Raw genomic sequence first — 448,173 nt, 5'->3', positions numbered from 1 at the left:
TGTAGGTATAGTATATATATTTTTATTCCCAGTCATATGTCTTTTAAACTCAAATTATTGACGCATATAGTAATTTTATCTTACCATCAAGAAAAAAAACAGAATCGTGCTTTTATTATTACTTTTTAAAGAATTTATTTATTTGACAGAGATCACAAGCAGGCAGAGAAAGGGGAGCAAGCAGGCTTCCCGCTGAGCAGAGCCCATTGCGGGGTTGATCCTAGGACCCTAGGATCATGACCTGACCCGAAGGCAGAGGTTTTAACCCACTGAGCCACCCAGGTGCCCCCAGATTCTTGCTTTTAGAGCACCTTATGGTGATCACACAAAGAAAAGGTGTTGGAACAGGTGCTTCCTAAAATTATCTATGCTAAAAAGCAATTCCAGTGTGCTGACTCAATCCCTGATAATGTTATATGTTTAGAAATAAGTTCATAGATCAGTCACTGGTTGAAACAATTTAAGGGTGGAATGAAAGATGGGTATTGAGCAATGATGCAAACAAATCTGAAATCCACAGCTAACATGAATGGGATGCTTGCTATGTGCCAGGCGTATGCTGTATACTTTACATTTAATTCGTACTGTAACCTAGTGATGCAGGTAAAGTTCTCATCCCTATTTTACAGATGAAGACACTGCCCAGAGTGCCTCTAAGGCATTTAGCTCATAGGATATGATCAGGGGTTGATTCCAGGGTTTTCTGAATCACGAGAGGTTTAGCTTAATCTCAAGATGGACAGAAAAAAATATAGGTGTTACTGACATTTTATTTATTTATGTATTTGAGAGAGAGAGCAAGAGAGCATGAGAGGGGAGGTCAGAGGGAGAAGCAGACTCCCCATGGAGCCCGGAGCCCGGTGTGGGACTCGATCCCAGGACCCCGGGATCATGACCTGAGCTGAAGGCAGACACTTAACCAACTGAGGCACCCAGGTGCCCCTGTTACTGACATTTTAATAGAAAGTTTGTAGATGGTACAGCTCCAGAAATTTATGTAACCTTAAAAGTTGACATAATTTTCGGGGTATATTCTTTGGGGATTTTGTTTGTCATAGATGGATTTGAGCCTATCTTAGTATGGCACAAAATATAAAGCTGAGCAAACATCAAGTCCTTAATAAATGTTTACAAATAAACATATAATGAATTAATATGGTCTACAAAATAGAAATCTGTTGAAAAGCTGAGATTCAAGACAAAGTTTGGAAGAAGAACATTGCTCCTATATATTTGGCATTTATAAGAAGCATTCAAGGTGACCTGTTAACAACACAAGCCAAATTACTTTTGCTCTTTGTAAGAAGGAAAAAAGGAAAATACAAAATGCTTTAAAATGATTAACAAAGACTTCTTTGCAAAAGGAAGACAATTAAAATATTTTGTTTTAAAATACTTGATTCCAAGAACCATTAATGTGTAAAAAAAAATTATTGGGATTTAAAAAGCAAAATTATTTTTTAACAGAATGAAGTGCTATTTCTAACATAGTGGTCCTCCATGAATGCTGGGCGAATGTATCAATCAGTTGTTTGAAACTCGGAAAAATAGATCACGAAATTTCCTGACTCTGTAATGTTCTCCTTTCCACCAGTAGTGATTTACTAGTTACATGAAAATGTGCTAAGAACCCTATTTGTCAAAGGCTGGCTTTGTGGAAGATACTTAAATTCGTTACAAGAGAGCCAGTAGAATGGCAGGTTGATGGTGTGTTCACAATATCTCCACAAAATGCAGATAATTGGAACATAAGCACTAGGGGAAGTGAGCAAGAAAACTGATTTATGTCATTAATTACTCAGATTTCCTTTTACTTTTCTAAAGGCCAAGGTGAAAACTTGAGCCACAAGTCAAACAATCTATCATGTACGCTGAAAGTGACTTTGAAGACAATGTTTAAAAGTGAAGATATGTAATACAATCCCTATCTGGTCAACATGGCACTGAAATTCCTTGGGCTCCCAGAGAGTTTAAGATAAATCTTTAAATGACTTTTTATCATTATTAGTGTTGTCCTAACATTAGAATATTTCAGAAAGGAAATAATAAACTCGAGCTCATTCTACATCACAAAATGAATGCTTTTCCTTCCCATTTGAAAAATTGCTTCATCTACAAACTTCTGTTTTTCTTTTTTTCTTTCTCTTTTTTAAAGATTTTATTTATTTATTTGACAGAGAGAGATCACAGGTAGGAAGAGAGGCAGGCAGAGAGAGAGAGGAGGAAGCAGGCTCCCTGCTGAGCAGAGAGCCCGATGCAGGACTCGATCCCAGGACCCTGAGATCATGACCTGAGCCGAAGGCAGTGGCTTAACCCACTGAGCCACCGAGGCGCCCAAACTTCTGTTTTTCTGGATATCAAGTTGTTTCCTACAGAGCACCCACAGGATGTTGATAACCTGAAACAATTTCTTTTTAAAAATATTTTATTTATTAGAGGGAGAGAGAGAAGCAGACTCCCTGCTGAACAGAGAACCTGATGCAGGGCTTAATCCCAGAACCCCGGGATCATGACCTGAGCTAAAGGCAGACACTTAACAGACTGAGCCACCCAGGTGCCCTGAAAACCTGAAACAATTTCTAGGAAGAGAATGGTTATTGAATGATGGGATCTGAAATTAGCAAAGTTATACAGTAATGTACATTTTCCAGAATGTAACAGGATGAGAAGAAAACTTTTCCACAGAAAAAAATTACATATTCAACTTAATGATTGTTTTTTGAGGGGTTCCAAGGTTCAAAATGTCCTAAGAAAACCACAAGAATTAGGAATTGTGTTCGGCTGTCATTAACAGAGACCCAGAATAGCAGTGGGGTAAATGAGGTAAAGGTTTTATTTTTTCTCACGTTAAGGAAATTGGAAAATAGTCCAGAGCTGATATGGCTTCAATAGTCCAGAGCTGATATGGCTTCCGATAACTAATCAGGGTGTTGCTCTGCCCCCTTCTCTTTCACTATTCTAAGCAAAGCAGTATTGCTTTGCTTTAAGTTAAAATCCAGGCAAGAATGTAGAGAAGTAGAAACCTTCATACATTGCTGATGGGAATGTAAAATGATGCAGCAGCTTTGAAAAACAGTCTAGCAGTTCCTCAAATGATTAAGCATAGAGTTACCAGATGGCTCAGCAATTCCATCCCAAGGTGTATATCCAACAGAAGTGAAGACCTACGTCCACATAAAAACTTGCACACAAATAGCTATGGAAGTATTATTCAAAATAGTCAAAAGGTGGAAACAATACAACTGTTCATCAGTGATGGATGAGTAAATAAAATGTATTATATCTGTATAATGGAATATTGTTGGGCTGTGAAAAAGAATGAAATACTGGTATATACCATTACTTGGATGAACCTTGAAAATGTGCAAATCGAAAAGAGCCAGCCACTGTAAATCCATATGTTATATGATTCCATTCTTGTAAAAGTCTAGGATAGGAAAATATACAGAGATAGAAAGCAAATTAATGATCATTTAGGGCATATATACACACACACACACACACACACACACATATATCAATAAATTGTATTAATGTACGAACATACTTATACAGACTTACTCGACATAGGATACAATAATATAATACGTAATATATACATACACAATGTAATAATACTATATTTAGTGGACTGTTGATATATATATCAACATATATCATATATAAGAAATATATATATTTATCTTTTAATTTCTTTTCAGTGTTCCAGAATTCATTGTTTATGCACCACACCCAGTGCTCCATGAAATACGTGCCCTCCGCAATACCCACCAACCACCAGGCTCACCCAGCCTCCCACCCCTCTCCCCTTGATATATATTTTTAATATGTATTTTTAGTGTTCTGAGTGCTCCTTATGCTCTTAGCCAACATGCGCAAGTGAGGCAGAATACCTTTTGGTGAATGGGAACCATAATCCAAATGAGTGCTTTACCATTCATCCAGACCAATAATTATGGTTTCCTCCTGCTCTGAAATCCTTTTATTTTCTGATTCATCTTGGACAGCATCATATATACTTATGATATATGTTCTAGAGTAAGATGCTAAGATAGAGCTGAAGTTATTATCAATGTATTTATAAGAATATACATATAAATCTCTTCAAAGCTCAGCTCATTAATACGACAAAAATCACCTTTCCTGGAGTTGCTGGGAAATTGAGATTAGATAATCTGTATGAATAAACTTTGAAAAAAATGATGTTTTAAAATTATTATTAAACTTGTCTTATTTTTATTGGTGATAGAAATTTAAAGAAAGCTTAAACTAAATTTTATTGGCAAAATGAAGTCAGGTATTCCCTGTACAGTGTAATACTTAAAGAGGAATGAGATGTACCCCACTAAATATCTTGACCCATTTTGGTTTAATTCCTGTCATCAGTCTTGCTCTCTCAGAACAAAATAAAGTTTCTATTATACTCTCAGCAGTGATAGTTACGTCTTTAAACAAGTTTGTGTGTGCATGTGAAAATAGAACAAATGTTTAATTAATAGCATTAACTTTTGTTAATTAAAATTCACTTCCTTTCCCTTCAAAATTAAGGCTTCAATGAAGAGAGTATACAATGAAGCTGGTATACTGGTTTTACTCTTTATGCTGAAGAGTAAAACCAGTATACCAGCTTAGATTTCTGGGTACATAATACCCCACCTCTTTACCCCCAGTATCATCCATTGGAACTTCTACAAGAAAAGTGTTAGCATCAAAATGGGACATCTTATTCACTGTAGGTAGAGAACTTTGTCTGTCATGTGCCATTTGGTATGATCCTGCTTTTGACTAGGAACTGTGCTGGCATTTGGGCAAACCTCAGCCCAGAGTTCAGAGCTGTGCCTCTGGTCTCATATTTGAGACTATGTCCCCTACAGCAGATAGAGCTAATGATCCCTGAAAGGGTCACTGTATGGTAAGTAACAGGACTTAACTGAAAGTTTAGGATGGAACTTTTTAGGTCTTTGGTCTTCCTCTCCCCTACTCCAGAGGGACAGTTTAAAAAAATGACTACAAACCCTGGTGCAGATAGTTAAAGTAATTCAAGTGAAACATCAGCTCAATGTTTGGTTTAATCATGGGGTAAGAGGCTGAATTAGGACTACAAACCATATTTCCTAACTACCAATCAGATGCACTTTTCTCTTCTGGTTTTAATTCTGTCACTAGCTAGCTTTGGCAGAGACCATTTATCATTTCCCAATATTTATTCTCCCTCTTTCCCCACAGTAATATACATTTCAGCTGGGTGTACATTGTTACCCAGCTGAAGACTAACTATATTTTCTAGCTTCCAAGGCTTCAGGGTATGGTCAGGTGACCAGGCTCTAGCCAATAGGATATGACTGAAGGACACATTTGTAACTTTTGGGTCAAGCTTTTGAAAGAAACACACCCTCACCTTTGTCTTGCCCCTTTCCCACTGGTTGGATTACCTTTTGGCCATGAAGGGGAGGACAGTATATTGGGGATGGCAAGAAACTTGCCACCTGATCTGCCATACTCCTCTGGTCCTCCTGCTTGGCTTGTTTTATGAGAAGGAAATTAAGTTTAGTATTGTTTAAGCCAGGATGTTTTTGGATATTATTACAACCCTGCCTTTATCCTAATTAATTAATCTACTCCATGATGTTGGATTAGATCTTCATTTTCATGGTTCATATTCTAAAACAATGATTCTTAATCTATGGGTCACAAGGCCTCAATCGGAGAGCATTTGGTGTTAATTTAAAGGCTCTTGGGATAAATCTCTAACAAGTAATGTCTGTAGACAAAACCCCTCCTTGAGAAATAAAGATAGCAATTTTTGAAATACACATGATGTGATTACAAAACAAAATTGTTAATGAATTTCTTGGAATGCAGGTGTGTTGGTAAAGAATCATTTAGCCGCATTGGGCTCTCTGCTCAGTGGGGAGCCTGCTTCCCCCTCGCTCTCTCCCTGCCTCTCTGCCTACTTGTGATCTGTCAAATAAATAAATAAAATCTTTAAAAAAAAAATAAAATACATGTATTGTGACAATCTTTTTTTTCCATATTGTGACAATCTTAATTGACTTATATTGATCTAAATACACAATCCCAGAGGGAAATAAATTTTTAAATTCCAGACAAGAAACAGCCAGAGTCGGAAAAGCAATGGAGATAAGAGTGAGAAAAATAGAACAGCTGAGAGACACTAGAAAAGTTATATAGTTTCTTATAGTGAATCATAAACTTGTAATGAATGTGGATTTAACAATTACTTGAGTATATGAGGTAAGTTAGTAGAAAGGAATTCAAAATAACTTTGAGGTTTTTAAGCATGTCAAGATAAGTAAGAAAAAGAGCTCTGGGAGGAAAATATCTTGAATGTAAATTCAACTCATGGTCCTCTCTTCCCACTCAAATCTGAACAACCTCTGATCCTCCAAAGAGGTACAGAGATCTCTAGAACCACTTCTAGCTTTTCCAATACCAACTGCCATTATGCATGTTTTTTATAACCAGCTCGAGCTTGTCACCCAGGAATAAAGTCACTTGAGAGATCAGGGAAAAAAGAGGAGCTTGCACCAGTGTATGGGTCCCCCCCAGTTAGGGAGCATCCCAGCTTTACCTAAGCAATTCACATTTGTCCTGATGACAACAGCAAGGGAAAGGAAACCATGAACTTCTAGCATCTGCAGGAATCTTAAAGGTTAATCTAGACATTAGAAGAACTGATTATAAAATCATTAAGGAATTTTAGAATACAAACCAGTATTAGATAAACCAGTATTTTCAAACATTTTCAAGTGTGAGAACTTGTTATTTTCTCCTAGTTTCAAAATTTAAATCATCCTCATTTTTGCAAATTATAAAATACTCTATGTACACTGCAAAAATCCAAACATTTACTAAAGAATATAAATGAAAACCCCCACTTACAACCACAGCCAAAAAGAGATCACTCCCTGGAGACAGCCTCTGTTAACATATTAGTGAATATAAAAATATTATAAGCATAAAAGGTTTGCTTAAATAGAATCACATAGTGTTGTGCAAGCAGCTATTTTCATTTAAAAAATATCTTGACCTCATTCTCTTTAACAGTTGTCAGCATTCCAATATGTAAATATACTAAATATATAATTTAACTAATCCTTCCTTTAGATGGACAATTCACTGTTTTCAAAGTTTAATGTTATAAAAAGTGTTCTGATGCTCATCTTCATATGTTTATTTTCGTACACTCAACTAATTATTTCTTCAAGAAAAATATCTTAGGGGCGCCTGGGTGGCTCAGTGGGTTAAGCCGCTGCCTTCGGCTCAGGTCATGATTTCAGGTCCCTGGGATCAAGTCCCGCATAGGGCTCTCTGCTCAGTAGGGAGCCTGCTTTCCTCTCTCTCTCTCTCTGCCTGCCTCTCCATCTACTTGTGATCTCTCTCTGTCAAATAAATAAATAAAATCTTAAAAAAAGAAAAAGAAAAATATCCTAAAAGCAGAAATGCAGGGTCACAGGTATGCACAATTAATATTTTGTATGTATTGCCAAATTTCCCTCCATAAAAGTATGTAAAATTTTTGCTTCTATCCTCCATTTATGAGAGTATATCAGTGAGTTTTCCATATTCTTATCAAGCCCAAGCATTGTTTTTCATGTCTTCCAATATGATAGATGAAAATGTTTTAAGTTGAAAAATGAGTATTGAAAAATATTTTTCATTTTTTACTATTTCAATTTCCTCTTCTATGAATTGTTTGTCCCTGGCCTTTCAGTGGGATTGTTCATAAGGACCCTTATTCAATATTAAAAAATTCCTAGACTCTCCCCAATGAAAAAGGCAGTAATACATACTGATCAAGAAAATACATGATGCAAGGTTATTATTAATTCATTAATAGAGGGACTTCTGATCAAGATGGAATAATAGAGACCAGATTTATACTCCCCCCCCCCCGCAAAATGCTAAGTCAGAAAAAATGCCATTCAAAATATTAGATATTAGGAAAAAATATTTTTCTCCTTCCTTCCACCTAAGCCCCTGGCAACTGATTTAACTGTCCCTACAGTTTTGCTTTTTCCAGAATGTCATATAGTTGGAGTCATACTTGGCAATATGCTTTTAAAGTTCTTCCATGTCTTCTCATGCTTGATAGCAAATTTCTCTTTAACACTGATTAATATTCTACTGTGTGGATGTACCACAGTTTGCTTATCCACTCACCTATTGAAGGACATCTTGGTTGCTCTCAATTTTGGGCAATTGCGAATAAAGCTGCTATAAACATTCATATGCAGGTTTTTGTGTGGACACGTTTTCAATTCATTTGGGTAAATACCAAGAAGAGCAATTGCAGGACGTATGGTAAGAACATGTTTAGTTTGTAAGGAACTGCCAGACTGTCTTCCAAACTGGATGTACCATTTTGCATTTCCACTAACAATAAATGGGAATTCTGTTTGCTCCACATCCTCTCCAGTACTTGATGTTTTCAGAGTTTGGGAATTTTAGCTATTCTTATAGGTGTGCAGTGGTATCTCATTGTTTTAACTCGCAATTTTTAAAATGACATATGATATTCAACCTCTTCTTTAAATGCTTATTTGCCATCTCTATATCATCTTTGGTGAAGGGCCTGTACAGAATTTTTGCCCATTTATTGAGTTATTCATATTCTTCTTGTTGAGTTTTAAGATATCTTTATATATTTTGGATAATGATCTTTTATCAGATGCCTCTGAAAATATTTTCTTCCAGTCTGTGACTTGTCTTCTCGTTTGCCTTATAGTATATTTTGTAGAGCACAGTATTTAATTTTAATGAGGTCCAATTTACCCATATTTTCATTCATGGAGTATGCTTTTGGTGTTGTATCTAAGAATTCATTGTCATACCTAAGGTTATCTAAAATTTCTATGTTATCCTCTAGAAATTTCATTGTTTTGTGTTTTACATTTAGGTCTATGGTCCACTTTGAGTTAATGGTTATGAAAGATATGAGGTCTGTGTCTAGATGCATTTCTTTTTGGCATGTCAATGTCCTGTTGTTCTAGTACCATTTGTTAAAAAGACTCTTTCTCCATTGAATTGCTTTTATTTCTTTATCAAAGTTTAGATGACTGTATCTGCAGGTGTCTACTTTTGGGTTCTCTCTTCTCTTCCACTGATCTATTTATTTATTCTTTTTTTTTTAAGATTTTATTTATTTATTCAATAGACAGAGACCACAAGTAGGCAGACAGGAAGGCAGAGATAGAGGAGGAAGCAGGCTCCCTGCGGAGCAGATTGACTGACTCGGGGCTCAATCCCAGGACCCTGAGATCACAACCCGAGCTGAAAGCAGAGGCTTTAACCCACTGAGCCACCAATGCCCCAATCTAAGTATTTTAAGTACTTATTTTTGTATCTACTTTAAGCTGAGAATTGGGCAGGTGTGGGTGTGTGATTGTGTAGGCATGGTGGGTTATGGCGGGTTGGAATGGGGAGTGATGTGTAAAGGAATAGAAGGCAGAACCCATGCCTTAGAATTACTTTTTTTTTTTAAAGATTATTTATTTATTTGACAGAGATAAAGATCATGAGTAGGCAGAGAGGCAGGCGGGGAGAGATAGAGGGAAGCAGGCTTCCCACTGTGAGGCTCCATCCCAGGACCTTTGGATCATGACCTGAGCCAAAGGCAGAGGTCCTAACCCACTGAGCCACCCAAACGCCCAGAATTACTCTTGAAGCATGAAGTTAATTAAATTCTATTATGATAGTCTGGATTCAGTCCCAACTATAAAATCTTCCAAAGGTTACATCAAAATCAAGTGCCCGATGAAGAAATTCAACACTTTTCTCAGTCCTAATTTGCCTTGCTCAACTGCCAACACTGATTTTCACTTTCCCCTCTTGTTCACTACTCCCCACATTCACTAACACTCTCCCCGCCACATTCATTCATACAAGAATGATCACTGTCTCCAGGTGCCAAGACCAGACTTTCCTTGAAAGTGTTCCTCAGCAGCAAGTTCAGAGGGCCCAGTAATTCCTGGCTCTCCTGTTCTTACTACCACCACTGCTACCACAACACTTTCTATATTTCCTCAATCCTTAGAGTTCTTATTAAATGTTCTCCAAAGCAATCTGAAACGAAAACTTTCTCAAGTAGGAAACTAAAGACTATTGGACTTAAAACCCAGAGCCAGCTCAAGCAGTTTGCATCTTTTCATAGGAGATGCACACAGGCAATTATGTCTTTGATGGCAAGGACTCTGCCTTCTTCATTTGTGTATCCTTTAGCACATCTACCAGCATGCTCTAGATGTACTCTTAGATATTCATCATTGAATAAATCAGTGAAAATTTGTTGAATTAATGAATGAATAGTTGGTATACAACTAGACCCTTTGAGGGTGGGGCAACCAGTTATTTCTCTTGCCTTTGTTTTATTAAAGTCTCTCCATTAATTCTTAGTCATTTTTGAAACCTAACTTTGACATTCAATACTAGTATTTTATAATATTGATATGGTATGGTATTCTTTATTATAGTTTTTTCCCCACTCTTATTTTGTTCTAAAAATCATGCAAGCCCTTGTGCTATGAACAGTAAATGTTTGTGTCCCCCCCAAATTCGTATGTTGAAGCCTAATCCTTAACGTGATGATATTTAAAGGTGAAGGCTTTGACTGATAATTCAGATCCCTTATAAAAAAGATTCCAGAGAGCTCCCCATCCACGTGAAGACACAGAAGACATCTGTCTACGAACCAGAAAGTGAGCTCTGACCAGACACTGAATCTGCCTTGATCTTGGACTTCGCATGCTCCAAAACTGTGAGAAATAGATCTCTGTTGTTTATAAGCCACCCTGTCTATGGTATTCTGTGATAGCAGCCCAAACAGACTAAGACAACTTGGGAAACATACACATTGGCCAGGACCTTTCCAAATCTACAGCATCAGAAAATTCTGTGGAAGGTCCTAAGAATCTGTATTTTTAAGTCCAACTTAATAATTCTTGGGGCCAGAGAATTTGGAAACCCTGCTTTACTGACAAACTCAATAAGTCTTAGTTGAGGTTAATTATTGTCTTTGATCTTTATGCCAAATATAATTCCATGAGCATTAACTTAACATCAAAATCCCTGAACGCCAATCTCATTAACTACCATCTCCAAGTGTTTTGGGGTTAGTCCAGTGTTTCCCAAATTTGTCGGCAAATTAGATTCATGACAGGGGCAGAGGGGATGCAGAGGGCTCTTTAAAAAATGCCAGAACTCGGGTCACACCCAAGACAAATTAAATCTCATTCTCTATGAGACTCTGTGAGTCTCTATGAGACTCTATAAGACTCTATGAGACTCTATGTGACTAATGTCACAGGCATTAGTATTTTTTGACTCATATATACTAATAAATTAACATTTATTTCCCAACATGTACCCATGTTTAGGAACCACTAGACTAATCATTAGCCCTCTCTAAGCCTGTGTCTTTATGAAAAAAATATAGACAATAACTCTCATTCTAAAATGTTCTTAGGAATTAATCTAATTAATGCATATGAGTATACCTTATAAGTGATAAAACCCTGTGTAAACCTAAGGCATCCTCTTTTACGTTTCAAAGGATTTGGAGTAAAGGTTGAAAAATTTGCAAATAAGAATTTTTATATATTCTATGTATTTACTTTTTTTAAATGCTTATAATTGTGATGGTCCATTCAACAGTTTAACATGGTAGATTCAGCTTGCAAAAGAAACCAGAGTTCTGAAGGCTGTCCTTACAATTTAGGTGCATTTCCATCAGGTGGCAATAGTGTATATGTGTGGTCCTGGTTTAAAGCAGTGGTTCTCAGCTCTCAGGCAAATAAAATTCTTCTTTGGCTTGGGTTTAACCACAAAGATTTTGACTCAGAAGGTCTGGAGTGGGACCCTAGCATCTGTAAGTTTATCAAGATCTGCATGTTGTTCTGATGCCCTGTTGCTAACCATGGTGAGTTTGTTATTTCTGTTTCGACCTTCTGTTCTATCTACCAGATTTAGTCATAAATGTTCTACTTTTTTAATGTCAGAAATATCTCTTCATCATGTAAAGCAGAAGATCATTTTAGAATAGTTTTAAAAATATTTGAATCCATATGGATACCTCTCCTTATTATTACTACCATTCAGTCTTTTTTATACAATCTTAAAATTTTTATTTCAAAATGTGTCTTGGCCTTTTTGATAGGTAAGCAAACCTTCCCAATGTCTGTGATTACTATTCGCCTTTTTAAAAAGCCAGAGAAGAGCATCTTGGTGGCTCAGTCGGTTAAGCTGCTAACTCTTGACTTCAGCTCACGTCATGATCTTAGGTTCCTAGGATCGAGCCGCTTGTCAGGCTTGCCCTCTGCCCAGAGTCTGCTTCAGGATTCTCTCTCTCCTCTGCCCCTCCCCAAGCTCTCTCTCTCTCTCAAATAAATAAATAAATAAATAAATAAATAAATAAATAAATCTTAAAAAGAAAAAGTCAGAGAATGCGTATTTCCCCTGCTGATCTGGAGTCTGTCTCTCCAGGGAAGCAGTTCTTAAACTTGAGTGGGCATGTGGAATACCTGCGGGTTTCATGAACAGTGCACACTCCATCCAGACCCAGTGAATTAACCTTTGGGTTGAGTTCCAGAATTCTGAATTTTAAGCTATCTCCCTCAGTTATTGTGATGCACACTAAATTTTGAGGACCATTGACTCTATGGAATCAGAGGTTGAGGTAGCTTTGGTAAGAGAACACTAAGGGAGCCCTCACAGGAACCAGTTCCGTGAGGAATTCTGTTTCCTTTTCCCCCTTCCTAGGTCTCATCGTAGTACAAGTAGTGGTACACGACTACGTTGTTATTCAGCGACCTTAAGGAGAGACACCAAGCATTGGTTGGTGATTGTACACAACCTCTGGTGTTCCCCCAGGTGAAATTTGAATCTGGCCTTTATAGACAGAGGGCAAAGACAGACTGAGGAAAGTGACAGGCTACTCCAGATTGGTAGGTGACAGTTTTAATAAGCAAGGGAACTTAAACAAGGCTTGTCTTGGATGACCATATGCTAGAATCTTAAGAGTTTATATAGAGGATTTTCACTGGATTCAGTCACATGTACCACCCCGATAGACTCAACAACACATTGCTCTCTCAAAGCTATGACCTTGAAATGGCTCCCACAGTAGGAAAAACTTACATTTCAGGGATGGAAGGGGGTAAAGAGTTTCAGATTGCCTGGGTGCAGCTCCTGGGTCAATAGGTGGTCATGTCCTCTTAATGACTTCCTCCAATAATTGGTAAATTTGCAGCACTAAGTCCTATTGATTTTTGTTGCCAATCCAAGCATGGAGCCTGCATCAGGGAAGTTACAGCAAATAATGGTTTTGTGTTGAGGAAATACTCCCTTTCTTTATCCCTGTGGGGTTTTTTTTTCTTTGTTTTTATTTTTGTTTTTTGAAGGAGGCGACATAGCCCTTATTGGAAAGGTGATGTGGTAGAAAGGAGGGGTAATGCAGTGGAAAGTCCCATTTTCTCCTTGGAGATACTGTAAGATACCTCAGATGTTCTCTTTCTCTATTTTCTTCTCCCTCCTCAACCTGACTTTTTCCCACCTATTGTCTTCTCCCCTTGATTTGTTGGTTGTGGTCCTCTCTTAAAGAAACACCCATCTAGAACAGATTTAAGCACCAAAAAAACAAAAACAAAAAGAAAACCTATATCTGAAATCACCCAATTAATCTCTAAATTGCACTAATAGCATATTTGATCATTTACTTGGGCTAATTATTTTTATTTTTATGTATAATTGTATTTGACATGTCTTTAGTTTCATGACTATGCTTTTATTTCCAACTGTTCACTTTCATTTACTAGCATTTTATACATCCTAAGACTTCATCTGCCTTTGATTTCAGATAAAATGTGTGTTTTCTGCAGAATAAGCAGTAAATGATTTTCTACTAAAATATGTTGGATTGGTAGGAACACATGATGAGGGTAGGTCACTGAATTTTCATATTTGTTATTTTATGTCTTAAAGAAACTTATGAATTTTTAATCAATTTTTATGTTAAATCATTATTGAATAAGCACTAATCTCAGGAGAACTTGAAGCCAATGAAATCTTAAGATGACTTTTAAAAAAAAGTTAGATTATAACAAAAGCATGCAAATTGATTAATCTTTTTCCAAAACCTTTGCAGCCCTCTGTCCACTTCCCATCCACTCCCTGCTCCCATAGACAAATTATATTCTTTATTATGATTTGAAAAGGACTGAACACAATGACTAGATCAGTGCTGTTTAAATAAGAGCTATATCTTATCTGCATCATGTCTACCTCTGCGTACGTAGTAGTCCTTCTTGCAGATGTTATGGAAATTGCCATGTCTCCTGGAACTACCCACCTAATTCATTCTCTAGCCTGAGCCCAAGGTCATCTTTCTAGAGTACAAATTTAATTATTTCTCTCTTTAGCTTAAATTTTCTGATGGTCCCTTGTACAATGGTTACCTCTTATTCTGCCCATCCAGAACTAATTCTTTATTCGTGAACATTAAGTGGGCTTCTTAAATTTAGTATTAGAGGGAGAAAGTGCTAGTTCTTCCTGGGGAGTGGAAGCTAAAAGAGAACGTCGAGAGCTGTCTTTTTTTTCACCAGGTGCAGGTAACCAGTCAACAGCGAGAAAGAATGAAGCCTGCCTATGGGGAGAAGCAGAGAGGAGAGATAGGGAGCAACCTGCTGGGGGTATTTGAAGCCCTAATCAAGTTGTTCCTAATCCTTGACTGGACCCCTGTCCTTCCAGAAGCTGGTTGTTCCACCTTTCCCTACATCACACAAAATACCCCAGGACATTCCTATGAAGCCCCCACTTTAACCCAAGCCAGTTAGAAATAGGTTTTTATTACCTGCAAACAAGGGGTCTGAGAACAGCCCTTCCTGATATGGCCTGAGGCTTCTCAAGTCCATCCTCACATGACCTTTAGGAAGAGTAACAGGTAACAGAATACAGACAAACAGATTTAAATAATAGAGGCATTTCATTCTCTCATATACCAAGAAATACGGACAAAGAGATGGATCCAGTGATGGTTTATCAGTTCCACTACATGATGATGCCTTAGTCAGCTCTACAGTTCTTTGGGTCTTTTCCTTGGTCAAGGAGGGAAGCAGCTCCAGAGAGTCTTTAAGACCTAATGTGAGCCTTCCAGACAGGGCAGAAGAGCGCAAGAGCCTTCTCCTCAGGAGGATCTGTCTTTAGCCCGGAAGGGAAGCTTTAGCTGATTTCTCCTTAGATCCGACTGGCCAGAACTGGATCACATGCCCAACCCTTGACTCATTCCCTAGCTGTCCTGAATTCAGTGGATGTGTGCCGGTCATCTGAGATTCAGATAGCAGAGAAACTGGAGCTGGAGTGGAGCCAAGGAACTGTGTCTCCCACACATATGTTTCCATCACCCTCCCTGTCCTTCCACTACCACCATTACTATCACCTCCCAATTCCAAGAGCTGGTCTTACCAAACGGCCTTCAAGGACCCAAACATGTTGTGCTTTCTGTGGGTTCTTGGGTCTCTGGGGGCCTTCACACCTAACTTTTGCTCTGCTCAGAACACACTCTTCTTCCTTCAATTAGTAGCATCTTGGTCTTTTGTGGCTTCTTTTCCAAACCTCTAGGCCTTGGCTAGATTTCCCTTCCTGTGGAAAGTCTTCCCTGAAACCCAATTTCACAGCACCCTCTTATTATTCCTGTCTTAGGACCTTTTAGACTATCTGATAATTTTCTACTTATTTATATCTTCTACTAGACTGTAAACTCCTTTCTCTCTTTCTCTCTCTCTCTTCCTTCCTTCTTTTCTTTCTTTCTTTCTTTCTCTCTCTTTCTTTCTTTCTTTCTAGAGAGAGAGAGAGAGAGAGAGCACTCATGAGCCAGGGAAAGAGAGGGAGAGAGAGAATCCGAAGCAAGCAAACTTGATCTCCCGTGTCTGAGACCAGGACCCGAGCCAAAATCAAGATTCAGGTGCTTAACAGACTGAGCCATCCAGGCGCCCCTACACCATAATAACTCTCTGATAGCTTATTGACTAGGCCTTATTTCTCTGTGGCCTCACAAAGAGCCTGCACATAGTAGATGATCGATAAATACCTGTAGAAGTAAAAGAAGTGGAGAATTTTTTGAGCGTACTCAAAACCAGTTTGTGTTAAAATTGTTTTAAAAAGGCTCCTAAGAAACTCGGTGTTAATTTACTTACAATTTTGATGAAAGGGAATAGACAAAAGAGTGATTTGTTTAAAAAAAAAAATTCCTAATAGACATTTACATTTACAAGTCTTGGCTGTGATGGCTTCCAAAGAGCATGGCAAAGGATGATTTCCCACTTAGGCAGAGCAATATTCATTCTGTTTTTCTCACTTAAGAGCTAAAGATTCTAAGACCTTTTTAACGGTCCTTACATAGTTTTTCAAATGGGCAGATTTCTGCATACGGATTCACAACATAGAAACTAAATGTAGTTAAGTGATGAACTTACTTCCTTAGTTAAATTTCGTAGTGCTACTTTACTCCGCAACTTCTTGCTACCATTATATTATGAAAAAGCAATGTGACATGACTTTCCAATCCTTTTTGTAAGTAGATGAAGTTTAAGGAAGGGAGGAATTAAAAATAGTCACGTTTGATTAATATAACCAAGCAGCACTTTGAAATTTTAGCTCTTTGAAGTTAAACATTGAGTTTGTAATTCATGTGAAGTAACGAAATATTCATTTACAAATTCTGAAGAGAATTTGCTAGGCATCGTGACTTGGGTCCTCTTTGGATTTTAGACATAATGTGGCCACTTTTGGGTGTCACACACTGGCCTTTTCCTTTTGGGTAAGCTGCCAGTTTGGAGTGGGGCCCAGGATGCTAGGGGCCTTCCAGTTAGCCCAGGCTCAAGCATATGTATTAATTGATTCAGTGCTGCTGGAAAGGTCTGTGGCCCAGCCAGAAGCTATATGGAGTTTGTGACAAGCACCAACAAGACCATCAGAAAGGAGACCCTTTGTGTTGGGGAAAATGCAAAGGCTTCTTCAGCAGATGACTCCTGACTTGTGGCTATGCTCATGTAGAGACTGAATCCTTCCACCATTTGGCATGGTACCTTGATGTCTGACACGAAATAGTGTTGTCTCAGACACTTAGCCATAAAGTGAGCCATTCGCAGCAGTACTCCACCACAGGTGGATTGAGAAAGAAGAGAGCCCTGTGAAGCCAAGCCTGTGAGATGCCTGAAGACACAGGCAGGCAGTTGTAGTCCTATGTTATTTTCTTCCATAAGTCTCATGGGGAGCTTCCTTGGCCTGGTGGGTCAGGGCCAGAGTAACTTGAACCTGCTGTACAGATGGTTTTGCATGATATGCTAGCACTAGACAGATGAGAGGAAGTGCTTCTGTTCTTCTGGGTGGCCCTGCCCTACAAATGAGAGGGAAAAATGCTTATAATCCTTAAATTTTGAGCAAAAAATGTTATCGTTCACTTTGCTTTGAAGGAAACATTTTATTGTCTACTTTATCTGAGGTCAGGATTATACTAATTCTTAAGCTAATTATTTGGCCAAAGGTAACTTCAAAATCTGTAACAAGTAAGGCAGCTGGGATCTAGCCCTGAAACTGGGGCTAAAGACCCCTGTTGTGCCAGACATTTACCCTTTCATTGCTAGATTGTGGAGGGGTCAGAGAGGTCTCTGAAGGAAGACCAGAGTGACTTGGGCAATGATGGATATTCAGGGCAGGAGGCTTTGGACAGAACTGGTATTTTAGGCTGAGTGAGCACATGCTGGGTCAATTTTAGTCCTGGTCTGACTAAATGGTTAAGCACTTGGAAGGATCAAGACCAGAGAACAGATATAGCAATAAGATTTTAGGGAAGGGTGAATGGACTATTCAGAACTGACCGAGAGTAAGAATATGTGTCCGCATGAATGCTCACTGAGAGGCATCATTGTAGAAGAGGTTCTTAATATTAGGAGTACAAAATGATTCCTTCTGTGGGAGTCAGTCATCCTCCTCCTCAAACCAGTCTGTTAGTTCATGGCATAACAGCATAACAGCTGCGATGGCCAGATTGGAGGTGATGTTTGGACTCAGTAACATAAATTTCCTTCCACCAAGACTGATCATATACTGTTAGCAATGGTGACTTGCCTTACACTTCTAGGGGACCTGGAAAGATAAATTCTTTTGAATTGGAAATGCCCCTTCATCATGGAGGTGCAACAACTTATCTTCACTGGAATAATCTTTCTGATTTGGATTTGCCTTCCCTGCTTACATGCCTTAAAAGCACCATAGAGGGACGCCTGGGTGGCTCAGTTGGTTAGGCGGCTGCCTTCGGCTCAGGTCATGATCCCAGCGTCCTGGGATCGAGTCCCACATCAGGCTCCTTGCTCAGCAGGGAGCCTGCTTCTCCCTCTGCCTCTGCCTGCCATTCTGTCTGCCTGTGCTCGCTCTCTCTCCCTCTCTCTCTCTGACAAATAAATAAAATCTTTAAAAAAAAAAAAGCATCATAGAATTCCATATATTGTTTTTAATTGGTGAACTCACGGCCCTGCCTGCCTAGCCTTGTAAATACTATATAAGTACCCTGTCATCCTGATAAAGCTATGCTTCATTGGATGGATCTATTGGAAACGTAACCCTGACAATACCTAAGAAGTAACACCTTGTGATATTGGTATGCTAAGTTGTAGGATATAGAACAGGAATGGAACCAGTGTCCAATACATTTGATATTGTTTTCACAGCTGGAATGAAATCTAGGACTCTGGGGTGAAGACATTTCTAATAAGTACACTTACTCTTTCACTTTCAGAAGTTTTGCTTTAACTCTTCAAAATTATTTCTTTAAATCTTTTAGCCTAAGTATTTCAGTACTCATTGGGAGAATGTTTCATTCAAGGGTTAAAAAAAAATGTAGGTTTTGTTGAATTGGGAGCTGAGACTACCACCTGGGCATGTTGGATTCTTTGTGCAATCAGGGCAAAGATCCTTGGCAAGCTCTAGTGTTGGCCGAAAGCCAGGAGAACTTGGAACAAACAGAGGAGGAATCTATCTCATATGTCAGCAGCAGTCTTGTGAATGCCTGCAGAACGGAAGACTGTAGCTTGCACCAGTATTTTCCTTGCTAAGTATTTATTCTCATGTTTCCTTTTAAAATGAGAATTATAATTATTTTTTTCTTTTCTTGTCTCTTTCTTTTTTCCAGGGATATATAATATTATCCAGGTAATGGTTCAATTTATCATGTAGTTCATAGGCTATAGAATACTGAAATGGTATTCTGACATAATTGAAGAGGTATGGACACAAGCCAGAGGTCTTGGGCTTGAAGGCCAACATCTCCCTTCTGTGTGCAGTGGCTGGAAAATAACTGCAGTTGTTCCCCATTGCGGTTGTGTGAGATTTGGTTGGATCATGTGTTTTGAGTTGTTGGTTTTTTTTTTTTTTTTTGGATATAGGGGAAACAATTGTGTGTGTGTATGTGTGTGTGTGTGTGTGTGTGTGTGAGCACGCACACATGTGCAGTGACTATTAGGCAGCCAGAAGGTGGATTGGAGCACATGGCTTTAGGGTAGTTGTATGGTCGACAGTGACTTTCTCCTCTTCCAGAGAGATTATTCCTTTCCACACAGACATAGGCTCCAGATGACATTAGTGTTACGTGAGTCTGACTACCTGGCCATGAATACTTGCCTGGGAGCTACCCCCTGACCATGTTCTGTAACCCAGTTATTAAAATTTGAGATGGAGAGACAGAGAGATGGGAAGACATTTGATTCAAGTCACAGTAGTGGCAAATACTAGGGAGAGCTCTGTAAACTCTTTGAGGCCCTAGAACCTCCCCACTTCTTGTCCTTTTGAGGTTTTGTTCTTCACTCCTTCCTTAAATTTCATGAAATACTCTAGAATGCTTCACATAAACTTCCTTTTTTGGCTAAGTTAGCCAAAGTTGTTTTATGTTCCTTGCAATCAGAAAACATTAGTTAACTAATATAAATATCAAGGGCAACCTCTGAATAGAGTGATCCTACATGGAGGTGTTAATTTTTTTTTAAATTAAAAAAATTTTTTTATAAACATATAATGTATTATTAGCCCCAGGAGTGCAGGTCTGTGAATCGCCAGGTTTACACACTTCACAGCACTCACCATATCATATACCCTCCCCAACGTCCATAACCCCACCACCCTCTCCCTATCCCCCTTCCCCCGGCAACCCTCTATTTTGTGACATTAAGAGTCTCTTATGGTTTGTCTCCCTCCTGATCCCACCTTGTTTCATTTATTCTTTTCCTACCCCCCGAACCCCCAATGTTGCATTTCCACTTAGACGTGTTTAATTTTAATGGAAAAATCATCCAACTATTTGTGAAGAAGAAAGCTACAATAAGAAAAGACAACTTCCAAGCTAATCTCCTCCTTCATGGGGTTATACTGCTCTCTCTCTTTTCTTATGTTTCTGGAGGGGGAGGGTGGGAGAATCCTCAGCCTTAATTACTGGAAAACTATATTTATTTTTCTAAAGCCCAAATTTGCATCTACAGAAGACATGGAATGCAGAACGATGAAAAACAACCACCTGGATTAACCAGTTCTCTATAGGGAGCTGAGTATAGTTAGTCTAGAGGGAGAATGAGGTTGGATGGGCAGGAAATAAATATACAGTAGATTCCCCTTATCTGTGTTTTCCCTTTCCATGCTTTCAGTTCCCAAGGTCAACCGTGTGGCCTTGGAAGCAGATGATCCTCCTCCTGACATATGGTCAGAAGGTCATTAGTGCCCCAGCACTGCTGTGTCATGATGTCCACATCATTCACCTCATTTCTTCTTTTCATGCAGGCATTTTATCCTCTCATGTCATTACAGGAAGGGTGAGTACAGTACAATAAGATACACTGAGAGAAAAAGACCACATTCTAATAACTTTTATTACGGTATATTGTTACAGTGGTTCTATTTTATTATTAGTTATTGTTATTAATCTCTTGCTGTGCCTAATAACATAAATTATACTTTATCATAGCTAAGTACGTATAGGGAAAAACACGGTAGAGCTAGGGTTTGGTACTGTCCACAGTGTCAGGCATCCATTGGGGGTCTTGGAATGTATTCCCTGTGGATAAGGGGGCTACTGTACAGAGACCTGGAGTGATGGCAAAACTAATGGGAATATAGAAGCTGACGGAGCCCTGCAGTGCTGGCTTCCTCTTGTTTGTGCCGTTTTACTGATCTTCCTGCCACTGGGACAAAGATAGATGTGGTAGTGGATGCAGGCCATAAAGAAACTTGCTAAATAAACACAATTATATATTGGTGGCTTTAAGTATATTATTCAATCATGTCACCTCTTACTGCTTATTTTCATTTACTGACCTCACTGAAATCTTTTTCCTCATTGAAATCTAATAATCTGTATTATATATTAATGCAGGAGTTCTCATACTTTAGTAACCCTAACAGTTACCTAAGAGGTGTTTGTTAAAATGCAGATCCTGGGCCTGCCCCTCGGAGATTCAAAGTTATTAGGTTTAAGGTAGGACCCAGGAAGCTCTACTTTTAATAAGAACCCGAATTTTCAAATGCATTTGGTCTTTGGTTGAGTGACCATAAAAATTATTTTCTAAACCAGGACACTCTAGTGAAGTGAGTTGCCACCAATAATTCTTCTGGAATGACAGGTGCAAATGAGCACAATCTCAGGCAATCCATGCATGACCAGTTGTCGATCTCATTTGAGAAACACTGCTGACTGAAATTCAACTTCCGTTCTAACAACCCAAACATCACATTAAAACTGATTGTGGTATAAATGTCTTTGTTATATATAACAAATTTTAAGCCTTGAGAAAAAAATAGATGAAAGTCCATTTATTATTCAGATAGGGGACTACCTGCCTGCTGTAACCTCAGAAAATTCATATAACTTTTGGTAGGCTTGTTTTGCCCAGTAATTTTTGAGATAGTTCAAGTAGTTTTAAATCACAAAAATTCTTTTTGTTTTCTCTTCTTCCTTCCCCTTTTATCTGTCCCTCCTTTCCCTCTCTACCTTCCTTCCTTCCTTCTCCCATTTATTAAATATTCATTGAGTACTCCAGAAGACTGAGAAAGTCAGAGGCTAGGAGAACACAGCCATGGCCCTTCCTTCTCTTACTCTCTATAAAAATGCAGATACAGCCCTGGTCCTGGAACTGGTCTGATTTGCTATTGTTCTAGATAGGTGTTGAGTCCAACATCACTGAAAATAAAACAGAACCAATAAGAAACAATGTATTTTATTTTAATGCTAGTTTAGCAATTCAACCAGAAACACTTTAACCTTGAATGTTTAAAGGACTGGTTACTTCAAAGTCTTTTAAGTGTTGTTACACTGTAAATATGAAATTATGTCTCTCTTATCTGGCATGATTGTCACCATGTTTAGAGTCGCTCTTGTAGGTGAAGATAAGGTTTCACTTTGTTCTTTTCCACTTATTTTTGGGTTTGCATTTTAGGGAACACATCAAGTGTGTTAGAAAAGAAGCTACATACTGGAATGGAAGAGGGCATTAACTATTTCATGTGAGTATTAGGAAATGGTATTTGCTTCAGAAGTAAACTAGCAAATTATACTCTTGGTGACATGGACAAATTAAAATACCTTTTAAGATCCCGACCTTTTGAATTATTTGCCTCATAGAAAATGAAGTCTTGCCCCAATTTTTAAAGCTAGGCGTTCTAGGGAGAGTGGAAGAGGTTTGTAATATTTACTTTTTCTCTCTTTTATCAGAAAGAAAAGGGATTTACATAGACAGATAATATTATCATTCTTTGATCTTTGTTGATGGTATATCATCTTATAAATGGTTTTAAAGACTTGGAACAACATGAAGCACTTTGATGGAGAGACATGTATTTTTTAAATAAGTCATTTTTTTCTTTGACCTTTCATTTTTCATATACTAATTATTGTAAACACAATTTAAAAATTGTAAGTTGAAATTCTTCATTTAGATTTAGTTCTCCATAAGGAATTCAACAAGAAGCAAATGTCAACTTTAAATAAATCGTTCTGATGCATTGGCTGTACTGTGGTGTGTATGCTTTCTATAAAATAAATGCTAATTTCAGCTTCTGTTAACCCACATTATGCCAGGAAATTTCCTAATGGTTCTTGTAGACATTTTCTCTCTCTGTAAACCTATTACTATGAAACTAGTTCCTTCCTGACTTCCCGTTATGTTCCTCTGTTATTGCATTATTGACATTTATTGTGTTAGAATAATTTCTCTTTATATATTAATTTTCTTTTTCTTCTTAAATTTTTCCATGTTCTTGATTTTTTCAACATATATAAGCATTTTTATTATTAATACCTTTTCTTTCAAGAAGCATTCATATTTAAGTGAATTTATTCTGTTTACAAAATTTAATTAAAATTTCCTCCTTTCTCAAATCTGTAATTGTTCTTGGATTTTAATATTTCTATTCAAGTCAATAATGGAGAATGTAAATATTCACACATTGGTCTAAATGATTTTCTTGTACTTTTCTATCTTTCCAGTAGCTACTTGAACATTATTATCTTACCATCTTCCAGATCCCTGAGTGTAAAACACGTTCTTCTATCTCCTGTATGTAAAGAAAGTTATTCTATAGTTCTTTGTATATGTACTTATATATCCCACTTTTGTGTTGTCTTCTCCATTTCCATTCATTCAGCCACACATTTACTGAGCATCTATCATGGGTCAGACATTGTGTTAGGTTGTGTTTATTTGTATTGTTTCTTTCCAGTTGCAATTTTTTGATTTTATAGTTCTAATGTTGCATATGAAAAGTATGCTTAAAACAAATTCTCTTACTCTACTTTAAACCTTATTCTCTTATATAGTTGATTGCTGTGTATTTATAGATCTAAGGACAGAACTACTGAATAAATGCACTAGTAATTCTGATAATTTTAAAACTTCCCAGTGAAATCATCTATCTGTATAGTCTTATGCATGTATAGAATTTTATTGAGAGCTGCAAAAAATTTACAGAAAATTTGATGAATTTTATTGGCAATAATTTTATTTAAGATGTCAAATTAAATATAGGTGAATATAAGCTGTAACTTAATATCATTTACCTTTAGCTAGCATAAGAAAGCTAGATACATGAAAAATTTCTGGCAGTCATGTTAAAATTATTCCATTAACTCAAGGTTCACCTTTTGCAAATAAAGTTTTATTTCTGGATCTTTATAGATTCGTCTATGAAAAAAGAATCAGGAGAAATAGGAAATAAATTTAAAATGGGCATTTTTCTTGGATTATTTAATTAACTGGAAGCTACTGCTATTAGCCAGCTTTGTTCAGCTAGGATCAGTTAAGTAGAAGATCCTGGACAGAGCTACTAAAAACACTAGCATCCTAGAAAAACTATGAGAGGAATCCTTGACTTTGGCCCCTGCTGCCTTCAGTGTCCCCATTTGTCTGACTGGACCCAGGCCTGACTAGCATTTTATGAATTGTGATATTGTGATTTCTAATAAGAAATATGTATTTGGTCTTTGTCCCCATTTCTGGCACAGAGCTCCTAAAACCATTGTGGTTTCCTAAATGGTAAAAATAGAGGTTTCTTTTGTTATATGAATGAGGTGACTTTTCAAAGTACTTGAGGATGGGGCAGGTTGCCTAGAAACCAACTCTGTGATTCGAGGGTTGGAACTTTCAGTCCCATCCCCAACCTCCAGGGAGGGGAGAGGGATTGGGGTTGGATCAATCATCAATGGTTAATGATTACATAAATAATTTCTGTGCAAGGAAGCCTCTCTCTCTCTCTCTCTCTCTCTCTCTCTATATATATATATATATATATATATGAAACCAATTGGACCATTTCCTTATACCACACACGAAAATAGACTCAAAATGGATGAAGGACCTCAATGTGAGAAAGGAATCCATCAAAATCCTTGAGGAGAACACAGGCAGCAACCTCTTTGACCTCAGCTGTAGCAACTTCTTCTTAGGAACATTGCCAAAGGCAAGGGAAGCAAGGGCAAAAATGAACTATTGGGACTTCATCAAGATCAAAAGCTTTTGCACAGCAAAGGAAACAGTTAACAAAACCAAAAGACAACTGACAGAATGGGAGAAAATATTTGCAAATGACATAGCAGATAAAGGGCTAGTATCCAAAATCTATAAAGAGCTTAGCAAACTTCACACCCAAAGAACAAATAATCCAATCAAGAAATGGGCAGAGGATATGAACAGACATTTCTGTAAAGAAGACATCCAGATGGCCAACAGACACATGAAAAAGTGCTCCATATCACTTGGCATTAGGGAAATACAAATCAAAACCACAATGAGATACCATCTCACACCAGTCAGAATGGCTAAAATTAACAAGTCAGGAAATGACAGAGGCTGGTGAGGATGTGGAGAAAGGGGAACCCTCCTACATTGTTGGTAGGAATGCAAGCTGGTACAACCACTCTGGAAAACAGCATGGAGGTTCCTCAAAAAGTTGAATATAGAGCTACCCTATGCCCCAGCTATTGCACTACTGGGTATTTAGGCTAAAGATATAAACGTAGTGATCTGAAGGGGCACATACACCCAAATGTTTGTAGCAGCAATGTCCACAATAGCCAAACTATGGAAAGAACCTAGATGCCCATCAACAGATGAATGGATAAAGAAGATGTGATATATATATATATATATATATATATATATATATATATATATATATATATATATACAATGGAATACTATGCAGCCATCAAAAGAAATGAAATCTTGCCATTTGCGACGATGTGGATAGAACTAGAGGCTATTATGCTTAGCAAAATAAGTCAAGCGGAGAAAGACAACTATCATATGATCTCCCTGATATGAGGAAATGGAGATGCAACATGAGGGGCTTGGGGGGTAGGAAAAAAATAAATGGAACAAGATGGGATCGGGAGGGAGACAAACCAGAGAGACTTAATGTCACAAAACAAACTGAGGGTGGCCAGGGGGAGGGAGGTAGGGAGAGGGTGGTTGGGTTATGGATGTTGGGGAGGGTATGTGCTATGGTGAGTGCTGTGAAGTGTGTAAACCTGGCGATTCACAGACCTGTACCCCTGGGGCAAATAATACATTATATGTTTATAAAAAATAAAAAAATTAAACACACACACACACACACACACACACACACAATAGGGTTGGGAGAACCTCTGGGCTGGTGAACACATGAAGATTTAGGGCAGGCACTGCCTCGGAAGAGAGCTTGGAAGCTCCATGCCCTTTACCTTGTGCTATGCTCTTCTCCCATCTGGCCATTCTTGAGTTATATCCTTTTATAATAAGCCAGTAATCTGGTAGGTAAAATGTTTCTCTGAGTTCTGTGAGCTGTTCCAGCAAATGAATTGAAACCAAGGACAGGGCTGTGGGGACCTTTGGTTTATAGGCAGTGTGGTCAGAAATATAGGTCAGAGCCTAGACTTGGTGAATGGCATCGGAGCTTGAGGGGCAGGGCAACCTTGTGGAACTGAGCCCTTAACCTGTGGGATCTGATGCTATCTACAGGGAGTATCAGAGTTGCGTTAAATTGTAGGACATCCAGCTGGTGTGCTGAGCATTGCTTGGTGGTCAGAATTGGTCTTGGAACCAGGTAAGACTCCTATATATTTAAGAACCTCATTTATAGGTATTCCTGAGAAGTTAGTATATGCAGGGGCAAAATAACTCCTCCAGTGACCTACAGATGAACTGGTTTGATGAGAGATGAACTAAATGTCACAGAGAAAAGTTGTCAGTTAATGGTAGATGCTGGACCTAATAGATCAAATGGAGCTGAGAACTGAAGTCTCTATGGAGACTTCTGTAGGTCTGTGTTAGAGGAGTGTCTTCTTGACTCTGCGGAGGAAGCCCAACGAGGTGGGAAGGGGAGACTGGGGGTGGGTTGAGAGTTAAAGAATAGAGGTGGTTAGCAAGACAATAGGAAAGGGGTGCGTGTTGGGGGGTGTAAGAGACAAACACGAGACAGAGGGAAAGAGGGAATGTTGATAGCTTATGGAAGCTAACTTGGTATTTGCCTTTCCTGGGGGCTTGTTATTTAGCTTTCCTCCTCATAACCTCCCCTTCCCCCATTTTAATTTTAGCAACTTTCATGAATTCAGGAGGCCCTAAACTTGATCATTACTTCGACACTACATAAAGGGAAATTTAATCTGTCCTCCTACACACCAGCCTCAACCAACAGAGAAGAGGATTCTAGCACGTTTTCTTCATGAGAGGAGAAACTGGGGGGAGAGATTTTCTGGCTTCTAAACACGTGCTCAGTTTTCTATCCTTGAGGGTCAAATGGCTACTCTGGTTAGGCTTTCTTACTGATTAAGTCCTGTTTTTCCTACTGCACAGTGTCTCTATGTGGAAGGCCTCAGTCATATTTGGTGTGTATTTTGCTTTCTGGTCTGCTTTCTCAGTCCATGTTCTGGCACAGTAAGAGAGCTGGAGCCTTTTTCCCAATGTGAGAAATAGCCCAGCCATGTTCCCGCTGCATTCTCGGTATTCAGAATGGCAGTCTGACAGGGGGCTGGCCCATAAGCTAGCACGGAACAAGACAGCTTAACGTAGGGCAAGGGGAGGCTGTGTGCTTCTTTGTTAGACCTGGGACTTCCTTAACCCGGGTCCTGCAGAAGGGTTTGTACTGCTCTCTCCTCTCCTCACACTGTAATAACCCTCCTCTGATATCAGAAGTCAAACAGATGGCAGTTTCATGTGGAAGAAAATTACTTAGGGCTTCTGGCCTAAGCTGTGTCCTCCAATCTAGTTTTCTTAAGAGTTGTAGTGCAGAGTACCGGCCGTTTGCCAGGATTTACCAAGCTGCACTTGTCTGTTTACTGTCTGGATAGAAAATACCAAAGTAGGAGGCAGAAGAGTGGTTCCTGGGCCTCACAGCGAGCTTTCATTTCATTATTTCAAGTCAAATTTAAATTTAAATGATAGGGGCGCCTGGGTGGCTCAGTGGGTTAAGCCACTGCCTTCGGCTCAGGTCATGATCTCAGGGTCCTGGGATCGAGTCCCACATCGGGCTCTCTGCTCAGCAGGGAGCCTGCTTCTCTCTCTCTCTGCCAGTCTCTCTACCTACCTGTGATCTCTCTCTGTCAAATAAATAAATAAAATCTTAAAAAAATTTTTAAATGATATAATTATTTTAGTCTTTTGAATGTTGGATCTTTTGTTTTAATAATGTAAAAAACGATCTTTAACTTTTACCAAGCCCTTTTTATAAAGTCTGTTAGTTTAATTTCTGTTAGAGGGGAAACACAACAACACACACACACACACACACATTACAATTAATTCCAAAATCTTGGAATATAGAAGTGTCTAAACAAATTCTAGGTCAGTTTAGTCTCCTTCGTTAAGCAAATATTTACAGAATCTCTGCTCTGAGCCCTGCAGGATGCTGGGGAGGAAGGATGACTCACTTGAATCATGAGCAAGCATGTGGCCTTATTTAAGCTAGACTGAAGGTTTGCAGTGCTTTATAGAATCACTTGAAGTCCCTATTGCCAGTTAAATGGGATGAAGTACACTTCTGAGCATTATTTAAGCATTTGATAGTCTGTTTCAGCATGCTTATTTCCTAAAACCCAGAGAGGAGACACAGTTCAAAAGCAGCCCCAGACTCTGCTGCTGCATCCCACCTGAGGGACTCCTCACTTTTCTGCTTGGTCAGAGCTCTTGCCAATCACTGTTTCGATAGAAAGACCCATCTTCTCTCTAGTCTACAACTCTTGTCTAAACTAGGTTTATTCATCTCTGTGGTCACCAGTGTTCCCAGGAATTTTATCTTTCAAAGGGTACCTCCTTTCAGAGAGTCCTTTTTGCACGTGCATTTCCTACCTTTATTGTTAAAAGCATCTGTAAAATTTACAGGCTATATCTTTTTTTTAAAGTTAGATAGCTTTTACCTCCTTATAGACACAGGTTATAAAGTCACTTGTAGCTGAGGCTCAATCTTTGTTATTTCTAATCCAATGACTAAAATCATGTTCTAGCACCCTCTGACTATTGGTACTAGCTTTCTTTGTTCCCTCCATGCGGCTTCGGTTTGGTAAGAATTTGATGTACATGTGAATAGAAAAGTACCTAATATGAGCAACTCATCCTCGAACAGGATTAAACAGAATGGCCCTTTGTGGTTACCAGTGTTGTTTAATGGTCTTGCACAGGAAGAATCATGACATCCATAGCTCAACATTTTAGAGATTCAAAGGCAATTAGGAAAGGCCACTTCTCCCCAGCTGGAGCTTAAAAACATTGACGGGCATCCTATTCTGAATTGGTCTGATATTGGAGCTTTTTTTTTTTTTCCAGGACGTGAGAAAATACTGAACATAAATATGACCGCATGTGTGTATGTCGTTTTCTACTCAAATATGTTTTGTTATGAAGAGAGTTGGATATGAGAATTTTTAGATATTTAGCCTACTAAATACTCAATGTTGATCTATTTCCACTGACACTGTGAAAGGATGAACTTCTATGCAGATTGACCTTGATGCAGAGTGACACAAACAGCAAGGATTTTGACTCGTTAGCATTGATTATAGAATTGTTTCTTTTACTTTTTTTTAAAGATTTTTTAATTTATTTGACACAGAGAGAGAATACAAGCAGGGGAAGTCACAGGGAGAGGGAGAAGCCGGCTCTCCATTGAGCAGGGAGCCCGATGTGGGGCCTGATCCCAGGACCCCAGGATCATGACCTGAGCTGAAGGCAGAGGCTTAACCAAATGAGCCACCCAGGCACCCTTATAAAATTGTTTCTTAATAAGGCTTCTTTCTAGTTGAACTTCTTGGGATTATATCTGATGCTTGCTAAATGCTCACTGAATAGATTATTTGATGAGTGTATGAATGAATGTACAAATGAAAGTAGAACAATAAAACTAATTCCATGCTTTGCCTCTGTGAATAATTTATGGAACTTGACAATTTAGCCTCAGAGGTTGAATCTAGTAAGGACAGGGATAAGGTTTAAGCAAAGCTAGGAGAATACATCCAGGGTGGGGGTGAGGTCATGAAAAATGTACACTGAGTAACCGGGGACTTACTCTGTACCCACATCATGCCACAAACTTCCACAGTAGTTCCCTGTTGAATTCACACAATAACCCTATAGATGAGGGATTACTAGTCTTATTTTATACTTGAAGAGATAGGGGCTCCATCAGTTAGGTAACTACCCAAGATTACACAGCCTACAAGTGGTGGAACCCAGATTTAAACTTCTACAACCATGACTAGTGATCATATGAGGATGGCTTTGTATGAATTTCAAGGCTGTTCTTCTGAAACACAATGTAATGTCCTTAGCTATAAGGTGAATTCAAACATGAGAAAGAATAAAAAAGAAATATTGCATAGATTTCATTCATCAGGGAACTATATTGATTTATAAATACAAAGTAGCCTAAAACATATGCATTCCAGACCAACTCATTTCATTTTTTCATTTATGATATGTTTATTCATTCAATAAATATTGATTTTGTATGCTCCAAGTACCAAGAGCCCATCCTTCCCACACCTGGCCTTTGTCATGGGTGCCTTTCTTGTATCATGTTGCATTTTCCTTGGCTCTCCAAAGTGAAACTTGGTTTTCTGGTTTTATCCTTGAATCCATACACTGGCACTCAGATGATAATCTGCCTCTAGATTTTCAGCCAGGGGTATCACAGTTAGTGAGAGAGGCTGATATAAAGGGGTATGAGGAGCCAAGGAGGTAATGTGTCTCCATTTCTGCTAATAAGGCCCCCAAGCAAGTTTTCCTAAGGCTGTGGTAATCTGGAAAGGGCTGCCTCTCACTTATCTACAGAATGGGGAAGGTCTGTGGACATAATGCTAGGATAAGCTAATGAGAGCTTATTACTCAATAACAGATGCTAATCGGTCTAATCTTTGATATTGGAAGGCCTCCTACCAGGTGTTAGAACTCAGTTTTTCTCCTAACTTGCGCAATCACTTGCATGTGCACTAAGTGCACCAGGTAACAGGTGAATTACCTAAGTCAGAATAAAAGTTAACCAGTTAGCAGTGAGAATAACAGAAATAATATGAGCTTTGAAAGTGCCAAAGTGTTAGAACATATTTGTTGTTATTTTGAGTCCTTTATGATAGCTTCAATGGAATGGTTATGTCACAATTAGTAGATGTTCAAATATCACAAAGACTTTCTTATGGATGGCTGAGTGGAATAAGGCAATGCTTTTATAAGTTTAATAGGCATATGAATCCCCTGGGGACCTTGTTGAAATGCAGGTTCTGATTCAGCAGGTCTGGGCTGAAGCCTAAGATTCTGCATTTCTAAAAACTCCCAGTGTTGCTGCTGCTGGTTCCTGGACCACACTTTGAGCAGCATGGATGTAAAATTGAGAGCATTATCATCCTTGAATTTGTGGGAATTTACGAACCATTGTTTATTTGTTTATTTAAACATTTAAAAAAGATTTTATTTATTTATTTGGGAAAGAGAGAGCACGAGAAGAGGGAGGGTCAGAGGGAGAAGCAGACTCCCTGCCGAGCAGGGAGCCTGATGCAGGACCCGATTCTGGGACTCCAGGTTCATGACTTGAGCCAAAGGCAGTTGCTTAACCAACTGAGCCGCCCAGGTACCCTAAAAATTTTTTATTTTTGAGCAATCTCCTCTTCCAGTGTGGAGCCCAAACTCACAACCTCACAAACTCACAAGAGCTGTATGCTCCGTCAACTGAGTCAACCAGGTGCCCCTGAAGCATTGCTATTTAAAACATTCTATTCAAAAACACATAGATATTATGTCTGTGTTGAGGATTCATGGCATATCATCAAATCATCTTTATTTTTTTCTTTTCTGCCCCTTTAAAATTCATTCAGTAATCATTGGGTCCCTTGGATGGAAATTTCTCCAGACCCTATGACTTTTCTACTCATGCTTAGGTAATAGATTACCCTACTGTCAGTTAAGATCACAAACTAGGCTCAATTCAGTAATTAGATTTTGGGGCCCAGGGTATTAACCAAGCTCTGTCCTCGATTTAACAGGCAGACGTCCTTTGGCCAAGTCTGGTCCTGTTTTCCTTGCAAGTCTGCCCTGGAAAGAGGCCCTCCATTAGTCTTTTCCTATTCAGCCACGTCGGGCCTTTGGTTTAAAGCAGATTCCTTCCTTATGGGGTACTTTGTGAAGTCTTTCTAGGTGCTGGGGATCTCTCTCCTGCAATTCCCCTATTGCTGGCTGGCAGAGCCATTTGGAATTCTGGTGGCCACTTGGTCCTCCTCCTTTTTGTATCCTGGGAATTTGGCTTCACCTCTAGGTTCTTTCTGCTGCCCCCCAAGGACCCTCACTGGGCCAGACCCTCACAGCTGCCTCTGGTCCACAGGAAACACCTTAGTGTCCTGTGCTCTGAAGAACTCTGGGAATGCAGATGGATCTGCCTCTGGTCCTCTAGATCCTCTGAGCAGAAACCAGACGGCAGGCCTGGGGTCCCCAAAGTGCAGGGATGCACCACTCTAGATGGCCAACTGGACCCATCTGAATCCTCAAGAGTGGGGTGGTGGACACTGTTAACAAGGCAGCAGATGTTTTTAAAGCATTCTCTTCACAAATATTCCTTTTCCTTTTTGTTTTCAATTCTTTCATATTCTCAAAGTAGGTCAGAGAGTTCAGAAGTCATAGGATGGATTCTCAGAAATTTCCTTTGAAATTCTTTGAAATTCTTTATATGGTAATTTGACCCTTTTTATTTTATTTATTTTTTTAAGTAGACTCTGCACCCAGTATGGAGCCCATTGCAGGGCTTGAACTCACAACCCTGAGATTAAGACCTGAGCTGAGATCAAGAATCCAATGCCTAACTCACTGAGCCACCCAGGCACCCCTGCCTCCTTACTTTTAAATGTCACTCTTGTTATTGTAACAGAATGTCAATGACCTAAGTTTCTCAAGCACTACACTCCCTGAAGTAAGGAAGATAACATTTCCTTGTTTTACAGGTGAAAATAACTGAACCACAGAGAGATCATACTTAAATTTTACTCCTGAGTTTGTAGTCTTAATACCTAGTAAGGGATGCTGGCAGTCTGGTAGAAACACTTCCAAATATTTGAAGGCAATATAATTATATATCTGAAGGAGAATGTTAAAAACCAAGTGGTATGTCAAACCTGCAGAGTGAAATCTTTGGATAATGTTTTTGGTTCTAGGACTTAATTATTATTGTGTTAGAAGACATTCCTGGATTGCATTTCCTAAAATGTATTGCCTGAACCATGAGGTCCATGATTCCTTCAATCAATCAACACACTGCATGCTACACAGGACAGGAAATTCTTCCCTGTAAGTATGTAATAGACTTACAGTCTATTACCATTATCAATTCTAGGAACTCCCGTAGGAAATAAAAGTGTATTTAACTCCACATTATTTGATGTTAGATTTTTTGGATTTGACTTTTTCAGTAACACCAAAAACATTCTTTGGAAGTTCCAAAGAATGGGCTTTGGGGAATTTTGTAATGGATCCATTGATTAAGAGATGCACGAAGGTGCATCTATTCATACCATGTTCTTCTTTCTTTGGTTGTAAAGAATGTTTAGTTTATAGTCACCTTTTGCAGTAATTTGAAAGATTACCTTGAGCACATTTTAAATCTAACTTGAAACTAAACCTCTTTATTAAATAACAGTAAACGGGTTAACATCCAGTTGCACAAAATGTGAAAATTGGTACAGTGATTGTCAACCTTGTTTGCATATTAGAATCACCTGGGAAGATTTTATATATCTGATTGGGCCATACCTCAGTCCAGTTACAGCAAGCATCTCTGGGAAAAGGATCCAAATAAACATCTAGGCTCTGATTAGACCCCCACAGTACATATGATAAATAACCTAGATCCTTAGGAGAATTCAAACTCGTTCTCTGAAAAGGAGGTTAAATAGTCTACTACCAACAGATGTAGTCTGGCTGAAATAAAATGGTTAAAACGTGTAAGATTTTCTCTTAAAAAATGAAATGCATACTACTTAACACTTCCACATGGCAATTATCTAGGATATTCCTTATTGAGGTTTTATAATTTATGATCTTTGGTGTAAGACCCGTCTCCTCATTTGCTCTCATTTGTCAATTTTATATTTCCAAACTGCACTCTACTGAAAATAACAAAATTTGATCAATATAGCTATGTTAATGTAATATGCAGTTCATTTGAAAGGGAATGGCAACACATATTTTCATAAGTTCTACATTACTCAACTCATTGACCAGAAATGTGTTAATGATATAATGCTGGTATTCTGAATGTCTGAGAGTCCTGCTGATGGCACCTTAGAGATAAAAAGCTACTTAACGTGCATGAAACTGGAATGAATGACTGCACTGAATATATTTAAATGATCTTTAATGTCCTGTTTTTAGCAGCACATTTTATTCAAACTCATTGACTATTATTCCTGGAACTTAAATAAATCAACTGTGCATTTTGTTCATCTTGGCTCACACAATTTCATGTCATTTTGTTTGAATAGTGATTCTAATTCTGTTTGCCAAATACAAGAAAAAACAAAACCACGGAGCTATAAAACACAATACCAGAATCACGTGATTTATTAAGAACAAGCCAGGTGTGAATTCCTACTTGGGATTTATTTTCTTCCAATCTCTGGCGCACACCTCTCCTTGCTTTCCCCTTTGGCCTTTGCTCTTATCATATATTGTTTCTTGGTTTGAGATTTACATTTGTAGTGGGAAAACCAGTACTGATGGTTTCTATGTAGTGAGGAACTTCCAAGATATCCTTACAGTATCTTTAGGAAATAGAAATCTATCAGATGTTTTCTCCCTGAGAAGGCAGTGCAACTTGTGAGAATGGAAGGAGGGAGGAATTTAAAAGAATTGCTTGTTGGAATGTTTGAATGAGGGTGAGGATGTGGAAGGAGTCTTGCTGCCATGGATTTGTGTAAATGGAAGACTATCTGCAATCTGTAGAGAAGCCAGAGGATTAGCAACAAAAGATATGAACATGTAATCTTTATATTAATTAAAAAGAATAGAGAAACTGAAGAATAAAGTAATCTTAGGTACACCCATACATTGAAAAACCCATTGTAAATTTCAGAAATATGAACTGCCTTCTCAGGGACTACTGTTTAAATATCATCTGCCTAAAAAGAATACGTTTTAATTGGACTTTGTCAAGTTATTCGCTAGGTTTTTTCCCTTTGTGAAGATCGGTTTCAACTGACAATCCTCAAGAGTTTAGAATTTTAAAAAAGGAAAAGGTGAGCAGACCCTCTAACCCATAACTGAGCCCAGTACACAGACGACTGTTTGGGTACCGTTCTTCCTAGTTATAGTTTACTCGACTAAAGGGCATCATCGATCTGGTTTCATTTTTTTTTCTTTTTAATAAAAATACATGGAACAGAGAAAACACTCGAAAGGGAATCTGAAGATTTTAGACTGAGTTCTAATTTCTCCATAAATAGCTAGGAACTAACTGGCTCCCCTTGGTTTCAACTGCCCAGCGGAGAAGCCATGGAATGTCTCAGAGATCCAAAGCGATGAATTAGCCTGGAGCTAGAGCGAGCGCATTTGCTTAAACCAATGGTGACACCTGGTGGCCGGATATGCCAATGACGGCTTCCGACACCGTCGAGCTTTCCCACGGCCGCGGGAGGCTGGTTTTTTAAAAAACGGCCTCCTGTTTCACGAGATAACGTTCCGACGGCCTTTCTGTTCAGATTTGTTCTCTCCGTTTTTTATATTACGAGTTTCTGAAAAAAAATATGATTAAGTAGGTGAATAAACAACATGATTTTTTAGCGAATAATTTGATAATCTTTTTCTTTTTAAATGCAATACTATAAACAAAGCACTCATTCCTTCAGGCTCCAGAGCTACCTCTCTGAAGCAGGTGATGCTGCTGCCATCACAGCTGTCTGTATTAGTGAGGGTTGTTAAAAAACAAACTGAAGCGTCGTTTTAACAGTTTATTTGTACAAAAATCAATTTTGATTGATTGCCCAGGTTTTAGCCAAGACACTTAGTTAACTCCCAGGGATGCAAAGGTGTGTCCCTAAAGGTACAAAAGATAATATCTCAAGATCCAGAGCCACTACCAAAGATAACAAAGGCAAAAAAACAAAACCAACCAAGAAAAATACCCAGAACTCCATTCCCCTGAGAGCTTGTAACAGTCTGTAGGACCCCAGAAGCACATGGAGCTCGACCCACATTCCTGTCAGCTGTGTGTTGTTGCAAACTGGGTGCACCCATTCTGTCTGGCCCTATTTTTGGAGATTCCGATTTGATGGCTTGAACAGGCCAAGCTCTTAGCACACAAAGTGAGGCAAACATGGTTGTAGACAGGACCAACAACCAATGCACCTGAGAGCAAATTCACAAGCCACAATTCAAAGTTCTAATTCTGATTTATTTATTTATTTATTTATCGCCTGCCAATCTAAATTTGTTAAAGAAGAACTGAAATTTTACCTTCCTCTCCTGCTTGGGCGCCACAGAGAAGAGATGTGCGAGGGCGGAGTGCTCAGAGTTCTGACTCTGCGGCTTCTGCCCCTTCCCCAAGGATCCTGCCTGAAGGCTGGGGAGCCAGTGAGGTGTCCCAGCGGTCTCAGCCTGGTCCCCGGAAACTAGAGGAAAAATAATTTTCCTTTACCTGTTACCGTGAGTGCTTGGTTGAGACCCTTTCAGCTCTACAGCACCTCAAAATGGGAAAGTGTGTCTAGGTTTAAAGTTCTCCATGTGGCCGCGGAGTTTCAAGATTATCTTTGGTAAGTTTATCCTGCTTGTTCAGCCTTAAAATTTTATTCACCTGAGGCCCCAGACTTGACCCGGCCGGGTTTCCAAGTGGGACCTGGTCTGTCCCCGGATCCGGTCCGGTTTCCAAGTTTAGATAAATCCTGGGGTATGTCCGGGTTCCAGGTTTGGTGCAGACCGATACCGGGTCGGTTTCGGAACCAGTCTGGGAAAAGAAAGGCTGAAGTCTGAGAGCTCCGGACACTGAAGCCACGGGGGAAGGTCCTAGAGGGACTGAGCTGTGACCTCCAGAGGCTACAAGAAGGCCCCGCATTCCAGGAGCTCAACAGGTACTTCTGTCTGGTTGCTCCAGAGGCCGCTCGGGGTCTCCTTCATCTTCCTCTTAGGACCCTAGAACTGTTGAAAAGATAAACAAGTGTATTACAAATTTTAAGAGTTTATTTGAGCAAAAATTGATTCAAATCAGGCGGACTCCAATGTAGCAGATAGAAAGGAGCTCCAAGGAGCTGTACAAAATGCAAGGCTCTTACAGGCAGAGGGAATGGAAACAAGGATTCTGCGAGGCACACAAGCTGTTGGCTCTGGCAAGGTCACTTTTCCTTTGGGGAATGGCAGAGGCCCATTAGAAGATTTGATGGGTGCTGATCAGGTAATTCCTGATTGGTCTGAAAATGCGTTTCTGGGAGATCCTAAACTAAGTAAATTCAATCTTGGTTTGATGATGTGGAGTTTAGCATAAACAACTCCATTTTGGTCCTATTGTCTTGTTTTTCGGGAGGCTTGAATTTAAAATTAACTTGTTTATCCCCTTATTCCTGTGTCAACCTCTGTGCGGGAGCAGTGGGGATACAGAAAGAAAACCACACCCTTCAACTACTTAAGTTTCTGGCATAGAGCCTGAAAACACACTGGCCTGGGTTTGGGCTCCTTTTTGTAAGTATGGACAGTGGCAGGGCAAGTTTGATTTTCGTTTTGTTACTATTTCCTGGTTTGCCTCCTGGGGGTGAGGGCCTCTCTTCTGCCTTCTGAATCCTAGCTCTCTTTCTCTGAGAGAACTCCTAGTTTCTACACAGGAATGAATGAATGAGCAAGTGCACTTCTATGGGATGCTTACTCTCCCCCACTCCTACCCACTTCATAGCCACAACTTATGGTGTGTAGAGTCTTGATATTCCCTCAGTCGGCCTAAGTCCTTCTTCAGACATCTGGCTTACATGTCTCTACAACATGCTCAACCTGTCTTAACTCTGGAAAGGTGAGACCCTCCCCATCCAATTCCTTTTCTTCAGACCCTTCTTCTTTAACTACTGTCTGTATAGTTTCTGGGTTGTTTGTGGACAAGAAAGTGGATCCAAAAAGAGAATATGTGGAGAGAACCTCTCTCTCCTCTATATCCTTATCCACTGTGGCTTATGATAGAGAAAGTAGAGTTAGAAGCAGGTGTGTATTCAGTTTAGTTTCCCCAGGAACACTGCCAGGTGGTTCAAACAGAAATCTGAATTGTTTATGAGACTGTAGGAAAATACCAACTTTAGGAACTCTTACCATTTTAGGCCGGAAGCATTTATAGTCTATGCTTTAGAGTCGCAGTTGACCTTAGTATCATTTATTCAACTGTAAAAGTCAGTGAGCCATAATTCACCAGATATTATGGGAATGAACCAGGTTAGGTTCGTTCATTTGTTCTTTTTTTTAATTTTTTTTTAATTTATTTATTATTTGAGAGAGAGAGAGGGAGCATGGGAAAGAAGGGGCAGAATCTCAAGAGGACTCCCCTCTGAGTGCAGAGCCCAACTCGGAGCTTCATCCTATGACCCGGAGATCATCACCTGAGCAGAAACCAGGAGTCAGACGTTCAACCGACTGAGGCACCCAAGTGCCCCCAGGATTAGGTTATTTTCTTAAGCATTTAGAAGTTAGAGTAAATTTGATAGACTCAACAGTGGTACTTTTAAAATATTGCTCCCTCATTTATGTTCCTCTATGTCGTCTAGGGAGAGGACGAATTTAGAGCACAAACAGTGCCATGGGGGATGGCCTGTTACTGTTTCCCACTTTCTAGGGCTTGCATGTGCCAACACCTAGTACTGCCTGTCACATCGTAGATGTTCACTATGTAACCGTTAACTGACTCCTTGGGTGAATATGATGATGCCATCTTTCTGCTTAAAGTCTTCGAAGGGCCTCCTGTTGTACAAACAGTAGAGTCCCCTCTTTGACCTTCAAGTACTGCTTACCTTTCTAACCTCATTCACGCAGCCCCATCTGCACTGGTGTTTTTAAAGTCTCGCCTATCTGAGAACTTTTGCACATACTTTCCCTCTGCCCAGAGTACTCTTTCCCCTGTCCTTCCTCCGGTCCCAGTTCAACTGTCCCATTCTCAGAAAGTCCCTATTTAAGTAGACGCCCTGCTAGTCTCCATTTTAGCACCTTATTTGTTGCTGGTAGAGCATTTATCTCAATTTTCAATAATTTAATATTCGATGTTTTAAAAATCCTATTTGCTTTGATTTCCCCAGACAGCTAGCTCAGGGCCTGCCTATGGTAGATACCACAGAGATAGCAATACAAGGATAGGGCAACGTACAAGTCACCATGAAGTGAGATTACTATGTGCCTTTCTCAAATGGCTAGAAAGAATATTGGGTAAAACAAAATTTTTTTTTTTTTTTAACCTCCAGTGTAAACCTCAGATTTTCTCTAATCTTTTGGGGTTAAGTGTTCTCTAATCTTCCAATGGGTTAACAACATTTTCTTGGTCTGTGGGTCACATAATTCTGATTTCCTATTTTGTAGATAATCTCTCTGCTGTTACAGGCTTCACTTTATAGAAGCCAACATACTGTTACTTTGTTGTGGCAAATCTGGATGGACTAAGACAGCATGTACTCAGGTGCTGCACTGTCATCTCTAAATCTAAGCTCCCATTACCTCTGGCCTGGACTGTTCTTGCCCTCCTAAATTTGCTGCTCCACATTGCAAGCCAGAGGGAACTTGAAAAATAAACCAGTTCTGTAGTCTGTCCTAGTTACAGTTCTGGCTCTATTCTATATAGGCATGTGTGATGATATGTTGTGAAATTTCTTTGGGTCTCAGTTTCCTTCTCCAAAACATAGAGATAGTAAAGCATTTATCTTATAGGCTTGTATAAATGATTAAATGAGTTCATTAGAGTAGTCTAAGTACATAGCGCCATTATTTGAACTTCTAAAATATAGTAACTAAAACTCCCATTGTTTCTCATTACACTTAAGGAAAATCCAGACTCTTTACCATGAGTTTCCAAGGCTCCCTGTTATCTTGTTTCCTGTCTCTGTCTTCCCACTGGTTACTTACCACTCCTCCTTGCTCACTATTCAGCCACATGAACCTTTCTTTTGCCTTCCAGTTTTAAAGCCTGCTTTTATGAAAGCCTGGTACATTGTTCCTCCAGATCTGTGTTCTGTCCTTTCCAACTGAGGTCTCTGTTAAAACATTGCCTCTTCTGGGGCACTTGGGTGACTCAATGGGTTAAGCCTCTGCCTTTGGCTCAGCTCATGATCTCAGGGTCCTGGGATCGAACCCCACAATGGGCTCTCTTCTCAACAGGTAGCCTGCCTGCTTCCCCCTCTCTCTCTGCCTGCTTCTCTGCCTAGTTGTGATCTCTCTCTCTGTCAAATAAATAAGTAAAATCTTAAAAAACAAACACACATTGCCCCTTCTGAGAAACATTTCCTGACCACTTTACCTGTCACACACACCTAATTGTACTCTATTACTCTATCTCTATTGTTCTTTCCTTAATAGTTGCCAAAATCTGTAATTATCTTATAAATTGGTTTATTTACCTGTTTACTTTCTATCCCCCGCACTCCCAAGATATCTCAATGATATCAAGCACTTTGTCTGCTTAGTTTACCTTTGTTTCCCCTGGGTATAGAGCAGTGCCTGGCATCTGGTAGGCTCTCCACCAATATCTGTTGAATAAATTGCCAGTCTTATAAGTGCACTTCTCCGTTTGGTAGAATTGTTGCCATTTCCTTCTTCTTGACTAATGCATGAAATCTATGGCATAAATTTACCTTAAATTAACTATAAGCATTTAGTGGGGATTAAGCAAATTCTAAACTTACATGATTGAAGTCCAAGGAATTGTTTTGACCTCTCATAGTTGCATATTTAAGGACTGTAATTTGGTATTTTTAGTGCCCTGAGTTAATTAAATAGGTCTGTAGTGTAATTCTTTTTTCTGGTCAATACCATTTTTATTAAATCATTATGTAAAAATGCTATCTCTGGTCTTCCATGATAGATGCAATTTAAACTCCTTGGAATAGTTGAAGAAAATAAAGAAGGAAGAAAATAAGGCTGGGATGTTCTCTCAAGACTTAGAGCCTAACATGCTTTGAGGAATTTATATTGTGATTCATGTTACATTTTATCGGTTTGGTAAGAATGGAGTATAGTGATAGCCCACTTAGGTGTTACATACAAAATTACAGAGGAATATGGAGGAGAGAGTCATTCATCCTGACTAGACAGGGCTTTGGACATAATGGTGGTGAGATTAGTTAGAATGAATGAAATAATTATAAGTCTTCCACATCAAAATCTATAGGGTGGTATGAGACAGCAATATTAGCATCATGAATGTTCTAGAAGGGCTATCTGCTGTGAACTCTATATTTCTGGAAAAAAGTTCAATGCCTATAAGTTCAATGCCTATTTGGTTCTAGCACTTTAGTTCTATAGCTACACTTTGTTGGTCGCTTTGGCCAGGCATCTGTCAGAAGTATTCCTAAAGCAAAGTGACTCAAAAGCTACCCAGAGCATTCTGAAGGGCTTCGTAGATCAGGACATTAAGGAGATCATATAAACATAACCTCCTCCCTTCAGCTCTAGCCCATGCTAAGAGTATTTCCTGGTTTCATGTAATTGACCTTGATTCTTCCAGTGGTTTGCATATGCTTTCCATCAGTTTTTGAAACAGTGACAAATTGGGTTTAGAACATTTCCTCTGCTAAGTCCATTGAACTGGTCATTGTTAGTTATTTAATTTACCTAGAACAAGTGCAATGTAAAATAGAATATAAAACAGTTTGTCAGGCTTGTCAGAATGCAGAATTTCTGTCTTCTATCTCTGGCTTCTAGCCCATTGCTAGAAACTTTGTGTTCCTATTTTATTTATTGTTATAATGGTTGGATTTTTAATGAAAACAGATGGAGTTCATACTCAACAAAACATGGAATTAATTCAAACAAACCTTAAGTGATGTGGTAGACAGATGATGTGGTGGTAACTCACAAAGGTTCTTTACTTCCTGGTATCTATGCCTTGTGTAATACCCTCCCTTTGAGTGTGTTGGGACTTGTCATTTGCTTCTAACCAACAGAATAAGCCAGAGATGTTGGGATGCCACTTCCATGATTAAGTTACATTATATGGCAACAAGCCTGGGCCAGACTTAATCAGATGAAAGCCCCTGAAACAGGGCTTGGGCCTTCTCTAGGGTGAGAGACTCTTCTGCTCGACTAGAGGAAGCAAGTTCCTACCATGAGAGCTGGTTTTGAAGAGAGTTCCCTTGTAGGGAACATACAATCCTACAACTGCAAGGAACTAAATTCTGCCAACAACCAAGTGAGTTTGGTAGAGGACCCTGAGCTTCAGAAAGAAACATACCCAGCTAACAACTTGATTGCAACTTTATGGAGGGAACCCAGCTAAACTGTGCTCAGGCTCCTCATTCAAGTATCAGTTCTGATCACATGCACATATAAAACAACATTATAACCTAGTTTTGTGGTGTCAAATAGGCACAGCTGTCTTGGTAATTACTACCTTTTCATTAAAGAATTGCTTGCCGGTTGCCTGTGGCTGCTATACGCAGGTGGAGAAATGGTGAGTGCCCTTTCTCTTTGCCCTTGGTGGATGTCACCTCTCTTCACACAGTTCTAGATGTAATTGAGAGCTCTAAGAAAACCATTAGAAATCTAACTGAGGATTTCCTGTGTGACTGAAACTGAGCATAAGGAATAGCTCTATCCCGAAACCCTCCCTCTTCCCTCACCCCTGGGGTCTGGTGGAAACCTAAGCAAATGAGGCTGGCCTAACAAGAAGAAAGCATTGCAAAGAGGCAAAGGAAACCAGACTGTTTTCACACATGCAAAACAACAAACTGCCATTATTTTTTTTTTAAGATTTTATTTATTTATTTGACACACAGAGATCACGAGTAGGCAGGGAGACAGGCAGAAGCAGGCTCCCTGCTGAGCAGAGAGCCCAATGTGGGGCTCCATCCCAGGACCCTGAGATAATGACCTGAGCCGAAGGCAGAGGCTTAACCCACTGAGCCACCCAGGTGCCCCGAAACTGCCATTATTAAACAACTAAAGAAATTTAAATATAACCAAAGGATTATTCAGTGCACAGACCATTTGAGATAGAGTTGAATTTTCAGAGAATGACGGAAATCCATTTAGAATTACGCAGTCCCCTTCTAAGATATGCACATTTGACAAGCATATGCATCCTTGAAGATGGAGCCTAACCTCAGCCCATCTCTCCATTCATTCTTGGCCCCACCTTGTCTTCTGCCTCAGTCTCTAGAATCTCAGAGACGGAATGAAGCTTATCGCTTGGAAAATTCAAGGTGGAAATCTGAAGGTTTGTTTTTAGGGAGTGTCACAACGTTCCTGCTTCCAATGCATCCCCTCATATTGGTGTCATCATATATTTTGGCATCAGAATGGCTGCATCAGAGCAGCTTTATCAATAGATCATACACTCAAAATAAAGAGCAGGCACATTACCTCCATACAAGACTAGTTGTTATACCCTCTGCCCTTGTGAATGTGCCTCCCTGACATTCACGCTAATTAAATCGAATCGATTATGACCCAATGGTGACTTAATTCCAAGTCTAGCACATCAGCAGCTGTTGGTTTATATCAGTTACCGGAGTGGGGCTACTAAGCTCTACCAGTAGGTGGTACTTTTTAAACAACATAGATCAATTTAAAGTGGATTTGCTATGGTAAATGACTCATCGTGGAATAACAACATCAAGCCTATAGTTAATAATGTCCACAAAAGGAAGGGAACATGACAGGAGTAAAATATCTTGATGATTTATTAAAAATTTTTGGGTGAACCAATTCAGTTAATTATTTATTTGAATGTCTACTGTGTATTAGGCTTGGGGGGGGGTATAGCAGTGAACAAAATGGACAAAAAATTCCCCACCTTTATGGAGTTCTCACTTCTGTGAGAAGGTCAGTTGAAACGCTGGAGGTTAAATATACAGTGTGTCAGAAAGCAATAAGTGCTATGAAGAAAGATAATGTAGGAAATGAGAACATTCTACTTCTAATCTGTCATCAAATTCTGATGGTTTTGCTTTTAAAACATATTCAGAATCCAACCACTTTTGCCGCATCCACCACTCAGGCCAACCCACCAATAATATATCAAGGGGAGAATAAGGCAGTAGCCTCCAGACTGGCCACTGTATTTTAATGTGGCCCTTTTCAGTTTATTGTTGATAGAGCTTCCAGTCATCCTTCTAAAAAGAAAGTCAGATAATTTATCTCCTCTAGACTCTCCAATGGTCACCCAGAGTAAATTGTCAAGTCTTTATAATGGCCATCAAAGCCCTGAATTATCTGGTCTTTTTTTTCTTTTTATGTTCATCTCTTACTAACATTCCCTCTCTCCAGCCCTACTGGCCTGCTTCCTATTCCTTGAATGCTGCATCTCCTGCCTCAGAGCCTTTGTTCTTGCTGTCTTGCTGTCTAGAAATCACCACCCCCCCCCCGCCACCCCCACTTTGGATATCACAGTTCCCTGGTCCTGACAGGAAATAGCCCATACAAAGTAGGTAATTTAAAGAGAGTTTTGCAGATATATGAGCAGGGTGTAGGGAAAGCACTGGATCTGGTTCCCTAGAGAACCAGGAGTGAAGTGAGGCGACTGAGTAACCAGGATTTGGACATGGTAAGGCTGTGTGAAAAGGGCTGTTGAGGAAGGATGCAGCCAGCCTGTGGGGACCCCACAGGGAAGGGGGTAGAGGAATAACCACTCTGACCTCACTCTCTCTGATCTGCTGATGCTCCCTATTGGAACCCACTCTGAGCCGGTGGACAAGGCAGCCTAGTTAGCTTTCTGGGTCTGGGAACAGAGTAAACAACAATCTCCTTCTTTATCTTTCAGACAAGGAAGGATGAAAAGATCAACAATATGCAGTTTATCAAACAAAACAAAGCAGAACTTCTGACAAGAAGATTAAAATGGGGCACCTGGATGGCTCAGTGGGTTAAGCCTCTGCCTTCAGCTTGGGTCATGGTCTCAGGGTCCCAGGATGGAGTCCCCCATCTGGCTCTCTGCTCAGCAGGGAGCCTGCTTCCCCCCATCCCTGCCAGTTGCTCTGCCTACTTGTGATCTCTCTCTTTCTGTGTCAAATAAATCAATAAAATCTTTAAAAGAAAAAGAAGATTAAAATGGCTTCCCTCTGTGTGTGTGTGTATATTTGTACCCCCTTTCCCTCTACCTGTTTTAATTTTCTCTGGAGGAGCCGCATGTTCATTTAAGATGCATTTAGCATTCAGTAGTTCTTGCAACAGGTGGTTTAATTCAGACATTTTCGTTCCTGTATCATCATCCCCATTCGACAAGCCTGCCAGGTGCCAAGATAGGTTAAGGGGCAAACTTAATCCTTATCTTGGAAGAACTTACAATGTAGTTAGGAACATAGGACCAATCTGTAATAGTGAGCAAATCAAGATGATGTATGATTATACATGTGGTAGGATTTCCAACGACAGATGTCGTTGAGGACTTGGTGCAGACGGAGGTTTTCTCGGAGGGGAGAGTAGAGGGGAGCTGTACTTTGAAGGTGGGTAGGGTAGAAAGGAAAGCATTCTAGGTGACCAGAATAAGCAAAAAATGGCATTTGGAGTCCAGATATGTGGGGCCAGAAAATTGTTTACCCAGTAAGCAAGATAGCGCTAGACAGATACGATCTCGCATCTAGTTTAGGGGAAAAAATGTCATAGGACAAGTCACTGGGGGAATGAGATAGGTTTACTTTTTCATTTGTTGCCCTAAAAAAATCTGGAAGGAACATCATGGAAGAAATAAGAACAGTTCCTAATGTTGACTTTCTGGGTTAACCTAGAATCTTTAAACATGACCTAGTGAATCTAGTAATTTTTGTTAGTTTTTCTAACTGCTGAAATGCAAGAAGGTGCTGACACAGAATCTTGAAAAAATGAAGATCTTGGATTTACATAAATTAGTACGATTGCAGGAATTTGATTCAGACATCTTCTTGAGACCAAATAGTTATACTGACAGGTAAAATAAAATAAAAATAGGAATGCATAATATCTCTACAGTCAGAGATATGAAAACAGTTGTGATGTATTTCAAAGGTATGACTTAAATGAATCTTTATAAACAATTGTAAGCATCAACATCATGTTATTTTTTTTAAAGATTATTTATTTATTTATTTGACAGAGAGAGAGATCACAAGTAGGCAGAGAGGCAGGCAGAGAGAGAGAGAGAGAGGAGGAAGCAGGCTCCCTGCTGAGCAGAGAGACTGATGCGGGACTTGATCCCGGGACCCCGAGATCATGACCTGAGCCGAAGGCAGCGGCTCAACCCACTGAGCCACCCAGGTGCCCCAACATCATGTTATTTATGTAAAGTAAGTTCTCTACTTTTTTGGGTGATTTTGTGTTCTTAGGGTTTTACATTGAAATTTCAGTACTGTTACTTGGCACTTCCTTGAACTTTTTTTTGGCTGAATTCAAAATGCTTCTTTCTTTCATCTGTACCATTAGCTCATTTACCAAATCTATCAGCCTGTGTCTTGAAGAAGGAATAAAGATTACCAGCTGGTGGTTGACCCCACCACAATCTTCAATAAATGCAGAGGGTGGAAAGAAAAGAACATTTTTTTAGAACCTTTTATCCACCAAGTCCTGTTATATGTGTGATCTTATTGCTACTCACAGCAACCTAGGTGGAAGATTAATATCATCTCCATTTTAAACTTTGAGGAAACTGGAGCTCAGAGAGAGTAAATTGGCTAATGTCAGACAGCTATGAAGAGATGGAACTGGGGTTTGAACCAGGGACCATCCAGCTCTTTATCCCAAATCTCACTGCCTTTATTTTAACATAATCTAACTTTGTTGAATTAATTCTTTGAAGCTCACAACACTTCTTATTAAAATCTCACAAATATTTCATAGAGAATGATGCCTCTTATCTCAGGGAATATCAACGCCATAAAAAATACAGAACTACAGGGGTGCCTGGGTGGCTCAGTTGGTTGAGCACCCAACTCTTGATTTTGGTTCAGGTCGTGATTGCAGGACTGTGAATCAAGCTCTGTGTTAGGCTCTGCTCTCAGCCTGGAGTCTGCTTAATCTCCACGCACCCCCCGCCCCGTCCCCACCATTGCTCTCATGAGCTCCCTCCCCCCTCTCTCAAATGAATAAATACATCTTAAAAAAAAAAAACAAACCCACAACTACACATATTTCCTACTCTCTCAGACCCAGAAAGGAAAGGGTTAATGTCTAGTTTTTTTTCGAATCGCCCACAAAGTAAAAGGAAATGATGGAATACAATAAGGAGAAATTCACCTTCTTCCATTTTTTTTTTCCCTCAATTTCTTTCTCCTTCGGGAGCCTGAATTTGTTTTTTGGTTATGATTAATAAATTTATCAGTTTCTGTGTGTGTGTGTGTTACAAATTTTTGTTATAGGAAAGATCAGGCAGGCAAGAGATTCATCCAGTCAGCCAGTGAATCAAGTCTTTCCAGATCCTTTCGTGTTTGAGTACTGAGTGCCTGGTCTGGGCTGACCATAGCGCAGAGGCTCTGGAAGATAATAGGGAATATCAAGATATGGCCCCTGCCCTCAAATGGAAGCTGTTCATGCTAAGATTATGCACATGAACATCCTTAGGTTGTTTTGTGTGTGTTTGGTAACATGGTATTATAACAAATAAATAATAAAAAGCAATATCAAGTGTTACTAGAGAAGAAAGGAAAATAAATGGGATGGTATAGGATGCTACGGTCTTTTTCTCTGTTTTTCTTTTTTGCTCTTTTTAACTTGTTTTTTAAATTGTGAAATACAGCAAGTAAATAAAAGAGACTAAATCTTAAGCATATAGGTTAATGAATTGCTGTAAAACAGTAGTCATGCAAAACCCACCCAGGTTAAGAAATACACGCAACATACCTCTTTCTTATCAAAACACTTTTGCTGCTCCAGAGGCAATCCTTACCCTGATTTTTGTAGTTAGCAGCTCCTCACTTGATTTTGTTTTATAGTGTTATCTATGAAGACTGCATTACAGAATACTGTGGTGGCTTATTTACTTATTTTAACCCAGTTTTGAGCTTTATATAATGAAGGGACACAGTAGGTACTCTTACGTGTCTGTTTTCTCTCAGCAATATGTTTGAGATTCGCCTATGTTGATGTGCACTATGGTTCATTGCTCCATAATATTCTGCTATTGATAGGTATTTTAAAAATTTGGACTTACTATGAATCTTGATGTTATGAAATAGTCTTGTGTGTGTATTTGAACCCAGAGCACACACTTTTATTGTGTGTGTTCTAGAGGGTTTATCCCTAGGTCATATGACTAGGTCATAACACTAACTAGCAATGTTAAGTTATTTCCCAGTTGTACTAATTGCCACTGTCATCAGCAGTATTTGACAGTTTTCACAGGTTGGCATCCTTCTAAACACTTGATATTAAATTCAAAAAATTTTAGCCATCCCAGTGGCAGGTTAGTTATATCATGTTATAGATTTCTTACATTTCCAAGGTTACACAGTGGGTTAGTATGCAACTGAACGAATTATCACAAAACATACCCTGTTTACCATGACTTGGGTCAGGAAACAGAACATTACCCATACTACAGAATACATCCACATGCCCTTCCTAGCTAGATCTCTCTTCCCCAAAGGTATCTGCTATTCTGATTTCTGAGTCTGTGGGTTAGTTTTGCATGTTTTTGAATTTTATATAAACCAAGATATGCAGTATGCATTCTTTTTTATTTGGCTTTGCCTCAACAATATATTTGTGATATTCATCCATGTTCTTGCCTTTGGCAATCATTTGTTTTCTTTATATGTATTTCAGATTTACCCTACCTAATAACTGTTTGGTTAACAATGTTTCATTATAATAGACTTATGAAAATTTATTCCACTGTTTTTGAGTAGCTCCTTTTTATTCAGTATAATGACTACATACTAAATGAATATGCTGTAGGGAGTGATGTTTTAACAGTATAATTTCAGATGCAGTCATCCAAATTCTCAAACAGTTGTTTCTACTGAAAGAATATCATATGGAACAAATTCTATTTGTGTACTACATTTGCATGACCCCACAATATGTTGCTTTGCTTGATTCACTGAGAGGCAGAAGTGGTATCTTCCATGTCTACTCATACCGTTGTGTGAATTTTGTATTTTTACTTACTTTCAGGAGAGCTCATGTTTAGTCTTTATTTTCTTCTCTGTTTGTTTTACTGTGCTATTACTTTGTTTATAGGTGCAGTTTGAGTGCAAAATACATAACCACTACCCCCAAATTTGAAAAGTTGTTATAAAAAATGGCCCAGAAAGAAGAAAAAGAATTAATACAATAATAAGCCTTATATCACACTACATTTTACATGCAATTTGCTTTTGAACTCTTGGTTATTATTTATATAAACTTGTTTTCATTTAATATATTTATTATTATATGTTATATATTATTATATTTTCATTTAATGTCTATTAAATATATAAATAACATATAAAATATATATTATTAAATATCTATATTAAATATAGATATTTAATATATTTTCTATCTGTAAATATTATTTGAACCTTTATGATTGGAATAAAATATATCAGTTTTTCTAATTAACACTAATAAGAATATTTTTCTTTGAGTGCTTTTGATTTAGTAGCTGTAATAGTATGATGTATAATAAGAAATATATATTTGGTCTCCTTCCACCATTCCTGCCACCTAGCTCCTAAAGCCCTTGAAATTTCCTAAATAATGGGAGCCAGAAAGGTGTCTTTTGTTATGTCAATGAGGTGACTTTTGGACCTATTCTAAGGATGGGTGCTGGTTACTAGGAGAATCAACCAGGTGATAAGAGGGTTGGAACTTTCACTCTTGTCCCTCCAACCTCTGGGGAGTGGAGAGGGGTTGGAGATTGACTTGAAGGTCAAAGGCCAATTATTTAATCCATCATGTCTATGTAATGTAGCCTCCATAAAAATCCTAAAGGATGAGGTTTGGAGAGTTTTCAGATTGGTGAATATATGGAGATTGGGAGAGAAAAGCATGCCTGGAGAGTGCCTGGAAACTCCATACTCTTTCCCCATACCTTGTTCTATGCTTCTCTTCTATCTGGAATTCAGAATAGAATTCCATCCTGAATTTTGTACTTTTATAATAATCTGGTAATCTGGTAAGTAAAATGTTTCTCTGAGTTCTGTGAGCCACTCTAACCCAGGAAAGAGGTTGTTGGAACCTCCAATCTATACCCAGTGGGTCAGAAACATCAGTGATAGAACCTGGACATGCAGCCAGTGTCTGAAGTTGATGGTAGGCGTGGGTGGGTGGGTGTAGTCTTGTAGGATTGAGCCTTTAACCTGTGGAATCTGATGTGATCTCCAGATAGGTAGTATAAGAATTGAGTTGAACTGTAGAACTGGTGTCTGAGAATTGCTTGGCGGTGTGGGGAAACTCCCCTCCACACACTGGAATTGGTGATCAGAGTCAATAGTGGCAGTGTTCTCAGGAATGAATATGAGTCACTGAGTGAAGGATAGCCATCACCATAGTTAATTATATGACTACACCACAAATTATTTACCTATTGTGTTGTTGCTGGATACTTTGGCTGCTTTCCTATTTCTGGTAATTAAGAATAATCTTTCTATAAATATGCTGTAAAAATTGTTTGGTGTATATATACTCATATTTCTTTTGGGTGTAAACTTAAGAAGTGGTTTTTCTGGGTCACATGCATATGTGATACTTTAATAGAGAGAGCCAAAGAGTTTCCAAAACTGCTTGTGCGAAATGGCATTACTACAACCAGTATATGAGAATTATGGTTGCTCTAATCTTCCCAAATACTAGTTACTATCAGTTTTTTAAATTTTATCCATTCTGTAGAGTAGTGATACTCCAGTGTGGTTTTAACTTGCATTTCTCTGATTATTAAAAAGTTGAGCAACTTTTCATATGTGCACTGGCAATTTGGGTATTCTGTTTTGTGAAGTCTCTGAATCTTTGGTCCATTTGTCTAGCAAGTATATTGACTTGGGGGCATTTCTTATGCCTTCAGGAAATTGACCCTTTGTTGTTGATGTTGCAAATATGTTCTCTCATCATATGACTTGCCTCTTTACTGTTAGTGAGTCTTTTGATAAACAGAAATGGTTAATTTTATTGAATTCTTGTGTATCAGTCTTCACTTTATGGTTAGTGTTTTTTGTGTCGTTAAATAAATTTTTACCTACTTCAAGGTTACAGAATTGTTTTCTACGTTATCTTTAGAATTCTTGATTGTTTCACCTTTCACATTTAGATCTACAGTCTACCTGGAATTGATTTTTTCTGTATGATGTGAAGTAAGGGTCAAGTTTCATTGTTTTTCATATGGATGTCCAATTGACTCAGCACCATTTTTTGAAAATATGATCTTTTCCCTCTGCTCTACAGTGGCAGATTTGTCATAAATCAAGTGACCATATATGCATGATTTTTTCTAGGCTCTTTGTATCTCCATAGATCTATTTAGCTCTTATTTTATCAGTAGCACACCTGCTTAATTTCGATATCTTTATAGTAAACCTTGATAATTGGTACAGTAAACCCTCCAACCTTGTTTTCTTTATGCTTTTTGTCTTGGCTGTTCTTGGTCTGTTGCATTTTATAAGAACTTGAGTGTTTGCTCTCTCTTTGTCTTTCGCTCTCTCTCTCACACACACCCCCCCCAAGACATACTTTTGGAATTTTCATTGGGATTACACTGAAAATATAGTTTAATTTGATTATATAGTTTATATTATATTTTATATAATTATCTTATATAATCATATAAAATATATATTTTATAAATATTTTTATATTATATAATCGATTATATAGTTAATTTGAATATAGTTTGATTAATATAGTACAGCCTTTCATTTATTTGCATGTTTAATTTCTTTCAATAGTATATTATCACTTTTAAAAGTTTAAAAGTTTCAAGTTTTAAAAGTGTAAAAGTTTTAAAAGTGTAAAAGTTTTCTTTTATTTGTTTTTAGATTTTATTTATTTATTTGACAGATAGAGATCACAAGTAGGCAGAGAGGCAGGCAGAGAGAGAGGGGGAAGCAGGCTCCCTGCTGAGCAGAGAGCCCAATGCAGGGCTCAATCCCAGGACCCTGGAATCATGACCTGAGCTGAAGGCAGAGGCTTTAACCAAGTGAGCCACCCAGGCTCCCCTGTAAAAGTTTTCTATGTCTTTTACTAGATTTATTTCTAACTATTTGACGTGTAGATGCTATTGTCGATAACATTGTTTCAATAACTTCATTTTCTAGTTGTTTGATGTTGCATAGGGAAATAGAACTAATTCTGGCTTGATACCCAGGGACCTTGCAAAGTTCACTTATTAATTCTAATAAATTATTTGTAGATTCTTTTGAATTCTCTACATTCTCAATTATGTTGTCTGTGAGTACTGACAGCTTTATTTTTTTGAAATTCCCCTTATTCAAAGGGTGGAGGTTTTTGAGGTCCCAGCCTAAACAGGAGATGTTTTAACAAGTCCCCTGACCTTGATGGGCCTTGAACTCTACTTTTGTCTCCTTAGCCACACCAGTTCTGGGAGCTCCTATTCACCGTGCAGCTCCGCAGCTCAGCTACCACTCACTAGACAAATGTTAACAAGCAGAAGCATCCCACTGTCTCTGGGTTCTCTCTCCTTTGGCCTGGTTATTTCTCACTCTCATTAGTTTTTTGATGCTTTTAAGACTCTGTTCTATAGGGGCACCTGGGTGGCTCAGTGGGTTAAAGTTTCTGCCTTCAGCTCGGGTCATGATCCCAGGGTCCTGGGATAGAGCCCCGCATCTGGCTCTCTGCTCCGCAGGGAGCCTGCTTCCTCCTCTCTCTCTCTGCCTATCTGCAATCTCTCTCTGTCAAATAAATAAATAAAAAATCTTAAAAAAAGAGAAAAGAATCTGTTCTATAAATATTTCCTCCAGCATTTCCCAATTTGTCTTCAGTGGAAAGATTGTTATTGATTACTATGTCTGCTACTATTAAAAGCAGTGTTTATTAGATGTTTTTCTAAGGCAGCCTTGGGAGAGAAAGGGTGCCGAGCCTGAAAACTAAATTATGATATTCATTTGGGTGGAGAAGGATGAATCATGGGTGCAGGGTGCTGACTGAGCCAGGTCGGAATGACCTGCTGGCTTTGGCTGTGTTCTGGGATTGCAATGATCATGGACAAAGACAAAATTGTAGAACTCTGTGTCCTGGGGACAGGTGTAAGGAATATTCCTGGATGCACATGGAAACTTGTTTCTTATCTGTGGTAACCATGGTAATTGGTGTTTACCCAAAGCTGCTTCCCCCCCAAGCATCCATTTTTATTTTCAACTCCTAGGACTATAGTGGCACATGGGAATTAGTTCAAGGAAGTAAATTGAGTTCTAAATTGGATAGTTCAGACAAGTAGGTATGGTCATGATAGGGAAAGACTTTTACATGTTCAGGAGATGGGGATGCCATTTTTTGAGTAGGTTTATTTGTTATAAAGCATTGGCTAAGTCAGATCCACAAATCTTGGCATATAGAAATATCTGTACTCTGTAGAGGCCTTACTTGAAATGGTTTTTATTATACTGAATTTTAACTATACTAATTCTGGACTGACTTTTCCTTGAATAATATGCATTTCACTGATATTCTGTCTGAAAATTGATATAAATCCTTGAGCTAAGGAGCTTGCCCTAGCGGAGGACTGAACCTGGATGTACACTGTTACTGAGCTTTCTTGAAATGTTGTTCCTCCTCTGCCTTACACTTTTTGCCTGTTGGAACAATGTACTATTTCATTAGGACACATTACCGCTTAAAAAAAACATTGTCTTAAAAAAAAAAAAAAGATAAAATCTATCCTTCACTGGTTATAGAGCTGAAGGATCAGCAATCAATTTAAATTTTCACATGAAAATGGCTGAAGGCCTCTGGGAGTCTCTAGTTCCGATATTCATTCAGCTTTATTCGATTCAGGGACACTGGAGACTAGAGAGTCAGCTTTTTCTATTTTTTTGTTCTTTAAGAGTCTGGGACTTTGTATATTCTTCATCAGCTGTTATGGAAGCATAGTTTTTTTGTTTGGTTGGTTTTTTTTGTTTTGTTTTGTTTTGTTCTGTTTTGTTTTTTAACTATGTAGGCATTTCCCATATAATAGTGTTTTACAGTGTTATTTGGAGGCAGCATTTTAAGAAAAACTGAATATTTTCAATAAAATTTACCTGCCATAAGGTTAGAAACAGTCTGGCTTGGGTTATACTAACCCCACATGATAAACATATCTGGATGAACTGCCAAAAATAACTAATATTTTAAAGTGAGTTCCAAGCTGAAGACTGTACATCCTTTTAGGACTCTTGCCTGGAACCTACCCTTTGCATCCAACTATTAGACATAAATCATTAATCACTAGTTATCAATAGAATGTAAAGTAGTACCTCCAGAATGCGGAAAAATCCTTTTGGGCTATAAGAGCAATATTCATTCAATTAAACTATCAAGTGTATAAGGGGTATCAAGTGTATCAAGTATATAATAGCAACAACAATTGCAATAGCAACAACTAAAAGAGCCACTAACAAATCACCCATGCACATAACTTGTAAAAATATTGTCTTCCCTTCCCCCACAAAAATTAATGAATTGGACAAAACCTTGAATGAAGTTGATCTTGTACATAGCACTGTTGCCTTAGAAAACCCCCTCTGTTTTATGTGGTGGTGAATACACATAAATAATACTGGAGGCCAGAGGAAAACAGAATGCACTTATATTTTTAATTGGTTTAAAAGTGTTAAAAATGTTGGGGTCTTGAAAAGCAGCAACAATTCTACAGTCACATTGGCTTGATATTTCAGTATACATTGAAAAACCCTGGATGCACTCTTTGTTTGCTATTACTACTTGCAGAGTATTCCCAAATACAGGTTTTCAGCAAAGAAGACTTGATTGATGTCATCAGAAGGATGATTGTCAGATTAAAGTGACTTATATGGCAACCAAAACAATAAAAAAGCATTGGCATAGCACCTTGAGAATCAAACTTTAAAGAAAACTGAATAAGGCACAAAGTGGTGGTGAAAAATCCTAAACTACAGTTTCTTTGGAAGAACGCTATGTGCAATGACAAAATACAACAGGCATTACTGTTGTGCTACATTGAGATACCTTGAGGCAGTACTTTAAGATAGCATTCATTTTAATTGAAACCAAATTTTTAAGGTTTATATCCCCTGTAATGTATAGAGACATACTTCTTCATCACATGGTTAAAGAAGGAAAGAAAAAGGAGGAAGACAAGGATTGGACATTCAGGCACTAAGTAAGGAAATAGGGAAACAACAGCTTCAAGATTCATGTAAGTACCAATAGTTTTTAGGATTATAAACCATCAATTCAGACACGCAAACAACTAACTGGTATTCCCATTACTTCGCACTGTCTTCCAACTGTGATACTAGGAATGCATGGTGAGAGGGCTGGAGAGAATGCAGACTGACGATCAAAGGCTCAGGATTTGGATATTTCCCTGTTGGGCCAGGAGGCACCTGGAAGGGTTCTGAATAGAAATATAAAATGATTCCATGTGCTCTTTAGAAAGACCACTTTCTCTGTCCCATTGACAGCTGATTGGAGGAATTAAGACTAGGGGAAGGAATGTTGATTTGGGAGCCATTGTCAGAAACCAGTTTTTAAAACCAGGACTGAGTTGTGGCACAGAAAGGTGTGAAGATAACTCCCAGATTGTAGACTAGAGTTTTGGCAATTTGCTTCATGAGGACAGGGGATGTAGGTTTGGGAAGGAAGGTAATTGAGTTTTGAGCTTACTGTATTTATGGTAAAGGATAATATAGAGGACTAGTAGGGAATGGCAGGGGTTGACATTGACCACAGAGGCAGAGGGATATTCATCCAGCTGGGCTGGTACAGTACTTTTCTGGGAGGCATTCATCTCGTGTATCCAAACCCTTTCCACTCTGTGGCCCATGCCAGCCTCCTCCCCAGCACTATACTAAATGTGGATTTTTTTTTTTAAAGATTTTATTTATTTATTTGACAGAGAGAGATCACAAGTAGGCAGAGAGGCAGGCTGAGAGAGAGAGGAGGAAGCAGGCCCCCAGCTGAGCAGAGAGCCCGATGCGGGACTCGATCCCAGGACCCTGAGACCATGACCTGAGCCGAAGGCAGCGACTTAACCCACTAAGCCACCCAGGTGCCCCTGGATGTGGATTTTAAAAGAAAAATTTCCCCTTGGAAGTTTAATGGGCTGCAAGTCACTCTCAGTCTCATGGTATATAATTGGTAATTAACTAAGCTGATCTTAGATTTGGAGAAAATGGGAGGAACTAGTTTGGGAATATGGGGGAAACTGCAGTTAATGGATGGTGGCCCCTGGGTAGCTGGGTGTATATGATGCCGCCTGAATTAGGAGCGTAGGGTGATGAAATGCAACCTTCCAGGAGGAACATGTCTGTAGAAGGGAAGGTGTGAGAGCCCAGCTATAACACTTTGGAGTTTTTCCTGCTCATGCTACTGCTAACAATCTCCAGCAATTGGAGCACAATTGAAGGAACATAACATGTATGTCCCAAGTGCTTTTAATTTTTTAGAAAGGGTTTGTTTATTTATTTGAGAGAAAGAGTTTGTGCATTTGGCAGTGGGGAAGGGCAGAGGGAGAGGGAAAGAGTCTTAAGCAGACTTCATGCTGAGCCTGATGCATGGCTCAATCTCTGGACCCTAATATCACCATCTGAACTAAAACCAGGAGTCAGGTGCTCAACTGACTGCACCATTTAGGTGGACCATAAAGTAAATGTCATCATATCTGTGAGTCCATTTTACAGATGAAAAACCTGAGGCTTGGGGAGTTGAATAACTTGGAGAGTTGAAATATCTTTGAGATAACTTGATGAATGGCAGAGCCAGATCTGTCTGCCTAAAAAGTCCATAATACTCTTTCTACTCTTTCTTATTGGATCCTGAGAGGAGAACAGAAGGAAAATTAATAGGATGAGCATGGTGTTAAAGGGAAAGAATGAGTAATATTATTCAAATGTGTTAGATGAAAGTAGGTCCTCAGAAAAGGTGTTCCCATGACTTCTTGTTGCAGTCCCTACATTCAAGCCTTTCACCAGGTCTTCAGGTCTCTAAGTAGGGCCCTGAAGATTGCATTTGAAATAAGCCAAATCTGAAAATCATTATTTTACTTTCTCGAGGCACCAATTAATCACAGGTTTTAAGTTTTCCATCCTGTGGCTTTGCTTCCTAAATTATCTAACATGGTGGGAACATACTGACAGCACTGTGTTTGGAGAATATGTAGATTAGAGGTTTATAATTTTAAACATACTTCAATTTCATGATTTCATTTGATTCTCAAATCAATCCTACAAGATAACTTCATTTTCCCAATGTCAGAGTTGAGGAAATGAAAGATCAGAGAGGTTAAGCGACTTACTCAGATCTGTACAGATAGGAAGAGTTGGTGCCAGTGCCAGAAAATCCAAGTCTTTTGGCTTTTTAACTATATTCTTTCCACAGTATCACACAGATGTGTGTGTGTAAATTTATACAGAGAGAGAGAAGGTGGGGGAAGGAGAATATGTATACTAGAGCAAAAGAATATAGAATAAGATTCAATAAAAAATCTAAGAAATAGGGAATTGACAATTTCTTTGCTTTTAAATACATCATTATGTCTTTCAGACATCCATCCTTCTGTTCTTTTTTCAAAGATCCTTGGGCTCTTGAGAGATTTCACTGAATTGCCCCTTGATATAGCCATATAAGCTGTCACTAAGGGGTCCTGAGGTTGGAGAGTTAATGCCCAGAAGCCCACAGCAGTGTAGTCAAGCACTGTGCCAGTTATAAGGTTGTTGTTTGTTTTGTTTGTTTGTTTGCTTGTTTGTTTTTTGCTGGTAATGAGTTGAGCCTGCTTGCTCCATTGTCTAAAACAGACCCAGGAATGGTGCTATTTGATGCAAATGATAGCAACCATGAAAGACACACCTCTGAGGGGACTCTGGGCTGGCAGTCCACTTTGGGACTAGTGTCACTGATTAGATTCCGAGTTTTACTTTTGAAAGCCATCATTTTGGGGCATAGAAAGCAGGCAAGACTTTAGTACCCCCTTGGATCACAGTTCCTTCCACCTACCGGCTTTTTTCAGTAGAAGTGTCTCAATTTTCAAAATGCAAGGCTGAATGTTTACCAAGTAATGAAGCCATCAGACTTGTCCAGGGCTCTCCTAGGGCACTTCTGTACTTCTCAGGAAATATTTATGTTGCTACTTAACCACTATTGACCAAAGATTAAGTAGTTGTTGTGCTGTCTTTGGAGAGGAGCAAAGATGGCACCCAGGCATGCCTAGAAATTTCATTTACACATTTTTCTTGCCTACCACTGTTGTTAATTAGTTCCTTCCAGAAATATCCATATAAATCTGTACTAACATCTTCATAATACAGCTTTCAAAGTAGAGAGAATGTTGATCTTAATGTCTCTTTCCGTTCGAATGTCATGATTTTAAAAAAAAGCTGTTTCAGTCAAATATACAAAGCAAATTTTTTTACAAAGTCTGTCAAAGTATTAAATGTATAAGTAATGGCAAAATAGTTAAAACTCTGCACTTGCCACAGATTCAGCATCATTACTTTTGATGAATATTTTCCCTTTTAAAGAGATACTGCTAATATAAGTAAGTAGACCAAAGAGGATATTTAAAATATATTCATATATTGCCTTTTGTTAAGATCTTTAACCCTGGAAAATCATGTCCATAATCATAGCTCATTATCTTAATTAGATCTGTCCTACATTATCTTATAATTTATTCTCATTACTTCATAGGTGATCAGCCTTTTGAAAAGAATGTGAGCAGAATTTTCTGATTTTTATTGTTGATAGTGTCTGTCTTATATTTCAAACTCTATTTAGATCTTTGGGGTGTTATAATGGTGATGCTATATTTAATTAAAAATTACATTAGGAAGATATTAATATTCATTCTGATGAATGAACATGGGATTAACTCAAGAATTAAAATCTCTATAATGGCTAATGAGGTGAACTATGCTGGGTTGCCCATAAAAACAGAAATGAATCATATAAATGACTGAAAATCTGTTTTTTTTCTCCTATTGTTATGCTCTGTGTACATGAAGCAGATCTTTTCAGTAATAAGGTACTTCGACATTGTCCTTGAGAGTGATCCCACCAGATATTCTTGAACTACTACCCTACCCTTAAACTCCCCAACACCTTAAAGGGGATCAAGATTACATTGCCAAAAAGCCATACCTTTCTCTTCTTCTTTCCCTCACATTCAATTTGGAAACAAACAAAAAAATAGCTGTGTTTCTAGCAGCGGGTCAGTTAAATGGGTATAATCTTTTGAGGTGGGAAATAAGTTATTGAATTTCATTTTTTTGGTTTGTAGTGTAGACCCTGGAGAAAAACTACAGTTAAGGAAGGCAGAATTATAGCTGTTTATGCAAAATAGGAAGGGAAAATTGCACAATTAAGGTTATTAGCAGCTGTTTATGAGGGCAGTTCTCTTAAGACCATAAACTGTTGAGGTAAATACAGATATTGTTGGGCAAATGCTAGGACTTTCTGGGGCGGGTTGGTTCCATAGGAAGGGACAGTTGTATGACAGCACAGATAGTGAGAATTACGGAAGTTCACTGTGAGAGAGGTCTTAGGCACTATACTTCTGGGCAGAAGGTATGTCACAGCAGAGCAGGACAAGTTTGGTAAGGTACCACAGCCGAAAGACCAACAGCCTTCCTTGGCTACTGCTGATATTTTTCTAGATAATCTTGATGGCAAATGTGGTGGGTGAAAACAATGAAGATCAAAACCAAAACTTTTTCTATCTTAATAGTGTCTTTGGAAGAGGAGATAGTACAGTTGAAAGAACTCTGAGCTGAATCAAAAGTAATTTCTAGTCCTCCTTTGTCTACAAGAAACTAATCCAATGCATAACCTCTCTGGACCTCAGATTTCTTTTCTCTGAAATTCAGAGGTTGGAGTAGACAGTGGTCACTAAGATCCTTCCAGCTTTAGCGTTCTGGGAAACTTATGGAGAGTGCACAACCAAGTTTCTCTCACACAAACTGTATCATGGTAAAAGCAGTGACACAGATGCAGTGGACTGATTGCCAAAATGATCCCAGTCATCTCCCTCTCTGAATTTGCTATCCTTGCAATTTATTTTGCAGATTTTCCCGTAAGAGGTGGAATCTGTATCTCTACCCTTAAATATGACCTGGCCTTTTCATTTGCTTTGACATGTAGAAGAGGTGGTGTGAATGGTGTTTCAGGTCCAATTGTTGGCTTCAGGAAGTTCTGTGCTCTTTTGTGCTGGACTCTCTCTCTGTCTCTCTCTGTCTCTTGGACCCCTGCCTCCACCATGAGGACAAGTCTGGGTTAATTCACTGGAGGGATGTGAGAAACATGGAGGAAACCTGAGGCATTCTAGCCAAGGCCAACTAGTTTAGCATGTCCCCAGATGACCTGTTAGCTGACCACAGACACATGAGAGCTCAGATGAGATAAACCAAGCCCAGTCCAGGTTATCGGAGCTGCCCAATCCACCTAGACTTGTGAGAAATAATAAATGGTTTTTACATTAGGTCAATAAGTTTTGGGGTGTTTTTATATCTTAAAGTCTAACTTATATATGAGACTTCCCTGCTCTACTCTCACTCATTCACCCAAGGATTCAGTTCCTGGTAAAGTCCTTTCCTCCGGCCCTATTTCTTGGGATCCTTAGGCAATGTTTTTTGGTTTTGTTTTTTAAATATTTTTTTAATTTATTTGACAAAGAGAGAAAGCGAGAGAGGGAACACAAGAAGAGGGAGTGGGAGAGGGAGAAACAGGCGTCCAGCTGAGCAGGGAGTCTGATGCAGGGCTCAATCCCAGGACCTTGGCATTAAGACCCAAGCCAAAGACAGACACTTAACAACGGAGCCACATAGGCACCCTAGGCAATGTTTTATAAGTGCTCACAAAAAGTCTGGTGATCAGCCAAATAGCATCCACAAGATCCCAACCCTATTTCTGCTGGATACTGCTGTTCAAACTGGACAGGTTGAAACCGCAGTGGTGGCAGCCTTTCTAGCTTCTACTGCCTGGTACTCTGACTTCAACAAGAAGTGTTTAAGGTGCCAGAGCTTTGTTGAGGGGAGAGTGGTGAAGTTGTTGAAATGCCTTGCTCCTCATTTTGTGATTCTCTGTTACATAGTTATCAAAGATATCTGAATACACATAATATCTTGAAGAGGTTTAAATTAAATAAATTTTAGGTTTTATTTACAGCCCTCTATCTACTAGGGACAGAGAAAGAAATGAGTGAAATGCCCTGTTATGCCCAGAACACTTCTCCCCATTAATGATGAAGGCTTTGCTGTTGGGGGAACTTTGTCATGCCTAACTCTTCCTTACCTAAGGATGAGTTCCTCTCTGGGAAGCTCTATGTACTCCCCATAAACTGTAATTTTGCCACAATATTATATGAGACAGTCTCAGATAGGTTCAGATCCTATACCATTATGAAGCTGGGATATCCCACTGCAATTGTTTTGAAATTTGCCTCCTGTATCCATAAAGAGGAGCCTGGGAGCCAAGAGGTAGTTAAGTATAACCTATGTACTGGCTGTTTCTCATTGTAGTGCATCTGTGTTTGCACATAATGTCTTAATATTTTCAGTTCACTTTAACCCAGAAATCTATTCAAATCCATCTTTCTTATTCATTGACACCAAAAATTTATCAGCAGAATCAGCATAGACCTTGCTAAAAATGTTGTGGGAGAATGAGAATGCGGTTTCTGTTCCATAATGTTAGTTAATCTAATCTAGGCTATGTTATGATAATAACCCCTGAATCCTAATGATTCTACACAAATAATACGCATTTCTCCCTCATGCAGAATCTGATGCCCTCTTTCATCATTTTTTTTCCAGATTTTTGGGATATAATTGACATATAACATTGTGTAAGTTTAAGGTATACAATGTGTTAATTTGATGTACTTACATATTGGAAAATGATTACCATCATAGCTAACATTTTCACCATGTCATGTAATTACCATTTATTTTTTTATAGTGAAGACCTTTAATATTTACTCTTTTAGCAACTTTCAAGTGTGTATAAAGTATTATTAATGATAATCACTATACCACTCCTCGGTCATATAACTATAGCATTTGGAACATATGGCCTCTTCAAGGTCACTAGAGCAGGGAGAGGGGGAGAACTAGAGACAGTTTCATTGAGAAGTTACATATTCTTTTTGCTTGTCTTCCACTGGCATAATATGGTTGCATGATTCCACTTAGATAGGTGTATAGAGGCTTGGAAATACAGAGAAATACATGAATATTAGGTGGGTACTCACAGTTTCTCCACCATCTGTTCTTCTAGTCATCAAATTTCCAATTGCTACCTTTCTTACATACATAGGACAGACTCAGGGGAGACATCTAGAATTCCAGTCCAGTTACTACATCAAGCTCTGTGAAATACGTGGGCTTCTCTACCTTGTCTACCTGAAGCTCTTTTTGATCAGATGACCTATGAAATGAAAAGAAAATCATGTGAACTTCCCTTCTCCACTAGATAGACATTGGTACAAAGGGGCAGGGTAACTATGGTACATATTCTCACTTGGAAAGGGGAAGATAGGGTCCACACAGCAATGATGAAATCCCAATGGGAAGACATGGTGAAGGCTCCTCTATCCTGAGGGTGATGAGTGTTCCTGAATTAGGCCTTAGTTCTGAGTCTTGGAGTTTTTTATTCAATGTACTCCATGGCTGCAAGCTGTATCCAATGAGATGTTCTTTCTTTTTTGTCATTCTCTTCAGTCACCTCTGAAGTGGGTATTAGGAAACATGGCCTCCTTGAAAGGCACACAGTTTTCTCAGTTACCTTCTTTCTTACGGAACATGGAGACCCAAGAGTTGCAAATCTCAAAATGTTGATGGTTTTTCAGTGCAGTCTTGTGGGTTCTTTGGCAATGCAGTTCCCTCACAAACATGGTAGGCCTCTAATGTATTTGTTTCAAGTGTGTTCCATGTGCTAGTAATCACACCTGAAGTTCTTTTCTAGACAGAATTCTAAACTCTGCTTTGTTTCATTACTTCTCACTTCTATGAATTTCTCTGTCAGTTTTATGGTGGCTACCTTGTAGATGTCTGAACAGGTGGGAAATTCATATACTTAATCATATCTTTGTCCTGAATCATTTCATCCAGGAAGGGAGTTTCATGATGATTTTGTTGTTTGGTCTTCTGAGATCCTAAGTTTTATTGTTTGGGTTCTAGAAGTAGTCACTTTTTCAGTTTGCAAGTTCAGAATTCCTCAACTGTTGCCATCCCTTTCATTTGTTTGCAAACCAGTCAGGGTTTTCCTGATCTTATTTTATCCTTGTCATCTTTTGTCAAACATAGCCAAGATTTACTTTTAACATTCTTCCCCTGAATCAGTGGGCTTAGAAGCACATGGTATACCGCCCAAATTATCACAGGAAATAATTTTACCAAATGCTTTCCCACTGCGTAAAATGGATTATCATTTTCCTGGCCTCCAAAATTGGTTTTCTTACTGTCATCATTCTAACTGCTAAACCATTGCTGCACATTTTAGGTTTCTTTGCTATGGCCTAGATATACCACTGGTACAATTCCTGAATTTGTTAGATTAGAATATGCTAGAATATGTTAGGCTAGAATATGCTGTGGAAACAAATACCCCCACGCCAACCTAGCTGTTGGACACAGTGAAGTTTTATTTCTCCTTCATGCCAAGTCTTCAGGATCTTGTCTTGCTTTGCTATAGACCATGGTTATCAGCTACCATCACATCAGATGGGTATACCTTGTGAGGAAAATGGAAAGGAAAGGGAGTTCAGGGTGATGTTTTACTTAGCAAACTTGGATTCCATGTCAGTGTTATTGTTTAGGTACATTTATTTGTGTGGTCATTCAGTGTGATTAAGAAAGTTTATTGTGCTTGAATCATTGATTTCCCTACATTTTTTTCAAATTTTCCAGAGTGAAGATTAGCAGAAATCTTTGTCTATTGGACATATAAAATGAAACCTCCTTTAAGTTATATAATCATATTCAGATTTTTTGCAAGGGTAGCTGAATGGCTGTTTCATTTTCTTCTGTTGGCTTCCTAATGGAAAACAAACACAGATGTTTTTATTTGTTTTATAGGGTTTTTTGTTTTACAGTTTATTTGTTTTATAGTTTTAAGCAACCTTTAGAGGTACGCATGGCTGGTATAACTATTATCTTCACTTAAGTATATGGGAACAGAGGCAGCTGCCACAGGCCCTGGCACATTGAGGGTCTTATTCAATGACATTCTAGACTGGTTAGTAAGTGACGTGATCTATCCAAGTTTTCTGGTGTTCTGTTAATGCTATCTCAAAGCAGCATCAGAATGCAAGCTTATATTTCTGCTATAAATATTTTCTTTAGAGTTTTGCTGATGAATTGAAGTTTCATAACAAAAAGAAAGCAGATGGCTTTTGGGAGGAGCTTATACTTGCTCTTTGAACTGTGTTTCTGTTTTGCTTGTTTATGCAGCGTGTGCACGAAGGTTGCCAGAGTCTTAATTTCAAACTGCATCATTTAATAAAATACAATAAGGAGAATTAAGAAGAAAGGCTGCAGGGGAACATCCTGCTTATTATCTCTATAATGAGAGGACTATTTTTTCTCCCATCAGTTGCCAATGATGGGGTTTTTTGTTTCCATTCGTCGGGGCACAATTGTGATAGTCAATGAGAGGAGTGCGAAGCGCCTCTTTAAAGCCAAACATTCAATTCCTCCTAATTCACAGGGGAGAGAAAGATCAAGTTGTGCAGCTGGGAGGTGATGTTTCTTCTCAGCAGCTGTCATTGAAGAGACACGTGCAAACCATAGAAGTCATTTGTCATAAGAACCCATCCAGAATTTGCTATGCGTGTCTCTCTTGCTAACGTGACATGAAATAGTGAAGCTTTCAAAATCAAGTACTGTGACTTCGTTGTGTTGACACGGGCAAAATGAAATGGGGAGCTGAGGCAATTATGCGGATAAATCAGGCCAAAAATATCCAACCATTGAGAGAAAAGTTCCTTTAGTTCAAATTATTCAGAGTGACTGTCCATGTTCATCAATTTATCAGGATAATGAATTTTATCCTATACTTTACTTTGTCACTACAGATATATCTTTTGTCTATGAATTTGAATGACTTTGTGATATTTTATTTCACTGGAAATTATACTAGGAGTTGAATAAGTAAGTGCTGTGTTCAAAGATTGTTGCTGCAGCTATGATAATAGCCCAAGAGAGCTTAAGCTTTCTTATTCAATAGCTAGCAGATATGGCTTTTGGAATGGGGCTAGGAAGGGAGGTATGCAGTCTGTTGAGAATTAAATACTTGTAACTAATCCGTCCCTTCCATTTAGCATCCCGTTATCCTAAAATATTTTGGTCGGTAGCTGATGGCTGCTTTTCTGGTCATTTGAAAATCGGTCAAATGAGCCTGAAAATTTCATCAGGATTGGTATAAATAATAATATATTATTATATTATACACACAAATGTATTTATTCTTTTGTGTATTTTTATTATCCCTTTTTTATATAAAAAAAAAATGTTTCCAATACATGAAAGATAAGCAAGATCAGTTTTTATGCCTGCCCATGTATTGGTATTTAGCTTCCTACCTGGAATCTTCCGGCATACTCCACTTTTAACTATCCTTCCTGGTTTTTATGCCCCCAGAGCCACCAGAATTATGGTGAGGAGGGCCAGTGCCTACTAGGGGGCAGAGGGAGAACTTCTAAGTGACCTAGATCTTGTGTCAGGTGGTCTAGCCCTGCCAGAGTCTCTTACGTATCAGGGACAACTCTCTGTTGAAACAGTAGCATACTGTACAAGCAATAAATACCTATTATTGATGAACTCTTTATTTTTATCATAAAATAATAAGATGAGGAAGGACCTAGAAGAATAATTCTGTTGCTTCCAGTCACAGTAGTACTGTAAAATTTTGTTTCTCAAAATGAAAACTGTGTGTGGTTTCTGATTAAAAAAGAAAAATTTTGTATCAAATGATCAGGAAAACATAAAAGAGAAAAAAATTACCTAGAATTCTGTTATCCAGAAATATGCACCTGCTATCAATTGTCTGTGGCCCTTCTGTGAAAATTCAAATGTTAAAGCCCTAAATGTTAAAACTCCTAACTCCAGTGTAAGGGTATTTGGAGATGGGGCCTTTGGGAGGGAATAAAGGTAATACAAATGTAATCCAGTAGGTCCAGAGCCTTTGTAAGAGGACAAGAAACACCAGAGGTCTCTCTGTCTCTGCCAGGTGAGTACATAGCAAGACGGGAAGAACACTCTCACCAGAAACCATCCTGTCACCTTCATCCAGCCTCCAGAACTGTGAGAACTTAAATTTCTCTCATTTAAGCCTTCTGTTCTGTGGTATTATTATGGCAGCTGAAATAGCCTGATGTAGACTAATATTTTATATCCTTTTATGCTTTAATATTCTCTTAGACTAAAATTATATATATATACTTACATACATATACAATACATACAGATATGGCACTATACCCAGTGGTTTAGATCAGCATTGTCAATAGAAATATATGGCAAATTATATACATAATTTAAAAATTTTGCCATTTGCAATAATGTGGATAGAACTAGAGGGTATTATGCTAAACAAAATAAATCAGTCAGAAAGACAAATACCATATGATTTCACTCATATGTGGAATTTAAGGAACAAAACAGATGAACATATGGGAAGAGAAGAAAAAATAAAATAAGATGAAAACAGAGAGGAAAGCAAACCATAAGAGACTCTTAACTATAGAAAACAAACTGAGGGTTACTAGACTGAAGGTAGGTGGGGGTTGGGGTAATTGGGTGATGGGCATTAAGGAAGGCATTTGATGTGAGGAGCACTGGCTGTTATATGCAACTGATGAATCACTAAATTTTACCCCTGAAACTAATAATACACTATATATTAACTAAATTGAATTTAAATTAAAAATTTTAAAAGATTTTAGTGGCTACATTGAAAATTTAAGAAAATGATAATTATTTTAATATTTTTATTTAATCTAATATAGTCAGAATATTATCATTTCAGTATAAAAAAGGTATCTTACCTTTTTTATATTCTAAGCCCTTGAAATCTGGGGTATATTTCACACAAACAGCACATTTCAATTTCTACTGGCTACTTCAAGTGGTGGGGCCGCCTTATTGGATAGAGCAGATTTAGATCAAGGGCTTTTAGTCCTGAGTTGGGTTGGAAACTTTTTTTGTCAAATGTCCTTGGGCAATTTAATTAGCCCTTTTGGCCCTGAATTCCTTCTATTTACAGTGGAAGTAATCAAAATATCTGTATCAAAGGATTGCCATGATGCTTATTTGACATGATATATAAAATATATACACTGCGTGGTAGATAGCACTTGATAAATTTTGGCAAAAATTATTTTTTTAGTCTTAGAAATGAGTCCTTATTTTGTAATATATGCTGATTTGTATATTTGAAACCATTTAATCGTAATATTTGTCCATAAAGTATAAATTTATAGACACATGCCAGAAAGTGAAATGTGTTACCATCAAGGATCATGTCATCTCATTGCAATACAGTCTGTGTGTGTATGTATGTGTGTATATTTCTGCCCATGCTTTGGAAAAAGTACACAGGTGAGAACATGTCACAAAAATCTCTCAGGGCTGAGATGTACCTTTATTGAACTGAATTCCAAGATATAACGGGTTGCCTTATGTTGAAAGCGCAAGCAAATATTTGTATCTTTTAATTTCTCTATTGGTAGACATCGTATTACTTCAACCACTGCCGAATTAAATAACCATTTCATTTATTGACAGTCTCAGCAAAATGGCTGAGGAAAATCAATTCTGAACATGAATTACAGCATTTCTTTGAATAGCAACCATTTCTGGTGTTTCTAAAATCTGCAGCATAGTAGGTTATTAATGAATTCTAGTTACACCTTTTCCTGTGCTTGTTATAATTTTTGTCGGGAGGATAATAGCAGTTTCTAGCACAATAACCTTTCCCACACTCTGTAACTTGATTTGCTGACAATTCTTATCCTCGGTTCTTATAACTATAGGAGAGGTGAAGTGGAAGAGTCAATCAAGGGACAGAAATTATCAAAAAAAAGTTTAAATAACTAAATCATTAAAATGCTGATCTCTTCCCACATGACAAAGATTAACAAGAAGAGGAAACAGTATAATACAAAAGCATTTTTCATGAAATGAATATAATGGAACTGGAGAAGAAGAAATTATACTAACCTACTTGTGTTCATTATAGCCTGAATATTGGCCTTTCATACATCTTCATCAGTCCTAGATCCTGCTGTCATTTTCTGTCAAGAATAGCAAATCAATATGGTGTTTTGGTACAGACCTGAACTAGCCTAACTATGTCACTTTAAAATAAAAAGTATTACACCAGTCATTTTAAAATGTATACAGTGGAAGCAAATACCAAAGTGATTTGATATACACCAGCTTCCATTTGAAATTACTAGAACAGACTCTTCTTTTGAGTCATTTTACATTGTTCTCTTTTCTCACTTCGCCCACAGTTTTATCCTACTGAAATACACACACACACACACATGCACACACACACACAGACATATATAATTTAAATTCAATTAGCCAACATATAATGCATCATTAGTTTCAGATGTACTGTTCAATAATTCATCAGTTGTGTGAAATATATATATTTTTTGACAGTTTTTTAATTGATCATCCTATCATATTTCTCTGCTAACAAAATATGTTTATAAATTAGAATTACTTTATTCTTAATTCTGTAAAGCTCTGTGGGTTAAAATGTTTCTATTATAACATTTTTATTAGCTAATAATTTATAAAACCAAAGTAAACATACTTAAATTTTTGGTACATTAGTATTACAAAACATAAAAGAAAAGCTCATTTCTTTATGAGAAGAACTGTGATTCCATGTGTATCTCATGGGAAGGGGAACTTAGGGTGTCTCAATGGGGAGCGATATTTCAAATTCTCCCCTGAGACAATATGCCATAAGGAGGTAAGGAATCCCATAAGTGGGATTCCCATTTGTAAAATGGGAAAAGAGCAACTGTGGAAGGAGATTGGGATGAGGAAAGGAGAACCCAGCTGATAGAACTGCAGATGTCTTCTTCATCAGATCCATTTTAGGAAAGACTGTACTGTATGTTGAAGCTGAGGATCAGATTGGTAAATTCAGTTTCTTAATATTTCTGTGCCCATTATCTCCTTTGGAATAATCTTGAGCCCACAGGGGTCAGCAATGCCTCTTGGAAGACCTGGATGATAACTTTCCCATAATTCTTAGTGGAACAATGATGAATAGAAAGGGTTTTAAAAAGAAAACAGCCTTCAAGCTCTGTGTCATATTCCAAGTGGAAGGTCTGTTTGACAAGGAGCAAACAAGCTTAGTGTGATAATAGTGCAAAGACTCTGGGTTTTGGAGGTTGTCTTTGATTTGGGGTTTTGTTACTCATTAACAAACTGCTAGATTGGTCATTAACCAGCAGTTGTGTCATTAATCCATGAATCTGGGTTAATCTTTAGATAGATGTTATAGAATTTCTGTAAAGATTCAGTGAAATACGTAGGTAAAGCACCTGAGTCATAAAACATATAGTAGGTGTTCAGTAAACATCTAAAAAATGTATAATCATGCTCAGTGTTTAATTTCAGCAGAATTCTTTAGAGAAAGGATGAGCTCAAAAATACCCCCAATCTGGTCTCAGATACACTCAAGAGGCAACCAGGTATTTAGCTGCTGACTCAGGGATAATCTCAGTTGTCATTTTTTTGGGAAAAGAGGAAGAAGAGACAATCTACTACTCTCCCAAACAATGCTTGGGAAATTGTTGGAATTTTCTTAGCCATCTTGGAGCACAGGATGGTATATGTATGCAAAAGCCACTCATGGAGAAGGACTCTTACTCTAGGCACTTAACAGCTGAATACAATGCCCAACAAACAGCTAGAAGGTCTCATTTCACCAGAGAAGAGCTCCTGCTTTGAAATGTTTTCAAAGTTTCCATGACAAAATATTCTTCCACAGTCTCTGCATCAGTGAGCTGCTTTGTATTTCTAGCACAGCTAAGCAATTAAAAGAAGATGAATAGATGTATTCCGGCATGTGTGATAACAAATGGCATACTTAAGGTGACAAGGTTTTCTGTGTTAACTGGCTTCGCAGTCACTTGCAAGTTTTTGAAATATTTTCCTTTTTATCAAGAGTTTTTCCCTGCTTAATCTCAGTTTAAAGGCTATTTTTTTCTCAAAGCAAATTGGAAGAGGACTTTTCAAGTCATTTGATGGGACAAAATATATGTACATATTCCCTCTTGCAAAGGAGCTGCCTTTTTTTTTTTTTTTATGACAGCTCAAAATTGACTAAAGTTTTAAGCATCAAGCTGTTCTCCATTACAAAAGATGCTCATCTTGGCTGGAATGATGAGCAGTCCACAGGAAACAGAGTTGGTCGGTTTAAATTGCTTTTCTGTGGCTTGTGTTTTTAGTTAAGGTTAGTGCAAATGAGGGAGGCTCTCTGAGGATCTTGGACTCCGGATATTTTTGGATCTAGACCATTTCCAGGAGCAGAATAAGAGAATTTAGATACCATTTGGTTGCAAATTGATAGAAAGAGAAGCAGATGGCATTAAAGCCCTTTTAATTTAATCTTCAGTTCTCATCAAGTCTCTTTTATTTTTGTTTGCTCTTTTGGAAAATTCACCTATCCTGGACTTCAGTTAAGGTCTCTCCAGTTATTTGAATTTATGTTTATTAAATCTGATAATTACAATCACAGGGAATGCTAATCTCATTGTTTATGAACTGTTTTGTGGTTTCAGAAAATGGATAATGTGATATAAATTAATAAATGCTGACTTGGAGGAAAACAAACCAGATCTGGTTCTGACTCTCACACTTTTGGCTCTGTGACCTTAAGCAAGTTACTTGACCTTGTTTAGCAGCCAGTTGCAAATGTAAAATGAGGGGCGCCTGCGTGGATCAGTTGGTTGAGCATCATACTTTCAGATTCTGCTCAGGATCATGGGATTGAGCCCCTGTGTTGGGCTGTGTTCCCAGTGCAGAGTCTGCCTGTCTCTCTTTCTCTCTCACTCTGTCTCTCTGTGTGCTCTCTGTCTCTCTATCTAAAATAAATACATGAAATATTTAAAAAAAAAATCTAAAATGAGGCCCTGGGATCTATCACATTCCCTATGGTTGGTAATATGGACTAGCAATTAAGAACCTGACTTTGCCATCAGATGGACCTAGATTTGTCAGACCTCTTCACAGTTACTTCATAACTGTGAAACTTGAGAATTTTATTTAATCTTTCTAGGCTTCCTTATTTCCTTACTTAAAAAATAATTAAAATGTTAATAATAATACCTTTGTAGGTTTGTCGTGGGTATCGAAAGTGAGAATGTATGTGTTTGGTAAAGAATAGTTCATATGATCTAAGAATGCTCTTCCTCTAAAAAAAATTATGGAAAAAAAGGTTTTGTACCATTGTAAGGTCATTAACAAGGACCCAAATCAAAACATTTGACTGGGACTCAGATGATCTAATCTAAATTTCTTGTTTTACAGATGGGGGGAAAAAAAACAAATGAAAACCAAGTGGAGATTAAGTGACCTACTCCAAATCCCACAGCAGTACCGCACACCTGACTCCATCTCTGTAACACTAAGTGCATGTGGCACATTCAACAAATATGTTGTTCACTTCAGTCATTTCCAAATATGGTATTTCATCCCTCAGTCTATGAACTCACCAAAAGTTCTTCCACATGGGGGAAATAGAGATCTTTTTGATCACCGTATTCTTTTTTCTACTTAAAATAGCAAATGACTAAACAAAGAAATGGACATGACTAAACAAAGAAATGGACAAATAAGATGGAGTGTTCAGCTTTCAGTAGGAGAGTTAAGACATTTATCAAGACCGAGTCCTTTGTCTAGTGTCAATGTGTGTGTGTCTTTCAGTAAATGAAGGAAAATCTGCAGACCATAAGAGTTGTGATGAAAGTTTTACACTGAATGTTTAAGTTTTGTATTTTTTTTTAAAGATTTATTTGAGAAAGAGAGAGAGCATGTGTGTGGGGCACATGAGCAGGAGGGGCAGAGGGAGAGGGAGAGAAAGTCTCCAGCTGATTACGAACTAAGCCCGGAGCCTAACATGGGGCTCCATCTCATAACCTTGAGAACATGACCTGAGCCGAAACCAAAAGTCAGATGCAGAACCAACTGCGCCACCCAGGAGCCGCCCTCTCCTTGGAAGATGTTTCCAGCCTTCTCCAACCACAGTTCCTTCAAAAATTATTTTTATTGTACTTTCGCAGAAACATTTTGTACCTTCATTCCATTTTAGACATCTCATTTCTTTCAGCTGAAACTAACTCAGGTTCCAAATGGAATAAAGGGGAAATGTGAATATTCAGCCATAAAACAAATTATATTTTATGACCTGCACTTTGTGAAGTTACCTTGCTGTGTGTTCTGGCTAACTGGTGCCTTTAGACATAATGAATTTTACTGTCTTATAGACTGCTCAAAGAAGAGCGTTTCCCAGCTATTTAAAACTCTAAATTGGGAACATTAAATGACAGAATGACTTCCAGTGCCGTTATGGTCTGCATGGCAAACACATGTTACCATTTCACAGTTCTGTGCATGTGTCTTTTAAAGATATCCCTTTCACTGTTCCCCTCATGCCCCACTCTTTTCTTCTACAGTGGAAAAGAACCATATGCAAAGGCATAGAGAACAAATACTGTACAGGATTTATCTACAAAACATGTTGTGGCTGGAGCTGTAATGTTTACCCATATTCTCCAATCTCCATCTGAATAAATAAAGTGGTATCATGGGATAGGCTGCTCTACAGATAACGAGTTTTAAACTCATTCATCCTGAGAAATTTCAACTGATATAGTTTGCCTATCAAATGGATTTAAAATTGTATTGTCACTACACTGCTTTCCATGGTGATTGCTTCTGCCCTGTGGTTCCATGCCTCAATAGACGGTTTGATTGTATGTATCTGCTGCTTTGTTCATACCATTCTGTTTGTAATGGTCTGTAATGTACAACCCTGCTATCAGTAATAAAGCTGAACATAGCCCCTTCCCTGATTTTAACTAAGGAATTTATCTGTTTCTAGTGCTATTTTCTGACAATGAATGAGGATATCCTTTCTGCTGATAACTCTTTTTTTTCTTTTTCTTTTGTTCTTTATTTTCCTCCCTCTTCTCTCTCTTCCTCTCTCTCTCTCTCTTTCTGTCTCCCTCTCTCTTTCATCCATGTATCTTTCACAATTTAGGTTAGATGAATATTTCTGCTGATTTTTTGTGAAGAGAAGTTTATCAATGCATTTTTTTCCTTGTTAATGGCTTCAGTAGCCTATCATTTGTTATCTGAGTGCTGGATGCCTTGAATAGACAGTAGAGTAGATGAGGCAGGCTTTCACTTGATGATCTGCCCCCAACTGTCAGAGAATAGTCTTGGATCTTTGATCGAAATCAAGGACTGTCATTTGCCTCATACTTCACTGGTTCCAGGAAGGAAGCCAGAATTATTTTCCCCTGGAAAGAGAATCAGCTATATTTCCTTCAAAATGCCTAGATTTTGCTCTCAGGTTCAATTATCTATAAAAAGAGCTTTTATAGCACGGAAACTTCACTATAGAGAAATGATGTTAAGTCAAATGGAATATAAAGAAAACCATATTCCAAACTCTCTCTGATAAGTAATTTAATATTAACTGAAATCTGCAGTTGCAGAATATAAAAAAAGAAATAAAAAATAACTCTGCTGCTTTCTCAAGGGAAAGATTACTAAGCTGCCTGGGTGAAGTTGGCCCCTGTGTCCTTTCTACAAAATCACCCTCTTAACCACTCTCTCAGACTAAAATCCTTAAAACATCAATATAGGCATTACAATTTTATTAAATTTGATGCTGTCTCAAAATGACTAGGTGTAGGACATCATTGAATTTCAAACTGACCTTGGCATGTGGAAGAAATGGGCAGCTATAAACAGGTTCAACTGGTTTAGTCTAGATAGAAGTGAGGGAAAAAAGACTCAGGTACAAAAGAGCAGGAAACAGGTCAGGATATACAGGAACCACTTCATTCCAGATTCTTTTTAAATATTATCCTGTCAGCAAAAACTTCTCTGAACACCCAATTAAATATGGAACAGTTCATCACACTCTGTCCCTAATTCTACTTTATTTTTCATTATTTATATGTATTAAGTGTATAGTACATGCTGTATATTCTAAATATATTAAATGTATATTGTAAATACATATTTTAAAATGTGATTATTATCTGAATTTCCCAGTAGTATACAAGCTCTCCCTCTCAGTGAAGGCAATAACTTTGCTTGGTTCACTGCTATAGATTCAGCACCTAGAATAGTACTAAATAATTTGTGTTGAAACAAAAAACAAAAAATAGAAAATGTAAGTTGATTATTATGTTACATTATGGTGGGAAGTTTTAATTGGGAGTACTGATTGCTAGTAGTTATCCCAGTCACTCAGCAGTTCTTAGGCTTTTTATAAAAATCATGCTCTATTTGGTACATGATGATACCATATTAGAAATCTAGGTGACTCAGCCAGTTAGCATCCAAATCTTGATTTTGGCTCAGGTCATGATCTCAGGGTCCCGAGATTGAGCTCTATGTAGGGCTCCACCTTGGTGCAGAATCTCCTTGAGATTTTTTCCCTCCCCCTCTCCCCCTCTCCCCGCTAACTTGCTTGCTCTCTCTCTCTCTAAAATAAATAAATAAATGAAATCTTAAAAAAAAGAAGAAATGTGTCACAGATCTTGAAAAGATAGATGAAAAATGCATATAGTTCAGCCTTAGGAAGAATCTCCCGTGAGGTCTACTATGTTTGAAGAAGTCAAGGTGGATTCTTTCTCTTAGGGAGGAAAATACAGCAGGAATATGAAATTTATTCGGACTTAATGTGTGTAGGACTATCTAATATTTAGTGAACAAAGGTAGCTAACATTTCTGTAGTGCCAGGCAGCGTTTTAAGTACTTTACATTTATTTTAATCCTTATAACAATCCTCTGAGGTAGATTTTTTTAGGTCCTGTTGTATAATGAAGACTTTGGCTTCCCTTTTTCCTGGTATTTCGGAGAGAGCCTCTCAATCCTTGGAATTTCCGCAGTTTTGTTATTCATGGTCGGCCCTGATAGTTTTTGCTAATGAGACAACTCATGACAAGTTCCTATATAGTACTGGGATTGGAGGGGTGACTGCCAGAAAGACCAATATGTGATTGATCAGTTGAGTCTTTGAGCCATGCAACATTAGCTCAACCTCCTGGGAGGGAAGGTGGGGTTTAGGATTGAATTCAGTCACATGGCCAATGATTCAGCCAATCATGTCTCCATAGTGACACTCTAAGGAAAATTCTACCCATTAAAGCTTGGGTGAGCCAGTTGATATGTGCTGAATCCACAGGGAGAAGACATGGAAGTTTGGCATTTGGCATTCTTACAGATTGTACCCTGTGTGTCTCTTTTTTTCACTGATTCTGAGTTGTATTCTTTTGCTATAACAAAATTGAAATGGTATAGGGCTTCCCTGAGTTCTACAAGTTGTGTTACCGGATTTTTAGACAGCTGGTCAGAAGTGGAGGTGGCTTGGGAATCCCTGAGCTTGTTGACAGCGTTTGATGTGAGAACAGTCTTGTGAAAGCCTGAGCCCTTAACCTATAAAGCTTTGCCTATCTCTAGGTAGCTAGTGTCAGAATTGTATTGTAGCCCCACTTTACAGATAAAGAAATGGAGGCATGCAGAGGTCAGATAGTTTGTCCAGAGTCTCCCAGCTAGTAAGAGGCAGCATCAGGAATTAAATCCAGGCTATCTATCTGAAAAGAAACAAACAAACAAACAAACAAACCTGTGTATACTCTTAATCATTATTCTATTGTTTCTCTTAATCAAAGAGATCTTTTCAGCTTTCAATAGATGTAGGATTAGAATGAATCAGTTAGAATTTATTACTCTGTCCATCTTTGATTTTGAATTTCAGGCATCCAGAACTTGAGAAATAAATTTCTGTTGCATTAAGCCACCCTATCTGTGGCAATTTTTAATAAGAGCCCTAGGAAACTAATACAGTATGACCAAAACAGATCTCATGATCTGTCCCCCACCCCAAACCTGCTTCCCCTTTATCTTGCTTTCTTGGCAAATGACAAGCTTATCCATCTAGTTGCTATAACCAAAATTGGAGGAGTCATCCTTGATTCTTCTTTTCCTCACCTCCCACTTCTAACCCTGTAATGGACTGACCTGATGGCTGTATCTTTAAAACAGGCTGACCTTTTCCCACTTTTCTTCAGCTCTGTTGCTACTCCTACCCTTGTCAGACCTACTGTCATCTCTGGCCTGGACTACGGTGATACCTTCTTCACCACTTTCCCTCCTTACCTTCTTCCCCCATCATACTTAGAATAAGTCCAGACTTCTTACCTTGGCTGACCCTACACGACCTGGCTACCCACCTGAATTCATCTCCACTCACTTTCACTCCCTGTGCTTTAGCCATGCAAACATTTAAGTTTCTCAAATAGACCAACTCCTTCTTACCCAAGAAGGCCTTTGTATTAGTTGTTTCCACTGCCCAAAATGCTTTCCCCTCTCCCCGCTGTTGTTCCAACAAGTTTCTCCTTATCAATTATAGCCCAATTTTAGTATCACTTACTCTAAGAGACATTTTTCTGGTCACCTGGTGTAACTGGCCTTTCTGGTACTTACTCTCTGTCACATTAGTCTGTGAAAATTCTTTGCATTGCATCTGTCATTATCTAACATTTTTCTTCTTTATTTGTCTATGTTTCCTCACTAGAATATAAGTCTGTGAGAATAGGTAGCTTGGTTGATTGGTTGACCACTGCTTTGTTACTGCCAGGGCAGCCCTTGGCATATAAGAGGAACACAGTATATAATTATTAAATGAATAACTCCAATTCTCCTCACCCCTTGTGATACCATGTAAAAAAAATGACATATATTTTTAATCATAGAGTCTTGAAGTCTTGAGCAAATCAGTAAGAGAGTGGTGAACAATCCTCTAACATGCTCCCTCTTCCTTTATAAGAGTTTTTTTTTTTTTTTTTTTTTTTTTTAAATACACTTTCATTCTCTTGCTGGCTTTCTGGATTTGTTCCTGCTATTGACATATACCAAACACCTAGTTGGGATATTCACATGTCAAGGGGGAAATATCCACATATTTTTTTGGGGGAAAAAAAAAAACAAACCTCACACAAAAAACCAAAAAAAACACAAGAGCTCTAAAGTTCGTATTGGGGGATCATTGTATAAAGTGAATGAGTAAATATGCTGTTAAGTGGTATCTATAAGACATTAAGACCCATTGAGGCAGGTCTAATTTACTTATTTATTTTTAAAAGATCTTATTTATTTATTGGACACACAGAGAGAGAGTGTAAGCATGGGGAGTGGCAGGCAAAGAAAGGGAGAAGCAGACTTCCTGCTGAGCAGGGAGTCCAATGTGGGCCTCCATCCCAGCACCCTGGAATCATGACCCATGCCAAAGGCAGATGCTTAATGGCTGAGCCACCCAGGCACCCCACAGTGAAAATAATTCTTAGAGTTCACTGATAGTTTTAGAGATTTTTATTGTCATTAAAAAATAGTGAAAAACAAATCAGTAAATTTCTGAAAAAGAATTGCCTTTTAAGATGACACTTATGGACTGCCCTCACTCTTTTTAAAATAGGAATTTCAATTCAATATCTATTTAACTCATGATTTCAGAAGTTGAATTTTAGGTTGATATAAAAATGCATGATAAAGTCATGTAATATCTTAGCACAATATCCTAACACATTATATCCTGTCACAAAAATGCCCCTTTTTGTGTGTTTTTAGCTCAGAGTAACATCTTTAATTGTTTGAATAAAAAATTAAAGAATATTTGAGACATGTGAAAATTATATGAAATTCACATATCAGTGTCCATAAAATACAGCTGTGCTCATACATTTAAGTGCTGTCCGTGGTGCTTTCCTATTATAGTGACAGCACTGAATAGTTGTGACAGAGACTACATAAGCCTCAAAACCTAGCTATTTATTTTCTGGCTTTTTATAGAAAAAGTTACTGAGCCCTGTCCTAACATATGAAAAATTTTGAATAATATATATATATATATATATATATATATATATATATATATTTTATTTTTTTTTTTTTAAAGATTTTATTTATAGGCAGAGAGGCAGGCAGAGAGAGAGGGGGAAGCAGGCTCCCTGTCAAGCATAGAGCCCCATGCGGGACTCAATCCCAGGACCCTGGGATCATGACCTGAACCTAAGGCAGAGGCTTTAACCCACTGAACCACCCAGGTGCCCCTTTGAATAATATTTTTATCACTGAGTTCATCTTAGCCATCTAATTATAAGCAACGTATGTGCTAAACTCAAGTTAGTCTTTTGTAGCTAAGAACTATTGTCATTCAGTGTAAGAATAGCAACGCAAACAGATATAAGACCTACCAACATCAACTGTAATATTATATATCTATGGAACCTATTAGTCAAAATGTTCTTCCCTAGACTATACGGAAGTAGGGCACTGTCTTTGTTAAAGCATCTGTATTCAGGCATACCATTCAATCAAATGTGTATTTTAAATCCTGGTGCTGAGACACAAATATGAATAGGGAAACCCCTGCTCTCTAGGAGCTCCTGATGAAGCAGGAAGTCTCTATTTTCATTTCTTATGCAACTCAATGAAATACTTAGACTTGCTATTTTATTTATTTATTTATTTTTTAAATTTATTTTTATTTATTTGTCAGAGAAAGAGAGAGTGCACAGACAGACAGAGTGGCAGGCAGAGGCAGAGGGAGAAGCAGGCTCCCCGCTGAGCATGGAGCCCGATGTGGGACTCGATTCCGGGACACTGGGATCATGACCTGAGCCGAAGGCAGCTGCTTAACCAACTGAGCCACCCAAGCGTCCCCAGACTTGCTATTTTAGAGGTAAGGCAACAGAAATGCAGAGAGATTACGTCTAACACCGTGAAACACTGGGAATTCTTGTGTTTCTTCTGGATTCAGGTTAGGATAATAATGAAAGATAAAGATAGACTTTTACATATATGCTGCTGAGAAAGTGCATAGGAAAAAGGAATTACTTAAAGACGGTCCAGACCTACCAGGGTAAATCTGTCAGAAAAATCCATGCCAGAATGAATTCCCAGCCCATGTTGTTTCTTTCAACATCTAACAGATTCCTGTATATGTTTCAGTTTTAACATGACTGAGGGTCAAACATAAGGGACAATGGGAGTGGGAGGGCATCATACTGGATGGAGTCTGTGCTTTAGCAAATGTATTTCAATGGATCAAAGACACCATACCAACTTCCCCATTAAAAAAAATCTCAAAATAGACTTGGTGGAGCCCTGTAAAGTGTAATAATACAAGGAAGAACAGCTTGGGTGCTGAGAGAAGCTCTGAAGTTTGACCTTTCTCAAATGCGGTTGTGATGACCCACTTCCATTCCAGGTGGAGAATAAATTCAGATCAAGTTACCTACCGCCGTCTGTGGAGGCCACATGTATCCTTACAAATGAGTGTGCTGCCAGACCTCGGAGCAGCCAGGTTTATGCATGCGCTGATAGTCACTTCTCTGGGTCCAACTGGAAAGGCAAATCTAAAGAATAAAGGATTAGACAATAGACTTTGCCAGTGTTAGAAAGAAATGGCTCTTTCCTCTGGTCTCAGCTGCATATATGAAATTACAGACACAGACACACACACATACACACACTTTCTTTTACTTTCCCTGAACAATTTGAGGGTTAGGTGCAGGGTTGCAGGATTCATGATACTTCGCCCTTTAGCTTGTGTCTTCTAAGAAATGGACATTCTTTGATATAAACAACTATTTTCATACTCGAAACATCTAACATTAATATCATAATCTAATATACTGTCCATATTCAGAATTTTATAATTGTCCGAATAGTGTTTTCATAGGTTAATTTTTTTTTTTTTCAAAATTTAAAGTCAGGATTTAGTCAAAGATCATTCATTGCATTTATTTGTTGTGCTTCTTTAGGGTCTTCCTAGAATAGTTCCCTGGTGATTTCTTGTCAGTTTTGAAAAGTCAAGATCAGTTACTTTATAGATAATCCTTTAATTGGGATTTGATGGTTTTATTATGATTCAGGTAAAAAAACACTTTTTTTTCCAGGAATACTACAGACTTGATGTTGTACCCTTCTCAGTACCTCCAATTAGGAGACACATTAAGTCATTTTGTCCTTCATTGGTGATGTAAAGTTTGATCATTTGGTTAAGGTGAAATCCATTGGGTTTTCCCACTACCAAACATACCTTTTCCTCTTTGAAATTGATATGTAGTCAGTGAGGTGAGACTTCACACTGTGTGAATATCCTCTTCTTTAGCAATCTTTCACCTTTGTTTTGACATGTATTGCTGATTCTTACTTGAATCAGTTATTAATATGGTGGTTTTCCAATGATTTTCCAATTCCATTGACTATTCTCAATCATTTATTAGTTATAATTCCTTTTTAAAAAAGATTTTATTTATTTATTTATTTGACAGACAGAGATCACAAGTAGGCAGAGATGCAGGCAGAGAGAGGGGTAAGCAGGCTCCCTGCTGAGCAGAGAGCCCCATGTGGGCCTCGATCCCAGGACCCTGAGATCATGACCTGAGCCGAAGGCAGAGGCTTAACCTACTGAGCCACCCAGGTGCTCCAGTTATAATTCTTCTATAAAGAAGAGCTTTTTCTTCTCTACCCCACTTAAAAATAAAACATACATACATGTAAAATGTATTTTATATATTTATGGACTGATGGATTAAAAAATTCATTATGTTATAATTGGTTTCTGCCATTCTTCATTATGATACTCAAGTTAGAATCATTTTAATTATATCCATACTAACTTAGTCTTGATATTAAGAATCTGAGAGTTGTGTGATTTTGAATCTAACATGGACCAGAGCTCTCTTGAGAAATGTAAGACTATAACTCTTAAGAGTTAGAAGAGATCTTAAGCATTGCCTTTTCATGGACAATAAGAATCACCTATACAATGTCTTCTGTCCATCTGTGGAAAGCATCCATACTATTTGTTTTCTCTGTAATGCCCATCTTCTTCCCAATCTAGAGCCCCTGTTGCATCTGATTCATCACACATCTTCTGCCATCTGGTGGTAGGTTATGGAGCCTACAAGAGGAGACCAGGCAGATACAGCCCTTTGGTATTTGGAGACCAAAGCAGAACCTGTGCTCTCCAGTAGTGTTCACACGTCAGTGGACGATGCCTAATTAGCCAGTCATTTCTTTGTTGGTAAGAGTTTTTAAATGCTTGTGAGTTTTTTTTTTTTTTAAAGATTTTATTTATTCATTTGACACAGAGAGATCACAAGTAGGCAGAGAGGCAGGCAGAGAGAGAGAGGAGGAAGCAGGCTCCCCGCGGAGCAGAGAACCCGATGCGGGACTCGATCCCAGGACCCTGAGATCATGACCTGAGCCGAAGGCAGCGGCTTAACCCACTGAGCCACCCAGGCGCCCAGCTTGTGAGTTTTTGAAGGAGGAAAGAAGATGGGAAATATTTACTGGTCTCTGTGTTGGGACCTGTCTCAAATGCTATCTAAGTTAAACCTCAAGAGCTCTTCAGGGTAGATACTATTATCCTCATTTTACATATCACAAAACAGAAAGGTAAATATTCTGTCAGGATTATGCAGCTTGTAAGTGGTAGAGCCAAAGTAGGAAACAAATTTAGCTGACTTTGAAGGCTGTGTTCTTTCCATTCACTATACTGATTCTAAAGTATGTTTATCTGTGTGTGTGTGTGTGTGTGTGTGTGTGTGTGTGAGAGAGAGAGAGAGAGAGAGAGAGAAAGAATAAGAGCTTTATGTGTAAATCACTGGAGGCCTCCCAAAATTTCAGACTGAAACTAACTGGGTTATAAACAGTATGTTAGAACACAATATTATACACACTTCTTTAAGTGAATACTGTTCTGATATCAAATTTCCTCATTTCCACAATAAATTTAAGGAAGACAAAGGGTCAACTGGTTAAGAGAATCTGAATTTCATAATCTTAGATTGATCTTGTTTATGTTTGTTTCCATCTCCTGAATATGTGATTCTGGACAAGTCAGTAAATGGCCCTAAGATTTAGTTTTCTCATATATAAAATGATAATGTATATATAATATTTGGTCTATGGAGTTATAAACATTAAATTAAATAATATATGCAAAGTCCTTGGTTCAGGGTCTGATGATATTTTTGCTCAATTGTTGTTGATTGCCATTACTTCTTATGAGAGGAGTGAGTGGGGATCCCTTAAGGCCGGTAAATATTCCCCATATCTGAAGACATCTCTGATACATCTTCTTAGGGATGAAGCAGTAAGTTACTCTTATTTTTTTAGTCCTTGACCATACTTAACATTGGAATTAAAGTGGTTCTTAGCCAAACAGTTCAGGACCTTAGTACCTGTTAATCAGGTAGCCATCTGTGACATGGAAGAGAACAGAGAACAGCTCTTCCATTTGTTCTAAGACTGCTCCAGACTTTTTAATAGACATGGAGACTATTAATGTTTTCCTTTCTTTTGGTGGACTTGCTGCAGATCAGAGCCCTCAAAGACCACCTGACTTGGGAAGAACAATTGTTTGAGGTCATCAAGACTTAACCTGTGACAGTTTTAAAACCTTGGAGGTTAAACTTTTTTGGTGACATTTGTGAGGTAGATTTTGATATTCATATCAATATTATTGAGGCAAATATATGGATTAACATCCTCAAATATCCTTAATGTGACTTTTTTGGCATAAAGAGGTGCAGTTCTCTCTTGACTTACTGCAAATAGAAATACATGACATTTTAATTAATTTGATACATTTATGGTCTTTTAATTTTTCATTATTTTGTAGAATATTTTGCTATGAATTCACTTAAAAATATTTGTTATTCATTAGATACCAGGCACTAAATCACTTTACAAGGTGTAAGGTATAATAAAAATGTTAGTAAATATAAAAATATGTGTATCAAACATTATGCCTGGTACAGGCAATATAAAAATTAGCAAGATACTGTCCTTTTCCCCATTGAACTTAAAGTTTAGATTGTCATCACAATATAACAAAATTAGTATTATTAAACATATTCAGTGAGAGATGAGGAAGTAGAAGTTAAGAGAAGTTGAATAGGGGCACCTGGGTGGCTCATGTAATGTTAAATGTCCGACTCTTGACTTCAGTTCAGGTCATGATCTCAGGGTTGTGAGATCAAGCCCCACATTGGACTCCATTGTGGGCATGGAGTATAAGAATCCCTCTCTCCCTCTCCTTCTGCTTCTACACCCCTGCTTATTCATGCTGTCTCTGGAAAAAAAAAAAAAGGAGAAGTTGAAATAACTCACATAAGGTCATACAGAGAGTAAGAAGTACAATTGAGATTGGCTTAATCAAATATTTTCATATTGTTTTATTTCCTATTTTGGCTTTGGAATTATATCTCATTTTTTTAAAGGCATTGATCTGAATAAAAATATGCATTCTTAACTTATTATAGTCTACTTAAAATCAGTATTAGACAACTTCTCATATAATGTAATAATTATAACTCTGTTTCCTCCTTTAGACTATTTCTGTCAGATATTTTATTTGTACATGTTATAAACCCTATAATATATTGCTATTAATTTTGTTTAAATAGTAAATTTTCTTTTAAATTGATCTACAAATAAGAATAAAAGCATATATTTATCCATGTAGCCACCTTTTCTAGTAATCTCCATTCCTTTGTATAGATCCATATTTGCATTTCATATCTTTTTTGTTTGGTCTGAAGGACTTCCTCTGACACTTCTTGTAGTGCATCTTCTGGTGATAAATTATTTCAGTTTTTGCATGTCTCAAAGACTTTATTTTGCCTTCACTTTTGGTAAAACATTTTTGCTAGGTATAGAATTCTAGGTTGGCAGATTGTTTTTCAGTGTTTTAAAGGTGTTGCTCTGTTGTCTTCTTGCTTGCTTTGTTTGGGATGAGCAGAGAAATCTGCTCTCTTATTTAATTAATAAAATAATTAATTAATTAAATGTAACATGCTCTCCTCCTCACCCTGACCCTCTGTTACTAGGCTGCTCTTAAGGTTTTCTCTTTATCACTGGTTTTGACCAATTTGATTAATGTATCTTGGTAGTTTAATTCCTATTTCTTGTTCCTAGGATTTGTTGAGCTTCTTAGATCTGTCATTTTATGGTTTTTATCAGTTTAGAAAAAAATATGGCCATCATTTTTTTCAAATATATTTTTTGGTCCCTCCGTTTTTCCTTCAGAGATGTTTATTACATAAATATTAGGCCACTTGAACCTGGCCCACAGCTCACTGACTGAGGCTTTGTTCATTTTTGTAAATTCTTTTTTTCTTTCTGAGTTTCATTTTGGATAATTTCTGTTGTTACTTCTTCAAGTTTATTATTTTCTTCTTCTGAAATATGTAATCTCTTGTTATTCCTATCCAATGCATTTTTAATCCTAGGCTGTTTTCATATCCAGTTTAACTGCTCCAGACTTTTGGCTTTGGAGAATCTCCCTTTCAAAAAAATATGTCTTGTCTTTACTTAAAATTTTGGACATGTGGAATACAGTTTTAATAATTATTTTAGTGCCCCTGTCTGTTAATTCTAACATTGGTCTCAGTCTGGGTTAGTTTCAATTGATTGATTTACCTCCCCTTTATGAGTTATATATTCTGGCTTCTTTGTATGCTCTTTAGATTTAGATTGGATGCCAGGAACTGTGAATTTTATTTTATTGGGGACTGAATATTTTTATATTATTTTAAATATTCCTGTGCTTTGTTCTAGGATGCAGTTAAATTACTTGGAAACAGCTTGAACATTTTGGGTCTTGCTTTTATAAATTCATTATGTATAACCAGAACATCACTTAGTTTAGGGATAATTAGTTATTCCTCATGTCTAATGTAATACTTTTCCAAGTACTTTATCCAGTGTTCCCTGAATAATGTGTCTTTTTAGTCTGGCTGATGATAATGGGCACTGGTCCTTGTCCTTTGAGGCCACTGGGTACTATTCCTTTAATTCCCTGGCCCCAGGTAGTTTCCTCAAATGACTGTGCTCAGTACCTGAGGGAGACTCTCTGGAGACTTCCAAGGTTCTCTTTGTGCCTGTCTTTCTTCAAATACCATTTGCATTGTTTTCCCTGGGCTCTAAGCTCCATCTCCTTAACTCAGATAGTCTGATGGGATCTCCCTCCCTGTTAGTGGCCTGGAAACTCTTAAGCCAGGAAAATGGGGCAATCTTGAACCTCACCTTATTTATTTCCTGTCTTTCTGGGATCACTGTGCTCTGTTGACTGATATCCATTTTTTTTTTTTTAAACCATTGTTTCGTGTATTTCATTTCCCTCCTTTTCTTATTTTAGGTTGTTTTGAAATTCTATTTTTGTTGGAAGCTAAAGTCCCCTTTTTAGCATTTAAAGATGCTGTTTCATTGTCTTATGGCCACCATTGTTTCTAATAAGAAGTCAGAGTTGTCCCTAGTATTGTTCTCCTATTTACAATAATTTTTCCCTTTTGGCTGCTCTTAAATATTTCTTTATTTTTGGTGTTCACCTGTTTTACTATCATGTGCCCAGGTATGGTCTTCTTTGTACTTATACTGTTTTGGGTTTGTGCAATTTTTCAGATCTGTGCATTGATATTTTTCATCAAATTGGGGCAATTTCAATTATTATTTTCTTCAAATATTTTTATGCTCAATCTCTTTCTCTCCTATACTCTAATTATATGACTATTAAACATCTTTCTACTGACACAGAACACTAAGGTGCTATTCCTTTTTAAAAATTAATATTTATCTTTATTCTTCAGTTAGGACTGTTTCTATTCACCCATCTTCAAGCTTACTGATCCCTTTGTTTCCATTGTCCATTTTTCACCTAAGCTCACCCAGTGAGTTTTTTATTTCACATATTTTATTTTTCAGTTCTCAAATTTCTATTTGGCTCCTTTTTTAATAGTTTTAATGTCTCTATTGTTATTTTCTATTCATTCTTTCTATTCCTCATTTCCTTCAAATCTTTGAACATGTTTATAATAGTGCTTTAAGAGTACTTCTCTGATGATATCAGCACCAACATCATTCTGGGGGACTAATTTTACTGACTTTTATTTGTTTTCACTTTAGGTTATACTTTTTTTTCCTTATTTGCATTTGTAGTGGTTTTTAAAAATGTATAACGGATATTGTGGGTGAGACATAATTTATGGACTATGATGTTTTCTTTCAGAATTTTGAGTTTTTCTGGCTGACAGTGAATTCATAGTGATCACTTAGATCTTATAGAGTGGTGATTCTCAACTAGGAGTAGTTTCCTCCAATTTCCTCCATTTGGCAATGTATATATAGAGAGATTTTTGGTTGTCACAACTTGGGAGTGATGATGGCATATAGTGGGTAGAGATTAAGAATGCTGCTAAACATCTTATAATTTACAAGTAAAGCATGCCACAACAAAGAACAATCTTATCCAATATTTCAGTAGTGCTGAGAATGAGAAACCCATTGTAGATGTTTTAGATATTGTTAGAAAGGATCTATTACAGTTCCACCCCCCCACCCCACTCCAGAGCATATTCCTTATTCTAGGACATAGGACATTCTTCTAATGTGTGGCCTTTGTGAAAACTTAACCAAGTGTCCAAAGTACTAAGTGAAATCTCTTTATTACATCCTGACTAGCTAGAAATCCAAAGTCTCCCAGCACTTTATAACTTCTGGTATCTTCATTCAGGAATCACTTCCTAGCGACTGTTCTCTGATGGACTCAGTGAGTTTCACCCTGCTCAAGTACAGTCCAGTGCTTGGTCAAGGTTGTGAGGGGCACCTTTATCTGGAGTTCTTGGGGCCCCACTTTTTGCACCTTTCCCATCTCAAGTACCTTTCTCTTTAAACTGTAGTCTCTTGGGACGGCTGGGTGGCTCAGTTGGTTAAGCAGCTGCCTTCGGCTCAGGTCATGATCCCAGCGTCCTGGGATCGAGTCCCACATCGGGCTCCTTGCCCTGCAGGGAGCCTGTTTCTCCCTCTGACTCTGCTTTCCACTGTGTCTGCCTGTGCTCGCTCTCGCTCGCTCTCTCTCTGACAAATAAATAAATAAAATCTTTAAAAAAAAAAAATAAACTGTAGTCTCTTAAGCAACCCTGAATTTCAAACTTTGTCTCCTCTGACTGAGACAAGCACTTTATGTACTTCAGAAAGTGCCCTAGATAGAAATATGGGGTCAACATGAAGCTCACTCTACATGTTTCCCTTCTGTCAAGGATCACAGCCCTGTATAGTTTGTTGTCTAGTGCTTGACAGCAATTGGCTCATATATTTTATACAGTTTCACAGTTTGGAATGAGAATATTTCCCATACCAGTCATTCAATCATGTCCAGAGTTAGAGAATTCATACTAGAATTTTAATCTCAACTCTAAATCTCAAGTTTCTTTATTGTTCCTTGAGATTAACAAGATACTCTTTTAATCAGAAGTAATTCTTTGTAACATGAAGATAAAATTGTAGTTGCCTTCTCTAGAAAATACTAGAGAGGAACATTTCTAATAGGTCTACCTTCTTATCCTATTCCCCAAGGCCTTTTAAATGCTGGCTAATAAGAGTATATAAATGATGTCTCCTCTCTACCAATTATAGTAATAGCTATCTTATAATGTATACTTTCTCTTGCCAGGGACAGTACCAATAGATATAGATAGGCTTTATTTTACTTTATGCTCACAGCAGTTCTACTTTCCTTGTTTTATTTATAAGGGAACTGAAGCTCTAAGAGGTTAAGGAACTTGGTCAAGTTTTCAGAGTTAGTGAAGTGACAGAGCTGAAACAAAGGCTTAAGTTTTTCTGACTCTGAAACCTTAAATGTATATCAGTCAGAGCAGACTAATTGATATTCCTCACAGCCCCAAGATCTCAGTTTATGAAAGTATTCTCATTCCCAACATTCCAGGGTAGGTTGTCGGAAATGTCTGCCTCACACAATCTTTCCCTCATGTGGCCCCACCATTCCCATGAAGACTTGGAGTTGTCTGTTTTCTACTTCATCAGAAGACAAAAAAAGAGAATATAGAGGCTCAAGCTGAAAGCTTTTCAGACTGGTAAAGTGGAGATCATCATTTGTGATCACTTTCAGTTAGGCAGAAGTCAGTTGTAGAATCCATCATGAGGCCAGGAAATATAGTATGGCTAGGTCCTCAGGGAAAAAGGAGAATGGGTTTTGGTGAATGACTAGCTAGTCCTATCATACCACATTAAGCCAGATTCTCCTCTAAGTTGCTTATTGGAAAGCATTTATACACTTTGCTCTAAATGCAGTTTTTCTAATATGTGAGCTGTAAGAAGCAGAACAAATGAACATAGGGGAGAAAAAGAGAAAGGCAAACCAAGAAACAGACTCTTAACTATAGAGAACAAACTGTTAGTTACTGGAGACGAAGTGGGTAGGGGTGGGGACAGGGTTGAGGGTGGAGTATGGGTTAAACAGATGACAGGTGATAAGTTGGGTGTTGGATGTAAGTGATGAATCACTAAACTCTATGCGTGAAACTAATATCATACCATATGTTAACTAGCTGGAATTTAAGTAGGAACTTGAGAAAAAAATAAAATACAATACTTCTATCTCCAAAAAAATAAATAATAAACAAACAAACAAATAAATAAAGGCAGTTTTTCTAGGGTGGGACTTGGTTTAGTATCACACATTATCCTTGAGATTAGTGAAAGTTAACATAATCATGTCCTGAGAAGATTACGATCTTCTATTCTTGTACCATATTGTCCCTCAGAGGGGCAATAATAATCATCCATATCCCCAGTTTTAAGCAATACACTTTTATTCTACTTTTTTGATGTTTTAATCTATGGATGGTATCTACATTATTTTAATTAGGGCACTAACTTGCTCTCCCGTCATTCCCTCCTGTCATGCCACTTAGACCTGGGCTACTGAGGAGTCAATGCCTTGTTTTCTTGGCCTTTCTCCTGTCCATGTATCAGGCTTTCAGCATAGTGTCTTCCCTTGAAAGCTCAGAGAGTATAAACACAGAATGGGTGTCAGGAACTTTCTGACTGTCCTGAAAGCAGTATCAGTGATCATTAATAGACAAAAAATAATCACCATTGCCTTTTGGGCTTTTGGCTAAGATCAAGTATAGTATTTGTCCTTATCAGTTTAATACCTGACACGTCCTCTATCATAGGACAATATACTGAATGGATTTTTGGAGCAGGGAGTTGGAATAGGAGCTTGCTCTGTACACTCCATGCATCAACCTAGTGTCATTATACTTCTAGGAAAGGTGCAAACTCTAAGGGTTCAAAATCACAGGTTTGAGGAAGATACTTCCAGAAAGGGCTGTACTGGTTCCTTTGGGAAATGGGGGCAATACCTGGCAATACATGGGATACCCAAGAGTTAACAACAACAACAAAAAGAGGCAAATCAGCAAAGTACTTTGGTCAGGTTGCTTTGTTCAGCCCACCTTTCTTTTGATTTGAATGTATCTATACCATCTGTTTCATTGCAGTGTTTGAGAAAATTCCCTGAATGTCATTCCTACTGCCCTTGCCTGAAGCCTGGACTTCTTTTGCCCTCCTAATGACAACACATTTAAAATTTCCCTGTCGTTAATATCTTTCTTCCTCTTCATCCTACAGAGGATGGATGGCCATTGTCTTTTGAAAGTGCAGTTCACATTAGGTCTTGCTCCTCCTCAGACACCTTTGTTACCAGTGGCACCTCTCCATCTCTGAATCATGGCCCTGCTTTACATATCTGTTTCTCTGGGTTCTTGCTCATATACCTTCAGATCCAGTCCAGGTGGTGCCACTGGTGTTCCCAGAATTTGTTCCATGCTGTCCCACATTCATGTTCTTATGAATGGAGTTCCCAGGATCCAATACCTTCTCATTCTCATTTCTCCTTCTCAAAATCATACCCAGTTTTCAGGGACCAAGTAAAAACTGATCTGTTATGAAGTCTGCATCCATGTTTCAGGTTAAATAAGTCTGTCTCCTGCTTGTGCTTGTGCAGCACTTCGTACTAGTCCCAGTCTGCTTTGTGTTTCATCTTCTTAGCTTGGCCACAGCTCTTAGGGACTAGTTGTTTTTGTGAGCCTTCCTGTCCACCTCATGCAGTGTCCAGCATCATACTTTGTTTAGCAAAGATGCTCAGAAATGCCTATTGGGCAAAATTAAAAGTACGATGTGACATCAACTGCACAAAGATCTTTTCCTTAAATTAATCTGGAAAATAAAAATAGACTATTCTCAAAATGATTAGATAACATACTTGAGATAAACTATTTAGTACAACCTTAAAGTCCATTTAAATGTTCTTCTTCTTCTTCTTTTATTTTTTTTTAGAAGAAACAATTCCTTCAAATAGCTGATTTTGAAATAGATCTATAGGACATTTTAATGGTCTGCATTTAAAAAAAATAATCTTAAATGCCCTTACTTAGGTAGGCAGGAAGTTTGGAATTATCCCTATAAGATGTATTCTGATTTCCAGTTTCCAAAAGGGCATCTGAAATAATAGGTATTGCGCGTGCCTGGGATGGTGCTCTCTAGGTGGCTTCTTGAGCAATATCCTAGATACAGTTTTGCATCCAGAGTGACTTTGCCCAGGAGAACCATAGCTTTTGTTGAAAAGCACAACTGCTGGTGCGGCAGGGCAATTGGAATGGGTGGTATATGAGAGAGATCCTTCAGAGAAAATGTGTATCTTCATCAAAATTCTAACTGCGTTGAAACTGTCATTTAAAGAGTTAACATCTGTGAAGAATAAAAAATGCTATGGAGAGCTTTCAGGCAAAGCATGGGGAGACTGATAAAATTATCAGTGAATTAAATTCAGACAGATGGCTTTGAAAAGGAATGAAGTACACAAACCTTATGGAGAGTATAATGACTCTCACTCTGACAGGAGCTTTGTCAACAGGGTAAGCGGGTTTTTGTTTTGTTTTTCGCTTTTTTGGCTTTTTAAATATGGATTTTAAAGCATTTGGAAGTCAGGTTCTTCTCCTTTTCTGAAGGTGTTATTTAGTACTCAAACAACAAAAAGAGCAATTGCTTGTAAACCCACCTGGACAGCATCCGACTCTGAACCTCTGGGTGTAGGTACACAGCACGGTAGGAGGCATATGGTAGGCATCACGCGTGCTGCTGCTTCTCCCTGTCCTCACATTCACTGCCCACTTTTCAATAGGTCCTTGGCAGTTAAAATATTTCTACAGAACAGAGGCCAGTCCCTAGCTCTGCTTACAGCAGCAGGATAGCAAGGGAAGCTTTCAGTCATTAAACACACATGTATAGAATAAAGACACAAATAGACTGAGTTTTGCTTTTTAAAATTTCAATTCTTGCCATTCTTTTTGGTCATATTTTTAAAAATAGCTCTTAGAAAGAGTATCTCATTTGAGACGATCATCTTCCATTTAGACAGAACTGGTGAGAATATAATACATTATTCCTCTCTCAGGATTCCTTTTTCCTTGTGGTTTTATTTTATTTTCACTTATTTGGCTCCAGGGGCCCCCTCTTTTAGGTGACAGGCCCCAGCATATTCACGCTTGGATGCGGATGGCCAGGCTGCTTCTTAGCAATGGACTTTGTCTTTGTTCCAGACCAGATGTTCTGTTTCTCCCTGGTAACAGTTTGCATTGTGGTACCTTATTATACGGCGCTCTCTGAAACTGGTGCCAGGGTAGCCTCCGAATCAGCCAAGAGCAGCGTTGAATCAATGAGACAGCTGGCGGCCTCCCTAGGGAGGGAACGTTTTTACCTTTTTGATTCATGCAGTCTCCGCTAGTTCAGATCCAGGATGCCATGAATGATTTTTCTTAGCGACAGGTGAGAACAAAAAAGCTTTGTAAACCTAATTCAATAGAAGCTGGAGACTCGGTGTGCTATTGATTAAAAGGAGAAGACGATGAAGAGGAAGTGTACACACAGTCCAGTTGCATTTTCCCCATAATCGACTTCTGTGCTTCTGCCTGTGTTGGAGTTGTCAGGTTTGTGGGGAGGAGAAGCTTGAAAATCAGGAGTATTGTGGCTATTGACCTAGGGTTAGGATTTTAATCATGTCTGTAAGATTGCATGTTATCTACAAAATGAGAAGTTTACTCCTTTTCCATTTTTTAGCTATAAAATTCACTGATCTATTGTTAACTTCACTAAAATCTTGAGGTTACTTTAATGGGCTTGTTCACACCATCCAGGCTTTAATGTTTGGGATGTGCTGATTTATTAAGGCTATGGATTTGGGTAAAAATCATCCACATTTACACTCAAGCAAAAGATTACAACTCGGTTTGAGTTCTCGCCCTAGGTCCTACGTGTCAGCACACTTCTTGAGTGAGCAAGAACCGTAGTCCTGCACTGCCTTGTGTCCCCCTGATCTTTAAAGCAGGCCAGTTCTTGAGCCATTGTACTCAGAGGACCATTAGATGAGGTGGCCTAGTACATGAGAGCTCTAATCCTGGTGTGACTGAGAGGAAAAAATGTGACGGTAACAAAAGCCAGGGACCCTGCAGTGTATCATCCCCATCAATCATGGCAGACATATCGGCAACATGATGGAGGACATCCAACCACTGACCTTGGTGGGTCAGCCTTTGTCACATAAGTAACAGAACAAGTCAAAGCAGTGGGTCTACCTACCATCAAATAGGAGTGATAAGCCGTGACTGCAGCAGAGGGAAAACGAACATTAGTGTGACATGTTGTCTGTATTTCTGAGCCAGCGGGAGCAGGTACTTTATTGTTTAACCATTGAATAGGATTGGCTATTTCACGAAGGGGGAAAATCAATGTTCTCAAGATGTGCTTGTAGCATTTAAGTTTTTCTCTTAACTAAGATATTACTTAGAGAGTAGTGAGTCTGTAGGGTAGATATTTTTATAGGCTAAAAATATGATAAAATATAAAAAATGTAAAAAATTATAAAAAATATTATAATATTATAACATAGATTTCTTTACTTTAAACCTGAGTATTGGCTCATATACATGCAGTTTAGCATTAAGTTTGTGACAGATGGTTTGGCTTGGGGATAGACATAAATTAGTCCAGGATTTCTGGTGATTTTCCCTTGATGGTCTTAGAATTTATCTCTCAGTCTCCTAAAGCGTCACAGTTATAAATGACCTATCCCAGATCCCTTCTCTGAGTTTAAATATTACTTGATTGGTCATAGAAAGTAAGGATAAATTCTTAATAATGAGCAACAGGACCTGTGGAGGGCGTGGTGTCTACTGAAGATAAAAGAAACAGAGAAAAGATGATGATCCACTTGCTTTTCCGAGGAAAGTGAGGTTGGAATAGATTGAAGCAAGAGCTACCCATTTATTTTCCAGGTGGCTTTATGCCCTGTTGTAAGGAATTTGGTCAACTTTATTGTTGAGAACCACATCCCTAAGCCAGTGGAATCACTGAAAATCCTGTCTCATCTCTTTTGGAATCAATATTTAAAAAGCCAAGAGACCCAGAAGTCATGAGCTTGTCTCCTATTCAAAGCCAAAAACTCAGGTTGGCATCCTCAGGAGACCAGTCAAGGGGAACCAGTAAGGTTGTTTATTTGTATTTAGGGGCCAGACCTTACATATCTCCAGTCCAGCCCATTCAAGTTGGCATGCATTTTCTCCCAGACATCTTCTGTGTGTGTGCCACTGTGCCAGTCATTAGTAAAGATGGTAAGGCAAACAAATGAGACGTTATTTATCATAACAGGCTTTATAAACTTTTGGAACTTCAAGGGGTGAGTACAAACTGAAAATGCATATGACATCAGGAAGGACTTAGGAAGAAAAGGAGAAATATTATATCATACTAGCTTTATTAAAGAAAGGAAATCTAGGGGTAAGTTTCAGGGTCAACCTTCCTTCTTTTGAGATTGGTATCAGGGAAGATGAACATATCTTCTCACAGATGACCTGATGGCATAAGCTATTTGTCTGATCCACAAAGACATTTCTCATGTTCTCCAGCTCTTGCAATTGGAATAGACCCTGAGCAGCCAAAACATCTGGATCAATTGTGTTTGGCTGTGTGGACTGGCATCTAGAGAGAGAAGATGGGGCCCAAGTTCTGATGGTATTCTGGATGTGTTTCTTTCCCTTCTGGATGAAAGCCAAAGCTGCTGCTAGACTGAAAACTAAGTTCTCGTGGTAATCTTTCCCATTCTTCTTGAATGCAGGATTTTAAAGACATTGCTCTTTGGGTCTAGTGCCATTTTGGGATCACATCATGATAATTCTGTGTGTTTACGCTGGGAGGGCAAAGTTGTAGAGCAATTACTCAGCTGTGCTGAGGAAGGAAGCAATTACTAGAACACGTTTTAGCCGTGCTCGTCAGAGTAAGTTTCATTCGGGCACGAGGAAAGCATTAACTTGGGCAGTGTCCCTTTTCAGAGGCTTAATTTAGTTTTTTCTTCCCTTTAATTGTGTGATTTCAGTATTTTAGCCACAATCCCTAGGCTGTAGGAACCTTTAAACAGCTCTTTATTATGAAGCAGGGCATGGGTTTTTGAAAAAGAATGAACAGGGACCTGTGTAATTTATAAGAAAACTGCACGATAGACTTTTTCTTTACAAAGAACATCGGGGTTACATTGGCACAAGCCAAATACCTTTTTAATGAATAGTCAGTAATCAACAGCAGCTACAGTAAATGCTTGGATTTTTTTCTTTCATGTGCTATGAGTCCATAAATTAAGCATCTGATTCTGATTGCTATCATGAATGTACATGCCTGCATGTACATCCCCTGCATCATCTCGTGCTCAGTTTAGAGCAGGGTGAAAAATGGAGGGCAAATCTCTTTTAATATGTTCAATTTCCATCCACTTTAAATGCTATAATGGAAAAAGAATGTTGACAATACACTCCACTTTCTTTTTTGGATCTAGATCACAGTTTAGGTTTTAAGACAGCAGTATTATGTTCTAGAATGTAAGAGCCATTAAAATAAATTAAATTGCCAAGGTGTCTTTTTTTTCCTTAAGCAAAGCTTTATCTAAATCTAAATTGTAGGCTTTCAATTTGCTCATTCCTGTAAGATTTAGCACATGTTATTTTCATCACTTGGAATGTATCGTCCCTTTTTCTATTCTCTGCTTCTCAATATTTCTAATTTTAACAAAACCCCAGACAAATGCTTCAGGAAATTATTCTTTTCTAACGTCATCTACAGCCAATCCTGTTCACTTACCTCTTATTGGTTCCTTAGCTGCTCTGAAGTTAATGTAAACAGATGGTTATTAGTATATAACCAGATCCTTTCTTAAAGTTTAAGAATATTTTTTAAAAACCTAAACATATTTTCCAATTTCAACAATATTTGGTAGTTATGGTTCCAGGCCAAGCAACAAGTACAAATATTTTAAAAGCAGCATCAGAAAATATTATTGTAATATGGACAATAAGATAAAACACTTGAGCTTCATATGTGCCTGGTACTGTTTTAAGTCCCTCACAAGTACTAATTCGTGTACTTTTCACAATATTTCTGTAAGGTAAATACTATGATTTTGCCGATTTTACAGAGGTGGAAACTGAGGCACAAGGAGGTACAAGTAACTTGGCAAATTTGTGGAGCTAAGTAGTAGAGCCTAGGAGCTTAACACAAAACCCTGTGATTTTAAGGGTAGTGTTAATGGTTCTAAAATTTTTCTCATTTTAGTAATTAAAGTATAGAAGAAAAAAAGCCTATAGGTTAACCTTAGTAAATATATTCAGAAGATAACTGTGGGACCCTGTTAAGTGCTTTTTAGATAAAAAGAAGGAAGGAAAAACTTCACGAATGTGGGATATGTTAGTTTTCTCAAAGGCCCACTAGGTGGCAGTGTTGTATACTACAGCTTTGTGGCTTAATCTGCTAGGGGGCCTGGGGTTTGTACCGGGAAGTGAAAATGAGAAATATGTGTGAAGTATTTATTATTCAATTGTCATAACTTGGAGAATGCCTTACTAGCGGCTGTCACTGGCTGAACTTTTTTGAGCTTATGTTTCCCCTTTAACCCAGTACATTACAGTATTTTAGGACAGAGAATATTTTGTCTTTTCACAGCTCCTGAGGTTGAGTTTCTCATATTCAGAACATGGAAGAAGTCATTCCTACAGAATGCAGAAGCTAACCCTTGCCATGGGAGAAACACCTTCCTGATCAAGGTATTTCCTCAGCCAAGTAAGTTTCTTACTCCATCTCACATAATAGTCTGATCCACTCAGTATTGTTGAATACATGTCATACAGCATTTGGAATCCTGATTTTTACATAAGCACAGTGATTTTGTGTGTAAGTGTGAGAAGTATCCATTGTGTCATTCCATCAGCTGAAGAGAGTGACTTTTGCTGCTCTCTTTTGTATTTCACTGTTATTGCCTGAGGAGGAAGCAACACTGAATGGAGGAAACCCAAGAGAAGATTTGGGTAGATTGTAAACACTGTGGAGAAGTGAAGTGTTTAGCCTTGCATTAGGTAAGCAAAATTTCAGCAAGTCAGGATCAGCAAATTTTTGCGACTTTCTGGTAAGCCACTTCCTTTCTGCAGCCCACTCACTTTTTTTCGGAAGCCTGACAGAATGGCTAAAAGGATGATCAGTTTCAAGTGTCACTCGTGGCGTGTTTTTAGCCTTATGGAAAAGGAGTTCCTGACAAGTAACCCTGTTAGTGCCCTCAAAATGTCTCCTATTATTAAATATCGGGAATAAGCTAAAATAATGAAACTAGCTTTTTTTGGTCACCAGAGTGGATGGTTTAGGAGAGGATGAAATTAGTGTCTATTACTGACTATTAGGTGGGCTTACTTAAGCACTCAAACCAGCAAAACCTGGAGAAAAATGGACACATTTCAGGAGAACTACTTTTCTTTAATGGATTTGTTTGGAACAAATGGGATATCTCTATTCATTTTCCAAGTGATTGCATAACATTGCTACCTAGTAGATAAAATCCTCTCTCTCTTCCTCCTTCTCTTTATCCATTTTTATTCTCATATGTTGCCTTAATCCAGGGTAGGTAACTGGTGTGGCTGGGCTGTTAGCTGTTAGGAATTGTAGGTAGCACTGGTGGTGTCTCCCTACCAGAAGGACAGTGTCTTTCTCTCCTTGTGTTTTCTTCTCTCTTTCTCCTCACTCAGGTATTTTTTCCCTTCTTTCCTGGATGTCACACTTTTCTCCTTTTCTTTTCCATAACACCCTCTATCCTTAAATCTTTAGGCCAAATCATAGGCAATATTGGCCATTTTGATACCTGCTGGCACTAAAGCATTTGCTGATGTTGGTCTTAATTCCCCTTATATCCTAAAATTTGGAGGACTGATTTTATTTCCATTGTGTTTGATAAAAAAAGAAAAAACAAAAACGGGGGGGGGGCGTTATTACAGAACCCAGGTACAGGATCTCTACTGCAAAAGATTGGAAAATTCTAAGATATAGCTATAAGGTCAGACAAACATTGTATGGCCCTGTATGTGGATAGGTAGTGGCAGACGTGAGTACCTCCCCACAGGGGCCAGGTGCTTAAAGCAAGTAAGTAGCATAAACCTCACAAGTGTGGAGAAGAATGAAAGAGCATGTAGGCCATTCAAAGCAGGGCAGCTGCTGTTCAAATCCATGGCTTCTGCCATTAACAATGTGCATGCAATCTACATGACTTTAACTTGGGGTGATGCATATATACACACACACACACACACTATATATCTATATCTATATATAGATATAGATATATCTATATATAAAATATTGTCCTGGTATGTATGTATATATATGTATATGTGTGTGTATGCATATATATATATATACGTGTGTGTGTATATAATATATTATTTATATATATATATATGTATATATATATATATATATTATATTATATTGTCCTGGGGAAGAAAGAAAGAAGGATAGGAAGAAGGAAAGAAAAGAAAGAAATGAAGAAAGAAAAAGAAAAGGAAAAAGTGTTTGTAGGTCCAGAGTACCATAGCAGCTTATTCGTAACTCCTGCCATAATTACTCTGAGTTCTGGAGATAGAATATTATAATTTGTTACAAATTGGGAAGATTTGTTACAATTGGTACAAATTGTTACAATTTGTTACAATTGGTAAGACTGGGAATCTTACCGTTACCACAGTGTTCTGGCAGAAGTTTGAACACAGTTTTCTAGATGAATGTTCATCTACTCAATTAAAACTCTGTAACTCATCAGAATGTGAAATTCTGAACTAAGACTGGAAACAATAAACTGACTAAGTAAACAACATCACCTCCTGTTAAAATACAAGGAGTTATTAATTTATAAAACTAATTGGATTGGAATCCAGCTAAACTGAAACCAGAGTTATATTCTAATTGCTCTTTTACTTTAGAAAATATCAAAGACCATGAGATGGTATTTTTATGGTGACAGTTTTTAACAATCCATGCCGGTCTTCAGTAGAAGCCTTTATTAGAGTACTGGTATTTGAAAGAATTAAGTGTAACAGGCCAACTTTATGGAGTTGACTCAGAGTGCATTAGAGAAGGAATTTATAAAGGACTTTTAAAAATGCATTCTTTATTCCATATATACTAATATCTAATAGTCTCCTAATATATATATATATATTTAAATTTTGCTTTCTACAATGTTGTCTGAAATACAGATTTGACAAACTGAGTTGTTTTCAATACTTCGAAGCAGTTAAGACTTGTTTCCTTTGTCTTAATAGAACTGTCAGGCTGTTTATAATCATGTTGGCTTTGATGTCTATTAAGAATTGACACAGAAAGAGAAGGTTGGGAGGCCTGTTTGACATGACACTCCCCCACAGATGCAAAGTGACTGACTAACCCGAGTGGAAGAACATGTAGGGACAGTGCGACATGAAATAGAAGATGCGTGGCCCGAATGCCCGTGGATGTTTAGACATTGCACTGTGAACACTCCCTCTCAGATGTTTGTCTTCAGGGAGGGCCTCGGGTTGCAGGGGCTCTTCCTGTCATAACCTATGTTAAAATAACCTCAAACAGACCTGTGAGTCACTTCAGTTTTCCTCTTTGGTGAGTTTCCTCTAGCTGTTACCCAACCTCCTGATACTGAGCGGCCCACTGAGTTTCTTGGGAGTCCTGAACACACCCAGGACGCCTGTTCTAGCATTATGTCATGAAGTGTCAACTGCAGCTTAATCCACAATACCAGAGATGGTCAGAACGCTAATCCTCACCCACCGTGGGCTCCCAGTAAAACTAAATAACTCCCAAGAGCAGTGCCGAGCCCTTACACGGGAGTCTGGAGGTTGCATGTGTTAAGGGGAGTCTCCTGTGGCAGCCGGCTGGGGTTCCTGAGAGCACCTGCCTTTTGGCCACAGTGGTGAGGGGCCAGGCTGTACGAGACATCCCCACTTTGTAGCTCACCACTGCTATTAGCCTTAAGCAGATGCCTCTTAAGGCGGGTGACTTTTATCTCCTTGGGCTCTGTCAGTCATGCATTCCACCTAGTGACCTTTCCTTCATGTCTCTTTACTTGGTGCCCATTTATGGGTACAAACAGTGTCTCATTATCAGTTCCCTTGCTTTGTGTTTTGCCAGCCTTGTGTCAGGCTGCAGTCTGTCAGCAACCTGTCACCCGCCGTTGAAAACCAACACTCCTGCTCATTTTGCCCGCACACGCCTCTCTGTCGGCCAGTGGATGGAGCCTCAGTGCCACGCTCAAGGTGCCATTGTGTGGCACAAAGGAAGACAAGGTTAGGAGAGGCTCTGAAGTCAATCTCCTGTCAAAGATTATGTCTTTATGAGGCGTTGCATCCAGCTTTGCTATTTGACTTGTAGTTTTTCCCCTACATGCCTTTCACCCTTCTTGTCACGTATCCACATGCCCACCAGAGAGAACCACGGTGACTGTGAAGTGGGATTTTAACTTGAACAACTGTAGGACTTGAAAGGTGAAGGTTGGGGGCGATACCAACGCAGTGAGTGAGAAGAATGAGCAATTGCAATTCACTTGCCCCCATACACTTCTGTGGGGGAAGATCAGAAACAAGTCGCTTGAGAGAAATAGTCATAAGGCTCGTTGAAGGGTTTACACAAGAGAAGAAATGATCTGCTTTGTTTTAGGTAAGGCACATTGCTTCTGAAGCTGCTTGGCCTTGTCATATGATTATACTTTCTTCTCTTCAGATGTTTCATCTCTCTCTCTCTCTCTTTTTTCTTACTAGATGTAGAATCCTACTTCCTGCCTTAATGGCACTGAATTGAGGAAAGCTGCATTTCTCTGACAGTAAAAAAAGTATGCAGCATAGCATGTTGCAAGCCAATATGTGTGTGATGTGCATATATTTCATTCCTGAACTTCTCTTTCTGTGAGCAGTGAGTGAACACATGCACCTACACACACACACACACACACACACACACACACACACAGAGTACTCTATAACAATCGCTTTTTCATATCTGCCTAGATGGGTAATGTCTTATGTAAATAAAGCTTCTAATTAATTTTTATGACCTACACAGGCTTCTGCAATTCTTTTCCTCAGCACCATTGTGTACAGAGTTAGCATAATATTAAAGTTCTTTTAATAATTTTTATTCTTTAATCTGCTATCCTGTTTCCAATCTGTAGCACTTTAAAAACCTATTTTTCGCTTTTGAAACCTTTTTTCCCCTTAAACTGGAAAACCTTATAATTAGATGGTGGGATAAAATCAGTGAAATAAAAAAGAATCTCTCAATATTTAACTTCCTACGTGCTATCTTTGGATAGTGATTTGCAAGGTGCCTGAGAATGCATGGCCTAAGAAGTTGTTTGGACTGCAGTTTTTTTCAGTAATTGAAGTAATAGTTCATGTGTGGACGCAGATTATAAAGTTCTGTAATAGTTCCCATTTGTTCATATTTTTATCCTTGCTGCCAGCATCTGCTTTATTTTCTGATTGCATTTGTAAGTATACCCTCGAAGCTGTATGAGAATTTAACCTTCTCTCTTCCAGAGGACAAGGAAATTCTAACAGATGAGGCTCTAACAGGGCCTTTTCGCATCTTCCTATTTTCCCACCAAACTGGCTTTTCTCCTGTTTCAGTGTTGTGATTCACATGGAGTAAGGGCACAGTTTCATTCATATTACCTTAGCCAGGTACGTGTACCAATAGTCATCTGCTTTTTACACCGAGAGGAATTCTCACTGCTCATTCCAGAGAACTTCTTTTTAAAATTTCTGGGTAGTAAGATTTTTATTATATTTCCGTCTGGAAACATAAGCATTCCTGTGGGTTCTTTTTGTGTGTGTGGAGTCAAAGCAAGTCTCTAGAAGTCAGAAGCTGAGTCTTCCCTTTGCTTTGTTATGGGTAAATTGTAGAGGTTTCTCGTTACAGATTATGCACTTGGCATCATCTTTGCAGGCGCATCAGACCTTTCCACTTAGTTACAGATGCGTTTCTGAAGAGAAATTAAATCTTTTCCAGTGAGAGCAGAAAGATCTTATTTTCTCCCAGCCAGAAAAGATCTATTTAGCTTACGTTAATAACAGAATCCCCCATGTTATGGCATGACTTTCTCACTGCACATCTTCTGAAATACTGTTCACATGACTGGGTGTAATCAGGAAGTGGGTGGTATGAATAAATAGCCCTAATTTATGTTGGGGGCAGCTTGGAGCTAGAAGCTTCAGGAAAATATGTGTAAGAACCTCTCATATTTCTGTCATTTCAATTGAACATCTTAATATGCACATTTCCCCAGAATTTGATACCATACTCTATCTCCTAAATATCCACTAAATATTCTATGTTGTAAATACATTGACTTCTTGTAATTGACCAGAAATTCTAGAAAAATTCTCTGTTAGGAGAATAGTTTAGTTAAAGCATCCAGAGGGCGAGGTTGAAGTAAGGTCAGATTAGAGGCAAAGACCTCGTGTGATCATCCCCACACATGTCTTAGGTTCATGCCCCAGCAGTAGACCCCCAGATGAGGATTAGCGTATGAGTGATTTGCTAAAGAAATGCCCCCAGGACAAACACAAAGCAAAGATGGAACCAAGGGTGATTCTGTGCTAAGATCCAGAGGAGACTGATTTGGTCTACCCCACAGGGAAATACTTGACGCAAGAAAACTGGGCTTTTCTAATCCTGAACTCCATGAGTCCTTAGCTAAATACTCTGAGGGTGAAGCAAGCTGACCCAGTAGCTTGAAGGCTATATTCCATAGAAGAATAATAGGTGCTATCCATTGGAGGTTAAGGCCCACTGCAGCCAGCAGAAGCCACAGAAACAGCCAGGGGCAAGTGGGCAGAGCATGGCACAACCGCATGCTCTAACTCTTGTGAGAGCTGGTTTGGGCTTCACAGTATCAACTTGGGTGTTTCTTCAGGGGTGAATTCTTTTCCCTTTAGTTAAACCTACTAAGATACTAGTCCATTAGCAAGAAGCTTGAATGCTAAATAGGAGAGATATTTTGGAGCCCACTTTAATTTATTTGGAAGAGCTGATTGTGCACATCTCTTCCTAGCTGCTTGTTCAGGGATGCACTGGTAACTTGTCATCAGTTACGGGAGAGATTATGGGAGTGTGAGTGTTCTCATATGGAAAGTTGAAATTGCTGCAGATTGGGGCTTAATGGGGGGTGGTGGGTACGGAGGGAAGCTGGTAGTTACAGTGATTACCATGATACCACCTTGATGCCAAGCAAAAATGTTAATAGAGAAAAGATATTATTAAAAGTGAACATTTTTTCTATTAGCACTAAATAATGTACACATTAAATAACATTAATGTATGTGAAAACATTCTTCTTTTAAAAGATTTTATTTATTTATGCATTTATTTGTCAGAGAGCACAAGTAGGCAGAGAGGCAGGCAGAGAGAAAGGGGGAAGCAGGCTCTCTGCTGAGCAGAGAGCCCAATGTGGGGCTCGATCCCAGAACCCTGGGATCATGACCTGAACCAAAGGCAGAGGCTTAACCCACTGAGCCACCCAGACACTCCTGTGAAAACATTCTTAAGCATGAAGTGCTATATAAATATAATTCTTGAAATCATCCATTATAAAATATGAGACATATTACTTTTCTCCCCAGTACAACTAAACTGGCAAAATATTATAAAAATAATTGTGAAAAGGTGATTCTTCAGTTTTTCTGATATAACTGTTGCTGCTATTAGGCTAGCAATCCCAGAAGAGAATTTAGTTATGCAGGCAGAGAGAGAGAGGAGAAAGCAGGCTCCCTGCCTAAGCAAAGAGCCCGATGTGGGACTCAATCCCAGGACCCCCGGGATCATGACCTGAGCTGAAAGCAGAGGCTTTAACCCACTGAGCCACCCAGGCGCCCAACATTTTTTTTTTTTTTTGAAGTGCTATGTCATGACACCTTGTTTGAAGGATGGGGGGGGGGGGGTCACTTTAGTTCATTTAGCAGCCCCTAACATGCCATGACCAGTACCCAGGCCTGGGGAATTTAGTGAAGAAAACTGCCCTGAAAATATTGATTCATATCCACTCTCACATTCCAGAAAGTCAGTGAGTCCCATTTGATAGCTGAGATTTTTGAAAGCTCAGGAATGGTAGAGAGAATCATGCCCTCCCTTCCTCCCAAAAGATGTTCACATCCTAATTCCCGAAACCTGTGAAGATGTTACACACCTAAAGGGGCCTTGCAGATAAGATTAAGCCAAGGATTTTGAGATGGGAGATTATCCTGGATCATCTGGATTGGCCTAATGTAATTACAAAGGGCCTTATAAGAGAGAGCCAGGAGGGTCGGTCAGAGAATGTGTGATGATGGAAGCAGAGGTCTGAGTGATTTGAAGGGATGATGAACCAAGGAATGAGGTAGCCTGGAGAAGCTGGAAAAAACAAGGAAGGAGATTCTCCCCCAGGGCTTCCAGAGTGAGCACAGCCTGGCCATCATCTGTTTTAGGCTACTGACTTTCATTTAGAACTGCAAGGTGATAAATTTGTGTTGTTTTCACCACTAAGTTCATGATACCTTGTTACAGCAGCTATGGGAAACAAACACACAAATGTTCTAGGCTCTAATCTCTCCTCTGAAGGTACCCTTTAGAGCTTTTTCATAGTGCCGTTTAGTGATTCCCACGAGCTAAGCAGCGACAGTATATAAATGCAGCTCCAGAGAGGGATGCTGCATGTGATTTTTAATGAGCTTAAAAAACTTTTCTGCATTGATTCATTTATCCCAACAGATTTTTTTTTATTATGAAGGATTTTATTCTAACAGCACAAAAATCATTAATAGTTTTTAATATAGGAAGTCTTTTCAAATTTTATTATATCTTCCTGCTAACCTGATTTTTACTAGATAAGCATTTTCTATTATAAATGAATTAGGTATTCATTATAGAAAACTGGAAATAGAAGGAGAAAGAAAAAGCATACATTTCCCCATTATCAGAGAAAACCATTCAACATTTTTTCTTCCAATGTTTTATGCACAGTATTTGTATTTATTATACTTATTTATGTAATAATGTTTTGTGTCCTGCCATTTTCACTTAAGACTAGATAAATATTCACTGTATGCTTGTGAACTTATTGTAAGTATAATTTTTTCTGTTCTCCAATTTGGATTCTTGAATAAATCCAAACCCAGTGAGGGTTCTTGGATGCAAATGTAAAAAAAAAAAAAAATCAACTCTGGCTAATGGAAACAGGAAAGCATTGTATTGGGGAGAAAAAAAGGTATTTGGGTATTTGGGTGAAAGGGTATTTGGGTGACTTGCGGAACTTATGGATAGACTGGAGAATCAAGGGAGATGGGAACATAGCCGAGATCATGCTGCTCAGGACACTTAGGATCATGGTCATGGGGCTCTGAGCACTTCTGACCATCTTGTTCACCATCTTTCAATGTTGCCTTCAATACACAAAGAGGCCTAAGAAGCATTGTGTCAGTCTTTGTGGTAGGAGGCTCCCTGCATAGCATAGTAACCTTGGAGAGAATTTTCTGATATTGTCCTCCCTAAAATTCCTTAAACAGTCAAGTTTCTGTATTTTTAAGGGGTTTGTATGTCACTTACATATCAAGGGATCTTCCTGGGATAGAAAGCTTTCTAGGATAACTTCTACCTTGATTTCCAAATCATATCAAGGTATCATTCATACCAGGGACAAATATGATGTCTTGTGGAGGGATGTGGTGTTCAAAAACTTGTTGTGTACCAAATTGTGGCATGGAGCTAGAGATTTCCTAAGAATCTGAGGTGAAATAGATAGTAAAAATAACTTTGTTCCTTGCCAGATTATAGCAAACTGTTCTGGATTTTTCTGCTTTTAGTGATATATATAGAGAAAAAACTTTTTTAAAAAATTAAAAGCTTCATACTAGATACCCAAATCTGTGTTTATTTGCTTCAGGAAGGACAGCACATTTGGAACAGCACCTTCACATAGAGCAACCAACTGAGGTGAACTTGTCACTACCTTAAATTCTCTAAGACCCTCATGTCTTCTGCACAAAATAAACTGAAAGTTAAAGGGAATTTTCCATGTATTTGTTCCAAAAATATGTACTATGTACCTACTGAGCGTCAGGTCTATTCTACATCTCTGAGATACATAAGTAAACAAAATGGCCAAATTTCCTGCCATCGTGTAGCTTATATTCTCACATTTTTCTGGTTTGAAGGAAGACACTCACCCCAGAGATTTACTATTTGGGCAGAGGGAGGGTGCCAGGAGCTTCCAGGTAGCCCTTCTTGCTCTACTGGCGCTGTCTACACTTGTCAACCTTTGTACCACCTTGAGGGACATTTTGAAAATTTGTGAGTACATTTTTGATTGCCACAATGATTGGTCAGTGCCACCAGATTTAGTGGATCAGGGCCAGGAATGTTAGTCACCCTGCGGTGTGCAAGACAGACCTCCACAAGAGAGGATTGTCCTTCTCCTGCACAAACTGCAAATGATACTCCAGATATTCTATAGCCTAAAATAATTACCCTCCACTAAAACACTAATTATGTTTGGACAATTTTGATACTCTTTGAATCTCTCAGGAGTGTAAGTTGGGAGTTGATTTTACTTTCTTTCTTTGAAACTTTTTAAGCCTTGCACACAATTTCTCAAAATGCCATCAGTGATGGCAATGCTGCTTCTGTCCCTTGAGTCATCAACATGATCCATGTGTGTCCGTCTTCATTGGCAGCTGTAACATTCACAGGGATTCTATATATGGGACATTTGTGATGACTTCATGATGACTTCATTATGAAATTGCATAATTATAATTATGCAATTCATGATGACTTCATTATACAATTGCATAATTATAAATTAATTTCCTTTTATTTCTTCTTCATCTTATAGGTAGGCCATTCTGTCTTCTGCTTAAAAGTATGTGTGTAGATTGGTTATACTTATGAATTTTATTCTAGGGAAGTAAAGCAGGCTTTTAAAAATATTTCTCAAGTTTTATTGACTTGAGATTCACCACATCTTTGGTTCCACAAATCAAGAAGCCAGGAAGGGGAATTCTGTCAGCTGATGAGTTGGCAATGGTATACCCAAGATATAAGGAAATAACCCATGTTATTGCATTATTTTATTTTTTTTTAAAGATTTTATTTATTTATCAGAGAGAGAGAGGGGGAGAGAGCGAGCACAGGCAGACAGAATGGCAGGCAGAGGCAGAGGGAGAAGCAGGCTCCCCGCTGAGCAAGGAGCCCGATGTGGGACTCCATCCCAGGACGCTGGGATCATGACCTGAGCCGAGGGCAGCCGCTTAACCAACTGAGCCACCCAGGTGTCCCATGTTATTGCATTATTAATTGGGTTATTATACCCATGATATTTGAGGGGTTCCAACAGGACTACTGTGATGTGCTCTTTATTCAGAGTTTATTTGTATATATTGGGAGATCTACATAAGCCCCTCTCTAACCGGTGAACTCCAGTGTGGTGCTCTGGGTAGCTAAGATTTGAAGTTAGCTTTAGCATGTGACCAAAAGTCCCCAGTGCCACGGGTCCCCTTTGAAGGCCAGAGGGAAAGTTCATAGTGAATGCTTTTGTTGAGTCCTCCTCAAGGACACCCTGCTTCTCCTTCAGTTAAGAAGCTCTTCACCCATGGGGTATTGGGATTGTTGACAGTTGTGGTTCAGGGTAGGCCTCTCTTCACTAGCCTGGAGACTTAGCATTTATATGAACTAAGAAGTACTTTGGTGATCCGCTCATATATTTTGGTGGTGTAGACTTCATGGTCAATTATTTTCTGTCAAAGAGAAAAAGCTGCAAGTCAGCCACTCCAGTTTTCATCCTGAGCCTCCTTTTGGTTTGTGGTAGCCTCTCTTATCTTGCAGTCAGGTAGTTCACCAGTGCCCCTGAGTCTCTGTCTTCTCGGGATCCTCCCATCCTCCATGATTTCAGTGGTCCATTTTGCTGCAGTTATCTCCCTCAGTATGCTGGCCTTAGGCAAGAACCATTTAAGCACTTTTCAGAGACACTAGCAGTGTCTTCACCACATATTTCTCAAGGCCTTGAAGGACCCAGAGGATGGGTGGTAGATGAGTTGCAGGTAATTAATCCATTTCATTATTGTAACCATTGAGCTCTTTGCTATCTATTTCTGTTTATAAGCCAAGGTTTTTTGTGTTTTTAATTTTTTTTAAACTTGCCATCTCAGCTTCATTTAGTGTTGCCCACTGTCATGTCTAAGTTTCAGGAAAAGCCTCCAAACACCAATTAAAACAGATTGTAACTGCTGGACTTAATTTCTCAAATCTAGAATCTTTGACGAATATACTTGTGTTGAGTTTACTTGTTTGAGCACCTTCAGAATTCTTTCCACAGATATTCCCCAGCTTTTTCCGACTTAAAATTGAAGAGTCCAGAAATCCTTTTGGTGTAGAATCCTTTTCTGCAAGCGTTTGACTTTGTGATTGTATTCCCAAAACACGCTGGGATCTGACACTAGTTATAAAACTAGTGGTAACAGGAAGAGAGAGAGATGGAGAACTGACTTTTTCTTGCAAAACGGCTTCTTTATATGAGGTTACTAAAGGGCCTTCACATGCAGTAAGGACAGCTTCATCACACAAGGGTAGCAGTTGAAGGTTCAAAATGCTTCGAGTTCTCCAAATCTTCCCTTATGTGCTAGTCTGCTTAGATTGCTGTAACACAATACCGTAGACTAAGTGGCTTAAACAATAGAAATTTATTTCTTACAGTTCTGGGAGCTGGAAATCTAAGATCAAAAGCTAGCTGATTTGGTTCCCAAATGAGGGCTTTCTTCCTGGCTTGCAGACAGCTGCCTTCTTACTGTGCTGTTACATGGCAGAGAGACAGTGAGCCCTCTGGTGTCTCTTTCTGTAAGGGCACTAATGCCATTGTGAAGACCCCACTCTCATGAATCATCTTAATTTATCTCCCTAAGGCCCCTTCTCCAAATACCATCATACTGGGGGTTAGAATATCAATATATGAGTGTTGGAGGGAAATGATTCAGTCCATAGAGCCACATATCCTCAGTATAATTTTCAAATTCCAATCACTTTCCAATTGATGTCCTAATTTTCACATATGATACATGGTGAGCATATGACTTTAAATGGTGTAATTCAGCAATTTCTAGAATAAACATTCTCTCTTTTTTTTTTTAAAGATTTTATTTATTTATTTATTTGACAGAGAGAAATCACAAGTAGGCAGAGAGGCAAGCAGAGAGAGAGAGGAGGAAGCAGGCTCCCTGCTGAGCATAGAGCCCAATATGGGACTCGATCCCAGGACCCTGAGATCATGACCTGAGCCGAAGGCAGTGGCTTAACCCACTGAGCCACCCAGGCGCCCTAGAATAAACATTCTCAATTATTGTTGATTTCCAACTGTTACCTGGCTTTTTGGGTCAAACTTTAAATGTGCAAAATTCCAGGTGCGAGTGTCTGATTGATTGGGCCTGTGTCGTAGGCACAAGGCTCTCAAGTCACGAGGTCTTGAATCCTTAACCTCTTGGGATTTTCCCTGAATGGGAAGGATGTTCAGGTGCTGAAAACCCAATTGTTTTCTACAAAGATGTTCAGATATTTTTCTTCAATGTTCTTGCTATTTTTAAATGACACTGATAAATAGCAAGGTTTTCAGTCATTTCCTAAATAGATTCTCTGAAGTAAACTTTTGGGGCGTTTCAGAGGTTTTATTAAAAAAAATTAGGATGTGTAGTATATATTGTCAGATTTGTTTCTAAAATTTTGTAGCAATTTATTCTTACTCTAGCAATGTTTGAGTTGTTCTGTTTCACTCTGTACTCTTTCCCACTGACCTAAGACATTTTCTTTTCTGTCAACGGTCCATTTTTTTTTTCCCTTGAAAACATTGACTTTTTGTCTTTTAAAGAAATTTAGTGGGGCGCCTGGGTGGCTCAGTCAGTTAGGCACATGACTCTGGATTTCAGCTCAGGTCATGATCTCAGGATTGTGAGATTGAACCTGGAGTTAGGCTCTGCTGGGCATGGAGCCTGCTTAAGATTTTCTCTCTTCTCCCCTTGCCCATTCTCCTCCCCTCCCCCTGCACGATCTCTCTTTCTCTCTCTCTAAACAAAGAAAAAAATAAAGAAACTTAGCATTTCTCATGCCAAAAGAGAGAGAGAGAGAGAGAGAAGAAAAAAACAAAATAAAAACCCTTCTCAAGCCAAATAACATTCATGTAAATTTACTCTTGGAAAAGCTACTCATAGCATCAGACCAATTTAGATATTTCTAGATTTTCCAGATTTAGCCAAGGTACACCCTTGCCATCCCTTTATGTGTGATTGGTGCCATTATTTTTCTTATGATTAAAAATTCTGAAGGTGCTTTGTTTTGGATTACATTGTTTTTTGTCTCTGAGGAGGTATCTCTCTTAGCCAATACTGGGAGTACCTGCTAATGACTGCTGTATGTACAATGTCATGAAAGACACAGCAATGGATGGACATGCTGATCGGGCTCAATAACAGGAAGGCTTTTCGTTTCCAGATGTTTTTTATAACCCTATTTTCATCAAGATTTTTGTTCCTCCCTGTGTGGTGGACTTGGTCATTTCCCTAAAACCTGTGTCTAGGCCTAAACTGTCAAAGCCCTTTATAAAATCCATCAGTGAAACTCTCCAACCCAATAGTACACTTTCCCCCCTAGAGTCATTCTCTGTTACGCTTCTGCTGGTTCATTATGTCCTTCTCTTCTCCAACACATCTCCACCTGTCAGCTTCACCCTTTTTAGGACAGTTCCTCAGTGTTTCCAAGAAAAGGATTAAAAGTTCCTTATGAAGCATATTTGGTTATATTTTTTGTTGTTGGCTATTAACCCTTTCTTTGAAGAAATTAAACATACTTTCTACTGGAGGGACTTTCATACACTATGTGTCTGACCTACCAGAACAGTTTGCTTTGTGTACAGCGTAATGAGTCAATCTTTGTATATATTGTGAAATCACCACAATAAATCTAGCTAACTTGGTTACAGAGTTTTTCTCTTGTGATGAAAAATTTGAAGACTTACTCTCTTAGCAACTTTCAAAGATGCAATACAGAATTATTGTCTATAGTTTCCATTGCTGTATATTACATCCTTAAGACTTTTATAACCGGAGGTTTGTACCTTTGATTTTGCTTCATCCATTTTGCCCACACCCTGCCTCCCACATCTGGCAACCACCAAGAAATTAGTGTTGGTGAGTATATGGAGAAAAGGGAACCCTTGTACACTGTTGGTGGGAATATACACTGGTGCAGCCACTTTAGAAGACAGTGTGGGGGTTCTTCCCAAAAATTAAAAAAAGAATTACTTTGATTACTCTGATCCAGTAATCCACTTCTGGGTATTTAGCTGAAGAAAACAGAATGAAATGAAAATGAAAACACTAACTTGAAAAGATATAAACATCCCCATGTTCACTGAAACATTATTTGTAATAGCCAAGACATGGAAGCAACCTAGGTGTTCACCAGTGGATGAATGGATAAAGAAAATGTTGACTATACAAATATGCCAGACTGAGAAAGACAAATACTGTTTGATCTCATTTTTCTCTTATTCTGTATTAAAAGTTTTTCTCAATATATAATTGAAAGCTGAAAATACTATTTTCTCAGAAATTGAGAAAATGTTTGTTGGCAAGCATTTCCTGGGCAAGTTCTTTCTTTCTAAACCTGGAACTGCTATTGAAGAGAGAGAAAGTTTGAATCAGAATCTCTTGATATGAAAACAAAGAATCTGTGTTTTAATAAGAATTCCATATTTTTATTATGTTTTGTTTTGTCTTTAGCTATAAGTACTTCACTCTGTATTTTACTTTTCTGGACTTATTTTCACAGCTCCACTTCATGGAAAAAAAAATTGGTTTATCATTTTAACAAACATTTCTTCACTGAGAATTGACTTTGAATTATACACTGATACAAAGAAGAGCCAAGGTCCCTGCTTGCAAGGAGTGAACCCTCAGAAGGGGGAGATAGACAAGTAAACAATTGCATGTAGCTTGAGAAAGACTATTTTAGAGGAGGGTGCCCACGAGAGGTGTCAGTTCAGCCTGGGAATTAGGTGGGCGTTCCTGCAAGTAGGAACACCTGCACAGACAAAGACTGAGGGTACCGGTGTCTGTGGTTTCTACTTTGTATGCACATGCATGCCTTTCTCTCTTCCTGTTAATATGACTTCAGCCATTTTCTCTCTACTATTTTTAGTTCTACTAGTTAAATCTCATTTGTTTCTTACATCCCTCACCTTCTCCTCTTACGCTCCCTCTTTGTTGTTTTTTTTAACTCGCTTATACTTATTTTAATTAAAAAAAATTTTTAGATATGGACCAGAAGTGTTTATTGCAGGAATTTGGCTAAGATTAGTTGGGTGGCCCCAGTGGTGTTGGGCTTAGCCCCCCTTCATTTTTTTAACTCAGGTGCCAAACCACTTGTCTCCATTGGCCTTGACCTGCCAGATTTCTCATCGTGACCACCTATTCCTTCTGCCCCTACTTCCTCTTCTGCTCCCTTGTGCCTATAGACCTTGGACGTGTTTTTTCAGGATCCCTCCATTCCCACACCATGTGCTGTGGGCACATGAGTGCTAAAAGGCAATTTTTGACATTGAATGAGGAGGTATGATTGGTCCAAAACATGCACAATGATTTCTTTCCAATCCATACTGAAACTCAGGAGCAGGTAGTTTGCCATAGTTCTGTGTGACAACAAGTTCTCCCTAACTATAGGCTGCTTCATTTGGATGAGTGAAAGCTGGATACTGCCAGCCCTCTGGAAAGACTTTAAAGATTTGTTCATAAAGTATCTCTGGATCGAGTCTCTTGGAACACTTAAGGTGACAGTAATTTGGGTTCATTTTTGGGTCAGTTGCTATCTTCTCAGAGCGTTCTTAACCCAAGAACAAATAACTGCTGATTGGCCTCTCCATCCCTTCTTTCTCTTTCAGGAATCATATACATCTCAGTTTTCTTCTCATTTTCTTCTTTAAGGTGGGCTTCAAGGTAGGGCAAATGTAAGATATTGAAACACTGAATATCTGGAAGAATTTGAGCTATGGGAAGATTCACGTATGGTCAGTATGGGGCCTTCGATAGTTTGCGGGCAGCCCATATAGGATACCTCTCCCAAACCACTTTGCATCTTCTTAGCCACATTTCAGTGACTGCTTCTGTGCATCACTCAGGTAGCTTCTCACAGAGGTTGTCTTTTAGCACCTCACCTCAGGTGCTAACGAACATCTATCTTTCTTCCTGCTCTTGAGCTTTTCTAGTGCCAAAACCTTGACCTCCATGCATGTGCATCCTGAAAGTGTCTCTGTGGAGTCATCCTTGACCACTGGAAACAGAAGCCAATGGATAAAGTACATTGGCCTCTCTTTTGTCTCTTTGGTGAACAGTTCTGACATTCCCTAAGGCTGCTCAGAAGGTTACAGCAGGATCAAGCACAAGTCACATACAGTGATGGCAAACTGTAATGCATCTCTGTATTCTTCTTTCCTCGTTCTCTGTTTCACTCTCATTGATCCCTCACTGCTGCTCCATGAATCATATTCTGTCACGAAACTGCCTGTGCTTAAGACTTTACATCACTCTTTGCTTTCCGGGGAAACTCAAATTATGACATCAAGATTGGGGGGGGGGGGCAGAAATCCAGCCCACACTGTTCACCAAAACTTATGACCTGTTGCAGGGCTTCATCTGTCCAAGGAAGGGACAACGTTATCCTTCTACAAAAGTGTTATCTGCTTGCCAATCCCTGCATGTGGGTCTGCATCTTCCTAGAGGGAGCCTTTTCTAATTTGCCTGCTGAGGTGGGGGGAGCCTTTAAAAATTTATAGGCTAGAATAGGCTCTCATTTCAAATCAGATTATCAGATTAAGTGATTGGCCAAGATTCAGTTCACACTAAAAATCCAAAAGTATTTTTCAGATGTTGGGCAAGGGTCGGGGGGTTGGGCAGAGGTGAGAAGGCAGACTGAGGTGGATAATGATTGAAAGAGATAGTGGCAAGGGTGCCAGGGTCCTGGGATCGAGCCCTCCATTGGGCTTCCGGCTCAGCAGGGAGTCTGCTTCTCCCTCTCCCACTCCCCTCGCTTGTGTTTCCTCTCTTGTTGTGTGTCTCTCTGCCAAATAAATAAATAAAATCTTTAAAAAGAAAAGAGAGATGGTGGTGATAGAGGAGGAGGGTAGGGTGGCTCATGTACTAATGACGGACCTACTTGACAGTAAGTGAGGAGCATGGCTTCATTCCCAGGCATTTTTATGATTCCACATGGCCTGAGCTTTTTAATGGTTGTAAAAAATGCTCTGGAATGCTCAAATACATTGATTGACATTTTTATTATTCCTTCTCTACCAAGGCTTCCTAAATGGGTACTTAAATTGTACCCCAAATTTAGGGAGTATGGAATTATGTGCATTATTTTTTTGAGGGAAGTCTATAACGTTAATAAAATTCTCAAAAGGATCCAAGACTCAAGGCAGATTAAACACCAGAGTAGATGAGGAACCTGGCCTCCTCCGTCTGAGTCTCTGCAGTCCAGACACATGTTGTATCTTATTCCACATCTGCCTGTATTCCAGCGTGCTCTGTGGCTCCTGGAACTCTGACTGATGCACTCCCACGGACCAAACATCCTTCTAGCTCTCAAGAACACCACTTCACATGAGTAAAGAGGGTAAGGTGATTCTTCCCTTTCTACTGAGTTAGTCTTCAAAAGTTTTTACTTGTATCCTTCCAAAAAGAATTTTGAAAAATTATTTACAACCTCACATCTAAAAAATGGATATATAAAATTATTATTAATTTTTAAAAGTTGCAGGAGATGTATATTCCAGCATATTGTATAAACTTGAAATATATTTGAATAAAAACTTTAGAGTTGCAAATTTAGCTCATTCAGTAGATTCAAATGTCTGACACGTAATTAAATTAGCAAAGTCGGTCCTTAAGGTTGAACTTATCAGCCAGATCAAAGTTATTATCGACAAGAAAAAATGTTAGACTGTAATTCTTGAAAAATTCAAATCAATACATTACCACATTCCTGTGATAACCTTTTTAGTTCTGAATTGGAATTCTTAGGTTCGTAAGTTTATAGGAATAATTAAGGAAGCAGGTGGGAGAGAGAGGCAGAGATTTGCTACAGGTTAAAAAAGATTTAGCTCTGGTCATTCCTTCCTGTGCTCTCTTTGCTCTCCCTCAGAGGCATTTCAGATTTGTCTCCTGGTGTGCTTTGTAGGTAGTGTCGTGTGCTAGGGCAATGGACCACAGCAAAATGAAGTATAGGGAAGAAGTGTTTTCTTTTGTCAAGTGGGAGAAGGGTTGTTGTGGAGAGAAGGTATAGGGAAAATAGTCAGAAGGAAAAGCATTCTCAAGCATGTCAATTAAAACATTTTTTATTTTGAAGTAATTTTAGATTTATAGCCGAGTGGCAGGAGTAGTCCAGAGAGGTTCCATGTGCCTTTCATGCTGCCTAAGGATGCCGAGCTCTCTTCCTAGCAGCCGTGCCTGGAGCTCCAGAGTCCTGTCTCGCTATGGCCTTCAGATCTGCTTTGAAGGGGAGAAGGCTAGAGGATTCATAAGCCCTGCCAGGAAACTAGGGCATCCTTGTTCCCAAAAGAGAATGGGTGGCTTGTGGCCTGCCACTGTAGTTGTGTCAAGTCAGATAAGCAGATCTCCTCCTCACAGAAGCACATATGGAAGTGAACAGCCTGGATGTATTCTAAGCCGATATTTGGCCGCTAGGCACCGACTGTTATCCACTACTGCTACCTTGAGAGCAGATCACTACTCTGTAAACCAGCCACTGCCAAAAAGGGAGCAAAGGAAGTGAAGATTTGCTTTACCCGTTAGGTATATTGGGTAATACTGAATCTTCCCCTAAGCCACTTAATCTCAGAGCAAGCGTACCATTAAGGTTAATCCTTGTATAATTTCTCATTTTACTGTCACCTTCGCTCTAATTCCTGGCTTCTTATCTCTTAGAGTACATAGTTTCTACAACTTTATAAGCATTATTACAATTTCTTAAAAAAGATTTCTGTCTATTTATTTATTTGAGAGAAAGATAGAGCAAGAATGAAGGGAGGGACAGAAGGAGAGGGGGAATCTTAGGCAGACTCTGCTGAGTGAGCATGGAGCCGAAACCAAGAGCTGGTCTTGAGGTACCGAGGTACCTCAGCATTATTATTTCTGATGAAAATAAAGGTGTTTCTTTCTCCAAAACAACAACAAACAAATCCTGCTTCTTCTAATGTTACATCTCGCACAACCATGTTGTATGTGTCAAAACTGAAAAATCAACATTGGTATTAACATTATAAATTGTTACACATTTCACCAGTTTTTCCCTGTGTCGTCTTAAACTCCAGTCTGTGATGCTGTTTTGGTGTTTTCTTATCTTTCATGATCTTGACACTTTCAAAGCACATTTGTCAGGTGTTTTGTAGAATGTCTATAAGTTTGGATCTGTCTGATGCTTTCTCATAGTCACACTGGGATTATGCATTTTTAGGAAGAACATCCCAGAAGTGAAATGCTTTCATTGCATTGTATCAGGGGTGCATGATGTCAACATGACTTAGCACAGGTGATGTTAACCTTGATCACTTGGATAAGTGGTGTATGCCAGTTTTTCCCCAGAAAAGTTACTGTTTTTCCCTTTTCATTTTTTATTTGACAGAATCACTAAGTATGGCTCGCACTCAAGGGGAGAGAAATTAAGCTCCACTTCCTGGAGGGAGGAGCATCAGAGAATGTGGATATATGTTAAAACCACCACAGTAATTACTACATATTTTGGGAGAGATTTTTTGAGGCTATTCAACCATCCTGTTTCTCATTAAAGTTGGCCCACTAATTTTAGCATGAATCAGTGGATCTTATCCACAGCAATTATTGCTGTGGCATTCTGATGGTGATTTTCTCTTTCATTCATTTCTTCTTGGCTTCACTCAAATCCAAGCAACTATATAAGGAAAATTTGTCCTCCATTTATTTATTTATTTATTCAGTCATTTGTTTATGTCACAACAGAATCATGTATATTTAATTTTATTCTTTGGATGATAAACCGATACTATTGTTTTGTATTTTGTTGCTTAATTTCTTCCAGCTAGCGAAGCAAATAAGTTTTAAGAAAGAATGTAAGTGGAAGTTGAGGACCTAAAAATGGATTTCCTTAAAGCTATCTATATCCACATATGCTATGGAAGTTCTTACGTATTGAACATTATTATAGGGCTTAAAGAAATATGTGTCCTGGGCACCTGGGTGGCTCAGTTGGTTGGACGACTGCCTTCAGCTCGGGTCATGATCCTGGAGTCCCGGGATCGAGTCCCACATCGGGCTCCCAGCTCCACGGGGAGTCTGCTTCTCCCTCTGACCTCCTCGCTCATGTTCTCTCTCACTGTCTCTCTCTCAAATAAATAAATAAAATCTTTAAAAAAAAAAGAAAAAGAAATAATGTGTCCAGTGTCCAGTCTAAATACTTGAGAAATCAGTTTTATGAGATGCTAGAGCAGAGACTATATGTTCACAAGCTATGTTATATGCGATAGCTACTGTGGTTTAGTAGAAATAAGAGCAATGGCAGATGATAGCTGGCAAAGAAAAATGAAGCCTGCTAACTAAATACTATGGATTAACCCCATTTGTTTGTTCATAAGATTCCTTAAAGCTAATCGAGCTCAACTCTGTAATTAATTAAGTGGCATTTCACTCCATGAATACATACTCGGAACCTTTTAGCCTCTGTTGCAGGGGCTTAGGTAGGTATTAAAATCTCTGCATCTTTGCCTGATATCTTCATGGTTCCTCTCTTCCAAATATGTTGCATTAGCAATTTCCTGCTTCACTGCTCTTCCCTATAAAACAAGCTGTAAGGTCTTGTGGTCTTACAGCAGAGCTGAGTAATGGTACTTCCATTTCTCTTTATAAAAATCAGCCTTCTTTTTCCTGCCTGGTGCCTGCCGTAGCGCAGTCATTCAGGCTCTGAGGATATTTAAATGGGAGCAAAGGAATCCAAGAAAATCACCCCATCAGCTGATGATGGCTCATCTTCCCTGTAATATCTCTTGCCCCTGCACTGTCTACACATGCCCCTGATCTACACTGTGGGAAATGTCTGAGATCAGTGGCTGAGACTGAGTAGACACATAAAGTAACTGCGGGAGCATTTTGGCTGTGCTTAGCTTTCACCCTGAATACATGGGGACTTGAGGAAAATTTCAGCCTTGAAGGTGGGTATCGTTGCCACTTTTTTCTTTTTTAAATTGTTGCAGCATTCCTCACTGAAAGAAGACATTGCCTAAACTTCTCAGAAAGGGATAATTAAATTTTTACCTAGTGTAGAGCATAGGCTGAACAGGGATCATTTGAATGAGATTCAGATTAATGTGTTCATTAAGTGCATGCCTTGCCTAACACCATCAAATTGACATGTGTATACCTATTTAAGTAATTTTCAACATTTTTGAATATGAAGAAATGTTTTTAACATCCCCTAATCTCTAAAATCTTCATAATAGTGTTGTATTTTTAGGATCTTTTGAGAAAACACCTGAAGACAAAACTATTATGAATTTAGCAATGTTCTGAAATAAATTTGTATTTTTCACCATAATATATACATTCATTTGTAAAATAGTCATCTGTGTTTATATGACACATAATATTTATTCAATCTTTAAATAACTCTTGGTTCACATATTGATTCTGGGATGCTTCACCATAAGCTTGGGTCAGGATCAGAACATGAGGGTCCAGCAACTACAGTTATAAACGAAAGTTGATTTATTTAACCAATATTACCAAGAGTTCTTACTTAAGTAAGGATAGTAAGCAAAACAAGATTAAGCCTTAAGGACAGAAGCATATTCTCTCAGAAGATTTACTGATAAAAACAATGCTTTAAAATATCAAGTCACACACACACACACACACACACACACACACACACACACACTCTTTTTCAGTGTTTAATCAGAGTCCTGTCAGAGAGTTTAACTCTTTTTGGAGTCACTTGATACTGGAAGTAGGGGTTTGAGTAAATTAAATTGTATTTGGTCATGATAAGAATAAGACTCATATGGCCATTTGTAGAGTAGAAATTGCTTTGAAACAATAATATTAAAATGTGGCAATGAAACAACCACTCTAAAAATATTAGAGAGAAATAACTGAGTACAATTTCCTTTGGTAACAATTTGGCAAAATGCGTTGAAAACTTAAACACTTTGGTACAGTAATTCTATCTCTTGAAGATATGAAATGAATTTCAACATTTTTTATGTTGGTAAGGAATATAAAACTTGTCTACATTTCCAACAATAGAGACATAGTTAAGCTGATAATGATCTATTGACTGGATGGAACATTAAGTTGTCATTAAAATTGTATTTACAAAGTATTCATTTAGTATAGAAATGCAAAAATGTTATTTAAGAAGAAAACAGTGTACCAAACTATACATATAATAGGACTACATAAATAAAATTTCCCAGGTTCTTATAATAAGCCTGAATGTCTTTCATAATGAAAACTCAGTATGTTTGCTTATTTTCAAACTATATGTTACAAACTAGTTTTCCCCTTTTTTATAATATTGGAAACAATAGGTAAAGTAGCAAGGTCATTTACTTTCTAAACAGAGTTTGGTTTGCATTCCAGTTCCAGGCTTGGTAGATATGTGACCTTGGGCAAGTAATTTAAAAACTCTAATTTTAGTTTCCTTATTTACATATTGGATTGTCATGAAAATAAGATACAAATACATGTATATAAAGTGTGACGTAATATAAAAAAGGTAGCTATTTGGGCTAAAGATTCAGAAACTTCTATGCCTACATGCGCAGGAGTTGAACCAATGAAGAAGAAATGGATGGTGGATGATGGGCGGCAGGTTTCTTACTGTTGAAGAGGGAAGTTATGGGTAAACAGGGAGGGGAGGGGGGAGGGGGAAGCTAGAATGACTGGATCAGAGACAGAGTCATCAGTGTGAAACCTTGTTTAACTTAAGGTGGATAAACATGGATAGATACAGAATTAACTATAGATATGTATAATCCATATGTATGGATTAGCACACATACATTTCTCTTTCTGGTGTTGTCTGCTGAGAGGGCGTAGAAGCAGTAACACCCCAGGAACAGCACACATACTCAGAACATAGATTTTGTTTCTTACACTATTTTCTAATAAAAAGGAGTCAGGGCTCTGTGGAGGGATGGCTGATTCTAGAGTCAGGACAGAGAAAAGAGAAAATAAGCCTGGGCACACTGACTTCCATCTCTTCAAAGAAGGACTTGAACCCAGGTGGGAGGATGATGCAAATAAAAATGAATAAAAATGGTGGCAAGTGGATTATTCGGCTATGGAAGTGCTTGGCATCCCGTTGCTGAGAGAATGTTATCCTGGCCATGTTGGGGAAACAGTTCAGGGTTGGGGAGGAGATCTGTAGGGCTGTGGTCTCTGTCTGGTTTCAGGAGGACATTATTTCCACATGGAATAAGACTGCCAGTGACCAAGCAACCATAGCTTGAATCCAGGATACCCTTCAGCGAGGGCTTAACCTACTTCGCAACACCATTATGGACTACAAAACCCACCCTGACAGCATCTAAATGCCAGGCCCCAAAGCGTCCTTTTTCAAAACTTCTGGAAACTGCAGGTGGCTGTGCCATGACCCTCTCCCTCTCTGGATGGCAACATCATTGAAGCTGGCATCATCAGAGTCTCTTGTTTTGTTGGCATGCTACTGGAATATCCTTCTGTACTGGACAAGAGAATTGGAAGAGCATTTTGTGTTTTAAGAACAGGCTGACATGCAGTGGCTACAACAACAGCTGAGATCACTTAATAAATGGTGCTAAAGTAAAAAAAGAAAAAAAGAAGAAAAATAATGAGCCTGGAGCATTTTGTAGTGTCAGAAAGTCAGAAATGCTCAAAAGACAGAAAGATAAGACCATGTTTAAGTAACACAGGAGCCAACCTGAAAGTGTTCCCCCATGGCCAGAGCTGGAAGGGTTTGAGCAATAAAATGGGTAATAGTAATACTGGATTTTAATCTGATGAGTAAAATAAATATGAGTCCATACTGATGTAAATGACTGAATGAATAAACATATAGGAAGAAGAGACACATCTTTACAAAAGAACTTGAAATAATTTATGTAGATATTACCTCCTCCAGGAGATGGAGCTCAGTTACTCCCACTCGTGAATGTGGGCTGTGCGTTAACTTGTTTTCAAAGAGTTGTGTATGGGAAGGGGAGGAAAGTGTAACTTTACAGCGGAGAAATCTTGACAAACACTGCCCCAGTCGGGTGACCAGTGTTAATATCAGTAGTCATAAATCATGTTGATAACATGTGCCCTTGACATAATGTATTAAAAATGACGCTTTACCTCTGTGGGTCTTTCTCTCCCAAACCATAACCACAGTCTATTTATGAGGAAAACAGACAAATTCAAAAAGAAGGACATTTCTAATATACCTCAAAAAATATCCTCAAAATTACCAACGTCACCAAAAACAATTGAAGTCTGAGAAACCGTTATAGTCAAGAGGTGCCTAAGGACACATGACAACTAAACATTACCTGGTATCCTGAATGGGATCCCGGAAGAGATAAGGGACACTAGTGGAGAAGCTAGGGAAATCTGAACCAAGCGTGTTCTGTTCATAGGAATGCACCGATGTCCTTTAGTTAGCAAAGTGTACTGTAGCAATCTATCTTGGCTGCACCCTAGCAAGAGGTCACAAAGTTCCTTCTTGAACCTTCCAGAGCACAGATGGAGGAAGCCTGTTCTAGCTTTGGTCAGCTCTGAAGATTAGATTATTCACTCTTTATTCTGATTCATCCATTCAGTGAAGGCTCCCTACTAGGGCATTAAGAGGTACCTTGGTAAAGAAAATGAATGTGGCCTCTCCTCTCCAGGGTTGACTGGAAAGTGCATCCCAGCAGTGAGCAGACCTCTATTTTGATGGAATATTTATCTAGTGATCCTAGTCTACCAGTTTTGGTGCCACAATATATATAGAAAACCTCTCTTGCTCAAAATAATTTTCAAATTTAGGAAAGCAATGACCATGCCTCTTCTGGACTTCCTCCAGGCAAAAATACCCTCTTTACCTTAAATACTTCCTCAAAGGCATATTTTTAGTTTCTCTTTAAATTCTGTTTGTCTTTCAGTCTTTCCATATTCTTGGGGGTTGAGTTCAGAATAATTTTAACCACTATTATTTACCTATTCTGCTCTCCGTGTGGCATACGTTCATGGACTGATTTTTATAAACTCCGCAGTTGATATTATTACCTTGCGTTACCAATGAGAAACTGATATGGTGGTCACAGACGTCGATTCATTCTGCAAATATTTAAGGAACTACTTTGTATCAGGCCTTCCTCAAAGGGATGGACATAACCTGGTGAATAAGTCAGATTATGTCCTCGCCTAATGGCGTTTATTATTCTAGAGCAGGCGTTAACAAACTATCACCCATGGGCCAAACTCAGCACCTGCCCCCTGTTTTTGTAAATAAAGTTCTACTGGAATACAGCCACACCAATTTGTTTACATATGGCTTCTTTCCCCTGTGATAGCAGAGTTGAGAAGTTGTGACTGTCACCCATACGGCCCACAAAGCCAAAAACATTTACTGACTAGCCCCTCCAAGAAAGTTTTCTCACCCATATTCTAGGAGTTTGAGGATGTGCAGAATGGTGGTTAGGCATTGAAGGAGAGAGAGGGGAGCGAACTACAGAGTCCTGTATGCCAGATGGCGATGGATGCCGCGCAGAACAACGAAGCAGTAACGGGAGACAGGGAGCGCAGCCGTGGGATATGCGGGTGCATGTGGTGTCCTTTAGGATGGAGAGGGGGACTCTCTGAAATGGCGACCTGCGAGGAGAGACCTGAAGTCACCCAGGAAACAGGATGGGAACTACAAAGACCCTGAGACTCTGGAGAGTGTCCCTGACTGAGTTTGAGAAAAGAATCTGAGGGAGGAGGTGAGGTCTGAGAAGACAGGGTCTGAGAGGAAGTGGGGGCAGGGTCTGCATGCCTTGGGGCCGGTTCACTTTCCTGGCTTTCCTGCTGGCTTGTGTGAGAAGCCAAGAGAAGACTGGGGAGGGAGATGATAGGACCTCCAGTGTTGCTCTGGTGGCTTCATTGAGGACAGACTGAGGAAAGGCAAAGGCAGAAGCACTCACAAGGCTTCTGCAGGGATGCAGGGAGCAAGTAGAGATGGCTCAAACCAGTCACATAAGGATGAATGACAAAGCGGAAACAGCAACCTCAGATTTGCCTCACTGCCGAGACCATGCCTGTCAAACATGGATTTTTTTTTTTTTTAAAGATTTTATTTATTTATTTGACAGACTGAGATCCAAGTAGGCAGAGAGGCAGGCAGAGAGAGAGGAGGAAGCAGGCTCCCCACTGAGCAGAGAACCCGATGCGGGGCCCAATCCCAGGACCCCGAGATCATGACCCGAGCTGAAGGCAGAGGCATTAACCCACTGAGCCACCCAGGCGCCCCCAAACATGGATTTTAATCACAGAACCTGATACTTTAAGACTGAGTCATGCAAGGCGGCACTTACCTGCGAAAGATCTAACTTCCTCGTGGATTTTCTATACCCTGTCAAGAGAGTTGGATAACTCTAATAGATAATTCTGAAATAATAAGATAATTGGAGGGGCTGGTTTAATCCTGTAGACAGTGCTCATTAGCTCTTTGAGTTAGAGCATGGACACTCTTGAACAACAAATTAAAGCTGTGGAACACACTTTCCAGAAACAAAAAGGGGGGGTCATTTGTATAAATACACAATATTCGTCATAAATTTCTAGAGTGTTTACAACCTCTGCCTCTAGGGTTTAAAACTGAGAACTGATTCTTTTGGCGTTGTCTAAATCAGAGTCCTGACTTTAAAGTTGAGAATGGGAGCTTCAGCAAGAAGGGAATATGGCACCTCACTGAGCAAGTGGGGAGATATTTAGGCGCATGTGAACTTTAGGACATTCTTCAAGTCACACAGAGCAAGTCACCTATAAAAGGAGTATTTGAACCTAGATGTAACTCCTAATGTATTGAAATGAAATGATGTATTTACTAACTATTTTCCAAACAGATTTATTAATGTTAGAAAATACTGTAAAATTTCTTTTGTCCAAAATCAAAACAAATGTCGCTATTGAAATATTTTGGAAAAATTGAGTACAAGGTGATGTCACAGCTCCTCTCGAGCATTAAATGCCTTTGTTACATTTCTGCTCCCATTCATATTTTGTAAACAAAGAAACTGAAATTGTTAAATAGGAAATCTAGATTCCTCTCTACTCACTGACTTGGCTGAAAATGGCTAGTCAAGCCTGAATGATAAACTTTCTCCTTCCTCTTTTATTAACTGACTGGAGTTGCACAGCAATGTTTGGCTGTTCCATGAGCAGACCAAGCTAGTTTATTACCCTGGTGTATATCTGGATTAGAAAGATCCAGATTGTAATTGTTTCCTTAGACAATGCTTTTTATCTGGCCCAATCCTAGCACTTCTTATCTAGAAGCAAAGACATTTTTCTGGTTGTTGGATTACTTTGATAAAGAGATTTGAGAGAGAAAAAAACAGAATAATAGGATATTTCCTGGAGGCACATATAGAGACTGTCTCATTTCCTTGTGTGTTAAGAACAAGGGGATTTTTTGCTGCTGGGGGTGGTGCTATTCTGGGACATACCTAACCTATTTGACACTTAGAGTGGATCGTATTTTTTTTACCACCACCTTTTCTCTGTATGACAAAATTATTTTCAGTAATTACCATGAAGTAAAATTAGATATCTATAGCTGTCTTCCATAAGAATGGTGCATAAAGCTTTACCTTTAAGTGTCCTTGTGTCCAGCCATTGGTTTAGAATGATATCTGGTTGCCTGACGCTGATAATAATATAACAAAATTCTGCCTCAAGGATGTTGCCACATTTGCCTTTAGTGAATCTATTATTCAAGGCAGTTTGGTTAGCACTGGGAAGAAGGAACCAAGATTTTGTTAAACTTATAGACTAGACTGTATGAACAGTTTTGTATGTGCTCGTTATTGAATATTTATTTAATATATGTCTGTAGGTGTGGCATAATTTGATCTGAGATATGTTTTCAATTTTCATTTGATAATGAGGTTGTGAGGAAGTAGATGTCACCCACCTTAACCTTTTGTGACCACTATTTCTAATAACAAGAACCGAGAGATTTCTCAACCAAGTCAGTTCGTGAATATTGGGTGTTGAGTCATCGTCCTTTGTTTCTGTATTTCCTTGGCTGCGTCTGTAAACCCAGTTCATAATATGTGTAGGCTTCCACTCTAAAATATCTAAAATACTCATTGAATCAATCATAAAGTGACTTACCTTTTGTGAGAAAAAAGATCAACCTTATAATTGCATCAGTTTGCCAGAAAGCAATAGTTAATGCAAACTTTATCAATGGGGATGAACTTCAAAGATATAAAAGACTTTCACTTCAACAAAAAAAACAAGAGACCTTCAGAAATTTAGAAGTATTAAAAGGAGATTAAAAATATTGACTGTAAGATTTGAAAATCAGGCTGTGAAGTCTTGCTGTTCCTTTCATTTAGGGTGTATGAACACCTCTGTAAGAAATTGTTTGTTTGGTTGAATAGGTGAACTGGGCAACAGATATATGTGGCAAACGCTAGGTGGCGCGAGAGGACTGTAATAATTGACCACAATTAAGAGCGCTTTACAAATCACAGCATTGTCAGAATCAAGGAGAATGTGAAATTTTACATTACAGGTGATGCAAATGATCGGATTTCTTTCTCTTCGGACTACGGCGTCACTCACTAAAAATCTAAGTGCAGTTTTGTCATGAGTGAAATAGAGTTTTTACAGTGCTCACTTGGCAATAACTTTTCAAAACAAATTACATTGGAAAAACAACATCCCTTTGTTTTGAATGCTCCCATTTTCAAATTTGTTGATCTTAGTTTTGATAACAGTCATAAACTCTTTATAACCCATGTTAAAATTACTTGATAGTCACCGCTCTAGTGACAGTTTCCTTATTTTGTGCAGGGTTTTTTTTTTTTTTTTCTTTTTTTTTTCTTCCTTTTTTTAATTTAAAGGGTCACTGTAAATCTCGGAGCATAGCACAGCACACGATGAAAGGTGAAGGCTGTTTCTTCACCCTCCATTTGCTCACGTTGTGAAAAAGAATGAAAAATCTCTTCTACGTAAAAGAATCATCCTACGTAAAAAGAATGAAAAATCTCTTCTACGTAAGCTGATCTTTTTCATGTTTCATCTTCACTCTTCAACAGGAAAAATCTTCATAATCATTCCATTGAGGGTTATTTTTGTCCATTTTCATTGAAAGGTATGCACTTTCTGGTAGTCCGTTAAGATTTGGCAAAAGAGAAAATAGTATGTAAGGTTAATTATCATTACATTTCTATTCTCTTTTTGAAAATGGCAAATGAAAGCATATACCTGGTTTTCCAATCAGCTATTTGTCTAATTCTCCACAATACTTGGAAGGATTCTATCATTAACTGATTCTAAAACCTTAAGACACAATTTAGAAGTAGGAAACTTCAGATTTAAAATATGAAAATATGTAGTCTAAAGATAAATAGTATCTTAGTCAATTGGAAGGTAATTTTTTACAAAATTAACATGTGTCTAATATATTTCATCTCATTTTGAATTATAGAAACTAAAATCCCAAATCTCTACATTGCAGGTTCACAATTTGCCATGAAAACAACCAAAAACCATTTAATATAAAATGAGAAAATAACTAATATACAGTTAAATTCAAGTTAACTTACCTCTATTTCTTATTTGTCAAAGGTAATTTAATTTAATTTTATTAAAGATTTTATTTATTTATTTTCGAGAAAGAGACCATGAGCAGGGAAAGGGCAGAGGGGGAGAGAGAATTGGAAGCAGACTCCACGTGGATCACTGACACAGGGCTTTATCTTACGACCCTGAGATTGCGACCTGAACTGAAATCAAGAGTTGGACGCTTAACCAACTGAGCCATCGGGTGTCCCATGTGAAAGATAATTTTAAAAATTAAAGCACTTTGGTTTTATATACAACTCCTCTGAATATCGCTACATAACCTCAAGTTTGGGGACAGATGATTTTAGCTTATAAGATACAGACTGAGGGTACCGTCAGTGGGCACTTGGGATGCTGAGTGAACTCCTTGGCTGTCTTAACTAGTTGGTTCATCTTAGAGAGTATACCTCTTTTATAGCATCATGTGTTTCATATAACTTTCCTTTCTTAGTTTTTTACTTACAGCCCATGACCAAAAAGTAAAGCAAATAGGATTGCCAGATTTTTGTTGTTAACCTTGAAAGATTTCATCATGTTAGGGTACCTATTACTAAATTATTCACTCAGATCTCTCATGGTGCCCCAGTGACCTAAGAAGGTTAAGAAAGCTTTCAAAGTTCCTGAGAATTTCCATACTAAGGAAGTAAACAGAACAGCTTTTTAAGTGTATCTGAGATGTAGGGTTTATATAGGCTCAGAAAGTACTTGCATAATAAACTATTCTTTGTTCTTTTAAAATCAGAAATCTGAGAAGAGGGTCTTTTTTTTTTTTAAGATTTTATTCATTTATTTGTCAGAGAGTGAGAGAGAGAGCACGCTCACAAGCTGAAGGAGCAGCAGAGGGAGGGGGAGAAGTGGACACCCTGCTGAGCAGGGACTCTGACGTGGAGGCTGGCATCAGGACCCGAGCCAAAGTCAGACACTTAACGACGAAGACACTGGGGCATCGGAGAAATCGGAGAGGAGGGTCTTATGGTGGAAGGAAGTACACTCCAAAGAGGAAATGTACTCCCAGACAATATTTTTATCTTGATTTTCAGAAACTCAAACTTGTAAACCATTACTGTTGGAGTCCAGGAGAATGCTTTGAGATGTAAATGAACCAAAACTCAGCCAGAGTTGTTTAAGAATGGTGCACTTTGTTTTGCTAATACTTTGTTAAGTTAAATGGCCAAACCAAAGCCTGAGACTAGTAGATCATATGTTACTAAAGAAGAAAAGAATAAAGAACTACAGTTTCATTGAAAAATTCAGTAAAACCTCCTTATTCTGTCTAAGTGAAGAGGTTGGAAAACAGCTTTGAATTAGTTTTGAGTAGTTTTATATTTTTATCCAGCAAGCAAATATGAAGGAAATAGGAAAGGGCTGATTCTAGAGTCAGAGATTTAGGTTCCAACATCCTGGCATAACTTGGGCAGGTAAACCTCTTTTAAGACTATTTTACCCTAGGGGCACCTGGGTGGGTCAGTCCCTTAAGTGTCTGCTTTCAGTGCTCCCCACTCATGCTCTCTCTTGTTCTCTTTCACTCAAATAAATAAATAAATAAATAAGGTCTTTTTTTTTTTTTTTTTTTAAAGACGATTCATCATAGTCTTATAAAAAGTATACTAACCACATGCTATGGCTGTGGAGAGTATTTTATTTTTTAATATTTTATTTATTTATTTGACAGACAGAAATCACAAGTAGGCAGAAAGGCAGGCAGAGAGAGAGAGGAGGAAGGAAGAGCTCCCTGCTGAGCAGAGAGCCCGATGTGGGGCTTGATCGAAGGCAGAGGCTTTAACCCACTGAGCCACCCAGGTGCCCCTAGGCTCTGGAGAGTATTGAGAAGATACTGTATAATGAATGAAATATCTGTAGTGTAAAGTCCTTTTCATCTATCCATCCATCCCTTCATCATTTATCCATTCTCTCATATTAATCTTTCATTAAGTGTCCTCATGTGTGGTGATATTTTGTTTCTCATCTGATTTTCCATTGGTCCTAAAAGTGTTATGTGATGGATAGAATAAACAAAAAAACTAAAAATGTTAAGTCTGGTCTAAGATTTTTTTTTTTTTTAATTTACACCTTAACCCACCACTTCTATGATAAGGTTTCTCAAAAAGTAGAATTTTTGAATCCAGTAGATAATATCATGATGTTGATGATCATGATGTTAATATCATGATGTATCAAGATCATGATATTGAGGTATAGATGATTAGCTTAAAATCTGGAGTATCTGTGTTTTTAAAAAAAGAGCAATAAAAGTTGACATGAGGATTCTTTCTTTGTTAATTTCTGAGAGGAGAAAAGCCCTTGCGTTGGAGAAGGAATTTCCAGATAAGGATAATATTATAGTTAAAAATGAAATGTAAAAATAAATGTCATCTTTTCAGGACATGGTCAATAAACTGTCTGAACTAAAGCAGAAGGCCATATAAGAAAATACTAAAATCTACATTTTGGGTAGGACCATTTCATGAAGGTTCTTCAAGATCAAAGTGAAAAGTAGAAATTTGCCTATAATCAAAATTATAATCAGACAGGGATACCTGAGTAGGTCAGTCGGTTAAGTGTCTGCCTTCAGCTCAGGTCATAATCCCAGGACTAAGTCCCACACTGGGCTTCTTGCTCAGCAGGAAGCCTGCTTCTCCCTCTGCCTGCCTCTCCCCCTGCTTGTGCTTGCTTGCTCTCTCTCCGACAAATAAATAAGTAAAATCTTTAAGAAAAACAAAATTCTAATCAGACAGAAGAACTAGAGAAAGGGGTAGAGAATGTCATTAGATAAATATTTATTAGTTCATCATGTGTTTTCAAATACAATTGGTGCAGAATTATAGAACTCATTGAGGGAGTTTTGCAGATGTAAAAGGAGATACTGATTTTCTCCATTAAGATCTTTCGAGGGGCACCTGGGTGGCTCAGCGGGTTAAAGCCTCTGCCTTCAGCTCAGGTCATGATCCTAGGACCCTGGGATCAAGCCCTGCATGGGGATCTCTGCTCCACAGAGAGCCTGCTTCCTCCTCTCTCTCTCTGCCTGCCTCTCTGCCTACTTGTATCTCTGTCTGTCAAATAAATAAATAAAATCTTAAAAAAAAAAATCTTTCGAGGATGTAAACATAGTAAGTGTCATTGTGGGCAAAATATGCTAAGATGCCAGTATGAGTACAGTGGTTCTAGATGGTACAGAGACTCAGGTAGAAGGAAATTAAAAGCAGTGAAAGAACATCTGGAAAGACGGGCATATACTCACTTTGTACACACTCATGCTTTTCATATTTCTTGAATTTGCTCCATTAAGCTTCCCCATATTCACTCACTAAAACTCCTCTTGTTAAGGTCACCAAAGACTTCCTTGTTGGAAATATAGTTGTTAGTTCCAGTCTGACCTGACTTATCAAGGCGTTTGACTGAGTTCCAGGCTTCCTCCAACATCAGTGAGCGCTCCTTCTCAGTCTGTTGGTTTTTGGTTTTTGTTTTTTAAAATTTTATTTATCTGCCAGAGAGAAAGCACATGAGAGCGCACAAGCAGGGAGAGCAGCAGGCAAATGGAAAGGGAGTCTCCCCTCTGACCAAGGAGCCCAATTCAGGACTTGAGGTGGGACGCAATCGCAGGGTCCTGGGATCACGATCATGACCTGAGCTGAACTGGCTGAGTCACCCAGGCACCCCAGCCAGAATAGCTCTTGCTCCAAGTACCCTCATGGCTTATTCTGTTACCTCCTTCAGTCTTTACTCAGTTGTCATCTTCTCATGAGGCTTTGACTTTAACTGCTAGCGCAGGAGGTTCAGATGTCAGCCTGTGAGATACGGCTTTTACACCACAACCCACCACTTTCTATGGTAAGGTTTCTCAAAGTGCATTCTTCTGACAGTGTTTATCGGGATCACCTGGATGCTTGTTAAAAATGCATCCTTTTCAGGATCAAGACTTAGACTAATGAATCATAAACCTTCTAGGTGAAACCTAAGCAAACTAAGGTTTGGAAACTACTGTCTTAGGGTACCCTAGACAGTTACTAACTCTAGAATTGCTTGGGGATGGGACAGAGGAAAGAAAGTGGAATAGAGAAGGCTATAGGTGTCGAACTAGCAGTCTACCCCACATTTAACCAGAGACACTTTACATTTCTGTTTTGCTTGTCACGTTTCTGAGTGAGAGCTCTCTTGAAGAAATAGCTGATTGGAAAAAATACACAAAAATAGTGCTGCTATGGACATGGGATGATAAAAGAAAGTATGTGTGTGTACAGTGGAATAATACAGCAAATATGTTATTTAAGAAATAATCTGGAGGTAGCATAAAGAATTGAGCCATGCATGAGGCAAATATTTATTGCGAATCTACTATGTGCTGGAAGTACACAGGTGAATAAGACATAGTTCCTATCATTATGGTGCTCATAGTAATGAGATTAATTGGGGAATTAAATTACAGCCAGGGGAATCAGTTAGAAGATAGCTGTCCAGATAGGAGATGAGAAGATTGTGGTCTACAGTGGCATGGAAATGGACACAAGGGATATTCTAAAGGACAATTTGACAAGACAGTATGCCAGACTGGTCCAGGAGATACATACAAAAACAGTGAGAGCTAATTCTTAATTTTAAAGGCTGTGCACAGAGAAAATTTGGGTACCACTAATGAAATTAGGTTAGCCGTGAGTAGGAACATGTGTCTGTGTTGTGGGGATGGTTATTGGGGGGTATTGGTGAGTTCATTTTTGTTTTGAAGATTTTATTTTAGAAAGAAAGAGCAGGGGGGAGGGGCAGAGGTAGAGAGAGTTCCAAGAAGTTTCCACATGAGTCCAGTGTGGGACTCCATCTCAGGACCCTGAGATCATGACTTAAGGTGAAATCAAGTGTCGGACACTTAAACAACTGCACTACCCAGGTGCCCCGTGGTGAGTTCATTCTTGAACATTCTGTGTTAGACAGCAGTAGAACATTTGGATGGAGATGCCCACTGCAGCTGAAGATAGTAGAGTGCAGTTTAGGCCAAAGGGAAGGGCTTGAAAGACTGAACACTGAAAACCTCAGGGAAAATTGGTAAGAATACCCAGCACCAGAAATAAGAAGAAACTGCCAAAGACATAGGAAAGAAACCCGGAAGGATGATTTTGTGGAGAATTGATATGATTGAGAAAGTTTACCAAATCCAGTAAAATAGAGACTATAGGTTACCTTAGAGTCCTGTCAATGGAGGGAGGAAGACATGATTCAGGGTGTTTAGTGAGACCTCAGAGATCAAGGAGCAAGAGCCATCATCATGTCAGCTGTTTAACTGACAGGAAAAAAAGTGCTACTGTTTTTCCTTGACCAAAGGTCTCATTGTTCTACTTTCTACCAAAAAGATTCATTCAGGATCCCAGAGTCCTAAGGCCTAGTATCCTGTTTTTTCATGGTCTTAACCCATTTTCCAGGTCCGGAGTTGGTAGGGCTAGGATGGTGGTGTTCCTGCTCCTCTCTTGGACTCTCCTCTCTGCATCCTCTGCTGTCTTCCATCTGGTCCTCAGAGCAAAGGGGATAAAGCAGGATCTGATTATAACACATCTACGGATAAAAACTGATTAAGAGGTGAAACAACTGAAGTGAGAGATAGGATCTGGGGTATACCTATGCAAGATGAAACTAAAATTTAGGGACATCTGGGGACTTTTTGGTACCAAGGTATTCTCGGTTCTGGTAGTGAGGGGGCTAATCAGTCAAACACACATTCAGACCAGATTATTCATTCAGCCCCTGATTCTGAGAAGACTTCAAGTGTGTTTGGGGTGGGGGAGCTTATGCCTTCTGGCCAAAGCCTCCCACATTGGTCCTGTTCCTTTTACTAATTTTGCTGGGCTAGTAATTGCCTCAAAACCTTCTCTAATTATGTACTATTTATGTTCTCCATAGAGGAAGACTTGCTATTCCAGAGTCTCTGATATGCTTTCTTTTAAGAGGTGCACTAGGCTATTCTCTAGGCATTGTGCGTGCCAAGTGTGGCTCAACATTCAACTTCATCTAGTCCAAAGTAAGGCAAGGGGTACAAAAGTGAAGGACAAAGTCCAGGAGAGAAGACAAACGTATACACAGCATGATGCAGTAGAATTAATAATGTGTTTTAGTGTGCAAATCTCTGAGACAAGTGGAGGAGATGGGAGGTGATCTCTGAGCACAGAGTTGTAGGAGATTCAGGGTTTATCTAGAGGTTTGGGTAAGAGGATTCAAAACAAAGGGAAGAAGGTGCAGAGGCCCCAAGTTGAGACATACGGTTGTGTGTTGGAGACTCTAAGGATCTTGTAACTGATGAATGTGAAGTGTGCAGGCAAGTGGGGGCCAGGAGGCAGGAGATGAGGTTGAAGGAGTGGACAGAGTCAGCTCAAAAGAATCTTCTGTGAGGGGCTAAGGAATTTGACTTGATTCTGTAAACTGTGGGAGGCTGTGAAGAGATTTAAACAAGGGTATGATGATTTAGCTGTGTCATCCAGGTGTCACTGAGGAGGGCATCTGTACAGAGGTAGAAGCTGAAAGCCAGGGCCGGGGGTAGGGGTAGGGCCACGGTACATAGTGGCAGAGGTTAGTTAGAAGACCATTGCCATAGACCAGGTGACGATATGAGCCTCAGTCAGTAACAGGAACAGAGCAGAGGAGAGATAATCATGTGAAAAGTTGAGAGGTGTTAGTAATTTTTATTTTTGACATGTAGGAAAAAAGCATAAGGGATTCTGATACTTTATTTTCCAGTATGGTAGTGGTGTCACTAATGAGTCAACGTTGGCTGCAAAACGAATAACCCCAACATTTTGATAGTTATACAATAAACATTTAATGCTCTCTTTTGGATCTGTGAGACTGCAAGTCAGCTTTGATGGCTGTGCTCCAGGTCACAGGTCAGGTTCCAGTCTGCCCCAAGTGGTTTTTCATTTCAGGACCCACAGTAAAGGATGCAGTTTCTACCTGGTGTGTGCTATTCTCCTGGTGGCCAGAGGAACAATTTGGAAACATGCTATACCTCTTGAAGACTCTGATTAGGATTGAAAGGAATGCTAGAGAAGGATTGCTAAAGAAGGATTTCCTAGGAAGTAAGGAGATGAAGGAAAGAAGGAGGAAGGAAGGAACAAAAGGAAGGAAGGAGGAAAAAAGGAAGAGAGAAAGAAATTTTGCATACTTGAGGAGGAAAACTCTCTCATTCTACCGTGAGGTCACTTGGCAAAGGGCATGAACTTAATCCTGTTACAAGTAGAGAACTCTATAATGTGTCACACCAACTAACAGACTATGTAATGTGTAATGCAATGGTGATAATGCGCTCAGTTTTAGACATATTAACTCAAAGTATATCTAGAACATTTAAGTGGACAATTGGATAGTTGGATCAAGAAAAATATTAGAGCTGGATTTATGAACTAGTTGGTCATTGGGTAGAAGTAGTAATAAATGCAACCATGGAACAGACAGGATTGCCTGGTCAGAGTAAAAAGAGTTACTGATGGAGCCCTCAGAAGCACTAGTGTTTAATTTCTATAGATGAGCATGTGGCTAATCTGAGAAGGAGTGGTTAGAAGATTAGCTGAAAGATCTGGAGAGGGAATGTGGATACTGAAGCTGAAATAGAGAGTTATAAGCAGGAGGGAGTGGCAATGAATGGTCCAGCTGCTCTCAGATTTGAAGTTAGCTTTGATGGAGAACGCAAGTGAGGAGGGAGATCTTCTTATCTACTGTGAAAGGTTTCCTTTCAAAACTAAATTGCAAATCGATGCTCCCAGAATCACTAGGCAAACCGTGGGATGAGGCAAATAAGACCCAGGGCACAGTTTCTGGCATGTGCCCAATAGCACTCCCTAAATGGGTAACCATTAGGATCCTGTTGAAATCTGTGGGCCTTTGAGAAATGACCCAACCATTTAATGCAAAACTTGATGTTACACCATTTTGCTTTGAGTTTTATCCAAAGCATTTTATTATTAGAGCTAGAAGAAGCAGAAAAATATAAGATTGTGTGATTCTTATGGCATCACCCTTGAAATTAATTATGGCAAAATTCTGGTGTAATTGTTTTCATGAATCTGATGTTAAAAAGAGAAATTGAGGGGGTCCTTGCATTCCTGTGGAAGTTTTTACTTAAAAGATGTCTAATCTAAGACATTCTTATCATTATGATATTTTGGTCGAAGCAGCCATTTGCTCCTTGCCTGTATAAATTCTGTAGTTTTCAGTTCTGTTTTTGTATTGCCAGATAGGATAAAAGTTGGAAAGACATGTGTTTCAAAGTAGCCATAGACTTTAGATTATGGAGATGAAATAAGCATTTGCAGCCTCGTTTTCAGCATTCAGGCAACCAAGGGGCTTGCAGTCTTTGTCCTCATAATTTCTTCCACCTCTATGTGGTTCAGAGCCCCAGTGTTCTTTCTGGCTGAAAGCATAGACTGTGTTTCACTTCGTTAACAGAACATTGGTTATCAAGTTCTTTGTCTTTAATGATTCTGCTTCAGGGAACTGTCAATTAATAATCCCTGGAGAGACCACCATGAAGAATTCTTGTAATTAGATCATAATGCAAAGGTTTGCTTAGTCATGATATTTTTAAAAAATTTTAGTCATGGTTTTTGGGCGATGACCCCAATCTTCCCATCTTTTACATTCAACTGCCTTTTTAATGCCGACTTTCTTCAATTTCTCTTATTGTGTTCATTCTCTTTTTAAAGTTTGTGAGTATAATTAAAACTATCCTACCTTTGAGAACCCTCTGTTCTCAACTAGCAAAATAAATGAAATATGGATACAAAGACTGAGCATATAAATTACCTCTAAAAAAGAAAATGCCTTCTACATAAAGCTTTTTGATTCTCTTTAATTTTTTTTTTTTTTATTCCAGAGCTTGATGGCTATTTTTTCTCTCTAGTCCAGTGATCTTGTTATTAAAGCATTCTTGTAAAGGTAATTTAGCACACATGCCTCATAGTTATTAACCAAGTTCTACTACATTCAAATACCAAATCACTTTGCAAATGATCCTTCCTTCCTTCCACTAGCAAAATAACCTGGGGTGTGGAAGGGCCACGGAATTTCTCAGTTGTCCTGAGTGACATATAAAAATTTTACAAAAATAGTGGAAATGGCTATGGGTCTTTTAAACAAATACTCCTAAGTCTAATAGGGATGCCATTCTGAGTGTACATTCTCATAAATCAGTGACATTAAAAACCTGTGCAAACAATTTATTTGAAAAAAGTGATATAATTAATACAATAAAGACAACCCTTGACCCAGAAAAAAGGCTGGGAGGGTGGGGGACAGAAGAAAGGCACAAAAAGGCCTCAAACCGACAAACACACTTGCCTAAAATCTTTGCAATGCACTGAACAAAATACATTCTTTTTTGTTAATATTTTTGAAAATCATAATACAGTATACAATTGTCTTTTGTGAAGTTTTTTAAAGGCAGAGGTGACTTCACATTTATTTAATCATACAAAAATAGAATAAAGGCATTTGACACATCATCTAATCCTACTTCTTCATTATAAAGGGGAAGGTATTAAGGCCAGGGGAATCCTCAGGCATTTGCCCAAGGTCATTAGCATGCAAATATCAGGTTATACTGAGGTCAAGGCAGAAGGATAATGCATGCCTTATAAGTTTTGTGTCACTGTTAGGAAAAAATAGGTTCAATGCTGTTACTATGTACAAAGTGATATAATTTGGCCTGAAGCTTAGGCAAGACCACAGCTGGGTGCTTCATAACTACCGTTTTCTGTTTTTATTTGGATTTGGGTAAAAGATGATGGTATTTATACATTTTAAGACAGGTTCATTTTAGGACAGAGTTTTGTAGAACTCAAAGTTAATCTGTTTCTTTTCCCCAGCTCCAAGATAATTCAAACTTTCAACTTCTGCCCTTTCTTTCCCCCTTAGAAAAAGAGTCATACAATTGAACCAAACCAAACCAAACCAAACAGCTAATTAGAGTTAACTGAATTATCAGTATATCTCAGATGAATTCTAATTTTATTTTTTCTTGGTTTTAATTATCAGGAAAATTGTTTAATATCACTGTTTCCTTTTGTTAGCTCATTTTAATTCTTTTAAAAGACATATTTCTTGGAGAAGAATATATATTGCTTTATTCTATTCATTTCAGATTGGATCAGGTGGAATTAGGAAAAAAGAGGACAGAGGATTGTTTTTTTTACCATGGTTATACTTGATGCTGAGTTTACATGTGTATTAAGTTGCACCACATACAAAATTTAGAGAGTGATATCCAAAACAATTCTTTTTCTTTTTTTAAAGATTGTATTTATTTATTTGACAGATAGAGATCACAAGTAGGCAGAGAGAGAGAGAGAGAGAGAGGAGGAGGCAGGCTCTCTGCTGAGCAGAGAACCTGATGCAGGGCTCAGATCCCTGGACCCTGGGATCATGACCTGAGCCAAAGGCAGAGGCTTTCACCCACTGAGCCACCCAGGCGCCCCTCCAAAACAATTCTTAATGTAAACTTTTCAGAGCAATGTCTGAAAAAAAACTGCCACAAATATTGTACTCCTTAAGGATATGCTTTTGTCCTATCCTGGGATGGCTGATTGCTGATGTATGCTAAGAGTGTATTTTAGAGTGGGGTAACACTTTAAACAGAAGGATGTCTGAAAATCATGTCCTTATTGTTTTTACTTCTCTTTAAAGCAAATGATAGGGAAGGAGGAGGGGGGATGAGCCATCCTTGTCTCCCATTACCTCCTACCCCCCAATATTATGTCATTAAAATTGGAGAGGTTTAGCAGAAACAATGATAAGTTTTACCTGGCTTAGTGCCCTTTTCTAATTGAGTACTATAGGAAATGAAAACTCGAGCAAAGGTACAAAAAATGACAATCCACTGCTGTTCCATATCTCAGGCCAAGTGTCTCATAGGATCAGTAAGAGTGGAATGTCTGGGCAGAAGGTCTCAGGTCATTACCATAAAAAGCTTTTTGGCACCCTCTGTCACAGAACAAAGTGTCAGACCAGTTCCCATTACTAGGTGCCTGTGGTGCTTTTCTTAAATAATCAGTCCCATTCAGACAGAGATTTTAAGGCCCTTGATCGTCTCTCTATTTCATAAGCAGTAATTTTTAAGGCTAAATGGCACTAGAGGCAGAATGTTTCGGAAGTAAGGTTTAGAAAAGAGAACTTGGTATATCCCAAAGCTGGCCTGATTCTTTCTCATTTTTTTTTCCCCAAAGGTCATATTCCAAGTTCAGCCCTGAAAGCGTTGTACCTGGGCATCCGGGGAGAGGCAGGCAACATTCACTCCAGCTCCATACTCCAGCCTGGAAGGGCCTGGGAGCTCATGTACGAGTGGGGATCAATTTGAGGATGGCCTCTTGAATCCTAAAGGGTGGAGACAAAGCTTCCCTTGCTCTACTTGGACCCTTTAGCCTCAGATATGGGTGCCCTAAGGCTTATTTTTCTTCTTTAAACTTTTTGAGAACATGAAAAACCAGGTACATGAAGATAGCCAAGATAACACTGCAACTATGCTGTATATAAATGCGCATTTTTCCAAAGTGCATTTTCAGAGTCCCACTTAGAAAATATGCTTCACTGCCTTACTCTGCATATGCCCCAATGAATTCCAAGAGGTCACAGCTGCAGAGTACAACTTTTGAGATTAGAAGAGTTTGCTCTTTAAAGAGTGATTTTTAGCTGGAAGGGAAAGTGTAGACCTCAAAGTGCCTGGCAGTATGTCCTCCAGTGGGGATCTGAATTGGAGGTCTGATTCCAGGGGAAGGTCTCAGTGGGGTTATTTCTGCCTTTGTTGCAGAAAAGGGTGGTTCTGCTGATTGTTGGTGTTGGGGGCTGGAAGGTTAGCAGCTTCTCCAAGGGAACTCAACCTATAGTCCTCCAGGACCTATTGTGTCTGGGCCCCCAACAGGCCAGAAATGGTGGAACCTGAGGTGTCCAGTAGCCACACTGGAGGAAAGGACTCCCTAAGACTCATTAAAAATCACAGATGGTATTTGGATACCATCAGCTAGGGCTCCTGAGATAAATTCCAGCCCAATTCTTACAGATTATTAATGGAGTTTTCATTGTGTAGAGGGCATCATTCCAGGTCAAGCTCTGGCAAAGGGCGGGCTTGGAGAAGAAACCAACGAAGTGGGGGCAAGAAAAATGCTTTCAGCCGTGCTTAGACTTGCTGACTGAGTCTGGGCACCCTGAGGAGGTGCTGGCAGCCCGGCCAGCACTAGAAGGGCCTGGTCCCGGTATCTCATCAGATAAGGATGAAGCTGGTTGTGTGCTGAAGGGAGTGAAGGGGAGAAGAAAAGGACAAGGTTTGAGAAGAATGGCGGGGTGATGTAGAGACAGAGAAATACAGAGATGGAGAGTCGGAATTCCTGAAAGAGAAGTAGAAAGATAAAGCCGAAGAACAGGCACAGAGCACAAGAAAGGAAGGAGACAGAATGAGAAAGATGCTGAGAGATTGAGAGCAAGGGAGAAATGGAGAAAAGACAGCGAGAGTCAGAGCAAAGAGCCGAGAGTGGGGGACGCTGGTTGGTAGAAGGTGTCAGAAACTAGGAGGTGGCAAAGGCTCAAAGCCTCGATCCGCGTTCCCCCTCCACCCCACTCCTCTCGCACGGCCCAGCGCGCGGCGAGGAGTCGAACGTTCGCGCAAGGTCGCCCAGTCCTCTCGGCTGTCGCGCACTTAATGGCTGGAGGACCGCAGCGCCCCCGCATCGGGCCCCGCATCCACAGGTCCGCGACTCCCCGAGTCCGCGCTCGAGGCGGGCCGGGGGGCCCCTGCACCTTTCTGCGCCTATTCCTGCCCTGCGCATCGCCCCACTACGCTCCCCACCACTCCTCTGGCGGTCGCAGTCCTCCTCACGCCCCCGGGGGACTGGGCTCTGCGGCCACCAGAGACACCGCAGAAGCCACTTCTCTTTGCGGGCCTGGCCCACCGAGAGCCTGGGAGCGGGATCTATTTATTCGGGGTATTAATTAGTCTCTGAGGAATCGATCAGCCACGTGCCAATGTAATTGCCCGTGTCGGGAAGGTAGGCGCCGCAAGCGGCAGACCTACGGAGAAAGCACCACCTCGTCGGCGTCCCGAACCCCGGCGTGCTCCAGCGCGTCCCCCAGTGGCCGGGCAGGACCATGCACAGGGCCAGAGTCTCCTCTCCGGAGTAGCTCCCTGGCTTCCCAATGTTGCGGTAGGCGTGCAGCTGCTCCGTGCGCCAGGAACCTCCAGGTCTTGCCACCCCACCCCTTCCTCAGAAACTCAGACCGTTAGCGCTTGCCGTGTGGTTTTTTTTTTTTTTTTTCTCTGAAAAGCCAGTGTTTTATCTCTCGAGTTCGGGTCCCTAGGACTTGCCCAGTCTCCTCCCCTTAAGTCATTTCTACCTTCCTTCGGCAGCCTCGGAAAGCAAGGAGCCCGGGACTGCTCGTCCCAGAGCCAGAGCTGGCGGTCCCAGTCCGTCCAGCGCATTCGCTTCTCTCCCTCCCTCTCTTACTCCCTCCCTTTCTCTCTTCCTCTCTTTTCTCCTCCGCTTCCCCCTCCCTCTCTTGCCTCTTAAGTTTCCTGCACCGTGAATCCAACTGTGCCAAGCCTAGGCTCCCACGGAACCAAGCCTGAGCGCGACCCGGGCGCTGGGACGCCGACTCCGCCGAGGCTGGACGAGGCAGCGGGACCGGTCCGCGCCCAAGCATGGAGATGAAGCGCCAGGGAGGGCATGTCCGGGGTGCCGGAGACGCCAGGCCCGAGTAGCTCCTCCATGGAGCCTGTACAGAGCGGTCCCTGCTCGCCGGTTTCGCCCCTAGTCCTGTGCGGTACGTACACTTCGCCTTTACAATCCGGGAGAAGATATCTTGGAGCGGGGTGGTAGGACGCAGGGAAAGGGTTGGCAGCAGGGCCCCTAGTTGGGGGACAGAGTGCGCCTGGCGGGTGACCTCACAGACCCGGGCAGGCTTCCGCTCTAGAAGTTAGCGACTGACTCTGCTTCTTGGCTTGAAAAAAAGTAGTGCCAAAGATGTGCATGTAGGCGCGTGTATTTCTGTGCAGGAGACTCGAATGGGTAAACTGAGCCCGGCTTTACTGTATGCAAATTGCATTGCCTTTCCCCACCCCCACTCCACGGAACGTGTGAAGATATCCAGCACCTAATCCCGGTCAGCTCTACCTACCCCTTCCTCTTCCCGCGCCTCCCTCACCCAGTCTCTCCAGCTCGCTTTGCTCTCTCTTTCTCTCTGCTGGTGTGTACGTGTGAGCACGGCCAGGGCTGGCGAAGAACCAGCCGCCGCCTTTAAGTCCGAGCCGCCCGGCCATCAAACACTAGGACAGATCTCGCTGCCAGAGACACTTGGGCTCCGAACCAGTCCGCACGCGGTTCTGTGTGCCCCACCACCTCCTGTCTCCACCACCCGGGAATTCGCACGCGAGGAGTGCAGGGCGCAAGGAACCCCTCATCCTCCTACCCTCCTGCTTGCCTGCCTGCGGACCGAGCGCTCGCTGGTTTCAGGCGCTGGATTTACTCGCTTTTCAATTTTTCCTGCCCCCCCGCCCCGGTTTTTGGTCCACCCCTCCCCTCCACGACCCCCTTTCCTCGCTTGGTCGCCAAGCCTAACCTTGCCCGCGTGGTCATGGGATGTCTAATTTCATTTGTATCTAGGCTGCTGAGAGCGCTCCTTGCTCTGTAAAGTGGATGTCAGGTGGATCTATGTTTTTGAAGGAACAAAGACTCAGCGAAAGCACCGCCGAGGAAGTTTGAGACGCGGGAGGATGCAGGCTGCGTGCTGGTACGTGCTTCTCCTCCTGCAGCCCGCCGTCTACTTGGTAAGTCGCTGCGGACCCGGCGCCCCCGCAATCCCACCCTGGTCGCGAGGCCAGACAACCAGGGGCGCGCGGGAGGAGGGTGAGACCGCCAGTGCAGCGAGAGCAGCGTTCCTAGCGACCGTGTTGGAACAACTTTGGCAAGCTGGTCTTTGGATCCCTGCGGGATTTTCTGGGTTTCCCACCCTCATTTCTTGCTCCAGTCCCCCATCTCCTGTACGTGATTCTGAAAAGAATCTAGGTGGCCCTAGACATCCAGAAACCGAGGAGATTGTGGGACGGGATGCTTTATGGGGAGAGATGGCCAAAGAAAGGGTTGAATATACGTGGAACTCTCGTTAGTTAATCCACAGAGTTTCAACGAAAGGAAATGGAGGTAGAGAGTGAGGAGCACGAATCTGCCTGGGTCTCTGACTTTGAAAGTGAATCCATCCACCTAGTCCCCCCGTTTGGAGATATGACACAAAGAAGTGAAGGTAACTTTGTTCACTTGCAGGGTTCACAGAGGACAAGTTTATCAGAGAAGAGCACCACAAGCGATTAGATAAGAGTTAGGTGAGGGTTGCCCAGGCAAACAGGCAGCGGCTCTCCTCCCTCTCCTCCCAATCTCTTCTTTCCACAGAATAACCCAACCCCAGTTCCAGGGCTGAACTCCTTACTAGGGAATAAAGGACCTTGTTGTCAGGAAAATACTAAGCAAAGTCACTGCCTGAATCTTTCTGGAGTGGAGTTTGGGGGGTCTGGAATTTGCACACTGTTGGAACAGGGGATGGAGGTGAATTGGTAGCTATGGGCACCGCGTGGAGCCAAGACGGAGAGAGCAATTTTCTTGTGTCTGGCTTCAGGGAGGGCCAGGGACACTCGCACCCTGCTGGCGAAGTTGTGTCCAGTGCGCTGACACCCCATAGCTTATTTCTGAGCCACAAACGCGCACGGAGGGCCCAGTGTGTTTTGCCTAGGGACGAGGAACGCTGGGCTAGGCAGCCCGAGCTCTCTAACGGGGCTGGAAGAACAGGATGGGACGGGTGGGGGGGGGCGGTGCCGTCCCTCAGTCCCAAGGGCTTCAGAACCCACAAGCACAGGAGCAAAAGTGTTGCCAACCCTTCAATTGAGAGCGTTTCCCAGCTGTTGCCCTGGTGCATGTGACTGCGGGGCTGCTAGTTGTGTGAACTCTATGTTAATGAGTGTGTATGTATACGCGTGTGTGAATATGTATGTGAGGGTGTGTGCCTTTCACGGGTTTCAGCTTCAATCCAAGAACCCTCAGTGACGCCCGTCTTTGCATCTTTATCGCCTGACTATCGCAGCCGCGGACGCCAGAGGGCGCTGCGCGTCAGTGTCCTCGCCTACAGGACACCTTGGGGTAAACAGGTGAAAGCCAGGGCAGCCAATCCAAAAGAACAGGCTTTCTGACTGTTACCGAAGTCTGTGTGTTCCCCGGCTGGAACGCAGACAGAATGCAAAAATTGTCCTTAACATTTCCCATCTTCAGTCATTCTTGCCTCCCCCCCCCACCCCGTGTCCAGTCTACCCACTGACATTGAGAGCCCAAAGACGAAGGGCAGAAAGTTTGGCTAGAGGAAATACAGAAATTGTTTATTGAAAGAAGGGGGAGGGACCGCAAAATGAAAGCTACAGAGGAGGGATTTTAACGATTCCCTTGACCATGGAAACCCTCCTGCCCCTTTCCTCTGCATACCTTTACGCATGGCCTGAACCTCAAGACTATTTTTATGTCCTTGGACTGTGCTCACACCCGGCAAAGGCTCGCGGCTGTGGTGCAGTTTATTGCTTGGAGCAAGTATTTCGATAGTCTGGAAAATAATCTATCAAAAGCAGAAGTGAAATCAATACGTTGTGTTAAATTTTAAATGTGTTTGTTGGCAGTTAAACCGTTTTCCACTCATTACAACAACAGTGCTGGATTTATTCTAATGCGCTGCGTTCTCAACAACAAGCGCATTAATTCTCCTTTAATTGTAAACTGGGAGCATTTGAAAACCATTCAGTGTGCAAATTATGCTGATTCAATTACCGTTTAGTTACAGACTTCATTACCTGAATGCCTTTTGGCAATACGGAGAAAGGAGACAATTTTTCCAGTTTCACTCAAAACAATACGAAATGTGAACAATAAAATAGAGAAGGCGATTTAGAAGTCCATTCTTTTCTCTCCGATCTAAAGTTGTTTTGTATGTTGGGGATTAGAAACCACACGGTACCACAAAAACAAAAGGCTGGTAGCTGTGACCCGAGTAGTATTTCCAGGGATTGTAATCCTATGGTTATTTGCCCTCAGAATTCCAAGATACTTTCCTAGAAGGGCAGGGAGCTGGTTTTTGCCATGGAAATAAACTTAAAAGAGTGATCGAGCAGTCGGGACAGGTTGGTTCTAGGCAGGTAAGGAAGCGGAGAGCCTTCATTAAAACTCTAGGGCAATGAGATAGACCTGAAATGGCTGAAGCTTCTTTCTCCATCTATTTTATTAAACACCATATACTGTGACTGAATTTATTATTTATTTATAACTGTATGTTAGAACATCCTGGATCTTTGCAAGAAACTGCAATAGATGCGTGCAGTTGGTCAGGAGCTGCCTCAAGTTACACTCCAAGAAGGCAGGAATGGCAAAACCATTATTTTATTTATTTTTTCTCCTTGAATTGCCATAACTCAAGAAGGAGTTTAATGAGTAATTGTATGTCTTTATGAGCTCCCACCACAAGTTAAGTGACAGGGTGCTCTATTTATGCATTGCCTCCTAGCTGATAGCACAGCGTATCTTTTCCTTTAAGCCTCTGGAATCCCAGTTATGTTTTCCAAGGAGTGATTGCCACATTGTGTTCAGGGGAACAAGATTTGTGTAGGTATTTTTTATACAAAAATATTCCTGCTTCTGCTTATAGAGAAATTCCTTGAATGTTCCCAAATTGGGGATTTTTCTTTTCTTTTTTTTTTTTTTTAATGTGAAAAACAATTCTCCATCCAGCAGGTCAATGCTCTATTCTTAAATCACAGTCTTCTGCCTGTATTTGAGCGAATGTTCCCAAAATGTTTCTTGTCCCAGGTTTCTTTGGATGCCTGCTCTAGGTTGAGGATTTTGAGTGTTTTTGTGTTTATTGAGAGATGAGTCTGTTCTGTTTCACACTGGAAGCTTATTTAGTACTGCATTAGGAAGTTAATTAGAAATGTGTCTACAAAGTAACCTTCTGAAGCATATTAGCTAGCATACTCAAAAATCACCACAGGGCTAACTCCAGCCATAAATGCAGGGAAGAAGGAGACCATTTTTAAAAAAATAAAGGCAAAGAAATTTTCTGTCTATTGAATTTTGTGTATAATAGATTTAAAAGTCTCAATTTGTCAGGAGAAGAACCTATGGTGTATCAATACTTGTTTAAAAAATTTAAAAAGGCCCTGCAATCTTTATTCTCCTGTCAGTTCTGCACTGATTCCAGGATGTTTTCAGTATGATAGAATGGGGGTAACAGGACAACAGCATTTTAACCAAATTGAAGCACACGCTGGATACACTAGGAAAATGTGATTTCTGGTTCTGAAGAAAGGGAGTCCTCAATTGCATTCTTTTCGGTGGATCAAACCAAAGGATAGGCCAGGGCACACAGGGTGAGCACCTCGGAGCAGAAAGAAAAGGTGTCCTCTTGGTGGCTCACCTGTGGCCATTTTTAGAGTTGAGGACTGAATCTAATGAGTACTCCCTGGGCATGTCAACAAAAAAGTTACTCAGAAACTGAGTCCAGAGAATCTGGTCAGGGGTTGAATGATGTCATTGTGATCAGTCACACATTCACAGTTCTGTTTTCATGAGAAGAGGCTCCTCATCCTCCAATTTAGGACCCACCAGTTCTGCTAGGATTTCAAATTGCTAATGATCTAGTTACTTTTTAAAACAATATGGGTAAGAATTGAAAAGCCCTGTTCTTAAAAATTTTTGAGTCAGCTATTCCTTCGAATTTAGGGTGTCCTTAAAATGTGAATACTACTCCAGTTGTTTAATAGAGATTAAAGAGGGATTAATATATATGGAATACTACCTCTGCATTACTAGAAGCTAGACTGTTTGGGTGAATTTGCCTTAGCATGAGGGTGGCTGTTAAGAACTGAGAAAGGTGAGAGGGAAAAGCAGCAGGAGAGAGACCATCTGTGCCTATCCTTTGGACTAGGTATGGGCACTTTACATCTTTTAAAAATTAAGCCACTGCCCACTGAAAATAGTACAGTTTGAGCTTATTCCTTCCTGAAAAGAGAAGTACATTAACTACCTGACAGTGGCTGGTCAGTGTTTTCTGTTAAGGCCAGTTCTTGGAGGCGGTACTAAAATTCCCCAACACCACTGCATTTCCTGATCTTTCTACCCAAGACTAGCTTTCCTGATACAGGAACAAAACCTAGGGTTTGAAGCAGCCTGTGCCCCAGCAGCACAGCCGGAAAACTTATCAGTCCCAAGACATATTCTAGGGCTCTGTGGAAGGAAAAGTTGCTATGCCATTCCATTATTGCATTTTACTGAAGTGTTCAATTTTCTGTTGACCAAGAAAGCAGCTCTCCTGGTGTGTGGGAAGCACTTGGGTGGGTTGCCCTTCTGCCACACTTCAGGAGAATTATGGTAGTCTGGGGCCTTCTAGTGATAGCTTCTGGGAGAAACTGTCTTAAGTATTAGAAGGGGAGAACCAGAATCACTCCCAACTTTCTCAGCTGTATTTTCTTGGAAAGCCATTAAGTTCCTGGCTCCTCTTTGTGCGAAGTTGATTTCTATTTGGCTTTGAATTGTTGACGGCTATTTCCTCTTTAATGTAAGTGTTGTCTGGGTGAAAAATATATCTAGTGGCAGGGAAATTGGTTGATTTTTTTTGAGATAGGTGCCCAATGTCCTACTTTTCTATCTGAGAGAAAATTTTCTGCAGACTACAGAAATTGACAGCATTGTCCAGGTAATAACCACTATGGACAATATTTTCAAAAGGACATTTGAGTGATGAAAGCATTTGGATATTGCTTTTTCAAATAAGCAATTTTCTGTCTTGGCCTTCTTTGATTTTATAGGGGATGGGGGAGTGAGGACCAGGAATTGGCAAAGGTACACCTTCCTGGTTACTCCCAGTCCTGAAATACCAAGGTGTTCCTCAGCTTCGGTTGGAATTCCGGGGTCTGAAGAGCCCTGAATGGGTTTGGCTGTCGCTGCTTTGATTTTAAGAGTCAAAAGGGTATCTTGGGAATGAGGAATGGCACTCTTCTTGCAGTCCCCTGTCCGGATGGAAGCTCTGAAAGTTGTATGCTCTCAAGTAGCCAGTTAGGAAGTGTACATTCTTTCTGAGTTGTTTGTTTTTAAGTAAGGTGCCTAGCTTTGTTTCGATCCTGGAAAGTTCCCTTGAAGCAACCAAATCCTTCTGGAGCTTCAGATCTCATTCTAAGACCTAAACAGTCTTCGCCATTTTAATTAATAGGGGCAGGCAGGCTAGTCAGTCTGGCGAGGCGCGAGTCGGGTCAGCTGTTTATAGAAGTAGCCGGGTGGCAAGGCGGGTACGCTCTCTCGCCTAGCCCTGCAATCTCCTCGCCACTATTGCTTAGGTCCGGAGGCGTGTTTGCAGGAAGTTGCGGTCTTGATTTATCCGCTACTCAAGCTTCCGATCAGCTTTTTCTCTATGTCAGCACTAACCCCTCCCGGAGCTTGGTAAACAAGGCGCACACATTTTTTCTGCTGTCGATTGGCATGTTGACGACTCTGCTTGAAGGAATGTGACAATAAAGTGGGAAACCAAAGCTTGGCAAGCACTTAATCAAGGATAAAAAGGTTCCGCTGTAAGGATGTCACTCAATTTATTGTGAAAGTCGAATGAATTACGTTTAATGAAAGTGCTCCCCAGATGAATATTACCAGCAATTTCCTGAGTTGGCTCTGTCAGCTCGAGATGAGGAAATGCCAACCCAGATCAGAAATGAGCGCCCATCTCAATTACTATGCAAGCTTTCCAAGAGCGGCTTTTTATTGAGATAATATATATTGGCGGCTTCTTCGTGCCCGTCCGCGCGCCTAGGAGCGCGTTTGCGCATTTTCCAAGTTTGCCATCTGCCCTCGAGGTTTTCTGGCTGTTGCTTAACTTCTACCAAGGGCGCCGCGTTTTTGCTGCGGGCTGAAAACCTAATTACCCTCCTTACAGCTTTTTCTTGTATATTTTGTTTACTATGGAGGTGCGGGCTGGCGGGGGTGAGGTTGGGGGTGGGACCGAGAGAAACCTTTTCCTCAGGTGCCCGTCGTTACGGAAAGTTCCTTTGTCGTTTAGATGGGTGCTCTGGGTGTTGGAAAGCAAGGTGGCGCCCAGAGCCGGGTCTCTGGGATAGAGAGCACCGTGGGGGTCCCAAGAGCAGGAAGTGTGTCTCGGCTTGCCTCTTCCAACGCCGAGTAGCAAGAAGACTTTTAACGTTCCTACTTCCTTTAAATTAATATGGGTATTTTTTTGTTCAAGCCGGAAATAAGTTGGGGAGGGGGATACACAGGCCACAGCCGGAGAGCATCACCTCATCTGCATGAGAATGGAGAGCCGAGAGGCTTTTCGTGTAGTGCTTCTTTTCCCACAATAAGACAAATCGCCGCTTAGAAATACCGAGTGTTTCCTTAGAAACTGGCTCGTGGGGGCTCTGCGCGTTCCTGTTGAACCTGACTTCGGCCAGGCCTGGCTCATCACACTCGTAACCCTAATGGATTCTGACGGGAGGGATCCGAGTTAGTGACGGTGAAGGCAGCAAAGGGAGGTTGGACGCCCTCGTCCTACCAGAGGGAGGGGGCGTCCTCCTGACACAGAGGTCTCAGAATCCTCCTCATTCATTGATTTTAAAGGCCATTTCAAGTCGTCTTCTGGACGTCTAGAGGCAAGAAATTTCCTTCGACGTAGGTTTCATACCCTAGACTCGGAAACCCTGTCGACTCACCAAAGCCGCAGAGTGTTTGGGCCCCGGGAAGTTTGCCAGCCGGAGTCGCTGCCGCCACAGCTGCGCGCTCTATTGTCTGCTTTTAGCCTCGGGTGACCTCGAGCAATCCCAACTGGTTTAAGAAAACAGAGGCACAGCTCTTTCGCGTCTAGACCCTAAGCTTTCACACCAAAGCGTAGCTTCTGGGGAACTTTTCGTCGACGCCGCCGAGCTTCTGTGCTTCTGGGGCAGCAGGCAGGAGTGCGGCAGTTCCCCGGAGGGAGGTCGCGGGCACCGAGATTGAATGGGTCGTTGGTCGGCGGCTGAGGAAGCCCGGCGCGCCAGCAGGTCTTCAGAACCACGGACAGAGCCACCGGCTCCCCCCGCTCGCCGGCAGTCTGCGCACCAGCCCTCCTCTGTCCCGGCGGCGCGGGCTCCGTCCCTACTGAAGTAGAGTTGGCGCTTTCCGCAGACACTTCTCTACAGCCCAGTCGCGACTCTTACGACCCGCCTCCCTCTCCCGGTCTTTCGGGAGCACTGAGCTCAGATCTCTAGGTCCGCAGAGTTTCCTCCGGCCAGATCGGCTCGTTTGCACCACTTCCCCCCAACCTCCGTGGCTGCGGCGTCACGTGATTACTGCAGAGTTTAGGCTGAGGGGAGCTGAATTCTTGCTCCCCCCACTTTCTCCTCGCCTGTCCGCATTCCTTCGCACAGTTCGTTAAGTCTGCCCCCTCCCCCCAAGAATCCAGAGAGGTAGAGCTGCAAGTGTCTTTAACAATGTAAATGCCCCGTTTGACACACAAGGAAAGTGAGGCACGGAGAGGGGATCAACTTTGGCGTCAGAGTAAAACCGAGTGGGGAGCAGGGAACACGACGGGAGCCCTGGAGACACCCTCTATGTTCAGACGCCCTTAAAGAGCGACGCGGGTGGAGGGTGGGAAGTCGTAATTATTATGAATTTCTAAAGGAGCAGTAATTATTCTCGGGGAGCAGGACAAACCAAGGCTCGGGCAAAAGAATCGATATATTTCCTATCGAAAGTGCTTGGCTCAACTTTAATGCAGACGAATTGGGATGCAGTCTCATTATTTTCCGTGTGGTTAGGCTCCGCAGCGTGGGGCCTGATGCAGCGTGGAATCTATCATCATTAGAACCAGGATGGGGTAGGGGGAAGTTTCTCCTTATTTACTTAACCAGACAAACAGACAAAAAGCCCCTAAACCCGCGAACAAACCGCGAACGCTCATGCACTATCACTGTCCCGCCTCTTGTTTCCTGCCTTTAACCTCCTTCTCCGGCTGCTGTTGCACACTCTCCCCTGGCCTTTCTGAACCCCCTAGCGCCAACACTGTGGGCATTTAAAGTATGGGCAGTTCTTCCTTGGCGGTGGTCACACGGTTGATTTGGTCCAGAAATAAGCCGAGGAGTACCCAGAGTTGGCGCTAGGGGTTCTCTGTGTCAAATGCGAAGGTTGGCTGGGAAGTTCTGTCGGTTTCTCTCCCCTCAGTGTAAGAGGTAGTCCTTTCAGGATACCTGCTTCTGCAAATCCATGCTGTATTAAAGAAACAGAGGTCTGGCAGGCAGTGCTCCATCATTCTGTGTGCGAAGCCAGTTTGGAGAAAGGCAAACCTTCAAGAAGAGAACCAATCTGGAGGTGAAGAGAGGCTGGGAATTGAATAGGAATGGAAGGGACGGTTCAGGAGTCTGGCCTCTTCCAGGCTTCTGAAGTCTTCTAGACTTCAGGGTCTTCTAGAAGGCCTGGCTGAGACCATTCTTCCTCTTTCCAGCAAGAAGCTGGCCTTTTGCTGGAGGGCCAGCCCATTGCAGTTTTTAAAGACTGGGATTGGGTCCCATCTTGTGTCCAGGGTCCTGCCTAGTGAATTACACAGCATTTTCCTATTTCTCCCCAATTTGTGCAGCTTGCACTCCCGGGCACAGTCTCACTCTTAGAAGTTGCCTGCCGGCTCTGGTGGGCAGCTGCTGGGTTGGAGGTTGTATTCTTGTGCGGGTGCCTTCACTGTTTCCTGCAATGCCACTGCTCATAAGGTCAGCAAGGTGGTGTGTGTGTGTGCATGTATTGTTAGTGGTTATGTATTTTTGAGTTCTTGGCTTTCATTGAGCCCTTCTTTATAACAGATCAGTCTAGCAGAGAAGATATGGTGTGGCACTTAAAAAAGCTAACTCCACCTCCTTAATTGCATTAAAATTATCGCAATTATAGTAACATCTATAATAACATCAATGAAAACAAAAATTAAAATTATGGACTTAAAGCACTAAAGTAGAAATAATACCCTTCACATTCACTTGGATTTTCTTTTCCTCAGAGCCCAGCGTTTCATGGTATATTGTGATTACCTGAGTGTCTTTGTTTGCATGCTGTCAGAGACAGCCAGCTAACTCAATACCGAGACTGTATGATCTACTGACATCATTTCCTCCCACCATCTTCATTTTTAGAGGCTTTATAATTAAACTCTGTGAGATATATGTAACATGCATCCAGTGGAGAGCCTTTTTATTTATATTTACGTAGCATGCTGTGGAAGGAAAATTAAGGAAGTGCTTATATTGAAGTAATAAGCCTGCTTTGATATTAGCAGGCATGTCCTTTTAATTTACTTTTCTCAAGTCTAAAAGACTATCTCTATAAGACCAGACCCCACAGTCATGCCTTTTTAAGGAGAGATTCCAATAAAGTGGAAAGACATTTATTAGCTTGTACTACCTTAGTGGAACAAAAGGCCAGGCTAACCGCTCACTGAAAATGTACAGTGGGCTTAGCATGGCAAAATTGCAGTATAATGCAGGAAGCTGAGCAGAAAGAGCTAGCTGGAAACACCTTCAAGGCCTTATATTTTTCTGCCTCTCCCTGTCCCTAACCCATCACAAGACACAACGTTTATACTTTGTGTAACATCGCCTTCCAGAGCCTACACAAAGACATCCTACTGCAGATCCAGACAAATTTTAATAAAATTGAAATCACAGTCTAGAAAGAAGGAGACACAGATTTTCTTCTCCAAGATAGGTTATTACCAAGAAAAATTATCATAGAAAGGCTTGGATAAAATTTTCTGACTTAGAAGTCTTTCTCCTTTCCAAGTTAAACACACACACACACACACACACACACACACAGCAGGGCAAGATTAGCTACACATCTGTACATCTCTCTTTGAAGGATTCCGTGGGGAATTATAGTGGGGAATTCTTTTGTTTTCTAAGTTGCTGGCCTTGAAATTTCAACTTGAGTTTGACAGTGACATTTCCTTGATAGGAATCTGGTAACTGACACTATACTCTTGTCCTGTTTATGTCAGTATTTTCAGCCACAGAATGAAAGCAGTTCTGGTACAGACAAGCTACTGTCAGGACAGCTAGAATTTTAGTTATGTATATATATGGTAACCTCTCCACCCAAATTTTAGAAAACGATTCTTCTTGTAACCTTGTAGCTGAATGTTATTAGAGGCCCACAGGTATATAAAACAGCTTATATAAAATTAATGGACTGCTTTACATTCGCAATCTCTTACTTGTGAAGCCCTTGTAAAATACCACATCTATTTAAAATAGGAAGAATATAAAGTTGGGTTTTGTGTGCAATCAATAGTTGTAAATGGTTTGGTGAAATATTTGATTGTTTTCAGCGAGTTTGACAATGTGATGGATATTTATTGTCCCTCTTTGTGCACTGATGTGCTAATCATAAGGCTATCCCTTCTTTTATGTACTTGACCAGTTTTGAAACTGATGGTGAGACTCCAAGGCAACACTAAAATCACAAGCAAAATTTTAGGAAAGACGCATTTATTAATTTGCCAGATTACAAGGAGATCCATGGGTCAGTGGGAAGAAAAAAAAGCAAAACACCCCCCAATATCATGTTATTATTTTGTTTAAAATGATCAAAAACATATTGACTGTTTTATTAGAGTTGTGTATATTTAAGATGCATTTTGGAAGAAGAAAATAAGTGGAGGTTTTAAGTTAGCCTCAAACTTCTTAAAAACTAGACTTTTTGAATATATGAAATTGTTAAAATAAATCTGTTCAGCTACTTCCCAAAAATGTGGGCAAAGTTGAGAAAATTGGAGGTTCTCATTCTTTTCTTCCTTTAGATATGTATTAAAGACTACATTTTTCTTTATTCTGTCACTTGGTTTGTGGATCTTAAAGACATGCCATAAGCTTCACTATGAATTTTTTCTTCTATTTTCTTTCTTTTTTTAAAAAATTGTGTATTTTTATTTAAAGAATAAATTTTTTTTTTTCTGATCAGATCGAGAATTATCATGGCCAAAAACCATAGTTACTTTTTGAAAACCTTCCCTTTTCCCCCTATTTCATTCAAAGATGACCTAGAATAGTGAGACTTTTTTTTTTTTTTTTGGTCCTCTTTGTGAAAATGACCATTGTATTATTGTTAACATCTCCTTTAAGTAAGAAACAGTGCCTTAATTTACCAACTGCCTATATTCAATACTGATGCTACTAGGGCGCATTGGAAAATTCTTTAAAACATGGTTTGGATTACACGAATTCCGTTATACTTTCTGTTTGAGAAGTTTCCAATGAAAATACTATAATTAATCCCAGGTTTGATTCTAAATCTATTTGTGGAATGGTGAGTTGTGATTTGTTCTTGGAGCAGCTGTGGTGTTGGTAATAGAGCTGATGACATGATCTCTAAAATTGAAAATATAAAATACCTTTACTCAAATATCTTTTTCAGTTATTTGTATATAGTTTGTTGTACCAGGGCACCATCATTTATTGTTTTACAGAATTGAATTTAGAGAAAGATGCAAACCATTGCATTTGAAAGGAAGTTATTCATGCATACTAAGTGTAGTATTTCTCTTGTCTTGATGTGAAACTTAATTGCTATTGATGTGGAGATTTTGCAGAACATGGCAGAGTTTTTGCCTCTTTCACAAGAAATACATAATTGAATGATGAGTGCCTCATGTTAGATTTTCGGCCTTATTTCTTTAGGTTTAATAAGGCAGAGTTATGAACAGCTGCACCAAAGAGCCAGCCATAATCTCTAGCCACTATCAAACTAATGCAGATCTGGCATGAGCACAGATGAGCTGAACTGCCACTTTTGGATCTGCAGCTCTGTTTTCTGAAATGTGCTGGAGAGTGGAAGCATGAAAAGTGGATGATTTAGCCCAAGGTGTTTAATCCTGCCTTGCATTCTTGACTGAAATCCTTTACAATTTGAATGGTTCTGATTAATGTGTGGCCAGATGTATATGCACATGTCTCAGATTGATGGATTCTAACCGCCCCTCCCCCAGTCGCCCTCTCCCCCTTAGCCTGCTTCTGTTCTTCAACCAAATGGTAAAGAAAATGAGAGGCTTTAAAGGCAAATGCATATGCGGAAAGATGGCTGATATCTTATGAAGATATACTATACTATACTATACTATACTATTACTACTAGGTGGGTAATGTCATGGCCTCTGTGCAAGTGTCACCATGAATTCTTGGTAGAAATAGAGGAGTTCTGATGATAAAGTGGAGGCCTTCTTGACTCCAATGAGGACCTGGCCACAGGAGGGAGAAAACAGGCTCCCTTTCAGTCATCCCAAGATACCCCCCCCCCCTCTGTCTCTCTGTCGCTCACTTCAGTTCTAAAGGGAAGCAACACTGAAAAAGACTTGTTAATGAAAAGGAGGGGAAGAGAATGGCAGTGTGTTTTCTTGATTCTGTGACCTTGGGCAAAACTTTAAACCTGTCAGACCCTGATTTCCTTGTCTGTAATATGGGTCTAAGAATACTTTCTACTCCGTAGAGTTATTATTGAGGGTTAACTGAGTTAATGTGCTGTAAAGAGCTGTGAAAGTAGTGGTGAGCTAGTAAAGAGAAACGTCTTGTTACCCGCTAGACAGAAAGGTGTCTGGGGTCAGGGTCTTCTGCTCCCAGCACAGGTCTTAGATGGGTGAAATGCAAGGACTGACTCTACCCTAGGGCCATTCTGTCTTTGGTTTCCTACTTCCTTATTGCTGTATAGTTGCCTAGTGTTGCCCAGAGAACCGTCAGTATTTAATGTGAATAGTAACCATTGTGACTAAAGCCAGAAGAAGATGGTCATTTCCACAGCAACCAATCAATGTTTATTGTAATGGAGACACAAGTCTTTGACAGGTCTAATGAGCAGATTTCCTGGTTGAGTGAGAATTCTTGTGATGTTTTAATTTTAGGTGGCAAACAATGTGAACATTTTTTAAGATCTGATTTAAAATATTGATATTTATTAGCAATAATTGCTTTTAATTACTCTCAACACTTGAAAGTCTCTTAAAGTTTTCACACAAGGTAGTCAAAACATCTAACCTACTGGTTTTAAAGTCCAGGGACATTTGGCTGGGGGATATAGGCTACTTTCCTCCATTAATGCGGTAGCGTGGTAAGCTCACAGTAGTACTAGATGAAATAATTTGGTAGGATGAGAATCATGGCTCCCCTCTCCTATGATGCCCCAAATTTCTCCTGTCTGTCACCATATGCCTCCTTCCAAGGCATTGTTCTGGGTACCCCAGAGTTCCTACATAGAGACACAATTTTGTGTCTTGGATATGATATGAGAATTGGGAAAGGTATGGGATGACTGCAGGGGATAAAATATTCTGCATTCCTATATATACCCAGAGCCAATCACTGTGCCTGGACTTTAGCATGGATTTTCTTTTTCATTCTTACTTTATTTTCTCAATCCTATGGGATGGCAGGTACTATTAATATTAGTAAAGTTTTGTTAATATCATTAGTGTTAAGGTATTACTATGCCCATCCTAGTCATATCATTAATAATACTCCATTTTAACCAGATAAGGAAATTGAGTCATTAAGAATGTGTCTGGCACAAGGTGGTGATATTCTGTCCTAGGCAGTCTAATTCTTCAAATTACTGCACCATATTATGTGAGTGCGTGGGCATGTGTGCACGTGTGCGTGCATGCACACGCATAATGGAGTGGGAGGAGAATGAGCCTCATTTTAAAGTTTTTGAAAGAAGTATCTGTTGCTTTCCACTTTAATGCACAGTTCTTCTTTTCCTCTCCTCTGGGTATACCTTATTTGGGCAGCTGGAGTGTACATAAAATTGCTGTGGTGTTACCATAATGCAGTAATTTTCATTAGATGTAGTTACTCTAGAAGAGTTTCCCATCAAATGGGAGATACAAGAGTAACAAATGCAGGTTTGATATTAATGGCTGTGACATAAGCTAGTGCTGATGGCATGTGGGATACAATCTCTTTAGGATGTTTGCATCTATTGACCTGACTGATAGGAAAAATGATCCCTGGGCCTCAGGGTAAGGTAATAACTGAGACCAGGGCATAAAGCACAACCCTCACAGTCATCTGTGATGGGCTTTAAAATGATCCATAACATCTGTATCTCTCCTAGAAAATTATACACCTGTTTTGTGAATTATTTGCTCTGTCCGGACAGGAGGAGGTGGGGAGAGGAGGGTAGAGCTTTATTTGTAGGGTTATAACTGCATATAGGAGCGATAAATTCCAGTTTCTCCTGTGGTATTTATTTTTTACGAGTCCTGTGTTCTGACAGTTTACCAGACATAAAACAGAGATGCAAATCCATATTCTTTTTTTTAATTTTTATTTTAATTTTTTATTTTTTATAAACATATAATATATTTTTATCCCCAGGGGTACAGGTCTGTGAATCGCCAGGTTTACACACTTCACAGCACTCACCATAGCACACACCCTCCCCAATGTCCATAACCCCACCCCCCTTCTCCCAACCCTCCTTCCCCCAGCAACCCCCAGTTTGTTTTGTGAGATTAAGAGTCACTTATGGTTTGTCTCCCTCCCAATCCCATCTTGTTTCATTTATTCCTCTCCTACCCACTTAACCCCCCATGTTGCATCACCACTTCCTCATATCAGGGAGATCATATGGTAGTTGTCTTTCTCCGATTGACTTATTTTGCTAAGCATGATACGCTCTAGTTCCATCCACGTTGTCAAATCCATATTCTTTTAAGAGCAAAATCTTTGTGTGATGATCCAAACTAAGAAACTTCACAAAATCTGTTTAGTTTAATACCTGATTGTCAGAATAGTCCCAGACATTCAACTAGTTTAGCTTAGGCATTTTTTTATCATAGTCTGGATATATGATGTAAAAAATACAGCAGAAAAATGCTCACAACATAGTCTTTAGAATTACTCATGTTGAATTTAGGAATTTTTCTATTTCTGAAGGATAAAAGTAGATCCAGGATATTTCTGCCCAAAGTCGAAGCCCGCTGGCATGGGATGGTGGGGGGAGAGGCTGGTTTCATTTCAGTCTTGTGCTACATTTGACCTTGGGAGAGCTTAGTTATGCCTTGGGGCAAAAAATTAAATGTTCCATTTTGCAGCAGTATCATCTTTCACCTTTATGTGGATTTAAAAATGTAAATAAAATTGCTTTCTGTAAATGGTATACATGAAGGTCATATTCATATTCTCTGCAAGAATTCAAAATGCCATTTGACCCATCATTGGCTCAATAGATAATAATGCGTTCTATTAGTTTCTAGTAATCTACTTTTTAAGCATTTTATAGCCCAATATTTTTATGCCTAGTTCCTAGTTTGTGAAATAAGAAATCAGAAATAACCCTTTTAGCACTTCATTGTAGATTTATTTGTAGAATACATGTTTTCAACTTTGAACTTTTAAAAATGCCACATCTTCCCAGAATACGTTTCCTTAGTTATGAAAGTGGTCTGGCTGAAAATCTACAATGAGAAAAGAGTGTACTCTTGAAAAATTTTGAGGGCTCAAGCTATTCCAGTTATAATCTGAAAAGCAGAGTGTAACCAATGGATTTAGAAAGTAAAGTAACTGTTCTTCTCTTTGGGAAGAGGGTGTTTGAATTATTTTCATTGAAATTTGGATAATAAGACCCTAATAGATCCTTGTATTTAATTGTCATAATTTTGATCGTTAATGACTTTTGATTGCTTCTTCTGGAGGCACCTGTCAGCCGTCTCTGAAGCACAGATGGCTTTATCAGCAGCAGTAGGAGTTTCTTTTTCTTACTAACCTTGAGCTGAACATATTTTTTTGGGAAGATGAGCAGACCAATGTCATCCTAAGTTTTTCTGTCTTTGGGAAATTACTTTGTTTATTGAATAATGAATTGAGATCACTGTTTCAAAAGCTTCTAGTTGTTTTTTTAATTGTAAAGAGTGTTGGTTCTCCTTCTAAGTAGATATATAATGAATATTCAGTGATGAAGACCATAAAACTGTGATGATAGTATACCTCTGTTTGCTTGGGACAGTCTTATTTTGTGCCTGCTGTTTATATCAAAAATATTTTCTCTTACTTTCAAAAAGTGTCTTGGTGTAGGTGATAATTATATGATCATCTTACATGTAATTCAGTGTTCAAATTGCTGCCTCAGAAAGGTTGATTATAAGTCTTTTTATGAAAGTCTTATTATTATGAAATATTATTGAATGGACAAGGAGAGCATTTCCATCTCTTTTACACTCTATTTCTCATGAAGCACTCAGGTTCTTCATGAACTTGGATAACTAGGGTCTACTACCGTGATGCAATTCATGGGATATGTCCCATGGTTTTTTATTTAAAAATATGGCAACATTTTAAATTAAATATTATGCATTATGCAATCATGAGAAAAGTTGATAGAAGACTGATTAGCCGAGGTCTTGCAGAGTGGTATCAGTTTGGTGAAATTGTTTGGCGCAAGGCCTAGAATCTAAACTTTGCCAGTGCTGTTAAGAGTTAACAGTCAGAAATAGACTCCCTCTGACATGGACATTCTTTTGATAATGTCCTTTTCCTGTGAGAACAATACCTGAAACACTTGTCAGAGCATGCTTCTTTCAATATGGTAGCTCTGGAGAGTCCAGTTAGTGATCAAAACTTGGTACATATCCATATATCTAAGTATCTGTTTATATCTTTATCTATTTATCTACCTGTTTACCTAGCTTTGAGGTTGTTTCCCATGAGGACATGGCAGAACCCAAAGGTAGAGTAAAGGTTCTTTTTTTCTGTCTTATGCCTGCCTATCCTTGAGAGTAGTGAGCATGCATCACCCTCCTTGGTTCTTTGAATGCCTGTTTTCTATGGGAACAAACTCACTCAGTCTTTTTGATACATTTTTTTCTCTGAATATGTCACTATCACTGATGAAACTTCAAACAGCGGCCCCTATTGAATATTTTTCTATCTCCATCTTCTGTTAACTTTATTAGATTCCCCAAAGGCATTGTGTTTCTTCTTTCGTGTTCTTTATGGGCTAGAACTCCATTGACACTGTTGACTCTCTACCATCTTATACATCTCCCTTTTTTTAGGGCTCTGCAAGGCCTTGAGACTAGGATATGTGAGTATGTGATGTTGATTTAATATTTTTTTCTTTCATATGCTTACTCAGGAGTTATTCATGATGGGTAACTTAAGCAAGTAGGTAGGCAGCTAGGCAAAGCCATTTAGCATGTGGTGGGTGGGGAAAGAGAATAAGAAAACATTTTCCATACCTCTGTTTAAATGTTTGACCTGTTATTATAGTGGGCATCTTGTCTTGATTTTTCTGAATTTCTTGGGATTGCAGAAGTTGGTGCTGGTAAAGCATTAAAAAGAGTTAGGGGTGAGTAGGGTGAGGTGGTATTGGGGATTAATGCTAGAACCACCGCCCAAATTCTCCTCTGTTTTGCACATGCACTGCCAAAAGTTAAGCGGATCCTCCTTGTAGGAAGTATCAATGTGGATTGCTCTTTCTGATAGCTCAGGAGATAAGTGAGCTTCCTACTTTGCTTTTCTGGGGAGAAATCTCATGAGAAAATTTCCCCTGGACATCTAATTTGTGCAGGTCTCCTACAAGGACAGAGTTTAAAATAAGCTTTTTAAAATTTATTTTTTTTAGTTATGGTAAAAAATGCATAGCATAGAATTTACCATCTCAATCATTTTTAAGTGTACAGTTCATTATATTCACTGTTGTGCAACCGATTTCCAGAACTCTTTACATCTTGTAAAACTGACACTGTGTACCCATGAATTGGCACTCCCCATTTCCTTTTCCCTCCAGCCCCTAGCAACCAACCTTTCTACTTTTTGCCTCTATGAATTTGACTAATCTTGGTACCTCATATAAGTGGAATCATACAATATTTGTTCTTTTGTGACTGGCTTATTTCTCTTAGCAAAATGTCCTTAAGCTTTATCAATGTTGTAGCATATGTTAGAATTTCTTTCCTTTTTAATTAAAAAGATTTTTTTAATGTGCTCATATTTATTGACCTTTTTATTATTTGTTGGTTTTTGACTCATAGAGAACTCTGTCCTACACTTAGTTAATACAGGAATTCCTCCTTATTTTCTCATACACATGTGGGTTTTTTTCTTTTTTATATTTAGAACCTGATCTATTTAGAATTTATGTCTCTGTATATGTAAACTGTTAGTTTACACTATGTAACCAGATATCCTAGCATCATTGATTTAATATCCTGTGTTTGCATCAGTGATTTGAGATGATGCTGTTACCATATACCACAAATCCTTACATCTGTTTCTATTCCACTGGTCTGTATGCACCAGAAACACTATGTTAATTAGAAAGACTGTTTAGCTTTATTTAATATTTGTTGGAGCCAGTCCCCTCTGATAGCTTTTTTCCCAGCTTTATTGAGATATAATTGATATACAATATTGTATCAGTTTAAAGTACACAGTGATGATTTGACACACATCTGTATTGAGAAATATTTACCACAATAAGTTTAATTAACACATTTCTCACCTCACATAATTACCATTTTGTTGTAATTTTTGTTATGGCAAGAACATTAAAGCTGTGCTCTCACAGTGATTTTCAAGTACACAACCCAGCATTGGCAAGCATGGTCACCATGACCGTGACATGCAGTCATCATGGTGGGCATTAGATCCTCAGAGCTTATTCATCTTATAACTGAAAGTTTCTACCCTTTGACCAACATATCCCTATTTTCCCCGCCCCTCAGTTCCTGGCAACCGTCATTCTACCCTGTGTTACTGTGAGTTCAATGTTTTTATATTCCCCAAATCAGTGAGATCACACAGTATTTGTTTTTCTTTGTTTGACTTATTTCACTTAGCATTGTGCCCTCAGAGTCCATCTGTGTTCCCACAGATGGCAGAATTTTCTTCTTTTTTTATGGCTGAATAATACTTAGGTTGTTCCTGTGTTCTGGCTATTTTAAATAATGTGTCAGTGAACATGGGCGTGCAGATATGTCTCTGAGATAGTGATTTTATCTCCTTTGGATATATACCCAGGACTGGGATTGCTGGATCACGTGATAATTTTATTTTTAATTTTTTGAGTAACTTTCCTCCTGATTTTGTAGAGACTGCATTAATTTACATTCCCATCAACAGTGCACAAACATTCCCTCTTTTCCATAAACTCACCAGCATTATTTCCTTTTTAATAATAGTTATCCTAACAGGTGTGAGGTGATATATCTCACTGTGATTTTGATTTGCGTTTCCTGGTAATTAGTGATTTTGAGTACTTTTCATGTACTTTTTGCCTTTTTGTATGTCTTATTTAGGAAAATGTCTATTCAAGTCCTCTGCCTATTTTTTTAATCAGAATTTCTTTTTTTTTCTTTCTGCTATTAAGTTGTATGAAATCCTTACCTATTTTAAATATTAACTTCTTATCAGATACATGATTTGCAAACATTTTTCCCATTCTATAAGTTGACTTTTCATTTTGTTGATTTTTTTCTTTTGCTGTGCAGCTTTTTAATTGAAAGTAGTTCCATGTATGGATTTTTGCTTTTGGTGTGTGTACTTTTGATGTCATATCCAAGAAAAAAACAAAACAAAACAAAACCAAAATAAAACATTGCCAAGATCAGTGTTGAGGAGCAAAGAGTTAACAGTTAATACAATATGTCAGGAGTTTGGTTCCAGCCTGGAAACTAAAATGGACTAAAAGATAGAAATCATCAGGTTTCTTTCCAAAGATACTTCCCCCCACTATAGAATTAGGAGGAGAGAAAGAAGGGGAGAGAGAGGAAGAAAGAGAAGGAAAGAAAAATATTTAGTATTTGCAGTTATTCTATATTTAAAAACTAACCTCATAAAAATATTGCCCTCTTTGATGAGCTGAGTAGGTGACTTGTGCTTCTGCCTTCTGAGACGCTCAACATCTGAAAATGATTCCAAATATTTTAATCAGTAGAAAAGAAACCAAAGGGAAAACACCCCAAATAAACAAACAAACAAAAAAATAAACAAGCAAACAAAGGCCATGTGCAATAACCAAAAAATTTTATGGATATGTCACTTTGATTTCTAAGATGGCTCTATATCCTAAATGGCATTTTGCAGTGGGGTTGTTTTTCTAAATAAAGTAAATGGGCAAATATGCTGTTAAGCAAAACATTTGCTTTAAGAAACTTCAGTGTTTTATTAATTAATCCTCCTCAGCTGAGGAATTTCTGAATCATGTGTTATAATTGCTCTGAAGACTACCATGATATTGGTACGAATAAATTCTAGGAATGAATGACTTTTCTTTTCTTTCTTTCTTTCTTTCTTTCCTTCCTTCCTTCCTTCCTTTCTTTTTTTTTTTTTTTAAAGATTTTATTTATTTATTTGACAGAGATCACAAGTAGGTAGAGAGGCAGGCAGAGAGAGAGAGAGAGAGAGAGAGAGAGAGGAGGAAGCAGGCTCCCTGCTGAGCAGAGAGCCCGATGTGGGGCTCAATCCTAGGACCCTGGTACCATGACCTGAGCTGAAGACAGAGGCTTTAACCCACTGAGCCACCCAGGCACCCCGTGAATGACTTTTCTAACATGTTCCTTATATATGATTTTGAAAGAAAAAGTTTGAGGACAGCCTTTGGGACTTGGCAGATTGCCAGTGAACAAGAAGATATAGCTGAGATAAGATATTAATTTCTATGTCTTAGGAGTTTAGAATTTAAAGGAGATGGTCACTTCTAACTACCACAGGTAAGGAATCAAGCATTTCTCCCCTGCATTCTGTGCTAAGCTTCCCTTGTTACACAATCCATCTTTTCCATACATGGCCTCTAATGCCTGGGGAAGTAATAGAATTAGGACAGACGGGATGTAGAAGATTCTCTAATGATGGTTTTAGGCCACTAGCTCCTTTTTTTTTCCCCCCCTTTAAAGTGAAGTAGGCTCTACACCCAACGTGGGGCTTGAACTCATGACCCTGAGATCCAGAGTTGCATACTTTACTGACTGAGCCAGCCCAGTGCTCCATTAGCTCCTCTTTTTGACCCTTACTGTCAAATACTCAAAATTAAGAATGAGTGCAAAAGCATTCTTTAAAAAGGGAAACATGGCTCTAGAGACACAGCGCTGGCTCATGGTGAAGGTAAAAAGGATGAGTCAATTTTTTTAGTAATCAATGCTGGAATGCCAGCATTGAAACCAGAGTTTACATCTCCATGGAGCAATCTAACACTTTTTGTAAATCATGAATTTCTCTATTTTTGTTTTGGTACATTATGTTCCAGACAGGAAATAGAGAATGAAGAGAATGTGTAGAAGTCTTTGTTTTCTTTGGTAAATGCGAAAGAAAAGGACAGTTTTTAAAAACTAGAGTCTAGAAATCTAACTTATGCTACTGATGCTATCATTTGAGTTGCACTGCCCGGTGGAGGGAATCATAGGCCAGAAGAGTCTGGGTGTTTGTGCCATAAGTTATCTACAGTAACCTTATAAGGGTAGTCATGCCATTACTTTTGCTAAGACCTCAATTGAATCAATGAATTATTCCATGAACTATATATTGTTAGTTCTTCTATATGTAAATTTCACAAAGGCAGACTAAAGCTGTGTTTGCAGAGGGCTGAAAAGAAAATGAATTGGCTTGAAGATCAACTTGTGGCCACTTTAAAAGACTAATCCTGAGACTTTAATCAGTTGGTGTAATATTCCATGCATGAAGAAAATTGATGTACTGTACATAGTGTCTTGGTGAATAATCTCTGGTCCTGTTTTCCTTTGTGGTACTATTGAAAAAAAGAAATGAGTGGACCTTTTAATGGAAATCAGGGCTGTTCCAGCTTTAGTGGAAGGGTGAAAGGTAAAGCTTTATTTCCAAGCCAGGCATTTCAGCTCACAATGAGAACAGACTTCCTTCTTTCTGTACACCATCTGCATGTGCAGCCTTGTGGCCTGGGTTGCCATTTACTGTCCACAGAGAATGACACTTTCCAGAAAGGATCAGAATTTGAGCCTGGAATTTTAACATTCACAAGCTGTCTGTGAGCACAGGTTGGGAGAAAATTGCCTGATGCTTATCAGCGTCTACTTTTTGCCACTTCTTCCAAAAGTGTTTGGGCCAATATTTGATATCAGATGCTGTTGGAAGCCACTAACCTATAAAATATTAAGTGGCTTATTACAATGCACATTGATGTGCTTGTCATTTGTTCAAACCAAATATGAGATGAAGGTTTGTTTTTCTTTTCCCCCAAAGGCTATTTTTTTGCCAATTGTCTATTTGCTCACCCTTATAGAAAAGTATAATTCTTTGGAATAACATGCACCATTCTTGTGAAGTCATCAGGCAATTTTTTAGATGTAACGTCTGCTCTGAAATGGGAAGGTAGGGAAACTGGGTATTGGTAAGTTATTTTATAAGTGGCGAAGCTGAGGCACAGGATAGTTAATAAATGTCTCACCTGAATATCATTTGTTGGAGTTAGAACTCAAGTCTACTGACTTCCATTTTGCCAGCAAGAGAAATTGAGAGCTACAGGATTTCATACTATACCAATTTCTGTCTAGATAAGGGTAAAAGCTTAATGTATTGACTTAGAGGATCTTACCTAAAAGCACAATATTTGTAAGGGAGATAAAGAATTCTGGTTTATCCTGGTGGGAGCTGATTGCAATTCGTTGATTCCCGGCCTGGGAATAATAAATAAGGAATAATTGTTGTGATTGTTTATCATTATTTCCTGATTCTAAGGTTGCTATGGTTTGAACAATTTCATGAAATAATCTGCCCATCTCTTTAGAATTCACAGAGGCTGTGGGACCTTGAGTCTGGTCCAAGTGGCTGTGTGTGCTCAGCATGTGACAAAAATGATGAATGGAGATGCAGGTTCAAGGAAACAGAGGTCTTATTGGAATGACATCTGCTTCTCTTCTAGGCCAGACATGTCATACCAGGGATCAGTGAATCATGGTGGAAGAAGAATTCGACAGGCTTAAAAACACAACTTTTTTCCCGGTCTATTTGATTTTGAGCAGAAAAATGAACAAAAACAAAAGTAATTGATTTTTCTATTTCTTATACTTATTATATCCAAATTCATAAAGCCAAATTAAATTAACTACAAAAGCAAACAATTCTTGGCTTTATAAGACTTTTAATTTAAGCCATGATTGCCCTTTTATATCTGTTAACTTATTAAGGTTCAACTTGGTGAAAACAACATTTTGCTTTTGCTTTGTATTTTCAGATTGTTTCTTTGCCAATGATTTCTAACGCTCCATTCATACTACTCTCCCCACCATGGTCTAAATAGATTCTCCAAGTTTCAAATTAAATTAAATTGTCAAAATGGTAGGATATCATCCTAGGTACACTTCCAAATACTGCCTCACATCTAGAACAGAGAATCTCTTATTTCTGTAAAGATCAACTGAATATTTATGTACAACAGGTGGGCATTTAAAAGCAGTTTGTGGGACTTTGAGGGATGGACACCTGGGGGGCTCAGTCAGTTGAGTAACCAACTCTTCATTTCCACTTGGGTTGTGATCTGGGTGCGGGGGGAGGTTTCTGAGATCCAGCTCTGTGTTGGGCTCCTGCCCTGTGTGGAGTCTACTTGTCCCTCTCCTTCCCCCTCTGAACCCTTACCTCATGAGCATGCCCAAGTGTACTCTTTCTCTAAATAAATACATTCTTAAAAATAAACCTACTTTGTGGGAGCTATGGGTTCTTTACATTTTAAAATGACTTTTGAGAGGCATTTTCAAACTCTTTAGTTATGGAATAGGCATTATGTCTTTTAACTTAATTTCTTGTGGCATTAAAAAAATGTTTTTTGTCGTGCAACCATTTTACAATGGATGGGAACTAAACCAAATGAAACCTATCTCGACTTCTCTGGTCTAAGTAGTTTCATTCTCTCAGGCAGTTCCAGAACTTCTTCCTAAATGGGGAAAGGAAAGAAACTACAGATGCATTCTGTGACTGGTAGATGCTGGATCAGAATTGGTACACTAGTGGAGAAAAAACATTTGTCAAGTTATACAGCTAAGAATCATGGTATTTGTAATACACTTGGCCTGGAGGCCCACATTCTTAACATAGTTGAGAAACCGAGGGGCTAGTCACACGCCATATTTTTTATTGGTGGGATGCTTTTATTGCCCTAATTTTTATGGACTTAAAAAAAAAAAAAAAGCTTGAAAGGAGTCTCAAAAGGCAGGTAAGCCAATTTCATTGGTCCATTAGGTCTCATAGCTACTGGCACTCTCCCTATTCTTGATACTTAGATGTCCTCAGCATTCTCTTTGGACTGATCCTTAGTGAGGATCCACATAAAGTACTCACATATCTTTCCTTTGCTTCTCAGCCCTCTGGCAAAGACTAGGTACAGGCTGTTTCTCTCCCCTTTCTGCACAAGTGTGTTTCTTTGAAGACTAAGGTAGGCATTTCTGTCATCTTTGTTGCCATTAATCAAAATAATTTTAAGAAATTCTAGAACTATAAAACATTTAGAGATGTTACAGACCAATTCCAGTTTGCTTGCTTGCTCAAGGTCAGACAGCCCATCAAATGCCTGAGCGAAGTTCCTGGAACAGTTCTTAATGATGTCATACTAAATGTCTTCATTAATTCTTTGAGACCTGTTTTATTTAAATTGGTACATTTTTAAAAATTATGAAAATAAGTTCTGGCTCAAAAAATAATAGTGGTCCTAATGAATTGATGTCCAATGAGACTGCATACAGTCTGCTCTTTTTCCTTCATTGTTTGTAGGACTATGCTGATGTGACATGAGAAACAAAGGTGTTCCAAGGAGGCATGGGGGATCTTTTACTTTTAGGTTTATTGACTTGAGCAGTGGAGAGAGAACCAGTTGAGTAATCAAAGACATATATCCTAATTCTTATTCTCTCAGTCTTGGTGAGATTTAGAACTTAGAACTGAAATACACCTGGACTTAATTTACACTAGCCCCTCATCTTACTGGTAAGGAAAATGAACAGAATGATGACGTTGACTAATTCAGGAACATACAGCTGGTTACAGGAAGAAGAAAGAATAGGATCCTGGTCTTCTGAATTCAAATCCTTTAGTCTTTCTCCTATAGTAGGCTGCTGTCAAAGTCATTCAGTTTCTCCAGATCTCCATTTACTCATCTGTGAAATGATGATTGTGGTATTTTTTCAACTATTAATAATAGGGTAGTTATGAAGAGTAGCCTGAGATGAGAGAGAGAGGTGGATATGTTAATAATTTAATGGGGTAGGAATTTGGTGGGGTAGGAATTATGAGTGAAGCACTACAAATTTAGCAGGTTGAAATAATCTTGATGGAAAGGACCACTCTATGCAATGATTTAAAAAGATACTTGCTGGCATGGAAATGGAGTTTTGGGACAAGGTTAAGAGAGAGCAAACAATGCCCTGCTTTTCTTCAACTAAGTTATAAATTGATTATTGTCTTAGAGGCATTCTTATCCATAAACTTACATAAAATAGCCCTATCCCATGTAATTGCTTTTTTATGCTGACCTAGTAATGATTTTTCTTTGATTTTTTTTTTCTCAAGCAGGAAAAAGGTAACTTAGTGAACACTTGTGTCATCTCTGTGGTCTAATAATTCAATGCTTATCTAAGAATTTTAGTATTTTGCAGATAAAATAGCTAATGAGGACATAAAATTTTTCCTTTTTTACCTGAATTCTAGATGAAATGATGTGAAAGAAGGGTGATTAATTTCATCATGTAGAGACTTTACTGGCTTTTACAAGTTAAAGCCAAATACCCTTCATGAAAATTCTTGGAGATGTGACAAACTGATTTATATTCCATTAATTTAACTCTATTTAGGCAGAATCGTGGACTTTTGTACTAAAACACAAAATTAATTAAATTGCCCAGTAGTATAATTACAGTTTCATCAACAGAGAAAACAACTTTGAGTGCCAGAATTTTGAAATGTTAAACTGCATTTTCAGTTTAATTTGGGTGCCCTGCCATCTTCTTCCCTCTAGAAATATTAATGCAATTGCATGCACTGTTTTCTCCGGCTTATGACTTCAGCTTTGATTCCAGTGTGTTAGACTTGTCCACGGTGGGTCCTCAAGCCTGGAAGAAACTATGAGGTTGGGGAGACAAAAGCATCGAAATACAGTGGAAAAGGTAAGGGAAATTTAAGGGGAGAAAAAAGTAAGGATGCTTAGGGGATATAAATCCCATTATGAAGTCTGTGTGTCTGTGAAGAGAATGACAGAAAGCAATATAGAGCTAGATAGGCAATAAATATCTGTTGCATGAATGAATTCATGAATGGATGATATAGGGCAGGAGTCCCCTTGAAAATGAAAGCAGCCATGAGGTATATAAAATATGGATGCTTAGCCAGACCGAGCTATGCCATAATGACACAGAAAGTTTAATAAAATAAGTGGCTTTCCTTGGGATTGTGGTTCAGTTTGTGACATTTCTTTTTTTCATATTAGGTTCTCTGTTAGTTTGTTCACATAAGTAAATAAAAAGCCTCCTCACATGTAAAAAGAACTTAATAAATATTTTATTTACAAATATGAGAATGACATAATATATCATTTTTTTAAACCAGGATAGGTTTTTGAAGTGGAACTTTTATTAATTTTACCTGACATCTGTCATTTATCAATTTTGTATCTCTGTTCTTTTTCATTTATAGTCCCTAATGGCCCCAGACTTCCCAAAGGAAGATGAAAGTAAAGAGGGGATCTCTTCTATCTTTTTTTGGTCTATCCTGTTGTTTTATACTAAATTCCATTAAGAACCAATTTTTTAAAAACTAAGTGGTGGTATACATACAAATTTGGGTGTTTGAACCTTGGATAGTAAAATTGATCCCTCTTTGCATGATACTTTGTTTCAGAAGCAGACCTGAAGCAGGTGTGTTTCATTAGGGGTAGAATGGAATCAATGGGAGGGTTACCAGTGGGAAGGCTAGACTTTTAAACCTTGCTTTGCATTGGACATGCCAGGCCCTGAGCTTCCCAGATGAGTAATAAGTTGGGGGAAATAAGTCCACAAGGTTTTTGAAAATTTTTTATTTTTTTAACTTCTTCCACTCAAGTTTTTTGTCCCCTGGCATAATGGGAAGCAGAAAGTAGAACAGCATGAGTCTTGGGCCAGACATCCTTGAGTCTGAATTTCAGCACTCTTAATTATAGGCTGTCTGTCTTTGGCAAAATTACTTAACAACAGCCAAGCCTCTGTTGCCACATCTGTAAAGAGGGAGATCAGAGTAACCATCTCCCAGGACTTTGTGAAGAATAAAGTATCTGGCACCAATAGGGCTTTATTACATTTCTTCATCTGTTTCCTTTCCTTTTGGCTCTTTATGTTCAAAACTTTGCAATATTAGGTATTAAAAATGACTGGGTTACACTGTTGACAGAGTACCGGACTTACTAAGAATGTGGTGACTATTGCCTATCGAGAGTGTTGGGAAAGCACAAACATCTGAGGGAGGACTGCTTGGGAGAATGCCAGTGTTGTGTTGCAGAGGAGGAGGGCATTTGGAGAGCGAACCTTGTCCCCCAGCATTTGTTGTCTGAATGTTCAATTTTCAGTTTTCCATCCTCCCTCCCACATTACCTGATTAGGAAGAGATGCTAGTTTGCACAAATCCCTTCCTCACTCTCCAGTTCTCTCCCTCTCTCAGTCTTTCCCTCTCACTTTGTTTAAAGTACCAGTTGAGCAAAAAACGAACTTTAGCTACTATCAGGTTCTATGTAGGAGGAAAAGAAAAATAGAAGAGGTAGGTGAAAAAAAATTAAGGAGCATTAAAGACAAAAGAAAACCTTGTAGCGTCTTTGAAGAATAGCATTAATTTGAAGTAGATTGTATTATATAGGTCACCAAATTTCCTTCAAATCCAAATGACTTTATTGTGTGCTAACTTTAAGAATGCTACACAGGTGGGTGGTTCAGTGGATTAAGCGTTTGCCTTTGGCTCAGGTTATGATCCCAGGGTTCTGGGATCAAGTCTTACATTAGGCTTCCTGCTCAGCGGGAGTCTCCTCTCTCTCTCTCTGTCAAATAAATAAATAAAATCTTTTTTAAAGAATCTCCGCCCCCCCCAACACACATGCTTTCATGTGCAAATATACCAATATTGCAAATTCTTAGAAGTGGAATTATTAGGCCAAAAGACACAAAAATTAAAATTATGCTAGATATTTCCAAATTGCCCACCTAAAGTTTTGTCTCAAATTATATCTCCACCAACAATGTATAGGTGAGCTACTTCTCATATCTGCACTGAGTTTTTGATGACTAGTGCTTTTGTAGAAGAAATATAGTAACATTTTTAGTATTTGCACTTATTTAATTTTGACTGAGTTCAAGTGCCTTTCACATGCTTAAAGCCATTTGTGTGTCTTTTTCTGTGAACTGTTCACGTCAGGGTAGTCGCTTGAACTTTTGAAACTTCACTTCCCTCATTTGTAAACTGAGGGTTCAAAGGACTGAGAATGCAAGGGGGTTTTAAACAGCACCTGACAGAAAATGGGCAATTAATACATGTTGACTGTTACTGTTGTTTTATTATTTCTGCTACTCCAAAGTAGCACCTTTTTTTCCCCTGTCCTTTGGATCTTTAGAATTACAGATTTACATTTCTCTCTCTCACTTTTGCTTTAAACGGTATCTTCTCAGAACCTTTTCTTCTCCGCCTTTTTAGTCTCTACCTTGGAGGCTCCTTCCTGCTCCTGTGTAATCATATTTGACAATTCTCAGGGCTTTTCACTCCTCCCTCTTCCTCCTCTCCCATCTCTAATTAGCTGCCAGATCTCATCAATTCCACCTCAATAAACAATCCTTCTTTCTTAGTCCTCCCTAGACGTCTTCTTTATATCCACTGATAGAGCCTTACCTACAGTCCTTAACTGTGAACTCCTGCCTCTTTAATGCATCCTCCTTACTGTCTTGGTAATTTTTTTTTCTAAAAACCAAATGAGTTATTATGCATCTTCTTTGTATTATTTGATAACTGCCTGATGCCCACAGGCTAAAGTCTGGACACCTCAGTCAGGCCTTCTAAGCACTTCACAATTTCAGTCTTCCAGACTTTTAGCCCACTCCCTTAATCTTTTCCTGGCCAGAGTCTTCCTGATACTTAACTGTTCAAATCCCTCTGTTCCCTATTCCCTGAACATTCTGAAGCTGTTCTTCTACACCTATCACTTGCTTGTGGAAGCCAGACCCATTTCTTAGTGACAATTAAAATTCCAGTCCCTTAAGTGGCTTTCTTTTATGTTTGGGGCCAGAACTAATCTCTTTAAAAGAAAACAGCACTTTGTACCTACGAGGCCTTTTGAAATAACAGGACTTGTTTGAAAGTAAGAGTCAAGCTGATGGGGAATGGAATCTTTGTTCCATTAAGGTGACTTGGAAAAGTTATTGAGAGTCAGTTTCCTCATTTATTAAGATCCAGGATAACAAAAATGAAATGAAGATTGTCAAAGAGTTTAGTAGAGTGAGAGGCACAAAGTAGATAAGTAATGCATACACTTTGTTTTCTTATCCTTCAGATTGTCCCTGATAGCTCCCCCGAAAGCCTACTGAGAATTCACGTAGTGAGTATACTGCTGACCGGCCTGGCACCATTTGTGGCCAAGGATTCCTAAGCACATGCTCTGGAGGGCCTTCAAGTTAGCCTAAGTAGTTTAGACTTCAAATTTTTGATGTTTTTTGAGTGAGGGAGGGATGTAATCAAAGTGTACTTTGGAATATTGATCTGGCAGTGTGATACAGGCCAGATGGAAGAGAAAGAGATCCAGAGACCAGTTAAGAAGTGGTGGATATAGGTACTAGAACTGGGGAGTTGGGGGCAAGGGAAGAAGCTCTGAGTAGGTATGGTGGCACTTACAACAGAAAGGGCTAAAGGAAAAGATATAGCACAGGAAGTCCTCCCAAACTCAACCTTTTTCTATTACATGAGGAGGTCTTGGTTTGATGAAAAAGCATGAATGAAATCCAATTAAAATATCCAGATTATAAAATGACATCCTTACAGAAACACTTGGTTTACCTTTAGAATTTCTGATATAGTCCCATTTCATTGTGATCTCCATAAAGAATTTAGAATAATGGAATTTCTTACTTACTCCTCTGTGCTCAGGTGACATTGGGGATTGTGCCTCCTGGAGTATTAAGTACCATGAGAGGTCTCTCACCCTTGAAAGGCTTCCTTTTAGGTCATGGTCTAGTTCAGCCCGGGTCGAGCTGGGAAGGCTTGTATGTAGGGTGCCTGCAGTGCCCCTGACAAGTAGATAGATGAGCTCTCATTTCCCGTCTTGTGCTATTAGATTCTAGAGCCGGTGTAGTGCAGGATACTGGGAAAGTATTGCAAAGCAGGGGGCATTGTCACAGTCCCTTTCCAGCTGTTGGCTGTTAGCAACAACATCCATTCTGCTGCTGACACCCGGCTCTCCCCAGAGGCACTTATGCTTAGGAATTATTTAAACCACTTAAAGACAGTAGAATATTTAAAAGTCAAAATGCCTGCTTTCTAATTATTCCCTAGACCTCACTTAGCAATAGCTGGCTTCATGTCACACAATGTGACTCTCATGGGGACTTCAGCAGCCCCCTGAGCAGAAGTGAATGTGTTGGCATGCTATTAACAAAACTAGAGACTGCTCTGCCCCAAGCCTTGAAGAGGAAGGCGAGAAGCCCGTCCTCCATCCCCATTCACCCCATTCTCTAATCCAGAGGACAGGGCAATTTCAATGGGCTGTTCTTAGGTATTTAGAGGGGCTCTTGAAGCTCTTTCTCGGTTTGCTTTAATTCACCCAGGTCATTTCTCGTGAAATGGTTTGTGAAAAATGGGAAGTAGTGAAAAGGGGATTTGGTACTGTTGGCCTCTCTTGACCCTCCCTGACTTTCCTTAACATCTTGAATAGTGGTGACAAAGTACAAAAGAATTAATGAGTTATAGGAAATCGGGACCAGGACCATCATATTGTCAGGAAGCTTGTTGAATGGGCTTTTGAATTTGCTTTGTTAAATCTTAAAAATGGCATTAAGCAGCTAATGGGGTTTGATATATTAAATACAACCCTAGTCTGTACACAAAATGGACACTAGCTAATCAGTGATTTGGTACATCAATTGATATGGGAAAGAGCTCTTTTTATTAGGTCAGCAGAACCAGTGATGTATGGAGGCACTAAAACGAGGGAACAGATTAGGCTGCTCTTTGCAATTTTAATTATGAATTTTCATGAACAGAAAAATAAAATGGAGACATCTTTGACTGGGAGAATAAAGGTGTCTGCAACGTTTGAGTTCTGATCTATTCATGTTCCATTTTTCTTTAGTCTCCTATCTAGATAAAGATTCGAAGGGACATTATAAATTTACATATCCTTAGTTTTTAATATATTATTAAGGAAGATGAGGTGTGAAAACTCCTTTTATCTGATTTCCTCTGATATTACTCATATTACCCATTTAAAAAAAAGAAAAGAAAAAGAATTTTAGACCCAGAAAAAATTTAAGAGATACCGAGTTCTAGTCTTTTGTTCCCTAGTCCTGAAAATTCACTTTTCTTTCTGTATGTTTCTCCTGGCAGGTGAAATGTGCCTGGCAGGTGGTATAAGGTAGTGATGAACCCAGCACCTGGTGTCATTAGGGGTGATGCATATAATGGGCTTTGCCACTTGCTAATACTGTAACCTGGGACCCTTTCCTTTATCTTTCTAGATTATAATAGTTTCTACATCTATAAAATTGAGACAGTAATCCCCCTAGGGCTGTTTTGAGGGTGGATAATATAAATGAGAGAAATAATGAAACATTTAGCACATTGCCTGATATTTATTATTGAGCAAACATTTTTTATTATTTGGGTTTGAGTCCCAAACAAAATCTTCCTCTTGTAGTGTACCTGTTTCTATATGGAAGTCAGTGACGGCTTTGAGCCTTTTCTAGTATGGCCAAGTTTAACTCATATCTGGTTTAAAAGGTCAGTGTATTTTATAGGAATATGAAAGGTATTAATAGCTAAATACTGCCAAATGAGGAATCATAGAAGCATCAGGTGATGAGGCCTCTTCTAGAATCTCCCAAAGGCCATATCATGCACATTTGCATATAGTTGGCATATGATTTACAGACGCTTCCTATCTGTTCTGAGTTACTTTCAACTTAGATTTTTATTATGGCTCCCCTCAGGACACTAATTTTCTGAGTGTCCCTAATCTTGCTGAGTTTCTTATGTCTTACACCCTTTATGTTGTTAATTTTCTAAAAGCGTGAGCCTGAGACAGCAGATATATAAGTTAAATGAGGTATAGAGTACGGGGTTGGCATAAACCTTTGCCAAGGCATTTTAGTCTAGATATGAAATTGTCGTATTTTCAGTCTAGCATCTTTAGATCTTGCTAGAGCATCTTGGAACTTCACTGGTATCAGGTTGTAATTAGGACCAGTTGGTTAATAGGGTGATCAGTACCAAGATAACAACCATTTCCAGTTTAGAACTTTTTGATTTAAAGTGAATACTTGTGAATAAACATTTTCTTGGAAAAAAGGAGTTACTGGATTTTTTTTTTTTTTTTGGCCTAGAAATTTATTACCAAGCACTGCTATTTATTTTGAAGCCAATTCCCAGGTTTTTGGGCATCTCATGCTATCAGTGTTATTGATTGCACTCTATGGGGATGCCTGTAATTTGTAAGCAGTTAATTAATAGAGTTTATTGAGCATTTAGTTGGGAAATAAATTGCAAAAAATACAAAAAAAGAAATTGTGATCTGTGAATACTCTATTTAAATGAAGCAGAAAAGATAAGTAAAATAAGTGTTTTGGACCATGTTTTAATAAGCTTTCCCCAAAATTTCTAAAACAGTTATATTTTTTCCTTTGGCTTTGAACTTGTGTTGTATAACCTAAGATATGTCCCATATCCCACTACTCTTTTTCACCATTACTCACCATGGATCAGGGAACTAGGGCCTAGAATGCTTCCCAACACCTAACGTCGTGCACTTGACCTCTGTTGTGCACCCTGGAAGCCTCTGAGATAATACTGGCCTTAGAAAAAGTTCAGAGCTTTGGGTTAAGTTTCTGTCACTTGCTATTGATCTGTTGAAGATGCATCTTTATTTGTGACTTTTCCTCTAAGAGTTATAGCATCTTGATAATTTCAGTTCTTAGATTTGAGTTAAAATTCTAATTGTGTTGGGGTGCCTGGGTGGCTCAGTTGTTAAGCATCTGCCTTCAGCTTGGGTCATGATCCCAGGGTCCTGGGATTGAGTACCACATTGGGCTCCCTGCTTGTCAGGAAACCTGCTTCCTCTCTCTCCCACTCCCCTGCATGTGTTCCCTCTTTCACTGTGTCTCTCTGTCAAATAAATAAATAAAATCTTTAAAAAAAGATTCTAATTGTGTTAGTGTAAAAAATTACCTGAGACAAAATTCTTGAAAAGTGGTTTCATCTAGCAAGATTTTCTTCTATTTCTGGAAAAACACATAAGGCAATTAATCAAGTTTTAAAGATTATTCCATTTTATCCGTGGTTTTAAGACTATTTCTCTTTCATGATACTGATATAATAATCTTGTTTTTATTTTTTATTTATTTTTTATTTTATTTTTTTTAAGATTTTATTTATTTATTTGACAGACAGAGATCACAAGTAGGCAGAGAGGCGGGCAGAGAGAGAGAGGAGGAAGCAGGCTCCCTGCTTAGCAGAGAGCCCGATGCGGGACTCGATCCCAGGACCCTGAGATCATGACCTGAGCCGAAGGCAGCGGCTTAACCCACTGAGCCACCCAGGCGCCCAATAATCTTGTTTTTAAATACATGCTTATATTGAAATGCTTATTTTTTAATTCATAAATTCAAAGTTTCCTAAAAGCAAATAATTTAAGTCACAAGTATCTTTAAGATAGAGAAAAAAGAAATACAAAAATGTAGAAAAATCATATCAGTTTCCTTACAGTTTCATATTATACAAATAAAAAGGTGAACACATTAACAACTTTTTTTTAAAAGCACTCCTATGGATTTTTGAGATCCTGCAGTGTCTGGAATTTTAAGACTTGGACTTCCCTAGACTTGCACCATGAATTTATCTAGACTTTGAAAATGACTTCTCTTATAGTGACCCATAGACTCTCCATAATAATAGTCATATGAACGTAAATATAATCTTTATATGTCAGTACATTTTTTTCATTTCATTTTATTTTATTTCTTTGTTTATGCACCATACCCAGTGCTCCATGCAATACGTGCCCTCCATAATACCCATCACCAGGCTCACCCACTTCCTCTCCAAAACCCTCAGTTTGTTTCTCAGAGTCCACAGTCTCTCATGGTTTGTCTCCCCCTCCAATTTCCCCTGACTCACTTCTCCTCTCCATCTCCCAATGTCCTCCGTGTTATTTCTTATGCCTCACAAGTAAGTGAAACCATATGATAATTGGCCCTCTCTGCTTGACTTATTTCACTCAGCACAATCTCCTCCAGTCCTATCCATGTTGATACAAAAGTTGGGTATTCTTCCTTTCTGATGGAGGCATAGTACTCCCTTGTATATATGGACCATATCTTCTTTATCCATTTGTCTGTTGAAGGGCATCTTGGTTCTTTCCACAGTTGGGCGACTGTGGCCATTGCTGCTATGAACATTGGGGTACAGATGGCCCTTCTTTTCACTACATCTGTATCTTTGGGGTAAATACCCAGTAGTGCAATTACAGGGTCATAGGAAAGCTCTATTTTAAATTTCTTAAGGTATCTCCACACTGTTTTCTGAAGTGGCTACACCAACTTGCATTCCCACCAATAGTGTAAGAAGGTTCCTTTTTTTCCACATCCTCTCCAATACATATTGTTTACTGTCTTGTTAATTTTGGCCATTCTAACTGGTGTAAGGTGGTCTCTTAATATGGATTTTATTTTAATCTCCCTGATAGCTAATGATGATGAACATTTTTTCATGTGTCTGTTAGCCATTTGTATGTCTTCTTTGAAGAAGTGTCTATTCATGTCTTCTGCCCATTTTTTAACATGATTACCTATTTTATGTGTATTGAGTTTGAGGAGTTCTTTATAGATCTTGGATATCAGCCCTTTGTAATGTCATTTGAGAATATCTTCTCCTGTTCAGTGGGTTGCCTCTTTGTTTTGTTGACTGTTTCCTTTGCTGTGCTTTTGATCTTGGTGAAATCCCAAAAGTTCATTTTCGCTCTTGTTTCCTTTGCCTTTGGAGACATGTCTTTTTTTTTTTTTTTTAAAGATTTTACTTATTTATTTGACAGAGAGAGATCACAAGTAGGCAGAGAGGCAGGCAGAGAGAGAGAGAGGAGGAAGCAGGCTCCCTGCTGAGCAGAGAGCCCGATGCGGGACTCGATCCCAGGACCCTGAGATCATGACCTGAGCCAAAGGCAGCGGCTTAACCCACTGAGCCACCCAGGCGCCCCTGGAGACATGTCTTGAAAGAAGTTGCTAGGGCCAATGTCAAAGAGGTTACTGCCTATGTTCTCCTCTAGGATTTTGATAGATTCCTTCCTCATATTGAGGTCTTTTATCCATTTCAACTTTATCTTTGTGTATAGTGTAAGAGAATGTTCAAGTTTCATTCTTCTACATGTAGCTGTCCAATTTTCCCAGCACCATTTATTCAAGAGACTGTCTTTTTTCCACTGTATATTTTTTCCTGCTTTGTTGAAGATTATTTGACCATAGAGTTGAGGGTCCATATCTGGAGTCTCTATACTCTGTTCCACTGGTCTGTGTGTCTGTTTTTGTCAGTACTGTGCTGTCTTGTGGTCGCAGCTTTGTAGTAAAGCTGAAATCAGGCAGCATGATGCCCCTATTTCCTTAGCAATTCAGGGTCTCTTCTGGTTCCATACAAATTTTAGGACTGTTTGTTCTAGCTCTTCGAAAATGCCAGTGGAATTTTGATTGGGATGGCATTGAAAGTATAGATGGTTCTAGACAGTATAGACATTTTAACAATTTTATTCTTCCGATCCATGAGCATGGAATGATTTTCCATCTTTGTGTCTTCTTAAATTTCTTTCATGAGTGTTCTGTTGTTCCTTGAGTATGGATCCTTGACCTATTTGGTGAGGTTTATTCCCAGGTATCTTGTGGTTCTTGGTACTGTAATAAATGGAATTGATTCTCCAATTTCCCTTTCTGTATTTTCATTGTTAGTGTATAAGATAGCAACTGATTTCTGTACATTGATTTTGTATCCTGCCACATTACTTATTTACTATATGAGTTCTAGTAGTTTGGGGGTGGAGTATTTTGGGTTTTCCATATAAAGTATCATGTCATCTGCGAAGAGAGAGTTTGACTTCTTTGTTGCTTCATTTTTGACTTCTTCATTGCTTCATTGCTTCATTTTTGAATACTTTTTATTTCTCTTGTTGTCTGTCAGTACATTTTTGTTGAATACTTATCAGGTCCCAGACACAGTGCTGGGTTGATTTAGCTCTAGCTTAACAGTTGTCTATTCTGTGAGAACAATCATGTAGAACATACTGATACAGAAGAACAAATATGTGTCTGTGCTCTCTATATATTTTTCTGAGTCCTCTTTCCTCCAGTAGTAATTCCCTTTCCCCTTGCTTTTTCATGAAACTCCTGGTCTTTTTCTTTTTCAAAGTATGGTCTCAGGAAACAGTCAGATAATTTAACATCTTACACCTTATCTTAAGTAAGTTACATCTTATCTTGATAAGTTAACTATGAGTAAGTAGAATAAGCTTACTATGAAGGCACTCAGATTTTTACACTTCATTCTAATTGCAGATGAAATGTACACTATGTTGAGTGTAAAAGACATACCATCACTATTATTGCTAACAGTAGAAGTTGATGGTATGTATAGCATTTACTTTAGGTTAGGCATTATGGTGAGCATTTTGTATATATTATATCTGCTCTATGTAGCAGTCTTTGTAATGTGTCATTATTATTGCTCTAATTGTATGCAACGAAACTGAACTTTGTGATGTTGGCTTGCTAAGTCTTTGTGGCCTGTAATTGGAAGAACTGTGATTCCATCTGAGTTCTAATGTTTCCAAAGCCCAAGCCCCTCTCACTCTACTACATGGCTTCTGAATATATCTTAATATTGAAAATATTAGACAATGTGGATTGTGTGTCTTGTCTACATAGTTAAATTGTTTGTGTTCTAGAAGTCCAACTCAGGTGGAGTCAAACTGATTGAAAGTACTTTTGGGTTGAGTTTAGTTTAAGAATCTAGAGTTGACTATGGTTTACCCTACCAGGTTTACAGAAAAGACTCTATTTGCAGTTTATGCTGTGCTTGCATTGCCAGATGGATGATGTAGAGACCTATGGCGAGCACTAAGATGGTTAAAATGTAGATCCAATTGTTAAATGCATGTGTAAGTGATGTTAATACACATCATCTAAGAATGAGAGGGATTTAGGTAGTTGAAATTTTAATATGTGTTTAAGAGTGATAGACAAACATTCCTAACAAATCCTGAATCTGGCAATAATTTTCCTATAAAGGGAAACATTTTATTCAAGATGTGCTGTTTTTGAAATTCTCAGAGAAGGCATATTTTGTTTAAAGTTGAATCATTTTTGAAATTTAGACCATTTAGGGTCAACTTCAGCTTTCTTGGGATAAATGCAGAGTAGGAATAGAGATAGACCTCAGGGAGGGAAACCTGGTACCTTGCTGGGCCAGTAGGGAAGGGGTAAACTGTACTGGAGGTTAATGAGGGAATGGGTACAAAATGAGCACCCACCTTTAAGATCCTTGTTTAGGCATTTCACAATCTTGTTTTCACACGGATTTTTGTAATAGCTCTTAATCAAGTTCTTTCTGATGTCTTGTAGTAACCATAAATACCTTGTTCAAGGTGCTACTTTTGTATGATGTTTTCAAGGCTGATGATTGTGAGCTCTGCTCTTTTCCACCAGCTGTGCCTTTGGGATGATGAAAAATCACTTTTTAAATAAAAAACACAGAAATGACAGGATGGGTTGGCCATGGGAATGGGTCTTACCAAATTCTGTTGTACAGAAAGATAACTGAAAGTTAGGGCAAGTTCAGGAGAGGAAGTAACTACCTGCAACTTCTTGGAGTTCCTTTTTGGACAGTTAGGCAGTGGGCAGAGAAAAAATGATGGTATTTGGGTTTCCAGGGGGTTTATATCTGAAAATTAGAGCTACTTCAGCAGACCTGGTTTTATCCAAATTGTATTTGAAAAACTTATGTGGAACTGCCAAGCTTACCCTCTCAGAATTAAAGAGAACAAGCAGTGGGACATGGTCATCTTTGAATTTCACTTCTTGAGATGGATATCAGCTCAGTGAGGCAGCACGCTATGGTTAAGATTGCATTTAAGGGAATTTATAAGTAGAATGAGCCCTGGCTCTGTAAGAAAGGATTATGAGGAGTAAAACTTTTGGGTCAGGCATATCATTAACGTAAAAGATATATTCTCATAAAGCGGGTCAGATGGAAGTTCAGAGGGTTGAGAAGGGTGACTATTAAAGTTTGGCTACTCAAGGTAGGAGCTGCTGAGTCAGGGATTGCTTTGAAAATAGATTGTAAATACAATAGGAGTGACTTCTTTTAGGAACTCTTTTTGTTGCTTACTGCAGAACAGATCTTGACTTAGCATGGAACATTAGTAGGATAGATTTGTCCGTGGCCTTCAACTAACTGGAGAAACCACTTTTTAACCTTTTTAACTTTTAAAATTCTTGGGCTATCTATATTCTTTTGTTTCCTAGAGAATAGAGCAAGACTTTATTTGACAGACAGATATCACAAGTAGGCAGAGGGGCAGGCAGAGAGAGGAAGAGGCAGGCTTCCTGCTGAGCAGAAAGCCCCATGCCGGGCTCGATCGCAGGACCCTGGGATCATGACCTAAGCGGAAGGCAGAGGCTTTAACCCACTGAGCCACCCAGGAGCCCCTAGATCAAGACCTTTACAGAGGTTTCCTCTTCTCATGAAAACAAGTGCCCTATTACTCTTTCATATTTTTCATTATTAACACATTTGACAGGTGTTAGAGACTAACATTTGTGTCTTTTAAAATTTTTTATTTATTATTATTTTTGGGGGGAGAGGGGAAGAGGGAGAAAGAGGAAGAGAATTCTGAGCAGGCTCCAGGCCCAGTGAGGAGCCTGACATGGGGCTCAATCTCACAACTCTGAGATCATGACCTGGGGTGAAGTCAAAGAGTTGGACACTTAAGGGACTGAGCTACCCAGGCACCTCAGACTAGAATCTTTAATTCTTCTTATTCAAAATACCAGATCACAAAATGGTATGTAGCGTATAATCTCATGACAAATGGTGCTTACCATAATGTTAACACTGACATGGTAATTTTTAACAACTGACATGGGTAATTTTTATTCATTTTTTTTTCTGCTGACTTACAGTGTGGCCATAAAAACTGAAAATGTAATAGTAGTATTTTACCATGTTTGCAATGTCATAACACTAAGGCATTTATTATGTATTCCAAAGTTGGTGGACTTATTTTTTATTTCTATTTCTGTCATTTATTTTTATTTCTATGGGCAATATGTCCTCTTTGTACTGAGAAGAAAGAAAAATAAGTTACTTACATATTTGTAGTCACATTGGAATTGCACTAATTTGTAATAATTGCACTTTGACTTGTATAAAAAGTCAGTTTCTGTTTGACATTGTTCAAGTCATTTAAGCACTTGGGGACTGTTTCCTTGTCTGTTTATAATAAGGGACTGCATTAAATGATCTCTAAGGTCCTTCTAAAATTGTGTAATTTTGTGAGTGAACATTTTTCAAAGTACTTTCATATTCATTATTTTGTTTGATTCCCTGACTGCCCAGTGAGAGAGAGAAGATCAATGGTATTTTATAAAGGAAGGGCTGAATCACAGAAGGGTCGGGCACTTTGTCCAAAGTCACCCTGAATCAGTATCAGAGCCTGTGTGAAGGCTGTGGCTGTCCTTACCTGGGTCCATGTTTCTGTCACTGGTCTGCCTGCCTCATTGCCTCCAGTTCTTTCACACACTAAGCCTTCTGGAAATGCCGTAGATTCCATCCTCCTGGGTGAGCCCAACTGCCTGGTAGGAAAGAGACTCCGACTGGGACACCACATTTCAAGAGTGCCCCCGTGGCAGGCGAGGAGATAGAAGAAATCACCAGGCCCAGGCAGAGGAGTCGCTGATTGCAAATCATCCCTCTCAGCCTAATAATGAGTGAACTAGGTTACGGATGAAATCTGCTCATTAGCCACAGTAGACTCCCATTTGCCTAATGTAGGCAGAAAGCGTGCATACAAGGATCTGGACTAAAAGACGGAAACTCGCTTGTATTAGTTCCAGCCTGCCAACAGGCTGATAGGAGTTTAGAAAAGCCGTTACTGCTCAGATGCTCGAGTTTCCCTGTAGTTCAACAACAGAGTCAATCTACCTTCTCACGGAGACATCACTTTGTGGAATTTATATAAAAGGGTAGATTATTATTAGTACTATGTACTGCCCTCCAATTCCAGAAGCAGAGAATGATCTGGGGTCAAGAGCCACTCTTCCGGGGCACCTGGGTGGCTCAGTGGGTTAAGCCTCTGCCTTCGGCTCAGGTCATGATCTCAGGATCCTGGGATCCAGCTCCACATCAGGCTCTCTGCTTAGCAGGGAGCCTTCTTCCCCCTTTCTCTCTGCCTGCCTCTCTGCCTACTTGTGCTCTCTGTCAAGTAAATAAATAAATAAATAAAATCTTAAAAAAAAAAAAAAAGCCACTCTTCCACTTACCGTGTTTAGACATGGCATAATTGATGCTCCTTTCCATTCTTACTATAACTATACCTGGAGATTTCAGGCAACAAACTTTTGAATTAACTCTTCCATGTGTTTAGAACTGTAAATGTTTTAGCTGTGTAGCTGTTCCCAACCAAGGCTTGAAAATCATTGACTGAAGCAGGCTGCATCATCTAAGTTAGTTGTTCCAATGCATTATACCCAGGCTGTGTTATCCATCATAAATGTACAAGAAAGCCTTTTTCCCACTGCTATTGATTTTTGCATGGTGAGTATTTGTCTGCACTCTTGACAGGATGGCAGTTGGCTGACATTGCTAAGCTTGAATGTCCTTTTATACCTCCTGTAGTCTAAAACTGGCATGGGGGTGGGAAGATTCAGATTAAAACCCACTTAACTAATTACTCCCTTATTGGCTTTTCCCCCATATCACTTATTACTGTACTGTATGTAAGTTCCAACATCTTATGTCCCTCCACCAAACTGTATCCTATTTTTTTGGTGTTCCTTCTTATGCTGTGTTTTCTGTATAAATAAGGTTATATTATCATTTACTAGATTCTAAAGTCATTCTGAGGCAGTAGGCAGTGTCTTGAGGTAGATATTAAAGCGTCACACTTTTCTAGGAGAGAAAGCAAGTTGCCAAACCCAGCAATGATAGACCTTCTATTTAGTTAACTTTTTAGTCTAATTTGACTAGTCTAGATGAATCTACCCCAAAAGAACAGACATTTTCAGCTTGGGCAGGATGTCATTTCCCGTTTATAGGCTACTCAGATTTCATTTTCCACTTGAACTGCTGCAGGTATGCTGAGCTCCCTTCAGATTACCCAGGGGCTTGATGAGTAGCTGGACTCACCAGTGAGTGGACAGCTCATTAGCCAATCTGTGAGGGCCTGCTGTGACTATTTTGAATCAAGAAGCTGGCTTTCTAATGGTGGATGGCCAATTAACAGCAAAATGTACCCTCATGAATTTTAACTGTTGCCTCGTCAAGGGTTGAGTTTGATATTCTTTTTCATGGTGTTTACTTGTCTTATGATAATTGGGAACATGGGAGGGCTTGGTTGGAATTAAGAATCAGGTGAGTGAAGATGGTTTTAGGGGTTGGAGGACTGTTATGAATGCTTTGCATTATTTTTTTCTTCCTCTTCAATTGGTACGATTTTCATCACAAGTTTCCATTAGATGGGTGTTAAGAGAAAAGATACAGAAAAAGAAGTAGCATGGCTTTCTCATTTTTATTAATTATTATTGTTATATGTATTGCACAAAATTGGAAAATAGAAAAGCCTAAGAAAGAAGAAAAGCCCATCATAAAAATCTTCTCATAATCCCATCACACAAAATAACTCATGCTCAGCTTTTTTTTTCCTGCATCCTTGTGGCTTTTTGGCCTTTGTCTCTACACCCATCTTTTTCTCACACACATCTTAACATAATACGTACACAAGTACCCTAACCTCTGTATGTTTAGACATATTTACAAAAATGAATAGATACTCTGCAGACTGTTTTCAAACTTGCTGTTATAGTTGATCATTACATTGTGACCATCTCCCCAAATCACTCCATGTATTAAGACACATGATTTCAGCGGTTGCCCAGTAGCTCACAGAGTTTTACTCAATCCAGTTTTAAACATTCACCTTTTTTCTTCTAGTTTACCTCATCCAAGCGCATACTTTTCTATTTTTCTTTTGTCCAACCTCACTTTCCTGCATCTCTCTCCAACTTTAGAACATTATTCACCTGCCATTGGCCTTTTCCTCCCTCTCATCTAGAGTTCAAGATGAATGCGTTAAGAAGTTGTGAACTTTCCATGAACTTTCTCCCAAGGTGAGCCGAATAAATGCAGCCAAGGCCTGAGTATAAGGAGAGAAGCAGGTGTGAGAGATGGGATGTCCCTAGCAAGGTCCTGTTCTGGCCACCACTCTGCTGGTAGGAGGACATCCTTGATTGTTTTTTTGCATAGTTTTCCTTCAGTGTGCTACTCTCTTTGCTTTTGCTTTCACTGCCCTTTGTCCTTCAGAAATCCTTAAACATCAGTTGTTTAAATCTTGGGAAGAGAGCTCTAGTATGTGAAGCCTGGTTTCCATTCTGACCTGTCCCCCACAAACTCCATTTAAGCTCTTTTGCTTGGTCTCTTCAGAGGGAATCTCAGGGATTTTGTGCTTCTTTTGTTGTTTCGTTTTAATGGGAGTCTTTCTGCTCTATAACCAGACTATAAAGTTATACCACTTAGTTTTGGTCTAGAAGTAATTGATCATTTGGAAAGATTTGGGGTTAGGTATATGAAGGCAAATTTACACATGATTGATAATTATACAATAATTAAAGAAATCCATGATTGGAGAGCCTCTTAAAGAAATAGCAACAGCCATATTAAAAAACCAACTACACCAAAAAATAGCCTCTGTGAGTTACATGAGCTGGCTGCTTTCCTATACTTTCCTTCTCTGCTGCCCAGAGGATGGTAATCAGGACTGACTATAAGAGAAATTTTAGTGTTCAAATTGTTTCTTCTTTGGTGGGAAGCTCTTCTTTCCTCTTTCAGGAGCTTAATGCTAGTGTTTTCCAATATATTTATCTTTTTAGTCCTCCACCCCTTCTTTCCTTTCCTCTTTTCCCCCATTAAAGAAGGAAGACAAGATATCACATACATAATTATGGATTAGGGAATGTTACACAATTTGATTGAAGTGAAACTTACTCATAGTAAAATGTTATCTGAAACAGCTTTCTAGATTCTATGATCCTTATCTCGAATTGTTTCTCTTCCAGTTAATAGCCATGTCCCCCACCCCTGCCCAGCCTTTCCAGTTATTGTTTACCTTGTATTTTTGTTTGCTTGTTTTTTTAGGACAATGGGAATGGAGGTGAGTCTGAAATGATAGTAACATCATACTGTTGATCTTGAAAATAATTCAAGTTTTTCTGTGGTAGATTTCTTAATTCTCTGTTTTAAAGATTTTGTATTCCCTTCTCCCATTATATATGTGTTTAAAGGAAGTTCATGAAAGATGTTCATGACGATCGATGGCATCTGCTCTTAGTGGTGTCAGTGAATGTGAGAAAGCCCTGGTTACTTTTCTGTCAGCTGATCACCCCCTTCCCTGAAGCACTTGACCTGCTTTTAATATTGTTTTGAGTTTTATTTAAATTCTAGTTAACATACAGTGTAACATACAGTGTAACATACAGTGTAAAATTCAGGTGTAGAATAGTGATTCATCACTTACATAGAACAACCAAAGCTCACCGCAAGTGCCCTCCTTAATACTCATCACCCATTTAACCACCTCCCCTCTTGTAACCTGCAGTTTGTTCTAAAGTTGAGAGTCTGTTTTATGGTTTGCCTCTTTCTTGTTCTGCCCCTATGTTCATATGTTTTGTTTCTTAAATTCCACATATGAGTGAAATCTTTCATATGTAAATTCTCATAATTCTCATAATTACAAATACTCATATGTAAATTCCACATATGAGTATTTGTCTTTCTCTGACTTATTTCACTTACCATAATACACTCTAGGTCCATCCATGTTGTTGCAAGTGGCAAGATTTCATTCTGTTTTTATGGATAACTAATATTTCATTGTATATAAATACCATGTCTTCTTTATCTATTCACCAGTCATCTGTTTCCATAACTTGGTGATTGTAGATAATGCTGCTGTAAACACCAGGGTTCATGTTATCCCTTTGAGTTAGTTTTAAAAAAAATTACTGTCCTTTCAGGTCTAGGTCTGTGTCTTCATGTCCCCAGCACAGATATGCTGGCGGCTTGCTCTCTATAGAACTCTCTTACCCTAATTCATTTATTTATTTCTTTTTTTTTTTTTAAGATTTTATTTATTTATTTGACAGAGATCACAGTAGGCAGAGAGGCAGGCAGAGAGAGGGGGAAGCAGGCTCTCCTGCTGAGCAGAGAGCCCGATGCAGGGCTTGATCTCAGGACCCTGAGATCATGACCTGAGTCGAAGGCAGAGGCTTTAACCCGCTGAGCCACCCAGGCTCCCCCCTAATTCATTTCTTATGTGAGATCAGACTAAATTCATTTTCTTCCCTTTCTAAGAGTCTTCAAATGCTCACTCATTTTCTTTTCCTTCAAGATTCCCTAATATTTGATATTATTCGTGATATTAGTAGTGATATTAACAATTTTAGTGTTATTTTAGTTACTTTTAAATGATATTTTTAGACTGAAGTTCCTATGATCTGACACCTTTAAATGCAACTCTGTGTATTCTTTTTTTTTAATCTTAGCTACGAAGTGTGTCCACAAAAAGCACGCTTTTTGTTAATATTAACATGTTTTCCCTTAATAAAGATAACCTGTCATTACATTTCAAATCTAACAACAGTGTAGAACTGTTTCTAGAGCTGACTGCTGGAGCAGGTTACAAATGTCTTCCCTCCTTATGGACATCCCAGATTTACTTCAAATTGATAATTGGCTGGGAATTTTAGCTAAGGGAGGAGATCTAAGTTCAGATATGGTCACATTTTTATGAGACTTGGAGTTTGTCTGTATGTCAAATAATACCTCAAAATACATTGTGCCTGTGTAGTTGGGAGAGTGAGCAGATGAGGAATTAATTCCTCCTTTTCTTCTTCTTGGTTCTAAAGTGGAGGCAACAGTCTGAGATACAGCTCTAAGGAGGCGCTCCCCCGGTAGATGACCTGGGACTGCTGAACTCCCACAGTTCTCATAAGCAATGAAAAAAGAGAAAATTCTGGTCTGCTCAAAGATTGGTATATTTCTCTACTTTGTGTTTACTTATCTTTTTTTTTTCCTTTAATAATTATGTTGCTGAGGTACAAGTGACTGATGGGTATAGGTTCTCACTTCAGCTGAGTGAATATATATTTCCTTGAGTTGAGACTGGCTGGGGAAACAGCAGTAATTCTCTTTCATTCTTACCTTTTTGCATAGATGCACAACATGTTGTTGTTTAGGACAGAGTGAGCTATATAATTAAAAAAAGGGATATGCAAATGCACCTAATTTTATTACATTTTTAATGGGCCTCTTAACATGATTCTATATTTAATGGCATATTAGTGCTTCAGTTAGACCAATTTTTTTTTAAGTTTAAACTCTATAGCATGATGGCTTAACTTACATATATTGTAAAATGATTACCATAATAGGTTTAGTTAACATCCCTCATTTCATATAGATACAATAAAAAGAAAAAAATTTTTCTCTTTGTGATGATAACTGTTACTCTTAACATCTTTCCTATATACCATATAGCAGTGTTAGCTATTGTCCTTATGCTGTACATGACATTCCTAGTACTTATTTATCTCATAACTGGATGTTTGTACCTTTTGATCACCTTCTTATAATTTCCCCTCCTCCCAAACCCCACCTCTGGTAACCACAAATCTGATCTCTTTTTCTGAGTTTGGTAGTGTTTTGTTGTTGTTGTTTTGTTCTATGTTGATTCTACATACCAGTGAGATCATACAGTATTCGTCCTTCTCGGACTTACTTCATTTATCACAATGCCTTCAAGGTCCATCTGTGTTGTTGCAAATGGTAAGATTTCCTTTTCTGTTGTTGTTGTTGTAGTTGTTTGTTTTTAAGATGTATTTATTTGGGAGAGATAGAATGTTAGGGGACGAGAAGGCGAAGAGAGGGACAGAGGGAGAGGGAAAGAGAGAACCTCCAGCAGACTCCTTGTTGAGCAAGAAACCCCATGTGAGGCTCAATCCCAGGATGCTGGAAACATGACTTGAGTCAAAATCAAGAGTCTGAAGCTTAACTGACTGAGCTACCCAGGTGCCCCTTCCTTTTTTTCTGACTGAATAATATTCCAACATATATATATACACATCCCATCCTTCTTTATCCATTCATTCACTGATGGACACTTAGGTTGTTTCCATGTCTTGGGTATTGTAAATAATACTGCTATGAATGTAGGGGGGCAGATTTTTTTTTTTTGACTTATTGTTTTTGTTTCCTTTGTATGTATTCCCAGAAATGGAATTACTACATTATATGGTAATTCTTTTTTTTTTTTAAAGATTTTATTTATTTATTTGATAGAGAGAGATCACAGGTAGGCAGAGAGGCAGGCAGAGAGAAAGAGGGAAGCAGGCTCCCTGCTGAGCAGAAAGCCCAATGTGTGACTCAATCCCAGGACCCTGAGATCATAACCTGAGCCGAAGGCTGCAGCTTAACCATGTAAGCCACCCAGGCACCTGACTATATGGTAATTCTATTTTTAATTTTTTGATTTTTGATTTTAATTTTAATTTTGATTTGAATTTGAATTTAATTTTTTGCATAGTGACTATATGAATTTACAATCCTACCAGCAGTGCACAAGGGTTCCCTTTTCTCCATATCCACCCCAGCACTTGTTATTTCTTGTCTTTTTGGTGATGGCCGTTCTATCAGCATGATTGATATCTCATTGTGGTTTTAATTTACATTTCCTTGGTGATGAGTAATGTTGACATCTTTTCATGTTCCTGTTGGCCATTCATGTGTCTTCTTTGGAAAAATGTCTATTCCATTTCTTCATCCATTTCCTAATGGTATTATTGGTTTTTCTTTGTTTTGGGGTTTGGGTTTTTTTTTTTTTTTTTTTTTTTTTGTATTGAGTTGTGTGAATTCCGTATATATTCTGGATATTAACCCATTATCAGATATATAGACCAATGATTCTTCATAGAAGTCACTTTTTGCTGCAGGGGTGTTGGTGGGAGGTTGGCTGTGTCAGAATCATGTGGAGAACTGTTTGATGTGCTGCCTTAAGGAAACATGTTTACTGAACTGAAAAATCATCACTGCCTAGTTAGCCTATTGTCTGTTGTCCCATCCTGTATATATGTTATGGGAGAAGAAGGTTGAGGATCACAGAAGTAGGTTTTCTTCAAATATTTCATTATGATTACCTATTTGATTTTCTGACTCCTCTATTAGGTTGCAAATTTTTAATGGCTTAGACTATGTCTGTTTTATTAATCATTCATTTTATTAATCATTAATTATATTGTTAATAAATTGACCTATTGCACAAATATAGTAGTTAAACTAGACTTATTCATTTGTTGAATGAATACATGAATGAATAAATGAATGAATGGATTTGTTGAATGAATAAATGAATGAATAAATGAATGAATGAATTTGTTGAATGAATAAATGAATGAATGAATGAATGAATGAATAAATTGGGGAGACATTGCCGATGGAGATTTCTCGGAGGTTCAAGCTGGATTATTTAGTTTGGCATAGCTTGCATGGGCAATTGCAGAGGTTTACCATTCTCCCACCCCCTCCAAAAAAGCCACCAGAAAAATATAGTTAAAAAGAATAAAAACTGTAATGTATTATTTAAAAATAAGCTAAAAATTAAGAAAATGGCTCAATACATGGGCCAATCAAAGCAAATTAGGAAATACTTAAAAATGAGAGACTGTAACTTAGGAAAGAATTAGAGACAAAATAAGAATCAGTTCAGAAATAAAGCTTAATTAGAATAAAAAACAGATCCTTCCTTAAAAGAAATATAAGGTGAAAAAGAAAATTTGAATGTTCAAAAGGAAATGAAGGAAAGAAGTAAAGAAGTTTTGAAAGAAGGAAGATCCAACATAAATCTAATAGGAATTCCTGAAGAAGTGATACCAAAAGAACAGTCCAGAACAAATTTTAAAAACTACAATTCAAGAACGTTTTCTTGAAATTCAAAAAAAGATTTGAAACTACATCCTGGAAGATGTATCTGAGAATATCAGTCCAGAACAAAGAATGCAAAGATGTATTCCAGTAAAATTTGGTGGCTAAAATTGTTTGAACATCTTGACAAAACAAAACTGACTTATAAGGGAAATAAAATTAGATTATCATCACACTTTTTTTTGGACAGTAATGTTTTATACCAAGAAAATGGAGTAACATAGCTCAGAATTTCAAAGAAAGGAAAATGTGGCCTGAAGATGTTTATAGGTAGAAAAACTGGCTTTCAAGTATAAAGGGCACAGATTGATTAACATACAATGACCCAAAGAGTATTGTTCCCTTATGATTTTTCTGAGGCATGTTCTAGAGAGTGAACTTCAGGCAATGAAAATAACTAGAGAGACATTGCCATAAGGACTGGTGATGAGTATTAAAGGTATAATTCCTTATAAAACTAAGACTAAATGAGGGCTGGAAGGGAACAAGTATTTATAAAATTCCAGAATTATAAAATGCCAGTATAAAATGTAGATAAAGGTTAACAATAAGCATGGGAACACAAATACAGAAAGCATATGCAAATAAACATTTGAAAACTGTTCCCATTAATTATATTGGTGGTGACAGTATTGTTATTCTGAGACACTTACACTTCTAATAAGGGAAGAAGTTCACGAGTAGTTATGTAATATTCTTTCACCCCATGTGTCTTTGAGAATTACAATTTTTGGTATGGAAGAAAGAGATATAAGTGTAGTATTGAAGGAGTTGAATAAAAAGCCCTATATTCTTGAATTGAAGATATCAATATGAACTTATGAAACATTGCATATGTGTAAATATATGTGTATCCAATTGTGTATCCATTTCCTATCTCTGCCAATTAGAGAGGCCCAGAAACAAAGAGCAACCCAGGGGAAAATGCACATCTAACATCCAGATTATGGTGGCTTTGAAACAACATTTAAATAAAATTAAAAGAAACTAGGACTTGGAGAATTGGCTAATTGTAGATCTAGGGCAAGAAATGTGAAAAGATTAACTTGGAATATCTTGTCATACCATATCAGAAACTGCTGGGGTAATGTCAAAAGAACTCAGGAACCAACTTTAAGAGCTTCCCATTGGGACAATATAAGCTTCAAAAGAGATAATATTTGTAGTTGAATGAACCCCTATCAGTAAGGCTTAAAAATCACAAGTACATAATTGTGTTTAAAAAGCCTAGCCACCTTCAGAAGATCTTGGAGAACCAATTGATTTTCTTGAAAATAGACAAGCAAAGGGAAGGAATCAAACATTTTCCTGCCTTTCCAATATGAAACACTGGGAAACCAAATAGTAGATGTGCCTTTATTTATAAAATATTTGAACTACTAAATGGAAAATAATGGATAAAATTTCATTATCACCATTTTGCAAACCTTAAGTGGATTACTAGGTTTAGGTATTAAGGTTCAGCAGCTGCCTACAGAAAAAGAGATAATAAGACGTTCAGTGCTTTTTGATAAAAGAGCACACTAATTAGAATCTTTGCAAAGAATTGGAATCCAAACCTAGTCTGGGTTCTGGATCCAGCTGCCAATTTTCAGAAAATAAATAAGGCCGAGGAACATGTTGAACTGTACCATGTCCATTAGCAATATCTGGACTGTGAGAAACTGCAGGTCAAATGCCTAGATCCTTGAATAAGTAAATTGAAAAGCAAATAAAAATACAATTGGGAAACCTGTGCATTAAAAGAGAGTTTACACTTATATCAGATTTAATAAAATGGGCAAGACTAAAATATGAGGTCTAGGAATGTGCACTTAAGTAATAAAATCATAAAAATGTGATGACTATAAAAATTAGGATAGTGGTAACTTAGGAGGAGGACAGTTTGAGATATGACAGTGTTCATGGATGGAGTGTTTTAGGTGGCTGGCAAAGGCCTATATTTTGATTTAAGTGGTAAATGCAGGATGTCTGTGTTGTAATAACTCATTTAAACTATGTTTTTGTGGTTTTCTATATCTTGTTTTATGATTAAAAAGTTTTTATTATTTTTTGAAAAAAGTTTTTATTATTTTTTGAAAAAGATTTTATTTATTTGACACAGAGAGATAGAGAGAGAGAGAGAGAGAGAGAGAGAGAGAGAGAAAGAGAGTGAGGGCACGCGCAGAAGCAGGGGGAGTGGCAGGCAGAGGGAGAGGGAGAAGCAGGTTCCATGCTGAGCAGGGAGCCCCATGTGGGACTCGATCCCTGTATCCTAGAATCGTGGCTTGACCTGAGGGCAGATGCTTAACTGACTGAGTCACCCAGGTGCCACAATTAAAAAGTTTTTTTGTAAAAAAGGAAAATAAGATTGGGTGGGATTTTATTTTCTTTCCTAAGTAAATTCTGTGATTCTTCCTTTGCTCGTCTATGTGGTCTCAGATCTTATTAATGGGTAAAGTCCAGACACTCTTAAAATAGAGGACAAATCCATCTTTACATGAGAGCATACCCTATGCTTCAGAGAGTTGACATGGTTCAAAACAGACAGTAATTTCCTTTAGGAATCCAGCATTTTTCTGCATTTTATTTGTCTCCAGGGAAAACACCTATTTATATGCTCGTCGTCTGAGAATTTCTAACACTGGGGTGCCAGGGAACTGGGCAGTAAATCTCAGTGGACCAAACCACTGCCCTAAGTGGCTTACTCATGCCTAAGTACTCCCTGAATAGCCACAAACAATGACTGCAAGCTGTACTTCCCAGAAGCTAAAGTTGATCTTTATTTAATCTATCCATCCGTTGTGTGAAGGTGGCCACCTGGGAATTTCAAGAAGAATAGTGAGTCACCAAGACTTATACATTGTGGAAAGCAAACTCTCTCTCCCCCACAAGCAGTACTAGAAATTAAATCTTGTTTTCCTTAGTGATTCACTAAGTGTTTGCAATCATGGTCCACACATTTAGTCATTGTCAAGATGGATGTTTCTAAAGGAATTATTTTTTTCGTTTCAGGGTAAGATTCTTTTTATCTTCCAGACACTTCAATTACTGATAGAAACAAGACATGAAAGACTCAAGTAGTGAGGTTTCATTTTACAGTGCTGTTCAGGGAGGAGGGTCCCACATGTATTGGGTTGTCGCCAATGTCGGAGGAGTCATGACAGCCTCTTGTGGACACTGATGAAGATTTCTGAAACTCTATTCCGGGTCTACCTTTTCAGTCAAAATATCTAAAGAAATAAAAGAAATACCCTGGGATGATTATATGTCGCGGCCAGCATGACGAATCGACCAGGGTAACCGTGAGGGCTAAGAGGATGGTGAAGAGAAATTAAGAGACAAAGAGATGGGGGCAGGAGGGACACTGAAGATGATGTCCAACAGTGCCAAATTTATTCCACATCTTACAAGCATTTATAAGGCAGACCAGAATAGGAGGAGCCATTACATCAGTACATAGTCAGATGACCACAAGTTTCTATAACAAGTTTAATTTACTACAAGCAAACCTTGTGACGCCAGGTAGTTTCGGCTAAAGCCATTAGCAAGACAATCAACCAGGGAGTGGGTTATGGGAGGTACAGAACAACAAGGACTAGCTAAGAACTCAGGACCCTGGCCACATTGTTCCCTACTGTAGGGAGAGTGTGTGGGAAGTCATGTAGGCGAGCGCACGACACATAGCACAGACCCTTTCTCAGTGCACTTAACTTTCCCGTCCTTAACTTTGTCAAGGTGTCCGGACTTTGAAGGAGACACAAGTCAGGGCCTGGTTTAGTCCTCGACTCCAACCGTGCCGTGGCCTCCACAATTATATCAGTCAAAACTATTTTTTCTTCTTTGCAGAACGCATGGAGAATAAACAGCTTCATAGATAATGCCAGAGTGACTGTAGAGGGCTAAAGGCACATCTTTGCATTAGGTCATGGAGCATATATAGAGAGACGTTTGCAAAGGTGCAGTCTATCCAGCAGTGGTGATCTAAACCACTGGGATGGAAATGTCTTGGGAGAGAAAACAAAAAACAAAGCTCCCCCATAACTTCCAAAAGGACATCTGATGGTAATTGGGAAAGATTTTTTAATTTGAGAGTTTAGGAGTATTGAGAAATGAAATAAGTATTATGAAATGAAACACAGAGGTCAAAGGTGAAATAGTGAGTTCATTTTCATTGCTTTTGGATTTGTTTGTAACTTAGAGACATTATTGGGAGAAAGTTATCATTTAGAGGAAACAATGTCATTTGTAAGCTTGAAAGAAAAATAACCTCTACCATCATAAACATGCTTTATCTTGGTCTCTAATAACTGGTTTCTGAAATGACTCCTGATGGCTTCCATTTCAGGAGCCCTTGGGGGTTTTTGCAGAGACCAGACTCAGTGCTGCAGAAAGGGTGAGCGGGACCCAGTACCCTCTTTGGACAGCTTCATTTTGGCCCGGACCTAATGCACATGGAGTTCTGTTGACTTTTTTGCGGAACTCCCTGTAAGACTGGCTTGGGAGGCCCTGAGCATCTGGCCAATGTAGCAGAATCCGTGGGCTGGGACTCTGCAGAAGCTTTGGCCCAACAGAGTGAAACTGCTGAACTTCAGCTTTTTCACCAGTTTGCTTCACTTTAAAGAGCAGCCTCAGCTTGAACAGCTGGGGCTCAATTACAGGGGAGAGTGTTTCCGTGAGCTTCGCTGGCTTTCCCAAATGAGTGTGTGGAATCTGGGCCCTGTCAGCAGTGCCCAAACACAGTCATCTGATTGTGCCTCAGTGAAATGAGGGTGGTTTCATTTCCCTTTTTAAAGTCCATTTCCCACACAATCAAACCTCCTCTAGTCAGGCCCACTAACTTCTGTTTTTAGCAGGGTGCTGTTTGGGCAAGGAAAATATCTGGAAGCACTTATTTTTCATATGACTTTGGGATCTTTAGGTCCTTTCTGGACTTCCCAACCCTAACCCGGCAGATAAGGTGGTTTAAAGGGAGAACTAGCTCAGGATTTAAGGCTTAGCATTCCAGCCTTCTCTCTTCTGAACTTCTGGCATTTTAAAATCAGAGGTGATGATGACTTGACATGCGTGGCTCCATTTCCTCCCTTCCTAGGCCAAAAAGGCTGACATTGATCGTGGTCGTGGACTCCTTGCTGTTAAATCAGTACTCAGCCTCAGAATACTTGTTACATGTCCCATCAGTGAGTTAGCCTATGTGTCGCATCCTTTTTCCTGTCCTTGTTAAGAGGTGTTTGAGTGACCGTGGAGTGGCCCAAGAGACTGGTAAGCGGGTCTTCCCCCAGTATTGTAAGGAATGGAGTCTTGGATAGAATGGTTAGAACTATGTTCTTGTCTCAACTCTTCCACTTACCAATTACCTGCATTTGATCTCTTTGAAACTTAGTTTTCCTTATTAAAATAATGGACTATCCACCTTAAATACTTCGCAATTTGTTGTAAGCATGCAGCAATGAACAAATGGATGTAGGTGCCTCTGCAAACTGCCTCGTGTGACCCACGTATAAGCTGATAGAAACATAATATATTGAAAATTTCTACTTCCGTATTTCCTAGACTTACAGGAACTCTTAAATGCTAGGTACGTCAAGTAAATATCTGAAATTCCCAATATTAATATTGCTGTAAAAGAAGCACTTACATGGGGATTCAGCACGTCTGGGTTTTTGTTTATATCCTGTAACTAATTATTTACAACATCTTGGGTGTTTGGGATCTACATCCAGATCTATAAAATTATGGGTTGGAAAAGATGAGTGGGTGTTAAGCATTGTTTTTAGTACCTGAAGCCACATTTGCTAATAAAATCTTATGAAACCCTGATATCTAAATGGGATATATAAGAGGAGCTGTTCAAAACTGTATGGGATTGAGGTGGCCAGAGGCCTGCCTCTGTGAACTTTTGTGCACGTGTCCCAGAGGCACCCTTCTGGAACCCGGTAGTCTCCTAGAATACAGTTTGAAAAATGCTAGCCCAGATGTTCTTCAAGATCCGTTCAGTCTTTAATATTCTATAATTCTAAATGAGCAGGCAAGACTTATTTCTCAATACCTTGATTAGCTTTTTTATTATAGAAGAAGTAATGAAAATTTATACCCTTCCCTCTGCAAGCAAGCACAGCCAGCACCTGGAGTAAATGACATACTCCTTCCTGCCTCCCTTCCTCCTTCCCTCCCCTTCTCTCTCTCTCTTTCCGTCCTTGCCTCCTTCCTTCCCTCTTTCCTTTCTTCTTTCCATCCTTTTCTCTCTAAACTAGACACAGACGACTTCAAAAATATCTCTTAGAGTCTATGGAGCTATCTTTGGCTATGAAATCATCTGTTTCACTAAATTTAAATCCTCCGTAGTCTCTCTTCAGGTCCACAGACGTTTGCTCATTGTCATGTATGTGCTAGGCATGATGCTGCCTGGGGTACCTTTGTGCTTGTGTTACAAAGGTCACTAACACACCACTCTGCCTCAAGGATCTCACACGATCAGAATTGTTTTCAAAATGGGCTCAGCAGATCACAAATGGAACGTCATATGTTGGAACATCTCGGGATTTTATTAGGTTTTTAATGGCCGATACGACAAAATAGCTTCATTTTTGTACCTGCATTTTCTGGTCCGCTTTATTTGCTATAGCTTGTCTTGGCCTACACCATCATGCAGGATGACGGCAATGCCTGGGACTCGGGGCTCAGTGGGGACAGCTGACAAGGAATAGGTTTGGGGCTCGCATGTGAATTCTACAAAACATTTCTTCTTAACCAAGTGAGAAGAAATATAAGTTAGAGATTTAAAAAATACATTTTTAAAATTTTAACAATTAAAGCTAGAATGAAATGAAATTAGCCCTCCCCTTTTAAAAGCTATGCACAACATTACCACCTCATAAGTTGGGTTAGTGTTATTGACCCTGAATTTCATAAACTAAGCTTATTAAAAATGAGAAAAGCTTCTAATAAACTATCACTTTTGGGAGTAGTAGAGGAAAATGGGTACATATAATTTTGTTTAATTTTCTCTTTCTCCTCAATAAAAATATTGGTCTTTTTTCATCCAGGAAAAATATATAATATCATTCTGTGATAGACTTTTTTACCTTTAGATTGTGTTCCAAATGTAATCAGATTCCAACAATGACCTTTAACCTCTGTCATTTCATGCAATGCTTAGATGAAGAGACCATCACCTAAGCAATTTGTGAAAGATGTAAGCCTCTGACCAAAGGGAGAAAGACAAGGTGAGATAACCATGAGCATGAAGCACACTTGTTAAGAGACCAATCCCAAAACAGATGTCAAACCAAATTGCAACTTGTCATCTCATCCTCCAGAGCATCCTGTTTATGGAGATCTCAGAAGTTTCTTTGAAAGAAACTTTAAAAAAAAAAAGATTTTATTCATTTATTTGAGAGAGAGAGAGAGAGGGAGGGAGAGAGAGAGAGAAAGCACAAGATAGGGGATAGTCAAACAGAGAAGCAGACTCCTGGCTATGCAGGGAGTTGGATGTGGGACTTGGTCCAGGGAATCCAGGATCATGACCTCAGCTGAAGGCAGTTGCTTAACTGACTGAGCCATCCACGTGTCCTGAAAGCAACTTTCAGTTTCTCATTATGTCCCCTTGCTCTGCTGAAAGATGACACAAAGAACTACCCTATTTTTCTCCAGGCCCCATGAAATTCAATTCTCTTTCAGGATTTAGGTGGGGTTTGGGGATGGGATCCACTAGAAATGCAGTATTTTGGTGGGGAGAGGGTCTCAAAAGACTTAACTTTCCATTTGGTAAACTTTTTTTTTTTCTGTTTTAAATACAGTATTAAAAAAGGGAAACCTTTTTCAACTTCAGGATAATACATTTCGAAGGACTCATCAGAGAGAGTGTACGAGAGGCAATTAACTACAAATCATTTTTCTGAAGAGAACATTTTGGATTCAGGTATTGATTAGGACCCTCTGTGAAAATGGGAGGAAGCCAGGGTTGATAAGCTCAAATCAATGCCATAAAAACAAGAACAGTAACTGCCAGAACCATTTATAGGTTAAACATTATTGGTATTTATCTGGCATTGGTGCTTCATATAAAGATCAGTTTCAAACTACTTGGTTTTCCCTCTCCAAGCTGACTAGCTATGATAAAATGCTTAGAAAAAGAGTTACTACTTAGATTTTATTTTATAAAGATTTTATTTATTTATTTGACAGACAGAGATCGCAAGCAGGCAGAGAGGCAGGCAGAGAGAGAGGAAGGGAAGCAGGATCCCTGCTGAGCAGAGAGCGGGCTCCATCCCAGGACCCTGGCTTCATTACCTGAGTCAAAGGCAGATACTTTAACTGACTGGGCCACCCAGGCACCCTTAAATATAATTTCCTTAGATAAGCTTTTCCTGACCACCTCATTTTCTAAATTACCTGCCCTTGGGCGCCTGGGTGACTCAGTTGGCTGAGCGACTGCCTTCAGCTCAGATCATGATCTGGAGTCCCAGGATTGAGTCCTGCATCGGGCTCCCTGCTCAGGGGGGAGTCTGCTTCACCCTCTGACCCTCTCCCCTCTTAAGCTCTCTCTCTCTCACTCTCAAATAAATAAATAAAATCTTAAAAAAATAAATTACCTGCCCTTTATTATTGCTCATTCATAGCTCTTACGATTAAGAATTTATATTTGTTTACTTAAATGATTATTTGTTTAAGGTCTGTTTTCCCTGTCTGGATATTATGCATATGAGAACAGGGACAGTGTTTATCTTGTTTTCCATTGTATACTGTGTACCTAACATATAATAGTTGCTCAGTAAATAGTTCTTGAATGAAAGTGCCTAGCACGTAGTGTGTGTCCCATTGATACTAGTTTCTTTTTTTTTTTCTTTTAAAAATCATCAGCTGACTGGTGAGTAGAAGGGTAGACCCATCATTGGTTAGCTTCTTTTTGTCTTTTCACTTTACGACCACCTCCGTAAGTAGAGTGATACTTACGAATTCGTACTATATCTCTTCAATCACCATGGAAGACTTGAGTTTTCCAAAATGTAAATCTTTTTATTTAACTTTACCTACCATCTTGTCCTGAGAGGTTTTGAGTCGGGCTGTGATCTTAGGATCGTAAGATCTAGCCCTGTGTGGAATCTGTTTGAGAGTCTCTTTCTCTCCCTGTGCCTCTCTCGCTCATGCTCTCTCTCTCTCTCTCTCACTAAAAAAATAAGTAAATAAGAAGGTAAGTAAGTAAATAAATAAATAAATATTTAAAAAAGTAGAAAGCGCTCTTACAAGGCTAATAGGAATCATCAGTTAAAGCTTGGTGGGACTACATACTTATGAGGCCCTGCTGCTTGACTACAAGCCTATTTGGGGAACTTTTTTACCCATCATTTTATCTTAGACAGTTCCTGTTCTTAATTTGGTTAATGCTAATAACAATGTGTAACTTTTAAGACTCATGAAGATACTGCATAGAAAGAAAGCATCAGCTTATAGTAGATACTTCTGTTCTTTTCTACCATACCATATTATGCTATCTTATAAAGACAGTATTACATACTAAATATTTATATATTACCATAATAAGATCTATCTTATTATTATCATAATAAGATCTAGTTTATAAATCATATATCAATAATCAGAGTGGGAGGATTTCTTTGCATCTCAATAGTTTTGCTTTATGTTATTTTGACTTGATGTCTAGTTTAGGGTGATTTGTCCCTTGATTTAGTTAAGCTAAACTCCACCTTAATTCTCTGAACCTGAGTCTTGGTTCCTCCTGCACTCAAGACCTATTGCATTCTCACTGGTAAAGCCAGAGATGCACAACCTTACCCTGAGAGGTAGGTTCCTTCTGGGTTGCCTAATGACTTAATCTTGCTCCTTGGAATATCTTTCTCAAGGTAAGCTTCTGATTTGGACGTTCACATTTCGTGATTCTTCAAATAATATACTTAACTACTTTTGTATTAACAAAAAGGTCTTCTATGAATGTTACCTGGAGAGAAATTAACCAAATCACTCTGGCAGTACTTTAGATTAAGACTAAATGAAAAAAAAATAAATGGAGAGAAACTAAAAGAATCCATGAACAGTGTTCGGATTAGTACAGAAACTGTCCTCACATATATGTAGGCTGTTTTCCCAACACATTTAGGTCACCCATTGCAACTTTATAACCAAACTTTCTACTTGGTACTTCATAGAAAGAGCCCTATTATTTCCTTCTCAGCTTTGTGTGAGTGGTGGAAGTGGAAGTGATGATTCATTTTGTGTGGTACTACACTTCACAATCAGGGATATCTTTGCTTCCTGGGAAGCACATCAGTTCCAACATTCGTGGTAACATTTTGACTAGCACTATTTACTAGAATAAAAATCTGTGTTAAAAAATGTGAGAATTGCTGTTTTCTCTGTAAGATGTCAATAGTTTTATAATGGCAATAAATATTTAAGGGAGGCAGGAGGCACAGTGTTTAACTTATTCTAAGGCTTGACATCCCAAGCCATATAATTTAATCACAACAGCCCCACCCTCTGGTTCTTTAATATTTTACCAAATACATTTCATGAATAAATATTAGCCAAGTACTTCTGGAGTTTGTGATTAAATATTAACAGGGTTATTTTTGCAAAATGCACAGGAACATTTCACAGGATTGTGTCTATGAATGTAAATAGGTCTACAGATATTTTGACGGAAGCTTGTGGTTTCTTTTAGTGACAACTACTTTAGCTATTACTTATTATCAAAACAAAATTTTTTTGGCTAACATACACCATTGGCTTTCATCCTCATCAGTCTAACTTATGATTTATCACAATCTAAAAGTGCGATTTTATCAGGGCAATGAATAATAAATTTCTTTTTTTGTAATTTATCCTAATAAGTTTGAATGGGAATCCACTTGCTTTGGACATTTCCAGCCAGACATGATTTATCCCCTTTCTTGGCTGTGAAACAGTGTGGATCTTCTTAACTGAGTCCCTGACAGATGGTTTCAGTGTTTTCAGGACTCTGTTTCCAATCATTTTGCCCATATTGCAAAATTGGCCTTGAAACAGGGTAAAGAGTTGTTATGCTGCATTAATATCCCTTCAGAATTGCTTGCTGTGAAGGGCATGAAGAAATGAAGGAAATCAAGAGAGCAATGCTTGAAAAATATGCTTCTGGAAGTTAGAAGTGTTAGTGACATATTGATGGTCCCAGATTACATCACAATCTCCATTTAATTTTGATTGTAAATCCCAAAGACACATTAAATACAATAATAAAAACACAAATATTCAGTTAATGTGGCTCATAAGCCATTCTGATGGCATCCATAATGTGGCAAGCTAGAAAGAGCTCTAGTTTAGTCTGGCTTCCTATCTTAAATCCTGCTGATAGGTAGCCCCACTGACTCTTAGATGAACAGAGATTCTCATAGTACCGTTCAAGCCTTGCCACCAACTCATAATGGAAGCACTCAAATATCTACATTCATTTTCCAAGAAACATGAATTGATCACATTCAGCATGCCAAATTTTCATGTTCTTTTGCAGCTTCAGCTGACTGACTTCTTAATACAAAGTGCTGTTCTTTTCTTTTTGTCGCCTTTTAGTTTATGATCAAAATCAATGAGGACTGAAGCTTTCCACAGCCATCTATAAAATGCAATTACTGTATACAACACACAGTAAAACTCCTGTGGTGTATATGTTGAGACATAATTTATGCCACTTACCTCCAGAGAGGTATCGATCTTTTTCTGTGAATGTTTTACAAAAGGGTCTCTTGAGTGCAAGTGCAAGGAAATATGTGGCTATTGGGGCTGATCTATAATTTGATTAATAATGACCAATCTCTTGAACTTGACTCTTCACGGCACTTTTATTGTGATTTGACCTTAGCATTTTAGACTTTTTCCTTTCACCATTCTTTTCAGAAGCATAGTTATTCCTACATTTTGATGTGCTAATCTTATCTCTTGCCTTATCATGACATAGCTCTCATCAAGTTCAGCAACACTATAGGGGAATGAATACTAAATTTGGAATTGGAATACTAAAATTAGTTTGTCTTCTGACTCAGTCACTTAATAGTGTGTACTTCAGGCACACTGCTTACTCTCTGAGTCTCAGTTTTATCCCATGTAAAATGGAACTAATAATCCACTTCAGGGGACATTATTTTCTGAGGATCAAATAAGATGTTTAATTTGTTTATTCAACAAATATTTATACCAAACAGGTGTTTTGAAAGGCTTTGGGAAACATGATGATGCATAAGATAGACATGATTCTTGCCTTCATGGAGCTTAATCAGCTGGTATGTAAATAAACTTAATATACTTGAATATGTCACACATATGGAAGGTGGCATCATTCATTATTGTTACATTGTTGTCATGCCTGAGAATAATGCCGATGCTATTCCTGACAGTCAGTCCCATTGGTGGAGGGAGCAGTTAGAGCTAATGACATGGAAATTGTTCTGAAACTGCACAATGAGACTTCTTAATGCTCCAAGTCTTAGCATTTACCAGTTTATCCCCTTAAGTTTGGCTGGAAGCTCTATTTATTGATTATTTCCCTGTATCCAGAGTATTCTAAGTGAAAGAGACAGAAAGAAAAAGAGGAAAAGGCCTTTCCTTTACTCTCTTCTAAAATGTAATCTATCAGAGTCAATGAGCATGGGAAGTTCATTTTCTTTTTTAAAGATTTATTTATTTATTTGACAGAGAGAGATTACAAGTAGGCAGAGAGGCAGGCAGAGAGAGAGAGGAGGAAGCAGGCTCCCTGCTGAGCAGAGAGCCCGATGCGGGACTCGATCCCAGGACCCTGAGATCATGACCTGAGCCGAAGGCAGCGGCTTAACCCACTGAGCCACCCAGGCGCCCGAAGTTCATTTTCAAAGAATAAATCTGCCTGTTTTAACCACGACCGCTCAGGTTCTTATCTCCGGTCACCATGTGATGGATAACACACCACTGTCTCAACGGTCCTTGTGAGGCAGGGAAAATTTGTGATTATGGGGTTGTGGCCCTTTAAACTACAAAGTTTTAGTCATGAGTAGGGTGATCTTATGGGATTTTTCTGTCTCCAAATAATGTGGGGACAATTGTTCACTTACTTGGAGGGAGCTCTCCTTCTAAGCCTTCTGTACCAGCCATGGAAGGACGCACGTTTTAAATTATTTGCAATTTTAACCCTATAGCTCTGGCTATTTCAACCCTGCTTAATGAGAAGTATGGCTTAAACCCTGTAAAATGTAAAAAATAGCATCAGGTTATTAAATGATAAATGATCAGACTGACTTGTGCTTTGACTTTGCTTACTGCTATTCCAAGAACCTTATATTCTTCTGGAATATTTGTCTGTACCATACAAAAAAAGAATATTTTGTCCTGATAGAATGAGGGAACAATTCAGGCTAATTTACCTTGAGTATGAACCTGGAGAGTAGTATAAACTTCATTGTTATATGACTACAATATATTTTCCCACCTTGACCTGGAGTAAGTGTCCACTTTTGGGATTAGAGGAAAATTAATTGCCTATTCTCTGCTCACTGAGGTCAGCAACATAATAAAATACTCATATATATGCAATCAGAAAGATTATATGGTCAAGGAAACTTTCTAGGGAGGTCAAGGTCTACTTTTTGGCTTAGGAAAAAAATTCTGGAAGAAGTCACTTCTAGTCAATGAGAGCCTCATATGTAAGTGAACTCTCTCTCTCGAGAGAATTTTGTGCAAGTCTGAGGCATGGAGTAACATGGAGATGGTGCTGGATAAAAGCCATAGAATGGGAATTTTAGTTGCTAATGTAAGAATGAATACAAAAGTAAAATGAAGGAAAACATAGGGAGTAGTTAGCTGATTTTTAAAACTATGTTTCTATCAGGATGGGCCATACTTATAAATCCTAGCTTTTTTACTGTGTTTGTATCAGAGGCCATAGCTGAGAATCAGGTGGTTAGCAGGATCACAAGAGGTACATATTGGCACAGTTTGTATTATTTTCTTTTCTTAAATGAATGTCTGATCTTTATTTATTTTTTAAAATTTTTCTCAGTGTTCCAAAATTCATTGTTTATGCACCACCCCCAGTGCTCCAGGCAATATGTGCCCTCCATAGTACCCACTACCAGGCTCACCCAACTTCTGACGCCCCTCTTCTTCAAAACCCTCAGTTTGTTTCTGAATCCACAGTCTCTCATGGTTTGTCTCCCACTCCGATTTCCCCCAACTCTAATGCCTTCTTGAATTTTTATAGCAGAATAAAATTTTTAGGCAGGTAAGTATAATTTCTTTAGGTAGATATTTATTTCTACAAAGAGGGGGAAAGAACTAACATTTCTTTAATGCACAGAATGTGTTAAACTTGTGATAAGCACTTCTACTCATATTATTCAATTTTTGTCTCTTCATATCAAATTGTGGTAGTGGTAAGTGATATTTTTAAAATTTTACTGCTGATGGAGCTAGGATTTAAACTTATTCATTGTGCAACCTTATTTGACATCAGTGAGCCTCCCTTTCTTATTTGTTAAATGAAGCTAATAATAGCATTTCATAGATGTTTAATGATATAATGTGTATGAAGATCACTAATGACTTCAGAAAATGAATTCTTTAACTTTCTTTTTACTATTATCACAAGTATATTTCCTCATCAAATACCTTGACAACACAAACAAACTGCAGTCAGTCATCTGAATGGTTTATTTTTGTGAAGTGCCAACCAGCTGGTTCAGTCATGTTATAGAATTATCTTTAGCTTAAATGATTGAATTAACTGCTCTTGTTCTAGACAGACATGATTTCATGGGTGAATCCACATACGAGACACAACTGATTTAGAGGTTCAGCTTTTATGGACATGTGGTAATACTCCATTATGGTGAGAACATAATCCTTGGAGTCAGAAAGACTTGTTTAAATCCCAGAGCTGTACATCTCTATATCCATCTATCTACCTGCCTACCTACCATCTATCTAGAGATTGATTTACATGTATTTATTTATTTATTTTTAAAGATTTTGTTTATTTATTTGACAGAGATCACAAGTAGGCAGAGAGAGGCAGGCAGCGGGGTGGGGAAGCAGGCTCCCTGCTGATGAGCAGAGAGCCCGATGTGGGGCTTGATCCCAGGACCCTGAGATCATGACCTGTGCCAAAAGCAGAGGCTTAACCCACTGAGCCACCCAGGTGCCTCTTATATACATATATTTTAAGGAATTGGTTCACATGATTGTGGGGACTTGCAAGTGTAGAATTTGTAGGGTAGGCCAGGAGGCTGAAGATTACTGCAAAAGTTAGTATCTTGAGTCTTGAAGCAGTCTCAAGGCAGAATCCCTTCCTTCTCAGGAAATGATAGTTTTTTCTCTTAAGACCTTTCATTGATTAGATGGGGCCTACCCACATGATGAGGGTGATCTGCTTTGCTCAGAGTCTACTGATTTCAATATTAGTCACCTCCAAAAACATACCTCCACAGCAACATTGAAGTTGGTGTTTGACTACACAACTGGACATTTTAGCCCAGCCAGGTTGACATGTAAAATTAAGCAGCACACCTATGATTTAATGGATGAGAAATTCCAAAGCTGGTTTTACATAGGTCAGCTTCATAGAGAAAATGATCAAGAGCCAGTTCCACAGTTTTCTAACCTTCTTGCACCCTGAAAATATGAAAGGGCCTGGGGAGAAGGAAGAGGAGTTAAGATTTGTAAAGAGATATAATTGAAGGGAGGTATGGTGCATTGTGGATCTGTACCTACCTGCTGTTACACAAGGAATGGGGATTTGTATTACTTCCCTAGCCTCAGGCTTTATGAAGGAGATTTCCATAAGTCTACTTGGAGACCCTGAAATGTGTTCCTCGCAGTTGGGAGAAGACCTAGAGGATGCATGAGGGTGTTAAGGTGGCCTATGGCGGTAGCCTAGAAGTGGCTGCCATGCCATTGGTGTGTGCTTGTGGAGTTTTTTGGGGCAAGATATGTGGTAGTGTTTCTGGTGAATAGCTGGAGAGAGAGCTAAGGTCACAGGTCTCTCCAACAGGGCCTCTGGAAGGGACAGAGGGACCCTGTGGCAAGAACCCAGAGGGTGAACATTAGATTTGTAGGGGCTGAGGAAGGAGTAGAGGGTGGCTAGTTAGAACAGAGATACAGCATGTGACTTGTAACACTGAGACTCTCAGTCAGCTAAAGCACCCACTGGAGAGTCAGGGTCAGACTGCCTGGGTCAAAGTGTGTGAAGGCCTTTGCAACAGTAACGGGTCATGTAAGGTCTTTCTTTACCCTTTATCTTTCTTTTTCTACCTCTACGTAGCCCTCTCCACCAACCACAGAGGAGTTGGTATATATGGGGAATGGGAAACAGAGAAATCAGAAGCTTTCCTTCTTTCCTACTCTGCTCTATGTCAGCCTGAGAAATCCTGAAGAGGAAGAGGGGAAGAATTTTAACATTAAATTAAGTTCAGTGTTTTGATTAATATCATAAACTGGACAGTCTACTTTCTGAATTGAAATTATGTTTATAATAATGTTTAAAATTTAGATTATTTGCAGTTTAGAAGAACACACCTATGAGCAGGAATGCCACGGAACCTGCTCAGGTTTTCACGCGGGGTCGGTGGGAGACAGAAGAGAATTGTCTTGAGTACTTGACAAATAGTTCTCGAAGAGTGGTCCCCAGACCATTCACATTAGTGTTGTCTGGGAACATATTAGATATGCAACTCCTCCTCCCCTGCCCCTGACCTACTGACTCAGAAACTTAAGCAATCTCAAGCCCTTTAGGCGATTAGTATGCATGCTAAACCTTGGGAACGCTTGTCCTACAACGATGTCTGACAGCGGCACATATGCAAAAAATCAGGTAGTGCCCTCTTACCACACTCAGATACATCTCTTTAATGATCACTGCCTTTCATAATAAATATAAAGAGGTAAGTAAATAACGAAAGATTTAACCTGTTTCTTTATGGCAGTAATATTACAACCGATGTTTTATCTTCTGTATGAGGTAATCATTCTTGCTCTGCTTTTTTTGTAAGAATATCATATCAAATCAGCTGATACATTTGAAAATGCTTCTTAAACTATGAAGCACTGTACATATGCAAGTTACTATTATTACAAGTAACTTATTTACATGGACATCAACTTCAGTTTGAGAGTGACATCCCTGGGGTTTGCTGAGCATTTAACTTTCATTATCACACCTGTCATCCAGATCCTATCACTAACTAATAAGGTAACAAGCAGAAGAGCCAAATCAGGAGGGAAAATTGGTCAAGTCATGGCTGCATGCTTTAATTTTAGTGAGAAAAAATAGAGTTGATGGATTTTGTCAAGGTTGAAATTGGATATTTAGAGTAACTTAATGACAACTGATTTATCAATCCCCATGTTTCTTTTCCCCCACTTTCAAAAATGTTTCTGTCCATCATACAGACACGGTCTTGGGTGAGGTTAATAACATTTGCAAACCAAAAGGAATTTAAGGATGTGATTGACTGTTTTTGAAATTTTCATTTGTGGAAAGTCCTTTCCATGTTGAGAATTCTATCTCATTTTGATTGTTCTTATTGGAGCACCCTTTTTCAGTTCTCTTGAGGGGAATAGAGCACAATGGAATTTTGCCTTTATAGATGCTGATAATTGTGTGTCATGAACCTCAGTATTGTCGGCAGTCAGTGATCACACTATTTTGAGGAGCTGTTACATGCAAAGTCCTAGGGGAGATGCCAAATGTGGTACTTTCCAAGTTGCTCTCAGAGCTTATTTAGATAAAGGGCAAAGATTTGGATTCTGGTAAGGGAACTCTGTGATATCAGTCAAAAGAGTGGTATGAACAAATAGAATCTAGATTAGGGTTGGACAGGCAATGTATAGACATGGGTGGCTTTATTGAGAAATTGGAATTTTAGTTCTGGTAGGTGGTATATGTTTTATTTAACACTAGAGTATAATGTTTGGCAGTTGGCATTTCAGCAACTAGGATTTGGGAATATTTAGCATGAAGTAAACAGGTTCTGCATACTGTAAACCTCAGAGCAGCAAGATGAGATGAAGCATAGTGCTAGTGGGAACCCCCACTAAAGGTGCCTGTTAGACAGGAAGTATCTTGAAGCTATACCAGTGGAAGATTTTTTTTTTTTTTTTCAGCTCTACATCAAGCTGGAAGAGACCATTCTTAAGAAAGGGGCAGCATTAAAAACCCCTCCCATCACCAGTACTAAAGAACAAGTTGAGCATAAGAATTCTTCTTGCAGCTGAGACCGCTCAGACAGAATGCTCAAGACCTCCAGCAGGGGCAGTCCTATACCGCCCTCCTCTCTGGAGGCACAGCAGACAGCTAGAGCTCCAAGAGGGCTCTCATCAATTGTCCAGCCAAAGACGAAGACTCATCCTAATAAGGGGCCCGACGCAAACACCAGAGAGCCCAATCCCAGCTGAGTTATGTCAGTTCACAAGGGCCTGTCTGGGTTTAAAGATTAGCGAGAGTGAGACTTGGATTCAGCTTTAAATTGCTAGCAGCTTGGTTGACAACTGAGCTACTAAAGCAAGCAGTGCAAAGATAAGGGTACAGTGAGTGAGCAGGTACAGCACTTTCCCCAGTGCCTCTCACGTTCTTCGCAGAGACAGATGCTCCCAAGTTCTGCAATCAGTGCTGGTGTCCAGTGGGAAAATAGGTTAGAAGAGCAAAAGCTGGACTGGGGCAAGGTCCACCCATCCCTCAAAGGCCTATTTTGGGGTCTTTATTCTCAGTGCCATAGTTGCACCCTTCTGAGTGTGGGCCTGGGCAGCTGGATGAGCCATGGCTTCCCACATCACTATAGACTTCAGGGGAGGGGGAAGCTGGGACCCGCAAGGACACTCGTTTCGCAGCCGCATTAGTCATTGGTGATCTCTGCTTCTCTTGTGAGGGAGGACCACAGACAGACAACTCTCTCCATATCCTTACTCTTTCTTTTATATGCAGTCAGCGAACTGGAAAATAAAATGAATAATGTTTTTGTAATAGAGTGTGGGTCCTAACATCCTGGACAAATCTTTTTTGTCATTTTCATATATTTGTGAGTTAAAATATTGCATCTAGGCATTGTTATGTGTAGATTTACTATGGCAAAAATTTCCTGACCAGCAGGGTCAAGATTCTGGAACCCAAATAGAGCAAAACAAGGTAAGGCTTTCTGGTGTCTGGTAGTACACAGTCTTAAAAAGATAGCAAAAAGAGGGTACCTGAGTGGCTCAGTTGGTTGAGCAACTGCCTTTGGCTCAGGTCATGATCCTGGAGTCCTGGGATTGAGTCCTGCATTCGGACTCCCAGCTCTGTGGGGAGTCTGCTTCTCCCTCTGAACTTTACCCTCATGTTTTCTCTCTCTCTCAAATAAATAAATACAAAATCTTACATGAAAAAAAAAAAAGATAGCAAAAGGTTTAGTTTTCTGGAAGCATGAATGCAAGTACTGGTCACTTTTGCATTTTAGATCTGTTTCCCCTCAACAGCATCGATTCCCATGTATCACACAACCATAAATGGTAAGAACATTGAATCAGGTCCTTGAATTACTTACAGTTTCTCAGGAAAACTGATGACCCATTGACTTGTGGGACCAATCCCTGATTGGGAATTTTTTAAAGTATGTTGAGTTCCAAAGAGGCAGGATGTGACAATAAGGGCACAAAATGTAGAATCAAATTGCTTGAGTTTGGCTGTGGGACTTTGGGCAGGTTGCTGATCTCTGTGATTCAGAGATGCTACCTGCTTTATTTGACTGTTATGAGAATTAAATGAGTTGATGTGGTTTGAATGTTTATAACATGCCTGATACATAAGTGCTTGCTGTTATTATTTACAAACACAAGCCTCCTCTTTTGTGAAGGACACAGTATTGCCTAGACTGTGTATTTTGCCTGCTGCTGTGATATGGAATTTTTGAAAGGAATTTTTTCTTCACTAAATGGTAATAACACTGTGTATAACCATTGGAACTAGCTGGTGCATTATCCATAATCTTGATAGCGAAATCAAATTCAACATATTTTACTTTCTTAACCTCACCTTTCACAGAATCGTTTAGTTTTAACGCAGACAATTTCCAGTTGGACATCTTCATTTGTCAGACATATATATGACCAAAGGTAAGTAAGTAGGTAGCAATCCCTGAGCTTGTAGTTAAAGTCAGAATTTGAATACAGGTCTTTATACTCCTAGATTCAAGAAGTCTCCTATAAAACATCATGTTCAAAGATAAATACTATAGATGAGGTCTCTATGATTCTAAGCTTCTGTGATCATGGGAGGTGTCTTTTTTTTTTAAGATTTTATTTATTTATTTGACAAGAAGAGGGATCACAAGTAAGCAGAGAGGCAGGCAGAGAGAGAGAGGGGGACTTCGGATCCCCACTGAGCAGAGAGCCCGGTGTGGGACTCAATCCCAGGACCCTGAGATCATGACCTGAGCCAAAGGCAGTGACTTAACCCACTGAGCCACCCAGGTGCCCCATGGGAGGTATCTTATTAAATCCTTTCATATACTTGGTTTTGAGCCAGGCTCTTCATCGTATGTTTTTGGTTTTTGCTTTGAGAGCTTTGGAAAATCTGCCAGCTGTCACAGATACGATTTCTGTCATCTGGCTCTTTCAAGCACTAAGGATCTGTCATTTCTAAATTTCATAATATAATGTGGCTATCAGTTCTCACCACTGAACTGAGTTGGGCTTTTCATGTGCACAGTGCAAAAATGAGAAACTGTAATTTGTTGTTGAGTAATGAAATAGCAAATAATCAGTTCTCAGAAACTTTTAGGAGCTGTGCTGTATAAGGTATGATTGTAAAACAATGAGTCTGAGTGCCTGGAAGCAGTGATTCTCACACTCAGCCATGCAGTCCCTAGCTTGTTTTAAAATACAGATTCCTGGCCTCATTCAAGCCTTTGGAATCAGTATATAAAGTGGATGGCGTTACTTTTTTAAAATTCCACGGTGATTCTGATGAACCACTTTCCCACGCGGCACATTAAAATTGTCCTGAGACTCCGGAGTCATGTTTCAAATATTAGAATCAGAGCATGTGAGCACTGGCAAGGTTTTCATGTAGCATCCAGTCTAATTGTACATTTTGTAGATGAAGAAAGGTAAGATTGGGAATGACTTAACAGTTTTAAGATCGCAGTGGTGCAGAGGAGGAAGAGAGCTCATACATGAGGTGAGAGGTCATTAACACCTTAGAGATGAAGAAATTGAGATGCAGGAGTATTGTGTGAAGGGCCCAGGGTCAAAGGCCGAGCAGCAAGCTGATCTCTATCATTGTCTCCATCACAGGGATAAGGGAGCTGTAACAGAACATATTCAAGGTCTTTCCACGGATTGTGGACACATTGGTGGTGGAAATGGGTATTAGAGGGTAAGGCCCAAGATGGAACCCATCAAGTTAGCCTGCATGAATCTCCTAAACTTGTCTTGAAATATTTCACATTTTAGAGAAAAAGTTAAGTTAAAATGTTATTTGAGGTTGACTCAATCTTGATAACAGTTGTCACAGAGTTAATAGGGTAAAGGAGAAAAAGCATTTAGCTGAGAACTGGGAGATCAGGGATCTATCTGTTCTCACATTCATCACTAATTAGCACTGTGGGATCACAGGGAGAGCATTTAACCTCTTCCAGCATCCGTGTTCCTATGTCAGGAATTACAGGGATAATTACTTTTAGAATCATTATGAATGTAAAATAAAAAAAAAAATTCCAGGAAAGTATATTGAAAAGTATAATGTATTATACATTTTTAATCTTGTGTGGGAATCATTTATTTTTTATTTTTACTTACTTATTTGTTTTTAAAGATTATTTACTTATTTAACAGAGAGAGTAAGCCCTGATCAGGGTCGGGGAGGGGCGGAGGGAGAAGGAGAAGCTCAGCAGGAAGTCTGACATGGGGCTGGATTCCAGTACTCTGAGATCATGACCTGAGCTGAAGGCCACCCAGATGCCCAAGAAACCATTTAAATAGAAATGCCTTTTTATGAAACAGGGGGATGTTAACTCAAGTTTATTATCCAGCCAGTGCTATTAGTTCCATCAGTTAAAACACTAAAATATATATGCTTTCGCTATATATTTATTTTTAAAAGATTTTATTTATTTATTTGACAGAGATCACAAGTAGGCGGAGAGGCAGGCAGAGAGAGAGAGAGAGGAGGAAGCAGGCTCCTCACTGAGCAGAGAGCCCGATGCGGGGCTCAATCCCAGGACCCCGGGACCATGACCTGAGCCGAAGGCAGAGGCTTTAACCCACTGAGCCACGCAAGTGCCTCTATATTTGTTTTTAATAACACTTATTTAATGTAAATTTCTGGTCTTTAGTATGACAGGCAGTTTGTTTTATTGTATACCTATATTTAATGGTAGAAACTGTAAAGAAACAGAAGGAAAACAGATAGGTTTTCTTTCCCCAAGGATACCAGGTCAGACATACATATAATGCTAGATATAAAATTATACTTATTCCTTTCTGGCCCTCATATTACAAAAAACACTTTAAAAGTGTATAAGGAAGTGTTTTGCACTTGACAAATCAGATTTTATGAATCCTCTTACTTCCGTCAGGGTCTAAGGAAACAGAAACCACACTGTGGTTTGAACAGTGGAAGTGAAATCTAAAGCATGAAGAGCCATGGCAAGGGATTGGATTTATGAGGCATTGGCTAGTAAGAGGTAAAGAGAATTCTGAAAAATATAGGATTAACACAGACAGGAGCAGCCACTACCCCCCCAAGTTGAGACTGAGCTCCCAAGGTAAAAATAAACCTGAAAGTGTGTCCTCCCCATCCCAGGATTAAGACCCAGACCTCCGTGGAGAGGGTGTGGCCATGACACACAGGGCAGTGGAGGAGATTCCAAGGTGCTTCACTGGTGGACCTGCTGGGAATGTGTCATCCGGGATGCTGGGGGAAGCTGTTCACAAGGATGTGTGGCACCTCAGAACCAGCTGCAGTAATGCTTAAGGAAGTATTGGGGGGGGGTCGGAGGGGTGCTGGGCATTAGGTGGTGAATGATGCTGGCCACTGCACACTGTAGAAATAGGGTACCAGAAACCTCATTCCCTATGAGAGCCTGATACTGAAAAGACCACCAACAGCAGGAGGCTGTTGAATGAGATGAGTGGGAACTGGTAGGGAAACCCCTTTCTCTTCCAGTGTCTCTCCAGGGTCCTCTCATGTGGATGTTCAGCATTATGCCAGCTGGCAAAGGAGAACTGTTAAAAGGGCCCGTCTCAGTTTGTGCAGAGTAGGCAACAAAAACTGAATTTGGAACGTTGAGGGAATAAATGGATAACTGGAATAACTTTTAATAGTTCTATGAGAAAGATATTACTCTTATCCCTGTTTGACAGATGAGGAATTGTAAGTAAGACACTTGCCCAAGGCAGGTCCCATGGGCAGTAAGTGGCAGAGCTAGGATTTGAATCCTTATATCTTAGCTCTGGCACCCACTCTAAATTAGCTCTGGAACCCTGTGCAGGCTCTGTGTTGATTTCCTTACTATATGTTTTGTATCTATACATTCTTTATATATTTCTGTATCTGTTTTCTGCTTTTCATCATACTACACTAGTTCGACCCATAGTATCTCCTACCTGATTATGAACATAGCCTGCCTACCCGTCTGTCTGTTGCCAGTCAGAGGTCCAGTTCATCTTGAATACCATCACCATGTTAGCTTTTGTGAAGAGCAGCCGTGGTCATACCACCGCTGTCCTGAACAGTCTCCAGGGGGCTACTTAGGCACTGTTCTATTAAAGCCCAGTCCTTCAGTGCAGCCTGTCATGCTCTCTACATGCTGATTCTGACTAAGCAGCTTTCCAGCTCAAACTCTTCCCTCTTCTACTAGCAGCAGTTCTCCTAGCTGGAGTGACTAGTACGTGTTCCTTCAACCTTGTTTCCTACCGCATTCTTTGTTTCAGGTGAACGTGCTGGAAGCTTTTCCGTCCAGCTGCCTGAGTCCAGTCCAACCTTATCTCAGAAGCTCCTCTTTCCACAAAGCCTTACCTGTTTCCAAATAATCTTTTACTCTTTTGAGACTATAGAGTACTCTATTTTTCTCATATTGTAGCTTTTTAAGATAACAACGTTGTTCTTGATTTCTACCCTATTATTAGATCTCAAGTTCCTTTAAAGCAAGGACAATATTTTATTCTTTACTTTCGTTTTCTATTTGTTTATCATATCTGTCCATCCATCCATCTATCCATCTATCCATCCATCCACTCACCTATTTACCTACCTACCTAATTGATTGTATTTCCTGAAATTCAAAAGGCCGTCAATACAGGTTTCAAGCCTACTTAGATCACATTTACTTAGAGAGGATGCAGGACAGGAGACAGGTATGTATTACAGCATCATCATAGACTCTACAACCATTCAAATGCAGTTTCTGATATCTCTTAGTCATTGCTGGGGCATGTTTTTGTGTAAGGATTAATAGTAAATGAATGGAGAGGAAGTTGTATCAGAGAAATCACTGGTTCTGAGGTCCATCAGCTCAAATATCCTGCTAGCTACAGAACATTGAAAGGCTAAAGCACATGCCTTAGCGTGGTACACTGAACATAGTAGGAAATTTAAACTTAAACTTTTTTTTAATTGTATGTTATTTTGGATTGAGTTTTTGGTTTTTCTCTGTCTTGAAGGAGCCACAGTCTCCTTTGTATCAAGAGATTGTTGGGTCTCTGAGGCCCTGCTAGCTCTGCTTCTGTCTCCATATGACGTTACCTGTTTCTAATTCCTAGCCTCATTCACACCTCCAGTAACTGCTTGATCTTTGAAACAATTCTGCTGACCTGGGCTCATTTTCAGTGCCAACATCCTGCTTGATCCTTTAAAGGCTGGCCTCAACCTCTTCTCCAGTTCCGGTTTTTATTGTTTGCTTTAATTTGTTCCAGAGTAACTTAATGGCCAAAACAGCCATTTATAGGGTTCAACATTGCAGATTGAATTCTTAAACCACTCAATAGAGGTTCCTGATAGGAGCAGTTTAGGAAAAAATAGCTTTATGTCACATTTTTTCACATTAGCACACCCTAAGAGATGTATCATAGTGTATACTTATTAGATAAACTCCATAAAACTTTTTGTAAAACTTGAAGTTTTTTGTGCCCATTTGGTTTCCCCTGTGACTAACTGGAGATTTCAGTTTGCACTAAAGTTTTGTGTACATTGAACATCAGTAGCTGTTAGTTGAATAGCTATTAGTGTATGACACATGGTGTTTTATTCTCAGTTATCAGAAATCTCATTGTTTGCTGGAAAATTAACTTTGACGAGCAGGCAGGTGTTTCTGTACAAGGTCTTAACCAGGTGGTCAGACTTCTCCTTGAGAACATTTGCCTTTTTTAAGTAGTCTTGCTACATATAGATCACTGTTTCCAAATTTTGATGTGCATAAGAACCACTTTCTATGCAAATTAAAAATGGAGATTTCTGGGACCACAACCATCTTGATTCAGTAGATCTGTAAATGGGCCCCAGAATTTGTACTTTCACAGCATCCAGTGTGGTTCTATTGTGTGTAGTATGAAGACCACACTCTAAGGAACACTAAATTAGTCTCTAAAGAAGGCATTTAAGTGTTCCATCATTTTTGAGGTGTTTTCTGTGCTGATTCCAAAGTGTCACTTAGGAATTACGATGATTTTCAAAAACAGTATTATTGAAGTATAGTTTACATGCCATAAACTTCTTCTACTTTAGTGGACAGTTCAATATTTTTAGCACTTTGCTGAGTTACACAGTTACTGTGATAATTGTTATCTCTTTTTTTGCCTGGGTTGATCTTCAACATAGCCCATTATGCTGACTGGTGATAATGTATGATACGGTTTCTTATTTGGAAGGTAGCAAAGTGTTTTAGGAGGACCAGAGAGTCAAAAGACCCAAGTCTGAACTTTGGCTCCATCACCCAGTGGCCTGAGTGGCAAGAAACGTGGCTTTTCTGAGTTTGAATCACCTCTTCTTTAAACTGGGATAATATTAATTAATATCTCTTCTATAGAGCTCTTGTGAATATTAAATGGAGAACGGTTTTGGAGTATAATTTATAAGTGTATTAAGTTTTTAATTAAGGAGTACCTACTTCCATTGCTCAATTACTGGTCTACGGAGTGAAGATATGCTAATGAGACACCATCTCTGCTCCCTGGAAACAGATAAGTAAAGTAAACAGATAAGTAAATAAATTGAACATGGTTCTATGAGGGCCTATAACGAAGAAATTTTAATTGAGTGAGGACAGGGGAGTCTGTGCAGAAAAGTCAGGAGAGTTTTGTCCAAGGGGATAATGTTTGAGATGAGAGTTGACAGATGAACTGGCATTAACTAAGCAAGGAGATGGTGGTGCTAGCATTCAAGGCAGAAAGAGTAGGAGACAATGTGGCAGAGGGTACAGGATACATTTGTAGGATGTGAGAAAATACTGGGGTAGCTGGAGGATGAATCTCAAGGAAGAAGGTGGTCCTAGGGAGCAGGAACCAGACCTTCCATGTTCTGCACCCTGTGACGGTTCAAGGCCTAATCCTTAAAGGGTGTTATGTGCATGGACAGGTGTGCATGACACGACACGATTTGCATTTCAGTGCCCACTCTGGGAAGATGAATGGGGAGTGTGAGAGGGCAGAGGACACCAGAAGGTCGGTTGAGAAGCTATTGTAACAGAGACGGAAGTCTAGGGTGGTTGTGGTAGACCTAGAACAATGCTGAGTATTTAGAAATAGGGGATGAGATTGATTGGATTTGATTATGGGTTATATTTGGAGGGTGTGGGGAGAGTGGTATCTAGATAACTCTTAGACTTATGACTTACATAATTGAATAGATGGTGGTTCATTCATTAAGATGAGATACTATAAGGACAAAGAATTTGAAGGTGAAGGGGGAAATAACCAGTAAAGCACATGTAAAGCACTTAGAGCCGTGCCTGATGGCCAATGAATGGTAGCCATGATGATGATGGTGATGATTTTAAGATACCTTCAAGGCATCCTAGTGGATACCTTGAGCTATAATGAGCCATATGAATGTTGGTTATTGCTATTATTTTGGTCATAAAGCTTGACAAGTAATATATTAATTCATGTTTTAATTTCTTTAACTTATACTTTAAAATCACTTATAACATTAATCTTTCTCCCAGTGGCATAAAAGCAAGATTTTACTATATTAAATAAGAGCCCATGTTTCATAATTTTCCAGGTTTATTGATTAAAGCTGAAAGCTTCAACTAGATCATTCCTCAGAGCTTCTCTAGGGAGTGTTACATTAGAAAGATAACAGCAGGCTTGTAAATTAGTACAGTTTACCAACCCACAAACATTTGTCACACTCTCCCCCACCTCACAAGAGAGCAGAAGGAAAATAAACAGCCTTTCCTCAATGCCTCCTGCCTCATGATTTGTTTGGCATAAATTGCTACCTGCCTTGTGGCTGGGCAGTTAGCTAATTTAAAGGCTGAATGAGAAAGCTCTGAAAACAGCCAGACTGTTCTATTGAAGTAGATGGCCAGTCAGTGGGGAAAAGGGGGAATAAGCTGATTAACGATGAAATCAGGAACACCCCCTAAAAAGAATCCTATGCTTTGCCAAGCTGATTTAAGTGGCTCTCACATTCTTCGTGCCTGGTGCCCATCCCATGTTTCTGACTTCAACTCTAGGCAGTTTCCAGTATAGTTTTACTAAATTTTGGCTGATTTTTTTTTTCCAGTGGGACAAATTTGAGAAAATTGTGTCTTAACTTTTATGTTTCTATTATATATTCAGTTATCTCTCTACCTATGAAAATAATCACAATTAGATGAATATTTGCATATTTATAAGTATATCTCAACCCAAGAAAAAAGTACAAATTTTTTGGCTAATGAACTTACATCACTAAGGGTATGTGGAGTTAGTGGTGCTTTGGTGTCTCATTTAGGTTAACATTCTGATTGCTTCATTCATTAAATGGCATTGGCCATGTTGAATTCCATCTCTAAGGTTCGGTTTTCTCATCTGTAAAATAGAAATGATAGTAACATTATGTCCTTCATAGGATAATTGCCAGAATTAAATGAAGCAAATATCTGTTACAAATATCTGCAAAATGCTTTAAACAGTGCCTGCCACGTGATATGAGTGTGTTATTCTGTTTGAGCTGCTAGGATGAGATACTTTAGACTAGGTGGCTTATAAGCAACAGGAAGTTACTTCTCATTGTTCTAGAGGCTGGGAGGTCCAAGATCAAGGCCCTGGCAGATTCCATGTCTGGGAGTAGTTTACTTCCTGGATCATAAGCGGCTGTCCTCTTTTGCGTCCTCATATGGTGGAAGAGGTGAGGGAACTCTCTGGAGTGTCTTTTGTACGGGCACTAATCCTATTCATGAAGGCTCCACCCTTATAACTTAATAACTTCCCAAAGATCCTACTTCCAAATATATCACATTGGGGATTAGGCTTCAACATATGAATTTTGAGGGAACACACATACGTTCTGTTTATTGCAATAAGCATTCATTCTATGAGGGCTATACTTACTGCTGAAGACTCCCTTCTTAACATGGAGAGAGAGGGAATGTAAACAGTTTTTCACCCTTGGATGAGTATTATTAGAGTATAAACCAGACCAAAAGAAATTGCCCCTCATTTAGGAGATCTCAAATTTGCTGAGTATTTTCTAAATGTCTGAATCTTCTAAATGTCTAATATGTAGAATATGAATTCTGGAGGGCAGAGAGGCTCCATCTATTTCTCTCTAGAACCCCAGTGTCCAGCCCCATGTGCTCTATTGGGTCAATCAATGTGTGTTGCATAAATGAATACAAAGTATAGTGATTTGTAGACTTCTCGTGCCAGGAATGGCCAGTAATCCCTGTACAGAGGGATGAAAGATTATTGCAAACTTCACTGACAAAGAGAGGAAAAGGCAAGGGAGTCATAGCTCAGAGACAAAGACTCTTTGTTCTTCTTTGCTCGCACCTTTATGGGTCCTTCAGTATAATCACAAATCCTTATCACTATTTCTCCAGCGTGTGATATGTGACTAGGGGTCTTACTGGAACTGGGAGGATCAGGAAAGATAATGATGTGCTAATCTGCATGTTCTAGGAGTTATGCTAAACAGCCTAAGGGACAATGCATACATTTCCTAGATCACAGAGTGGCTCTTTGGACTAAGAAAGCTTTGGGGAATGCCGCTCCCCAGGGAAGTGGGGTCCTTCCACAGGTCCTTTCTCCCCAACCTTCCATTGCCCCCAGCAGCCTCTATGTTAACATTTTAGCAAGCCAGGTATTACGGCTGATTTTGTGCTCTATATTAACCCCAACATTTTCATTGTCCTCAAACTCTATGGCAGATACAAGTCAAGGTCTTTTAAAAGGAGAAGAGTCAATCTGATGCTTTAGTAACTTACCCATGGTCATTTGAGGAGGAGGGAACATCAGAGAAAATGGGACTGGATTTCCTGGCAAAACAGAAACCTGATTCTTTTTTTTTTTTTTTTAATTTTATTTATTTATTTGACAGAGAGAAATCACAAGTAGGCAGAGAGGCAGGCAGAGAGAGAGGAAGGGAAGCAGGCCCCCTGCTGAGCAGAGAGCCCGATGTGGGACTCGATCCTAGGACCCTGAGATCATGACCTGAGCCGAAGGCAGTGGCTTAACCCACTGAGCCACCCAGGTGTCCCGAAACCTGATTCTTGTAGCACAGTTTCTTGTAACACAATCCCAACAAGTGATACTTGCGAAAACAACTCCATATTTGTGGATATTTCCTCCTTTTAAGTGATCAGATTTGCTTGAAGGAGACACAAAACACCATGAAACAAAAATTCTAACACTTTACATAATTTTGATGCCTTCATTAAATGATATTACCCATAGTGCATGACTGCTAAGTCTACTATATGCCAGTCTGAGATGAACTACAAAACTTACATTGATTAAAAAATTGCAAAGTCCATGTCATGGTCATTTAATATTGCAAGATAGAATTAATTTTGGAAGACATTTTGTATAATTTGAGTAAGTTAATTCTCCATTAAGAAATATATTGTGGTGTCTAGAATAAACATCTAGTTTTAGAGTAACATACTGATTCCACAAAGACAGTGTAATTTTGTGCCTTGTCATAAAGAGTAATATGATAATGTAGAGTGTTTTGTCTTTCTTCCTTTCTCTCTTTTCCCCTTTTCTGTCTCTGATGATTAACGTCTTCATTTGCCCAGGGTCTAGAGCGAGTAATAAGAATCACCCTGAAGAACATGTTGGTGAGTCTGATTCTCTCTCTCTCTTGCATTCTTCCTCCTCATCCTGTGTGTGGGACTTGCAAGGGAGCTACCAAGGGTCTTCTGTGGGCAGAATCTTGTGTTGTACCTGAGTGAGAGGAGAATGGTGAAGGTGGATGGGGACGTTGGCCATCCCATGTCTCCTCAGTGTGACCTGTGCTGCTTTGGATGTTTGTAAATATGGGCTTCACTAGCACCAGTAAAATATTTCACACATGTTTCAACAAAAGCAATCCCTTTGTGTGGTGAGCAAGAGGAAGTATGGCGGACAAGATTTTATCATGCAACTGAGAATTAGCAGTGATTATTTTTTTTCTTAAAGCATCAGCTTGATGATGGCTTTTTATTTTTTTTTAAATTTATTATTTATTTATTTATTTATTTATTTTTTGATGATGGCTTTTTAAAACTTCATCAGAAAAGAGTTAATGAAAAATCCTTAGCTACAAATCTTGCATGGAAGAGTTATTTAGTTGTTTACTGTTTCAGTGTCACTAGCTCAAAGCTAATCCTGAACTTTGAGGCACTCACTGTTGACCCTGACATGTGCCAGTCACAATTCTAAATGGTGCTCCCACATACTCTGGGAAAGTTGTTTATAAAAAAGGGAATCCAACTGAGGACCAAGCAGGGCTAAAATCCAGGTGTGAGAGTAGGGCAGGGGCTGGGGAGGCAAGAAACATAAATTTGACATTATGCCTATATCTGACCCTGAAATGACTATTTATGTCAATGATGAATATAATTGTAGTCTTACTGATAATTCCTAAAGTGTATCACTATACACAAATATTAAGTAAAATGCTTTCACAAATGTTGTTTCAAGTAATTCTTACAAACACTCTGTGAAGTAATTATTATTAACCTCATCTCACAGATGGCAAGATTGAGGCTCAGAGGGGTTGAGACATTTGTAGTACAACTGGGACTTGAATCTAGGAATTTTTTTTTTAAAATATTCTGCACATACAGTTCTGGCATTAACCCCATTAAAAATACAGGGTCATAGGGGAAGATACAATATTTTGAGTTTTTTACTTTTGATGATTGAAGAAATATTGCATTTTGGTTTTGGGTATAATAAGAGGTATGGAATAAAAGTATATAGAAAACTATATAAATATTTGCTAAAATATACAGATATAGAACTTTAAAAAACTCTTACACTGCATATATTCTATGTGCATATAGTTGTATATACCCACCACAAATATTTACTTAAAAAATTCTGTTGTTGAGTCAAAGTGAAAGCATAGTATAAATTTAAGGTATTTGTTACTCTTAGTTAGAGATATAGTCTCTCTCAATAAACACTTGCCTTTTGGCTCCAATTCATTTAAGTTTGAACTTCTGAACCCTTTCACTAGAAGGTTCCATTTATTTTGTCATAGGTCTTAGGAAATAAATACCTGTAGTATGTGGTACTAGTCTGATCTTTGTTTCTTTGACCTTGGATCAATAAAGGAGAGGCTGCAGTAGATGTTCTCAACTCTGCAAACAAACCTTATTTTAAGTAGAACAATTATAGCTTGGTTTTAACTAGAATCCAAAAAGAATTAGTCTTGAATTACAGTTACAGGCAAGTTTTCTGAAGAAATAATGCATTGTATACAACATTAAACATTCTTACCTGTAGTGATAACAGGCAAAATGGGGGCTTTATGAATACCTCATTTATGAATCTTTGCTATATTACCAGACTCCGTGTTGGTGACTTTCTGGGTTAACTCCTGAAGAGTTTATCTCCTTTTCTATAGAGGTCACGAGTCTTGTGTTAGATGCTACCAACCACAAGTTTGCATTTCCTCCCTAAGTGTGGAAATTGTACTGCCTATGAATATTGTCCTGGCCTTTGAGTTCAGATTTCTTGATGCCAGTTGTCTTGGGTCCAATGGTGTCTGGCGCCCTGCCCTTCTCTCAGGTATGAGGTTACTGTATACAGTGTAGACCAATCTCCCATTCAGCTAGAGACCTTTAACTGTCTCCTTCATTCTGTGAAGACTGGAGATGAGTAATCTAATAGTAGAACAAAAGGGGGAGGCTGCACATTCTACCCAAAGGATTTGCGGAAGACTTTCTACCTGCACCCTAACCCCTGGCCCTGGGGAAATGGTGGGCTCTATGCCACTGGCACCAACATAATACAGCTGATACCAGTTATTTCTGTTCCAGTGCTGAATTTGATTCTTGGCTTTAAATCTTCACACAGCAGGTTTGTAGACCCCACTGAAGATTCTGGCATAATTTCAGTCCTAGTGCAGGCAGCTTCAATAAGACATGGGCCAGGGGATTGAATTGAAGGCATATTTCCTTTTATCAAGGTTGACTGAAAGAAAGTAGCCACCAGGAGGTTCTGACAGCTCAGGACTGGGTGACCCTGCCCTGCAGCTCTGGCCGTTGGAGCCCAGCCAGGGCAGACGCTAGGGATGAGACTCATTCCAGCTGCAAATGCCAGAGCTCAAGATGCATAATCCAGAGCTTGACAGCTGCCAAACTAGGCCCCCGAGTGCCCAAATGACTTGGCTCTTTTGAAGGAGATGACAGGAAGGAACCAGAGGGATTGCTGTGGCTCTTCTCCAAATACAACATTAAAGAGAAGTCAAGAGAACATTCCAATTTCCTCTATGTTTTAGAAGCGCAAAGAACCATGCAATACTCTTAACCCACTGTATCATTGCAGTACCTAGAGGAGGTGGTAAGCTAAATGGCTTTATGGCTCTTTCTGGTTCTGAAAGCATTCATTCATTCGATCCGTTGACAGACACTTATTAAATGCCTACTACATGGCGAGTAGCGAGAATATAGAAGTTAAATAAAAGTATAGTAACTTACTTTAAGATAATGGTTCCCCAACTTCTTGAATACAGCCCACGTACGAGGGGCTGAAGGCTCTGTGGCTCACCAACTCCACCCTTTTTCCACTTTCAGTAGCAGAAAATTTGAGGTGAGTGTGATGAATTTATTTTAGAATTACTGATATGTATGTCTCATATTTGAATCATAATGACCTAGTCTAGTAATGTGAAACTATAGGATAAAATGATTTTGATGCAGATACACATTTCTTCATGCTAGGATGAACCAATCCTATTCATAGGATAAACCAAATAACTCAAAGTAAATTTATGATGATGAAGTTAAATTAATAGTAATTTTTACTAATTGCAGCAAATGCAAACTACCTCCAGTTTATAATACTGACAATGTTCTGGTAAAAAAGTGTTTTTCTTTCAAAAGCAAATCCTATCTATTTACTTGCATTTGTGTAGAGGAGCACCACCATTGCAGGGCAGGTGGGCAACTGAGTAGAAAACTGAATTACTTAGAAGTATATGCCTTAGAAACATTAGTTTTCATTTGCAAATGCTAAGTGTTAGAAACTCCTGGCACATTTGGTACTTTACTAGCCAGTAGCGTGCATTTAAGATGAAGGTTACAGTATTGACCTTTGTTATCCCTAAGGACCTAGAGAAAGTGTTCTTTTTGCATGTGTACACAGTTAATTTTCAAATTGCTCAAATAAAGATCTGCATTAGAAGGTATCATGGAAGAAGGCAGGGAGAGTGCCCAACTGCCTAAATCATAGAATAGGAATTTCACAGGAGAATGGAAAACTAAAATGAATAGGCATATCCAGATGGTCATTCTAGGTGAAGGAAACCGAATGTACAGGGATGGGAGGAATAGAATGATCTATAGGTTCTCAGTCCCTCACCTGAAATTTTGAAATCTCAGAACCTTTAAGATGTGAAGGTTTTTCTTCATTCATTTGGCAACTTTGGACCTTAAGTGATGTGAGTTTACATGTAGTTTCTATTTATTACCCCTAGTGTTAATATTCACATAACTTACTTGCAAATGTATTAGTGTGATTATAGGGTGTATTATCATACCCTACCAGTAGTTTTACATAGTATACGCTACATGAACTGAAATACTTTTATAAAATCTGAAAATTTCTGATTTTGAAAACATACCTGGTCCTAAAGGTTTAAGGTAAGGGATTATATATCTTTGGCAACTCTAGGTATTTCATCAGGGCTTAGGGAACAAGGGACATTTGGAGGCTTGGTGGGAGATAGGATGAAAAAGGTAGGCATCATTTGAACCCTTTGAATTTCCTTTGAGCTAACCATTAAGGATTTCACAGGAGAACTACATATTATGTAGATTTGCCAGACTTGTCTTGCTCCATGTATTAGTTCCCAAGGGCTGCCATAACAGTACCACATACTGGGTGGCTCAAACAACAGAAATTTGTTGTCTTAAAGTTCTAGAAGCTAGAAGTCTGAAATCAAGATGTTGGCAGGGTTGGTCCCTTCTAAAGGCTGTGATGGAGAATTTGTTTCAGACCTCTCCTCTTGGCTTCTAGATGACTCTCTTCTCTTTACATAGTGTCTCTTCGCATAGTTTGCCCTCTGTGTGTCTTTGTCCAGATTTTTCTTTTTTTGTAAGGATACCAGATTATGGCCCACTATGATGACTTAATCTTAACAAATTACATCTGTAAAAACCTTATTTCCAAATGAAGTCACATTCTGGGACACTAAGGGTTAAAACTTCAGCATATGAATTTTGCGGGTACACAATTTAACCTACAACTCTCCACAACTTGCCTGTTCTCAGTTGCCTGTTTTCAGAAGTATTGCTTTTCTCTAATAGCTACATGTTCTTTCCAAGCATTTATTAAGCCTTTTATATTCACAAAACCTATAAGTTAATTATTATTATCTTTATTTCTAAGAATGACTCAGCAAAGTCCAGTAATATCCCTACGGTTACTAAGTAGCAGACTTGGGATTCAGTTTTGAGCTTTCTACCTTGATAGACAAGCTTTGGGTTTTTGCCCATATTTTGGAAACTGGTTAAACCGAGAGACAAACCTGTCCCCCATATTACCGCAGGATGATGCATAAACCTTCTCTTCCCTCTTTGCTGCTTACATCATGACTGTGGGTTCTTGAAAGTTGTAGGGTATAGGTATCTAGTAGGCAGGTCCTACCATCTCTTTGGTGCTTCACACTGTCAGCTCTAATCCAAACAGGTAGTCTGCAAGGCTGTATGTCAAGGTTTCCAATTCGATGCCATTCTGTTTCACCTGGCAAATGTCCACCTCTCTACATCTCCTATCCCTCCCCTAACCTCCCCTTGCTATATGTCAGTGGTTCAGCTGAGATAACTTAATGCAGATTACACTCTAAAGGAAATTTACTTTACTGTCTTATTTTCCAAATATGTTGCAGTCAGTTTAATTCATATGGCCCATATGTCCTCTGTCCCACACAGAAGCAGCTGTAGACTAAGTGCCTCTTCTCTCTTTTCAAAGAACATTAGAATAAACAGAGCATTGCAGAAAAAATGTGTGTGTGTGTGTGTGTGTGTGTGTGTGTGTGTGCGTGCACACATATGCATATACAAGATGCAAGAGATAGAACAGGAGGGAGAAAGAGACAGAAAGAGATGGTTTACAAAACATCTGCCAGTGAAAATGACCTTTTTCACTAGGTTTTGATCTAGCTGGGTTGAAAATGTTTCCCAGGCGGACTGATTTTGAGTGAGGCAAAAAGTTTGCATTTCTGGGCAGATGTGTCTAGGTGGGAGGTGGGATAAATAAGAGAACAATTCTGCAGAACTCCCACTGGTTTGTGTGATTCTGCTTCATCATCATAAATTAATATTTATTGAGTGATAGATCATGGAGCACATGACACTGAATGCTGTTCCAAAGGGTAATATTTTATTTCCTGCCATGGGATCCTGGAGAGTTGCTACATTTCACAGCTAAATGGTGGATACTTGAACAGTTGGTTAAAGGAACTCAGTCATCTATTGCTTACAAAATTACTTCACGCTCTTTGGAATCAAGAGAAAACTTTTATGAGTATGAATCATTTTTAGCTGATTATCACAGAAAGGAAGAGAAATATATATATATTACAGTAAAATCTAGCTTTTTTTTTCTTTTTACTAAGAGTTTAAGAATAATACAACTCATGAACTCTGTATTACTTTTGGCAAAGGTGTTCTAAAGTGCTTTAGATAAGACCTAATCCATATTCAGAATCATTGCTGGGAAATGTGTTTATTGAAGGTCTTTCCCTATTCTGCAACTGGGAAAACTAAGACATTGGACATATTAATGATGTCATAAACCTCACATATGGAACATGGATCTGTTCACATAGGCCCCTCCAGGCCAGGACAAACTGAATACAGAAGAAATTTCTCTTCATTGTGGCCCAATGGGTTACATGCTACTCCATAACTGTATTTTCCTCTAAATTTTACCCCCTTCCCTAAGCCTCTAACCCCACCCCCATCCAGCCTATCATAAGCTCCTGTACACATATTGGGTATTCTTGCCAAGCTAGACTGTTCACACCTTCCGTAGTCATCTATTTCCTGCTTCCAAACTTCTGCTTTTATTGCTTGCTTAGCTGCATCATATGCTATTACCAATTTCTGCTTGCTTAAATCTTGGGCTTTTGTAAGGGGCTCTCAAACTGCATCACTTCTCAAGGCTCTTTTAGGTACCCTTTTCTTCCTATCATTAGTAAGCTTTCCTTTTTCCCCTCTTCTACTGTTACACATCTTTTTGATCACCTGTACAGCCCTCCTCTTGCCTCATTTCTCATGCTGTAGCTACTTGGGATTTGCTTACTACTGGGGGAATATCTTAGACATGGTTGTTCTCTTGGACCTTAGAGCATTTGAATGACCACTCCTCAGGCCAGTCAGTCAGTGAATCAAGAACTTTGCTCACTTGTCCACTGTAAAGTAAGAAAACAAACACAGATCAAAGAGCATTATAGTGAGCCTCAAAGGACTATTTAATACCGATTTTGCTGATTAGGAATTAACTTGTTTTTTATGAAGTATCATTTGAAAGTCTCAGATATTATCTGGGGCCTTAAGGACGGCACTCGTGATGAGCACCAGGTGTTATATGGAAGTGCTGAATCACTGAATTGTACACCTGAAACCAATACTACACTGCATGTTAACTAACTGGAATACAAATAAAAACTTGGAAGGAAAAAAAGAATTCAATAAATATTTTCTATCATGACAGAGACAATAAATAAATAAACTCATTTGAGAAATATCTTGATCCCCTGAGATTTTCATTAAGTTGATCAATAAGAGTGATGGTTTTTCCTCAAGGAAAGTATTTGTGCAAGGCTAACACCTGATTAGGGGAATTGCTCTGTTATTTGTCCCTTTCTATACATGTTCAAGTGTCCATGTGGCCAAGAGTAGGTAGAACTCTGGAGTCTTTTGAATTTAAAACTTTAGTGAGAAGTAGAAGAGAGACAAACAATGAATCTCTTGTCATTTATTCCCATGCAAATGAGTTTATTTATTTATTGTCTCTGTCATAATAGAAAATATTTATTGAATTCTTTTTTTCCTTCCAAGTTTTTATTTGTATTCCAGTTAGTTAACATGCAGTGTAGTATTGGTTTCAGGTGTACAATTCAGTGATTCAGCACTTCCATATAACACCTGGTGCTCATCACGAGTGCCGTCCTTAATCCCCCTCACCTATTTAAGGACCCCCCCATCCCTGGCCCCACCCCCTCTCCGGTAACTATCAGTTTGTTCTCTGTGTTTACGAAGCTGTTTCTTGGTTTTCCTCTCTCTCTCTCTCTCTTTTTTTCTTCTCTATTTGTTTTGTGTGAGATCATATGGCCTTTGTCTTTCTCTGCTGACTTATTTTGCTTAGCATAATACACTCTAACTTTATCCACATCATTGCAAATGGCAAGATTTCACTCTTTTTTATGACTGAGTAATATTACACACACACACACACCACTTCTTTTTTACCCATTTATTGTCAGTCGATGGACATTTGGTCTCTTTCCATAGCTTGGCTATTGTTAGTAATGCTGCCATAAACATCAGAGTGCATGCATCTCTTCAGATCCGTATTTTTGTATCCTTTGGGTAGATACCTAGTACTGCAGCTGCTGGATCATAGGGTTGTTCTATCAAACGGGTTTATAAAGCTTTTTATCAAACAAAACCATGAATAACTGCAAAGAGATCAATATTGAGGGTTAAGAAAGGTAGCGGGAAAAGAAAGAAGGCAGGTGTTTCCCCATCATGAGCCCACATTTGGTCACCTTAGGGTTTTATTGTTGTTGTTGCTCTTTAGTGTTCAATCTGATAGAATTCATCACTTAATATCTAAGAAAGCCTACATCAATTAATACATTAACATTAATTGATCAACAGATTCATTCAATCCACAAATATTTGCTGAGCACCCGTTATGTGCAGTCTCTGAGAATACAACAGTGAAGAAGAAGGGGCAGTATTTGCCCCAGCTGAGCTTATAGACGAGTGCATATAACAGCAGTGGAGCAGCGAGCAGTTGTGGAGTGTGACCAGGCTGTTGCAGGGGAATGCCAGGGTACAGTGGAGACATGGGAACTATACCCAGAGTTGGGGCCCAAAGGAAGGATCCTCCATAAATTGGGAACTAAAGGCTAAGTAGCAGTTAATTGGTCAGAATGAGGAAAGGATCATAAGTGGGGGAAAGGACATGTGTGAGGGTCTGGGGTGAAAAAGAATGTGGCATGTGTGGCTGCAGCATGGAGGCCAGAGGACACAATTCAGTGCTTCCCGGATGCGAGGTTTGCTTCTGTGAGAGCCCACTATCTGGGTAGGGGAAAGAGAAGCAGAGCGTGGGGTGGTCCCTGCACAATAGCTTTCACATGTGCTGTTTCAGATCTGACACTGAGCTTGGAGGAGATACACCAGGACTAAAGAGCCTCTCTGATTGTTTCTTTTTAAAAAGAACATATGGCACTGGAATACTGAGCCTTCCCGGAAGAGATCTCAATCCATATCTGTGCCTGGGCTTCTGTTTATGGGACTAGCGGAGCAGGGCTCAGGGAAGGGGAGAGGAACAATATTGATTTTTCTGATGCTCTACTAGGGACGTTTACATTGAGGCAGTTCCTGGCAATTCTTTGTGATAATAGGCACTGGGGAGCAGGCTAGGGAGGCGATTTCTGACATCTCTGAAGAACGGTTAGGAGTGAACAGAGCTACCTGGGACTGCATTTTGGCAAACAAAATTGTATTGAAAATGGGAAGTTTTCCATATGTTTGATGCCCTGAAGCAGTTTCTTTCTGCCATTGCAGTATTTGTCAAACACACAGATAAAAAAGAGGTAGAAATAGCGATGCGTAGGTGCTGAATTTGTGGTTGTATTTGTGGTACTTTGAGAGCCTAAGGTGGATCCCCCTTTCTAAATCATGACACAGTACTTGGTGCAGAGCAGGTGTGCAAAAATATTATTGAATTTTTACTATATCTCTGAAGACTACAGGTCAATATGAGGAAAACCCCAGATTTATTTTCTTCTGTATGAACAACAATTTATTTCCTTCTTTTGCATTATCCCTAGTACTGAGTTGGGTGCATGATGTGGAATATGTGTTGACATGTTGAAGGAGTGTAGTCCTAATTAAGAGTTGAGTAAGAAATGTCTTCATCATCAACAACACAGTTACTGTGATGTCTCACTTTTTGAAGGTGATTTCATATGTATCTGTCCTAAATCATAACAGTTGTTAAAAAAAGAGAAAAGAACATCGATGGTAAAAACAGAATAATTTGTAAAGCATGCCTTTATTTTCTAGCTCCGTGTAGTTTTTTCTAATCCATGGAATTCGGAGCCCTACAAGTTTGTACTTAAACCTGTTTTCATCAGGAGGAATATGGGGCACATTCTTAAATTCTCACTGTTTCCTCTCCCAGGTTCTCCTACCTCCTGACCATTATTTTTCTTTCAAAATGGAGGTAATACCAATTTCATAGGATTTTGTGACAATACAGTGAGATACATGTGTTTTTATGTGAGGCATGCAGCAGAAGGCTGCATGGAGGAGGTATATTTAATTTTTATTTGTCTCTTCTTTCCATTACTTTCTTCTGTGCTGGGGAGGTCCAAGCTCCTCAGTAGTGTCGCTCAGCCTCGGTAGTGTTATTTATGTTTTCTGAATTATTTATTATTCTGCCAGGGATAGAGCTTTACTTTTGCATACTCTTAAAGGGCAAGAATTTCAAAGTAAATTATGTCAAGAAAGTTATTTTATACAATATATTAAATATACTCAGAAACACACTTTTTAAAATGGTGAAGCAAAAAATAAATAAATAAAATGGTGAAGCACATGGCAGATATTAATTAATGCTGCTCTGTTGTATATGTAGTTCTGAAGAGTTAAGTATTCTGTCTTCTGTAATTTACTCGTGCAAATTCAGAATGGCTTCACTATGTGGCTTGATTTACTAGCAACCTTTCCACAAGACTACAAATGCTGTTTTGTTTTTAGCAGTGAACACATTTAAACCAAAAACCCATTTGAACGAGGGGATTCCAAAGAGAAAAAGGAAAGTCTACACAAAGAAAGAGTTATAATATGGAACAAGCACATCCACTGCCTTTTTTTTTTTTTTTGCTACAAAATTGAATTGTCAATACCCCTGTCTTGATAAATTGTAAAGCAGCATTCCTTTCCTTCTGCTTTCTTCTCTTTTTCCCTCCTATCTTTTACCACTCATGTATGTGTGTGTTACTTGAAAGTCAGGTATGCACTGAAGGTAGTTGCATAGAAAAAACAAGAAAAAGGCAAATAAAAGCTTATTGATTTTCACTCTTTGTTAACACAAATATACCATATATATATTATATATATATATATGGATGTGTATTTGCATATGAATTAACATGTAAGTTGAAATGGAAAAGTTTGTGAGAAAATATCTAAAACACTTGATGCCACCTGATCCAGTAGCTGTAGATAAATGTGCTAGTGTTACTCCCCAGGTTTGTTCTTGATAACACTCAGCAATAGTTATTTATATAAAGATATGCATAGCATATTTTCTATCAAATAAAAAGGATGGGAGCGTGGACTCCAAATTTAAAGCTGAGAAATCTGGACTAACAGACCTGCTTGACCATGGTGTCATGAGACTCTGGAATAATCTTCCAATCTTTCATGCTGACCTGGATGAGGCATTCAGAAAATCCATTGCAGTGATCCATCCTCTCCTGCCAGTAGCTAGACAACTTAAAAGAAAGGTTTTTTTGCAAGTCACTGTCTGACTTTTCCAGGCAATTCAACAATTTCTTTTTAAGAAAAAAAAAAAGTGGCATTTGTTTTCCTTCAAAGCATTTTTGTTCTATGATTGAGATGACATGGTTTTTGGACTGTTCCCTGCAGGAGGAGAAGCCAGACGGAAGGCAGCTTTCTCTCAGCTCTGGCAATTATAACAAAGTCATAAAACCCCAGGTAAATGGGAACTCTTTAAACATTTGCAGATATAAATCCGACACAGTAGGAAAGTGACCCAAAGGGAAGTGCTTATTGATCCATTTTCCCCCAAAGCTGTCAGTGACGAATGAACATCATCTAATTTAATAGGAATAGCTCGAAGCCTGCAACCTTGCAGGTACTCTCCCTGGCTTTTCTTGGGTGGCTGTTTGACTCTGACCAAGAAACTTAACCTTTTCAGGTATCATCTTCTCCGTCTGTTAATGGGGATAACAGTGTCTCAACTCGGAGCCTTTCTTTCTAACTAAGGCAGTTCAGGGAAATGTGCTGTTGTGTTGTGTCATATCATAAATATATTTCTTGCCAGGTTTTATCACTTCATTTTCTCTTCAGTAGGGTTCTGTCCATCACTGTTGATTTCATTCTGTCCTAGAGTACAAAGCAGTGAAGGGGGGAGTTTCAAAGTTGTGGCATTCACATGTAGTCAGTTGAGACAGGCCCAGGAAATTCTGATATTCATTCATTTGTCTGATAAGCTATACTTTTTCTGCAGTTAGAGAATGGGGCCAAGAGCTATGGAAGAGACATAACTTGATCAGATATAATGTTTTCCCCTGTCAGCCTTTAGATTGAACCCATCAATAAATACTTTCTAAAGCAATTCTATTATACATGAGGCACAGTTCTAGGATCTCTGGCTGAATCCCAATGACGTGTACGAGTGCCTTGCACCAAAGGACCCCAGAGAGCTCAGGCAGACTAGCCCACTACCAAACAACCAAAGTGCAGTTTTAAACTACCATTAGTATCACTGATGTCCCAGTCTGTTTGGGAGATATGATATAAACTCATTGTACAAGAGAATACTAGGGCTCATCGATATCGAGATCTCTTATTCTTTTGGAACATATAGAAACATATACTTCCTAGCCTCCTTATTGATAGCTGGGCTATGTGACTAGTTCTAGCCAACTGCATGTTAGTGGCTATGATGTGTGTCTCTTCTGGTTGGAACATTGGAGAACTTAAAAAAGGCCACCACCATGCTTTCTCTTCCTTTGCCATGGTGTCTTTAAGGGTCAGGTGTTGAGATGAGAGCATCCCAAGATGGAGGAATTTTGGATCTCTGAGCTCCTGAATGGTGAGCTCCTAATAATTCTCATCAGGCTTTATGTGAATGAAAAATAAACTTCTGAAAGGTTATACAATTCAGGGGCACTTGGGTGGCTCAGTGGGTTAAAGCCTCTGCCTTCAGCTCAGGTCATGATCCCAGGGTCCTGGGATCGAGCCCCGCATAGGGCTCTCTGCTCAGTGGGGAGTCTGCTTCCCTTCTTCTCTCTCTGCCTGCCTCTCTGCCTACTTGTGATCTCTGTCTGTCAAATGAATAAATAAAATCTTTAAAAAAAAAGTTACACAATTCAGATGTAGGGTTTCTTATTTTTAGGCATCACACCATAGTCTGGCCGATTCTGCCTAATGAAATAGTAAACAAAATTACAAGAATTAAGTGGCAATATAAGATAATGGCAAATAAGAATAATCACCAAATAAGAAGTATGGTCAACAAGTTTCCAGAGCACAAGGAGAGATGAGATCAGTGTATGTGGAAGTGGTTTTAAAGATATGGAAGATTTGGGGGCATCTGGGTGGCTCAGTGGTTAAGCCTTTGCCTTCAGCTCAGGTCATGATCTCAGGGTCCTGAGATTGAGCCTTGCATCAGGCTCTCTGCTCAACAGGGAGGTTGCTCCCCTCTGCCCAACCTGCCTCTCTGCCTACTTGTGATCTCTGTCTGTCAATTAAATGAATAAATAAATCTTAAAAAAAATAAAGATATGGAAGATCTGGATGAGAGGAGGACAGTGGAAGGAGGAAAGAGGTTCTGTGAGGGCAGTAGTAGGATGTTGTAAGTCAAGACTTCCATGGCTGCATGGGAGAGCCTCAGAGTAGGACACTGGCACTGATGCCTTGGGAGGGAGAAGAGAGGAAACAAAAATTCTTATCATTAAATATTAAAAGCTATTAGTGTGTATGCACATAGGTCATCACTGTTCCTAATTAAGAGTCCGTGTTTCAAAATTGGGGCTGTAATGCATTACTGGCATTCAGGATAGAGAAAACCAGAGTTTATTATTTGGAAGAGAACAAGACAAGGTAAAATTGAACAAATACAATAAGGACCTCTGGGCAATAGGATGCCATTCTTGTGAAATCAATGATACTAGTTGGAGTCTAGCCCTATCCTTGGCCCCGTTCTGTGCTTGGGCACTTCTCTAGGAGTGTGTAGTTTTGACAGTGCCAGTACACTTTCACTGCACAGAGTTTGGGCTTGTAAATCAATTACTTCATACGGTTGAGTGTAATGACTAGCTATGTCACAATGTTGCTAAAAGTCCCATAGAAAATGGATCCAGTTTATTTTATGCAGTTAATATTATTTTATTGAGTATGCATTATTGATTTTATGGAGTATATAATTCTTTGAGAGATATGTGCATGAATTTGTATCAACTCTGGCACCATTCTTTGAAAGCACAGAAGATGCTGGCTAGGGTCTTAAAATTCAAATCCACATTTTGTGATTGTTAACTGTATTCCATTGTAATTAGATTAATTTCCTCCTAGGTTACAGAAATCTAATTTTCCTATTTAAAGGCTGAATTGCCAGCTCAAGCTGGGTTTCCTCAGCCTGTATCTTTCATAAATGGTCAAAGCTGGACCCTCTGCTGCTTCCTACTGATGTCTAGGACCCAAGTGCACATAGTCCCTCTGACAGTGAGTGTGATTATACTAGTCTCTGAACTCAAAGGCCTGGAGGCTCTATAGTCAGCTGGGCACTTGTGGGACTTCCCTTTGGAAAGTGTTAGGATGTGGCACAGAATGTTGGCTCTGGAGGCAGATAGGCCTGGATTTCAGTCTCGGCTCTGTCACCTGTGCAAGTCAAGATACCTCACTTAGTTGGCTTTCCCCATCTGTAAAATGGGAAGGAGTAGTTGTGAGAACTAATAAGAGATGATGTGTTTCAAGTTTGAAGATTATAGGCACTTGAAAGATCATTATTGCATGAATGAACCTAATGGCAGTGCTAGCAAGGTGCTATTCCAGAACTTCCTATGGCTATACCGGGCCCAATTTAGTATCTATCTCAAGCCTCTATCTTCTAGAGTCAAGGCAGGGAGCCTATTGCTCTTCTCACATGTAGTGCATTATGATAGGTGCACTCAGAATTCCCCGTTATTAGGAGATGTTGCTAAGTTGACCTCTGTGGTATCTGTGTCTTGAAGCTAGAGTCCTCCTAACCAAGGTAGGTTATGTGAAAATTCTTAGAGTAGTTTGTTTTTTTAATCTTCAGGTAGTATGAAACAGACTGAAAAATTTGGTAAGTAAGTTTATACACTTGTCCTTAAATGAGAATTAAGTACACTTTATTCCATACTAGTATTTCCAAAACCGTCCCAGGGAATATTAATTCTCTGAGATAGTCTAAATGTTCTGAGAAAGAAAAAAAAAAATAGGATTCTAAGGATTAAGTACATTTGGGGAACCTTGAGTTAAATAATTTTTTTTTTCTTTAGTTCAGTATTTCTCAGAGCTTTTGTATGCTGATTTGTACCTTGCATCTCTAGGAGACCAAATATAGAGTAGGCATGCAAAAAATATTTATTTCATGAATGAATAAATAAATGAATAGCTGAGTTAAACCTAGATTACTCTTCCTGAATCCAGTTTTGAAGGCTCATTATCTTCCCTTCACCCATCTTCTCTCATCCCTTACTTACATAGTCTTGGACCTGATTTCTTCTCCTTCCCCACTAGCCATATATTTTTGCAGGCCTGCATACCCCAGTCCCAATTTGGAGGCTGTGAGAGGAAACACCAGTGTTTCTGGTATAGTGAAGATTCAGGACAGATATTTCCATGATTATGAGTCCTTAGATCATGGATATAATGACCCTAGTAATTCTCGGTCAATAATCTCTGGAGACCTGACTCTTCCCCCACTGGGATGATAAGCACCTGACGGAGCACCCCAGGCAAGACCTGCTGACAGTGGTCAGTCTGCAAGGTCTGCTTCAGAGGCTCTACCTTCTCCTCTTACCTACACAGACTTGGCAGTTGTCTTCTGGAAATCACAGAGTGGCTTGTTAGTTTGCTCCTCTACTTTTTGCCTAAATAAGGGGCTCTTTGAGAAACTGAACACTTCTTTTGCTTTAGAGAGAAAATACAGAGGTGTCTTGGCAGAAGCAAGGCACAGATAAATGCATCATTGTGTGTGGATGATACGGGTTATCACAGCTTTTAATTTCTGTTCTTCTGCCAGCCAGGACCACTATGACCATAATATCTCATCAGGAAGTTTCCTACAGTCATGTCCTAATAAATTTTCCAAAAGAAAGTGCATAGGATTTTCCTGCTACCTGAAATTTGGCTAAACCAGACCTAGTAACCCCCTCTTCTCTCATTAGTAACTGGAGAAATATGGCCATTGGGTAGGAGAAGGTGAGGCCATTTAGATTGGCAACTCCTTATTCAGAAATTCTGGTTGGAGTTATCATGGCCAGTGCCCATGTATACATGTCACCTCTGTGCAGAGCACCAGAGATTGAAAGCCTGATTTATGCAAGGAGAATGGGCAGTGCCGGGTGGCGGGGCGGGGAGGTTCAGTGAAGCTCAGATGGTCTCTGAGCTGCCTTCAGGATTTTTTCTTCAGTGCATGCAGCTGGCATTCTTGCTTCAGCATCCTGTCTTTTTAGATAAAAGTAACAAGTTTCCTCATTAAAAAAAAAAAAAAGCAGCAAATATGGCTTTGGCAAACTGACAGAGAAGACCAGTGAGGCCCACAGAGTCAGACAGAGAGGACCTATATTATTAGTTGAGAGAGGGACTTAATCATTTATGAGTATGGCATGAATTAGTATAGGTAGACTCTTTTGAATGAAGCTTTTCTATGAGCCCCCAAGTAGACATATTTTCATGGATCCAGATTCTGGCAAGAGGAGAAATGAATTTGTTGCATAGTCGAATCTTTGATGTGTCTTCTAAATAGCTTATTCATCCAGGATCCAACCTGAAATTGTTTGGCAGACATTTATCTCTCCTTAAGAGGACCAACTACTGTGATTAAACGTGGCAACAAAGTATACTCGCAACTTTTTAGTGAGAGAGTTAGGGGAAAGAAGAAACATGGGCTGTGGGAATTGACCGGCTGGATTTTGATCCGCTGTTAATGATCCATGCTAACTATCTATTTCTAACCGATTGCCTGGTGAAGAGTTTCCAGGGGAAGAGGCTTCCCTCTGTAGACTATTTTCTTTGCTTTAGTCTTCACTTTGTAGCTGACAGAACTCACAAGGGTGGTTCTTTGACCCAGCTCCAAAAGCACAGTAACTGGTTGCTTTGAATGAAAGAGGAGCTCTGGTGGGAAGGGGCAGTTGCATTTATAGAAAACAGAGGCGAGAGGAGGCAAGGAAACAAAAGCTGCTCCTGCAGAGGGCCCTTCCTCCCTGAAGGGCGGGCAGGGAGGACTGTGGTGGTGCCCACCACCAGCAGCACAGATTGTGTCCTTCTCCACAGTGCCTGGGCTGCCTGCTGTGGAGACAGCCCTGTAGGGAGCCGGATTGGGCAGGAGGAGGACCCACGCAGCCTGGGGCTGCAGGCTGGACTTGTTTCAGGAGGATGTGGTGGGATTTAGGCATGACTTTGGATTGCAGAAACACTTCTGTTTTTCCAACAGATTGCATCCCGTAAGTAAACAACATGCACAAACACACGATTCATTTTAACATGAAATCTGCACAGATGAAGTGCAAGGCGTGGACCATATTGAATTGTCTTTGTTTTAAGACTCTTTGTCTGGAATGATGCCTCATTTGCATATGAAAAATATGTCCCTTTTTGCAGTGGTCTCTTCCCCCTCATTTTCTTTCAGAAAACAGTTCCAGTTTACATTTGAGAAACATAAAGTTTTTACTTTGTTGAGGAGAAGAATGAGTGGGTTAGTGGCTGAAAGGAGAGAAGTCAAGGAAATTGCACATACTTATTTAATATTTTCAGTTTATCTTAAGGTGAGATAATCTGTTTGCCTTACCCAGGGTAGACCTTGAAAGAACAAAAGCTTACAAAACAGAAGGGAGTATATTAGTTTTATTTTACTATTATAAATTATTAGAAATTTACTTGTTTAAAACAACACCCAAATATAGATCAGAAGTTCAGTAGGGAATTCTGTATTCTTTGGTGAGGGTCTCATCACACTAAAAATCAAGGTATCGACTGGGGCTGCAGTTCTCGCCTAAGATTCAGGGTCCTTTTCCAAGTTCAGTGGTTGTTAGCAGAACTTAGCTCCATGCAGCTGTAGTACTGGTCTCTCTTTCCTTGGCACATGCCTCTGTCATCATCAAGTTAACAGTGGCACACTGAGAACTTCTCAGGCTTCAAATCTCTGATTTTCCTTTCTGTCATGTCTGACTTCCTCTTGTACCCTCAGCTAAGAGAAAGCTCTGCTTCTGAGGGCACATGTAATCATGTAAGGCTCACACAAATAATCTGTACCCTCCTATTGTAAGGTCTAAATGGAAACTTTAATTGCGTTTGCAGAGTCCCTTGGCCATATAAGGTAACATATTCATGGGTGTGGCACCAGAGGGACCAAAATTCTGCCTGCCATCAGGAGGGAAAAGGAAATTTAAGGAAGGAGACACATAGCATGAGTAAAGGTGTGGGCGTGTTGTATATAAGAAGGTAAAAGGAAACGCTGCTAGTATTTTTAGCATTCTTATAGTCATTTGTATGATTATACTTTAGAAAGAACACTGGAGATAAGTAGACTAGTTAGGAGTTGCCGTGGGGAGTCTTACTCTTGCCAAGACACATTCTCTAGCTATCAAGAAGGTGTTTTATCACTAGTGTAGTATAGCGGTTAAGTGGGGACTGAAGGATCAGAAGGACTGGGTTCAACTTTTGGCTTTGCTATTTATTAAGTTTGATTACCTTTGCTAGATTATTTAATTTTGGTAAGCCTGAGTTTTCTCATGTACATAATGAAAGTAATAATAATTTCTAGCTTAGAGGTGCTGTGAGGCTCAATGAACCAGGGACTATCCTGGCATATAATCAGTGATCAGTAAAAGTTTACAATTTTTATTATTGCTTCCTTTTTTCCCTGTATCAGAAAAATGGTTCAGAATAATTCACATCAAGTCGGGCATGGTTTGCATTTAGTTTCTATTCTCTCTTCCATCAGCCAGTTATGCAATTTTCCCTTCTTTGTGTCAGTTTTGTCACGTTTAAAATGAAGGTGATGTTAATTGTGCTAATCATGTCAACAGTAAGTTGGTGATGTTAGAGCACTTCGAAATAGTCACTGTTATTTATGAAATATATATGATGTCTTGAGGAAAACAATCCTGATTTATTTTAGCTCATTCTTTGAGCCACCTGTGAGCCAATGGACAAAGTCTAGGATATATCCTAAGGGCTCATGATTCAGGAGGATGTAGAGAACAACTGAACATCATGAGGAACCTGTTGGAAGTGGACTTACCCTGTAGAGGTGCAGAGCCACTGGCTAGCTAAGGGGTGTGAGTTGAGAGGTATCAAACAGTCAAACTCCATCTAAAATCTTTTCTATCAATCTGTGACAAGTACCCAAATACTAATATTAGAGACCATTTTCTCCCTTTTCCAATATGAATAGAACATTTAAACATTTGAACATTTGAACAATAGAATAGAACAAAGAACATTTGAAACGAAGCAGGAATCTGCATCCTTCTTTGGTTCTAGAACCCATTAGCCATTTGTCATGTATCCTTTCTGGGTCCCATTTGTGAATGACTAAGGTTGGTCTAGGATGATCTCTAAGGAGCTTTTCTTCCTTAAGATACTGTGAACTAGGCAGCTGAGACAGGGTGGATTTGCAGAATCTTTGGTTCTTAGTGTATAAAAGTTGGATAACCAACCTAGCGAGCAGTACCTGTTCCAGGAGGATTATTCTGAGGGCATAGGCAGGAGAGAGGGTTGTTGTAGGGTGTCTTCAGGCAACAGAGAACACTGGCATAGATGGGCCCAGAATTGAGCCTGAAGGGAAAGGAAGGAGGAGGTGAATCAACAGAGGAGATGGTCTCATGGTGAAGTGAGAGGAAGGAATGCCGTGGAGCCTCTTAAGACACTTTCCTGCCCTGGTGACCATCTCTGATTAGAGGGATCATGTAATCAGATATCTGGTTCATACTATAAATTTACTAGCCTATTTCTCAGGCTGATTAAGTTCTATTGGTGAAAGCTTCACCTATAATTGGGGCTAATACTACTTTATTTGTCTGAAGGTAGGGGTCAAAGTATATAGCTTTTTGAAATTCATTTAACAATGATGTGTATTTATTCTGGGATCTATGTCATCTCATTTGCCTCAAAATAAGATAAAGAATTTAATTTAAGGTTTTTAGGTCATAGTTTGAGAAAACTAGAATAAGGATCAGAAAATCTGATTATAGTCTGAGCTCTGGCATTAAACAGAGATGTGAACTTGGGCATTCTGTAACCCATCTGGGTCTCATCAGTGATGTGGAGTTAATAATAACTGCCCTAACAGCATATAAAGCTATGTGAAGTGCTTTGCACTTAGTAAATGAGATATTATTTTTGCAGCCCTGGCACAATCCTTGGAAAATTTGAAATCGTCAAAAATAGTTAATGAATAAATGAGGAAAAAAAAGGTGTTGTGAAGCTTAAAATAACTCTGTGTAGTGCCATATAGGAATAAGTTATACTCTATTTGTTGAATGAAGCAACAGTTTTCACATATATAGCAATGTTGCAGAAAAATCCTTAAACCTTAAACATGTCTTCTAAGCTAAGGTATCTCTCCTTACCTAAGTCAGATGGATGGTATAATTGCTAGTGTTACTTTATATCAGCTCTACCTTCCCTGACCATCCTAAAATAGAACATCTCCAGTTATTCTCTACTGTTTATCTTGCCTTATTTTCCATCTCAGCATGTACTGTCACTTTGACAAGTCTATTTTTATTTACTATCTGTGCCTGGTACTGAATGTGAGGTCAGTGAAAATGGTTCCTTTGTCTGTTTTTGTCTTTTCTCACTATTTTTTTTTAAGATTTTATTTATTTATTTGTCAGAGAGAGAGAGAGACTGAGCAAGCAGGGGAAGGGGCAGACAGAGGGAGAAGCAGACTCCCTGCAGAGCAAGGAATCAGATGTGGGACTTGATCCCAGGACTCTGGGATCATGACCTGAGCTGAAGGCAGCCGCTTAACCAACTGAGGCACCCAAGAGTCTCATATTTGCTCACCACTGTAAACTGGATTTGTAGAACAGCACACAACACATAGTTGGCACACAAGAAAGATGTTGAATTAGTATATTTTGGGGATGCTTCAGCTTTTATAATGACTTTTTAAAAATGATCATGCCCTTTATACTCTATTGTAAAGCCTATATTACATATAGCTTAAAATTAATAACAGTGATTTTTCTGGTGGCTTATAGTAGGTAACACTGAATGTATATGGATCTTATGACCAGGACCTGGAAACTGTCTATGATCATTTGTCCCCTTAGTGATGGTCAGGATAATTGCTTTCCAAGTAGAAGTACCCCCAATCCAGACAGCTACAGGATTATCTAAGTTAAGAGTAGCACCAATAATTCTGCTCTGTGCCCCATAAAAAAATTAATAGCCATAAAAGTCAAATTGGCTTCCTCACTAACAAATGAACTTTACTACCGGCTTTAGCTTGCAGACTCTTAGTAACCAATATGTAAAAAATACCAACTAGGGAAAGATATTTTCCTGCTTTATGGGCTTTAAAAAAACCATTTAATTCAATCTGGTACCCAGGCTGAATGTAAAATAGCTGCAGAGCAGTATTGATGGGACAACACATGATATAATTAAATCTATGCATCAATCCATCAAGTTTAAGATAAAAATCAATCACATGCAAACAGATACCTTTAGGCAGGAAAAAAAAACAAACAGGTATTCGCTGCAGCCTTGATCTTATGTTGTACCCTGTTGGTCTCGAAGCAGTATTCTCACCTGCTGTAAGATTATCCTTTAGTATTTTCTGAGGGCTTGCTTTGTACAGGGCTTTGAACAAAATATAAGAGTTTTGGAGCTTGCCTTGAGGTTTCGAAGTTAGCCATTTGTGGAAAAATAACAGAAAGTGACTTTCCCATGGAGATTAGTTGGACCAAACTGCCATGATCTGAGGCCAAAACCCACCTGGGGAACTTGTTAAACTTGCAGATTCTTAGGCACCATTATAGAAGTTCTGATTATAACGATGGTGGTCCCAATGCCATACTTTGAAAAATAGTGTCATTTGCAGCCACGAGCCCTGAGTAAGAACCCAGGCTCCATCACTCACAAATTCTATGGCCTTGGGCAAGATAATGAATCTCTTTCTAAACCTCAATTTTCTCATTTGTAATTCAAGCTTATGGATGATTAAGTGTTCTGGATACATTGTCATTGAATCCTACTTTATAGGATAGTGTAGGAGTAAATGAGGCAATGTGTGTAAAACATTTAGCTCAGTCTGATAAATATTGTACTATTGCTAATATCCGCAGCTACTATGTACTGAGTCCTTACTGTCTGAGGGACAGAGTTCTGAATGCTTTACCCGTACTTACTTTTTAAAATCTCAGGTAGATACTGCAATTATACCTGTTTATACAGTTGAGAAAACTGAGGCACATAGAGATTAAGTACCCTGCTCTAGATCTCATACCGATGACGCGGAAGAGCAAAGATGAGATTCAGGTTTGTGTGATGTCAGACCCCCACGTATTTTATTTGCTATTAGGACTTATTTCCAGGTGAAGCCCACCTACATTTCTTCTTTTGGCTTTACACATTCTTTTCACTGGTTGTCTTCCTGGCTAACCCGTTGCTCTCCTACATGTTCTGACACCAAGCCATTTAGTGGTGAAGGGGAACTCACCACTAATCACATGCTAAAATAAGAATCTACCTCACTGAATTTAAAAGGTCCAAATAGTCTGCAATTTTAAAACACATACACATACATAGCAGTAGGTGACAAATGAGAAGAACTAGTATAGTTTGGTTTGTTTGTTTTGGTCTAGGACAGTATGCATCCTCAAGATAAATCAGTAAGGAAATATTTAAAAATCAAATAGAAAATTAAGCATTGTTGATGGCTAGTGAGATGGTGGATGATTTCTTAACTTCTTTAGAATTTTCGCCTTTTCTGAATTTTGTACCACAGTGAACTTATAATATTTTTGTACTCAGAAAAATAATGCTTTCTTCAAATAAAAAGCAAATTAATTGCAAATAGAACCTCACAGCATTAGTCTTATATTTCTTCAGGCTGCTGCTTACTCCTAGGCATGCATCCTGGTCACCTCCATAAGATACTGAAAGAAAAGTTGATCAATATTTTGGTGCCAAAGGGAAGAAAGAGGGGCTGGTGAGAGAGGGAATATTTTAAAACTCTGTGAGCTCTGTTAGAAGTATGCCTCAGTTCACTGACCTTGAAAATTAACCTAGGGTAACCAGAGGACTAAGACCCAGAATAAACAAACAGGCAAGAAAATTCATTTCTAATTTTGACCAAATGTTAACATGTTTTGTTTCCACAATGCCAAAATGTACTAATTTAATGAAAAACAGCATCAGTCAAGTCATTGGAAACACACAAAAATCAATATGGGTGTAATTTTATAGATCAAGCTATCACTTTATAGATGGAATTTCTGTCCTGTTTACATATTTGTTTAGTTACCACTTGACATAGTTAGAGGTCACACTTGATTCTGAACAGATATTGGTGCCTCAAAGAGAATAATTATGAAAATACTATGTTGTAAAAGGAAAGGAAATGTAATGGAAAATGTAATGGTAATAGTACCTTTTAGAGACAAAAAAGGGCCATTGGAAACCTTCAACTTTCTAATAAAGTGATAGCAAAGTTTCTTTCTTTCTTTTTTTTTTTTTTTTAATTTTTGGATAGTACAGTGCAATCCATTTACTACTATGTTGAAAATATCCAGCTGTAAAGAAGCTGTAGACCATACGGAACAATCCTCTACAACAATGATAATCTCCCTGACACACTGATGCATAAGCTACTTGTAATAAAAGTTGCTTGGTAGCTAATGGGAAAGGAGGCTCTGGAACTAAGGTAGTTAATAATATTTTATATAAAAGCAGTTTCTAAAATGGGGAGAAATGTTACTTTAAGTCCTTGAGAATGTGGAGAGGAAAATCTTGTTATTTTGCAAGCCAAAGAAGATACCCTATGATAATGGTATCTCACATTTATAAATTATAATTCTCTCAGATATTTGGTATATTTTTAGACCTATTTTATCATTCTATTCCTGGTAGGCATTTTCACTCCAGATTGACAAAGAAACTAAGGCATGATTAAGTCATTTGCTTGAAGTTATTGGTAGGGTCAAAACTGTAACACAGGCCATTATACCTACTAAATTGGGGTTTATCCACTATATTTTGTATTTCTTGAAGATTTGTTATGTTGGGACAAAAATACATGTATGAAAGCAAACAAACACCACCAAAAAAGCCCAACACCTAGTTTGCTTTGTCTGTATAACATTTAATAGGGAAACATGCCCAGATCAATGAATATAAAGTGCCGTTTCAGAAAGTTTGGGTAACTGACTACTATTTCGTTTTACCCAGGTGCTTTGATATTGCTTATGCCCAGCTGACATTAATATTTGGACAGACACAGAGATTCACAGCAAAGATTTCTGATCTTTGGGTGAAATAAGGGGGTATGGGGATGAAGGAGCGCACTTGTGGTGAGCACCAGGTGTTGTATGGAAGTGCGGAATCACTCTATTGTATCCCCAAAACTAATTTTATACTATATGTTGACTAACTAGCATTTATTTATTATTTATTTTTAAAAAGATTTTATTTATTTATTTGACAGAGATCACAAGTAGGCAGAGAGGCAGGCAGAGAGAAAGAGGGAGAAATAGCCCCATGTGGGGCTCCATCCCAGGACCCTGGGATCAGGACCTGAGCCCGAAGGCAGAGGCTTTAACCCACTGAGCCACCCAGGTGCCCCTACTAACTGGAATTTAAATAAAAACTTAAAATATTAAAAAAGGTAAGAAGAAAGAATGGTGGCTGGGCTGCATTTTCAGATAGGGTGGTCAGGTAAGGCGTTTTTTGTTTTTGTTTTTGTTTTGACAAGGTAAAACTTTAATAATACATCTCTGTCAATTTATGGTTATGTGAAAAGGCTGAGTTTTTAAAAAATAGTGCATATAAAAAGATTCAGGCAATATGTTTAGCAGAATCATGTTATATGTTCATCTTTTGTCTGCCTCTGGTGGAATCTTCTTTGCTCTCACATCCTATCCAACTGTCCCTTATACCCAGGTGATTCTGATAACTTCTGTTTATTTTTCAGGTCTCTACTCAGTTGAACCACTAGTACAGAAATGTTCCATATTTCCACTTCCATAATAGTAATCACATTTGTATTTAATTTCAGTCTGTCTGACTCGATTGAGTTAACAGAGTGCTAAGATCATGCTTCTCTGTTCACCTTGACATCTCTTCCTTTTATCTCTGTAAAAGTGGAGATTCAAGATAAGAACATAAGATTGGTCTTCTATTGGGGGGATTGGACTTGCATGTGTAAACCCATATAATGATATAGAGTGTTTAATTCACATATTGAAGGGAACAAAGATGGGTGACAGTAAGTGAATTCTCAGGTGATAAGAAAATGGGTTTAGAATATTTCTGTTCTTGCACTGGGAAGATCTAGTAAGCAATGAACTTCTCTGCCATTGTCTGTTCTTTTAGAGGACAGTATCATATAACATATTCTAGTAACTGAAATCACCGGTAGTTCTTTTTGCTAGTTGGTTGCAGCTGACTAGGGTTGTTAGTTGTACTTCTTGGATTAATCTGAAAAAGCACTTATTAAGTTTAGCCATAAACAACAGAAAGGAGGCTGTTAGGGCCATTTGTAGGCTTTAAAAAGGGAGTTAACATCATTTGATTCACTTGTTCTTAAAGTCATTTTGCAGGGTAGGTAGAAAATGTAGAGGGCCAGAGTGGAAGAAGAGAGACTATTTAGGAAGCTATATTAATAGCTGAGACAAGAATATGGGGGGTTTGCCCTAGAATTGTGAAAATGGAGGAGGGAAATGGACATATTTAAGACGTATCTTGGAAATAGGATCAAGAGGATTTATTTTGTGGGTTGGATACAGAGTGCGAAGGAACTAAAGGTGCTTGCTGATTTTGGCTCTGAGTATTGGCTCAGTGGAGGCGCCATTTACTGAAATGGTAAAGCGTAGATGGTGAGTGAGTGAAATTGAGAGTTTCGTTATGGACATTTCATATTTTGTTTTTTTAAAAAGATTTTATTTATTTATCCGAGAGACAGAGCAAACGAGAGCATGAGCAGTATGAGGGAGAGGGAGAAGGAGAAGCAGACTTCCTGCTGAGCAGGGAGCCTGATTCAGGGTCTGGATCCCTGGGCCGTGGGATCATGACCTGAGTTGAAGGCAGATGCTGAACTGAAGGCAGATGCTTGAGCCACATGCAGGTACCCTCCATTATAGACATTTTAAATTCTAGATGCCAAAAGATTGATATATCCAACTCTCCTTTCTGGATTAAATGTGCAAATTATTACATTTACTGTGTATTAAAATAATTTAACCTGTTGCTCTTTTTTTTTTTTTTTGGATTGTGAACTTCTAAGGATAGGGTTGAATGTCTTTATGCTCACTTTTTTTTTTTTTTTAAAGATTTACTTATTTATTTGAGAGAGAGAAAACGCATGAGCCGGGGGAAGGGGAGGGGGAGAGAGAATCTACAAGCAGACTTCTCGGCTGAGCCTAGAGCCTACACAGGGCTTGATCCCTAGACCCTGAGATCATGACTTGAGCTGAGTTCAAAAGTCAGCCATTCAACCCACTGAACCACCCAGGTGGCCCTTGTGCTTACTTTTGTACTCCTTACGTCTCTGAGGTCTCTCAATTGGCTGAGTGAATGAAGAGATGGTAGTAGACACTTCCACATTGCTTACTCTTTATCTCCCTATCTTGCTACTGCATTTTCTACCCGCCCCCCATCATTGTGTGCCATCTCCCTGCTTCAGTTTAAAAAAGAGCACAAACTGAGTGTTATCACGTTTGGGTATGGATCTCCGTTAGTGTGTGACTCTGGAAGTTCTAATTATTATTTTTCTGATTCTCAGTTTCTTTACCTGAAAAATGAGGCAATTAGAGGTGATCTCTGAAAATTCTGAGTAGCATTTTTTTCCCTGAGATATGCAAATCCAATATGGACTTGCAGGTTTTACTTTATAACTGTTCCAAAGGAGTGTATTTTTTAGAAAGAGAAAATTTAGAGATAATTCAATTCACTCATGTGAAAGGTAAGGGAAGTGGAACCCCAAGATAGGCTTCCCCACTTATAAAATTGGACAAAAATGATAATAATGGTAACAGCAAGAACAATAATGATAAGAACATCTACATCAAAAAGATTCTTATGGGATCAAAATTAGATAAAACATGCAAAAGTGACTTGTTATGGGTAAATGTTCACTACATGCTGGTCCTCTCAATGATTATTACTGTTAGATGTCATGTGACTTGCCCAAGGCTGTCTCACTAGGAATGGCAAGCTGGGGCTAAAGCATTTCCTGAAGAGGGACAAGTCTGCCATTTCTCTTCTAGGTCTCTCCTGTCTTCTTCCCTAGCAGTCAGAGCTGAAAATGCTTCAAACACTGTAGAGATAGTGCACTCACATGGTTATGAGAATATGTTAGGGGTAAGCTAACACATGGGTTTGAAAGTAGGTCTGGTACTCTTTGAAAGGAGAAGTTTCTGAGTCTAAATGTTTCTGAGTCTCTGTTTCCTCATCTGTAAAATAGACATAATAATAATGGGTACCATGCTCAAAGAGATAAAATGAGGAAAAATGATGTAATGTATGTCAAGGACTTGGCAGTGTTCACAGCATGGATAAGATCCATCAACAGTACCTATCCTAATTATCTGCTCTCATCTTCCCCCCACACTTGCTAAGTGGCAAAAGTTCTCCACCTTGCCTGCATGGAAGTTATTACACATATTCTTTTTTTTTTTTTTTTAAGATTTTATTTATTTGTTTGTCAGAGAGATAGAGAGAGTACAGGCCGGCAGAGTGGAAGGTAGAGGCAGAGGGAGAAGCAGGCTACCTGTGGAGCAAGGAGCCCCATGTGGTACTCGATCCCAGGACCCTGGGATCATGACCTGAGCTGAAGGCAGCTGCTTAACCGACTGAGCCTGAGCCACCCAGGCATCCCACTAAATGTATTCTTGAAGAAAGATCTGGGTACTGGCAGTCATGGCAGACAAAGATAAAAGTTCAAAGGTTGTCTTGGGAAATACTGTTGGAGCAGTTCAGTTTGGATGTTAGAAGATGACACGGCAACTGGCATGAATTGAACAGGAGGATGAAGGGCCATAGGAGAGAGGTCTCCAGGAAAGAAATGGAACTGTTAGGTTTTTCAGTGTGTTTGAGCATGAAAAATATTATTGGTGTTTGATAGACCTTTGGTAACTCTTAGAAAATATTAGTGGTAGTTCATGTAAATCTGAGTAAATGGGAGTAGTAACTTGAAGAAAATATGGATAGTAAAGAAAATGTCAGCCTTGTTCATTTAGCTGGTCGAACAATATGACACAGAATTATTGAAACACTGATTACCTGTGTACCCCCAAGTAGTAACTTCATTCTCCTGGGAAGATGGCTGAGTGGAAGGGAAGGAGTTGAGGGGTGGACGTGAAAAACTAATTTCTTATCTAAAATGACAAGAAGTCAAAAAATAATATCTAAACTCAATAAATTTTAAGAAGTGATATTTATATTTGGAAACATTAAGGTAATTACAAGAGAAAATAGCTAAAGGAGTAGAAAGCTAGAGAACAGGACTGGGGAATAGGGCGTGGTGGGGATACCACCATTTTTTTCTTGGGTACTGTGTCACTTTTAAAATGATGACTACTTTGGGGCGCCCGGGTGGCTCAGTCAGTTAAGCGGCTGCCTTTGGCTCAGGTAATGATCCCAGGGTCCTGGCATCAAGCCCCACATCAGACTCCCTGCTGAGTGGAGAGCCTGCTCCTCCCTCTCTCTCTGCCTGCCGCTCTGCCTGTTTGTACTTTCTCTAACTCTCTGTCAAATAAATAAGTAAAAACTTAAAAAAAAAATAAAATAATGACTACTCTAATTTAAAAAAGTAGAAAAAAAAGATTATCTACACTTATCTTCACTTTTTGTATCTTTCCTAAATCAGATAAATAGGAATTATCTATAAATTTGTATAAAGCTTATCAAGACTCTGACAGTGGTTTCAGAACTCTAACTCCCATGTACTACATATAAGGATGCCCATAAAATGTAGTATTGGGCAATAGAATTCTTCTGACATTCAGATACAAACTTGAGGAATCAGTGTTGGAAATAAAGCTTATTTTGATTATATTACCACTAAACTTGTATTAATATTACCAAATTCATGTCTTTAACCAAAAATACAGTTTGCAAATTTTTTTTTACAATTGGATGTTATGATAATACATGGTAACACTTCTTTTTTAAAAGAATTTTTGAGTATAGCTGACATACAATGTTACACTAGTGTACAGCATAGTGATTCAACCTCACTGCATGTTAAGCTGTGCTCACAAGAAGTGTAGCCACCATTTGGAGGGAAGAAAGTGAGGGTGGGAAGGCAGTGTCTCAGCCATGTCCTACACAATGTAAACAAATGTATGTCTCAATGAGTTATTTCCACTTTGTTTAAAATAGTTTCTTTCGATTTAATTTTATTTTTCAGTGTTCCAAGATTCATTTTTATGTACCACACCCCATGCTCCATACAATATGTATCCTCCTTAATATAATTATATAAAAAGCTTGATAATATTCAAACTTGTTATACTGCCCTGGCATGCAGCAAGATACTTGCCCTCCTTTTAAGTACTTTGGAATTGTTATAAAACTGTATAAATAATAAAGAGATTTCTAAAAGCAAAAAAAAAAAAAAAAAAAAAGAAGTGTAGCCACCATCTGTCACAATACAACACTATTACTATACCATGATAACACTTCTCATTCTTCTTCTGTCCTTTTAGCTCATGAAGGGCAGGAACTGAGTCTTCTCGTCTTTAACTCTTAGACCAGACAGTGAATATATGAATTATAGGTGTTTCCGATAGGGACTTTAATTACATGGCATTTCTTCTTATGGATTTATGCAAGCCAATAAACCTTTATATTTTACTTGATATAATGGTTTACTTAGTCAAAAAGGTGATTTTGATAGAATCATTTTGTTTTATACATTCCAGAAAATATAAAATCCTATTATACATTAATTACTTACTTTCCACTTCAAATATGCAAAATACATCTCCAGTATCATGGGGATGGTGATGGTGCTTCTTACCAGAATCTGACAAGAGTGGTGTTTGAAAATATTCATTAGGTTAATTCTATTAAGGCCTATTGATAACTGTGTTATAAATTCAATCTGTTATTTCCATAGTTACAGTAAGAGCTCACATTTTCATATAAGGCTTAAAAATAATATTAATGAAATCAAGTTAAGTAATTTTTAGGCATCATAATATATTTAAAGTAATCTACTTGAACTGGGACTTCCGCATCCAGTAAAAAGAAAATAATAGGGGCTGTGTTTATACTTCTACTCAAAACCACCAAAGTTGGACAAAATGTGTGAAACAGCAAGTTTGAAGACAATGGACGTCATAGTCTAGGCCAAAACATTCTCAATAAATTTAAAGGTATTCAGGTCATACAAAGCCTGTGCTCTGACCACAATGTGAAATAATTAGACATCAGTGAAGTATTCCATATAACAAATTAACAAATGAAATTATTTATATTACAGAAGAAATCAAATGAAATTATCTTTGGGTTTTGGGGGGAAAAACTTTCAGTCCCCACCCCTCAAGAAGAAAAACCATGTTAAAACATACAAAAAGAGCCAATATAGGAGCTTTGCTTTATGTATGAATTTAAACTGGCAAAATAATGTGTATACTAGAGGGAAATAAGGCTTTTTATCAAATAACCATGTGCTCTTGAGTAACATAATGAATTAGGAGACTCTGAGATCTAGAAATTTTAATGCATGGGGTAATTTTATTTTTTTCTTGAATTGCATGTGTAGCCTAAAAATCAGTGAAAAACATTTTAGTCAGACAGCATTTAAATAGGATTTAAACATCTTTGAAATAATTTTTTTCCATGATGATTGCCCTTTGGGGGTGATAGACATTTTCAGATTGGTTCTACCGTACATGTATACAGCTAATTCACTTTATTATTTCTGCTCAACACCAATACTGCTATTATGGGACTCTTCATTGACTTCTAATTACATCTCATCTACTCCCACATCTGTGCCTTTGCTCATTGTGAAACGCCACATGAATACCTTTCCTGGCTCTTCCCATCTTGCTTTTCTTTCCTTATCTTTCTTTTTCCTTTCTTTTCTTTTCTTTCTTTCTTTCTTTCTTTCTTTCTTTCTTTCTTTCTTTCTTTCTTTCTTTCTTTCTTTAAGATTTTATTTATTGGAGAGAGAGAGAGAGAAAATGCACAGGAGTACAGATGGGGAGGGATGGGAGAGAGGAACAGAGAGAGAGGGAGGGAGAAAGCAGACTCCTCCCATAAGCAGGGAGCCTGAGGGGACCATGGGACCTGAGGGAGACTGAGCCGCCCAGGCACCACCCCGTCCCCATCATGCTTTTTTTCCTTCCTTCCTTCCTTCCTTCCTTCCTTCCTTCTTTCCTTCCTTCATTTTCATAGGTTGTATTAACATTTATTTTACTATTTTTTTATTATGTTCAGTTACCCAACATACAGTACATCATTAGTTTTTTATGTAGTGTTCAATTATCCATCTTACTTTTCAAACACCTCCTATTTAGGCTCCCAGCTTAACCACGGTGGACTTTCCCTTCAACTATTCTGACCTACCAGGAATATTTTCCCAGAACTCCTATAGAATGTTATAAATAATCAAGACTAAAGAAGTATAACAGACTCATACTCATTGATTTTTTAATTCAATGGGTTGTAAACTATAGTATGCATAGTAATCCCTTGGGAGTGATTGCAAAAATGCCAGTTTAGGCCAAATTGTCAGAAATTCCAATCAACTCAGAATAGGAGATCAGGAATTTGTACTTTACTAAAGATCCCAGGATGTCCTGATGTAATGGTCTGCATATTACACTTTGGAAAAAAAAAACACGTAGTAAATTTCAATAACTCAATCTATTTTCACTCTTAGAGATGCATATTCTAATCCTTCTTTTGTATATTCATATCAGCAAGCAGAGTGCTAAGCATATAATGCATGCTCAGTAAATGCTCACCAACTTATTGAAACAGCACAGTTATACATTTAATGCACAGTAGGCCCCCTTATCCCTAGTTTTGCTTTCCATATATTTAATTACTTGAGGCCTCTCACCATGCAGAAGCAGATGATCCTGCTTTTCATCAGAAGGTCAATAGTAGCCTAAAACTTTGTCATAATGCCTATGTCACTCGCCTTACTTCATCTTATCATATAAGGCATTTTATCATCTCATATCTTCCCAAGAAGAGTACCAGATATTTTGAAAGACTACATTTGTATGACTTTTATTATAGCGTATTTTTATAATTTTTCTATTTTATTAATATTGTTAATCTTTTACTATGTCTAATTTATAAATGAAACTTTATTTGGGAAAAAAAACCACACTATATAGAGGTTTGGTACGATCTGTGATTTCAGGCATCCATTGGAGGTCTTGGAACATATCTGATAAAGACAGATTACTGTGTGTACTCTTATTATTTTTTTCCAGTGGTTGCATAGTCATGTATCTTATTTTTTTTAAACTTGTGATTTGACTTCTCATTTGAATAAAAGAGTTTTAGAACTATAAGGGCTTTCTAGCATTAACTTAGCTTTGTCCTCTGATTTTTCAATGAAGCAGTTTAGGGCACGGGAGATTAAGTGACTTACCCAAGTTCATGCAGTAAATTAGAGCTACAGCTGCAGAAGCCGGGTTTCCAGGCTCTCAAGCCTAGTGTTCTTGCTTCTGCACATGTTGTCTCTTACTAAGAAATTATCCCAGTGACTCTAGGTAGTAGCACAAGTGATAAGATTGAAACTCACACATTTCTCAACAATAAGTTAAGAGAAAAACTTCATGTCATTCTGGAGAATTCATAGTAGCTGCTATGTTAGCTTATTTGGTCTAGGATAATTTGGGGTCAGATAATTCCTTGTTCTGTGATTTATAGAAATTATAGCAGGATCCCTGGCCTCTAATCACTGGTTGCTAATAGTACCCTTTACCCCCCCTTGTGCCAAAAAAAAAAAAAAAAAGTCTCTAGACATTGCCAAACGTTCCCTGGGAAACAAAATCACTCCCAGTTGAGAACCTCTGCTTTATATAGACAAGGACACAGATTCTTGGATTCTTGGATTCTTAAATTCTTGGAAAGATTCAGAGGGTCTTCTGGGATCCTTTCAAGATGAATATTTGTGCCTTGGAAGATGCTTTGCATTTGAAGCAGTCACTATCTGAAGGCACTATATCTATCTATCTATCTATCTATCTATCTATCTATATTCTACTCGAAAGGATGGTTAAGCTGAGAGTACAGTGCAGTACTATAGAGTAGAATGTATAAGGCATGCGATGATGTGATTTAGGTGGATTTATATAGCTTTCTTATTTATATAAATTTTTATTATGCTCCTTTTCATTTTATTCCACAGTGCTACAGTGTCTGTTATTTCTTTAAGTGGAACATTATGTTATGGTTCAAAGAATGATTTTCATCATCTGTAAACCAATGTATATGTATTCTAGACATGAAGCATTTATCTTGTGGGTTTATCAAAAGTCAAGAAAAATTATGTAGATAAACTCTTCAGAAAATGTACATACGTATAATACTTTGTTATATGCAGTGTGTATTGTCCCTCCACACTTTTGTTGAATGGAGAAGCTTAGAGAAGCTTATTGGACCACTTTAGTTAAGCTTGACCTTAAGAGAATAAGGTATCTGCTCATCTTTGCTGTTGTGCTAAAGAAAACAGCATCTTTCTGCTCTCTCAGGATAGGAAATACGAGCTGAAGTTTAACAGACGAGCAACACATTATCAAACAGCTGCTAGAGAAACATCTCTTCAGTGTAAGGAGGGGTCCAAACGAAAAGAAGAGAAATATTATTTAAGGAAGATTTTATCCCATGGAGAAGCTTGTGAAATAGAAGCAGCAAGCAGAAGTGGGAGGGGCAGAGGGTGGGGGGAAGTTAGAGTAGGGGGAGTGGTACGTTGAGTTCCAGTCCTAGCTCTGTAAACTGCAGCACATTTTTATTTATCAGTTAATGATGGTGGTGGGGTAGATGATCTTATACCTACCTGTACTGTACATCTACTCTTCAAATTCCAATTATTTATATTGCTCAGGAAATATTTTTCAGCAGAAAGAAGAAAAATAACGCTAGGGAATGTTCCGAGTAATAATGTAAACTTCATCAGGAAACACTTTCCTCTTCTAGAGAGTTGAACACAGGATTTTACTTAGAGGACATATGCTTATGGACACTTCATACACAATAGTTCTAATTAAAACAAAACAAAATACTAACCTCCAGATGATCTTCTTCTGTGGTTAAAACAAAATACTGTATTTGCTCTTAGCAATATTCTGCTCAATTAGGCCAATGAGTTGTTGAATATTTAAAGGAAATAATACTCAGCAATTATAACATTGATGATTTTTATAATTAAACTATAGAAATTATAAATATCAACTGCTGAGACTCCAATTAGCTTATTACCATTCAGTAGAGAATACACACCTACATTATTGGTATCATTTTTCTTATTCAGTCCATGGCAACTAAGTACTGTCAGCCCTTAATACGATTACGTCAAGCTCTCATACAAGTTAGCTCTTGGCCAGAGTCTGACACAGGCAGTCAATATCTGGGCTTAATTATGTTGATGAACAAAAAAAGTCACCTTTTTGTGTGTCGGCTAAATGTTCACTGTATGTAGGGAGAACAGCTGTTGCACTTTTGATTTCACCCTAAAGATTGGAACAAAAGGTCAGAGATCTTTTGATGCAAGGTAATTAAAATATCAATGATTATGCACACCATGTAAGCTTGTTCTCAGATCAGTGTGTAAAGCAGAAATTACTTTTCTATATATATTATGATTGTGCACGTTGGGGTAATAATTTAGATGTGCCAGAAAGATCTACACCTTAATCTTTGAAAGAATACTTAGACAAACTCCTGGAGTTGTTTTTTTCTTCCTTTACAAAATTATGTACATTAATGACTGTTCCTCCTATTCACACCAAAGGGCAATTGAGTTCGGGAAAAAAAATTGCAAACATGGAGAAAAGTAGGTTCTGTCAGATCATTATTGAAACCAGATTGGGGGAGGGGTGTCTGGGTGGCTCAGTTGGTTAAGCATCAGCCTTCTGCTCAGGTCATGATCCCAGGGTCCTGGGATGGAGCCTGTGTCCCTTGGGCTCCCTGTAGTGGGGAGCCTGATTCTCTGTCTCCCTCTACCCCTCCCACCTGCTCGCACTCTGTCTTTTGCTCTCAAATAAATAAATAAATAAATAATCTTAAAAAAAAAATACAACAAAACAGATGGAGATGTTCTTCACTGGTGGTTGTCAGGCTTCTGGTCATATAGCTGTTGATATTCCAGCTGAATGAATCGGATTTTCTTTTTTAGAAATTTGTCACCATCGATCAAAGTGTGATCTATGGACCATTTATCTTAGATTCAACTGAATGTTTTAAATTGTGTTTTCCGTGGCCTCGCAAACAGATAATTCTGTTTTCATAGGTCTGGACTAGAGCTCAGAAAATTCCAGGTGATTCTGATACTCCTTAAAAGATCTCAGATCACTAACTTAGTAGCAGCAAGAACTCAGGGCAAACATTTTGTCTTTTGCTTGGCTACTTTTCTGCTCATTCATTTTCCAGTGACCCCTCATCTTTTTTCTGTCCTCTACCATTAGTTTATTTAGGTTTCGGTAAATTGTCAACTAATGCCCACTAATGAGAACTTAAAAGTATTAGATTCTCTAGGGGACATTTCTATTTTATTTTATTTTATTGAAAGATTTGATTTACTTGAGAGAGGGGGACAGAGAGAGAGTGTGCATACACGCATGCACATGGGAGGGTGTAGGGAGGGGGAGGGGAGCAGTGGGAGAGGGCAAAGCAGACTCCCCACTGAGCAGGGAGCTGATGAGGGGCTCGATCCCAGGATCCTGAGATCAACACCTGAACTGAAGGCAGACGCTTAACCAACTGCGCCACCAAGTTGCCCTGACATTTTTATTTTTCATAAGAACAGTAATAATGATATTTGGCTCTATACATTTTGAACCTTGTGTCTCTTTCCTCACATACTTCTGGTGCCAGAGGTTGCAGGACATTTTCATACTGTGAAATGACTTTGGCTTTGGACTTCTATGTGGCCATTCTAGGTAAGTGGGCACACTGAGAAGTAGGAGTGTTACCAGACCCTCCTACACTGAGATAGTTAGCAATAACTGAGGCCTACATGGAAATGACTGTAAACTACAGAAATATATCCCATTAAGGTCCAACTAAATTTAACTATTCACGACTCAGTTTTTCCTTAGATGGATACTAAAATTCCTATAGTTGCTCCAAAGCCACTACTACAGAAGGAAAGGAAATGAGAGACAAGGAAAATCCAAGGGGATAGAGAAAGTGACCTTAATTGATTGTAGTTTCTGTATCTTCTTTTGCAAAATTTTTCAAAAATATATGATCATGAGAGCACATTGTTGTCCCCTTCTTCCAGCCCTTTCATAGGAGGGGCCCAGGCAAATAAGGGTCCATTAACTTCTCAATAAACTTACTTCTGCCTATACCTAGCTCAGTGATAGATATCCTGCAGTTATACATAAGTAGATGAATGAATAGAAAGAAAGGTGTGACTCTTATTCCCCACCAGTTCAGACGAGAAATTTAGCAACATTTTTGAAGTCACATAACCTAATAAAGTGACATTCATATTAAAAAGCAAGGTTTCTGTTCATGGACCTTGCTATATGTCTCAATGATTGATACTTCTAATACAGTCCATCCTTGCTTGGGTACCATGTTTAGCATTGCTCTGTGTTCAGGGACGAAGCTGTGTTGTGGTAGTATTTCTCCAAGAAAAATTCCATGCATATAAGGTCCATTCTTTGTGAAAAAAAATTCCAGAAGAATGTGATGACTGCCAGGTTATTTTTTTTCTGGATACCAGAACTCTGATCTTATTAACTTGTGAATTCCTAAGAAGGCTAGTAAGTGGTTGTATAAATGCTGGGAGATGGAGAGAGATAAGGATATTGGTATCTTCTGATGGCTTTCCAGTCAGACTGTGTAATAATGCTCTGATGTTGCCTTTGATATGAGAAGTACTTTCTCCAGTTCACTGGAGTCAGTATCATATAGGGGTGAAGAGTTTGATTTCTGGAAGCAGAGTTCCTGGGTTCTCAGTATAGCCTGCTGCTTACCACGTGAACTTTGGCCAGTCACTCAATCTTATTACGCCATTACATTTTCATCATCTATTAAATAGAACTGTTTTGAGTATTGAATGAATTAAGGCATGATTTATAAGTGCTCAATAAATACTAACAATTTATGTTGTTATACTTGATCTTGTCTTTGACACTAACTACCTCTTTATACTTTGGCAAACATGTTATACTTGTGGGCCTCACTTTTTTCATCAGTAAAAGGGGTAGTTAAATTACAGTTACGATTCCTAAAATGCTATGATAGGTGTAGGCTTGGATCACTATACATCACACTTATAAAAATTATTTTGAAGTCAAAGTTGTTGTGAAACTTATTTGTTTAATAATTGAAGGATAAGAGCCCATTTTCTAGCATCTTAAAAAGTAAATGAAAAAAATCTAACAAGTTGTTCTCTTTCTCTTTGGATTGAAGTCTTGTTGCCTAATGAACCAAGAACCTAAACTTTGGATTTCATTACTCTTATGATTCCAGATCCCTCCAGAGTCTCTTATCAAACATGGCCTCATTAAGTGCAAAAAGCAATGCATTTCTCCATTAAATTGTGCTGAGCTAACTTGTGGCTGATACGAGCTCAAATGAAATGTCATCACTTTAAATCTGTTCTTACTGGACTGGAGTTGCATATCACAGACGTATATAAACACATGCGAAACTACTTGGGAATCTTTATTTATCCAGGCTCTTTTCTGAGTAAGTTTATGGATAGCAATCCTATTAATGAGGCTCTATCAATAATAAAAACTAAATATAAAACGATTCCATTGTGTTACCCTGTTTTGAGTAAGTTACCTCTAAAATTAGCCCTAGTTTTTTTCCTTCCATCAAAAGTGGAAGTTTTTATAAACCGACGGTCTGTTTATGAACAGATTACAGTGTAATCTGTACTTTTTTTTGACCAAGAATTTTGTAAACATATTTATAGCCTTGGAAAAAAAGAAGACACATGCTTTGTTATAATAGTTGCTACCATTTGCTCCATAGTGGAAACAGTTTTAAGTGCTGTGTATGTGTTAACGAACTCATGGAATCTGCTTTATGGAGGAAGAAATAGAAGACAGAGAGACTACAGTTAACTCAAGATGATATATCTAGTGAGTGATAGAGCTGGACTCATATCTAGGACGTCCAGTCTGGGCTTGTCGTTGTAACCACTAAACTACTATTTTTTTCTCAAATTTCTCCTAAATTATTAGGTTTCCTTAAGGTGGAAAGACACGCTAAGCATTGAACAGTAAGAATTGGAACTGTAGAATGCAAGTTTTTATCTGGTGTATTTGTGCTTATTGTGTTTTTCACTGAGGAGGAATACGATGTCAAATAACCCAGTTTTGAAAGAGGGGAACCAGCTAATAGGTGGTTGTAAAACTTGCCTGAGGTGATCCAGAGATGTTAGTGAGAGCAGGGATAGGTACAAGCTGCTGACTGACTGTGTTTTTTTCTCACCAGAGAATGTGTCTTTCCAGTGACAGCCATCAACGGCTGAAGGGGATAGAAACAACTAGGGGACAATTAGTGATTCCAGAGGGAAGTGACAGAACATGAAGTGCTTGGGGGCGAAAAGAATATTGCAGGAATCTGGCTTATGATAATAACTTCACTGGCAACCTCAACTTAACGCAAAACTAATGATATATTTTAAAATGGCATTCCAGAAGAACCTTTCTATTCAACTCTTGAGTTTCAAGCATCCATTTTATAGAGTTAACCCATGTTTTACATACCTAAAATCTTTTTTCAGAGGCAAAGATGCATGGGCGATCCTACCAACTCTTCCCTAGACTTACTGGCAAGAATATGTTTCTGTATTTCCTTGATTTTGAAAGTATGCTATTGATATCAGAAACAATGAATCTTGAATAGATATATAATATGCAAAAAAAGATAAAATACCAAAAGAGATTGGATAATAAAAATCATTTATAATTCCACTATTCAGAAACTATAAGTTAGCATTTTCCCTATGCATATTTATTGTTATAACAACTTTGGGATTACATGCACTTTCAATTTTGAATCTGTATTTCATTTTGTATGAATATTTCTCCAGATCATTGCACATTTTTAAACTTTGGATTTGAAAACAACATTGAATGAGTGGATAATGCATTGCACATTGTGCTTTAACTTATTCCATGTGCCTCTGTTTTTGGATAATTAGATTATTTTTAAGTGTTTGTTATTTTGAATAATAAGTATTTTCATACATGAATCTTTGAAAGTTTTTTTTTAGTGTTGTCATCCTTAAGATAGGTATAAATTTACAAAGACTAACATTTAAAATTAAGCTTAAAATAAAATCTTTAACATGTATTTAAAATTTGTTTTACAGAAATTTCTTACTAATTTTTTGACTTACTGGCTATGTAAAAGGATGTCAGTTTCACCAAATCCTCATTCTTGTGATTTTCTACATTTAAATGCTGGGGCATTATCATTAAAAATGTCTTAGTTACATTAACTAGCCAACCATCATATCCTATCCAATTCCCATTTCTTAAATGTTTGTCATCTGTGTTTTCTCTTTTGCAACTGAATTGTTTATTTAATCCTTTGCCTGAGATCTAAAATATTAAATAAGTGTTTGCTATTGTATGTTATGATGAAAATGTTGGAAAATCTGACAAACTTATTGGAAGCAAAACATACTAAATGCCAATCAAACAATTCCACAGGAGTTGAAAAAATTTCCCTTTACTTTTGTTAAGACTGTTTTTAGAAGAAATGTGGAAAGATTTAGTCAGAACAAATAACATGTTTATAATATAAAAGTTAGCAAGTAGGGCAGAATTATAGTTTATAATATATTTAATAATTTTGGAAGAAGGGAACAGCATTCTGTATATGTAGTTATATTCCTGAGCCTTATTTACAACTCTAAGTGTGCAGTCTATTCCTATTCTGCATTCCTATAATGTGTTATAAGAGCTTGGAAGAAAAGACAAATGAGCAGGGAAATAAGAGTTGTGCAAACATTGTCAAATGTCTTTCCCCATATCCAGCCCCTATGAGTTAAACAGTCTGATGGCTTCTTTGACCCTATTCACCAAATTAGCTTCCCATTTATTCAAATAGATCCACAGCTTTTAAGATATGCATTTTGTTTGAACATTTCCCCCCTCAACCCTCTGGTGTCTTTTTTTTTTTTTTTTTTAAATAAATGCCATAAGTTTTCTTAGCTGCAAAATTTATCTGTACTTTTCAGAAATTAATTTGAATCTTCCCAAGTCTGACAATAATAATTCCATTTGGCTTAACTCCAGTGATCTTTGGGGAAACACACACACACACACACACACACACACACACACACACACTCACAAAAGCACAAACTGTAAGGAGAATAATGATTTGTAGAAATCTGCAGGAGGCCTTGGTCCTTGGTCCAGGAGTATTACTGCTGACAATTACACAAATACTGTTCCTATGCAATTATCCCGGCAATAACCGATAGCAAGCAAAAATTATAGAGGCCTGATGCGATTTATGCCCACAGCTTTCTATGTAGCACTTTGTTTGAATCAAAATGGCTATCTTTATTTTTTTTTTCTTTTCTTTAAAGAAAAGAGTCAGTCAACTCCTTCGGAGAATATAATTTTCTTCCATCTAGTTTTAAATGGCATTAGCACAGCAATCAGATGTCAAGGTGAAAGATAAACATGTCTGCTCCTGGGTGCATAAATGGTGAGAATACCAGGTAATACAGGTACCAGCTCCCTACTTTTGCATTTTAAATGGCATTAACCTTGTGCAGTTTAGAGTTATGATTTCTTAAACTGTTTTCTCCCTATAATGCGCAATCAGTTCCATGATTTAAAAGTATAAAAGTATACTTTGTACTGTCAAGTTTTTCTATTGGATGTAAGCACATAGAAAAAAAAAATTCAGTTTGTTTTGTTTTTCATTTTTGGATGATTACTTCACTGTATTTATTTCCACAATTCCTTTAATGTCACCATTTAACTACCCTTAATTGAAAACTGCTTGTTTTACACTTTGCCCAGGAGATTACATTTCAGGTCATATGCAATACATTTTAAGCAAATCAGATTGGAGAAAAAAAAATATGTACTTTTTCCATTTTAAAGATGTAGGTGTTATGGTCAAGTGTGAGGCATGTTGAAGAGTAATCACCTACAGGTCCCTTTAAGAGCTCTAGCAGCCATTTTAACAAAAATTAAATGCAATTGCAAAATGGAAGAGGGGAGAAAACATGTGTACCAAATCCCCCTCAGACAGTTCCTTTCCATCAAAAATGACTAGAAGACAGTTTTAGTGAGGCTACCTTTGGAAATTGTGCAGGTTCCGTTTGGCAGAAAAAAAAAAAAGGCAGAACTGGACAAATCTATTTCTCTACCTTATTGCACTGAATGGAAAATGGATTCTAGCAGACAAGTTATCTCCTTTTTTGGAGTTTAAAAAGATGACATCCCAAAGGATTAGAAATTTGGTAGCTTTTTATGTAATATTTTATATTTTTTCCTAAGAGAGATGGTAGGCATTTTTTGCTTATGTGTATTAGAAAAACAGAAACAGCCTAGTGATTTTCTGTATTTAATGCTGGAACAGAAATTGCCTGATACATGGTTATTGCTAAATAAGTTGCTTCTTAGATTAAATATTACTTGGCATAGTCTTGGTGTGGCCTGGGCCAATTTCATGATTATTTGGTTTATAGGGATTATACCCAGGTTCTAGTCCTAATCCAAGATTGGATATAAAGGAATGGGGGATTACTCAGCAATCTTTCTCACCGTTCTAATTTACCATACAGGTAGCAGTCCAGTGTCAGGTTGATCTCTCCGCTCAGTATTTTCTTTGTCCTTCAGTCTTCCAAATAGCCTGTCCCTGTGGATTTAATAATCACCAGGAACCATCAAGCTAACATGTTCAAAGGGAGGGAATCAAATCATCTTGAGTCATAATCATCTTTTTATTTTTATTTATTTATTTTTTGAGAGAGAGGATTTGGGGAGAGAGGTGTGGAGAAATAGGGAAAAAGAATCTTAAGCAGTCTTCCCGCCCAGTGAGGAACCGATCTCATGACCCTGAGATCATGGCCTGGGCCAAAATCAAGAGTTGGTCATTTAACCTGCTGAGCCACCCAGGTGCCACTTGAATCACAATCAGCTTAATCATCTGTTCTGTTTTATGGACTAGAAGGTACATTGGTCCCCCCGCACCAGCTGAGACATATTATTAATTCCATATCATCAGTTCGTTCTCTGGTCACTGTTGAGATTTCTTCTGGCACTAGGAAAACTTTACAACTATATTTCCAAACACATTTCTTAGAAAAAATAATTTAAATGTGGAATTTAGTATTGAATTTCTGGAGGTGTTCATAGCTGGGGTGCGATTTTAATTTACAAAGTCTTAAGAGATACACAAGATGGTTAGTGTGGGAGCTAAGCTTGTTAAGAGCTAAAATCTTGGTTTCCACATGATCTGGGACCCAGGGAATTTATAAAATGAAGAAAGAAGACAAAAACAAAACAAAAGAAATAAGAAAAGATATGTAAATGTTTGCTTAGTGTCATTGTTAGGCATTTGTCTTCTGGTATTCAGGATAATACTCAGATTGCCTAAAAAATACAATAATAGCCAAGGGCAGATCTTCATTCTAATGAGACAGATGTGATCCAAACCTGGAAACGATGCACTTCTCAGTGGAGGAAGGATGTGGGCCATATGGTGTGAGGTCGGCTTATATCCATTAGGGTGAGCCCGTTGGTGCTCTTTGCATTTTAAGCTGAGAGTGTTGTGCATATGGGTTATTCACATGTTTGGATGTATGTGGGTAGGTAGGTAGCAGCAGTCCCCAGCACCCTGAATTGTGATACCTATATACACTTAAAATAAAAGCACTCCTATTTTATTAGTATATGTCATATATATTTTACTCGTAGTTCCCCTCCTTTCTCATTTTCAGGAAAAGCGAAGTAGTATTTGGGAAGAAAAGAGGCTCAGAGGATATCTGTTCTAACATTAAAAAAATGAACAGAATGTGGCTGATCTATTTCCTGAATTCTTTAGCTTTTTCAATTCTAAATCCTCTGTTCCCTGGGAAGCCTCTCTGCTTGAAATGGTAGAATCTGGTCACCAGAAAAATAGGGTTTATAACAATATGTGAAAGAGGATTTTAAGGATTAAAAAAGAAAGAAAGAAAGAAAAAATATTGAGAAAGGGGCGCCTGGGTGGCTCCCTTGGTTGTCTCTTACTCTTGATTTTGGCTCAGATCATGTTCTCAGGTTTATGAGAAGCAAGCCCCATATGGTGTGGAGCCTGCTTAAGATTCTCTCACTCCTTCTCCCTTTGCCTCTCCGCCAACTAAAAAAAAAAAAAAAATTAAAGTTAAAAAAAAAAGCCCTGAGAAATAGTAAGACCTCAGCTATTATAATTGTAGTTTAAGGTTTTTCTTGATTCCACTCGAATACTGGGGTGGTGGGTAGATCTCATATTGGTGGGAAATTGCCATGATTTCCTGATTTCCATGGGCTTTAAGTCCCTTTTGGATCAGGACTCAACTAGATGCCATTTTCTGCCAAACTTGACAGTAAGGAAGGATAGCCCTTGGAGGGCAGTGTGGTAGGGCCATGCCAGTTTGGCTTCATTTCTGAAAGGGTAGGTCCTCAATAAAACGCACTGAATGAAAAGATAGCATACAACCCAGGTATGCTGGTGTCAAGAACCTGTGGTCTGCATGGTCAGGAGTGAACACAGTCTACTGGTTGGTGAAAACCGACACATAGCTGATAGACTGAAGTCCAGTGGGAGTTATTTTCTGCTCAGCACTCCATTGGCAGCTGCATTTGTGAATCAACTAAGAGCAGCTTTTATTGATATGGTCACTACGCTTTTAGTTCCCATTTTGAAGTATATCTCTTTGATGGATGTGTAAGGAATCCTCTTAGACACCTCTGACAGAAGACACCAGGCAGAAGATATGACTAGATTTTGAGCAATCCTGATGCCACAAAAGAGATGACACACACTGCTGAGTAAAACACAGCAAGCCAGTTTGTAAAGAGACCAAGCATTATGTGACAGAAACACCTAAGTCACTGTTCAGGCTGCTTGTCTTTGAGTGCTGGAGAGAAGGTTTCTGTCTGAATGGAGAAAAGAAAAACTTTCCCAAGGCCAAAGCACACCAGGTTGTAAAAAGCTCAGAGTTGTAAAAGCTCAGAGTAGAGATTTTTTGACCCCTTGTCCCGATCTCCCCAACCTCATTCCTTTGTTCTTCTTGGCAAGGACCCTCTGCTAGAATTTAAGCAGTCTCCTTCACAGGTCTTGTCTATGACTTGTTCATTACTAGTTTTGAACCTTCACAAATCCATTTCTAACTTACAGAATATGTTCTCTGCCTGCCACTTCTATATCTACCTTCTCTTTTTGCTGTCCTTGAAAAATCTGGCTTAAATCTAACTCTTGGGAGGCATTCATAACTAAGCTGGTCCTGCTCGTGTATTCCCTGCTTAGCCTTTTGTCTGTTCTTGGAACAAATGGACCTGATTTTGGCTTCTATAATTTGTAAACCCTGCACTGATGTTAAATATTTGGTGACCATGTGTTTTGGTTACTTCTGTGCATGGCCAGTGGTTTTCCTCAACTATATTGTTGCTGCCTAAGGGCAAGAACATGTTGACTTATGTAGCATATTCTTTCCTTCTCCCTCCAACCAGGACAATCCAGTGATTAGCAAACAGCAGGCACTAAACACATGTAATAGTTATAGATCCAAAAATAAGAAATATATATATATTTTAAAGGATTTTATTTATTTATTTGAGTGGGGATAGAGAGGCAGGGGAAGAGAGAAGCAGACTCCTCGCTTAGCATGGAGGCCAGACGTGGGACTCCATTTCACAACCCTGAGGTCATGACCTGCACCAAAATCAAGTAGGCCACCCAGGTGCACCTAAAATAAGAAATATCTTTATGATGGACATACTTAGAGAAGGTGAGCTCCAGGAAAGTGGGAAAAAAGAGTGATTATATATAAAGTGCTGTGTTCTGAGTGTCTCCTATTGTGCATAGCAAACCATCCCCAAACATAGTGACTTGATACAACAATAACCTGCCATTTAGGCAGTTTCAAAGGAACTGCTTAGCTCTGCTCCATGTGGAGTTAGAGGGGCTCTGGAGCCTGGAGGATCTGCTTCCTAGATTTCTTACTCATCTGGTTTGCAAGTTGGCTCTGGTTGTTGGATGAGAGTTTTTCTGGGAGTGTTGGCTGGGGGCCTTGGTCTCCTGCTGTGAGGTTACTTGTGCTTCCTCACAGCATGGCAGGTGAGTTACAAGAGAGAGTGGTCCAGAAGGCAGGAAGTAAAAGCTAACAGGCCAGTTAAGGGTTACATTTGGAACAAATACAGCCTCATTTCATCAGAAACAGATTCTGCCTTTTTATGGGGGAGTGGCATGGTCACATTGTAGAAGACCATATGTAATGGGAGGTATTATTTTGACTATATTTGGAAAATACAGTCTGCCCATGTTGCTTTACTAACAAAACTGTACAAAGTCACATTGCATAAAGGGAGGAAACTGCTTGATAGTAAACTCTTCTCAAAATTAATGATGATAGTTAACATTTATTTATTTCTTACTCCCAGTCAGGCACTGGGCTGAAGGGTTTATTATACACGGTTGCTCATTTGATTCTCACAATGTATGAGTTGGACATTTGCTATTGCTCCCATTTTACAGATGAAGAAACTGAGATATAAAATGGTAACATAGTTTGCTCAGGGTTATGACTATCAAATGGTAAAGGCAGGATGTTAATCCAAGTGGTCTAACCTTAGAACTCACACTCTCTTTCTCCTGTTTGGTCATTATATAAAATGTGAAGTATAATGTAGCACAGAAATGCAAGAAATGTGGTGGCCATTAGTTTAGGGGTTAAGAATGTAGGTTTGGGTCCATGTGCTTCTGGGGCATTTGAAGTCTCTCTGATTTTTTTACACAGCATTGGTCATATGTGTGTGTTTGTTTTTATCAGATTCCTACAAGGATATGCTTTATAAACTCTTAAATGCCAAATAAATACAAACAATGTAATTAGTGCCCTTTTTCCTAAAATAAGCTTACTCTCAAATATCTTACAAGATCAGTGAGCTTCCTCTTTTAAAACCTTCAGAAAAAGTCATGCATGGTACACTAAGGGTGTAACTGCTTTGGGCCTATGATGGACTTTGTCAAGATTCCCGTGACTCTTGCAATCCTTGTGAATTACTGACCCCTCCCCTTTAGGGTCCCATTTCCTGCTTTGTAGAATAGGCCTAATGACCTTTAAAAGTTGGAAGGACAGAATCATACGCTGTGTATTATGTACCTGGCAGTGATAGATTTTCATCTGGGGTTATTTCCTTTAAAGGTATTTTGAGTGTTGCTCTGAACTGGTGCAGTAAAAACATTTTCTTCTCAAGTAGCTGCTAACCTCTGAAGGCAGGGCAAATCCCCAAAGAAATCCGTATACCAAATCACTTACATGTGGCTACATAAATGGCTCAGTTCACGTTTCAGTATTCAGTAGCATGCTAGGCTCCGTATTTTCCTCCTTGTGTAAAAGCATCCTGCAGATTTAGTGCCAAGTGAAGGAATACAGGAAATCAATCCAGGCAATTGCTTCTTTACTTTCTGATCAGTTCTTCCCAGGTTATTCCCAGCTTTGAATGCACTTAATCTCTTCTGTGTCCACCAATCTCCACTGCCCCCCCGACCCCAAGCCTTGCTATAAAAAGAAAGGTTCAAAGTACTTTACACATGTAAAGAGACTTGTTATTAAAATTTCTCTCCTGTCTCCCCCAGTTTGCTGTTTTGTTAATAAAATCTGGGAGAGGGTTTTCATTTGTAAGTTATATCTGGGCAACACTTTCATTTTTAATTTTTATAATGACTTAGGTGTTTGGATGGGTTTTTTTGTTATCAGCTGTCATGAGGGAGAGTTTCATCTGTGTATTTTAAGAACAAATAGGAACACGTCTCTGTGGGAGCTCTTGCTAGTATACTATGAAGGTGTGATAGGTAATTCTTGCAGAGTGTGTTTTCTCAAATGCCCACCTGGACATCTTTCCAGACTTGAAGTGTTAAAACAGCTGAGGTTTGAGAGAGAAGATTAACGAAGGGTTAAAAGTGAAATAGACTTTTGATTTTGTGGGTTTTTTTTTTTTTTTAAATCTTTTTAATGTCTGGGAGAGGAGGGAACCAATAAAACTTGGCTACTATTAGGAATATATATTGACAGTACTTCTAGTTTGGTCTTTTTTGTTTATTCTGGGGCCTTTTCTTACAGGTGGGTTCACTTCTTCAAAGCTTTGAAGATGGCTTCAAACTTGCCCTTGGCCCAAATCACCTAGGAATACAGCCCTTCCCTTTTATGTGACTATTACTGATAACTAATAACTTTTTCATTTCTCTTTGTTATTTTTGTATTAAGTTTCACTAGCCTACAGCAGAATTCAAATTATTTTATAGTTAGAATCGATTGTCTGAACTGCCTCGTTTTCTTGCTTGCTTTCCTTTTAATTGTTTCAGCAATGCCTGCTATCCTTTTTGTTCCTTCTCTGTTTTGCTGTAGTTTTTTTTTTTTCTTTTTGTTATTTGTTTTGTATTGGAGGTGTAGTGAGCCACAGGAAAAAGAAAAAAAAAATGGAATATTGATCACATCCTAATAGTTTTAGGACATCAATATAAACATTAAAAAAGTCTTCATTTGATTAAACAACATGCCTTTCTTTCTCCTGTCACTTCCTCTGTGGCTTAAGAGATGTGTATTCAGTTTCCTTTAGATTAGCAAGCCATGCTTTTGTCTTACGTGTTTTCATTAAAATTCACAATCAGACAAACTTATTTTTTGGATCCCCAAATTTAATAAAAATACAAATGCTTTTGGGTCCCATTTTTTTCCTAATTCCATAAGACATTATGATTGCCTTACGTTGACAATATTCATGCTTTTCTCTTAGCTGAGTTCCCTAGGACTTTCAGCAGTTAAGTTCACAGGAGCCTGAGTTTTGCAGCATAGATAAAGGGCTTGGGCTGGGCCTGGTGCCCCAGCAGAACTAAGTGTGGCCCCTATCTCTTTAGGTCCATTAGTGATATTCTTCCTTCAGGATAACTCTACAGAGACATAGACTTCTGTCATAGGAATGAAAATATTTCTGTGAATACAGATGCATGATGTTACTAATCTGAGGTGGTGGTGACATACGGGGCCAGTTCTCAACTTAGTTGCCAACTCTGATCCATTTGTAATGGTTGCTGGAAGCACTGGTTTTCTGAAATCACAACCCAGCTGATGAAAAAATTTCCAGATTGTTGATTCCATCTATACCTTTCACAGAGGGGAAAAATGGTCATGGGAGAGCCATACATTTGCCAGCTTTAATCTAGACATTCATTATTTATTAAGAAAACAAAGAAGGGCTCCTTTTCATTTCATTTAGATCCCTCAGCTACATACAGATTCTATTTGAAAAGTTAACATAACTCAGTTCTGAACATCAGCGCCTACTTAAATAGGTATGGTAGAGTCGGTCTTACTAGAAAAGTAACAGCACATGTAGAGTTTATCATTATGTGAAGATTACAAGTTGTCAAGTTTGATTTCTCAGACCCAACCTTCTCATTTTCTGAAACCAAAGGTGTGTTCCTAGGCAGTAGATCCCTCAAAGACTGCTGACATTTGAAAACCAGAGAAGCGGAGCACTGACTCTCTAAAGAACACACTCGAATTCTGAGAAGAGGTGATCTGATCTGTTTGGCTGTATTTGATGTGGAATACTGCGAGGGAGAACATTGTGACTTGGTCACAGAGATGCTCTCAGTTTGGAAGCAGCCGCCTGTTTGAACCTGTGTTAGTTCCGTTGCGCCCTCCAATGGTAGGTCTTGGCAGGTCTTTATTCCCACTTCTGCACTAAATTTAATTTCTTTTCCAAGGCAATGGGGCCTCGAGGGAATGTCAAGGAAAGGGGGGTGGGGAAAGAGAGAGAGAGAGAGAGAGAGAGAGAAGTCTGGGATGAGATGTCTGGTTCTATAACTTCCTTCCAGGCCATTAGTTGATCTATTAGATCAGCTTCTCTCAACCTTTGTGTGTAACTTTCCTGGCAGAGTTGTTGAATTATGTACAGCCACTTTCAGCTAGCTGCTTAGGTCAGGGAGCTTTTCTCTGGCATTTAGTTCCCAGATACTTAAACAAAACCTTAATTTGCTAAGGTTTTTAATGCTAGAAGCTTGTTCTCTTTATCTGTTTTTATTATTTCTTCCATGCATTGTTATTCATAACACATCTGGCTGCAGGTTACGGCGTTTTGGCTGCGTTTCACCATGCTAACCTCTGTTACCTCTCCTAGGGTTTAGGAAACGGTCCCCTCTGGATTGAAATATTAATGATCATAAGTACAACAGCAACCCCTCTGCTTTTCAAGTAATGCAATTCTAAGCCGAAGGGCAGCAGCACCAATTATAACTACAGGAATCCTATATACTCTCCCAGTAGGATACACAGATGCACACACAGGGACTCAGCTGGGCTCTGATACTTGTAACTCGATGCTTCCTTGTGCTTTGGTGTTTTGAGGCTCTAAAAGAGAAAAATGATTCTAGCAAGGAGATTTGGTTAGTGAGGGAGAACCACTCACAACTGCTGAGCGAGCTGTGTGGGAAATTGCCCTTAGGTGCACGGTAGAGCCTCCTCACCTCTGCTGGTTAACACTCAGGTGCGGGCATGAGGGAAGCCTGTGTGATTCTCAATTTCTCCTCACTCCTCTGGGCTGTTTTCACTAATTAGAATAGTGTACCAGGGAATGTAGTAGTAGATTTTATTTTTGGCTGAACTGCCACCTGGGAAACAGGCTCTCTGTGCCCTGGGACATTCAGCCTAAGGGTGAAAACAAATGAGCAAAGATTATAAAATGGGTTGAGTCACAAGGTGTAGGGAACCTGTTGGCAGAAACAGATTCACAGACAAAATCTTTTGAGGCTGGCTTTTCTGCTAGATTACTCTCTAACTTCAGGCTGACAGTCCAAAGCCTTAGACTATTAGAGGGCATAATCAGGTTTCCTACAGGTCCAGGGGTTCTTGACAGGAAGAAAGGAGAAAGAAAATGTAGAACAGGACACAGGCGAGGAAAAATGGAAGGATTTACATAAAAAAAGAGTTGTGCCAAAACAGTAAAACTACAGAAAAGGGTAGAACAAAAATAGTTGCCAAGAAACAAAAAGATAAAACAATTGATTATTAAGTGATCCAATGAGGGGTGCCTGGGTGGCTCAGTGGGTTAAGCCTCTGCCTTCCATTCAGGTCATGATCTCAGGGTCCTGAGATCAAGCCCCGCAGTGGCTTGATCTTGAGATCAAGCCTCTGCTCAGCAGGAAGCCTGCTTCCCTCCCCGCCACGGGCCTGCCTCTCTGCCTCCTTGTGATCTCTGTCTGTCAAATAAATAAATAAATCTTAAAAAAAAAAAAAAAGTGACCAAATGAGAGTTACAGATAATCACACTTTGCTGTGATGAAAACTGTCACGTTCTAGGCACCACTTTTAAGTGGGGAATATATATTGACCTAAAATCCTTGTAACCATCTTATGAGAAAGAGAATATTTTTATCTGCATTTTACAGATAAGGAACTGGAAACACACAAAGTTTAAATAACTTGCTCAAGATTAACATTATATTCTTAACCATTATTCTTCAGCTTCCTCCTAAGAGATGAAAACTCTTTTCTAAGAAAAGCCTGGAGCAGTTGCCCAAGTAAAGATTCGTGCTCCAAAATCAGTAGAATTTAGCCATGCAGATGAATAATGTTAAAGCATGTTAGCAAAAGGGGGGGGGCTCTATCGATTTATGGCTTTTAAAGATTGGTTAATTTCCTTATAAGAATTAATGAAATTGCTTTCCTTTGCCTCCGTAACTTTGGATTCAGCTCTGGGTATGGAGAAATGATGAGTCTTCCTTTTCCTTAAGCCATCAGTTTCTTGAATGAGATTTTTTTTTACAGGTACTCATCAATGACTAACATTTTAATCTTTTGAAGAATAGCAACTGGAAACTTTAAAACTAATTTAAAAATAAAGTTGGTTAAATAATATTAAGATAATATTTCACATAATTGGGAGTGTTCATGATATATAAGTAATATGTCAAGTAAAAGGCCAATTTTGTTTTAAAATGTATAAATGTATATTCAGATATTTTAAAAGACCTATAGGATATACGTCCATTTATCTCTGAGAATATGAAGGATTTCTAGTTTTTCTACTTACTCTTCTAAATTTCCCAGTTTTTAAAAAAATGACATGTATTACCTGTATAAACAGAAAGGATATTAAAAGTGAAAATAAATATAGTGCCAGCATCGTGTTTTAGAAATGGCTTTGGTAGATACTTAATCAAGTTACAAATCCTAACCAACCAGCATATAGCTGTCTCTGCTTTTTATTTGAATTAAATCTTCTGACTTTATGAGAAAGAACATTGAATTCCAAATCTAAAACAGGATTAGTCAGGCTTCAAAATGGAACCAATTCTCTATCACACGTTGCAAAGAACACTGTCCCCTCCTGTTCTAAACTTTGGGTCCTTGGAATCTTTTGCTGTTTTCGTAGCTGCTGGCACTCTTTAGTTAGAAAAGGAAGAGCAACATGTTGTGTAGAAAAGGGAAGAAACTCTATCTCAGGGCAAAAAATCAGTCTTATCTTGTATGGGTTATATTTAGCTGTTGGGTCTGCATTCTCATAGCTCTTTGAGAGTACCCGCTCACTAGGAACTTGGGTACACATGCACCTAGTTAACTGCTAGAATGGACAATGGAATTGGTGTATAGTATCTGGAGACCAGAAAACCGAACTTCTGAAAGTATTACATGTTCATGTTACCATTTTCACTGATGGCAGAAGAAGGGAGGAAGCAATAGGAACTAAGGTAAGATTTTAAGAGGCGCTTTCTGACTGTGATCAATAAAGCATGAAAACCATTGAGATGAAGTATGAAGGCTGGTAAAGGGAAGGAGTTTCAAGAAGTAATACTGCCTTGAGGTGATTCTGGTTGGAGGGAGGGGTTACCCTTGAAATCCCTCCCTCTTACAGATTGAGATGAACTTCACCGACAAAAGCTTTATCTCCTTACCTGGAGTCCAAGACCACTGTGCTCTCCTAGTGATGCACACAGAAATTCCTCAGGAATGCCACTTATCCTGCTTAACTGGCCTGCCCAAACTCTAAGCCCTGGAGAGAACTTAGTTAAAAACTGATGGCCCATTGAAATTAAAAGAGCAAAACAAACGGCCACAAAACAAATGAGTAAGTGATGCTTCTTCGGTTCTTGAATGGCAGAGCTGCTCTCTGCCAGTCTGAGCTTGTGCAGGAGGCAGAGGAAATGTACATTTCAGTTTCATTGCATGGAACTAAGAGTCCCCCTAGCTTTCATATTGCATCCAGAGCACAAAAATTATAAATTTAGCACATGCTTTGTGGCTAACCGCTCGCTTCTTGGGCAGGAGTACCAATAACCTTGCCAAACACTTGCTCTGATGGGCTATACTGTCTTCCTTGTTCATTGCCTGCTTGCCATCCTGATCTCTTCTAGCAAAACAGATTTATGCCAACTGCAAAGATAATAAAAAAGTAAATACTTTTAACCAGTGTAGCAATAAATTAATTTCATGCCTTTTCTAAATGGCCCCGTTAATAAAAATAGAACTCTTCTGGTGCTGAGAATAACTGTATAGAAGATGTGATTTTGCTGGCTTTCTCCTCAGGATGTGACATTGCTCACAGCTCTTTCCAACTGCTGCCAGAAGCTGTGTCGGTCGTTGGTTGTGGGTGCTTAACAGCCATCTGGAAGGAAAGTTGGCATCACCTAGTTGAAGGCATATCTCAAATCAAGGAATTGTAGCTGCCATCTCAGTTAGTAAACACTGTCGTTTCCCTGCTGGATGGAATGTCTACTCCAAATTCCTGACAGGAAGAGAAAATCAAGAAGGAGGGACAAGGATAAGCATCACCTGGATGCTTTGCTGACAGGCAATTCATTAAGCAGGGGTTTTTCTTTTATTCCAGAACTCAAAGCAGGTGATGTGCAGCCATTTTCATCTTTAATCTTAATAGAGCTAGTCAGTTGCTGCTCCTGTTTAGAAAAAGCATGCAGGCTATTCTCTTTAGAAACCAGAGTTTGAAAGAGTTTTTGCTGGAAATAAATGAAGGGACAGGAGGCATAAACTTATTTTGTTTTTTATTTACTTGATACTTCAGTTGCCAGTGCTGGGAGGCATGGGCGGTCGTTCTATTGAATCTTCTGCTATCTGCTGGACTGTGTCCATTCTGGAAGTGGATTTTAAGAGTCCCCTTAAACTTTGGACCAGAGGTAGCAAGCAAGCCCTAGAAATAAAATAGGAAACTTCTGGTGAGAACTCTTTCCCATCTGATGACCTCTGGTTTGGAAAATGGTACCTCAAAGCAGATGTGACCTGGTGTATTTTTTTCTGTTGTTTATTCTGGAGACCTAGAGGGCGAAGATGGATAAATTCCAGCCTACTGTCATCATGAGGCGTTCCCTTCAAAACAAGCAAAATGTGCTTTTGTTGTTACTACAATGTTCGTTTCTTCTGTCTTGGGAATATTTCCCAGGAAAGAGTTTGTCTTTTTTTTTAAATTGAGGAATAATTGACATCTAATACTTTATCAGTTTCAGTTGTACAGCATAGTGATTCGGTGATTATATACATTATGAAATGGTCATCGCAACATGTAGCTACCAGCTGTTGAAAGAGTTTGTCTTAGATCCATCTTTTAAGGAAGCGTGCAGTATGGGATCTTGGCATTTTTAAAGCCAAAATCACCAAGGAGAGCGTAAGACAGCAGAAAAATTGAAATGTGGACTCCAGATTGGCTGCTTAAATTTAATTAAAGGACTCTGGGTTTCCCAGAAGCAAACTGAGTGTTACAGAAGTGGGGGGTTGGGGGTGGTGTATATGGGGTAGCCAGGTGATGGCTATTAAGGAGGGCATGTGTTGTGGTGAGCTCTGAGTGTTATATGCAGCTAATGAATCGTTGAACACTACATCAAAAACTAATGATGTACTATATGTTGGCTAACTGAACATAATAAGAAAAGGGGGGGGGCTTATATTTCGTTTTGCATTAGGCCCTGAAAATTATGTAACTAGTTCTGTCTAGCAAGAACATTATCATTCCTCAAAATCTGTTGCCAATTAAACAGAGAAAAAAACAAACAAACAAAAGAAGAGCTCTGGGTTCAGGTGGTATGTTTAGGTATTCCCATCACATATTTTAAGGAGTAAGCTGACATCATCTCTTGGTCCACTGTTGCATTTTGCCAGTGTTTTGGGAGAAATAACTTTGCAGTGGGTTTCCATTTCTAAGGCCATAGTCTGGTGGATTGTAGGGTCACAAGTAAATAATAAAGGACTGTTCTTTTGGTTTAGTCTTTTCCCTCAGATCTCACCGTATCCTAATTCTTCTCTTTGGATTAGGGATGGAGGAGTCCTTGTATGCCTTAAATTTTGACATTCCCTTGAAATTTCTATTAGTTTTGACCACTCCTAAGGTGGGATGATGCCAGATAAATCTTCTGCTGTTAAGAGAATCCAGTTGTTACTGCTTCCTCCTCGTCTGCTTTGGTTTGCAAAACAAACCAAATTTGGTTTATGTTTTCTGAGTCTCCCGTAGACATCATCAAAAAGCTTTAATTGCTTTAATTTTGGGGTGCACTGTCTCTTCTCCTGATAAGCCAGACACTTGTTGGTGGTGGGTGACTTCTTCTCTTCCATATCGACCTCTCTGATGGAAGCTTTGTTTTTATCTTACCTCCATTAAACTTTCTCTATTAACTGTTTTTCTTGACTCATTGTCTCTGATCCCTCATACCTTAAGGTGAAGCCAAGTATTATGGTTCTAACTCTAACTATGGTTTCAGCTCTCCCATATAACTGTTGAAAGTCTTTTGGGTTTTCCAGAAACTATTTCTTGACAAGCTCTATTCCATTTTTATTTAATTACTTTTAAGTAATTAATTATTTTAAGTACATGTTCAGTAGGTCAGTTAATAGGCTTAAATTACTTGCTTTTGATTTATGTTTCCAACTCTTATCAAATCATCTCTGGCAGGGGTCTTAGAATAAATACTGGGGCTGGGAATTGTGGGTAGGACATTTCTCCATGGAAGAGGCTGAGGGCAGGTTCTGCAATGACTCGCACCTATGTACCTGATTTGCCATTTTTGGATTGGCTCGATTTCTATAGAACCACTGTGAGTCAGACATACATGGGAAGATAAAGGAGGGACAAACTTTATTGTGTTCTAAACTTGGACGTTTTTATTTGTATCATGTTTTCAATGACTCTTAAGGGAAAAATGTGAAATTTTGAAACAAAATATTGAATATTGTGATTTATACAAAATCTTTTCAAACTCTGTTGTTCTCTTTGTCTTAGGTATTCAGTGCCAGTGGTTTGAAGCCTGTAAATTTCTCTGAGGGGGACCATATTTGTTATTGTCTGAGGTTACCTTTCTGCTAGGAGGTTATGTGGAGTATGATGTTCATTATAATAGATCTAAATATAGTTTAGTTCCAGGAGAACATATGGTCTTTTGGTGTTGCTCAGGGCATGATTTCATTGGACTAATTTCAATCCTGTACTTTTGTGTATGTGTAGACTTAACAAAATTATAGACAGTTTGGGCTGGGAGTGGCTTTCCATCATCTAATCCAGTCTTTTCATGTTTATAGGAAAGGATTTACCCCAAAACAGATAATTAGTGTGGGTGGGTGTGGAAATTAGAAGTTATGTCTGCTAAATTGCAGGCCAGAATTTTTTTCTAATGTCCCATGCTATTTCTAAGGATGTATAAAACATATGGCTTTGGGGCACCTGGGTGGCTCAGTGGGTTAAGCCTCTGCCTTTGGCTCAGGTCATGATCTCAGGGTCATGGGATCGAGCCTCACATCGGACTCTCTGCTTAGCAGGGAGCCTGCTTCCTCCTCTCTCTCTCTGCCTGCCTCTCTGCATACTTGTGATCTCTATCTGTCTAATAAATAAATAGAATCTTAAAAAAACCCAAAAACATATGGCTTTAAAATTGATACTCATCAAGAGTCTTTTAAATACAGGTGAATAGAATAGAACAAGTTATGTAGATATTAACTAGAAATATCCTGAGGATGGTAGAGACCTCTAAGACCTATAACTGGTTCTGAACCAAGATATGAGGCTTTAATTTCCTCAAATGCTTTCAACATTTAAAATTTCCCTTGTATGTTTCTTTTGGGGACCCAATTTCCTTTGCCAGTGAATAGGCAAACAGGAACTAATAATATACTTTTATTAGCTACATTCTCCTCCCTGATATTATGAATTATTTTATCTGATGGTCTGTGCAAATGTTTTAGATGGTAAGTTTTTACACAATGCCCAGTGTAGGAACTTATCATGAAGATCCATAAAGAAAAGGCTTTATTTTGTAGAATACGCTCTTGAATTAATGGGGAAAATATTTAAGTTTCTTTCCATAGTATTATAATCACTTAACTATGAGTCTGTTTTTTATGTAGATCTCCAAACTTGGTGTTTTGGTCAAATAACAGGTCATCAAATATCTCTTCCATGATGCCTAAAAGCAAAATCCTAGTTTTAACAAAATAAATGTTTATTGAATCAGTGCCAAAATGTTCTGTGAAGAACCAAGTAGCCTGCCAGCACTTGAGGCCTATGTCAATTATAGTTTAATTGAGGGACTTTTTGTTTGTCATGATATGGATAATAATTTCTAAGAATAGAGAACTTTATCTACCTCCAAGCTAGTAATGAATGTTGTGTTTAAAATCTTTGTGTTTGTACTCTGATCCCTTTACTGAGCCACCCAACAGGGGGTTGATAATAAGAATTTCAACTTACAAATGCAAAAGGAATAATAGAATTAGAAAAAAAATGTAAAAACTCTTAACATATTGGTCCTTAAAAATAGAAGCCTATGACTTCTAAAACTATTTTGATAAAATTTGTGGAAACAAAGCATGATTAGTGGATTAGGCTGTCAATTCTTGAACCCACTGATGAATCTTAGTATCACAAAATTTGGGATCAACCAGACATTGTGTGCGTCCAGTTGGTGCCATAGAACGTATGCATCACCCCTTATGAGGATTTTTGCACGGAATAATTGAAGTTGAATTTAATTAGGCCCCTGAGGCCTAGTAACCAGTTCTTCAATAAATACTGGCACAAGAACAAAAGAGTGAGCGGGAACCAAGTGTCATGGGTAGACATTGCTAGGATCCTAATTCAGATGTATCACTGTAAGATGACTTTTTTTTTTTTTTGAGATCAAAGAAAATTGAGCACAGATTGGGTATTAGATTATACTAAGGAATATTTATTAATTTAGTTAAGTGTGGTAATTTCCTCGTGGCTCTTTTAAGATATCTGCTAGAGATACATACTGGTGGATTTACCTGTGAAATGATTTGATATCAGGGACTTACTTTAAAACAGTGATAAACAAAGGTGGGAAGTTGGATAAACTGAAGAATAGTGTATTACTGATAATTTTTAAAGCTGGCTGATGGATCTATGGCAGATTATTATGATCTTGTCTCTGTTTTTGTGTATGCTTCAAGTTTATTTTTAAAAATAAGAAGATTTACAAAATAGCCAACAAAGAGAACTGTGTTATGTCTTCATCTCAGAACGTGTGAGAATTTTTTTTTTTTTAAGATTATTTATTTATTTATTTGACAGACAGAGATCAAGTAGGCAGAGAGGCAGGCAGAGAGAGAGGAAGGGAAGCAGGCTCTCTGCCAAGCAGAAAGCCCAATGTGGAGCTCGATCCCAGGACCCTAGGATCATGACCTGAGCTGAAGGCAGAGGCTTTAATCCACTGAGCCACCCAGGCACCTCCCCCCGCTCCCCAAGAACGTGTGAGATTTTTAAAGCCAGAACTCAGGTTTGACTTGGTTAAAAAAAAAAAAATAGATATTCTTCAAGTTCTCACACTATTCAACATTGAAGACTGACAGCTTATCTCTTAGGATAGGCCTGGTTTAGGTACTACTTTGCCATATTACTGGTTGTATGTCTGTGGGCATTAATCCCTCCAAGTCATAGAGTTGGAATCTGCATTATAAAAACAATACTATCTACAGTATACCATTGTAATGAGGTTTAAACATGAAAATGTATGTGAAACACCTGGTATGGTATCCAGCATGCACTCACTCCTCAATAAATGAAGCTGGGGCTATCTTTGCTTCCAATTAAGTGTCAGGTATGTGCCAGACTTGTGCTAAATCTAGGGAATTTTTATGAAGAAAAACATGTAGCATCTGCCCATGAATGGTTCTTAATTTATTGGCAAAGTTTAACCCCAGGACGTTGGTGTTTTTTAGGTTAAAAGGGGCAAATACCAGCAGTTTCATGTGGTTCAACCTGATGACTGAAGTGAGATATAATCAGGGAGGTAATGGGTGCAATGGTTAAGATGACAGAGTCTTCTATCATACTGTGCTTGAAGCTTGGCTCTGGCATGAACAAATTGTGTGATCCTGAATAAGGTCACCTATAGTGCCTTTGTTCATGGTCTGTAAAATGGGGATATACTAGTATTTACCTTATAGGATTATTATGAGGATTACACATAAAACACAGAAAACAGAACTTAACATAAAAAGCCCTGAGTATTTTTGTCATCAGGGCATATCCAAAGTGATGTGTGAAGACATTCAGTTATGAGAGGTGCATGTAATCATATCAGGTGCCTGGGGTTGGTGCTGAGTGGATGAAGGAAAGTTTCACAAGGGGCACCTTGGCGGCTCAGTCGGTTAAGCAGCTGCCTTCAGCTGGGGTCACGATCCCCAGGTCCTGGGATTGAGCTCTGCTTCGGGCTCCCTGCTTAGTGGAGAGCTGCTTCTCCTACCCCCTCTGCCTGCCGCTCTGCCTACTTGTGCCCTCTCTCTCTCTCTCTCTTTCTCTCTTTCTCTCTCTGTCAAATAAATAAAATCTTTAAAAAAAAAAAAAAAGGTTGTTTCATGGAGAGAGTGTGACATTTGAATTTTACCAGGAAGAAGGAGCCACTCAGGCAAAGAAAATTACTCTTAGGACATTTTAGGCAAAGGGCCTGAATAGGAAAGGCAAGTTTCAGCAGCAGAAGGGAGTGGCATGGGGATTAGAGTTTAGAACATGGGTCTAGAAGACGGAGAGGGGCTGCACGTGAAACTCACTGGTAACCTGGGTTGTTTATATCTTGACCATTCAGTAGCAGAGGGAGTCATATGAATAGAGACAGTAATGTGGGTGATTAGTTGTAATGGAAGGAAGACTTGGTGGGAATCTATAAAAATAACCTAGAGCCTTGCTATTCAAAGTGTGCTTCCTGGACCAGCAGCATCAGTATCCCCAAGGATCTAATGGAAATGGGAATTCTTGGGCCCCACCCCCAGAACCTGAATTTTAACAAAATACGCAGGTGATTAATGAGCACATTGAAATTTGAGAAACCTGATCTGGGGACAGCTCAGGAGAGCCGGGGCTAAGGCAAGGACAATGGGGATGTCAAACAGAGAATAAGGACCACTCACAGATAGATTTAAGAATTGAAACTGAGAAGATTTGACTGATAAGGTGTGGGGGTCCTGAAGAGGATGCACTGAGAATAAAGCTGTGATTCCTTATTAAAATTTCTGGATGGATGATTGGGAATGAAGAAAAGGGAAAGTGTTGGGGAGCAAAGGTGAGAAAAAGAATTCATTTTATGGCATGTTGATTTTAAGCAGCCTGTGGGACATAGAGGATCTATAAAAAATGGACTGAGGAAAATGAAGTTACATTATGAAGAAGAAAATCTGAAGAAAATAGTTATCTTAACGTCAAGTAAGAATCCAATGATGACAAATGCTAGACATATCCTCTCTACTGTTCTATAAAAGAACAAGGGCACGTTAGAATCGGTTCTCTAGTGAGCATTAAATACTCTGAAAAAATTTTGAGCTTGTAAAGTCAAACATGCCCGGCTCCTCTGTTAAGTGTAAATGCATAAAAGTAAAACTGTAAGACACAACAGAGCTTGATAATCTGTACATGATGCTCCCATATAGACTTGGCAAGAATTCAGGCTCTGGAATTTGGAGAGGTTAGGGACTCCTGGTGATTTCTTGGCAGCAATATTAGTGGATTTTCTTTTCAGAACTTGGTTTGGAAGGATCTAGAGAACTCAGATATCTGAGTTCACTATCTGCTGAGTTTAAATGAGATACTGCCCAGGGGTAGGTTTGAGAGGTTATTTAGCCAGATTGTAGAATCTCTATATATGCAATCACTCTCCCACCTAGAGTTGCCAGAGTTAGCAAATAAAAATACAAGACTCCTAAATTTGAATCTCAGATAAATGCAAGCATTTTTTAAAATAAAATATTAGGTCAAATACTGCATGGGATATAAATATACTAAAAAAATCACTTTATCTGAAATTAAAATATAAATAGGTGATATGTATTTTATCTGTCAACTTACCCCAGTGCCCTAGTTATGACAGCGCACACACACACACACACACACACACACATACATATATATATATATATATATATACACACACATCTGTATATAGCAAATACAGTGAACTCTAGCAAATATTAATGTTTAAGGGCTAAGCTGAGAATTTTTCAAGATGTTCTGTCAAAATTTATAAATTAATCCATACAAACATCTATATATCCAGTTTGGAGGAAAAAAGCAGAACAGGCTTGCCAGGAACATAATGCCATGATTCTTCTTCCTGTGCTTATGATAAAATTACTAGTTTATTTTTTTAACCCCTGCATACATTTTAGAACTTTGCCCCATAATGTTAATACAGCATTTAGTGGAAAGACAGTCTATAATTAAGGCAAAAATTTTCAAACATAACCGCAGATGTAGAGCTGCGAGGGTAGGCTTGATGCTTGGTTTGTAAAAGAGACTCTGATGTTAAACAGATGAGCTTCTATTTAACAAGATGATGTTGAAAATAAGGCTGTATTACAGGTAGCATCTGACTATATATAGAAACATCTCTAGCTGGGTCTGTTTTTAGGAATTTTAAGACATGGATCTATGTTAGGTCTTCTTTCTCAACTAAATTCAACAAATATGTCAGAAAATGTGATTAAAAAGTAGTTGGCAGTACAGAGTATTACAGGACAACAGAGAAATAAGGAATTAATTCCAGCAAGTGTCATTTGAGAAGGTTTCACAAAGGGTGGTAGACAAGCATCTTAACATACAGGATTTTTAAAATATCTATTCAGCATGTTATTTTTTCCTAGATATTAAGGGAATATATGCATAATTTTATAAGGCAGAAAGAGGTCTTTAAAAGAAGAAAGTAATTACCCCAAATTTTAAGAGCTAGAAATACAAACATTATTTTGATATATTTCTTTTCAGTTTTTTTCTGATTTTTTTACATAATTAAGATTTTGTATGTATATGTAATTTTCTATCCTGCCATTCCACTTAACATATATCTTAAATATTTCATTATGTCATTAAAAACTCTCTGTTAACATTGTTTAAACAGCTAATCAATAATCCATTATATGAATAATGATTTTTAATATAATCTCCTAACTTTGGATTTTAGGTACCTTCCACAGTCTTTTTTTCTCTTGCTATTATAAAATACATTGTTGTACATTTAAAAATACCTATAGCTCTGATTATTTCTAAGACTTAAAAGTAGAATTGTTGGGTTAAGGGTACAAAATAGCATTAATGGTCTTGACACACATCCTACCGAACTGCCTTCTGAATAGATTGTCCCAGTTTAGACTTGAAGAGTCAACAGAGAGGATGAAAGGGAGCACTAGAGGACAGAGGTAGAAAGTGTGGTGTGTAGTCAGAAGCAAGGAGTAGTCGGGTTTGTTTGGAACAGAAGGCATGAGTAATGGATGGGTGAAATCAGGCTAAAAGGGAAGTTTAAAGCCCGATTATGGAAGATATTAAATACCAAATGATGGCAGTGAGCCTTCCTTCTGCAGGCAGTTGTGAGCCACAGAAGGCTTCTGAGTAAGAGAATGCCATGACTTTAGAACTTTCTTTCAGTTAATTATAGGTCATTAAATGTCTCTGAACTTTTGGATCATGCCCAAATAATATTTAAGGTCATCAGCTATCAAAATTTGAATGTCTGGAAATAAACTATTCCATTGGCTCATCATGTTTAAAGATATCATTGACATTTACCTTATTGAACATAAATTGATTTTTACACTCTTCTGTCAGTGACTGCATAAAGCACCTGGAAGGTAGAGAGTACTAGGTCAACTCTATGTCATGGAAACCTTTTAATGTGTACTCCGCTGGCATATAGAAGTCTGAGTGTTATAAAGATTTATTGAGGATTTAAGATGTTTCTAGACCTCCTTGTTTAATGATGTGCCCTGTAACCATTCCTGGCTCAGAGCAGGACTGGCCGAGCAAAAATGCTATAAAAAAGTCAATTCAGATACATTTTGTCTATTTAAAATCAGGTGCAATGAGCTTTTTTTTTTTTTTTTCTCCTAGTGCTCCTGTTTCTCTATGTCTCTATGACACTGAATATTTATATGAAACATTAAAGAAACAAATTACTCAGATATCCAGATTTATTTTACATCTTGTTGGCAAAACTGGGTGATTTTATTTTCTCCCATAACACAGATGCTCTCAGGGAGTAAGTATGGACTCAGATTAATGTTGCTCAGTCTGGTCAATGGAGATTGTCTCTTCCTGAAGGAAAAAGATGGAGTTTGTTAACTTCTTTGATATGAGACGAGACACTGTCCGACTCTGGCAATCACATGATTCTTCCATGGGTTGTTTTCCTTGTGTTGTTCTGTCATATACACTGAAGCTGGGAGAATGCAAGCTTCTAAATTTGGAATCTATTTAAACACTGAAGGTTCTGAGTTTCAAATTCAACTTGATCTTTTCAGCCTTTGGATTCTGTCTCCTGCTGTCATAACATCACTTCTCGATTCAAAGGGGAAGAAAAGAGATTCATAGCACCTCAAATAGAACTTCTCGGGCATGGCCATGCGTCAAGTGTAAATGAATCAGAAACCCAAGCATTAACTTTTACTTGAAATAGATAAGACTTTAAAAAATAGGGATAAAATTGCATTGATGGTTTGAAGTAGCTATTCAAGTATTCTATGGCACCCACCACCAAACATGCTTGGTTAAGAGTGTGAGGCACTCCTTCCACGTTACAGCAGTCCCTAGAGACATTTTGTTAAATCTAAAATGTAAATAGCCTCTCCCTTTTATACTATGCTTGATTCTGACATTAATGCTATATCATTTAAGTGACTAACAGAGTATTTCTGACCAGGCTTTCTAATTTTATCATAAAATTTTGCCCAGAATGAATTTTTGCTTAAAAGGCCAACCATTTAATACATTTTTCTTTTGGCCAATTTAAAGCAAATAAATCAGGCCACTTATTTTTAATGACACAAAGGAGGAAAATGATAAGTTTTCTTCAGACTTTTTTATTTTGAAATTTCTATAACTGAAATGTCTCTTCTTTCCTTTAAGTACAAGCTGACAGGTCATTAATCCTTAATGTGGATTTATACCTCTGGGTATTTTAGGGGAGAAAACTCATTAAAATTCTTTTGTTTTATATGTAACCGTCCTAATAGAAATTTGGAGTTCATGTTTAGAATTTGTTAAAATGGGTAGAAAGCATAGAAATCCTTTTAAAAAGAATTGAGGTACATGAAATTACTTCTATCTATAGTCTATAGTCTATAGCCAGTACTGTCACTGTTCCTAAATGTCTGCTGCCAACTTCTAACAGAAAGAATGTCTAAGTTCTAGATGTTCGTATTTTCAGTATGAATATATATTCCATTTGCATTATCTGGGTTGGTCTTTTGCATTTAATGTAATTTTCTATAGGGTTTTCCTGTATTTCTGAAAAGCACTGGATATTTTTGTCTTTAATTCTAAACAAGGGTGGGGCATTAGGCAGCCATCCTGCTTTTATTTTTAAGGAAATTGGCTTTTATTAGGTGAAGACTGGGTAGCAATGGTTTATATGTAGGCAGTGGAGAGTGTTTTATTGTCACTGGTGTATCTATGCTGCATTGTACTGCCACATAATATTTTCCACTTATTCCTCTTTCTCCCCTTCCCTCTCTCCTCTACTGGATGTTTGAAGGCATTCTAAATGGAAAAGAACTGCCATCAACAAACATTTTGAGCCTATCTAGAAAGATTTAAAAATCTATAAAAACCTCCCTAAGATCTAAGTTGGGGATTGGGATACTCTCTTTCCTGATTATCCAGAAGAGTTTCTCTCTCTTTTTATCCTCATTCACTGATGAGAATACCAGAACTATCAAGAAAGGCATTTCTATGCTTTTGCTTTTTACCTTATTTTTCTTAAATAATGCACCAAATTCTTCCATAATCTAAGCTACATTCTTGGTATGCATTTGAAATCTTCATTTTTTTCAATCCATGCACACACCTTGAACATCACCTATGGGTTGAACAAGTGTTGGGCACTGGAAGCATAATAATGGACACAGTAGTCACTGTCTGTGTCCATGGGGAGGGAGTGGGAAGAATGGGAAAAATGAGAATTCAGCACTAATCAGTTTATCCCATGAGGAATAAAAATTATGGGATCAGAGCTACCAAGGAGATACATAGTGCTGTAAAGAGTAGGATAGGAAGAACTAATTTCCACTGAGGACTTTCCACTGAGGGAAGGCTTCTTTGAAGAAGTGACTTATAAGAAAGGGTGTGATGACTGACATTCTAGACAAGGTAGACCACAGTATAAAATGTTAAAAGAGTATTTACTGTAGGGACTGAAAGAGGCTGGGACACAGAGCATGAAGAAGGAGTTTTGTCAGCTAAAGCAGAGTTTTATATCTGGACCAGATCATACATGACTCTGTAGATCATGTTAATTATTTTTATCTACAGGGAATACTCAAGAATAAAAAGCCATAGAAGACTTTTGAAAAGGAGAGAGACAAGACGGATCTTCGTTTTTGGAAAGATTAGTCTGGTTATTAAGGGGAATTATGGCAGTATGTGTGTTGAAACCTGTGAGGGGTCATTTTGATGGCCTCTGTGGTGGTAATGGAGTATAGAATGTATTTAGAGGATATTGATGAATTTGGTAAGGGAGGTATCAGAGAGGGAGGTGTCCAGAATAGCTACAAGGTGTCTGACGCTATGGGAATGGAAGTTGATCTTCAATGAAATACTGTCTTACCCTTGGGTTCATTAGATCATGAACCCCTATAGGGTCGGAGCCGTTTCTGGAGTGAACTAATAAGCTTGAATATTAAAGTAATCAATTCTGGTCTGCAATATTCCCTTCTTACTCTGAGTGGCCTTTACTGTTTCATGGTCATAATTTACAAATATTTACTCAAGTACTTAAAAATTCTTTCTAAAAACAGTGTCAAAGAAAATGCAAATAATGTTATTATTAGAACTTTGAAATGATAATTATAGTAATGCTTGTATTAGTCAAGAATGCTAAAAGCACAAATCCCCCCTGTATTGTTTAATTCATTTGCATAACAATCATAAGAGTAGCTGAATTATGAATTTCCATAATAAGAATAATGAAAAAAAATCTACTTTTGCAGTTTCTAAGCTTCTCATCAATTTTTTTATGTAAAAGAAAAGTTCATTTATTTATACATGGACACAAAAGTCCATTTATCTAAGCTTTACTGAGGAAGGTGTGCATAGGATTCTCAGCTATGCCAAGGATTAAGAGGAAGTAAGACTGGGTTCAGAAGCTTGAGAATTAATCCAGGGCCACATGTCCTCTCCCCCTATCACTGATCCCTCTTCTGTACCTCTTTCCAAAATCAGTAGTTACAATCTTTGCTGTGGTGTTTGGGGAATATGTGTGTGTAGTCTCATTAATTGCTTCAGTATTCCTTCTGATTTTTCCATTGCTAGCATCAGAAACTAAGTAACATCCACTCCTTGGCCCACCCTTTCATCTATTCATCTGTGATTTCATCCGTAGTTCCCATTAAACATTGAATTTAGAGCACATACTGTGCACGAAATGCTGTGCCAGTGACTTTGGACAAAGTCCGTGGAAACTGCATTTGATAGCTCCCATAGTTCCTTGCTTCTTGGTATCCTGCCCTATGTAGTTCCTTCCACAGAGAACCAGGGCTTGTCTATCAAACCAAGTGTGACTGAGGTGATGATATGCAATTTCCAAGGCTTGCTTTTAAAGGGCATTGTATCTTCCATCTTTTTTCCTTGGATGCCTGCACTGAGGAAAGTTCGTTGTCATGTTGGAAGGACATTGAGCAGTCAGTGCTGTGGAGGGGGTTGGAGGCATTTGTTCAGTACCAACTTGTCAGCCTTGTGAGTGAGCTCCCTTGGACATCTTACTGCAACAACTGCAACAGTATGAGAGACTCGGAAGCAGAAACACCCAGCCACATCACTCCTAAATTCTTTACCCACAAAAACTGTGGCAGATAAATGTTTCTGATCTTAAGCCACAAAGTTTTGGAGTAATTTGTTACACTGCAACAGATTCTGATACTGATCCCTACTATTATATCATGTTTCCTTGTATAGCAAGGTATGGTAGTAGTCATTGAGAAGTGTTCGCTTCTTAGCCATATCTTAGTCCATAATAAAGAAAGCTCAACCATAGCTTCAGCGCAGAGAGATTGAGTTACAATTTGAGATTTTTGGAATTCAAAACATACACAGATAATAGTAGTGACTTGGTTTTGTTTGTTTGTTTGTTTGTTTTTAGTTTTTATTTATTTATTTGACAGACAGACATCACAAGGCAGAATGGAAGCAGGCTCCTTGCTGAGCAAGAGAGCCCGACTTGGGGCTTGATCCTAGAACCCTGGGATCATGACCTGAGTGGAAGGCAGAGGCTTTAAGCCACTGAGCCACCCAGGCGCCCCAGTGACTTGGGTTTTTATAACAATTTATTTTTGCAGTTTACAAAGTGCTTTCACACACTATATATCTATAACTCTCTGAAAGTAGTGAGGGTGTCAGAAGAAGATCTAGTTGCTTCATTGTATTGAATATCCACTCTATGCCAGTCAGTGAGCTAGGTACTGGGAACATAGCAGAGCTCAAGGCAGACAAAGTTTCTTTGTTTTCAATGAAGAGAACCAGAACACTTAGACGATGATAAGAGTTATGCTGGCTGCCAAGGTTTAAGTAAAGTTGCTATGAAAGCTTAAAAAAAAAAAAAGAAGGCAACCAAAGTAATATGAGGGTAAAGGAAAGCTTCTCTGAAAATGCCGTAGTTCATTTGAGACTTACAAGATTCAGTGGGTTATCTATCCAAGGGAAACAATGTAGTAGGAGAAGGTGAGGATAAATATTCTAGGTATCTAAAGTCCTGAGCCAGAACAGTGTGCTCTGTTTGAAAAATGGAGTAGTCAGGTATGGATGGAGTAGGACAAGGAAAAGGATAGATGGTGCTAAACCAGCTGTTCATTACTGTAGACCCTGTAGTACACATGCTTATGAGGGTTAAGGGAAGTCACTTGGAGTGTAAGGTTTTATGTGACTGAACTAGAACTTGAACTTGGATTTTCTTTCCACCTCTTTCATTTTATAGCATTTACTATTCCTTTATTACAGTATCCTTGACAGACAGACTGCAAGCAACCAAATACCTACTTTTAAAAGAGAGGAAGAAAACAAGATTCAGTGAAGGCAAGGAGAGACTTACCTAAAACTATATTATCTGTGGTAGAGCCAGGAACTTGGATGTTGCTCTGATGCTCATGGAATTCAGGTTTTATGACTCAAAATTCAGCATGTAATTCATTTTACCCACTTGATTTCATCTGATTCACACGAATGTTTCATCTGATTGTGAGAAGCCTCTTTAGTGTCTGTTTCAGAATATGCATCTCTAGGTGACTATCAGAAAACCCCAAAGGCTTGTCTGGTTACAGCCTGTCCTGTCAACTCCCTTTGGGGGTTTCTAGGGACTCTCTAGAAGGGATTCCAGCATTTGTCAGCTTTGAAGGCCCCTATCTCTAGTACCTATAGAGAGTGGTAGCAAAGTCTTATGCCAAAAGTAACTTCCGTATCTGTTATCAGGAGCAATGAGAAGAAATAGTTGGGAAGAGTCTATGCTATTCCACAACTGCTTTGTTGAACCAAAAAATATAAAATGGGGGGAGACTGCTGCTTAAGGAATGCAAATTAAGCTGAGTCCCTGTGGACTTTTCTTCATGGAGGAAGGGACGCTGACAATACGGACTAGGCCTATGAACTTCTGCATAAGAGAACAGAAGGAAGGTGAGGAAGGATGCCCGGATACGGCTAGGGAATGGCTATGGGTGACAGTTGGAGCTGACTGAATACGGAGTTTAGAGGCAGAAGTCACAAGCTGCTGTTATTAGGAGTTTATATTTTCACTGTCCATGACACCTTAAAGATTGAAGGGACAGAGAGTGAGAGAGGAGGGTTTTACATGGCGTCTTGGATTTAACTAACATGCACTGATTTATTCCTGGCAGATAGAGATTAGGAGACTAAGAATTCTCGAATTACTGACCAGGGACTCCTTTTCTAGGCAAGGAAAAGCTATTACTTTGCTTAGAGATTAGGGGACTGAGAGTAGGAGAGGGGCCGATCCTTGGAAAATTGCAAAGCTGCTGAAGAGGCAGCAGCTGAACATATTTTCCTTTTATTTTTGAATGTTGCGATGTCTGAAGAAAAAGATATCAGTCATAGAACTGACTGGCAGTGATCCAGCCAAACCTCTAGATAACTCAGAATTCTGGTGATTGGCATTTGAGTGAAGTACCCTGACATCCAAGCTGAATCTGCTCCATTCAAGCAGAATGACTTGTGCTGGTCATTTTTTTTCCGTTCCTGTGGGGAGGGAGAAAAGTAGCTATGCATGATCATGGGCCCTGTGTTGGCTTCTCAAGAAGTTAATTACATTCCTTCCAGACCATTTAGGGAACCTCATTCCTTCATGCTTCAACCCTTCTATCAGTGAAGTATTTTATATTATAGTGTTTGGCAGTTGGAATAATTCTTATTTTCTTAACATTTTTCTTTATATTTGGAGGTTGTTTTTAGTTTGTTTGTGTAACCTAACCATCGGTCCATCCAGTCCTCTAGGGTTTCTGAATATATCTTCACCCCAAAGAAATGCCAGACCCCTGAGCAAGAAAAGGAGTTGTGCTCAAGAACAAAATGGGAGTCCATTGCATTCACCTTCTACTTCTGCAATTGTAAAAATTGCTCGTCTCAAATTCTAGAATGTTCCAAGTTTATTGAAATTCTCTCTGCAAGGGAGTTAGAATGGAAAAAGAGAAAAAAATATTTTACATTTTTCTTGTCTCACATCTAATAAATAGATATTTGCTGAAGGCATGTATGTATCAAGCATTGGGGGAATAGTGATAAGCACAACATGTCTGAATCCTCATGGAGCTTAGAGTTTAGAGGGAAGCACAGATGGGAAATGTACCACTACAGTGAGTGTGTTAAGACTCACAACAGGAAATTGTTGGGGTCTAGAAGACAATGCAGTGACACTCAACTTATTTGGGAGAGAGGTTGAGAGGGGGTCAAAAAGACTCCACATAGAAGTGAATTTTAAACTGAATAATAATGAGTCAGGTGAAATGGAGCTAGAAAGAGTTTTCTAAGCAGAGAGAGCTGCAAGTCAAAAGATTCAGAAAAGAGACGATGGGTTTGTGATACATTTATGACTTCGGGAGACGTTCACGTGAGTGAGGTGAAGTTTGGTGGTCATGGTGTCAGGAGAGGGTGTCACTAGGGCTGGGATGGAGCTGGTGAGAAATGGCCATGGAGAGATTGGCAGGGCCAATCCATGAAGAGTGTGAAAGGCACGCTTAAGAATCTGTTCAGGAGGCCATCTTACCCACAAGGCTGCAATGAGGACTCTTGCATTGACTTCTGTATAGTCTGCCATTACCCAGATTCATTATGACTTTACAGAGTGGGTACAGAGAGCACCTGCTAAATTGCCAGGCACTGTGCAGTAATTTCTAGGCTCTAGAATCCGTGTCTGAGTTTGAATCTTGGCCCTGCTCTTTATTAGCCAAGTGATCTTGCTTTGATCAGTGCCCAGTAGATTACAAGCATTCAAAACGTGTTTGCAACCATCATTGTTATTATTATCCCTATTTTACAGATGGAAAGACTGGACCACAAAAGGTTTCAGTTGTGCATAGCACAGCACTTAGTGATTGAATTGGGGTTTGCATTACCCTGGAGAAGGATGTTGCACTTCTTTTCTTCTGGAAGAGGGAATAGACATTGAACTAGGGAAAAGGAGAGCAAGTCCTAGAGGGACCCAGAGCAACAAGTACAGTGACTCTGGTTCACAGACATTTGCCAGTAAAGTCTAGTGACCCTTTTTATGTTTAAAAACATGACCTCAGGCTACTCTGCAGCACAAGAAATGTTATCATTTTGCATTTTTATTGCTTTTCTATGTCAGAAATGTTAGCAGTATTCAAAGTCTGAAGAACAAGTCTACACAATGTTTTATAGATCCTTTTTCATTGAGAAATACCAATAATTTGTGGGAATCTCTGAAAATCATTCTATTTCTGCAACAAGTGGTACATGAGATACTTCATCTGGACTGCTTATACATCCACAAGCCTCTGTCTTATGTGTTTTTATAAGGAGATATGTGTCTCTTAAATTTATTGGTGCCTTTCTATAAGAAATCCATAGTGCTGATAGGGGGCCATCCCTATTGATGGTGTCCAAATGAGGCATGCTTGCTCTGCCATGTGTTGCAGACTTCACTTGGTTTTGTGTTTTCTGCTGCAAGCAATCCTTCATTAGGCATCTTGAACTGGGGCTTTCATATAGTATAGAATTGCTTATAGAGTAACTCAACTCTTTCAGTAAAACTTGAGAGGCTTTCCATGAGTAATTCGTAACAAGGGTTATTGATGGCACAGTCAGGTTTCAGAGGGAGTCTTAAGAATGGTGCAAAAATAATGAATACTGTTATGCTGGAAATAAAAAAAATAAATAAATAAAATAAAAATAAAAATAAAAAGAATGGGGAGATCATGCTCCAGTCTTGTCACTCTTACATCTAAGTGGTCCTCTGTAAGAAGCCTTAAATCTCAAATCAGTTGTGTGAATCTGTTTTCATTTTTACTTTCAATCTGGCAATGGGATATACTTTGGCTGAACTGTTTTATTTCAAGAAGCTTCTTTTGTGTTTTAAAAATAAAAGGATGAGTGTGCATCACATATGTTGGAGCATTTGCAATTAGTTGGTGTCACTCTTAAGTGGTTGGGCAGGGAAGGCAGACTGCCAGCCTTGGCAATCTTTTCAGATCCTTTTTCATGCCAATTTGCAATTTGTGACAGTGCTATGTTTTTATCAGGAGGCTTTTATTGAGCTTTAGAAAAGATGACTTCTTGACCTAACTAGGTAGATACTTGGCTAGAGTCATGAAGCTGATTCTTCTTCAAATATTTTTCCAGGAGATATTTGAGATAATAAGTCAGGAAGCTCAGTGTAGAATAGACATTATCCCATTACCAGTTATCATGGTGGGATTTGGAATGCAGTTGGCTATAGAGATGAAGAAATAGTGACCTAGAAAGTCAGAATGGACACCTCCTGTCTTAGTTGATTGAATAAGAATGGAACTGGTTGACTAAAATCAAACGGAAATTTCAATCCCCAAATACCGAGGAACCTGAAAAACTGAAAATGCTGCTTTAAAAACACTGGAAAACTGTACTAGAACCCTGGAGGGTGAGAGAAAGAAAGATAAACTGTGGAGGGAGGCTGTGGTACGAATGGGTTTAAGAGCTGATTTTTTGGCATTGACTTTTTTTTTTTCTTTTTACATTTTAACCTCCTCCACCCATCTCTCCTCCCTCCCCACCCCTCCCACGCTCTCACCACCTCACGGCCGGCAACCACCAATCTGTTCTCTGTATCTGTGAACACCTCAAAGTGTAGAACTAGCTACACTTGGAATTCAGTTTGGAATTCAGGATTGATTCATAGAAAATTAATAGAATTCCATGTCATATGCTTAATGCCCAATTGTATTATAGGAATGCAAATAAGGATGATGGGTTCTGTGGAGGAAAATGAGGTCCTTGAGTTCTGAGCCAGTCAGAGAAGATTCCAAGGAAGATGGAAGTTTTGTTTATTTCTGAAAGGTAGATACAAGTTACAAAGATGGAAAGTGGATCAAGAAAGAGCATGACCTAGTGAAATAAGTCAAGCGGAGAAAGACAACTATCATATGATCTCCCTGATATGAGGAAGTGGTGATGCAACATGGGGGCTTAAGTGGGTAGGAGAAGAATAAATGAAACAAGATGGGATTGGGAGGGAGACAAACCATAAGTGACTCAATCTCACAAAACAAACTGAGGGTTGCTGGGGGGAGGGGGCTTGGGAGAAGGGGGGTGGGGTTATGGACGTTGGGGGGTGGTGTGCTGTGGGGTGTGTGGACCTGGCGATTCACGGACCTGTATCCCTGGGGATAAAAATATATGTTTATAAAAAATAAAAAATTTTAAAATTAAAAAAAAAAAAAGAAAGAGCACGACCCAAATTCTAGGTGTAAGAATAACATATTAAGAGAATAATGACTATATATATACACATTGAGGAAAAACTTTACATACTGTAAAGTAAGTCAGAGATTTGTCTTTAGAATAAAAGTAGTGATTTTCAAATCTTTTCTTTTTTTTCCTCTCTTGAAGCAGCACCAAGGTCTTTGGGTTGGTTTTTCTTCCTTGCTTTTACATATTCACACAGAAGCCATGTTTGAGATGTCTACAGCTAAGTATTTCAGTTGATTTGAGTTGAGAATTTTAATTCCTAAGAATATGAAGGAAAAAATAAAACACCACATAATAATATAGTCCTTGGGAAAAAAGATCACTGTTGACATTAGGCAATTATTCAGGCAATTCTGTATGAATATATGAAGATGGGTGGCTATAATTGATAGAAGATAATATATAACTTTATAAATAATAGGATCATGCTTACAAGTTTTAAAAATTATTTTATTATTTTTAGAGATAAATAATTTCAAAATATAATTAAACATTCACATGTCAGAGAATGAAACATGGCATTTCATTGCCTAATAATATTTTAAGGAGCATGTTTCTTATAAACTTCAAAATATATGTGACATTTATTTGAGCGCAGTTGTGAGATACTTCATTTTTAATTTTCTGGGTTTGTGGGTATAATTTCAATTCTTATCTACAGTGTTGCATTTATTTAGGAGTGGATTTTTAAAGTTTTATAAATATCATATTGATTAACACTTAGATTCAGATAGCAAAAACGTAAGTTGAACTAATTCAGAAAAAGGAATTTACTGGAATGGCATTTGGACATCTAATGAAAAACGGGAAGGATTGGGGAAGCTGGGCCCTGGGACAGGGGGATCCCTGCATATTGGCTTCCCTTGCATGGTAGACCATACATCCACATGGCTGGGAACATAGTTGCTCAAGGCAACCAGGCCTGGTATCCCACATCCCTCCAGAGAAGGACTCTCTCATCCCTTAGCTCTAAATGGAAAGATTTTGAGACAAGTCTGATTGGCTTGGCTTGGGTCAGGTGTCCAGTCAGTATAGAATGGAGTCACCTGGCACAAGCATGGCAGTGGGGAGTCCATTCCTGTGTATCTGGCATGTTCCAGTGAATGAACTCAGCAATTACTGTCCCCTAATTGGTGTCAAATATATTTATAAAACTACACGTGGCTTAAAGTATAGAGAAAGAGGGGAGGTGCGGTTAAAATGCTATTGCAAATTATAAAAGTTCAGAGCACTCAAGCACTTCATTGTTTACAGTTATAGAAATAACATTTGATAAATGTACAGTTTATTTACATGTATGCTACCATCTTTCTTTTTATCCCTTTACATATTAACATTATTTAGAAATTCATGGGAAACTATCTCAACTGTCCAAGTTTGTAATTTAAGAATAAAACAGTGTGTTGTTATCAGTGCAGAAAAAAAAGATAAAAACAAGTTTCTGGTGGAATAAAGTTTGCAACTTTCACACCTGGATAACTGACCTTTAGAAAATTTAACTTCAAAAATGCTTTTCTTCTGCTCTGGGCTGTGGAAAGCAGACTAGAGATGAATAATTAAAAAAAAAAAAAAGGGAGACTAATCTTAAAGTATAAGATACCTAAAATAGGATCTGGGAATCAGAGAATTAGAGGTGGAGCTGAACTATCTTTGTTTGTCAGACCTGACTACTTCTATTATATTAAGCCATAAGGATGTAAGGTTTATGAACATAGCTTCCAGAAATTGTAATTTTTTGTGTGGGTACAATATTGGTTCCTAAAGTGTGACTATCCAGAGGGTGAAAGTAGTATTAAATTAAGTAAAATAAAAATTCAATTCCTGTTTAGTCACATTTCACACACAGAATAGCCACATGGAGCTAGAGACTATCTTATTGGTCAGTGCAGGCACAGAACATTTCCGTCATGGCAGAAAGTTCTGTTGGATAGCACTGAAAGGCTCTTGGCAGTGAGCCTGAGGGCTAGTGAACCTGAGGCTTGATGCAACATCATGGCTTCATTTTTCCTTTCAAAGTTATTGGAGATTGACCATGTTGGTGAATCTGCTTGGATTCCAACACTACAGTCACATTCTGGGGTAACTGAGATGTGGTATCTGTGTGTCACTAGAGAGATAAATGCTGGGATGGATTTAGATATGTAACTGCATCCAGAATCCTCCACTTCTTCCTTCTAGAAAAGTCTATGCATCTCTGTAGGCTACCAGGCAAAGACTTGTATAAATCATGGTTAGCTAAACCCTAGAGCAAGTCACTCTGCTTCTAGTTAAGGCTGTACCTAAGCAGCCTGCTACTTCTCCACCATCTTGACTCCTCCCCTATGACCCAGCAATTGCACTACTGGGTATTTACCCTAAAGATACAAACGTAGTGATCCAAAGGGGCACGTGCACCCGAATGTTTATAGCAGCAATGTCCACAATAGCCAAACTATGGAAAGAACCTAGATGTCCATCAACAGATGAATGGATCAAGAAGATGTGGTATATATACACAATGGAATACTATGCAGCCATCAAAAGAAATGAAATCTTGCCATTTGCGACAACATGGATGGAACTAGAGCGTATCCTGCTTAGCGAAATAAGTCAAGCAGAGAAAGACAACTATCATATGATCTCCCTGATATGAGGAAGTGGTGATGCAACATGGGGGCTTAAGTGGGTAGGAGAAGAATAAAAGAAACAAGATGGGATTGGGAGGGAGACAAACCATAAGTGACTCTTAATCTCACAAAACAAACTGAGGGTTGCTGGGGGGAGGGGGTTTGGGAGAAGGGGGTGGGCTTATGGACATTGGGGAGGGTATGTGCTTTGGTGAGTGCTGTGAAGTGTGTAAACCTGGTGATTCACAGACCTGTACCCCTGGGGATAAAAATATATGTTTATAAAAAAAAAATTAAAAAAAAAAAAAAAGGCTGTACCTAAGCAATACAAAGCAGTTGATTAGCCAAGATACTTTCAGATGTTGCCTTACTTTTCAAAGGAAATCTTACTATTTCCAGGATTTTGTGGTAAAATCAGACCCTTCACCTTTGTCCTATAGAAAAACAAAAACAACTAATCTGTTCATGATAACAAGATGATGTTTAAAAATGGAATCCATATTTTACCATTTGGAACCATTAATTCTTTGATTTGGTGTATTTATTTTAACTGAGGTCTTCCTTGCCCTTATCAATGGTTTTTCCTAGGGATATAAACCTCTTTTCACAGTAATTGACTCCAAATTTGCTGAATTGGTGAGCAATTGGATTTGTATATTTATTTATTTTTTGGTAGACTTTGCTCTTTTAAAAGAGTGTTAGGGAAGAATGTCACGACAATTTCACAGAAGCTCATTCTCCTACTTTCTGAGCGGTTCCTATTTTTAACTCAACATTTTTTTTTTTTAAATTGCAGCAGCTTTTTGAGGCTATTAGGCTACTATTCAATTAGGTATTGCTTCTGTGTACACAATGGCACCCCAAGAGCTTTAAAGTGCTCATACAGTTTCAGAAATGTTTAATTTGCTACTAGGGAATAGCCTAGTTCAGAATAACATGAGGAAAGCAAAAAGAAGAAAGCAGCATACTATTTCTTATACCTATGGGTACTAAGGAAAAAAAGTAAGAATAGTGAAAGCTAACATTTATTGAGCTGTTACCATGAGCTAAACATTGTGTTTTATTTTCACATGTTTTATCTTATTTGACCTTCACAAGAATGATTTGAGATGGGTAACATTATTATTCCTGTTTTACTGATGAGAAAACCAAGGTTTGGAGAGAGAGAATAATTTCCTCAGTGACACAGAGGTAGTGAGTGGTGGATTTAGGGTTTGTACTCAGACTGTTTGACTCTAGAAACTATATTTTTAATCATCACTTTTCCTTAGTTGTCTAAGATGGTACTGAACACATTCTGTACTTTCCTGAATGTGTCTTTTCTCAGGCTGTGCTGGAAATGCTCTGCTCTAGTTGCCTTTTGAAGTTCTACCATACTTCAAGATCCAAATTCTTTTCATCTCCTCCAAGAAGACTTTCCATATCTCTCCAGCCAAAATTAACATTCTTCTGCCTCTTAATCCTATAACACGTTGTTTCCATTATTACTTTCAAAGTTTGCCTTATATTGGAATTTTGCACCTGCTTACTATTTGCTGGAGAGCCAGCACTTGAGCTTATGTAAGTTAATTTTCCCTTGGTGCCTAGAATAGGGTCTTGAATATAGTAGGCACTCAGAATATTTTCATAGTTAGTGATTTTGAAAATTCACTAACAACTTAATGAACATTGTTATTTTTTGAATTCTGGGTTGGAAGGAAGGGTGAAAAGGCTATTTTCTTTTTTGATAGTCTCTTCATTGCACTTCGTTAAAGTTTGAGGACAGATTGTTCTTAAGAGCAACCTCCAGATTTACAAGCATTGATTCACATACTTGCCAGCTTTCAGTCTCCTAGGAGCTGGGCTTATAGTGGTGAAAGAGATGGGTTGTATCACTCTGCTCTTGGAGCTTAGAATCTAATTGGAAGACAGATGATCATAAACAAGTAGCCACCGAAGTCTATAATCATAAATGTGCTGTGAGGAAGCAGGTGAAGCTAGGATGGGGTAGTTGAGGAAATGATATCTAAGGGAAAACTTGACGGGTGGGGAAAGAGAGAGGAGCTCTGGCAGAGGGAAGGATGTCATTAGCAGATGGGGCATCATGGGTGAGAGTCCTGAGGTTGGATAGAGGTTGAAAAATTGAATCATGGTCCACTCAAATGTCATGGGATAGATATTACAGCAACAGTTACTCTCTGGTGGTTGGTTTTCCATCCTGCCTGCATGTCAGGCTCTATAAGAATTACATGATTAGGGGTGCCTGGGTGGCTCAGTGGGTTAAGCCGCTGCCTTCGGCTCAGGTCATGATCTCAGGGTCCTGGGGTCGAGTCCCGCATCGGGCTCTCTGCTCAGCAGGGAGCCTGCTTCCTTCTCTCTCTCTCTGCCTGCCTCTCAGTGTACTTGTAATTTCTCTCTGTCAAATAAATAAATAAAATCTTTTAAAAAAAAAGAATTACATGATTATAGGACAGACTATGCCTTATTTCAATTTTTTTTAGGAGCCTTAATGGCTGATTACTTAATGGAGATGTCATGTCTTTTGTAGCCTTGTTTACCTTTGAAATTGTTGGCTCAAATTATAACTTTTACAAAATAATCATCATATTTGCTATTTTTTGAATGCTTATGTGCCAGGTTCCATGTTAACCATTTTACTTATATTATTTCTTCTAATTCTCTGCAATAGGGTTCTTCTCTATAAATTTTTTTGTAAAGGACCTGATAGTAATAATTTAGGCTTTGCAGGCCACATGGCCTCTGTTGCCACTCTTCACCTTTGCTATTTTTTTTTTAAGATCTTATTTAAATTCAAGTTAGTTAACATATAGTGTATTATTAGCTTCAGGGGTAGAATTTAGTGATCCATCAGTTGCCTATAATACCCAGTGCTCGTTATATCACATCCCCTCCTTAATGCCCGTCACCCAATTACACCATCCCCCCACCTACCTCCAGTCCAGCAACCTCCAGTTTGTTCCCTAAGCCAGAAGTCTCTTATGGTTTGCACTGTTTTTTATATTACTTTATTTTTCCTTCTCTTTCCCCTGTATTCATTTGTTTTGTTTCTTAAATAACACATGCAAGTGAAATCATACTCACCTTTGCTGTTTTAACATAAAACCAGCTCTACACAGTATGTGAATAAATGGATGTAGCTTTGTTTTGATAAAACTATTTCTGGACACTGAAATTTCAATTTTATATAATTTCTAATATCAGGAAATGTTCTTTAAAAAACTGATTTAATCTTTTATAAAAAATGTGAAAACCATTCTAAGCTCACAGGTCATACAAAAAACAAGTGTTGGGCAGGATTTGGCCCATTGGCTGTATATAAATCACAGTCCCCATCTGGATTGCATGTGGCTCAGAGGAAGGGACTTTTTCTATTTGTATTATTTTCCTCCACAACAATGATGAACTTGCATGGGGCATTCAGAAGTCTGAAGGTGTGTCTTTCCTTCAAACAGTCTCTCTGAAAGTGACTTGGAGCTGTAGGATTTGGGGGAATACATGGCAGTCAGATTTCTCCTGCCTGTATAGTTTTATCATCTAAAATGTGGCCCTGAAGACTGATTAGAAATATGATAAAAATTCTAGGTGCAACTCTCTTATCACATTTGTAGAATTAGCGTCATGTTACCTGTTTCCACATGCAAATCTCATAAAACATAAAAAGTTGATTTCTTTTCCTTTGTGGAACAAATTGCCCTCTAGTTCTCTAAACCATGGAGGATTCTTTAGTTTTTTATTTTCAAATTGTTGGGTCATTTAAAGGTAAATGGTAGCTCTTTTAAAACCCCCCAAATGAGTAAGTTAATGGAAAATGCTTGAGAAGATCCATAAACATTAAATAATACCTGGATAGACAGTGTCTTGCTGTCTTGCTGTCTCTTTTTACCTCCCTCCCTATTACCTTAAAATTTTTAAAATTGTATGTGACAAAGTTGTCACAGGAATGTATTAACATCTAGAAAATGGCCAATCATTTCAACAATGAAAGATGACTTTGTTATTTAAGGTACTGGTTGTGGTAGACATTTTTTATAAACTGGAAGACCTAAAATATACCATATCAAGTTTTGGCAAAGTGTATTTAAAGCAGATATGCACTATTACGTATCAGAGCACATATCTTTTACAAACATTTCTGCTTATAATTAAATTTTAAAATGTCAATTTAAAAATGTGTGAGTGTTACAGTGTTTTGAAATTCTTCTGAAGGGGGTATGATAGCAACAAAATTTGAAGACCTTTGATTTAGGGAATTTGTCTTAAAGTGGTTTTCTCTGAAAGCGAGACTTTATTTTTAAAGATTTTATTTCTTTATTTGAGAAAGAATGAGAGAGAGAGGGTCAGAAGGAGAAGCACACTCCCCCCTGAGCAGGGATCCAGATGCAGGACTCGATCCTAGGACTCCAGGGCCATCACCTGAGGGGCGGGCAGTCGCCCAACCAACTGAGCCACCCAGGTGCTTTGAAAGTGAGACTTCTTCAAGATCCCTAGTGATCATCTGCCTTTAGAGGCACATCTTTTTTCTGGAGCACCCCTCTCCACCCCACTTTGGCTTAATAGTAAATGTAAGCATGGGAGGGTATAGAGAAAATGAGGTCATTCAAGCTACAGTAGTTTTGCAGTAAGTCTCTCACTTTGTAGTATTTGCAGGAAGAGGAAATGTTTTGATGTTTGTTCTAGAAAGGAGCTTGAAAGGGCTGTTTTAAAGTTTCATAAATTTCAGACATGCAGAAGTATGTCATTGTTGAAAATGGTAAACAGCTGGAGAATGTAACTGCCTTGAACAGCTGGAGAAGGGAGTTAACTTTACACTGTTTAGAAGTCTGGAAACAGAGAAAGCATATTTTCTTAACTACAGTGTTCCTCAGCAGCATGATGCATAGTCTATGTACCTATAAAGCAGCCATTCAAGCTGAAAGATATGTTCCTCTTTGCTTATATGAGGGACAAGGCTGTGAAAATAAATAAGTAAATCAAGTAAGTAGGTTCTCACCTCAGCAGCTGATTGCCACAAAATGATAGTGAGGCCCGAGGGGAAGAGACATGAAGTTTGTTGGCCTCCGTGGGGTCTTCTCAAGGGGGAGTTGGTAGCAAGTTATATTCTTTGGAAGTTGACTTAACTTTACTGTGGTTCACTGAAGGAAAAGTGTACTTAATAGAGCCCTGGTGTCCCCAAAGAACCAATGCTGCTTCCAATTGGCACTCTCAAATTTAAACAAATTATTGCCTTGTGGAGGCATAGCTTTTTCATTAGGTTTTCATTGGGAATAAACTCCCTGCATTTGCTGCAGGCTGAGTATGTATTTTCATTAATTAGCAAGGCAGGAGGCAGAGAAGCCAAAAGATGAGCCAGCCTAAGTGAGACTCAAGTGTTCTCGAACCTGACTAAAAGCCACCTAGTTTGACAAATAAGAAGTTATAACTTTCATACCAGTAAGTAAAAACTGAGGGTCACTTTGGTGAATTATTTGGCCTCAAAATTTTTTTTAATCACAGCATCATCACAATCTTCTTTGGAAACACACTTTTGTCTGTAGTTTTAAAAGTTATAGTTAGTTTTCTGTAGTATAAATCAGTGTAATAAATAAATGAATAAGCATTTGATTCTAAGAATTTAGGCTTATTTCATTTTACACAACCCCAATATAAGAAAATATGAAATAAAGACAACATTCACAGATTTAAAGAAGGTATGAACCAAATTTTAGAAAATTTAAAATGTGATTGGATTTACAAATAATAATTTACTCTGACCTAAGAAAAAAATGGATGTTAAAAGTCATATTTACTACAAGTTGAAAAGCTGAAAAATGACAATCACTTGGAAATAATTTGGTGAAGTTGTCCAAAATCTTATATGTGTGTGTGTGTATATATGTGTGTGTGTGTATATATATATGTGTATACATATATACATACATACATATATGTAGATGTATGTAGATGTATATCCCATATGGATTTCATACTTAAGCCTGTATTGTGGAGATTCATTAAGCACTATAAATGCAAACTGGCATTTTGGTATGTGATACTGACTGAATCTGCTAGGAATTGTTTGGAAGGTGTTTGATAAAATTCAATTTCTAATCGTGTACCTTCCCACAATTGTGAAGATGTGACTCACTCCTATAGATTCCACAGTGTTCTGAGTGTATTTAAGCTGAGCTTAGTTTTCTTGTTTTCTGTGTTTTATTTGAGACTGTTTTTCTTTTGAATTTTAAACCTTCATATCCTAATGAAAAGAGCATTGAACAAAGACCATCCTTCATCATTACTTTAATGGGTTACGTACCCATTTATGGTTCAATTTTACAATGTGTTTTCTATTCTTAAAAACTTATGAGGACAGATAAATAGCAGATTCAGTGTTTTTTTAAAGTACTCAGATGATTGAATTTATACATTAATATTGTATTAACATTCAAAACTCTTTTAAGAACTTAGTATGTAAGTTTGAAGTTTGATATGTTTAAAGTGTGCACAGAAAAGACAAACAGTGCATATGTTCACTTATGCATTATGTCTTTTTTCAGGGGTCTTGTATTATTCCTTTGTTGTAATGATATAAAAAATTAAGTAAGGTTAAGGACTAGTGAAATTGTGTTCTTTCCAAGGTATGAACAGTGAAGCTGAGATTGGGAAGTTATTTCCTGGTAAGTAAGTAAGAAAACTCATTAGCTCATTCTGAATTACGTGGGAGAAGTTCTGTTTAGGACAAGAATGACATGCTGGTACAGAAATAAAACCCTAAAAATGTTGAGTATGTTCGAGAATCAAAGTTTTAAAAGGTACAGAATATTACTGGAAAAAGTTAATGAGGCCATTTAGTTTTGGGGGCTCTTAGAAGAACATTTCCTGCTAAAACTGCCTACAAAATCTTGCATCAACCACTGCCAGGGTGTTTCTATTAGAATAAACTTTGCCATTATTTCTTTCCTTAAATCAGCTTGCACAATCCAGTCCAACTGTTATGTCTGTGTCTTCAGCATAAGTCCATTGGAGATTAAATATGAATGCCACTGAGTTCTCAATCTGAAAATTAACAGTCACTAAACATTTACTATGCTTTACAGAAATCAAGCTTTCTAATCTTTACAATAGCTCTCTAAAGTATAATATTGTCATAATCCTCATTTTATGGTTGAGATGCTAAGTCATAGAGAGGTTAGGTAATTTGCCCAAGGTCACACAGGATTTGAAATCCCAGCTCCAGAGCCCATGTTCCTATTAGTGTTTTATTTTAGGAGAAGCACTTGAAGAGCTCACCATTTGGAAGAAGAGAACAGGAAACATGATTTTAATATGGTAGGGTAAATGCAATCAAAGATGCAAAAATGCACAGAAGACAGGACCAGTACGAAGAGGGGACTGACAATATTCTTTATGTGGTGGTCTTACCTTACAGAAGGAGCTTACTTACAGGGTCAGTGACATTCAGGAAAGTATTAGCTTTCCAAGTGGACAAATTGGAATGGCCATTCATGGTGGAGGGAAGAGTACATGGAAATGCAGGCATTGCAATGTAATTTTGTGTAACTACAAATAGTTCAGTAACAATAAATGTTAAATGTGGCGGGGTGAGGGGGGATGTCCCAGAAATAAGAATAAAGGGATTGGTAACAACCAGAAAATGTGGGTCTTTTCAGCCAGAATGAGGGGCTTCATTCATTAAAAGGTCAGATTCATTCATTAAAGGGTCAGATTTGTTAATTAACTTGATTGCTTATGTGGACAGATTTGTGGTGGTCAGATGGGATGGGTGGGAGGCCCGTGTGGGAATCTAACCAAGGTCAATACCAGCTCTGGGGTGGGCAAGGAAGTGATGAAGGAGCATCTGTGTAGAGAATACAAGAGCAAGAACAGGCTTGAGGGGAAGATAGTGAGTTTGAATCAAGTTTGTAGTTACTAGATGAGTTGCCTGGTAATATTTTTTATTTCTTCTTTGTCTCAAATTTCCTTTAATACACATTTGAATATGCAGATACTCTAAAATTGACGCTGAATGATCTATTTTGTGGGGACAGATACTCGGGGAGTCAGTGTCAAAAACCAAACAGCCTCCCTTTGTTTACTCATGCAGACGTCAGATTTGTCTAAAAAAGTGAGTTAATGCCTGCAGCTCTGCTCACACAATCAAACCTGAGATATAAAAGGAGGATGGTCAGGGAGGGGTTGAGGAGCAGCTTATACTTACGAGTTATACTTGGCAACATGCCTTCCTACTCTGAAGGCTGGTTGTTCTTTAGCTGTTAATGCTGATTATACAGAAAATTGCACAACACTTCACTTTGATTTGGCCACTGAAATGCCCTTTTAGGAAACAAGTGGCGTTACCAAATTGGTCTTTTCCTGGATCAATGCAAATGTGACAGTTCTTTTGCTGCAGACAGTGGTCCTATCATTTCAGTGTAGTCAGTTAACAGAGGTGATATGAAAACCTCGAGCTCTGCTCTAGAAAGCAAATAGCCTTTGGGTGATTATTAAGCAGTTTTCTCCCGTGTTCCTTCCTTGATGGAGTTAAAGGCATTAGGATTTGAATCCTGCCCATACTCACGGTATAGAGCATATGTCATTCTCTCTGTCTTTATTGCTATTCATATTGAGGTCAATTATGAGCTGCTGTTTAATGTCACCATGAAATTGTTCAATTATTTTTTCTCAGCATCTAAGCAGCAATCCTCAAAGGGATTTAGGAGGAGTGGTATTAATACTGAGGAATTCTTAGGAAGCCAGTAGTGCTAGACAGCCCTCCTTTTGTGTTTTATCCCTTCTCAATTATGAGATCCAAAATGCCTGATAAGTTGTTAATGAATAACTCAGTATCCAATCTTCTCTTTGGTTAATATTGGGGAAAATAGACATAATTCCTTTCCTTGGTGGTAGAGTCGTAATTAAAGAGAAGCTGTTATCTTTGCCACTTTTTCCTCCTCTTTAATAACTAAACTCTTCTGGATCCAAGGCTTGTGTTTATTCCTAACTAGGGAACCATTAGAGTAAGTTTTCTTTTTTCCATTCTAATGTTGGAACGGAAGCAGGCGAGATTTTTTGGCTGTGAGTCATGGAGTTATCTTTGTGTAATGCCAGTGTTTATCTGTTTGCAGTTTACAAATAAAATGCCCTTGGATCTCTGTTACTATTGTCATGATTTGCAGGGAGATGCACAGAGAAATATTTTGATAAAGAAACAAGTATCAGTGCTTACCTAAAAACATCTTGTGTTTCAATTACTTCTTTTCTCTCTGTAGCAGACTTTGGGTCTTCTGAAATTAGCCTGATTGCCTCTCATTATTTTATGCCTCCTTTGGCTCTGGGATTTGGTTATCTCTCTAGCAATACAAAGCAAACAAAGTATTTTTTGAGGGATTTCAATTTATGTATTTATTCATCCAAACTATTATATGCAAGTAGTCTGCTAGATGTTCGTGGGTGAAGGGGGATAACTAGATGAATCAGCCAAGGCCCCTCTTTCAAGGAGTTTGTGGTATAACGGAGGTAGTACACATGTAAACAGCTAGTTGTAATAGAAGGCAGTAAGAACTAAATGTTATGAGAGGACAAACGAAAGACTGTGGGGGAGCAGATGAAGGAACAGTTCTCAAAGAGATGACTTCATGGAAGAAGTAACATTTTGAACCAAAGCTTGAGAGTGAGAAGGATTTTTATAAGCAGTGTTGGACATTTATGCTGAGAGAATGCCATAGCAGTCACAGATGTCATTACAGTTTATGATTTTATCTTCTTAACCATTCTCTGCCACTGCTTCTATCCTGGTCTTCAGAATCCTTCTCTTGCCTATTTGTGTATCCATTTTATAGTCTCAAATTTTTACCTCATTTTCCACTGTGCTGCTGCATGAAACTTTGTAAGTCACAAGTTTCATTCTGTTTCCTCTGCTTGATAAGTACAATAGTATTCCATGGCCCCCAGTAAGGACTGAGATTCCTGGGTTAGCATGTGAGAGTCACTATGATCTGATAGGGACCGGTGTCTGCCATTTCATGTCTTTTGGTTCTGTCACTCGGGATTACCTGTTTGGCAAACATACATTTGTACCAATTCTGTCTTTCTGACTTTGATGCCCGCCTGTCTCATCTGCCTGTCAACTACTAGGTGTAGTCACTTCTAGCTCTACTAAAGTTAGCGGTCAAGACATGGTCTACTCAACTAATACTGTAGGCTAGCACGAGTAGCGCAGGCAAGCAGCACCATTATAGAGCGCGATTTAACCAACCTTATTCATATTCACTTACGCCAATGTTACCCTCTTATGATAGAGATTTGTTTTTGGAGGGGGAGGGATCGTTGCTGTTAGTGTATTAGTGAATAGAATTTTCAGCTTTAGGAGGGACTATTTATGTATCTTTTAGTCATGTTATGATAATTAAGCAGATATTAATTTTGAAGAAAGAGCTTAAGAAATGAAAGAACAGGGGTGCCTGGGTGGCTCAGTGGGTTAAAACCTCTGCCTTTGGCTCAGGTTATGATCCCGGGGTCCTGGGATTGATTATTGATCATATTGATATATAGTGAGTCTATTGATTATATTATTATAAAATAAGAAGTGAGTTATTTTAAAGGATTATTTCTGTTACTAATATTCTACAAATAAGTTTTATGGAAACAGACATTTGCTTTGTTTTGAAAGACATGTCACTCTGGGCACCTTACCAAATCTAGCAGCATTGACCTATTGAGTACTTTGGAGTACTTTTTACATCAGATACAAATTTACAATTACAGAAAATATCACTTTGAAATTCTTAATGAGCAGAATCTTTTTAAAAAGGGTGGAACTATGGGCGCCTGGGTGGCTCAGTGGGTTAAAGCCTCTGCCTTTGGCTCAGGTCATGGTCCCAGGGTTCTGGGATCTAAGCCCGCATCAGGCTCTCTGCTCGGCAGGGAGCCTGCTTCTTCTTCTCTCTCTCTGCCTGCCTCTCTACCTACTTGTGATCTTGTCTGTCAAATAAATAAATAAAATATTAAAAAAAATAAATAAAAGAACAAAGGAGAGGGGAAATAAGAAGTATCTTGAGGAGGATATTAGTAGTCGAAGAGGAGGAGGTGGCATGGTAGAGGGTGTTTTCCAACCTCCACAAATCTGTTACCAAGAAAATATGTATTTATATGATCTCAGTCTTCAAGTGAAAAGTTGGAGTCATTCATTCATTTTTTCGTAAGTAAGTACTGAAAAAAGACCAAATGTCTGGACCTGAGCAACTTCAAGGCTCTGTCTGCTCACAACAGGCTGGGGGATCGGACACAGGTGTCCAAAGCAGATATGTAGATTATGTGGTGTGACCAACCAGTTCTAAGTCCTGAACTTTAGGGCACTTACTTTCATTGAACTTTCTCTCTTACGCCACTAATAATGTATGTTTAACCTTTGATTTGAGAAGAAAATTTAAATTTTGTTACATAATATAAATGGACTGCTTTGTTCTCTTCAGGAGACTCCACGCAAAGGCAAGTACTCCATTTGTAAAAGGAATATATATATATATATATATGTATTTGGCAAGCATACACATATTCACATATTCACATATTCACAAACTTTTCCTTCTTGAAGTTTATATAATGTTGCCATCATTCCTCCTCTTTGAGTGTTTTTTTTTTTTAACACTTTAAAAAGAAATATCACTTTAAAAAGTAATCAAACTTTGGAGCACCTGGCTGGCTCAGTCAGAAGGGTGTGCAACTCTTGAAGTCAGGGTCATGAGTTCAAGCCCTATGCTAGGTATAGAGATTACTTAAATAAATAAGAAATTTTAAAAATATAATCAAACTTCTTTTTTAGTATATGAATTTTAATCTACTCTAGTGTTAGGTAATACGGGAACTAGTCTAAGAAGAAGCGAAAAGAATTTTTTTTTCTAAAATCACTGGTTAATATATTAAGGGAGAAAAAAAACTTAAACATGTCACCAAAGTGGTATATCTAGGGACACCTGAAATTACCAACATTCTCCGTGTCCTGTACCTGTTCTGACACTATTGCCCAGAAATCCCCTCACTTTTTCCTTTTCTCCCTATATGGAGTATAAGTAATATTGACCAGGACTGATAAGTGTTGCTGATCCTTGTCTTCCTCAGTGTTATATTTAGATGGCCTTTTATTAAAAATGGGACCTGAGCTCTTGAAAGGATATCTAGTCTCCCTGGAATATATCATGTCAGGACTTGATTCCCTAAAGCACAGGAAATCATTGTACCCTTGTGCTTATCTATGCCTTCCTGCTTAGTGATGAGAAATGTCCTTACTTCCCAGATTTGTGATCCAACTGGTTCTTCTTCCTGTAATTCAAGGAGTCACAGTGCTATTCTAGGACCAGACTGCAGGATATTCGGGAAAGTGCCATCATTTGCTGGCTGCTAGAAATATTTGGCTTTAAATCAATTTCAGTAAAAGTCCTGACCAAAGACCAATGGCTGCATTTGGCTTAATCAATACTGAAAGTTAAATACTTACATGGTTTTAGATTTTTTTTTGTCTGCTTCCAACCTCTTATATTTATGTAATAATAAATAGTGTACCTATATTGATGGACATTTATATCAGAAAAGTATACAACTTGTTTTAAAAATACAAATACCACTCATGTTCATTGTAAAACACTTAGAAAAATCAGTAAACAAAAAGGTAATTAATTACCTGTTGTCATTCAAAAGTACCACTTTTGTGAATATTTTGGTTTATGTTCTTTTAGTGATTTCTCTCTGTATTTAAAATAGCTTTATAAATGGTCCACAGGTGCTTTCCAAAAATTTCTTTCTGAACCAGAGGACTGATCACCTTACCACTCAACTCAAAAATCTTTACTTGTCTTGGCTTGCCTATAGAACAGACTCAGGTTTCTTTGGCTTGAGTTTTAAGGTACCTCATGGTTTTCTGACATCTCCCTTAAACCTTTTGATCTGTCCTCTATCTCTGTCATTTGAGTAGGTACTGCTCTGGATGCTTGAACCTTTTGTTTCAAATGCCCTTCTCCCATCATTATCCATCTTGCTGTGCCTGTTCAATTCCTCATTCCCTCAGAATGTCCTCAGTTAGAATTGATGCCTTGATCACTCAGCTGCACAGCTCATTTCTCTCTATTAAGCATGTCTCTCAGTCAGCCTTACCTTAGCTCTATGTTTGCATGCTGCCTTTCTCCACTATATTGTAAATCTGGACAGAGGGGATTATCATTCTCATAATTTCTTGCCATAACTTCTTTCATTCACTTTCTCCCACTCTCCTATAATCCAAACAAAGACAAGTGGCCACTGTGGCTCTGATGTCATGGTCCTGGTGGTTGGAGTTATACTAGCACAGACTGAACGATATTTGAGTCCCATTTACCCTGTGTCATTTGCTACTTCCTAGCGTAGTGCCTAGAATATGGTCATTCCTAAGAGATATTCGTTGAACGGAATCCTTTGTTATTGACCACAAATAAGGAACATGCATGGGTGAAACACCAAAGGGCTATGACTTGTCTTTGGAACATTTTCAAAGAAAATAAACTTACTTTGAAACTTACTTGAGAGTATAAAACATTTTGACTAGAAATCAGTAAGTAAATATTATTGCAGGCAGCAGTTGGTATTACAGGGTGTTCTTAGTGACCTCAAGAGCCACTATAATCTTTTGAGACATTATTCCTCTTACTATTTTTGTTTTTTTTGTTCAGCTGGTCATGTCATCACCAAGATAGGATCAATAATTGTGTCATCAGCTACATTCCAGGCAGAATACCACCCATTTACTTAAGATGACCACTCAGTTTTGCCATAATTATTTTGGGTTTTATTGGTGCTCTTTGTCATTTGCTTAGCTCTTCCACAGTTCATGGTACTTTTTCAGATTTTACCTGTTCTGGTTAGATTTATTTTCCCAAGTCTACTTTTGGATAGAAAATGGTTTTACTTTTTTTGGTTGTTCTCCAATTGACATTGAAAGATACATACTTTTCTTACTTTTTCTAAGAACCTAATAGGAAATAGTATGGTTTATCTTCTGTCACACTATGCATTCTCCTCAGTACCTCTCCCTTTATTTGTTAAATTTTCTTTTAATTAAAAAAATGGCACCTGATTATGTTTTTCCCTTATGTAGTGTTCTTTCCTCATTTATTTTCTGGCAAACTAATTGGGAACAGTTAGTCTTCAGTTTTGCCTGAAAAAAATATATACATTTATATTGAAATCTGTGTTTTGTTTTGTTTTGTTTTCATTCTTTAAAATGAATGGCCCAAATTGTTGTTGTCTCTTGGGACACATGCAATGATGATAGAATGTTAGCTTCATTGCATTATTAGCAACAGTGCCTATAGGAAAAAACGAAAAAAAGTATGGGCCGTTCTATCCCTTCTAAAAACTGAGCTGGCAGCTAGCTTCACTGTGAGGAACATTTTCTTGGTTAGGACTCTGTGCTACTTAATAAATTTTGAATTTCATGTAATAAGAAATGATTTTGGATTCAGTTGTTAGAAAACACTGTATCTTTTTCAATGCCTATTGATTCAACATTCTCAATAGCCATCCCTGATGTTTTCTGTCCTTGATTTCCAGTTACCTTCTACAAGTATCTTTTGAGTGCTTATGGCGTACCCAGCCTGAAGTGGACTCTCTGGGGCAGTACAGATGGAGTATAGGTGTTGTAATTAGAGAAATGCGAAATTTTCATCTGCATTTTTCTCTTCAGTAGCACTGATTCTGCTTTCTTACTGTATGATACGGTAGCTTCAAAACAGATTGCTTTTCTCACAGATTTTAGTTTAAAATTGGTTGATGCAGAAGGGACTTTCAAACTAACAATATTGGAAAATAGAATTTTCAGTCAAAATTTGAGCTTCATTGTTTATAATTTTCCTTTCATTTTGGAATCTCTTCTGTTTTATCACATAATATATATACCCTATTTGTGATTGGAATTTATACTGAATCCCTTTCTAAAACAAGGTATTATAGTCTGGGTCTAATATGGTAGTAGACTACTGTTGACAAGAGCGTAATCAAATATCCATCTTTGGATTTGTGAACACAAATTCCTCACATATTTGTGGCTAGTCAGAATGCTGACATTCTGATGAACTGGAAGTCTGTAGCCTAAAATAAGCCTAATCCTACTTACTTATTTCATATAAGAGATATGGGGTATGTTCAAATAATTTGCATTACATGGAAATAAAAACATACTTGTTATTTTTCACCATTTTAGATTGATCTTTAAATATCACAACATTACATATCACTGCTAATTCTCAGAATTGCATAGCATATGCCAAATTTATTTCTAAGACTATATACTTATGCTTTAAGATTTGAAATAACATCAAGTGAGTTCATCCATCAAGTTCAGATTCATTCTTAATTACTAGATTCTGATAGGACTGTTTAAGGAATGCCTTCTCTTTGGTGTGTGGGAGATGAAAGGTGATATAAAAATGCAGTGTTGTGGGGTAGCTTCTTTGTAATTTTGGCTCAATGGAATGCCAGTTGGGGAATGGCAAAGGCTAATACTCAACAGATGGCAAAGTCCTAAAACCTATAATAATGGTTGCAGTTATTTTCATTACTGTCATTTGATGACACATACAATAGTGTGAAAAGGCTTGAACTGGGTAATCACAGTATATATCCTCAAAGGGACCAGATGCATTTCAAACAATCAAACCGGTGATGGATATTCAGGCTGAGTGCCACTTCTGCACATATTCTAGGTGCATTTATTGCTAGGAATTAGAAGCAACATTACTTGTCACAGAGAGGAGCTCCATTTCCCCTTTTAGTAATAACAAGCAACAAAAATTGACATCTGTTGTAACACAGACAGATTATTTCACATCCTTTATGATTGTGTGTCATTATCATGCATATAAATTTAGTTTGCAGATGTTCAACGTCAGAGATCAAAATACCAATTTTGCCTACAAAGGAGTTGCAATGGATACGGAAAACCTAAGCACTTTTGAAAATAGATAAGTGAAATCTTTTAGAGTGAGGACAATAAAAATCAAATGAGATTAGGAAGGAAGAACATCAATAGGCTACAGAAGGCGATGTATGGAAGTTTCAGACGATCTTAATATTTTTATTTCCAGGCTTGTAAAAAACACCCATTCTTGATTTTAATCTCCAGAAACTGTAGTTATATCTTTGTTATTTTCTTCAATACAATGAATAAAATGAGACCATATTTTTTTTTTCCTTGAAAGGCAGATTCTGTCATTCTGGAACATTAATGAGATCATATTTGAATATTCATCATTTTTCCTTTGTTTAATATATAAAAATAGTTCTTGTTGGTTGCCCATGTGGGGGTGGGGTAGCAGTGCTCTACAGTGATGCTATTAAACATGGCACAACAAGAAGTTTACCTTTTGAGGTGTTTAGTACTCAGTTTAATATCACTCTTTTTCTATGTTTATTTTACATTGTTAATCTTAAAAATATGGATGGAAGATGGAAGGGACGATTTCTTTATAGTTTGGATACAGTATAAAATACTTAAGAACACAAAAATGATTCTATTTTATGGAAAACACTTTTCCTTTTCCCAAACCTCAAAAAAACCCCAGACCACAAACAATTTCAACCAAAGCAAAGAACCCAAGTTACTTTTTTTTAACAATCTTGTGCCTGCTTCAAAGGCAGTGTTAACATGGATATACTTTGCATTTGTCTCTGGGGATTTACCACTCAATATTAAAACACTTCCTACTGTGAAATTTTTAAAACTGTTTCTTTTCTCTGCTGAGCTAACAATATAATGGGGATCAAGAAAACAGTCTGGAACAAGCACAGCATATAATCCCTGCCAGGCATTAGAAGTTAAGGCATGGTTTTTGACCTTCTTTTTGTTCTGGGCAAAGGTATAGAACTACTGCCATCCCACACTCTGCCTTTCAAAAGCTTGTTAGATGGATTGTCTCTGTAACATGGTAAATTCGAAATATTTACACAAGGTCCTTAGTTCAAATCTAAGTGTATATCCTGTTAGATCAGTGAATATGTATAAATCAAGAAGTGATACTGATGACACTTTGCGAAGAAGCTAAAGGGACATAGAATTGGTAGGAAACTGTGCTTAGATGATGATGACATGTATTTTCTTAGAATATTGAAAGAGATCTTTTTTTCTATTTCCTAAATATTTTTCCATCTTAAGAAGTAGAACATTAAGTTTAACGATTGGTTATTTTCTGGAGCTTTTGGATATAATCTGTTCTCAGTAAATTTTATAGTCTGAGGCCGTACCTTTTTGAGAAGTTTTACTTGGAGCTTTGATTCTGGTTTGTTCTGGGACCAAGATGTTTAAGGATATAGTAAATATTAATAAAATTAATTCAAATACATTTGACCCTGAGCAGTGTGAAATCACTTTGGATTGTGTTGAATTTTGTAACAATAATTGGCCTATCCATAATTAATACAGTACTTATATGTATTATTGCTTAAATAGGTATTTAGATTTTATGTGCTCTGGATAATTCTAGCTAAATGAGTTAAAGGAACAATTTAATTAAGACCAATGAGATGCTGAAAGAATGCATTTGTTTTATACTTTGCCTAGATGGTGAATCGCTATACAGTACTCATTTACCAGTGGCAAATAAAAAAGTCAATAAATCCCTGTTTCCATCAACTAGACTAATGAACTTCATTAGTTGATCATGTTATCAGTATAATTACTACAGACTACATTTTGCCCTTGGTTATTAATGCAACAGACTTCTGTAACTTATTCTTAGGAGAACTGCCTAAGAGGACAAGAAGTCATTTAGCTCTAGAAAAAACCTTGGTTCTTCTCTTTGCAAACTCATCATTAAATCCTCTTGGAAATACTTAGAATATTCCATATACCTCATTGCAATGGTTTTGAAACTCTACTTTGGGAATATTTTGCTAGACATCTTTGTTTTGTTATAGTTTTTATAGTTGGCTATGTCTTTATAGGTTACTGTTATAGGTTGAATTTTGTTTCCCCAAAGATAGGTTGAAATCCTAAATACAAATTTCAATAATAATAATTTAATATTAAATTACTGTTTTTTAATAAATTTCATTTCAATAATTTATATATATAAACCCAGTGTGCCATATCATATCATATGATGGACAACTACATTTGGAAGTTTGGGATCATATTTTAAAATAACTAGTATAAGTAGGTACATTATTAAATCAGAGCCAGGAATATGTATGTGTGTGTGTGTATTTAACCACAATATAGGTCCAAAGATATATGTCAGGCTTTCTAGACTTTTTTATGTACACTTGATGTATACCACATATGCTAGCTAACCCAGGAAAAGCTTAGAAACTCGATATATATAAGCAACTACAAAAACTAAAACATTATTTTTGATGATTTTTCAATCTTTTGCTCCAAAAATAGAGCAGGCATTATAAATAAGAGCTTCTTCTCAGTCCTTTGTAGCTGTAGAATATAACAATCAGGAAATCGTTTAAAAGATTGACAATAGAAGGGAAAAGAAAGAGAAACAGTCCTTAGCTAATTCGTAGAATTGACTCAAATAATAAGAAACTGGTGTTACGCAAACAATCTTGTGAGAGAGAATGAGATTGGGATCGTGACTGTGGAGTACTTTGAAAAACTCTCAGGAGGGCTTAAGGACAAAGATGTCTCTTGGTATAAAGTATGTTATTATTGATGACTTTTTAGACAATTATCTTTGAACTAATATTACAAAGAAAAATCCTTACCCACCTGCGTAATCCTCCATAGTGCACCTGGATTTTAGTGGTCCCATTATTTTATGGGAGGAAAGGAATGATCTAACATGATACAATTTTAGTTTATTTATATATGTATGTGTGTGTGTGTGTGTGTGTGTGTGTGTGTGTGTGTGTGTGTATATATATATATATATATATATATATATATATTTGCCAAGCTCTCAGAGTTATTTTTTCTATTAATTTCATTATAACAGAGATTGCAGTTTTCTGATTTTGTCATTCTAAGGGAGAACTATCTTTGTCTTTTACTTTATACTAGGTAAAGGAGAAACGTTTTCATAATTAAGATAAATGAGGATTATTTTTACCATTCAGACTTCCAGATCCTTTGGTGAAGAAGATACTGCATTATTAAAATTTACTTGTTTGATTTAGAGTCAGGGCTGTTAGACATGGAAAGAGTTTTGAACTTTAATTTTGATTTATTTGTTTGCTAGAGTGATAGCATTGAAGAATTCATAGCAATATAAGTGGAAAATGGCTAACAGAAATAAATGCACTTTATAGTCTTTTTGAGACAGTTTTGGTTGCAATTTCACATTTGGCTATCAGCATTCAGAGGGACAATTCCAGTTAAGGGAAGTGGCAAATATTTCTCCTTGAACTTTCCAAAAAGAACTGAGTGTCTTTCTATGAATCGAAACACAGCTTGGTCTACATAGCCATATATAATCCAAGTGCTCTCCCGTAACACAACAAGAAGGTGAAATTACCTAGGAATTTACATCTCAATGACATTTTATATACCTATCAACATTCTCCCCATTTGTTTTTATGCCATTACTGTCTATTTCCAAATCTTCATTTATGATTACATCGTGCTTAGCATGTTAGAAGGACTACAAGGCACTATAGCTTATGACTTTTTTTACTGAAGGACAGGCAGCTGTCTACATGATGTGACTTAATGGGTTCTGTGAGGCCCTCTTATGCAAAATCTCCCTCTAGTACCTAGCCCTAGGACTCATATTACCCTCATACTCCTTTAAATATTTCTTTAAATCATTGCATCTTCAGAGAGTGTCTTAGAACATAAATATGTTACACGGAAGGAGCAATCATTCTGTACACATTACCTGCCAGAGATCAAGCCTGTGAGGAAATGAGCATAAAACAAGAATCTTAACAGAGAAAGGAAGCAGAGTAGTTTGGAATGTGGATCGTTATTAGTAGCAATCAGGTGAAGGAATCTCAGTGGAGGATTTTGAGTCAACTCGAGTCCATGTGAGAAACCTAAATGCTTAGTGGGAATTTGTGAATAAAAGGGGGAAAAGAAAAATTAAGATTGTGTTCTGTGCAGTGAATCCTTGTGGCACACTTAACACATATGTTTTTTAACTATATCACCTAATCCATTGGTATGTTGGAACTTATAATTTTGCTGAATTTGAATCAAGTTCATGGTGAAGTGATAATGGGATCCTTGGTTATCGAGTAGATACAGCTGACCATCTACTCCGCATTGCTTCTCAGCAGGGCTTTGTTGTTTGTCACCAGTACTAATAAGTCTGTAGTAACATGGTGAGTTGTTTTTAAATGGTCTCACCAGTAAAACTTTAGGCAGTCAGTTTGTGGTGTCAGGGCATTCTCAGCACATATATAACTCTGGAAGGAAATGTGATTTCAGAATAAGCCAGATGTACTTACAACATTTCAAGATTGTGAAGTTTTTTACATTTTCTGTAGTAGAAAATATTGAGAATTGATTCCCCGGGAGTCAGGGTGTTACCAAGTTAAATGAGTATGTGAAGTTTGTTTTATAGGTGCGTTCATTTTTGAGTTTTTCTTCTCTATTTTCTCTTCCCTTCCTCTTTTCTTTCCTTTTCTTTACGTTCCTCCCTTTATTTCTTTCTTCTTTTTTTTCCTTTTTGAATATTTGTAGTGATACAATCAAACAGTTCAGGCGTGTTGGCTACAATACAGGTTTTTGTCTCTTTGTTTTATAAACCTGTGCTTCTCTCCTGTTCTCTCAAAAGTATTTGTGAGGCGAGGAGATTGAGGAAGGGTTAGTAGGAGCATAAAGAGAAACTTGAGTCCCTTGTAATTTTATAAGCATTTCAGGGCTATCACCTTAGATCTATAAAATTATTGACAGCCAATTTTGCCAAGAGTGGATTAATGGGCATTTATATCTCTTGGGCTAGAAGAGAACCTAATCTGTTCTGCAGCCTTACAGTGCCTCTTGCTTCCACTTCTGTTACAGTTCAAAGTGAATATTTAAAATATTCCATGTTTATGGTCTGATTTTTTGATATGAGATAACCACTTATTTTGTTAGCATTCTGTCTCACAATATGTCTCATTCATTCATCAAACCCTTTTCCCTGCCTGCTATCATTAACCTTGCTTTGTAGATAAAGAGACACAGAGGTCAACAGTCTTGGCAAGCGTTTTGTCCACTCACTGCTGTTGCTGATATTAGATAAAAGTATTGAAAAAATGCAGCTTTATTTCCTTGTTTACCTTTCATGAAAGTTAGATCTCAGTTGTGCCCTAGGGGATTATATGCTGTGGCAAAACTGCACAAACTGAGTAAACCATAATCAAGATCATCAGTGTGTTGCCAAATTACAAATATATATATGTGTTTTTACCTATAGCCATATACATTTGCATCTGCCGTGTATTTTTGAGCATATGTTCTAGTTTTCATGCCACTACTATCCCTGTCTGTTTGAATGGTTAAGAGCACATGATTCTGGGACTTCCATAGTGTATAGGATTTGGAAGGTTTTTTTTTTTTTTCATCGTTAGCTCTGTAACTTCTACATAGACAATTTTAATCTTAAATAGTCATGTTTTGAAGTATGTGCACATTTTTTTTTTTCAGCCAGATAAGCTCCATTTTAAAATACTAGAAAACCTAGTAACTCAAAAGCTTTCAGACATACTCTATTGTCCAGGGCTTTCATGGTGCATTTCAACAAAGAGAATCTCTGTGCTCACTCAATTTGCAAACATCTGGAGGAAAATAATGTGATAATTAGGAGGCAACATGGGCTCATCAAAAACAAATCATGCCAAACTAACTTAATTTCTTTCTTTGATTTCTTAACAAGCTGAGTGAGAACACAGTGGGTATTTTTATTATAGGAAGACACTTGATGCAGCTTCTGAACATTCTTAAATGACCTAGGGAAAATGCAGTTAGGTAAAACGATTGGCTAGTATAGGATATCTCTGTAGAAAGGAGTAAGCAGTGATTATTTATCTATGGTTACACTGTTCAGTAAACTTTATTTTATTAATTGTATCTTCACTAAATACCTTAAGCTCTTGACTTTGGCTGTATACATTTTATTTCTCGTAGTTTTGTTTTGTTTTTTAAAGGGTAACTGACTATAATGATTTAAATTAAAAATTAACATTGGTGGGGGGGCACCTGGGGTGGCTCAGTCAGTTAAGTGTCTGTCTTTGGCTCAGGTTATGATCCCAGGGTCCTGAGACCGAGCCTTGTGTCAGGCTCCATACTCAGCGAAGAGTCTGCTTCTTCTCCCTTTCTCTCTCCATCTGCTTCTCCCCCTGCTTGTGCTTATGCTATCTCTTTCTCAAATAAATAAATAAAATATTTTTTAAAAATTTAATATTGGTAGTTTTCTTTCTAGAAAGAAACATATACCTTGGCCAATTTTTTTTCATTGGAAAACTGTGAAAATCAGGTATGCACATATATATGTAATATATATATGTATATATGTAATGTGTATAATGTATATATATATACACATGCACACTACATACATAAATTATAAGCACACATATATATCCATCCATCCATATATATATATATTTATTTATTTATTTATACATATGCATTTATTCCATAATCTCAGTTTCCATATATAACTAATATTTTTCGGTAACTCTTCTCTCATTCTTATTTCTGTCTATAATTTTTATGTTTTTATGAAAGTGGAAATATGCTACTTACACTTACTATTTTAAAACTCATTTGTTTTCACTTGATAATATACTGTTAAACATAGTTCCATATCAACAAATGTGCTTCTGCAGCATCATTTATAGTGGCTGCATAGTATTCCAGTATCCAGATGTGCTGTAATTTATTGTCTGATCACTTTTTATTAGATAGATTACCTCCTTGTTGTTGTTACTATAAACCATACCAGCATAACTATGCTTATAGTTAAATCTTTCTATATTATCAAAAGATAATGCCTAGACATTATATTATTGGATCAAAAGTATGAATGTTATAAGAACTTGATGTATGCTTCTTATTTGCCTGGCAAAAGGTCGAACCTGTTTACATTCCTGTCAGATGCTTATGAGAGGAATAGATACAGAAACAGATAAATAGATATAGATAGATACATACCTCTACACACAGGTATCTTGGCTTCTCTAACCATATGTATACACACACACACACACACACACACACACACATACATAAACATATGTTTTTTAAGGAAAAAAGGAAAGTTTCTCCATGGGAAAACATGAAATTCACTGAAAATATTTAAATGATGAAAGTTTTCATAAATATTTCAGAAACCCCATGTTTCATTAGGTAGCTATGATGAAAGAACTCCAAAGTATAGTCTTAAATTGACTTTTCTCCTATTTCTCTCTGAAGATTTATCAAAAGGAGAGATTCATTTTTGTGGCACTTATTGTTCTTATGGAACATCTGAAATAAGAATTATTCTATGCCTCAAAGTGATATTAAACTATATTTTTCATTAATAAGTGAAACAAACCAAGTTCCTTTAAATGGTGCTAGAAATGAAAGATTCCGTTTTGTGCTTTAATACTGCAGCAAATACAATTTTTTAGATTCTACTATTAGGTGGCTCTGATTTTCCATTCTCTTCCCTTCCTCCTTTTTGCTTGTTGTGCCTCATTAAAATTTCAAATGAAACTGTGTGACACTGATTAGAATTGTTTCTGTTGGGGGATATGTACACACTAGACGTGCAGCAGAAATTCATCTACATTTGAACCCTGCTATTTGTTTGACACAATGGAATTTCAGGAATGGGATTGCAGGAAGTAAATCTTTAATAAAATTGCAGTTGAAAGTCCCTGCAAGAGGCAGTGTGCATGGCAGCTAAGCAGGAAGGTCTGAACCCTCAGCTCTGCAACTTATTGGCTGTGTAACTAACTGCTCTGAGTACATTTACTCATCTGAAAGATGTGTAATACAAACCCCTTAAGACTGTTGAGAATTTCAGCAAGATAATGGACCTAGGAAGTTCTCAATAAATGTTAGCTTTTACTGATGTCGCTTCATGATCCATACTTCCCTCAGATGATAGAGACTAACCTTTCCCATGGCCTTTGCAAAAAATCATCCTGTTTGCCCCAGATTATTGCATCATTTTGGAGCAACTATACCAGAATTGGTAACGTGACTTTTTGTGTGTGTGTGAAGTAACTCAATATATTTCTCTCATTCCCTCCTTCCCCCTTACACCTCTCTTCCCCCTCTGTCATTCCTTCTTTCCCTCTTTTTTCCCTTCCTTCCTTGCTTTTTTTCCCCTTTCTCCTTTTCCTTCCCTAGTATTCATTGCACACCAACCATGTTCTGTACTCTACTAGACACTGGAGAAGAGAAAACCAGAATGAGTCCTTTTGAAGGAAGTCATTGACCAGTGGAGACAAATATTAATCAGATAACCACACGAATAAATATAAAATTGCAAGGATGACAAAGCTATATAAATGACAGATTCTTGGGTTATAAGAGCATATGAAAGATTGGAAAAACTTCCCTGAAGAAATGAAACACAGGTATAAATTATAGGGGTTAAGTAGGTAAAGCACTAGGCTTCTAACTAGTCTCCCTATTTTTGCCATTGCCTCTTATAGTTTATATTGCTCACCCAGAGTGATCCCGTGAAAATGGAAGTCAAATCACATTAAACCTTTTCTCAAATCTCTCTCATCATGACTTACTATTTTACTTACAATAAATCTCATAGTCCTCAGCTCCTAATAAATATGGGGATGAGGGAAGTGAGGTATTATTGGTAACTTACATTTGGGGCTTGTCTAAGTATGGATGAGTGTTACTCCCTGAGGAGTTATAATACTCCTAGGTTCTTCCACCCATATCGAATCATTGATTTCTGCCCATCCTATATCTTGTCTTTTATTTGATAGTTAACAACACAAGCTGAAAAGGTAGAATGCTTGGTCATGTTTGTACTTTATGATTGGGATGTGGGCGTTTAGGGCTTTATCTTATGGTAGTGATATGAGGTTTGAATGACGTTTGGTTTGATATCTCACTCAGCTAACTGATGGCAACTAGTTACTGACTATTCACACAGCTGGTATATGTGGCACTGATTCTCAGAGTAGAGGAGATCAAAGTAGCCATTGGATCCATCCGTTGAGAACATTAACACACTGCCAACTTGGATGTCCAGCTAATGACTGGCTGTGTAAAGCTAATAAAATATTTTATTAACTTTCTATAAAGAGCCCAAAGCTCTTTCACATACATTTTTTCTTTATACTCTTTATGTCCTTGTATTGACAGGAAGAGGCCAGATTAGCTGTTTTGTATTATGAAACACAAAGTTTGAGGCACTGAGATATTTGTGAGGCTTACGTTTCACTGGAAAAGTGGGAAAGAAGCTAGACATGGGGAGTCAGGATTTTGCTAAGATATTGTTCCCAGAAGTGTAGTCACTGTATCTTTTTTTTTTTTCATTTTGAGGGCCTTCTGAGATTATATAAAATATTTAATCTAATATCTTTGTATGTTGAATCTGCTTAAGAAGTCATTGAATTTTGTGTATTTTTTCTTTATTTGTTTTCTTTTATGCCAAATGTACTATCCAGAATTCCAATAATGTCTAATTACATGTGCCTCTGTTGAAATTATCTGGACCCCAATTCCTTCTTTTCTCCCACTGTGTATCACTGCAGGAATCTGTTACAAAGAGGAAGTTGTAAAATTCAAATCTTTTCATTTTATATCTTCCTATTTTGGAACAGGAAAACTTTAGTATGAACAAGAAAGAGGGGATCAATGCATTCCTGTGGCCTCGGTTGGTTATTTTCTCCCTTTGCAAAGGACATTGAGAACTCACTGAACTTGATTTTAGGATTGTGTGTGCCCTAGTGAACATTTCTACATATGCCATGTATTCATGGCATAGTTCTGCGGCAGCATGAACTTTGGAGGAGCGTAATTTCATTCTGGAAGAAGTCAGCCTCTCTGTCTAGTTAGCATGCTGTGTCTTGTCTCCTTGTTCAGATTGCCTTCCAGATCTTCTGTTCCCTTTACTTCTGTAATTTGCTTCTGTGCTCTTTTTAACCTTTGTCCATGCTTAAGGGTTGAAGTTTATAATTATATGACCATTGTGAACACTTCACTAGGGTTTTGGATAATACTGGTTTTATGTTGTTAGTGTTTGTTTAGGCAAATGATGCTCAGTGCTCTTTCAGGTGTCTTTTAATGTAATGGGATCAATAATTCAAGCTTTATAGGTATGTATATCCTGGACAGGCCTGTTCTTCCCACAAGTGTCTGTGATGTTGGTTGTATCTGTGTTCAGCAATCTCATTGACCCCTGTGGAGTCATTTAGCTATGAAGCAGAATCAAATAATAGTATAAATCCAGAGTAAGAAAGTGTCATAGAGGTCTCCTATCTCCCAGATTGTTTTTCAAATGGGAAACTGAGTCCTAGAAAATAGAAACAATGCCTCACCTTTGTGTAATACTTTGTAGTTTGTAAAGTACATTGACATGCATTTTTTATGCAGTTTTTTTCAGTAGTTCTGTGTGGTAAGCTGGGTATGTATTATTTATCCCTATTTTACCAATGAGGACACAAAATTACAGAGAAATTGAGACCTGTCTCAATTATTTACAGCAAGTTAGGTGGTGTTCTGGTTTAAAAGCCATGACGTGAGACTTCACTTGATTAGGTGGCCTTTCCACAGTATTAACTGCCTCCTGGATGGATCTTCCCCAGCCACATGCTGCTGTGCTGTGCTGTGTTGAGACACAGACTCCCTCAATACTTAGCATGGCTGGGACACCCATTGACCTCTATCTGTAAGCTGCCTTCTTCCCTCAGCGTAACACAGGACTGCTATTATTTTCTGTATATCATGATTTCAAAAAATCTTGGAAGCACAATCCTAGCATGCAATGAGGCTTAAGGCTTGCTTAAGTCATGGGATGAGTTTATTGGAAGATTACTAGGTATGTACAGACTGTGAGTTCTGGAAATGTTTCTGTGGTGTGCATTCACCTACCCTCTAATACCTATATCCATGTTCCTCTAAGAAACCATCATTCCCCATGTCTGTGTGATCCCTGGAAACCAACTAACAAATACCTCTGACCCAGAGTGGAGGTGTAGGCCTCAGAAGGTCTATGTGCTGTCTCTTCTTGTCATGGCGATTTGATCCAAAGTGGTCATAGATTCCATTAGAGCTAACCAAGTTTCATGAGACATTCTCTGTGACTTTTGGAGAAGAGATTGCTACCCTTCTAGAACTGAGCCAGGAAGCATGCAGATTGGAGCTGCAGCACCATCTTGACTTCCTCTGAATCTAATACTGGAACTGAGGAGAGCTAAGGGATAAACTGAGTCCTGCTGATATAATTTGATGTTGAACTGCATTAAAAAAGTCAAAAATTAAGTCTATTCTTCAGAGTTATATAAACCAATAAATTTTCCCCCTTTCCTTAAAATAACTGGATTAGGAATTGGATTAGGTTCTTGTCATTTAAAGTCTGAAGAATCCTAGTACATTTCTGGTCAAGCAAAAAAAAAAAAAAAAAGAAAGAAAGAAAATCAACACCACTTTTCCACAAATGATTCAAATTTCTGATTTGCCACTTTAAAGGCCCATGGAGATAAGAGAGATTTAGAAATGAATGTTCCAATTTGGTCCAATTTCTTTCAGTTTTAGTATGTCTTTCTTCTTTTTTTTTAATTTTTTATTTTTTATAACTACCTTTGAAAGGGTGATTCATAACTTAGGTATAAAAACTATCACTATATAAAGTTTTACATAATCCTGGAGTTTCCAGAAGGTGCTTTTGTCATGATCAGTTACCTAATCATGATTCTTAATTCAACAAATAATTATTGTTTTGACACTGAACTAGGTTAAGAATAAGGCATCATCCTAGCCATCAAAATTTTTGTAATTCATTTGGTAGGAAAGACATATTATTGTTTAGAGAAAAACAAGTATAAGTCAACATATATGACTAAGTATGATATGAATGTCACTGGGTAAGTCAAAGAAGGACAAGGTTATCATAGATTGAAAAATGGCAATGGCCATGAAAAAGGCAGATATGGAGTCAAATCTTTAGCATTTGGGCAGATGAAGAGGAAGATGTCTCTCTAGGAGCTGAAGCACAGCACAGGCAAGGACTCAGAGGGAGGAGAGAATGTCCAGTGAGGAAGGTCCTGACTTGATAGGACATGCTGTGACAGAGGAGTAATATGTGGGAAAAAATAGCTTGGAAATTTCCATCTAGTATTACTCTTGAGAACAACTTTGGAATGAATTTCTTTGCTTAGGGTTTGTTTTGAGAAACATCATCACGACAACCCTTTTTTGAGTGCTTACATACACATGGCATTAGGTTAAACATTTCACAAGGATTCTCTCATTTCTCTCTCTTCTATTATTATCTATTATTCTCTCTCTTCTATTATTCTCATAATAGTACTTTTGAATTAGATATGTTGTTGTCTACATCTTGTGGAAAGTTGTATGTGTATATCAAACTGTAGGTAGTTAAGACAGAACCAACCCAGGTCAGTCTGCTCCTGAAATTCATGCAGTTTCTCTGGTCGTGAACTTCTCTCTCCTCTCTAAGATGAGCAGAGCAGTCACGTTGCCAAGCAAGTTGATAATAGTGTTCTAGACGGTTCAGTGAGTATTCACATTTTTGGCAAGTTTAATATTCAGAGTTACCTACAAATTCTCAGAAAGACTTGATTTCAAACATTTGAGGAGCCTTTTTTAACATAAAATTCATTGTTGTTTCTTCTACACTTCAAGAAAGAGAGTGAAATCTCAGAAATTAGATTCAACTAACAAATATTGAGAACATCACAATATCTAGGGATTAGGTGTATTTACTTGTATAATTATTACTTCATTTCCCACCCCTCCCAAAAGCTGGGAAGGTGTCATTATGAATTCAGGTCCTTTAACTTCCAGTTCTTTCCCACTACATTAGGCCAACAATCGCTGAAGTTGGGCATTTGGATTTATTACTAGTTAGTAGGAAAATTTAAAGTAATTATTGACTATTAGTTATGATTTGACAGAGATTAAGCCTTTTCCAACCTATAAATTTGGATTTCTCATTTGTCTTTTTATTCTTTTCTAGGATCGGTAAGTCAGATAACAGATATTTATTGAGTATCTATTATTATATGGATTTATGCATCAACTTAAAAAGGCCTTTGTGTGGATCCTGTACTAATGGAACGTAAAATATGGTTGAGGGACAAGGTGGAAAGTAATATAACAGTACATAAAAGGTTAAATAGTTTGGGTGAATAAGTAATCTATAAGAAAACATTAAACAACTGTTGTGGTACAGGGCATTTAACTAATTGCCAAATGAATGATAGTACATGCATATTAAGGACTATGGGTTCAGAAGAAGAAAATAATTGTAAGCACTGGAGTGGTCTGGAGAAGAAGCTTCATGAAGTATTTGAACTAGGTTTTTGAAAGTAGGACTTGGAGGTGACAATGTCCTGAAATCAAACAGAGGAAAAGTAGAGAGATAGGGAAATACACTGTGTGCTCCAGCAAGTAATTCGTCTGAAACAAAGATTTAAAAAGGGAAGGAGTTGGGATGAAACCACAGAGGTGGGTCAGGACCAGCTTGAGAGGGTCCTAAAAGGAAAACGAAAGGGCCTGGATTTTATGATGCAGGAGGAATGGTAGTTGGGAAGGGTTGGTGCCGAAGGGTGGGAACAGGGAAGATTTTAGCTAAGGAATAAAAGCATAAGGAGAGTAGATTCATTTGGTATATAAAAGATTGAGAAAATTAGGTGTCATAAAGGGGACCAATTAGAGAGTAACTGGAACAGGCCAAGCCTCTACAAGTTATAAGGGAAAGAGGTAAAAGATATATGGTATTTCAAGGAAACAATCAGATAAATTTAGGTTATCTGACATTTTCTTAGACAAAGTAAATTATTATGAAAAATAAACAGGAAAGAGGGAAGTAAAAAGATCAAAGAAATAGGGTAATCAAATACAACTTCACCTTATGAACTGTGATTTAATCATAGTTTAACAAAATGAATAACAGCTGTAAAAGCCATTGGGGCTAAAAGCATCAATGAGGCTATTTTTTTCCTTTATTTTTAAAAAAGATTTTATTTATTTATTTATTTAAGAGAGAGAGCAAGAGAGAGAAAGCATGAGCAGGGGTAGGGACAGAGGGAAAGGGAGAGAATCTCAAGCAGATTCCGTGATGAGCATGGAGCATGTTTCAGGGTTTGATCTCACAACGCTGAGATCATGACCCGAGTCAAAATCAAGATGCTTACCCAACTGAGGTACTGAGTGAGGCTATTTGAATGTGGACTGAATTTTAGGTAATATTAGTCTATTACTGTTAATTTTTAGTTGTGATAATGATAATGTGGTACTATAAGAGAATATTTTTATTCTTAAGAGTTGTGTGATGTGTGCTGAGAAGTCTCATGATTATCAGCCCCTTTGAGATTGCTTGGCACAACGTGTGTGTGTGTGTGTGTGTGTGTGTGTGTGTGTGTGCATATATGTGGTATGCATATTTGTATATCTGTATTTGTGTCTGTCTACGTCTTATCTCTATTTGTATTTATATCTCTAACTAAACCCATACCCACACTCATCCCTGTCTCTATCCCTATACCTTCATCTAGATTCAGGTGTAGAAAAAGAAAATATAATGATAAAAATTATTAAGTCTGGTTTGTGGGTACAGACTGTGTACCCACTGTGTTAGTCTTTTAATTTTCTATATGATGAAGACTGTTACAATAATAATTGAGCCAGAGGGAAGAGGGAGAAATAGGTCAGGCTTTGGAGCCTAAAGCAGAAGCAGTAGGAGTAGAAAAGAAGGAGCAGATGTGCAGAGATAATTGGTAACACTGGGTGATTTGTTTAACCCAGAGCATCAGAGGACTCTCTTAAGCATGAGTCTTGGCATTAAGGCCTTGCTGAAGGGGTGTCATCACATTTTGTACTGAGAAAGGAAAATTTTCAGAGGAAGTCGGTTGGGTGAGAATACATTCGCAGTTTCAGAAGGGGCTGGTTTCAAGTGGATCTGAGCTTTCCTGCTAAACACCTGCTGGAAGAAGGTGGCCCAAGTCCTGACCCAGAGGAAATCTGGGCTAGAGATGCCACTTTGCCATTCAGCCACAGAGGCTAATGACTGAAATTGTGGAATTGGATGAAAGTTTTGAGTAAAGAAGTTTTCAAAAGGAAAAGTGACAACATCCTTGAGAAATGCTCCTGTTTCGGTGGTGGAAGGAAAAAGTGGTGCCAGCAAAGCAGACTGAGCAGGCCATGTCAGAACAAAATCACTTAGTGGCATGTGGAGAAATAGAGGAAGGACATGACAGTCAAGGGAGCCTTTTTGAACAGATGAATGAGTAGTTACAAAGGAGTGAAGGTCACCAAAATAAAGAGAGAAAGAGCAGTCAAGAAAATTGGAAATTAAAAAAAAATAAAGTAGTTAAAGGTTTAAAGATCATTTGTAACTCAGGCTAGAAGTTTATATAAGGATGTGCTTTGGGGAAGCACAAGTCAGTCTCAGGAGGAAGGGAAACTGAGTTGAAGAAGGCTCCTTGGTGCAGCCTGGAGAAAACAAAACAAACAAAACCTGGATTCAAGTCATGACTTTTAACTCATAAAAGATTTTCCTGGGCTTCAATTTTTATTTCCCTAAAAAAGTGGTTGTTGGGGGGCGCCTGGGTGGCTCAGTGTGTTAAACCTCTGCCTTCAACTCAGGTCATGATCTCAGAGTCCTGGGATCGAGCCCCGCATCAGGCTCTCTGCTCAGCAGGGAGCCTGCTTCCCCCCCATCTCTCTGCCTGCCTCTCTGCGTACTTGTGATCTCTCTCTCTGTCAAATAAAAAATAATAATAATAATAATAATAAAGTGGTTGTTGGAGTGGGTGTTGTTTGATATTTCTTCCAAAATACATTCTATTAGCCTTTCTGTTAAGGCAAAAAAAATTAGTATTTAGATAGGACTGTTCTAAGTTCTATATTATAGAGTTGATTTCAAGAATCCTGTGTATCACAATTATGTTGACCATTGAGACCATACATAGAATTAGAAACATCTTACTCTCTCTTTTGCAACCTCACTGATTCATAATAAATTATTGGACTTGTTAACAAATATATCCATATAATTTTTTATATAAACAAAATGTGACTTGATTGACTGGTAAAAATGTGTTCTAATTTTATATTTCCAATATCAATTTTTTTAAGAGTTAAGGAATTGTCATAATGGGTTGCTATGCATTAGTACCTATTTCTAGTAGGAAGTTAGTGGGAAGACCTACTCAAAACTCTGTATGTTTTCCCTGCCCCATCATTAACTTTTCTAAATCCTATTAGGTCCAAATATGCAGAAAAAATTATGCAGACAGTACCATTCTACTTAAATGACAGATCTGGAATGATACATGCCTTTCCTGGTCAATTAACTGCTGCTAGAGCTCACAGGGACTAAAAGAAATGCTGTGGAACACAGTCTCAAGTAGACTATAAAATATATGAATTACAGATCTTCTGAAGGGATAGCATTGTCTTAGAAATCTACCAGCTCCCTCCTTTTAACTCTATGGTTTCCTATTTCTCAGAACATTTACCAGAGGATTGAATGGATACTGGCTCATAACCAGTTTTCTTAACAAAGCTTTCAGATCTTTGTTATCGCAAAAAAGAGATAAAAAGTCTAAAATCTTCCTTATGATCCAGGCATCATCTGTTATCCAAGATCAATGTCAAACTAAAGATTTTTGGAAAGGATTTTGGCAAAGTGCAGTTGTATATTAACCCACAGTATTAGATAAAGTGACATACTGAGGGATTTTAAACCATGAGTCAGAGGCCTGGGCTCCGATCTTCAGATGACTGATTTTCTCTATGACCTTCAGTTAATTGCATAATCTTTTGGTCTGTGAATCGGGTATCTTATCTATGATATATGGACACTGTTTTTCTGTTGGTTGGTTAAGAAATCCTGGTAGGAAATACAGGGTGTTGTTATTTCTCATGTTTGGGGGAGATCCATTTTTTTTTTTTTTTTTTTTTTTTTTTTACGTTTTGCTGACCTCTTTCTCTTGTAAGCATACCATGCTTGACTGATGAGCAGAGTGCATTCACCTGATGAGGAAAGTCCGTCCTGAAAAGAGGGAGAAATTTGTGGGAAGGGATGTGCTAGCATACACATCCACATCACCCTGGGTGTGATGCAGCACAGTAGGATGTCCATAATGGGTCATGCATGTTTGGGTCTCTGTCTCTGTAGTAATCTACAATTTTCTTGAATTTCATGGACCATAAATATAACATTTCAAAGGAATAGACTATCATTCAGTTTACTTTCTTTTTGGCAGCTGCTAATACTTGCCCTACTCTGGGTCGTTTTTGCTGAGGATAACTTGCCCTAAACCAGCTCAGTCCCCAGGACTTTTTCACTGACCTGTTGGGCTGTTATCTTTTTCTTTTAAATCACTCTTTAGAATGACTCATGAAGAAGGCTTCATGAACACACTTTGCTAGTACTTTGTGGTAAACTAATATTACACTCAGGTTTGAGGCTTCAGTTCATAAAAAACCGAAGTGCTCTTTAATTATCCATTTTGCAAGTTCAAAGTGCTGCATATAGCCAAGATCTGGTTCACAATGATGTCTTCTGTTTTTCTTACTAGCATACTTGTCTCAGATTTTCAGTTTTAATAATGGCGAACTAGTAATTCCCCAGGTGCAATGTTGTGTTTATCAGCTCTAAGCCATTATTCATACTTCCCTTATCTTTGGCATGCTTTCCCTACACTCTGCCTACTTAATTTCTATTCATTGTGTACATCTCTGCTCAGACTTTGTTTTCCCCAGTATAGCTTTCCTCACCTACTCACTGCCTTTCTCACCTGGACTATGGGTCTCTCTGCATATTCTCTTACTATCCTATAACACTTCTCACCATATACCTCCCATCTTGTTATATTCCTATTTATGTATGTTATCTCCATTAGACAATGATCTCCTTGAGAGCATGAGTAGGATTTTCTTAATCGTATTCTAGTACCTTGCCCCAGTGCTTTGTACATAGTAAATGTAACACATGTGTAGGTGAATTGGCCTGCCTGGAAGGAAGAATAAAATTGCAGATTCATGCAAATGTTCATGTACACTTTAGTGTTCCAACAACTATAATTTGGGTAGCTGGGCACTTGTGTGATCTTGGGTAAGGTAACAAGGAAATGTTCATTGGATGGAATAAAGCAGGACTAGAAATCACTTGTTAATCTAGAAAGGCCATATGTTGATAGGCAAGTCAATATGGGAGGGGAAAATGGTCTCAGGGGACGCTCACAGTGAAATAAGCTTCTTAATTATGGAATATATGTTCTTTAGCTAATATCTTATGTGAAACACAGAAGACTTCCGGGCCTCCAATGCTCCAAATTGCCATGGAAGCAGCTCCCTCATTCCTGGCTCTTTGAGTGGCAGGATTACAGGGGGAATGGCCTGACACTAGTGGGCAGATTGCCAAGGGGCTGGGAGAGGTTACTGAAGCATTTTATTACTGACACTGAAGAAATGATTATAGATCTCGAAGCAGGAGAACCTACCGTACCGTGGCAATGAGATTCATTGGTTTCCAGGGAGTTGCATTTTGACTTAAAAAAAAAAAAAAGATTTTTAAAAATGATAGTCAAATGCACTTGAGTGGATTAAAAAGAATAACCATTTTAAAAGTGGAAAGATAGAAGCTGCTAGAGAGTGTATTCAAATCCATGCTTATAGCAACCTGACCAGAATTCAGCCAGAAAAGAAAGCCAGAGCTATAATAATAATGATAATAATAATAATAATAATAACCTCTTTGGTTCTCTAGAGAATGTAAAGTCATATTAGATAGAAAAAAAAACCACTTTGAGATCTTCAGATGAAAGTCATGGCATGGGTATAAGAATTTTTATAAAAAGAGAAGGACAAGAAGTGATGTCTAGACTAGATAGGTTATCTTGGATATATATAAGGATAATTGCCAACGTCAAAATGAGAGATCATGACAACTAGAATTATTGTAATGTTTAGAAGTTTCATTACGCTTTATTATAATGGATATGACTTTTTTTTACCCCTAAATCAAAGTAAAGGAAATATAAAGGGGGACTATGTGGATGACTTGGCAACTTGAGAGTGTTTCCTCAAAATGTTTCCACAGAGAAGTGCGTGAAAAGGTGCCAATAAATGTCATTAATGTGTTACAGGGTTAAGTCATCTGTCCTCTGACAAAATTTTGTGAAATTATACACAAGTACTTGGTTCTTAGGGATTCAATGATGTAGGGAACATTGTGGCATGTACGCATAGTTCTTTGCCAATTTAAGGTCAGAAGAATCATCATAAATAAAACAGGAAGGAAAGAAGATAAGAGAAGGGAAGGGAAGGGAAGGGAAAAGGAAGAGAAGAGGGAAGGGAAAGAACCCAAACCCTGAAATGAATCCTTTTTTTTTTTTTTTTTTTTTTTTTTTAAGAAGGAAAACTAGTGGCAAGAATGTCATTTCTGGTAATACTGATTGAAAAAAATTCACTAGTTAAACTGGAACTTTCATTTCCTCTGATTTAAATGAGGCCTTTGAGTGTATGTGTAAAGAAAGAGAAGGATGGGTGTGAAAGCAAGGATCTATTCGTATGCTAGAAACCATGTAGGTACATTATCTTCAGGAAGACTCAAGTATGTTCCTGAGTGATAAACATAAAAATTGATGTATTCCCAAAAAAAGAGAGAAAAAATGAAACAGATATTTTCTGTGTAAACAAAGAACGTAAGCTTGGAACAAGAATGTGTAAATTTAGCAGAGATTGGATGCCTTGGTTAGAACAGACTGTGGTGCAGTTGTTATCTGCTGAGGTTATTTTATGATGGCTGCATTTTCCCTTGAAGCCAGACCCCATATGGGGTGGGATGACAAAAACCTCATATATCTCACTATCATTAGGCTAATGAGATTGGTCAAGGCCACATGCATTCTAATTCTTGGCAAAATTTAAGATAAAGCTAGTAAGCCATTCTAATAGCTTTGTGCTGTTTTGGGGAAGAAGGTGTAAAATAACTAAGCAGTGAACAAAAGCGAATCTTCAAGTGCATGAGGTTCCATTTCAGAAATACTGTTGCATTACCAAAATGATTCTAGGAAAGGTTATTATTATTTATCCACATCATTGTAGAATTTTATGATCACAGAAAAAAAATTTAATCAGATATTTATGAAAATCCAGTATGGAAACAGAAAACATGATGCAATGATTGTTTCTTAAGCATTGCTTTTATATACAAAAATCTCTAGTTTAAAAAAAAAAGGTAAGAGTTTTAAATATTATGATGCATGTATATTGAAAATAGGTTTGATTACTTTGGAAAGTTTATTCTTGAACTGAGGCCAACTTTTGGAAATGACAGCTAATTTATAATTGCTTAAAAAAAGTTGAATTAGAAGGGCTTTCTGATATAAGGCTTATGACAACTTCTGTGCAGTTGAGGGACACATCATTTCATTTAAAATCTTTGGATAGATTTTCATAGTTAGTTAAAAATAATGCAAACTCATTTTAACTTTGGTGTGTTAAAATAATATTACAAGCTGTTATGTGGATAATCCATTGAAATTACTGAAATTGTTTTTTATATTGGTAGGTAATAACTACATAGTACTTTCTATGAAGTAGAGGCCACTGGTGAAAAATGTTCAGATTGCTGTCCAAAGGCTGAAGTTATGATACAGTGCAGAGCAACACCCAGTAATAAATGAAAGTACAATCTGCAGTATATTACAAATGAGTCAATTTAAAGCCGTTTGTGGGACTCTCTAAACATAGTTGTAGCTACACAGACAAAGTGAAGTGGAGAGTTTAGAAATTATCTGGAACATTTATCAGCTTAGGCAGTCACTATGGATAATTTAAGTCCTACAACCCTTCTTCTCTCTGAGAATTTGGTATTCTTGGCCTGAATAACCTATGTAATGGCTTTAAATTTATATATCTCTTTTCCTGATTTGGCTGTAATGTGCTAAGGAAGCCAAGATGGATGGGTTGGTGAATATTTCCTTCCTCACATTTTATCCCTAGGCCTTAGGAAAAAAAACCTATGTACCACTAACTTTTCTAGAACAACTCATGTTGCATGTTTTACTGATGGTAGTTGAGTAGCATCACATCGACATAATATTATTATAATAGATTCAATTAGAGAGTGACATTATAGTGCTGGGCCCTGTGTTCATTAAGAGACTTCACATAGAAAGTCATTCCTACTAAGAAATTTTCTAAAATTGTAAGGATTGAGTTCAGTTCACTAAAGTACTGAATGAAAAGCCCATTGAAGCATTAAAACTGTACAGTGTTTTGTAATTACTCACTATATTTGAGACATTTGATGCTGCATTTTGTACCTAGTACTGGATGTTCCAAACACAGAGCATCCCCATGAGTGTTCCAATATTTGACCAAAGAAAAAAGCAACAACAAATGAATATTTTGAGGAAGATAGTAACAGAACTAAAACAGAACCAGACCTTTTGGGGTGATATTTGTAAAAATATTTTATAAGCATAGGTAATAAAATCCATTAATATTCTTAGTAAGTTGTCATTTTACCAGCAAAAGAAATATATTCAATCTAATTAAAACTACTGGGCTAATTTTTATAAGTCTTGAATTTTCCAGTTCTCTTCTTGCCTGTGATGTTAATGATCCAAACAAAGTCAAACTATTGAAGATCATTCATAATTTGACTTCATCTTATTGTTTGAAAGTACAAATGCAGGGACGTTTTTTTCCCAGCATGCCACTATTAACAGAATTAGTGCCAGTTCAACTTTTTTACTTTCAATTACTTTGGTTTGATTTGTTGTTTTGTCAGTCACGTGTTGATGAAATTACCACTCACAAGCAATTTAATAATTTCACTCACTCTGATGTTAAGTTATTCACAAGTACTATGGTCAACATTTACAGGGCCATGGATTATTGGGTATTCCAGGTAGTAACTCATTCTAATTCTATTCCATTCTTTTCTAATATTTTCTTCTTAGAAGCAAGTTACACCTTTTAACACCTTGTCTTGTTGTCAAGACATGAAGCTGAGAACCTTAATTCTCATTTTAGTATTTCTTTACATTATTTTAAATGTATTTGATTAAGATGGGTATTGCATTTTTCATAGAACATATGATTTCAGTTCCCTGGTCTGACAAAAAAACAGTTATGTATGTGTAGATTATAGAATAGTCTTTAGTGAGCCCTGAGATACATACGATACTGATAAAGAGCTAGAGACTCCTGTGAGCTCTGAGACGTTATAGCTTTTGTTCAGGGAGCATCCATCAGATGGCTGTGGCAAACTTGAAAATTGCCTTGTACTTCCGTTTTTCTCCAGGGCTAGTGGTTGGGGAGGAGGGATTTACTCATAATTGAAATTTTTGTGTTCTAATTCATCTCTTTGTTTAAAATAAATATATCAAATTAAGAAAATCTCTTTATGATGACTAAGCAAAGAATTTTAGCTTGAAACAAGATTTAAGACATAAAACATCTCACAGCTCATTTGATAGTATTTTCTCTATCAGGATTGCTATTTACTTGTGTAATAGTGTTCTTGATTCTGTTGTTCACCTGTTTACATATAAGTCTATATGTAACTCTGTATCTTCAGGTCTTTGGAGTTTTTTTTTAAATTTTTATTATTATTATTATTTTTTTATCTGAAAGCTTCCCCTCTGGCTACTTTGAGGTTTGCCAGAGGTGAGAGTGCTATCAGTCACTTTAGGTGCTAGTCTGATTTTTCTCACTTAAGTGCTTGGTGGTAAATCTCCTTGTTTCTGAAATGTAGCAGCTGGAACAGTGACTGGAGCATGTCACTTCTCTATTCTTGATTCTTCATGATTCGTCTGAAGAAGGAAGCATTCTTCTCAAAAAATGGTGGCTGTGTGACTAGCTTTCTCCTTATAAGTTAACATGGTGTTAACTCACTCTCAACATGAGAAGGATTTCCACAGTGTAGAATTGGAATTAAAAAGTAGAGCTCTGAATACTCCTAGAAATCTTTCAGTTTGTTATATGCTTAATATACCTTTCTAGAATTTTTTTGAGACATACTCTATTTTAAACATTTTTAAAATTATGTTTGGTTAGCCAGCATAAGACACATTTTATTTAGATGATCATTCTAGTAGACCAGGCACCTAGTGATGAAAAGGAAACACGGCAAATATATCTTAGGGAAGCTTCTTTACTACTCTATGCAATATTACATCACTTTGGCAATAGAAGTATGGCTGATTTGTTTTTCTATTGCCATGGAGTCATGTGTCTAGTATGTGGAAGACTAGTTAATGGTATTTTGCAGACATTATCAATGATGAATCCAAGTGAAAGTGTTGCACTTTCGCCCGCAACACAACAACTCACATGAACTCAGTTAATAATGATGAAGTTAATATAACCATAATGTATCATTAAATAATAATAACAGCAAGTGAAAGCTGCAGTCAACTCAAGACATTCCTGTTTGTGATCTATCAACAAAGCTTCCTTCCCTGTAATTGTGGGAATATGAAATCATATCCGCATTTTATCCCAGTGCTGTGTGTAACAATCAAATTTAATAAAATACCTAATTTCAGCCTCAGTAAGCTCTAGTACTGTGCCAACATTTGTTTATGAATTCCAAACTTTAGAAACATTTAATAAGTCATTCAAGAGGATATTTAGCAGCTCTCAATAATTTGTAAAGACAGATTTCCAGCCAATTACCCATATAAACTGGGGAAAGGACTTGTAATTTGTAAGGTCCATGACTCATCAGACTGGTCCTGTGTGAACTAGGAACAATGCACATACTTGACAATTACCTTTTGTTTGAACCATTTGTTTCCTTTGTCAAGATTTATTTACTTGAGAGAAAGAGAGAGAGAGCTCAAGCAAGGCAGGGGGGAGGGGGAGGAAGGTAGAGTGGGGTAAAGATAGGAGGAGAGGGAAGGGTGGAGGAAAAGAGAGAAGCAGACTCCACATTGAGCAGGGAGCCCATCTTGGGGGCTGGGTCATGGTCAGGGTCATGACCTGAGCTGAAGGCAGACACTTAACCAACTGAGCTACCAAGATGCTCTTTGAACCCTCTTTGCGCAGATGAAAAAAAAAAAAAAAATGAGGCCTGCTAATGGAAGTGGTTTGTCAGGTTCTACTAAAGATAAATATTTGTCTCTTTTTCTGGTGAAGTACATAGTTGAGAATCTGAACTTTAGATTATATGCTGGGCCAGTTACCTTATTTCTTTAAAAGCTTCTGTTATAGAGCATCTGTAAATAGGGATTTCTCCCCCTAATGAAGCCATTGTAGGACAATTCTGATTGTCTGAAATTTGAGTTTGATGTTACACTGAAATCTATCGCCTGGTAACTTCTGTGTATTTTTCCATTTTGGGGGGGGTCAGATAAAGTTTGTTTTGCTATCACTTGTCTAAGTGTTTCAGGCCCATGATATGGACATACCTGCATTAATTTTCAAGTAATAAGAATAAAAATTTTTGGAGTTAAATCTTTCTTCTACAGTTACCTGCATTATAGAAATTGTCCAGAAAGTTTATTTCTAAAGAGAGATATTTCCCTGTTACTACATAATTTGCTTTGAGATGGGAATGTCCCAGGAAAGGATAGGGTTTATGTTTATTTGCTTACCTAATGGGAAAGCAAGCTGACACAGAGAGATCATCTTTGACCCAAATCTCTGATAATTTTCTCAAGACTAAATATTTGAGAACTCCAGAATTCAGAAATTCCAACTCCTTCACCAGGCATTTTTGAAGTATTTGAATACTGAATAATTTCTATATAACTTCCTATCCTGTGCAGTAATGACTCTTTTGCTCCTACCATCAATATGTTTTCAGGAAGCACAAACGATATTTTGATGATGTAGTTCTAATATTGGGAATTTGTTAAAATAGTGATCTGCAATCATTTTTGTCAAAAGCAGTCTAGAAGTCTTATCTGTCAGAAGCAGTCAACCAGTAGGCAGTTTTTCAAGAAGTAACCTAAAGTGCTGAATAAGACTTGCAAATACAAAGAAAAAATGCTTTATCACTGAGGTAGAGGTAAACTCAGAGCCTGGGTGCTATTTGTATTTCTTCAAAGGTTATAGGAATGACAGCTATTAGCAGGCTGAAGGTACAATTCTTTAAGAACTAATACACAACAGCCTTTGCTGCCTTTTGCCCTAAAATCTCACATCACATTTTATTTAGTTAGACAGCTATTGAACTCAAAAGAACTTTGGAGTTTCTTTCAAATTTCTTTTTCTACCTTTCTCTTTTTGGTGTTATAAATATACTGAATCTCTTGGGCACCATTTGAATTATTCTTTTAAATTCTACAAGATCTTAGTAATTGGTTTCTGGAACCTCCCCTATTATGAAGCCCACTGTTAAATCTTAAGGGTAAAGCCATGGTCACTGAAACAAGAAAATAAGGATGTAGTAAGATAAATAATTTGGATGAAGAATGATTGCTCAATTATCTACTGAATGTTGGAGAATGTAGCAATATTGGGTCTAAATATATTTGTAGTATTTAAATAAGTATAATAAAATATATAAGAAAATCAACACCCTGTGGAAATCATATTTAGTTCTACTGAATTGTGTTTTTTTTGGAGAAGTATTTGTCTTGTCTTTAACTAATGGAAAGATGAGAATTTTTTTTAACAACTAAAAAATTTTCCAGCTGAATTTAGAATATCTACAATTGCAACTGAATAGGTTGCCCAATTGTTTCAGTTAACTGGTTGAGTTTTAAAGTGTGTATTAATTGGGGCACCGGGTGGCTGAGTTGATTGGGCCTCTGACTCTTGGTTTCAGCTCAGGTCATGATCTCAGGGTTGTGGGATTGGGTCCTGTGGGGGGCTACTTCAGATTCTCTCTCACCTTCCCCCTGCCCCTTCCGCTGATAGCATACACACAAGAGCTCTTGCTCTCTCTCAATGAATGGATAAAATCTTCAAAATAATTTTTTAAATGAAAAATAAAATGTGTGTTCATTTTATCTCCTCCATATTAAAGAGTATTATTCTTTGAGAAAGAGAATCCAAGGAACATGAGACTTAAAACTGCTGTTTCTTACTTAACATCCACTGAAGGTCACTTTATCCAAGGGTAAGGATTTCTTTCTCTTCTATTTTTTATTGAAGTTGGACTGCAGCCTGCATAGACTTTCTTTTTTCCTTTAAAGATACCGTTTTCTGCCTAATTGTGCCCAGCTTCATTTACACCCTGAAAAGGATTGTGTTTGAGCTTATAGACTCAAGAGACTCTTTCACTCAATAGCCAAACTCCAGCTACAACCCTTTGGGATATTTGAGTAAATGTAAGTGAAAGCTCCTTGTGTTTGTCTCTGTGTTTCTTTTAAACAAAAGTTTAACTCAGGACACTATGGGAATATTTAAAGAAATTTATCTGTACAACTGTCTTCTAGATAAGATCTGAAAAATGCTTTTTGGCCTGCAAAAGTACTCATCAGTCAGCAGAATTTCCAATAGCACTTCTGATATTTTCCAGGCACCTTCTCCTCATATTAATAGGTAAAGGAACTACATCTGCCCACAGGAGATAATGATATTCCCTTGAAATTTTCCATAAAGACCTCACAGCAAAGGATTAAAAAGAAAAGGGCAAACCAAGGATAGCAAATTGATTTCACTTCCAATGGAATGCCAGTTGCAATCAATTAGTGATTGTGGCACCAATTACAGGCTAAGTCAGATGAAGAGAATGCATTCAGTGGGACAGCATGCTATGATTGAATTATGATGTTTGCCACAGGCATGAAGAACAAGTCCTATATTTGAATATATGTTCAGTGTTGGCACATTCTACCTCTAACTTGAATCCTTAGCATCAGATTTGTATAGGCCTCTCAGTAGTGACCTGTTTGTTGTTCTGACCTACATCATCCTTCTCTTAGTTTGGGCTGCTTAGGCCCAACTGAAGACTCAGTTCATCAGACTCTAAGGCTATTAGATCCCTACAATAAGTGAAATGTTAGAATCTGAGTAAAAACTATAGGTTCAGTAAGAGTCCAGCTTTGTTCACTTAGTGCTCAAGTCCCCGAACTAGGGCTGTAGCTTTGATTTTATGAGCATAACCTTACTTTGTGTTATAACTCTACTTGAACAGCCTGGCTTCCTCTCCATTGGAACCTCGTGTGTGGTACTCCAATACTTTTTGGAAATACTTTGGTTTACCATCTTTTTTGGGAATAGAGCCTTGGCACAGACAACAGACATGTCATCAGATTTTACACAGAAACTGAGGAACTTCCAAGACTCTGTCTCTGTGCAGCTACGATCCCTTAAAACCATGTCCTTCACCTCTCAGGTCCCTCATCTTCACTGGTGCTGGGACTGACTCATTTCCTGGTCTGGTCAGTGAGGCTGGGCTGTCCCTGGTTAGCCTGCTTTTGCCACAAATTGGTCTGTTGCTCTAATGGCTCCTTTTTGCTTAGATCTTATGCCTTAGTTATCTTGCAGGCTTTGAACTACTCTAGCCTTGATTAATTTGTGGATTGAACACACAGTGCCTTACATGCTCTTCAGTTTTGTTGAATTTGTTGCTAAAATAGAGATTGGTATTTCTATTGGATATCTGGTTTAAGACTGGAAAGAAATAAGTTATTAAACTGGGTAAATATATTAATAGGAGGGACTCCAGTGACATGATATAAGGCAAATCAAAGAATAGTATTGGGTTAAAAATAATGCATTGAATAAAGTCAGCCCATACATGGAATAGAAATCCCATTCTAGACTATCACAATAAATAAGACAGACTTCTTCAAAAAATGAAAAGTCTGGAAGAAAATTAGAGAATTGAATATAAAAATGGATAAGGGGCAGGTGGCCATTACTTTGGGGCGGAGGGGTGGGGGAAGGACTCCAACTTGTAGCAATGGAGTTGAAGAACCTGGAGAGGACAATGCTGATCTAGTGAAGCAGATGGTCCAAACAAACATGAGCTAGGAAAACAAAGCAGAAATCTGGGAGGAGAGCCAATATCTACAATGGACTAATAAAAGTGAATAAACACCTCGGGAACCATGTCATACAGTTAGGAACCTGAATTGGCACTACCCACCTCATTGTCTTGGACATATCAGAAAGAGCAGAGGGATCACCCGTCTGTAAATGCTTACATTCACTGTGGACCAGTGATCACTGGAGAGAGTAAGAATCCTCCTGGTGCCGGGAAGGCTCTGCAGGCTTGCATATTGCAGTGGCTGGTGCTATTTTTATTTTAAATATATCAGCAAACTGAGGAATTACTTAAGATATTACATTAAGAAGTCATAATCTACAGGGGGAACCCTTAAAGAAGGATGGGGAAAATGAATAAATGCCTTATTTAGGGATCGATTTTTGTATCATATTTTTCATAAACAGATATGTTTCTGGATAGGTTACAGACATTTTGAGTTCTTAAGAGGAGACAGAATAACACATTAAAAACTCCCTTGCCATGAGTTTCACTTATTGGTGGAGCATAACAAATAGCATGGAGGACATGGGAACTTAGAGTGGAGAAGGGAGTTGGGGGAAATTGGAAGGGGAGGTGAACCATGAGAGACTATGGACTCTGAAAAACAATCTGAGGGTTTTGAAGGGACGGGGGGTGGGAGGTTGGGGTACCAGGTGGTGGGTATTATAGAGGGCACGGATTGCATGGAGCACGGGGTGTGATGCAAAAATAATGAATACTGTTATGCTGGAAATAAAAAATAAAAAAAAAAACTCCCTTGCAAAAAAACAAAAACAAAGTAAAAAACCTCCCTTGCTCTGTCTGTATAGTGCGGCACATATTAATCCAATGAATGATTGTTTTTAATCTTTCAGTAGTGTGATTTTAACACTGGATCCTGTAGTTAATTCTATGTAATAAAAATTCATAATATAGGGTGCATGGGTGGCTCAGGTGTCTAAGCAACTGCCTTTGGTTCAGGTCATGATCCCAGAGTCCTGGCATGGAGTCCCACATCCGGCTCCATGCTCAGTGGGGAATCTGCTTCTCCCTCTGACCTCCCCCGTCTCATACTCTCTCTTTCTCATTCTCTCATAGATAAATAAATAAATAAATAAATAAAATCTTGAAAAAATTCTTAATATAACCATGCTTGACTGCATTATGTTTATTTACTGTTCATATTTTACCATCATAACATAAAGTTGGGATCTTTGGAGATAGTCAGATTTGTACTTGAATTACCCATTAACTTGTGTAACTTTGAACAGGTTACTTAACCTCTCTAAACCTCATCTCCAAATTGAGGAAAATAATACTTATCTCAAGAAATTATTGGAAAGTATGAAGTGAAACGTGCATTGAGTATGGAGCAAGCTATCAGTAACATAGCTATTGATATTTTTCTTTCTGTTAGTGCTACATATACATAAAAATAATCATGTGTAAATATTTCATATAAATACTAAAATATTTCATATAAACTAAAAATGAAACCTCTAGTAACTAATTAATGATAATATTAATATTTTGAGGATTCTGACTTTGATAATACCACATTATCAAACTTTAGACCTATCTAGATCTTTTTTAATCTGGGGAAAAAGAATAGTCTGATAACTGCATCTATATAGTCAAATGGAGATATGAGGAATCATCTGCTCAATTAGGCCTAACAGTCAATAGACTTTCACACCTGACCCCAGACACTGTGACAAAAGACATGAGCATTTACTTTAGATAGATACTGGTAAATTGTCTGCCAAATGATTGTATCAATTTGCATTACTACCAGCAGTGCAAAAAAAAAAAGACTGCTATTGTACATGCTTTTTAATTTTTGCCAGTATTGTGGGTAAAACATCACCGTATCTTTTCCTTGAGCATTTTCCTAATTATTAGTGAAGTTGAGCATATTTTTAGTATGTTACTGGCTATTTATCTGGCTTCTATGATTGTTTGATCTTGTGCTTTGACTACTTTTCTATTCAGTTATTTGTGTTTTTCTCATTGATTTATAGAAACTTTCTATATAAGTATTGATTAATAATATATATAGCAAATCCTCATTCCTGATTTTATATACCTTTTAATTTTTTTTATAAATTTTTTATTTTTTATAAACATATATTTTTATCCTCAGGGGTACAGGTCTGTGACTCGCCAGGTTTACACACTTCACAGCACTCACCAAAGCACATACCCTCCCCAATGTCCATATACCTTTTAATTTTTGATTATGTTGTATTTTAGTCCCTAGAAATTATTACGATTTATTTCAGTGTGTTTTTTCCTATAAGGTCTCTGGCTTTTATATCTAAAAGAGATAGTTTAAACTCCAAATTTAAAGACAAATCTACACATTTTAACTGCTTCTAAGTTTTAAAAATGTCTATATTTTTATCTATAATTGATTTTTTAATGTTATATTGCAAAGAAGTCTAAATTAATAATTCAACTTAGTATTTTGTTTATAAGAATATCCATTGCTCCTCATGTAATTTTGAGCAGTCCAATTTCTCCCCACTCATTTGAGTATTTCATTTATTAGTATTGTATATTTTTGTACCCTATGCCAATAACATCTTTAAATGAATATGGCTTTATGGTGTATTTAAACATAGTACAGCAGGTGCCCACTCTTTATTCTTTTTTTAAAATTATAATCTCATACAATTATTTTACTTATTATAAAGGTTTATTTATTATTTATTTGAGAGAGAGGGAGAGGAAGGGGGGAATAAGAAGGGGCAGAGGGAGAGAGATAAACTCAAGCACGCTCTTCACTGAGGGAGGAACCCCATAGGGGGCTGGACCCCATGACCCTGAGATCACCACCTGAGTCAAAACTAAGAGTCAGTGCCCAGTTGATTATTCTACCCAGGTGCCCATAATTCTTACTCTTTTAGATTAAATTTAGAATCTACTTATAAAATTATATTTAAAAGCCTATTTAGATTAGATTGAGGTTTCAATTAATTAAAAAATCAATTAGTGACGCTTTGACATTTTAATTATATGGAATCTGCCATGTAAGAAGAAAAGTCTCTTTTTCAGCCTTTAAATACTATTAGTAAGGTTTTCTCATTTTCTTGGGGTGGATCCTTAACATTTTCAGTTGCATCTGTTCCTAGGCATCTGATAACTTTTTGTTATTTGTAATACTGAGACCATTATTATCATTTAAAAATGTTTGTACTTTTTTAAAATTTATAAACAGCACTTTATTATATATAATAAAGTATATATAATCATGTAATAATATATATTATATATAATATTATAAGTAATAAATATATGTTTATATATAAGTATATCTGTATATATAATATTATTTATATGTATAAATAATATATATAATATATGTATTTTATATAATATATATATATATTATGTTCAGTTAGCCAGGGTATAGTACATTGTACATTTTTGTTATAGTGTTCAATGATTCATTAGTTGCATATAACACCCAGTGTTCATATGTGGAACAAAAAGGATATCATTTAAAAAAGTTTAAGCAATTGTACTAATGCATTTAAGTATTTTTTAAAGTAATACATGTGCAAAGTTTTAACATCAAATATTAAAAATACCTGTCCTTGGATCTAGAACACTGATGTGCTGAAGAGAGTTGTATGGATCTCTTCACAACTTTGTTTTCAGAGAGGACACATTGGTAGCTTTAATCAGCCTTGGCAGGAGTATTTCCACCACAGAAATTAGGACATGACCCAAATCAGGGTTTTGGGTTTTTTCCCCCAGAGAGCATAATTTTAAACATTTACCGGCCTACCTCTGGATCAACACTACTGCACTCCAGTTCCCGCCCCAGAAGCAAACATTTTTGATATTTTTAGCAGTTGCTTTGGCCATATATATGTGTGTGTGTGTGTGTTTCTAAATATCACACTTTACTGTTAAGATTCTGTTGTCATTGTTCATCTGTTAGATATTGTCTTTCATATTAACTTTCTACCCTGCATGATGAGAATTTCACTTTATTACATGGTTCCTCTCTTTCCCACCCCATTACAGTTCTATCACATTCTAAGTTAATTCATTATTCAGGTACCTCATTATGACTATGCTAATGTTTTTATATGAGCTGTATTATATTCTGTAACTTTGTTTTTTATACAACATTTTTGTCCTTATTCCAGTTAGTAATTGTCTTATTTTTCTCTGCCTAGTTTTTTATAAATCTTCCACACTCACAACCAAATATGTGAAACTCCTCTCAATAAAGCAAACACATCAGGTAGTTAATATTAGTTTGATTTCCTTTCTCGTGGACACATTCTTTCTGGAGCCCTCTACCTCTGGTTCCATCTTGTTCTCTAGTTCTATAGTGTAGCTGCCATCTTTGGGCTTTCCTTCACCATCATCTGGGAATTCCTTTTACTTCTGTCCACTAGGACTTCTCCTCCTTGGGCTATTCCTTTGTTTTGAAGCACTCTCAATTAGCTTCCTTTACATTTTTTTCTGGGACTTTGCATGACTGAAAGTAACTTTATTCTTGCTTCATAATTGGCTGATAGTTAAGTTGAGAATAGCCTTCAATTTGGAAACACTTTTCCCCTTGGAATTTTAAAGACATTGCTTTATTATCTTATAGCTTCCAATGTTGTTGTTGTTGTTGTTGTTTAAAGTCTGATGCCATTCTCATTTCAAATTATTTGTAGATGGTCCTTTTAATTCTCTATGGAAAAGTTTAAATATTTTTTGTTTTATCCTGGATATTCTTAAATAAAAATTATATGCCTCAGGTGGGCATTTTTTCTTTGATTTGGCAGGTTTTTTGAGAAGGGGAGTACATGACTGGTCCCTTCTGAGATTTATTAAGATTTTTTCAGGTCGTTACTAATACTATATTGAAGAGCTTTTTTTTTTTTAATGTTGTCCTTTAGTTGGCCACTTGATTGAACTATTTTATTCTAAAGTTTTCTCTTGATATTCTTGGATAGTTTAGGTAAACAATATTATCATCAATAGATACTAACTTTTTCCTCTTATATTTCCATTTTATTCTTCATGTTTTCTTGTCTTATTTCTTTGGCCAGGATATCTAAACCAATGGAGAATAGTAACTGTAGTAGCAGATAACCTTTTCTTTCTTATGACTGTAATAGGAATATTCTAATATTTTGGTATGGAGGTGGGGACATACATTTTTCAAGTTGAGAAAGTTGCCTTCCATTGCTAGCTTTGTATGGTATCACGTATCTCTTATAAGTATCAGGTATGAGTGTTTAGTTTTAGCTAATTTATTTTGGCATCAGGTGTAAGTGTTAAGTTTTTGCTAATTTTTTTTGGCAATGTGTGTATGTGTGTGTGTGTATAATTGTGTGTGTATAATTTTGCATTCTTGAATAACTTATTTAAAGTTATGATATATTATTTTGTTAAGAAACTGTTGGATTGTGCTAATATATTTTTTAGGAATTTCCTATAAATAAAAAAATGGATGTTCTGAGACTTCCTTTTTCATGCTTTTCTGCTCCTGTTTTGTATTCAGACTATGGTAGCTTTAGAAGTTTTCTGGGCAGCTTTCTGTTGTTAATTTGAGATTATGACTAGTTTATTTAAATAACACTTGTAAGAATTTATTGAGTTTTTTAAATATACCTAATGTTCAAATGTTATAATTATTACAAAGGATAATTGGCAAAATGTGTAATTTCTGTCACATATAAAATTTATATATCTTCATTGTAAGCTTATTGACTATTATTAAAAATGTCTAAAATTTTATTTTGGGGTACTTTATTCTTTTTATGTAGAGGTATCTTAATTTGATTATAACTTCTGAAAGTATCTCCTAATATATCTAAGAGTGTTAACTTTGAATGCTGGGTTGATTTACAAAATTTAAACCTCTATGTGGATTATGCCTTTTATTAATATAAATATACATATTCTCTCATTTAATGCCTTGATTTTGTACCAATATTGCATTTTACCTGAGAATAATAAAATGTGCTCAGAAAAGGCTTTCTTTGAGGTTCATAGACAACAATAGGCTGAAGTCTGCTCTTGGGTAGAGAAATTTAGTATATTTCACTTATGGGCTTTACATACTACTAAGTTATCTCCTTGCCTATTGTGGAAGTTTGTTTTTCTCTCTGGCCTGGATATTTAGGCTAACTGCCCTCTCAGGGAAGATTCTCCTTTGTTTGGAAAGTAATTCTTAAGGTTTTATCCTGGGGAGCAAATGACAGTGTTTCTAAATGCTTTGCTTTTTGTCTTGGAGAAGGAAAGCCAATATTGGCACAGTAGGGACTGTTTGACTGATGGTCATTTAATTAATTGTCCCCAGGATTGTCCTGCTCTTTGAATTTGCTGACTCAGCTTGCTTTCTTTGGAGCTCCTTTGGGAAGAAACGTTCTCACCTTGGCAATTTCCTTTTTTTCCAGGCCATTTGGGTTGACGGTTTTTTCACTCTGATTTCTCTTTGCTTGATCCATCATTATCTTGTCTTCTAGAAATCTTTATTTCTGGTTTGTTTATGGCATCCTTTCTTCTTAATGGCTACAGTTAGTGTTGAATTGTTTTCTTAGGGCTTTTTTTTCCCGCCATGTTGGAATTTATAAGAATATTTGTGCTCAATCTGCTATCTTGAGTTGATCTTGCCACGTGCTTTAAAAGACTGGGATTTTTAAAAAATGAATATAAATTATCTAAAATATCTAAATATAAGAAATACTGTGATAATTACCCTTCCTCTCAAAATGATACCCTCAGTCCTAAATTTGTACAAGTTGTTCCCTTGTTTTTGGTAATGACTTTATACTGTATGTTTAAATCTCTAAACACTATATGTAGTTTTGCATATTTTTTGTACTTTACATGAATAGAATGTCATCTTGACAGCTTATGTTTTTGATTAACATATTGTTTGAGAGATTCATCCCTGTTGATAAATATAATTCTAGTTTGTCATTTTTGCAAATGTAGAGTATTTCAATAAATAAAGATCATGCTTATTTTCTTATTGGTGAACATCTGAGTGATTTCTAGATATTTTTTTTTTGATTTCTAGATATTTTTTATTAAATACAATACTGGTATGATTCTCTGACTTTTCTCCTAATGCACATGTTGCATTATCTTATAGTTTATATGGGTAGGATTAGAATGGATGGATAATGAGACACACATCTTTGATTTTGTTAGATAAAATTTTCCTCCCAAAGGTTATATCCGTTGCATTCCCAAAAGTCCTTTATGAAAGTTGGCAAGCTCTGCATCCTCAACAACATTTTCATGTTTTTAAATTTCTGCAAATATGTTGTATATAAGATTCTATTTCATTTGGAGTTTTCTTATTACTAATGAGGTTGAGTATCTTTTCGTATATTTATTCATTATTCCTTCTATAAAATCCTTCTTCATATCACTTGAATACTTTATTGGATTTTTGTCTTTTTAATTTATTTGTATGATTTATTAAAATGAATTTTAGATATCAATCCTTTATTGATGATATGCACTGAACATCACATATACCACTAATATATTCCCTCTGGTTTTTGTTCATCTTTTAATTTCTTCAGTCATTTTCTTCATGGTTTGTGTTTCTATCTTTTTATGGCAACTTTCTGTATCTTGAAATCTTAGAGCTCTTTTTTTATATCTTCTTCTACAAGTGTCAAGATTTTATTTTTTATACTTGAGTGTTTATCTCAACTGGAATTGAGTTTTCGGATATGTTATGAGGTAATTAGGTGATTTTTCTGTTGTTGCTGTTGTTGTTTCATATATGGAGATTCCAGCATCATTATTGCCCCACTGATCAACAATTCCACCTGTTATGTATCAAAACTTACATATATTTGTAGGCCTGATTCTTTCTGTTCTATTTATTTCTTTGTCATCTTTTTGCTAATCCCATGTCATGTTAGTTACATTTTTATAATAAGTGCTAAGCTCTACAGGGAAAGTATGTCATCTCGTCTGTATACATTTCAGTATCATTTTGTCGAGTCCTCTGACAGTTCTGCAGGTATTATGATTTTGATATGCATTAAAGCATTTATTTTAAAACACTGGCATTTTTAAATGTAATCATCCCATGAATGTGGTCAGTTACTCTATTTTTAAAAAAAAAAAAATCTTCTTTTTTAAGAACTTTCAGCAAAGATGTTATTTTTTTCTATGAAGATGATACACCACTTTCCTTAGATGTGTTACTGGGTATTTATTAGCTATTTTATTTCTTATTATAAATGAACTTATTGGAGAAGATTTTAAAAACTCATTATGTCTTAAATATAAATGCCATTAATTCTTTTACATTTATCTCATATCTAGCAATTGTGTTAAACTCATATTAATTCTTATAATTTGTCTGTACGTTGTTTCAGGTTTCTCTGTTTATAATCTGCAAATCATAAATAATTTTTTTCTTTCTTTTTATTTGACCCATTTTATTGCATTTTTTGTCTCATTTTTTCTGACTATGGTAATAGAAAACATCCTTTTCTTGCATTTAAAGGAAATATGAATGTACGTTTTGTTGTACTGTTTGTCGTCATAAGATTTTACTTATTGATTTATTTGAGAGAGAGAGAGCACACAAGTGGAGGCAGGGGCAGAGAGAAAGGGACAAGCAGACTCCTCACTCAAAGTGGAGTCTGACACAGAGCTCAACCCCATTATCCTGAGATCATGACCTGAGCCAAAGTCAGATGCTTAACCGACTGAGCTACCCAGGCATCCCTTGTCTGTGGTTGTACTTTTTAATTAAGTTCAAAGTATTCCCTTCTATTCCTAAGTTATGAATGTTTTAAAAATCTTGGATGTCAATTTAATTTTCTTATATGCTTTTTCTAATATATTAAGGAAGTCATCTGATTTTTCTTGTTATATGCATTGATATTATGACATGCATTAATAAATTTTATACTGATAAATCAGTCTTCATATCTGGAATAACCCCAGTTTGGCCCGTGATATATATATGTTATTGAATTTAGTGTTGTTGGCATTTTATTTGGGCTCTTTTTGTCTATATTCATGAGTGGGTTTGTCTATAATTTTATTTTCTTGAAATTCTTTTGTCTGGTTTAAATCTCTCTAAATGATTTGATGAGTGTCCCCTATTTTTAGTCTCTAGTGGTATATATGTAACATTGGAATTATGTGTTCCTTCAATTTTTTTTAAAATTTTTTATTTTTTATAAACATGTATTTTTATCCCCAGGGGTACAGGTCTGTGAATCAGCACTCACCAAAGCACATACCCTCCCCAATGTCCATAACCCCACCCCCCTTCTCCCAACCCTCCTCCCCCCACCACCCCTCAGTTTGTTTTGTAAGATTAAGAGTCACTTATGGTTTGTCTCCCTCCCAATCCCATCTTGTTTCATTGATTCTTCTCCTACCCACTTAAGCCCCCATGTTGCATCACCACTTCCTCATATCAGGGAGATCATAAGATAGTTGTCTTTTTCTGCTTGACTTATTTTGCTAAGCATGATACGCTCTAGTTCCATCACATGTTGTTGCAAATGGCAAGATTCAATTTCTTTTGATGGCTGCATAGTATTCCCATTGTGTATATATACCGCATCTTCTTTATCATTCATCTGTTGCTGTTCCTTTCAATTTTAATATAAATTTCCTATAGGCATGGTGATTTCTTTTTTTAATGTGAAGATTTTAAACCAGTGATTTCATTCCTTAATTATTCAGGGCTTTTTTCTTTCTGTATCAGTTTTGGTAAGTTACACTTCTTTTTAAGTAATTAGTTCAATTCCTCTAATTTAGCCTTAATCTGTTAGTTACTTGCAATTATGCTTAAAATTTCTAATATGTGTGCTATCTTCTACTATGTGTAGTTATCTTCTTAATCTTATTATTGAGTCCTCTCTTAATTTCTATTTGGTCAAATTAAGCACATGACCTGTATGAAACTTTCCAAACTTGCTCTATGTCTTTTCATTGTAAATTTACATGGATTCCTCCTGTACACTTGAGAAAAATGTTTCTTATTGTTGGGAGGAGAGTTCTATATATTTTTATTAGATAAGATATATTAATTGCCTTGGAAACATCTGAATCGAATTCATTTTTCTTTTGTTTGCTTAGTCTATCAATTACAGAGAGAGGGACCTTTATAAAACCAATACTATGATGATGGATTTGCCAATTTATTGTTGTAGTTCTATTAATTTTTGCTTTTTATGTAATTGAAGCTATGTTGATAAATACATAAGCTTCAAATTGGTATGTCCTTGTCTTAGGTGAAAACATTACTTTATGTGGTCCCTTTTAACATTGTGCTTTTTTGTCTTAAAAATCTCTCTTATGTGATATATTTATACACTTTTGCTTTTGATAATGTTTAATTGATTAATATTCTATTTTTCCCTTAAATGAAAGCTAGATTTTAAAAAATTAAAATTCTGGCTATACATCTTTGTCTTTTAACTGGAGAGTTTAGTCCACTTACATTATTATGATTACCAATATTTTTGATTTCTAGAATTTTTTAAAAATTTGAGGGTCTTTTTATGTGCCATATGACTTTTTATACTGGTAAAAAATTTTTTTTAAATTATTATTTTTTCCCCTTTATTTTAGAATTTACACTTGGACCCACCTATTTTGGACAGACAAAACCACCATATCTCTCAAAACCTGTGCATGTGCAATATACACACACATATGCATTCACATACCTAAGACCAGAAAATAATATTTCCTTATTATCTCCCTTGGTGGTATTTTAAAATTTACTTTTTCACTGTAAAACATTCTTTAGAGAGGTTTGCTTTTTTTTTTTTCTTTCCTAGCTTTATGCATTCAGGTTTCAAGTCTACTTCAAGTGGACAATGCCTTGTTTCTTATATTTTTGGAAATTATTAGAAATAGATTTCTTGGTTTGCAGATGCCCTTATAATAGCTGTAGGCTTAAATTACTCCTAACAATTTTATATTTACTTCTACTTTATTAATATTTTATGAGTATTTTCCTTATATCTTTGTAGAACTAGCTATATATTTAAGACAACTTAATTTTTAAAGTCCAACATTTTCAGTGTTTGGTAATGGTGATGCTCCAAGGATATTTAATCCACCATATTTCCTGAAAGAGAAGTCCTACATATTCTTTTATGCTCTATCCCTTTTCTGTGCTATTCCCTGTGCAAGTCAACAGGGCTCAAATTAAGGAGAGGCTGGGAAGTTGTGATGTGTGGTGAGTGAACTGGTCATTGGATGGTGATACTTAGCAAAACACATCCATCTGGGAGTCTGTCCTCATCAAACAGACGCTGTGTTGCTGGTGTTTTTGGACAGCTATACAAATAGGGTGCATGGACCATTTTTATTTTATTTTTTTATTAAAAGAAGAAATAGATATGGTCTTTGACTGATAACAGGAAAAATTTTATCCAGTGACTTGTTCTCAATGCTCTATTTGTAAGATTTGAGATTAAAATGAGCTAGAAACCTCCAGGACTGCCTTTATTCTTCTTTTCCTAGTGAAATTATTAGGTGAGAATATGACAAATTAAAAGATTATTTAGTGAAATATTAAGGTTTACTAGGTGGTTTTCATCTGCGTGGAAAGAAGAGATTCAATTAAGGGAGCCTCTACGACATGTGATTTCTACAAAATTTGAAAGGTTGTCTTGTGATCTAAAGACAGTCTTTTTTTTTTTAATTTTTAATTTTTAATTTTTTTATAAACATGTATTTTTATCCCCAGGGGTACAGGTCTGTGAATCGCCAGGTTTACACACTTCACAGCACTCACCAAAGCACATACCCTCACCAATGTCCATAACCCCACCCCCCTTCTCCCAACCCCCTTCCCCCCAGCAACCCTCAGTTTGTTTTGTAAGATTAAGAGTCACTTATGGTTTGTAAAGACAGTCTTTTTGAATGAGCATTGATCAGGCCGATAGGCAGCTAAAATTTAATGTTGTCTTGGTCATTGGTGTAAGTCTGTTAGTTTCAAAGTTTCAATTTTTTTCTTCTACCAGTACCTGCCTAACCTTAGTCTAAAGGTATGAAAAAATGTAGGGTTTCTGCAACCCTCCTCTTTTTATGTTTAAAAATAATTGCCTGTTTATACATTACCATATGTTATCCTCTTTGCCACTTAACCCGTATTTCTAGTTGCCATGTACCATGGAAATATTCTTTTCCAGCCATTATTTCAGTTTTAACAACATGTCTGTCATTACTCATTAGGGTATAAGCAATGACTAGAAAAAAGTAAATGACAATGCTGTAGTGACAAAGGTGGAAGTCATTAAGATGGAGCAAAGCAGCAAATATTTAGCCTTAATCAGACATCATTATACTGATTATGAGTTTAATTGTGAAGAAAATGAACAAAATTAAACTGCATGAATACAGTGTTAGAAATATATCACTGAAGACTTATCCAAAAGATGAGATTTAATTTAGGACATTGTAACTTTAAGCTGTCAAATAGAATTCCTCTGTATCTACAAGCCTCTTGGATGACTGACTTTAGGATATTTAACTGTGGTTCATCATTTTAAGTTTATATTTTCTCTTTAACACATGTTATAACACTTGAAGAAAAATGTTTCAAAATAGTTCCAAATCAGAGTGTCATCAACTCTCTCATAATTATCAGCATGTTAGAAGTGTTTTTCAGTACCACTTTCACAAATGGTTATAATGGTTAATTCATGGTTAAAATATTTATCTCATCCTCTTTTTTTGCATACTCTATAAAAATTATTGAAAATGAGAATAATTTTCTTTTGGATACTCTTTCCTACTTTGGCTCTTTCTTTCTTTCTTTTTTTTTTTTTTGATATTATTTTCTGGCACGCAGAACAATCCTCACACACCCCTCTGTATTCCCTGCTCTTTCCTTCTGTCTTTTTTTTTTAATCCCAGGAGGATTTTTATTTTTTTTCAAAATCCTTTTTTAAACTTTCACCAATATGTGAAGGACCTTTTCATTTTCTGGAGTCCTTATCTTCAGTTTTCACCTTTACTTGACCTAATCAGTCTCCCATGTAAGCATAAGATGGGCCAAATATCCTTTTAAAATTGACTTAATATTTCCACAAGCAAAAAGTTATTATAGAACATACAACATAAGAAAAAACTGTAATGAAATTATCTATATCTTCACTTCCCAAGAATAATAAATGTTACATTTTGATACGTACTTCTTTATTTATGTGTGATATAGCCATTATTTTTTCTATCTTATATGAAAATATGAGTAGAGTCATAGTTGACCTATATGATTTTAAGATCTCATTTTATTAATTTAGCATAGAGAACAATATACATCATAGGTGTCTTTCCATGTCAATAAATATACCTCTAGAATTTGTATTTTATATCTGCCCAAATTCAATTACATGGATGTACCAAGATTTACTCAATTAATTCCCAATTATTAGAAACTCAAGAGGGTTCTAATAACATCAGTTTATTAAACATATGGTTTGAACTTTTGCTTTGTGCCAGGCCCTAGACTAGGCCTTGGGGTTTCATAGTAAACAAAACAGGTAAGTTTCTACCAATATGGAGCTTACTGTTAGAGAGAGCATTCAAATAGTCCCTCTTTAGGGGAACTACTCCCCTTAATGATTACATAGGTACTTTAGTTTGTTGTCTACAGATGATGCTTTTTATACAACTTAAGGGCAGAATCCATGTACTTCTCTATTCCTCTATCCTCTACTATATAAGTAACTGTTAAGTTTCGATGCTTTTGTTTAGATACTTTGATGGTACAGAGAGATTAGTGTTCTTGTAGAAATAAATCTAAATGCATTGCTGGAAATATTAGTATTTAGTGACTTTGGAGTCATCTCTTAATGTCACTCATTAAAAATAAATGCTCCTAACTGAACACATTTTAATATATATGAATTTACAATATATTTTTAACTGAGTTTATAGACTATATACATTTTAGTAGTTGTTTTGGTGGTGGAATTTTAAAAAGCTACTTTGCACTCTAGTGTTGTGCTTTGTAACATTGCTCTGTATCCTCAACCATAAAACAAAGAGTTTGACTAAATTATATCTACAGTGTTTGCCTGCTCTGGACAAGGAAGCATTGCACTATCAGAAAATAGTTCTTAATACGTTAGCTCAAATAACTTCAAACCTCTTTGGTAATACACATATTCGTATACTCTCTCAGCTTTTGGTTGATTTTTCTTAATTATGTTATACTGTTTTTCTCAACTACAGGAATGGCAGTATTTTCAAATAAGTATAGTCTATACAACAACCTAAACTTAAGTTTGGTTTCTCTTCTCTCAGTTCTGGTGAACATTTGCCCTCTCAAAGGCAGAAGGCAGCCCATCTACCTCCTCGAGGAATTTTTTTAACTGCTATGTCAGCTAATAAGGTGATAGATGAAATTTCAGGGGATTTTTTATTTTATCAGAAAAATGATGTACCATTGGACTTCATTTATTTTCTTGCTTTCACTTCTTATAATATACCAGAGAATATCTCTCCCTCTATATACTTTTACATGGCCAGGGTCAACTATTATTATTAGGAAAATGTAGATTAGAAGTGTTAATATTAACATTTAGTTAATAGCTAATATTAACAGTTAGTTAACCTTGTTTGGATTCAGTGTGTGAAAATTTGGTCAGTAATTAATTGGCTTTCATTGCAGTTTTGCTTTTTTACATCTCTCTTAATGTATAAGTCTATTTTCAGAGGATGCAATACCAGTAGACAGCAGAAATCAAAGATCTCTCTGGCCCTTAACTCTTGGCAAAGTCTTACTTTTGGATAGTCTCAATTTCTTCTGCCGTTTCTCCTAGGAGAATTCAGAATTAGTGTTCAATTTTTTTTTCTTCTTGGCAAAAACAAACTCTATTAGATTCTTTCAAGTGAGTCACTTACCACCGATTTCATAAGGTCAGAATTCCAACTAGTATTTACATTTTTAATTGACATTCAGGAAGGATTTTTAGCTAGAGTTGAAGAGGGACAAGCACTTATAGCTCAACTGTTCTGAAAATGACCTGATTTTTAAAAGGCCAAAAAATGAATATGATTATTTTATTATTCTTAATCGAACTTAACCCTTAAAACCACATTCTACTAAAGGAGCATAGAATACATGTTCATTATGATATAGTATCACATTGAGGGTGCAAAGGGAAAACTCACTCCTTTGAAAGTCAGCCCATCTTCAGATGTTGATAAAATGATTTGTGTAGCCCATGAAACATCCCATGAGTCATGTGGCAGTTGCCACAGTTATTGTGATCTCCTCCTTGCCACTCGTTTCATCCTTGCCAATCCTTCACTTCTTTGCTCAGCCACAGACTGTGTTTTGGGAGAGAGGGTTTAGGTGTGATGCCTCTGTCTATTCCAAGTCAATTTTATGGACATCTGTGATGGTTCATTCTGTCTCTCTGAACTGGAGTTTGGGATATTCAAGTTGGGAACAGGAAAGAAGAATTTGGGATAGTATCAGCTGGATGATTTTGACAAATTCCTCCTGGGGGCAAAAGGGAGATTCAGTTGGTCTAATGATCCCAGGGGAATGAAAGGCAAAGGGAGCGATATAGAAGACCCAAGGGCAATACACCATAATTATCCATATTGTTTATTGCATAATCAGAGAAATTCAGTTATCCACGAAGGCAAGACTTTCCACTGTGTCTTTTTCTTTTCTTCTGGAAATTGACCAATTTCTGAATATATGAAAAAATATAGGAGATGGTCATATCTGACCTCTAGTATCTCTAGTGCACAGCACTAGTGCATAGTGCATAGTGTATAGCAATTTGCAGGCACAAATTAGATACAGGATAAAATTTTATTGAATGAATGCTTTTCACCTAAATGATGTATATCATTGTCTTCAGTTTTGGTGTATGTCTTGGTTGCTTGTACAAGGCAGATCTATCTATCAGTCTGTCTATGCAGGAAATGTAACAAAATAGACTCTTCTAGTTCACTCCTGATAATGTGAGTGGTAGGAGTGATTGACAGTGAATTTTTAAATACTATTTGCTTTTATATTACAAAAACACATTGCAGATCCTTAGTAATATTTGTAGAATAAATGAATAATCAATAAAAACTTGCTTGTCTTAAACGCTTAATACATGCTAGACATTGAGTAAATTACTTTATTTACATTATCTCATTTTACTTTTATTTTTCTGTAAGTGAGGTATTATAATCTCCACTACAGCAATAAAGAAATGGACTCAAAGAAATTAAGTAACTTTACTAAGATCAGATAGCTGGTAAACAGTAGAGACAGTATTTGATTGAGATCTGTCTGATTCACTTTCTCTTTATGCTCTTAACCACTCCCCATGTTGTCCATGAATTTATAGTTCTTCATTAATGGAGTTTTTATTTTGATCCTCATTCTAATTATGTATGACAGAGTAAGTATTGAGTTTCTACAGTTGGTGTCTCTTTGATTCAATAAATGTATATTGAACTTTTATGTACATGATGTTGCCTTAACTGCTATAGGACATATAGGTTTGGCTACTTAAAGACAGGAACTGTTTTTCACTCATTTCACTCATTTCTCAGTCTCATTTCTCAGCCTCATAGTGTCTACTTAATGCAGCACTTTACTTATAAAACATACAAACATTGAATATGCAATTCCAAATTAAAACAAAACAAAACAAAAACCAGTACCATAAATTTCATAAAGTAGTATAAATACCAAATAAGCAAAATAAGCAAACAAATTATAAGCTAAAGTGAGCTATGAATTGAGAAGTGAGAGAAGGCATTGTTGGTGCAAAAACTTAGGGTATCTGGATTTGATAATGTTGTTAGATATTTTGAAAATTCTCCAGTTAGATTATTAGATAGTTAGATAGTCCTTAACTGCTTTACAACAGTGATTTGCAGGAAATTTCCTTACTTAAGAAGGGTGTGAGCATTTGTCTTGGGAACAACAAGGAAGATGAGAGTAGACTAAACCCTGTCCTATTCTCCGGCAGAGGGTAGAGGTGGGGTTGGGAAGGAAGGGGTACAGACCATTTCCAAATGAGAGACGATGTCATGGCAGCCAAAAGGGAAGTGAATAGCAGACTGGAATGAAAGACTCAGGTATCACTTATAATCATCATTCTAGCAGCAAGAGACATCAGAGATAACTCCAGCATCAGAAGCTTCAGAAAGTAAGTTTCTTGGCTTCAATAATAATGGGAATGTTGGGAAAGCAGTACTTTTTCAGAGAATACAAATTCAGTAAAATGAAATAATTCAAAATTAATTTCACTCTACACATCCTTTTTCAGACATATATTTGATGACTTTAGAAATACAGTATTTCTAGTAGGTATATTCCTAAATACTTTCCATATATTTTTGAATCAAAACAGTCCTAGTACTTACGTATGTCTGCATTATCTAAGTGCCTATTTGGTGAATTCTTAATGCTATTTTTTAAAAATTATTTTTATTAACATATAATGTATTATTTGCTCCAGGGGTACAGGTCTGTGAATCATCAGGCTTACACATTTCACAGCACTCACCATAGCACATACCCTCAGTTTGTTTTGTGAGATTAAGAATCTCTTACGGTTTGTCTTCCTCCCAATTCCATCTTGTTTCATTTTTTCCTTTCCTACTCCCACAACCCCATGCCCTGCTTCTCAAATTCCTCATATCGGAGAGATCATATGATAATTGTCTTTCTCTGATTGACTTATTTTGCTCAGCATAATACTCTCTAGTTCCATCCACATCACTGCAAATGGCAAGATTGCATTTCTTTTAATGGCTCCATAGTATTCCATTGTATATATATACCACTTCTTCTTTATCCATTCATCTGTTGATGGACATCTAGTTCTTTTCATAGTTTGACTATTGTGGACATTGCTGCTATAAACATCCAGGTGCATGTGCCCCTTCAGATCACTACATTTGTATCTTTAGGGTGAATACCCAGGAGTGCAATTGCTGGGTCATAGGGTAGCTCTATTTTCAACTTTTTGAGGAACCTCCATGCTGTTTTCCAGAGTGGCTGCACCAGTTTGCATTCCCATCAACAAAAGTGTAGGAGGGTTCCCCTTTCTCCACTTCCTTTCCAACATTTATTTTTCCTGACTTGTTAATTTTAGCCATTCTAGCTGGTGTGAGGTGGTATCTCATTGTGGTTTTGATTTGTATTTCCCTGATGCCGAGTGATGTAGAACACTTTTTCATGTGTCTGTTGACCATGTGGATATCTTCTTTGCAGAAGTGTCTGTTCATGTCTTCTGCCCATTTCTTGATTGGATTATTTGTTCTTTAGGTGTTAAGTTTAATAAGTTCTTTATAGATTTTGGATACTAGCCCTTTATCTGATATATCATTTGCGAGTATCTTCTCCCATTCTGTCAGTTGTCTTTTGATTTTTTTGACCATTTCCTTTGCTGTGCAAAAGCTTTTGATCTTGATGAAGTCCCAATAGTTCATTTTTGCCCGTGATTCCCTTGCCTTTGACGATGTTGCTAGGAAGGAGTTGCTGTGGCTGAGGTGGAAGAGGTTGCTGCCCTAATGCTATGTTTTATTCATCCTTTTATATTTGGTACTTGCCATAGTGTCTAATTTATAGTAAGTGCTCAATAAGTGTTTTCTTAATGAACAGATTTACATTTAGTGTATTAGTGGTGCTGAGTACTTAAGAATTTCTTTCTTGTGTGCTGCCTGAGTGGCTCAGTCAGTTAGACATCTGACTCTTGATTTCAGCACAGTTCATAATCTCGGGATTGGGAGATCAAGCCCTGCGTCAGGCTCCCTGTGGGGAGTCTGCCAAGATTCTCTCTCTCCAACTCCTTCTACCCCTTCCCCTCTCTAAAATAAATAAATCTTAAAAAAAGAAATTCTTTCTTGTGTTTTAGTTTGTTTATATCAATGTACTGATATCAATATATCAGAATACATTGTAACTGCAGCTACAATAAACCTACTGTGCTTATGAAGCAAATGGCACCAGAGAACTTTGGTTTATTCTCATTGCTGGTTATGAGCTGATTTTGATATTTAAAAAAATGTAGATTAAATGTAGCCACACTCAAACACTAAAAAAAAAGAAAAAGCTCCTTGTCTATCTTTGTCATTGATTTGTACAATATGCGGTCAAGTAAGATTAAAACTGTTGTTTGAAATCCATCCTGGTCCCTACATCATCACTTATTTTTAACAATTTATTTATATCCAACTCTCACTAAAGTGTCTATAATTTTATAATGTCATATATGGTACTGCTCTTCAGGTGCTTAAACTCTAGTATATGAAAAATGGGCAACCAAATTAGTTTACATATGAGAAGATAATATAAATAATATATCTATAAAATAATGTGAGGAGGGAGAATAGTTTGAATTACATGAGAATATTTTAGGATAAGGTCTATTAGTTTTGTACAGTCTAAAATACATTATTATGCAAGATTTGTATAATATCTTTAATATTTGAATACTGTGACTCATAGAAGACTGATAAAGGGAAGTTGATAGGAGAATAATTTTTTTGGCTGAAATAGAAAAGTATGAACTGGATAAACTGGTTAAAATGGCAAAAAAATTGACTTCAAGTCAAGTGACAGTTGGGCTTTGTGTAGCTATGGTTTTGAGCCCTGCTTGTTAGGCTATAGGAGAAACCTGAAAATTTTGGAGCTAATCAATCTAGTTAAAAAGGAATATCAGCAAGGTCACCTGGGTGGCAGAGTTGGTTAAGCTCTGACTCTTCCTTTTGACTCAGGTTGTGATCTGTGTCCCGAGATTGAGCTCCATGTTGGGTTCCATGCTCTGCGTTAAGCTTGTGCTTAGCATGGAGTCTGCTTGAGATTCTCTCTCCCTCTCCCTTTGTCCCTCCTGCTCATGCTCTCTCATTCTCTCTCAAATAAATAAATAAATCTTAATTAAAAAAAAAATCACCACAGTGCTACTGACAATAACTAAGTAGAGTATAAAAAGGAACTAAAACATGTTTATCAATCCAGGAAACATTACTATTTAGAGAAACTTTGGGTGTCCCCAGTACTGAGGGTTATTTCTTAGAATTCTTTTTTAAATTAAAAGCTATTAGGAGAAGCCTTTAAGAGGAATGAATTAATATGAGTTAGTAATAAACTCATTGATTTCTTATTCAACTCAACATTATTGTTTATTGTGAAGTTGCCTATACAGGAAACTGTATAGTGTCAGCCGTGATGCAACCCATCATCCAGTGCTAGAGATGTGTGAGTGGTTGCACAGACATGTGATTCAGACATTCTAGGCTATAGTGAGAAGTACTGGGATGGAATATGTGGAGGGCCTTCTGGGAGCATGTACATGCAGGATAATCCTTTTTGGGGAAAAAAAAAAAAAAACAACAACCCAGCCTGACTTTCTTCACCTTACTTTTTTTTTTTTAATGTTTTTTTCTTTTATTGACATATAATGTATTATTTGCTTCAGGGGTATGGGTCTGTGAATCATCAGTCTTACACAATTCTAAGCATTCACCATAGCATATACCTTCCCCAGTGCCCATAACCCTCCCCATAGTATATAACCTCCCCAATGCTCAACCCCCAATAACCCCTAGTTTGTTTCCTGAGGTTAAGAGTCTCTTATGGTTTGTCTCCCTCCCCGGTCCCATCTTGTTTCTTTTTCTTTCTTTCTTTTTTAATTAACTTAATTTGCTAGTAATAATGATAATGACAGAACATATATCCAGTATCTTCTTTTGTGCCCATTTTGTGAACATGTTTTATGTACATCTTTTCATTTAAATCCTCAAAACTACCCCACCAGATAGACACTAATTTGTTTTGTTGTTGTTAACTATTTTACAGAGAAAGGAAGTAAGCTTTAAAAATGTTGGGTAGCTATCTGATGGTTACAAAAGTAGTCAGGAGTAGAGATGGGCACAAACTAAAACGATACTTTAACATTCTTTTTTTTTTTTTAAGATTTTATTTATTTATTTGACAGACAGAGATCACAAGCAGGCAGAGAGGTAGGCAGAGAAAGAGAGAGAGAGAGGAGGAAGCAGGCTCCCCGCTGAGCAGAACCTGGGATCATGACCTGAACTGAAGGCAGAGGCCTTAACCCACTGAGCCACCCAGGCGCCCCAACTTTAACTTTCTTAAACAGACATTCAAAACTTTTGAAAGGAGACAATAAGTAGAACAGAGTGTGTGCAGCTACTCAAAATTAAAAACAAACCCTCCCCCATTTGAGTCGCTATTAAATTTTTTAAATTACAAGGCCGAACTTGTTGAACTTTTTAGATCAATAAGGCTCAAATGTAAAACTCACTTTTTGGCATCTGAAGACAAGAAATGTAAATGTAAAATGAATTGGGCAGCAGTGAAGCCACTCACTGGAACAGAAGTCCTTTCAGTAATAACAACTGAAGACTTTGGCACAAGAATAATTGTAAAATATTTATGTATGAGTGTAGCAGCAGTACTAGACAAGGAAAAGATTCATAACCCTTCCTATAATAGGTTTGGAAGTAGGCGAACATTTTTTTAATGCAATGTAGGAACCAGTTTTAAGTTAGTTTTGAAGGTTAAACCTTCGATTTTTAGCTTTCCTATTTGTCTTCTGATGTCAAAATTTTCCAGCTTAAAAACGGTTAATTTTACAAATGAAGAGAAATTCCAATTACATGAAAATCAGAGAACATCATTTATATATCATTTCCTTATTAAAAAAAAAACACCATAACACCATTATACATAGCATAGACTTAGATGGAATGATCTTTTCCTCAGGTAATCTCTTTTGATTAAGAAGCTGCTCAGTGGCATAGAAAAGGACAGCAGAGTGATTGCTTCCTCTCCAAATCTCGTCTGAATAATAAGTAGTCAAAGCAAGAATAACTTGGAATATTGAGGTGTCTTCATTTTGTAACCTCAGAACATTTCATCACTTGTTTTATCCTCACTATATAAATTTGAAACTTAGTTGTCTGCAAGTTACAGTGCACAAAATGATAGCGATGGAGAGCAGCTGGGACTGAGGATGAGGTATAAAAGACTTTTTTTTTTTTATCCTGAGTAATATCAAAGTAATCATCTCCTGCAACTACTGATTCTTAAATAACATTTTGGTTCATCAAGTCCAGATTTATCAAAGGAACTCAATTTAGTTGGATCTAACAACTGCCTAGAGCAATCATTAACAAAGAGGGGAGATATTAAAAAGGCACTGTAAAACAAAGAGAAAACACAATGTAAATGGAATTAATGACTTGGTTCAACTGTACCTAAAATATGCAGTAACCACAAGAAATAACCAAATGGAGATAAAAATTATTCAGGTATAAGGACATTGCTAAAAGTTTTCAGTTTCCTAAATGATGAGAAACCCTAGGTTCTTGATAATATTAAAACAATCCATTGCTCATGTTTCTAAATGATGAACTATGAAATATGACTGATACATGGAATTATGCATTCTGAAACAGGAAAAGTTACAAGTATTTGAAACACTCCAAGTCAAAATAATAAACAATTAATTTAAAGTTATAAATTAGGTGCACATGGCTGGCATAGTCTGTTGGGCAGCTGACTCTTGGTTTTCAGCTCAGTTCATGGTCTCAGGGTTCCGGGATTGAGCCCCATGTTGGCCTCTGCTCAGCATAGAGTCTGCTTCAGGATTCTCTCTCTTCTTCTGCCCCTCCCCCTGCTTGCTCACATTTGCTCGCTTGCTCTCTTTCAAATAAATAAATTACTTTAAAAAAATAGATCGTAGGGGCACCTGGGTGGCTCGGTGGGTTAAAGCCTCTGCCTTCAGCTCAGGTCATGATCCCAGGGTCCTGGGATTGAGCCCCACATCAGGCTCTCTGCTCAGCAGGGAGCCTGCTTCCCCCCTCTCTCTCTGCCTACTTGTGATCTCTGTCTGTCAAAAAAATAAAATCTTAAAAAAAAATAGGTTGTAAATTAAATAACATATATTAAGTAAATAAAAATATAAAGACTTTTTAGGTAGTTTCCAACCAAACACTTGCTCAGGAGCTTGAAAACCACTTTATAAGTGCCTTACACTTTGGCTCATATTTCTGGTTTCAATGATTATTGCATATTTTTTGAAATATTGCATAGAATATATGTGTGTATGTTTATTTGAATATATATGGATATATTTATATCAAGTGGAGATGCAATTTGTATCTGTTTTCTGTATTTGACTCAATACTGCTGCATAAACTTGTTACTGGCACTAAATGATGTTAATGCTTTGTGATTCCCATAAGTAAGAAAGGCAGGCAGTTGCTTGTCGTTTAATTCAGTCCATAGCAGAACAGTTTCCCTCAACCTTGGAGATAGGTTTGCTAAAACTTGTTCAAGAGTTCTTATTTATACCAGAATGAGAAAGTCCACTATGACAACTTCAAATGTAATTATAATTTTATTTCTTAAATGGAAATTGTGCAAAATTAAAAATTTTACCTGTGTATAAGTGTATTTGTAAAGTCCATGAAGGAAAGGTTTTTAATTCTTCAACTCTGAGTGACAGGTCAGTGTTATTGCATTGCCCTTTTGCAAATAAAAAAAATGGGAAATAAAGGTACTCATCTAATATCAGACAGAAAGTAAGTGTCAGAGTTAGGGCTGTCTGACTTCAGGTTCAATAATTTTCCCGTTGAATCACAGCTAATGTTTTGAATCTATTCAGTATTGCAGTATTATCCTCAAGCCACAATTTGTGATGTGTGTGCTACTGCCAGTGCTGTTACCTAAATATTCATAAATATATGTAATTATTAAATATCTGGAAGATGCAGCAAAAAAGCTTATACATTACTTTCCAGCTTTATTGGAGTATAATTGATAAATAAAAATTATATATATTTAAGGTGTTGACTTGACATACATTATACATTGTGAAATGATTACCATACACATCCACCACCTCACATAGTTATTATTATTTTTTGGTGTGATGAGAACACTTAAGAGATCCTCCTTAATGCATATCAAGTGTAAAGTACAATGTTATCAAATATAACCACCATGCTGTATAGAACTTACTCATCTTACAACTAAAATTTGTACCATTTGACCAACATCTCCCCATCTTGTCCATCCCCAGACCCTGGTAACCACTGTTCTACTCCTTGGTTCTGTGAATTTGACTTTTGTAGATTCCACATATCAGTAAGATCATATGGCATTTGTATTTCTCTGACTAATTTCATTTGGCATAGTGTCTTCGAGTTTCATCCATGTTGTCACAAATGGCGGGATTTTTTATGGCTGAATAATATTCCATTTTTTGTTTATGTCACTTTTTTTTGGTCCATTCATTGGTTGATGGACACTTAGGTTATTCGTATATCCTGGCAATTATGAACAATGCTACAATGAACATAATGGTGCATATGTCTCTTCTGCAGATCCTAATTTCATTTCTTTTGGATGTATGTCCAGTAGTGGGATTGCTGGATCATATGGTAGTTTTATTTTTAACTTTTTGAGGAAACTCCATCCAGGTTGTACATTTTTTGACAAGTGAAGGCATTTTGAAATAAGATCATTCATGTTTTCCATTTTTATCTCTATCAAGATGATTGGTGGTTATAGCACACTAAATGTTAGAAAATGGAAGGAATGGGTAAAATACTATCATCTTCTATGGGTGCAATATTTCGGTGCATTGGATGGTAAAATGGCTGCCTACCAAGTTTCACAAGATCAGAGTGCCATCCCACAGAGAGCTCTAGGCTAGAAAATCAGGACCTAGGAGTCATTTAATATACAAGGAGTTACTTAATATACATGAGTATCGAATGTACTTAACTTGTAAAAATGAGGGGATTGGTAGAGATCAGGGTTCCCCATGATGTCATTTGGCTGATTATTCCTTCTCTTCCTTTTGGCAGGCATGATTTACACTATTTTCCTTTTTAAACCCTTTAGGAAGAACACACACTTAACATTTTACTAGAGGTCCTATCACTATGCCATTGCAAATGTTAAGATTTCATTCTTTCTTATGGATTAATAATTATCTATATCTATATCTATCTCACATCTTCTTTATCCATTCACCAATTGATGGACACTTGGCAGCTTCTGTAATTTGGCTCTTATAAATAATTCTGCTGAAATAATAGGGGTACATGTATCCCTTTGAATTAGTATTCTTGTATTCTTTGGGTAAATACCCAGTAGTGTGATTGGAGGATCATAAGGTAGTTATTTTTTTTTAAATCAATTTATTTATTTATTTGAGTGAGAGAGAGAAGAGAGAGAGACCATGAGACAGGTGAGGGACAGAAGGAGAGAGTCTTCAAGCAGACTCCCTGCTGAGGGTGGGCCCCAGGCAGGGCTCCATCCCAGGACTCATGAGAGCATGACCTGAACTAAAACCAAGAGTCAGACACTCAACCGATTGAGCCACCCAGGTGCCCATGGATCATAAGGTAGCTCTATTTTTAACTTTTTGAGGAAGCTCCATACCGTTTTCCACAGTGACTACACCTGTTTGCTTTCACACCAAGAGTGTTCCTTTTTCTCTGCATTCTTGCCAATACTTCTTGTGTTGTTGGTTTTAGCCATTAAAATACCTGTTCTAAATTTGTTCCATGTTCCTCAATTGACAGAAGTACTCCTCAAAAAATTATGTTAATCTTATATTCTAACTTACGGAAATTCTTTAAAAGTTCATTAATTACTGGGCATATCAGCCAGGGAAGCCAGTTAGTTTTCTCAAACCTAACTGAGCTGAAGGAAGTCTGATCCTGTGGTACACAGAAACAACCAAGTTTCCAATGTCTGATGGTCTTGATTCTTTTTTTTTTTAAAGATTTTATTTATTTATTTGACAGACAGATCACAAGTAGGCAGAGAGGCAGGCAGAGAGAGAGGAGGAAGCAGGCTCCCTGCTGAGCAGAGAGCCCGACGCGGGACTCGATCCCAGGACCCTGAGATCATGACCTGAGCCGAAGGCAGCGGCTTAACCCACTGAGCCACCCAGATTCTTAAATATAACTTCCCTCTCTTGAAGAGTAGTCCTCTCCTTTTTATTTCTGATTGTGTCTTTGTATCGGGATCTATTAGCTGCTCCTCGTGACCCTGATTTTCTTTTAAAAGGAAATTTTGATTACTGAATTTGGGACACCCTGGGTGATGCCTTCCTTCCATCCCTAACACATTCTCTTTATCTCAGTTCTCAGTATTTTCAGTGTTTCTCTTCTTTTTGTCTGCTGGAGGAAGACAAGGCTAATTCCATTCCATCTTGTCCCTCAAGGTCTTCTCTCTTTTTTATCTTCCTCTCTGCTGTCTCCTCTCACACTGTCAGTACCAAGAAAACCTCCTTTCATGGTATCCTCTTTCTTCTGCCTTCCATTTCTGAACTTGAGAAAAGAGTACATTTACTTTACATACACCTAAAGTACTCACTCCCTAATCTCTTGCAATTGGTTGTCTCTCACTGCCCATTTGAAATTGTTTATCCCTTGCCTTGATGGGCATTTACTGTATTCTTTCTGTTTTTTAAAGTGATATCTATTCATTGTAGAAATATGAAAAGATTAAAAAAAAAGAAAGAAAGAAAAACAACCATCCCTTTAATCATTCTCCAGAGATGGATATAGTCACAGCTGATATTTGATAACATTTCATCTTATGTGTTAACAATAATTTTTTTAAGTTTTTATCTGTAGTTATATATATATATATGCTTATGAATGTAGGGGGTGTTTATAGGTATATGTCATATATGCAAGCATATATTCATATATGCCTGTACACTATTTTTTATATATATATATATATATATATATATATATATATATATATACTGTTGTGAAATTGTCTCAATATTAATAGATATTATATTACACCTTTCGCATATTTCTGTAGCATGGAACTTTCTCAGCTCATTTGTTATTTGGAAGTGCTTTTTTATTTTATTTTTTATTTTTCTTATTATGTTATGTTAGTCACCATACAGTACATCGTGTGATTTTAAATGGTTGTTTAGTATTTTGTGTGTACTGTAGCCTCAGGACTCAATCTTTGGTCGTTAGGCATTTGGGATGTTTTTCATTATAAACAAGTACTGGAATTGCTCTCTTCAGAGTTAGCAGTGACTTCTGGCATTGGGAATGGCTGCTCCATCTTCTGAGATGGAACTTCCTTCTCTACCTTTGATCTTTCTTTCACTCTTAACTTTTCATTCCTCTCCTTCTCCCTACATGTAGATGGTCCTCAAGGCCCTCTTATTTCAAGGTCCTTGGCTCTCTTATTTCAATAGGCTCTTCTCTGGAAAATTCACCCTTCTCAAATCTACATTTTCAGTCTTGAAATCTCTCACAAGTTCTATCACCTCTTTCCTTACTAAAAAATTCTACCCTAATCCAGTATTTAAAATCAAATTGGACTTACCTAAGCTCACATAAGATTGAACTTCACTAACCCAAATTCAGGACTCTATGTGACCTCCAGATTTCTTTAATTGAATTGGTCAGTGCAAAGTTTCTCATGTAAACTCATTCTCATCATCTTTTCTACCAGGTATGTGTGCCCTTTCTTTTTCCTCCTTTCCTTTCCACTGAAATTCATCCTTCATGGTTTCCATTGAACATTACTTCTATTCACTTCACCTTTACGGTGCCTGATCTCCTCTTTAAAAATAAAGTAGTCTCAGAAATGAAAGTCAGTGATAAAATAAGGGTCTAATATGTAATATATCATAATATTAAAGCACTTGAACAACTTTTGATACTTGAAGTACATGCATCATAAAAGAGTTTTCTTTTTCAACATAGGAGGATGGAGACAGGGGAGCCTTTGTTCCTGTTTCTCTAAGGATTTCTGACCTGTAGGGTTGTTTACTATGTGCACCCCTCCTGAGATTGCTTTCTGATCCTTGAGATCAATAGATAGTGTGTTAGGTGAGCCCGAACTGATGGCACCTCTGACATAGATTGGCTTACCTGTGATGTGCCCATCTCACTGAATCATCATCATGCTCTTTAACAAGAAATTCCTAAAAACATCAGCCTACCATGGTCTGTGAGCAATGTCAAGTCAGGAACTTCAGGTGTGTGTCATTCAGCTCTAGTAAAGGATGTACATGTTTTAGATCCCTCATTATAACAACAAAAATATTTCTGTGGAAATGTTAAATAAATAGCACCTACTATTTATGTGTGTTGTGTTACTTAAAAAAAACAGTGTGGTTTCTGTGTGAAAAAGAAAAAAAAATGGGAGAGCTATTATAGGAAAGTACTTTCATGTGGAGACGACCATATGTTTGACTAAGGATTTTATCATATTAAGCACCCAGCTGTCTTTAGCCATTGAAGCTTTCTTGGACAGATATGTGCCTGAGTATTCTGAAAGCACTTTTCTGATTGCCAATATAAAGTTTGGCTTCAGGGACTATCTCTCATATATTCATATATTTGCCAGAAAGAATGAAAATACCGATGCTTTCCCTCAGTTTCAGGGAGAAAAACATTTTAGAGCATTGGAATGTGGGACTGTGGAAGGTCGTATAATTACCTCCCATTAAGGCCTTTAAAAACAGAATGGCTATTTATATTCCTGGAGTTCTTAATGAATCTCTTCTCTACAGTGAAGGAATGATTCTGTGATGTCATTCTAGGTCATTCTGGGTCTCATTTGGAATAGTTCTAATGTCTTAGATAAATTTGGTTCAGAAAAACACTCCTGTTCAGGAAAATGGATCTGGTACTGGCTCTATCATAAAGTTGTTGTGTAAATCTTAATTCTTTCGCCATTTCTGAAGAGGGTGTTTAAGGATAAAAGAAATAATAAATGCTGCAAACATTCTGTTGCCTCTTTAGAAAAGAACTTGAAAGAGAAATTCAAAAATGTCTTGTCCAATTGCTTTCTAATCTCTGCACAGCTCAGCTGTTGTGATGGTTGAGGCAATTAGTGAAAGGTTTGTATTTTAAAGAAATAAAAAGTGAGGAACAAAGTCGGGGAAGAAACATTGTTTCATAGAGGTGACCTTGGTCATCAACTTTATGTATGAAGGCGTGTTTCTCTTTCCAGTGTTGAGGATTTTGTTCCTTTCATGCCCCACGGTCCCCTCTGCTATCCCTTTCTGTGTTGCTTTTCCAAGCCCCACCATCAGTTCTTTGCCTTGTGTGCTGTTAAGGGAAGAGGCAGGTGGCAGAGTGAAAAGTGCATGGATTTGGTAGTATCAGACTGACCTGCGTTTGTGTCTTGCTTTGCCACTGAGCATAGGGATTGCCTTTGTCAAGTTACAATTCCTCCTGTGAAAACCCTGGAATAATTTTCACCTCTCAAAGCTGGTACAAAAATGAGGTGATATCTGGAAAACACCTCAGAATAGTTGCGGACACAGAATGAATGGTCAGTAATTATTAGGCATTATTCTATTTGCATATGTTGTGTCAGTAATTACTTTAAGCCTGATAAAAGGGATACAAATTGGCTATTGAAAAAAGGAATACATGATAAATAAAAGCAAGAGATATTTGAAAGAGATAGGCAAAAATTTAAAAAAAAAAACAAGGATTATTAACGTAGTTTCAACTGAGATATATGTTTTAAAACAAATAAATACAATAGCATTAAGTTCTTAAATATAAATTGATGCCTCTGGTAATCAGTAAATCTTCCTGAATTGGAGGCTGCCATGGAGAAAAATATTTTGGATATAGTTTTAAAAATGCAATATAGGTTGAACTTGTATGTTTATTTGTAAAAGCCAAGTATCATTTCTGCCTGTGGTGTTTTCCATGTCAGGGAAGCTGTGTAGTATGCGGTTAAGACCATGAGTCCTGGAGCTGAGTATCTGGCTTTGTATTCCAGTTTCCTTAGTTTTTAGCTGTATTACTGTGAGAAAGCTGCCTAATTGCTTTGTACTTCATGCCTTCATGTATAAATTTGAGATTATAATCATTTATGCAATATAGTTTGTGCGCATGCATGATAACTAAGTTAATAATACATGTAAAGGGATTATAGGAGTGCTTGGCAAAAGATAAGTATTCTATATTTATTAGGAGCTATTTTTATTGTTATTATTAGTAGTAGCTATGGGATGATAGTGCTACTTGAAAATGACTATGTTTGGTAATCTTCCCAGAAATATTTTATGGCTAACATTGATTAAACATTGAATATCTTCAGAGATTAGAAAAGGCCACTATTTGCCCCTAAAATAAGGAGATTAATATTATCAGTAGTTTATTTATTCATTGACAAAGATATTATGGAGATCTGTAGTTGGGAGAGCTACTCCACATGACAGAGTAAGAAGATAGAGTAAGTATTGGGTTGTGCCTAAATTTAGAAAAAAAATTTTTTTTTCAAGGAGGTATAAATGTTTTGTGAAAACACAGATCACATCTCTTTATTTTGTTGTAAGATGTAACTCTAACTCCCTGGGACACACACACACACACACACACATACTGAGTTCAATCCTTTCTGCAAATTTGCAAGGCAGATATTTTTCTTTTTTTTAAAGATTTTATTTATTTATTTGAGAGAGAGACAGTGAGAGAGAGCATGAGCGAGGAGAAGGTCAGAGGGAGAAGCAGACTCCCCATGGAGCTGGGAGCCCGATGCGGGACTCGATCCCGGGACTCCGGGATCATGACCTGAGCCGAAGGCAGTCGTCCAACCAACTGAGCCACCCAGGCGCCCCTTGCAAGGCAGATATTAATATTTCTATTTTACAAATGGGAAAACTGGATATTAGAAAGATTTTGTGACTTGCCTAAGACACAAACTGAGTTGGTGGTTGGGGGGTAGTTCTTGATTCTTCACTGTGGTCCTTTGTCTCTCTAAGTTTATCTTCATCTCCTGAGAGGAGTGCTGTTATTCCGCCCCGTGGCCCTTTTCTATATTTTGTTATGTTCAGGAAATGTATCATATTTGAAAAGAAAGTCCATTCTTGTCAATCAATCTCTATTAAGAAACAAGGGTGTGTTCGGATGGAGAGCCACTGGAGGTCAGAGGCTCGACAAGCAAAGCTTTGGAAGCAGAAAGCGAAGTAAACTCACTCTAAAGGAATTTAGGGCTCTGGGCATTCAAAAAGGTAGAAGGCCAGAGATGAGAAGCACATGAGAAACTGATCAGTAGACAAACTGATAAAATGTGACCACAGTGACAGAGAGGTGGGATTGTAGCTGCGTTAATGAAGCAGGTTCGTGTCAATTTTAGGTGAATCACGCTGACAGCCAGCAGCATGCACCAAAGAGTAAATCATGCTCTCTGGAGGCCCATCACAGAAGGGATGCAACTAATGAGATTCCATGCATCACTCTGATGAGGTATGAACCAATGCTCATCAGGAACAACTGACCTAGAAACTGATGCCAGTATTTCAAGGGGTATCTTATAGCCAAGGCTCTACCAGTATTTTCAGCTCCAGATGAAATATGTGATTTTTCTAAGCCAACTTAGTGACAGAGCAGCCCTGACTTTTTTCCTGCCATTGCTAACAGCATTTTTTTTGGACATGGTGTGCTTAGGTAAGTCCTAAAATAGAACAAAGCAAAGGTAGGCTAAATCTTCCTGGTCTTGGGTATCGGGGAGGAAATAGGAACTCTGGAGTCAGGGAGACCTAGATTCAAATTCCAGCTCTTCCATGTGGTGGCTGTAGAACTGCATAAGTTACTTACTCTCGTGGTAAATTTTCTTCATCTCTAAAATGGCACTGAGAGTACTTACTTCAAAATGACTAAGATGACATAGGCAATAGCCTGACATACAACATGTTTTTAATAAATTTTGATTCTACCAGGCCCCTTCTAGTAAGGGACTAGAATCAATAGATAATGTGCTGTCTATATTTTCCTGATTATATCTTCCTCGTAATTCTCGCTCCCTTCTTAAAGTTTTAGATTCATTCATTCCTTCAGCAATCAGATGTTGAACATATACAGTGTGTCATCAACTGAGCCAGCTACTGGGATTGTAGATAGAGAGTACAGCCTCTGCTTCTGTGTTGTCCGCTGATCCATGAAGAACTAATGAATGACTTCAGTACAGTGTGATGAGTACAGGATTCTAAGGGAGCATCTGGGCATGTGACGGTGATGGATCATCTGTGGAGTCTTCTGAAGTATGACCATGAGTTAGCCAGGTAAAGGAGCATGAGGGTAGGGTACATTCCCTAAAAAGGGGATCGAATATGAAAAATATGAAGGTCTGGGGCACCTGGGTGGCTCAGTGGATTAAGCCTCTCCCTTCACCTCAGGTCATGATCCCGGGGTCCTGGGATTGAGCCCCACATCGGCAGGGAGCCTGCTTCCTCCCACACACCCCCTGCCTGCCACTCTGCCTACTTGTGATCTCTCTCTCTCTCTGTCAAATAAATAAAAAAATCTTAAAAAAAAATAAGAAGGTCTTAGGTAGACAACCATGGATGGGTGTCTTTCTTGTATTTAATAAGGTTTAAATGGCTTCCAGTAAATTAGTTAATTCAACTCTAGTCAAGGACACGTATTTCCTTCTAATATCTTTTTTTTTTCACTCATTGCCCCCCAGTCTTGGCTCCTTCTACTTCTGATTATCAAAAGATTTCTGTGCTGCTTGGCTGTGTAAACTAACCACGCTCCAGGGCTAGGCCTTACAATAGCAGGCACAGTCTTAGATGTTTTTCTAACCAATTTAACAATTTAGCTATTGTGGTCAGTGTTGCACTGACACAGATTTTTAACTAACATCTGTGCTAGTTTAAAAAAAAAATCGTGAATAAAGTTTTATTGGATATTAACATTTCAAAGCAGTTGCTTCTATATTTTGCATACAGCCTTGAGAGTGTTATAGATTGAATAACCAAAAAGGTTTATGACTGTCTTAAAATGCATGTTATCCTAAGCTTCTGTTGTGTTCTAGCACAAAAGAACTAGCTTAAAACATTGTTTGGGTTTTGTTCAAAATATTCCATCAGAACAAAGGACAGAGTTCTAGATCTCTGTACTTAAGTCGGAGTGTGTGTGCTAAGATATGTAGCAATAAACTGAAGTCATTTTCAGAGTGATCCACCTGAGCCCCAAATCAGTCCTCACCTAGACACTTGTGATTCTTATTTTAGCTAAGAAAAAAAAAAAAATCCATGTTGGAAAAGACCTTTGGGACAAAAGGATCTTTTGTTTGTATATTATTGAATATAATAGTCATCTTCAAAATATTGCTTTGGCTTTCTTTTGCCTAAGTACAGAGAAATTCATGATATATAGAGGAAATTATGATATATCATTTATATTACTAGAAAATAATTGATGGCTGGTGACTCCAGATTATAAGGGATTGCTTATTTATTTATATAGAGCTTGGCTATCTCTATATAGTTCTCAGTGCTTCTGACATACTGGTTAGTTGCTTAACTGTGTATAAGAGTATCGATCTCAGTAAATCTAACACTTCATGATATGGGACTTAGAGGCCAGAAGCATAGCTATATAGTTTTATACTCTGTTGTTTCAAGCCTTATTATTTATCCAAAACTGGAAAAAGCCAACAAAGTGATTATGGGGGAAAAAGGCTTTGAACCAAAAATGTTTACTTATTATTCTTAAGTATAAGGATCAATGCAGAAAAGCTAACCCTGGTGTAAATGTATGTTCTTGGGCAAATATTGGATGTTTATATTTTGTTTATTTCAAGAGCCTCGTTTAACTTTTAGTCTCTGAGTGTTACAGGTTGAATGTGTTATTCTTCTGCAGTGTCCTGATAGATTAGATTTGTCTTGAAAACAGAGAGCAGTAAATTTATAGACGTAGTTTATTTTTCCTAATCTGGTGTTGAGACTTAATGAAACTAAGAGAACAATTAGCAAGGGTCAGCTTTTTGAAAAAAACTCCATTCGCTGCATTTAACCACATTGGTGATGGCAGAATTAGGGAACAAAATTAAAACCAAAAATTTCCTAAAGTTATATTTATGTTGAATTTTTGACTCTTGAGAAAGTAAATGTCTTAGTTAGATTCCATTTAATATAAGATTACCAGAGTGTTAATATGGAAACTGCATAGATGTTTAAGGCAAGATATTAAAAGACATTTAGAAGTACATTTAAGAAATGGCAGACCAAAGAGAAAGTGCTAGTTTGTTCATAGGAACAGTAGATATTAGATGAATTATTTCCTAAGACATTTGCAGGGAAAAGCAGGGGACAGATGCCAGCAACAGACTTGAAGTTCCCCAGAGAGGAAAAGAGGAACTATGATAGCACAAAACCATATGATCAAGGTATTAGAATGTGAAAGTCTGACAAAAGCTCCAGGCCATATGGAGCCCATCCCATAATTGTGAAATGGAAAAAGGAAGAGATAAACGTATCTCTCCATCCTTGGTTTCCAAAGAAACAAGACCTCACATTGAAAGTGCTCAAATATATTTAATTTAGAACAAGAAAATCAAAGATAAATTTAGCTATGAAAACAAGATAATTTGTATGGATAACAAAACCATGCTCTTTCCAGGCAATAAATTAATTAAGGTTTATTTGAAACTTATTTGAAACTAATTGGTAAAGTGGACTCGCAGCCCAGTTTATTATGTCATCGGTGTGATTCTAGTACCAATCAGTGGCCCAAAGAATTAGTGCAGAACAGAGATAGCTTATATTAGGTTATAAAAAAATTGTTAGCATCAGAAAATACAAGCATCTGTGTTTTATATGGCTCTAATGAAAAATGAAGAATAAGTGGGAGAGAAGTGGAAGTATGACGGAACCGGAGGAAATTTCTGAGATCCTCTGTTGAACCGGAGGAGGAAATTTATCCCTATTTCAAACACTCTCTACAGAAGGTGCTTTCCTAAGTTTCTCAGATTGCTAGTACTGTTGTCTAGTAACCCAAGGAAACACAGGGCTAACCAGCTTATGGATGCACAAGAAAGTGAGGCTGGCCACCACTGGCTGCTTGGTCTAATTTGCCAATACTGACTTTACCTCCCTTCCCCTGAGTAGAGAAACATTTCCTTTTCCTGTATTCTGCTTAGAACCTTTGATTTTGCCTTTTGTTTCTCTGAGAAACCCTCCCATATTTCAGAATATCTCTGGGAGGGGTGCCTGGGTAGCTCAATTGGTTAAGCCTCTGCCTTCTGCTCAGGTCTTGATCCCAGGGTCCTGGGCTCAGGCCCCACAGTGGGCTCCCTGCTTATTGGGGAGGCTGTTTCTCCCTATCCCGCTGGCTCTCCCTGCTTGTGCTATCTCTCTCTCTCTCTCTTTCTCTCCCCCTCTCTCCATCAATCAATAAATAAATCTTAAACAAGAAAGAAAAAAAACCCAGAATATCTCTGGGAGTCTCTGGGAGTTTCTCATAAGCAGTCTCTGTTTTTCATTGTGGGGTTTCTCCAGTTGCATCAGGACTGCCCCCAGCTATTGCTTACTGAAGCCTGCCCCGGGCGGCTTGCACTAGTGGGCCTCTCTGCTCACATTCAGGGGCAGGGATCACTGTCATTGCCGTCTCATTGTTCTCATCCCACTGCTCTGGCTGAATCAGACTCTCACATGTTCCATGGGGCCTCCTGCTGGGTAGTGGGTCACATTGCACTGATTGCTGCCTTTGCCGTTTGCAACTGAGTAGTGTCACCGTTGCTTCCAGGTTTGTGGTCTGCACGTGAACTACTTATACTAAATAATTTTCTCGTTTTGTTGTTGTCATTTTCTTTCTTTAGAGCAGTCCCACAGCAGAGTTGCTGGGACTCTAGTATTTTTTTTTTTTAAAGATTTTATTTATTTTTTTGACAGAGAGAGGTCACAAGTAGGCAGGGAGGCAGGCAGAGAGAGAGGGGGAAGCAGGCTCCCTGCTGAGCAGAGAGCCTGATGTGGGGCTCAATGTGGGGCTTGATCCCAGGACCCTGGGATCATGACCTGAGCCGAAAGCAGAGGCTTTAACCCACTGAGCCACCCAGGTGCCCCGCTGGGACTCTAGTATTACATCTACCTCTTTCTTACAGTCCTCTCCTCCTTTAATTTAGTTCACCTTTCTAGATTTATCTTTGCTTGACTCAACTCACTGTGATATCACAGTGTCCCCTGACACATTAAGAAATATTTACATTTCAGTGTATTTCACTATAATTTTCACCTTTACAGACTAGACAAATACATTTTCAAAGTACCAAAGTACTAGGAATCTTTATGAAATAGAAACTGCATTTTATTTTACAGTGTATATCATATATTGGCCAGCATTCCATCTTAAATTGTGTTGGCCAGAGTTTTATCTTAATCAGTTTAATGTGTTTGAGAAACAGTTAACAGGTAAGGTAAGAGACACTTCAGTCATAAAAAAATTGTTATTAGTTAAAGTCTTATTTTCAGTTTTCTCTTTTAACTTTTGTCATAAATTAATTCTCATTATTTTTGCTGTGAGTCGAAAGTCCTTTGGTTAAAATAAATATATATCCTGTCAGATGCATCAGAATTGGGTGAAGCATTTTTTTCTTTGTGGACAAAATCATGCTCTACTTGTTACAGTCTCTTAAGATTTAAGTTAATTCAGCTATTTGAAAATCTCTTATTTTTTCAGATATGAGATTCTTAATCACTCATGGTATGGCTAAAATCATTAGGATGAGATCTTTCATTCAGTGTTATTTGTGGGTTTATCTGTGTTGCTAATTGTATAAAAGAAGTTACATTCCGTTCAGATATTTCATGCATAAGGTCCTATGACAAATACTGGGGATTTGGAGATGTGTTAAACACGATAAAGGTATGCAGGTGGTGAAGGGGAGGGGAAAGGGAGAGTTTGTTTCAGATGGAGGGAATGGCATGTGCTGAGAGCATTGTGAGTGGAAAATACATGGGCCATGTGATATCAGGTGAATGGTCAGCCCAGCTAAAGTTACAGAAATAGGGAGTTTGTTCCTCCAAATAATATAATCTTAGATTGGCGATTATATTGCACAAACCAAGTCTCAGGACTTATAGATGATTTTTTCAAATGATTCAAGAGCAAATTCTAGGTAGTATACACAGATGCTTAAGTAAAACTCGTTTGATGACAGGAAAGCAATTTAAGACCAAACAAAACCAAAAATATGTTCTGATATTAGGAAGATAATGCAGGTAGATTTCAAAAGGTGAAATAGTTTGTCAAGAGACTTATAGTGACTGAGGAAATTGTAGAATTATCATGCAATAATCAAAGCAGGGAATTCACATAATACGAGATCATTGTAAGAGTTATTGATATGAATGTAACACCTGGAGCTGCCACTGGTAATGATGTAGCTTCAGTTGAAAATACCTGCTATCAGCATCTTTTATGAGCAAAGAAGTGCTAAAACAGCTCCCACATAATCCATGAGGGAAATTTCTATTAATGGAACATTAGTGCTGAGAAAGGATCATGGTGATCTGAAGCTATCAGAAACCTTATGAATATTTCAGCTGGGACTGCTTTTAGAGAGTATCTATCTATTTCCATCCCTTATTTTACAGATAAATAAACAAGGGTTCAGAGAGGTAAAGCAGGTTGCTCAAAGTCACACAGCCGGCTAGTAACAGAGATGGCTCTTATGTATAGTGCTTGTCTTACAGTTTTTCCTCTCCCTATCCACCCCTTTATATTAGCGAACAAAGCAAAACAAAACAAAACCTTCTTTCCGTACTCTGAAAACTTCTGAGTTATCCACACATTGCAGTTCTGACACAAAGTACCTGGAGTTTGCACAGGCTCCACAGGCTAAGTGTTCAGTCCTATAAGACCTACCCCCATGTCACAAGCCCCAGATTATCACAGGAACTTCCAATCAACAGGCTGTAAATCAGGAGTTTCCATAAGCCCCTCTTCAGCCTTGTTAATTTGCTAAAATGGTTCACAGAACTTAAGAAAAGTGCTATCCTTACTATTTTGGGTTTACTAGAAGGGATACAGCTCAGGAACAGCCAAGTGGAAGAGAAGGATAGGACAAGGAATAGGGAAGGGGGGCGAGCAGAGTTTCCATGCTCTCTCCTGAAATCATCCATATGTTCATCAACCCAGTAGCTTTCTGAATCCCTTCGTTTAGGGTTTTTGTGGAGGTTCCATTACATAGACACGATTGATTAAATCATTGGCCATTGGTGGTGGGCAGGCTTTCTCCTGTCCTGGGGAGTCTGGGAGGTGCTAAAAGTTCCAATACCATAATCATTCGGTTGGTTTCTCTGGCAACCAGCCTTCATCCGCCAAAAGTCACCTCTATAATATAGACTCAGATATTGTTGAAAAGGACTTGCTGTGAATAACAAAAGACTCCTATCGCCTCTATCATTCAGGAAATCCCAAGGTTATGAGCAGCTCTGTGCCAGGAACCAGGGATGAAGAAAAAGTATATATTTCTTATTGTATCACATAAATAGAAGGTAGTTAGATAAATAGGTATTTGTGGGAGAATTAAGCGGCCTTTCCAAGTCACTTAGTTTCAGAGTAATAATTAATAATAATAACAATGTGGTCCTTTACTTTAGGGTTTGCAATCTTTCTATCATATTATATCACCTTTTGGGAATAAATACATATTTTTTGATTGAGGTGATAATATGATCCAGAAACACCAAATTTCAACTAGAACAGATTTGTATTTCTTTCTGTGAAAATTAAGTGACTTTGAGATATTTTCAGATAACATGACTAGTGATGTGAATTACTTTAGCTTCCCAGAGATCAAAGGGACCTTATATTTGTCAAAATGTGTATGTATGACATATGTTTTAATATGACATTTAATAAAACTACTCAGGTGGAGAAAGCCCATCAGGTCGGGTAGTGCTGTTGTCCTCACCTCCACTGGACCAGCAGACCATGAGTATCCATGACTAGACCGTAAGATCACAGGATTCTGAGAGGAATGTGACTTGTGAAGGGCAATTACATCCGATGAGGCATTTCAAATTTCAGTATTAATGGCCATATCTAAGGATTTTAATGTCACAATATAAAATGTATGGAAACATGCAATCTTAATTATCTTACTAGGTCAAGCAGTTTGTGAATGTTACTTTAGAGAGGTTGCAGAAACATCAGTACTGTGTCAGGCTGGATCCTAGATGGCTTGGAGACATTCCCTGCTTGGGCCACCCCACCCACTGCTGCTCAGTCTCCGACTACTGGTAGCTGGAGGAGCTTATCCAGCTGTGAGCTTCATTCATTGCAGTGAGAGTGGTAGAAGCTGTGTGCCTTTTCTAGAAACCTGGAAGCTGATATCCCAAACCAGGAAGAATCCTGGAGATAGTTAACAGGAGCCAGAGGGGAGAAGCAGAAAGACGAGAGTGGGAGGGATGAATGAATAGGCCAGCAGAAGGGTCATCTGGATGAGTCCTGGGGTAAAGGTGATGATCACCTTCAGCCATAGACTTGGGGGAGCCTCCTTCATTGAAAGGGCAGCAAGGGGAAGAGCAGGTAATGAGGATGGAGTGTGGTTGCTCAGGATCCTAGGGAGAGGCAGAGATTAGAGTCCAAGGCCTAAACCAAACACAGGGACATTAAAATCCCCTTGGATACTCGGGGTAGGCATGTGAGAATACGCAGCTCCCAGCCAGGATGGCTGGTGCAACAAGAGAAAAATCTGAGTGGAAATGTACAGGTGGAAAGAAACTTTAAACTTCTATAAGAGGTGCAGGTCTTTGGAGCAGCAATTCTCTAACCTGACTTTGCTTCAGAAACGTCTTGGGATTAGGTTCCTAGGTTGGTGGTCAGGAAATACATTCTGACTTCATTGGTTTTAGTTGAGATCAGGAATCTGCACGTGTATTTATTTATTTATTTATAAGATTTGATTTATTTATTTTGGAGAGAGATAGAGAGTGTGAGTGTGGGGAGGGGCAGAGAGAAAGGGAGAGAGAGAATCCCAAGCAGACTCTGTATCCAGCACAGAGCCCGACTGGGGGCTCAATCCCAGGACCCTGAGATCTAGATCTGAGCCAAAGTCAAGAGTCAGACATTTAACTGACTGAGCCACCCAGGCACCCCAGAATCTGTGTTTTGAGAAAAAATCCTGTAAGACTGATAGACAACTGGATTTGAGGTTACATTCCTCTGGAAATTATTTACAATACCGACAAAGTGATTCTATGTTTAAGTTTCAGTCTTTAATAAAGACTTTGGAATACTTATAAAAGATTACTTTCACTTTAGCAAATGTCTTTTGTCTACATGAGATCATAAAAATAAGAGGCAAGTTTTTTCTTTCCTACTCTTTTACTCTTACATCATTGGAAAAAATTTTTCATTTGAAATAAACATCTGTGGGATCAACATACAGATACAAAATTGAAACATAATCTCATGCCCTGGTGCTTAATGGAAATGAGTACCCACGGACTAGACTCCGGGCAGGAGTAAATAGAAGTATTGACCAGTAGTCAGAAGAAATCATTGCAGCATTTATAAAGGATGAGTGATGCCTCTTCAGAAATGTAGCACAAAATATGCCATTTGAAGGAATGCACACAGTATTAACCTTTTTATAGTTCAAATCATTAGAATGTGTTGTTGAATATTTTCAGACATCAGAAAAGATGGATTTACCATGAGGCAGCTTGTTAGAGCAAAAAGAGCTCTTGATTTCAATTCAAGGAATCTGGGCCCTACTCCTCATTCATCTACCAACCCAAGGTCCCTTAAGAAAGGAGCGGGGCTTTCTTTTCTTGTGCAAAGCTTTCCAAGATCTTATATTCTATGATATTTGTCGTTGTAATTTAAGATTCTCAGACAGAAATGGGTCAGATGATTGCAGTATTATAGCGATTGGCAGAAAAAAAAAAGTGCATCAATACACCTTATATTCTTCCAGTAAGAGGCTACAACTAACAAGATCATTTCTGGATATTCCCTAAATCCTTAAAGCTCTTTTAATTAGGAAAAAAAAAATGACAACCTGTGTTTTCCTGACTCCTTGATCTCTTTTCTTCCTATAGACCATCCTAACTTGTCATTCATTCATTTACTTATTCATTTAACAAATATTTATTGACATGTATTATGTGCAGGGCACTTAGTATGAAAAATCTACTCCAAAGGAATTTGAAGATTAGTGGAGATAATGAGAAGTATATTGTTCCAGAAAAGAAGAAACACTATGTTAGAAAATGATTATCCTAGGAATTCAGCTAAGAGAGTTTATTTCTGATGTGATTCATATTTATAGAGATGGCATGCGAGTGATATCCTAAAGTTCAGATAGGGTTTGGAAGTAGGAATTTGGTGGGGAGCAGCCTTTCAAGCAAAGAGAGATGAAAGAACTGGATCATATATAAAGAACAGTGAACAGTTTAGCTTGGCTACCAGACATGTGAAGGAGATCCCTGGGAAATGAGCTGAAAACATGGGCTGGATTAGTAATGCTGAAGTGGCTCTAGTGAGGCCCACAGGTTTGGCTTTTCAGTTTCCTACAATTTCCTACAGATCAGGCCATGTCTGGGCTTGTTAATGTCGTATTTCTGCCTTCAGGACACCTTTGCTATTAGCTGTGATCACCACAATAGTGTGTCTGTGTTTCCTCACATCCAGACTTATTTTTAGGAGGACAATTGACTGGTATCCTGGCTTTGAAACTTGGCCTTTGATATGTAGGCCTGGGATGCCAAAGGTTAGGTCCAGTCTTTCTACTTTTTTGACTGTTTTCTCTCAGGCTATACTCTGATTTTATTAATTCTTAATCTTGTCCCTTTAGTATGTCTCAAGATGGTTTGTATGTTGGAAAAAGAGACTGTTGCTCACGATACAAGAGAAAATCTAGGTTTCCTAGTAAGAAGCACTAGAGATCCTAGGTGTTCAGAGCTTCGTTTTTGTCTTAAGTAACAACCTAGCACACTTAAAGATCTGCGAAAAGATTGCATGTGTTTGAAGAAGTTTCACATTAAAGAATAAACCAGAGCTAATCATTAACTATAGTTTAAAACCTATTTTTGTTACTGCGAGAAGAAAATTCCAAATTACTTCTTTCAATATCCAGTGTCTCCTATGCTGTTTATTATATTCTTCTGGAACCATTTTGCCTACCTCTTTGAAATCTATTAATTTTGCCCCCTTAATAACATTTGAATCTTCTATAGGAAGTATTTGCTATGTTATTTAAATATCTTCCACCAAAACTACTAAGTGGATTTGGTTTGGAGTGTGGGTAATCTAGAATGTGAGTTTTAAAAGACTCAAATTCACTACGTTGCTTTGTCTAACAGCATTAAGTGTACTTGGGGCTTGTTCTGGGCAGGACTGTAGCGGGGGACTTTATCTTCTGGTTCCTTAGCCTTTTCTCTTGTCCCTTTCTTCTCTGGCCAGTGGCCCTGCGTTTTGTTTTCTCTCAGGAGTAGTTTTTGCCTGTTTCCTTCAAATCCTGTGCTTTGGTAATGCTCCATTAAACTCATTCACAAAAAGGCTTAATAAACTGAAAACTCTCAGTGGGCTTCCTTTATCATGCATATTTGCTTCTAACAGCTCATATTATCCTAAGTCAAAGAAGTTATTTTTTTAATGGGGTATGTTAGAGGTAGTGAGGCATTCCTGGCTTCTTAAAGTAAATAATGTACCCTTTACCCTCTGCCATCTCAATCAAGAAGAGCCATTGTTTAATTATTTGTTTAGATGCTTCTAAAGCTCCTCATTAGGTATTATGTTAAGTTTAGTGAATATGCCTGATATCTTATGCCTACAAGCTTCCTGCTTCTAGTTTGCATTTAGAATATATTTCATTTCTCAAGTGTTTGGTGTTTTCTACTTACATCTAATGAAAATTCTGTGCTGCTGTCAAAATTCAGAAAGCGCAGTTATCATTCACTGTGGTAGGTCAGGAAAATTTAAATTGGATTTGTACTCTTCAGAATCATAGCCTGTTTAGGCATAAGCAAATTACATGCAAATAATGTAGAAAGTATCAGGTGTACTTGTTACACTTGGATATGACCTTTGAGAAAATAATATTAGAAAAGTGCCTGGCTGTATTGTGCGACCATTGGAGAGATCTGGCAGAATAGATGGTCATCTGCACATAGAAAAAGTATAATTTCTTTATGCAGTTGATCATATGAGAATTGTATTCCTGCTCTGTTAAGTAAGTAAGAGGAAAACCAAAGAAGGTTAGCCCCATGAATGTGCTGATGGCAAAGGGAGAAGTGATATTACCTGCCCTTAGCATTTAAACTCATTTCTCTCATTCACCTGCCTTTAGTGTTAATCTTGTTAAGTCAAAGAAGAGAAGAGAATTATGGGAACAGCTTTGTGTTGGGGATACCACATGCAACTTAATTTTATGATAAACTTGAGCTTACTTATTTCATTCATGTAATTATTGTACTTATGGTCAATAATGGAAAGTATTTGACTTACACTTTATCCTGACTTACACGTTATGCTAAACACATTATGCTGATTATGCTACCTATAAGAAGTTGTTTGAAAGAAAAAAAGCATGGGGTGCCTGGGTAGCTCAGTGGGTTAAAGCCTTTGCCTTTGGCTCAGGTCATGATCCCAGGGTCCTGGGATCTAGCCCCACATCTGGCTCTCTGCTTAGCAGGGAGCCTGCTTCCTCCTCTCTCTGCCTGCCTCTCTGCCTACTTGTGATCTCTGTCTGTCAAATAAATAAATAAAAATCTTTAAAGAAAGAAAAAAAAGCAGGCAAGAAGTTGCACTGTTTGACCAGGTATTACATGAAGACAAAGTAAATCACTATCAAAATGATAAGGTTTGGGAAGTGCTAAGCTCTCTCCATCTCAAAAAAGAGCCCCCCTCTTTGACTTAAAATTATATTGTGTGCTAAAATAGCCCTCCCAGTAGTGCTTCTTCAGGTTGATTTCATAGTATGTGAGTGGTCCATCAGAGCTCAGGCGCTGAGGACACCACACAGGCAAACTGTGAGGAGGTAGGGCTTAGATGGTAGTATGTTGGGATCATAAGGTTAGGTCTGGATTTTAGAGGATTGAGCACTGCCAGAGTGGGCCAATAGAGGTGCCAATAGAGGCATTTATGCAGCCAGGGGGAAAATAAGGAGAAAAGGACTCCAAGGAAGAGGATTGTTAGAATGGGGAGATGGGGAATCCAAATTTCGTCAAATCTTTTCATATTGAGGAGTATTAATTTTATATCTAGTATTATTCATATATCCCGTTTGATTTTAACTTGTCAAAAGTTGCTATGAAGTCTTTTGGTTGGGAAAAATGATGTTTCAATATATGCTTCTTCTTTCTGTCAAATTTATGTCTCTGGGCATTTCTTTCCCTCAAAATGCATGGATGCAGAATCAGAGAGAAATGAGTTTAAATACTGGCATTGCTACTTGGGAATAAAGTGATCTTGGGCAGTCTTGGGCAAGAGAAATAACTGCATTGACCATCCACTTCTCCTTTGTGAAAAAGAGATAATAACCTTGATGAAATTTTTGAGGAGAAACACGGTGATATCTGTATCTCATCTGGCCAAGTGCTGGCACATGGTAAATGTTCAGTATTAACTAGTATCATTATGATGGATACAGGTACCTCTCTGCTGACATATTCTGACAATTCTTTATGGAAGTAAGCCAATTGGTCAGATTTAACACACACAAATGAAATTTCATTTCTCTACAACTGTGAAATCAGAATCATTGGGCTGTGTCACCTTTTCCCTCTAAAAGGTACAAATATGTGCATAGTTTTCTTTATGTCAAATAAGTGGGTTTAGAGAATCTTAGTCTAACTTCTTTTATGCCAAGAAATTTAAAGATTCTGTGTTTGAAAACTTATGTGGCTCTTTGTACTCATTATGAAATGTGTGAAATGCACACCAGTCTTGTTTCTTCCTGGCATCTTGGATAGGGACCCTTGGTTACTTTGGTAGAGCTCTATGTGTGAAAGGGTATCTTTGAAATATAGAGCATGCTGAGCTGATAGATGTTCTGGGAACTGACATTTTCAAAATGGATAAAACTCGTTATTCAGAAACTTAAAAATAGAAATATAAACTTTTAAATTATATTAGCATAATTAATAACCCCAGTAATGGTTCATTATATGTCATAAATTCCTTTGCATATCTTAGGGATAACTCAATTTTTTCAGTCAGTGTGGTCCCTCCTATTATGTATCTCAGTAAATGTGATTCTCATTTTTTTTGTTGCAATTACCACATATCCTAAATTGATGTATTCACTCTTATCTTGCATGTCCTCCTCTCCTTAATCCAAGCCCAACTGTACATTTCTCAAATCCGAAGTTTCCCAACAGAACTGGGAAGCATAGTTAAAAGTCATAAATCATTGGTCTGGGCACAGCAGGCAAAAAGTATGATAGAAAGTATGTGCTATTTGACCTTAGTGTATTGCATTCAAATTGGATAAATGGATTTTTTTTTTTTAATTTTTTTTGAGAGAGAGAGGGAGAGTTGGCGAGGGACAGAGGAAGAGAATATTCAAGCATACTCTCTGCTGGGCATGGAGCCTGAGCTGGGGTCAATCCTACAACCCATGAGATCATGACCTGAGCCAAAACCAAGAGTCAGATGCTCAACTGACTGAGCCACCCAGGCCCCCGCTGGATTTATCTTCTTTTAACTTTAGGATTTGGGCACTTATCAAGAGGCAAGTCATTCTTATAATGGAAGGAACCCATGCTAGAGAGGGGGAAATATGGGTCCTGTTCATATCCAACTTTTCATCTGACAGTCTTATGGAGAAACTAACTTGAAATTGCATATACATTTTCCTTGTTAGGACACAGCTAAAAACCAAGATTTCAGTTTATTAGAATGTAATCAATAAGTATTGCAAAACAGGATTATTGCTTCAGGCACATTCTTCTAAAAAAGCTGTCTGCTGTATTGCCACATTTGAAAACTCACATCAGTTAATAGTTCAGGGACCTTTTTTCCCCCCCCAGTGCCTTTCTTTTTACTTCTTCTAGTGCTTTCCCCAATTAGCACATTACCTAATTCATACTGGTCACTTTTTCAAAAAGTATTTGTTGAATAAGTATATGTTTATATATCATTGTAATTCTAATGAGCTTACTGAATCCTTCACTATCTAATCTAGGAAAGGAGGATGTAGCTTGACTAACTTGATATAGGAGGATAACCCAGAGCTTTCAGAATCAGGGGCACCCAGATTTTAATCTCTTCTATCCTGTACTAGCTAGAAAAATAAAGTAGCTTCTCGGAGCCTTAATGTTTTCTTTTTCTTTTTTTTTTTTTCAAGTAAAATCCATGTGCTTTCTATCACATAGGATTTCTGTGTATATGAAGAGAGAGGGAAAAAAATTCTCCCCATCAGCTTCCTAGCGGAAAATACAGGATACACTTGAATGGGAAAATGAAGGAAGAGACTATTTTACGAGGTTCAAGGCTATCTATAAGGTCTAGTGAAGCATCCTGGGGCTAGCAACAAGGGGGATGCATTGCTATACGTAGGTCTGAAGGAATGAGGAGAGAGAAGAGTTTGCAGAACCCGGAAACCGTGTTGTGCCGTAGGGGAGAGGGAGCTGTGGCCTGTGGGAGAGAGATGTAGCTAGACCATAGCCAGGCAGGGAGTGAGATCAGGGAATAAATACCCTGACTTCTCTTTATTCCCATTCCAACCCTCCCCTTCCCCCCTAGTGCCTCTGATTGGCCAAGTCCATTCAGAAGGAACACACTGCTAATACTCGTTAGTTTATACAGGTCTGCTCTGGGGAACAGAACAAGGTAGAAAGAAAGATCTTTCCACTCTCTCCCTCTCCCTGTTCTCTCTCTTTTGATCTATGGATCCATCATGAACAGAGTGCTTGCTACATAACACACAGGGTAACCATAGAAGTTACTGCCTAAGTTGCAATATTTTTGAGAGCAAAAAGGGACAATACTATTAATAATTGCACTGGGACAACTGGCATAAAACAGATTTGTGCCAGGCAAATCAGGGCTTATTGTCACCTTACTAACAGAGCATATTAAGCCTAGGTAAATGTGAATTCCCTTCCCTTCTTTTAATGCTTTTTCAGATTCTTTTCTCCTGTAATAGAGTAATGTGGGCATTTTGAGAAAGAAGATTGGATTATTTTAATAAAGCAATCTAGACTCATCTCCCTGTGGCAGGCTTTCCAAAGTTGGTAATGATTACTGAGTCCCTTGCTAACATCTGCCAGAAGAATGAGAAGGATTTAGGTTATTCTTTAAACCTAAAACCTGATTAACTTGTTTAGTCATTTCTCCCAGCTTAGGAACCTTGTTTGAACACTGAAGACAGTAGAGGCAACAGAGTCTATTACTCAATAAATGGGATATACATACTATGCACAGGGGAATTTGGTGAGCTATTTATTCTTCTCTGGCACAGTATTGCTGTGTTACTTACATCTTAAAACCAATTACCTTATGTGTTGGTCGCTTTGATTTGGAAGACACCTGTGATTAATATTTTTAGAAGGAGTAACTATTGGTGATTGAACAGGAGTGGTTTTCAATGTCATTATGCATAACATAGAACAAGAAAAGGGAGAATACTAATGAATGCAGGGAATTAAGGAGATCAACGAACATTTCAGCATATGCTGATAGGTACATATAAATTCAGACAAAAATAATTTTAGTTAAACCAAGAAGTGTCAATGATCAAATACAATGGAGTGGATTTGGAACAAAAGAAGCTCTAATTGTGAAAATTGTGTGTGGTTTACCTCCTATATGCTGGTATTTTTGACAACATAACTGGGAAATAAACAACCTTGCTAATTCTGCTTATCAATAATTCACCTTTTATACTTATTTTTTTACTGCCCTGTTTGTGACAGCTATGTCAACATCAGTGACCTGATGCTTCCCTTTGAGGTTTCCTGGGGTCATGTGCAACCTGGGCTTGAACCCACCTCTGGTGCTCTTGCTCCTGGCTTACTGACTTTCTTGAAAACATTACCTTTGCCCAGCTTGGGTGAGTCTCTGTCCTCATAAGCTCTTGCATTTCTTCTTTGCCATGTATCCATATTTGAATAAGGTCTCCTCAAGGAGTAACTTATTCCTTTTTCCAGAGACGACTTTTTAGTTAACAATTGGGAGAATCACTTGACTGTGGCACTAATGGATTGGGGTGGCATCTGGCTTGCTCAGCCCTAGTGTTTTTCCACCCCTATCCTATTGGAAGATACAGTATGTTCCTTAAGGAAAATGACTCCTAACTTTTCAGTAAGTTTTATTTTTTTTTAACTGAACAAACATGTTATTGGTAAGCAAATGTTCAGTCTTGTCATCCCACCTGTTCTGTGCCATCAATGAAGTCTTAATTCTCTAAAGTTAAGGTGTCCTGGCCTTGCATTATACAAAATTGTTCAATTGGGGCCACATGCAACAATATTCTAGAGGCAGGATTTTGTATCCCATAATTGATACCATGTTATCAGAAAGCTTCCTAAGCCAGGGTTGGTCACAGCCTCAGTGAAGGGCCAAACCAAGATTACCAGCTCACTAGTTTTTTAAATGATATGTTTATGCAAGGGTCTGTAGTTTCTGTGAGTTTGTTCTGGAACTTTTTCAAGGTCACCCCAACAAAAAGAACCAAGGAATTTTCACAACTTGACCACACTTTTTAAAATCATATGTAATTATAAAAAAAGATATTTGCTGCCAAATACATGTTTTTAACTTGAAAAGTAGAAATTAAAAAAAAATTATCCACTACAGTTATCACATAAGGGTAAAGCAAAAACTCATAAATAAATCGGTTGACTAATTTATTTCTTTGGTCACCAAATGCTTTCTGAGTCCTATTACACACCAGTGTTCTTCTAGACACAAGGAGTACAATGGCACGTAAGATGGGAACAGTCTCTAGTGGAGTTTACATTTTTAGTAGGGGAGACAGGCAAACAACTACAAAACAAGTAAAAAAATAAACCAACAGGAAGTATCAATGCTATGTCAAGATTACTATGCTAGAGTAACAGAGTGGCTGCTCTTTCGGTTAAGGATGGCAGTTACTTTCAAATCTAGGTTTGAATAACAAGGTGCATCAGCAAAGCAAAGATCTGGGGATATAACAGTTCAGTCAACAGGAATAGTGAGCATACAGGCCCTGAGGCCAGAACTAGACTGGCGCATTCCAGGCACTGGAAGAAGGGCAGCTGGAGCTCGAGTGGGCAAGAAGGAGAGTATGAGAAGTTGTTAGGAAGGGGCTTGCAATATCCTGTTGGTGCATGTAAGCAAGTAAGTGGAGTTCAGATTTTATGCTAAGTTGCTATGGGATATATTGGAGGGGTTACATAGGAAAGTGACATGATCAGATGAGCATATTTTAAAAATGCTCTGGCTGCTGAGTAGAGAATTAGCTCCCACAAGGAAGCAAGAGTGGAAGCTCGGAGACCACTGAAAAGTTATGTGCCACACTGAAAGATGGCAGTGGCTTGCACTAGGGTGCTGGTGACAGGGACGGAGGGAAGTAAGCGAAATGGAGAAAAGTCTTGTTCTGTGGATATTTGCCTTTAGAATATGGCCTACAGGAACATAAAGGTCAGTGACTAGCATCAGAAGATTTTTCTGTTCTGATTATTAGGACAAGACTTCCTAGGAAAGAACTCAAGAGGGATTTATATGTGCCTTTGCTATACAACCTCATCTTTCCTTAGTTTTCTTGGCCTCTCAACTAGAATACTGCCACTTGACTTTCTGGTATAATCCTGTAGGAAAATCCCCCATAGTTGCCTCTCAGTCTGCTCCTTTTGAAGGAGTGCTTTGTGTTAGCCCGACTCCCTGCATCATCTGTGTCCAGGTGTAGTTTATAGATTTTCATGCTGTTTAGAATAGAGTGATGATAACCTCTCAAGCCAAGTTGAAAGAAGGATGAGTATGGAAGAAAGGGAGGCTGGGAGCTCAAGTTGCTTTGGAGGATGAGATGACCCGTACTGAATGAATTGGATAGAAAAGAAGGGGATTTCAACAAACCACCCTTGGACAAAACACAGCCTGTAAGTGATGTGAGGGATAAGTCACTGAAGCTCCTTCCCAGTAAGCTAAGGTTTCCAACAAGCCCAGGTCAGGCATCTTGATTAAATATTGAGAAGGAGCTCTGAGAAAGAGTGATATTAAAAAAAAAAACAAAAAAACAAAAAAACAAAATGCAAGTGAGAGGCAAGGAGAGAAAAGTTCAGAGTTGAAATGAGCTTAGCAGAGTCAAAGCAAGAGGGGAAGAGTTCCATTTCCCAGTCCGCTCGAAAACAAGCAAACAAACAGCAACAACAAAAAATCAAAGCTAATCGAACAAAACCTTAGTCTCTGAACAGAAACCCAGTCAATACTTGGGTAGAAACACACTGGCTTTAGAATCAGGCAGGCCTGAGTTTGAATCCACATTCCTTATTATAGTGAATCTGCAAACAGGGCACTGTCTCTGAGTCTCAGTTTTCTCATTTGTAAAATGGAAATGTAATGCTAAAATCCAGAGTGACCTTGGAAAAAAATTTAATGAGCTGGCACATTGTTTGAATCCAAGTCCTGACTTTTTATCTAAGTGTCTTTGGCAAGAGAGTTAACTTTTTTTTTTTTTATTTAAAATATTTTATTTATTTATTTGACAGAGAGAGATCACAAGTAGGCAGAGAGGCAGGCAGAGAGAGAGAGAGAGAGGAGGAAGCAGGCTCCCTGCTGAGCAGAAAGTCCGATGCGGGACTCGATCCCAGGACCCTGAGATCATGACCTGAGCCGAAGGCAGAGGCTTTAACCCACTGAGCCACCCAGGCGCCCGAGAGTTAACCTTTTTAATGTCAGTTTCCTTATCTGAAAAATGGGACTAATAACTATGTCACAGATTGTCTAACATGTTACCACTACTTTACATATTTTACAATAATTTGTTATTGGAGTTTTCTTTTTGAAAGATTTATTTATTTATTTGACAGACATCACAAGTAGGCAGAGAGGCAGGCAGAGAGAGAGGAGGAAGAGGGCTCCCTGCCGAGCAGAGAGCCCGATGCAGGCTGATCCCAGGATCCTGAGATCATGACGTGAGCCCAAGGCAGAGGCTTTAACCCACTGAGCCACCCAGGCACCCCTGGAGTTTTATTTTTTAAAAGCTTGGCCCAAAGCGAGCAATGGATAAATATTATTTTCTTTCTGCTATTTTCTTCCCTTCAACTCTTGTATCTCATTATCACTCTTCCTCCATCACAGAAAATCTTTTTCTTCCTGTAGTATTCAAGTTTTAGTCTTCGAATTTGCATAAATGAGTATATACCTGCTTTAAACTATTTTTCTCCCAAGATAAATGCATGACTTCTTCCTTTCTGTTTGAAGTAATTATTAATAGTTTCCCTTTTTGCTCTCAAAAGTGTCCCAATTTGGACAAGCAAATATATGGTCACCCCTCTTATGGTTCCTGTTACAAATGAAATCATTCAATATGTAATTGGAAATATATATCTTTGGAAAACTCAGTACTCTATGAAAGGAGGTGCAAGTCAAGATTAAATTCATAAAAATGATTTCCTGAAAAAAGCATTATCTTGTTTACCAAATATGCAGTGACTCTACCAGCAAGCCCTGATTAATGGGGACACTCATGATGCCTTGTCACTCCTGGAACATTCTGGAGCAAACCAAAGGCACTCCTATAGGTCATTTCCTCAAGCTGCGGGTTATGAAAATGCCTATGCTGTTGAAAACCATCCGTGGCTCCACTCTGTCCGAAGCATAGGTGTAGGGTTGTCTCTGTGATTCAGGTGCCATTACCCACACATGGGGGAAATTTGAATTCTCCTTTGTCATCCATGTCATGTGAGCTTGTCAAGGAACCACAGCTTTCTTTGGAAAAATGAGTTTTATGCGTCCCAAGAGAAAATACAGAAGGATGGTGCTGGGGGCCTACCGGATGACATTTTTGGGGATGGTGATTTCTTTTCTCAACCTGTAATATAGTGGAGCTTTTGTCTCCACTAAAATTTTAGTCTGGACCTAGCCCTAGCACCATGACAAATTGGAGAAACCATGAAACTTTGAATCCTCAGTATTTCATTCCTGCTTAAACAAGTTATAGTAATACTTGTCTACTTTCTTCAGAGGGTGCTATGCAATTCATAATTTGATTATTGTACACTCTATCAAGAAAAAAGGAAAAGAATTCACAATGTTATGATTGATTAGTGTTTGTTAGACACTTTTAAAATTCATCTCACTCCCCTCCATATGCCAACCCATACCTCACCACAGTGTAACTAGAAACTCATGTAAAGCAGTCACACAAACTAACCTCTGCCTTCAGGTAGCTTGCTAACTTTTTAGAGATATACACATGGAAAAAAGTTGAAGAAAATGAGAATACAGTATAAAATAAGTGCTAAATTAAGTTAAAAATGAATACTTTAGGACAGGACTTGGGATTGTGTTAATTATTCAGTCTGCTTGGCAAAGAAAATCTCTGAATACATTTCTACTTTAAAACCAAGTATTAGATGACTTAGACTTTTTAAAGTATTGGATATAATTTTGGATGTCTGGCAGAACTAGGGTATCAACTTTTATTAAAACAATTTCTTCTAAAAAAACATGAAATATTCATTGCTAATATTAAACCAAACTTCCTTTTATATTAAAGCCAGAATTAAAATAGGATACTTTTAATTTTTTTAACAGCAGGTGCATTAATTTATAACAATAATAGCTGCAATTTAAGGGCCTGGTGGGTGCTAGGTCTGTGCTGTAAACTGTCTTATGTTATCCTCCCAATCTTCTTAAAAGCCAGGTATTAGGGACACCTGGGTGGCTCAGTGGGTTAAGCCTCTGCCTTCTCCTCGGGTCATGATCTCAGGGTCCTGGGTCCGAGCCCTGCATCGGGCTCTCTGCTCAGCGGGGAGCCTGCTTCCCCCCCTCCCTTGCCCCCGTCTGCCTCTCTGCCTACTTGTGCTCTCTCTCTCTCTGTGTCAAATAAATTAATAAAATCTTAAAAAAAAATCCAGGTATTATTATCTCTAAATCACAGATGATGAAAATGAAGTTAGTGCTTTGGTCAAAGTCACACTGTTAGATGTTGAGAGCAATAATTTTCAATGCCAGGCTTTGTTCTTATTACATCACAGAATGCAGTTTGTGGGGTAAGGTTATTATTGTGATGTTGTTTTCTTCCTAGATGTCATCATTACTTTACTGGAAGTCACAATTTACTGCTGATCTAAATGTTGAACACCTATTTATTCTTACTTACCAGATTGTCAACATCAGACTTAACTGCTTTGCTGTTTGATGACCCTGACCTCTTAGTTTCCTTGGGGTTAGGTAGATGTGAGGCAACTTTGGCTCTCTTTGCTAAGAAGTTTTGGATATGTCTTGGTCCTGGTCTTCTGGCTTGATCTAAAATACACCAAGCATTTGGTGCCATAGTTAACATTTACTGCCATTGACAGAAAGCAGCAGCACTCAAAGCTTTTCTGTAAAGGAAAAAGCCCTCACAAATCTAAGATTCAGAACAATGAAAATTATCCAACATATAGGAAACTTTGCTTATCTCTCTGGTGATATTTTAAAAATAGAACATTAAAAAGGAGCCTAAATTAAAATCTCCATTCCCAACTGTTTGCTCTAATTATTGTTCATAGAGTCATTCCCTTTGCTTTTAATTTTTTTTTCTTTTTTTTTCTTTCTTTTCTTTCTTTCTTTTTTTTTTGGTAAAAATCAGTGTACTCCTTAAAACTGGAGAGAATAGCATCATGTATCAGGGGATTTAGAATCATACTGTTTAGCAATTGCTAGAATCATGAAGTTTCACAGAATTTTTGTTTTATATTAAAAATTCATAGAAGTAGTATACTCTAAACCCTTACATATTCTTATCTGTTTTCATATAAATATTGTTTTAAATTACTTTCACATAAAACTGATGTTTCAGGAAGATATGCCACATTTTTCAGTGGTTTGAGCTATTTGGCAAACAAACTCATGTTTTCTGGTGATGTGTGTCCTATAGTTTGAAAATCATAAAATCAAAAAATTTTCTTCAGGAAGATCTGTTTGGAGTACTGAGCTACTCATTAATTTATTTATTCAAAAGTTTCTTTTTTCAGTGTTCACTCTGATGAATGACTATTCAAGCATTGTGTATAGACTTACAGCTAATTTCATCAAGGTCCTTGCTTTCATGGTGCCACCTTTAACATTAAATGATAATAATAAATAAATAACCAGGTAAACAAAAAATGTCACAAATTGATCAATTCCATGATAAAATAAAGATGTTGTGAGATGGAGTAAACGGGCATTTCTTTTTTTTTTTTTAATTTTTTAAGGTTTTTTTTTTTTCATTTTTTTTTATTTGACAGAGAGAGAGATCACAAATAGGCAGAGCGTTAGGCAGAGAAAGAGGGGGAAGCAGGCTCCCCACTGAGCAGAGGGTCCGATACAGGGCTCAATCCCAGGATCCAGAGATGATGACCTGAGCCGAAAGGCAGAGGCTTAACCCACTGATCCACCCAGATGTCCCATAAATGGGCATTTCTTTAGACCTGGTAGGTCAAGAAAGATCTCTCTGGGGGTGTGACATTTAAAGGACACCTGTATGATAAGAATAAGCCAGCCATATAAATATATGTTGCACTAATTTCCAGGTATATAATTCCATGATAGAGCAAAAGTCCTAGGGTGGGAATGAGTATGACTTGTTCTTTTATCAGAAAGAAAGCCAGTGGCATAAAGAGTGAGTGAAAGAGAAGTGAATGGTGAGGCAAGGCCATCAGGTTGTCAAAACCTTTATAGACTATGATGCCCAGAGTTTGGGTTCTATTCTAAGCATGAAAGATATCAGTGGAAAGCTTGAAAGGAGGAATGACATGATATGTTTTATCTTTTTGGGTGCTTTGTGGAGAAAGGATTATAGAGGGTAAGAATGGAAGCATAAATGAGCAGTTAGGTGGGCTCAGACAGGTGAGAGATGATAGTGGCTCAGACAGGTATAGTAGCAGCGGCTGTGATAAATTTGGGATATGCTTTAGAGGTAAAATCAAAAGGACTTATTTATTAGGTAAACAGAACATTGGGGTAAGAAGAAGATAATTGTCAGAGAGCAACTGAGCAACTGAGCAACTAGGGATAGAGGATGATGGTTTGAAAGAGTGAACCAAATCTCCATTTTGGGAAATTCACCGTCCAGGTGAAGTTGTCTGGACTAAGTTTGATGAGTTTTAAGACTAGCAAGAGAACTAGTGTGTCTGGAGCATGAATCAAGAAAGACACCAGTAGAAACGAAGTCACAGAGGTTGGACTCAGGCAGGATCATTCAGGGTCTAAAGGTCATGCAGAAGAGTTTGAACTGTATTCTGAGTGTGACAGTAAGTCATTGGCGGGTTTAGCCCAAGTGAACAGTGTGATTAACATTTTTAAAAGGATTACTCTGCCTCTTATGAAAAGAATTGATGGGGAGAGTATGGTGCAGGGGGAAAGAGTAGAAGAGGAGGGACAAAATTACTAGAAGGCGACTGAAGCCAGGGATGTGAGATGTCTTGCAATGTGTGAGTGAGTTCTGCACAGTCACATGTTTTCCCACTCATGTTCCATAAGATCTTTGAACATCCAACTAGATCATAGAGCTGAAGGATCTACTTACAATTACAGAAACATAAATTTATATACTTACATAACATAAGTCATTTGTGCATAGTTTTAGTCTATACTAAGTTTTTTAGGAATGTAAGTATTGTATATGTTTAAGGAAGTACTGTCCTTGTTTGTTTAGAATTCTGCCAATAGCTGTTCACTAGTTTGGAAAATCAAGTCATTGATGGTAGTGCCTCCACAGTATTTAAGTGGTCAGTAACTTAGATCTATATCTACCTGCATTTGTGTCATCTTACTGATGGTTCTTTGTATAGGTACAAGCATTGATACAACATCTCTTGGAGAGTAGTAGTAGCCATACATTTACGTATTGATATATATCTTATGGAACACTATACTGACTTTTTGAAAAATGTGTAGGTTAAAATATTGACGAATTTTATTTCAGAGTGCTGAGCTATTGTTATAGAAAGGGAACCACTAATGTGATAAATTGAGAACCACAGATCTAGGTAATGATAGATAACATAGGTTTCTGGTGATGACCGATGTTAAGCTCGATAGACTTAGATCTGATAATCTCTTAGAGTAATGCAATTTTCCCAAGAACAGATAGCTTCTTGGTCACAAATACTGATTTTGAACCCAGCTCAGGCTGTTCCACAGCCCGTATTTATTACTCATACCAATCAGTGTAAGGATTTATTTTCAGAAGTTTATTTCCTGTAGTAGAGTGTCCTGCTTATATTCTTAACCCAAGGAAACTATTTTAGAGCTATCCTTCTACCAGTAATAAAGTTGTTAATTCAGCCAATTTAGTGATTAAAAGTATTAAATTTAGATGGTAAGAATAGATATAATAATTATTTGGTCTATTATATGAAGAATAAACCCTGATTTTGGCTTTTATTTTCACTTCTGTTTGTTAGGATATCTTGTACAAAAGGCTGGGTTTTTATCATGGTTTCTAATTTAAACTTGAAAATAGTTTCTGTTTGTTTTTAATTATCTTCCTTTTATCACAAGCTTATCTCCTATTGGTTAGGTAAATGCTTCATGACTATTACAAATTGAAAATAAGTACAGATTTTTACCTTAAGATTTTAGAACTAATACTTGTTTACTAGAAAAGCTGTTCAATTTTTATCTCTGATTCCCCTTTGTAGAAATTCACCTGGTAAAATGTTCTTTTTTAAAAAGTGTCAATATCAACAATATTATTATTCTGTAGAAGAATACTGAGAAGGAATTAACTTGGCAATAATTCTCATGTAGAAAAGTAATTTTGAACAGACATGACAGTTTTGTGAGCCATAGTTCTAGGGACTATCACCAAAGCATTTTAATTTTAATGTAAGGATTTGCAACATTTTAGAAAAATAGTTGCTAGGAAAATATCACCAATATTTTGTTACTATATCAAGGGATTTTTTGATAGGGTTTTGACAATGGGGAAATGTAAGTTAAAACACTAAATATGTCTTCTTTTGTTTGGGCCACTTTGTACTGGAAATTGACATGGATTGATTTTTAACATTTCACTTTTATTGTGAGGCGAAGAATAGCTCGGATCCACAACATCATAGGAGATTTCTTAATCTTCACATTGCACCTTGCTCCTCATGGTGATTTGTGTCTGGCTTTGTCTTATGGATAGAAAGGGAAGATCTACTTTCTCACTGTGTCGAAGATATAAAAGAAATTAATTACACTGCCTGTGGTTACTATCTCCGCAGAATCAAATTACTTGGTTTAGGAAATATTTCATCTGTTAAAAATCCAGTGTGGATCAGAGATACTGTGCCTCAACCAAGTAAGAGGTGCAACCTCGAGATAAATTTACTTTTCATCACTGTGGCTGTGAAAGGCAGGGCAGCACGTGTCCAGAAGCTGTCCCAGGGAGGCACCAGAGACACTGTCATCCTTTCTTTATCAAATTGAATTGTAACCATTCCTATTTAGGATCATTTATGAGTGCTTTGAATGTTACTTAACAAGCATTATGTTGCAGAGTAGTGTTACATATTGCCAAAGAAGGAGGTTTCTATGACTCCTATTTATCTTTTGCATCAGTGTTTTTGACAAGTAACAAATGAAATTCCTCTTCTAAAATTAAATCCAGCTTCATTTCTGTCTTTCACCCATAAAGGATGAAACATTATTTGCTTCTTGGACAGTTCCTGTACTCTATCATCTTCCATTACTTTTATAAGTTCTGTCATAAATGTTTTAGCTCTTTGGCCTTGGCTTCTAACTGCCTATTATAGAGATAAGTGTCTGGGTTTGATAACATAAAATCCTCAAATGTTGCTTTACCTGCAATTAAAAAGTACTTTACAAGCAGGATTAGGGTAGGATATGGTCTTTCATTTCTCTATTGTATTTGCCTTCTGACACAATTTTGGTTCTTTACGACCCTGAAGAGCAGTGTTTTTAGAGCATTTGGGACAATTCCCTTTACTGAGGCCCATACCTGAACACCTACCTCTGGACATTCTCATGGAGATGTCCCACAGCACCTTAAACTTGACCTGACTACTATTCCTGCCCATGTTTTCTGTGTTGAAGAGGTTGACAAATTATGGCCCTTGGGCCAAATCGAGCCTACTGCCTTTTCTTAGATGGCCTTACAGAAAAGTAAGAATAGTTTTTCCATCTTTAAGAGAAGATGACAAAAATATTTCATGACATGCGAAAATTAGATGAAGTTCAAATTTCAGTGCCCATAAAAATGTCTTACTGGAACGCAGCCACACTTACTTGTTCATGTGTTGCTTATGGCTGCTTTTGTGCCACAAAAGCAGGACTTAGTAGTTGTGATGAAGACTGTCTGACTTTCAGAAGCTTAAAATAGCCTGAGCTATCTGGCCCTTTACAGAAAAAGTTTGCTGACTCCTGCTCTATTTGAATGGAAGATTTTGCCACTCTCTATACTCTTACTCTCCCAATATCAAAACCTCAGAATTCTCTTCCAGCCTTTCCTCTTTCACAAGCATCTCCTATTTGTGTAGATAAGGAACATCTCCAGACCAGGCTCCTCTCCTTTATTCTCATTTCCACAGCTTTGCACATGGGTCCTTGCCATCTATTGCCTGGACAACTGCAATAGCTCTCCTCTACCCCAGTTTCTCTCCAATCAAATTCACGTTCTTTTTGAGTATTGAAGCTGCCATGTGCAAATTAATAAATGAGATCATTTCAATCCCCTATTAAAGATGTCATCAGGATCCTGTTTCCAACAGAATCAAGCCCAAACTCCTCAGCATTGTAGTACATCCCTTCATGCATTGGTCCTAGCTTTTCCAGTTCTATCCCTCTGGCTGCTGTACCCTGTGCTCCCACCCTTGCATCCCCAAGTCCAACAATGCAGTACTTCTTACTGCCCGCCCAGGCCGCCTTTCATTGACTCTCTGCCTTTGCAATGTGGCTGCCTTTTTCTTTACTGCCCTTTTACTGCCTTCTAAATTGCAAACTCCAGTTTTTTTGAGATTCAGCTTGAAGGTCATATTTGAGAATCCTTTCCTAGAACCTTCAGGTGAAGTTTATTGTTCTCACACTGCATCTCAGCACTTGTGTAGATATTGGAGCACTTCCTCATTTTTGTGTCCTTAAAACCTGGCATTTGTCATGAAGAAGATAGTAAATATTTGTTGACTGAATAAGGGGTCATATACTTTTAAAGAGATTCTTCATTTTAATTTTTTTAAAATTTTGAATTCATTTTCATTCAAAAATTCTAAAATAATAACCATCAATTCTGTTAATTCTATCTAGTCTAGAATGAAACTCTGATTTGTGGGCAATTACCCTAAAGTCTCAGGCATCTATAAGCACTATAGTATTCATTATTTACATTATTTAATTTTGTGGTTTTCTTTTTCCTTTTTTTTTTTTTTTTAAGATTTATTTATTTATTTTAGAGAGAGGGGAAGATCAGGATGGGGCAGAGAGGCTGAGGGAGAGGCAGAAAAAATCTTAAGCAGGCTCCATGCTGAGCGCAGAGCCCGACAGGGCGTTCGATCTCAAGACCCAGAGATCACGACCTGAGCTGAAGCCACGAGCTGGATGCTTAACGAGCTGCACCACCCAGATGCCCCAAATTTTGTGGTTTTTCTAAGTTCCAACATTATTGAATCAAATGTACAAATTTATCTACTTTTTCCTTTCCAAGTAATTATTCATGATCAGTGTAAAATAAAACAAAAACAAAAGCAAAACCTTTTCTATTTAGATTGTTATTTGTTTTATGTTGGCTTACTATTTACTAATCGTGGAGGCAGTAGCTAAGTTTTCAAATTCAGTTTTCAAGAGGGCAGGTCATGTATAAATAGCTTGTAAACATGTTTCATTCCTCAAACTGGCCATTCATTGGGAAAATTAGCTAAGCTCCTGATATTCTCTCATTCTCCCCTGGTACTGTCCTTGGATTCACATTACCGCTTGTTAGCAACTCCGTAGAGGGCTAGACATGGAGCTTATTGAGCTATTTTACCTGTGTCCTGTAAAGACTGGTTAGATGGAAAAGAATATAAAGCCGTCTCTAAGAAGATTTTAAGATTATCTATGAGTTTCACTCATCTATTATTTTCCTGGCTCCATTTAGTATGGATAATAATAGTGAGACAAGCTTATGATTATATAGTACTCTATACTTATTCAGAGTGCTTGCACCTACATTGTGCCTCCTGCCAGGAAGGCATGGGTGGTATTGTGATAGTGATTTTTTTAAGTGAAACTAAGGCTTGAAAAGGTGAAATTACCTGCTAAAATTCTCACAGTTCATTAGAGCTATGGCTGAGATTAAAAGCTAGTTCCTGACCCCATGTAATTTTTCTGTGGTTCTGTTTTCTTCCTATAAAAATATATTGGTTATCAAGCTGTTGTCTCTTAGCTCTAAAGCTACCTTCCCATACTCTGATTTGTGGTAAGGGGGCTAGGACTGCAGAGTCCTCTTCTTTACCAATTGGCTTCTTGTGAGGTTCTGCCAGTAGGTGTATATTAGGAGGGTAATATTCTACCTGCTGTTCCTGTCCGCACACACCTAGCAACAATTGAGGAGAAGCTTCTTTTGGCCTTCTTAGACCAAACTTATCCATTGTATCTCCCCCAGAACTACCAGCACCAGCGGGGCAGTGCCTCTGTTCAGAGCTCTGGGTCCCAGTGCCTTCTATCAGCTTCTAGATCCTGATAGCCACAACCCTCCCCTCTGTTTTTCTAGCCTTAGAGGTGGTAGCTGTTCTTCGTAATTATATCCATGGTACTTTAGAGTACCTGTGAAATCAGTTTCCCGTGCTTTCTGCTCTCTGCTGAAATACGTTGTTTGGTTTGGTTTTCCTGATAGCATGCTGCATGACAGCATTCTTAGTACCGGAAGTGGTCCTGGAAACACACTCTCAAAGATGGTATTTGGACATTGGCTTATTTATACATTTGTCTTGAAAGTAGTACTGACCTCCTTGCTTATGGTATGCAGTGGCACACAATTAAGTGGACTATTACCTGTGATGAAGTATCTAGTGAAGTAAAAGTATTGAGGGGATCAAATGGATACTGAATTTCACTTGTATGGCAATGATAATGAGCACAAAGACTGTGGGGGTGGGATGGCTTTTTATGGCTATACTGGGAAGCCTAAAGGTAGAAAACAACAAACCCATGTCTTTAAACCCTTGTTTCAAATCACCATTAAAGAGAACCAGGGCTCTCAAAAGAGCCCTAAAAAGATTCCCTTATTTCTTTTTGCTTTAGAGTTAACCTCATTAAAAGCAAACCCAGTATTATAGTAGGCTTCTTATGCTTGATGTTCCTATAATTAGTTAGCTCAGGGTACTTGCCACGTATGAGGATGTCCATTCGTCCCAAGATCTATCCCAAACCTCTCCTATTGTTTCTAGACCCATCAGTAGAATCAGCTTTCAGAATACTGGATGGGAGCAAGTATAAAGTCTCATCCAGGATGAGATAGCTTATATTCCAGAGTAATTGTAAGATTTTACAAACTTATATTGAATAATTCCTAAGAGTTCTGGACTGAGAGGGGAGAACTTAAAACTGGATAAGGCTGAATTTATTGATATGATAAACTTGGTAGAAATTCATGATGTAGTGTTTCAATTTATATAGTTGGAAGTGATTCTACAAATTTGGTTAACTGACTGAAACTTTAAGTTAATGATAGTCTGTACTCAGTGAAGTCAAAATTCTAGAATTCTTGTGGCATAGTAACAAGGAAGGAATCAAAAGGTGTATGGAAGTAGATAGTTTGCAGTAGATTTTCTGTTGTGATTGTCACAGTTAATCTCTCCCTGCTGCCACCACTGTACATGTATAACTGTATTCCCAGAGAAAGTCCAAAAGATATTCCTTAATTTAGGCATTGAGAATATACCTAGAGATCATTGTTTTCTATAAGCCAGAGACGGTCATGGGAGATGCTGGCATTGAGATAGACTTCCTGAATTCACTGGGAATGTTAGAATCCTGGACGGGAAAGGCCCAAGTGGCAATGCCTTTGACAGGATTAGTCAAAGGCAACAGAGGCAAAGTGGTATTGAGTATTGTTTTTTCCTGCATAGGTATTTTGATTATAAATAATTATTATGGTATACATAGGAGTAGAAGATAAAAGGCACCTTATTAAAATTTTAAATTATAAGAAGATAAAACTCTAGATCTGGTGGCCAGAAATTTGACTTGAGTCATCACAAGAGAAGGTCCAGGTCTGTCACCAAGATTCCAAACTAAGCCAGTTCACAGATCTAGAGGCCAAGTCTTCCTAAAAATGAACCCTGAAATATTGCCACAAGTATATGCTTAATCTTTTCCCAAGCTTTCCCCAAAGGGACCTGAGGCCACCAACCAGGGCAACTATGTATCAGGAGAGGAAAATACCCAGAATTTTTAGATTTATTAAATATGTTCTCTAAATGTATACTGATTCATGGGGTCCCAAAATGATATTGTAGTCCAGCAGTCAAAGTGGATATATGGGTCAAGTGACACAGGGATGGACTTGAGTGAAGCAAACAAGATATTTAGGGCACAAGATTTTAGGATGTACCTGCAGGTTTATGCAAACCTGCCTGAAGTCTCAATCTGCAGGAAAAAACATAGTTTCAGACAAATCTTATCCCCTCAGTGGGTTCATAAAACTGCCCTGTGAGTATTGCCTTAATTAATATCTGTGTGTATAATTGAAGCACACTTACATGGAAACTATCAAGTTCTACACATTGGGCCTGATTCATGAAGTGAGCGTTGTTCTTTAAGATTTTTATCTGTCTATCTATCTATCTATATTTATATTTATATATATATTTACTTGAGAGAGAGAGAAAGAGAGAGCAGGGGGAGGAACAGTGGGAGAAGAATAAGCAGACTCCACACTGAGTTTGAATCCTGATGGGGGCTCGATCCCACAACCCTGAGATCATGACCCAAGCCAAAATCAGGAGTCGGCTGCTTAACTGACTAAACTACTGAGGTACCCCTGAAGTGAGGGTTATTCTGACACAAAGGGCATGTTTTAGTTTCTGGAACCTTCCATCTCTGCCAGGACGGTGAACCTAAAGTAGTACTGCACTCCTTGGAAGACTGTAGATCAGTGCCAATATCAAAAACTTGAAATATGCAGTGGTGGTGATTTCCATTGTGTCCTCATTTAATTCACTTGGTTGGACTTTGAAGAAGATGGATGCATTTTAGGGAATTACTATAGATTATTTTAGATGCAATCAGCCAGTGATTCCACTTGCAGCTGTGGTTCCAGATGTGGTTTCTTTAGTGAAGCAAATCAGCACAGTCCACTGGACCTGGTACACAGCTATTGATCTAAAAAGTGCTTTTTTCTGTGTAACAATTTGTGAAGATCACCAGCAGCGGTGTGCTTTTACATAATATGATCAATGATGCATCTTTGTAATCTTGCTTTAGGGTTGTGTCAACACTCCTTCTCTCTGCCTTAATTTAATTCTCAGAGACTATGGTGGTACAAAGTTTGGTTAACTAATTTGGACATGGGAGACAGCATATACCACATATGTACTGCTCTACCATATTTATGGAGTAACTCAAAATGAATCAAGAAAAGGCCCTGCAGTTAGTAGCACAATAGTGCAAAATGCTCTCCTGCTTGAGCTTAATGAGCCATCAGATCCAATAATATTGGTTGTATCTGGAAAACAGAGATGTTTGTGGAACTTCTGACAAACCTCTATAGGAGAATTGTAGTTATGGTTACCAGGGTTTGGAACAAAACAGCATCTACTTCTACAGATATCTCTCTGAAAAACAGTTCTCGCAAGATGATCAGGCTGCGGTACAGTTGGAATGCTTGATCTTGGACCATCAGATGACCATGTAAATTTAGCTGGGCATTCAGTTTAGGCATGTACCATTATGATTTATCATTAACAGAAATCCTAAGTTTGAGGCCAGGCTTAAGCAGATACAAAAGGCATGAGCAGGTGTCTCAGACCTTTACTGCACATATTTCTACTGTATTACACCTCCTCCTTCACTGCATAACTAAGGCCTTATGGGGGAATTTCTTATACCTGTTTGAGTGCTAAAGAGTGTTCAACTTGGTTGAGGTAAATTCATGGTTTTCTTAGACCGGTCAGAGTGTGAAGATGTTTGTGTTCTATGTGAATGTTCAACAAAGGGCAACTATAAGAGAATCAGCTGTGAGTAATCACGTGGATAAGATGACCCCTATTCTGATCGTCAGTTTGCTTCTTTTTTCAGCCTTTCTTATTCTTTCTCAGTGGGCCTATAGACAGTGGTCAGGGCCACTGAAGTAGAGACGATTGCTGGGCTCAACAACATGGATGTTCTCTTACCAAGACTGGTCTGATTACTGCCAGTCCTGAGTGACTAACATGATAACTGCAAAGGTCAACACTATGTCCTCAATATGGCACCATACCTATTTAGAGAGAGGGAGCCTCATCTAAGGGCAGGTTGATTATGTTAAATCTTTTAAAATTACCTAAAAATTAAGGTGTTTTAATAAGTTACTGACTCTGTTAGGTTGATTATTACTATTAAAGCTAGAAACCTGCATGGATCTTTCCCCATCCCATATTTCTTATTGTTAGAAGGAACTTAGCAATATGCTTTTCCATACCTTTGTGCCTCTGGAAGACCCAGCTTCTCTATTCTAACAACCAAAATATATCTAACATTTAAAATCCATCTCAAGTACCACCTCCTTTAATTTCTGACAATGTTTTTTTTTTAATTAATTTTTTATTTTTTATAAACATATATTTTTATCCCCAGGGGTACAGGTCTGTGAATCACCAGGTTTACACACTTCACAGCACTCACCAAAGCACATACCCTCCCCAATGTCCATAATCCCACCCCCTTCTCCCAAACCCCCTCCCCCCAGCAACCCTCAGTTTGTTTTGTGAGATTAAGAGTCACTTATGGTTTGTCTCCCTCCCAATCCCATCTTGTTTCATTTATTCTTCTCCTACCCACTTAAGCCCCCATGTTGCATCACCACTTCCTCATATCAGGGAGATCATATGATAGTTGTCTTTCTCTGCTTGACTTATTTCACTAAGCATGATACGCTCTAGTTCCATCCATGTTGTCGCAAATGGCAAGATTTCATTTCTTTTGATGGCTGCATAGTATTCCATTGTGTATATATACCACATCTTCTTGATCCATTCATCTGTTGATGGACATCTAGGTTCTTTCCATAGTTTGGCTATTGTGGACATTGCTGCTATAAACATTCGGTTGCATGTGCCCCTTTGGAGACACATAGATCAATGGAACAGAATAGAGAGCCCAGAAATAGACCCTCAACTCTATGGTCAACTGACAATGTTTTATATGCCTTTGTAGCATAGTACTCCTCAGGCTGTATTGTAAGAACACATTATAAATGCAAGTTTACCTTTACTAAACTGTGTATTCAGTGAGAAGTCGGCAATCCTGTACATTATTGCATATTGCCCTTTTGCTTCCAATTCAATGGCTTTCATGTTAATGGTTCTCAGTACATATTCAGGGAGTGAGTGGAATATGCTTCTCTTTCCATTTTTTCTCTCTTTACCACTATATTGAGTCACAATGATATTGGGGTCTATAGGTCAACTTAATTAATGATAGTAAAGCAGTGTGACATATAAGAGACAAGCATTGGTCTTATAATCAAAGGCCTAACTCTGGAATTTATTAGCTGTTTTACTTTGACAGAATCATTTATTTAACCTCCCTGAGCTCCAATTCCTTGTTTCCTAAAAGGAGGCTACTTTTAGCTTTGTAATTCTACTGTTTCATGAGTTAAATCAAAAAAGAAATAAATTATAATACAGAATCAGTTAACTTGAAATATTTTCTTTCATATTTTTTATTTGTACATAGTTTAAAATAATTGCTTAAATATTGCAGATAAAAGCTTTTTTTTGTTTTTCTTTTGCAGATGATCAATGCTTGAAACTTTGCCTGGAAAGAAAACATAAATCTTTAAATAATTTATTACATATTTGTACATATGAATATGCAAATTTTACATGGGATTAATTTAAAACTGAAAATATTTATATTTATAACATGCTATTTCAAAGAATTTGTCCTACATTTTGACTCATAGTCTACAAAGAATTCTTAATTCTTTTTTTCACTCAGGAAAAATCATCTGGTATGAGGAACTTAATTTATTCATTCCACTGACATGAAGAAAGATACCTGATTCACCCTTTGTTTGTCAGGGTGTTTTAAATTTTGCCTTTGGGCCAAAGTAGGTATAAAGAGATATGTGTGCCTCAATGCATGTTTTTACACGCCACCCCCAAAAATTACTTTTGCAGAATTTCACTTATGGCACTGATGTTATGCTATTAGCATACCATGAGGGATGCTATAGGAAATTAAGTTCATTATTGATAGATTGCTACCAGGAATATCCTTGATCTTCTGTATATCCTGCTACTCAACATATTGTCCATGGACTAGCACCATTGACATTACTCAAGAACTTACTAAAAATTCAGAATAACAGGCCCTAACTATATATATACTATCAGACTCTGCCTTTCTGTCAGATCCCTGGATAATTCTTGTGCACACTAAAGCATGAGAAGCACTGGAAAACATCAGCCAGTAGTGTCCTTAATCTGAGATTTCTCATAAAATTATTTTATCATAAAATTTATTATAAAATAATAAAATTATTATGATGAGTACTCATAACCAAGAGGAAAAAAACTATTTCTTCAAAGCAAGTTTTTTTGTTATAGCTGTTTTTCAAATTTTTGAACACCGCAAATGCTGTGGTTTATCCCATTTATCCCACTTCTCTCTTTGCCTTAGCCACATCTTACAGCTCCTGTTACATTTGTTGAGCACTATATGGCAAGCTGTTTTGAAAGTAACTTTCTTAGAAATCTTTTGCTTGTTCATTTGTATGTTGTCCACATTTTCCTTTTGCCTCGATACTTTAAATTTTAAAAATTGTTATGTGGTATATTGGATGCCTCAAGTATTTTGTGGAATGAGGTAAAGTATAAAGAAATAAAATCAACACCAGCAGCCTAAATATCTCTAGGATTTGTTATATGACTTGAGCATGGCAAGCCTAGACCACTCCCTCTTCACCACCTACCCTTTTGAGCATCATAATTAATGTTCACTATGAAGATCTTGAAGGCACTCTGGGGGTTACAGTTATCAGAGAAGTATTAATTATGCTCAGCACACTATACTGTACTTACTGAGCCAGAAACATGAACTAATATGTTTTATAAAGATTTTAAACAAGAGTAGAAAACCCAAAAGATTTCTGACTAAATCAGAACATTCACTTCAATTAAAACATCTCATTTCATGAGCACACTGGTGAATATCGGTCTTTAAATCTTTTATGGACAAATTATTTTTCTATTTTTTTAAAAAACTGGGTATATAATAATTTTCTAAGAATTCAAGAATCATTTACATCAAAGATATACTGATAAAACAAATAGCAGGTAAATTCTGAGTTAATGTCAGGCTATATATCTTTACCAGCAGGCGGCCAAATAGTTGAACTTACTGCCTCAGGAGGCCATTGAACCAACTATGGTGGCTGAATAATTTTATGACCAGTAATACAGTTCGCACGTTATACATGCTAAGAGAGGGGTAATCAAATCTTATGCTTCAGGGCATAAATTAATCACTGCAGGGGTCAGAAAAGAATCTCCTTTGCCCTATGAACAGAATTGAATAATTAAGCAGTGGCTGTATTGATGTTTTTAAAACCTTCTTCTTAAGGATCAGCATTGGTTTTAAGAACAGTTCTGAGACTTGGTGGGGGTGTTTCAGCTCTTGATTAGAAGAGGAGGGGTGCTATAAAGTCGAGCAGTTCATTCTGGCAGACATGCAGGTTGGGCAGCTTCCTGATACCACACTGTTCAACCTGATTTTCATTAAAAGCTTAAAGTGCCTGCTGTTAAAATGTCTCCAGGCAGCTGGGGCAAATGGGCCTCCTTGCCTATCTGGAAGTCTTGAGGTGGATTTTCATCTTTTAATCAAGTCTCCTTGTAAAGTGGGGAGGGTGGTTTATTCATGTGTGAGGTTCATTCTCCTTTTCCTACAATTCACATTTTACGTTTTAAAAAGGGGTATTTATCTAGGATTGGGGAATTAAACCTTGAGTTCCTTTTCAGTAAAACAGGCTCAAGGGGAAACCTGTTAATCAAATGGCATTGAAGGCCAAGTGTGATCAACTACCTAGCACATAAATCTTTTCAGGTTTGCCTACGTGGTTATTGAATGAAGCATGTCAAACGCAGTTTTATGATAATGCAAGGATACTGTATTCCATGGAAAATAAATTTTATTTCTTATATCCTTCTGCTATACCTCCATATTCAGTAGTTTTAAATTTAGATAAAGCAAAATAACTTTCAAGTCATATCCCAGGAGTATTCCTAGTAAAAAGAAAAGTGAAGAATGAATCATTTCTAAACAATAACTGTCTATGAGTGACCTAGATACCCAATACTCCTAGAGATAAAAGCCAAAACTTTATTGACGTACCTATTTATTGACCCCAGTAGCCTTCTAGATGTTTGTATATTTGGTTTTCTTTGCCTCTTCTTTGTTTTCACTTTGAAATAAGTCACCTATTATTGTGTTGCTAGTCAGCAGTGTGTTAAACATATTTGTGCAAAATAGCTTGATTTTTCATCAAAGGATTTATTGTGTCTTTCCGATGAACACTGAGGCAGGCATGGAAGTTGAAATGAAGACTGCAACTTTTCCTTTTAGAAGCTTATAATCTGGTGTGTATGTCATAGGACTTACATACTAAAAAAAGGTAACATCATAAGCCCTGTCAGGTTAAATGTCAGATAAGTGGTGTCAGCAAGGCCTATGTATGTTAGAAAAAGGGAGATTAGCATGACCAGGCATGATTCATGGTGGGAGGCATGTTTTAAAGGGGTATGGGAGGGGGGCACTGTGTACGAGCATGGGAGTGTACATAGGTCTGTGTATTTGGGGACTCTTGTGCGTGGTGGGGGTGTATATTATTGCAGAATGAACAAACACTTGAATCCAAGAAGGAGTTGAACTGAGAAAGACTGAGGATAGGTTTTTATGGTAATAGGAAACAGGGTTAGGTACATAGGAGTCTGATCCCTGAGGAACTTGAATGCCAGGCTAAGTAATATCCTACAGAGATTAGGAAATCAGTGACTTTTTTAGTATAGATGGCCTGTTAAAAGCATATTTTGGCAAGAATAGTATGGTTATAGTATGGAAGGTAGATCAGAGCAGAGAAGGGCTGGGGTCAGGGATACTGGTTTGAATACTTTCCAGTTGTGAGACAGTTATGTTTATATTATCTGCCATTCCCTTTTGGTTTTACAACCAGAGATTCTGGTTGATCATATTGGTTTTTGTTTTTGTATTTGTTTTTCTGAAAGCTCAAGATTGTCCTTTGCCAGAAGAGAGATGAGAGGTGGGGTTTGATTTAGCAATGTGTGCTGATGTGACGGCAGCACTGGTATAGCCTGTTAGGGACTGGATTCAAGTATCTGTATGTTTAGATGGACAGTGCACACTATTAAGTATGTGTCCCTAAATATTGTTAAATTCAGAATGCTTAATTCAAGATCAGTTCTCTCTTTTTCTTCCAGAAAAATATTAAATATTTTTACAAAGCTGTTTTCTTGAATTAAACATGCATTAAATATTTCATCTAGACAATAAATCTTTGTGTCAGCAACTATCATAATCTCACCAGATTTCATACTGCCACATTTTTATGACACTCTAAGATAGCAAAGTAAATCAACTACTCAGACAAATGAGCAGTTCAAACTTCTTTCAAAAGTCAGTCAATATTGGTACAGTGCCCACTGAATGGAGAATTCTTTCTTCTGTGCCCTGGGAAGATATGAAGAATTAGATGACTAATCTGCCCTTGAAAAGACTGCAACAGAATGAGGGAAAGAGGGAAGGCACATATTAAAAGTTTAAACTAAAACCTAAAAAGACCCTTCAAATAGTAATAGCTCTGAATCAAATAATCACTCTTTCCAGACACTTCACAAACATCATTGCATTTACTTCTTGTATTACCTGTGGATTATATTATTAACATCCCTAATGTTTCAAAGGAGGAGTCTATAGCTCAGAGAGTGGCCATCTCATTTTGCTCACTGTCACATGGTGGCAGAGTCAGATTTGACCTTGTGGTTCTCCAACTTTTGCCGCAGGTCTCCTTCAAGGTTGCTATAATCAGTAATGAAAAGGCAAAAATGCCAAAGGTATTGTTTTTTAATTCCAAATAAAATCATTTGGGATGTTGTTGAGTCTTGATTTGAAGCCAGCTGGAGTTGTGAAAAAGAAAGTAGCTCAGAATAGATCAGAGTCTTTAAGAGAACATTTTGGATCAGGAAAATGACAGACTTGTAATCAGAATACAATAAGGCTACAGGCATGGGATGAGAAATAGGAATAGTCAGTTGAGGTGAGAGATAAAGGGAGGTGTATCCCCTAGCAGATTACTGGGACTTGAAACCCTGAATAGAAGATTTAGTGCTGGTCACATATGATGTGAGTGACATATGTATATTAAGATTATGGTGCCTTGTGGTGCTGAGCACTGATGGGAGTTCACGTGGTGAAGATGGAGAGGAGGAACCAGTGTCTCCAGGTGTTCAAAAAACTCACACTATTCTTTAAAACTTTCCTCACAGTAATAAAGCAATGTGAGCATCAGATGAACTTCACCTTCCTTTTTTCTATATCATATACCCCAAAACATCAGGGACATTGGCCCTTCAATGTGGGTCTGAATATAACTTTGATCTATACTTCTTTGTGTAAAAAGTACTAGAATGAGGGCACCTGGGTGGCTCAGTCAGTTAGGCTTCTGCCTTCAGCTCAGGTCATGATCCCAGGGTCCTGGGATCCAGCCCCACATCAGGCTCTCTGCTCAGCAGGAGCCTGCTTCTCCCTCTCCTGCTGCTCCCCCTGCTTTACTCTCACTCTCTGTGTCAAATAAATAAGTAAAACCTTAAAAAAAAAAAAAAAAGAAGTACTAGAGAAGGGAATTTAGCTAATCTAATTTTCCAAACCTTGGACTCAGATTAGGATTAATGAATCAAGAAAGAAAGAAAAAAGAAAAATACCAAGATTGTTTCATAATCTCATGAAAAGGTCAGTTTAACAAAAATATTTACTTAGAAAACTTATTACTTATTTTGTAATTAAGTACAGTAGATTTTGATCTGATTTATTGTATCAGATAGCAATAACTGAAAGGGATTCTGCCTACACATTACAGAAGGGTATATAGTAAAGAAAGTATGGTTCTGTGCTTTCCATTGCCTTTTAGCCATTCTGAATTCCTTGACTTTTGGAGTTAAGTGGATGTTGAGATATATTTGTATTCTAGGCTGATGAATGGTGAAGGATGACTGATAAAAAAAAAACAACAGGGTGGATATTAAGCTGGTATGCACCAGTGTTAAAATATTTAAATACTTTTGTATTCATTGGTAAATAACCACTGCCCTGAGGCATTGCATGACTCCCCTACCCCACCCCACCCCACCCCACTGCTGTGCTGGGCACTCTGGCTACTCTGGTCTCTGGCTCTTCCGCTAGCATAGCTCCTCACCTCCCTAAGGTCCAGCATCTAAAAAGTTGGCTAGCACAGCAGAAAGCCTCCAGGAAATGCCCTGTTGCCCCTGAACCCATTCTCACAACAGTTGTTATCCATTTGACATGCCAAGTAGCTGACTGTATGTGATTGAAAATGTAGCTATTTCTTAAAGATTTATTTATTTGAGAGAGAGAGAAAGAGCAAGCACATGCACACACATGCGAGAGGTGGGGTCAGAAAGAGGGAGAGAGAGAATACCAAGAAGCCTCTGTGCTGACTCTGAGCCAATCCTACCCTATCTATCCCATGACCCTGAGATCATGACCTGAGCCAAAACGAGTCAGACCCATGACCATCTGAGCCACCCAGGTGCACCTACCTCCTCTTTTTTTTTTCTATGATGTATTTATTTATTTTAGAGAGAGAGGAAAATGTAGCCATTTCTTCTCACACTCAAGTTCTGCTCTTCCTACCTTTTTCTTTCTCTCCTTTTTTCTTCCTTCATAGGCTCCTAAAGGGGCATAAAAACATGACCTAGAGGATGATGCATCCTTGCTCTTGAATTAGGGAGGCCTCCAAATATACTAATTTTCCATATTCTTGCCCTTTTTTAATGCTACCACTTGTGAATAGGATTGAATAATGACAATCATCTTGCTTTTTGCAATATTCACATCTAGTTTTAAATAGTTTGAGATTAGTGAATTCTAGATTTCCCTAATAAATACTAAACCATAAAACAAAAAACTGGATTGTGTGTCTGTATACATGTATATTTGTGTATACAAAACCCCATTTAATATGTGTGTGTATACACACATACATACACATATCTACACATTCATTTTGGCTTGATTGTTCAGAGTTTAAAAAGTCATAACTATTAATACTTAATAATATATTAATATATTCCTAGCACAATATTTCTTTAGGTGCTTCTATCATTCTTTATGATGTGGCACTGTTCTTCCTTTGCAGTTCTCCTTGAAATGCACTTGCCCTCTCTCAAAATAGAGTATTTATACAGTCATACTTAATGTGAAAAAGGGATCTTTCTTTGCACATATTATATGTAAAGCAGTATTGAACTCAGCTTTTGATTAAAACGTAGTTGTGTGGCCTTCTAGCTCAGCTTTAATTGCATTTAAAATTCCTTTCTGCACCCGTACCGAAGATCGCAAACCAATATTAATAAAGTAGGCTTAGAGCAGTGCAGCACCTGAGCAATAGCTTCTTGACAAAAGTTATTTACCTAACTAGAGTTTCATTTCAAAGTTAACATGTCTCTGTGCTACTTGAATAAAGCACTCATCTGAAAACTCTGTTAGACATTTTAACCTAGTTTAATTTATTCCCTGAAAGTTTAATCCCCTGCTGAAAAGAGTAGTTGCAAATTTTCCAGAGTCACAATCCACTGAAGTGAAAAATGTTTAATGACATCATAGGTATTGAGCTTCAAGAGTTTAGTTAAAAATCTTCTTCAAAATGTAAAACAGGGGGCAAGAGTTAATAGGATATTTTATATAGTTATATTTCAATCCTATTCCAAATCTTTCTAAAGTCACTTGCATCTCTCTACCATTAAAGCTGTATGAAATGAGTTACTTAGACATCTCCAGGGAGTAGGGGAGAAAAAACACTTAAATTTTAAACCATAAAAGCAAATTTCTTCTAAGCTTTGACATTTAAGTGGCTCATTCAGTCATTTTACATTTTATAAAACTCTCTTTGTAATCACATTGACCAAACAAAGCAAATATTAGGTGCTGACCACCCACAGCATTCTACTCAACTGTGTGAGAAAGCAGCCCACAGTGAACAACACAGGACACTTTGGCATCCATGTAACATCAACCCAGACTTGATTTTATACAGTAAATTGTGTAACAGAAGTCTGTTTATCTGTTACTGAAATATTTTTGGTCTGACTGCCAGAGAGTGAGGATAAAAGCAAGGGAGGAGAGAAAATAAAATCTGAATTGACTTTGTTTTTGGCACAGTAGAAAGCATTTTGGTCCCCTTTATAGTCTCCTAAAAATCTAATTATTCACTTGGCAGTTATACCTCCACAGCACAACTGGATAGTTGTTTTAAAATATGCAAAGCACAAATTTCAGATTTAATAGGAGATAATGACCACTTTATAGCCTGTCAGGTCATGGCCTATTTGGCCGAGTTACAGAGATATTGCTTCATGGTTCAGTGCTCCAAGTGCTGATGATGGCTCCAGGCCAGCGAAGGTGTCGTTCACATAATAGAAAGTAAGGGTTTCTCTGGAACTCTAATGGGATGCTATGTAAAGAATAGATCAAAAATGTCACGGCCTGGATAGTACAACTCTGATGGGGGCATTGGGTGGTATTTCTCTCTTCTGTAACATGAAAAAGAAAAGTTAAAAAAAAAAAAGAAAAGAAGGACAGGAAGGAAGGAAGAAAACAAATAACACCAATCTGCGGTTTGAGTCAGGTTTCTTTGTAAAGTCATATTTTCAGTTCTAAAACTAGAATTATTAGTGTAAATCATATTATGTTTGGAGTATTACCACTTCAAAAGAATAACAGTTCTTTGGTTGCCAAATGACTTGGAAGGTCATCATGGATAAGGGCATCTGCCTTAAGAGTTGGGATGTGAGCCCGTGGCCTGGCTTGAGTCCACTCTTACCACTATGCCAAGATACCTAAAATGTACAATATTTTCCTATATGAATTTAAATTATGTAAATTAAATTCTTTCATACAAAGTTAACTACATGGATCAAAATAACCATCTTGAGTAAAAATAAAACAGATTAAAACAAATGTTATTAATATCTACCATTTATTGAGAAGAAACATTCACATACATTGTCTCTAATTCTTAAAATAAAGCTGGGGCAAGGGTATTAGTATCTCTGATTTACAGTGAAAAAATTGAGGTCTAAGACTCTGACTTTGACCTTGTCATTTGGCATGTCTCGGGGTCCTGGTTCTTTCTGTATCTGTATCTATATCTACATCTATAGATCTATCTATCTGTCTATCTATCTATATATACATACATATTCACATTATTTGTACGCTTGAGCACTTGGTATGGAATAAACAGTTTGATTTTTTAGTTAGCTTTTTTCGGTGGAATGATGATTTAGATTGTACTTGAACTGGAAGTTCTATATCCAAAGTTGAAGTGTGAGGATACCCCCCACTTGATCAAAGTCAGTTGGCTCATGCCTATAAAAGGAACTGAATAACCATGTTCTGATAAATAGCAATAGATAATATTACTATCTTTGTTTGGTAATAGCAGAATCTGACCCTGGGATTTGGGGTCAGAATCTGAATGTTTCTTCCTGGATGCATGGTTCTCAGGAAGTCTTTTTGCCAGGGCCCTTGGTTTCCTACAATCACCGAGTTATTGGTATCTACATCCCAGGAAGGTTTTTGGACATCAATCTACTCATATGTGAAAATTATAAACATTATGCAAATATTGTGGTGATTATGTGGTGAAAATGATAAACACTCTAGCAAACATAGGAAATAGATGAAAAAAAAACCCCATAAAAATTGGCTTAAACAAAATGTTAAGTTGAAAGAAGCCACAGAGTGGCAAAATTTAATGAGCTTATTGTCAAAAATAATAAAATAATTATATATAATGCAAATTAATTACCTGTAAAATTATATTAGTTTCAATAATTTATAAGGATATGCTTTAGCATAGTAGAATATTATTCTCTCTGTACCTACTCAAAGCATTGCTTCCTACCCTCTCAAATCAAGGAACACTCCTTTCCCATTATCATCTTTGTTAATCAGAAGTCTTAGAACTTTATTATAAAATTATTTCCAGTGCACATCAGACAAATTGAGGAACATTTTACAAATCAATTAGCCTATAATATTTACATATTTACATATATATAAATATTTACATATTTACATTGTATATAGCATATAATATTTACATATATTACAAGAACGTAAAAGAATAAGAAACAGAAAGAAAGGCTGCTGAAGGATTATGACAAGTAAGTGCAATGCATGATGCTGGACTGGGTCCTGGACCAAAAAATTAGTAAACATGTAATGGATATTGTTGGAACAATAGATGGCATATGATATTGACTATAGATAGTTATAGTAATGTATCAAGGTTAAATCTCCTTATTTTGATAGTTGTATTATGATTATGTAAGATAATGCCACTTTTCTTAGGAACTATGTCAGACCTCTTTTTTTAAATTGAGGTATAATTGACATATAGCATTATATTAGTTTTAGGTGTACAACATATGGATTTGATATTTAAATATATTGTGAAATGATTACCACAATAAGTCTAGCTAACATTTTGCACCATAGGTAGTTAGAAATATTTTTTTCCCTTGTGATTAGAACTTTTTCCAGAACCTTTTTAAGGATAAATAGGCATAGTGTCTCCAGCTTACTCTGAAAATAGCTTAGGAAAAAAATATGTATACACATATACATATGTTCATGCATACATAAGAGAATGAGAGAGCAATAGAGCAAAATGATCGAATGAATTTAATTAGTGGATCTGGGTAAAGGGCATATGTATGTTTCTTAAAATTTACTGTAATTTGGAAATTATATCAAAATTTTAAAATTACAGAAATATAAAGATAAATACTATTCTATACAGATTCAGATTAAGATGGATCATCCTCATAGTGTATTTAAAGAACCAAGATCCTTAGTAAAAGATGATCTCACTTAAAAATGCATTTCTTGGGGTGCCTGGGTGGCTCAGTGGGTTAAGCCACTGCCTTCGTCTTGGGTCATGATCTTGGGGTCCTGGGTTCAAGCCCTGCATCAGGCTCTCTGCTCAGCAGGGAGCCTGCTTCCCTTTCTCTCTCTATCTGCCTGCCTCTCTGCCTACTTGTGATCTCTCTCTGTCAAATAAATAAATAAAATCTTTTAAAAAATAAAAAAAAATGCATTTCTTGAGTGTTCACAACTAAGCTCTTCTTTTACACAAACACATAAATCTCACATTTTCTTTTAACATGTCAAATTATGAAATAAATATTTTGACTAAAATAAAATTAATGGTACATTCCAAATATGCTATTTAAAACTGTACATATTCCAACCCCCCTTCCTCCTAATATACACCAATTCCAACATATGATCCTCAGCAAGATTACAGCTAATGTTACTGGGTTTCCGTTAGCATTCTCTGTGGAGAGTCACTGACTCCCAAATCTCGTAACAGGAAGGAGACTAGGACCTTTATTTATGAAAGAGTAAAAAGTACTGATGTTAGTTTTCTAGAATGAGCAGATGTACAGAATGATTTGAAGTGAGTAAAATGAGTTCCCAAATTTTTGGAAATTTTTGAGATCATAGTTACTTAACACATGGTTGTCGATGGATTTATCGAAGACCATTTGACAAACTTATGCTTCAGCTTTGCCTTTTTGAAAAAAATAAGTTCTGAAAAATAGAAATTGACAAGGTATTTGCAAACAAATATAAATCTCTTCTTTAGAGATGGAAGAGTAATTCCCCCGGTGTTGTAATTTACTTAAACCTGTGACTATGGTTTCCTCATTTGGATTCTTTCTTCCAGCAGAGCAGTCACTGCTCAGACTTAAGTCTTGGAAAGTCTGAGCATAGGTATGTGTACATGGTCAACCTAGGGGACCCCAAGCTACAATTGCAATGCACTAGATTAGTGCCTTTTGTTTTAGGCTTGGCGGATGATACTATATTTCCACAATAGCCCTTCCTTTCATGAAATTAAGAAACTCTTTAGTCAAGATAAGCCACTTCCTTCTTTTTTTTTTAATTTTTTAATTTTTTATAAACATGTATTTTTATCCCCAGGGGTACAGGTCTGTGAATCACCAGGTTTACACACTTCACAGCACTCACCAAAGCACATACCCTCCCCAATGTCCATAACCCCACCCCCCTTCTCCCAACCCCCCTCCCCCCAGCAACCCTCAGTTTGATTTATGAGATTAAGAGTCACTTATGGTTTGTCTCCCTCCCAATCCCATCTTGTTTCTTTTATTCTTCTCCTACCCACTTAAGCCCCTATGTTGCATCACCACTTCCTCATATCAGGGAGATCATATGATAGTTGTCTTTCTCTGCTTGACTTATTTCACTAAGCGTGATACGCTCTAGTTCCATCCATGTTGTCACAAATGGCAAGATTTCATTTCTTTTGATGGCTGCATAGTATTCCATTGCGTATATATACCACATCTTCTTGATCCATTCATCTGTTGATGGACATCTAGGTTCTTTCCATAGTTTGGCTATTGTGGACATTGCTGCTATAAACATTCGGGACACTACATTTGTATCTTTAGGGTAAATACCCAGTAGTGCAATTGCTGGGTCATAGAGCAGTTCTATTTTCAACATTTTGAGGAACCTCCATGCTGTTTTCCAGAGTGGTTGCACCAGCTTGCATTCCCACCAACAGTGTAGGAGGGTTCCCCTTTCTCCGCATCCTTGCCAGCGTCTGTCATTTCCTGACTTGTTGATTTTAGCCATTCTGACTGGTGTGAGGTGATATCTCATTGTGGACACTTCCTTCTTTTGAAGTTGACAGCCTGATTTCTAGAGCTTCAACAAACTCTGAAGGAGATATAAAGTACCAACTCTCAATAAAAGTGAACTTTGAAACACACAACAAAAAAGTGGACTAGATGTCAGGAAACCTTCACTACAGTTTTACCTTTGCCCCTAATAACCTTGTAAACTTTGGGTGAGTTACTTCAGCTCTGTGGGACTCTGCTTCCTAAGTTATAAAACATTGTCCAGAAAGGTCCCTTCTATTTCAGAAGTTTCCGGATTCTAACTCTCAACAGTCATGGATTTTTGTGATCTAGACACAAAGCAGAAGGTTGTAGTGTGTTTATTCACAATCTGTCAATCCTAGAGGAAAACCAGAAATGGCTTTGAGACTCAGATTTTTTAATAACAATTTAATTTGTACTGTTAATGGACACTTTTAACAGTTCAATTTTGAGCTTTTGCAAACACACCCATAAAAATGGTTGCATTGCTTCACATTTATAAAAACCACTGCATTTTCCAAGCAAATGGCATTTGTGCAAAGAAATAGCCTAACACATGCCTAACTGTCTGTTTCAAAGTAATTATTATTTGTCAGTACAAATGTATACTTGAGTAGTGCAAAGAAAATGCCCCCCCCCCCCAGAAAATCTGGCAGGCTCTCTTGTTGAAGGAACTTCTGCTTTTTGGATCCCATCAGCATTTTCTTTCATTACTATCTTTAGGATCAAAATTCCAGAAATCCAAGAAAAGAAAATCCAGAGAATGGCACTAACTTTCTTGCTGCCCAAGAGACCACAACTCATTATTTTGTTGTTTTTCTGATGTTTTTCAGACCTCCAAAATGCAGTTATGTTCATTTAGGCAATATTGTTTTTGTTCATTTTTCACTTTTATTTAAATGAAAATAGAGTTATTTGGTTATTTTTTCTGAGACATTGCTGACTGGTTGTAATGGCCTATAGGGGCCACTGACTAGTATTTTCCTAGAAAAATATCATTTTTTCCTCCTTTATCACTGTTCATGTTTATGGCATTACACAAAGCCTCTGTGAAGGCTTTCAATATAAGTATATATATGTCAGAAAAATGAGCTGTTTATCTGCTTATGGGGCAAGCTTATTTCCAGAAGGATATTATTATGGGTGGGTGGACAGTCCATTCAAAAATGCATTTATTCATTCAGCCAACATTTGTAGAGCACCTACTTGAAACCTGGCCTTTTATAAAATGTAGTTAAAAAAAAAGTTATCAAGGCATTGGATGGGTCTACCATGGAGATGACAGTTCAAAGAAAGAAACAAAAAGGAAAAGAAAGAAAAAGAAAAGAGAGAGAGAGGGAGGGGCAGGAAGAAGGAGGGAAGGAAGGGGAAGGAAAGAGGGAAGGAATGAAGGAGGGAGGGATGGATAAAGATAATAGTCTTACTTTCAAGAATGAACAGTACAGGGTGCCTTGAGAGGATCAAAGATTACTGTGGAAATGAAGTTTAAACTAGGCTACAGAATCAGTAGGAGCCAACTAAGTAAATCGGGATGGATTCCGAGGATGCCAAGGATGGGCAAACAACATGTGCCAAGGTCTTGAAGTCGGAAGAAAGAGAACACATAAAAAAAAATGTGTTCAGATGTGATAAGAACTCTGAAGTCAAAGGAAAGAGTAGCCAAGATGAAGCTGGAGATACAGAAATAGAGTACATTGACTTAGACTATTTCCAAATAAATAATTATAAATGCCTTATTCCTGAACATACCATCTATCAGGAATTGAAGACTCAAAAGAACTTCTTTAGTTGGTGATGACTTCTGTAGTAGTTCCTTGAGCAAGAGTAGCTCCTTCCTGGCCTCTGCAGCTCGCAGAAGAGGTGGCCTCCAGGGACTACGTCAGTCAGCAGTGACCACAGAGTTTCTGGGTTCAACTTCTTTCTATGAACTCTGGGACCCTTGCTGACAATTCTGCGTGACTTCTGCACCACAAATAGACAGCTGTCAGATGTCTTAGCTGTGCCCTCTAGTGGCAGCTGGAGTGTTACCCAGTTCTTCTGAAAAAGGATAATTAAATTACCTCTCCGAGTTTGTAAATAAGTGAGTATAGAGACTTACCAGGGAAGGACATTCTACCATTACAACCTGTCCTTTCATTTATCCCATGATGCCTTATATCCACAGAGTCCATGGTACTACAAACTGCTAAAATGCTGGAATAAGTCATTTTAAAGTTCATTAGTCTTTTCAATAGATGGTTTTGGGAAAACTGGACAGCTACATGCAAAAGAATGAAACTGGACCACTTTTTTACATACACCATACACAAATAAATTCAAAATGGATTAAAGACCTAAACATGAGAACTGAAACCATTAAAAAATCCTAAAACAGACCACAGGCAGTAATTTCTCTTCCTTGGCTTCTCTTGACTTTCTCTTCCTTGACTTCTGACATCAACTGTAGCGACATTTTTCCAGAATGTCTCCTGATACCAGGGAAATAAGAGCAAAAGTAAACTATTGGAACTACATCAGAATAAAAAGCTTCTGCTCAGTGAAGGAAACAATCAACACAACTAAAAGACAACCTACTGAATGGGAGAAGGTAGTTGGAAATGACATATCCAGTAAAAGGTCAGTATCCAAATATATAAAGAACTTACACAACTCAATGCCAAAAAACCCCCAAATAAACCAATTAAAAAGTGGTTAGAAGACATGAATAGACATTTCTCCAAAGAAGAAATCCAGATGGCCAAAAGACACATGAAAAGGTGTTCAGACATCATCAAGAAAATGCAAATTAAAACTACAATGAGGTGTCATCCCACAACAAGATATCCCACCTGTCAGAATGGCTAAAATCGAGGCACCTGGGTGTCTCAGTGAGTTAAGCCTCTGCCTTCGGCTCAGGTCATGATCTCAGGGTCCTGGGATCGAGCCCTGCATTGGGCTCTCTGCTCAGCAGGGAGCTTGCTTCCCCTTCTCTCTCTGCCTGCCTCTCTGCCTACTTGTGATCTCTCTCTCTGTGTCAAATAAATAAATAAAATCTTAAAAAAAAAAGAATGGCTAAAATAAAAAATACAAGAAACAAAAGTGGATTTTTAGAAAAAGGAACCCTTGTGCACTATTGGTGGGAATGGAAACTGGTCCAGCCACTGGGGAAGACAGTATGGAGGTTCCTCAAAAAATTAAAAATAGAAATACTCTATTTTAACTCTATACAAAAAATTAAAAATAGAACTATGATCCAGTAATCGCACTATCGGATATTTACCCCCCAAATATAAAAATACTAATTCAAAGGGATATATGCACCCCTATTATGTTTATTGCAGCATTATTTACAAGAGCCAAATTATGGAAGGAGCCCAAGTGTCCACTGATAGATGAATGGATAAAGAAGAATATATATACAATGGAATATTATTCAGCCTTAAAAAAGAATGAAATCTTGCCATTTGCAGCAATATGGATGGAGCTAGAGAGTATAAATGCTAAATGGAGTAAGTCAGTCAGAGAAAGACAAATACTGTATGATTTCACTTATGTGTGGTGTTTAAGAAACAAAACAAAGGGGAAAAAAAAGGAGAGAGAGAGAGACCAGGAAACAGGCTCTTAGCTATAGAGAACAAACAGATGGTTACCAAACAGGAGGTGAATAGGGGGGTGGATGACATAAGTGATGGGGATTAAAGAGGATACATCATAATGAGCACTGAGTAACATATAGAATTGTTAAATCACTTTATTGTACCCCTGAAAATAATATAGCACTATATGTTAACTGCATGGGAATTAAAATGAAAAATTTAATAGAGGGGAAAAAAGAACAATAAAAAACAGGTATCTGATGTAAGCTGGAAAAAAAAGTACATTGAAGGTCAGGGGGATCTCAGAGCTCTGACTCCACACATATTTTCATCCGAACTCCTTACTATGATGTCACTTATGGCATCCTGTCATTCTGGGGCTCTATTTACTCAATTCCTTTCATGACCTGTCTTTTTCTTACCATAAACTTCGGGTGAACATCCTTTTTTTATTTAGTGACATTGTTTACTTAATTTCCTTGGTAACCATAAAAGCCAAGTCTTTTTCTTTGTGGACTCAAGGCATGCCACTATATCTGATTAACTTAAAGCCATAGCACCTAGATCCAGAGGCCATTTTTTTTTTATTTGTTATGAGATATCTCTGCCTAAATATCCTTTTTCCTGAGTACTTGGCTCTTTGGTATAGGATTCTACATGCCATGGGAAGAGGGGAGAAGCATAGGACAAGATCAAAGTGAAATCTAGACCAGACTTGTGGACAACAGGTGCATCTGGTTCCAAAACTTGCAGTAATGGGGTAAGAGATCTGTGGAGGATACAGTGTGTTTACCCAGTGCTAGGAATCTTATAAGAAAGAAAATCAAAGAATGGATGCTAATCTTTTGGGAGGGGCTTTAGAAAAAAAAAAATGGGTTGTTTAAGTGTTTTGAAGAGATTATTTTGTGTGTGTGTGTGTGTGTGTGTGTGTGTGTGTACATAGTGGCTTACTTGGTTCCCTGTGCATGAGTTGTATCTTCTTTGAGCTGTGATGAAGAGCCGATGGGGCCTGGTGTTCTAGGTGTATGTGCATTTACCACATCTTGCCTTGGTCAAGGCATGATCCAAAAATATTTATTTACTCAATGTCAAAGTTTTTACATAACTCAAACTCTGGCACATCAACTTTTGATGAGATGGTGAGGGTCCATTCCCTTTGCTAGGTTTTGTATTGGCTTAGAACATTGTATTTGTTCCACTTCAGGAAGGAGGAGAGTCCCAGTCCATAGGACTTTTATGGGAGTATGGAGGGACTATATTTTCAGGATCTTAGCTCCCTGTCACATTTCTGGGTTAGTTGTCTGGCTTGCTGTCCACTTTGTACCTGGGAACCTCTAATCAATGCTGCCCTCACATATCCTGATATGAATGATAAAACCTAGAAGAATATTTGTACCTGTTTAGCATCTAAATGGCACAGGGATAATATTTCCCTATAACTTGTTTCCATCATTTTGTTTCTATAATGTATTTTTCCTCTATCAGAAGGTTTCCAGATCAAGTTCTTAATAATCAGAGGGTAAGTGGGCAGATTGTCTCAAAATATATCAAAGTCATTATTTCCTCAGGAGTTTGAGCTTCTCTTGGATAAGGTTACTATTATTATTACTCAGTATGTAGATATAGGTTGCTGAAAATAGGGTTGAAAGGCAAGTCAATCCTTTCTCATTTGGTCCATTCTAGATAGGCATGTGCTTTGACTTTAATAAGCTGTAAACCTTCATTACTATCCACATAATAAGCCTTTTTATGGAGAATCACTCATATTAACCTTCAATTCAGAAAGACAGACCCTAGATCTAACCAGTTATTCCTACATATGCAACCTTCCTCTTTTCCTCAAAGACATCTGGATTTACTGACAAGTTCAAGTTTCTTTAAGGATAATGAAAAAAAAATGATGCTGAAATGACTTTATTTCAGCCCAGAAACAGTCTTTCAACATGTTATTTTACACATTTGTTCATTATATTTACCATGTACCTAGACATCTTTACACGAGATACTCCTTATATATTTAAAATGGAAGGAATAGGGCACCTGGGTGGCTCAGTCAGTTAAGCATCTGCCTTCAGCTTAGATCATTATCCCGGGGTCCTGAGACTGGGCACCCTGCTCAGCGGGGGGTCTGCGTCTCCTGCTCATGTGCTCACATGCTTGCATTCTCTCTTTCTCAAAAATCAATAAATCAATATCAATAAAATCTTTTAAAAAATAAATTGAAGGAATATAAAACACTAACACAAGAAGTAACTTTTAAAATGCAAACCAGGGTAATCCGTAATTACACTTTGAGAGAGAGTCAGAGATTGAGGGCTAAATCCAAAGTCTGCTATTTTATCACTAGTGATCCCTTAGGACCACATTTTTCTCTAATTAGATGATACCTCACTCATTGGGTTTTCATGAAAATAAAATAGATTTTATACATAGTATATACATAAAAATACGGGAAATAATATGAGTTCAAGATATGAGAGCTATTATGCTTGGCTAATTATGAAACCCTCAAGAAAGGGAAAACAAGGCTTTCAGAATCCTCACAGCTATTCTACTCTTGGTTCTCATTGGAGAAATTACATCTGCTCAAATGGTCCAAACAAACAGAGATGGAAATCAGCATAATTATAACAGCTCTGTGGTCATTGTTAGCATTTTTAGCAATAGGTGGTGATAAGTGACCATGCTAATTATGTTATAATTTAGTATTGGCAAATGTGGGCAATAATTTGTCTTTGACATAGTAACTTTAAGAGAAGACATTCTGACCAGACTGAACATTTCATGTCATCCTCAAAAACTAGAAACATGGTGTTCCTACCAGTTTGAAGAATCCTCAAATGGCTAAGAGTTTTAGATATGTTACCCTATGAGTTCTTATGCTTTCATGGAGGATGGCTGACTTCCTACATAGGGTACTAACTGCTCCCTACATTACTGTACTGGAGACTTTTCTGAGCCATGGATAACTGAGCTCTTCACAAGATTGTATAACCAGAATCATTAGCTTTCCCTTTGGTTCATTTTCCTGTAGGTAAGCTTATGAAAATTGTATTCAAAATGTTCTTGGTTCTTTAACTGTAGAGGTAAAAAACATGCCTATGAAGAGCCACAGACTATTATTTCTGCTCCTAAGAAATACACTTTTTCATCCTGTGAAAATATTGTTCCTTCCTTCACGCTTAGTGTGTAAATTTACATAAGTTCTGACACATAAATACATTAATACTGATGAGAAATTAAGAGTAATTATTCCACTCAGCCCCACTTAACCCTCTCTCAATCTCTGACTGCAAAGCCTATTTTCTTAGTTTCTATGCACTACACCCTCCCAGCACAGGGTTAAAGGAGAGGCACAGAGTTCCTTCTCTGCTTTTCCATTGTTAATGCAGCACTGTTGCTCCTGGAGCACTGCTTTGCAGCAGAAGGAAATAATGTATTTTTGATGTATTAAAACACTAACCCCTTTCCTCTGGCTTATTATATATAATACAAGCACTCCCTGTATTGTCAATGTCAAGTGCAGACTCAAAACTTGTAAAAGAGAAATCTCTGAGGGCCACCCCCCATCTTGATTGTGACTAAAGAACAATGACCTTCACTGTTGAAATCAATGTAAGTAAGAATATAAGCCACACAGGTGGCTGTGATTACTCTATGCAAGGTACTCCCTTCCCCTAAGGTACAAAATTCCATACTATGAAAGAACATCCCTCAAAGAGTGAATAGTCCTCTTAGGAAAACTTGATGAAAAAGAGCCTCACATGCCTAGAAATATTTGCATATTTTTCTCTGAACTACCTGAGAAAGGGGCTGGAAAAAACCTTGGGCACAGGTAGCCCATCTTGTGAAATTTTACAATGCCTGAAATAAAATTCAGGTTTTTTTGAGAGAGAAAAATTAAGCAGCACAGTATAAATTAAAGGATAAATAAATAAATAAATTTATTATTATTATTACTTTGAATATTCTACCCAGTGTAAGCCTGTGACCAATGAAGACAGTTTTTAGCATGGACAACTTAGTGTATGCCCTATGAACTCTTTTTCTAAAAGAATCACACAAATCCATACATCAATGAAAATTAAAATCCAGCTCATGAGTAGAGGGTGTGAGGGGTATCTGAAACAATAATGGCAGAAAAAGTAGTAGAATCAAGGTTAAAAACAGCTGGAGGTAACCTGGCCATGAAACAATGTAATGATTAAGGATCTGTCATGAAAGGTAAGCAAAAGGTGGAAGTCTGGTCCATCCATATCATAAAATTTTATATTCTCCTTTAATAGAGATGATATACCTAGATGTACTAAGAGGTATGCATCTCTAAAATGCCTTGTTGATAGGGAAATATATAATGTAATCATAAAATATGACACTACATATATAATATTTATATGTGAAAACTAAGATAGAGAAGCAATACACACCAAAATTTTGACAAGTTTTACCTTTGGAGAGAGGGGTGAGATTGTAAAAGAGCAGGGGTTGATGATGAAGACAGACTTTTACTTTTTACTTCATAAATTCTATAACATTTGAATGTTCTAATAAACATGTATTAATGTAGAATTGCATGATTAAAATAATTTTAAAAAGTAAAGGACACAGCCTCTGCAGTAACTAGGGGGTAGTTCTTTCACTTAACAGCAATAATCTGGTCAGTCTCTTTCTGAGTTTCTGTATCTCCATGTGTAAGCTAAAGATAACAATATTGACTTTGAAGTGTGTGAGTGTGGGTATGCGTGTGTGTGAATGAGTGGTGTGTGCAGTTTATTAATTATTTAATTAATTGGGGGGGGGGGAGAGAGTGAGGCAGGTCTTGATCTAATGACCTTAGATCATGTCCTGAGTCAAAATCAAGAGTTTGATGCTTTATCTACTGAGCCACCCAGGCACTCCTTTGTGTAGTTGAAATAAAATACAATGTCATATATCAAATACTAATTACAATGAAATTACAATGAATATGGTGTGCTCTTATCCAATAGCAGTTGATAGTATGCAACATATGTTTAACACAGCAAATCATAAAATTGTCAAAATGAAGTAATCATAGAGCAAGACCATTTTGTTGATTAGTTATTCACTGTTGAAAGATATTGCTTAAGCGTCAAGTTGTTTAAAATTTTTGGTTTAAGTATTCATACAGTTGATGAAATAAATACATAATTTTCAAAGTAATTTTGAAATTATTTATATTGAATAGTAATAGATCGGCAGTAAAATGTGCAGGTTAGTGGAAATTAAAAGACATCTTACCGCTCTTTTATAAAAAGAGGTACACAAACATCTGGAGACACCTCTCGTTGGATACAGTATATATGTAAAGGAAGGAAATGTTTATATACTGTCTCATAAGGCCAGAGCAAAACTGAGGGGGCAGTATAGTTGAGGAGCGGTTTATTTTCCAGAAGTGGTATCTTTCAAGAGTATCTTTAATGATAATGTATTGACATTATGATTGGAAACCTATTATGAAAAGATATTAGAGGACCTGATGTGAAGGAATGGCCCTAAAATATAAAGAAAAGGAGCTAGATGGAAGTGTGGCAGCTCTTATATGCTTACATTCCACCATCCAATGGGAGCCTTTTCCCCTTAGTCCCATACACATGTCCTGCCCCAGGCAAACTCTCTTCATGTTACACCCAAGCTCTGTCTTTGTTTATGGTTGAAGGACATGACCCTTCTCCTTGTACCTATTTTTGGATGTTCTTAAATACATGTGTACTTTTTTTTTTGTGTGTGTGTGTACTTTAAGTCACATCAAATCATGCTAAGAATCTTTTTGATCCTCAGTGTCTCTAAAACAATGAGACAGACAACTCTCATAATTTGTGGAAATGGTATCCTTTCCTGGGTACCTGCAAGCCAGCTCCTTTGGAATGGGCATGGTGGCTTTGACATGGAAAATTATATTCAGTCAGAGAGTATATTTGGTGTTTTCATTGGTACAGAATAAATTATTTGTAGAAAAATTTCACAGTACTTTGCCTTTTTGGAATTGGGTTCATTAGATGTTGTCAGCTTCTTCTTTCTTACTCATTTTTACGCCAAGGTCTTCACTTCTGTTATCACTCAGATATACTGACATCAAAGAATCTTTAGGTGACTTTTAAAAAGAAACTCTTTTATTATCTTTGTAACATCAATAGTAGAAAGTGTTCTGGATGTAAGGCTTTTTTTTTAATGATTTTTTTTTATTTAGTAGGGCTCAACATTCTTCAGTTTTATATGTATATTTATGTGTTTCAAAATTGAAAATTCTTAAGATGTAAAGCAATATGATAGAACGAGTCAGCCAGTGATTCCAAACCGCAGCTGGGAGTAGATGTATTAAGCTCGTTGCTCTTTCTCATCTTGCATCTTCTCTTCACCACTACTAAAACTAGCATCAGTAAGGTCATTAGTAGAGGGTTCACAAGTCAAGGGGCTGCTTTCCAAGTGTTTCTGCTATTCAACTTTTACTTGAAATTCGAGTGTGCCCATACCTGCCTTTCCCCTTCCCAGCTTCTCTTTGTTTCTACAGTAATATTTTCTTTCTAATATCCTCCTTTGTCTTTACCTATCCTGTCTCCTCTTCTGCTTGTCTTCAAAGCACTGGCATTAGATATTATTACCAACCTTCTTCTGTATCACTGTGACCTATCTGAACAATACAATCCTTTCATACAACAAAATCAACATCACTATCCTTCTCATTTCTCCAGACATTCAGACCCATGTTACCAACTTTCTTTGGATAGCATCACTGGAATGACTTGCAGGCACTTCAACTTCTAATTTTCCTCTGAGATTTAATTATATTTTCCAGCTAAGTTGTTACTTCTGTATTCCCTGCAGATGCCAGGAAACTCATTAATTCAACTTTTCATATTCCTGCTTAGTAAAAATTATCAAGCTGAGTTAATCCTACCTCTGAACTGTCTCATATCCATTTTTTCTTTCTCTTTTTCTCTGCTATTGCCTTGGTAAAGTCTCAGTTTACTTTCTCAAATGAAGTATCACAGTTAGTTATGTAATGAATGATTCTACTAGTCATTCTTCCTTCAAAGTCTCTCCCTACCAATTCATCCTCAGTGTCTAATCAGTGATCTTTCTAGAGCCAGAATGACCTATTTTAAAACAGAATAAATAAGCAAAAACAACACACATATATACACACACACAGACAAAAGCAAAACAGAAAACAATTTAGTGATTCCCCACTTCCTATAAGTTTAAGTTCAAATGCCTTAGTAGGAACATCACTTTTGACCCTAGCCCACCTTCTTCAAGTTCTATCTACTTCTTACAACTTCTCCTGTTCTTGTCAGTGTTCCCTGAGGCTCAGCAGTAAGGAGCTATTTTCCGTTCTTATATTTAACATGTCCCTTCTTAGCTCTGTGCTTTACACAGTGTGTTTCTCATGCTTGAATCTCTTTTGGCCTCTTCTCTCTCTGTTGAACTCTTAAGTGTCCTTTATCTCCTAGGTCCAAGGATTATTTCTCCTGCCACAACTTCTCTACCTTTCAACTTTCATTCTGACTACTAGAATGTTGTACATAGTGTTAGTCACATCACATTGTTATTTGCTTAATTAATTTCCCCATTAGACTGTGAACTCCTTGAAGGCAAGGACCATGTCTTACTTAGCTTTGTATTCCTATTATTTAACTCAATATTAGCAGAGTCTCGCTATATAGTCATCGAACTAATAAAACAAAAGAAATCAGGATTACCTATGCTCTGTAGGTCTGGAGATTTTCTAAGGACCCTTCTTGGTTTTTCATGATTGTTCACCTTTTAGACATGCCCTGCTTCTCTCCTAACCTAAGTGAAAGGGAAGGGAAGGGAAAAGAGAAATAAGAATATTCAAGACTGTGTTGTTGACAAATACAGCTGAAACCTGCTTTGATTCTGAGATGTTCTGGAGAGATTTAACAGTCAGCAGCACTGGAAGGCTTTCACATTACAAATAAATTCATTGCATTTGGTAGTTGAGCAATTTAATGGCTGAACTTATGCTCATTCTTTCTTAACCTGAGTTTTACTACCTACTGAACTTGCCATATTTTTTGGTTGTCACAGCTGAACTTTCAAAAGTATATACTTTCTTTTTTAATTGTTTGCCCCAGGGTTTTGGTTACATAAAAGGAGATATTCTTATAAAAATATTTTTTGCTTTCATATCCTGTCATTACTCATTTTCAAAAAAATATTATCCATTGAGATATGGAGGTTAAAATATTTGAGGACGTAAATAGTAATAATGTCAAACACTCACCATGGCCCAGGTATTGCTCTTAGTGCTTTAAATGGAGTTTCCTGTTTGATTCACACAACAGCTCTATGAGGGAGGTAGGCATTCTTTCTCCTAGAAGAGAAAAACTAAGTGTAAACAAGTTGAGCCACTTACCTACATCATATAGCTGCTGCAGAGCATGGCCAAGATTGGGATTCAGGCCATCTAGCTCCAGAACTCACACTCATAATCACTACAGCTGTGGAGAGTATCATTTAGAACTAAATTTCTGTTCTATCCAAAATTCAGAGGTTTATCTGCCTGTGAGTCTTAGCATCCTTTTTGAATAGATTGGTTCTTTAACGTCCTCTCTCCTACTTCCACATTTTTTTCCTTTCACTCCTCATGTGCTGCTTGGTGGATTGCACTCTAATTCCCTTTTACTTCCTTTTTTGGGGGGCAATTCATTACTGCTTCATGAGCCAGTGCACGATGGATGCATTTCATTACAGCCCCTCTCCTAATCAACTGTGTTGATGCTGAGATAACAAGTACCGAAACCAAGCACATGCCTGTATTTATTTTTCTTGTCGCCCAAAGAATAAAACTATGTAATTCCAGGTAAAAATGAGAAAATTGGTTATGCATTTATTTCTTATAATTCTTGTATACTTAGCATAAATATAGAGGCTGTCTTTAGGACAACATTTATATCATTAGGCAAGTGGAGATTTTGGATGTTGGCCAACCAATTAGATTTCAAAACAAAATAGAACAAACAAATACACAAAAAATAAACTCACAAGCTAAAAGATCTGTACTACTCTTATAAATTAATGTTTGCTTTAAATTTTATACTATAGCTACTGTTATGGAAAAAGTTATTTTTTTTAAAGATTTTATTTATTTGACAGAGATCACAAGTAGATGGAGGCAGGCAGAGAGAGAGAGAGAGAGAGAAGCAGGCTCCCTGCTGAGCAGAGAGCCCGATGCGGGACTTGATCCAAGGACCCTGAGATCATGACTTGAGCTGAAGGCAGCAGGTTAACCCACTGAGCCACCCAGGCACCCCTGGAAAAAGTTATTTTGAAATGCTCTTCTTTCAGTAAATTAGTAGAAGAACTACAGTTGTTTTTGCTTTTTAAATTATAATGATATAATATTAACTATGGAACTACTAAGGATTATACTTTTCATATTAGAGTAAAAATTGTTCCATAGAGGACTGACTTTATTATCCCACAGATGCTTTTTCCTTAAGAAAACTCATATTTCTATGCATCATCCTTCTCCCCAAAGGATATTTCCTTCTCAATTTCATCCCATTAAGACTTATATACAATGGGATATTATGCAACTGTCAGAAAGGATGAATACCCAACTTTTGTATCAACATGGACGGCACTGGAGAAGATTATGCTGAGTGAAATAAGTCAAGCAGAGTCAATTATTATATGGATTCACTTACTTGTGGAGCATAAGGAGTAACATGGAGGACATTAGGAGAAGGGAAAGAAAAATGAACTGGGGGAAATTGGAGGGAGAGATGAACAATGAGAGACTGTGGACTCTGAGAAACAAATTGAGGGTTTTGGAGGGGAGGAGGTGGGGCTTGAGTGGTGGTGGGTATTATGGAGGGCACTTATTGCATGGAGCACTGGTTGTGGTGCATAAATAATGAATCTTTGAACACTGAACAAAATAAAATTAAGATGTTAAAAAAATAAAAGACAATATTTAGTCTTTATTTAAAAACAAATTGAATTTTGATAAGGTAGCCACTTTGCTATTACTGCTCACATACTGCTTGAATGTAATCCATTTCTGGAATGTTTTGGCATGAATGGAATTTGCAAACAGGAAACAGTTTGGGTGCAGGGTGAAAAGAGGAGTGAGGCCAATTCAAGGCTTGAGGAGAACTGAAAGGGAAGTACCCAGCACTAAAAGAAAGGTGGGCATTAAAGAGGGCATGTGATATGATGAGCACTGGGTGTTTTAGTCAACTAATGAATCATTGAACATTTTATCAAAAACTAATGATGTACTATACCTTGGCTAATTGAATTTAAATGAAAGAAAGAAAGAAAGAAAGAAAGAAAGAAAGAAAGAAAGAAAGTCATTACTAAATGCAACCTTCTTTCTATTCCCTATATTTGCCCCAAGTCTGTTCATTTTGTTTGGGTGATATGTTTTAGAGTTTAGAGATCATGTGCAGGTGGGTGGTCTTTACTTCCCTTAGATGTGGCACCTCCACCACAATCCATGCATTATTTTTGTACCTCATCGCACTCCTGGAGTCTGATTCTCCATTGGTCAGTGTTTGTCTCTCCTCTATTACCCACTGTGCACAGTGGCCTTCTGGATCTTTCTATAAAGGCATCACAGTTGCCTTGAGGATCACAGCGGTTGCAACTGGACCCAGGCTAGTGGCTTGAAATGGTGACGGAGCTTTTGTGTTAGCCTACCCAATATCATAGTCTTGGTTTTTCATGGTGTGGTTATGAAATATAAATCCCTTTTCTTTCAGAGGCAATAAATTCATATGGGACTAAATTTGCAGGGTTTCTTAGGCTCAGCATTACTAGGAAAAGACCAGCTTCATCTGGTAGTTTTTCCCAGGTGGGAAAGGCTTCATACCACTCACGTTGTCTCAATTTGAATGGGGTAGAGATAAGACTATTTGCCAGCTGGCAGTGGGAAAGCTCATTGATCCTTAGGATTTTGTGAAAAGGCAAGGTTACTAGATCTAAGTGACTTTGTTCTAGGTTAGATTACCAGGACCTCTTGCATGGGTATCCCTGGGGAAAGCCATCCCATATAGGTTGAGTACTTGGCTATGTAATCAAGAGCAAAGCTACCCACAAAACAGACCTCCAAAACAGACCTCATTTGGTGACCTTCTTTCTCTAGATGTCTTCACACAGCAGCCTGGGATTTACAAAAATAGCTACATTAAATCGAACCATTTCCATGTGTCAGCTACCGTCATTACAGCACTGCTATTACATTCATTTTGCAGATGTAGGAAACTGAGGTAGGGGGTTGTTAAATGACTTGACCAAGGGCACACAGCTTGGCAATGGCAGAACTTAGCATATATTCCAGGGACTGGCTCTAAAGTTTATGCCCTTACTCCCTAGGGTTTGGGATAGAGTCCTTTAAACACAAGTGATGGAGTAAAAGACTATTCTCAGGCCAGAGTTGTACCTTAGGCCTTCATGCCTAAGTCTATAGAGAGACCTCTAGAATGCAGTTCTAATTCCTAGTAGACCTGAATTAAAAAGCTTTCCAGCAATGGCCTCTTACTTGGAGAGCAGTTTGGAAGGGGACTGGAGGGTCCAAAGGAGGCTGCTAAGTGTTAGTCAGGCTCATTTCTGAGATAGGACTGGAGATGGAGGTTTATTGTGAAACTTGGCTTCTTAATGGGCAGCATGGGCCTCTCTTTGGCAGACTTACGCAATAGGCAGTCAGTCTACATCTTAAAAGGTTCTTTTGTATTGGTTGATTCCTGTGGGTTCTTGGCTGTCTTCCCTACTGTCCTTGAGCCCTCCCTGTCATGATCAGAGATCACTGCTTTAACTTTAGGTTAATGAGTGCATTGTAGATACTCATTTCTCTTTTTTATTTCTTCTATACTAAGGCATAAATATAGGAGCTGTGGTAAGGACAACTCTTATATAATTTGGCAAATACAGATTTGGATGTTTGATCAGTCAGTTAGATTTAGGGTTCCTCCTGGTCTAGTTGGGAATCTAAATCTTCCCAAAGAGATAAGAACAGGGTCCCAGGATGATGGTTTCTGAATGTGACTTTCACAATCCAACCTGAAGTGACCTCTTTGTCATTGACCATGTATTGTTTGTTTCTCTAGATTGTCAGTTATCTCTAAGACATTGTGTATTAGATGTTTTCATTTATGTCCCTTTTCCTAGACCACATTTTAAGACCTTAAGGTAAAAACATATGTCTTATATAATATGTTCCATGCCAATAATAGATGACAATAAACATGTTTTGATGAGTTAAAATATGCTAGAGTCTCTTTGCAAAACTGACTTTTCTAATAGGACTGTGGCACAAATTACCAAAAGTCCTTAGGCTGTTGGTTGATGTATTTCTGAGAATCCTACAGCTTTAAAGCTTATAGTAATTTTGAAGTAGAAAAATAACAATGATTTGCAAATTTTTTATTTTAAAAGTGTTTGGATTTTGGTGCTAAGAAATAATTACTTTGGTTTGATTTCTGTTTGAATTCAGTTTGCTTTACTCATGTTAGGTGGTCTTTTCCTTGTCAAAGTCAATGTTTTTACATAGTCTTTTATATAGTCTTTCAGTCATGTTTAGTGGTTTTTATCTACAGACATCGTCTCTCTCCCATCTTATATAAAAATAGAAGTGGTAGTTTTTCATGTTTTATTAAATAACTATTGGGGCACCTGGGTGGCTCAGTGGGTTAAGCCTCTGCCTTCAGCTCAGGTCATGATACCAGGGTCCTGGGATCGAGCCCCACATCGGGCTCTCTGCTCAGCAGGGAGCCTGCTTCCCCTTGCCTCCCTCCTCCCCCCACCCCACCCCACCCCCGACTGCCTCTCTGCCTACTTGTGATCTCTGTCAAATAAATAAATAAAATCTTAAAACTAACTAACTAAATAAATAAATATTGGCCAGATGCTGAAGGTAATTTAAGTGAAGTGGCCTCATTTAATTCTGAGCCTCTGAGAAAGGGCTTGGATCTGTGTGTTGGGTGTTCTCAGGTACAGAGATGTAAACACCATTTTTCTGTTCCATTTTCAGGTCACATGTGCCAATTTAACGAATGGTGGAAAGTCAGAACTTCTAAAATCAGGAAGCAGCAAATCCACACTAAAGCACATATGGACAGAAAGCAGCAAAGACTTGTCTATCAGCCGACTCCTGTCACAGACTTTTCGTGGCAAAGAAAATGATACAGATTTAGACCTGCGATATGACACCCCAGAACCTTATTCTGAGCAAGACCTTTGGGACTGGCTGAGGAACTCCACAGACCTTCAAGAGCCTCGGCCCAGGGCCAAGCGAAGGCCCATTGTTAAGACGGGCAAGTTTAAGAAAATGTTTGGATGGGGTGATTTTCATTCCAACATCAAAACAGTGAAGCTAAACCTGTTGATAACTGGGAAAATTGTAGATCACGGCAATGGGACATTTAGTGTTTATTTCAGGCATAATTCCACTGGTCAAGGGAATGTGTCTGTCAGCTTGGTGCCCCCTACAAAAATAGTGGAATTCGACTTGGCACAACAAACCGTGATTGATGCCAAAGATTCCAAGTCCTTTAACTGTCGCATTGAGTATGAAAAGGTTGACAAGGCTACCAAGAACACACTCTGCAACTATGATCCTTCAAAAACCTGTTACCAGGAGCAGACCCAAAGTCATGTATCCTGGCTCTGCTCCAAGCCCTTTAAGGTGATCTGTATTTACATTTCCTTTTATAGTACAGATTATAAACTAGTACAGAAAGTGTGCCCCGACTACAACTACCACAGCGACACACCTTACTTCCCTTCTGGATGAGGATGAACATGGGTGAGACTGAAGCCTGAGGAATTAAAGGTCAATATGACAGGGCTGTTACCTCAAAGAAGAAGGTCACATCTGTTGCCTGGAATGTGTCTACACTGCTGCTCTCGTCAACTGGCTGCAAATATGCTAGTGGAAAACAATCTGATGTAATTTCTGCCCAGTCAGCTTCATCTCTTGGTATAGTTGTAAATCACCATAGATTTTAAAGGCACACTTGAAGACATGCTCTCATACATAGATGTACACAAACACACATTCATATACATTTCAGCTTGCATCTGTCATGATTCCTGTCAAGAGGGCTTTCATTGTCTGACTCATAATGGTTTAGGATAAACTATCATCAAATGAAAGGATTAACTAGACAGTGAATGGTTTCTAACACTTGTGGTTATGGAAATCTCTTTTAAAGTCTTGAGTACATGCTCATCAGTAATCCTCATTCATGTATTCCTACTGCTTGGAGTAGCTGTACTGGTAAATACTACTGTAGGAGTATATGCTTGTTAAAATGGAAAAAAAAATGTGTCTTTAGAGTTCAGTATTCTTTCTTTTATGAACACAACAAAATGTAGTAACTTTTTTCCAGCATACAGTAGGCACATTCAAGGTTACGTAAGATGGCTCTTTTTTCTATGGAGGGAGGCTGTTTTCAGTAAAGATGAGCAAACATTTGGAATTTACATGTGGGCAGACATTGGATTACAGCTTTCATCACCAGTCATTGGACTTTCTCAAAGTTGAGACCAGCTAAGGCTGATTAAAACAAGTTCTGATCATTATATAAGAAGGGAAATGCCTGACAGACACCATGTAAGTTATAAGTGTCTGTCTTATCTTTACTACACATATTGTAACAAATTCAATATCCTAGTCTTCATTTGTATGAATGGTTTGTATTGTACATAGTTTAACCAAGTGTTATTTGAGCTGCTTATTAATATTAACTTGTACTTGTCTCTGCTTGTTATTGGTTAAAAAAGAAAAAAAAAAGGATATGAGGAATCCATTTTATCAATGTAGCTGTGACCTCCATTAAAAAGACAAACTTAATGTACAAAGCATTTATTCAGCTCAAGTATTGTTGAAAGCTAAACATATACAACATTACAGTCTGTCTGTATTTAGATATTTTATTTCTGGACAAAATGAAATGTACATAAAAATAAAATGCTTAAAGTTGAGTTTCAATATGTGCTTGTGTAAGATGGTGATTTAAGTGGTTCTGACAAGAAGAATGTGCTGGAATACAGTAATGGTTTTGCATCTCATGTCTCTAAATTTGTACAGAACTATCTAAATTGCTATTAGTTGCTCAGTCAAAACAACTTAGGAGTTTCAATCTCAAGCCTGGGAAGCGGTTGTGGCATATGGTGTTGCACACATTTTTGGTTTACTGTTACGCTAGTGATTCAAGAATATGAAAAATCAATGAGCAGAAGAGATGACTGAGGTCTCCTAAATATTATAACTGTTCTTTTGTTTTTCCTGTGTAAAGTCTATTTAGCAGGGAGATGGAGAGGAAGATAATTTTTTTTTTTTTTGGTGCCTGATTTTCTCTGATTCTACTGTAATCACTCAACAGAAAAAGTTACAGTAGCTGTGAAGGGCTTTGGTGTCCTATTTACCTATTACCAAATGGGATCAACTTATCTATATAGCATTGTTTATGGACAGTAAGCTTTCTTTTAAAACCTGATTACTGTATGTAATCCCAGCAAGATAAACAGAAGAAGAAATAGGCAAGGTAAACCATTTTTAAAGTCATAAATGGGGGACTGAGATATGAAGAGTCTCAAAGTTAACCAAAGAAGCCAAATTAAAACACTAACCCATCCTCATTTTCCCTTCGTGCTGCATAGGGATAAGTATGTTTTCATATAGAAAATAATGGAAGAACCACAGGAACACAAGACCACAGAGTTCTAAATTGATAACTCAGCAACTGATTAGACTAAAGAGAGCCTTCCATTGCAAATCAAAGACACATCATTCTGTTAAGTGTCCATCTCTCAAAATTCTCCAATATATCTAGACAACCATTTCTATTAATGTATTAATTAATTTGCTATGGAATTTAGAAGCTAATGTTGGAAAAGACTTTCTCTGGCACAACAGGCAATAAATTATTGCTTCATGAGTTCCAGCTGTGGCACATATTTGCTACAGATAAATCTTGTTATTCTGGGATTTATCAAAATGATCACTTAGAAGTTAGTTGTGCTTAGCAAAAAGAATAAAGGAGGAGAGGAAAATAATTTAAAAAAATTTTTAGGATCATTTCATTGGTGGACTATAATTTGCATTACATGGTCTAATCTGCCCTTTTTTATTTTTTATTTTAATTTTATTTTTTTATTTTATTTAAGATTTTATTTATTTGACAGAGCACAGGCAAGGGGAGCAGCAGGCAGAGAGAGGGCGAAGCAGGCTCCCCTCTGAGCAAGGAGCCCAACATGGTGCATGATCTCAGGACCCTGGGATCAAGACCTGAGCTGAAGGCAGACACTTAATCTACTGAGCCACCCAGGGCCCCTAATCTGTCCTTTTTTATTTCAAAATTCAAGATGAACTAAAAATATACTTCAGTCTCCACCCATCTGCCCTGCTTTCTAACCTCCCCATGAAATATTGCTTTTACATTTTTATAAACTTACAGACCATAGCTGACTAACATCCAATGAATTGAATTATTTTTCTGTAGTCTTTTTCTTTCTTTCTTTCAAAGATGTTATTTATTTATTTGACAGAGACACACCGAGAGAGGGGACATAGGCAGGGGGAGTTGGGGAGGGAGAAGCAGGCTTCCTGCTGAGTCCTGATACCTTGATGCTGGGCTCCAATCCCAGGACTCCAGGATCATGACCTGAGCTGCAGGCAGATGCTTAAAGACTGAGCTACCCAGACACCCCTGTAGTTTTTTGTTTTTTTTTTAAAGAAAGAAAATTCCAACAAGAATTTCAGTTTTTTAAAATCCAAACTTTTCTTACTCTTTTTTCTGGTCCTGTACACACTTATCCCAAATTGCTACAACATCAACACCTCCGTTTGTAATATAGAAAAGTCATGATGATATAGGACTGTGTGTCCAATATACTCTTTCTATTCTAGACAAGGATCATGATGAATATGAAGGTTCTAAGGTTTAGATTAAAACTTTATTAGACCAACTTGTTGCTTTAACAAACTGGTTAGTTAAGTATTAATTATGCTAGAAATCTACTTGTTATTTGGAGAAATTAAATTTGAAGTTGCCCTAAGAAAATCATCTTACTTTCTCTAGAATCTGAAAAATACTATTTCACACCTTTGCTAAGCTAAGATACAGAAGAAAAACTGCAAGAGGGTAATAGATAGCACTTGATGCAAACATGGGTTTGTCATTACCTGTTGTTCTTTTCAGAAACATTTTAGAAAAATTAAAATTATTATGAAGAAATAATTATTGCAGCTTCTTGCCTCATGGAAGAAAAAATGATACAAGTTACTCGTCTATCTACTTATGATAAAAACAATGCATTGTCATGGCATGGTTTCAGTTGGGCATTTTTGAGTCCCTGGCTCTTGTTAGAATTTCTCTGCATGAGTAGAAGGGGTATAACTGTTAATAGAATAGTTCTAAAGTTCTGGAAGTAATTATTCTGCAAGTAATTGAGATACTTGTTAAGTTTAAAACTGTGGACTGGGAAACTTCATGTTCCTACATTTCAGCAATAAACTGTAAGCCATATTTTTGCACAGAATAGATTAAAAAAAATCATGAGAAGCCTGAGAAAGTGTTCTGTCTTTTCCCTCTTCCCCACTGTTTTACCTGTAAGAAGCAGCTTAATCAATACAAACAGCTCTTTGGCAAAGCATTTTGCATTTCCATCATCAACTTTGAATGAGAGGTTTTAGCCTGAAGCAAATTCAAACAGATGGTTTATAAGCCTTTGAAAAACTTGGTTGCTGTACCACTTTCAGATATTTACTGATTTTTATTCTATTATCAATCTGTTTACCTATTTATATTTATTTATCTTTACATTTTATTAAAAATTCAAATTAGTAGATGCATTAAAAATACAAAATTTAAAACATTAATGTACATAAAGATGATTACTATTTACCTAGTTTATAGGAGACAAAAATTTGAGTATCTTAAAGTCAGAATTGAATCTTGAAAAGCTGGTTGCTACAGCAGGCTTTTCTCAGGAGTCCCATGTCTACCAAAGACTGATTTCAGGGATTGGGAACACAAAGAAAACAATCCTTAATTTTAAATTGATGTGTATCATTGTGTTTTATATCTAATACTATCAGAAACATTTTAAAGTAACAAATTTACAACTACTTTTTTACTAGGATGGCAAAGAAGAGAATTCTCATGAGAGAATTTTAGTTTCAGTTTGTTCATGTGAGCTAAGTCTAGTGACTAAGCCTAAAATTAGGAGACTACCAGTGTCAAGCAGCTGGCCAAGTGCCCCAAGTTTGATCAAAAGCACTTTAATATTTATGGTTCTGCATTTGCAGGAACATGCCTTTTATCACTGATGGATTGGAGGATGACTCTAAAGGTCCCAGAAGTGATGGATTCAGAAGGCTTAGAGATCTTTTGTAGGTGGCTGAGTGGCTGTTGCCATTGGTGGTGCCTTTTGAATTGCCAGGTGTTGATTCCCCCCAATTTGAACTAATGAGTTACACATACAGCTAAAGCACTGCTCACACCATCCTCACCTGGCAGCAGCTGGCTCCCTCTTTCCTAATTCTATGTCAGGGCTCCAAAGAGACAACAAGAATTTTCCTGATCTCTGATGGTCAAATTCCTTTCCTCAAACACAGAAGTAAATGTGGCCATCGAGATTGCGACTATTTAAAAAGTTAAGCAAGAAAGTTTTTGGGATGTGTGATTGCCAAACAAGTAATTTTTCTCAAGTAAAATATCTGCCATTGTTTCTGTTACTGCCAAAATTAGCTTTGTGAATTTTCTGAAACCCAATTTTAAAATTAATTTCTTTTTTGCAATTTATGAAAGTTTTCAGTAGAAAGCATGGCCAAGTGACATCACCCAATAAGGCTGAAAATATTTCATGGGATTTTTTTTAAAAGTTGAAGTATAATTGCTACATAAGCTTATATTAGTTTCAGGTATACAACACAATGATTTTATATTTTAATATATTGCAAGATGATCACTAAAATTAACATCCATCACCATACATAGTTACAAAAATTTTTTTCTTGTGATTAAAAACTTTGAAGATTTACTCTTAGCAGCTGTAAAATATGTGATACAGTATTATTATTATTATTTAAAGATTTTATTTATTTGATAGAGTGTGTGTGAGAGAGAGAGAGCATGAGCAAGGGGAGGAGCAGAGGGAGAGGGAGAAACTGACTCCCTGCTGCAGGGACCCTGATGTGAGGCTTGATCCTAGGACTCCAGAATCATGACCTGAGCTGAAAGCAAACGCTTAACCAACTGAGCCACCCAGGTGCCCCTGTGATACACTATTATTATCCTTAATCACTGTGCTGTACATTATACCCCCATGACATATTAATTTTATAAGTGGAATTTTTTACTTTTTTTACCCCTTTCATCCATTTTGTCTACCATCCCTTGGCCTTTTCTGGCAATCATCAATCTCTTCTCTGTATCTACGAGCTTGGTTTTTTGTTGTTGATGTTTCTATTTTTTTTATTCCATTGTAAGGGAATGATTTAGCTAGGATAATGCCCTCCAGGTCCACTCATGTTATAAATGGCAAGATATCTTTCTTTTCTTTCTTTTTTTTTTTTTTTTTTAAAGATTTTTATTTATCTATCTGACAGATCAAAAGTAGGCAGAGAGGCATGCAGAGAGAGAGGAGGAAGCAGGTTCCCCACTGAGCAGAGAGCCTGATGCGGGGCTCGATCCCAGGAGCCTGGGATCATAACCCGAGCCAAAGGCAGAGGCCTTAACCCACTGAGCCACCCAGGTGCCCCAAGATTTCTTTCTTTTTTAAGGCTGCATAGCATTCCTTCGCATATGAGTATGTGTGTGGGTGTGTGTGTGCATGTGTGCGCATCTGCACACAAAAACACACCCCACAATTTCTTTATGCATTCATCCATTAATGGACACTTATGTTGTTTCTGTATCTTGGCTATTATGAATAAATAATGCTGCAAAGAGCATGGGGTTCATATATCTTTTTGACTTTGTCTTCATTTTCTTTGGATTAGATACTTAGAAGTGGAATTACTGGACCATATGGTAGTTCTGTTTTTGATTTTTTGAGGAACTTCCATACTATTCTTCATAGTAACTGCACTAATTTACATCCCACCAAAAGTGTACGAGGGCTCCCTTTTTTCTGAATCCTTGCCAACACTTAACTTATTTTTTGTCTTTTTGATGATAACTACTCTGACAGGTATGATGTAGTATCTCATTATGGTTTTGCTTTGTATTTCCCTGATGATTAGTGATGTTGAGCATCTTTTCATGTGGAAAATCATGGCCATCTGCATGTCTTTGGAAAATTTTCTGTTCAGATCTTCTTCCCTTTTTTTTTGGAAGATTTTATTTATTTATTTGACATAGAGAGAGAGAAATCACAAGTAGGCCGAGAGGCAGGCAGAGAGAGGGGGAAGCAGGCTCCCTGCTAACCAGATCCCAGGACCCTGAGATCATGACCTGACCTGAAGGCAGAGGCTTAACCCACTGAGCCACCCACGTGCCCCTTCTTCCCATTTTTTAATTGGATTTTTTGTTTTTCTGCTATTGAGTAGTATGAGTTCTTTGTATATTTTGGATATTAACCCATTATCAGATATGTGATTTGCAAACATTTTATTCCATTTACTAAATTGCCTTTTTATTCTGTTGATGATTTCCTTTCCTGCACAGAAGCTTTTTAGTTTGATGTAGTTCCACATGTTTATTTTTGCTTTTGTTGTCTTTGTTTTTTGTGTCAGATCCAAAAAGATCATCACAAGACTAATGTTAAAGAAATTTACCACCTGTATTTTCTCCTAAGTGTTTTATGGTTTTAGGTTCTTACATTCGTCTTCAACCCATTTTCAGTTAAGTTTTGTGTATGTTGAAAAGTAGTGTTCCAGTTTCATTCCTTTGCATGTAACTGTCTAGTTTCCCCAGCACCATTTATTGAAGAGACTGTATGTTCCCCATTGTATATTCTTGCCTCCTTTGTTGTAAATTAATTGACCTTATGTGTGTGGGTTTATTTCTGGGCTCTCTATTCTCTTCCATTATTTATGTGTCTGTCTTTTTGCTAATACTATTTTGATTATTATAGCTTTGTAATATAGTTTGAAATCAAACTATATTTGAGTGTAATGCCTCCAGCTTTGTTCTTCCTCAAGATTGCTTTGGCTACTCAATGTATTTTGTGGTTACACACAAATTTTAGTATTATTTTGCTAGTTCTGTGAAAAATGCTGTTTGTATTTTGATAGATATCATGTTGAATCTGTAGATTGATTAGGGTAGTATGAAATTTTAATAATATTAATTCTTCCAATCCATGAAAACAGAGTATCTTTCAATTTTTTGAGTCTTCTTCAGTTTTTTTCATCCACTATCTTATAGTCTGCAGTATACAGAATATTCATCTCCTTGGTTAAATTTATTCCTAAGTATTTTTAAAATATAATTGTACATAGCAGTTTTTAATTTCTCTTTCTGATATTTTGTTCTTAGTGTATAGAAATGCAATATATATATTTATATATTAATTTTGTATCCTACTTTACTGAATTTGTTTACTAGCTCTAATGGTTTTTTGGTCTTTAGGGTTTTCTAAATATAATATTGTCATCTGCAAATAGTGACAGTTTTACTTCTTCCTTTCCAAGTTGGATGCCTTTTATTTCTTTTTCTTGCCTAGGACCTCCAGTGTTGAATAAAATTGAGGTAAATGTTCATCCTTATCTTGTTCCTGAGCTTAGAGGAAATATTGAGTATTAGCTATTGGCCTGTCACATATAGCCTTTATTGTGTTGTAGTATGTTTCCTTTATACCCATTCGTTGAGAGTTTTTATCATAAATGAAAGTTGAATTTTATCAAATGCTTTTTCTGCATTTATTCAGAAGGTCATATAATTTTTAATCCTTCATTTTATTAGTGTGGTATGTCATTTTGACTGATTTACAGATGTTGAAACATTCTCCCATCCCTGGAATTAAATCCCACTTGATCATAGTGTGTGATCTTTTAAATATATTGTTGAATTCAGTTTGCTAATATTTGGTTGAGGATTTTACACTATGTTTATCAAGGATACCAGCCTGTAATTTTCTTTGATCCTTGCATGGTTTTGGCATCAGGGGAATGCTAGCCTCATAAAATGAATTTAGAAGTATTTCTTCTCTTCTAGTTTTTGAAAGAGTTGCTGAAGGATTGGTATTAATTCTTCTTTAAATGTTTGGTAGAATTCACCAGTGAAGCCATCTGGTTCTGGACTTTTGTTTTTGGAATATTTTGATTACTGATTCAATCCCCTACTAGTAGTAACCAGCCTGATAGATTTTTCTATTTCTCCATGAGTCAGTCTTTAAATATGGAAAACAAAGAATTAAAGAACCAGCAGTGTTGTAAATGAAGTCATAAAAATTATAATCACCTCCATCAAATTAATTCTTACTTGGCTTCATCTCGGGTTAGCAGCTTTATGAATCAATCAGTTTTCTATTGGAGTTTTAGAAATTCTAACCCAGTTTCAGTGTTATGATCTTAAAGTTATCAGACTCCTGTGCTTGTCAGAGTCTTTTCTAAGAATCTCCTTGAAGATATAATACTTTGCAGGAACACTTTTGCAAAAAGATCAGAGTAAAACAATAACTATATAAATGATAAAAGACTTAAAAATGGCCATGGTGGAAGATTTGGTGTGAGCTTATTATAATGTGATTGATGAGAAAATCTGGGTATTTCTGTGACATACACTGTAAAACGATAAGTAAAATTGTAACTGATAACATTATACCAGAATGCATCAGGATTTTAGGAATTTTGTTTAATTTCTGAATTACTTATTTTAACTAGCAAAATCTCCCACGATGATCTAAGGAAGTTAAATATTACTTTTTATTTAACATTTCCCATGAAATTTAACAAATAAGCGTAAAGAAATTAACATTTCTTTTTTTATAAGGACATAGAGTAACTCTTTCGGAGATCTTCTAGGAACCCTCTTGAAAATCCCAAGTTCACTCAAGGGCAAAAAGACTTCATTTAGAATAGACTGGGGGAGTTTACTAAAAATGTCAAAAGATTAAAAACATTAGTTCAAATAGGATCACAGGTCACTGTGAAACAGTACTTAGTTATCCATTCAAACAAAGCGTCAAAAGATCCTAAGGCAACTACAGAAAGTTACATTGTTGTAAAAAAAACAAAAAACAAAAAACAAACAAAAAAAAACCAAAGAAAAATCTTTTAGCTCTTTTAATAGAGAAGACTCACTTTTTGTTTGTTTAAGTAGTCAAAAACCCGATAAAGATAACACTGAACACAGGAAGTGTTTTGAAAAGACACAGAATCTTTGTTTCCCAGGCAGATTACATTAAAGAAAAATCTTTGTTTATAAATTTCTTATTAAGAGAAGACCAATAATCTAAGAAAATTTTGTCCTTTTAACGGAGAGAAAACCAAATTCTAATTTTATACCATTATACTTCTGATATTAAAACTCTTAAAAAAAAATCCATTCCAATCTTAGCTTGACCACACATAAAATTTCTCTCTCAAGATTTCTTTCCCACAAACCTTCTACAACTTTTTAATGTCCATGCAACTTTCCCCTACTCCCCTTTTTCATTCTAGGACAATCATTCTATTTTAAGACAAAGTTATTTTCTTTTTTCTTCTTCCTTCCCTCATGTCCTTCATACTTTTCCTTATCCAAAACCACATTCTATTTTCCTTACCTACTTTTCATACACAATTGTTTTCTTTTACCCTTATTATTTCTAATAGTTTTATTACATATTTTAATTCTTAACTCTTAGACTCCTTAATTCCTAGGAAGCAACTGTGGACTGGTAAATTTATAAATATATTTAATAATTTCTGAAGTATATTCTTTCTTGTAGTAAGTTTTTCAATGTGACACAAAACATGTTCACTAATAGATCCAAATATCTTCTTTCTGTAAAAATTTTATAAAAGACAAAAGAAGATAAACTTATATTTAACATTTAATGTTTTTTATTTGGAAATAATTTCGATAATGAATATCAAGTCAATATTATTTATTATAGCTTAGCATAACTTTTTATTTGTATTTTTAAAAATTACTTGCTTTTAACAAGTAATTGTGTTTTGATTAGACATCAAATAGCTCATCTTAAGTTCTTTTTTGTTGTTGACAAATTTTGTAATATAAAGATAGCATGAGCTTATTTACCTAGTAGACCCAGGTAGAAAAAGTTGTGTGTTTGTATTACATTAATGTTGACAATTCTGAAGACATTCTTGTTTTTATTAAATCAACAAACTTAAACTAGCTTTTATCTATCAAAATTTGTCTCAGATCACGTGAACTTGAAAAACATTTGGGTTAGTTTGTATATTTCTGAGAGTTTTAGAAATACTTTATATAAACTCTTATTTTTCCCTAAGCCAATTAAATAGATTTCTTTACAGATTAATTTTGGCAATATCATCTGAGGTAGAAAAACATCACATATCTGAAATATATATACATAGATATACATAAACCCACAGACAGACATAGAGACCTTATAGTTTTCATTCTAAAATTTTAGCTGTAATGATACTTACTAGTTTATAAAAAAAAAATTGGATCCAATTTGTGTTTCTAGAAGATGAACAGAGAAGTTAAATTTACCTGCCCAGATGGCCAAAGTTTATTACTAAAGATTTTTATTTGCATGGTGAAAGAATCCTTTTAGAGCTATTTTTGGATTCATTTCATCTTTTTAGAAGCTTCTGGATACCAATCAAAGAAGGCACTGCTTTTTCTCTGAAAGGTTTGACACTCTCTCTTGTCAAGGACATTATTTAAGACAGAGTTATATAAGTTAAGGTTTCCGCACTACAATTCCCAATTATCCAAAGTTCCCTAATTTTCAAAAAGGTACAAGATACTGTTTCATAGAGAGTATATGCATTGTAGAAGCAGGAATTTTTTGACAGAGGTGAAGAAAGTGTTTTAGAGTAAGTAGAGTCTATCTTTCCCTTTAGATTCCGTAAGATGTCTAAAATATGAGGTGACCTGTTCCTTAATAGCTATTCCAAAACAGCTATTCCAAATCATGTATTCTCCCCACTTTCGAACCGACATATGGTGACTTATCAAGAAAATTCAACAAATAAAATACAGTCATGCATAATACAGTTGGAGAGCTCAAAATGCAAAGAGAGCAGAGCATGAGTTTGAGACTTACGCTCAAACTCCAAGGGGAACAAGAAACACTGAACTCAATGCTCTCTGTGGATACTATCACCTTTTTGCTCACTGGCCTTGGAATCATTGAAGGGTCTTCTTTGGATCCCATTTCTGATGCCCCGACCTGGCAAAAACTGAGAAATAACAGAAGTAAAAACAATGAATTACTGAAGTATTAATTAGTAAGTTTATAATGCGCACACCAAAAAGAAGGCAAACCAGGAACACTTAAACCAAATGTGGAGTGAGGCTCAGGGGTATATTGTTCTAAAGCATTTTATGTAGTGAGAAGGCAGTGACCACTTATTCTTCACAGATTGGTATTCAGATTTTCTTAAATGATAGGGAATTGGTTAATGGTTACCTCATACCAGTTTTGGGAAGCAGTTTAAGTTCTGCTTATGCTTTTCAGAGGTATAAGCAAGAAAGGACTCAGGATAGGTTAGTCTTACAAAATAAACCGAAGTAAGCTTTATTTGTTTGACTAAACTACTTTTGTCTGCTCAGGGAATTTTTTTAATTGACATATAGGTGACACACAATGTTACATTAGTTTCAGGTGTACCACGCAGTGACCTAATAAGTCTATAGTCATGCTGGTGTAGCTCTTCTTAGTCACCACACGACGCTATTACAATATAATAACATTGAAAATATTTCCTATGCTGTACCTTTTATCCCTGCGACTCATTCATTCCATAACTGGAGGTCTTCAGGGACTTCTTAAGGCTGGTCTCCATTTGTTTTTGAGTTTAATAAGAAAAAAGAAAGAGAGAAAAAGAAAAAAATAAAGAAAGAAAGAGAAAGAAAGAAAGAAAAGAAAGCAGAGGGAGAGGGTAAGGATGGCTCCCGCTGGCCTCCATCCTAGACAGCATCTCCGCCTCTCAGCCCAGTGTTTTAAAATTAGAAATGAGCCTCTCTCACATACAAACTGGGCGCTTGTCACGCGGCTCGGTCTGTGCGGGGCGCCGGGGCAGGCGAGGCTGGGCACAGGCCCTTTAAGAGCCGCTCCTCAGGTCGCACAGCCTTGTGGGTCTCACAGAGGCAAGCCTCGTGGTTTTCCAAGTTAGGCATCCTGGAGGCTCCTCTCTCAGGGCAGGTCTTGAAAAGTCGGAATGCCCAACCTGAGGTCCATAACTTAGCTCCTTAGAAAGAAGCTCCTGGTTTTGCCTTCCTTCCGGTTGGTGGCTCGCGAGCCCGCATGGGCTTTCTGGTGAGATTGTGTGTGAGCCTCTCCTGCCCTCTTCCGGGCGGCTTCCCTCTCCTTTCGCAGTATGAAGGAGCGGCTCTGCTAGTGTGAGGTTCTTTCAGAGGAAATTGTTCCACAGGCCGCTGTAATTCAGTGTCGGGGGCGGGGGGGAGGAGAGTTCGGGAGCTTCCTGTGTCTCCTTGTGAACCGGAACTTTTGCAGACAGGTGAGCAAACGTTATTTTCGCTTACTGCTCCCTTCACGCAAAAGAGAAAGGGGTGCAAGTCCCTTGTAATGGCTAATAGTTATTGAACACTCGAAGGTGAACCATTTACTGGGCTGAGAACGGTCTATGCGCTCCCTCATTTATGCTTCTAGTCAGGGCCCTTGTTGGAATGAGGAGTCTGACGAGTCCCAGAGACATGAATTAACTTCTCTCGTGGCTCAGCTCTTTTTTCCTTCCTTTCTTTCTTTCTTTTCCTTTTCCTTTTTAAAAAACGCTTTATTTATTTGAGAGA

At 37.9% G+C, this 448,173-nt stretch overlaps 1 protein-coding gene, 1 long non-coding RNA gene and 1 other non-coding gene across 4 annotated transcripts; 2 read left to right on the top strand and 1 right to left on the bottom strand.

The window, feature by feature from the left end:
- Positions 1 to 89,529: 89,529 nt before the first annotated feature.
- Positions 89,530 to 89,720, top strand: LOC116569781. Its single transcript, XR_004277201.1, has one exon. It is a non-coding gene; the product is annotated as a U2 spliceosomal RNA (small nuclear RNA).
- A 49,729-nt stretch (positions 89,721 to 139,449) lies between these two features.
- Positions 139,450 to 436,256, top strand: NXPH1 (neurexophilin 1). Of its 2 annotated transcripts, XM_032305598.1 has the most exons (3): positions 139,450 to 140,493; positions 141,333 to 141,496; positions 434,295 to 436,256. In XM_032305598.1, exons 2-3 carry the CDS (start codon positions 141,443 to 141,445, stop codon positions 435,054 to 435,056), a joined length of 816 nt encoding a protein of 271 aa, XP_032161489.1. In that variant the 5' UTR covers positions 139,450 to 140,493; positions 141,333 to 141,442; the 3' UTR covers positions 435,057 to 436,256. The 2 variants fall into 2 exon arrangements, with proteins under 2 accessions (XP_032161489.1, XP_032161490.1); XM_032305599.1 differs by lacking the exon at positions 139,450 to 140,493 and having other exon boundaries at positions 140,860 to 141,496.
- On the bottom strand, positions 161,601 to 166,328 carry LOC116569389. Its single transcript, XR_004277005.1, has 3 exons — positions 166,218 to 166,328; positions 164,298 to 164,379; positions 161,601 to 161,637 (listed from the first exon to the last, which is right to left on the bottom strand). It is a non-coding gene; the product is annotated as an uncharacterized LOC116569389 (long non-coding RNA).
- Positions 436,257 to 448,173: the final 11,917 nt, after the last annotated feature.

The sequence above is a fragment of the Mustela erminea genome, chromosome 11, assembly GCF_009829155.1.
Source record: "Mustela erminea isolate mMusErm1 chromosome 11, mMusErm1.Pri, whole genome shotgun sequence".
Taxonomy (NCBI): domain Eukaryota; kingdom Metazoa; phylum Chordata; class Mammalia; order Carnivora; family Mustelidae; genus Mustela; species Mustela erminea.
Note: the sequence above shows the minus strand (reverse complement) of the source record. Positions and strands in the feature narration are given on the sequence as shown.

Bases quoted from the DNA above. Each gene is read 5' to 3' on its own strand.
- NXPH1 (XM_032305598.1), top strand. From the start codon at position 141,443: ATGCAGGCTGCGTGCTGGTACGTGCTTCTCCTCCTGCAGCCCGCCGTC. The intron at 141,497-434,294 runs GTAAGTCGCTGC...TTCCATTTTCAG, and splicing joins TGCAGCCCGCCGTCTACTTG to GTCACATGTGCCAATTTAAC.